This window comes from Cyrtonyx montezumae, unplaced genomic scaffold, assembly GCF_038088225.1.
Source record: "Cyrtonyx montezumae isolate F1298 unplaced genomic scaffold, pur_monq_1.0 scaffold_3, whole genome shotgun sequence".
Lineage (NCBI taxonomy): Eukaryota > Metazoa > Chordata > Aves > Galliformes > Odontophoridae > Cyrtonyx > Cyrtonyx montezumae.
Window position 1 is genome coordinate 30,423,317 of NW_027072034.1, and position 576,716 is coordinate 31,000,032.

Consider the following 576,716-nt stretch of genomic DNA (forward strand, 5'->3'; position numbering starts at 1 on the left):
GGGTAGATCTGTTTAAGGGCATATATATTTTGTTCCTCAGGGTTGTTCTCCAAACCAGGTCTTTGCTGCCTTCTGGAGTTCTCCTGACCCTCAAGGCCCAGTATTTTCTTTTCTTTTTTGTGATGCCTTCAGAAGATAACAGGTGCTTCTTTTCACCTCCTGGAGCAGCAGCTGTTGGCGAGAAGAGCGCTTCCTTCCTAAAACACAAAAATGTTCTGGCCATTCTGTGAGTTCAGACAGGAAGCTATTTGCAAAATCAGAGACATCATATGTATTCCAAGGTGATAAATCCTTTTTTAACTGCTGTTTAATCCTTTACAGAGACTTATCCCTTTGGAATACATACAATATATATGACATACTCCTCTGTAGATATTATAGTTCTGCCTTCGTGGTCACTGTGTGGGCGAAGTTCTTGTCCATACTTTTCCCAGAAAGCTAAGAACCTGTGTTCACACAGCAGAAAACTAGAACATCGAAATAATATTTGGAAGCCAAATAACTTGTCGTTCTTTTATTTGATTTATAACTCATCCAATTCTATAAAAAAAACAAACCAACAAACTTGAGTTTCTGGGCCCATGCAATCAATGGCAGAGCTCCTGCAAGGCTGGTGTGCCCAGCTCCTGCTGGCTCTGTGGCAATGTTCAGTGATCAAACGCTGCTTCCTGAGCTGTGCTAATGTTGCGTTCATTTCTTCTGACTTGATGTAGCTCAGATCTTTCTGTTTCTTCCCACCGTGGAAATCAGAACAACAGTGGAGAGGAAGTTATTTTCAAATTCGTAAAGAGCTCATTAGAAACGTAAGAATAAAAGATAAACAAAGGCTATTTTAAAGCATGATCTGCTATTGTCTTTTTGAGAAGTTAAAGCTTTGCCAGTGGATTTTCAAGTCTCTGTGGAGACAGTCAGGGCCACATCCTCCAGATCTGATGCTTTTGAATGGTGGTTTTCAGCTGTCTGAAGTAGTACTCTATGAAGTTAATCTACAATGCTTAGTCTGAATCATCCACCATGAGTGTACCAACATTACCACACTGCCCTAATGTCCATCTGCACTTCAAAATCAATAGCAAAGTCCTTGGTGGATTTCATAGAGTTTTTGGCATTTATTCATTTTCAGTCTCAGTTCTGCAAAACTGAGCTTTTTTGGATTCAATGCCATAAATATTGCTCATTTCCTTTTGGGGCTGGTAAGGATTTACACAGCAGAAGTGCCTGCCAGAGTTGTGTCAGTTTTATGGTGGAAAGGCTTTCTCAGAGGGTTGATGTTGCTCTTGTTCCTTGCCCTACTTCGTTTGGTGGTATCTGAGCTGGCCCTTGTCAAATTGCTGTGCTCACAGAGTTAGGAGGTTTTCCATGGCCCAACCGTACAGGGGCTTCAACAGCTGCTCTGATAATAAACACATGTGGTGTAAACTGTGTTTTGGTAATGTTAGTTGGGTATGGTCCATGGCCACTGGAGATACGGGGAGGAAAAGCAAAAATGCTTAGCTTGACTACACTTACAGCATCCTGAAATAATGGTAGATCTGAGATACTTTTGATCTTGAAGGCCACAATGAGCCTTTTTGCAAACCTACAGCGTCCAACCCTTCCCAACTGATCTTCAGTAAAATATGTTCTTCCCTGCTGAAACCTGTGTATAAAGATACACAAGCTTCAGCTTCTCACTGTCTTTGTTTCTGCTGTGGAAATTCTGATGGATGTACGTCCCCTGTAGATCATGTTAATGAGCCTCTGGTTAATTAAGCTTTACAGCCAGGACATGATGCTGTGAAATTTGTCTGATTCCAAGTCCAAGCCAGACCTTTGGTACTAAGGGACCTTGGAAAGATTCGCTTTTTTTTCCCCACCTCCTCTAGAGGTTGTGTTGTATACAAAGTGCTTTTACATCAGTCTCTACCCTCTGTTCAGCAGTGTAACAGTCTGGGGACCAAAGCAAAAACATATGGCCAAGGTACTGAGAGAACTTCTAATTCTGACAGAACATCCATCTTTTCCTTCAGATATATCACATAAGAAAACTACCAAAGTGCCAGTTAAGCAGCATACAATTATTTGCAGATTGACTATCAGGATTCTTCTTTTAATCTTAAGCAAGAACCCTTTTAATAGTTCAGGATTCAATTTTACAGTTATCTAGTCCAGGATGCATTTCTATGACATGACCCATTTTTCTCTTGAGTGTGTACACACTCTGCTGCTTGAGAGGAGGACTGAGGAAGGAGGAATGTCTGCATATTAATAGCTGATAAGTTGAGATTTTACAGAAATTGGCTTCTGTCACTGAAAAGGAGAAAGACCCTGTGCAAACAGATCACACATCTTGGAAGAGAAAAACAGCAGAAATATGAGGAACGTGTTAGGTGAAAGGCTAAAATGGCAGACTCTGTTACATTACCTGATGCTGGTTCATAGCCTACTGTAGTTGAGAACTGTGAAACAGACAGCATCCTCAAACATGGGACTGTAATTTAGCATCTATAACCAGGAGGAGTTTGAAATTTCCATGCAAAAGTAGAAATTCTTTTCTTAGAAAAATAAAAATATGGACCTCAAAGGAGGAGAGTTTAGTCAGTGCTGAGCATATTTTCATACTGTCCCTGAAGCACAGTTGCGAAAGAAAAAATATAAATCAATCAACCAAAAAAACCAAAAGCCCCGAGAAAAGGCTGAAGATGTGTTCTCTCTTTGTCACTTGAGATTTTGCCATTTCTTTGCTCAGGGGGTAGTCGGTGACAATGGGTCCCCCGAGATCAACACTTTTGTATTTCCAGAAATAGATGGGAGCACTGCATGGGCTGCTGCTGCTGCCGGGCTTGGGCCACCCTTGCTTTCTCAGCCTTTTCCACCTGTGCGGTCGGCACAGCTCAGTGCTTTGCTTGCAAACCACAGGAGTTTACAGGCTGGCAAATTGTCGTGAGAGAAGATTCACGTGAAGTCTGGCAGTCTGAAATCCACAAAGCATTCAGTTGTGCTGGCAGTGGGAGGGCAGTAATTTCCAAGCAAGGGGCAGAGCACGCAGCTGAGGGCAGGAACTATCTCAGCTGTCACTGGTTAATCCGTCACCGAGTCTGAGTGTCAGCACCCTCCAAGGGAGACAAAAGCAGAACTGAGTATCCAAGCACTGTGGGGCGCATATTTGTTTCATTACATTCAAGTATTCCCCCTTAATGGGCCTTGTCTCTTTAAATTTTCCATATAGAAGAAGCATGTGCTAGAGTATTGCCAATTGAAGGGGTGTATTTTTGTGTGCATACGTAGATACAGTTGGTTTCTTTGGGACATAAAATACAAAGGAAAAAAACATTGTTCTTTCCTGTCTCTAAATTTTCAGAAATTACTAGTTCTCACAAGCAGCCCAAAACAGATAACAGATGGCACTGGCTAGATGCAAATCCAGTGTGGTATATGGAGAACATTTCTGATGTGGCAGGGTTGTGTTTTCTATCATGGTTTCTAACCGGTTATGAGAAAAGTCCTGCACTAGCATTTCGTGGTATTTAACTGAACGTGCAAGGTGCAAATAATTCAGCTGATGACCAAATGGCAAAATTGTTAAGAAAGGAAGAAAGAAACGTGGAGGGGCTTGATCCGCTTCCCAGCAAAGCCAACAGGAGACTCCCCAACACTGTCAGCAGGCCTTCAAATGGGCCTGCGTGACAGTATCTGGTGGTCACCCAATGTCCAGATTTACATAGGCTATGCTGCAAAAGAGAGAGCATGTTCTTGCCCATGGATGGTTCCTTGGCCCAGGGAGAATGTGTCTGGTTTAACAAAGAGCAGAAACAGGAGCTATCCCTCAAGGAAAGGCAGCAGGCCTGGCATGTTGGCCTTACACGCCCAAGCAGCCCTGCACTCTGCCTGCCCCAAAGCTTCATGGTGACCATAGCTGGGACAAAGTACTGGGATTTGTCCATAGCTGTGGGGTTCTCAAATCTTGTACAAAGCTGCTAATTTAGCTTAGGTGGAAGTCAAACTGAACCCCTGAGCACTATCTCTGGTGCAGGATCTCGGTATGGGGAAATGTCAGGGGCACCCTGAAGAGATGCCCCAGGGACACAGCATGTGGGTGAGGCACATCCACGTGGCTGCAGCTTGATGCTTGCACACATTTTCCACTTGCTTGTGCCCACGGTGTCACCTCTGCCTCAGCTTTTCAATCCCAGCCTGCAGACCAGGGAAAGTAAGCACAAGTTAAAGGAAACAGCAGTCCAGCCAGCTTCTCCTTCCACTGTGAGCAAATGCTTCTTGCAGTGAATGAGAATCATATCCATCTCCAGTAAGGAAAAGGAAAGAGCTGTGCAGCTGTGAAGCTGATGTCTCGGTCAGGTGAGACAACAGTTAGCTGCTTTCTTCAAGCAGAAATGGGTGCTTGCCAAATCTCCAATGTAACACAGAGCTCTTGTGCTGTATAGCCCTGAGAAAGCAGGCCTTGTATGCACAGCAGCAGACAAATGCACTCAAAATGACAGTAGTTTCTAGTATTTACTCTTTTTGCCTCTACCCTCAGTGCTTGTATAGACAGATCCATGGCAGTGAAGACAGCCTTACCTTGTTGGTAAAAGTATGTGGTTACATGCTCACTGTTGTTTTCTAGAAAATTACTGTCCTGATGAGGTGCAAGTCAAATATTGGCAGAAATTTGAGAGCACCCATGCAGCTCTCTCATTTGTTGTTATAAGGTCAGTCTCGTACCTTTGCTGGTAAAACACTTTGCTGTACTCCTTCCCCAATACAACACTGAATCTATGCTATAGGGAACATTAACAGTTTTCCTCATTACACAAGTTATGTGTAAAATTCAGTTTTTTTTGCATTCAAGTAAAGCTGTCACTGAGTTCACTGAGATTTGCCCACGCAAGGAGCAAAGGCTCTGTTCCCTTGGGAGTATGTAAGCCATTTTCTAGTAATTTGTCTGCTAAGATGATAGATCTCCTTATTATAGCGCTGAAAACAGGAACTCTACTGTCTCCTAACAGAAATGACTTTACATATTTTATGATGCAGAGCCAAAGGCACTGCTCTTGTTAGTTGGAGTTGGTGGCTGTTTGGTTGGTCTGGACATGAGAATTATCAACTTCCCCTTCCTCTTTTTTGCTTTTGTTAATGAAGGCTTTCTACCTGACTAAAATACATAGCTATATTTTTCCCCTCAGGTCATGTTATCGGAAGCTTTGAGTTGGAGGTGGGGGTAAAAAAGTTCACTTACCAAGTAAGATTAAAGCAATTAAAGGCTATGGCTCGTATTTAATTTACTCTTGTAGATGCAATTTTTCATGCAGTGACAGCATCAAAACCTTTTCAAGTTTTATTGCTATTTCACATTTGGCAGAAACAACAGGAAACCATCTGTAGCAAAGCAGGATTGTTGTAAGCATAATATTCAGTAATGAAAAAAAGATTAAAAGAAAACACTGTTATCTGTACATGATAGCTTTGAAGGCGTAAGGAGCAGGATGCCTGCATTTGCCCATCTATCTACTAGTATCGTAAAAAGTTCTGGGTGAGGAAGGAGCCTCAACAGTCGATTATTTAAGCAGAAAGAAGTCCAATAGGAAATTTTACATAAATTTTGACTTCTGGTTTCTACGTGGATCACTATGATAGATGTAAAGATACGCATGCAGGGGCTTCATCTTACTGCTTACTATATATCCTGGCTTATACAGACAAACTTGTAAGTACACATAACTTCAAACAGGCAAATAGTCTCACAGAGGGCAAGTGAGATGCTAGCTGTCTTAAACTTTAACTCCGTGCTTAAAAGTCTTTTCTGGAAAAGGGAAATAAGGTTGTGTTAATTCAGACATGGAACAGGGAAATAAGACTGCAGTGATTCAGACAATTCATATTGCCCTGTGTGCCCTCATGGTGCAGTGTGTTCTTGCTTCGTAGAGAACAGGCTGCAGGTGAAAAATACTTCTTGCTTAAACTTGTTACTAATTGGGGTGTCAGTCTTCAGGGTTCAGTTTCACGGGTGTTTGTGGTAGCAGCTGAATAATTCTGAAGCCTGTGGTCAGTCTGTAAAGTTGCAACAGTACAGTACTGTAAGTGTTCTCCAATTTCTAGTCAGGCCAAAGTACTTGTCAGTATGTCTGTTCAACAAAGCAAAAGAAAACTTTCTTCAGATGCGCTCTACAATTTAGCCTGGGCTCCCTTCTCAAAATGTGAAATTTTGATTGTGAATGAAAATGTTGAAATTTGAAGTGAATGAGAAACAGACCAGCCGTTCCGTAGTGTCTCTGTCACTGACAGTATTTCACGTATTAATTACCAGCCTCAGTTTTTAAGATAGCATTTTGCTGTGCTAAAGTCAAAATATGTCAGGGAACGGCAATATCGTCTTGTTATTAATGTCTTAAATTATAGCCAGACACCCTGTTTTTCCAGTTTTCAAGGCAAGTTGTGAAGGCTTTTTTTTTTCAAGTGATGAGATGATGAGACATTAAAGGTTTCTTTTTCAAATAGTTTGGCTGTTGGGTTGATCCCTTCACTCACACCTGCCCCTTAACACAGAAATCGTCTCCACCTCTGCAGCATCAAACACTGAATTTACATAGACACAAAGAAAGCGTGGAAGGCCAACAGCTCGCACAGTGATTAAGATGGGAATGCAGGAAGAGCAAAGCGGCTCAATGGTAAGAGAAATATCACAATACCCTACCTTTCTGAGAGGCTGACTAACCAGGGCTTTCCCATAGGAGGGAGTTGTGCTGAGGGTGCCACAGGATCAGCAGTTGCATGTAGGGCTGCTGGCAGTGACTAAGCTGGTAACAGTGAGACAGCCAAAGCTCAGACGTGACTCAGATTTTGAACTTGTTGTGGTTTGTAGTGGCTAAAAAGGTTTTGTACAGCATCACTGTACAAGGCTGGGACTGAGAAATGACGGGCTTACACCTGGTAAAGCTACTGCCTGCTCTGGAAGGGAACCCTTGCTTTCAGCAATGTTAGAGCCTTGCTCAATTCCATACATCGCTCACACACACCATAGCCTGGGTGTGACTCTCACTTACATTATTTTAATACCTTTACAAAGTACTCTGGCTTATTAATTCACTAAGATCTTCCTAATTATACAAGCATCCCTGAAGAATTTCAGGGATGTGTATAAAAAGTGGCAAACTTCTTCCTTAGGAAAAAAAAAGTGACAAAAAAAAATAAAAATAAAAACACCAAACCCAATGGTAGAATGATGTATGTACTTACCACATCAAGAAAGCAGGTTTTTTTTCTTTTAAGTGTGCATGGCTTTTTGTTCTGGAATTCAAAAACAGAAGCAAAGAAAATGAATGGGAAGTATGGTGTTTGGAGTTGTTTTATTCCTTCAGAAATTTCTGTTCTTCCTTTTAGAAACAATTTCGGTTGAAACACTTGAATGCAAAGACTTCAGAAGCTTCCTCAGTCTTGATGTCATGGTTGTTTTTGCCATTTATTTTAGCAGACTACTGTTGTTGTGCTTTCCTTTGCTGTTGCCTGAGTCCTTGTCTGAACTGGACAAAAAATTGAAGAAAAGGTAAAATAGCTGCAAAAGCCACATTAATTAAATCGAATGAATGAAGTCCAAAAATACATACAAAAGCAAAGCTGCTATCTGTAGTATTTTCCCTATCGTTACTGATGCTAGCTGGATTAATTTAACAAGTGTTGCACTCAGACCTCTGCTTAGCTGCATAGGCATGTCCATTTTTGCCAAACAGATGAAAGTTCACAAACAGTTGTCTGAACTTCACAATGTTTTTCATCTTGAGTTTTCACCCTTTTTCATATATACAGATGAAACGCTTTTCCTTAATCACAGAAGAGCAATTAGAGATGGGTGTGTGAGAAGTCTGTAGAATAACAAACAGACACTCAGAATCTTTGATTTGGGAGCACGCTGGGGTGAGAAGCAGAAACTTTCTTGTAGGTCATCTTCATGGACTTAATCCCACAGAGGAACTCGGGTGCCTCAGACTTCTCTCCTCACAAGTGGAAGTCTAAAATTTAGATCCTAAGAAACCTTGCACATCTGCCCCTTCACCCCAGAGAGGTGCCTACATTCCATAACACCCATGCTGAGATCCACTGAGTTCCTTGCATGCCTGAACGTGTGTTTCTGGACATGCTTTACTCGGCCTAGGCTGTGTTGGAGAAATGGATCTGCACATTATGTGTGAGTCCTGCCGCTGGCAGTGGATGAGCTTTTATTTTTAGCCCATGTGCAGCTGAGATGTGGGAGATGTGGCCTTGATGTCCTCCTCTGCCTGGAGAAACTTCTGCTGTTTCTAGTACTCCCTGGAGTGCTCCCCGTAGTGATCCTTATACTGATTCTTGTGTTTTCTGAAACAGGTGTCCTTCCATCTCTGTAGGTATCTATGACTCTTTGGAGAGAAAAAATAGTGCTGTTGCCTAGTGGTTAGAGTACTTGCCAGGGTGCATTGGGCTGTGGGGATCACTCAACCTAAAACATTTTAATTTTCACTAGAGTAAGAACCGGAGTCCAGTTGGTGACCCAGTTCCAAACCCTATCCCAGGTGGTACCCTGGTTGGCGGGTTTAGGAGTCATCTGTCTGAGTGAGAAAGAGAACTGCCTGATGACAACCAGGAAGGCTTCAACAGAGAGGGGCTGGAGAACCCTGGCAGGGGGCAGCCTGCAGCCAGGCTGCCTAGTGGGGACTCAGGGCTCCCCAGCTACCAAGGGGGAAAGGTTTCAAACTGAAATTCAAACACAGGAGGATGTTTTCCTCTGCCTTCTGTTGTGTAACCACAACGGAGCTCTTCTGTGTGAAGAGATAATGATAGTACTGTATTTTACGGAAAAGAAGTGGTCTGAAGGAGGGAATCCATGAGAAAGACTTCAGGGGGAGCAAAGCTGATTACCCAACCAGTTCTTAGAATCCCAGAAGGGCTGAGGCTGGCCAGGCCCTTGGTGTCTTTGGATATCATGGCTGGTGCCATGACCAAGGCACATCTGCTGACTTTTGAGGTCTCCATTTTGAGGCTCTTCTCAGGCTGTGGCAGAGATAAGGATGCTGCCACTAAACGTGGCCTCCACAGCTGAGAACTCAAGTCCATCATACACTGCTCCTGTCACAAATCTGGACCTGGCTTTGATCTCTGGTGAAGCAGAGAAATTTCTTAAGGAAAACATGTTCAAGATGATCCCAGAATATTTTAAACTGGGGAGGGTTACAAGGCAAGAAGCTCCAGGGGCACTGGCATGGTTGGAGGTTAGTTTTGAATGAATCGGTGTCTTGTGACTGACTGCCAGCTGTGGCTGAAGCTGTCCCCATTGTGACATTTGCAAAGACCTTTCTGCCACCTGCAGTTTTCAGAGTCTCACAGGCTCACCAGTAGCCAAGTATGGCCACTTGCAACATGAAACCTCCAAGGATTCTGAACCCTCTTGTGGGGGGCAGGGGGGGGAGGTGGTGCAGGACTGCAAGGGAGAAGGGCTGAGGGACTCAGGTGAGGGAGGGAGGAGAAAAATGACTCTCCAGCTGCACAAACTCTGTTTTGGGAACCAGTTAGAGCTGGGGAAAATACGCTCAGATGTAAAAAAAAAAAAAAAAAAGAAATCCATCTAACAAATACCAATAACCCCATGGTTTTGGCACTCTCTTGAGAGACAGGAGCTCCCTGTTCCAAATTAAACAGAGTGAGTATTTGATGCTGTCCCATGTTACTCAAAGTGTGTCTTACTGCTGCAATAATAAATTGATATATGGAAACCATATACTCTTCTGAAATGTGCTAACCATATCCCATATGCAAGTCTTTAGTTCTTATCAAATCACAGTGCTTTTTAATCTACTCAAGAACAGTTCTTCAAAGAGCAAATAGAGAGTGTAGCAGAAATTTAGGACCAAGGTGTTGTAGGAGCAAACTGCAGGAAAAGAGTAATAGGTGGCATGAATGTGGTAGTCTTAGGTTTTCATTTACAGGCTTTTGTTGGGCTTTGAAATAAAGATAGTCTCTGTGAATCATAATATTTCTGAACACTCAAGGTAAACTTCAAAAAACCACTTTAATTGTAGGCTGGTTTTTATTTGTGAGACTTTGTTAACTGTGCAGGCCCACTGATTTCAGCTGTTGATGCAGCTCTCTGAATGGGGGCAGCAAAATCTGGTCTTTGTGTTTTGAAGACTGATGTTAGTCCCTTCAGGAGAATTTTGTTTTATTAGGCACATAAGTTATGGAGAGCCATTTTGCAGTTCTGTATCCAGCTCTTGCTTCTTCCTACAACAGGAATAGATGTGCAGGAAATAAACAGGACCTGAGGGATTCAGGCGAGGAGCTTTGTATGCGTAACAGTGAGCAAAGAAAATGAGCAGAATGGATCAACATGGAAACTCAGTCATTGTTTCTTTAAAGCCTTAAACTCACAGCACCATGAGCTGCCAAGAAACAGGGTGATAGTACGGCTTTATTTTTTATGATCTGTATACCCGGTACGTCATAACACGATAACAAAAATGAAATGGTTTTAACTGACAAGTAATGTATGCAGTTTTGGTCACTTTCCATTATACGTCAGTGGTGTAGAAGGGTAGCCAACAGAGCTCATTAGTAACAAACAAAAATGCTACCCTTTCCTTTGCACTCTGGTGGGTCTAGCTTTGATGTAATTAAGCATAATGTAAAAATGATGCATTTGTCAATGCCATCGTTTATCATGAAAGGATAAGCTGTGTGTGGTGCATGGTTTTAATTAACTGTCACTTGTTGTCGAAGCTGAGATGCAGTATACACATTTGGCACTTAGGAACATACATGAGTTTGTGTGTATGTCTTAGAAGTCAGAGCCAAGATGGCCAGAAACTGAATCTGAAAGCAACCTGAGCTCAGTTAAATACAAGCACTTGCTATCCCTCAAAAGCTCTGTCCTTTAAACTAGTTTCCTACTTGCATCCTTTTTTTGAGAAGAATTAGCTTTTGCTTTTCACTTTGTATAAAGCATATCACTAAAACATGCCCCCAGGTCTTTGCACAGTGTGACATCTTAGACAGGCTGTAAAAGAAATGTTGTGCAGTTGATAGGTCTATCTTCCAGAAATGCTGCTTTCATAACCCTTTATTTACTTCAAGAAAATAGTCACTGGATGAAATAACTTCCTGTTCTATGGTTTTGCTACAGAATGCACAGCTAAAGGTACGTGCGTGATTTTTCCACCACATACAGGGTGGAAAACAGCTCTCTTCTGAGAGCTGCCCCTGACCAGCATGATTCCAAGGGACCTACTAGACCAGGCAGTATGTCCTTAGCTCTTGGAAAAGAGCCCATGTGCTGGAGAGTGGCTGGTGGCACAGTCCTCACAGGTCAAAAACATGAGTTCTTACATTTCACTTAAAAAAATGATCTCAGCAATATCCACCCCTTTGGGGACAGAGGCTGATGATGCAGCGTTGGGCCCTTGACAGGTGAGAGTGAGTTGGATGAGGTTACGCTCCAGCTGGGATTATTTTGATGCAGAAGCAGCATAGGCATAGTGTGTCTTTGCCACTTTGGGTTTATGGAGGAGCTGAAAGCCTGTCTTGAAATGCTCCGCTCCAGGGGAGCAGGCAGAGCAGAGGACATTGATTGCAGCACATTGAAGGGAAGGCTCTGGGCTTTTTGAAGATCAGCAGACGTGTGTAGTGGTTGCAGAAGCATTGGATTCAGGCAGACTTTCTGCTCTCCACTAACAGGCTGTTCCGCCTCACTACACAGCAAGTCCAGCAGCTGGAGCAGAACAAGGGTAGGTGGCAAGAGAGATGGCAAAGAAATAAAGAGGAGTCGCTGGCGTGACAGTTGGAGAAAAGTTGGAGAGGAGCTAGATTAATACCAGGCAAAGGACTGAGTGGAAACAAAACTAGAGAACTTCTGGAGGAAGAGGAGAAAGGTGACATCTCTTTGAGAGCCGGGGTAGGATGTGCTGGGGAATCCAGGGTGTTGGCTGCCTAATTGATGGCTGATGCCCTCATTAGACTGCGAGGCCCTGCTAGTGTTTCTTGAAAATTGCAGGTAAGCTATTTTTAACAAGTGTGCAGCAATGGAGTGACTGCCTAGAGCCACGTATTTCTGTTTCCCTCTGTTGTGGCTGCCTGTGAGATAGAGCAAGCTAAACCTGCTTTGCTTACACTTCTTTTTTTTTTATAAAGCTGTACTGCTTTCATTGCATTTGACTTTGGGTTCAAGCAGCATTCTCCAGCTTGCTGTCAAGAGCTGAAATGTCAGAATGAAATACTGAATGCTATTTCCTCAGATGCTCCGTGTCAGAAATTATGGAGGCTCCAGGCTAAGTGTCCACAGTGCGTTGCCATGATTGCTGCCACAGAGGCACGATCCATTTTTCAACACATTGGTCACAGGTTGATGAAACTGATTTCTTTGAGAGCCTCCTCCTGCTGGTACTAGATAATATCTCCGAAGGAAAAAAGAAAAAAAAAAAGGAAGAAGAAAAATGTACAGATAGTCAGTCTTTCAACTGCAAAAATAGAAGGGCATACCTGTGGCCAAGGTGAGATTGATACTGTAGCTTCACAAGCAGTTGTGTCAGTTCAGTTCAGTAGATGTTTCTCCTCCCATCCTAGTGGCTAGATGTTTAGCATATGCAATCTCTCTTCCCACCCTCCCTTTTGCCCTATTTTAAATCTGCTGCAAATTTAACCTGCTTTATTCAGATCTGTAATGGCATGATGGTTATGTGCTAGCTGGGGCATGCAAGTACCTGAAGTCCTAGGAATGTTCATAATTTGCATCCTTAATAAACCATAATTTAAAATCCTAAATATAGAAAGCATTCTGTAACTGGAATGGATTGAACCAGCTCCTTTTTCCCAGATCTCAACATCCCAAACATCCCCATGAGCCTGGAAATTTTGGAAGAAGCCTAGCTCTGAACCACTGGAAAACACAGACTCAGAAAACCAAATCTAGAGCTGTCTGCTAGGTGAAATCTGGTCCTAGGATCGGAGATAGGCATTGTGAACTGATGCAGAAGGACAAGATTTTCATACTTGTTTCACACATGTTCTATATTAACCATCTATTAGTTATAACAACCATTAAGGTATTTCATATATACTATATTTTTTCTACCTTCATGTCTCCTTAGGTGCTACTTTAGGAAAACTCACAAACATTTTCAAGTATCATAAATTAATAGCTTTATTCCAAGTGGCACGGTAACTTTTCACCCTGGGAAATACACTATGACTGGTTCTGCACCATGGATGGAATCCTAACCTTGAGTTTTTATCAGGTGATCACTGCTAAGATCACATAGCAAATCTAAAAAAAAAAAAAAGGAGGACACCAAGTCTATTTGCTTCTAGCCTCTGCATCTGGCTGGCCATGGCTTCCCTTGGGCATCGTATGTTACCCAGGCTTTGCTGAAGCACAAGTGCCCTGGAGGCAGCCCAGCCCTTGTGGTGCTGCCACCTCCTCGTGCACAGCCCCTGCCCATCTGCTTCTCCGTCCTCCCACTGCCCGCATTAGAGCTCAGCTCTCTTCTCGTTTATTTCCTAGCTCAGAGTGTGAGCAGTTCCTGGTGCATTTCTCTCAGATTATGTGGTCGGTGTAAGACGGAGTACCTGCAGCAGCCAGTCTGCGGTTGATTTGAACGCAGGCGAGTCTCAACAATGAGCTTCAAGGAGGGTGTCAGGTATAAATCTCCTCTTCAAACAGCCAGGGTGCATTCCAGACTTCAGAGACACCTCTTTGTGCGGAGGGGTGGTTGTGTGGTGGTTGTTTTTTGTTGATTTTTTTTTCTTTCTGCCTCCTTTTGCTTTTTCTTGGGCCTGGAAGAGGATGAAAGTGTCGGGGTGTGTGCGTTCGTTTAGGCTGATAATGAGAGTGAGGCTCACGGGCATGCTGATTTGGCAGCCTCCTCACTTCCTGTAACAGTTTAAAAAACCTTCATCCAAGAGCTGCTTAAAGACAAACATTTTTTTGTTTAACTACTGGTGGTTTATTTTCTGAACAGACGTGCAATTAATCTTATTTGTATTAAAGAGGCAGGCTGCTTTTTGTACGTTTTTCTGAGCTATAATTAATGAAGATCAAAAATGTAACAGAGACACAGTATGTAGCTTTTCATAGGTGTGACTACACAACATCTGCAGTGATTAGAGAAGTAAAGAAGGCAGCATTGTGACTTTTTTTCCCTTCTGAGAGCCTTTGTTGAGACGCTGCACAGGACTCTACTGCTATAGCTGTGAGAATAGTTTTTTGGTGAGGAAAATAATCGATACTAAAAACACTGGCTTGTCTTACTGCACTGAGAGATAAACACATTGTTCACAGATTTGCTACCAGACAATTCAAGTTTGCAGGGATCGAAACTGTGAAGTTAAATGCAAAACTTGAGCCTTGAAGGACTGAACCTGAACAAGAGTGCTTGTTGCTTGTGTAGAAGTTTTCAGGCAAACGCATGTCATATTAAAACTTCAAAAGCATCACAGCAAGCTTCATGATTTTACATGTAAAAAATCCTGGATGTCTTTGCCACTAGGAATTCTGTAGCATAGATTATCTTTGAGCTATGCTGCTTAAAAAATAATTAGTTTGCATTAAGGAGTAGCTTATTTATCTTTACATGATTAAATAAGGAACACTTCTGGAATGTATCACTCAAAGACGTATGATGAGTAATGTGCACAGTTTTACCTTGGCATTAGCTGCCTGCTGCTCCAGAAGTCTTTCAGCTCCTCCAGCAAAAGGGATGCCTGGTTTTTACTGGCCTGAAATCAAAACATGCTTGTCTCTAAGAGTGTCACTGGGATACACAGAACAACTGCACACTTTATGTTATTCCTGTTAATATTAGAACTGTTCTGGCACTGATAAGGCAAAATCATCCATGTCATCTGTATGATCTAGGGTACATCTGATCTCAGACATTGTTTGAGGAACAAGATACCCTGTTGTAATCCCAAAACAGGGCCTCCTCTGATATGACCTAGAGCATGGCAAGAAGGGAAGAGGAATTCATCCCTTCTTTGTGGGATGTGTCATCGTCTGAGAGATGACATACAAAGAAGGAATTATGACCTGGGGATGTCTCTGCTGCCTGATGCTGAGTCCCTGTGCCTCCAGTAACAACAAACTTGACTTCCAGGAACTTAGAGGCAAAAATGGGCACGGGGTACAGAGTAGCTTTGAATAATGCTCTGCTGTGCCAGCATGGGGAGAGAGTGGTCTGGTGCTGCTGGGGCTGTGGTCCCTGCATGTAACCTGCTCAGGGGCTGGAGGGAGATGGACCATGGAAAACTTCACATGCCAATTACATCATACTTCGTTCTGTTTACTTAGTGACTCATAATTTTCCTAAGTATATGAAAGCAAAAATCAGTCTGTTGATTCCACGTACTTAAATTAAAAGGCATCTGTCACATACAAGAGACATCTGCTCTCTGCAGCTCTCCATTGAGCCCTTCTCAAGGTCATATATCACCAAGTTGGTTATGGGGAGAAAAGTCAGTCTGTAGCAGGCTGGCATGAGAGGAGAGCCTAGTGGTGTCAGGGGAATTATCAGCAGTGTGTTACCTGAGCACTAGAAAACTGGGCACAAACAAATGTCAACAGCTTTGCTGTTTTTTTCTTAGTTGCAAACCTGTTGTACCCCAGAAATACATACTTCCAGCAATGTACAGGTGCTTTAAGTGACTTCCAGGAGATGTGGGTTTTTCATGTTATAACTTCTTTGAGCCCCTCCTACAGTCCCCAGGTTGTTCATCTTCTCGAGTGCTTTCATGTTTTTATCTCCCAGACTGTAAGATCTTTGAGGAAGAGGCAGATTTTGTTTGTGTACTGTACAGCACCAAGTGCATTTAGCAGCGAGCTAAAATGCTTATCTATGCTACAAGTAGTTTCCACACAGTATGGTTTAAGGTGGTGTCAAGAGCATTAATTTCTAATTATTAAGAAGGGAGGGAGGAACAGTAAGAACATGCTGTACTTTCACTTCATGATGAAATGGTAGAACGTGTAGCCACCTGAAGATTTCAGTCTGTACCCCGGTACTCAGGGCAGAGGTCAGTCAGCCTGTTCAGTGACAGTTTTACTCTTTAGCCAGCATTCTGTCCCATGGCAACTGCACCTTCACTGCAGCCATTGTCTTCGAAAGGTTTTGATAAGACAGTTTTCAGAAATTTCAAAGCAGGTTTGGGAAGCACTTGACACCATGCTGGCTCTTAGCAGGGTCCATTTGCTGAAGGGAGATAGGCTGTGTCAGGTTTGTCTTTGTAGCCTGTCTGCATGTACCCACAGAACCACTATGTGAAGCTCCAGGTTTTTACCCTGCTCTCAGAATGCATGTCTACTTCAAAGTGAGAGCGGCTTCCCTCCGTTTTATTTATTACACTGCATATCTCTACACATATACGCTCACTCAGTGTATAGGTAAAAACACAGCTAGTTTGACTCTTTACAATGGTTTTCACATAATATAATTATTTTCTCTTGCAACCTGTAAAACTATGAATTAAATCAGGAAAATAGTATTTTCACTCTCAGTTCACATAGGAACAGACCATGATGTGGGCACCAGCCACCGGAGTTTTGTGTCTCTTTTCTTTCCCTGACATCCATCATAACTTGAAAAGAGGAAATCACTCGGCATCTTGCTTTTATTTAAACTTAAGGATGAGATCTCTCAGTGCTGCTTTTTCTTTCTGTCCCTAATTTTAGAAGAAGTAGAAGATCCTTCTGAAGAGCTGTATGAATTTGCCTACATGTATGGCCGCTGCCCTTCCAGTTGTGCTGGAAGGTGACTGTGTGGGGCTATGTGAAGCTGGCTGGTCTGACACAGGTCTGACTTCACCCTTGAGGTCAGGCAGGGGGCCATAGGACATCTCAAACGGCATGACACCTGCACATGGACAGCTGCATCTACCTTCCATTTTTACTAAATAGCAGAATTTCTTAGCTGTGATCTAGCAGGTCCAGAAAGCTCCTGATCAGTTTCCTAAGTTCATCAAAACACTTCTTTTCCCTTTAAGACATAGTACATTTCTTTTTTCTCGCCTGCCATGGTTGTTCCCAGTTCTCCAAGTAACCCCTGCTTTTATGCTTGCTACTGTGTATGGAAGATTCGTAACTTGAATATAAATACAAGCACTTTACAATGCCCTAGTAGGGTTTCAAAATGACCTGGATACTGTAATATCTCCAATGTGAACAGGTTATTGGTTCTCAACAAACTTTTAAGAAAGTCCTAGTGAGAACACACTCTCGAAGAATTAATAAGGGACAAGATCAAGATATATTTTTTGTGTGTGTTCTAGCTCAAAAATCATTGAATATCCAAGAAGTGAGCACGTTTCATTTCTGTGCCTTATGCACATAACCATTGCATTTCCAAAGAAACCTGGAACAAGATCAGGCCCCTGACATTATTGAACAAGTAATATGAAATTTACTTCAATGTGTACTATTGCTGCTAGATAAAGAAATTGCACCAAACAAGTAATGCAGAATGCTTTCTTCAGGAGTGAACAATTGTAGTGATTAGAGATCTAAATTAAAATTTTGTCTACAACCTCAGCTTAGTGTCAGCATGGAGAGGAAAATCATTGGTAATTTTACAAAACCTTGATATCTTCCTTAGGTCTAAACTTTCTTCCTTCTTTAGCCAGGTCTTCACAAAAGAGTCATGACAAAAGTTAAAATATACCTGTAGGAGGTCTATGGTTGGTGTGTTACAGTAGGATTAGCCTGGCTAGGATCAACATGCAATATTGCTTATGAGGAATATTTAAAAGTTTTGCAGAGAATGACACCTCCTGCATGCTTCCATGACCATGACCTCAGATTTCCAGTGCTATATGGAAATGTTCTATTTTCTCATTATGTGGGACCTGGAAGTAGTAAATTTGTGTGCTAGCACTGATCTGTAGCAATTAAGTATTTGGTAAAAATGTTATTTACTTACAGTACATTGTACTTGAAGATAGAGGGTTCAACACAAGAGCTGTTTTCAAATCAAACTCCTGGTGTCACTGAGCTTTCAGCAGTTGGCATTCTTGACAATCACCATTAGAAGTCAGAGCTGAGCTGTCATGCTGGAGATCTGATGTCTTTTCTAAGTATAAATTTAGGTTGGTTGGCAGTTTGGAGGAGTTTTTTATGAGGGCTGAGATCTGACAAATATGAGGAACATCTCTACATCAGCCTCAGTGTGTCAGGATCGGTACTGGCCTCATTAGCTCCATGTTTGCCACCACAGGATCCTCCAGACCACTACCACTAGAGAGTTTTCATTATTGTTGGTAAAGGTTGCACACTGAAAGGGGCAATCTCCTTTTCTGGAGATATTCAAGACCCACCTGGGCGCCTACCTGTGCAACCTGGTGTAGGGAACCTGCTTTGGCACGGGGGTTGGACTCGATCTCTTGAGGTCCCTTCCAACCCCTATGATTCTGTGATTCTGTAATCCTTTCAGCGGTGATTTGTTCACACATAAACCTTGCCAATGCTGTTTCTAAGCAACTGAGAGCATTTGTAAATTCAGTTCTAATTCAGAAAACAGTTTCAGACAATAAAAAGGGAGGAGGCTTTGGAAAATCTGTTCTCATTCAAATGTAGGATTTTCTTAGAGAAGTAGCATATGTGTTTATGTTGTACTACCTGAGAAAATTGTTATTTATTTATGGGTTTGAAAGGAAGTTAAAATCTTTCTCAAAATCATGGGAAACACCTTTACTGAGATATGCTTTGTATGTGTTGTTTCACTCCATCTGAAGTCTTCAGTGGGACCAGTGAACCACGTAGGCCCCTCCACTCAGGAAAATGTTAGCTGTCCCAGGGTGATAGCCAGACCTGGAGCAGCTCAGATGAGCCATCTCTGTCTTTGTCCTCCACATTACAGCTGTGCTCTTTTCAAAGGCTGGACAAGTTTTTTCATCTTCCTGAAGAAAGGAGTGCTTGGTTTACCAGCTTTCAATTTTTCCTAGAAGTAAAGCTGCTTCATTTTCCCAACAGAAAATGACAAAATATATTGGGGCCTGTGCCCTGCAGGTGGGCAAGGCAACAAGGTGAGCGGGAATAACCCAGCAGAGCTATGAATGGCAGCAGTAATTCCAGACGAGAAAGGGGGAAAGCAGCCCAAATCACTCCACTACAGCTTTAGGACATATGGCGCAGCAATCCTGATGTTCACAGTGTAAGACACCTGAGAAAGGCAAGATTTATATGGGGTATCTCTGCAAAAGAGCTCTGCAAGGAGCCCTGGGGAGGAATTCAGACCTCCTGCACTGCTTGGCTCTAGCAGGAGGTGGGGGTGGGGGGGTGTCAGCACATCCCTTACATGTTCCCTGGCACATTTGGGAAACAATGCTCTAGGGGGAATATGGCCTTCTTCAATATTACTGCTCAGTGCCATAATGGATGGCTAATTATAGGTCTTGCAGTGAAGACAGCAGCTCTATAGAGATCTTAAGCTACTAGAATTTAAGTCGAGATATTATTTCTGGGATATTATTCCCACAGGCCAAAAAAAATTACAGTGGTATTTTATATTGGCTCACCAAAAAAGGTGAAATGAGTAAAGTGTACAGTTTTTAATTAATCTTCTTATCAAGAAGTCCCTTAAACACAGTACTTCAGCATCTGCTTCCTCCTTGTAAAGCCACTGATGTTTGGTAGAATCATCTTTGGTTTCAATCTTTGCATGGATCATGGTAGAAGATCTGAGCAGGTATAGTCTGTCAAGCTTGATGGTAGGAGCTTGGATAGCATCTTTGAAAACAGCAGAAAGCCTGATCCTACACAGAAACAAACAAGCAAGCAAGCTCTTTGTTATCCAGTGCTTCTCCAAAACAGCCAAGGGAAAATAATGCTTCTCTTTCAGTCAGTAGGAGAACAAGTTCTTGAAACACTTCAGAGGTCTCTTTTGTTCCTAAACAGAGCTTAGACTTACAAAGTTAGCTGTACCTAGCCACTTGAGCTTAGACTTACAAAGTTAGCTGTACCTAGCCACTTGAAGGTAAGATACTTCAACACAACTCTTTGTGTGCTTCCTAATAATGGCTAAGGGGTAGCTTTCCAAAAGTTTTCCATGACTGAAGTCTCCTCAAAAAATAAACAACATGAGAAAAGGATTAGGAAAAATGAGCCCTCAGGTTTCTGAATAGATGGGGAGCCATTTTGTTTCTCTGAAGTATCACTTCCATGGGCAAAGTGACAGAATGATGGATGATGTTTGAAAGCTTAAAGCTGGCATAAAGATAGTCCTCTGTTGGGAGTGCATACTATTCCCACCTAAAAATAAAAATGAGCAGAATATGTCAGGGTTAGGATGAAGTACACTTTGGAAGGATTAGGCCATCAGACTTGAGGACTGTGCCTTTACTTGTTTATTGAAGCATCTGCCTGGGGTTTACTGAAGCATCTGCCTGGGTCAGTGTGTTGGGATACTACTTGAAGAGTCCTTTGAGTTTACTGAGCGTATTACTTAAGTGCAGAATGCCAAAGTTTGTACGTGACCAACACGTCATGCTGTACTACTGAGAAACAGCATGTGGTGGAAGATCATTAGAACAGAAGGAAGACAATAGATAGGACTGTATTTTCAGTCTTTTTATAGTACAGCAATGTCAGAAGGATCAGCGAGACTTAATATGGCTGATGTGCAAAGGGAGAAACAGTCCTGTGGTCTTTCAAATCTAGTCTGATAACCCCCCTTTCCTGGTCACCAAAGATCCTTCCATAACCACAGCTGAAACGGGATGCCTGTTTACCGATCTTAAACAGCACTGTCAGCAGCTTGGTACTTCAAAGGCCTTGCTAATGTGCAGGTTGGGTGCCAGCCCCCTTAGGCAGGGTGCCCACACCACTTGGCACGGTAGCCAGCCTGTCTCTTCATCTCGCCTCCAGACAGCAGCACCAAGCCTGCCTGCCCCCTCAGTGCAGCTCAGGACCTTTCCCAGAGCCGTGATTGCTGACCGCACACCGCATGTACAGCAGCTTTTGTATTAATTGTCTTCAAAATGTTTGGCAGCTGGGGAAACAGCTCCAACTTTAGTGCAGAAAACACATTCCCTGAGATGCAAGTCTATGGGAACAAAGAGAAATGCATTTATTTAATTGCCAAGCCAGGTGGGCTGTTACAGAACCATTCCCAGTACTCCAAACACATTTAAGGGATGAAAGTGAGTGATTCGTGAGCAAGAGAGGGATCTAGTCATAATCTAATACTTCAGGCCTGGATTAGCAGAGCACCTTCCCAAAGCTTTCCAAAGATTTCAATTTGTGTGACAGGATGCTAGGTGTATTGTCCAAATGGTCTGTCAAATCTATCATGGTGACAAGGAAATACCATGCTCTCCTCTTTTCTTCCGAAATTCCCTGAGTATCAGTTGCCAGCAGTGCAGCTGATAATGCAAAGAGGAATGAGAGCAGACAGCCTTGTCTAGAAAAAGTGGCTTTTCAAATGGTCTGTAACAGTCTCCGTTCATCTTTCTGTAATATGTCATTTGGATGCATGCAGCAGACTACAAATAAGTCCTTTGGTACAGTGATATTTTCTACAATGATTTTCATCTTTTCACCAATAGTGAACTATTATTCAATTGTCAATGTGCTGGTGAGTATTCCATTACTTGGAATATATTGAGTGTTGCATTTCATGCTCTAAGCTAGGATTTGGCTATTTTAAAGAGAATTTTAAGTAAAGGTTTATGTTAGGGTAAGTCTTTGGTGCTTGCAGTGGTATTATTTTGGTAGGCAAATTATATGTCTGCTTCCTTTGAGTGTTTATATCTACCTGATTCTCTTTTATTAATTCTGTCAATTATCATCTTGAGTGTGTTCTTTGTGTATCGTGGCTCAAATCCAGATGCTGTCAGGATCACTGAGGATTTCATCCCCGACACTTACTTCAGTGGGGTTTCACCTGCACAGCTGTGCCTGATACAGCACCTCAGGGAAGGAGACACCCCCTTCCTACTGAATTCCCTCTTCTTTCTTTGAACCAAGACTCCCAAGCCCCTCAACCCCTCATAGTGTAGGGTCTGAGCCATAGAGGGTAACTGGGGGATCTTGGGTGACCACTGAGCCACCAGGAGCAGAAGGGTGCGGTCACCTGGGGCTGCATGCTGCACCACTCCTCCCAAAGAGCCCTTGTGGTCATACCAGAGGTTTTAGGTCAGTGATACAACACAACATTTCTGAATGGAAAGGGAAAAGAGCTGCACGGGAGAGAGAGCTGACTTTTACTTAAAACAGCCAAGCACCATGCAAGGTGTGATAGAAGTTACTGCCTGCATGCTGTGAATTGAGCATGGCAGAAGAAATACATTTGTGTGGCAACATTGGCCTTAGCACAGAGGCTGAAATGCGCCTCGTGCTTTGCCTGCCCTGGCACGGCCCCAGTGTATATTCAGCAGCCTGAGGGCTGCTTTAGCTTGTATCCAACTACAGTGGCTCTAGAGGACTGCTGGGGTGCATAGGCAGGATACAGGGATGGTTATAGGTTTTGTAAGCTATCTGAAACATCTAGGGTAACTTGTCACTGATATATAGTGAGATAATGGAAGTCCTCCTTAGCTGCACATGAGCTCACCCTTCTGATGCAGGTCCAGGGCTTTACAAAAATGAGCACGTTTACATAAAAGCAAATGTTTTCCCTGTTTGCTGCTTCCAAAATGCACTGGGAGCTCTTCTTATGCATTTCAGCTCTTAGCATTAAATCATTCTTCTACAATGCTACATGACAAACAGCATCTACTCTGTGCAGGCCATGCTCCAGCTCCCATTTTGGCGGCAGGCTGAATAACCTCCCTTCTATGCAAGATGGTTTCATGTATAACCTTTGGTGAAGTGTGGCCAAAAGCAAGGACAGGAATGATGCTGACCTGCAGAGTTGGCATGATGTGCTGGAGCTGTGTAAAATGACATGGCTGATGTCTGCCTATGCCTTATATAGGTTAGAAATGTAGTTTTATTCCTTTCTAACGCTGTAGAGCAATGTCTGGTGTTGTCTTTCTCAATCAAGAGAAGACTCCCATTTTCCAGCTGCAGCAAACATTTCCTAAGTTTTTTATTCACACACCTAAGTACAGCTCTCGGCACAAGCACTGCCAATACAGAGGACTTCAGCACAAGATGTAAGCAGTCAATATGTGAAGCAAAGATGTAATAATTACTTTTCCCCTCTCAGACTGTTCTTAACCATGCAAGGATGCAAATCTTAGGCCATTTCAGTTTTATTAGTGCTGCGTATTAGTTAAGTGTGCTGACAGAAAGTGTTCTAGCAGAGACGTTCAGAAGAAGCCTTATAGGTTTAATGTGCCTTAACCACATGGGTTTAGCTGATTGCCTGACTCCAGCTTTTCTCACAGACTGCCCCCATGTTTACAAGCCTTCAGTGTTATTTTAGCTTCTCGCTCTTGCATTCATCGTAATCTGTGAAAATCAGAGTTGACATGATGACAAAAGTTGTCACACTGAATACATTGTTTACTTGGCTCAACCAGTTATTTTTATAGTCTCTCTGGAGTAAGTTTCTCATTCAAATTTGCCAGAGATGCTCAACAAGTTTAACTAGGAACTTGGCATTTCCTCTTCCAAAAATTCTTCAAATTATGTTCTCCAGCAACAGTCTAACTGACAACATCTTCCTTGGGAGTCACATGTCCTCCTGCAGGAGATTTTCCCCATGCAGCCACACCTGGGTTTGGGAACTAGCGCTTCTGCACAGAAGCACACAGCCAGTTAAAGGCGCACCCAGGAATCCCAGACACGCTGAGCAATTTCTGAAATTCAGTTTTGTGTAAACGGAAGATATACATTCTGCCAACTGGTGACAAGGGTGTTTCTTCATGCCTGAACTGAGACTTATCCAGCATTCTGTGCTGTGCATATTATATACCAAATCTTTCCCCAGTTTAATTCTCCTCAAGTGTTTCATATTGTTTGAAGGGAAACAACAGCTAAGATCTTTTCCAAACCAGTGAAATGAGACATTGTGTGTGACAGGAAAGACCAAAAATTTGTGTTTTGCTTGCTTCATGCTTAGACTTGAATTTACCAAATCGGTTTCTCCAACAGGGGAAGTCCAAGAGTCCCTTGTTATTTTCATCCTCTGAACACTGCAATCACCTGTGTGATCCAATGACCTGTGTGATACCATCTGTGTCTGGGTTATTTCTGTACAGATGTATTGATACCTGCAGACATTTTAACCCAGAGGATAGTAGGGTAGACTACTTCAAATTTTATTTGTGACCAACCAGGAGTACTTTCCACAAAATTTTAGCTAGGAAGATTCACTAGTGTAAATATTTTACACCAGATGCCTCTGGCTTCCAGGTAACCATCACTGATTTGCAAATCTCACAGATCTCTCTATTAGATGTTTATGGAGCTGCAAACTAACACTTTCAGTTGTACTAGATAGGAAGAAGTGGGAAGACATGGTAATCCAGCAGCAGCAACCAGGATTTCAGCGTGGTTAAAGGATCTGTTCATAAAAAGGGAGCTGAGTCCTGAATCCTAGAAACATGTTTATTAAGATTAAGAAGAATTTAAGGCGAGATCACTGCTGACAGACCTCCCAGCTCTACAGATTGCTGAAGAAGTGACTAGAGCAGGCTACTGGCTGGCTGTCCTGCCAGCCACCAGGGAGCAAACAAAGCTGTTTAGGAAAGGGAAAAAAAGTGAATTTTGTCATTCTACAGTCTTTTCTATTCTGTTTCCAATTTGTGTAACTTTTTAGAACTTAAGAAGTGAACAATGTGTGATTATTGTTCCTTCTTTCCTTTCCTTTCCTTTCCTTTCCTTTCCTTTCCTTTCCTTTCCTTTCCTTTCCTTTCCTTTCCTTTCCTTTCCTTTCCTTTCCTTTCCTTTCCTTTCCTTTCCTTTCCTTTCCTTTCCTTTCCTTTCCTTTCCTTTCCTTTCCTTCCCTTCCCTTCCCTTCCCTTCCCTTCCCTTCCCTTCCCTTCCCTTCCCTTCCCTTCCCTTCCCTTCCCTTCCCTTCCCTTCCCTTCCCTTCCCTTCCCTTCCCTTCCCTTCCCTTCCCTTCCCTTCCCTTCCCTTCCCTTCCCTTCCCTTCCCTTCCCTTCCCTTCCCTTCCCTTCCCTTCCCTTCCCTTCCCTTCCCTTCCCTTCCCTTCCCTTCCCTTCCCTTCCCTTCCCTTCCCTTCCCTTCCCTTCCCTTCCCTTCCCTTCCCTTCCCTTCCCTTCCCTTCCCTTCCCTTCCCTTCCCCTCCCCTCCCCCTTTCCCTTTATTCTTTCTTTCTTTTTTTTTTTTTTTCTTGGTGCTTTAAGCAGCCATTTGGTTTACCTTCCTCAGCTCCAGGGCTGTTGGCTCACTGTATGCTGCCCTGCCCTGCCTCTTGCTTTCTACAGCAATGCCAGCTCCTCCTGAGCCTCACACAGCCTAGCAGTGCCAGTGCTGCCAGCCTTAGTGCCCCATTTGGGCTTCTGATCTTGCTGTACCCGATCTGTGCCCCACTTCTGCTCCACACTGCTATAAATGTTTGTGGGAGAGGAGATCACCCTATTAACTGACTCTAAGCAGCACCTCAAAATGCTCCAGAAGATATTGAAGCAGGTGCTACTGGCATAAAGGTAGTTTCATATGAGGTGTTCCAGACAAAAAGCAGGCTTCCTCCATTTCAGATAAATCCAGAACAACAAAGCTGGCTCTAGCTTTGCTGTTTGGACTAGCTTTCTTACTAGGATAAACTCAATGCCAACAGCTAGAACTGAATTGCTTACAGATCAGGAAGGCAGTCTGTTTTTCACCCACATTTCTCCAAAAGCATTCAGTTAGCACTGACTTTCTCATGTGATGATGTTAGTAGATCTCTGATCTGTTTGTTAGACTCTTTTCAAAGCAGATTCTTGACTCCAGCAATTGCTTTCTCTAGGGGTGAACTCAAGCAAGCAGTAATACACTTGAAAGACACTCCGATCTATTTTGAATGCATTATCTTCTGAAGAAGCTAAAAACAAACAAACAAACAACAGAAAAACCAACATAAGAATCTAAAAACAGGTATTTTCATCATCGCCCTCTTTTCTCTTCAGGTCTTGATGGCCTTGGAGCTTTCAAAATGGGGTACTTTAGAGCTTCACCACATGCAGACACGTAGACATCTCATTCTCTGGATGCTCTGATTTCCATTCAGTAGGGGTCGCATAGTCTTAATAACAGGACAGTTTTAAGATTTGTATCATATTAAAGCTTTGCATATTTCTTCTATGTTATTGGTCTTCAACGTACAGAGAAACTGTATCTGCAGAGGCAGTCACAGGTTTTTACAAAGCCTCCACAACGAAAGCCTTCTTTCAGTCTTCCATGCAGAAAAAAATGCAGCAGTAAGTCACTGCAGCTGTACTACAAAGAGACAAGACCCGAGTTCTACTGTAGCATCTTTCATGTTCTGTGCACTACATATTACTCTGATTTCTTTTTCAGCTACAGGATGGCAGTTAAAAACACAAGTAGTGAGTCCCATTGCTACTGCCTCTTGATACAACCCACTTAAGGAGTAAATAACCAAACTGTAACATTTGATGAAAGACTAGTGATTATCTGCAATGTATTCTTGATGAAGTCAATAATTTGTGTTGGTTTATTATAAGGAAATTCGGTTGTGGGCTCCACAATATAATAAAGGATGTTAAAGTACTTGAAAGCAAACAGAGGAGCACAGCAAATCTGGTAAAAGTTCTGTGAAGAGAGACTGAGGACACTGGGCTGTCCAAGCTGGAAACGAGGAGGCTGAGACAACCTTATTGCTCTCTGCAGCTCCCTGAGGAGGGGAAGCAGTGGGAGGTGCCAGGCTCTGCTCCTGGGAATTGATGACAGGATGCAACGGAATGGCATAAAGATGCACCAAGTCAAGTATGAAGGCGTTGGGAAGTGTGGGAAGCAAGTATGGGCATTGGGAAACCTCTTTACTTTGAGGGTTCTCTGATGGTAAACCTCTGCTCTCTGATGACAGTGACAGGACCCAAGGGAACAGCATAGAGCTGTGTCAGGGGAGAGTCAGGTTGGGGGTTAGGAAAATATTCTTCACCAGAGGGTGGTGCCCAAGGCAGTGGTCATGGCCCCAAGCTGCTAGAGTTCAAAGAGAGAACACTACTTTCAGACGTAGGGTTTGAATTTTGGATGGACCTGTGTGGAGCCAGGAGCTGGACTTGTTGATGTTTGTGTGTTCCTTCCAACTTGGAATATTCTATGATTCTGTGATATTTGAAGTTCCTTTTCAATCAAACTGTTCTGTTCTGCCCATTCTAAAATGAAGAATATCTATCAAGGCCTCGTGCAGTAGTTTCATCTCAGTGTTGGCCATTTAGGTAGCATACACAATACATAGAGAGATCAGTGGACAAAGGAGAGAGACTTCTTTGCTATATTTAAAGCAGAACTGTTTTTGCCAGCCCTCACAACTGGATTCTTTCTTGGCCACGCAACTGTGTTTGCCCATAATACATTCAGTCCTCAAAAAGAAGCATTAGGATTTGAGGATGAAAGCAGATTTTTGTAGTGGAAATATTGCAAAGATGTTCTGCCAGAAAAATCTTTTTTAGCAACTTGAGCATCCAACTCAAAATAGCAGCTCATGATGTAGTCTTTGCTTTCATCCAGCACCACAGTGAAAAGCTTGAAGCTGGCATGGTTCAGCAGTCTGTAGGAGATACGATGACAGCTTTCTGAGGGTACAGATTGCTTTTGTTCTCCAGATGAAAACACTCTTACCATGTCAGTCTCAACATCCCCTTCATTAACCTGGCAAAGCAAAGAGCATGGAGAATAGGAACATGTTGCTATGGCATCATTGGCAAACAACAAATTTGGTAGTTTACTCCAGTAGAATGAAAAACCCAGAGCAGAGCTTAGGTGTAGATTTAGGCAATACAAAAGGACTGTATTTGCTGTTGCATAAACAGCAGCATTTTAGAATGTTATATCTCTTACAAATACAAGATATTTTCTCGCATATTGATAGAAATGCCAACATAGATTTTGGGAAAGGAGGAGAAGAACAAGTCAAAACCCACAACAGCCTCAAACATTCAGTGGTTTAATAAATGAGAGTTCTCTCACCTCTAGTAAGTCCCTGCCTGTGTCATCACAACCTAATCCTGGGATGTGTAAAAGAGACCTTATAAACTCCCCAATGGAATGCTCTGTTTAGAATGGATGAGGTCTTCATTAAAGCACTGTGTTTGGTTTTAGACATCTTCCTCAAGAAAGATTGGAAAATTTGGATAAAACACAGGTAGAAGAGATAACAGTCAGCACTCTATAAAAATCTCAGTCATGCAAGATTGGATGAATTTGGATTGTTTTGTATTAAAGTATGACCAATCTGAGACATGATATCAGACAAATACGTAGACTATTGCAGAGCAGAAGAAAACAATCTGTTCTCACCACATAAATGGTGGACCAAGATGAATTTCAGCATCTTCAAGTGAATGAAGAGAGATGTAGGTTAGACATTAGGAGGAGCTGCCTTATACCAAGAACAGCAAAGCACTGGAATCAATGGCCAAGGAAAAACTGTGGAATCTCTGTCACTGGAGGTTCTTAAGATCTGGTTAGATATATGTTTATTGGGGTGGTGGAGATTGATTTTGCCTAGTGTGAAACAGAAGGGTAGATAAGAGAACTTTCTGAAGTTCCATCTGGTCCTTTTTTTTTTTTAATCTTTTTAATGATTGAATTATTTGATAACAAATCTACAAGAAACAGATAAACACAGACCTCAGAATCCCTTAACTTTCTTCTAACCAGATGCATTTTACTGAACTGATATATACAGAATTATCTAAATTTTGTAAAATCTAATGGCTTTATAGTGTACTGCTTTTGACACAATGTGTGTCTTAGAGATATTTTTTTAAAGAAATTACAGTTGAGAAGAGGCAAAAACCTTGTGAAACTAGGCTAGTTTATTGTATCTTATCGTAATGTTACCTCACCATCAAAATTACCTCTTCAAAAATAAGGGGATGAAGCAGATGAAAAACATCCATGCTGGCCTAGCAAAAGGAATTTTTCTGTTCAAATACTTGGCCACAAACTAGGAAGCTGTCAGATGTGGAAGAAATGAAATATAGGGAGAATTAAGCTTTTTCCATGTTTAGTAATAAAATGTATGAAGGCATAACATGGAGATGCAGCATCCAAAATAGTAAGTATCTGTGATCTAAATTTTCCAGAAAAGGTCCATGTGAAATGAAGAAGTGTTTGCAATATAATCTGAATTTAGGCAAGTTTAATCCAAGGAGAACAATCATCAGCCTCTTGTCACTGCAATTATGGTAAGTTCTTAAATGCCAAAAAAGTAAACACTTGAATTTATTGATGTACAGTTTTCTTCTTCTTTTTTATAATCCTGATATCCAAAAATGGCGCAACAAAATATTTGTATTCACCTAGAATTATCTCAGTTAGTTTTATCCACCTTTGCTTTCTGCCTTTCACTTATCTTCTGCCTACAAATGGAGTGAAGTGACCTGCCCCCATCCACCTGGTGTTTCTCTTATTTCTGTGACCTACTGCACTGCTTTCCAACAACCCGTCTCCCCTGTCCATAGACAGATGTAGTATCCAACTCTACCTCTTATTCTCAGGTGGCCATACTATAGTTCATCAGTTGTGTAAGACCTAGCTGGGCCATTTCTTTGAAAGCTCTTCCAGCTTCCTTCTCCTGCTTTGGAAATCTTTACCTTATAAAGCCCAGATGTGTTCATCCAACCTGTGGCAAGGTAAAGCTCTGTTCTTGGCTGCAAGTCTCATGGAGAAAACCATGTTACATGTCCAGTCCTGAAAAAATAAGAAACCAAAACAAAACAAAAACCCACAAAGCACAGTGAGAACCTCCTCTTCTACAAGCTTGAAAATCCAAGGACTGATGAGTGAGCACAAATTTCCAGCAAGTTCCTCTTCTTCCTAGCCTAGAGACATGCTAATAAATAGCTCTACCATTTCTGCTCAGCTCTTCTCCAAAACCTATTTGAATGTACCCAGACAGGGACAAGAAGTAGCTCAAACCATCAGGAAGGGTTAAAAAGCTGGCAAATGTACCTAATGTGTATTTCACATTTTTCCACAGCCTGAAACACAAAAGCATCTGCCTTGTCTTGAAGGTATAACTGTGCCACTGCAAAAATCTTGTGAAGGCCCTAGCATGAGCTGTGGGCAGTCCCAGTCAGTCTGCCAGAACAGGCTTCTTTCAGCTGAATGTCGTCCTACAAGTACAGATCAGAGCTTCCTTCAGAAAGGCAAACCAGCATAAAACCTGCCTAAAACCAGCCTAAAACCTCTTCCTTCCCTGGTGTTTCCCCTGCAGCACCTGCTCTGTGTGCATGTATCTCTCAACTGCCCAGCTCCTGACTTCAGGCTGGAGTATCTGTATTTCTTCCTTCAGGATGGCATTTAACCAGGGTTTTGTTCAACTAGCTCTTCACTTAAATTCTTGTCACCATCCCAAAGAGATTGGCACAGCGTTGCAGAGCTTTACCAGGAGAAGCAGGAGCTGCCACGGGGCAGACATCACTGCTCTCTGTAGTACAATCTTCTCACGTGCCTTCAAGTAGAGACTTGAACATCATCACAAGGATGGTTTAAGACTCATCCTCTTCCCCATCCTGCCTCTCTGCACAGCATGGCTTCAGTTCTGCTTCCCAAAGCCTTTGTGGTTTGCTCACAGGAGACTGACATTGCCTCCAGCCCTGGAGGCCCTGTGCCGTTTTCAGGAGTCACATAACCCAAGTCCCACACAGCAGCCATCTCCCAGCTGACTGAGAGCTGATCAGCAGGCGGAACCCCACCAGAGAGGAACCACAGCCTGTGCTTGGCTCTGCTGCCTTCCAGTTACACCAGATTCCCCTCTCCTGTTCACAGACTTGTGCCCTGCTCTGGCCCAAGTCTCTCACTCTGGACGCCTGCCCTTCATGCCTCCCCCAGCTCTGTGCCTAGACTTTTGCCCTGATTCCCGCTTTCATCCAGCATCGGCTCACCCTCCGGTCTTCATTTCTGTTCTAACCAGGAGGCAGGAGCTCTGTCCCACCCAAGCCCTGGTATATAGGTGTGGCAGCACCTTGTGGGGTTTAACACCTAGGCGGTGCTCAGAATAATTAAAGGCCAAATGGATTCCTCCCACACCTTGGCTGCCCCGGGAAAGCGGGGATATGTGCACGTTAGCCTTGCAATGCTACGTGCGGGGTCCTGACACTGCGCGGCTCGTTTTCATGTCATTCCAAGCTGCCTTTAAGTGATGCAGGTCTGCAGCGCATAGACAGGACCTTTGCCATGTTGAAATGCCTTCGAGCAGCAACCACCCATGTTGGCAGGCTATTAAGTTTCTGTAGAATTTTGTCAAGTCTCCAGATGAACATCAAACCATCCCAAATCTCCCGAGGGGCTAAGAATTAAAAAGAAAAAAAAAAAAAAAAAAAACTGACTTCACATGTCATTATTCCCTGCAGCTTTGTAGCTAATTTAGTATCTGTTGATCCTGGTGCCAATAAATGGTTTATCTTTAAACTCGCTCTATGCTTTCAGACTTTATTTCATTCTCAGGTTTAGTGTTGATTGTTTAGCTAACAATTCAGTGATCTAACAGCCCGTATAAGAAGAAATATTCACTGTATGTATCTTTTTTTGTGCGTATTTGTTCCATTAAGCAAAACTTCACATCATAGCAGAACATTTCTCCATGAAAATTTGCTTCCTGGGAAGCAAGTCGTCAGCGGAGCGTTAATATATGTGCTAATGTGCTGCCCCCCAGTGGAGATTTGGTTTGGGAAACCGAGCTCTCCAAACCTTCACTAGTAGCATGCATAAAGAAAACACTACTATGGGAAGTATGAAATCACATTAACCTAACCACTGCAGAGACAGTGTTAAATCTGTTCAAACTTGTTTTATGGAGAGGATGGTTTTCATCCAACTTAAATTTTGGAGTATAAAATAGTGCAGACCCAGAGATACTTCCTTCTCTGAAAGTACTGCAGTCAGAGGGAGCAGAAGGTCTTCAGCTGCTTATGGATGACACTTTGCATTTAAGAGTTTCTGAGGTAAACTGTAGGAAGTTCTCATTTTTAAAGAACAGCCAAATCCAAAATGTCTGAAGACTGACCTAACTTACTGTTACATGTAATATTAAGGCAGCTGGAGGGAGCTATATTTATTCACTACAACATCATCTGGTAGGAAAATGTGTCACCTTCTGGTTTGTACCAGAAAAGATTATGTTTATTTCAGTATATTCAGTATTTCTGGGAATAACTTTAAATCATTGTTTTCCTTTTTTTTTTTTTCTTTTCTCTCATTGGATCTTTTTCTTCCAGAAATCATAGGACTGACATTGCTCTGACATTGCTTTCCAGATATCCTTTTCCTGTCCTTGTTTCTTTTTTCATACGTGTTATAAAACCTACACAATCTGGTTGAAAGTACTCATACTCTTAGCTTGCACAAAGGTTCTTCGATCAAAGGGCAGCTTCAGATGAATCTAAATTTAAAAGAACGCATACAACTATAAGTCTGGATTGTAGAGCTCAAGACCGCAAGGCCATGATGTTCACCACTGCTTGAATTCTCTTTGAATATTATCTTCTTCATTTTTCCCATAGTGTTCTGCCGTGTTTCCTTCATATCACCTCTGCATCAGGATAGGGAAATGCTTTTAAAACCACATCTCCATATTTTCTTGTGATCGTGTCACTGGAATGGGATGAGGAAATAAATGCACATGTAGGTGATAAAAATCTCTTTTTCTCCTCAGAGCATAGAGGAGTTGTACCACCGCATAACTTCCCACTCAGTCTTTGCCAGCATACATTTTCACCTTTCAGCTCCTCTCTTCCACCACAACACCTCTCACAGCCAGTGGATATGTAGGCCGGTGAGACGTGCAGTCATTTATCCTTCTCATGCCCTGCTGCCTTGTGGTTTGCCTCATATGGTTTCAGCAGTGAGGATTGCAGCGGAAGTTTGTTTATATAAAACTTTGGATGATGGTGCCTTAATGCTGAAGGTACTCTTCCCTTCCTGTCTACATTTGGGGTCAATAGCTCAATAGTTTTGTTAGTGCTTTTTGCAAAATAAATACACCCATGTCTTTTGTTAAATCATAAAAGAATTAAAAATTCCCCTCATATGTACAATTTCAATATGATCTTGCTAAGTAAAACCAGACTTCTAATTCATCCTTGACAGGAAGTTTTCATTTCTAAATGGAGCCAGGGGCACTGTCACATTGTTACACGTAAGGAAAATGGGATAGGTCCACCTTGTCAAAAATGAGTAGAGAACTATAGGTCATGTCAGGGGAGGCTTTACTGAACTGAAGACTCACACCTACTTTTCAAAATACGTAAGAGTACAAAAAGTTGCAAACTGCAATTAAAATTTGCTGAGCGTGCCAAGCTGGAGGGCAGTATTCCTGTTGAAATATCTAGGGTACAGTTGCAAGGTTGCTCCTCCTTGGGAAGGAGGTCATGTATTTACTCTAATGAGTTTGTATTTAGCATAGCACAGCTGTTAGTGGTGTCAGTAAATGGTTAGAATGTGTGTGTGCGCTGACTTTGGTGGTCTGGGGGGGGAGTAAGTATGTAGAGAGAAGTGATTCCTTTTGTTAGACTGGCTGGTGTACCTAGGTACATCAAACAGATCTCAGACCTAACTTCCTCAGCAGGTCCAAGAGCAACACTGTAAGCCATAATAACTGCAAAATGGAAGCAGGGACTCTCAGATCAATCTTATTATGCTAATCAGTTCCACCACATGAGAGAAAACAGTGGATAACACCTGTGGAGTTGGTGGTATGTTAACTTGGAAGGCAGTGACAGCCTGTAAGGTTTTTCAGAGCAGGGAGAGAAAAAGAGAAGGGGGGAGGAAAAAAAAAAAAAAACGGTCATTTGCACCTGTAGTGTATTTTTAAATACATTATTACATTTCTGATATTTTGTAATTAACCCAAGTTAATTGGAAGCTTGTGGATGCACATTTCCAGCCCAGAGGACAGCCAGCTTTTAAAAACAGCTTGCTCCCTTGAAAGGCTCAGCTTGACATAGCCTAGTAACAGGTTTATCAGATAAGGTACCACCAGGCTTAACGTGCTCCTTAATTAGGAATGTAAACACTTTCATTAAAAAAAAAAATAAGAAATGAGTGCCTTTGAGAACTTACTGAAGAGATTTGATGATTATTGTGTCAATAGAGAAAGTATTGCAGCAAAAAAAAAAAAAAAAAAGCTGTTTCCTCATCTCCTTCACTTTATAACTGTGAAGCAGAGATTTGACTTCACTGGGCATCATCTGATCTGAGGGGCAGCCAGCGTTTGGAGGGTGTGCAGGTATAAAATAGAAGTGTCTGTGTACACATGCATGCCTTTTATCTGGGCATGTGCATGGAGTGGGCTGACTTTGGCTGCAGTTAGACATGGTGGTGTTCCCTCCTCCTGTAGGCCAAATGATGGGCACAGCCAGAAGCCTCAGCAGGCCTCAGCTCATAACTACCCACAGACACCAAGCTTTGGCTGCTTTGGCACGTTCTTCCCTTCTGCCTTGCACTGCGAGCCACATTTTGTCCTTAAGGCCACATCCCCTCTTTGTCCCCGCAGGTGGGACCCACACCCATGGGTTGAATGGATGGATGGGGCTCATGGGGACAGCTCTTCCAGCACCACCCAGAGCAATGCCTCTAGCCACCTTGCCCTTCAGGCACCCTTGTGGCCTCGCTGCCTGTGTGGGCTCTTTTCTCATCTAAGAGCTCCCCCAGGCCTGCTCCCTCTCCCTGCTTTTCCCAATGACAATGGTGGCCCGAGCAGCTTGGGATATAACTCTGAATTTAAATGCGGCCAGCCTTCAGTTTGCAAAAGCAATAAATCCCCTTCAAACACAGTTATGTAAAAAGGAGAATAATACAAGAAATAATGCTTGTTGGCAGCAAATATATCCCTTTGTCTGCAAGACAGAGGCCCGTTGAAAACAAGAGGCTTCAGTGTCGCTTAATGCACTTGCGAGGGCCAGAAGTTGGTGGCTAGGACCATGCTGGTGACATCCTCTTGCGTGTGGTGACCTGTTCCTGGGAGGTTCACCCTTTGAAGAACCCACCGCTGCTTTTCCGTGTCCATCTGGGATGCGGCAGTTCAGATGTTTTCATGCAAACCATGGAAAATAAAAACAACTGTGGTTTGAGCTCTCTTAACAAATTTTCTGGCTTTTAGCTAAGAAATGCAAATGTACTGCAGAGCTAGGAACAGACATTATTTATTGATGGTCACTGTAGGGTTTCTATTCTATTTACATTTTCTGTGAATTCTGTTGATGGTCACTGTAGGATTTCAACTCAGTTTCTTCCAGTTAAGTATTTCTAAGTTTCTCCACCTCTATACTGTCAATCAACAATTATAGTATATAAAAAATATCTGTTTCTTCTAAAAATTCTAAAATTAATCTGCTTCCTAAATACCATCAGTTTTGAAGGTGCTCAGCAGCTCACAGGATTGGACCCTGAGGAACAGAAGCAAAGTGTGAGTTCAAATCCTTGTTGATCTTTATAATGCAAGCCACAGCTCAGACTGCTCTCATTAGGGTTATCTGTTATCTGTCATCTAGAAAGCATAGAGCCTTATAAAATGGAAAAGATGTTAGAAAAATATCAACATTGCTTCAGTGGTTTGTATTTTCCTAATAGGCTGCTGATTTTCTGCTCCAAATGGGAGGTAACACATGTCTCAGGAATTAAGGAGAGCTTCTGAATCTAAAGTGAGCTGCTTTCATCCCAGCGATTTCAGTTCACCCCTGGAAGTACAGTACCGAAAGTGTATGTTCTGTTTCTCAAGCAGGGCCAAGCTCTGTGAGAAGCACAGCCTGATGCAGCCCTGGTGTTACACAGTGGACAGAATATGAGTGCAGTTCCTTATTAATTCTTGCACTGGAGTTGTTTGATCAAGATGCTTAATATGCTCATTTACAGTTTATCCAGGTCTATCCTGTGCCTCTTTCCACGGAAAACTTCAGTGCCCTCTGGCAGCTGAGAGCTGGTTTAGGTCCCTGAGGCAACCCCTGCCTCTTGCTGGTCTTCTGTGTGAGATGATGGCCCACCAAAGCCATTTGAGCAAGGAAGCGAGCAAGCTGGGAAGAATGTGCTGTAGCACTTCCTGGCAGGCATTCAGAGGGGCTCAAGATAATAGGGAAGTCTTCATGAAAGCCTCCTTCAAAAAATTTTGGTTTTGGGAAGGTTGGAAGGGAGCCTCTCCTGCTGGGGAAAATCTTCATGGGGGCTGGCCAAAAAAAGTCAAGATTTTTTTTTCCACTACAGTCATGAGGGTTCTGACTTTTTTGTAATTGTGTGTTAAAACAAATCCCAGATTATAATAATAATTATTATTATTATTTATTTTATTATAGAAAACAAAAGGGATCACATGACTTACCCTAAGGGTCAGGGCAACCTTTTGACTTGGGGAAGGTACAAGTCTGCTCACATTTTTGCCCTCATGAGCGTTTTTGTGCATAAAACAGTATTGACTGGAGAGCTGCAGCAGATGCCAGTGCATCCAGAGGTTTTTAAGGGCCTAATCCCTGCTCTGTCACTTCACCACCAAGACACCAGACTTCCTAGAGGGAACACCACTGAAGTTGGCTGGGGGTGTTTGCACTTAATTCATGCCCCCATTTCCACAGGTAGAAAAGCTGCATGTGAAAAGCGTATTAGAGGAGGCCTTTCCTTATTTCTGTCTTTTGCATTTTTTTTCCTGCATCACATCCTTTCTTCTTTTATTTTTCTTCCTGAAAACATTTTCAAAAAGCTGATGGCCTGACTATGCGAGAAATAACATGCATCTTTGTGTAAGATGAGAAAACAGCTTTGGGTACAGACTTCCAGATGTAGTTTCCAGATAAGTTAGTCTGTGAGGAGACAGATAGCTCTTTATTAGTCTTAATAGCCCCCACATATTCAGCATGCAGTGTTCCCATTGGAAAATTAAGGAATCTCTGGTGTCCCCTCTAGTCAACTCAACTCCCAGAGGAAAAAATCTTGTTGCTATGCCCAAGCAGTTAATTATTTTTCTGATGGGAGGTACCAGATCACAGAGGCAATTAAAGAGGTATTTGTAGCTTGAGCTGTTGTAGCTTCTTTTTGATGTTTCAGGTAAAAGGAAGGGCAGAGTTGTATCTTTCTCTGAGGTAATTCTTAAGGTGTATTCGTATGGCCAAAGTGATATAAAGTAGATACTGGAAAGCATGTAGTTCATCTTATCCTGCAAATGCAATATTGCTCAGTGCACTGTTTTTTTCCGGTGTTCACAACAATGCAAACTGTAACCAAGGCTACACAATAGTTTTCTTCATAATCTCCATGTTTTCATTTGCTTACAGTTTTCTAAGTTTATTCTCCCTCCAAGCTTGCACTGCCATCATTGTCATTCAGTGATGCGTTCCGAGATGCCTGTTTCCTCCTGAAAGGAAAATTCAAACCACATCTTTGTGTTTGCAAGGCTGGAGCCAAACTGAACTCTGCTGCTGAACTCTGAAACTGATGAGGCCCTGCAGTGAGGATTATATGCTTATCTCAGTTAAGAAGGATTTAGCAGCATCGAAGCCGACAAAGATTATCTACCACGCACATGCGAGAAACTGTGATAATCTGCGAGAAGGCGGTTCATGAGGTTCCTCTCATAAACCTTGGGAGCTCAAACAGGCACTGAATTTGTTGGTGGCACCTGTGAGGTTCATATGATCTACCCTCCTTTTATTTATACAGAACTTTTTGTCTTTCATTCTGCTGCCCAGAATGTGTCTGTGTGTGTACAGAATGGTGATCAAAATGGTGAAGCTGTCTGAGACAGCTGTTGTGCATTTCTTCTCATGAAGTCAAGATTGCATCCTTGAATTGTGTCTACATTAAAGAAATGCATAAACACCAAAGAAACCCTTCTCTGCAGCATTAAGCACAGATTTCTGCACCTTGATCTATGTGCTTCTTCTCCTTTTTCCATCAGTTTCTGTTTAAACAACAACAACAAAAATCTCAATGACAGGAAATTAGTTTTTATGCTGTGTTAATACAGAATCCACAGAACTAAAATAACTGTTAAGACCATTTATCGAAAGTTGTTTAGCTTAGACCACCAACTACTGTAACCTCACTGCATATTCTACTTATTTACTTCATTTACTCGTGGATACTGTAAACATAGTGGCAGCACTACTTAATTATCTAAGTAAATTAAATTCAAAGGCTGACTACAGTGAATGCTGCTTTTTCTCCTTCAGACAGCATGAACCAAGCATGTTCTGCCTGGGGACGTATATATATATTTATCTATTTATGTGTACCTGCCAGTCAATGGTAAGATGCCGCAAAGACTGTACAGAAGGACCTTTCATCTGGGAAGAGAAAGACTTGAGTGACAGGGACCCAGGCGTCTCTTTTCCTATTCCCCCAGGCCAAACCTGAGCCTCACAGTCTCCTGGAGAGAAGCTGAGACAGCGAGTCTCTTGCACCTCTTGCTGTGGTTGCCACTGGCAAAATAGTCTTCCTTTTCCTGTCAGCTTCTGTACGTATTCCTAACAGTTATTAACGAATATGCCCCGAAAGGAAAATATGACTGTAATTAGCAACCCCCCTAAGTCAAGCTGAGACTTGCTGTGTTGCACACCTGATCCACAAAGACCCAAGCCTGTGTTTTACACCTCCTCTCCAGACACCCGCTTGTCCTCAGCTAGGACGTGAGACAGGATGTGCAGAGGGCTCAGTGGACGAGCTGCTGGAAATTCCATATTGCATAGGAGCTATTGTGTGATCCCTCCAAAAATGCACTTCCAGCTCTTTCCTGCTGATCGCTGCCTGCCATCCTGTGAGTCCAACGTTTGTGTTATTCAAAACAGGCAGACTGATATTGCCCTTCACCAGTGAATTCTTCGGGGCTATAAGCTCAACACCAATCAGCTGATGCATTGCTGCAGCTGATATTTTACCTGCCCTTGAAGAAGGATTGAATTTGTAGGACAAAACCATAAAGCTTTCCCAAAAATCATGTGTGGTGGAGGGGCAGGAAAGATTTCCAAAATGGTTCATGTGCACCAGTACGTGTTTTAATCCTACATACGCTTCAGTACCAGCAATGAAGAAGATCAGCAGTGGACCCAGACTTCAGCTTTGCCTGCCAAATGTTCACAGGTAAAGACTTCTATAGAGCAGCAAAGCTCTACACAGATGCCCCTCATCTCCTGAACTAAAAAGTGCCTTAGCGTGCCCTGTGTCACAGGGACGGCCTTTGGTTTGTTCTGGAACAGTGTCCGAAGCTAGTGCTGTGGCTCTCAGTGTGAGATAGCAGACACATCATGTGTGCCTGCTTTCTGTTGTGTTCATTTGAAAATTTGGCTTGGAAGCCAAATTTGTGTAATTCAGTATTTCCCTCCACCCTCTCTCTGAGGCCCTGAGCTCTTCGTTTTGCTCCCGGAGGCCTCCCAGGAGCAGTGAGTACCTGGGAATATAAGGGGAAAGGGAACCACCTGTAAATTTGTTCAAGCATTCCTCAGAGCTAATTGTTCTTAATGGTTAGGGCCCGTAATAACTGGACACTTTTCCCCTGCTTCTTGGCAGACACAGGCTGATTGTCCAAGCTCTGCATGTTTCTACATATGTCAGCTAGAAGCAAAAGTGATCTTAGCCTTAGAAAATCCCTTGTTGTGCAGATGAGATTAATGTGTGATAGATTATACGGTGTGGGTGTAAATTAGAATGCTTGAAAATTGAAAGAAAGCCTAGGTGCAGTCTAGCATGTCTTGGTACATACCATCAGGTATCATTTCAGCTGAGGAGCTACCTACATCCCTACTGTCTTAAACCTCCTACATCTGCTTTTCCCCACTCCTCTGCACTATGAAAATACAGTAAGTATTTTGTTTTTTACCTTTAAAGGAATAAATAAATAAACCACACACACTCAAATCAGAAAATAACATTGCCCGTTTATGGCAGCATACTTGAATAAGGGGGTGAATAATTAAATTCAACATTTTGTTTTTCCAATATGGGGAAAAGAAACCTCCCCTTGTGTTCTTATCTGGCCACGTTCAGCACTTAGAATGGTTGTACAGTAAGAAACTATTTGCCATATGCTTGACGTATTGCTGTGTATAATAATAGAATGTGGGGAAAAAAATGTATGTTTACACACAAAATTTACCCCCACATGTATATTTATATTGAAAGAGAAAAATATTGTATGTATGTATGTATAACTTGACACTTTCAACATTTTGTGTAAATAAATACCAAATGGATGGAGGAGAATGTATTATACATTAATAGACTAGACTTCTTCATTTCCATTTTTCAAATCTGGCTGTGATTGCATATAAGTACCTCTAACAGTAAACATCTGGGTGGCTCGAAAGCCAGTGAAGCATGTTTTTGCTGTAAAATATGTTTTTAGTGTAAAGTTAAGTATTCAGACTTCGCTAGTGAAAATTTGGGACCCTACTCAGTTTATACTATTACTTTGCCATACTGCTGTGGAAACAGCTTTGATAATATTCATAGCTGAAGTTGAACAAGCTGTTTTATAATTAGTATTCAGTTTAACAGACACATATGTGAAGATTACATCCCTGGAACTTTTCCAACTATACTGTCATAGCAAAAGCCTTTGTCCAGCTTCAGTGTTTGACAGTTTGTGCGATGGCATGACCGTTTTCCATCTCTCACCTCCAGATTTAAGACAATTTATCTCTGATTCTCTTTTGTTTCTGGGTTTCAAAGTACAGTTTCCTGCAGAAAGGAGTATGTTCATAACTCAGTTTGTCCACCCACCCACCCAGCTACCTGTCTCAGCTAGCCCAATTGCTAGAAGGAACATATAAAGCAAGTTCTTAGCTTGATGCTGGCATGATATAACTTTACTTAACCCATTTAGTGTTTAAAAATGTAAATGTTAATGGCTATCTTGAACACTGAAGTGTTGCTCTAACATAGATTGTATGTGTGTGTGGCACAAAGCAGTAATTGTACTCTTTTTTTCTGAGAGCCTAAAACCTTGCAGCACCTGAGACCTGGAAAATTTAAAGAGCAGCTCATATCTACTAGGACCAAAGTGCTGCAAACGTTTGCAATTTGAAGCTGTAAAGTCCCTAAGGCATATTATGTACTCTAACAATAGCATTTAATATGTTGTATCATACTAGAGAAACAGTTCGTGCCTCTTTTTCCTGTCTCATTTTATCCCTTAGAAAGAAATCCAGTACATGAATATGTAACATTAGCTCTTATTCAAAGTTATTCATAGAACTGGATTTGAAAAAATGAAATAAATTAGCACGTGTGTTTACAAGAGATCATGGCCTTTATTTTTCTCCAGCCATTGTAATGCACTTAAAATACAAAATTCAGCTTCCTCTTTGAGTTTAACCTCTTATATGAACAGCCTGCCTATCAGGAACAAAATGCAGCCAATGCTTGCTACTGAAGGCAGCTCTGGGCTTTCCCACCAGATCCACGGGTGCCAACAATGAAGGTGTAGCCCCAGCGTGACATCTGCCTGAGCTGATGGCCATCATTTCACTCCATGGCTCTCCTTTTTGATGCTTCATCTGGATCTTTCCCAGACAAACCTGATCTAGTTGGCTCAAGGACACAAGCCAGGCTTGCCTACTGCCCCTAACCTCTTTTATTTAGTGGTCAGGACGCAGCTCTCAGTTCCTCCACAGGAGGATTTCTCATTAAGCCCAAGAAGTGCAAGGGTTCAGAGCTCGTTCCTCATCTCTGGCCCATTTTTATGAGGATTGCAAGGCCATACTGCTGCATGCTTTCTCAGAAAGGCAGATGTGCAGTATGTGTGGGAGTGCACGTGCACATCTCAACCCTTTTGTTTAGAGCTTTGTATAACTCTGGGCATTGCTCCCGTATAACCTGTGTTCTGATGATGAGCCCTACTGTTCTTATTTTGGCAACACACACACATATTTACTAATGTTCATAAACAATCCCCAATTCTGTCTTTTTAGATAAAATATCAAGAGAACATGGCTCACCTGGGTGAACGTAAATGGACTCACATGTTTCCTTTTCTGGTGGTAGGTATCTACGTGTTTATAGCTATTTCCAGTGTGTGGAGATAAGTGGGGTCCATTTGAGTCTTTGCAAACATCTGTGAATTGCCAAGTCACACCTACAGGTGACTGAGCACTGGACCTTGAAGCGGTGATCAGTTTCCAATCTAAGCAGCACTCAAGCATCTCCTTCAGTTCTGTTTAGATTGGAACATCTGTCTAAATCTCTATTTCCCAATGTGGGAGAGGTCAGTGAGGAGAAGGGTGGAGGAGAAGAACCTAAAATGGAGCAGAAGTAAAAAGGACATCATCTCTGACCCACCAGGCTGATGCGTCATGTGAAACACGGCCATACTGTGATTGAGGCTGTTCGTTATCTCAGGTTGTTATCGTTGTCCTTGGTAGTTACATTTTTGAACACTCATTAAAATTGTGAGGGGTAAGGGAGTAAACTGATGCATTTGCTGCACTAGGTAACAGGAGAATTAATAGACTGGGAACCACACCTTCTGTATTTTGAGGAGTAGCTGTGATAACAGGCACAAAGGTCATTTCTCTGAGAAACTTGTAATGGGACCAGATTGCTCAAATCTGTGACCTCCTCCTTCCCACATAGCTTTAGGGGTGTTTCATGGTATAGTGTCAGCCCCACCATAGAGGGTGGGCAAGGGGTGAGGACAAGGTACGTGGGAGGGAGGTGGTGGCACTGACAGTAACACCCCAGTGTCTCTGGTGCAGGTTTCCTTGGTGTACTCTGCCAGCGCTGAATACTCCAACTGTGGTGAGAATGAATACTACAACCAAACCACTGGCATGTGCCACGACTGCCCCAAGTGTGAACCGGGTGAAGAGCCGTACATGGTAACTTTAGCATCTCAACCCACTCTGCTGGTTGGGGGACACGTGTTCAACTCCAGATGTGACTTCTGCAGGGTGGCCAAGAGGTCTGAGGATGTACTTGGTCTGCAACACAAGACACTCCCATACTTAGCTAGCTGGCAGGAAGTTTTAGGATGGAAAATGCAATGAGTCCTTCCTAAAAACAAATGTTCTGTTACGTGGTGGTGAAGCTTTGATATGAGAGAAAATGAAGAAACAGATTCTTGAGCAATGTGCCACTGAGGCCACACCTTCCTTATATGGGAGCGCTCATGTGTACAAGGGTGCTGTGGGAGCATGGCCCCATCCACCCATACATCCATCAGCCACATCCCAAGCCCTGCCTGTTAAAATTCATATATTTTTAAGTGTTGTAACATAAAAGCTTCACACACATTCTCTGCCAGTACATTCTCATCTCGGCAGCTATTTAAAATCTGACAATGCTGTTCTAGCATTGTGTGATAAATAGGTTACTCTGGCATGCACGCTGGCCCCCACACAGAGAATTTAATTTTGCTCTCCCACTAAGATATTTTGGCAGTAGAGGAACTTGGAAGCTTCTGCCACATTTTAAATTATGGTTCCTAAGTAACCATTTGATTTATAGCAGATAATTGTTGCATATTAAAAAATAAATTACTAAAATCCTGTTTGGTTTTAATGGGATAAACATCCCATTGCAAGAATTTCACACAGTTGGTAGCCCTGATCAAGGCTGTTTGAATAATAACTACTTCGTACCAGTTTTATGTAATCTAAACATGGTGTTCATCCAGGACGTGATCTCAGAGGCTACCAAACGTCATGCAAACCTTGCCTTTCCTAGTGGTCCTTGTGGTTTCACCTGTCATGAAAACAAGATCACCAGTATCCCCGCTGAAACTACTTCCCCTGTAATTTTCTTCTCTGCTCTCCAATTACAGTTCTCCTTTTATCTGAACAGCAGCTGAAATTCACTTCCAAGACTGCGACATGATTTAAGTAGCCCTAAGGGGTCATTTTTAAGGAAATGATGCTCCAGCTCCCCTGATCCCTCTCCAGTACACAGTGTGTTACATCCTTACATACTTCCCCGACCTTTTTAGGACAGACATTAAAGAGCTTGATACTACATCATGCCAGACAATACATTCCCTAGGAGCCACTGTACAGCACAAGCCTGTTTTCTAATGACTTCGTATTGTTGCAGACATGTGGGTATGGAACCAAAGATGAGGACTATGGCTGCATTCCCTGCCCATCAGAGAAGTTTTCCAGAGGAGGTTACCAGATATGCAGGCGGCACAAAGACTGCGAGGGATTTTTTCGAGCCACTGTCCTGACACCAGGTGATCAAGAGAACGATGCAGAATGTGGGCCTTGTCTCCCGGGGTAAGGATTCAACCACAGACCTTTGCTCTGCCCAGTGAACTGCAAAATACTTTAATATCAAATTCTGTGATAGCTTCTCTTCATGTCCTACCTGACCGTAGGTACAATGTTGGTGAATAATTTCAGCTAGAACAATAAGTTCAAATATTTCAAAAGTATCGGTGAATCTAGTAAATGGGGAGATGTCATTGATCTTACTGTAATCTCAGTGATTGAAGAAACAACTGTTGGGAATAAACTAGGAAAAACTGAAACTTTTCTTACTAGAAACAGAGAGGGAATAACTAGTGTAGTATAGGTGTTCAATAACATTGTGGTCTCTCAAAGAAGTCCAGCTTGGCTTCCAACAGCAACCTCAGAAGCCACATTGTAGGTTCTGTGTCCTACAAATGAGCTCCATGAAGATGCTTTGGATTCCCTGTAGGCTCCATGCTGGCACTCTAAGTCTGTGCTCAGAAACATAAACTGTCTCCTCTCCAAGCATGACCAGCTGGCAAATTTATCAGTGTCTGACAGCATTAGCTCACATAGCTGCTAGGAGGAGGTTCACCAAGGCAATGTTAGTCTCTCAGGGTCATGGTTAATCAACAGAGAGAAAGGGGTCTAAGGAGCTGCTAATGCAGTGCATGTGCTGTTATACAGAGTAAAAACAAGTTCCAGGGCTCATTGAAGGAGCTAAAATAGATGCTGTTTTATTAAGTCCATATTTTCAATGGTCCATTAAGATCAGTATAATTCCGATAGTAGTGATGAGAAAACAGTTTGTTACATCAGATATACTCTTAATATATTATTGATTATATTTCCTTTTAAAGCCTGCAAACTCAAATGTAAATTTGCTTTTGCAACAATTTTTTTGTAAGTTAAGTGCATGTGCTGTAGTACATATTCAGCTTACCTGCCTTTTCAATTTCTGCCTGTGTGCCTCTTTAGTTTAGAAGTGTACCTCCTCCCAGCATTTGCTTTTGTGCAGTTTGCAGACACAGCATAGCCTATAGCACAGGAAACTGCTAAAGAGGCCCTGCAAGACTCCAGGTTTATTATATCAGCAAGTCTGTGTGAAATTTTCACAGTTTACAAATAAAAAGAAGGGCTTGTGTAACTGCCAGCCAAGCAAACTGATGATGTGCTTTTAAGAGAACTCCCTCTTGACTTCCCCTCATACATCATAAAGACCAAGAAAGTTAAATAATGGCCACAGTTGCTGTTTTGCAATTTTGTCAGGACTAATGAGGTTACCCAGGTGGGAGTAGGGTGCTGGCTGAAAATAATCAGCTTGCACAGCTGGTACTTGGAGAATAATCTGAAAACACTGTGTTTGCACAGGTGTAACCTGCAGCAGAAATTGGGCTGGAGTCTGGCTGGGTGCAGCTCCTGGGATGGTATGGCATGGCCAGCAGTTAAGGAGAAACAAGCACTCAAAGTTCAAGGAGGTGAAATTCTGAGGATAAGTTAAATATGGGTTGTAACACGGCCTGGAGCCTTCTTGGTGCAACATGGAGTGCCCAGAAGTTCTGTCTGAGTCATGGGGGGAAACACAGAACCTCTGAGCTGGTAGGCAGTATTGGCTGTCCGCTCTTCACCGTTGCTGTGGTGGCACAGGGAAAGCCAAGCACCACCTGGATGAGTGGTAGGGAGCAGAGTGCTCCCTCACTTGGGTGCTGGTCCTCAAAGAGTCTCTAAGACACGGGCAGTGAAATAGTAAAATCTTCATTTTAAGAGGACCGTGCTTCTGTAATATGCTGCAGGCTTTCCTCACATAACATCCCTTATACTGCAGTCTCCAATTGTGGGCATCTCATTCCTTTGCTATTTGTCATCAGCTGAGTAAAGCAGCCTAAGGAAAAGATGAGTGCATGGGGAGAATGTAGAGGCTTAGTTCCAAAGCCATAGATCTCAAAACCGAAGTTAGATCTCTGGAGGTACTTAGACCCACCCTCCTGGGACACTGCAGGCTTCAGCTTATGCTCCTATCCCGAAGCACTCCAACATGATAAATGGTGTAGGTCAAGAGTAGGGAATAAGTTACAGCTTGGATTCCCCTCCCTCAATGGTGTGACATGTTAGGTGTCTAGCCAGTGAGTTTCTAATGAAATAACAGCCCTCCCTGTAGTTCTGGGTAAGGCAGCTGATGCTTCCACCTGTATGCTTGCCATTTCTCTTTTACTTTCTTCAGATTGTCCCACTGTCTTGATCCCAGGTGCCCTAGCCCTTGCAGGAGGAAGACCTAAACATGATGCTCTAGATTCTTCTTTGGGGCTCAAGTCTCCAAGTGTGACTTGGCGCTGCCAAGATCAGCCAAAGATAAACTACCGTGTTGTTAAGCAGGATAATACATCCATTTTTCAGTCCAGCCTTCACTTTTGGATTTTTTCCTCTAACGCTTCAAAATATCAGCCTGAAAAGTGCTAAGGAAAGAGAAATAATGGGCTTTGTAGTGCAAGAATAGCACCATGAAAATTAGTGAATTTTTCATCAGTCCACTTCTTTTTGATAGTGATATGAGACACTTCCAGCATTGTTTTAAATATTTATGCATAGCTAGAAACCTGTCAGTTGCCAGTACTTCAGAGGTGAACCATTAACATTTGCAACTGCAGAACTTCCTGCTCACACAGGAGAGCAGTTGCTTCCCCATGAATATCCTCTTCAATTTTCTTTGCCTGTTCTCCAGCACTCTGCATTGTGGTGAAAACCAAGAAATATTCCACCAGCTTGTTTTAATTAACTGTCAGAGGGCTGTTTATCTTCCCTAAACCACTGTGGCTATTAGGTTGTGGATCCTGATTGTCCTGTATTTTTCTTTATAGATTTATATGTATCTTTGGCCTGCTGCTCTTTTTTTTGTGGTTTGGCAGCCATTTACTGCTTATTTATTAACTGCTTTTCAGCCTAATATTATGCAGACCCCCAGAAAAGACAAAAGATAATGTTCTTCTCTTGAGAGAAGGGCAGAGTGGCAGATGGAGTGCATGAGCCAAAGGGAAGAGTGAGGGTGAATATTTCAATGCCAGCAAAAACAGCAACAACAACAAAAGAGGAACTGTGTTCAGTTTATGTGTTCTTTTAGTTATCTCCAAGCACCATCCTCCATACTGTGGCTCAGTGTACTTGATTTCCTGCACTTGTATACCCTATTTATAGGCTGGGTCATTCATTAATGACCAACTGATTTTGATGGACAGTTTCAGCAGTAATTTTCTAATGTATAAATTTTCCAGAAAAAAAAAGACTTTATAAGAGCAGAGAATTGTTACTTAGTGTTCATGATGTTGAGTTCTTTCCCAGATCTATTCTATATAGAATAGATTATGACTATGCATTTCTTCACTAAAATTCAGCAAATGATTTGTAAAAGCATATCACTGTGTGTGATTTGGATGTATTTTACTCATTAGGTTGTCTGTGGATCCAGTTCTTGTGGAACCAGTTGCCAAGACTAACTTTAGTGGCAGCCAGGTTCAAACCATGAAAAGTTTTTCGTCATGCTGTAACTCCACCATCAAGGACTTATTTATGCACTATACTGCATAGAACTTCAAAAAAACCCAAATGGTTGTAAATCCTAATCTGTCTTTACCCTGTAAAGGTAGTGTTTTCCTGCATTTGCTATTTAGATATGGCTCTGCTACTGAGATTACTCTTACAATGCTTGAGAAGAAAATCAGACAACTATATCCAGCTGATGGTCTTGCCTGAAAGACCCCTGCTTCAAAAATAATGTTCTCTTACTCTGAAAAGTCATATTTCAGGGCATGCCGTACGCTGCAGCTTGAACACGGCAAGGAGAATAGTGTTGTTTTAGGCAATGATACCTTCTTGTAGTGTAGGCTTGATGGTTGATTAATTGCCTCTTAGAGGTAAAAGGATGAAGAGAAACACTGTCTCTATTCACACAGTTTTAAAAAAAAGAATTATCTTTGCATCAAATTGCTTATAAAAGTGTTTTTTTTTAATGATTTTATCTCAGTATAATTGGTTGCTGCTGAACCATGCTCCGTTGCAGTATATTAATTTACACTGTTTTGCCTCATCTTGCCCTTCTTCAGTTACTACATGCTGGAAAACAGACCTCGAAACATATACGGGATGGTTTGCTACTCATGCTTGTTGGCACCTCCTAACACCAAAGAATGTAAGTGCTCATCAATTTCTATGCATTTCATCTGGTTTTGACTTGGATCATCTGGAAGCTCAATATGAAGTCTTTCAGCAATGATTATTATGTTCAAACAATAACTCAGTCTCCAGTAAAGCAATTTCTGCTTCCAACTGGCCTTGCCAACTAAGGAAGCAAATGCTGAACATTTGGGGAGAGATCAGAACCTTTGATTTTAGGACCTGCTATTGTTCAGTTATGCTCCAGCTTTCATCTATTAAGACATCCCATGCAGGGTTTATTATGGTTATTTAACCAATTGGGTGCAGGACATCACAAAACTGTAATTTATTTTTTAAATTCAGCTTTAGTTCAACTGTGAAGAAAACATGGAACAATGTATAGATGCCAGTAAAAATGCATCACACCTTTTTACATCCTTTGGTTACATCCAACACAAGGACTGGTGTTGGAGTGTGATAGTCAGCACTGATAGGAGAGTTAAATCAGTGGATTTCATTGACAAAAGGACCTGTAGTTTGCTGATGGAAAAAAGATGTATGTAAGTGTGTGCGACATCCTGGCAGTTCCTATTCTTGTGTGCAATAGCTGACATCCTCAGGCCAGGGAGAGGAAAGACAGCCTGCAGTAGCACTAATACAGAAGTAGCTCCCTGAGAAGACTGGTTTCTCCTTTGAAGCTTAAAGAAACTGAGGAAAAAAAAAAAGGAAAAATGAATTTCCCTTTCAATGGGCAAATGAGGTGGACCTCCCTCATAGAATCTTGAGCAGATCAGGAGAAGAAGAAAAATAATAATAAGAAAAAAAAAGACAAAAACAGACTGTCCCCCAGAGAAACCTGATACATGTAAAAATAAAATCCCATTAAAAGTATTTGCCTTGAAAAAGAATTGCAGCACTTTGCCTACTTAATTTGAAAGCAGTGGTTGACACAAAGCTCCCTGAATGTTTATTTATGTACACAATTAGCTAGTTCAGATGCTGCTAAACTGTGTGTGGTTGGTAACCTGCAAGCCACTTTAAAGGAGGAAGATGGGTTATTAACATCTACTACTTCTAAAGTGCAGGAGTTTGTATGATAAATACCACGTTGCAGAGAGACCTAGGGTAAAAGTCCAGGGGGAGGCATTCTCCAGCCCATGTGTATACAGTGTGGCTGCTCAGCTGTCTATCACCTCTCCCTGCCTGGCTACAGGACCCCACTTGTTCCCAAAACCTGTGCTTCTGCCCCAGAGAGGTGGGGTGGGCAAGTCCAGGGAGAGCTGCTGAGATAAGGTCTGTCCTTGGAGGCAAGGCAGGGGTGCCGAGGTGGACCCTGGTGTGAGGAGTGGCAGGAAGGTGGAGAGGTAAGTAGAAACACAAGGCTAAGAATCTAAGTGAAAGATGAGGGTGTGCTGTAAGAAGAGAGGATGCAGATGCATCTTCTGCATGCACATGCAGGCTGGCTGCTCTGTGTTGAGTATATAGCCATACCCGCTGCTAGCCAACAGCCTAGCAGTTCTGTCTCTGCTGATGGTACTCAAGCCAGTTCAGCTGTACAGACTGACTTGATTAACAGGTGATCAGTGATAGCTGGCAAACAAACAGTGAGCTGGAGCTTTTCAGTGTAGAGAAGAGAAAACCCCAGGGAGACATTATAGTGGTCTTCCAATACCTGAAGGGGGCTTACAGGAAAGCTCTGGGGAGGGACTTTTTATGAGGGCATGTAGCAAGAGGACAAGGGGAAATGTCTTTAAACTAGAAGAGGGCAGATTCAGACTAGAGCAGGGGGACTTAGATGATCTTAAAGGTCTTTTCCAACCCAAACCATTCTATGATTCTATGAAAATGCCCTTCCAGCATGCCTGGTCTTGCTTCAAGATGTGGGGTTTTAACTCCGCAGTTCCTTGAGATGCCATCCAGAATAGCCATGCACATTTTCCCCGAGATTTGGTTTGTTTTCAGAATAGAAGACAGCATAAGATAGTAGGGTTAATTTGAGATGAATCAGCTCTTATGCTCCAATACTCTGTCTTCAGCACATGCTGAAATGGATCTTCAGTAGTATGAAACATACTGTAGCTTACTTACTTGGGATGGAGCTACCTGAGGGTCTTATAGCTATTGCTCAATTCAAAGCACAAATCTTTGCCTTTTATGGAGTATTTGTCAGATACTGTATTCATGTTCTAATATTTGCAAGGGAAATGTGAATTATACAGCTGATGAACCACTTGCATTTTTAACTTGACCAACACAAGAATAAATATATTATCTCTGGGAGTTGTTCAGGCAGCCTCCAAGCTGACTGAATACTAATGTAGAAAGCATTAGTCCTGGCAGTAGTAAACATTACCATTTTAATCAGGTCCAAGAAACTAGCCATTTGATTGCAGCTGTTGAATAGACCAGAAAGGCTTTAGAAATCCAAATCACTCAAATCGCTGAGATCAGATTATGTGGTTTACAATGTCTAAACTTCTGGTTATTGTTTGGAACAGTGGCTTCCTGGCTCACAGATACTGGTACTCCAAATGCAAAATCAGCCTTGCTAAAGGCATTGCTCACTGTTATACAGGCAGAATAAAGTCAGGTGTTAGCAAAAGACTTTAAATATAAATAAATATAAAACTTTATTAATCACATGCTTCACTACCATCAAATTATACCAACCGGAGAAAAATAAAAAGTTATCTTGTCAGTGTTGCACAACTCCATAATTTTTTGAGGTTTGTGAATTCCAAACTAACCTAACTGCTGCTCTCTGAGCATGTAGCCCTAAAGCAAGCACACTGTTTTCATTGCATGAAGGATAATATCAGCTCTTTGGCTCCTCTACTCACAGGACTTCTGTCTATTGGTGGTCATTGCTTTTTCCACTGACTGGACCCCAGAAGCATTACCAAAGTCCATATAGTCCCAGCCCTCCTCGGTTCCCTTTTAGAGACTTCAAAGGAGCATTGAACAGCCTTTGGGAGCTTTGACCTTGCAAACTTTGCCACAGTGCTGCTCCCCAGAACTGCCTTGTCTCCAAACACTCTTGTGTAACTGGAGAGAGGTGACCCAAAGTGTTGCAAGGAAACAAGGGTGACACATTACTTCAGAGTAGGAAGCTAGGTGTGGCAAGCTCTGTCTTTAACACTTTACTTCTACATATAAAAAACTAGGGCAGAGATATCCCATTTTAGGCCTTCTTTAGGTTTGAGACCAAGTTGAAAGACAGTGGTGTTCTCCTTTGTTGGAAAAATACCTGGCTGGGAATAGCGTGGTGTCCCTGTTGCACAGGGCCAGAGGAAGAGCTGAGCTGGGCATGTGCACTGCTGCAGGGAAACCTCAAAGGCCTCACCTCACTGTGTATTCTACCTGGTAGAAAAATATTTGGTTTTGATCAAAGGCTAAACAAACAGCTTTCAACCCCAAGAGCCTGCTGTGCAACTTTCATCTCCTAAACAGTCAATAAACCTTGAAATGGCTGAGGAAACAAGGTGAACACCCCATGTCCCAACATCTGGAAATATTAGTATAAAGGATGTGGGAAGAGAGAAGGAAATTCTGTGATAGGCCCATGTCACTTTAATTTTTTCTTCTCAAGGGAGCTGAGCTGGAAAAAGCACAAGTAGTATGAATCAGAGTGGGAGGAGAAAGAGACATGTAGAGGTCAGATCTTTAATCAAGATAACCGTATCGCCAGATTGCAGTGCTGGAAGTCTCGCTCTGGACTGAAGGATAAAAGCAGTAATTCCCCGCGCTCTGTGAAGAATGTCAGGTTTTGGTGGTGGCTTGTGGGAAAAGTGCTAGTAGGGGACAAAGGGTGTGCTTATGTGAGTACGAGGATGTCTGCTGTGTAGCAGGAAGGCTTTTTCTTGTGTGGAAAATTGTCTTCTGAAATGAGTCAGCATCACCATAAAGATTTTGATTTTTCATGTCTTGCGCACTCTGAAATGCCCATGTGTAAGACTTTTGGGGCTGCAAGTCTACTGTGTTTGAGCCTCAGTCCTGCTCTGCTAAGCACAGAGAAGCACAGTGCTAAAACATCAAAGAGGTGAGGCCTTCAGCAGTGTTTGAAGGACATTGTGAACCATCAGTGACTTGTGCTGACACTGAACTGGGATGCAATACCTCTGTGACAACTAGCAGCTTTGCGGAGAGTGAGGGAGGCACCTACTGGATTCAGATTACCTTTGCAAATTTGAAGATGCACTGCAGGTAGTGAGCACCAAACCACTTTAAGATGTGGCTTCCCACAGTTAATGGTGCTGGATTTGCTGTCAGCAGTTTTGGAACTGGAGTCACTTGAGACCTCTGAATATGTGGAGTTGTTGGTTATTTTTTTTTTTTGCTTTCATCCATTGTAAAAGAATATGCAAAAGACAGAAGATTTTAATCACAGAATCACAGAATTGTAGGGGTTGGAAGGGACCTCTGGAGATCATCAAGTCCAGACTCCCATTTTAACCTACATAGAATTTTCTCTGGCAGAGGTACATCTGCTGCTGGAAGAGATGTTATCTTTGAGCAGCCAGTTTATGTGTGTTAACTGCTCTTCTGTTCGAACTTTGATATTTGCCATTTAAGTTCAAAAGTGATGGAGGAAAACAAAAACCAAACTCTGCTAGAAAATCTTGAACATTATATTTTGAAGTTTGATTTTTATTATTACCCAATTATGACAAATATGTAAACATTTATCCACTCACATTATGGATGTAGGGAATTTCAGAAAGTGATTGAGGGTTTTCTTTGTGCTCTTGCGTGTACGTAGACAAAGCATATTGTTAACTCCTCTCATTTCTTTTTCCCAGCCACAGACTTGGAAACGGTTAAAATAATTAACCTAGGTTTTCAAGTAAGTCTGACACTTGTCAGTGATGGCTTAGTGAAAGAAAAAAAGGAAAAGAAAAAAAAAAAAGAAGAGAAAAAACAAAGAAAAACATACAGTCTTATTTTTGAGCTACCAGAGAGTGAATGGCATCTGGAAATATAAAAGATGGTATCTGTTGTATCGTTAGGACTTCAAAATCAGCTGAACAGATGAGGCAGAACAAGTTACTAGCAGGATGACGGCTCTGTGCAACAAGCCCTCCTCAGGGGTTATGTCCATACCCATGTGCTTAAGGTTGAGACTCAGCCTCCTTAGTTGAAGTATTTAACACAAACAAGCCTAATGTCAAAAACACTTGCCTTAGTGAAAAATAATTATTTCATAGGTTTTTGTTTTAAATCTACATTCTTTGAAATATCACTAATTTTCTTTTCTTGCCAGTTTTGTCCTTTTGTAATATGATCAACATCAGGACATTTTCCTTCTGTTTCAAATTAGGCTTACAAATGAATAGGCTTGTTAGCTGGAGCTAACAAACTTTTTTTTTTCTACTTTTTTTTTGTTGGGTTTTTTTTTTTTGTGCCGTTTGATCTCTGAACACCCCATTCCTCTTCGCATGTGGAATAGGAGAAACATTGAAGGCAGTGCTTTATTGTTCACTGGTGGTGTGGCCTTATTCTCATTCCCTCAGGGCTTGTCTATATTAGGAGAGGAACCTAATATTGGGACAAAATTGGCCAGCCTCAGCCATAAACCTTCCAGGGAAAAGATCTGAGGATCAAGTACAGACTTTGCTCTCTTGGGCTGCCAGGAAAGCTGGGTCTGGGTATCACTGGGTAGTGCAGGAGGGCACTTGGTCCTATTGCAACTGACCTGAAAACTCTGAGGACTTCGGACGATGCCCTCTCACAAGCCTGCTATGTCCCTGTGTATCTATCTGCAACATGCCAGTGCCATAAAATTAAAGATCTCAGTAAATCATAAACAAAACAGTAAATAAATTGTCAGACTAAGGCCATGCAGCCTTCTATCATCAGCACTTTTACCTACGCCAGCAAAACAACAAGAGAAAAAAACCAAAAGTTAAAAACATTACGGAGCACAAGAGTAAAAAGAATGTCTTTTTAGGTGTCTGAGCAGTCGTGGCTCCTTACAGTGAGACTGACCAGATCTGAAACTAAAGTCTGTAGGAATTAGGGTTAGGGTTATCGCAGTTTTTATAACGTTCAAACTAGGAAATATGTTTGCTTCTCACTCTTCCCAATTCAATAACTACCTAAACTGAGGAATCTGCCTGGGGCTACAGTAAATATTGGGCTGAACTGCCTTATGGTATTCCGTATATCTCCTGAAAATAACGGAAGAATCAAAAGCCATCAAGTAGTCCTCAACTGCCTGAGCTAATTTCTGTTATATGTGATGTGCAATATTACTAGATTTGGATGATGTCTGCTTACTAAGTTCATATGTAAGTGCTTTAAAGAGCACCCGGATATTGACAGCAGCTTCAGATCCATGAGTGTCCAAGTAGACAGGGTTTCCATAGGAAGTGTTGTTCCCTTAAGTCTGAAAACCTTTTCTGTAAGTATCTGACTGCAGATTGACATTAATTTGAAAATTCTGACATGGGCTTTCTAAATAGCTAGGTCTTTATTTATGATGAGATTTAGTTATAATCTAGTTCCTGATTACTTTGTCAGCCATAAAGTTTCTACCTTTATTGAACTTCAACTCAATATAATATATTTTTCCATCTCATATTTCAGGCTGCTGTTTATTTGTTTGCACGGTGCTTTATCTTACTTCACTCCTTTAAAATGGCCACAGTGCCTGCAGGCACAGCTCGGCTGGCAGTAATGAGTATGGATTGTCATTCGTAAATGGGCCATGGCTGTGGGAAGTGGGGTACGATAGGAGAGACAGCAAGCTGCTCCCAATAGCAAGGAGCAGACACATAGAGGCATAAAGGCATTTTTTAAACGCTTTGTATTTCAGGATCACTTTGGTTGTCTGTTGCATGCACACTTCGGGTATTTTTACAGTATGTCATTAAGTGTTAAATAAACTTCATGAGAAGCTGTTGCTAGCTAGGAGCAGCAGTCCTTTGCATGGACCAGTAAGCTGCCACCTACAGCAACATATGTCAGAAGCACATATGGTCCCTACTGCACCAAATTTCCTCCAGGCACAAACACTTGCAAGAGGGCATGTTGGGCAACCCTCCCCTCCCTGTGCCCTCCTCATCCCACAGATCTGGCACATTTGTTCATCACTTCTTGCTGTAAATCTGTCTTGAGATACATAAACAACAGCAATAGTCCTGTTACACAAAGCAGAACGGTTCCTTAAAACAAAAATGTTATGTTACTGCCTTACATTTGTTTGCTATGGGGATGAATGGCTGTCTGCATGGCAATTTAAGTTAAAACTATCTTCCAAGTTAAAAAAAAAAAAAAACAACAAATGTTCAGATCTGAATACAGGTTAAATTGTTCTCCTAATCAGCATGTGCTGTTTTTTAATGAAATAGTGTTTAGACTCTACCAATATCTTATCTTTTTTTTTTTTAATAAAAATATGATGTAAAAAATGGCAAAGCTTCACTGATAAACCTTCTTCCTAATATCTTTATCACATCCCTATAATATTACTTACAGGTGTCTACGAATATAAACTACTCTTTTGCACAGCCATATTGCAGCCATCAGTCTTGTTGGGGGCTTAAAACAGAGTTATTTCCATACGTTGTGTTGTAGCATGTTAGCATGTCTCTACCTGAGCTCTAAGTCTTCATAGGGTGTGTAAGTGTCATCTATATTGGAACCAGAGTTAATAGTATAATCTGGACACCAAACTGGATGTGCACAGGAACAACTGACACTGGAATCAGTGTACTGCTAGATTTTGCTTTGCTTCTTTCTGTTGCTTTGCTTCTTTTTGCTCATACAAAACAGCATGAACTGAAATTCTGCAGAAGGTGGCATTTTTGGTTCCCCTTGTTGTAGTGCAGGTGCATGAGCTGGCACTTGCTTCTAAGCCACATCTAATGAAAAGTCTTGGCTCATAGTGAATATGCCAAATTATTAAATTTGATAATAGACTTAAAATATGCATGTTATTTAACTCCCACACAGGAATATGTAAAAGGCCATTGTGTTTTTGCGTCAGCCTCGCTTTTGCCACGATAGATAGCACAGAATCAATGTAGCCCCATTCCCATGTAACCAAAGGAAAATCCCTTATGCAGGCTTCTCCAAAGATGAAAATGACCACCCTTGTGTGTAGGAGAGGCTTCAGTGTGTGTAGGGTGGGCAACACACCATATTCTCGTGTGGATAGAGCTGGGTGAAGGGTGGCAATGATGTTGAAAGACAAACAGATGGCCTTCCCCATTACCGTTCCTGTGAAGTGCTGCTTTCTGACATCCCACCACAGCTCTCCTTCCACAGATGAAAATTCTTGCATTACCAAGTGATTGAATGATTGAAGGATTAGGCAGAAATCTTTCAATTACTCCATGTATCAAATGAAGGAAAAGGGTGTGATAAACCCTGCCTATAAAGGAGATGAGCTCAAGCTTGTTAGATAAACTGCAGGCAGACAAACGAGAGCAGTTTGCCATGTTAATTGAAAGACAGTGGAAAGAAAGCCTCTGTTGACTTGTTGCAGCCTGTAAGAACTGCACAGAACTGCAATCGTCTGTAATTGGGTTTGCCAGGGGGCAGCAAGAAGAGGCCTAAGCCTAGTAGCTGCTGCGGACATGGAAGAACAGACATGTCTCTGACTGCAGCATTGGCCATCGAGTAGCCTGCCTCCACTGCTAAGCTGAGATGAGTAAATATATAGGTTGAAACTAAGTGTGATTCATTTTGGTTTGTGGAGAATTACTGGCACTCTTACAAAGTACCTGTCTTTAACCTCCATTACAGATGGATGGCATCTTTGTCTGTTAACGTGTAGATGCTCCACTGCTGCGCTGCAGGTTCTGCAACTTATAAATAATTCTTCCAAGAATGAGCTCTGTCACAGGGAAGGGACCAGAGGCAAGATTTATGCAATCTGCCTGTCATTTACATAATGCTAAAAGCATCTGAATTAATAAATTAGTGTATTAAAACCTTAAGAAAACACTCCGTCAGTTGCAAAAATTCCTTCAGTTTATTAATAGAGTTCATTTCCTTTCAAGAAATTATGTTTGAAAGAAATTTTACTGTTGTTAAAGGAAATATCTTTTGAAGACATCTGCAACTTGTACTTTGTGGCCTCTTGAAGAGTGTACACTTCATATTCTCTACATACAGCCACATTTTATGTTAGGTAACATCTCTTTTTCTTGCTTTTTTTGGAAAACATTATTCTTAATTTGAAAAGCATGTACATTTCTTTGTACTTAACCATGGAACATTTCTCAGACCATTCCAGGCCACTTAATTTCCTGTCAACTTTACCTAGTGAGTTGAATTTCTTGTGATATTTACTGGGTCAAAAGAATGGCTTGGTGAGTTACCAGCTTTTCTAGCTGCCACACCAGCTTGCTAAGCCATGTGCTGTGTGATTGGAGCAGTCTTCTGGCTTTAGGTCTGCTGAATTTAAATGTCATCACTGGACTTTTTTTGTGCACAGCTAATATAAAGCAGAAGGGATTTTTTATCCCCGCTACTAGCCAGAGGATGGTTTTCCATGGCTGTTCATAGTGGCTGTTTGCATAACCTCCTCACCAATTATTTGAAAAATTATTTGAGAATCGAGAGAATGTTTTCTTCCAAACCAATGTTTTCATGCCTTTCTTGGAATTCTATGCCAATACCACCCTGTATTTTCATACAACATTCTCATCAACAGCCTTATTCCCAGTAATATTCACTATTGTCTCATATTGTGAAAAGATGTCAGTTTATGACTTGGTTTACTGCTTTGAAAATGTGGTGTGTGACACCATATGAAAGATGAATAAAAATATGAACTAACTTTTAAACTTAACTGTAGAAGTTACTCAAGGAGAATCTGTACTGGGCGATCTCACTCTGCCAACATGAAGTAGTCCTTGAGGTACTTCATCTTACTGCTTTGGAGATTTTTTTCCCCCTCAGACACAGATTTAGACTGACAGGAAGGATCATAAGAAACAAATTGGCCAGCAAGATGGCAGAAATTCTGTTTCCTTCTGAGGCAGTGCAGTTCCAAGAAACAGAAGGGCATTCAACAGTCTTGCTTGTCACTTTTGCCAGGTTTTCCTGTGGCAGTTTATAGCATTTCTGTTTTCCTGTTGCAGGTGCAGGGGCTACCTCTGTCATTTCAGCCATTTTCCCAAGCACCTCTGGCACAAGTACCTTCTCACCTTACCAGCATGCTCACAAAGGTAAGAAGACTTTCATGGCTTTAATGTGGCAGCTGTTGGTTTCAGAAATAGCATCAACAGAAGTGTGACTGAACTAATAATATCTGCTGTGAATTTTGTTGCCACTCTTTCCAGACTTCTAAAATGGCTGTTAAAATAATTCAGAATTAATTTTTTATTTCTTGGTTAATCAATACTGCTGTTTTAGGAGGATGGACTTAAAATGCACTTGGACATTAGTGGGTAATGACAGCAATTAATTAGCTCATTATTTGTAGTGATAGAGATACGGCATTGTGCCTCAATAAAGCCTCATTTAGACTGGTGACAGTAAAATGGACAGGTAAAGCCAGTCTCTTACTGAAGTGTTCTAAATTGTTTTCCACTATGATTATTAGGTTTTTTAACTGTTTGAGCATGAGTACACACAACAGGAAGAATGCAGTTAATGAAGTACTGACCACACTGATCTTCCTGGTCATTTTGTATGTAAACAAGATCTTGAGGGTCATGTTTTCAGAAAAAATACTTTCATGCATTTTAGCGTATCGGACTTTTTCTGCATCCTTCCACGAGTTTTTGATTCTAACCTGATCATCCAAATTCTGCTTCTGTCTTTCCACATACCTTGTTTTAAATTCACCCCGCAGCAATGCTGTGTTTTAAGTCTATTAAAAAACATTACTTATTCCACATGTACATTGTGTTCTCCTTACTGCAAAGATTTTGGGGCAGCCAGATACATTAACAGACCTTTTACCTCTCATCCCATTTTATGGGGATTTTTTGATTTAATATTTTTTGTTTGCTTTTCTTTCTTTTAAGTAGTGTTTCACTACTTCAATGTTACGAAGGCTGCTACTTTTGCATACATATAGTTTCCTATATAATTAGCAGATAATAACATTTCCTACATCTTTGTATCATCATCTAATCAAGTATTTTTTATGAATACTATTAAGTAGTTCTTGCAGCCTGAGTCACAGTTTTGAAAATTGTCAGATAGTTCCCCTTTGAGAAGCAGCATTTAGTTTTGCAGTGCTTGACCTAGAGCTCAGATCAACAAAATGAGTGTGCAAATTCTAACGGCAGTGCGGAGTGTAAACTGCTAACTATTCTTTGATCTGAAGAGTTGCTTCTATACAAAAGTACTTATTTATTTTTCCAGCAGACCTTTCAGGACAAGGACATCTGGCTACAGCTCTGATAATTGCAATGTCTACCATATTCATAATGGCTATTGCCATTGTCCTCATCATCATGTTTTACATTGTGAAAACCAAACCTTCTGCTCAAGGTAATTGTTCAGCACAACAAGTTTTTCCTGAAAATGCTATTTTTAGATAGCTTCTGAGAATAATTATTGTTATTTTTACATTCTAGCCTGTTGCAAGAGCCACTCAGTAAAAAATGTCGAAGCTCAGGCTAATACACAAGAAGAGAAGAAAGATGTACAAGGTATAAGTTGCCTTAGTTTTGCATTTTCTATTCAAGATGCTATTGGGCTTAAGTACTCATATTGCACTTCTTTTATTACAATTCCCCCATTTCATGTCCATTTACGAATTAATTATGTACACTGGTTGATCCAAAAGTAATGTCTCCCATTTCCATGGAAACTGCAGCAGCTACAAAGAGCACGCTAACACTATTTGATAGACCAAATTCTCACCTACAAAACACTCTTTTTCAGCATAGTCACCACCATTAGCTACGCATTTTCACCAGCAATGAGCAAGAGCCTGCATATTATGCTCGTAAAAATCTGCACCAGTGGAAGTGACCCACTGTTTCACAGTTACTATGATGGTATTGTTGCTAGAAAATTGTTAACTCATGCAGTTCATCTTTCATTGGCTCAAACAGATAGAAGGCACCGAATCTGGACCATACAGTCTAGCAAGGATTGGTAATGTGCACCATGGTCTTCAAACTGATGTGTGGCCTGGTGCTATTGTGTTGCAAGAGAAATGTTGTCCTCTTCTCTGGCCTGACTCTGGAAGTTAGAATCAGTGTCAAGATGTAGTAGTCAGAGTTGTAGTTTGTCCAGGTTTCAGAAAGTCCAGAAAGATCACTCCTTTCCTATCCCTAAAGACACTGTGCATCTCTTTACCTGATGAGGGCTGCATCTTGAACTTTTTCTTTAATGTGGGATTCACGTGTTCCCACTCCATGGACTGTCATTTTGACTCCGGCTCATAATGGTGACTGCATGTCTTGTCACTGGTAATGATGCAATCCAGGAATCTGTCATCTTAGCCCAGTATTGGTTCAGTAGGTCCTGACAAACTTGCATATGATGTTTTTTCTGTTACTGTGTAAGTATCAGTGGGACCCACCTGGTGGAACTTTGCAATATTCCAATATTGCCATCATCATTTCCAAAACCTTGAAATCAATATGCAGGTCCACACTCAGTTCCCTGGTCATAATGCACCAATTCACGCTGATGAGCTGGTTGAGATGCTCTTCATTTTGTGGTGTGACAGCTTTGTGTGGTCATCCAGAACATAGATTGTTTTTTACATCACTGTTATCATTGCTGAAATGCACCACCCATGACCTCACTGTGAACACATTCAATGTGGTCTCCATAAATGTTCTGGAGGTGTTGATGATTGTCACTGGATGCCGTTTTTTCTGCATGGAGGAATTCATTGGCACCACTTTGCTTCATCTGCACTTCCATGTTGGATGCTGCTGTGTTAAAGTCCCTCTGCTGCCATCTGTCACATGGCAATAACATGTAGTGGGATATTGGCAGGAATGTTCAGTTTCTTTTGCCATACCACCAACATCCACCTCTCGATGCTGAGCCAACATCATAAAATAGGAGGCATTATTATTGGAACAGCCCTCTTATAATAGTATTTGTACTTCCAGAATGTCACTTAATCCTCTGATAGCAATTCAAAAGGTAGCAGAGAGATTTCTGTTTGCAGCAAGGTTGCCAGTTACAGTAGCTCCTCAGACAAAGCACCATTTTGAATACTCATTGCCAATGTAAATTTCTCTAATGGTTTATCTGCAGATAATGTTGTGATATTCTCTGAGAAAGAAGAGTTTGAAAAACTTACAGCAACTCCAGCTAAGGCTGCTAAAAGGTAGGTAAAAAAAATAAAGATGCATCCATTTTGACTGAAGTAGGAAAGGGGCACGTTCTTCTCACGAAGAACAAAGTAGAAGTAATTTTCTAGTTTGGTAGATCAAGGAAAAATGTGTCAGTGAAAGAGTTGCAGGTGTTAGAATTTCTGGAAGAGGTGACTATCATACATTAAAACATTACCTTGAGCACGATGTGCTCTGGGTTGTAGCCCACAGAGATTCTGTGCTGGATAACAGAATTCCACTGAGGTAAATACTGTCCTCAGTGGGAAATCCTGCTGCTGAAGGATTCTTGCAAGATAAGTGTGATTGTGCAACTTGGTGAGCATTGCACATACATCCTCAGAAGATGAATGTGGTTACATTCACAAGATTTCAGGGGAATAAAAAATGGAAAACATTTTTATTCCATTACTCTGGGATAGCATAAGGGAAATCATTGGAGTCAAACCATGAGAGGCTTCACTAAGACAACCATATCCTTCATTTACAGTGAAAACGATGCATCTTCTGAGAATGAACGACTTTTAAGTCGTAGCATGGATAGTGATGAAGAAGTTGCAGTTGACAAGCAAGGGACACCAGAGAGATGCTTGTTATCTTTAGTGCATTTGGCCAGAGATAAATCTTCTACAAGCAATAAATCAACTGGGGTAAGGCAGTTTTGAGATTTAAAATTTGAGAGTTGCTTTCTATGTTTTTATTGGTGGTGGTGGTGGTCTGTTGTTCTTGTGTTTTGTTTTCTTTTTTATTTTAAGAAAACAATATAGAAACTATCAGCACAAAAATGCACTATAATGCAGATAGAACTAATCCACAATATACAAGACAGTTTCTTCTGACAATTTCATTACAGACTCTTATTTGCATAATGGCATAGGAAATTCCTTCAATATTTAAGAGAGTGTCTGTGTATATGTGTAAATACTTTCAGGGTTGAAAAGAAAATTTGCTACAAGATAAATAACTCTACTTTTCTCCATTTTATGTTTTATAATCTAAAGAAAGAAAAAGAAATCAGCAAACCCCCAGTACAGTTAATGCTAATATAGCCAACCCCAAAGCTACACTGACAACTGAAAATCAGACAGAAAAATAATATAACAGCAAGGTAGGAGTCGTACAATAGCATAGCATCTGCCTGTCTTTACTCAGAGGCATGGGTAATTCTATGCCATTGAATTTTCAGTAATATTCTTTAGTCCTAAAAATGAAGACAGAGTGAAAATAGGCATCTAATCATTTTCTTATATTCATTTTAATGAATTCCTTTAGAAGAGATGTTTCTGATTATAAGGATCTGAAACAGCTAATCAAATGTACATCAGAATCCCAAAGATTAAGCACACGTAAATTGTACCAAGAATATGTGAATGAAGTCAGTGTCTGCATTGCATTTCCCTCCAACGTGGTGTACTTTGAGACAGGCATTGGGTGGAGCAGCCAGTTTGTTGTCTCCAGCTACAAGTCTATTAATCCAAGTGATTGATGTGCCCTGTCCCTTTGAGTCCAAATACAGTGGAGAAAATCCTTCTACAAAAAAATACAGTAGTGAAAATAGAGCTTTGTTCATCCTGGTTTTCAGTGAAAAGTGGTGAATTTGTGGAGATAATGCTGGAGTCCTATCAAAATGAGAGCTTTTCAGAGAGCTCAGCCCTAGTGAAAGCTGGCAGATAGATGACAGTTCCAGTTCCTGAGAACTTACGATGTTTTGACATTTATTTCTAGTCCGCGCTGAATCCAAGGCCAAATGTTGAGAGTTTTTTTGCTAAGTGAAACTACATCAAAATGTCCATTTTCAGCTTGGAAGTTGTCAAGTTTTCAATCTGAGTCTCTTGTCAAAAATGATGACAGCACCCTAGACTTCAAATTTTCCCTATCAAAAGTGTTACAGATATTTCTTTTTTTATCTCTCTGTAAAAATCTTTCAGATTCATGCAGGTAATATATAATGGAAACAAATACCTAATTCATCAGCAAGGCAGTAAGCAGTTCTGTGCCAAATGACAGAAAAGGTGATCTCCTCCTCTAGAGTTCTCTTACGTTGTTGGATGAAGGCAATTTCAGTCTGATTTCAGTTTACTTGGACATCTCTTGCATTTTTTCCTGCACTTGGGTTGTTGAATTAGTCCTCATTATTTGGAGTTTCCTTTAGTCTGGAAGAGAAACAAAATACAAAAACACTTGGAGTAGAAAAGACATTGATCTAAAAGAAGAATACATTGAAAAAAGTTCTCCAGCAGTGGTAAAGCCAAAGTAGAAACGTGTTTCCTCTTCACTGAATTGTTGCGTCCTCTTCCATAAGTCTTCAAAAAAGGACCCCTGAGGACATGATGTGATAATCCCTTGAGCCATGAAAGGAGGGTCTCCCAGAGGTTTTGTACTACTGCCTTCCAGTTGTTTACTCTCATGATCAAAAATATAATGCAACAAATCTCTTCTCTTTTAGATTCAAAGTCGAAGGAAAAAGATACTTGATGTGTACGCTAACGTATGCGATGTTGCGGAAGGTGAGTGCACAAAACTTGCACCTCTTCTAAAAGCATAACAGTTAGATCACTGTAAAACTGTCTTCCTGTGAAAAGGAGAGTTTCATGGAAAGAAAGTGCAAATCTGAAAAAAGGCCCTGGGAGCAGATTTGTTCTCACCTGGCAGAAAGCACCGTGGTGCCCCGATTCCATAGATTCATAGATCCATAGATTCACATGAACTAATGTTCGTGCAGTACAGAGGATATAACTGCACTTACCTTTTTTAGTTGCACATACTTTGCGTGCGTACATGTGAACAAGTTTTCTGTTTCAGGGAGCTCTGTCTCCCATCAAATTACTGCTGTTGCATGTGGAGCAGGAAAACTACAGAAGCAAAAGACTGTTTTCAGAAACACTCTACCTCTTCAGTTCTGTGACCAGCAGCACAAAGAAGAACTTTACAGGGAAGAATAGCTTTTTTCTCACAGAATGACTGGTAAATAGTTAGCAGTGACAAGCAAACATTTGAAGGGACATTTATGCTTGCAAGCATCTGGCATCTTTGCTGCACCTCACTCTTTGCATTCCTACAAGGGCAACTTTCAATTACAGTGATGTTACAGCAGCTGCTGCTGACAGAATCAGGGAAGGGCCAGAGCTCTCGAGCTCAGACACTGTGCTGGATGTGCAGAGGTGTATTCATAGAGGGATATGTTTCCACTACACTTCTCATAGCAAGTGAATTGTTGTGGGAGGGGGCAGTACCATAGGAGTGCACACAACCCATCTAGTACTTCTTTCCCAGCCAACGTTTTACCCTAATTAAACCTTGAATATTGTACCCTACTATTATCAGGTGAGATATGGTAGTAACTGTGGAGCTAAACATACCTATCATGGACTCACACTTGAAGATTTTAGCTGTGCTTATTTGCTAATAGTATTTTAAGAAATTCCTTGGATAGCCAGGACTTGTGCACAGAGCAGTCTGACCAGAACCCTTCACGTTGCAGGCCTGAGCCCTACGGAGCTGCCGTTTGACTGCCTGGAGAAGACCAGCCGAATGCTCAGTTCAACGTACAACACAGAGAAAGCCATAGTGAAGACGTGGCGCCACCTTGCTGAGAGCTTTGGGCTGAAGAGGGACGAAATTGGTGGCATGACAGACGGCATGCAGCTGTTTGACCGCATCAGCACGGCGGGCTACAGCATCCCGGAGCTGCTCACCAAACTGGTACAGATCGAGCGGTTGGATGCCGTCGAGTCTCTGTGTGCAGATATTCTCGAGTGGGCACAAGCAACGCCAGCTCCTGAGCCAGCAGTGACGTCCTGATGGGCCTGGTTGGGGCTTGTGCTCCCACAACACATGTGAGAACAGCAATCCCAGCCAGCAGCACGTTGGAGACTTTGGACAAGGGACCCTTGACATTTCTTCTACGTAATCATTCCCAGTAACCAACAGGAAGTTTTTTACTTCTGTGAAAGTGAAGTTAGACATCTACCAAAACAAGAGCACAGTTCTCCCAAGGAGCTTGGTATGAAACAGGTCGTGAAACAAAATGATTATGTTAAACAGTCACTGATAATAAGTGGACACAAAAACGTGAGTTGTGCAGCCTGTGTTTGAGTATATGTGCAGCTATCTCTGCTGCTGCCCTTCCTGCCTGGTTTGCAAGAAAGCTGTTGAGTTGCTCACTGAAGATAGCCTTGTCTCTTGGGGCTTTGGTCAACCACTGATCTAATAGTTAGAGTCAACAACAGCACCACAGCCACAGTATCAATTAATACACATTAGGCACCTACATTTCCATCAGCTCTACCACATTTAACATTTAACCAGTTTCATTTTCTGTATTCCCAATGGGTTTGTTAAATCTAGAAGAATGTGCATAGGTGTATGTACACAGTCCTCAGATTAACTGATTACAGTATATGAAAAAAAGCTCCAAGATAATTTACAGATGGAAGCGCTTCTAAACGCTGTATATAATGCATGTAAATGCACTTGTGGTCCATGCCCACATTTCAGAAATTGTAAATTCAAACTGCAGACTCTGCAAACTGGTTGGCGAGAGGGCAGTGTGCGTTGGCAGTGATCTCACAAGTGCAGAGGAGAGCAACAATTTTTTCTCTTCCTTACTGCTACCAGAAAAAAGCAACACAAACACTGCACACACAATGATGACTTTCCAGTAGTGACATCTATATGCCAAGTAATATTTCAAGCAGATGAATATGCAGACAACAGTGGGGCATGTGTGACACCGAGAACAAAAAGACTGAATTTCTTTAGACAGTTGAAAGGTACAGGAACAAGTGGTTTTGAAATGCTGTGCTCCAGTGCAGGTAAAACATAGAATTGTGGAATCATCAAGGTTTGGAGAAGACCTCTAAGATCATCTAGTCCAACCATCCACCTACCATCACTATTTCCCCACTAAACCATCTTCCTGGGCAGCACGTTGCAGTGTCTCACCACTCTTTCAGTAATATCCAACCTGAAACATGAGCACAGACCCCACACACAGAAATTAGCTCTTCTGGAAGGTAAAGAATTATTGTGAGTTCACGCACATCAAAAATCATATTATTTGTTCCCCTTAGCTACTCTGATTTGCTTTGTTAAAACATCTGTAAAACTTGCTCAGACTCTAAGCCAGAAGGTGTTACCAAATCTCTGCGCTTAATTTAAAATGAGCAGTGACTGATTTCAGTCAGTTTAACCACTAAATGAAGAGAACTGTCACTTACCAACTGACACTTCTTAAATTCCAAATTGCTAGACCAAAAAGGAAAACATTATGAGAAAAATATGAACTGTAACCCTGATGTTAGTAACCAGTATTCCATCACTTAACCAGATCTTATCTACGATAGCATCATAATCGTGTTGAACATTTAGTAGCTCCCTTTAATGTCCGTATTCACTGATCTTTTCAGCACTTCATCTGTATTGTAAGGAAGTACATACAGCCAAAAAATCTCTCCTCCCTATTCTTCCACCATTTCCTTCAGTATTTAACCCACTCACTAATTTGCATGTGCTAAATCTGAGGAGAATTTTGACTTTTCTTATAAAGGAAGATGCAAGCTGCATTTATTTGAATATTTAACTGGCTAACTGATGTTTAATTTATGGGCAGGATTCCTGCTATCTTAAAATCAGTGACAAATTCACACAGACTTCAATAGGCTTCAGTAAGATTCTGAGGTTTGCTGACAGCTCTGCAATCTTCAGCAAGATTTCCAAGACCCTACATGTGCAGATCAGGTCCATTGCTACTAAAGTTAAAAAGGAAAAAAATAAAATGGGAAGATTCTATTTCTCTTGTTCCAGAGTGTAACTACAGTGTTATTCCGTGGGCTGTCCCCTGTATTTCATGTTTCATTTAATAGCACACACCATTAATTTGTCTAAAAGAAGCCAAAGCAATCCTCTTTTTTTTGCATTTGTTGGGCCTTGATTGGGCCTTGAAATCAGCGGTGCCAATGTGAACACAGACTATTTAACATTATTTTATTTAGTATACAGTATTTTTATTGTTACACAAAAGATGTGCAGGAACAAAAAACTCCTGTAGGTCTTGCCAAATCTTACTTTCTAATAATTTTGTTTAATGCTGTACATATAACTTATTATATTGTAAAATATGAACATAAAGTATGCTAATAAAAGAGGTCAAACACAGTAGTGTTATCTTTTTTTATATTATTCTATTCCATTTTTAATTCACGTATTGCCTTATAAATGTGCAATTAAATAAGTTAGCCAGGGGCTAACAGCACATTCCTGTGGTATGGGAGTGCTGAGGTAACGTACTCCCACAGTATACTGCTTGTCTGCGCTGCACTTGGAGAAGCTTTGAAGCAAAAAACATTCTTCATTTCACAATACAGTTTTGGTTCAATATTTCACTTCCGAGGTACAAAGTGAAGTCCAAGCTCCTTAGAGAATCTGATTGTACGTTATTATAAGTATACTGGGAGGTGGTACAGATTGGGAGACTAGTAAGTAATCTCACAACAGCAATTCTCTCTCATTAACATGTTCATTGCGTGTTCCTAAACAAGCAGTACTATGCAGCATTATCAGAGGCTGTGCCTGGAAGCTTTTGCTGCATGGCAGAACTGCATTCATCCAGCCCTACGCTGCTCTGTGCAGACTGCTAGCAGTCCTTCAGCACCTCCAGAAAACAGCACCGAGCTGCATCTTCTCCGACTCTGGGAACTAAGCCGAGGCTGTCAAAGTATTGTGTTTTGGACAGAAGTCTTGGGTGTCCTGATGGGCAGAAAGCTGGATGTGAGCCAGCAGCGTGCTCTTGCCGCTCAGAACATCAATGGTACCCTGGGCTGTACCAACAGAGCTGTGGCCAGCAGGGAGAGGGAGGTTACTGCCTCCCTCCACTCTGTCTTTATGAGGTCCCATCTGGAGTGCTGTGCCCTCTGTACAGAGAGGGATGTGGAGCTGTTGGAGCAGGTCCTGAGGAGGCCACAAAGATGCTCTTCGGCCAGAGCACCTTTGCTACGAAGAAAAGTTGAAGAAGCTCTCTTGTTTAGACTGGAGAAGGCTCTAGAGAGGGTTCATTATGGCCTTCCAATACTTAAAGGAAGCTTATAAACAGAGGGGGACTGACTTTTTACAGTCTGATATTGATGGGGTGGGACTGGCTGTGCTGTGAGGTTCTTTCCAACCCAAACCATGCTGTGATTTTATGAAAACAAGAAAAAGTAATAATTAAATGATGAAAGCTACTCTGGTATGTCATTTTTGTTTCAGCTTTTCCATTTTGCTTCAATTTTTCCTTCCTGTATAGTGCTTCCAGCACACTGGAATATACCTGTGCAAACGCAGGTGTCTGCAGTGAGACTCATCTTCTACTAAAGCAAACTTGGCACGGTAAGCTTCATTGTAAACATTTGTTCCATACATGCTGAAAGTTAGATGAGATGAATTTTATGAAGTGACCAGTGTATTTCAGGTTTGTGACTTTTCCAGTTCGGGAATGCTTCTGAAATAGCTTCAGCCATCCAGTGGCAAATACAGACAAACCTGAACGTATTGCTGGTTATGTTAATTAGTGTTCTGTTTTGGGGAATTAATGAATCAGATGTAAGCTTAAGATGTACTTAAGGTTAATTTCTCTGGCATTGTGTAATGATGTTCTTGCTATTTACAATTTGGCTGATAGAAAGTCAGAGCAAAGGTATGATTGATAGCACTATCCTAGAACTGATACAGAAGTTAACAATACTTAGCAAGAAGCACCAATGAAGAATTCAGTACAAAATTTCAATCCTGGTTTTGGTGTGAAGTTAATTTAAAATAAAATATATTTTTTTTTAAATGCCAGCACCTGACAGCACTGCTTTCTGGAACACTTAATATTTTAGTTTGAGCATTTTAATCTAACGCTCAAAGACCAGACTAAAGGAAAAAGGTTGGTGACTTACATTACAACATCAGGTACAGGGACACTGGCTTGGCTAACTCATAAAATGTCCTTACACCAATACAGATCAAGCTTTATCATGTCTGGAAGTTTGTTATTTTATTCATGGTGGCAAATGAAACATGTATGCGTATTTTAACACAGTAAAATAAAATGTAATAAAAATGAAGTTTTTCATGACTTCATGGGCTTACCTGCATGATGTCAGACTCAGAAAGCAAACAGGAATGTGAAGTGGCTCTTAGAATTCTGATGATTAGATTTGGAAGAAGATGTAAAATCCACCCCTTCAGGGAAACAAGAGGTCAGGCAGAAAATTATTAACAAGTCCTTTTATTTCCTTTCTGATGTCAATAATTGTTTTTTATACTCTGAAAAAAATAATCAAGTTGAAAAGACTCTCAAGTCTTCCAAGTCCTTGGAAGTGCTTAAGTAAAAAACTTCACAGAATCCTATGGCACCCTGGTCAGCTCAAGGTTTTGCAACAAGTACTTCTACAGCCCATGCAAATGATGGACACCAAAAACATACTGTATTTTTCCCCCAAAGTCATCAGGGCCTACTACAAGGACTTATCTACATGTTTGTATGTTCACTTTCTATTCTGTACTCCACCAAGCTCCTAGGTGGCTGTGGAAAGCTCCTCTGAGACAAGAAAAACTGTCACCTAGCAAGATCTTTCCCACCAATCCCAGGCTGAACGGCATTGTCTCATTTTTTGCTTAGAATTATAGAATCACTCGGGTTGCAAAAGACCTTCAAGATCATCAGGTGCAACCTAACCATACTGTCCTAACTCTAACAACCCACTGCTAAATAATGTCCCCGAGCACCACATCCAGATGGTTTTTAAACACATTCAGGGGTGGTAACTCAACCAGCTCCCTGGGGAGCCTATGCCAGTGCTTAACAACACTTTCTGTAAAGCAGCTTTTTGTTATATCCAATCTAAACCTCCTTGGTGCAACTTGAGGTCATTTCCCTTGCCTGGCTTTGCAGACTCTCTGTAATCTTTGTTGTGTTCAGGAACTGCTCTCTGCGTAGCACCTAGCTATGGTGGCCCTGGTGCAATGACAGAAACAACAGAAAGAAGGCAAGCGAAAAAGGACAGGTCTCTGTTTTGGAGTGTAAAGCAACTGTGGCAAACTGCCTCCATATTCAGTAATGTGAGGTCATGAATCACAGAATCGTAGGGGTTGGAAGGGGCCTCTAGAGATCATCGAGTCCAACCCCAAATTCAGTCTCTGTGACCAAAACGGTAAAGCAGTTTCATGCCCAGAGTTGAAGGATTGCCTGAGAAGGCATGCTTCTTCCAGCATAAGCTCACCATCCATCTGCTCATTTCTCCTCAGTGAACACCAGGTTTAAAAGTCCCACTCTGTTACTAGGGAGGCATCTCTAAGAGGTGGGAAAACACCTTTGCTGTTCCATGGGATGTTATGACCCAAGGGTAAATCAATATGCTCCTGTATTCAGAAGTCCCTCCTGTGCAAGCAACCTGTATGAAATTGGAAGATGAGAGAGCTTTGCCCCTATAATGTACTGGATAGTCTTCCCATTGGATTGTGCAGTAAATATATTAATATAAACAAGGTAAGAATGCACCATCTCAGCCTATATCCAGTTCAAGGCACGTATTATTGCGTATAAATTCTACCTCCCCCACATCCAAATAAGTTCTCCTGATTCTTTGTTGTGATACAATTTATGATGCACAGTGCTGGGTAACTCAGGCACTAATTTATCATTATCAACCTCTCTTCAAGGACAGAAAAATATTGACTCCTTTCTGCCAGCATTCTGTGAAGCATCTGAATGCTTATGTTGTGGACGAATGATAAGGAGCCTTTGCGTGCCCTGCTGCAAAAGGCATCAGTGAGGAATTGTAAAAGAGGTACTGCATGGGCATTTCATTTGTCTGTCACCTTTAAAAGGAGGGGGCAGGGGTGCAGGGAAGGGTGCAAAGGGAGAAAAAAAGGGGGAGAATTCATTTTTGGTAGCTAATAGAAGAGGCTGCTCTAAACACAAGTATATAAGTACATAGTGGGATTCAGGTATGTACTGAAAAGCACAGTCCAGGAATACAAAGCAACTTTCCGGCTTAATCCACCACACAGAGGTAAATCGGGAATAAGGAACCCTGAGGGCAGATTAACAGAAAGGCTGAAACTGAAACTGGAAGGAAGGAGGAGGACACAGCTTCTGATTCTGGAATTCAGCCCCGAGATAAGGCTGCTGCAAAAAAGGATGGGTCCCGCTTCAACAGAAACCAGGAGAACATCCAACTGTGACCTTCTGGAAAGGATCGTTCAACAAAGGAGTTCTGATGCATTCCGAAGCATTCCTTACTTTCTACACGCTAGAATACTGCTCCTTCTGCAGAACAAAAACAGTCTGGCGGCACTGATCATGTCTCATCTTCTTCAAAGGCATAGTATTTCTCCCAAGGTTTGTTGTGCGGGTGGAATACCATTCTCCTTTCTGAAAATCTTAGACCACATGGTGCTTTTTTTTCTCCTTGTAAGCAGGATCATAACTTTTTGCTTTTTTTTTTTCCCCTACAGCTGAACTCACTGTGGCTGCCATTCCATGCAGCTGGAGATGATCTTGGAGTTACCTCATTAGCAGTGATTTTGGTTTGTGCTGAGCTTCCACAGCTATGGTATGCCAGACACCGTGCACACAAGTGGTGTGGTTTCCGAATTAAATAAAAATGATATCTGGCTTCTAGGGCCACTTCTCTCTAACATCCCCTCTCCCTGGGGGTGTTCAAGGCCAGTCTGGATGGGGCTCTGAGCAACCTGATCTAGAGGTGGGTGTCCCTGCCTATAGCCGAGGCACTGGAACTAGGTGAACTTAAAAGTCCCTTCAAACCCAAACCATTCTGTGATTCTAATGTAATTCTCTTGCTGGGAATTTGGAAATCAGAATGCCTCTCTATGTCACGATTCTACTTTGTTTCAAGTCTATGCACGCAAGAAAAACAGCCCTAAGGAACTACAGTGAGAAGATGGCACTACAGACTTGCACTGACCCAGATGTCTCCATTTCTGACAAAGGACAGTGGTGGTTGGGGTGCAGCACATTACAAGAGTCAGTGCAACACAAAGCTGCTTCATCCATCACACCGTTTCTCCAGGGGACATCAAAAGGAGGAACACAGCACTATTCCTTTTACAATACCTTCTGCAAGTTTTAAAACAGCAAGTACTGTATTTTTCCCAGTGGGTCAGTGCTTTGCCACTGTAGTTCCTCTACCACTGGCAAAGCAGAGGTTTGCCATAGTATTTCATAGACCAAATTCACACATTCTCTGGACTAAATTTAAACATGCTATCATGAAGGTAGAAATGCTTTCTGCCAGACCATCAATCCCTGAAGCCATTTTGCTTTTAGGTGAAACACGCAGTATGCAATTAAAGGATCTAGTGTCACACCTCTGAATCACGAGCTCTTCTTACAGCTCCTTTTAAATCTGTTCTGGTAAGTAAAATGATATATGTAAGACGTTGATGCAGACTGTGAATTTGGAGTCAATTCTTTACCTTCCTTTAAAGCAACAAGCTGTGGCTACCAGAAGCTTTATACCACCACCAGCATGAAGATAATTGCTTACAGAGACCTATGTACAAGCAAGACACAGCAGGCTGAAGCTGGTCTGAAGCTGATCTGCTGTCTGCTGCTGTAAAATGTAGGAGTCCTCATCTTTTGGTCTCAAATTATCTCAAAATTGGTGACAATTGATATTCTGCCACCAAATCTGGCTGGAAGCAGCCGGCATATTCAAAACAGTGAATTCAAAACAAATCCCTTTTTGGGAATGCAGACATAAACCAGATTTCTATAAGAAACCTGAAACCACCATAAATAGCTGGTTACCATTACCTTTTGCAAACATCCCTTGTTGAAGATCACATTCCAGAAGAATAAGGTAGTAGAAAGTTACACTCATATTGCAGAACTCAAATGCTACAAGCACAGGAAAAAAACAAAAACAAAAAAATAAAACCCAGAACAAAACAGAAAGCTCTACGTTCAATCTGTGAAGACAAGACTATAGAGATGTCCAAACTGTAAGCTATCTAGCAGAAATTTATGCTTTATCCGACTTCAGCATTTTTCAGGTTGAAACCTATCACACAGGATGAAAGATCCACTAAGAGCCACGTCAGAAAACTGAAAACAGAATTTCCCATTTGCTCTGCTTACGAAGAAACGAAACTGCTTCTGACAAATCCTTGGTGATACCAGGCAAAGTATTTGCAGGCAGGCCAATAGTAATAGTGAGTTGGAAGAAGAACGGAACTCACCCAATTGGTGAAGGGGCCCTCTGGCTGTACAGCACACCTTCACAGAAAGCAGCTTAAGTGCAAGTGACACTCTCTCCCTTCCATGGCTGGCCCTTATACGAGCCCAGGATGGCTCTACCCTGGGTCCAACCCATCTGGTCATGTGGGGAACACAGATAGAAACAATTTGTCTGTGCTCCCTGGGCCAGCTACAGCCCTTCACCAGGTGCTGAATCACCAATTCCAGCCATGACCTAACAGTTCCTCTACAACATTTAATTTACAGTTCAGACTTTAACAGCATCTTGCTCTTGTTTCACTTACATAGCTTCAGGAAAAGCAAAACGTGACAGATTAGATATTTTTCTCATGTGATCTCACTGGGTGGGTCAGGTACAAACTGTCCAGTGTTGCCAAGCTGCATTAGGACCTCCTCCTAAAAGCTCACCACCAACAGCACAACAGGGAGCTGTTCCCCACATCCTCCCCCTCATTGTTAGAACAATGTCACTCAGTGGAATGGGGAATGTTGAACTAGGCCACAGCAGGGGCCCACAGGGAGAGCCACACTGGGCTGGCCCACAAGCATGGTGTCTAACAGAGTTCAGTAGAGATACGAAAAACCTACCTAGCAAATATTTACAAAGGGAGAAATACTGTGATTTCAGTACAATATCTGGTACTTACTCCCGACTGGTAATGACAAATGTGAAGTGGGTTATCTATGCTACTAACCTACACATCATTATTAGTTAGCTCAACTACTACAAATTATCACTTAGAAATAGAACCAGAAATCTCCATTTCAGCTTATTACTTCAATTGTTATAGCACCACTTCTTCATAACCTCCTAGCCAGTGTTAGTCAAAGAATGACATGCAAGGGATATTTACATTTTTATTCTAGTCTCAATTTCACAATTACACTTTCATTCGTTAAAGCACAAGTGATGAATCTGAGATTAAAAATAGAAAATTAAGTCAAATTTTTAGGAAGTACTCAATTTCCTATGTAGAATAATGAACACTGAATTGTGACAGATAGAAATAAATATTTCGGAAAAGAAATGTGGGTAACTAAAAGACCTACTGAGGACTGATTTGGAAATTAATGCAAAATACAGCACTATAACATAAAAATAAAATATGTATTTACACTGTCAGGGATATTACAACCTGAAGTTACATGAGTTCATTTAAATGAGGATAAGATGTATAGATGATATATGAACAGAGGAAAAGAGCAAATTCTAAGAAACTGCATAATCAAAACAATGGAAAAATTCGTCATTTGACATACAAAGTTTATTTCATCAAAATTTGGTGTTTTGGTGTTAAACACTAAGACTCTGATAACCTTTTTCATTTAGCCATTCACAAATGATGGAGTTACCAGTAAGATTCTGCATGAAACGGAGTAACTTACAGCCTACTGAGGTTCTAAATAATCTACTGATGGTAGTAATATCCACAAGTAATACAGAACATTTGTGTAAGTTATGCAGAACTATAATTGATTCAAATATAGTACTAGTGACCTGTGTATGGAGTGGCAGCATGAGTGCCACTCCACTCCGCTCCCAAATTATTCAGAATAGAAGTTAGGTTTGTACAGATGCAAGAATGAATTGGGTCTGTTGTCACCTGTACCTCTTTGGTCAATTCATGAAGTTTAAACAGTTCAAACATCACCTTGTTGCTTCAGCAAAAGATTTTACGTAAAATAAATGGCATTTGATAATTGAAAATGGACAAGTTTCAACAAAACAGTAAAAACTTTACAGAAAATGACTTATTTTATGAAGAAAAACATGCATTATATTGGGAACTCATGTAATTCTGTATCTCAGCAGAAAGTTATCTACATGTAGAGAAAAATTGTGACAAAAATCAAGAGCTACACTTTCACTTGACTAAGTGGTATTTAGACATCGTATAGCAAAAGCATAAGGAAAAACTGTAGTAGAATTTTGCCAAAGAGAATTGAGATATCAGAAATGGGACACATACAGAAAATCCAGAATGTTATCAAGGTAAATATAAGGAAATACTACAAAAGCAACAATGCAGAATTTACTTTCTAGAGTATTTAAAAGACCAGCTATAAAGATTCAAGGCACTGGATGTGAGGTTGTCTTTTAATTAAAGAAGTAATTAAAAACAATCTGCATTTCTGAATTAATTTTACTTTACTTTCAATGAAAGTTATGATTTAAACCAGAGTATTTCATAGGAAAATACTTTTTTTTTTTCCACAGAGTTCAATTTTGTTCCTAAGAAAATGAAACAAATCTCTGAGTTTTGTAAACAGTGATCTCTACAGTAGACCATGACTGAGCTTATATAGAATCATAGAATCACCAATGTTGGAAAAGACCTACAAGATGATCCAATCCCTGCTTTTATAAATGAAACTATCCCAATTAAGTAACGCACCCATGAAACCCAGCAGTATCCTACCACAGACACAATGAAGATCTTTGTAACCATCAACTAATAATCAACAGATGCCTATTTTGTACAATTTAATTTGTCTCAAAAGTCTGAAATATCTCAAGACTATAAATTGGTTCTGGCTGAAAATAAAAGTTTTGTCAGTTTTCATTGTCACATGCAAGAGTAAATTTTCAGAGATTCTTTACAAAATTACACAGTAAAACTGATGGTTGAAGGAAAGACAAGTTTTCTTCTAAGCAGTCTTGTCGTCTATGTACATAAGGAATAACTGCTCTTGAAAAAGGAAAAACAGAGAAGTTCTCAAGTGTATCAATCTATATAACAACCAACAGAATAGTGGCAACAGAGGATTGCTTTATACCTGAGAGCTTTTGCAGTATAACCAGGCGTTTTTCCATAGGAGGAATATCTAGCCTGGAATTTTGAAGCAACACAGATCAAGTACGGAAAAAGGATTTGTTGTATCAAGCTTCCAGGTAAGGGTGTAAGACCTGTAAAAGAAAATATTTTAAAAATTATGTCACGCAACTTGGTGCTGAAAAAGTAAACCAGTGACTGTTAGCTGTTCTTTTTTTTTTTCTTCTCCATTTTCAACCACAAGAACAATGAAATAACTGGGTTTATTCTGGGCATATGATGCAAAATTCATGTAAAACTAGGAACTAAAAAATGCAAGTTTCTAAGAGCTCTGACATTACCAACACTTGTAGTATTAAAACAAGGCCCAGTCCCTCAAGAACAAAGGAAAACAGGAAACAGAACTTTTGAAGCTAAAATAAAATCTGATCTTGAGCATATACATTCAGTGTTCACTTATCGTGGTTCTTTCCTTATGGTCATGTGGGGGGAGCACTACGCAGTGCAAAAAAGACTCATAAATAAATATTTTAAGCTGCTGAATATTAACACCGACAGAAATAGTACATCTAAACGTTAATGTGACACTACACAGTCTTTCATTAACAAAATACTGCCACGGTACTGTTTCAGGAAAGGTAGAATAATAATTGAGAGGTAAAGTAAGAGCTCGATATGAACAGTTGAATATCAAAAGAATTCCCTTACATGAATTTTTAACATGGACACGTTATAATCTTTTCCCCTTTATTCTGCTCCCCAAGACTTAATCACTTTAGAATAAAGTAAAATTTGTCCCCTAATTATTTTACTTTTTGATTCTAATATTACAGATTGATTTATAGTAACACTAAAGAAAATAACAACTGACTTCCCTTTTTTTTTTAATTTTCTTTCATGAAGCATAGGACATATGCTTTAGAAGAACACAGATGTGATGAAAATAACTTAATGTTTACATACTTTTAAAATATTTAACATATAATTAATAAGAAACTACAATATGGAAGTTACAGCTTAAAATAATAAACATATTAAAAATTATTTGCATGTGTTGAGAGGCTTTCTGAGTTCAAAGAGGACTTGATGAATCTTTTGGTCAAATTTTCCTCTTTCTTTCTCCAAGGACATACAACATAATGTCTATAAAAAGTAACCTTGGAATGAATTCAAGGTTTTAATTTATCTCAGGAGTTTCACTGATTTACAACCAGAAAAAAAAAAAAAAGCTACACAACACTGTGAGGAATAAGGCTTAAGAAAAATCAAGTTGGCATTGACAAAGTCAGCTTGAGACTGACATTTTTTAGAGTGTGGCATTTGTTCTGAATATTCAACGAGGATTCAGTAATTCACAGACCTTAATGTTCAGAAGATCTTTTAAAACCAGTATTTTTTGTCAAAACAACAGCTTGTCATTTGGCTACACCAAAAGACAACCCAGCGACGACCTCGTGATGCTGAGTACATCTTATCAAGCATTATACTAACACTGAAGTCAACCATGTCTGTGGGCAAGTCTACACTGTCAGATGAAAACAGCAAATGATTTTAGCACAGAAGTGGCACTGTGTGAAAAAGGAACAGCCAATGCAATCTATGCACGCAGGATATGCACAAAACGCCAATCTGAATACATTCATGCTCTTCAGTGAGATTCCAAAGATAATTTCAGGAACTAAATAGTCAAATCAAAAGAGACAAAGTATATCATAGGTCTACAGTACAGTTTGAGCATACAAATTATACATACGTTTTGTCAGAATAGTCAAATCGGTAAACAAATGCTACAGAGTAGAGCCAGACTATAACTTGTCTACGGGCGATTCATTCTATTAAAGAGAAAAGCACTGCATAATGCTTAATATCAAGTTGCTAAAAAGGAAATTCCCAACCACATGACAATACACAAAATGGCTTAGGCTGGAGGGGACCATAAAAATTATCTAGCTCCAACCCCTTGCTATAGGCAGGACTGTCAACCATTAGACCAGGCTGCCCAGGATACCATTCCACTTGGTCTTGCATACCTCCAGAGATGAGACATCCACAAGCTCTCCAGACAGGCTGTCCCAGTGCCTTACCACCCTCTGAGTAACATCTAAGCTAAATCTCTTTTTATATTTTTGGATTTTATTTTATTATTTTTTTTTTATTTTAAAGCCATTCCCTCTTGACCTATCACTATCTGACTGTAATAAGTCAGTCTCCCTCCTGCTTGCAAGCTCCCTTCAAGTACTGGAATGCCACAATGAGGTCTCTCCAGAGCCTTCTCTTCCAAGCTAAACAAGCCTAGCACCTCAACCTTTCTTTGTAGGAGAGGTGTTCCAGCCCTTTGATCATCTGTCAGTGGAATTTTTCTTTCAAAGGATGCCAGATACCACCAATCCCACTTAGGTCTCATGTCTATTTCTCAATTACTTTACTAATCAAAAGTATGACTAAGAATAAAACTAAACTAACCATATGGTCGAGAAAAAGATGTTGAAAGGAAGAAAAAAACCCTTTGGTTTCCGCCACTTAACAACTCATAACTCAGTGCTATTCCATCTCTAGTCAAATACACTTCCCATTTTTATCACTCAATACACAGTAACAAAATACCTCAAAATAATAATATTTATCTTTAAAAACAGCTGCTGTTCCCTCTGCCTTTCTGTTCTTAAAGACAGAACAAATTTAACTTAAGCAAAGTCACAAAGTTTATTCAACATGGCACTGGAATGGCTCACTAATTTTGTGTGCCTTCAACTGGTTATAGACTGATTCTTTCCTGTATCACTTGGAGAAGCATTGTGAAGAACGAGAATATCAACTCTTTTATAGGGCTGAACCACAGTCCAATTTTGTGAAATATCATTTCTATCTCTAATGAATTATATGATACAGACAAATGCTAATGATATATTATTTTTAGAGAAGAACCAAGCTCTTTTATATTTGGTATTTATGCTTACCTCACCTCTTTGCATCATAAGCTTATATCCTTATTTGCGAGAAAAATATATTCGAATTTAGCAGATTCCATGGTCATCTGATGTAACCCATCAAGAGCACTGGAAAGCAGACTTTTATTGGATGTATTTAAGTGACTTAATATGACAGGCATACATTGGTATTCCAAAAGTAAGACCTTCCTTTCAGCAGCCTTCAAGTCTGCGTGAAGGGAATCAAATGCCTGATTCAGGTAGAAAGAGATTAGAAAACAAGCAATAAAATTTCTACAACCACAGTTCCATTAAGCAGTATATGAACATGCATCCTCAGAACTACTTTTTCAGATATATACTACTAAAAAAAATAAAAAATGAAACGACTGAAAATAATTATTTTTTCAAATTTACTTAAAGACATCTTATGCCTAATTTACTTCCTTGAAAAATTGTGAGTGGACAACTCATATACTGAAAAAAAAATGTTGAACCTTTCCAATATCTTCCTCAAGAAAGAAAAGAAATTACAAGACGAATGGTTTGAGACTATGTCAGTTTCAACATCTGGGAAACCTCTAATAAAGGAGCAAAGAGGTAATTCATCTGAATAAGAGCAATTACTTTCATGACACCAATTACTCCAACTCCTTTCCATAAAAAAAAATCTAGTTCAACTTTCCATGCATATATTTTATATAGTCATTCATTTTGGAGTGTGGTAAATTATTCAAATAATTTATATCAAGTGAATAAATCTAAGTTTCTTAATTCACTGATGTCAAATCTTTCTCAGTATCTTGGAATAGCATTGATCATCTAGAGTGGAGAAATGTAAAGCACGAGGAAAAAAATTATCCAGTAGCAAGAGCGTAATTACAGTGCCACCTGCTGGATACTGACATCCTGTGGGAAACAGGATGTACGTTTAAGCCAGACATAGGATTTATCACTAGATCGCTACGGCCACGCGGTCATAGTGATCAAAACTCATACACAGTAAGTTTTAGCATAGATATGACATAAGGTTGCTGTAAAAAGCAGTCATAAGAAGCTAAACTGATTCATTCTCATCAACAGCATTCATCTGCTTATGGAAGTCTCTTCAGTAACTACTTCTTGTATCGGAATTCATTTACATCATTTTTATCAAATATTTGGTCTTAATTTATAGGTGATCATCACACTTCACCGAAGTACACTGACAGAAATTCTTCCCTCCAAGAGATAAATGAGTATTTATTCATTTACAGTGGCAGTGTGGTCTTCCAGAATGTTTCAATCCTGTGTTTATTCCAACTTAGTCCCACTATAAACACCTCACAGGTCAGTCAAGTATAAAGACACACTAGTATACTTATCTATCCAATCCAGAAGGATCACCTTCACAAAAAAGACTTTTGCTCATTATCTTTGGATTTTAAATCACTGGCATCCTTGATTGGAGTCAGGGTGCCAAAGAATGGAACAATCTCGTGATGTGGATCTTTGCTTTCTAAGAAGTGTTCCAAAATGCAGATTTCACGTAAGGGAATGAAAAAAAAAAATCAGATGCCAAAGTGGGAACTGTCATTCTGTCATGTTTTTGCAAGACTATCCTGAAAATGTCTCTCTGATCCCTCTCCATCAATATATTACTAGTAAAAGGAATAGGAATTCTTCCATTTTCAAAAACATTTAAAAATGTGAACCATTTTGAGAATAAAAGATATGAAAGATGAAATCATGGAATGTTTTAGGTTATAATCAGGTCCAACCCTCCTTCTTGACACAGGGTCATCTCTGAGGCTAGGTTAGGTTGCTCATAGTCATAATCACACCAAACATGCAAAATGTTTCTAAAATGTCTTCGAAAATAGAAAAATATTTGCTTACAAATTGTGCTTCAGTGGTAGGGTTTTGGTAGTGGGGAGCTACAGCACTGCAAGCAGAGCCCAGCAGCAGTGACCCCATGTCAGACAGAGCCAACTCCAGCTGCTCTGAAGGAACACACTGCTGGACAGAGCAGAGCCATGGACAACACTGAGTGTGCTCTAGGAAAGCAGATTTAAGGAATGGAAAACTGCCTTTAGTACTCGCTGCCCCGGTCTGTTATCAAGAGGCCATAGATTACAACATTATTCTCCCTGTGCTGAGTTTATTTTGCCCATGATGACAACTGACACAACTTTTCCTATTTGTTTGCTAACTCAAAATGACATAGGCTGTTTTTAATGTACTCTTTTTGCACAAATAAACAAAATAGCTTCATAGCAATTATTATTGAATTAAAACAATTAAGTTAAAAGAGAAAGTTAATTACAGGAATCAACATAAGACTTCTATTAATCTACAAGTTAAGAACCTTTAAGTATCATTCAGATCAAGTGTTACTCATGAAATTTTAATGGAGGTCACATTTAAATTAAAAACATGGACAAATTTGTTTCAATTATGAAGAAATAATCTGAAAATTAATTTTAAAATATCTCTGTAAATCAAATGGATTGTTTTATCTCTGGATTTTAAGAAAAAAAGTGAACAGCAATCCCTATGTCAAAAGGATACAGAAGGAACACATTACAAAACTGAATTTTTCTCTCTTCTCATAGCGTGCTCCACACTCAGAGCTCATGAGAAATAGCCCATTTTTCCTCATCACTTCAAAGAAAATGCTTTTCATCTTTTCAGGCCACATCTGTTTTCAAAGAAGGTTCCATTGAGAAGAGATGCAACGGTGTCCTGGAGATAGCATAAGTGGAATAACTATTATGGTCTGAAGCAAAAGTTATTACTTTCAGGACTGTGATCTCTACACAAGTAGGACCTTGTTTGCTTTTGCCAATTAACAAAGTACATTACTGCAATATATCACCATATGAATTTTGGAAGACTGGACAAAAAGGCCACTTTTCAAGTTAGACAGTTGGCTCTCAAGTCCAAAATATTTACATTAACAGAACACGGTGACTTTTAATTGAGTCTAATAGTGAAATGTGAATGGACAACCATTCAAGAACTTCCAGTCTCACACAGTAGCATATCTCAGTGTTGATGATCTTCCTAGGTTGCCATTTGTGGTGAAAGACCTGGTAGGAGAAGAAAGGAGACAGCAGACAGGTAAGAAGCAGAATATGAGCTGCATGTTAAACTCTGAGGGACAAAGCAATTTCAAGGTCACTGACAGGTTGACATTATTGGAGTTGCCTCTGGTTCCTGAACAAACACAGTTTCAGCCAGTGCTACATACTCTAACCCATGAGGATGCCTGAAGTTAGGTCCTGCAAAGGTATTGCACAAGACCTAACCTTGAATCTGAAGAAGACAGTACGGGTAAGATGAGTTAGATAAGAGTTTCATCATAAATAAGTAGAAATATTATTACTGTCTAGCTGTCTTACTGACCAGTAAATTAATCTAATAGTGGGCTTGTGTAGTTTAGGATTCATAGATGGCATTCACTGGAGCTGCTCCATGGCCATAGGCAGAAGCTGTAAAATTCACAGCTATATGCAGTATGTCAACTTATTGTATGAGTGGCCTACAAGTAAAAACAAGCAAAAAACAAACCAAAACAAAATCCCAAAATACTCCTAGAGTCAGATTACACATGCAAGTACTCATTGGTTAGATGCTATAGAGGTAGAAAAACTACATACTTAGATTTTAAATTTTACATAGGCTTACATGAATAGTGGAGACATCACTGAGCTCAACTATCAAAACCAATACCAGTGCCTACAAATCTTTAATATAACAAAGAAAAATAGTAAAAGTAGGATTCCTGAAAACTGCACTGACTTCCAACTCTTGGTACGTCCAAAAAGATGGCAGTACGTGTTTTAAGTACAGCATAGTATCACCACTTATAAGTCATAAACTGAAATTTTAATATCTAATATGAGCATTAAAATATTTTCAATTAAGTGTGTGCATCTCTGTGGGTGAAAAAAAAAAGAGGAATCGTATACAGTATTACATGTAAATACCAGATGAATTATTATTAAAGCTAGCAAAAGTGACTTGAAATAAAAGGCAGGCTGGAACTCTCAAGTTGAGAGCGAATGTTATGTTTTTCTTTAAAAATGGTCTGTTTTATAAATGACATTATTTATTATATCTCACTGCTAACTTATTATTAGATTACATCTTCAATTATCAAAGCCTGTAGAAAATAGCCTCAACGGCCAACAGTTCTCAAAACTAACTAAATAAATGTGAAAACGTATTAACCAGTGCAAATTCAAATCCCTTTACCTTCAAACATTTTACCTGGGAGTAGGTTTTTCCAGAAGACTGAGGTTTCTGACTGTCCTTTCTTTTTTCTTGTATTAAGAGTTTACTAAGGTACTTGTTTGAGACCCAGTCTATAAGAACAGTTAAGATACCATAAGCTTCTGAATTCAGTATAACCATAACAGCTCTTTTGGCTTTCAAGCTTATCTTCTAAACCAAAATGGAAACAGACAAATACATCAGAACACATTAGTTCTGGAATATTATTCATAATTTAATGATTAATGAGATAAAACCCAGGACATAAGTTACTGGAAACCAATGGAACACATATTTGAGGAAATAATAGCCTTGAACAGGTCGCGTCCACTCTGTCAGCAGAGAAGCCTGCCCATGTTGCTAAAGCAGACTTTAATATACCAAATCTCTGGGAAAGATGAACTGCATGCAAATCAACAGTTGAAATGTTGTGATCCTGACCAGGAGATTACTTTACATGCAGGAGTTGATGGTCAACATAACAGCTAATGTAAGTATGCCCAAGCCTATGCTGTGCAGCACATAGTCTATTTTGCAGACCGGCATAGTGCCTGATACATTCCCTGGCCATAGAATAAACATTGGGCAACTCATTATAACCAAGAAGTCTTCTACCAGCTTCTACTTGGTAAGGGTGAATACACCACCTGTGTGGTCTTGTCTTCATATAAAAGGGCAGCAAGAAGTTCTTTTGAGAACATGCTTAATCAACAGAGCTCTTTCCTTATAAGCAAGTTATCTACACCTGGAATACCAAAAAGGAGGGGTTTCTCTTCATGGATGGGACCTGCATTGCACACCCTGAGGAAAACATATCTAAGCTTAATGTGATGCTTTACAAATGTGAGGCTGCCAGCATCTGAAGATACTTGAGATTTACTCACTCTCTGTGCTCCTCTTATTCTATCTTATCAAAACAACTATTTTATTGGGTCATTTATGGCCAGGTTGTTCATAATGAGATCCAGGAAGAATCGTACAAAATGTCTCAATCTCTTACATCAACCCTCTTCCAAGTGAAGAATGGTTACCATTTGTGATGGTTTCTGGGAGTGAAAAAATATACTCATGCTTAATTTTGTACTTAAAGGGCTTTGTTCTGACAGCAGAAGAAATCAGAATTGTAGGCAGAATGTAACTGGATAGATGAGAGATAAGGTGAGAGGAAGAGGAAAACATGGCAAATAAATTAAATAATAAAATAATTAATAATAAAATAAAATAATACAATATAAAATTTAAACATTTTAGCAGCAAATTTTGTTCTTTCAGTTAACAACCTGTGTTCCCCCAATATAATCTATTCTTACTCTAACTAATGAACTCAAAATGAATAAAAATAATAGCTACGTTTTCTAATTTTTAGCAGACATATCACATTCCACTGCTTAATGCACTGAATTTTTACCTTGCCCAATTCAAACCCTATCAATTATTGATGCTACTGTCACTTTTTCTTGTTGAAAAAATGTAGTTCGTTGTGCCACTTCGTGAGTATCCTTACACATATGTGCCATTAAAAACTGATATTTCCACTAAAATGAAATGGAACAGTGAATTATAGTAAACTTGCTAACTACAAAGGAAGCAAGTACAGGTAAGAAGAAAAAACCCAAACATTTGTAGATACTTGAAATAAGCTTCTACTGTCCTCAGTTATTTGCTCCAGTTCTTCTGTAGAGTCTCATCATGTAACTGAATCAAGAAGCGTTCAAATATTTGTAGTCGTTAACTTTTACTTAAGCATCACCCTGAAATCATTTGACATTGTTGCTGAGCTAAGTGATTAAAAGTTCAAGCTTTTTCTTCCCAGTATGGATGGTGATGGAAACAAAACCATCCACTTCCTCAACAAATCACAGCCTCACGTGATGGTTGAGGCTGGCAGGGCCCTCTGGATCCATCTACTCCAACCCCTATTCCAGTGTGGACACACAGAGCAGTGTGCCCATGACCACACCCAGGTGGCTTGTGGAGATATCCTAAGAGGAAATACCACAGCCCTTGGGCAACAGGCACCACAATAATTAAACAGTAGTAGCTCTTTGACCTGTAGCTCAGCTGTTCAGTTTACAGGGCAAGAATAAGCACTATGAGATATACAGGAAGTACATATTGACTGTTTTTCATGAAAAAGTGACATAAAATGGAGAGCAAATAGCAAATGCTGTCTGAAGGCCTTAGAAATGAAAGAGGTGCTCTTCGTAGAATGACACAGTAACTGATCATGCTACAAAAGCAATTTTTTTTGTGTGCGGAAAAAGATGACATTAATTGCAACCTCTATTTAAATAAAAAAAACATACTCTACAGATACAAGGAATATCCTGATTATCATGGAAGCCCTTGATGACTACGATTGCACAATAGAAAATATTTTATAGAGGTTAGGAAGCAGCCAGGTTTTTTTTATTATTATTATTTTTATTTTTTTTTACCAAACTTAAGAGCATCAGAACTGTAATATACTGAACAAGCAATGGTCTAAATTGCTTAGATGGCAATTTGCAAGATTTAAAATTTTCTCCTCACTTGACTGTTAAGTTTGTACTACTGTGAACCATTGTCTCAACTTGCCTTTGAGAAAAGAGAAACTAGTGCTTTAATTAACACCTGTAAAAATAACTGAAAATATTGAATAGTCATGAAAGAACACAAACATTGTACTTTTTACTTTTAAGAACCAGCAGAACAATACAGCACACGGTGGATTCTATTACACTACAAAATACTTTATTTCCCACCAATCTGAGTATTCAAAGGGTTTGGGTTTGTCTTTGCTTAAAATCAGCTCTTGCTATTGGGTCAGAAAAGTAAGTTCAACTTTATAAATACTGTACAAGTTCAGAGAGGGTAAATTTCTAGCATCTGAAGAAGGAGCAGAAAGTAATTTCAATCATTCACACAATTTTTGTCTGAGAAAAATAAAAGAAGGAACTTTGCAAACATCGTGGTCAAATATTTAACGCTGTTAACAATAACTTGTAAAATTATTGATACTAGGAAAATAATTAACTTTGAGGTTGTCAAATTATTTTGTTATTTCACTCAAGCAGTCACTCATCTTTTTAACGACTGCGTCACACTGCTATAGAAATATCAAATTAAGAAACACAATAAACAAGGGCAGTTTTGAAACAACTCTAAACTGAGTTCTTTTAGAGTTAAAATAATATGACAAACTTTCATTTCAGGATTTCAGGAACTTTAAAGAAACAAGCATCAGAGTCAGCAAATACCTGAGGGCTTAAGATAAATACCAACAAGTTAAACGGCAAGTACAGCAATAAGCATCATTGAATTACTGAACCTCTTTTATTTTACCCAAAGATGCCTCTTACACCTTTAGAGCTTGTTCTTGTTTCTGGAGCTGGAAGCCATGTTCTTTCTGTGCTGAACCTCTGTATCAAGGGAAAAATGTTTAAATGACTTAAAAACCCATTAAATTTTTAACTTAACACTGAATATCCCCCTCAGATATGGTTAAGTTTTAATTACGGTGTTACACAATAGCTGACTAATTAAAAACATCCTAATGGCCATCTGTGTTCTTTCACGCTAACACAAACAACTTTGATTTGTGGCAGGCTTGGCCTTCTAAAATACAAAATGCAACTCCACATGGTTACCCATGTAGAAACGTAAGGCAGTTAAAAGTAGGCTTTTGCTTCCAAGACGTTTGGTTAATGCTATTAACTGTAAGAAAAAATAGCCCGATGCCCTGATCACCAAACTACTATAACTGTTCCTTCAATCAGTGGGAAGGGTCCCTGAGAAAGTTGTGAACTAAAAAAAAAAATATGATTAATAATCTCGTATGGTGCAAAACAAACAAACAAACAAACAACCAGTCCTAGCAGGAAAGCTAGCAGAAGCATACAGGCTGTTCCAAAACAAAACCAATGTAGCATACAAGAAGTTATACTGTTAGCAGCTTGGACGTGCTAGCGGATAAACTATTGGGTCTTGTCATCAGCACAAAAGTAAAGGCAGAAAGGAAAGTCTTCACAAGAGGCCATGAAGGCAAGTGCTATCAGACACCTAGAGTCAGGACAATAGTTTCAGATGCTGCCAGGAGACGCAGTGGTTGTAGATGTGTCTTGTAACACAGTGTGGACAGGCGAAGAAACTTCTCTTAGAGGTAACAGGATTGTGTTCAGACTCAAGCATACGCTGTATCTGATCTAACCACTATGCTAATTAAAACGTCACCATCAATCAGTGAGTTAACGTAGGTTAAGAGGTGGATGATGACAGTGTTATAGCATGTAAGTAATTACTAAATTCTATCCAAAGTGAGAATCTTCATACTATTACTTAAAAAAATATCTAAGCAGGTTCTCTATAGTAGATTACACAGGAAAGAGTCCAGGTAAATTTCGAGTATCTCCAGAGGACACCCTGCAACCTCTCTGGGAAGCACGTTCCAGTGCTGTCACTCCTAAAGTTTTTCCTCATGTTTGTATGGAACTTCCTACGTTCCAACTGGCACATTACCACTTGCTGTTACCTTGATGGGCACCACCATAAAGAAACTCGTCCCATTCACTTAATACTCACCCTCATTTATAAGAGCGAATGTGATCCCCCTTAAGTTTTCTCCAGGCTGAACAGACCCAGCACTCTCTCATAAGGGAGATGCTCCAGTACTCTCTAATCTGGACTCTCTCCAACAGTCTTCTGTCTTTCTGTGATAGTTAACATTTCCAAACTGGCTCCCAAATATCATAATACCTCTGCTCAAGAACATTTATCTATTTAAAATAATAAAAACGTACTTAAATTTAGGACTAATACAGTTTTGGTATGTATTTACCCTGAAAAAGACATCCAAGCAACATTGTTTAGTACTACTTTCACTTACTTCAAAAGGTCTACTGTTATAATTTGTTTGCAGTGTTCCTGAAGAGAATGCTACAAGGAAGCAAAAACATATTTAATATAATCAGTATTTTTAGAGAAAACATGTTACAGCTCAATTGGTTAACAGTTAAAATGTCTTGTTATAGAACTGACACTGCAATGATTGACTTTGAAAGGGAAGTGTTCTTTTTTTCCCCCCCCCATTATGGGCATATAAATGACCCCCACTGATAGAAGGAAACACATTTCCCCACAGGCAAATGATGAAGCATTGATACGCCATAAAATATTTCGGAGTCCATGAGACACTATGAAGATGGTAATACAAAGTAAGGGCATAAAAAGAGGATTAGATAATCACGGAAACTGCTGCACATATTCTTATGTCTAGGCCTTTAATGTCAGTTTCCTACTGTACTTTCTTTCTATTATGATGTAGCAACATAGTAAAAAAGAATGTCAGTAGTGTTAAGACTACATGGAAAATAAATTAGAGAAGATCCGTCTTAAAATAGTTTTTGTGATTTTAGTTGTGCCATAGTATCTCTCTGCTATGCTTTAGGAGTAACCAACTGTAAGGAAATAACAAAAAGCACAGGAAAAACAAAACCAGTTTTTTCTCTCCTGTAAAGATTAAGCTTTCAAGTCTCAGTTTTCTAAAGGTCAGCTTTAAAAATTACTACTTAGTCCTTACTGAAGGACAATTCTGTAAATTAAAGGAGGTTAAAGGAGAACACACGTCAGGAATTGTAGCATCAAGAGCATCACAAAATGCTACCTGGCTCACTTGGAAACAGGACAGTTAGTTCTCATTTTTATGTACAACTTCCCTTGCACCATGAGTTTCAGTGCCCTCTGGACACTCTGGAAGCATCTGACTCATCTAACACGTGAGGGATCTTTGTTGTGGCATTTTCAGACAGATCAGTTTCCTAATCCACTGCACAGACACCAACGCTTACGTCAGCCCAAGTCACGGCAACAGAAGGATCAATCCAGTTCATGCACTCACATTAGCACAACAAACCTTGCAATCTCTGGCACAAAATACCATTGCTTTGCTTTGGCATGGGAAAGGATATACTGGACCAGACGCTGAGGCTCACAGCATCTCAGGGGCTGAATGAGGAGGAACGACCTTCCCCCATCTCCTCCTCCACCAGTGCAGCGCTTCACACAGCACCGCTTCCACCCAAAGTAACAGCCACTTTGCTCATGAGGTGGTGCTTGTGTTCCCACCCTTTCTGTGACCATAGGGGCAGGGGGATACATGGGCAGGCCTGAGGCTTCATTTAAACTGTCAAGCTGCAGCAGAGGTGTATTACTTAGTAATACATGAAGTACCATATTAGGGACCACAAAGAAGCAGAATGAAACTAACAGGTAGACAAGAGGGAAGCAGGTAAGCACACCAGTGCCCATCTGAACAACCAGAATACAAACCTGGTTTGTCCAGGCAGTGCCCCTTTCTTCTGGTCAACACCAACTAGGATTAAGTTGCCATGTGTTAAGTGTCTCCTAGTGCTCAGCTTAAGATTTACTTACAGTTCCCTCACATACTCCCACCTTGGTGTAGTGGAGAAGTGATGCAGACTTCTCACCTCCTACGTGTCACTAAAATACAAAGACTGTGGCAGCAATTCAGTTAGGTTACAGCTCAATATAATGGAAATAAGTCTTTTTTCTTAAAAAGGATATCATCATTTTTCAACTCAATGCCTATGCACGCGGCAGGCACTCCTTCATACAACTGAGGGAACAGGCAGTCTTTCTATCCTTAAAAATTTATACACATTGAAATTCTATATTCTTAAATTACAATAATAATGGCAAATTGATTATTTTGAAAAGAATACCAATAGTCCTGGCATTAGCTGTAAAGTAAATATACATATATACATGCGGTTTCACCACTAAGACATTAAGTTTTTAAAGACAGAACACAGTCAGTTGTGTAACGTCAGTCTGCCACAGGAGACAGAGCTGATAAACACATTGAAAAGACAGCCACGAGTGCCCTCTGTCATAGTTACAGAAGCAAGTTACACTACAGCTTCTGAAGTAACAAAGTTCATTAGAGAGTTGTCACTAAACTTCACAAATCCCTTCAAAAGAAAACATAGGTCTTAAAAGTAAATTTCTCCAGCTAGTAACAATTCTGTGTCTAATAATGTATGCAGGAACTATTCCTAATTTCCAATTATTGAGGTGCTAGAGAGAATGTAAACAGTACAAAACAGCACTCACCAGGCTAGCTACCTTGGCTTGCTTTCTGTTCAGAGTAAAGGCCATCAGTTTACTGGCCATTAATTACAGCATCTTCCATTTGCATATTCAAAGGAAAGATGTACAGGAGCAGGAAGCCAGATCATGCAAGATTTTGTTCTGTTTCTAAACAAACCAAAGTGAGGACAAAGACAATTATTTTAACAAGACTAAGATTTAATTTTTAAAATTTGACATCCAATACAAATGTCAGGATAACACAAATACACCTGAAATATGCCAGTGTCTGAACTTTATTTAACATGCAAAAGAAATCAATTTGAACACTTAAAAAACAACTATAAGCCGTAATTTTACATTTATACATCAGACATGTCCATTTTTAAGAAGTTGAAATAATTAGTTAATAACATCTAAATACCAATTCATACTGCTAGAACATCTGTATACTCAAAGCCATAGTTCTATATTTGCCCACAGTCTGTAATGACAACTCTTCCGTTTACTAGCCCTTTAGGAGAACCAAACGATTCAATCTTTTTCACGACATCCATTCCATCTTTCACAAATCCAAATACCACGTGTTTGAAGTCCAAGTGTTCTGCTTTTTTTAATGTTATGAAGAACTGAGAGTTATTTGTATCCCGGCCCTTATTTGCCATTGACAGCAATCCAGGACCGGTATGTTTCACTTCAAAATTCTCATCTTCAAATGCTTCTCCATAAATTGATCGTCCACCTGTTCCATCATGATTAGTTATATCACCTCCCTTTAAGAAAAAAACAAAACACAATGGACAGAATTAACTTTCAAGTCCCAAAATGTCAATAACAACATTCTCTTTCAGTAAGAAAGACTTTCATTTGGATGAACAAAAGTAAACCTCAATATTACTTCCCACAGGCACCACATTTACTTGGCTATAAGGAATTTCAGCTTCATTGGATTTGATTGTGGTAACAAAACATTAGCATGAAGTTTCTCATCTTTACCGACTGTCCTGCTCTACTGTCAACTGTCCTAGACTGCTCCTTCCTACTGTCTGCTTTCTACATCATTTCTCCCTTATAGTACCTGCACTATTTCACTGAGGCACAAGGTCTTCTTGCAGGCAAAAATGTGACCACCTGAGAAAGGACAAGTTACCACTGATCTGCTATTTTCTGTGCAAGAAATAGGTTTTGCCAAATTACTGCAAGGACAGCAGCTACCACTACTGAGGAGTGGTTTTGCCCCATCCCACAAGGCAGCAAACTACTGGCTCCTGATTATACGACTACATGCACAAAAGTGAGCAAGTATGGTACTGTGTATTTGAAAGAAAGTTTGGAAGACAAGAAGTATGGGGGGAAATCCAGGCAGAGCAAACGTAGATAATAGCTCGCTTTTTGTCAGGGTGCACATGCTACAGCTCACTTTCAAGAAAGTTACTTGTAGCACGTAGAATAACCTGAAACAAGACTACATCCTAAATGAGGAAGCAAAGCTTCTTTGCTCATCAGAAAGGACAAAAAGTAAAGAAAAGAGCAGTTTGGAGCATACTTCAGATTCAGATAACATCTAATCAACACCAGATCATTTTTTAATTCTGGTAACAAGCTACTTGTGAATTAGTGTATTCCTGTGTTCCAAAGCACACGCTCTGTCTTCAAGCATGTAGTGATGTGCAAGAGCATTAGTGTAGCATTTAAGAGGCTGTCTTATTTTATCTATTTCAAGTCATTACAACTCACATCAAATTAGTGCTGAGAATTTTAAGAAACGAAGGTGCACGTGAACAGAGATCGATTTCCCCTGCCTTCAGCATTTACAAAGAACTTGCTAATGCTAACATGCAAAACCGGTGCTGTCTACACCAGTTTCACAGATAATGCAAGCTGATGCTCTAAGTGGGAAATCTGAGCGTTTTAAGGACAAAGCCACTGCATGATACGAGACCTTGAGGACTTTTCTGGCTGTCTGAAATACCTGAAGTATTCATTTCACAGCGGAGATCAAGTGAAATACGAAGTGTACTTCAAAATGTTAACAGAAGCCTGACAAGCAGGTGTTCCTAGCAAGTGACCACATGAGAGTTCCTCTCTGTGGAAAGGAAGGCTCAATGTTTGTTTTCATAAGCCTTTCCTTGCTGTTTCTGTCCTTTGTCCACAGTAAGAAGTTCCATCTTCATTATTTTTTCCTGTGCTAACGTAGCTACACTCAGTAATGCTAAATCATCAAGCAACTGGCAGACAGGTGAAAAGCATCCGGCTTGGGACAGCACAAGCTCCCCAGCACCATTCCTTATCTCCTAGTCTGTAGCACCACTGCTAGCCAAGATGGGTTTCATTCTTTCAGTGAAAAGCCTTTACATTATGCTTACCTGACATATGAAGTCACTAACTATTCTGTGAAACGTGGTATTCTTGAATCCAAAGCCTTTCTCCCCTGTGCAAAGGGCCCTGAAATTTTCAGCTGTTCGAGGGACAATATTTGAAAACAGCTCCATGGTTATGCGTCCTAAAGGTTCATCATTGGCAGAAACATTAAAATAAACAACAGGGTTGGTGTCCGTTGACAGCTCTGCTGCCAGAGAGAGGTGTCCCTTCTGTAGTTCTGACAAGCTCTGTTGGCATTCTTCAAATCTCCTCTTGAAAGAATTAGCCAGTTCTTGAATTTTAAATCTGACTGCAAATTGTTCTACTTTTACTTCACCATCTGAAAACAAATTCAAGAAGAAACTTCGTTAGCCCTATTCACTATAGCCAGAGATTAGTGTAACTTCCAGGGTAAAAAAGAAAAAAAAAAAGTCAAACTAAGAACCATCAAAACCACTCAACCAACTCACCAGCATAATCTGTAGCTGTCCAAATTAAAACATTGTTTGATGTATCAGAGGTCACTAAGTTCATTTCTTTGGTGATGACGTGGTTTGCACACACTTTAAGAACTTGGTCCCTTCTCATAAGGATTCTGTAATACTTCTTCTGCGTATGGAAGAGGATCTTTAGCTCTCCAACACCCCGCTCCTTCCACTGAGTTGCATCTCTGTCCCACCTGTAAAGTTTTGCCCTCTCTTTGAAGAGAATTTCTTCATCTTCTTCTCCAGATTTCACCTCCACCTAAAACACAGCAGGGTGTGACTTCCCAGAAAGTTTTGTCACCGATAACATTAATTGTTACAATTCTGACATCAGATAACAAGAAATTCTTCAAAGTCTTCCTTTCTTCAGTGGTTTTGTGCCCACAGCTCTACAGACACTCAGCATGCACCGAAGTCCATGAAAAATCCAGCCTTTTCAAAGTACAAAAGCCCAGTAAATCCCAGAGCTGGAAATTATTCTTAGAAATACAACACTACTTCCCCACGCAGCATAGAAAAGTAGTATTGTATTTCTAAAAATACAACAACAACAAAAAAGCTATCACATGTTCTGGCACATTTCCCAGTAAAGTTTCAGGTCAGCTGAATGATGCGCTAAGTGACAGCACAGCACTATTAGCATTCCAGGTGTTACCCTTTGGAAGACTATTAACTAACTTAATGTTGGCATTTGATCAAAAATAATAAACTGAAGCCTCACAGCTGCATATCTTCCTCACTTTATGCATGCATATTACTGGTTTCTAACATCCTTCAGTTAACACATCTTCCAAAGCAAAGGAAAATTTGACAGAACTGGAGAAATACGTGACAGGAGGCATTTCCAGTGGGAGAAGTGACAGTGAAAAAGTGCAGGTAAAACAAGAAAGAAAGCCACAAAAGTCATAATACAATCGACGAGGATAGGCATACAAAATATTGAAGAGGAAGATGTTTTGCAGACTACATCAGACTAGCTGTTCCAATTAAAGGACACTACATACTGTTTATGCGTGCTCTATTAGCCTTGCTTTATAATTACACTAATCTGTAAGTTATACTCCCTACAGGAAGCCAAACTGAAAGACTACTGTAATCATTGCAAGCTTCTCACCTTATTAGGCACACTAAGGTTAAACACAAAATCCAGACATGAGGAACTGCGTTAAGCCTTACAAAGTTACACAAGGGTACTTCAAGGCCCACTAAGCTCTATTTAAGCTTAAAGATCTTCTACTTCCCCCCAAGAGCTATTTCTTTTCCAACTACAAATGTTTTCTCAGCCTTGGACAGTTAATTGTGCTCCATCATTATTGCTCAGCGATGCCAGAAGTCTCTCAAACCCAATTGGGAAGGCTTTCACGGAACTCAAGCTCAAAGTCATCAGTAGAAAAAAAGTCACACTTGTATTACCATTATTCAAGTTCCCCCTCCACCTCATTTTTCAAATATGCTATCGTGAACAGGTTTCAACTTCTCAAAAGTTACTTGGACAAATCTGCATAACCAACACTGACTCAAGGAATAAAATATTACAGTTTGCATTGTTAACTGATGCACTTCCCAGTACAAAGTCATACTAAAATTCAGAACAGTAAGGCGTTTCCATACAGGCAGAGTGAGAAAAAACAGAACAAAGCACACAAGACAACCCCCCTCCCCCAATACATTTATCTTACTATTTCTTCTAAGTTCTGACAGTCCCCTCACCTCTGGTAAGGAGACAATTGGCTCAAAGTGGATATCATCACTATGTACCACCTCATCATCACTGCCACCTTCATCTTCTTCTGCCTTACTGGCCGGCTGTACTCCAAAAACAGCTGCTCCTGTGTTTGCCCATTTGAAGTTTTTATCTACAATTAAGATATTTACATTTTAAACTTGTGAAGAGGAAGAATAACACAAACTTAAATCAATTAACAATAAGCAGAAATCTGGTGCACAAAGGTTCATTGTAGGATGCACAAATCCAGACGTGTATCTGTACTAGAGGGTACAGCTTAACTCACCTTTAGAGCCAAAAGCAAAGTCTCCAGAGTTCTTGGAAGCCAGGTCTGCAAATGACAAGCCTGAAGCATTCCCAAAGCCAAATGACATGGGTTTACGTTCTGTCAAAGATGGAAAAGTCACACATTTTTCTCTGTCTTTAAGAGAAACATCATACAGTTATAAGAAAAAGCTAGAGAAGCCTTAAAATTTGCACATAACTTTTCATAATGATGGTTTTATTAGAGTTCAAAAAACTGCTCAAGACTGAGTTCCAGTGTGCCATATGTATCTATGACTTCTGTGACTCTGCAGATCCACGGAACATGAATAAGTACTCACATCACATTTAACAGAAAACTGATTAAAGTACAAATCACAAAACAGAGTAGCAGTGCTCTGGAGCACAGTCATCTGAGCATACTAGAATTTGACGGACAGAAGTATTTTCTCTCCCCTTCATGTTTTTACCAGACTGATACGTGTGCTTCAAATTCAGTGTTGGCACTCTGTTTGACGCAATAGCTAACGTAGTCTATATAGAAAAGTATACTTAAACTTCATGCACAAAAAAGGCCAAAACAAATCATTATATACTCCTAATTTTACCTTCTGTTGACTCAGAACACTCAGGATCACCTTCTTTCTTAGTTGACAAGTCCACGGGTTTATCGCCAGCTCCTGATAAATTCTGTGGTTCGTGAGCAGTTCCCGTGGAATCTGGTTGTTCACTGCTAGCAGCTGACTGCACAAATACCACTGCTGCTTCGCTGCTTGACGGAGTATGTAATTCTTCCTTACTTGTAGAGACTATGTCAGTTGAGCCTGTAACTTCACTCTCCTGAGATTAATAAAACAGTAAGCAAATAAGTCAAGAGAGCCTAATATTTAAGCCACATTAAGCCTGGACACCGTGAAGAACCACTGCCCCCAAAGAAGCCACATTTTACCTCTCCTCTCACTCCAGTGTTATCAACTTCTTCATTTAATTACATCAGCAGTTCTTAAGACGTCAGTCTGAAAAACTATGACTCCAACTTTCCTATCTATAGTGCTGCTAATGTTTCAGAACAGCTAACTAACGGAAGTTCAGAGAAGTGAACAACTGGGGGGAAAAGAACCCAAGAAAAAACCCAAAAAGGTATCGGATGTTCTTTGTTACTCTCAACACCCACTGAAGATCAACTAGAGACTGAAGTACCTCAGAAGCAGTACGCTTCCAAAACAAGTACTACATCTCTTTGGAAATTTTTTCTGGAATCACTTCACTCTTACACACGTGTTAGGAAAAAGTTCTGCTAGCCAAAGCTGTTTCTACTTTAGGAGGTAAAGCTGTTTCCTTTCTCTCCCCGATAAACTTCAGCTCTATGCCCCAGGATTCAGTGCCAGAACAAAGTGAAAACAGTCTGAGAGGAATTCTGCAAATTTACTGACAGTGTTTTGTAAAGACTTTAGTCGTACTTCTGTTAACTGAGTTTTAACTTCTGCCTGAGAGTCTTCTGGACCACCGCTTTCAGTGTTACTGCTACCGCCACAGGCAGACGTAGAAGGAACCAGTAGAACTTCCTCTTCAGCCTTCTTCTCAGGAGGTTTAGTTTCTGAAGCAATAATGCATTTGCTCTCCAATTCATTTTTGACCAAGGTGCCTACTGCAAAGAACAATAATTAGTGGAAAACAGCTGGTGGAAGGCAGCTTAATGCTGAAATAATTTTTGTCACGTACATTAGCAAGGAACCTAACGATACCCAAAACATCTTAAATTAAGGTAAGAACCTTTGAAATAGTATCATTATTTAAAAAGTCACTCTCAGGGTAACTATAGGAAACTGTACATTTGTAATACTTTGGCGTTTTGGTTTTTTTTTTGCTATACAATAACAAAGATTTCAATCTTGCAACTGCTACTACTGCAAGATTCCTTCGGCATTTACTTCTGATAGCTCAATATACGCCACCTCTTTTTAGTACATAGAGGCTCACATTCTCAGTTCTAGAAACAAGGACTGTTTTCTATCTATACAGAAGCTGTTACGAAACACTGATGTTTAAGGCACAGCCAAAATAACTGTAAGCATGTAGGCAAGCATATTCAGTCTTCTGCACTCGTGTCTTTAACTATAATAACCATAGAGCTGTATTTTAAAACAATGTACTTTGAAGAACTACGTATGCATTAGGGATTAGCTCTTAAAACCTAAATCAACTATCTGCAGAAGCAGCAAACATCCACAGAGGTAAACAGTTTTGCCTTGTCCCAGCCTTTCAAAGCATCTCACAAAGCTCAGCTCTACCCAGTCAAAATAAAGGCAGAAGTCTCAAGATAGGAAAACAGTTTCATGCCCTCGCTTTGAGGCTCTCCAAAACTCACGTCACGTTTCCAAAACTATCCATCTCAGGAAATATCAAGTCAACCTCACAGCTTAAGCGCCCTCCAGATTTGAAGGTTACACTTTAGCATCTAAGAAATTAACTACTGTGCTTCCAGACATACCTTGCAATTTCCTGTTTTCTTTTTCATCAGTGGGATACAGTTTTCCATTAAGCTTCTTAACTGCTGTTTCATAGTCTTCATCTTAAATACAGGGAATAAGCGTGAGTGCTCAGGGATCTTCCAAACACAGAAGTCTAGTTTGTTAAGCCTTTCAGACTCACAAGCCTGGCCACACACGCAAGACTGCGAGCACGTTTTAAGGACTTTACACATCAGCAAGTAAGCTTTCAATTCTTATTTGCATACAGGCGCCTTATCATGCTACGGACACTTTCTGCCTAGATTTAGGGCACAGGTTTCATGTTTTAAAGAAACAAGCACCTTGTTAATTTTACTTAAGAGTCCCACAAAACAGATTTGGAAAGGAAGATAGAAGGTCATTGGCCAAAAGGAAGATGGCAGTTTTTACCTGTCTATATAATATTAGAGCCTGTTGGTTTTAGTAATACTGTACATTCCCCCCCCCACCAAAAAAATAAACAGCAACCCCAACACAAAGACCAAATTTGACACTCCTTACCATCATCCTCTTCACTCACATATCCAGGCTTATTTTTATAACAGAAGAAAGTCGAAGGCAGTTTAAGAAAGCCTGCGAGAGCTCTCTGCTCAGGGGTAGGTGTCAGCTCATAAACAATTACAACATCATCAGATGATGGACTGTCTGATGGCTCAGTTGTCTTCTCAGCTTTGTACATAAATGGAACAGAACATGAAAATTAAATTACTTCTTAACAGTAGCAACATCAGCTCCCACTGCCCACATTACAGAGCTGAATTATTACTTTGGTTGTTAGAAACAGACTTGAAGGCTATATATTCTCTAGTCATCCACAGGAAAAAAGAGTCATAGTTACAGAATGAAAGACTGAACAAGTTCTAACCTGCACGCCCAACTACGTCCTGTCCTATTGCCTTTGAAATTCACAGATCAGGACCAGATCAGCATTTCTATAGAGGTACAAGGATTATTTATGTTCTTACACCAAACAAAACAGTTATAGGGAAGAGCCATAGAGGTAACCCCTATGAAGAAAAAGTATAATCTAGGACTGAAAAATAGTCGTAGAATTAAAGGTGTCTGCAGCAATGTGTGCTATGGAAGAGCATGGAGTGTTTCAAATTCCAGAAGATATTAACAGCAACTGCATGTAACTTATTTCAAATTACTGGGGGTTGGACTTGATGATCTCTAGAGGTCACTTCCAACCCCTACAATTCTGTGTGGCATTCCTGGGAGACCTGTGCTTTTTACTGACTATCTCAACTTTTTACCTTAACAGCAGTTACTGAAACTTGTTTTAGAAGTAATCTTTTAGTCCCACACTACCGAAGCAACCAAAATACTGTTCTCAGCCTTCTGAAATTTAACTAGCTTTCCCAGCAAGGACAAATACCACTACAGATCACACTACACAGCTTTTTCTCCTCCCTTCTTCAACACAAAGTAGCTTATTCGGCACAAGCAGAACACGCACGACAATCAAAAGTTAATGCCAAAGCATCAACACGTAATATTACTGTAAAAGAACAGAATCAGAGAAGAAGGATGTATCAGTTTAAGGGTCATATGTGTAGACAGCTTTTTGTTTAGAGGAGTAATTCAGAAGTAAAGGCTTAAGAGAAGCACATTGGTTAATCGGTTATGTGCCCATAAGCACATCAATATCCACGTACTGGTTGTTTCTAAGAACAGTTTGTCTTCTTTAGAAAGTCAGCCCACTTGATAACCTGCTCTAGTATGGGTGTGCGTTAAGCTAGGCAGTAGAATGTAAAGCTTAAGTTTTTTTTACATAAGAAAATATCTGCCAACTTCATGGCACAATGTAGTCAAAATGGAATACGAAGCTTCAGACAGAAACCAGAGCACTACTTAGTTCCTGAAGACACTGACTTCCTTGCACACGCATTTCTGCAGAAGACAAACAAGGTAAGAAGATAAATTTAGTGCTTGTAGACATGTTCCTTGATAGTCTGATGCAACTGGAACACTAAAATAAAGCTGTTATTTAAAAGCAATTTTTACATTAGTTTCTTCCAGTAGCACAAAAGGAATACACGTAGCACTAGAAAAAAAACACAGTATCAAAAGTTTTAAGTACTAGACCAATTTTAACAGTGTCCTTAAGTGTTCCCTTCCCACTGTTGGCTTTGCACTAACAGAACTTTCTACTCAAGGGGAAAAAAAATCCACCAAAAACCTCAGAGCAAAATAAAGAGCGATACGATGCACAACAGCTGGAAACAGTTCCCCTGTGTTTTTGTTTTTTTAATTTTTCACTTTTATTTCAGCTTTGACATAAAGACCAAAGATTTAATTTCTAGCTAGGCAAGCTTTTCCCCCTCTGTGACAGTAAACAGCTGCTTTGTGAAAAGTGAAAATCAGTAAGGCTTAAATTCTTATGCACGTAACTGACAGTAACCCACAACTGAGAGAACTGTGAACTTCAGTCTATTTAGTAGAATACTCGGGAAAAGCCTGTGAGAAGAGCTTAAGAATAAACTAACAAGTGTTCTTGTTTCGCATCTCTGTGTAAAATAACTTGAGGTTACATTTCTTTTGAACACTGCCCTAGCAAAACTCAGAAACCACTGACTGAAAGATACTTCCCATGAGGGACTACGATTAGCAAGCATATTTACAAGAAGCACAGTTTAAAACACCTTATAATGACACCAACCATAAGGTGTAATAGTGCGGTTAGGGATTCTGGATGTAGAAAAGTTGGTTACATCAGCACAAGCTTTGAGCAGCAAAGGTGGATTCCATATTATATATGAGGCATATATGCAGAAACTAGCTAAATTTAGCACTCATTTCTGTCTATTCTTCTGTAGAAGTGTAGAATTTAACACTGATAATCAGGAAATTGAATTAAATATTTCTATCAGAGCAAAATACATTTAAGTCTTACTAGCCAACATGCCTTGAAATCTTCAAGTACATGTCAGTAAAGCAGAAGAAGTAATAAAAGCTGAATACAACTCCCTTAGCTAGGATTAATTTCACAGATCCAGCATGCATGATTGGTAAAATTGGGACAGAGAAGTGCAAGGCAGATTCCTAAATACCCTGAGGAAACAAGGCAAATGAAAGCCAAAAGCGTAAACAGGGCCATCCATGGTGCTCACATATGCAAGGCTAAAGACATTCTCTTACAGCACAAATACAACACTCAGACAATTTTAAGTACTCTCCTCCAGCATGCATGTTAACTGACAGGATTACAAGCCAACTGCTCTGCCACAGTTGGGCTGTTGGCCATGCCTGCTCAAGTGTTTTTAATCCCACATTCAGTGCAGTGTGTAAATACCTTTACTATCAGGTTGCAAGGAAGACGTGCTTGTCCAAAAGGCCATTGGATTAGATTTAAAAAGACTAAAATCAAATCCTAAAAAATAAATTGTTCGGATATAAATGTTTAACTGAAATATTAAGGGGGTAAAACAAACTTAACTGTGTTCTGGAAGCATTCCACACTTACACATCACAGTAGGAAAATAAATGTTTAATGCTATACAAGCTTATCCAATCCCTATGAATAAATTGCAGTTAACATCTCTGACATCTCACTGCGTATGTGACAGTTAAACAGTTTGTCTTCATACAACTGCAATTGATGTAACAAGTAAAAATCTATCACCTGGTGAAACACTCCTGCAATGGGAGGAAGCAGTGCATGAAGCCCATTATCAGTATAAAGCCAGCAAATCCCAGTCTCTGCACAAAGGTACTTCAGCACATTGCAATGAACGCTTCACAGCCACTGCTTCTGAAAGTTACCTTCTAGCCAGTATGAGAGACTCTGTAACTGAGGATGTAATCACAGGATCTCTTCAAGGTATGGAAAAAGACAACTGGTTGTCAACGGTTTACGGGCAGGTTCGGCCCGGTTCCGTGACAATTGGTGTGGGGGACCCACGCCCCAGGAAAGGGGAAGGGGGAAAGGGAAAATGGAGATGGGCCTAGGAACAAAACAGTAGCAACGATCTGAGGAGGAAAGCTAATTTACTAAATAGATATCAGAAAGCAAAATAACACAATATAATACAATATAATTGGAATTAAAGCTAATAAAATAAAATGAGCAAGAGAGAGTGTCCGATAAACCGAAGGCCTTACGCTAATGCTGAAGGCGGACGGCAGCGAGCACCCACTGCTGAGTCCATCCCAAAGGAAAGAGCATGTTCTGTGACATTGCAGACAGTTTTTATCTTTCCCTCTGAGCAGTAACACGTAAGAACGCAAAGCATTGCAAAGTCCTCTGGGGAATGGAGTTCTTCTCTTCTAGACAGGTACACCCAGAACTATCGATGGTCCACGGAGCTGGAGCATTAACTCTCTAACTCTAAATGCACTACATGATGTTATGATGTGGAATACCAGTACCAAAAATCATAAAATCATGACACTGGTGTAACTTAGGCTGTGCATCTGAAATTGCACAGACCACTCACTGAAGACTCCAAGTAAATGTACTGAGTGCAGTTTCAGAATACCCATCCACCCAATCACAGGGATAATTCAAGTTTACGCTTGAGCACAAATGCTGTTCTCCTAATTCACCAGTCAGAGTGAGGCCTCCACAAGCACACTAAGTTAAAAAAAAAAAAAAAAAAGCACTTTAAGCACTCAACCCTGACATTTTAATGAACACTTCCACAGAGATCCAAGTCCTACCTGCAATTCTCCATCTAACTCAAGAGTGATCCTGCATAACGCAGGTTTGCATTTTTATGTGCAAATAACTACCACTTAATATTCCCTCAAGTTGGAACTCCAGAGTTTGAAGATTCACCTACACAAATTAGAAATCAAAGGAGCTACACATTAAGACAAAAAAAAAATACAATGAACATTAATAAACCATCAACTAATAAGGAGCACATTAATTATGAGTTCAATGAACACTCACCTTTTTCCAGAATCTTAAATGAGAAGTTGGAGGGCCCATCTTGTGCTGAAGGAGCCAAGTTGGATGCCTTGCTGTCTGAAGGTTTCTGAGAAGCACTAGAGCTTTTTAGGGCTTCAGCCACCCCCATTTTTTTCTCCTCTGCTTTCTGAAGCGCTGAAGTGCTGTCTCCGCTTTTCCTTGGAGGATTAAAGCTGAACCCAAAGAGGGAACCTGTGGCTGAAGTATTTCCAAACGTGAATGTCTTTGACTTTTCGGTACTGAAAATGCTTTTGACAGATTCAGATCCAAAAACAAACTTTGGAGGCGAAACCACTGTTTTTGTCGGTGTTTCAGAAGCGCTTGATACCTCCAAAGCTTCTACAGTGGCATCAGAAGTATCATCACCATGGCTGAGGTCAGTTCTCTCCCTAGTAGTTTCTTCCAGCACAGCTACAGCGTTTTTACCACATGGAGATTCTTTTGTTGTATTCGTACGAGAAAAATGAGGTGTTATCAATGTGCCTTTCTCTGCGGCTTGTTTTGCTTCGTCAAAAGTTTGCTTAAATGAGTCTGCAACATCCTGCAGTTTGAACCGCACAGCTAGAAGCTCTACTTTCCTTTCCCCGTCAGCAAAGTCGCATGCGGTCCACACCCATGCTCTGTCAGATCCTTTCATTTGCTGCACGTTCATACTTGGAGTTATTCTGTGGTTGGCACAGAGTTTCAGTACCTGATCCCTTCTCATTACTATACGTGCTTGCTTGCTATCATAGTTCTGCAGTATCTTGATGTCCCCAATACCTCTCTCCTTCCACTGATTTGTGTCTTTATCGTATCTATAGAGTTTAGCTCTGTGACTGAAGACAACTTGCTCATTCTCCTCGCCACTAGTCACTTCCACGAGGTCAGGCAGAGGTACAACAGGTTCAAAGTACTGCCCATCTCTCTCCTCTTCTTGAGTAAGATCAGAATCTTCATCTGTGCCTACAGATGCTCCACTCTGGTTCTGCTTGGCAGGAGATTTGGACGGACTCAAGGCAGATTTGAAGCTGAAATTAAAACCTGCTGTAGACTCCCCAAATCTAAACAGATTTTTCCTTACGGGGCTACTGGCAAGAGGTGATGCATATACAGAGCTACTTAAACTGTCATCCAAAGCTTCCTCACGCAACTCACAGTTACTCCATTCCAGAGCAGATCCAGTACCTTCAGCATGTGGCTTTACCACAGAATCAGAAGTACCACTGGCACAAACAGAGTTCGCGGTTTCCTCTTCTGCTAGTTTAGTTTTGTCATCTGTCAGAAATGTTTTGAGGTCTTTTAAGCCACTCTTCATTTCTTCTGCTTTCTGTATAAGTTGAGCTGTCCGGCCTGTATCGACAAGTTTATGGGGTGTCTGCAGAGGTATATCTAGTAGTAGCTTCTGACATTCTTCAAACTTCTGCTTGAACTCCTCAGCCTGCTCTGGTGTTTTGAACTTTGCTGCCAGCTGTTCCAGCTTTGCGTCGCCATCAGAGAAGTCACTGGCCATCCACATCCACGCTTTGTCTGAACCTGACAGCTGTTTCAAGTTCATTGTTGTTGTTATCCAGTGATTTGCACACACTTTTAGTACCTGCTCACGTCGCATTAGTATTCTTACTTTGCCATTAACTTCATTCTTAAGGATCTTCAAGTTGCCCACGCCACGTTCTTTCCACTGGCTTGTTTCTGGATCAAACCTGAATAACTTTACTCTTTGGGAGTACAGCACTTTCTCATCTTCCTCTCCTGTAAACGGTTCTACTTTTTCAGGCATCTGAACTATTGGTTCAAAATGGATATCATCGTTGTCCTCAGTCTTATACACATCATCATCCTTCTCAGCAAGATCAGCAGATGTGTTTGCTTTGTGATCAGCTTTAGAAACCTTCGAAGAAAACAGCTGCTCACCTGCACCTGGGAAGCCTTCAAAGTTAGGGTCTTTCTTGCCAAACTGAAAGCCTTCCCCAGTACTTTTTGCAAGGTCAGCAAAAGTAAAAGTACTAGCACTGTTTTGGCCAAGACTAAACTCAGCCTTGTCCTTGCCTGCTGTTTCTTCAGGTTGGAGTGTAACTCCACTACTCAGAGGCAGTTCATTTTTGTCTTTTTCATCAACGTTTTTCAAGTCTGTTGTATGCTCTCCAGGAGGATCATCATTCTTAGAGGTATTTTTCTTGGATTCCTGTATGCCAAATTTAAATCCACCTGGAGGAGTCTGCACTGAAAAGTTAAAGCCCTCCTTCACAGGCTTTGCTTCAGCATCTGCAAGATTCTGAAACGTAAACGCTGGTGTTTTCCCTTGATCACCATGACCAAACTTAAAGCTTTTTCCTAAGAATTCACACTTAAAACCTGTTCCCAATTGTCCTCCAGCAGGTTCAGCTAATTTACTTTGCAAATTGGAAGTAAACAATGAAACATCACTGGTAGGCTTACGTGATGGATTTGGTGTTTGGCAAGCCACACATGCTGGTGAGGAATCGTCGTTCCGTACAAAACAAGTATTACAATCCCACTGTCCTTCCTTTTTGGCAAAAAGCTCTGCAAATGTCGTTTTCTGTGATTTAGTTGCATCAGTAGTAGAACCAAAGCTGGGAGCAGGAAGTGCCTGGACGGTAGACACTGGCACATTCGGTTGACTTGGAGAGCTAGGATTCTGACAAGAACGACAACTTTCATCGTTTGCTTCGTTCTGGATGTGGCATACAGAGCAGTTCCACCGACCTTTCAGAGGAGAAGCAGTCCCCATGTCATTCTGAGCAGTCTTCGGAGTATCTAGACGTTCCAGTTTAAAGGAAAATTGTTGAGCAGATATTTCTGCCTTAGTTTTACTTGGATTCTGGCAGGCAACACATTTTGTGGCAGTGGGCTCATTTCTTACCAAACAGATGTTACAGTCCCACTGACCTTCCTTTTTAGCAAACGCCGATCCAAATTTGCCCTGTGTGGTGTTACCACTGGCTTTTAAACTTGCAGCAGATTCAGTTAATGGGATGCCACGTGCTTCCCATGAATACGGATTTGGGCTTTGGCATGAGGCACAGTTCTTCGCGGTTGCTCCATTCAGAACTAAGCACGCTTTACACTTCCATTGATCCCTGTTCAAGGGAGACTGTCCAAAACCACCAGATGAATAGGTATGAACAGCTTCCTTTCCGAAAGAAAAAGCTGTTGGGGCAGTTGATGTTGCTGTAAAACTGCCTTTGCTTTCTGATGCGCTAGTCACGCTATCTTTTGTGAACCGAAATACAGAGTTCAGAATCCCTGCTGTTGACCCACTAGCCTCTTTGAGATCTTGATGTGTCATCTCTTTAGCAGTCCCAGTACTCTGAGTCACAGATGTATCAGCACTTGACCCCACAGTTTTTAAAGCGTTCTGACACTCCTCAAACTTACTTTTGAAAAGCACTGCTTCCTCCGGTGTTTTAAATCGAATTGCAAGCTGTTCTGGCTTTGGCAGCTCATCTGCGTAATCTAAAGCATGCCATACAAACGACCTATCTGATCCAGCATTTGGAGCTAATTTCATATCGGTATTAATGTAGTGATTTGCACAGATTTTTAGTACTTGGTCTCTTCTCATTAATAGACGAAATTTGCCAGATACTTTATGTTTCAGTATTTTCACATTTCCAACACCTCTTTCTTTCCATTCTTTAGATTCTGCATCAAACCGGAAGAGCTTAGCCCTGTTGCAGAAGAACTCTTCTTCATCTTCTTCACCTGTCTTTACCTCAATCTTGTCTGGGAGTGGCACCACAGGATCAAAATGAGGTCCATCATCATCCTCATCTCCACCATGGGTGCTTCCTCCCTCTGTTTCATGACTTCTACTGGCCAAATCAGAACTGGAAGTCATAAAGAATGGCGGCTTGCTTGGTTCTTGGAAGTTAAAGGTATCACTCTTCTCGAAAGCCATGTTCTTATGAGCATTTTGTCCCACGCTTTCTGTAAAAGAGACACTTGAACTATGTTGATTACTGAAAGCGAAGGTATTTCTTTGTCCGTTTGCATGACTATTGACTCCTTTTTGTTCAATGCATCTCTCATCTTGCAAAGGTTTATCCGATGTTAGAAGTTTCAGAAGGCGTTCACTGCTATTAAAAGCTCCATTAGCAGGCTGTGTAGCGGCTAGAGGAGAAGAAAAAGTAAAGTCTCCATCGTTAGATTTGAAGTTAGTGTTAAACTTGAAGGTTGTTGGCTGGGGTGGCTTTGATCCTTCAGCTGTTCCTGGCTGTACAAATTTATTTTTTGAAAATTCTACCCCTTTGGACTCCGCAGGTTTTAAAGTTGTGGGTGCAACTGAAGGTTTTGTGAAATAGCCTGGTTCAGGGAGTGGAGGATTTGTGTTTGCCTGTGGAACACCATAGTTGTAATAATCATCACCTCCACGAGGAGAAATAATTCCAGCAGCAGGAGCATCAAAACGCAAAGGTGAACTGTAGATGTCTTGAGGAAACACACAAGCAGATGTGTTTTGCAGAGGTGGTGTGTGGATCGGCTGTTGATAAGCATAAATATGTTGCTGAGGTGCAAGTCTGTTCATGCCATAGACAGGTGCCTAAAAAAAAAAAAAAAAAACAATTCCTTTGTTGTGGAAAAGGAGTAAAAGGTCTTAGGGCGCTAACGCTCACAAAACACGTATTCTTAATAACAGGGTCTACTTCAAAATCAGATTTCATCTCTGATCAGTTTAAACTAAAATCGTATGTTCAAATCTTGAATGGTATCTGAAAACATGGACTGAAGAGAAGCTTAATACGAATGGACTCCTTTACTTATTTTTTAAAAAGTTTAAAAGCCACCAAAGTCTCCTATAGTGTTTTGGAGGAAAAAACAGCACATACACAAAGCAGAGATATATTAGCACCTTAAGAACACGCTGTGCTGGCGGTTTCTCCCAAACCCCACATCCCAAGTATCAGCTACCTCCCTCCAGCAGACCTCAAGTTTAATAAATGCTATCTAGGGAACTGCAGTCATATCCAACTACACACAGAATCAAAACCAGTAGTTTTCAATGAATCAGTGGAAGTGACTTGAGCAGATATGCTTGTCCTCACCTTTGTTGGCGTTACGTTGGTTGCAGCAGTTCTTAGGAGATACTGCGAGTTATAAGCAGGTGACTGGCTATAGTAAACAGATGGGCCAGTGGTAGCAACTGAAAAAAAAACACCAAGAAAAGTGGTCGTATCCAATTTCTGTTACCGATTTGAATGAACTTCCCCCAAGGATCAATTTCACTCATTCACCTCAGAACACTCCAGAGAAAGGTTTTAAGAAGTCTTCCTTGGTTTAGCTAAGTGTTTAATTAAAAATTCAGCATCAACTTACCTGTTAAAGGAGCTTCAGGAAGATTTTGCGCTCTCTGATAGCTATCTGACATAGTATCTGTTCCGTAGCTTTCAGCAGGCCACCGATGAGATGACACACTTACATTGGAACTATTGAGTTTCATTTCCTGCATTTCATTCTATTAAAGACAGTGTTTCAATTAAGAGAATGCCAATGCATTATACAAGTAATTGAAGAAAACTTAAGGAACAACCCTACTCCTTTGCTATTTAAAAGCATGCTTGAGGTCTGAGGGAAAAAAAAAGTTAACTGCTGGAACAATCCAGGACCTGCCCACGCTGTACAAAACTGACTGTGTTCCTTCCACGAAGCTAGAAATAAAAAACCCAGAACCAAGAGTACAATAGCTAAGCTGATGAAAGCAGAGCTTTCTGAACACACAACCCTTACAAAGATTACCTCCTATATCTGAGCACCAAATCAGAGTCTTCAGGCAACAAAGTTTTACTCCTGCACTCCATTTAAGCAGATGTTTATAGCAATTACCTCCACTGAGTGAAGTGGGAGTCTAGGAAGTGAACTAGTTCAACACTAACAAAAAGATCAACTACTCTGCATTGAATATAGCGACAAAAGTTGTTTACCTTTAAAGCTTCCACCTGTTGACACAGCATTTGAAGTAAGGATTTGTGATCTTCTGCCCACTGAGGGAGAGTTTTAGGAGAAAACTGGAAAAGAAGAGCTTGTTAACCTTTGAGGTTTTACTCAAACGCTGCTCTTCCCTAAAAGAGTACCACCTGGCTAATATACCTTGTAGCTATTACTTGGCGAGAAAGACAACTTTTTAGGTGATGGAACTGAATGTTTTACTTCCAGATCTGCAGCTTGTGAGATCTTTCCAGAGGGAAGACTTTCCTCTTCATCATTTTCTCCAAGTTCCTGGATCACGGTGTTCAGCATTTCCGTTACAGTTTCGATAGATACTGGCAGCTGGAAATTTATTTGAAACGTAAGTCACGATGGCAATTCTTCCTCGGAGCAATAAACTATATGTTCTGATCTACAGTTGAACAAGGCTTTCATCACAGAAATTCTAGTTGTCGTCTTTTTGCTGTTGTGTTTTCCCCTCAGGAAAACCCTACATCTGTTAAAATTAATTCAGAGGACAATTCACACAAGCATTAACTCCATTTGGAGACTATCAACATCACTAAGAAGACAGCAGGCAAAAGCTGTTTACGCAAAAGCTGTCCACTACAGAAGAGTCACAAACATTTCATAATCTGACACATCCTGGGAAGCTTCCATAAGGTTTCAGCCTACTGGAGTAAAGCATGGGAACACAATAAGTTTAGACTTGTCTTTATGGCGTGTTACTTTAGAAAGCCCAACCTGAAAGAAAACGGTTTCATTCTGAATCAGTAAGCTAGGCCACTCCATCTCTGCAAACCAGCTGTTAAAGCAAGAATTACTTACTTTGTCAGCTACTGACGGATCAGAGGAGCTTTCATCAATGATCTTCGTGAGGTAATGCCTTCTTTTAAGAAGATAGGTCTTGAGCTCTTCTCGCTCTTCTGGCAGCATATCATCATTCTCAATCTCCTCTGCCTTTCTTTGGCAAAGCTAAAGAACAGTACGTTGATTAACAAGGATCGGATGGAACACAAGAGAAGCATTTTCAGGGAATACAATTTACAAACTCACTATGGCAAGATTCCAGTAGGAAACCACGTTCTTAATAGCTTCAAATGCTAATAAAGCATCATCAGTTTTGCCTTCAACAGCATCCAATGTTGCAAACGCTATGCGTGCCTCTTCTTCATACGCTGCAACCTGAAAGACCTTCAACAAAAGCAAAAGACAAGTTCTACCTAACATACATGTGGGTACTTGGAACAGTCAGAGCCTGAAAACATCTAGTAAGTAACCACGTGTGAGGAGGTTAATAATATTACTAGTTTTCCTGTAATACAAGGAAATTATTTTTTCAAGAAAGTTGGTACTAAGGGAGTTCAGAGTCTTCCAATCAGATAGTTTTAAAACTAAGCAAAGTTCGAAAGATTTATTTTTCCTCCTTTATCGGATAACATTCTGATACTACCAAATCTCAACATTAGCAGTGTAACAGTAATAAGAGCATTGAGTTGTACAATGCCATTAAAAACACAACCAACCCATCACCACACAAAACCAAATTAAAAACAAACACCACCACCACCTAAAACCACTGTATATGTAGGCTTGCGACATACAACCCCTTACTCTCAACCTTGCGCAATCCATCTGTACCTGAATGTCCACGGTACGGAAGTGTCTGAAAAGAGGATCAGTAGGTTCCGGAATACTTTTGTTCTTTTTGACAGCTTTCAAGCTAAGCAAAACCTTCCTCCAGTAGTAAACACTTCGCCCAATGTATTCTTTCTGGTCATAGAAGGAGCTAAGACTAAAGCCCTGTTGAGGGAGAGAAATTGAAACTACATCAGAAAACTGAAATAAAGCACCACTCATTTTTTCTTCTCTGATGCCGCTGTTTTCTTGACAAGTTTCAGGAATTCTTCTCCGGCACTTCTGATATATTTCACTTTGTCTCTCTCTAGAGAGGCCTTCTAACACAGAGATAGAAACTAACATGGGTAGAAGAACCACTGATGTTGTAGTAGGCATGGCTGGGACACCGGCATGTGACGTGATAGGCCCTCCCCTGCTCTGTGAGTCATGTATGATGCAAGCTCTAGGGGGGGAGACGATGATAGATATATACGGTGACAACATGTTAAGTAAGAAATGAAGTAGAAAATACCTGTTAGGGAACTCAGTTGCTCTCGTCATCCTATCAAAATTAACAGCAGTTTGCAATAAAAACATTCTCAGCAGATTCTATTTAGTCTGTAAAGTTTGCAAGACGAGGAAATAAAAGCAGACTGTGCTTATTTAAAAGTGATCTTATCTTACTGTTTTTTGCAGGTTTCTTGCCCAGTGAATAATCAAGGCTGGTTGAAGGCCATGTTTCTCCAGTGCTCGCAGAGTACTTAACCCGTGCTGTACAAGAAGCTTCAGTTTTGTCGCTGAGTCTGGTCTAAATATCAGAAGACACATTCCCCAATTAGTATTCCCTCTTCTGCATCTGTTCACACATCATTTCTCTGATGAACGTAACAAGTAGTTTTAGTCCTAAGCTACCTGTTCTTTAGAAATGCAAGATTAGAACTGTAAAGTCCTTTTTTATAAAGTTCTTAAGCATCTTGCACCCCTACAGCAACAAAGCTTTAAGGTTCACAGGATGTCAAACAAAAGGAGCTACTTTTTACACAATCCACGGGAATCAATTCAGAAGCTGTCTAGAATGTTGGTTCAAATATTGCCAAGGAAGCCTTACGTTGTTTTTTTCTGCATAAGAGTACGAACAGCATCCCACCAGGATCTTTGCTTTTCGGTACAGTACTGTTTACACAGCAGCAATGGTAAGAAATGAGGCTGATGTGCATCATAGTGAGTATTGAACTTCTCTTGCAATTGTAAGCTGCTAGTGAATATCATTCCGAGTAAAAAAACCTGTTTTTAGGAAAAAAAAAGCAAACAAAAGGTTTAGGTACAAAAAAAAAAAACCCTCCTACATTTTAATTCATATAAGAACTTGGAAAGTTTACTTACTTCAAGGTCCAACAAGCAAATGGATTCAGGAGCATCTGATTCAAGTCTTGACGTTTCTTGTGGCAAGTGAAAAAGTTGCTTTAATAATTTGCGCACTGGGAGTAATGCTGACATGGAATTCCACTGCAAGCCAAGCCACACAAGGTGCTGGAGACTACCACTGTGCAGTCGAACAGCACCTGTGCAAAAACAAAGTTGTAGATATTAACTTCTTACATCCTATCTAGGAAGACTTATCTGAGCAAAGCTGGGTTTCATTACAAGATAAGGAAGGAGCTCTGAATATTTCTCCCATTAAAGGACTTCGCTGGAAAACCTCTTCCCACCTCTCTGCCTCTGTCTAACAAGCAGGAACTAAGCATTTTTAAAATAAGAAGTAGCATTCTTCAAGTGATTTCTACATCAGTTCATATTACAGAAAGAACTTCCAAAGAAGCAACGCCTATTCTATTATATATTAACCCGTACTCATAGATTACATATACATAAGAACGTGCCTTCCTACTGGCACTTCCTAGTGCAAAAACACAAAAAGCTATACAGGCACCTTTAATTAAAAATTAATCAGAACAGACCAGAAGATAACAGTGTGGAAGCAGGTGAGAAATTCTCTGGAACCTGGTACAATGATACTGTCTCTCAGCTACAGCTGAAACTTCTTGCAAATCACCCTCTTGTACTGATTAGGGCAACACTAAGCAGCTAACAGACACTTGTCTTGTGTTGTTAATAAGGTTTTTGTAAAGTACTGGTATTTGTACTCTGTGTTAGAGTCGTGTTTATGCTGAGTTGAAGTAATGTCTCTTACCAATATCGTATTTACTAAGTTCTCCTTGCACTGGTGGTTGTGTACTGACATTTCCCATATCATCTGTGCCAAGGAAAGATCTCTCTCTACAAGCTCCACTCCCAAAGAGGCTTTCAAACAGTGTCAATAAACCACTCTTGTTTGCAAAAGATTCCACAATCTCTTTCAAGAAGTCTTCCTTGCCATGACTCAAGTTCAGCAACATATGACCTAGAAAAACATAATTTCACATAAGAACACTCAACTGAATCAAGGAAAACAATATTTGATACGGTGGGTTGCTTCTGCTACTTCAGGCTGGCAATCAGAAATTTTTAAGCATTGAATGTGGAAATCTTAAGTTATGCTCTCCCTGTAATTCAGTCAGTGTTTCAGAATATGGGCTGACAGCAGTCAGGCATTTTTAAATCCAGTTCTCCACAATTATTACATACTCTTATTATAAGGACACTGCAATTCTCTTCAAAATAAGTAGCTGCTGGTCTCATCTATTCAGGAACAATTCAACCTGATGCCTAATGTTTGGGTTTTTTTTTTTTTTGTTTTCCCCTGTAGTCCACTGGAGAGTATAGACTGAGCTTCTCCCCCCCTCCCCCCCAATAACAAAAGCAGCAGCAACCCTGTGGGAATAAAGAAGGGAACAGTAATAACAGGAAAACAACAATATTTTCTTTTACAGTTGGGACTAACGATAATTATAGTGTATTAGTAGACATAAACCAGCAGACTAGGAGACATTAAAAGTTAAATTCTAGCTTAATGTCCCGGAAGTAAAAAGAAGAAAAAGCACATTTCATGTCAGCATCAAACTGCTGATTTGCATTCCATACGTAACCAAAATACAGAAAGCATTACAGCATATTTCAAGACATCAAACATGCTCTATAAAAAGCCATTAGCTCTTAAATATTCATAAAATTCCAATGGAACCATGGAACATAATTGATTTTCATTACCAGACTGGCTTTTTCGATCACAGGCCAGCATTTCCAGCACGTCTTGTCCAGTAGGATCTCCTTTTATAAGTTTTGACTTTGGTTTAGGAATCTGGTGAAGAAAGAAAGAAGGGTTACAGCTTCCCCAAAAAGCACATCACTTAACTTAGTCTTAAAACTTAGGAAACAAACATTTCTAGCACAAGAAAACTTGAGAAAAATACATTAGTTCTGAAGGCATGGAAAACATACCCCTGAAAAAGACACAAAGTGAGTAATTGCAACTATTGCAAACAGCTTTAAGAGCACACACAAGAAAGTAATGTTTTGAACGCAAGCAGCTGTGCAAAATGGAAAACTAAAAGCAGAGAATTAAGCTTGAGCAAGCTCTGCTGTCTAGGCAATAAGAAGGTGAGAGCTACTCAGATCATTCCCTCCCTCCCACACCAACAGTCTTAATCTTAGTTATTTTTTCAGCTGTAGTACAGAGAAAGGAATAGGCTATAGGTAATACACACGACAGCCTTTAGGAGTCATTTTACTTCTGCCAAGCGAAACGTGTCACCTTTTCCTCACACCGTTTGAAATCTTTTCAAGAATCGTGGAAGAGCAGGATTTGCTGAGGGAGCCCTTACAAACAGTAGATCATTTTTGGAATGCAGGTCTTCAATGCACACACAGCAAGAGTGTTCAAGAACTGCAATAACTAGAGTCACAAATTGAAACCGACTTACATAGAAGCTTTTCAAATAGCACAGTGCTGCAAGTTCACATGCATCTCTCCACCGGGTCTCATTGTTCTGGGCCATTTTCAGGATAAAAGTTCCAGCATGCATGTACAAGTGTCCCTTCATTTCAAGGAAGGCACGAGACAGCTCATCAGCTCCATTCACACACGGTTTCACAGAGTGAAGCACATGATCAAAACTAGAATGTAGAAAAGACTCGTTTTCAACAAAGTCCTGGTAAAAGCCATCGCGCGCTTCGGGTCAACATTATTTAGCTGTGAATTAAGTAACTTGATCATTCAGCTGCTACTGCCACCTCTGTTGCTTAAACCTGAGTTGCACAAGCGAGCATGACGACAGCCTCAAGCTCACAGAGCTCTGAACTTTGTTTACTGAAGTCACGTCAACAGAAGTCAGCGTGAAAGAGAAGGTAATGGAAGTAAAGGAACACAGACCATCAATTAATTGGCTGAAAACAAGGTTTTGTACTGTTCCAGCTGTGGCACAGACAACATTCCTTGAAGTCGGCTGGATTAACTGGCCCTATCAGTTTTCCCCTGAAGGAGAACACAGGCAGCCTCCTTACTCCCATTTACACTCCTATACTGAAATAACTAAGGATTTTAGGTGTACGTGTTGTATTAACTTAACCAGGACAAAACTGATCCATAAATGTCTGTGAAACGTGAATTAGCTGAAAGAATGAACAACGAACTTCTGAAGAGAAAGAAGATACTTGGCACAGAGCGTCACTGAGTCTGCTCTGAGGCTTGTAGCTCAGACACACTGCTTGGGGATTAAGCCCAGTAAGAACTTTTCCTTGTGGCCAGTACTGAGCAACTCCTCTCCCACCCACAAAAGGGAGACTCAGTTACTACTAGATGTTCTGTGACCCAGAAAGAAAAATACCATATTTGAAAAATAAATAAATACAGAAGTTGAAACAATACCTTTCAAGTGCCTCTCTGCATTCTGGAACATCTCTAGAAGCAAGCGTCATTTTAACAAAGCTACAATAGGCCAGCAGATGATCTCTCTGCACAGTTCTCCAATTATTTTTATCAGACTCCAGGTCTTGTACTGATTCAAGATATTCCTGAAGAACAAAGTTAGTCAGAACAAAAGGAACCACGATCCTTCTGCAAAGGCAAGAACTCCTCCAGAACACAGTGCTACATAATTCAGTTTCCCAGGTAAGACATTAACATCCTTCTCAGCAGCAAAGTTCCAGGAACTATTCGCCTGAGTAATTCCCTCCCTGAAGGAGCTGCTGGACTTAACTTACAACCGAAACTAGAGAACAAAAAACTCTGTAAGGTTTAAGAAGAAAATCCCAATTAAGTAATTGGTTTCAGCACACGTAACTTCAGAAGAGTTAAATCGCTTGAGAAATAGCTGTCAGTGTAATGATGCTAAGAGACTAACACTTGTTTCAAGGGCATGGAACATTATGACAGAATCAAAATATGACTGAATACCTCATATGTCTTTATGAGGCAGGAGCACCACTCCAAGCTTGACTCTACAGGTATTTTCTTCTCTGCCTCCTGACAGTGAAGCACAGCATCTCTTAACCGATTACTTGAGCGGTAGAGAGCAACCAGTCGGATGTTAAGGTAGGTATCATCAGGTCTTGCATAGAGCTCTGCTTGGATCATATCAAAGAGCTGATTCCGCCCATCTTCACCTTTACGCTCCAATAACTGCTCCTATTAAATAGGAGGAAAACACATTAATATTTCACTTTCCACGTCAGCCTTTTCAGCAACTACATTACTTGACAGTTTTCTCACATTCACTACACAGACTGCGTGACTGAAACTACTCTGAAAAGCTGCTGGGTGTTACACAGGGTTTGATGAGTATCTTAGAAACGAGGGAAAAAAACACCACCACTTTAGAGTTTGCTTCTTGGAGATGCTAATTATGATGCTGAGCTACGACTCAAACCATCTGCTTCAAAGATAGTATGCCTTGATACAGAACAGCTTGTCTAAAAAAATAAAAACAACCAACCAAGAAAATACCAACCACCACACACAAAAAACCTACCCAAAACACAAGCCTCTCAAGACTTGCACTTTGTTGCTGCTGTGCTACCTAAAGCGAACACCTGTACAAAACTGAGACTGTATGACTGAACGCATTTACACAGCACTTGGGAATAACAGCATTTCCTACATCCTACAGATTTTAAATAAAATAATAGAAAGCTGTGTAGTTGCACAACAGCCAGGCAATACTTAAGCTATCTAATCTTGACCTCTTGGATATTATTAACACAGTTTTCACATCACTTTGAAAGAAACTAAAGTTTCTTTTAGGCACAGAACAGATCAGAAGTTGGAATTTACCTTCAACCTGTAAGCAGCAGGATGCCCAGGGAACAGCCTGGCAGCCTTCTCAACCCAGTACTTCGCTCTCCCATCAGTGATGTCATTATTACAGAGTAACTCCGCAATCTTCAGTACGAGATCTTTCTGTATCGGATTCAGCTCCACGGAACGCTAGTTTTCCCCATGCACACACAGGAAAAAAAAAGTTACTAGTAACTTGATCCTGCAGTCCACGCAGAACACTAATGAAAACATCCCCTATTACACAGACCAAGGAATTCAAATTGGAACTATCAATAAATAAACGGGGGGGGGGGGGGGGGGGGGGGAAGTGAAGCCCTTACCTTGTAACACCCAAAAGCTTTTTCTATGTTATCTTGAGCTTCGTAAATCTGCCCAAGAAACCTGTGCGCTTTAGGGTCTCTCTCCTGGACACTGAGATACATGGATATATATCTACAGAGCACAGAAAAAACAACAAAACCACAGAAGGATCAATATCCTCAGGAATACAAATCCCCCCACATCACGCAGCTAATGTGGGAATTTTATCTGTCATACAGGACATAGAGCCATATTTAGATCTAAGTACTCAATCTAGACCTTCAAGCAAGGAACAACATGTACAGATGCTACACATGTGCCTGTGAGTACTGGTGATTCTTAAGAGCAGTAGCTCACACAAACTGTAAGGAGCACATAATAGAACGGAATAAAAGACATTTCCACAGATAAGTTTTTACAGCACCACATAACTAACCATCTTGTCAGTGTTTTAGAAAGGTTTAAACAGCACCAGATTTCCCCAATTTACTGCTACCTTAAAACAGCACAATAACCATCTTGATTTCTCCAGTCCAATTCACTTAGCTTTTCTATTACACTCTAAAGAACAGAACAACGTACTTAAGATTTATTACCTTTTAGCAAGTTCATATTCTTTTATTTCAAAATACAGCTTAGCAAAAAGGAATCCTTTCAACGATTTCTGAAGGAAAAAAAACACGACAAGTACACATTTTAGACGTACAGTACTTTTGAAGTAACTGAAGGAGGAGAGCCTTCTTTCCAAGGACACAGAAACTTGTAGAAGTATTATTTCTACTTATCAGCTCCTTGCATTCAGGACTTTGTTTTGAAAAGATATAGGATGAAGAAAATGTTTTTTTCCCCAGTAACTGGCGAAGGCTTCCAAAGCAATACTGAGGTTACTAGCAAAATAAGCAAGAAGTCATACATTCAATATTTTTCATATACGCTTCCTACTAAAGGGAGCAGAAGAATGGGGTCAGCTACATTTAAGCTTTCTTTTCTTGTAATGTATCTATGTTGGAGAAGAAAACAAACCTCTCAGATTAATAATCCAGCTTCTGTCACCTCTCTCTCACCTGCCCTATTCACTTCTATTTCCTTGTTCTACCCTTCAGTAAATTCCTATGGAGAGGTATGTTTCACCTTTCACTCACAGAGTGCATGTGATGAAGTTATCTTGGACTGATAACGTCAGAACTAAATTACTTCACCAAAGAAACATTATTTTCTTTTTTTACCTGTGTGACTGAGGCACAGGACTAAGAAGCCAAGAGAAAAAGCTTCATGGTAGACATAAACTAGGCAACAAATTGTAAATCTGAGCGACTGTGTCACTTCAAAAGTAATTTTCTTTGAGAATCAAGAAGTACTGGAGCTGGTTACATCTATGATTTCAAAAGCAAAACAAGTTTCTATCATCTAAATGCACTTTCATTTAGCCTCCAATCCTCTTCCCACTCTCAAGTTATGCCTGAAAAATTTTAAGAAGCCCATTCAAAAGAATGTGGGATTCCTACTTTTCAGTTCACATTCTGAAGTAAAAGACACATACACGGACACACACCAAAATGGAATCACGCTTGTAATCTCTTTGTAAACAGGGTTGAAAAGAAACTTCACAATAAATGCTCCCAGCCTTGTCTGACCCTCCCCTCCAAAATCAGCACAGCAAGAAAAGCAACAACTACTTCCATCACTGACTGTGATGCACAGCCAGTTGTAAATGCCACTGAAAAGATGAAACTAAACTCACAGCAGCTGGCCTCAAGCACAACAAAAGGAGAGGGAGGGAGTATTTTTTTTGTTGAGTCCCACAGGAACACCAATATTGCTGGAGACTACCTCTGAATCTGGCAGTGATACGCTCAACACGGCAGTCTCAATAGCATCCAAGTCAACTAAACCAAGTGACAGGACAGCTCTATTGCTGTCAGAGAAGGTCAAAATGAGGACGCACACAGGCCTTACGCTTGCATAAAGGCCCTGCTGCATCACGGTGTACACTCACACTACACAATATGCTGCTGAATATCCTACCTCTGCAACAAAACCAATTCAGAGCACCTTTCAGGATTAAACTGCTCCTACGAATGGCATCAGCCCACTCACTATGACCTGCACACCACTCTCCAGCTATCAGGGAACCATTTGTCTGCCCAGTTATTAACGAACAGCAGCAAAGCTATTTCCCTCCAGCTCTCCCTCTGACTACTGACGTTTCACAGCGCTGTCACACAGACTGGAATAACAGCCACACACCAAAAAAGACCAAGAAGTTTAAGACTGTGGGCCTCCTATTTCGGCTCCTTAGTTCCTAAAGAGAGCAAATGCTGGAAAGTCGGGAACTCTTCTCGCAAAACAGGAGGGAGCTGTACTTTGCCGCGCTGGGCTTGAACTAGATGATCTCTAGGGATCCTTTCCAACTGCTACAACTCTGATTCCGGAACAAAGCTACTGAGGGCTCACCACTCTTCAGAGGCGCGCAGCCGAGGCAAATAACACTTCAAAGAAGGGAACGCAGTGCCGTCCCTCCCCGCAGCCTCCCTCGGCTCCCACTCCCCGCCCACCCGACTCCAACAGCCCCTGAGTAAGCTCTGGCTCAGGAGCGCTCCCGGGAGCGGGAACGCCACGACACCTCCCCCCTCCCCCGTACGGATAAGGCCGCAAAGCCCGGCAGCCCCGCGAGCCACGCAGGGCACCAGCAAAGGCCGCAGCCGGCCCTCAGGCCCGGCACCCGCGGGAGAAGAAGGGACGGGGCAGGGTGCGGATCGCTGCGCGGCTCAGAGGAGGCCGCGGGAGCTCCGTGCCGTCGCGAGCCGGGCCCGCGGCACTCACCTCTCGAGGAGAGGAGGCGGCGGCCTGCACAGAGGCGACGTATCGCTCCACCTCGGGCTTCGTGCGCCGGATCATGGCGCCGAGCCCGGCCGGCCGACACTCGTCGTCGGTGAGCGCGCTGGGCCTCGCCAGAAGAAAAAAGGAAGCGGCGGAAGGCTGGCGCTCTCGCGTTACGGGACTTCCCGCTCCCCGCGCGCCGAAACGCCCTCCTCCGTTGATCGCGCCGCGGGTGACGTCGCAGCCCGGGACGGGATGGCGTACGCGGGGTGTGCGCACGCGCGGTGGAAGCGGCGGTTGCGCAGTTTGCTCTCGTAGTGAGGGGGTTGTGGCCGAGGGGCTGACACCCTTCTCGGCTTCTCCACCTCTGTGACTGTGAGCAGCAGCTCTGCCTGCCGCTTTAATTCATGCCAGGGAGTCCGGGCTGCTGTACGCTCCAACGCGAGGCTACCGAATTAATCCCATATTCACCCCATCCACAATCGCTAACCCCTAAGGCTCCTGCTAAACCCGGGAAACGCTGACATCTCCGCAGCTCTTGGCGGGAAAAACAGAGTAGTTTTCACACCAGGACACCAGCAGCATCCACGTAGCACCCCGAGTTAACTCTCCCTTCTATTTTCTACGTTCATGAGGATACGTGTAGATTTTGCACTTAATTCCCTAAGAATAAAGAGGATATGTTTTTCATCCGCTTTTTGAATTACTGGGGTTACGGGCAGCTCATCAGCACCTGCTGAGTTAAATATTAAAAGTCATTGTGCAGGTGCAAAGCATCAGCTTAATGATTAGAGCTGGCTCAGGAGTCGTGGGAGGAAATTTTCGCTCTTTAGCTGGGGAGGCAAGTGAAATTGCCTTCTTACTGACAAGGCCTCTGTACCAGTCACTGTCTCTTGGCCATCCCTGAGGAATTGGCACCCTGTGTTGTCCCCAGTGGCCACACCACCAGGAAGGCAGCTCAGCAGGCAGAACTGCTACCTTGCTACTCTAGCGACTACTCTAGGGGTGCCACCCTTGCAACCCTACCATGCTCAGCTTGGCTTGCTGCCAGTCTCCATCCCTTGGTAGGAACTGAGCACAGGGCTTGCAGCTGCCAGGGGCTAAGACTTCAAGCACAGGTCCTCCCCCCTCCGGGTACATCTGCTGGGCTCCCTGCTCTTGAAGCCAGAGCTTCAAAAGGGATCTCTCTTGCCCATGCACGATTGATCCCATGCAGCAGGAAGGGCGCAAAGCTGAGGCAATCATTCCCAAATACCAGGCTCATGGCTTTCTTTGGGAGACCTAGTAGGGAACAGGGTTCAAAAAACAATCGTAGAATCAACAACCTCCAAGATCATTTAGTCCAACCCAGCACCTTCAAGCCCACTAACCAATGCCTGAGGGACAAACAGAACGCTGATCAATCTTTTTCCATGTGTCTCTCTCTGATTCTCATTCTTTCCATTCCCCTCGGTCTTCTCTTGGTTTTTTGTTCTAAGTCATTTGGAGAATTGTTAAGTAATTGCGAGGCTTATTTTAGTTTCTTGGAAGTCGTTATCTCTGGTTGTTAAATCATAAAGTAGTTAAATAATTGTGAGGTTGATTTTGATTTCTTAAGGGCGCATAGTTTAGGCACGCAGTTTAAGATAGATTTTTAAGTGTCAGACTGCCAGTAGTTTTTGGTTAATTGTGTGCCAGGATTTCAGGATGATATGTAGATTTTCATTAAAATTGATGGCAGTGTATCAGGGCCTCTGTGTATTGTTCTACTTTAATCTAACAGGGAGTATTCACGAATCTGGTCACCTCCTCCCTCCTCTTATGGGTGGGATGTGACAGTTCCACATCTACACAGTTACTGAACACTTCAGGGACAGTGACTACAGCTCCTCCCTGGAGCAACTTGTGCCAGTGCTTCACCACTCTTTCTGAGGATGAATTTTTAACAGTAGCCAACCTGAACTTCCCCTGGGTCAATTTGAGGTGATTCCCTCTCATCCTATCTCTGGGAGAAGAGGCTGACCCCCACACCTCACCACAACCAGGTCGTTGTAGAGAGCGATAATGTCTCCCCTGAGCCTCCTCCAGATCCAACATCCCCAGCTCCCTCAGCTGCTCCTCATAAGACTTGTTCTCCAGATCCCTCACAAGATCCATTGCCCTTCTCTGGAAACACTCCAGGCCCTCAATGTCCTTCTCGTAATAAAATTTAATAAAATCAGCCTCAAAGCATGTACATCTATGTGAAATATTTATAGTCCTGACAGGCCAGGAAATGAGCTTCAACACCAGACCTGTAGTTAGTTGTCATTAAAGGTCATTAAATGCTGGAACACATTGCCCACAGAGGCCTGTGAAATCGTCTCTTCCTTGGAGATGCTCAAATGTAGGACAGCTAAGATTTTCGGTATTGACGCAGCTTTGGAAGTTACACTTGCCTGCAGCAGACATCTGGACTACCTGGTCTCTTCCTTCTGAAATCTTTCTGGGATGCAACAGGCTTTGAAGCCCCAAGACAGCCTCAGTGCTATTTGTGGCGTCTGAAATACAAACTTGTGTTCAAAGCCATAGAAACCACTGCCTTCCTGCAACTGCTTTGCACTGTTCACTATCATGAACTTGAAGAAACAGCAAAAATATGTGTTAGGACCCCAGGATTGCCACAGAACCCAGGGGAGACTGACAGCTACACAGTGCCAACGAGGCATGGACATAAACCTGCGAGGCAGAGCTTTCAGAGCAGTAAGGCTGTGCGTACGGTGTGGAAAACATGGAAAAACAAAACAAATCTAAACAAAACACGCACACTTGAACTGAATTACAATTCAGAGGAAGCACTGCTGAGTATGATCGACTGAATCCATGGCACAGTCCAAAATCTCAACAGTGTTACTATGCTTGTTATGCATTTAGGATAGGATCGTGTCTCCTTTAAAAAGGTCAGGACAGTAAAAGAGCTTTATAGTAATAGTCACAGGCAGAAGCACAACAAATGAAGGCTGCCTAGTTGCTTTTCCACCCATCTCAAGCACTCTCGTAAAAGAGGTGATGCAGGTTTTAATAACACAGCCTTTATTGAGGACACTGGAAAGATGTTGTAAAGCAACGGGTTTTCCAGAAACAGGAAAGGAACGTTTGCTCGCTACGATGTAATTACATAAAAATTATGCAAGTCTCTAATATGAAAAAAAGATTTGCATACTCGATATCACAGTACCATCCAGAACTCCTGAGGAACTGTATTTTTGACAGAAAAGGGAAAAATACAACAGATCTTCCTGGACAGAAGACAATAGTATAAAACAATCCCAAGCATACTACAAGGAAATCTGACCATTTGTGAGCACAGTTCTTGAAGACGGCTAAAGAAACAGATCCTAGTAGGATCAAACCGCATATATTTACACTCACAGTGTAAAAGTAATATTGCCAGTTAATTGAAATACGCATTTTCATTACTATTCCACAAGTCAGGGAAGCCTAGAAGATAAATTTTAACCTCAGGCATTCACACTTGAAACAAAATTCTTCTTGTATCCTGCATAATTAAGGCAAATTTTGCTATCTTTTGAAAATACCTCGTACATAGTTTCTGCACAAAAATAAGAAATAAAAAATAAAACTATATATATATTTAATGGAACACTGTTACATATGGTCCAGCAGAATAAGGCACAAAAAGTAAATAAAATGCAAAAGCTTATATAAAAGTTAATGTGTTATTCTGAATGGAATAGAGCAAATTTCAAGTAGTTCTGAGTATACTCGTTTCTTGCAGTGGGAATTAGACATCGTACAGATATTTCGTGCTAAGTCTGATGTACAAAGATTTGAGCTTACGTGTAAGTACAAAACTATCAGCAGTAGGTCATTTGTACAGTGACTGTATTTAGCAATAGGATACTTTTGAAACCACCTTAAACAAGGCTCCTCAGTGAGATTGCTTCACCTGAAATCTAAGCATTATTTTTTCCAGTAAACGAGGTATGTTAGGTTTCTCACCCAAGCCACCTGAAAGTTTGTACACAGGCTTCATTTGCACAGCGATACTTTCATTAATATAACTGACACGATATGCCCGTGACACTGGACACATTTGCAGAGTGTGTTTTTGCAGCTACTCACAAGCATATTTTCTCTATTTAAAAATTCACAGAGATTACTGTGCACAATGGCCCACCTGCATGAATGCATTATTGGGGTCAGAAACCTTTCAGGCGAGTTGACATTTAATTTCATCTGGAAGTGTGGTCCAATTATCAGCAAATACATATACAGGTACACGTAGAGAGAATGGAGAATTTGAAGATAAAAGGCATGTATTGTAATCTGCTGTCTGATTACAGCCTCAGGGTCCCTCCCAAGTAATATATGTAACATTTTCATAAGGAAAGGGGACAGCAGACAGTCTTCACTTCCTTCCCACAGTTTCAGCTAATTTCTTCAGTCTTTTCTTCAGCTCTAGAGGAAACTTCTCATAGCATTTTTTGCAGACAGGCTTCATATCAAACTCAACAAATTTATTTCTGAAATGACACAGCAAGGAAACAGACGAAGTTTTAGTGCAAGGGATACTGAAGAAAATAAGGGTCGTATCAAACGTGCACAGACTAAAAATTACAACTGCACCTTCTACATACGTATGAAATTACCTGCAGAAGGTTACATGCATTGTAGACCGCGACTGAAATACTCTGAGTATGTCCCTATTTACAACTGTGTCTCTTACAAAATCTTTCACACTTAACTGTACTGCGAAGCAGACTAAGCTTAAGATAATAAAATACCAATATTTCAAGCTGCAGTGCTGTGAAAAATATTTCAGCTCTGATAGCCACAAGCACATGCTACAACTTGAAGTAAAAGCATCTGTAGCACTAACCAAAGAAGAAAGGAGCAGAGGTGGTGGTGAAAAGAAAAAAAGTTTACAAACAGATTGGCTTTTTCTTTTTCTGCTTCTCTTTATCCTTTGCTTCACGTTCCCGTTTGGCAAGGCGTCGCTTCAATTCATCTGGCATTTTCTCATAGCAGTGTTTGCAGACAGGTTTTAGATCAACTTCAACAAACTTATCCCTTCAGAGTTGAATGCAGAAAAAATAAAGGACGAAAAAGGAGAAGAGTTAAGAAGATTGAACTGCAGGAAGGACGGAACAGACAGCTGAAAGAGATAGAGATTAGTAAATGGAGCAAGAGGAAGGACCTGGCACATTCTCTCAATGTTGTTCATACAGCTGTTGTACTGTAACAGCTAAAGCTATAGCAACATCTAATATTTTAAAGATAACCATTGATCTGTTTTGAAGGCATCACACCTATCGATTAACTTACTTGAGTGTCAACTTAGCGTTGCAAGTTGAACAAGCAAAACAGTTCACACACCATGCCTTATTCAGAGCAGATACAACTAAAGCAAGGAAGAGAAAAAAAAAAGAATAAATCATTGGCATCACAAAAAAGTAAATAAAAGTTAAGCTCAAATGTTCCTGAGATGTGAAGAATAATCATTTGATTATTGTAGCAAGTTTTAAGGTCTGTCACAATGATGTGGCAAGGCCTGTGAATGTTGCACAGTGGGACTGTGGAGCATTGATAAAGCTGTCTCTGAGGGCACACAACTCTGTGTTCAGCAGCAAGACCAGTGCATTTGTGATTCCTGCTGCTTGTTTCTTTCTCAGTTCAGAATACACTGACCTAAGGCAACTTTTTCATAAGGCTGTGTTTCATACATGACCAGGAGACCTTTCCAGCTGAAAAGTGATCCAGCAAAATGGTGTTTATGTTTTCACTGTTTCATTTCCCAGATCCTGCTTGGACTGCAATGCCAATTGTAGCACTTGACCAGCTGAAGAAAGTAATATGAAGCCAGCAGTCAGCTAAAGCAAGGAAAAGAATGTTATGGGCTTGTGGGATAATTATTTGATCACAACAAATGTGTATTTTTATTCCGTTTTGAGAGATAGTGTTTTCTCTTTGTTCTGTATCCCAGTTTTCTCTTTTTAATCTAAGTTAGAGGATTCAGGGCAACATTATTCTACAATTTGTCAGAAGCAAACAGAACCAGAACTCTGTAACACAAAACATTTTCTTCCACACTATGGGGCAAGCACATCCACATATGCATACATTTATTCCACTGCTTGTCAAAATAATACTAGTCAAAGGAAAGTCTGCTTACGAGAGATCTTCATAATGCAGTCTCTTAAAAATCTGCTGCCACAAGTGTTTGTTTCACCAGATAGAGAGGAAAAACAATACCTACTCATCATTTGTGATAGAAGTGTCAAATTTGTGTGCAGAAATGAAAGAAGGAATGTAGAGTAATTGAAGATACACAATGAAAATAATTACTACTTTATAATCTGTTCAGATCAGTGATTGAATTGTACAATGTGAGAGTCAGACTATATGCCACAACGTTCATAACATACAGAGAAGTGATGATCAGAAAAGGTTGCATTTACTCATTCACTGCAAGCCCCAGATCTCTTCATTCAGGATCTCAGTGAAGAGGTCACTGCTTCCCCCAGAGCCTTCTGGATTGTTGTTCTGCAGGTACAGTCCAGTCCCAAAGTGTGGGGAAAGCACACTTCTGGAATGTTAGGTCTCACCCTATATTTACGTGACTATGAACTACCTTATGGTTCCTTTTATATACCAGAAGCTTCCTCCCACTTTGGTAATGGCTTTGGCTTAGGTGAGGCTAACGTGTATTGCAGTGTTTACTTCAGGCAGGTGTAGCACGAAGCAAAACAATGTGGCATGACGGCATGTGGAATGCCTTATGGCATTTTATCATAGGTGATAATCCAAAAAGCCTACAAAACCTCCTCAAACTTAAAACACCTGCTTCCAGTTATACCTTCACAGGACAGATCTTTCCACATACAATTCCTTCCTGGTTTTGTGAAATTATCATCAGCTTCAATTTTCAAAAGATAGGTGACTGTGACAGACAGGTAAATACAGGAACCAAACTGAAACAATGGAAGCTAGGCACTTAAAAAAAATCCCTTAGAAAGCCCACCTAAATTGTTAAATACATAAATATTTTTCCAAATCTGGGTCACGATCCTTACACTCATTTGAGGAGATGCCTATGTGGTCATTCTCACAGTTGTATGTGTCCCTTTTTAAAGCTGGTGGGGGAAGGAAGCCAACTCTGCATCTCCTAGCATCCCTGGCCTTTGGTTACGACTAAAAGGTTTCCAGCTGACCACAGTTCTCTTTAGATCCTGTTTGATCTTCCATCATTGTGTAACATTTGCTGTAAGGTCTTCTTCCCATTTGGCCTCAACAAATCACATCTATCCTAATTTCTGATAGTGAGAATGCCTGCCTTTGGTTTAATGGGAGCAGTCAGGGATTCAACAAAGGGCCTTCCTTCCACTTTTAGAGACAACTTTCAACAAAATGTAATATTAAGAAAACAATTAGAGAACTGCTTACCATCTCCTTCAATCACACGATTGCAATGGAAACATACATCACCGAACAGCTGAAGAGGAAGGGGAAGCAATTTTTAATGTAATTATTTTATTGACAGTAATTTCTCAACTGTATTTCCCTAGCCTTCTTGTTAATTTCAATTTAAATAAAGAAGAATGGTGACAAGTCTGATTTGGGTTTCCAATTCAATTTTGCATTACCTTATCACAAAAAGTTTTTATAATGTTAATAACATTTGTTCACATCTGCTTGACCCTCTAAAATATGGTTTTGTTTTGCAGTTTCCCTAATTCTGAGCATTTGAACACTTGAAATTCAGCAGTGAAGACTCACATACACATTTTTAGTAATCACCCAGCTGAACATCCATTCAACATTCAGTTTATTCCTGGTATATGTTCTTGCTCTATCACGACTGCAATGCTATTGCTAATAATGTCATGGCATTTATTGTCTGCAAGGATGCCAGCAATATTTCAGTCACCTGCTCTTCACTGCTGACAAATGTAGGATCCACTTGTAATTACCAGATGCATTACAACTCCCAAATGTAATCCCTACTCCTTTATTTATCCAAGCAAAGATGTGTACATGACACCTTGCATTTGGCTTCCAAATAAGAAAGGTCTATACATTATGGTGCTGGACCAGAAAGTCTGGAGGGAAACGGTACAAATATATGTACCTGCTATTTAAATGAAAATGGTCACTAGGTGGTGTCCTCTGACAAATTTAGTCTTTGTAGTCTTTGGAAACTAAATGAAAGAGCTGGTTGATGCAGGGTATTTTAACACATGGTCGTCTTAGGATAGCAGCTGTGAGGAAGACTATGCTACTCAAAGGCTTTGTGTTAAACCACAGCTCCTTGGGGAAAATAGGGTGCTCTGATCTTGCAGATGTGTAAAAGCTTGAAACAGCTCAACATAAGGAACTTAAAACTTGAAGAACAACTAGATTCTGATTAGCCCAGCTATCCTTTGTGAAATCCCTGCAGTTTTCTTTTTTCAACACAAGACTTACCTATAGAGAAACCCATATAAATTGACTGCAGTAGAACATCTACTAATTAGCTTTATACTCACAGATGACCATAAGTAAACAGAATCTCCATCCATCTCCTGTTAATAACATCTGTTTGTGAGTTTAAAAATTAGTTCTCAAAAACATGCAACCTTACCTGATTGTAGTGGGTTTCACAATATGCCAAGCCTTTTCTCTCATAATGACGATGACCCAGGAATGGCTTTTCACATTTTGCACAAACAAAATGCTATGAAGAAAATTATGGAATTTGATTACTTGTAAATAATGGCATTTTTTCAAGAAGGCAAACCAAACAATCCCTATACTGAATACAACCAAAGTTTACTAAGCTAGCTGTGCCATCTTGAAAATAAGAATTAAAACAATTTTTTTGTACTTCTAGACCACTAAAACAACATTCCTTTCACTGTCTTTAACATTTCAACCCAAAAGATACAAAAAAGCAAAAAAAAAAAAATCACTGAAGTGATTCTGATATGTTCTTAATAACGACAGAATAAAATGAGATGAAATAATTTTCACCGCCTTCACCTTGTGAAGAAAGCACTTGCTGGAGGACAATTTCAAAACAAAAGATGTGTATGTTTTAAGATGTGGATGTTTATGGCCACAAGTTGCGCCGGGGAAGATTTAGATTAGACCTGAGGAATCATTTCTTTTCTGAAAGAGTGGTCAGGCACTGGAATGGCCTGCCTAGGGAGGTGGTTGAGGCACCATCCCTAGCGCTGTTCAAGAAGCGTTTAGATGAGGTGCTAAAGGACTTAATTTAGTAGTTGGGTAGAGATAGTGATAGGAGGATGGTTGGACTAGATGATCTTATAGGTCCTTTCCAACCTTATGAACTTATGAACTTATGAAAAGGATTTGACTGCTTATCTTCATAACTTAAATGGAAGATGAAGAATTAAATCTTGCAAATGAACTGTCACCTAAACTGCTTTAGAGATATTTACATGGCAAGTAACTGTGGAAGACGTAGGAATATTATAATGCCCACTAGCACTACATTTGTCACAGAACTTTGCTGTCTTTCCATGTATCCTGCTTCTCATTTTGTGAAATTTTCTTCTACAAGGACCCTGCAATGATGACTTGACTACTGATTTTAGCTCCACAGGTAGAGGTCTTTTCTCAGTGGAAGATGAGACACATGAAGGTTGACAATGGGATTACGAGATGCATTTGCAAATCACTGCTGCATACTTTTCTAATCCTTTCATGGAAATTGATCAGAAATATTCCAGTTAAGTATGCTAATGTTTATATTTATGAAAGACAATGTGTCAGCTGATGTTTACCTCCACATGCCACTGTTTGCCCATAGCATTCACCACACGTCCTTCAATTGGTCTTCTGCATGCTCCACAGATGGGGACACCCATTTTGTCATGGCAGGGTAAACAATATAATTCCCCCTTCAGCTCACGAGCATCAGCAGTAAGTTCCTTCCTGTTCAGAAATGAATTAATTGAGAGCATGAATAAAGGAACTGAACAATTTCAACTCTTGAGAGTTTCTGTAGAGATAATTTAATTTTTAGCACTTGTTTTAGAAATTTTATTTATACTCCAATAATGTATTTAGCAGCATCAAATGTGACAGTTCAATGTTATTGTTTTTTAAACAAGATTGAATGATTGCACAGTAAACTGAGAAAAGCCTGCTAAGTAGGATGCATCAAATCTCTCTGAAACTAGCTACTAAGTTTCTTCAAACATATTTGAAAGCTGTAGTCATGCTTGGCTTATATTCCAGCCTTCTTAGCACCAGTTTAGTTTAGATTTACATAAATGTAACTGAAAGAAAAATGTAGTCTTCTGCATTTTCTCCACGACATCAAACATCAGAGAAAGAAAAATATAAGCTGACACTAGCACTGACACAACACTACAGTTGTTTTTCAAATGAGTCTTTGCTGTGATACTGAAATGATAGCTTCCTTTGTACCAAAAAATAGACAACTAATAAGGTGTGCTATATCCTACAATGCCCCCTCCATCCATGCATCAGAGGACATGTAGAAACATGCAGCTATATATTCTGCAGCTGCAGAAGCTGAAAAAATGAGGTGAGGGACAGCTTAAAACATACTTGTGCAAATCATCAAAAAAGAGAGAACATAGGCAAGATTATGACTGAAGCAGCCAAAGATGACCACTTTTCTACCCTCTGTAGCAGAAAAATAAGGTCAATCATTTTGCTTCTGTAACAAGTTTGTGCCCAGATTTTCTATTTCCTAAGGTACTACACTGTACTGCAAATTACAGTCTTTCATTACTCCCCAGCAGATGATCTGCTGCTTGAATGGAAGATCCAATTTTACCTCCCCAAGAGAAGTAATGAGATATATACGTAGTAGCAAGGCACTTAGTCTTGCCTGCTGCACAGTACTGTTTTTCACTTTAAAATGTAAATGGATGAAGCAAATAAAACCAGCTGTTTTCTTTAGTGGAACTCAAGTTACCCGCAGTTTGCACAGTTGAAATGATCAGGGTGATAAGGATCATTTTTGAAAATCAGAGGCTGTTCATCAATAATGGCATGACACTTCTGGCAAATGTACTTTCCCAGGCCTCTGGCCTTTTCCCTGTTATGACAGGGGCGGCAGAGATGTCTGAAACAACAACAAAAAAAAAGACAGGTAAGTACCAGCACCTGTGACTACAGTCAAAAATATGAAGTAAGCATCTACTAGAAACTCATTTCTATCAGTTCTTTTCTGGAGGAGAATAAACTCTTTAAAACAATTTCTTTGGTAAGCAAACCAAGTTCAGAAGAAGGTGCCTTATTTTATTTTCTATCCCCACAAAAGTATTGTTTGTTCAAATCTTTTGAATTTCATGTTTTACCCTCAAACGCTTGAAAATTTAAATTGTAAGCTGGATGCCAAAACAGGTCCTAATTCTATAACTATGTGTATCATATTAAATGTACTAAATCAATGGACATGTAGTCTATGTAAAAAATTCCATGAAGGACCCTACTGAAGTGGGAGCATTTATTAATGAATAGGGTGATAAACTGGATTCAAATTGGGAACCCATGCTAGAAAAATAAAAATCTATTAAAAAATGACAATATTTATGCATCTGAGATTTTTTAAGTATCCTACTGATCCTGAAACATCACCAGGTACAAAACACACACTTGACAAGAAATCTGGTGTCAAAGTAGATAAATGATTAATATTTTATGTGCATATTTTAACATAACCATTCTTAGTTTTGTGATTCATTCTTAGACCTTCTTCTCATAAAAGCCACTTCAGTTACTCCATCTCAGCAGGAAAGCTTTAGGAACCATGACCTCTAAATCCCTCCCAACTTTCATTTCATTTTCATCACATTCAGTAATAGAAGGAAGGGTGAAGACCCACCTGCCAGCATTCTTGACAAATCCAATATCTGCCAATACCTGTTGGCAGATATCACAGCAGAAGCATTCTGGATGCCAGCTGTTGTTCATAGCTTTAATAACACGACCAATAATGAACTCACCTGTAAGAAACACAGTAAAAGGATACCATAAAAAGTTAAAAGAAGCCCGTAACTGAATCACTAGAATTACATCATCATTTTTGTCTTTCCCTTTTTCTAGAAAAGGACACTTCTGAAGTGTCATTTACACAGTGTTGTCTTCTACTCTGCTAGGTCTATAACCAAACCTTGACAGGGTTCCATAATCAAAGCACACCAGAACTGAGCTCGGGTGGCCTTGGCTCTACTGCAAGAAAACCTCTGGAGTCAAAGTGCAAATATGCAGCAGGAGAATGGACTTTAACTAAATAGCAAATCCAATACACAGACTGATTTCTGAGCTACCATGGAGTCCTGTCCTGTGAGGCACTGAAAAAGTGTGAAAACTACCTTTTCATATTCTCTACTGCACAGCCACGTCAAACATGCACATTGTTCTCTGCACAGATATTGTAGCTAAGGCCCCTGAGCAGTGCAAACACTGCCTAAAATATATTGGGAGCTCAGCTTCCTGGTGCTGAGAAAAGCTGAATCCTGGCTCTAAAGAGCCTACAAATCAAACAGCTATCAAAGAGAAGCGATAGGGCAGATAACAGAATGAATGAAGTCTAGCACGCAAGTCTGTGGCATTCCCATTAAGTCACAGCTTTTCAAGAATGAAATTTGATGGTCTCTAAAAGTGTTGGGAAAGCTTGAGGCATCACTGAGGCAACACAACAGCCTTGTTGATTTTGTCCACTCTCACTAAATTCAAAAAAAGGGAAAAGCCCAGTTCCAGGCAGGATCCATGGAGTGCTGCAGGTAAGTGAGCAGTGACCTGGGAGCCTGTCCAGCCAGCCAGTCACATCTTCCCGCAAATCACCTTCTTTTAACTCGTCTGTTGGAACAAGTCAGTACATTAAACTTACGGGGTTTTAATATAGCTGGTGCTACGAGGAGCCAGAGTAGAAGGAGCAGAAACTGATGAGCTGTGGCAGCTGGGCAGGAAAAGTCCTGGAGCTACACAGAGTAGCTCCTCCATAAACCTGCCAGAGGCCAGAACAGTTTCTGGTCTCTCTGGGTGCTGCAAAGGTAAAGTTCCCTCTGCCAAATTCACCAAAGGAAAGCTAGGAGCGAATCACCGACAGGAGAGGAGCAGAGCTCTGCCATGTATAGACAGTGCTGGTGTACAGGAAGAGCAGTGCTTTGTGTTTCAAGGAGTTAGACAGGAGGATTCACATAAGTCCTTTCCAGGCCAGGAGCAGGAAAGGAGAAGGGGAAGCTGTGGCACATGCGAGCAGGAAGAGAACAAAGGAGGGGGACTGCAGAGTGACTGGAGGAATACAAGGGTCCCTCACACTTGGGAAATGACTGGACTGTAGAAGGAACAAAGCAGTTCCTTCTCATTTGTCACATAGTTCAGATTCAGTCAGATATTACCACTGAGCTCTTTCTTCCTCTTCCCCTGCTTGTTCAAATCTGCAGCTGTAAATCCAACAGCCCATAACATCTGCTTCCCCTCCTTCCCAGCTTCCAACCCCTCCCTTTGCACAAGGGAAAGGCCTACTAGTATAAGCGAAAGTTGCAGCAGCTTGCAGAGGTGCCTGAGAAAAATCCAGACCTGATCAAGCAAGGGTACAGCAATGACTTCTCAACCCTGACCAAGCAAAGTGCGTCACACACAGAAAACATGGTGTAAAAAAACCCCTTCCAGTTGATTACAGTGTAGCAGACATGCAAGCATATACTTTAATAGCAGCAAATAAAATGCAGCCCTCAGTATTACACAGGGTAGACAACAGAACACAGGGTAGACAACAGATACTGAAGGCTGCAAATAAGGCAACCTTTTTTTTTTTTAAATCTACTGTTTGATGACCTTTAGGAAAAAGTGGCTCCCCAGCTTCACTGAAGTTCACTCTGGAAGTTCAGCTGTCTGGGTCACCTTCCTGTCTGGGTTTCACATGTCCAGCAACATAGGCACCTTCCCAGCAACATATGTTGACTTCCCATTTGTGATCAGTGTGAAATATTTCACCCGAATGTAAAACTTACCACACTGATGGCAGCAAGGGGCAAAAAGCATTTGAAAATCATGTTCGCAGTACTTCCTCCCTTCAAACTGCAAATGGAAAACAAGGCAAGAGTTAGAGAGATTAGGAGCATGCCCTTAAAATAAATACTGTAACATAGCACGTTGTTTCCACAAGCAAATGAGCAGTAGAGGATGAGAAGCTGCATAATAAACAAACCAGACCACGTGCTAGAAAAACAGGCATGACATTCACCCACCTTAATTCAGATACTAGATAATCCGTACAGTTAATACAACACTATTCCATTAATACTGAAGATAGTGCAACACATCTTCTGTTACCCTTTTACACCACAACAGATGCCTAAATTTTGACAAACTAAAGAAAATCTGATGCAGACAGAATTCTAGGCAGGAAATTAGCTTTTGAAAACCTTTCCTGGGGGGAAGCATTTTCCCTGAACCCATTTGATCCCTTTCCTCACTCTGTTTCCTGTAAGAATGGCCTAGCACACTGGAGGAAGTAAGTCTTGGGGGAAGGAAGAACACCCAGGGACAGAAATCTTTGCAATTCATGGAGTAAAGGAAAAACATTGAAAGAAATCATGCTTTTCTTTCACGATGCTTGCTTGAGGAAATTTTGAGAACAAAATTCTCTAAACCAACTAGATGAAATAAGAAGCTGATCTGAAGGGATCTGGAGCTGAATTTTCTCAGAGCTTAGAGAAGTTGAGTTGCAGTTCAAGCTCATACAGAAAAAAAAACATCTGGAAAAAAAAGTTGTATGGCGCTTCATTAGCAGTCTAACTGAGGAATATGTAAGAACATGTAGATAGGTATGTCCTAAAGCAATGGGAAATGTTTAGATACCTTCAGGCACATCATTAGTAGACACAAATGCCAACTAGCATGTTAAAACCAGACAGATGTAAGTATGTTTGGATTTGAATGTCTTAAGTTTAAAAAACTGGAAAGAAAGATAGCAGGAAAACCCCACTTTTTTCTTTGTACTGAATCTAACACAAAACAAAGCAAACAGCGTAACATATTACCCACAAATTAAGTTTTGATGAAAATACAGCTATATCCTTTTACGCTCTGAAATTTCAAGGATCAAATAAAACATAAGTACAGCATATACAGTATACAGTGCAGTATACAGAACCACTGACAGGATTTAATGAAACTACCTCGAAGTCACTGCAACCATGAAACTTAATTCCTGCTCTCAGCCTGAATGTCACCTACACAAGGATCAGAAAGATGTGTGCTCCATGGTCTCTTTCCAGAAGCCTACTCTAGCAATTCATCAAGGGCTTTTCCAGTGTAATACTCTAAAACAGATGACCTTTTAATTGGAAGTAGTGTTTGTGTCTTTTTTTTTTTTAATTAAGAGACAGAGGACTATTACTGTTACAAAGAGTAATGGAAACTATTAGTTCATTTAGAACTGTGCTTGCTTCCTGTTAAATGTAATTCTTTTTAAATTGGAAAAAAAAAAAGAGAACAACAACAAACAAACAAACAGAACAAAACACCAGAAAGCTTCCAGCTTTGTGTAGACGGTACACTGGAAGATGCATAAGTTTGCTTGGACTTCAGAGCCACAAACTGATCTGGGCAGACCAAACAGGTTTCTTTCAGGCAGGCTGGTTACTATTTGGTTTTGTTTATATTTGCAACATTCTCAGCTTGTTTGTGCAGCATTTGTGGATGATCCAGCAGTTCCTCCATTAGAGAATGTCTTACGCTTTTGTGACAAATCCCACAGCACATATTTTAAAAGCAAGGTCACTGGACTATTGTATGGTGAAGGTCCATTAATTCTACGGTTCTGCATAGGATGTTTTGCCACATTACCTCCAGCTGATCTCCACATCCTTACTAACTAATGACACGGACAGACATGCCCAAAACTTGATTCTTTAAAGACACTTCCTCTGGGGTAGCTTCTGGTGAAGCTCAATTAAAGAAAACACTTCAGCTTGAAATGGAATAGAAATAAATTTGAGAAGCTCACTGCAGCTGCACTTTCCTTTTATTTTGCTATAGGTTATTAGAAACATGAAGAATTGCTACATAATGATTTTGCTGCATTTCTACTACTGTGGGATGCACCTCCCTAAACCATTCCATCTTCCCTCCCTCAACACAGTGCAGAGGAGACTGGCCTTTTTCTGAAAGGGCGCAGGGAGATGCCCAAGGACTCCTAGGAGGCTCGTGAGGGTCCTAAAAGGGCTTTTAACAAATGGCTGTCTACAGGTAGTATTCACCTCTTCTAACCTCTATCGCCTGAAGGCGAGGTGCCCACAGTTTCTAGTGGGAGGGACCTCTAGGGAGGCACCATTACTGAAGTTCAGAGTAACAAGGTCTTGAAAAGAAGCCCACCAAATAATTGCAATGCGGCAAACCAGTGCCTCTGAGCATGATGTCACCAAAGCTGCCCATGCAAACGGGCTGTTATTCCACTGTCATTACAGGACTTTGCTTTACAAAACTCTCTGATGGCAACTACAGGGAAAGCAGCCTCGTGTCACATTCTGCAGTGACAGCGGCTTTTCTTCCTGAGTAGAATGACCGGTTCCACCTCACCATGGTGGAGCAGAGCATGAAATCTTATGGCAGCACTTGAGTGCAAATGTGATAAGCGGCTTAATGACTAACTGGGGAAACTCTGTAATGCTTGCGATAGGCACGAGAGGAATATTTGACTTCCCCAAGTCATTTCCAAGAAATGCTAGCATAACTTAACTGGGCATAGAATAAACATTATCTAATGCAGGGAGAACAACAACGCATGTGTTTACCCATGGGGAACCTGCTCAGAAGAACACATTACCTGTCCACAACTCCGCACGCATCTTTTTAAAGGGTTTATCAAGCCAGCCTGAGAAAAGATATCCTTTCTGCCTTAGAACCAGAGAATATGCTGAATTGGAAGGGACTCACAATCATCACTGAGTCCATCTCCTGGCTCCACACAGGACCACTCAAAAATCTGACCCTGTGTTTGACAGTGCTGTACAAACACTCCTTGAACTCTGGAAGCTTGGGGCCATGACCACTGCCCTGAGCAGCCTGTTCCATGCCAACCCCCCTCTGCCTCCTCTGCTCTGGGGTTTACAAACCAAGGGGCCTCAGACGCTCCTCACACATCTTAGCCTACAGACCCTTCCCCATCTTTGTAGCCCTTCTTTGGATGCTAACAATTTTATGTCCATCTTATGTTGTGTGCCCAAAACTGCACACAGTAATCCAGGTGAGATGACAGTAGCACAGAGTAGAGTGAGAGACTGTCTTCTGCAATCACTGTTTCCTCACAGAGATAACAGATCACCTCAATTACTCATTGTCAGCCATCTCCTGAGCAGTGACCAACCTAAGCTTACCCTCTCTCTGTTTAGGGCTGTTCCTGTTCCTCTCTCTCCCCTAAATGGTCTCATCTGGTATATTCTCAACTTGCATGCTGAGGTGCTGAACCACATTGCATGAAAGAAGAGCAAGCTTGCCTCCACTTCCCTGTGAACACTACCACAAACTGTGCCAGGGTTTCCACTGCAATCTCAGTGATCACTTCAGTGCTAAATGAAAGCTGTGTTGGTAGTGTGGGCTATCTGAAGGATGCAGAAGATCCTGTCAGACATTTCCAATCTTCCTGAAAGGCACAAGATCTAGCACAGTATGGACATTCACTCTGCAGAAGATGTCAAGCACAAGACAATATAAATGCGGGAGGAAGTCTGGGTGAGATTTATGAACCATCTTCTGATGGTTGTCGGAGCACTTACGTAGGCTGGAAAGTATCTCTCGTCAACAGCAGCAGGTAGACTTGCTGTTGTAGAGAGAAACTGCAAGATCTTGTGGTAGACACTAGAAGAACTTGAGGCAGAAAGATGGCCCGAATTTCAAGCCACTCATGAGTCTTTGTATATTCTCTTAATCTCGATAATCTTTTTATTTTTTTTTAACTTAAACTTTCCACTTTCTGTGTAACATTTCTCAAGAACAATGTCACTGAAAGCCACTACCCAGCCCGGAAAAAAAAATGCAAAAACATATCTAGTAAGTGCATGGGGCTTCTTCTATTCTCAAAACAATCTATGAACATTCACTTCTGACTTAATGAATATAGATGTTGACAATGTACTAAATACCATCAGATAGCCTGCCCATGCCAAAAAGGTTCAGCTATGGCCACAGATGAGCAACATAGAGGTTGTAATATTCCTAGACTAGGTGCAAACATCCATTGCAGCCCTCCTCTACTCTCTAGGAAATAGAAGCTGCCTGGAGCAGTTTATCTCTAAAGACCATTTCACTTTCTAAAAGAAGCCCACTGCTACTTGAGGGTCAGAAAAGTGATGAATAAAGTGCTCATTATTTGGAGAGAATACATTTTATTGTTTCAGGACAATTTTATTAACAAATGTTTTACTTTTATGTATCACTTCACATTTGACTTAGGTCGTAACATGTCAGGGCAGACTCTTTACCATGCCTGCAAGCAGGGAGCAACTCACATAATATTAACAATAATAATGCAAGGTGTAAGTATCTAAGGGGTGTTTTGTTTTGTCTTTTCTTAATTGCTACTGTTCTGCAGCTCACCTTTTGATGTGTCATGGACCATTGCTGGCTCGTTTGCCACAAACTGTGCCAACACTATCTCTGCAGCACTGAAAAGTCTTTTGATCCTTAAACAAGGTGAGAGAAAGCAAACCCATGAATCCCTGTTGGCAGCCTCTTTTTTTCCAATCAACATTTCTTCTTCCTTCCCCCCTCTATTAGGCATACTTTATCAGAGCCCCATTTCTTCCACAGCACTTGCTAAGCTACCCATCAGACTGTAGTTCCAGCTTACCTCATAGAAGAGCCCTTCAGGAAACTGCTGGAAGCACTGGGCACACACGAAGCACTGCTCATGGTATAGCTCACCATTGCTGTTGACAATTTTCTCTGCTGGTGCAAAGCCCCCTCTACAGCGCTCACAGATGGCATTTGCGAGTGCGTTTGCCATGTTGCTGTTATAAAAACAAGAAACAGAAAGAAAATGAGCCCCAAAGGCAGCACAACTGATTCTGGTTCTCTATTTTTTCCAAAGTCAATGGCATCAGCCTTATGCTAGACTGCTCAGTGAAAGCTTTTCCATGAACTTAATGACTTGCGTTGTTTCCTTAGAAATAAAACTGTTGTATCCCTCTGGCACTAAACTCTTTGGTAATAAAAACCCCACAATGTGCTTTAATAACTATTAATTATTGTTACAGATACATTTGCTGTCTCTTTGTGATGAGAAAGGGCAGGTAATTCAAAGAAGTAATATGAAAGTCATGGAACACATTAGAATTACAGAAAATAAGGGCAAATATTAGAAATAATTGAGGACTTCACACTGCAAAATATGAATGGTAATTTAAAATAATTCATACTTCTAAAATATGAGCATATAACAACATTAATTCAAAAGCTCTAAACAAACAGTGTGGAAGAGTTTGAAATATTTAGTCTGGCAGATTACTGAAAACCACAGCAGGCAAACAATTAAATCTGTAAAATCACTTCAAGCTATGCAAAACTTGTAGAAAGAATAGTTTAAAGTCATAGGATTTTGGTTAGTTTGTTAGGGTTTATCTCCATAAGAGCAGATCACAGGATCCCAGCACCAGACTAAGGACAAGAAGGTGGGGATGCTCTGGCTGCAGTGCTGGGGTACTCCGCCATCACCTAGGCATAGGCCAACACAAATTGGTGATGCAAAAAAAAAAGCTCAAATAGCAATCTTGGTTTCTTCTCAAAGATAGGTGATCACAGAATGAGTGTGATAGCTGCAAAATATCAGAGAGATTAGCAACTTCACTAGGATTGTGTTCACATATGCAACAGCCAGTACAATTGTCTCACACTCAATTAATGCTCTAGTACCATAAAAAAAGAGTCACTCATTTGTCCTTTGCATGTGCTTTCTTACAAATACGTGGGTTCTCAAAGCTACGCCTTTCAGGATCACTTCTCCACTCCAATATCACTTGATAGCAGAGAGCAAATACAGGGCAATGGTCCAGTTTCATACAATCTAACCACAGCTGACAAAGCACTGGCTCAAACATCTGTCTGGCAGCTTGTTGAGAGATTTTTTTACACATAGGCACAGATTTGGATACGGTAAAGAGATCTCCTGCTGCACTTACAAGTGTGGAGCACTGGGTTCTGCACAAGATGCCAAGACTTGCCCTCCGAGGGACCTCTTGGCTCCCTCCAGGCTCAACAGGAATTGAACTCATTCCTTGCACAACATTTGCATTAGCAAGCATACACCTACCACACAGCTCAAACAGGAACGTGCTTTATTTCTTTCTTTCACTGTACCACAGAAGAGCCCTACACAAGGTCACATCCGACCAGTCATTATTATTAGCTGTCTTTTTTTTTTTTTCCCCTCTCTCTCAGGAGCTCTCTGCAGAAGACAACTCTGCCATAAAAATCCTCACTGTCCTCACAATGAAACAAGGAGTGGCCAAATTTCACAGAGGTCAGACTGAAGAATGGTCTTTCATACTTGAGAGATCAGCATACTGAAATACAGCAGTGATTATACGTATAAAGTGTAGTTAAGCATACAGTTAGCCAATGGTCTACACAGATTACATATGTTTCCTCTAAGGGGAAAAAAGCTGGACGCTTCACCCATCCTCCTAGTTTATCTGAATGAGCAGTAATCACAACATAAACCATGAACCTCACCATCACTTCAACAGTTCCTGAGTACTGAGGATGTTAAGCTTCTAAGTAATTTAATGCCAAGTGCTGTCAGAGAGAAAACATAATCCAAGTAAAAACACAAAACAGTTTGAAAGCTAACAAAAGCATCAAGCTTTCCTCCTCAATGTGAAAGCATTTATTTGCTCTGATTTGAAACACACGTATGTAAAAACAGTGATACATGTGAAACAGTCTATACATTTGCCCAAAAGAAGCTAACAATCCGATGTCAGAGACTACTTGCCAAATGCCAACCGTTTCACCACCTGATAAAAACTTCTGACGCAATACTGATTAAATTCACAGCACCAGCTCAAATTTTAGTTGACGATTACAACTGGCAACGCATCAGACACAGAACTGCGGTAAAGGCTGCCTTAGAGAATGGCTTACAGAGCCCAGATGGTAAAAAACACAGAGGCGGTATGCCAATAATGTCACTGCGGTGACAGCCCAAAGCTGAACAGCGCGGACTTACAATTTTGCGTAAAAGTCACAAAACTCTTTGTAGAGTTTAATGTCACTGTGCCTACGCTGCAGTTTCGATACAGGTTTCTCGCCTTCGCTTCCCGCCGAGTTGTAGGCATCATGAGTGACCCTGTGAGCGATCTCCTCATCCTCCGGGATCGCGTAGGGGTAACCTCTGCGCTGGAAGTCCATGTTCCTCTAGCTGCTTTCGCAGATATATATTCTGTGCTTATATTGTGAAGAAGCTGGAGGCAAAGGCAGCAGAACAATGTGCCGGGCTCCCCCTTGTTCCCAAATGAAGTGACTTTCTGCGGCTCTGTGTCTTTGAGCCAGAGCTACCCAGCACCCTGCCAGAGCTTCAAGTTAAAAGCTGGGCTGCAGAGAAGCACATTCCAGCACCGGGCTGTCATGCAAACCCAGATGCCGGAAAGGGGCTTTGCTGCTGGCTGCTGATGGAGAAATCTTCTCGGGCCTGGAGAGCTGTTTCGTGAGCAACCTATGCAACACGTTCTCTTGCAAACTTGTCCACAGCTCCTGTCTGCTGAGGGGATGGAGGTGGATTCCAACAATGCTTTGTCATGGGCTAACCAGCACGAAGAGGAGGCTTCTGTCATTAGGTAAATATTGTTTCAATGCTTGGGCATATTAATTACACTGTAAAAACGGCCCTTAATGTTCCACTTATGTTTTCTAAGTCATAAATGATGCATTTATCTATAGGCATCTTCCTTCTTGTCAGCATTTCAGAAAAAGCATAGATACAGCAGGACAGTTTGTTTTCTGTGCCTCACAGGCTGTTAACTGAAGTGCCAAGCATACTATAATAGATGAAGGACCTGAAATGGAGCTTGATTTTCAGCACTGTGCAGTGCTTAGAACAATTACCTAACACAAGGATGCTCCATAGATTTGAACGCTGAAATAATTTACTGTGGCTAACAGGAAAGCAAGAAAGCAAGACTAGGAAGAAAGAAGCAAGAGTGAAAATTAATCATTCCTTCACCATAGAAAGCCTTCCCAGTGTTGCAATTATTTTATTATAATCCCTTCAAAAATCTGTTGTGCACTGCTTACTGGCAAAGGTATCACCAGCTGCAGGTTTGCCCTCCTTCAGGCTCCACCTTGCTTGGGACAGGCAGCTTCCAGGAACATGTAATGTCAAACAAAACCAAAAAGGGCTTCTGGAAAACAGTCCTGCGTCCTTTTGCATGAAATGGACACAGCCTTGTTAGTAATCAATCAGGCAGCACAGCCATATGCATTTTGTGCTTGTGACACACAGCATCTTGGTATCCAGAGAATTTGTTGGTGTAAGAGGGAGCATGAGAAAGTGAAGGAGAGCCGGAAGAAGGCTAGAGGGAACAAGCAGAGAAATCCAAAATAGAAGATAATAAAGGACACATCAGAAATCCCAGTCTAGGCTACTACTTGTTCATGTGCTTCCAGCACCTAAAAAATTTAAAAAATTAACTTCACCCTCAAGCACGCTCTGGACCACACATCTCAGCACTGCTGGAGTGGCCAAGTGAGTGCCCAGCAGAGGACACGCTGCTCTCAGCACAAACATGGGCTCACACATCGCTGTCTTCCCATAGCCTGGCCAATGCACTACTACAGATTTTCTGCTGCAAAGCAAAAGCAAACAGGACAGGCTTCAGGAATGGGTTTGGCCAGCTGTCTTCCTTTTAACTGTCCTTGGTGACTCGCAAGCAAGCTGCTCCTATGTGCCACAAACATTGTGGTGGGTGGGGCCAAGGCAGCATGACCTGTGTATTTACCCACCTGCAGGTCTGATTATCTAGAAAGCCACAGGTTATAACAGGCCAAGGAGGCTGGAGCTCAAGCCCTATATTTATTTGCTCTGGGGTAAGCTCTAGACAAAGCAGTGCTTGGGTTATAGCTGTAGGTCATGATGACCTTGCTGGAAAACTGCTGTAGGAAGCAGTGCTGGAGAGAAAGGCTTCCTCCTCCTGCTGTAGCACCCATGTCTTATGTGCTCACCAAGTTTCCTGCTGGCACAAGCAGCTTTGTTCTGCAGTCCTCTGGCACTGCTGCCTGTGGAGTTAACTCCTGACTCCTTCTCCATGAGGGAAGAAAGAAGCTTGCCAGCAGTTAAAAAAGGGCCTTCCTGCTACCAAAATAAAACAGTTTCTGCTAGGATGGCCTGGTAATCCAAAAACGCAGAGTAGCTGCCCATCTTTCTCTCTTTTTTTTTTCTTTTGTGTGTGTGTTGCTTCGCTGCTATGATCTACACCAGGCTGACAAAATTCCTTTGTATCTTTACCAGTAAATCAGGGTAACCATGAGATGCCATGGACCATGAAGTGAGGAGTCACTGGGCCAGGGGTGGATCAAGACCTACCTGCCTTGGTAGGGAGAGCAAGAAGGCCAGTGTTGAACTGGAGGAGGTAAGCAGGGAGGAAGGTGACAGAGTGGCTCCCATTGGCACACGGAGCTCTTTGCAGAAACCAAAGCTGATGGCTGAGAAGGCAACAAGAGAAAATAGCAGAGAGAGGAGGGGAAGCATACCACTGCTGCTGTGAAAAGTAGCAGTAAAATCAAGCATGCCTGTTTGTGGTCTCTGAGGGAAAACTACTTCTCCACTCCCTCCAGGAAAATCTGCTTTCTTGGGAGAACTTTCCTGGCTGCCCACTGGTGCCCATGGACAGGGACTCTTACAGAGAAGGCTGGGAGGCTGTGAGCCCTGACGAGTGCCTTGCTCCGTTCCCCAAATAGATGTGCTCAGCAGTCACTGCTCCAAACAAGGTGCTTGGCAAAGGCAGCTGCCGCTTGGCGGTCTGCCCGGTGCCCCGAAATAACGCTGCTGGCTGAGAGCAAACCTGCTGCATCACCACTGCTTTCAGGAAGCCAAGCACCCCATTGCGATGGATAAGCAATCAGAGCACAGCCCTCCCCTTCCCAGAGAGGTAGGGGTGATTTCACTTTAACTGTAGCCTGCCAAACGCAGAACAACTAGAGAAGCTTTGCCATAAAATCAGCGTGAATCTGGAACACCACGTGCTGATTTCTGAGCTGATCTTTTAAGTGCTAATTGTTCTTTTATGTGTTCCTTACTGAAACTGAAAACGCTCTTGGGTTCTGCTTGATGCAACTGTCCATCTCTACAAGCTACTTTCTGCACTTAACTGGTCTCCTAAGGCAACTGAAAAAAAGGAGTAAATCTTTTCCATAATAAAGATGTACAGTGTATGTAGGATTTTCACATGTGCCCAGCACTGCTCTGCTTCTGTTGAAAAGGATGGAAACCACTGCAATAAAAACCAGGTGAATTCCAAGCGCTCCTAAAAGTTTCATCACTTAGCATTAGCCACAGAAAGCATGATCAAGCTTCTGTGGTGGGAGCTTAAGCAGGGCAAACAAAAAGACAACTCTAGCTGTTGCAGATACTTCAATATAAACATATTCCAGTATAAACATGTCCAAAATATGCTTTGGTCTCTGCAAGCAGAGAAGGTTCACATTCCATCCCTTCATAAGGAAATGAACACAACTGGAACAATCAGGTATGCAGCACCTTCCCACACAGCTCTTTTCATCAGCCATGCAAGCGCAGTGAGAAATCAGTCTCTAACATGGTTAGTAGAAAGGGAGAACAATATTTAGTTGTAGTAACTTTCTGTTGCATGAAATATTAAAAAACAAACAAACAAAAAAACCCCAACAACCCTACAGTATTGTCTTCCTGCTAATTGAAAACATTACCAAATGAAGCCATGCTTGGTGTAAAATGATTTCTTATGAGTACAGATATTTGATCCTCTTTAAAAGGGCCATTTATTCCTCTGCTACTATTTTTGCATCTTATACAGAGATGAAAAACAAAACAACAAAAAGGCCAAGTGTCACACAGGTGCTCTAGAAAATGAGTGCTACAAGAGACATGGCATCCTATCAGTTATTCTTAACATCTCCATATACTCCTCCAGTGTAGTTACCTGTATGCATACATTGCCTGGTCTAAATGTACTGTGCTCAAACTCTTCCAACTCAATAAATTTTAAAGATGCATTTACACCACTGCATTCCATATAACGTCATTTCTATCCTCTTGCCTAATAAAAGAATAATAAAAAAGGTCAGCTACTGACTGTTAGGGATCGCACATCTAACTTCTCAAAGAGAATCACTCTAAAATGAATTTTCAACAACAAGGAGCCAGTATCAGGCCCACTAAGCTTTAAAGAATATTTCTGTTTGGATGTAAAAGCTGTGAACTTCGCAACACCAACTTCATTTACTTCTAACATTTGAAAGCGTTTGGGCAGCATAACATTTGAACCTTTGGAAATCAAAACAGTAGAAAGCAAAGTGAAGGAGAATTGAGTGCAGTCAGACAATTGCGAGCAAATTTCAACTAAGTTATGTGTTAACTTAAGTTACTCCTCATCCCTTGCTTAAGGAACAAATTTCAAGTTCAAATACATGAAAATGAAAAAAGTTGATCTTTCTATCTTCCGACATTTCAAATCTTAGGAAATCTTCTCTCAAGAATAACATTTTCCTAGCATTAATATTCAGTTAATGTCACTCGCTGCCGAAATTCATTACAAATCCATCCCTGAATGATTCATGTAAAGGCAGAGATATCAGCCTTTGCTCCTGCCTTCACTGTCCTCCTGCACCAGCTGGAAGCAGTGTTTTTACAAAACAAGCCCTCTGACCTGAACAGCTCACCCAGGAGCTATAATTAATTCCTTGACTAAACGTAACACTCAGCCTGCCAGGAAAGACTTCCACAATGTCCACAATGTTCCTTATAGGGCTGAAATGACAGTCAGCAGCAGACTTTTTGGCTGTAAATGACATTCTTATTATAGCAATGTCTCCACTGGAGACAGCATGCTAAGGACTGACCTTCAATTTTTTCACCTTCACTAAGTCTGTTTTTCTAGTCTCAGGCTTATAATGATGAAGTTTTTCACCTCCTGAATTAAACAACTTGTTTGGGGCAGAAGGCAGTACATGGTAAAGGAAATGGCTTTTCAGCTGTTCCTCTTCTAATTCTCTTCACACACATACAAATTAAATTGCAATTGTGAGTCATTCTGGAGTTTGGTTTCCTATTTTTTTCTTCACATTCTCACTGCAGTATCACCCAGCTTTAAAAACAGTAGGAGGGAAGGCAGCTAAGCCATCTGCATTTATTACAGCAAAATTAAGCACTGGCACTAATATTCAGCAGCTGAAAGAGAATAATCAGATGCAATCGGCATTCTTAAGTGTTGTGCATGAGTAATATGTTGAGAAATAAAGCTAATCCAAAATAGCAGCACCTTTATCGTCCATTATGATGGTCATTTGTTTTGCATAACACAAAGCAAGGGTCTTCATCCTGTATTTTGTTAACTATTTAGTAAGGGTAGCAGACATTTCAAATAAACACAAAGAAATTCCAGTAACAGTTACTGAAAAGCAACACTTGCCAAGCATTTTCCAATCCAAAGGCTTTGGTAACTATTGCAAGTTTTTTTAAATCAAATTTTCACCCCAACAATTGACTGATCCTGAGTGGGTGAAGCAGGAGTGAATGAATCCAACGTATGCTTGTGATACCAGAAGCAAGCTCATGAGGAAAAATGGAAGAAGTTCACATTTGCCAGGATTATCTAAGGGAGCAGAGCCTGGGTTCGCTGGGTAACTTGCTTGGTGGAATAGAAGGGAACAGGGAGAGCAGCCTTTGATTTGAAGGCTGACAAACCTCCCCTTTGCTACATGACATGGAAGGTATGTGTATAGTGTGAGGATTAGCTTATGAAGGGAATGCTGTTTAAAAGTAAGCAACTGCTTGTACACTTCAGGCAAAATTCCTAACTTGCAGCCAGGTCACTACTGGAGCTATCCCAAGGCTGCAGTGCTGGCATGCACTTTTTGAAAAGAAGATGACATGTAAGGAACAGCTTATAAGAGATACTAGAAACATAATATATGCTTCAGGCTTTGAAGCCATCAAGAAGGAACATACAAAACAAAATACCAAAAGCCAGACTTCAGGTGAGACAGAAAGCTTGAAATACAAACTTTCCATACTGAACAAGAACAGAACAAGCAAGGGCAGTTTTAAGTCATTACTCCAAGTGGGTAATATTTTTCTAATAGCTGCACAGAAACAGAGTTTAGCAGGTGTACTGAACTTGGCATCCAGAACTTTATGATCCATGAAGAGCACAGTGTGCATGGACTTTACACACTAGAAAAGACAAATACAGCTCCACATCCACTTCACCTCAATCCATACAGTCCTTGCTGGGAAAACCCGAATCTCTCGGTTCTTTTATTTAAAATAGAGCAGCTGAGAAATGCTGCCAGGTATCACTGGCTTTCTGCCAATTTGTTACTTTCTTTTCAATTTTATGAGGCTAAAAGCTTTTAATTAATTTTATTCTAGCTCTGTCACGACCAGAACAGACAGAAAAAGCAGCAAAGTTACAGGGAAATAATAGAAAAATCATCAAATAAGTCCCTTCTGTTGGGGAAAAAAGCTCCTGTCAACATTACAATGCTTTACCTTCTTCATATGTAAGGGTGAATCCCAGAGTGACATGCAGTCTTGTGGCACACCTGAGTTGTGTCATCCAAAACCACTGAACACAGGGCATAATGTGTGAAACCATCACAAAACACAGTCAAAAAACTACCTAAAACCACAACTTTCTACAAAGATGGCAGATAGAAAGATGAAAACTGACTAATGCCTACACCTCCTATGACAAAACGAGTGAAGAAAAAATGAAAAATGTGCACTATAGCACTGGACAATGCACAACAAAATTCAATGCATCACTTGCATTTGTGAAGCACCTTGAGATTCCCGGCTGCCAGGTGAAAGTAGAGGAGCTACGAGGTGGGAAAAGCATCAGAGAATGTCACAGAGTGCCTGGGGAGCCCTGGAGCCACTGCTGGCTGTAAGCTGGGATTACCACCTAGGGAAGCCCCATTAAAGGCTCACTCACTCTATCTCCTGCATTCGCACACTGCCAGAGCTGCTCCTGCATCTGGAGCATGTCATGGAACAGCACATGGGTCCCTGGAGGACACCTGTCAGCCTGACATGTGGAACAGCTGAGAGACACAGGAAGAGAAAAACAGGAAGGGAACCCAGTACTGCACCCTTTTCAAGCTTGTTCTCTCCAGTACCTGCACGACGACAATTTAAATAGGTTGTGACATTCCCGTATTAGCTTTCACAATTTAGCTTTCCTCTGAAGGATATTTCCATGTGTAAATTCAGTCCAGTGTGACGGACCACATTCAAAGGAGAACTAAATTATAATGAGGAATAATGAGCGATTATGTTGTATTTTCTGTGAAGAATGTTTGATGTTATCAAAACAGACAAAATCAAAAGCAAAAAGAAAAAGCTCCACAGTTTGTATTTCCCCAGATAACGCTCTGAGAGTAATGATGATCCCTAATTGCTATAAAAACCGAAGCTCAACAACTCAGAGGAAGTCACTGACTGTCACAGTGAGGCAAATGTAAGAGGAGCAGTAGGAGGGCTCAGCTTTCTGTCACGCAGGCAGTTACCTCCGGTTATGTGGAGTCACAGGAGGTGATAGACAGGGTGAGCAAATCAAGTAAAATTGCGTCGGAGTTATTATGCAATCTGAAAGACAAGGGGTGTGTGAGAAGGCCAGAAAAAAAGGGTGTGTTCGGCATGAGCTATTTTAACCCCTAAAGTAATGAAATTTTCGGCACAAATGAAAAGCATGGCCTCTAGTCATTTGGATATCTCACAAATTCTAAGTGTGGCAGTATTAAAATGTAAGCATGAAACACATTTTTGCTGGCTGGAAGTTACTATAATTAATAGCAATAAAAACTCAATGCTGCATTTACACGCGCAAATACTCTCTTCAATTAGAGCATCTAACAGATGAGCCAAAGTGTTTTTTTTTAATCAGGAGTTTCAAAGAATCTGATTCAAATTGATATTTTGAGCTCCTAACTGTATTACTCCAGCAGAATTTCTAACCATTGCAGTGATGAACTGCATTTTTTTTTTGTGACTATTTTTAAGCTCTTGCTGATTTAAAAAAATTGGTCTTTTTTTCTTCTGTTTCTCTTATGGTTGTCTTTATTTAGTTATGTATGTATATATGTATTTATATATGCGTGTATTTATTTATTTATTTCAGTTATTTTACCATTGTACTGAATTATTGCTGCTTTACTCGCTAATGCTTGCACTTGAGGAAGCAGAATGATACAATCATTAAGGTTGGAAAAGACCTATCATATCATCTAGTCCACCGTGCTCACTGACCACGTCCCTCAGTGCCACATCCACACGGTTCTTGAACACCCTGGGCAGCCTGTGCCACTGCCTCACCACTCCTGAGAAGAAATGCACCTGAACCTCTCCTGGTGCAACTTAAGCTCACCACCTCACACCCTATTGCTGTTACCTGAGAGAAGAGGCTGACCCCCACTATGCCACCACCTCCTTTCATGTCACTGTAGAGACCCATAAGGTCTCCCCTGAGACTTACCCTCTCCAGACTAAACAATCTCACTTCTCTCAGCTGCTCCCCATACGGCTTGTGCTCTAGACCCTTCACAGCTTCGTTGTCCTTCTCTGGACACTCTCCAGGGCCTCAGTGTCTTTCTTGTAGTGATGGGCTCAGAACTGAATACAGTATTCAAAGTGTGGCCTTACCAGAGTTGAGGACAATCACTTCTCTGCTCCTAGTGGCAACACTATTCCTGATATAAGCCAGGTTGCCATTGGCCTTCTTGGCCACCTGGGCACACTGCTGGCTCATGTTCAGCTGGCTGTCAACTAACACCCCCCAGCCCTTCTCCTCTGCACAGCATTCCAGCCACTCTGCCCCAAGCCTGTAGTAATGCATGGGGCTGTTGGGACCAAAATGCAAGACCCAGCACTGGGTCTTGTTGAACTTCATCCAACTGGTCTCAACTCACGGATCCAAGCTGTCCAGACTGCTCTGAAGGGCCTTCCTAACCCCAGGCAGACTAATGCTTCCACTTAACTTGGTGTAATCTGCAAACTCACTGAAAGTGCACTCAATCCCCTTGTCCAGATCAAAAATAAAAATATGAAACTGGACCAGCCCCGATACCAACCCCAGGGAAATATCACTTGTGACTGATCAACATCTGCATTTAACTTCATTCACCACTGCTCTCTGGGTTCAGCCCTCCAGTCAATTCTTTACTACACCACATCTACCTACAGAAAGAGGTTAAGTATATGTTAACATCCGTGACGCTGTTAAGAAATATTGTCATTGCAAATTAAATTTAAGAAGGCTTCCAGTTACAGATCTGTTCTTTCTGACTTCAGAGACTTTGGGCAGGATGTATGGCTGAAACACCTGCACCTATTTGCCGTCTACTACATGTAGGCTCTTCATGGCAGGCTGAGGAGACCTGTGATCTTGCACAACTCCTGGAATCTCAAAAGCCAAGGGAGACACTCGGCCCTACCACACTGCCATTGTCTGGGAGGACAGGGTGTATTTATGTATTTCTTTTTATATTCACCTACGAGCTTTGCAGCACAGAGTCTATCCCCCGAAGGCTGAGTGGGGTGTAAGAATGCACTTATGTATTTCATTTCATCTCCAAGGGAGTCTTTGTGCATGAAATTTTGGGGCACATCCACACGCCTGAAGCCAGTGTGTGCAGGCAGGCAGGAGGCTGAACGGTCTCAGCAGGAAATCGGGGTTGCCAATTCAGAAACAGCAGCCTACTCGCACAGATGTACCCATCAGCTTCAGCACCAGAGCATGAAGAGGCAGAAACTTCAAAGCTGTTGATTTGGAAATATCTACTGAGCTTTCCGCACAGGAGAACAGAGCAGTGAACTGCTTGGGTAACTAACAGTCACTGAGTGAAGCTTGACAATGATTATTTGCAGCTAATGCTGAAGTTCACTGTTTGGTAAGAACACGAGACCAAGCTCTTCAAAAGTCATTTACATTTTTAATTGCATTTTATCAAACTCATTTTAAGTATTAAAAAGAAAATTGCCCCTGCTTTTCCCAATGCCTTGAATTTCATATCAGAAAACAGTATCATTTTTCTCAGAGGAATCACTATATGTATTACAAAGAGCATGAGAAAAAAGCGAGCATGCTGCTACTGTTAAGTGACTCCTAATGATTAATCATAAATGTATGCTTACAATTTCCTTTGCATCCTGTGCGCTGAGAAAAGCAAGAAAGAGTAGATCAGAACAGTTAGGTGATTTTTTAAACACCATTTCTAAAGACAGTGAGATTTATCATTGATGTTATTTTTTATTTTAATCCACCAAGTCAATATAGCTGAAATAGAACAAGTCTTTCCCTTCATTGTGAAAATGTATCAATAATAACAGTAAAAAGCAGCTGATTTCCCAGCTTGCAGGCACTCCAGTAAGTGCTGTGTCTGTTCCATCCCTCAGGGATGCACCCTGCCCTACCTCACTGAGTTGGGAGCTTGCTGTTAATGGCTGCAAGTAGCTTCCCTGGAAACGGCCTCGCTCTCCTCCACTGGGCTGACTGGAGCACCCCAGCCCCCTCGGGCCCTATAACAGATGACACTGCACAAGTGCCCCTCGAGGTGATCTGGCACCTATGCCATGCTCTGTTCAGCACATGGCTGAACAGACTCTGTGAAGTGTAAAAATCTGTTTTTCAGCTTTTAATGTAAACTACAGAACTTAATGGTAAGAGCCCAACTATACTGCCATGGTCCTTCCTGGAAAAGGCTGGGGGAAATGTGCTTAGAGACTGAGTCATCATGAACTAAATAGCAGATCCAAGAGACAATGATGGGGTCAAACCTTTGGCTGAAGCGATACGAATGGACACAGATGCAGAAGCTGAGGATCAGTTTCCTGTTATGGAGTTCAGAATCCCGCAGCACACAACCTATCACAAAGTTATGTCGACACGAGAAACTATTTTTATGCTGTAAAGAAAACTGTTTCAAGAAACTTTGGGTCCTGGAAATGTAGTATATACATAAGCACTGTAAATGTTCAGGTGATTGAGCACGTTGCCCAGAGCAACAGCACAGCGCCGTAAGAATGGGAAACCCTAAGGAAATGACCAAGTCAAGTACTTTTTGGCCTAAGATTAGAAAAATACAGTGGTTTAACTGAGAAAGAAACTTATAGTACTCTGCTCCTGAGGGCCAATATTATGTAGAACATCTGGATTCATGTTCACACAATATTCAAAGGAGCTAGAACAAAGAGCTGCAGGGAGAAAATACAGGAGGGCATGACAAAACCAAGGAGGATGGCAAGCTATATTTAGCAGACATGAAAGAAACCTCTTGTTTTTCTTGTGGACTCTAAATACTCCTAAAACATGTGCTAAGGACAGGTGTCTTAGTGTCACTGGGGAGGGAGGAGAACATGACAAAAGCCAGAGGTTTCCAGTACTAGAAAATTAAAGGACTTTTTCTCTTCACTAGATTGCTCCTTGCCCTGTTGTTATGGCATCATATTATAGTTACAATATCACAGCCTTTTGTCAAGGAGAATGCACAGAAATCATAAAATAAGGCCACCTGGCAATACGGACCGAAATATAACAAAATGGGTTAGAAGGGAGTAAGGTCTATTTTGACTAAGCACCCACTGCTCAAGATAGCAACAGGGACACAAGGAGCACCATCCTCTGCAAGCACCCTGCCCCAATCTGATTCACTAGTGCCCCGATTTGCCGCTTCCTCTGCTTGCATTTTATTTTGTAAGATCAATCCTTGCCTCGTATTTCTTGTCTCAAACCGGAAGAGGCTCAGGAAAGGATCAAACCACTCAGATTTATACTGGTGCAGGCAACCCAACCCCGCCCACAAGTGGTTCCCACCTTTGCGTGCTCAGAGCAGGCTGCTGTAAGTAAGAGAAACACCATGGCTTATTTTCATATATAAGCTGTAAAAAGCAGTTTTCACTTCTCTAACAAGATACATTCTTCCTCACAGCTAGTGTTGCATAAAAGAAACTAAACACAATATAGCCAAGGGTCTGTGCGGTCTTTATCTAGTAAATGTGATTATTCTATAATCAAATGAGTACATTATCAATGCTATTAAAAGCCCATCTAAGAAATCCATTTAGAATTAATACTCAAAATAGACGTTGAGCAAACACATTGGGATAAAGGATAAACCCCCAAATCTGAATGCCAGTCCTTCTGGAACTGCTAACTAGGGTAACGAAAGTGCAGTAACAAAACCCATGTGAGTGACACACTCCTCCAATGCGATGCACAAATATCCACAATGAAAAATAATCTAAAAATAAAACCAAAGAAAGTGCACTGGGGCATAGGAAGTGCTTCCTCTCCACCGATGCTTCTGTTAGCATTTACATAAGAATCTTTTCCGGGGAGCTTGGCGTGGAAACAGATTGTTTTTACGCTAAGCACATTGAGAAAAAATAAACTCAGCATTTTTACGTTTTGCATGTGTATCTGCGTTTGCTCACATTACGCACAATCCCTTTCTCCTTCTGCTCCGAGCAGAAGCTCTTAGCAAACCCCACACAGGCTCAGGAGGCCATAGCATCAAGACAGCCCCAGCCACCAACTGCTGGTTGCCCTCCCTCCCTACAGCTGGGCCCAGTGGCTGCACTCTGCATCTTCAGCCCCATCCATGAGGAACGCCTCTGTGGGCTGGTGGGCACCCTGACCTTCCCTGGTACCTGGGGTGCCCAAGCTCCCCTTGCTTTAGATGGCAAAAAAACCCAACCCTAAACCAGCAAAGCTACAATGCTGTGGGAATTTGCTGGCTTGTAAGCACCAGCTGGCAGCGACCCATGCCATGCGTGGAAGGCAGTCACGCTGCCACAAGGTCCTCACATGGTTCCTACATCCCTCCTGCAACATTCCCCAGAGCTTCAGGACTGCCCACGTGTAGTGCAGCCCCGGCCCTGCCCCTGGTTCCACACTCACCTCAGCTTCTCCTCCTGCGACACAGGCAGCCCCACGCTATCCGGGCGATCCCGTCTCCTCCTGTACAGACCTGACTGTGACAGCTCCTTCAGCTGCAGGGCTGTCATATTTCTCTACCTAGAGCTTTTGTGTTGTTATTGGGGGGGTGTTTTGGCTTTGGGTTGTCTTCCTCCCCTCCAGATGAGCCTGCTTGCCAAGACGCCCGGAGAGAAGAGGCTCGGCGTCTGCACACCTGCGCTGCTGGAGCCGTGAACCTCTGCAGGCAGGCAGCAGCCGCCTCTGGCTTCCTGTTCCTCATAGGTACACACCCTCCTGCAGGGCACCACGTTTCCTTTATCGCTCGATCACACCTCGGGGATGGCTGCCACAGGCTGCCCGCTGCCCCGCCGCTTTGCTTGCATTGCGGCAGCAGTGCTCCGGTGTGTGTGGTGCACAGCCCAGCCAGCACCGAGCAAAAAAGAGGAAAAAAACGAAAATCCACAGGGCCTTAAGGTGCTAGGAACTCTTTCCCTGCTGTAATTTACAACACAAAGAAACTTATTAGCGCTATAAAAAAGTCGAGCTACTCAAGCCTGTAAGCAAACTCTTATATGGAGATTCAACTAGCAAACTGCAAAAAGGTCACTTCAGGAATCAGCACTGAAATACTCTTCTGGAAGCACAGCAACACTGTGCTGGGCGGACAATGACCTTCCCACCCCCCCCCCCCCCACCTAATCTCAGCTACCAGAGCACAACCCCCCTGTCTTCTGTTGCATTCTGCAGTGATGGAGCATCCTGCGTCCTTTGCAAAGCAGGAATGAAACTGCTGAAGGCTTCCTGTGGGACAGGAAGGTGGCCAGCAGAGATCCGCAAGCTGTGTGTCTCCTCTCAATTAGTAATGGAAATCTGCATTTGAGCGGGAAAGCCGCTTTCAAAAAAAGCTTATTGCTACTGATAAAACATTCATGCTGCTTTGATTTTATTCATGGCACAAACAAACCCTGAATTCACAGTTCTCACTTCTCTGATGTGAAAGGTTGGGGTTTTTTTGAAAGAATTCACGTGTAATAAAAGCAGAGAAACCTAACACTTTGTCTAGGGAAAGGAAACAATCTATTTGGTGTGAATTTCAAAGATTATTGTTAAAAGTGTTTACTTTGTAGTGGAATACATACAAGAGAGCATTATTGTAACCCTTGTAGGAGAGGGAAGTGTAAAGCATGTACTGATAAGCAAGCCCCTTGCTATCAGTTTTGTCAAGACTTCCAGACAGAACACAAGCACAGTAATTGTGTATAATATTAGGAACGTCCTTCAGCCCAGAGTGTCATCAAAACATAATCTAAAACATCGCATGATGGAAAAAGAGAAATGACTGTGGAATCGCATAACATGCCAAACTGATGATGGTTGGAGACTCGGAGTGATTTATATGATGTTCAAAGGCTGCACACATTGAAACGTCAACAAGAGCTGTCCTCAGGAAAATGAGAGAGGCTGGTTGCAATATCTGCCTAAACATGCTGCATTCCAGATTCAAACAGAGTACTTCAAATCATTTCTCAGTGCACAATAGGATGAGCTGAGTTAAATGATGGCTCCCTGCAGTCAGTCTGAGTCAGTGCAACCTGAATGGTGGGACAGCTCAGGACTGAGGCGGCAGATGCCCAAGGCACAGCAATGTGTACTCATTATCCACTGGTTTCACTGTGCTTTAAGTACCAATGAAGCAATGATACCACTTTTTCCAAACCATTTTAGTCAACAACAATCTAAAAGTAGATTTTTCTTCATGGAAAAGCTCTTCATAAGCTAATAAAACTGAAATATTACTTATAAATTTGATCATAAAATTTTATTGACCGCAACAGCAGTCTCTTAGGTATGCTTTTGTATTATGATATAAACCCATCAAAAATCAACAGAACTGCTCTTTACAGAGCTGCTTGGGAACAAATCTGCCTCAATCTAAAGCAAGGCAAGATGGTTGTTTTTTAAAACAGAGCTGGCTGTCAACTGACTCTGAAGCACGCATCTTTCATTGGCTAATTCAGCGCACCTCAATGGGGGTGGAAGCTGCTTTAGAAAAGACTTCTTGGAGACAAGAGGAGAAGTTTGCAGACAAGCTATCTATTAGGAAGAAATCCCAGCAGGACTCTTTTTCTGCCCAGTGGGATCCTCATGAGAGAGGAGGCTTCAAGTCTGGAGTTACTCAAATGCGAAGTTCCATCCCAAACATGCACTGTAAGGATGGTTTCCAGTGAGGTGTTGGAGAATGCAAATTCCTTTTGTCCTCTAAGTTGCTGAAAGGTTTCCCAAAAGCAACTCAGCTGGAGCCAGCTCTGCAGGAAGAATTCCCCAGGCAAGTGCTTACTGCCCCCCTTCCTTCTCCAACCTTCCAGCCTCTCTACCTTCTGTTTATAATTCTGTTCTAAGAGATTACATTCTCACATTCCTCCCGCATAGGATGGGGCTACTTGGATCTTTCACATTCCAGGGGAATTTTTGAGGACCAGCCAAGTTACCACCACTCACTCCTCTTGATACTGGCAGCACGTCACCTCCTTTTAAGTCCTGTACTTTGAAGATTCATCCTTCAGTTTTCAGTGCATGCTTCTTTGCTCATGCAACTGACTTTCCTCCAAAGAAAAAGTTCTGCTTACAGTCTGGTTGATAAGCACCACACTATCAATGTTTTGTTAAAGGGAAATATTCACCTGAGTCTAAGTAGCAAAAGACAGAACCTACATAGAAATGACACAGTCCTTCATCCATCCCATATTATGTGGTAAAAGGGTCACGCTCGAGTTTTCACTTAACCCTTACAAAGCATTTATCTTGATATGCCACATCTGAATGTCACCAATACCTCTTGCTTGAAAAGTGTTTTGCAATTGCTTTTTCTTGCAAGTGTTTAGAAACGGCGCTCAAAATGCTGAAAAAACACTACTGTTTTGGTGGCTGAACTTTGCAATTTTAAAATCATTTAAGACAAGTTAGGACCGGTTTATATTTCACTGTGTTGAAAAGGATAATCTACGATGCTAAAACCCATGCTGTAGATTTAGGAATAACAATAAAAACAAAAAACAAAAACACCAAGTACTTCTAATTCAGCACATTACTTCATGAGTTCTTATTTGTAGAGAATGCACATTAACTACAGGAAATAGGAAAGACAAGGTTTCAGCATTCTCATTCCACAGAGAAGCCTTTATCAACGTTACTGATCTTTATTTTGCACTCCAGCGGCATATCCTTGCATTTTTAACTTTGAACAGACCACCCAATTTCAACTACATTTAGTTTGAAGCTTTTCAAAGCAACAGAAAAAGCTGCTTACAGGGCAGCACAAAAGGTCAAAAAAAGAAATCTGAACAGCGTTATGAGTATACAAATGCCTCCAGAGCACAAACAGTTAAAAGGCAGCAGCAGTGGGGGTGGAAGGGAGTGCAGATTTCTCCATCCACTTTTCTCCAACATCATTGCTCACCCAGCTTATCACTGGGATGAGTCTCTCAAGAGGGATGTGTCCTGAGTGTTGGTTTTCGGCTGTTTCTCACAAGGTTTGGAAGGAAAACACTCTTCAAAGTCAAGATTAAAAATAAATAAAATAATAACTACTCTCTTTTCCACACTTTTCCTTGGAGAGCCTTCCCTCTGACACAAGGAGCAGCTGTGCTCCTGGTGTGCTGTCCATAGCATATGGCTCTGGGTGCCAAGGAATCCTGCCCCGCGCCTTGGGCCAGTGCTAGAGCAGATAAAGATAAAAGGAAATGAGCAGAGAGAAATCGAGCCACAGATCTAAGTGTTTGAACCTTGAAAAGAAAATTTCAAAGCTTCATGGGAGCCTGAACTGTTGATTCAAGGAGCTAAATAATTGCCTAATTACATGCTTCCTTCCTTGTGTCTAATGGGACTCCAACATCTGTTTGGATGTTTCTTACTCTGCTCCACTTAGCAATCAATCAAGCCTGAAGTATGCATATTTAATGTGTGGATTGCACCAGTTTATCCACTGCAAATCCGTACTGTGGATTCACATCCATACACAGTCAAAAAGTGCAACTGCTGCTATCTGCCAGTAGTTGCTGGGTTTTTTTTTGTTTTGCTTTTTTGTTTTTTAACTCCTTCTATGGCTGCACTTCCCTGCCATAATAAAGTAAAGCAAAAAGCTACATGGTGGTGTTCTCAAGACCCATCCACGCAGGGATTCACTCAATCCAACAAAGCACTTTGGGGTTCTGGGGGGCAGCAGATTGGTGAGGTGAGCACCAATGGGTGCCCATGCTGTGGCCATACTGACAGCACCTTGCCCTCAAGCTTTCAGCAGATGTTATTTCAAGAGTAAAAATATAAAAATCTAAGAGCAAGTGTGGGAAAAAAATCTTCTGTTGCTCTGGACACAAACCAAGTTCTTTTGGCTGTCTCCCCCGGGCTCTGCACCCCATGACCTTCTGCCCAACGAATGCATAAAATGCAGCTGTAAAACACACGTTTGTCTCCAGTGAGCAGAATCCCTCTAGTGAGCAGAATCCCACTTGATGCTCAGCTTTACAATACCTCCCTCTGCTGGGAAAATGCTGCCTTACTGCTCAGTTCCAGTACTCCTCTCTGTAGCCAGGGATAGCTGTGCAAGGATCCAAATATGCTTCACTAATTCAGACAGCCGCCAAGCTGAGAAGAGAAAGGAGTGACCAGAAGATAAAAATGTGGGTTAATATTATTACTAGAATTGCATCAGTTGGTGACCACTGCATGAGTAGGCACGCAAAGAAAATGGGACATAGCATAAACCAGTTTTCCTTGCTGTTTGTGAACAAGCCTCTTAAGAAGAGTGATAATCAAGGTGGAAAGCAGTTGAACTGTTAAGATAGATATGATTACTTATATTGTCGCTGAACTCCATGGGATAAACATGTTCAAAAAACCCCAAAACAGATGAGGAGGTGAGGGTATAAAGCCAGCATGTTCAGAATTTTAATTTTAATTGCTTTTAAAAGCCTCAGACATATGGGAAAACACAGGTAAGGCTCACAGGCAATTCCCTATCTGCATTTCTAGAAAGGGATCGTTCCCTTCAGAATCATTTTATTGTCTTGGCATTTGAAGCCTGTTCCCAAAAGAGATTTTCAAATCCAGTAAGAAATATACTTTTTAGATTTAGCTGCTTTGTTTCTTTATGATGCATGACAATAACCTGAGGAGTCTTATTTTTAAGGAAGTTGTCTTCCACTTGCATCTTACTACTTTAGATCTATACAGAATATCTTATGCATTGTAATGAGATAAAACATCCCTAAAAATTGGGTTAAAGCCCCTGAAAGGCAGCTGGCTTACCAAATGATGAGAAGTCCCCAGATACATGCTATGAAAGGCTGAGGGGAGCCTCAAGAAGAGGGAAGAAGAAGAAGAAAGTGGAAAAAGAAAAAGAGAACCATAAAATGGGTGGAAAGTGAAGGACACAGCCTGGAGAGCAACTCCTTGAATCGACAGTTTAGGCTCCCATGAAGCTCTGAAATTTTCCGTTTTTGCATTACAAAGGAAGAGGTGTGAAGGGAGCATGGAGAACACTCTGAATAGCACAAGAAGTAACACTTAAAAAGCCATCTTCTGCTTTGACCAGCATTTCCAAGGAAGGCAGGAAGCTGTAGTTCTTAGAGGTTATTACTGCACTAATGTACCAACATGTCACATTTAAGAGGTCAGAGGTTAAAAACTAATATGCTCTTTTATGTAGTATATAAAACATAGCTTGTGTCTAAAAAAATACAGACATTAGAAACAGAGTTAAGGAGCAATTTTCAGTCACTCAAAAAAATCATAACGTAAGTACATATATATCTTACACACAGATACATTTTGCTTGCAGAGTTACTAGTACTTGTACTCTACATCCCTGCAAAAAAATTCCACACAGGAAAAGAAGTTCACAGCACGAAAGAAACAGAACTAACTCATCCTGAAAATTATGTATAGTGTAAAACGGAAACACTCGCTCTTCAACACTGAAAACAGTATTTTTGGATTCAGTAGAGAAAAGAAAAAATACAAACTCACACAGACTTTCCAGAACATTTTAAAGTACGTGAAAAACATACCTAGGACTCCTGTATTAGAGCAAATGCCTTATGCCGAAAAAGCACAGATGCCCCAACTGAGGTTTGCTTCCCTGGCAGAGGAACTGAATTTAAATATAAACAACTGCCTCAAATTGCACCAGAGAAGACAACTTCTGCACCAGCTGGGACTAATCCCTTCCTCCAACTGAAATCACACTTTGAGCTTCAGTCACTCTGTGGTGGTCTTTTCAGAACACATCCTCTTCCCCAGCCCAATGTGCACTAACAAGAATGCCATTCCCAAAGCTGTCAGCAATGGGGTGCATCTGCAGACCAACCCCGAACCTTCTCTTCTGCGAGCCTGAATGAGGACAAAATGTGTCATGGTTTTATGATTTTTGGTACTGGTATACCAAAAATCATAAAACCATGACAAAATGCTTTCCCAAAAAACTCTCCAGAAGAACAGCAGCTGAAAGAGTACCAAGAAAACCAGGACACCTCCACACATTTCAAGAGTAATGAAGGGCTCTATCAGAGCTCTGCATCAGTGCTGTTTGCTTTTAACAGTGATACAAACCAGCAATATAAACTATCACTCATCCTCTTTCTAACTTCATTTATCACTGTTCTGTGCATGGCTCCTGCTCATAAGATTTTCCCTGCCAGTAACTAGAAGACCATATAACACGTTGCCAAACTTTTTGCTTGCATTCAAGCAACAAGCAGGGACAGACCTAAGCGCGAGCGGGTGGACACTTACAGACAGGGTTTGGCCTCGCTGACAGCAGGTTTGCAATAAGCAGCCTTTTCCCATATATAGCTTTACACTGTAAGCTCACTGTTTGCATGTTTTCCCTGTGGGTGTTACTGGTAGCTGTGATAAAGGACAAAAAAAAAAAAAAAAGTGACTTAGCCAACCACTTCCTTCTTTTACCCTGTAAAAAAAATCACACAGTGGAGAACAAATACAACAAAATTCCCAATTTCAGCTCCACAAAATCCATCTCTCAAACTGTCCATTCCAAGACCACCACAAGAGAGAAGGAAGCAAGTCCTCCCCCTAGAAGGAGGAGAACAGCTTTAATTATATCACCTGTATTTTTAAAATAATGTAAGCCCCAAACTACAAAAACCTGCAGAGGGAACAGCCAACAGCAGTAAAATCCACTTCTTGGGACCATTCAGATGTTCTCATCTTACACACATCCTGCTGTCCCAGGGACTGAAGTCATCTCCTGAGATAACACTTTCACTTTTGGCTCTTTTACATTTATGCTGACACCAGCGTAAATGGAAAGAGAAACCCCTCTCTCCTCACCACACCTGCTTAGAAATGAGGAAAACCGTCTCTTTTTCTGAGCCAGCTTCACTCTCCACCTCTTGGAAGACTGTTGCCTTCTCTGCCAGCCCTGGCACTGGGCAAGACCTAACTGGGAACAGAAAACAATCAGCACCCAAATGTAAGTGTAAAGCAGCAATATCACAGCATCACAGGGGTTAGAAGTGACCTCTGGGGATCATCTTGTCCAACCCCCCACAGGTTCTGTCTTTATAATTATTATTTTTTTTAATGATTGACTGCTTGACATTCCATATTCACTGATTACAGGCAGCATGCTCCTGTCACTTGCTATGCAACCAGAGCTGTATGGAGTGAAGCCCAGAATCCTGCTCACTGCCAGTGGCAGGATGGCCAAAGCTGTGTAAAGAGAAGGCTCACAAGGCCAGAGCCACCACAGAGGACATAGAACAGGGCAGAGCTCCTTCCCAGCTCGGTTCACACAGCAGCACAACTCCAGGCCACATGCAAGAGCATTTTCCCCATATGCTCTTAAATAAGTGGCTTGTGGCCTGGAAATGGTTATAAAGAAAAAATTACAAGGGTGCTGTTTTCATATATTGTGTAACCTGCTTGAAGGTAGCTTTCCTCCATTTACCTTGGTCAGAGTGAGCAGAATAATTTTAAAGGCTTCCTATTTTCTAACCACAAATATCTAACTATCCTATTTAACCACTCATTAGCAATAGAGGTTACAAGATAGTCTGATGAAGTTCAGAAAGTAAGTTGCTGTTCTTTCCTTTATTGTTCAGAAAAGTATTTATTGTTTGTGTGTTTATGGACAAGACCACTAAAATTCCTGTCCTCTTTAAAAACAGAACTTAAAACAAATATATCAGGGGAAAACATGACAGCTTGCCCTCAGCGCTCTAAAGCAGTGAAACTGAGCAGGGCAGTCCTACTTTTACAGCAGTATTTAATGGAGAAAGTGACATGCTTCTTTCAGACCCGGCATTTGTGCTTGCATCTGACAGTTGCCCTAAAGGTAGCGCAGAAATCATTTCCATTTGGATATTTAAAACTGTACTTATCATAGAATCATAAAATCATAGAGTGGCTTGGGTTGGAAGGGACCACAAAGATCATCTAGTTCCAGCTCCCTCACTGTAGGCAGGGTTGCCAACCACTAGATCAGACGGCCCAGGAACCCATCAAGCATGGCCCTGGACACCTCCAGGGATGTACCTAGGACGCTGTAGTGTATTTATCTGCAGTATTCAATGCATCTCTGAAGTCTGCTGCAGAATGTTTGATTCCTTCTTGCAAGATTTTTGTCAGAAAATGCATTCATCTCATTAACCTTTTCTTAACTGTTTTGATTGCAGGCAACAAATAATGCTATTACATACCAGCAGACACTACATTTGCTTTCCCATCTCCACCATGTTTCCCTACGCCCTGCCCGTCGTCCCTTCTATTTCTGTCTTTAGGCCACTTCACTTTATCACTAACCCTTTTCTCTGGCCAAATTAACAACATAAGTTATCTTTCCAAGCTGCTGTTTCCTATACCACCACACAGTGGTTCCTCATATAAACTTCATATCTCTTCTGGTGAAGACCCTTCAAGCACAAGAAATTTATCAGTGAACAGCTGCTAACTTAGAAGAAAGAACAAGCTACAGCTTTGTCTCTCAAAAGAAACATGGCAAATGTCAAGGTTGTTATCAAGGATGAAGAAAATAACCATGAAGCAGCTGCATTACAGAATGAAAGAGAGGCCTCATTTACTACTGCAGTGCATATTATTTCACACATTAGTCATTCTCTAGCAGTCCCACTTTCATAGGAAGCTGAGGAGGGTGTGTTGATTCATGATGACTGCAAAAGCCGCATGACTTAAGAGGAAGATGCCAAGCATCGTTAAAAAGGAACTAGGAAAATGTGTGTTAACTTTTAAATAGTTTTTAAAGCAAGTTTGAGTCACTTATTAAGGAATTCAGACTGAGTAAAGTCTGTTTTTCAGTTTTGTCCACTTAGATGCATGGGGCCACGATAACAGCCCTAACCAATGCTGCATGGTTGAGCCTACATAACTGGGGTTAACAGCACCATAGTAAGAGCACACAACTGGGGACAGGTCCCCCTGGGTGCTTCGGGACAGGTCTGTGTCCTTTTCCCTGCCTTGGGCAGTTTGGGCAGCTTCCCATGAGATGCCCACAGTGCTGGGGGTGGCGGGGAAGCCAGACAGTCACGCCCTGCAGCTGCCTGCCCTGTCACCCTCAGATCACCACTCCCTGGGCAAAACAAGCAGAAGGAAGCGTATTTCCATGTCTCAGCTGTCCCAGTTTGCTGAGGGTGCAGGCATGAGTTGACTGAGCTGATCTAGCCATTCACCACTGATAAGCCATAGTTCCTCTTGTGAGGTTCCTCTGCTCTTCCTTCCCCATTACTGCACTCCTTCCTCCACCTCCAGCCCCAGCCCCAAGGAGCAGCACCCTCCTGTAACCACCTCCTGCTCACCATGCTGATGCAGCTCAGCAGAACAGGACAAGTTTTGGGGTGAATGGGTTAGTGAAGTCAGCTGAGGTAGAGCGAGGGATACGTGCCACTCTCAGCACAAGGGAAGGAAGAAGAAGCATGCAGGAAGCATCTCCCCGTTTCTGGAGCACCTCTCCTACAAACAAAGGCTGAGGGAGTTGGGCTTGTTCAGCTTGTAGAAAAAAAGGCTCTGGTGAAATCTCAGTGCGGTCTTCTGTGAGGGGAGCTTAATAACAGAAGGGAGACTGACTTTTTATATAGTCTGATAGACAAGGGGGAACAGCTTGAAAATAAAAGAGAAGAAATTACGGTTAGATGTTATGAGGAAATCCTTTCCTCAAGAGGGCAGTGAGGTGCTGACACAGCTGCCCAGAGAAGCTGTGGTGTCCTATCCTTGGAAGCACTCAAGGCCAGGTTGGATGGGGCCCTGGGCAGCCTGAGCTGGTGGGGGCAGCCCTGCCCACAGCACGGGGTGGGACTGGCTGGGCTGTGAGGTCCCTTCCAACCCAGACCATTCTGTGATTTTAACAGAAATGGGAGCTTCCCACAGCAGAAGCATCCTGGCACATATCCCCTCCTGCCAAGGTGGTAGTTAACTCCAGCAGCTGTGAAAGGAGGGCAGCTCTAGGCTACAGTGGCTGTGAGGATGCCAGAACTGAACAGAACTTTGTAGAACCAGCATTTTGCACCTTTTCAGGTCCTTCTGATCCTGCTCCTGATCTCAAGGCCTGCAATCATCTTTCCCAGTTAATGAGAACCCACCATGTGCTTCCCCTTACCACTGGAAAACACCTTTCATGCATCTCAGAAGCCACCCGCATGTGAGCTGCAGCCAAACACGAAGTAATGAGAACCCACGAGCCACAACTGTCAGAGCTGTCCCTGCACCCCGCTGCGGGGCCGAGAACCACAACAGAACCTGACAACTTTTCACCTCCCTCCCTTGCTTCGCACCAAACCCTCCCCACCGCTTCCGGCATGCTTTTGCTTTTGCCCATTTAGGGCACCTCTCAGGCACCTCCCTGAGCCCTGGCCCTGCACTCCGAGCCGCTGCCGCTGAGATCCGCGAGCGATGCCGGCGTGGCCCCGCAGGTGGAACCGGAGAGCCACGCAGCGCAGCGGGGCTGCTCTCCTCCGCCGCCTCCTCCTCCTCCTCCTCCTGTCACGTCGTGACTCCCTAAAGGCACAGCCCGACCAAAGGCCAGAAAGGAGAGCTCCCTCGCAATCCGATCTGCCTGCGCAGTGAAAGCTGCCGTTCAAGAGCTAAATCCATGTTTCAGGTCTGCTCGCAGCCCGGGGCTGGTGGTGATTTCCCTCAAATCAAAGCCGGGTCTCAGGACCAGGCTCACCTGGATTTGGGCAACAAGTCAAAACTGCAGCTGTTCAGATAGCACCGATTAAATATTGCTTGCTCTCAACTGATGAGAGGAGAAAGATGCAGTTTCTCTCCTGCTGAGCAATGCAACATTTAATGGAGATTGTGATTAAAAACGCTGTTGCTGTGCCAGAAATGGCTGTTCAGAGGAAGTGTTTGGTGCTGGGGTTTGTCAAGACCTTCCTATTCGCGAACAGCAAGAGGGGCTTGAACCATCCACCAGAGTGCTCCTGGAAGAAATGGAAGCAGTGCTACATTTGATGAGAAGCATGAAACAACAGATTTTGCCCCAGAACCAATGAACACAAACACAACAGATACTTTTTTGAATCCCTGAAGTCATTTCTATTCATCTAGTTGCCTGCTTTTAATCTTTCCCTGCTCCTCCTGCTTACTGTTAAAATTTCACTTACAAAGCCAAGGGCTGCATCAATCAGAACTTATAGCCAGCATCCTTATAGCCAAAGGAAAGAGATCATCACTGCCACTCTTTTCTGCTGCCTCCTCCTGTATGCGATGGGGAGGACAATCAGCCACATGCTGCCCAGCACAGCTATTATTCCTTACGGTCAGATCCTGATGTGTGGGGAGCATCTTGTACCTGTCACATGCAGACAGTACAGCCGTAGGCACTTCCTTCTCAAAGACGTGCATCAGAAACATGTCAGGGTCCCCATTTCACCTCTGCTGACTGCTCATTTGTGGGGAACGAGCCATAGGAGAACATGCTGTTGAGTGAGGAGAGCAATTCTAATTCCTGGGTAGGGCTATCGTATTCCTCCTAATTTGCTCTCAGAGTCTGCAGACACGTTAAAACAGAACCAGAAACAGATAAACCACCAATAGAAGCATCCCTAGACTTCAGCACAGCAGTGTGCACCAGCTAGCTGCACACTCTCCAGTTCTTTTCATGTGCCTTTGGTCTTTAACAAGGCCCCTCTGTTACCCTCTTCTGGCAGAGCTTCTCCTAGGCTGTCCCAGTGAATACAAAGCCCTTTCAAAAAAAATCTAGGTCAACTCTCCTTTGTATTTTACATACAACATTTCCAAAATAAGACTGATTTTCTGTGCAAGCACATCATAATGCTAAGCATTCAACGCATCCTCCAGATCTCTTCTTGATATGCCACTGCTATATGAATTCTCCTATGGTCCTGAGTGCTTTACTTAGCACTTCTCTTCATCAAGTTTCAGCCTCTTCAGTACGGATCCTGCCTCTAGCTTGCCAAGACCACTTTGGATCCTTTTCCTGCACCCTCCAAGGCTACTCCTACCCCTTCCAAGGAAAGGACACCTGTGAGCTGCACAAGCTGATTTCTATCTCCTGCACCCAGGTCACTGGTCAAATTATTGTCTGAACATGGGAAAGGAGAAATTCCTGCAAGATGCTGTCAGGAAGGTCCTCTTGTGTGCCTTTGTGCCATAACTAGAATTCCTGCCCAAATTCTTCTTTTTTTTTTTTTTCCCCTAGCAGCCACATAACTGGCAATTTTGTCCAGGCAATCTCTTCCAAACTGAAAAATGCTTTCCTATGAAACACAGCCAGCACCGCTGAGGCCCAGCACAGAGTCCAAACTGATACATCTTTCAAGAGGAAGACAAGGTGGTTGCAGCAGTGCTTCTGCAAATGGAGTAAAAAAACAGCAGCAGGAAAGGGTGGGTAGATGCAAAGGGGCAGGAGAAGGCACAGGGTTTGAGGTCCAACAGTTAACCACAATGGCTCTGGAACACCTCTTTCGTTTCCTTGTGGAATTCTGTGCAAGCCAGCAGCAACAGATACCCCCTGTTCATTCCTTCCCTTTTCTTGTTACCTGTGCTCACCTGTCAGAGCTGGAATATTGACTGCTTTGAAAACATTTCTTAAAAATACAAGCCTCTTTTTAACAATTCACTATTCTCTTAGTAGTTATATACCAAGTACTAACTATAGCCATACTCTGCTATCAGAGTTAGGCTGACTGGACTTTAATTCTCCAGTAGTCACCTTTTTCAAATATAAATACCACATTCACTCTTCCGCTCACCCTCTGGGACCTCTTACACGGGCTCTGAAGAAGCATCATTAATGAGCATTAAAGTGGTGTCTGTGCCACTGCTGGCACCACAGCCATATTATTAAGCCAAAATACTACAGAAATTATATCACACTGTTGGACGTTAATGTTGAGAAAAGCATTCTTTATTGTTGCACTTCACTATTAAGGATTAAGCAGTAACAATGGCAGCCAGGGGAAAGTAAACAAAATCTAATGCAAAATGGAAAGTTAAGTCTGTGGAATGGCAAGGAAAGAGCAGAAGATAAATCTCCCTTAAGGACTTATTTACACATTTCACCCTGATCCTGGCTACATTCACTGCCAGCTGTGTGAAGCTGGAAGCATAGAAGTGGGCTGCAGAGACAGTCTTGTTCTATAAAACTAAAGCCAGTGCCAATGGGCTGCCCAGTCTCCAGTGTGCCCTGGAAGGGGCAATGAGATAACACTGAAGCCATGGTTCTTATGGAGCATCCAGCAGTCACAGCCTGCCTAACATTACCCATAGACACTTTCCTCATGAACTCTGTGGCCTCAGCACTTGGAAACACCTGTAGTGCTGTACCACACTACAGTACAGCAGAGAGCTGGGGCATGAATGCCTCCATGGGGAAAAGATGACAAGCCACAACACCTGCTGCTACAAAGCCTGGGTTTACTTCAAGAAGTAGTTGCTCCATACCCAGATGAAGGAGATGCACAGAATTATGCTGTAATTCAGCTACCTGTGGGAATCCTTGCAGCTAAAATCTTCTGGGTTACTTTTTGACTGCAGCATTGCAAAAATCATTTAAAAGTTGACACTTTACAAAAAGACTGGAGGGACAGACTTAGGCAGCAGCAGTGGGAAAAACAAGTTATTACATATCAGAACAGCAAAGATGAGCTCAGTGAAACAGCTTATTTGTTCAGAGGGGAAATACAGTGAGTCACTCTTTAAAATTTCAAGCATTCCCCCATACAACCTCTCAGAAGAATGTAAAGTACTTCGCCATGTCCCAACTTATAAATAAAAACCTGTGCCAATGTAAAACTGCCCTGAACGGTTTTTGTTACATAATGTTTGGGGTATTTGTATACAGAAAACAGAAATTGCTACTGTGTATGACAGAGAAGTTTTCTGTGCTTACTCTTCCACCCTACCCACTGCACTGCCTTCCACTACTGGTCTTTCCCCACCCTATTTAGGAAGATGAGAAAATGAAGAGAGCAGAGACATACAAGGATTTGTCGTCTGCAAGCAGAGGGACTTTCTGACGAACTGGAAATACAAGCAACATGCCTTCTGAAGGTCATGGCAGCCTGATCATTTTCTCTTCACAGACCAGCCTGATCTAACCCCTGTGTCTGTCTTGCATTTTGGTGCATTTCCTCTCAGGAACCCCTTCAGGCCAGTAGTGCTGGAGTCATACATTTGCAGCAGGCATACCAGCATGTTGTCCAGCTCCATGGCCCAAGCAGATTTCCAGACCTTGCCTATCACCCTTCATCCCTCACTGAGCTGCTTATCCAGGGACTTATTTTCCAGACCAATGCTTTTACAGCACTGCAGGTGGAAGGTGCAGGATTGCTGAAACAAGAGAGGCACAACTGTACGCTGAGTGTTTAAGCCAGTAGGAAGCAATAGAGTATTCTTCAGAAGACAAAACCAAAAAACTTGTCAGCAATTGTTTAGCACTGAAGTCTTGAGCTGAACTTCACAAGCACAAAGCTTTGGTGTAATTGCTATCAGAAAACACTAAAAGTGCCAGCTTGCAAAAAATTAGTACACATCACCCACAAATTTCAAAGCTCTGACAACTGAGTTCAGTTTAACGTGATGGTAGCTATGTGCAAACTTTCTAAGCTGTCACTATCATATGATATTATTTCTTTTTTCTATCTCTGAAATTTTAAATGCACTGTAACCTTAGGATTGTATTGTTTTGTCAGATTATTTTATTTTATTTTATTTTAGGTAGGAAGGCAGAGGCACATTCTCCAGGTGACTGCTGACTTTATGTATGTTGTATGCTGTGAGTCACCGCCTGGGCTGCCTGACTTCCTCCAGGCACTGCCCAGAGGATCTGGGTGCCTGTCTCCAGGTGCTCCAACCATACAGTCAGTGCTGGAGGTGCTGGTCAACCTGTGCTGTTTTGGTGCCAGTGGCTGGCAGTAAGGACACGCCCCTTAAGGATCTTCTTGTATCTAACAGAAGTGAGGTTTCAGGGTCAGTTTAGACACCAGAAGCACTGCTGAAGTGATTTGCCCTTGATTTTAATGATTTCTGCTCACTGTCTTATGAAAAAAGGCATTTATTTTTTCAAAACCAGCATCTTAAAGCATGGGATATGTTGCATCACATTGTATCTACAAAACCCTGAAAGGAGGCTGTGGCAAGGTGGGAGGTTGTCCTCTTCTCCCAGGTAACTAGCAAAAAAAGAGAGGGAATGTCTTTAAGTCATGCCAGGGAAGGTTCAGGTTGGATATTAAGAATAATGTCTTCTCAGAAAGAGTGCTTATGCACTGGCACAGGTTGCCCAGGGAGGTGGTGGAGCCACCATCCCTGGAGATGTTGAAGAAACGTACAGGTGTGGGAGTGAGGGACATAGTCAGTGCACATGTGGTGAGGATGGACTGATGGCTGGACTAGACGATATTAGAAGACTTTTTCAACCTTAATGATTCATTCTGCATATCACATCCTCCACAATATCACATCCTGTCCATTTCTGTCTAATAAACACAGCCCTGACTCTCATATTTGAGCATTTCATGGTCCCTAAATTAATTTCCCTCAAGTACTCCTGTAAGCTAGGATTATGCTGTATGGCTCGGCTTGCAGCCTGGGATCTTATAGCAAGGGCAGCCCCTTGTAGGTCAAAACTCCAGCATGAGTTAAAGAGGAAAAATTCACAACAGTTTAACTCGAGCACGGGGGATGGGCTGCAGGGCTTGGACTGAGGAGCAAAGCATTCATTAGCGGGTAAGGTCCGACCTCCGACCTCTGCTGAGCTTGCAGCAGCCCGGCTGCCAGCAGGGCTGGTATTCGTAACGCGGCTCTCAAAACAGTGGGCGGGGACACAGCCGGGCAGGGGACATCCGGCACAGTCATTTCTTACACCACCGTAAGACTTTTTTTTTTTTTTTTTTTTTGGGAGCGGGCGGGGAAGCGTTTTTCAAACAGCGAAGGAGCGGGCAGAGGAATTCGAACCCCGAGGCGCGGCCGGGCGGGGACAACGGCTCCCGCCCGGCACAGCCCCGCCGGGCCTGCGCTCCGGGAGCCCGCGTGGCAACGGCCGCCCTCCCGCCTCCCCGCGCCGCGGCCATTCTTTGGGAGCTCGGCTGCAGCCCCTGCGCCTACGGCGCTTCCTCCACCAGCGCCGCACCCCGTGCCCTTCGCTTGTTTAGGCGAAGGAAAAAGCCGATACGGGCTTTTGTCTGAGCTGGGATACCACTAACCTCAATTCAAAGGAAAAAAAAAAAAAAAAGTCACGTGAACGCACTGAATATAATTGCATTGAATGGGCGGACTCGAGGAAAAAAATAAATAAAAGTGCGTTTGAAGTCAGACCCATGCTCTCAGACCACGTCTTCTGTTGGAAAAGGGGTAGGATTCAGGTGAATTACCTGTGGGATTAATTACTTTACCCAGCATCTGCAAGCTGGGACAAGGCTGTATCTGCAGAGGGCTGATTTTAGCAGAGCCATCATCAGGCAGCACGTAAAGAGGAAAAAGAACGGACTTGCACGTGCTCCAGCAGTAGTCTCCAAACAATTTTCATCGCATACGCGCAGCAACAAAACATACTGAGCCTATATATGTCTATTTATTTATAAATAACTTACACGTACTACTGAAGTTCTAACATTTTCTTCCCACACCCCAATGCATTGTTCGGCACTCCACTTGGAGACTTCTAGACAACACGAGGACAGTGGCCACTATGTGATAAGAACCTACTGACAATGAGCAGACAACTGCTGAAACCCAGTAGCATCAATCTGAGGCCAGCTGGAAAGACATACAGACAAATTATGAAAGAGACAGGAAAAGAAAAACAGTTGGGTAATGGAAGATCATATCTTGACATGATTCCTATTCCCTGCTGTATTTCACCCAGTCTTCCCCCCAAGAACAGCTGCTCCCAGCAGCCTGCTTTTCTTGGTAAAACCAAAGTAAGGATCACCTCAAGTTCCACGAGCCTACAATTTCACCACCTCAGTACCACTCACCTCTGATTAAATAGACATGTGGATACATCAGCTGTCACGTGTTTCTGGGACCACCCCACCACACAGATTCTTATGCCAGTACCACCATAAAATATTTCAGCACAACTGTCAGGTAGCATGCATATAAGTAAAAGAAAAGAGAAACATAACCAAAAGAAAAACAGCACAAGACTTCTTTGGAGTAACAGGGCATGGTATTTCTCATATACATGTTTTTCTTCCATTAAAGACAGTTTTAAATGACTTTCCAGACTCACAACCTTCATGAAGGAACGTGAAGAAGAGATCTTAAAAGTGTGTTATACATATAAGTGATCCTGTTCAGATAAAGAATTACTGTAATGGCACACCACTAATAAGTGGTTAGAAACTAACTTCTAAATTCAGGGCTAATCCACAGTGGGTTTTTTGGTACATCATTTGTACTTCCACTGACGACAGACATTCCAGCTTGTTATTCCATTTAACTTTTGCTGCCATAAAACAGCCAGTCATGAAGATCAGTTGTGTGTCAGGTACTCTGAACAGCACGTAAACATTAACTTTTCCTGCAAAATGAGGTGAAGTGTGAGGTCATTTGCTCAATCTTTTTATGTATGAAAAATAGGGCAAATGTGTAAGGGCTGTATGAGAATTCATCCTAGAACTACTTTTTTCTTTAATTCATTCCCTTATAGTACATTACATACTTATAATAATGATAGGAATACATCAAGACTACTTAAGCCCCAAGAAGAAAACTGCTTTAACTGGGACTTCCATAAATACTCAGAACTTACAAAGAAGTTATCTGAAAGTACTGCAACCATAGAGCTCCTGAAAATCCTTGATGTACTTCTTTCACCCTTGTTTGAATATAAGGTTTTGCAGAAGACATCAAAATCCCACAGATGTTGCACATAATAAAAAATGAACGTTAGTTTTGTGTATGAGGTATTCCAAGGAAAGAGAGTTCCAAAAACTTTCTTGCTTTCTAAGTAATAAAGAGCTGCAAGGATGCCAAGTTGCTTTGAATACACTGCATAACAACATTCTTCTGGGACAGCAAATAAGTGCCAGCTGAAAGTGTCTCTACTTTATTACCATTTCTAGATCACAACAATGTTAATAATGTGCAACCACCGCTTCTGTGTTCATGCATAAGGTGCTGCTGCCCTTTCAGTATAGTATGTAAAGAGTACTACGTTAATTTCTAAAAATGAACTGTCTAGCAGATGCCGTTTTCAGTAGCTCTGATCTGCTACTGAAAAAGGAGGCATCACTCCAAAGCAAAGAGCAAAGCCTAGGGGAAAAAAAAAATTGAATAATACTCAACAATTTTTCCACTAGTTCTTTAGATAGAAAGAAAAAGAGGAAGAAAAGTGTTTTCATCCGAAACCACACATGAAAAACTATTTGGCTTCCCTCAACGTGAGGGGAAAAAAATCCATAAAAACAGAGGAAGTTTTTATTAAAAAAAAACAAACAACACACAAAAATCTCAACACAGTGCTAGGCAGAAGAAGGTTGGCTGCAGGAACCCCCATGCAGCAGCTACAGCCCCCGGTCTTGCTTCATGCATGCCTCAGTATTGGCACTGCCTGGCTTGGTGGCTCTGTGGGACAGCCTCAGTGCTGCAGTTCACACAGCAGTGACCAGGAGGAAGGCAGAGGAGTCACAGAACAGCTTGGTTAGAAGGAAACTTATAGCCTGTCCATTCCAACCCCCTTGCCATGGGCAGGGGCCTTTCCCCCTAGACCAGGTTGCCAGAGGCCTCCAATCTGGCATTGAACACACCTCCAGAAACAGGACATCCACAACTTCTCTGGGCAATCTCAGTTTTCACCTGATTAAGAAACTAAAAAAGAGGAAAGGAAAACATCCCCCATCATCCTGAGGTGCTAGGGAAGGACAGCCTGCAGCAATGAAAACCTTGTCAGCTTGTACTGCAGCCAGACATCTGAGACATTTCTAAGTAATTTTCCTCAGATAAGAGCTTCAAAAGACATTGGGCAGTGACATATGCAAGAAGATACTTTCCATCCTAAATGCTCAAAATGAACCGAAAGATGAAAAAAAGAATTAAAAAAAGGATGTGCTGTCTGGCCATCTCTCTATTTCAGATCTTAATCCTTCATGGTGAGTCTCTGGCTCTCTGAGCCATTTCATGTTACTTCTTGCTGTCATTGCAGACAAAGCGGTTTAGATGAGATTTGCGTGAGGGGAGACAGAGATAGCAATGAACAGGGACAGCCTGGACAGAAAAAGCTGGTGCAGCAAGAAGAGAACTCAGGCAATTGAGAGTGGAAGGAAGAGGGAGACAGCCAGCCACAGACCATAAAGGAGAACAGTGATGTTTCATACTGGAAAACACAACATCCGACCAAGTCCCAGTATGTTCCAGATTTATTAGCGATTAGTAGTGAATGCTTGAAAAGAAAGTACAGGAATAACAGTAAGTGGATTCAAGACAGCAGTACAGCCAGATGAAGTGATAAACTGATATCGTGTAAATGTTAAGAAATGGAAGCAAAACACATGGTACTACCTACAAAACGTCAGTTGGGGGAAAACATCTGTACTGCTGCTGGGACGAAGGATAACAGTTTCATGTTCACAGCAATTCGGAAATGGGACTCTGTGCTTTCTGTTCCTGGAATCGCTACAAAAGAGAACCTTGGAAATGTTAAATCAGCCTGTTCCTAAAACTTGATATTGCATCTGATTTCCATAAAGAACACACTTGAACTGGACCAAAGTTTCTTTAAATTCTGGTCCCAACTTTTAGCTTATTGATGAAAAAATATGTTAACAATAACAACAACAATGTAAATGAGCCCTTAGCTTTAACCATCAGTGCCAGGAACAATGCAGCAACAATTAGATACTGGAAGCAAGATACAAAAGGGAAGAAAGAGAAAGGAAAATAAAACCTTCCTTGTGGTCAGATCAACCACAGGATTTCCAGCTGAATTCCTTTTAGCTACAGAGACCTTCATTAGTACATTATTTGTACTTGTATAAAGTACAATAGAAATGCATATTTTTAACAAAATCCTAAGGAATCTATAAGTTAGTCATGCCAAATGGCACGTACCTACCCAAAGGGAGGCAGGAATATCATCACCTGGATTGCATGAGAGTGCCTTCACCCTACAATTGGAAAGCCAGGGGAACATGCTGTACTTCTTGATTCAGAGAAACATCCTCTACTTAAAGATGCTTTATAATCAGGCCAACATTAATACATGATCTGAGTGCTCAAAGGCACCTTCCTAAATACAGAACGATCAGTCCAAGCAAACTATAACTGAGGGTTGTAAAAAAAAAACAAAAACAAAAACACAAAGGATTTGAAAAAGAGACATCATTAAAAAACAACAAAGGCTCCTCTCTTCCCCCTAAAGCAGGAGAGTGATGCCAATTCAAGAGAACCTCATTGACAATGTTCTTATAAGCAAGATACTTGGCAAAGCAAGGCTTCCTTTGTTTGTTGCTTGCATTTGTTTGCTTTTAAGCTCTCTTTCCCAAACAGCAAAAAATAAATACAAAATAAAGTCTGTATACCATTCCCAGCCCTGCTCTGACCTTCAGCAAGTTAGTGTTCTTCTAACTGTGGCTCAGAGGCATAGTTTATGCGTAGCACATTTCTCAGCTTCTCCAGCTGCACCAGTGTGATGCTGAGCACCACCATACTATAAACCCTCCTACCCTCATCTATATAGTTAGATTAATATAGATATCCAGACAAATCGATGTAACTATCTGTATTTTAAATACCGGCTCCTGCCAATACCTGTCCTGGTATGGAACCTACTAATATTAAATTATCACCCACTAATGTGAAATTATCACTACTCTTGCCAGAGCTGGCATAAACTCCAAAAACTCTGCCCAGTTCTACAGAGATGTCACTAACCTTGTGCCTGATCACGTTCATCCCACTGAGCAGCATCATACACAGGCATAAACCCGCTATCCCAGCCACATTTACCTTACCCATAATTTGTGTCCCTAAGCATCTATAGCATTTTTTTTCTTTCAGAAAGTGGGATAAGAATTACAGCTGCTTACTGCATAAATGCAATCTTCTGATACTTTCATGTCCAACAAAACATATCTAAAAATGCTAGTCTGTACTCTTATGGAAACATTTGAAATCTCAGGGCTACATCCAATATACTCTAGAAATGTAGTAGAATTCTAGATCTCCAGTTGGATGACCCTTCGTAGTTCATTACCATTAATACTATCTCTCAGAAAATGATTTAGAGAATGGCTAAGTTGTAATATGGATGAAGCTAAGCATTTTCTGGGCATTTTTTCCTACTCCTGGATCAAAAACAAGCTCTTAATGCTCTTGAGTAGGCACCAGTTTTCTGTGATCGATGGTCCTGCAATCTTCTGGAGTGCTTTGGGAGAAGCCAAGTGAGACCCAGTTTGCATCTCTCCAAAAGAACTGCCAACTCAACCTCTGACCAGCAGTGGTGGTGAAACCAGGAGCAATGTGTAGACTTGAAGCTGCACCGGACACTCTGGAAGTCCTTCTCCTGCAGGTGGACAGCTGCTGTTTAATGATAGGCAGCAGGACCCAGCTGAGATCAGAGACCAGGATGGACCAAGGTTCATCTGTACTCACACGGCCTTGCAAGCAACCCTCAGCAACTGGCTGCCACAGGTGTATTTAAAAAGAAGACAAGAGGAGGCTCAGAGTAGCCTGAATGCATCAGAAATCAGCAGGCTTAAGTAAATGAATTAGGAACACAAATGCAACATGACACACACAGACTATAATACCAGCAATTTAACGGACAAACCATTACAGAATAAAATTAGGTCAGTGAAGGACAGAGGGAAGATAGTGAATCATATTTTTACTATGTCAATCCTAATGTGCTGCTCCTAATGTGGTTGAAAAAGTACTGTTATAATGCAAAGTAGCAGAAGAAATGTTGAGCAAGCAGTTCAAATAAGCCAGACACCTTGAAACCATGGTGACAGACATAACTATTATTAGCCTTACCTTCCTTTTTCTACCTGCTCTGCTGCAGATACTACAGAGCCCCGCTGTTCTGAGGACACAAAGAGATTAAAATCACCTTGGCCAAGCCTGTGCTCATACATGTTATTGTAAGTAGAATGATGCCTTTGGCTGGGCATACTGACAGACCTACGCTGGCTTGATTCCCCGCAGCTACTTCATGTCCATTGGGTGAGGCTTGATCAAGCCAGCCAGTCAGGATCTGAGCTCCAGCACAAGCAGACCTGCACGGGCTCGCTCCTCGCAGCCTGCAGGTCTGAACTTTTCTTTCTCACATGTAAATCTGCATGACAGCTTGCTGAGCTATGTGAGCTCAATGATGGCAGCAACAAAGTGATGCCCGATCTGCTTAAAAATGGCATACGGGAAGCTATGGGTCATATAACCACCACATTTTAATGAAATTTAGATCTTTTGCATGAAAAAGAAGTTAAAATGTCCCTACTAGTTATGGAGACAAAAATAACAGTAGATAGACTTTACCAGGTACAAACTCCAACCTACACATCTTCATCTGAAGGCACTTATCAATGGGCATTGCAACGGGCAAACATGCTGCACCCACTTATCCCATAAGCAGCTGCTCTTCTTCAAATATGACAAAGAACAGATCAAACACATGTTCCTAAGACACTCAGAAGATAATCAAATAGTATCTTGAACTGGTGTAGGCTCCTCTATTTGCAAGCATGCAGTGCTGAGGAATTGCCATAAAGTCCCACTGATCTTTTTACACAGAAGTTAACAATACACCTTGTTTTCATGGGTTTCAGATGAACTTGACACTCTAAGAGGAAAAAAAAAATCACTTGCATTTCTGATGAGTAATAGCTGCAACCTTTATTTATTTATTTTTTATAGAAGCTGGCAAAAAGATTAATCTAAACAACTATTTTCAGCAAAACTTACTTTTTGCTGGGGTTTATTTTCACCACTGGAAATACAGATCCTGTCTGGGCTACTAACTCTTGTCTTACTTAATCGCTATGAACCTGGAAACAACAAAAGTGATGATGCAGTAAAATCTCTGGGCGCGTTCATAGTTTTGTACCAGGACAAATCTATATCCGTTCCCAACAAGCACGGTCCAAATGTTCCAGATACAGGAAGCAAAGAAGACAAAACTGACATCCTTAGAGTAAAAAGGGGCTGAAAAAAGGGGGTATGGAGGTACTTGTTCCTCAAGTGTACCCAAGCAGGAAAAAAGCAATGTCCACGATTTAAAATCCCTCTGCAAAAAGCTGCTTTATTTAAAAAAGATGCTAAATACATCTATCCCCAGATTCTGTTAGTGTTTTTTACCATCCTTCTGTCATTCATAGAGAACAAACGGTGCTGATCCCATTGGGATATGTGTGCTGGGATGTTCTGGAGATCAGGGCTGGAACTGCTGTCACCTGCCAAGGAACCCCAGCTTAGGGCTGCAATGCCATGAGTTTTTGCTCTGGTCCCAGCAACCCCACCAAGTCTCTGACATTAGGAGAAAAATGCCAGCAGTGACACTTTGTATTATGATGTATTTATATATGACAGTTTATTGATTCCTTGCAATTACCTGCCCGGGTATATATTTTGGAGACAATATCCTATTGCAACAGCCGCCTGAATACCACAAACAAAGTTAAAATATAATTTACAGCAGAATCACTTCAAAGTCTACTTTTTTTTTCCCCTGTGACTTTTTACCTGTTTGGTTTAAATGCTTCCTGTACTGAGACATCTTTATATATATATTTGTATATATAGTAGGAAAATTTAGAAAACCAGAACAGCAACACAGATGCAGCTTAATGCTCGTGCAAGTCACGGACACCAAGAGCAGCTCTAGGCGCTGTCACTAGGGCAACGTGACATGCCAGCTCCAGGCACTTGAACCCTGGGCTCCAAGGAAATGAAAACTTAAACTCATAACTTGACTTGACTGATCTGGGGAATTTAACTCAAGTGCTCCATGTGATCACAACTATACAGCACTCAGACTAAATAAATGAATCCAGTCAGTTTTTACTTAAGATGTATTCCTCTGTTTATGAATTTACAAACCCAAATAAGTCCTTTCTGTAATTCTTTTTTAAATAATTGCTTTATACAAGAATATTTGAGGCAAATATTATGAATTACTTGCACTCCCTGATCTCTACGAATATCATAAGGAAAAAATTAAACGAAAGAGAGTCTTATGTCAACATGATTATGTTAACGTCCTTGCAGCATTTCCACTCAAGCACTGAAGAAGCACTCAGTGCTACAGTCTGAACTATTAGATACCGATAGCACAAATATTTTCTGCTTGTTCCAATTTAGATTGAGGATGAACTTTAAATGAACTTCAGATATTTCTGTGGTATGCAGAACAGTGTGTTTTTAGTGTGTCGCACTATGAATCCCCTCTAACTAATTTAGGTAAACCCTGTCTCTCCTCCACCCTCATGGTCAGAGACAAGAACACCATTATTTAAGCCACGTGCACAGAGCAGACAACACAGTTTTTCAAAGTCTGTTGGAAAATCTTGTGGTCTGGAACAACAATCCAGATCATTCTGCAAACACTCATGTGAAAAGGAGATTCAAGATGTGTTGGAAATGTTGGATTCAGGCATTTTTCATTTTACTCTCTCCGTGGTGAGCAGAACTGATAAATATCTCTAAGATGAACCAAACAAGGTGCGTGACTCAACGTACAAGAGAAAATCATTCACTTAACCAGAGTACCATCAGTGTTCTTTACATGTATCCAGGTGTGATGCCAGAAACAGTATTCACTGGCATGGGTCCTCCTCTTGGAGGACAGAAGACATGTTGGGTGTCTGACTCTCACCCCACATGACCAGTGAGAGGACATGAGGAAACACCTTCAAGTTGCACAAGCGGTGGTTTAGACTGGATATCAGGAAGAATTTCTTAATTGAGAGACTGGTTAAGCATCGGAAGGGGCTGCCCTGGGAAGTGGTGGAGTCCCCATTCCTGGCGATACTTAAGAGACACATGAACATGGAACTAAGGGTCATGGTTTAGTGACAGAACTCAGCAGGTCGACGGTTGGATTTGTTGATCTTAAAAGTCTTCACCAATCTAGATCAGTCTATAGTTTTGCGTCACGACATTGCCATTGCCCAAACAATTACTACAATGGCAGCAGTGAGCTCTACTGGGCGTGCTGTCACTTGCAAGCATCTTCCTTGTTATTTTCCTTCTGCTAGGTCTGGCATTTATTTCTGTACAAGTGTGGCAGTCATAGTGCTGTGTATTTTTACCCTTATGCTTCTGGACTTCACACAAACTCCACTTTACAAATCAAACCACTGCACAGCTACATCTTATAAAAATCCATACTAGCTACATAATTTTACCTCAGATGAGAAAAAAAAAAACAACTCATTTCACAGTTCTGCCTGTCTTGAGAACCTGCTCAGGCTGAAACTTATATAAAAGGCATCCTGAGCAGCATTAAACCAAATTCCCAGCATGCCATCAGATGGGGTTAAGTGATATAATTTAATGGTGGATGACGTCAGAGGACCTGGATGCCAGGTGGGAAACAGGAGGCTTTTCTCTGAAAAAAATCATAGCCGGTAGAGATGACAACAGAGGAGAATTCATTCCAGGACTACAAGTCTGTAAGTTTACTGCAGGGACTGTCTTGGTTACAGGAGTTATATTTTTCCTCCAGGTGAACCTGAAAGAGTTCTTCAGTATCCCAGTGACCAGGAAATCAGCCAAAAAAAAGAACAAGCTCCACAGGCCCTTAGATTATTTTAAACAATTAACAATAAGCCTCTTTGATATTCGTTGATATAATTACAGAAATCGCAGTTCTTTGATATGTGATGGCAAACAAGCACGTTGAAGGGGCAAAAGGAGGTAGGGCTGTTTTTTTTCCAGGAAGACAAGTAATTTTCTAAATAACACGTACCCCAAGGATCCTATTTATGCAACCATTTCAACAATCAGGTCCTTTTTAAGTCCACTATAATCCACTGACAATGAAAGATAAAAGAAACCTACAGGAAAGCAGGGTTTAATCAAAACAGTTAGTGAGAGGTTCCTTACAGGAACCATAAACTTGAGCATGCTATGGCTTCTCCTCCTGTTTTTTCACCCCTCCATGTGCTCGCTGAATGGGTCACCAGCATCCTCCTCCCCTGCTGCTCTCCCACCACAGCTACACTAAACAACTAACGGTGGAAATGTTCTTTATTCTCCTTATTCACTCCCTCCAAAGTTAAACATTTGGCCTTGGGTTAAATTAAATGGACTTCTTTTATTATTATTTTTTGAAACCAGTCTCACGATCCCTGCCTGACCCCAGTTAAGAAGCCAGAGCTGAGAGCCCACCACCCACTCACAGCCCAGTGGAGGCCAAGTGAGGGTCAGCTCACACCACAGTGCAGCACAGATGGGTATAATGGGCTTTTAATTACTTCCTTCCTTTTAAAACTATTTATTTATTTATATTTAAAAGCTGAAGAGTAGCTACTGGTATTTGCTTGCACCTTTTTTTTAAATATACTTGGCAGACATCAAAGAGCTGCAAATATGGATACAAGTGACATTAAACAGCCACTTTGATAGTTACGTTTTTGAGGAAAGAAAAAGCCTTCAGAGGCTTTACTTCTACTTGTTTTTATGTTCCCTAAGTTATCAGCATGTTTCCCTATGTTTTTCTGACACCAATATCCATTTTCTCATAGCCAAAGAAATATGGGAAAACTCTGGAAACATCCAACTACGTGCGAACATTTAAAGCTCAGGGAATGTAATTCTGAACAAATACCTCTCTGAAGCAAACATCTCCAGATGTTTTAATGTATTCTCTTTTTATATATGGATATATATATATATATGTATATGACTCAGCCATGGAAAACCAAAAGAATGTTCTCATTTCCTGAGGCTGGCTAACAAAAAGGAAAAAATGTGAATGAAGGAACAAGGATTTCGGAAGTCAGCTTTCTTTCAGTAACAACAGCTTTAAAATTATCTCCTCCAAATTCTTTTTAATATAACCAGTTGCCTCTCTCTTGCAACTGCATACAGTCACAAAAGGAAGGACAGAAGGCACAAAAACACTTCGTTTTCTGTGCATGTGTGTAGAAGTGCTGCAGACATGCCCCACTTGAAAGACAACTGCATTCCTCTTTTCAGAGTATGTCCTATCCACCCCAACATCACCATTAGTCAAAAAATCAAGGAATCAATCCAGATCAAACCAACCTGGATTTCAATCTATATATACAATACATATTTCAGTCTACTCCACTTTGAGTACTGCATCCAGGTCTGGGGCCCACAACAACAACCAACTCACTGTTGGAGTGGGTCCAGAGGAGGGCTGGAGGATTATCAGAACTGGAACATCTCTCCTATGAAGAAAGGTTGGAGAAGTTGGGCATGCTTAGCTCAGAGAAGAGAAGGCTCCATGGAAATCTCATTGCAGCCCTCCAGTTTCTAAGGGGAGAGATTGAGATCAGCTTACTACACTGGCAGACATTGATAGGACAAAGGGGAACAGTTTTAAACTAAAAGATGGAAGATTCTGGTTAGATGTTCGGCAGAAATTCTTCACTCAGAGGACGGTGAGGCGCTGGCACAGCTGCCCAGAGAAGCTGTGGGTGCCCCATCCCTACAGGCGTTCAAGGCCAGGTTGGATGGGGCCCTGGACAGCCTGAGCTGGTGGGGGGCAGCCCTGCCCATGGCAGGGGCTGGAGTTGGATGACCTTTAAGATCCCATCCAAGCCATTCTATGTTTCTGTGACTCCTTGTTATCTACCCCTCTCTCTAGCCATCAGTTTCCAACTGCATCAGCTCCCATGTAACTGTGCCTCCAGGGAAACAGGGTCCTGCCTACCACAGGACAGTGCCTCTGGCTTCTTGGAGCCTGGCAGACTTGGGGTTGGGAAGCAATCACTGCAGAGAGCCTCACCCCGCTTACCAGCAGGACCTGGCAAAAACAAGGGACTTAATCTAGCACATGTGTCTGTCTCCGGGCCACAAAACACAAGCCTCCTCTGCTACCAACACAGAAGTTCAGGAACGGGCAGTTTCCATATGTGAGCAGAAACAACGCTCCTGTTTGGAAGGATTTCCTCATGCTAGAGTGCTTCTCACATCAGATTCTGATCTGCTGATTCAGACCTGAGCCTGCTGGGCTGCTGTATTCAGGCCCTGCCAAGCCTTCCTGAGCCAGTGGTCAAGAATGCCAGTGATGAGAGGGCTTGCAGCTCCACCTCTCCACCCACCTTCTCCCCATAGCAGGTCTGAGGCCATCTCTGGATGCAGTCTTCTTCCCCCATACCAACCCTTCAGCCACTGTATGCCTGCATGGGGCCTGGACTAGAACCATTCAGCTGTGTTGTTGCTTTCCAGATATTTGCTGGAGTTAACTCCGCTGCTTTGCTTCTGCCTTTCCCAGTGCTCCTAACCACAGTAAAACAATGCATTAATACAGAAAACCCTTTTAATTCTAAGCGTAACTGCTTCCCCTGGCTGCTCAGACCACCCAGGAAACCTTCATGAAGTCATTACATGGTCTTAGTTTACCCAATTAGCCACACCAACTCCCCACCCATGACACGAGTAATAAATCCTGAGGCTTTAAGTAAACTATTCCCATCAGTTTAGATTTTGGTCAATCAAAAAATCTACCTACAAGTGTGTGCGGTTCAGTTCCCCAAACTATTTAATACAAGCAAAGGTTGAAAACAACTCTAAATGCACTGGGCTGATAAAGGATTTGTCTTCTTATAAAATTATTTAGAACTGGATAGTGTGTTTGCTTTTTTTCTTTAATGAGTTAGGAAGTGATAGAAAAAAAAAATAAATAGGAAGAGCTGGAAATCAACAATGTGAAGAAAAACAATTAACATGAAAATGCAGAGCGTAAGGCCTCATCCCGGGTAACAACATTGTCATGCATCCTAGGAGAGGCACTGCAGACCATTTACATAGTTAACAGTACAGCAGGAAGGTGGTTCCAGATGTGGACAGGAGGTCTACCTGGCTCAGAGAGCTTGCCCCCAGACAGACCATCAGGTTCTGCCACATCAGATTTGCTGATGGTCTTCATGCCCAGAGAGAAATTCATTCAGCTGTCCCACATGAGGGGCTGTTGAGGCACACAAACCAGCCAAGCAAATGACAGTACCTTGACTTCCTTTTTTCTTTCTATCTGTTTAAAAGAACCTAAGTAGCTATTTCCAGAAAGATTTTGACACTTCAGAAAGGGGAAGCACTGAAGTAATTGCAAAGGAGTGTCCTAATTTGCAGAAAAGTATTTTCCCTGGGGGCACAGTCTCCTGCTCTGCTTTCTCCAATTGTCAGGTTGAATTAGGACGTTCCCAGCCTTCTTTCATAGCTCATTTCCACCTCAGCACCAGAGCCTGCGCACCAGCCTTATCGGCAGGGAGCTCTGTAGCACATCACTGCAATGACAAAGACAACACACGGTGTACATACATGCTACGAAGGGCTTAGACAGTGTGTGCCTTCAGCTGTCAAAACACAACTGGCGTTCTGATTTTCCTTGTCATCAGCACCTACTGTCACAGGAAAACTCTACACAAGTACCATTCCCACCAACCGGCAAGTTGCTTTTAGCACAGACCGTAGTTGCCATGTCCCCACAACGGGAAGAAGACTGCACCGAAGTACAGAGTGAGAAGCCTTTACACAAGGATTTGGGGCAAAGAGAACACAGGGGAATGCGGATGCCTATAGCCTAACACACTCAGCATCCAACCATAATTTCAAGAGCTGAAAAGCTTGCCTTAAGTGCTTTGGTAATAAATATTTTATTGTCGCTTGAGAAAGAATTTGTTAACTATGAAAGTGAAGCACCATGCATAACGGGGCGTTAACGGCTCCCCTATCTGGAGCCCATTCTAAGAAAAAGACCACTGCATTACAGCTGAGGTTCAACTCCAGCATCACTTACAGCTTCTCATCTCTCTCATCAATGCCTGCCAAAGCCAGCAGTGCTGTGGTGTGCTCACAGGTGCGAGCTTCACACCAAGAGCGGGATATCCGAAGAGTCTATGCCAAATACAGTTAATCTGCGAATAAAGAGGACCTTGCTTTGTTCAGTATTTTACTGCCTGCTTGCCTACATTTATTACTACAAAGAATTACTACAAACGCTTAAGATAACAAAGGCTGTAAGCTGCAAGCTAATATTTTTACCCGAATCCCATAAGGAACTTATTCCGGCAGTAACGCAGCAAGACGAACCCAGCACAACCAGCTGCCCATAAAGGCAGCCCGCACTCCCCACACACAAAAAACCACCCCAACAACACAGCCACAACTCACGTTCACGTGCTGAACGCTGGGTGCTCCTGCTTCAGCCTACAACAGCGGGGACAGCTGTAAAGCCGCACACCCCCACGGCAGCACCCCTGCTCTACGTGCGCCCGGGTTGCAGCAGCAGCAGATCCCCCGCAACGCAAAAAGCAAACGCGGAGTGCGCAGAAAGCATCCGTCGAGGGAAACAACATCAAAGTTAGAAAGAAGAGTCGGGAACCGTGCGCACGTTTCTGCTGGCCAGATGTCTGCTCCTCCTCCTCCGCGCGGGGCTGCAGAGCGGCATCAAGCCATCCCCGCTCTTCTCTGCCTTCTTCCCCCTCCCAGCCGCGCCGTGCGCCCGCAGCAGCCGGAGCCGAGGCCGGGTCGGCACGAGGCGCTGCCCGCGCCCTGCCCCGCGCGTCCACGTGTCAGCGCCTCGATTTGGGGCGGCTCACCTCCAGAAGCGTTTACAGCGGGTGAGGCTCCGAGACGCCGGGCAATTAGAGCAGACTTTGCTTTCTCTAAGCCATCCCCATTAACCTCTCTCTCCCCTAAGGCAACCGCGGCACAAGCGAGAAACTCAGCGGAGCTCACCCGCGGCTGTTTACCCAGCAGCGTTTTACGCGGTAACCTCCTTCGGGAAGAGGAGGCTGTAAGCGCTCCAAACCCGCGCTCCAGCCGGGAGGGAGCTCAGCTGTGCACGGGGACGACACGCACACGGAGCGAAGCAACGCCCGCCGGTCCCACCGCCCCGCTCCCCGCTCCGACCGGCGGGCAGCAGAGCCAGGCTGCCGCCCAACGCGCGACCGCCGCTGCCCTACCTGCCGGGCAGCCCCGCCGCCACCCCCAGCATCGCGCCGCAACGGGAGGAGCCGCGCCGGGCGCCGGTAATGGCGCTGCGCGCCCGCCCCCTACCCGCCCCGCGCGGCCGCTAGGGGGCGCACTCCTCCCGCGCCGCCGCCCGGCCCGGCCCGGCCCCGCCTCGTCTCGCTGCCCGGCGGGAAGCGGCGCGCTGGGATATGGGGGGGGGGGGAGTGTGCCGCCGCAAACCCCCACCGGCTAAACTCGCTCACCTCCCATCTGGCGGCGGGATTGACTTACATCATCCAACTGGGCAGGTTCTCATTCTGTGCCTGCTAAGGTAACACTACCCCTTTGTTTTTCTACCTAATCGAGTTCGGGCAGTCTGTCACGTTACCTGCGGGCAGGCTGTAATTAACCCCGTGAGCCTGTGAGGGGCTGGGGGCAGCGCAGCCGAGAGCGGCAGGAACGGAGACCTGTGCCCCAGCGTACCTGAGCACGGAGCAGCAAGCTGCACTGTGGTAAGCCCTGAAATAATTAACAGCCCGGCCACATCACTGAGCACAGCTGGTAGGGACCTTCCTTTAGTAAGAGCATTAGTAGGTGTAAAAGCATGGGAATATGCCGTTCTCCAATGCCTTCAGGAGGCAACAGCCCCGGAGCGTGGTCTGCTGGCAGTCTGATCTCACAGTGACACTCTTTCTAAAGAGTGGCAGAGCCTTTGCTGAGCGCTGTGCTAAGTACTGGCAGCCCTTGGAAGTGCTGCACCAAAAAAGTCCACGTGTTCTGTTGCAGAGGCACTTTATGGCAAGTTTGCGCCTTGGCTTTGGAGGGCTGACTCAAATTTTGTTTTTGACTTCCTGTTCATCAGATATAACAATTCATAATGACCTCCATTATATGGCATTAGAGCATTCTGGCACTCCTAATTAACTTGTAAAATTCAGCCCAGAGTACTTAAGTAAATAATTCAATAGGATTCACAAACACATACTGCACAACTCAAAAAAAAAATATCATTCCTTCCAGTGCTGTGTAATGAAAGGCTATGACTGCTTTCCTCCTACACAGTTTTTAAAAAACATGATTAGCTGCCTTCTTATTGCTGTTCACAGAGCTATCATTAAGGGCAGTGCTGGTGTGCCTGGTGTCGGGTGTGCCAGTATCCCCAGGAGACAAGCGAGGAAATGGAGTGAACAGTGCTGAAATGAAGCTCGCCAAGGAATCGCAGATCACAGAACTGTAGGGGTTGGAAGGGACCTCTGGAGATCATCTCATCCAACCCCCTGCCAAAGCAGCTCCCTAGCCCAGGTTGCACAGGTAGGCGTCCAGGTGGGTCTGGAACGTCTCCAGAGAAGGAGACTCCACCACCTCTCTGTGCAGCTGTGCTACTGCTCCGTCACTGCACTGGGAAGAAGTTCCCATGCTCATTTGTGTGGAACTTCATAAGCTTCAGTTTGTGACCATTTCCCTTCTTCCTATAGCCACACACTGCTGAGAAGAGTCCGGCCTCATCCCTCTGCCTCCTGCTCCTTGGATATTTATAGATGTGGATCAGATCCCCTCTGAGACTTCTTTTCTCAAGGCTGAACAGACCCCAGGTCTCTCAGCCTTTCCTCATAAGAGAGTTGTTCCACGCCCTTTACCATCTTTGTAGCCTCTGCTGGACTCTATCCAGGAGATCTCTGTCTTTTTTGTACAGGGGAGCCCAGAACTGGACATAGTACTCCAGCTGAGGCCTCACCAAGGCAGAGCAGAGGGGGAGGATCACCTCCCTCGACCTGTTGGCCACGCTCTTTGTAATGCACCCCAGGATCCCCTTGGCCTTCTTGTCCACCAGCACACACTGCTGGCTCATGGCCAACTTGTCATCCATCAGGACGCCCAGGTCCCTCTCCTCAGAGCTTCTCTCCAGCAGGTCACCCCCAAACCTGTACCAGTGCATGTGGTTCTTCTTCCCCATGTGCAAGACTCTACACTTGCTTTTGATAGACCCCACCTAGTTCCTTTCTGCCCAACGTTCCAGCCTGTCCAGGTCTCACTGAATGGCAGCACAGCCTTCTGGTTTGTCAGCCATTTCTCCCAGCTTTGCATCATCAGCAGACTTGCTGGGGGTGGATTCTATCCCCTTATTAAGGTCACTGATGAAGATGTTGAACAAGACCGGATGTAACACTGATCCCTGAGGAACACTGCTAAGTACAGGCCTCCAACTGAACTCTGCACCACCGATCACAGACCTCTGAGCTCTGCCAGTCAGCCAGTTCTCAATCCACCTCATCGTCCGCTCATCTATTCCACACTTCCTCAACTTTGTTATAAGGGTGCTGTGGGAGACAGCGTCAAATGCCTTGCTGAAATTGAGGTAGACTACATCCACTGCTCTCCCCATATCCACCCAGCCAGTAATGACATCATAGAAGGCCAGGTTGGTCGAGCATGACCTCCCCCTGGTGAACTCATGCTGATTACTCATGATAACTCTTTTCCTCCAATTGCCTGGGGACCGCATCCAGAATGAGCTGTTCTATCACCTTTCTAGGGGCAGAGGTGAGGCTGGCCGGCCTGTAGTTCTCCAGATCCTCCTTGCCCTTTTTGAAGTCCAGAGTGACACTGGCTATCCCTCTAGTCTTCAGGCACCTCTCCTATTCCCCAAGACCTCTCAAAGATGATAGAGCAGCATGCGGCAGAGCAGGGATGCAGGACTCCACATCTCCAGACCAAGCACCATAATCATGAGATTATCTTTTTTTTTAAATCTCTCCGTGATAAATCAGTTTTATTTGAACACATGTTTTTGGTGTTCTGTTTCCAGAGCACTCCGAGCCTTCCATCACTGTTGAAGTACCAGTGTGTGGTGGTAGGGCTGGCAGGGGGATAAATGACAGTGCAGGACTTCCAGAACTGTACAATTTACCAGCATTGGCTCCACCAACGATACTGTGGGCCTTGGGAAGGATTAAGTGAGGAAACGTTGTGGAGGGACACACAAGGGAAAGGCTGCATACTAAAAGGGTCAGCCTGCCTGCCTGTGATGGCGGGTGTTGGCATTTTTAGATCAAATTCCTTTCATTTCCAGAAAAAATGTGTTTTACAGTTTTGTTGCCACAGTATGAAGAAGCTTGAATAAATAGGAGCCCGGGGACTTAAAAATTATCTATCACTGTGACTTCACCATCTTGACAGGCTCCCAGGGCAGTGGTCACAGCTCCCAGCTGCCAGAGTTCAAGGAGCATTTGGACAGCGCTCTCAGACATAAGAGTTTGATTTTGATGTGGTCCTGTGTGGGGCCAGGAGTTGGACTCGGTGATCCCTGTGTTCCTTTCCAACTCAGGGTATTCCATGGTTCTGTGGTCTTCATAGCTGCAGCTATGTCTTTTTTGTAGATATTCCTCAGATATCTACAGATAGATATCAGATATATTCCTCAGATAATGCTTCTGCCTAGAGGGACAGAGTTGAGGGCTTACTGCCCAGAGTCCTTTCCAGGCTTACAATTGAGTGTTCCTACTTCAGACAGTGAGTATTTGCCCAAGCTTTTGCTTTCTCACAGAACTTTGTGAAATTGCAGGTGCTTATCCTTCCTCATGTTGTCATTGACCCTGAGGGCCAGAGCAGACCCATGTTTGTTTATCCTAATCAATGGATTTCAGCCGTCAACAATGTCAGTGGTCTTTATAGCATACTTTCAAAGCTTTGAGGCTTTCAGAGTAGAGGCATCTTTAAAATCTTCTGAGTGATTTGTGAACACACTGTGTCCAGATAAATGTTCATAGAAAAACCTTTAATGAATTCACAAGTTACAAATTATTTAGGTTTCAAACTCTAGCTGAGCATTTATTTATTTATTTATTTATTTATTTATTTATTTGCAACTCAGCTACAGAAAGGAAGAAGTTTTGACCACTCTTTGAGCTCCATAATTATCTTTGCTACCTTTTTACTTAGGATATAATTTGTCAGAAAACTGACAGCTTTGTTTTAGTGATCACACTGACCTCCTTGTGAAAGCAAAGGCAAATTCTTGTTGTAAAGAAAGAAGGATGTAGCTCAGGAGTCATGAAGCCACGAAGATAGCCAGATAGCTTGGAACAACTAAAGGGGAAACAAGTGGCAACCTGATGTAAGTGAAGAATGTGTTTTCTTTTCTAAACTTTTTGTCCATGCAATTTCCAGCCTCCGCAGATCAAATCAAAATCTATCAGTAGGTTTCCTCCATCTTCTCAAAACTCTCATTGAAGAAAAGTTCAATATATGCACCGATGTTCCAGACCCGCCTGGACGCCTACCTGTGCAACCTGGGCTAGGGAGCTGCTTTGGCAGGGGGTTGGACTCCATGATCTCTGGAGGTCCCTTCCAACCCCTACAGTTCTCTGATTCTGTGAGTGTTCCCCAGCTGTCTGCAAACAATTGGTTTGGGCAGTTTCCAAGAGCGAGGCTGGAGGAGAAGGTTGATGTGGACCCAACAACAGGCCCTGCTGAGTTCTCGGTTGCCTCCAGTTGCTTTTATCCCCAGTTTGCAGTCCACAGCGCTCTGCACGAGGTGCTGGCTGACCACCCCTTCACGCCCCTGCAAGAGTCCAGTGGCGGTGGCCGCAGGTTTAAGTAATTCATGTGAATCACTTAAACATTAACTAGTCTATATACATATTTAGCTGCTAAAAGCCAGAATGATAGGATGGGCCTTCTCCTTTGCCAAAAGTAATGCTGAGCGTCAGCAGCTTCGCTCCACAAGAGGGAATAAGCAGGGCAAAGCAGCACTTAAGGTAAAAGCCTTTTCCTGGAGTTGTGTAACCTTTTCCATAGATTTTATTTTTGAGATGTACTGCAAGCTACAAATTGCAAGAGATCCAAGAACTAATATGTACATCCACTTATGAAAAGGTCTGAGTGTTCTCAGAACAATCTTCGATTTTCAAGCAATTAAGCCTTCAGATGAGACAAAAAAAACCCACCAAACCACCCTTAAATCCTATACTCAGATGCAGATGGTATCCAATAACTATCAATTTATAACACTTTCAGAGGCCATTACAAGAGGACAGGGGCTGTGCCTGTGCCCAAAATAGCACATCGGTTTTTACACTGATTACTGTAGATTCTCAAGAGGCCTACAGGCATCCCACTGACAGCAGAAAGAATAAATGATTTGCTAATACCAAAGAGGATTTGATTGTTGAAGCAGTAAGTGATGTCTGCTTTTCCACTTTGCTTTACTGCCCTCTGCCTTCGTTGTTCAGCCCAGCCCACCTCACTTTATGTTTCGTTCATTTTCACCCGTTTAGGAAGGATGGATTTGTTTTGTTTTCCTTCCAGAAGGGCATCGAGGGACCTAGTTTTTGATACAGGGACATGTAGCTTTGGCCTGTACTAAATCAAATATTGATAAAAGGTATTATGTACTGTGGCTGTTCTTCCATGACAAAGCTCGGGAATTCTATTATCACATCAGGAGAATTAGAAGTGCCTTTGAGTACAGGTGGTGTAAAGACACTATGACTGAACTGTGTTAAACAACTGAGTTTGCTTTTGCTGTCCTGAGACAGTTTCATTTTCATGGCTTTGTTAACAAAGCTAAAATAGCATGTGAAATGAAGTTGAGCAATTCAGAAGCAACAGAATGAAGACTGTTCACACTGAGAGGCAAAGAGAACGTGAGACTAGAAATAGTCCAACTGAGACAACATCCCCTCCTTTGCTCATCTTGTAAACTTTGGCCCCCTCGAAGTCTCACCTTCTGAAGTGAAAGGTTTGTGGAACAACAGTAAGGCTCCCACAACATAGGTCAACTCAATCTAAACTGCACTAAGGACAAAAGGACTGAAAATGAGAACTTTCTTTTGAACATTCAAGCTGTCCTCATTTCCTGCTTTGCAGTCCTGCCCAGGTATTTCAGCAATCATCCTCTCTTCTGATAAGCTGAAAATTATTACATCCCACATTTAGTTCCACTGAACAATGTCTTTCCATCTTCCAGAGAAGGAACTTGAACAAAATCAGTGGAAAATGACTTCACTGGCAGCAATAAAGCACATGCAATAGGAAAGCTGAAGAGCAGAGGCACATGAAACACCAGGGGTCTTGTGAAGGTCAAGGTACAAACAGCTTCAGTGTCCTGCTTGGAAAGGGTACTCCTGGTGTGTTTTGGCTGTGAAAGAAAGAAAAAAAGGTTCATGGACTAAGGCAAAAGTTAGAGATGTGTTTGGAAGAGCCACTGTGGGAAAATTCTATCCCTGGGCAACCCAATCCACAAGCAGTGGAACCAGGTGATCTTAAAGATCCCTTCCAACCCCAGCCATTCAATGGCTGTGAATCTCTTGACCCTAAGATGTACTTTCTCATCCCTGCAAGACAATATTCTATTCAGTTCAGCTCGAAAAGAAGCTGAATGATCCTTTCCCTTCCCTAAGCATATATGCAGCACCTGATGGTTGTTGAAACAAGTTGATTTTAAATTTTTGGTTTAATTTTTTTTTTTACTTTTATACCCATTTGTTCCTAGGTTATCTTCTTTTTTACACTTCTTTTTTTAAAACCAAATAATAAAAAGTACAGTATTATCCTCTTCTGTCCACCCAGAAGAGGATCATCACTATTACTGTGTTCCAAAGTAAAGATCATACAGCTGCTGTACCAGATCTTCTGTCGAATACATCACTAAGCATCCCCATGTTCTCTACCTTGCACCCAAGTAGTGTTTTCTCATCAGGTAAGAACAGGCAGTCAGAGAAAAAGAAAGGCACGCTGTTGCATAAGGATGGAATTTATTGAAGCGATGGCCACGTGAAAAAAGGCAGCACGGACATGTTTCCAACCAAAGCACTTATCTATTCAGACTAGTAATCCTGAAATTACTACAAGAAACGCACATTTTTACCTCCTCATGCATTTGGTTTTTCAGCTTGTGGGTGTTACCTGCTATTTGCAAGGCTTTTTTGGGAGACATTTTCACAGAACTAGTAATAGTGGAGCTACCACATAGTTAAGGAAGCATGGTGCTCTAGGTGAAGCCAAGGCGAGAGCTGAAAGAGAGGTGGTTAAGCTGCCTTCCAAGCCAGTTATTGGAAACTGATGAGAGCTTTTAGGTATCTTCCCCCACACTTTCAGGATTTCTATTATCAAGGATGGAGAGAGATGGAGAAAGGAAGACCTAACTTCACAAAAATATTCTAACCACATATTCCTGTGTTACACTCTGGGAAAGAGGGGTCAGGTCAGGTCAGAAAAACAACTCTTTTCTCCCATGTACAAACCACTTCTAATACTGGCTCCCTCTGGCCATTCCCAAACCCTCAATCCAACTGGGCACACCCGTGCTGCAGCCTTACAGATTCTGGTCTTCCTGTCTTCCAGTCAGAGCACATTTGGCTTGCACACACAGGGCTCTGTTCTGTAGAAAAAAGAATGCAGAAGGCACATCCATAACCCGTTTTTAAGCCCATACAGGTAGTTAAAAAATGCACTACAGTGCACATGAAGTCCTGGGAACTCAGAATTACTCAATTTTTTTTTGTTATTATGTCCCTATATATACTCTGCATAGTGACAATACAGTCTTGTTTTTACATTATCTCCTTCTATCCTGAAGCTAGGGCTGAAGGCAGACAGATAGAAGAGTAAAATTTGGTCCTAAGCTTATGAAATCTTTGAGCAGGGGTTATGCTTTCTGGGAAATATTCCAATAAGTATGGCACTGGAAAGGAGGAAAGGAAAAAGATAGAACCAGAAAGGAAAGTCTGCACAATGCTCCTCCAAAATAAGAGCAAGAGTATGTCAAGAAGCAGCAGTACTAGTTAACCATTTGAAACTGCTTTTTGAAAGCAAATCACAGCCACAATGCTGTATGTTACAAATGCAAATACATGACATAAAAACTGCACTATGCAAAATAATCCCATGTCCAAGTCCACATTCTTCTAATGCCATTTACTGCAAGTGCACATTAAACCTTGATATATTTACTTACATCGGAGTTTATTGCCACCAAGGTTAAGTTCTGGTAATCTTAGCATCAAAACACGACTTAGTAGCGGTTATTGAAATATTTTTAACATTAAGACCTTAATCTTCCATTGTAAATTACATATAGTGATACAGGAGGTGTCCACTATGTTCATAAAGACGATGCTTGAGTTTTACTAAAATCAGTAAGTGATCAACTCGGACCTGGATAAAAAAAGTCAGTCAGCAAGTGGTACTTAGTACAGCCAGCGATATGTTATTTGCATGCATTTATTCACAGTTCACAGTGTTAAATAATCTAAGGTTCTGACATATGTGCATTTAAAAAAGGAATTTGCCACAGATCTCTGGAGGCAGCTGAGCAGAAATTGCACAAGAAGGGACTAATTCAGTTCAGCTGCAAACTAAGTTTGAACTAAGCTTAAAAAAAAAAAGTCACTCACGTGCTTCTATTGTTAAAGTCACAGCAGGAGAATGACTTACACACATTTTTATGTGTAGCTGAAATCTCTCCCCTAGCTCTGCTCTAGCATTCTTTGGAGTGACATTAACAAAACCCAGCTGCAAACAAAAGTTCGTATTAAGCAGAGCTCTGGAGCCAATCACAAATGTTGAAGATACAGTTATCGTTTCAAAAACACATGTAGCTTCATGCTTGCTATCTACATACCCAAAATACAGATGCCCGATGTGATCAGTTACCAGTTCTGTGATCTGAAAGTCCACACAGGGTGTTTTCACTGGTAGCACAAACCCTGAAGATTCCAGTTAGAGCATATGATGGAAGAAAAATAAATTGTGCTCAAAACTGTGGAATTAAAATAGCTAAAGTCTGATGAATTTGTCAGTTGTACATGGAAATATACACCACCAACAAAAGAAGATAATAAACTGTTCAGTAACTGCTTTTACTGACTGCACGCTGACGTTCTGTTCTTGAATCCAGATACATTTCAGCCCCAAGCGAGGTAATATTAAAGGAACAAGCATCAATCCACAGTGCCTCAACTAAAATGGGCAGGAAAGAAAGAATACTACTTAGAATTGATATGTACACCAGGGAGTGATTCAATGTAAAGCTGTAGAGAGGGCATACCAGAAAAAAAGACAAACAAACCCCAAACGTTCTGTAGTTGGAAGATAAACAGGGCAAAGAAACCGTGCACAAACACTTGCGCAATTTACAAATAAATTAAGATAGCAAAAGGCAGCATGGCCTACAAGGGAAAAAACAAAAAGGTGCCGTGCTGATAATAGAAGAAATAGCTCAGTTGCAGAGATTTACTTTCTTGAAAACAACAACAACAAAAAATCAACAAAACCCAGCTATTCTGTTGATGCACATGGAACAGAGATTAAATCATCTGTACAAAAGAACTGTGCAAATGTAGTGTGCAAACAAATGACAGAAGAATATAACATCTTCGATCATCAGGACATTTAAAATGTACACCTACTGATGGAGGCTCTGTCCTTTTCTTTTAAATGTTACCACAAGGAGTCTGATTTAAGAACTCGTGATTCCCCCTTTAGCATCTTCAATACAACTAAGTAGAGCCTTTTCATTTAAGTACAGGCATCGCTACAGTAGTATTAACATTATTTCCTGGTCTTGAACACACGCATCCAAACTCAAGATAAAAAGCCATATCTTAAGCCCTTCCTCCTAAAACTTCAGGTTGTTTATGACTGCTAATTACTGGGGAACTATCCCAAGACTTCCACAGATGCCATTAATCACCTCTATTAGCACCATGCCCTACATGTGCCAAATGTTGTACTTTATATAGTTTTAGGCCCCTGAAGTTTTGCAGACCACTGCCTTCATATTTTCTGTCCAGCAATTCCAAAAGAAAAACATAACCAACACTAAAAAGTTAGTCAAAACAGAAAATCCCTCTTCTGTTTCCAAATGACCTTACATTTTGTAAGCATCACGAGAGAGGAAATAACTATTTTAACTCCTTCAACGTGGATGAACCATATAGATTAGCGAGCTGACAAAAACTTGTGAGAACTGTAAACACTTCAAAATATGTTGAGCCTAGGTATTCCAGTTACTGCATTAAATCATTTTTTTTAAACAACATTAAATTACCATTAATTGTCAAATTCTGGTTTAAGCAATTTACAATCAGCTTTAACAAGAAGTTCTCTGCTGTCAGAATGTGATAAAGTATATTCTTTCAGAACTGATGAGATGTTCTTTCTTAAGAAGAAACAAAAAAACTGAGAACACACAGAAACAAAAACCCATAGTTCAATGTTGCAACACCAGTGGATTGTTCTTCTACTTTAAGATGTCTCTTTTTGTAATGGTGGAATGTGTTTAAAGATGCAGCACTTGCACTGTCTCATCGAAGTCCTGACCAGCTGTGAAGGTATGAAGCCCACCCAGAGGGCCGCGAGGAACTCTCTTCCTCACCTGGAGGAGAAAATGCACTCAGTTAAGTTTACAAGGTTTGACGTTACACAATTTGGAAACCTGACCTTGATTTTTCCCTCCTCTGTCAAGTTTTCATACGCTGTTGTACATTTGATGAAGAGGTAATGTTCAGTACTTAACTTACACTTTGCAAAAGATGCATTCATGGACTTGAATCACCAAGTACACTTTAAAAGACACCATTTTATCATCTTCATTTTAGAAAAATCCAGCCAGTGTTCATTAGAATGCCAAAACCCATGAAGATGCTATACGCTTATTTTACATAATTTTTCCAAACACAAAGCTTGCCATGGAATGGATTACATCGTCACTTACTCGTGTGCTTTTCCTCACTAGTTTAAAATGATTATATGTACACACACTGTACTTACTCTTTATTCTTTCAGTCATTTTAAAATCAAGTATAGATCAGCTGCTAACAAAGTACTAGAGTCTAGCTGATTACTGATATACCTTCAGAAAATCGTATATTAAGAAGGATTGCTAAGGGTACAAACAAGATTCAAAGTAGCCAGAACACTATTATGCATTATTACAGCTCTTGGGTCAATTTCCTTTAAAGGTTTAACTATTCTTCCTTCTCTAGTTGCTAAGGTTCTTAAATGAAAAGCAGCTTTAAAAAAACTTCAGCAGAATATAATTTAGTGAAATTAATATTAGGTCTGCAGTAATGCCTTGAGAGGACCATTTTAATTAATTTCTCAGAACACGTGCCAGGAAAATCATTAATTTACAGTAAGCTCTATTTTAAGGTCACTGTGTCAGAAATCTTTACTAAAACATACGAACACATTACATTACAACTTACTATCATTTTCTAACATGTGGCAGAACCCCACCTACCTTGGGCAATTGCAACCAGCTTCCCTTTCTCTTCAGGGCTAAGTTGCAACATGGTGTCTATTACAGGCAGCAGCCTCTCTTTTTCACTCCCTGATTTCAAGAATATGAACTGTAATAGAACGTTCTTCAAATATTCCAGATTAGCCACAGACTTTTCTCTCTCCTGATTGCGTTCCAATCTTCTTATTTCACTTTTAAGAAGCTGCACACGAGAAGGAAAAAATAAATTAATAAAAGACCGTGCAATATTTTCTGCATCATGGAATGAATACTTACAGAAAGGTATTCTGAATAGATAAAGGGAAAATTACACAGCTTGCTTCAAAAAGTATAGCGTATGCCTATCAAAGTATTCAAGGCCAGGCTGGATGGGGGTTTAAGCAACCTGGTCTTGTGGGAGATGTCCCTGCCTATAGCAGGGGGTTGGAACTAGGTGATATTAAAGGTCCCTTCTATGATTCTGGACAAAAATAGTTTATCCTGATAAAACCTGTACAGTACAGAGAGATTCAGTGCTAAATATTCACATCCAATGATAAACAGTTTAAAAGCTAAATATCAACTTTTATCAGAGGTTTAGCAACATTATGAAATCATCGGTAAAAGAAACATTTTCAAAATACATTAACTTTAAAAATGTTTCAAGAAAAATCCTGGAGATATGATCAAATAAAACCAAATTTTACTAGTATATACACCTCTAAACGCACATCTTTTATATTTAGACATGTAAAAGGGATTACAGAGAGACCAACGTTTCCCTTGGAATTTACTGTTTTTAGTTAAATGCAAATAGCAAAGGCCCTTTAGCAAATATTGAACTTCCCAACTCTGCCTTTATTTATTTATTTTGTAGTAGCTTTTACTTGCCCTCTTCCCCTAGACATGAGAAACTGGGAAAAAAAATCCCCAAGTTGGGGACGTATTAATTACTCTCGTGGAAAACAAAAAACAAACAAAAAAAGAAACCCAAGTTCAAGTTTTGCATCCCCAGATTTCTACAGGCTGCAATTTTCTGAAACATATTCAAGTGTTAAACATTTGGTCTAGGAATAATACCATACAAATTATAGCTGTCCCCACATTTACTGCGTGCCTGCTGACCTTTATTTGCTCCATTAGGATTGCGTTGGTTGCTTCTGATTCGCGAAGTAATTCATTCAGGTGATCGGCGCTCTTTGTTGTTGTGCTCAGTTTCTCAATCAGCTCATCCCTGGTGAGCTCTGTTTGCCACTGGGACGTTTCTGCAAGGAATTGAAAAAGAAAACTGAAGCAGAAGATGGAAAAAGCGCTGCCAAGTTAACATTATGACTTGACTAATGCAGTTTCTAAGATGTACACAGGAAACAAAATCCACGTGAACTCAGACTGCCAACTAATAGTCACGATTTCTGCTGCTGCATGCTTGGTTTGTGATTTATTTTTGTACTTACACATTTTTTAGAACTGATTTGCCAGTCTCCTCATAAGTAAGTCAAGATACTCAAGATACATGGTTTTAATTTAGCCCTTGCTTTGCATAGATGGAGATATTTCAGCATTTCTCCACACAGCATTCAGTAGGCTTTTAAAAATACAGTTATGCTACTACTTACTTTTCTACTTTTTGGGACGCTGTTCTTTGTGCTGCCTTTCTTTTTCCAGAAAAAAAATAAATGAAGAAATTCCTGTTCTAATAAACCACGTTAAGTTGAATAAACAGTTTAAACAGCTTATCCTTGCATTAACAAGAGTTAATCAGCACTTAATTGTTTCAAGTAGAGACTAGGCTCTAAGCATCAAAAGTTCTGTAGCTATTCACTGATATACTCATCCACCTTCTTCCCTTTAGGAAGTTACAAATGTGAGATCTTGTTAATCAGTATTGAAGGAGAAGACTCAAACAAGGATTACAGACAGTGTGCATTCACGGCACTACTTAAGATTTGTGTGTTGCAACAAAAAGCATAAATAACACAACATTCTCATATATTCTGAGGGCACAACCTCAAATGGTTAGAAAAGCCACATGTTCTACCTACCAGGTTTTGTTTCTGGAGAGTTCAGAAGCTGTTCCAAGGATGGTATGTAGGTGCTGGCTGAAGAGACAGACTCAGTATCTGTTGTCTCCATACCTTCTCCCTCCTCCCTTGCTATAGCGTGCATGTCTAGAACAGGAAGGTCTGTGTTTCGCCGTTCTCTTAAGTTCTTCGGTACAGGATTTGAAACAGCTGGACCTGAAAGACACTTACTGATGTCTGTCACTGAAATAAAACAGCTGTACAACTATGAAATAACCTAAGCTATCTCAAATAGGAAAACAGTATATAATGTACAGACTTGAAAGCCAGATATGAGCAGAACAGAGGTTTTCACCTCCAGATCACTATTTCAATCAAAGCTAGTTTCTAAATCTGATCTTAACTAGCAATCTTCATTTCAGGGACTATGAAACCTTAATGCATTATACCCTGCAGATGCTGCAGCTTTGATAAGAGTGCCAAGTGTTTTTAAATGCAAAACAGAATTAGTTTTTCTTTCAAACAGTCTTGTGGGTGGTGCAAATTAGTCTATTTTAATAGTTTGTGTGCAATCCTGCTGCTTCAGTAAACAGTCAGTTACTGCAACACATTCAAGTAACATATGGAAAGAGTAACTTCAACTGTTACTGTTTCTTGGCAAAAATCTGACTGCATCTTAATTAGTAACTACACAGATTAGAAGTAGCACTTAAGCCAAGCTGAGTAAAATTTTATATTAGAAGTGGGGGTAAACAGCAAGTATACCAAGAGTAAACACTGTTAAACATCTTTCAGTGTACTCCTGTGTAGCTTTACCCCGGAGGGGCAGAGATCCATTAAGCTCTCCAAAATCTGAGACAAACTGATAGGAAAAGCACCAACTATTTTCAAAGTGATTTCCCTCTATCTGCCTCTCAACGCAGACACTGCAGAAAACTTCACTCTGATACTGATTCTGGAGGTACAGTAATAATAAAACCTCATTCTTTAGATGGTATCAGAGAACTGATACGGTTTACTACCAATTTTCCACAGTAACTTTCTGTTGTATTACAGAACTACATACTATAACTGTTATAGGTACAGTCTCAAGTACACAAATCTATATTCTCCCAAGAACACATAACCCAAGAAAACTTTGTTTTATGACCAAAGTTACCTCTAGTGCTTGGTTCGCTCTTAAGTTGGAAAAGCTGAGCTTCTACCCTGGACAGCTGCTGCTGAAGAGTCTCTACTGTCTTCCTGTGTTCCTCTTGCAGGTTCCTCACTTGATCTCTGAAATTGTTCCGGAGAGCTTCATTCTGGGCTGTCAGCTGACTCAAAGCCTGAGTGTGCTCTGTTTTCATGACCATATTCTCAGACTGTATTGTGCAGAACCTGAAAACAGGTAAACACAAAGCCTGGAGACACAAAATACAAGAAACATACAACAAAACTCATTCTTGACTTTACAAATTTGCCTACAGTCTAAATTAGTTTTCAGTTTTCATATCTTAGAATGTCTGTTTCGCTTTTTTCCCCTTTATCTTTTCCCAGGGCAAATCTAAGAGTGAAAAAGTTATGTTTACTGCCCATCTTATGAATGCACTGTTACATAAGCTTTTGACTTATAAACCAGAAGATAAGATTCAGACTTTGGGAATACACACAAAAGAAAGAAGGAATCAGAGACATGCTGTGGTCTGAGCATCTTTAAACTGAAAAATTGCAACACGACCATTTAAATCATCATAACATGCACATCATTTCTTTAGCATTTATTTACCAAAGACCCACGCAGGACTTCTGGACGTATACATTTCTAAGAAAATAAGTTTAATTAATTGATCAACTTTAAAGTTTAGAACTCAGTAGTTCTAATCGGGGCAGGATATCATACATCTTTCTTGGCAAGAAAAGCATCAGTATACCACATCAATTGTAGTGGATTTGGAGGCACTCCAGGAACAAGACAAAACTGTCAGAAGCAATTAAACAAGTGCACGTATGGAAAGACTAGGCATAGGACTTGCCCTTATAAGTATATAAATTTAAATTTATCCAGTGTAGCAAAGAGCTACTATTTCTGGCTATGAAAGGAACCTACTGTGGTATAGGTGCTTTCCAGAGAAATGCAAAAGGATTCATTCCAATGAATCATCATGTGGATATTGGAAAACAGTACAACAGATAAAAGACAAGGAAATCAACAGTTCCTAAGACTAAACTGTCATTTCTAATCAGCTTCTCATGAATTTTTTGTACCCTAAAAGAAGGCATGGAAAGGCTTTTCTAAGAGCTCAAGAGAATACCTTTTCATGTCATTTGACAGAAAATTATACATTCTAAATAGATTTCTTTCATTTCAAAAGTAGCAGCAAATTATGATTGTGGCAAGCATACACCTGAAAAAAAATACCTTCTGTAAATAAGGTACTTGGTGGGTATTTTGATATTAAAATAGCTTATATTAAACTACAGTGTTTTAATAACAGGAAACATGGGCTTACAATATAGTTGATCAGTCCAACACAAATGTAGCGCTGAGTTTAAGACATAAAAACAGTCAGTAAATTCAGCATGCTGAAAAATAAGTTAGCTTTAAATATCTGATTTTTAACAAGTAGAAAGCTAGCAGAAATCTCATATTCCCTCACAGCTACTTATTTGTTTTCACTGCTGAAACTTCTGATGGCTGAGAAAAAGTAGCAAATAACCCTTATGAAACTTCCTTTAACTTTCTCTACAATTACACCTTTTCTTTGGAGAGTGCTATTTCAAGCCAGCTGCACAAACAGAACTTCAGATTCACACAAAATAAAACATTTTTCATCAGCAGAGCATACTTTTCACGGAGTTCTGCCTCTTTTGCAACAGTCTCTTGCAGCATCTTATTGTGTCTTTCCAGCAGGGTGTCATGTTCAGACTGCAATGCCTGGAATTCAGCTGCATTCATCTGTAAATTATGCTGAGTATCTTGTAGCTTAACTTTTAATTGTTCTATTACCATTTCTAACTGTTCTCTGCAAGGGGAAAATAAAAAAAAAAAGAAAAATAGAAAAAAAACCAAGATACATTTAGCGTTATCTTATTATTATATCCACAATGTTTTAAGTACCTGATCTGGATTCTTTAAAAAAATATTTCTGTATTTAAATTAACTATAGCGCTGTGACCAAAATAACCTCAGAATGAACCTCAGCAGGAACAATTAGGAATGATCTGATTACATTTCAGTATAGTTGCAAATGCATTTAATCACATCCTGCATGAACTGCTGGAAATGTACCTATTGGGGTAGAAAGCGTAACCACTCCTACTTTCTGCATCAATCAAGTTTGGAGGAATAAAACAGAAGAACAGGATGTGGCATACAGATGGGAGAAACCATTCCTTCTTGAAAGTGGTAGAGTGTTTTGTTTGTTTAGTAAATGCACATCAATTCAATGAGACTGAAAGCAGTAGACACAGGAAGTGGTTTGAAGACACTGGCAAAGGTGTACAAGGCAACATCAATCTAACTAGGATATATTTCTGACCAACAGAGTTAATATGGGTAAATCGTTCCTTTGAAGATCATTTGTTTATTACTTGTTCACTTTGGAACAATAATGGTCCTCTATCACAAAAACATAATCATAGAATCATAGAATAATTGAGCATTGTAAAACTCTGCAAACAGGAGACCAAGAAACACAACTCTTGCAGCTTGCTTACTTCAAATAAGGAAATGTATTAAACAGAGAATCCAAACAATCAAAAAAAAACCAAGTCTCCCTCTGGTGGATTTTCAGCAGCATCTTTATGTACTAAGATCTGTGTCAGAAATGACATTCAACACCTTATGCATGAACACCTTGTCTGTCACCAAGGTCTGCTATCACCCACTTATAAAAATAGCTTACAGAAACTGATCTCTTTGAAATGAGATTCAGCCACTTACTGAAGTGAACTTGAATTTATGTGGCTTACAACTACACTTAAATGATCTCCAGGGTTTTTTCTCTCTGTCTGAAACAACAGGTAACCTGCACACAAATAAATCTATCAGAGACAAAGAATTGCAAACTAATATAATATCACTAACAGCTGAAATGTGGTACAAACTAACGATCTTTGGTTCAGATGGGTACAGCCACAATTCGAAAGTAATGTTAAAGATCAGACAACTCTATCTTTAGACACACTTTTTTTTTTCCCTCAGATTAAATTACCAGCAGCAACAAACGGTCTCCTTTATATTATTTTCCATACTTAAAGGAAGAGCTAAATAGTGGAACTCACCAACATTAACAGCATAACCCAAACATCAGTATTTTTCTGAATGGATATTAAAATCTTGGCTTTACCTTTCTTGTTTGGCTCCCTCAGTTTCTGCCTGAGAAGCAGATTTATTTTTTTGTTGTTTTAAAACATTATGAACACGGACTTTGTAGCTCTCAAATTCAGATGTAACAGATGCCTGTTCAGCCTATGACACAGAAAAACACTTTCAGTAAGTAATACTATTGACTGCTGCTCACCTATGTGCTCAAAAACAAAATGCATCTTGCACTGAAAAAAGTCAAATGAAGAACAGTTCTATTTTCTTCTTTCTAAAGAACAATTTAAATGGCATCGTGACAGACCATGCTTTTTAGGTCATAATCAAATCAATTATCAATCTAAGAGCTTGAAAACAATAAGTCCTTGATATTCAACATCCCAGTTGTTGAGAAAGAGAAGAATATTTACTAATACAAGAATAACGTTCAACAGATATTCACAAGGAAGGGCGATGAAGGGGGAAAAACAAAACAAAATAAACCCAGCCTCCTCCTCATAAAACCTGAAAATCATGCATAATTTTAAGTCAGTCTTGTCAGGATACAAAGCAAGATATATTGTAGCTTCCTGTATGAGTATTCAGTCCTTCTCTTTGGAACTCAGCTGATACATAAGTCTGTTTCCTCTGGACAAACTGCCTCACAACCTGAAGTCTTTTACTGTATACCATACAGGCAAGAATTATTTCCACCTGACAAGTTACACCTTGCAAATGTCCATGCTGTATATTTTTCTAGGAAAATACAGGTGCAGATTTTCTTTCCTGACTATTGAAGACGCTCACAAGTTCACTAGTCATTCTTGACAACTAAAGTTTTTTAATATCTATGATCTACACTTAGCAGTATCACTCAGGCAAACCTGTAGCAGTAACCAGTTTGCTCATTTCACCTTTTTTTAAGATTTAACATTTTTAGGGGGATACATTCGCGTTACTTTTCTGCAGGACTGACAGCTATCACACAACACAGGAGGTAACACAGTGCACTAACCTACATAGGAGCAATTGGAACAGAACACTCCTATATTCTGAATCTGCCTGTTTCTAACACAAACACCAGGTGAACAGATTCCAGGCATATCTAGCACAGCATGACACTGCTGAAAAATAGCAATAATAAAAACCTCAGCAACAGTGTCAGCTCCAGATGTAGGTCTGCTGACAATTAAGAAGTTGTTCATATAGCAGTGTATTAAAAGACGATTGCAAATGTTTTTTTTTTTTAAGTGGTAGCTACATTTTTATGAGGACCAAATGATTTTTTTCCCTTTTTCTTCGAAGACAGAAGTGATTACTTCTCCTTTCTCCCCAGCACATGCTTATTGGTTATCTTAAGTGAACTCTTTCCACTGCTACAAGATTTGTACCATTGGAAATATAAGACTGCAGTCCAGACATTCTACAAGTGTTTCAGGGCAAGCAGGACAGACCAGCTTGTCCTCTCTACCACCACACAAATACAAGTACTGAGGCATTCCCAATTCCTGACAAGCAAGATGACAACAGCAAAAGATCTGCAAAATATTTTTAGACATGCAGACAGAATCTACAGTGGAGTAGATCTGCTTTGTAAAGGTTAAGGTATTACTTCCATCAGAGTACCTGTGCTGCTCTACATTGTTCTCTCAAAGTTGCAATTTTTTGCTGGTAAGTACTCAATGTACGCTGGTGCTGCTCTGAAGAAGTTCGCAGATGTTCCTGGACTTTATGCTTTTCTGACGTTAGTGCAGCTACTTGAATCTGAAAAAAAAATAAACAAGTTGAAAATGTGATCTCTAATACGACAGACTTTTTCCTCCCTTTTCCAGGGAAATATGCCACAGAGCCCATAGGACTGTACTACAGTGATTCCTGCACAAGTTAAGTGAATATAAATGTAAATCCAACAAAAACTAACAGAAGAGTTACAGTGTTCATAAAATAAGAAGTTTAAAGAGAGAACAAAAGATAAAATCACACTGGTGGGGTGGCAGCATGTAAGAAAACCAACCTCTCCTCCCTCCCCTCTCTGCAATATTCAATTCCTGCTCTGTCCAAACAGCATTTACACAGAGGAGAATACTGAAGACTTCAGCTGATTATGCCAGATACTTCTGTTTTTGAACTGAGCAGCTTCCTTGTTTAAAGAAATATTTTAAAACACAGGCCAGTTAAAAGCTTCTAAGTGCTTAGTCTTCGGTTTTGGGGAAAAAGAAAAGGAAAGAAGAGCAAAAAAGGTAAGTCTGTTTAAATAACATAACAGGGAAGTATCTAGGGAAAGCAGAAAACAGAAAAAAAAAAGCCTCATTTAAGAAACAGAACTAGAAACCATTTTCATTCTTCCGCTTATATTCCATCTGCCCAGGAGAAACTACACCCTTATTACTTAAATACTATTATGTAACTTAAATATAATAACAAAGTGAAGTTTCTTGCCTTAAAGGCTTCCACTTGTTGCTGACTGGCTTCCAGTTCTCCTTTTAATGATGCCTGCAACATCAAAAGGTTGTTTTCCTGCATGACAGAAGTATCTGGTTAATGGCAACTCAGTAATTCAAATACCTACCTGGTTTTAAAAGTTAGCTTACAAAAATGAAGTACACAGTTATTGACTTGTGGACTTACAGCTTGCTTTGAATCAGCCAATTCTTTTTTGGTTTTCACCAGGAGTTGTTTTATCTTGGCATTTCTTTCCTCATCCTGTTGCATTGTAGATTGAAGTGACCCTAATGCAGAAATCAGTAGTTACACACAAAGGAAACCTTCCCTCTTATCTTTTCTTAAACATAATGGAAAATATTTAAACAAATTCTTACAGATCTCTTAAAAGCTGCAAACAAGTAGCTTACTCTAACTTCAGTATATGACTTCCACATCATAAATATGTTCTAATACGTGAAATTGTTTTGAGAGTTATAATTAAGGACAGGAAGAAATGAAACTTTTAAGCTTGCTAATAATGTTTTGTAAGCGTGGTACATCAGACTGAAAATGCCTAGCAATCACATTCAGAACTTACAACTGAGTTAACCAGGTAAGAAGCAGTTTATCAGGCAGGCTATTTGGCTCTTGTTTGTTGAATATTACATCAAGTGACTGCTGACTACAAAGCAAACCTTTTTTTTTTTTTTTTACTGTTTCTTAAAAACCTTATTCTCACTCATCAGCTTCAAAAAATGTTTCTCAATTTCTTTTTTATTTATTTTTCACAATTACTTCTAACTATACTATACTTGTTGTTTATAGTTTACTCACTTATTTCTTCCTGAAGGGTCTCTTGTTTTTGTTTCTGAATCCCTGTCTCTTGCTCAAGATCTTCTATTCTACTATCTTTATCGGCAATCTTCTGATTAAGTTCTTTTACCAGCTTTTCATAATCAGCTATTTCCATGTCCATCAGTGTACTCTTTTGAGCATCCTGCAAGTTACACACAAAGAAGTTACAGCTTAAAATCTGCCTTCATTGCTAAGAGTTCCTTTCTCTTCCATTCCAGAATAAAGAATTAAAGGAACATACATCTAATCAAGAGTTTAGAACCATGTATATCCACAAGCAACATCCACCTGTCAGGTTTCCATATCCTCAGCAAATAATCTATTTTCAAATGAGGACCAAAAGCTTAAGAACTCTTGCCAATTTTAATAGTTATCAGTGGGTTATCTTGCAACTATTCATTTTTACCACCTCTGCTCCTCACTAAGGCAGCTTCAGAATAGTGCAGACATCTTAATTTGATTCCTGTTTCATGACAGGCTGCATAACACAAGCTAAAAACAAAACCACCACCACCAAAAAAAGCATCCCAGAACAACCAACCAACATCTCTCTCCTCATCAAATACCCCCACAAGAAGTATACTTCATCTCTCTGAAGTAAAACGGGTAAAAATTCCTGGTTTTGCTTTTGCATACAGTAGGTTTTAAGGTCTTCAGAACAGAAAGGGAGACATTAGATACAACCAGAAAGGACACATCTTTGGTGGAATGTTAAACACACAACAATCACTCTACCTTTTTGGCCAGCTCTAGTTCTTGCATAACTTTTTGCAGATACTTCTTTTCCTTCTGAAGTTGCATCTGAAGCTCTTCCAGTTCTCGGAGAGTACCACCATGTTCCTGAAATTTAAATACTTTTCAATTATGCGGTCCAATTTCAAAATAGATGTCAGCAGAGTAGACACATTTACACACAGACACCCACTCACTTAGAGTGTACAAAGGTAAGATTTTTTGGGAAGACTGGGAGTCAAAGAAAACCTCACAAGATTATGAACTGTTTTTCACAGTCAACCAGAATCTCCAATCTACTGTAAGTGATGGTCTTAAAAAGTTCTTTAAATGAACAGACTAAGCAGTCCAAAAAAAAAAAAAAAAAAAGACCAAGTGAAGTAACAAGAAAAAGCATGGAACTTGTCTATAATAAGCACAGTTTATAAAACTCACAGAAGGCAGACCATCCAATGACAGTAGTGCTTCAACCAATCTATTAGCTCCACATAGTATTATTACCTTTATTTTCTGCTCTTTCAGAAGCTTCTCAGCTTCCAGATCTTTTTCAGCCTTTGCCTTAAACTTCTGTAGCTCCAGTATCTGAGCTTCTAGCAGCTTAGAATTACATTGCAGTGTTTCAACACGAGCCAGAAGATCTTCATTAGCAGAATGTAGTTGATCATTCTAAAATAATCACAGCGGGAAGATAACGTAAGCTGAATTTGCATTTGACTATGATAAATAGGATACCATTCATATTTAAAAAACAAATACTCATTTTCAGATTCTTTTATCAACAGTAATCCTACTGATAACAGTATAAACTGTTGACCACCTGGTTTAAAATCAGATTAAGAAACAGGCTTAATTAAACACTAGCACAGTTTGATTATTTTGTTCAGAGTTACATGAGCCCAGCTTGCTATAAGATGGCTACAAGTATGAGAAATCTGAAAAAAAAAACCAACCAGAAAAACAAAAGAAAAAACCCTTTATTGCTCTCTGCAAGAAGAACTTGTATCATTGTGGGAGACCTGAAGTTTAAGTACTCCATCGCCCCATTTCAAGTACAGCTGTATTAATAAAGCATCAACCCACTAATCCCTAAAACAACCCCTTCAACTGCAGCACCATGGAGCCTTCAATGATATCAGGTCAGTACATACAGTCAAAATCACTCCTGTGCCCAGGCTGTTGTTGGAACATTTTAAAAATATTGAAGATGCTGAATCTGTTATCTCACTCTTGATTATGCAGATTAAGAATAAAATGAAAGGAGCTACCAATTACCTTTACAATTTATAAAATACTTCATATCAACTTGAAAAAAAACCAACCCCTGCACCATCAGCAGAGTGTACTTTACTGTTCATCATTTCTTCTTGTGCTATCCGCTGTTAGTTTCAATTTTGCTTAAAAGGTGTCCTAGGCTGATATTCAGTCTAACTACATATGGGGTTTAAATCCTAAATTCCCAGCCCACTTCAACTAGTTTCTGCAGAACACATCTCACAGCTGTTTAATTGCCATCTTAAGACTTCTGAATGCCACTAGACTATTCCATAACACAACCTCAAGTCTAATTCCTGTGAAAGGTGCAAAAAACCAAAATCACCATAGTTAATTCTGTTTGTGAAATTCTGTTGGTGAAATAAGAGGCGTATTTTGTTTAAGGAACTGAAGGAAAAAATCAAATTCACTGTGCGTCGTGGCAAGTGTGGGTGTGGAATCAGATCATCTGATCTTTTCTGTGAGCTGACCTGGGGTAAATTAAACCCTTTCTATTTCAAAGGCAAGTCATTCTAGAGATCTATAAATATTTCACTGCCCACATAGGCATAAGATGTTGGGAAAAAAACTGAATTTCAAGTAACTACCCAGAAAACATTTGGATTACGAGACTAAATATAATACTAATCACTGAAATATCTTACATTAAAATAATTGTTACTTTAATTATCAGTATCTCTCACACACATACAGAACTGACCTTCTGGGATGACACCTGCAGTTGTCTTGTGAGGTCATCTATCTGACGTTCAAGACTATTTGCTCTGCCTTTTTCAGAATCCAGCTCCTCTCCTTGTTTATCGTATTCCATCAGAAGATTCTTAACACAATCACATACAGACAAACTTTAATAATTATGATACACACTGCTTGTCTTAACCACATTCAAAAGCCCATATACTTATTCATCTTTTTAATAATTAAGCATGAGATATTTTAATGCAATATCAGACATCTCAAAATAAAACTATAGTTCCATTGCACGTTCTGAGAGAAATCACTGAGCTTTTGTCTTTATCACTTAAAGATTTTTTTTGTAATTAATTCCCAGTTCATACAGTTTTAAGAATTTGTAAGAACAGATTTGCTTCAGCAATGGTGTCTGACATATATGATGCCAGATTTAAAAGGAAGTTTAAAAATATCACCCAGGAGAAATAATCTCATTTTCTTCTGACACAGTTCTGTTAGTAGGACCTTATATTCTTGATTTGGGTGCTTAACTGCACTGGCACAATTTCTGCCACCAAACACATTTGTGCAGGTAAGTAATAATATTTAGGCAAGGATTCAAAAGCAAAATATTTTTTTCTGCCAGCTAACTGCCTTTTGTAGCTAGTGCTGTTCCTACCTTATAACTTTCAGCTCCTTGAATGACATCCTTCATTGAAGCAGACAGCTGATCTTTTTCTGATCGAACCACCTCCAATTCTTCCCTCAGAGCCTGCGTCTTATTACAAGGAAAACACAAGTCATTAAAACAGAATCCTACATGCAGGATGTTCTCCATGTTAAGAAGCAGTTAAGAGTACCTCCTTCCGGCTGGTATCTAATTCCTTCTTTGCTCTCACAGCAACTGCCTTCACTTTATTTAGCTTCTCCCCTTTTTCTGCAGATTCTTTTTCTAGTCTCCCTACAGTAAATAAATAAGAAAGTAAATAAAAACATTCATTTCCTCTCCTGAGGTAATGAAATTCAATTACAACACAAATGCCAGTTTGAAATAAAACAAAATATAAAGCAGTAGAGATATTAAAAGGTTTCATTCAGTTAAACCCTTCAATTCACTTTGAAGCTAGAATGTCCAGTATCACAGACAATTCAGGGAAACTCTTTCCCTGTTCCAAAAACTTCAATTGCAGTTTACAGTAAAAGCCTCATTCCCCTGCACTTCTACATACAGGTACAGTCCATAATCTGGGTCTACACTAAAAGAAGTGTAACCAGCAGGTGAAGGAGGTGATTCTCTACTTTACTCTTACGAGAGTGCACCTGCAGTACAACATCCAAGTCTGGGGCCCCCAGCACAAGAAACACATAGAGCTGCTAGACGGTGCCCAGAGGAGGGCTGGAGCACCTCTTCTACAAAGAAAGATGAGGGAGATGGGGTTGTTCAGCCTGAAGAAGGCTCAACTGAGACTTTATAGCAACCTTTCTTGATTTAAATGGGTATTATAAAAAAGATGGAGAGTGACTTTTTACACAGGCAGTAATAGAACAAGGGAGAATGCTTTTAAACTAAAAGAGGGGAAATTTGGATTAGATGTTCAGAAAAAAACAATTACTTAGAGTGTGTGAGACGGTGGTACAGCTGCCCAGAGAAGCTGTGGTGCCCCATCCCTGGAGGCGCACAAGGCCAGGTTGGATGGGGCCCTGGGCAGCCTGAGCTGGGGGGGGCAGCCCTGCCTGTGAGGTCCCTTCCAACCCAAACCATTCTGTGATTTTGTGACACACCGATAACGACTAGAATGATTTTTGTTCTAATGTGTTGGGGTGGCTGCAATGAAGCAACAGCATACTTAGCAAAATGTTCTTTTTCTCTTGGCAGCCTTAGGGATTTTTTTTATTGACAATTACTTTTTTCCAAGGATGAAAAAGATGACATCTAATATACTGCTTATACCTAAATGTACTCAGGAAGAAAAAAATGTTAAGAAATGTTGATGTTAGAAATTTTGGGTTTGTTATTCTGAACATCTAATAGGATGAATACTGAATGAAAGGTCACTGTTATGCTACCTCCTCACCCTCGACTTATAGGAAATACAGTATGACTATGCAGAGAAAGAAAAACTTGGAAGTTTAATCCAAATAACTCGTGTATACATAAAATACAGTAGTAAGAAAGATACCAATTTTTTCCTGAAGCTCTGCTACTGAAGATTGTTCGTCATTATTCTCAGTCAATGTCTCCATTACAGTCTGTATATAAAAAAAGATACACAGTATTATAAAAAAAAAATGTGATATGTTTTCAAAAAGCCACTGGCAGTTCCAGTGACCATCTGGACTATGTCTACATTCTTATTACCAAGAAAGTCTTGATGTGCAATTCTGCACTAGCTTGGTCACTGAAAAGCATATTTAAGTTAAATGGAAAACATTCCAATCTCTCAGCAGCTGCTTTCCATCCTAACAAAGGACCAAAAAAATGGAAGACCATTAACTCTGACCAGCTGTCAGTTTTACGAAACCATGAATATTCCAGGACCTGAAATTTAAAGTAGCTAACCAAGATAGATCAAACCATTTTGTTTGAGGTGGAGCCACAGGAAGTTAGAGGTGAAAGATTATTAGCTCAGTTAGTCCACCTAGTTCAGTGATCACTTTAAGTGGCACCAATAGGAAAAGAGATTCAAGTACAAGCAACTTTAGTTGTAACTAAAAGAAATCGTAAGATTTTTTTGTTGCTGTTTCATGGTTTTTTTTTAATTACTGTAGGGAGGGAGGGGAATCTGAGGTGTTTGACATCTCAGAAACATATGTTTTCTAAAAAGGAAACTCCCTTTGAGGCCAAGGAAAAAAATAAACAAAGAGAGAATGAAAGTATTTTTTGAACCTTAATTCTGAAGACTTTAGAGGTTTAGTCTGTATACTTCAATAACAAAATATAACCTTTAGAGAACTCAGTTCGTCTTTCACATTTCTAAGTTCAGTTTCCTTTTGTTCCAGAAGGAAATTTAAGTCTTCTTGAGCTTTGGATCCTTTCTGCTGTTCCTGTATTTGGCTTTCATAAAAAGCAAGCTTTTCAGACATGTCTTCAATCTTAGCTAAATGATCTTGATTTTCAATCATTGTTTTTTCACCAGCATTCTTCAGCTCCTGGATATCACGTTGAAGGGCTTCTTTTTCAGACAATACTTCTTCCAACTCTTCTTTCAAAAGATCTTTTTCTCTTCCAAAATCCTGAATCAGGGATCTATGTTCTGCATACTGAGTTGCATTTTCTTCCTCTAGTCTCTCAACTTCCCTCTGCAAATGAAGAACTTTCTCCTCATTCTGTAGAGCAAAGCACTGCTCTTCTTTCATTTTTATCAAGCGTTCATTTGCAATTTGTAATAAGTTGAGAAAATCACATTCCTCATTAGAGTCTGAAATACTGAACCCCACCTGCTCAAGTATATGGTATAGCTGAGCTCTTACAAGGGATCTGTGTGCTCGTTCACTTTCAAGTAAGGATGATATATGGTCTTTTTCTGCAGTCATCACTTGTAGCTTCTTTTCAAAGTTCTCTGACTGCTCTTTCAATACTAGCCAACCATCTTTTTCATATGTAATCTTTTCCACCTCTTTCCTTAATTCATCTTTTTCCTGAACAATTTTCTTATTTTCCTCACGAAGAGCAGATGCTTCAGATGAAAGGTTCTCTCTTTCACGCACCAGAGAGTCAATCTGGTTTTCCAATTGCTCTAGCAATTTAGTGTTTTCATTCTTACCAGTTAAAGCATCATTCAGTCTCTCTGTTAATTCCTCCAGCTTTTTCCTCAGGTCACTATTACACTGGTTAACAACATCTACTTCTTGCTGAAGTTCCTGAACTTTTCCTTGTTCTTGCTTGCACCTTTCCTGAAGGGCTTCTTTCTCTTCACGTGAGCATTTTACTTCATTTAAAATATCCTTGTTTTCATCAGCAAGAACAATTATCCTTTCTTCCAGTTCCTTTATAGAAGCCTCTTTTTGGTGAATGCAGTTTGTTACCGTGTCATTTTCCTCCTGAAGACTAACAATTTTATGTTTAAGTTCTTCCATCTCTAGCTGATTAGAAGACAATTTTTGTGTTTCTGCTTGGAGGCGATTCACAGTTTCAAGAAGAACATCCTTCTCATTGAATGCAGCCCGGAGTTTCTGTTGCAGTTCACTGACATCAGAAGCTTGCTGCTGTTTCATTGATTCAAACTGCTGGCTGATCTTTCCAGCAGATTCTCCTAACTCAGTCTGTATTGTTTCCAGAGTTTCTCTCAGGCTATCATAACTGAGTACTGCATCTTCTTTCTCCTGAGTTAGCTTTTCAAGTTGCTCCTTGAGCTCCTGCATTTCAAAAACTAATGCCATTTTTTCTTCTTCAGAACTAGATAATAATGTTTTATTTAGCTCAGAAATTTCTCTTTCATGTTGCTCCCTCAAATTCTGAGTTTCTAGTTTATGCTCTTCTACTGAAGTTTCCCAGTGGTGTCGTGCTGCTTGAAGCTCCAATTTTAGTTTTTCAATTACACAACAGTAGTCCTCTTTAATAAGCTGCAATTCATTTATCTTAAAATCCAAGTCTTCCCTCTCATGAAAATACTCATCTTTTATGCGATGGATTTCCTCCTCCAGTTTTAGTTTAACGTTGCTCATATAAGTTAGCTCATCCTTTAAAATACTATGCTGAGACTGGAGATCACCTAAGCTACATTCCAGGTGTCTTATTTTCTCTTCCATTTTTGCTTCTACACCAGGCTCTTCTTGTATATCTATAACATCGATCTTGTTTTCTGTATTTTTATTTAAGACTTTTTTTAGCTGCTGAAAGTCATGCTCACTCTGGTCAATATGACCATATGTTTCATCTTCTGCATTTTTCTCTTTTATTAAGTCTGCCTCTGCCAAACTGTGCTGTAACTGATTTATCTGATTTTGCTTTTCTTCATTTTCTTTAGAAGATATTTCAATGTGATGCATCAGTTCTGACACCTCTTCCTGATGAGCAATTTTTAATTGTTTAAGCTCTTCACTCAGACTACTGATTTCAGTGCGGTAAGATTGAGAGTTGCTTTTAATAGTTTCTTGTAGAGTTGCAATTTCTTTGTTTTTATCATCATTCACAGTTTCCAACTGCTTATTCAAGCTCAGGATTTGTTCCTCATAAGTAGATGTAATATTTTGGACATAATCTTGTAATCTTTTAACTTCTTCTTGATTATCACTATGACATTCAATCTGTTCCACCAGCTCTGTTTGTTTCTTCACTTGTTCCTCTAATTCCATTTTCAGCTTTGTTAAGTCCTCATTGTATTTGGATTGTGCATTTACTAATTCACTCTTCAGAGCTTTTATTTTTTCCAGAGAGTCAGTATTTGACTGTTCCAGCTGCTTCTGCAATTCTTCTGTCTTAGCCGCTGCAGCCTAAACAAACAAACAAGTTATTAAATACTGATAACTTAGCAGATATAACTTACAAATAAACTGTTCATAGTAACAAGGCAGAAGATTTAGGAGTCCTTAGTTTTAAAAATTGCTGTAGTTTTTAAATAGTCAGCAATTTTTCAGCAACTCAGTTCACAAGACTTTGCAGAGAGTACATGGTAGCCTGCTGGTAAAAAATAAAATAAAAGAATATTTTCATGAAATAGTAATGATAAATTTCACCTTCAGTAACTACTGTGATTGTATATTAAAGACAAAACCACTTTTATCACATCAAACTCAAGTAGCTAGAATATAAAACATCAATTCTATGTGACTGACTCTTCACTTTTTTACTGATGTGATTTACATGACTTAACTCACACTTTAAAAGGTTACTTTTAAAGCATATCTGAATGTAGTATCTCATATTTCCCATAAAAAGACAAGAGTTGATTAACTGGAGGCATCACATACCTAAGCTACTAATACACAGACTGAATTCTTTTTGAACAAATGCAGATCTTATAAAAATACATAGAAATTTTACATTTACTGTCAGTCCAATGAAAACCACAACTTGGAGGCTAGAGAAAAAATGAGTTTTACATATAAAGCCTTTTGATATTTTAAGATATAACAGAATACATGTGAGTGAAGAAAAAAATAAAATAGAACTGAAACATAAACAAAACGACAAAATAAACATTATGAAACATCTTAGACTATCTGTTTCAGTACCTCTGCTTCTTGTTTTCTTTGAAGATTTTCTTTTTTCAGAGCTACACACTGTTGCTGACTTTCAGCTTTTTCTAGAAGTACAACATCCAGTCTTTCTGTGAGAGCCTAATTTAAAAAGAGGAATATTAGTGGAATAAAAGAGTTCCCTTAACAGTGGAAACTCGGATGCTTCTTGCAAAGCACACTGGTTACTGGTTGATCATGCACACTGGTTACTGGTTGTTTTTTTTGTTAATTACACAGACTAGACTGATTTTAAAAGTTACTTTCAGCTTAAATACAACAGATACAGAACAGGTATACTAGTACAAAGATGCTGAGTAATACGTTTTGTTCAAAATCTTGGTTCTGATCAGCTAATTTAGTTTTACTACTGCATAGGAAAAGGAGGAAAAAAGTTTGCTTCCTGTACAAATCTCCATCCAAATGATTAAAAGAACAATTTTTCTAGTACATAAAACCTTCCTCATTGCCAATTTTCACTTTGATGTGCAGTCTATAACCCTTACTTTGAAATACTTGCCCTTGCCACTAAAAAAATTACCACTTAACTTTCCTAAAAGTATTTAAGACTTAAAGGTCACATACGTCACAAGTAATTTGATAAGATCAAAAACAATCTCAAAAATTTTCTAAATTGCTAACATCTTTCCACAACAGCCATACTAAGAGAAACAAAAATCTAGCTAACTTACTACAGACAAACAAAGTCACACAGAGAAGACTGTATTACTTTATACAGTTTATTTTATCAAAGAACTTTATTCAGAAAAAAGTAGGGATGTAGGGTAAGAAGGAAAAACCTCTTTTTTCCTACACTGTTTTTTTTTAAGTAATGTCTCAAATTCCCACAAATAGATAACACTGGATTTGAAAAAGTTTTACAACTGTTCACTATGTAACACATTATTTCAGTATTACTTATTCAGCTAATGTTATGCAATACCTTAGAAACCCATCATGGATTCTTACCTGAATAATATCATCAGCTCCTCCAGCAGCTGGTTTAGACCTGAGTTCTTCAATTTCTCTCTCTAGTTCTTAAAAAGAGTTGTAAAGAATTTTCACAGTAAGCACAGACTGACACTTCACAGTATCAAACTCCCAGTGAATCCAAAGCCTAACACAATTCCTATTCAAATAGGAGTTGTCTTATTTCACCAATTCTCATTTGTTGTTGACAGATACAAAAGGAAACAGAGTAAGCATTCAGTACCGCTTCTCTGGTGCTGATATTCAGCCTGATTTTCTGAAGAAGCAAAGCTTCCTTGTTTGTGTGGAGAGACAACAAATAGAAAAGTTTTGGACAATCGTCTTACCTTCTATTTCACGACCAATTTAAGCTAAAGATCCCTATATTATCTCTTCCCCAGTTCTCTGAAAATAGGCAGCAGATAGAAGAACAAGACCTTATGAATAACCTCAGTGAAGAAAAGCCTAGAGAAGCCCATCCCTGCCCTTACTGTTTTGTTGGGCAGCAACCAGCAGTCAGTGTGACTGTTATCTCCAAACAAAGGGAAAGTGACAGTAGGTCACTAGATGAAAAGAGAGCAGAGAGGTGGGGAAACAACATATGCGAGCACTGATGTGTATAGGATACTTTTAGTTATTAACACAAAACTTCATTATATCCATTTTAGGATTTCTTCCCCCAAGAAGCAAGTGATTAAATAACAAGAGAAGCCAGCATTTTCAAATAAGCCACTGCACTCCTCAACAGGAGTGTGCAAAACCTTGTAGAAACACACTATCCTCCCATCTGCTAACTTAAAAGCTTATCCCTGCATCAGATACGGAAAACACACAATGGCAAACCCCTCTTCAACACAACCTACACTGCTCCATAACACCACAGGGCCACAATGAACTAAATTAATAACTGAAAAAAGTAGTGTTTCTTTTTCTTCCCTACCTCAGTCTAGGACCTTTAGACCTTATCCTCCCAGAAAAGGATAGAAATCATAGAAAAGAAAAAGTATTTATACAGAATTTAAATCTACCTAGGAAAAATGCGCAGTACAATAATGAAAGGTGAGACAGTACCAAGCATTAAGATGGAAATTATTCCCTCTCCAATAAGATACCTGTGCATCTTGACTTGACTTTCTGTATAAGCATCATTTGCTTTTTTGCAAACTTGATGAGATCTTCTTTGGGCAATGTGTCCAGCTGTTAAAAAAAAAAAAAAAGTACATATTACAGAAACCAAATTCCTCTAACCCAGAGCTAATCAGAAAACAGGTCCTTTTAGTATCTGACTTCTAATGAGTGAAATTTGAGGACAGGAACACATTCCAGCATGTTCTAGAACAGCAATAGGCCAACATATTGCAGTTACATTATGCACTTCTACCATTTCAAGTGCGACAAGGACTACTGTTAATTCTGTCCTTTTCTGAAATCTTTCTAGACCACACAACTGGGAAGCATCAATGAGAAAAAAAAGAGCTCACTTGGGAAGGGTTGCACTTCAGTACACAGACTATGGTGTTGGGAGTAATACAATTTGAACAACGTTTTAACTGTGGTACACTGACCCAATGTCAGCATTTAACAATTTACATCCAGAAGATGGAAAGAAGTCTGTGTATCTTCTGAAATAAACTGCCATCAGAGCTAGATGCTACTAAATAACTTGCCAGTTATTATGACATGAAGTAAACATTTTTGTTACGTGCTTTCCAAAATGTCTAAGCCTAGTGTTTGTATATCAGTTTTTAAAGTAGTCCAGAAGCCTGGAGACTGCTTAAAAACACCCTTGTGCCTTTCTATTATGCAAGACAAGCTGTAACCTTCTCTACCACTGCTATCCAAATAAATTGATTTACAAGGTGCGATTACCTTTGATTTCCCTGATCCTGGTGTGGCAGGGGATGCCACCATCTCTTGTCCTCCATCTTGTACCTACAGCAAAATAAAGATAGTATGTGAGAATTTTTTTTTTTTTTTAAACAAAGACTACTGAAGGGAACCCACTGACAGTCTGTAAACATGGAGAATAACTAACATAGTGGGAATTCAAGAAAGCTACAGTATTTGTGGGATCAGTAAGAAAGAAAATGGAGAAAAATCAGCCAGAGATCAATTCTGATCAATTTAATGAAATGGCAGAATTGAAAACTCCTTTTCTAGATCAGTATTATCTTACGATTCTGTTACTCTGTCACCACTGAAATGTCATTTTATTTACAAGCAGTTACAATAGTGTGTCTCACCACTGTTATTAAGAAAAAACATTAAAAATGCACAAACAAATAAAGCCTGTAGAGTATTAGCAGTTGAAACAAACTCTGGGAACTTCTCAACAAAATATATCCCTCAACGACGTTACTGTTTCTTAATGCATTGGTGATCACTATAACTTTAGGCCTGACAAGATATTTGAAAATGGTCTATATTCTGGACTCTCCACTCCTAACATTTACACATACAACACTTTTTACAGTCAACTTCCACAGATTTAATTTGTGATACTCTATGTTATTTTAGAATAGGTATATAAGATATGCTTATCAATACTTGGGAATATTAAGAAACATTCATAAATAAGATGAAGAAAAGGATAATTGAAAAGATACTTACAACACATTAAGGGTAGCATTTCAGGATTTAAGTCTTATCCTGTAGTTTTTATTATTTTTTTTTCATGCCAGGGAGTGAGAAGAAGTCTATATATACACACACTCCCTCACTTTTATTTTGCTACACTCTTTATTCTGAGAAATAAAACTCGTAATACAAACTTGGGCAAACAAACAGGATTTAAATGTTATTTTAATGGATAATTGCTGACTAACAATTTTGTGACAAGCTCAGAGAGGTAACAGGAAAGACTCCTATCTAGAAATACCAGTTCGAGTACAAACAAAGGACAAAAACAGTTACAGATAACTCTGTGAATGGTATGAGCCAGGGTTTTTTGAGAAGATAAAAGAAAACTTGTTAGAAAATAATATGCCTGTCCAACATAAATACAGCATTTATGAAAGAAAGCTATAAATAAGTTTGTAGTTCAAATTTTCTTGGCACATAGACCTTTGTAAACATTTACATTCTTAACATTTCTGCAGTGTTCTTGGTTAAATGCTGCCATTACAAGCAGTTTACTTACACAGTAAGATTAGATACAACGCATTGGATGTACTGCTTAAAAAAAGAAATGGTAGCACATCTCTCTATATTGCAGCAAGGTCAGAATCTACACTACTTTTATGCTACTTGAAAGTAGCACACACAGAGGCAGTAACGTATCATGTAGTTAGATGCATCCAGTTTTGCTGTTCTGGGAACAGACGCTACAAGCAACATGTACAGAGCTTCACTTGTTTGAATTGTAGGAAAAATGAGGAAGACGGTTTACTAAAAAAATCTAGTTTTCACAGATTGGGTGTGCCCAAGCTGTGAGCCAGCACACAGTACGCTTCCAAGGACAACGCTGAATCCTGTAAGAATTCTCAGGCTCCTGTTCTGTCATTCTGAAACCAGGCTATGCTTCCACACTTTGCTGATCGTGTACATATGATAAAGGGCCTGGAGCACTTCCCTTAGGAAAGGCTAAGCAACCTGGGTCTGTTCAGCCTTGAGAAAAGAAGACTCAGAAGGGATGTGATCCACGTCTATAAATAATCAAAGGTGTGGGAGGCAAAGGAACGAGGCCAGACTCTTCTCAGCAGCGTGTAGTTATAGGATGAGGGGAAATGGCCACAAACTGAAGCATAGGAAGTGCTGCACTAATGTGTGTGGGAACTTCTTCCCAGTGCAGTGATGGAGCACTGGCACAGCTGCACAGAGAGGTGGTGGAGACTCCTTCTCTGGAGACGTTCCAGACCCGCCTGGACGCCTACCTGTGCAACCTGGGCTAGGGAGCTGCTCTGGCAGGGGGTTGGACTCCATGATCTCTGGTTCCCTTTCAGCCCCTACAATTCTGTGATACACTCAAGGCCTTCCTCGTCAACAGTGAGGCATCTCCAAGCCACACTTTAGTACACACTCTGTACCTTAACTGCTATCTACCCTCTTACTTCTACAACAGTTCAGCACACAATTGCTAGCCAGGCTTTCTACCAAACCGTGCTGTAAGCTGCGGCAGCGACGACCATACCGAGCCTAGATCCGGCATCACAGCCGCACGTCACAAGGAATTACTCCAAAACACGTCAGCTGAGCGCGCTCACCAACAGCCAGCCCCGAGCAGCCTCCCCCAGCCCCGCACACAGCCCGACATCCCCACTTCCAGCGAAAAGGGCCAGAGACCCCCCCCCCCCCAGGCGCCCGCAGACCGCGGCAGCCCCTTCCCGCCCCCTCACGAAGGAGTTGCACCCCCACGCCGGCCCCACGGGAGCCGAGGGCTGCGCGTGCGCGAAGCTCGAGTAACGGCCGCCCGTTTACCTCCATGGCGGAGCCGCCCCGCTGCTGGCGCTGAGGGACCGCGGCGCCCCTCACAGCGCCGCTACTCCCGCACCCCCGCTTCCGCCTTCGTCATCCCCTCACGCCGTTAGCGCAGCGCGCCCCCCTGCGGCTGACAGGCGGAGAGCGTCCCGTCACCCGAACCCCGCCCTCCGGGTACGGCCTCGCCACCTGAGCGTCCTGACCTGGGACTCAGGGGTGTTACTGTGACTTATGTAGAGAGGAATACAAGCAGTCATTCATCAAGGTTGGAAAAGAGCTCTCACATCATCCAGTCCAACCACCAGCCCGTCCCCACCCTGCCCGCTGACCACGTCCCTCATTGCCAAGCCTCTGCACCTCCATAGCACCCCCAGGGACGGTGACTTCATCACTCCCCTTGGACAACCTGTGCCAGTGCCTCACCACTCCTGAGAAATCATCTTTCCTCGTATCCGACCCGAGCCCCACCAGTGCCACTGAAGGCCGTACATATCTACATGCATAGTCACATGCATACACGTGTACCAGATCAAATAGCAAAAGTCCAGTGTTGCAGCTTGCACTTCAGTTTCTTAATGAAAAGCCCTTTTTCTGGGTTGGAGTTTGAGAGGAGTGATATCTACCAACATTTTTAAAGTGTGCACTTTTTTTTTTTTTCCCACTGTGATCATGCACGCATGTTGATAATCTAATACTTTTGACATTTCATGATAGGTAATTGATTTTTAATGAAAAGTTGCTTGGGAGAAACAATTTAAGCACATTGTTCCCTTTACAATTCCCCATATAAATATTGAATATCACTGAATTAATGTCATGAGAGAACACCTATTGTCTTAGTAAAATAGGCAGTTGTGTTTGCCAAGATGTTGCTCTTAGATGAGCAATTTGCATTTCTCTGAGTATTCCTATTGTCCTCCTCCTTGACAAATTCAAACGGCAAATAGTGACAAAAGGCTGAAAGGTTGTTCATGTATACCTCAGAGAACATTCCCTTATCTTGTGCACTGTACCCCAGTGCACTCGCTGTACTCAAGGAATGTTTATTGTGTATTGTTAACACATGCAAGTAAACAATTGCAGCAGTAGCAGATGGTTACTCGCTCTCACAGGCTGCTGGCCAGGAGTGGATCTTCATAACAAAACCCCAAGAGTTGCCTTTACACTACTCTGCTCCTTACGCTCATCAGAAGTCCCACAGAGCAACCAACATAGGGACTGTCTTTCCTCACCCATCCTGGGAGGCTCTGAACTAGGTCCCGACAGTGCTCCCCACTGTGTGGGATGTGTGTTTGACAGGCAGGCCAGATCTCACCCTGCTCCCCTTCATTTCGTGCAAGAGTACAAAACAGACTTCTCTAAACAAATAAAATAGTTTAGATGGTCCTTCTTTCTGTCCTTAATTTGCATCAGGAACTGCAAAACATCCCGTTTAGAGTATAGAAGCAGAATAAAGTAGTAATTCCTAGAAAGAGCAGAAGAAAAAACATTGAGGATTTTGACAGTTGACCTTTTCAATCTGTTACAACCAGATTTTCCTATACTAAAGTTGCTCCTTATTTCTTCGAAGAAATGCTGATTCACACCTGTAGTAGTCTTACATGATTTTCTTAAACAGATTATGAATAGTATCTCATCTATCTCAAAAAAGTCTCTAGAATTATGCTTACTGCATGCAGCTAATTTGGGACAGGATAAGTGAGAAAAACAAGAATAATTTATATGCCCTGTGTATTCTATAATTTTATTATCTTTGTAAAGATAATTAGTTCTTCTTTTTAAATAGCATTGTTTATGTAAAACGTAATTGCCCAGAGCCTTATGAGATGTGCTGGGGCAGAGCATAATGAACTTCAGATCCTGCTTTCGCTGGAAGGCCAAGTTCCACAGAGCTGTGTTTAGCCATTGCACTAAGGCTGTGTATAAACACTTGTTCACCAGCACTGGAATTATTAGACCTACAAGAATGTTCTGAAGAGTAAAGAATGAGGAAATTACTGTAATTTTGTACCTGAGGAATGTGTTTATGACTTGCAGAGCTAATGCTTTAAATATTTGGCTTTGTGGAATCTGAATCTGCCTTTCCAGCCGGTTCTGTAGATCCCAAACTTTTCTTTATGAACCACTTTATGCCAGCCAACATCCATGCTTTAAGTTATTTTTATGCCTTCTCTACATATCAGTATTAGTATAAAGAAAGGCAGAATATGAATTTATGGTATGTTAACTATTCATTCCTATTTGGAAGCTTCAAGTATTCTCTCTGCCATGTGTAAATGAACTGTAAAATCTTTGACCATAGCCACATTTCCTTGGGTTTGGTGTTAGTAGACTACACAGACTATAGGTATAGTGAAAAATTCAAGAAGATGTGAAAGGGGAGGCTATTCTTAATATTTGGAAGAGTAAATGAGATGCAGGGACAGTACTGTCCTGTGTTTATACTGCTTTGTGTATGAAGACCTTTGTTAGCCTTGAAAGAAAAAGAGAGAAAGAGAGAAAGAGAGAAAGAGAGAGAGAAGAAAGAGAAAGAGAGAAAGAGGAGAAAGAGAGAAAGAGAGAAAGAGAGAAAGAGAGAAAGAGAGAAGAGAGAGAAAGAGAGAAAGAGAGAAAGAGAGAAAGAGAGAAAGAGAGAAAGAGAGAAAGAGAGAAAGAGAGAAAGAGAGAAAGAGAGAAAGAGAAAGAGAGAAAGAGAGAAAGAGAGAAAGAAAGAAAGAAAGAAAGAAAGAAAGAAAGAAAGAAAGAAAAGAAAGAAAGAAAGAAAGAAAGAAAGAAAGAAAGAAAGAAAGAAAGAAAGAAAGAAAGAAAGAAAGAAGGAAAGAAAGAAAGGAGAAGGGATTGTTTATCTAACCCTTAATTTTGTTCTGAAATTACAGCAGGAGATGAGAGGTTAAGAGTTCAGTGTTCTGTTACTAATCTGCAAAGTCCACCAAGCCTGTTCCGAGATTGTTAAACAAGGAAGCTAACATTTTGTTTGAGCACCTAGGGTTGGGTCTGTCTGTGGAAGACTGTTCCATTGTTGACTGAACATGAAAGCTCATCTAATTGCACACAGAAATAGTAGCAGATAAAGAACTGTGTGGGTTATTGGCACAATAACAGGTTATTGGGAATCAACAGGCCCCACTGTAAGAATTTTAACATAATTTAGTTACCTGAATTTTCAGTTGTCCATCCTAAGACCATACCTACAGCTGTGGTAACTCTACCACAGCAGGGCCTTAGGTGTCTTGCTTTTGACATTTTCCCAGTGTCTCCATGATCAGATTAGATGCCTATACAATTCAGCTGTAAGCCTTCACACAATCTGAGCTCACAATGGTTACAGATAACAGCTGCCCTGCAGCAGATAATGCTAAAGGCCTTTTAGAAAATGATGCATGACTGATTTGCCTCTTCAGCCTTAATCATGGGACACTGATGCACAACAGCATTCCTGGTCCACTTACATGGTGCCTAACTCTGTGCTTGGTCTGGAGGGCAGGCAGAGCCTGGTTATCCAGCCTAAGCCCATGGCTTCACACCTGGCAGTATGGCTTGGTTTCATTCTATGAGTGGAATGAGTAAGGCTAGATTTCCTCAGTGTACCTCTAGCCTCACCTGTAACCTAGACTGTGCCAGGGCTCACGTGAGTTATCAAGATGTGTGAATGGAAGTCCGGGCCTAAAAAACAATGTTACTGCACCTCTGGAAAATTCCAGAATTAATCATTAACCTTGTTGTAAAGATAAGGCTGCTTCTGAGCATGCTGACATAAATCTTTACAAAAAAGTCATGCTATATAGATTATAGGCTAAGATATCCGTATCCTCTATAGATAGAACAAGTAGAATAAAAACTACACTCTGTCAGTGGTCTGTTTCCTAACCAGATAAGCAGTAACTTTCAATCCAAGCTCAAAGAGATAATCTGCAGCATTATTAATAGAAAGGAAAGCATTGCTCCTCTACCCTGAATGCTAGCTAAGAAGGTGAAATAGCTCTTTCTCTGCCTCTTGCCTTAATTATTTTTTTAACCCTGGTGCTTCATCCATTCTGTTTTTTTTTAAACGGCCACCTTCCACGTGTGGAAGTAAAATGGCTCTGCTAGTTTGTAAAGACTGTCAAGCTACAGGGATATCATGACTACCCTGAAACTCATAAAGCAGTTTCTGGTAAAACTTGGTATCAAAGCAGGAATCTTTATTCATTCCAGTGGGAGGACTTCATTTGGTGGCTGTTAGTGCAGAGCTACAAAGCAGGCTTTTGTGAATAGTTAGCATGTATTAATGAACAGTGGTTTTCAAATATTTGTCAGATACCAAAACTCAGTAGGTATGCTTTCTTAGAAGAGAAGCAGCACTGAGGAACTTTCTGTGGGGTTGCATCAGCTAAACTGACACAGATCACGTTTAAGCTGATGAAGAAAAAGTTGCACCTGCGTAAGAAAGTCAGTGAAAACATGCTTCTAGGTGATTGGACTAAAATAAAGCACCAAAGTATGTTCAGAGCATATGTCTGACTTGAACTCTGAACAACACAGAATCACTCATTTGTACAAGAAGCAGAAACTCTACAGTAGTTTAGATTGATGTGAAAAAAAACATAGTTAAACATGTACAATCTCCTTCTGCTGATGCTCTTTGATTTATAATATCTTATGTCAAAAGATATGAAACTTCTTACCAACCTACATCATTACTAGTAAAACATCTCTGGAGAGTATGTCATTTAAAGCTATTCTGTACATAACAACTGATACACTTAAGGGTACACAAGTTAAAAGCACTCTAGATGTTGGCACTCTACAGTCATCTAAACAAAAACACACACTTTTCCTATAACTGTAGATACAGTCTTACTGAAAACAATTAATTGTTCTTCCCAGTAGTTTTGTAAGGAATTAAGATTCAATTCACAACATATCACAAAGGGTTGTTCTGTCTCAACTATGCTAGGTTAAGAGGGCTTGAAAGGAAAAAACATTCAACTTTTTTATTCCCTGGCAGCTATATTTTCGCATAAAGTTTATTGTATTTCCATCTTTGAATATATTATATGTATACATATATATATGTAAAATGTAAATAAGATATGGAAAGACAATTTTTACATACCCACATATCCAGTGCTTACTTCACCTCTTTTTTTTTTTTTTTTTCCTGTCAAGATTGCATTCTCTGACCTGCATTACTTTTTATCTGTTTTTCAGAGCAGCTGAATTCCAGTTGGGTGAAGATTTACTTAAAGAAGAGAAACCAGTATGACAGAAGCTTCTGTCACCCTCACCCTGCAGCAGATGCCTTCTGCATTTTGTCCTTCTAATAAACAGAGATTTCAAAAGAGAAGTAAATAGGTCACGTATACAACCTCATAGTATGTTAATAGCTACTGAATTAAGCATGTTTTCCATTTACTGATAGCTCTTATGACCCTGAATGAAGATAAGATTGACAAAGAGCTGACTTGTGTGATTTCTTGGAGTGACCCAAGAGAATAGAAATATGTCAGAGAGTAGGCAACACCTTTTTCTCATACTGGTGACAGAGAAATAGCAAGCTAAGATAATCATGAACAAAAGCTAGAGAAGTCACAGAAACCTCTCCATGCTCATTTTTTAATTTTGGCGCAAGGAGCAGCAGCACCTCTGCCAGATGATTTTCTTTTTTTCTCAGATAGTCAGTTTTCAGAGACATCCTTTCTATGGGAGCAGGAATCCCCTTTGACCTAAAGCCCTCTCAATGCCTGCAATTGCGTGTGTATAGCAAATGCCTACTTTTAGTTCCAGTATTTCCTGCATTTTTAAAGGAAACTTGTTGGGATGAGAGCTGACAATGTAATTTCCACATCTGACGGGAAGCCTTTTGTTTGTTTCCAAACTTGATATTGGTGCCTTTTAAGGAACTACATTCAATTTAGATAGTTGGATACATCTCCAGCTTGTAATGGTCTGTGCATGCTGGCAGTCACTGCTGTTATTAGATCCCTGGAACTTCCATAAGCCAAGGAGAAAATTCCCACAGTAAACATTTTGTGTTGAGCTTTAGAGACGGAGCCAGTATTTTCCTCTAGCTGCTGTAGTGTATGTTGTTTTCCCTCTGACATTCAGGTTGCAAATCCAGTTAAACAGGAGCTCTTCAGGGGCTTTTTGTGTGTTGAACACAATAGCAGCACTTTAAATGTAGAAGTGGATTGGTAATAGTTGTCTGTGATTAAAAGGGCTATGGATTGTTTTAACTAATTTCCTACCAACTGAAGAAATGGCTATAGTTTTGGTGCTAATGCTAAAGCATTATTTGATAGTACTCAGCAAGCCTTATTGCAACTAAAGGTTCTAACTGGGCTGTGGGGAAGGGGAAAATACTCTCAGCACTGGGTTTTGACCTGCTTCATACCAACTTTCAGAATTTTCTGCAAATGTTTGCAGAAATTGGTTCTATTAATTTCAAAAAGACAATGATGACAAAAGCTTGTTGTCTTGATGCAGTAACATCTACTACCTTCACAGCTGGATTGTAGATGAGTAGCTCTCTATAGCCCTGTAACAAGTTTCATCAGGTAATGGGTGCTTGATGTTTTTGGAAATGCTGCTTTCATCTCAATAGCATTTATGATGCTCAGCTTAAAATAAGAAAAATATAAAATGATTCTACATTTCTTTTGCTTTGTTTATTCTTGACCAACATTTAAAATTCTTTATTGTTGTTATTTATCGATTAATATTTATACAATGTGGAAAAACATATAATGTAGGCATTAGCCCACAGCTTTTGCAATCCTTTAACACATTTTTTTTCCTGTTGATAACCTAATTTCTGATTTGAAAATGCTGGTGATATCAACTGCAGTTTAACAAAGACAAACACTCAAAATATCAGAAATAATTTAGCTAATGCTAAAAGTAATTGTGGAAGGGTTGAATGGCAAATATCCAGGGAGGGATTATTTTCTTCAGGGAGGCAAATATATATTTCCACATAGTTTGAACAATCTCATTATAATGAAAAATCAGTAGTGTGTGAAAGAAAGATTTTGAAATCTTAGAGATACTGGCATTTTGTGAAGGAAAAGCAAAATATGGAAAATTGAAAGTGCTGATAGATTGTGAAGAATCACTCCCATTGCTAATAATCACAATTTGGTGTGAAAAACTAGAGAGGTATCAGCCATTTTCTTCTCATAATCTTGATCAAATTTCTTATTCAGAGCCACAGTGAAATAATTTTTCCAGTCCCCGACAGCTCCTATGAAAAGAAATTTTTTAATTTACTATTGTTTCTTGAAGCCCATTAACGATGACTTAATAAAGAAGTGTACTCGAAGAGAAGGATTATTTCAAGGCAGAATGACTACCAAGAAGAGACTTAATAGCAATAATAAACCTCAGTACCTTTTCTCATGAACGGAGAAACTGAGTGATCCATTATTCCTTCAAAATCCTTAGTGTAGTTTGTCATGGGATTGTTCTTCATTACCTCAAATGACGTGTTATATATTATCTTGTTGAGAACCTCCTCATCTAAGTTCTTCTCCAGAAACTTTGAAATCTTCAGAATTTCTCTCTTTGGATTCTGCAGAGAGAAGAAAGTAGGGAGAGAAACAGAGACAAAAAAAAAAAAAAAAAGCAAGGAAATTACAATTGTTATCAAGGTGAAAAGTCAGGTTGTCTGAAGGTTTACAGGTGCAGATGACATTACAGCAGAAATCTGTTGAATATAGATAATATCTACAGAACTTCCAGATCTTAAGCAGAGCTCTATAAACGCACATTCAGGCTTTACCTCTTTCATATCTTCATAGAAGAGGTAGAGAATACGGTGCTTGTCTTTTGCCTTCCACCATCCTTTTACATGGTCATACCAGGAACCCCAGAGCACTGAAAAAGGAGTAACAGCAGCAGCAAATATAAATATCCAGTATTATCTTGAAGTATCCTTGTCTCTCACACATTTCCTCCATGACTAGTGTTGACGTATTTTCCTATCTTTTAAGCTGGTTTTGAATCACTACCAATGTACCCTGCTGGTTGTTGGACTATATGGACAACAAAGGTCCCTTTCAGCCTGTATTACTCTATGTTCCTAACTGGTTTAACTATTTGGCATGCTATCAGAAGTGCCTGTTTCTCTCCAATAAGTACTGACATGATTGGCTTGGACAGGGGTTGCTATGCTCTAAACAACTGCACTGGTGTAGAAAGATGTTCCAACACAAGACACAAAGTCTCAGTTAGGCACGAGACTTTCACACTGGTCCAGACATTGGTGTTTCTAGGCCTACATACTTACAAAAAATGACCTATGTGAACTTTACTGACCAAAACTGAAGACTGTCATCCACATGAACAGTTTTTTTTTTTTTTTTTTTCTTGGATATGATGACGTATTTTAGAAGAGGAGGAATCAGTTTGTGGTGTTGCCTGTCCTTAGCTAGAAAATTGACTTTGTTCAAATGCCTGGTTTTTAGACTGGTTAATTTAAGTAAAAGGACTCCCCTGGCTCAAATTCATACCACACAATCTATACTTAATTAAGCTTTGCTCTCTTGTGTGTCATGCTAGAATACAGCCACTGAGCTGCTGCATCTTCCCAGCTGGCTTCTTTTAAACTCGCAGAGAGAAACCTAAAAATCATTATGTGTGGTTTTGAAAGATAATGGAGTAAAGAGCAGCATTTCTTTTCTCCTCCAAATGTTCATGTAAAGATGTGATTCATCTTTTAAGGTACTATAAAAACCTTTGAATGAAGACAAACAACTTTTTAAACACCTTCAGTGGATATTCCTCCAGAGTGTTAGCATTGAATTTCAAAACAGATATTCAGCTATTGGGTATTTTTAAATGAAAAAAATCTCTTATACAACTGATCGCAGCTCATCACCTTCTCCATTCATGAATTTCTCTGTGAACTCCTCAATGGTTCCTGGATCAGGCAACGCCTTATTCATTCTGTGAAAATGGTAGTATGACACGAGGTTGTCTTTTGCATTTCTTGCCACATAGATGATCTTCATCGGAGGTGAAAATGAGAAAGAGAGAGAAAATACATGCTTAAACATGCTTCTATGGATATTGAGCCTCACCTGGTGTTTTCTCTTGGAGCCTGAGTAACAAAGGCTGAAGGGATTTTGCTTTGAAATTGACATTCTCTGATATCTAACTCAGGTAACTCATCCATCACTTCTTTAGTTTCACACAGACTTTGTGCAATAAGGGTGAGATTAGCTGGGGAGACCTTTAGTTTTCACAAAGGTTCTGGAAACCATATGCAGTCCACATTTATTGCTCTCTTTCCATGAGAAGTAGAGAGATTCCTACCTTTTCAACCTTACCTTGCAGTTTTGTTCCCAGAAGGAGGGAGGCAAAAGCTGCACAGGGAGATGAGTTTTCATTGTTCGTGGAGAAGGCATAGCTTCAGCTAACTTCAGGCCTGTAGAATGAGTTTTTATGAGAATTGACCTGGTTTCTTTTCTGCTAGCGCTTCTTTGCTATAGAAATTTTGATGGTGACCTTTTAGAAGGTCACCTAACAATGATTGTTCATCTCCACAGCAACTACACAGAACCTAGAGAACATTACATGAGCACCATCCGTACTTCTGAAGTAATCTTTGCTCATGTAATTTTACTTATGTTTTGAGGACATCTGCTGCTGACTTCGGTACTGTGGAGTATGACACACAGCTTTCAGAGGCACTCCGTCAGTAGGGTGTGTGCCGTATCTGCCAGTCTTGTATCGGCTTGTGTAGCACTTGATGCTTATGGTAAAACAACCTGCAGCCTTGATGTGGCACACAGTGCAGTGGCAAAGATATTATGTGGCATCAATTGTGGATGCTTGTTTTATTTCACTTCATTTAAAATGCAAATCTATTTGTGTGATATTCACCTGAGTAGGCAAGAGGTGAAGAACCTGGGATATACCACTCAAGGAAAGGTTGGCGTTGGTAAGTACTGGCACGTCGACACTTCTCAATGTCTCCATTTTGTTGAATCATATCCACTATTTCCTGTGTCCACGTGGTACCTGAAAATGTCAGTGCTTAGTTGTTTCCCCTAGGGAGAGCTGAGTCTCTTCTGCTAGGAAATTGAAAGGATGGAATCCATGTCAAAAGAGGAAGGAACAGCATAGAGCATGATTGAAAGAAAAAAACAGAAAGGGAGGATAACGGAGGAAAAATGCATAATTAGGAATTAAAAGGTGATTTCTAAAGCATAGTTTCAGGGATTCTGTTTTTGAAAAGTTTTTTCTTTCTAACAGAAACACCTTCCACTGCCATTTGGAGATAAACAGATGGTTTAGAGACTGTGTCATTTGAAAAGAAGAATGAAACTCCCATATCCCAACTTCCACATTTTCACAACAATGTAACTATTTCAATTCTTTTTTTTTTCATCCTCAATTTGAATGAAAAACATTAAATATGTGAACTTTGAGTGAGTAAAAATTTCATACAGTTTGACAATATTAAAAAGTTGCAGTATTTTCAGTGTTCCCATGTGAAATGCTTTAAGGAAGGTCATTACAACATTTTATTTCATCTGCTTGAGCTAATGCAACATCCTGTGAGAGATGCAGAGTTTTGTCTGTCATGTGCCTCTTTACCCTTGTAGCTGTGGTCATGAGGTTAACCACATCTCTTCCCAGGTACTGTAATAGATTAGCTAGAGAAGTAGGTAAGGGATAACCTGGAAAGTAATATGAACAGGAAATTCAGCCACTAATATGATGCTTGAACTGTGTGGATCTGTGAGATACAATATAATGTACTCCAAGAGTTTAAGTTTAAACTCAAGTTTAATTAAAATCTACTCCTAACTTTATTTCTTTTCAATTCTATGGCTGAGATAATTTAAACCAAGCAGACTAATATAACATCCTTTTAGTTAAAGTAGACTAGAACTAAGTAAAAACTTTCAACAGCATCTTTTTTCTACCTTCAAAAATAAATAGTATAGTTTCTATTATTTCTCAATAAACAGTGATTTTTCACTAGGCTTTGTTAAATAACTCTCTGCTGATGGAAAAGCTCTACAGTACATTAGTATCTATGTGTGTAGTCTAAATAAAAGGAAACGTGTGAGAAATCAGACTTTGATCATTTGAACTTTAATAGTAACTGTTATTTCTGCCAAAGGAGTCAAAAATTGCTCACCATAGCTAACAGAGCTTCATGTCTTTAAAATGTAAGTCAATTTTGGGACTAAACAAATATCAACCACAACAGAAAAACAAAATTCTCAATTCCAATAGCGAGCACTATTCCAGACTTTTCTGTTTTATTTTCTATGCACACAAACCTGCTTTTGCATATGTTGCAATGAGCAGATCATCGGGTCTGGCTTTGAAGTTCCATAATTGATCCCATATGGCACATAATGTTTCCATGACAGGAATACCTTGCACTTCACCCAATTCAGGTCGGAAAATATTATCTTCCAGACTCAAATTTGTCATTTTATCCAGGGCCATCTTGTCCTGTGTGAGGAACGAAAGGCTTGAAAATTGACGTGTTTGCAAAATTGACTCACCCAACCTCAAGGTCCCTTTCCATATCCTCTGATTTACTTGCCTGTATTTCAAGCTCTCTGAGTCCATATTTAGGCTCCTTAAAGGTGGATGTAATTTGAAGAAAAGCTTGGCATATTGCTGTTAATAATTCTCAGCATCTTTAAAAACTACTCAATTTTCTCAGATACAAAAAGATACTAAAAAACCCTCCAAAATTATTTCCATCTTCAAATATTTTAGAAAATATATTTATGTAAAACTGACCGTAAGTGTGACCTTTGACAGGCAAGAAAGAGTAATCAAAGATGAGATTCAAAAGGGAACAGAGCCTAAAACCTCTCACTGAAGTCAGCACATAGGACCCAACCCTTTGTTCTTATAGAAAATAAACAGACTTTCCTGATAACACCCTAGGGGCCTGATACTCACAAAAAATATGTGCAGAACTTGTCTGGTCTGTGGCTCGTTCAGGGAGTCTTTCACTCTTTTTTGCTGAATATTGGATTTTGTTGCCAATAAAAAACCTGGAACAGATAGATGATTAACTAAAGGCTGTTACACATTAATTATTTAAATCAACACAGTTGAATCTGCTGCCCATCCTGCAGCTTTGCTTAAAGTAATTACAGATTTCTGTATTCCTCTTGAGGAATAGATAAATAAAATTCAGAGTTCCAGAATCTGATGGGAGGAAATTTCTGCTTAATGTGAGGCTACAGAAATAATCTCAATTACAAATAGGAGTTAGAAAGGATAAAAGACAGATTTCAATTTAAACAGCAAACATTGTCAAAATATTTCCTTTAGTTTCTGTGTTTACTCACACATGTTTTCACACAGATTCTGTTGAACAGAGCAAGAAGTTCGCTGGTGGCTGGGCTCTGACCCAAGAAATTAAAAGAGAGAGAGAAAGAAACTTACAAGAGAAGTTTTCATGCTTGAATGTCTTCAGTCATAGATCGTATCAATGACAGTGTAACTGCTCAGATCTTCAGACAGATGTAGAACGAAAACTTGGGTGGAGTTTCTATCCCTCCTATGAGAGCAAAACAGGAAACACAGAAGCAGCCAACAACTGAAGAGCTTTTCTGCCTTGGTTAATGAACTCCTTTTTAATCCCATCATGGAAAACTACTTTGAATTCTCATCTGAAGTATGATTCTTTGCTGAAAACAACTGTAGATGTTGACCAGTACCTCCAGAAAGATTATTTTAACTTGTCTGCATTGTTGTCAGTAGTCATGAAATGATTCAGTTTCTTTGTAATATTTAATCTAAGTTGCCAGAACAGATTATTTGCTATTAACATCTAAGATCAATGGGACTGAATGAATTGGTTTCATTTTCATGATACTTATTTAATAGAAGTCAAAGGATATGTCTTATTGATGAGGCTAGCCATTTTTGCTCTAGAGTACTTTCCAGCAGGCTCACTTCTCAACTAGTATGGCATTGCAGGGTTTGGGTAATATGAGGTAATGTTTCTTTCTAAAATTTAAGTTTCTGCCTATCCTTGTATGAGGTGCTGTGATAGATAATGATGTGCCCTACATGAGTCACAAAAAGCATAGTAATACTGGCTGACAAAAGTGGGATAATGACACTTCTACATCTGGTTCTCAAATACTGCAGTCAGATGTTTGAATGCATCAGAAAAAGTTATGCTTTTCCTGAGGCAAAATGTAGGTTACGCCAGCTGAACTCAAGAAAGTTTGGATGGATTGTATTCATAAGGCAAAATTATTATGACGCAGCATTGCTATCAGGTCCTGCTTCTGTTTTCCACTGAAGGCATGCAATCACTCTGAATCCTCAAAACTGCTTGGTTATCATTTGGATGGCCTGACGACATTTGTGTCTGAAATTGCTTTATTTCTGTTTCCATTTTAAAAGATATTTCACATGTCCAAATAGAATGAGGATATGGCCAGCCTTGCACAGTCCAACCCTTTTATGGAGGGCTAATCAGCATTCTACCCCTTGGTCCACATGCAGTTTGTATTTCTCAGAAATTATATAGGTTATGTTATATGTTATATTAGTAATGTGGACACTGTACAAAGCCCAACAGAGCTAACATGAACTGTTCTGGATCAGTGATGCATATATTCATAGAATCACAGAATGGTGTGGATTGGAAGGGACGTTAAAGACCATTTAGTTCCAACCTCCCTTCCACAGGCAGAAACATATTCTAGTAAACCAGTTTGCTCAAAGGCCCATCCAACCTGGCCTTGAACTTCTAGGGATTCACACCTTCTCTGGGCATCCTGTGTCAATACTTCACTGCACTCATCATTAAGAATTTCTTTCTTATATCTAATCAAAATCACCCTTCTCTTAGTTTAAAGTCATTATGTCTTGTTCTATCACAACACTTCCTGATATAGAATCCCTCCCCATCTTTCCTGTAGGCCCCTTTTAAATTTTTAAAGGTTGCAACGGTGTCTCCCCAAATTCTTCTCTTCTTCAGACTTAACAACTGCAGCTCCCTCAGCCTGTCTTCATAGTATAGGTGCTCTCACCCTCTGATCATCCTCATGGCCTCCGCTGGGCTCTCTTCAACAGGTCCATGTTCTTATGCTGGAGCTCCCAGAGCTGAATGTAGTACCCCAGATGGGATGACCTGCTGGTCATTCTTCCTTTGATCCAGCTCAGGATATGAATGACTTTCTGGGCTGCATGCACAAATTGCTGGCTCACACTGAGCTTTTCATTTACTACTACCCCCCAAGTAAGGCTGTTCTTCACCCATTTCCCACTCACCCTGTATTTGTGATTGGCAATTTCCTGATCCAGTTGCAGGACTTTGCACTTGGCACTGTTGAACTGTGTGAGATTTGCGTGGGCCCACCTCTCAAACTTGCCAAGGTCTCTCAGGATGACATCCCTTCCCTCTAGTGTATTGACTGCACCACACAGCTTGGTGTCATACGCACACTGATTGAGGGTACATTCAATCTCACTGCCCACAAGTATGTTAAATAGCACTGGCCGCAGTACCAGCTCCTGATAAATGATATTTGACAGTGGTTTCCACATGGACACCAAGCCACTGACTGTCAGTGTGACAGTTCATCCAATTCCTCATTTATGGAGTGATCTATCCATCAGATCCATATCTCTGCAGTTTGGATTCAAGGATGTCATGTGGAACAGTGTTAAATGCTTTGTGCAAGTCCAGGTAGAATCACAGAATCATAGAATAACCAAGGTTGGAAAAGACCTCTAAGATCATCCAGTGCAATGGTCTATATATCACCAGTATTTCCCACTAAGCCACGTCTCCCAGTACAATATCTAAAGTTTCTTGAACACCTCCACGGATGGTCACCCCACCGCCTCCCTTAGCAGCCTGTGCCAGTACCAGACCATTCTTTTGGAGAAGTATTTCCTAACATCCAACCTGTATCTCCCCTGGTGCAACTTGAGGCCATTCGCTCTCATCCTATCACTAGTTACATGGGATAATAGGCTCCCACCTCACCACAACCTCTCTTCAGGACATTGTAGAATATGATAAGGTCACCCCTGAGCCTCCTTTTCTTCAGATTAAACAAACCCATATCCCTCAGTCGCTTCTTGTAAGTCTTGTGCTCCAGACCCCTCACCAGCTTTGTTGCCCTTCTCTGGATATGCTCCGTGGTCTCAATGTCTTTCTGGTAGTGAGGGGCCCAAAACTGAACACAGTACTTGAGGTATGGCCTCACCAGGGCTGAGTACAGAGGGATGATCACTTCCCTGCCTTTGCTGGCAACATTTTCTGACATAAGCCAGGACACCCTCTGTTCCATTTGCTCTATGCGGTCTTCCAGCCAGATAGATGTAAATTCCCTTATCCATTAGTGCTGTAACCGCATTGCAGAAGACAATCACATTTGTTAAGTGCCCTTAGTGATGCATGTTGGCTGTTACCAATCCCCTCTGTTTTCCATATGCCTTAGCGTAGTTTCCTGGTGACTCTGTCCCACAGTCTTGCCAAGCAAAGAGGTGATACCGACTGGCCTGTAGCTTCTCAGGTCTACCTCTTATCTGATTTAAAAAATGGGGCACCTTTTCTCCTCCAGGACTTTATCATATTGTACTCTAGCAAGCATAACCCAGAGGAGACCAAAATCTGCTCTCCTGAGGTTCGGGATAGTGAGTTTGCTGTGTGGACTCCTCGCAGCCCTAGTGATCTTAAACTCCACTTTTTCACAGCCACTGCAGCAAAGGCTGCTCTTGAGCTTCACATACCTCAGCAGCCTCTTGCTGGTGATGAGGACCAGCAAAGCATGGCTCCTTGTTGAGTTCTAAATCACTTGGAGAAGGAATTCATAATCAAAACCGCCTCAGTTTTAGCTAGGACTGGGTTGACTTTCTTCATGTGTGGTATGATATTGTGTTCTTGCTATAGGAGAGAAACAGCGTTGATTACACACCAATGTTCTAGTTGTTACTGAGCAGTACTGTACAGAACCGAGGACATTTCAGCTTCTTGTACTGCCCTGCCAGCAAGAGGGCTGGGGGGCACAAGGAGCTGGCAGGGGACAGAATCAGGACAGATGACTTAAACTGGCCAAAGGGATATTCCATACCATATGACATCATATGAAAAACCTATAAATCAGCCAGGGGAACAGATGCTGCTCAGGGGCTGTCAGGGGATTGGTTGGCAGATGTTAAGTAATTGCTTTGTGTATCACTTGGTTTGCAAATATACATCATAAGTTCATAAGTTCATAAGGTTGGAAAGGACCTATAAGATCATCTAGTCCAACCATCCTCCTATCACTATCTCTACCCAACTACTAAATTAAGTCCTTTAGCACCTCATCTAAACGCTTCTTGAACAGCGCTAGGGATGGTGCCTCAACCACCTCCCTAGGCAGGCCATTCCAGTGCCTGACCACTCTTTCAGAAAAGAAATGCTTCCTCAGGTCTAATAATTATTGTTACTGTTATTTCTCTCTTCCTTTTCTTTCTTAGTAAATTTTTTTTATCTCAACCAGTTCTCTCCCCAGCCCTCTGGGAGTGGGTAGTGAGTTGAACAGCTGTGTGACATTTAACTGTTTGCTGGTGAAGCTGACTTACTCAGTGTAAGGATTTACATAGGCTCCAAGTACAGGAGAGTACATAGCAAAGCTATGCAGGTGAAGATAAAAGAAAAAAGAAGAGGAGTGCAAGCAGAATGAGGCAAGTAGGGCAGATGTGCAAATGTGAGAGAGTAAGGGAAGGAGAGGAACAAGGTGATGAGTTTTCCAGTGCAAGTCACAGTAGAGAGTTAGTGAGTTCCCACCAAGGAGCTGGAGGAGGTAATGAATTGGCAGTATTCTCCGTACAGTTTCAAGAAAGTTTTCCAAAGTATCAGGAAATAAGCAAAGAAACCAAAGAAGCTTCCTGACTGGCTTTCAGTCAACTACTTCATTATTTTCTGTACCTGACAAAATGGTTTTGATCTGAAGGTCATCTGCACTAGAACTAACAAACAAGACAGAACAAGCACAGAATACAGTTGAAGTATAATGCTTCTTTTTCTGTTTCTCACATTATTCTTTTATGGATATCATTCTCAAGTTTTGTAATCCTGCTTTTTTTCTCTCTGTATGAGCCCATACGGATTTTGCTCATCTTTCTCACACCTGTATCTGAGGGCTCATTTGTTACTTCGAAATGGCATTCATGCCTCTTTTAGTTAATGCACCTATCTTGATCATGAAGTAATCTCCAAAGTAAAACAGCTGAATTTGCTGCCTGAACAAAGAAAAGCCCAAGAGCTCCTTATCATGTGGTTTTCCTTTATTGCAGCTGTGAATCTGGAGCCTATGAACAGCACACTGAAACAGATAAGCTCAAATCAGGTCAAAAATCTCTACCTGCAGCTTTAAAACTGCTTTCATAGTAGGCAATGGGTGATAGATTAACCCTTTGGTGGAGCAGGGAGTTGAGGGGGGGAAAAAAAACAGACCAAGGGTATAATGTTTCTATATTAGGATCATGGCTTTAATGGGCCATTCCAAGAAGATACCAAGCTCTGCCTGTAAAGTGCTTCCTCCAGGTTTTCACTGGCCTTTTCCAGAGTAAAAACTGCTGTCAAATGTTACCTCTATTAACCACACTGGATTAATTTTATTTTAGCCTGGCTGAAAGTGTTTAGATCTTTACCTTGGAATCAAAAGCTGCAGGCTGTTCATCAGAAATGGTAGTGAGAGGAGGATGCAGAGTTACTCACAGGTAATCGTGAACGAGGAATGTGCTGGGCTGCCTTTGGAACTATTCTTGCCATAGTGTCACTGTGAATGAAGTTAGGGTAGTTCACATTACTTTTTGTAGTCACTGAGCATTCACAGAGCCCAGAAATCTGTATCTAATACCCTTTAAAGGGAGCACAGAGGGAGATGAGAGACCTTTATCTTAGTTTTCTCTTCATCTCCCTTTTTTTTAAAATCTACATACTGTAAGTCAGCAAGTTCTCATTTGTTACCATGGGTTAAATATGTATGAATCTCTCACTTAGTTCTAGGTTAAAATTATCTTTTCAGCACATATAACAGCTGCAGAGATATTCAGTAATACAATTGCATAGGATAACTAACTTCCTTCTGTGGCTGCTCACAGAACTTGACTACCCCCACTTTTCATTGGTCTGAGGATTCACCTTCATCTTGGCACACTGACACTGGAGTTGTTTCAGGGATAAGGGGTCATTTGCACCATATTCTTACATCTATCCAGTAGGAAGGATTTTAGCTTGATGTGAACTGAAAAGCAGAAGCATATGGCCTGGAAGCCCATATCTGTTTGGCTGACCCAGGACTCCATTAGTACATGCTGCTGCGCCTTGTGGTGTTCCACACCTGCTCTGTGCTGCCCTTGATATTAGCATCACATAATACAAGCAGAGACATCAGTATATTAATGACTAGAACATCTGAAAGAAATGAAGTAGATGAATAAAGACAGTTTCTTTTGTTAGCACCCCAGAGGTTGAGCCCATGATATTTTTTGCTCTTCTTCCAGTGAAGTGTGCTTTAAAAATCTCTTCTTTCACTCCTATTGGATTCATTGGTCTATGTATGTATGCATGTACATATGTATGTATCTATAAATATATATCACTCAGATATAGTTATGGTATAGGTTTTGTAGCTTGAAAAAAATGGAAAAGGATTATCCATAAAATGAAATAGAAACTGAAAACCTATCTGAAGCTTTTATTTATTTTTAACAATAATTAGTAGAACTAATGATCTTACTGAAGTAGAACAAGCAGAACTTATTGAAGACAGTTCTGTGACTGGATTTCTAGAAATAGATTTTTTTCATTAAATAATGGAATTCCCTATCATTTCTGTAAAGCTCTTTTTAAGATACTGTCCTTGCAATGAGTTACATCAGTTTTAAAAACATCTGATAGAAAAATGTGCCTTGGATAAGAAATCCATCTCAGGCTGTGGGCATGAATAGTTCTCAAGCAATTTAAAGACAAAGAAAACGCTTATGTTCTATTTTTTAATGTAGGATTTGAATCCTTTTGCATTTTAAATTTAACCAATAGTCATAATAGGACTTTGAAATCATGTCAGAAAAAAAAAAATGTTGCTTTCTGTTGTTATTTATAGAGTGCCACACTTGAAGTGGGATGAAAGCTGCAAATCCAGCATCAGTATATTTAAAACCATCTTATAGTATTGGATGATATTAATCAGTTTTTTTCCCTAAATATGTCTGTCTGTATGATCTAGAAACTATGTCTTAAAAATAAAAGGATTTAAAAATCTATAGCTGATACACCTGAGTTAAAAAACAATACAAAAGGAAAAAAAACCCAACAAATGTATTTATGTAAAACCCTGGTCTCCCTCTGCTGGACAAAACACAGACTTTATTCCAAAAGGTGTTAAAATCATTTTAACAGTATTACATACTGAAATCTTGAGCTGCATATCTATTTTAGTCATCCAGAAACATGCATACCCTGGAAAAATTAAAGACCATGCTGCACAGGCCAATTTTCAGTTTCAGGCTTTTTTTAGTGAGCAACTTCAGACAATAAAAGCTTTTGGTGTTGTGGAACTCAGAGATAAACACAAATATGAAGAGATGAAACTGAGGGGAGTGGCTGATTCACCAGTGAGCTGTGCTGATATGCAGAAGGACCTTGGCATGCTGGAGAGGTGGGCTGACAGCAATATCACACAGTTAAACAAGGAGAAGCACAGGGTCCTGCACCTGAGCAAGAACAACCCCAAGCACTATTGCATGATGGGGGTTGCCCATCTGGGAAGCAGCTCTGCAGGAAAGGACCTGGGAGGCTGTGTATTCACCAAATAGGACATGAGCCACCATTGTGCTGTCACCACAAAGAAGGTCAGTGGTATTCTTGGCTGCATTAGGCCAAGTCTTGCCAGAAGATGACCCTTCCTCTCTGCTCAGCAGTGGTGAGGTGTAGGGTAAATAACCCCCAAGAATGGTACTCAATAAAAATAGTATGGAAAATGGTATATTTTAGTAGGCCTATGTAGATCGTATACAGACAAACAGCAAAAGAGAGTGGCTCACCTTTATGATGATAGAGGCTTGCTGTTGACTCCACACAGGAGGAATCTCCAAGAAGAGATCCTTTCCTGGTAGTGGTCAGCCCTTAAATGGGGTTTGGGAGAGTTGGAGCCAGGCTCCACCCCTTCCAATCACACAGGTATATCACCTTCGCCTGTGGCCCCATGGCTGACTCGGTGCTCACTTTAGGTGACCAATCAGTGGTTCAGGCCGTGATTCAACAGTTCCCATACAGAGGCCACAGCTGGAGTGCTGAGTCTAGTTGTGGGCCCACTAGTATAGATCTGGACATACTGGTGAAAGTCCAATGAAGGGCCACCATGACGATTTGGGACTGGAGCATCTCTCCTGTGAGGAGAGAGCTTAGAGAGTTCAGTCTGGAGAAGAAGAGGTTCAGGGGGTTCTTGCTCATGTGCAGATAAGTGGAGGAAGGGTGCACAGAGGACACAGGCAGGCTCTTCTCAGTGGTGCCAAGACAAGTGACCATGGGCACAAACTGGCACACAGGAGGTTCCCTCTGAACATCAAGAGCACTTCTGCACTGTGTGGGTGACAAAGCACTTCACAGGCTATCCAGCGACTGTGGGTTCTGCTCCTTAGGGACCTCCAAAAGCTGTCTGGCAGTAGCCCTGGGCACCCTGCTCTGGGTGGCCCTGCTGGAGGTGGGGTAATAGCAAAACAAATACTAAGGGAAATTTTATTTGTAAACATGAAATGAAAAGTATTTGATTGAGCAGAGGTTTAATCTTAGTACATAAGAGTGGTCTGTATAAAAAAGGCACTTACGTTCCATTACCATCACTGCAGAAATTTCTTTAAGTATCTTCTCTCCAGCTGAGTTTCCTGTTAGAGAAGGTGTTGAAGCCCATGGTTTATACAACCCTGACAAAGCCCTTCACTGTACTGGGTCACAGTCCTATTAATAAACAACCTTATTGTCATAAGCATGCATAGTTGGTTGATAAATTTGAATGGGACTCCTATAGCTTTTTCAAATACCTTTACCAAGAAAATATGCATGTGAGATGCTGTATTGTCACCCTGTCAGAGGCAGTATGTGCTTTTGGCATTGTTTCTGGAAATTTTTAGAAAGAGAAGGTCAGGTATTCACTACACAAGATAACACATTCCTAGTTGTAAATAAGATTTGCCACAGGGAGAAAACATAACCTTGGAATAAACAGTTACAGGCTTTGGTGCCCTTTTAATATATGAAATGATGGAATTTATTTACTTCCAAACATTACTTAGCATGTTAGTTCCTGATTCCCATTTGTCTGCAGGCTCCACTTTGCAAGCTCAGTATTAACAATATTAATGCAGGCAGCATTCCTTGATATAAATGGATGGAAATTTGTTCATGTATCTCAGGCTTGAGCATCAACACAGTTCTTTCTTCAAGCAAATATTGACGTCCGTGATCATGGCTGTACTGCTCAGCTTTAGGTGCCTGGCACAGCTGCATTCTTACTTCTTGTCAGAAGAAACCCCAGAATTTGTGCCAGATGCTATGGGAGACTAGAGCAACAAGATCCCACTTCTGTGATGAACAGCTGGAATTGAAGACAGGTGGAGCCCAAGAACAAAATCTATACAATAAGCTTATGGATCACAAGTGAAGGCTGTGTACAAGATTCCAGGCTGCAGGCATGCATGGCTTGGTGAGCTAGTGCTAGCTAAGCAGTTATGGTCCTTTTCCTCAGAGCAGTGATAAGTGGAAAAGTCATTTATTTTCTCCAGCCTTTCCTGTCAAACTGTCCTGCAACTGCCAAATTATAGTAGGAGAAATGCTTTTTAAACTATGCCCTCTCAAAAATAATGTAAGGTGTCCACCCTCTTGATTCATTTTTATCAACAAATGAATCTCAGTTTTAAAGCTCGTTCTGGGATTCTAATTCTTCTAAACAGAATAAGGATGCCTCTATGGATCTATGGATCATGAAGCTTCATGCCCCTAATAGCTGGGGGATTCTTTTAGCAAATGTCTTGGTGAAATGATGTGAAAATGTTTCCATTCAAGCTAAATACCTGCTTTGCGGCATAGCTACTTGCTAATATCACTGTTTGCATTAGGTGAAGTTTTTGAACAGACTATTTAAATTAACACTTTATTAAACCTTCTTTTTGGATGCAAGAAAACTGTTTTTTAAGGGAACGTTCAATGGACATTTCTCTCTGAGGTCTCAGTTTGACCAGTCAATGAGTGTTTGTGCTAGAGCATCAGAACAAAGAGCCTGTTAACCAAGAAAAATGAATTTGCTCTTATAGCTCTTGAAATTCCTCTGTATCTTTTGTACTCTCTTACACAGGATGTGACTGAGACAATATAGGTCTACGACTTTGGGTTCACTACATAAAGGTCCCTTGGGGTGACTGGCAACTACAGTTTCCCCAGAGGCTGCATGAGACTTGGTCAGAAAAAAACCCCACAAAAAACAACAAAACAGACTTGTATGAAGGTGGACATTTTTGCAATTATTTCCTGAGAAGAACTTCTTCATTACAGGTGAAGACCGGAGATTGAAAATATAATTATTGGCTCTGCCTGTGGTCTAGCAGGATGCTCAAGTGCTATGTTGTGCTACTTCAGGCACTAAAACCTCTTGACCTTCCATCTGGAGCAATTAAATGGAGTTTTGCATAAGAAGCACATCTACTACTCAAGCTGGGGCTTCGTTGCATGAGGACTGCCATTCCCAGTTCAGAAGACATTTGCTTATCCAACCAAGTTGTAACTTCAGTTTCCTTTTTACAAACATCTGTTTGGAGACAGTGAAGTCTCCATGGATGTGAGGCATCAGAAAGCTGCTTCAGACATTTTCGTGCAGTAGCCAATTTCCTATCTGAAATTCTGCAAGCTGTCTGACATTACTTACTTACTGTAGTGTTGTTTGTTTCTGGGAAATCCTTATATGACTATGTCATAAATTGAAGAAAGGAATTCAGATTCTGCCAAAAAAGAAAAATTTGAACACTTGTAGTATTATTTCCTCAGTACAACAGTTCTGTGTGCCACAGTTACTGTTAGGTAGCAGAAAGAATAGCGTGTGAAATACTTGAACAATAAGAACATCTTTCTAATAAGTGTTATAAAAATTACTCTCTTGGCAGTGGCTGTCTTTATGTATGGTTGTAAAGAGACCTTACTCAGATAAAAACAGTGCAGTGCTGGAAAGCAAAGTTGTAAAAAATTTTAATAGGTTTTCTTGTGAGTAAAAATTAAATTATTGCCACCAACATTTTATTAGAAACACTCATTAACAGTATAAAATCTGATACTCTCCATAAGTAAAGAAGCATTGTTTTTACTTTCCAATGTTTTCTGATATGGGAAGTCTTAGTCCTAGCACCTTCATGTACTCCAGAACTTGTCTGTTGTGATATTGATGAGACTGATGGAAGTGAGAATATTTAAATGAAAAATTTGTATCCTCCCTTTTAAAACATTTCTTTAGGTTATCTTCTCTTACTGATGAAATTTACTCTGTGTAATGGATGTATTCTTACTCTTATTTGAGCACTCTTTCAGAGATCATGACATTCACATAAACAGAATTACATTGGTATATAACTAGAAGGAGAGAAGCTGGTCTAGGATATATAGAATCTGTTGACATTACCATATACTTTTCTTCCCATAAGCTGGCACATCAGTTAACCTGTTTCCTGATAAAAAGAAATAGCAGTGTTCACATTTTGGGAACAATTGACACCTTTCTGAAATGAGTAATAATAATTCAGTATTCCACGGCAGGCTTGGGACCATGCTATTTGTGGTGAGGACTTTTAAACTGGAAGAAGCTCTCATGCTTTAAGATGTAACTTTGAGGGTTAAAATGAGTATTAGTTTTTCACTTTAGGTATAACAGCAGCAATAACAAAATCTTGAGGTGTTGAAGGCTCTGTTTATAAGCTGGCAGCCAGAAGGGCCTTCAGAGTGCCCACATCACCAGCATGTGGGTACATTTCTTCTGTTCTAGTGTTACTCTCGGGTAGTAGAAAAATTGTTAGAAAAACCTCTTCTGAATGTCTAGTTTGCACCTGTCAAGACTGACAGGTTGTCTTCTTACATCAAAGTACTGCAGCTGAGTGCTAAATATGCAGTCATTCTTCACTATACTGTCTGCAAAGTGCAACAATTCAATATAAGTGATAAAACTTCATCTAACAAATTATTCCCCTCCCTCAGATTTTAATTTGCATGAATATTCACGTTAAAAGAACTGACACAGCTAGGAAAATAAGATACAAATTGTGTAATATTAGATTTGCAATGAGACATCTATTAAGGCCTGCTATGACTGTGTATCATACAGTTTGTATGAAATGATTCAGACATGTTGAGCAGGACTTCCAGATTTTAGTAGCAATTGTTTGCCAGATGTTTTCGCCCTTTGTGCTTGTAAAACTACGTATGCATGATATGGATTGCCTTGGCAGACTTCTACCTCTCTTCATTGACAACTTGGGCAGCTAAAACAGATTCCTAACACAGGCACCCTTTCAAGTTCCCGAAGTTAGGCAAACTAGGTCCATAATGTAATATGCCTTCCAATAAAATAGATTCAGAACTGTGTATTTAAAGTGTTCTCACCCACAAATCCATACATAAGGCATAGTGATCTATGTACAAAGAATATGTAGAAATAGAACTCTAACATTTGTAGTCTAACTGAATGTTGAATAGCAGATATAAAAGAAAAACTGTATAAATAGTCTCATTTCTAAAGAGTGTGGCTAGTACTGCTTCCATAATTGTGTAGAGCAATGTATTCATTAATTTAATGTGAAAAGAGCTAGGATGTGTTGGTAGAGTATTCCAAAACTTAATGCATTAGGTTTTAAAATGTCATAAGTATCTGAAAATTCTGCACAGAACAGATACTGCTGGGTAGTTTTTAATAGCATGTCTGCTAGAGGAGAGTCCTCTGGTCTAGAAATTGTAAAGAGATTAAAATCAAACGTTTTAAAGAGTGATGTCCTTACAACAACTGGCTGAATTTTAAGGATTGTGCAATTATGGCCATCAGTAGAATACATTTCATTTTACACGTCAAGAAAATTCCTTGTCTCAAGATAAACAGCAGCCCTGATACAGGATGAATGCACCTCCTATTTGTAGTACTTTAGTTCATATGTGCTATTCATCAGTATCATTAAGTTATTACTGTACTTTTGTACCATATGTGAGGACAGTTTTTAATGCTGTGGGTTATTTTTGTTTGCTTTAATGAAGATGTTTCCTCTATAGAACACCCAAGAGGTAGAGACCTACATCAAAGAGATATGAATTATTTAAGGATAATATACTAGATTAGGAATTTTTAATGTCAAAGGAATATTTTGAATGCATTGCCTGCATTTAGCAGACTCACTTTTGCATGCATTGAATATGGAAGCTGTCAAACATGTTGAAAGTCTGACATTTTTCGAAGCTAAGTATTTTGTTTTTTGACAGACCAGTTTGGTTTCTCAGTATTGCATTCTTGCTTCACTGAGCAGAGGGTGATGCTATGTTTGGCTTAGTTCATTTTGAAGTCTCCAGTGGTCGTAACCCATAAACCTGAGTGACACAGGGCCATCAATCAACACAAGATGATTCTTGTGGAATAACAATCATTTTTTATAATGTGATAGTGGAACTATGAGATAAGAGTTCCTACCCCCATCTCCAGATTCTGAGTGTTGAGTTGGTGACCTACTTGACAGCACCTTTCCCTCAGCCACAGAATTTTGCATGTAAGAATGAATGTCTCTAAGCACTCTTGAGATACATTCAAATGGCATTGCATTTAACCAGTGAGCCATGACCAGTCCTTTGGTGGCTTAACAGTTACACTTTAAAGCTGATTTTCTTTAGATTGAAAATTAATGTCACTAAGTCGTAGTTAAAAGCTGGCAAATAAAAATGGTGATAGAGACTTCTTACTATTAGTGCATATCTACTCTCATGCCCAGATTTCACATTACTGTCCTTTGAATCTTTCCCATAGATTTTCTAAGGTAACTGAAGGAACACACAATCTCTCAGCTCACATAAACCATTTAAAAACACTAACCTGGGTAGTATAGTTAACTAAATACTGTTAAAAATTACACCATGTAGTCTCCAGCTATAATGAGGAAAGATAGTTGAGATGGGAATAAAGTTTTGCCTAGGATTCAGCAGGGAAATTAAGTGAGTGGCTGATTCAATACTTTCTGAAATCCCATGATATTTGATTTCACTGATTTTGGAAATGTCATCATATGATTGAAGTGAAACCTTTCTGTAAGCACTGTTGTTTTGGAACTGAAAGTTTGAGGACAAATCTTTCTCTAATTTATTATTTTTCTCTAAAGAGGTTGTTCATTTTTTCCTTTCATGCATAGCCCAATTGAGAGTTTTAATCAAGCTTTCATTGTAAATAGTCTACTAAACATGATCAACGAGCTTGCCTTCCTCTTACAAAGTATTCATATTTTTAAACCACAAGGCACCTCTCTATGCAATGGTGTTTTCTCCTTCATCTTGTTTGTAATCACCTGCACAGCTTTTCTGCTGTGCTTATTGTGCTTTCTTAATCCTTTAAACCTTGTAATGAACCAGAACATTCTGAGAGTAGTTTACATGGATTTTCTGTCACTCACTAATGCCGGCAGGTGTGTTCAAACCTGGCACCTTCTGCTGGCTCCAGGTTATTCTATGGTGATGAGGAAGCTGTGGAGGGGCTCCTCAGCATCCAGCTATTGCTGGGGTACAAGGATGGCCTAACATGAGGTCAGCATAGCATAAAAGTGATGTGGAATTTGTTCCCTAAGCATAGAAATCTAATCACTTTGGTCACGGTGATCTGGCCACCACCTGCCTCTCCAGAAGGGCACAAATCCCCTATGGGTCCTATCTATCATCCATGGGCAAACATCTTGGAAATGTGCTAAATTAGTACCCAACTCACTTGAAGGACTTAGAATATGTAACTCAGCCATCACTTTTTTGTGCAGAGAAAGACCTTTAGATCTTTCCAGGGACTGAAGCACCTCTCCCATCAGGAGAGAGTCTGAGGGAGCTGGGCCTGTTTAGTCTAGGGAAGAGGAGCTGATAAGTATTCTTCCTTTTGTCAACTGGTGGCAAACATGTAGTAGATCTAATTTCAGAAAGTGAGGGCAGGAAACACTTGTATGAGGAACCTTCTCATGCCTGTCATAAGTGTGAGCACTTTGTGAAATTGAGTGCAGAAGTGGGTCAGAAATGAAGATTTTTGTATGTAAGTCTGCTCCTGAGGGACTGCTCATCATGACAGTCCAAACCAGAGCCAGAAACCAAGCTAATACTTGGGATTGCCTGATGATAGGAGTCAGTGCTTGGGCCCCATGTTTAGGAGATACAAGCCTGCACCCAGGGCATAGGTTATACTCAGGGATTACCAGACAAAGAAGCTGGGTCTGCAGTACCCTGGTAATCTTCACTTGTCCTTGATCTTGCTTCCATGCTAGCCATAGACCTGACAAGACTGGGATAGGGGTTAAATTAGGTTTGTGTTTTCCCCTTGGCTGGCCTTCCTAAGGCCCATCCAATCTGTCTGTCCCAGAGCACATGACTGGCAATTGTTTAGTACCCTTTTCAGCTCATGAATGTCAAAATTAAGGCACTGCATCCTGTAAAAATCTTTAGGGCATCCAGAATGGGAGATATTACTTTTGGAGCAGCCCACATACTTGCTGGGCTCAAAATATAAACTAAGGGAAAGGTGATTTAGATTAGATGTCAGGGAGTAGGATTTTTTTACAGAGAGTTGTCAGATGCTGGCATAGGCTGGCCAGAGAGACTGTGTGTACCCCTTCCCTGGAAGTGTTCAAGACTAGGTTGGATAGGGCCCCACCTAGTACTTGATCCAGCAGCTGGCAGCCCTGCCTGTGGCAGGGGGTTGGAAATTGGTGATCTGTGTGGTCCCTTCCAACCCAAGTCATTTTGTGATTCTATGATTCTGTGATACACATTAATGTTTGCACATATATGTACTTGCATAAGACTGAAGCATTTCTCAGGACCACCTGTGCCACTTAGTTTCCAGAAAAAACATATCCCTGTCAGTTCCATGATTTAGTTTACAGATGCTTTACCTGTAAAATACGAAATAGAATGAAAAGAATCATAATCTCATTTCCCCTCTCCCCTCTACATTTAGAATATCGCTTGATACTTTCTCAAGAGGATTGTTTTCATTTTACATGCCGTGCAAGTAAAGGGCTCAAACCTGTGAAACTGTTCAGGAAACAGTCAGCCAAGAGGTCCCCTGTGTGCTCAGTGATGACCTTCACTTAGTGTGTTCACTCCATGCCCATGTGTTCTCTAATAGTAGAACTTGATTTCAGTATTACCTCCCCTGTCAGTCAGCCCTCTTACTGCTCTCTCATTGTCATATAACAACAGTAGCAAATCATAGCTGCAATCACGCTCTCCAAGTCTGAGATTTTTTCCAATAGAGGAGACAGGCTGGTCTCTGGTCTTGTCTACCTATTCATACTTATGCTCCTGCTCAGCTCTTAGAGGAACAGCACAGATATTCTCACCACTGTGAAGCTGCTTTTCATGCCCTATTACAAGTTCACAAAATCCAATCTTCCGTGTTTATTGCCCCTACTGCTATCCTTTTTAATGAACTCTTAAATCACTGATAGACGAGGCTGAAAGAATTGACATAGGATCTAAATTATGAAATGTAACTTCCAGTGCCACAAACAGCAATGCTGAACCAGAAGCGCTTGGACTGGCACATACCATAAGTGCTGGTGAGCAGCTCCAGCTCTGTGGCTGGAAACAAGTGAATATGGGCCTACTCACAGCTGCAACACATTAGGTGTTCCTTATTTCTCTCTTTTTGTAGTTTCCCAAGACAGCTGTTGCCACTTGTCAGGTCCTAAATCAACCAAACAAAATCGGATTCATTTTAGAAGTGCTGTTATCTTTTGTTTGTTTATTTCTTTGGTTTGTTTTTCCTTCTGAAGCAATGGCTTTCCCTTTGAAGCACAGAACTTCCCTGTGAAGTGTACTCTTTTGAGCAAGATGTTCAAAGGACCACCACTACTTGAGGAATTCCATCTCATTGGATTTTAGGCAATATCTTGGCCAAAAAAATTGGATTCAATCAACTCTCATCACTCCAAAGGAGCTGACTGGGTCTTCTGCAGGCTCCTCAGTGTCTATGGAGGCAATCCCACTGCACATGGGTGCTTAGAGCTTTCCACAGATAAGCAGTAAGCTGCAGAACAAACTGATTCCATTTGGTCACTAATGGTGTGTATCGCAGTGCCTGGAGAACAGTGTGACAGACCAGGGGATAGATTTGCAGTGATGCTGTGCTCTTAGAAGGAAGCCAGGAACTGATTAAATATGTTCTTTGAGCATGTGTGAGACTTTAAAAAGGTATTTCTCAATAACAAGAATATGTCACTGTAGCTCTCTGATGGACTTCCATGAATTTAGGTAATCTGTTTGGAACATGTATTTATGCCTTTATCATACATGATATGGTAAAATATTAATTCCAAAGTTTAATTACAAGTTTTACTAAAAATGTTTTTCTCAATGAAATAATTTCACTTGCTCTCTTTAGGTTTTTCTTTAGGAAATTATTCCTTCTTCAGTTTCCTTGTACAGTCCATAAAGCAATAAAACAAACACCTTTAATATCTGGTGTTGCTAGCTTGCTAGCTTGGCTAGCCATTCAAGATGGACAAGCACAGCTTAAGTTCTAGCTTTGTATGCTGTTTTTGTCTATATTTCTCAAGTATAAAACTAGAGCTGGTGTATACATTGTAAAATTAGTATTATTATTGCTCTGATGCTTTAAGAGCAGAGAAAGATTTTTGTTATAAGAAATCCATGAAGAGTTTGGAGTTGTAAGCATCAGTTCTGCAAAGTCTAGACTTATTTTCAGAAGATAATATAATAATTTTTAAGTTGCTAGTATTAGATTGCTAATGGCTTTATTTTCAGTGCTCTCAGACATAAGGTCTGATTTTTGGGTGGTCCTGGGAGCTGGACTTAATGGTCCTTATGGGTCCTTCTAGCTCCAGATATTCTATAATTTTCTGATTTCCTATTAGTTCTAATCCAAGCAATGTTGTGATTGTGATTTACATTATATATTTTCTTCATGTACAAATTTAATTTTTGCTTCACAAATTCTTCTCATTCTGAAACTGGATTATGTGTGAGTTATTCTTTGCTAAATAACAATGCTAAACTCATAAGCATGTTTGGGGTTTTTTTAATTTTATTTTTTACTTTATTTTTCTGATCTCAGGTCACACTCTGTAGGACCTAGAGGAAATGCAATTACTGCCGCCACCTTCAGAGAAGCCACTTAGTCACTTAAAGGTAAACATTTGCTTAAGCACTTTACTGATTGAGCTTTTATCACAGTGGAGAGTTACCAATTAAGAAAAATCGGTCTACCTCTTGATTAAAAAATAAATAAATCTAAAGAAGTTGAGCACTGATCAGAGTGGCTAGACTTTTATAAAAACATAAGTAAAGCATTTTAATGAAACCCGAAGTGTACTTTCAAAATCTTAACATTCATAGTGCATTGCCTTCTCTATCAAAAAAAAAAACCAAAAAAAAAAAACCCTCCCCCCCAATACCGATGCTCATTTCCGAGAGATGCTGTGTCCCTGGAGCAGGTCCCAGCAGATGGCACTGTTATGAATAATTTGAGCCACGGCTAGAAATTAACCCTTCCCCACTAACCCTTCCCTCTCTGCCTCCCATGAGCTGGCCCTGACAGCATGGAAAGCCTCGCTCATGACATGTCCTCAGCCCAACTGACCATGGTGAGAAGGAAAGGTTTGCATTTCCCCTGGTTAAAATTCTGGTAGACTTGACATTTTGAATCTTTAAAAATAATCAAATAAATAAAATAATCAAGATTCTGCTGTTAGGAAAGGAAAATGATAGGCGTCCTGCTGTGTAATTGTGATTGTGATTTTCTACCTGCTATGTATACCTGTCGCTTCACTTCAAAATAGCCCTTTTTCACTCCCATTTCCTATTTTGGTTTACAGAAAATTTGGTATTCACTTTATAACTTTGCAGAAAAATCTGTTGCTGTTTTTGGTGATAAAAACCATCCCTTCCTGATTTCTTGTGAGGAGCTTCTTTCGAGAGAGACTATCTGCCAAGGGATAACTTCACCCTCTTTGGGTGTCTGACCTTTGGGCTTGCTTGGGTTGCATTGAGTGAAAATATGTTGCTTTGAATGTAGTGCTTCCTCTTTGGTAAAGCAAGTTCTCAGCTATAAAACATTATTTTTCAGCACAGTCACCACCATTAACTATGCATTTTCACCAGCAATGAACAAGAGCCTATATGTTGTGCTTGTAACAATCTGCACCAATGGAGGTGACTCAAGTGTTTCTGTCACCAGTGCTGAAAAGCGTCACCCGCCACCTCACTGTACTCACATCCTCTGTTTGGTCTCCACCAACGTTCAACCTCTATTGCCATACTACCACCATCTTCCTCTGACTTCATGGGCCAGCATAATAAAACAAGAGGCATGTGTAATTAATGTATACAAGTAGCATTTGTATTTCTTACAAGAAAATCAATACCTCCAGTTTCAACTTATATTGTAATAAATAAATAAATAACACTTATAAGGGACTGATTTTTAACTCCTACTTTGTTATAGCTAAATTCCTGAGTACTTTGATTTTTTCATAGACCATGTTACAAGACATGTTCCGAAGCATGGAGAGAAATCCTCAAATGACATTGTTGCATATCTGGTTGAAAGGATTGCAGGCAAGAGAATAAAGATCAGAAATTATGTGCCAAAAATGTATACAAATTTATTAATTAACTTTATGCAAAAAATACTTTTAAATTATCAACATCATTCTTCATTTCAAATTTATTCTATGTCATGCTCTGTATCTGATATTTTCCAGATTAGCTTTACAACTATGTTGAAGTCCTTAGTCATTAGAACATTCAGACCTTGGCAAAGTGAGACAGATAGCACTGTGTAATAAGAGTTGGGTACCCAATCCTGGAAGTTTTTCAGTTCTTAATGCTCATTGATTCCAGTTAAGGTCACTCTGTTACTATGGTGTGCCTTCATTCTGCTCATAGAAAACCATATTGTTAGGATTAAATCATTCTTACCTACTTCTTCATTTTCCAGCAGTGTGTAAGAAACTTTTTGTCCAGTTTAGGCAGTCCAAATATGATTCATTCAACTCACAGTTGGAAAAGTGCATAATTTATAGTTGTAGGTTGGAGTAAATCTAAAATAAACATAGGTGTACTACTACAGGCATAATTTGTATTTTGGCTCCTCATTGATTTCTGTAAAAGTGTATTCTTCTGTAGGCAAGAGCATTGCATTTTATGCAATTGAGGAATCTCCCTAGAGCATGTCAAAATGTTATGTATTGCACAGTTTTGACATTGGAAGACTAAATGAATACACAAATAGCGAATTTATGTATTGTGATTTTCAAATCTTTATTTAAAAGTAGGCCATGGAATCTTCATTTTATTGAAGTGGTAGAATATATATATGCAGAAACAGTGCTGACAAAAACACTTGTCCTTTAACACGACAACATTCTTGTGTCTTTTTCACAGCTCTGTACATTTCATGACTTTCCACAGTGGTTTCCATTAGTAAAACAAAGTAAAACAAAGCTAGTTTTTCCATCTGATATAAAATGAACTAAGTTTTTAACATGAATACATATGTAAGTTATGTATAAATGATTAGTAATTTTATTTAATCTTATTCATCATTTATTTCAATTCTGTGATAAATGATTAATAAGATTAAAACAAAATTGTAGACTTCAAAACTACATACCTAAGTTTCAAATATGTAAATATATTTATCAGTCACATGACTGATAATTTTAGCATCAGTTTAATCTAAAGATTGTTTAGTTTTTGTATAGTGACATTATCACTCCAGGGTTGTTCGAGATTATGCAGAGAATGAAAATATTTCTCATGGGCATCTATGCATCTAAATATTTACTTGTAAAGTAAATATTTGTACTTAGTTCTGTGTTTCTATACACACATGTACCATTTATTATGTTTTTGAAAATTGTTGTATTTTTTCTTGCTTTATTCACTGTTGTGTACATCTGTACAGTACTATCTGTCTAAGCAGACTGACTATATGGTGGAAAAGTAAAGCAACTTTGTTTATAGATTTATATTATTCTGTTAAAGAGGAAAGTTTTGAAGGTGAGAAAATCACAGAATTGTGGGTATTGGAAGGGACCTCACATGATAATTGAATTCACTCCCCTGCTAAAGCAGATACCCTATGAAAGGTTGCACAGTTAGATATCCAGATGGGTCTTAAATATCATCATACCCTCTTTGGGCAACCTGTTCAAATGCTTCATGACCCTTACTGTGAAGAAAGTCTTCCACATGTTTGTATGGAACTTCCCATGTTGAAGTTTTAGGACATTGATCCTTGTCCTATCACTATGCACCACTGAGAAGACCTTGGCATCCTCCATTTGCCTCCTATCTCTCTTCAGATATTTACGAACATTTATCAGATCCTGTATCAGACTGCAACTCTATTTATTCCATTTCAAAATTTTGAAAATGGAGTTGCAAACATACAAAAAACTTTGTTTTTTTGACATTCCCAAATTCCTTTATCAGAATGGAAAACAAGGCTTTGTATTTTCTGCTGCTCACAGGACTGTTTTTTAGCAAATGTATCAAAATCCATGAAACTATTTGCCATCACTTGACTTAGAAGTGCACTGCTCCCTCCCCTGCCCTGGTTTCAGCCCAGACAGTGCTGACTGCACTCTGATGTTTGGTTGTTTGCCTGTGCACTCCAGTGGGGAGTTGCTGCCATGATGGTTCAGGGCAGGGAGTAGCTGCAGGACAGACTGGGCCAGGTGCATGCAGGTCATGGGTTGGATATGCCTGGTTTATGCATTTGAAGATTTACTTCCAAAGAGAGACATGGAGACCTAGATGCTAGATCTATAAGCGGGATCCAGGGACTGGGTACCTGCTGAAATCTCTGTCCTAATTTAGGAGCTCAGGCTTCCATGAGCAGGAGGAGTCAGTCTCAAAAAGCAACTTGGTGTTCACAATTGAGGTAGACAAAGTTCCTTTCTATTCTTGTTCACTATTTTGGTTTGTCAGTCCTTTTCTAAACTTTGATGTTTAAATCAAATCAGCCTTTTGGATCCAGGAGCACTTTTTGGCCACTGGCTTTTAGGGCAGCCTTGCTCTGATTCCTGTGAGGAGAAACATGAGTGCCCCCCACCTATATCTGAGCTGCAGGGAGGAAAGTAGACATAAGCATGAGGGCAGTATTAACATGAGCGATTAAGAGAGAGTATGGCTTCCTTCCTGGGATTTGGAGTACATGCTTGATAATGGATGGGAAATCTGCAAGCAGGTCCTCTCCCTCTTCTTGTGATACTGGTGATAGCAGAACACAGAACTTCTGGATTTTTATGCTGGGAGCACTGGAGGCACTGGAGCCTATTTTCTGCAAATTGTCAGTCATCTGCGATGAGCTCCCTCAGCAAAGTAAAACAAACAAACAAACAAATAAATAAATAAAGCAAGTCTAGCCTGAATATGAAACTCTTGTTCTCAGTCCTTTCTTTCAGACTCCTTAGCTGAGGAAGAAGTGCAGTTTTAAAATGTTCCTGAGTTATTCATTGGCCTGTAGACAATAAACTGGAGCTGCATGAGTGATGTAATCACTAGCCCATGGCATAGATTGCTCTCACCAACAGCTATTAAGATAAATTATAAACGAGGAACAGGTAGGCTGGGAGGATCACAATACAGTCCTGTTTGCAATTTCCATTGCTTATCTAGAGAGGCAGGAAGAAACCTCTCCAGACAAATGTGGAACTGGATTTGGTGCTTACAGCAAGTGGAAAGTGCATTTGTTTGGAGGTGGGGGAGTCCCCTTTCCCCAAGAGCTGGGTTGATGCCTGTTTCCTAGGACTAAGCAGCGCTTCTGGCAGCAGATGAGACTTCAGCCCTGTTGTTCTTCTATGTTTTGTTGTGCAGCTCAGGGAGATTCCTGCTCAGCATGTAGGTTTTGTGCTCCAACTTTTAGCCCATCACTCCTACCTTCTGCAGGTCCCAGTTTTCACTGTATCCTTTGTCCTCTGTGTACTGATTTATACAACCATAGAATCATTTGAGTTGGAAGGAAAACTTACAGGCCATGTTGTCCAACTTCCTGCAATGAACAGGGGCAACTACAGCTCAATCAGGTGCCCAGATCCCTATCCAGCCTGATGTTGGATGTCTCCATGGATGGGGCTTCTACCACCTCTCTGGGCAACCTGTCAGTGCCTCACATCCTTTATTGGAAAAACAACTTCTTTATATAATCTAAATCTGCCCTTTTTTAGTTTGAAACCATTTTCCCTTGTCCTGTCACAGCAAACCCTACAAAAGAATATCCCCTTCTTTCTTATAGCCCCCCTTTAGATACCAAAATGCCACTATCAGGTCCCCCCTCAGCCTTGTCTTCCCCAGGCTGAACAGCCACAGCTCTCTCAGCCTGCCCTCACAGGAGAATTGTTCCATCCCTTGGATCATTTTTGTGCCCTTTCTCTGGATGTGCTTCAACATGACTCCTGTACTGAAGATTCCACACCTGGATGCAGTATTCCAGGTGAGGTCTCTCCAGTGCAGAGTAGAGGGGTGGGTTCACGTCCCTTGATCAGCTGACCATGCTTTTTTTGATACAACCAGGATACAGTTGGCTTTCTGGGCTGTGAGGGCACATTTCTGGCTCATGTCCAGCTTCCGATCCACCACTATCCACAAGTCTTTCTAGCAGTGCTGTGCTCTATTCTTATACCCCCAATTATTCTGCCTCTTTTTTTTTAATTAATTTTTTTACCACTATTCCAGTTTTGTTTCTTTTCTCAGTTGGAAGATATAGAGAGAACATCTGTCTTCAGTAATCCCAGTTTCCCCTTTCTATTCTCTTTTGACAAGAAACATTATGGGCAACTCCCCAGCAATGTAAGTGGGACCAGCTGTGTGAGCAGGACAGATTCTGTAAAGAAATATCACTTCTACAGAGTAATTTGGATGCTAAGGAAATCAAAATATAATGAAATAATTCCTCCTTTACAGAAATACAAAGTGAAAATACCCCTTGAGTAGAGGACTGACCTCTCTGAGTCTGAGGTCCTGGGGATTATATTAACTATGGGAGAAACTGATAACAGTTTCTTTTATTTCTCTGATGCAACCCTGCTTATCTGTTTGTGAATTATGCTTCATCTTGCTGATACTGCAAGCCATAAGCAGGGGTTGCCTTCATCACCTGTGCTCAGGGCAACCACATGGCCTAAGTGGGATACAGTATGGGCCTTAGTGGAGGAAAGGGATAACTAACCTAGAATAACTAACGTTTTTTTCGGTAGACACCAGAAAAAATAACCTTCACTGAACAGAACTCCAGCAATCTTTCTGTTTCCAAATCTTTCAGTGGGAAATCTAGTTGGTGTTTTCCAATTGCATACAATGTCTGGCTCACTGTGCTGCATGTCAAACACCCCACATTAAAGCCAGCCACTGATCAGGAAACATGATTCTCCTCCTCTTCTTTCCTCTGGCAACCAATTCTAAACACAAAATTTCATTTCCTACTGTGATAAGTGATTTAAGGTAAACTTTCCTGTATTTACAGTGTGCGTCTTAAAATATAAATATCCTTTTTGCGTTGTTAGTGTGTGCACCACTGAATGCTTTCATAGATAGATGCTGCTATAAAGGATGGCTTAGAAATTCTATATAAAAAAGCAGCCAGTGCCACTGGGGAATAGAGTACTCTACCCATAAAGGCACATAGCCTGCTTTGACCAAGTTCACAATACAATGCTCTTTCTAAAATGTATTTAATGCAAGGTTAATATCTATACATCATAAAAAGAGAAGACAAAAACCATCTTCCTGTCCTTTTTGGCTTTTGGTAGGGGCTTTGATCAGCAGTTAATTAAATATCAAGTTGTCTAAAGTTTTAAATTCTGTTGCAATTCTGCATTAAAATGAAAACAGAGACCTTTCTGGAGAATAAGTTCTTACTTTTCTTTCTATACAAGAATGTCATGACATTTTAAAGCCTATGGGCACTTTGTTTTCTTCCACTGCTTAAATGAACAGCACAATACTTTTTGAACATCTCCTTCACTGTCATTCCCAAGTCTGAAATGTGCCTGACACAGATGTCTCACTTTTGTCTTTCCTCTTTCTCTCCCTTTAACAAATTGATCTACAAGACAAACAAGTAATGCTTGTTTTTCCATCTGAGCAGATCTTGATTCTTGTGTCTGTGGTAGACAGAAAAGGCAGCAAATGTGATTGCCTTTGGGCTTGAGAATAAGCCTCAGAAATCCAGTCTGAAATGAGGGCTGCAACTCTAGTTGTGTTAGCAAGTTTGAATTATGTCATGAAGGTCAGAACAGTTAAAAATCCTTTAGAGCAAGTTTGAGGTGCAGTTTGGCTGTTTAAAATGTTTTAATTACTTGATGGAGTAGGTTAACTCACTGTGACTTGGATTAAATGTTGTTGAATTTAGTAGATCCTTCACTTAAGATATTTTCAGGACAAACTGTGGTACATCTCTGCACCAAGAGAGCTTGGGAATGTAAGTTACATATGTAGAGGAGCTAGGTCTATGTGCTATTTGGGCAAGAATGGGTTGTACGAATGAGAGAAGAACGGTAAATGATAAAGGAAAAAAATCACAAAGCATATGAAATAGCATCAGTGTGTCGTCATGATAAAGTTCTACAGTGTTAAGGTACCAGATTGAAAAAAATGGGAAAACTCCCTTCAGTGTTCAGTTCACCTGACTTTCAGAAAGACAGGATGCTGTATGATGCTAAGAACATGTAAAATTATACCACAGACCCTTAATTCAATCACACAGTTCTGCATGGAGAACATCTAATGCATTCAGCAGAATCCTAGGGGCTAAGGCCTATTTGTCCAGGCTCACTCTTATAGCCTATGCAATATTCTTTTAGTTGAGTTTTTAATGTGCATGATGCATATGCTTAAGTCAACATCCAATTTGTCTTAGTGCCCAAAGAGCACAAAATAGCCTGAAATGTTTGGGACCAGCTGTAAGGATATAAACGATAGAGTTCAAAAGTATCGATCACTGTATACCAGATAAATAGTCTGAAACACTGTGGCCAGCTGAACTTATTTTCTGTAGCTCTGCCCTGATTTAGAAAAGTAATTTTCTCACCCATGCTCATGCTTGCTTTCACCTTAAGGTTTGATAAATCTCTACTAGGTAGGTTTATTGAAAGAAGCCTATGGAGTGAAGGAGAGGAAAAACAAGGACTTGTGAACGCTGTAAGTTTAGGTATTAGAATTTGAATCTAAAACCTTGGTAGAAGAAGTTGCCCTGGCAACAGCATCCTGAAGTGCAGAGGTTGAGAGGGAGCAAGAGTCCTGGGGTTGAACCAGCACAAGCTGCTGAAGCCCAGGGAGATGGCTAATCAGTGCTAATTGGCACCGAGGAAGATGCTTGGTGAGGGACTGTTTCTCCACAGCTGATGACAAGTGGCCTGACTATCATGCATTATTCACCAATAAACTGTTAAATAATTCTGAGTAGGCCAAGCAGTACTCTAATCAGGTACAGTGGCAATCTCCCAAGTTTGTTTCTGCAGTGGTAAGGACCTCAAATCAGACAATGCTAGTAGGCAATCCTCAGATGAAGGAAGAAGTTGAATTAGATGTTATTTTCTTGGTTCTTGCATCCAACAGAGTGGAAAGAATGTATCATCTGCTTTTGACTTGGAAATGGAACAGCTGAGTGAGATGGACAGGATGCAAGGACTGGTTTTATTTATATGGAGAGAATATCTACAGTTTAGTATAACCAACTCCACGTTATGAAGGAGAAAGTAGAAACAGACAAAACTTTTCTGTAAATAAATAATTATACCAACAATAAACCAACAGCTAGTGCCTATTTGACTGCTGTTTCTTTTAGTAATTTATCAGTTACTTGATTGAAACGCTCTAAAACGCTCTGGTAAGGGAGTTCTGTTGTCATCAGTAGAATAAAGGTCTTCACAACTTTGTTAACAGATTCTGTTGAGGCAAATTATTCATGGTAGATAAAGAAAAATAGAGAAGCATCTCCAGAGCTCCGTACTCTCAGTTTCTTGGATGGAACTGAAGGGGTTAGTGAGATCTGTTGTTTAAATTCAGTGGGGGCTGAATTATTGATGAAGGTTTGTGTTTCTAACCCTACTGTACTGCCTGAGATATGATAACTGTAACTTCTTTACAGCTTTTCATCCTGATTGCTGGCTAAGTTTTATTCTGAAATGCCCATCTGTATCTGATACTGACTTATGTTAAGCTGCACAGGAATGTCTCTTCAGGAAGTCACTAGATATATCTTGAGTACTGAATATGAAAAGTCACGTATAATTTTTTGTTTCCATAGTTAAATGTTAACTCCTCTCATAGATTGTAATCAATAGATTGAGACTTGCAGGCAGTTTATGCACACAGCAATAAGACAGGATCAAAGTAACTCTTTTCCACTTCCAGCCTTCCCCTTCTTCTTACCCTTTTGATGCAGTTACTTGATATGAAAATGCATTAGAATCACATCTTGTGTCTGTGTTCCTCAGCCTTTGCCTGTATAGCTGAATAAGCATGGTAGAGGTGATTACAAATGTATTGATTTATTGCACATATAGGACAGCAGAAATCTAAATACCATTGTGCTTGGTAAGCCTTGAAAGAGAAAGAGAATGGAGATTTGACTGCTGAAGGCACATTTCTTACGTGCTTCATGGCAAAGCATCTCTACCTGGGGCCCAAGACAGACTGAGCTAGTGTGTGGCAACCCTGGTCCATGGCAGGGAGTTTGAGCTTGATGATCTTTATGATCCCTTCCAATTTATGCTATTCCATGATTCTACTTAGCTACAGCCTCAGATCACAATCCATCCTCACCCATTATGTTAGAGAGAAGCTGTATACTCTCACTGCTGCATTTCTCAGTGCTTTATTCAAAGCTTTGAAAAGTCCACATTTGACGTTTGATTCACCACATCAGATTTAACAAGGTAATTTGCACTGGTAATACCAAAAAGGAAAATTTGTAATGAATCCTTTACCACAAAAGCTTTTGGACACATTCACAGGAAGAAGAAATCCAACTGTCTGCAGTCATATGAGAGTGTAGAGTGTCAAGTGAAATTAATGTAGGTATAAAGTTCCCTAACCATAAACATGGCAGTATTTATTACAAAAAAAAAAAAGATTTCTATTCTGACAAGAAAAGCCACATCCTCTGTGGCAGAATGCACTTGTTTTTTGTACACACATTTTCAGCAGCTTTCTGCTACACAGTTTGCATTTACTATCCATGCTCCTGTTTTGCTCCAGGACATAGTCTGCCCCAGAGCTATGGTTTATAGAGCAAATGACTGACATCCAGGCAATTTTTGCTGTTTTTAACAGTAGGGAAGAATTTTTTTGAGAAGTCAGTCTTGTAGATGATGAATAAAACATGACTTAATGTGATGCCATTCAGCAAGGGAAGCTATGGAATAATTAAAACTTTTTCACACATGGGTTTTGTACGCTTATAAGGACTTGTGGTCGCATTGCTGTAAGCACTGTAATCTACTATAGAATCATGAGAATAGTGGGGTATGTAAGAAGTAGATATCATTAAAATTGACAATGAGTTATTCCTGATAGAGGAACACAAGTGCGCTTATTAGGTGGACTTGCTGCCTGTGGGAGACATTTTTCTCTTTTTCCCCTCCTCATCAAATAACAAAGGCTGGAAAAGTAGGGGTAATGAGTTTATTATTTCTTTGTGTAGTGTTTGTGGAAGCTAACAGCGGTTAAAAAAATAAAGTAGATTAAAATAATAGTTCTTTATAAAGCTTTACAAAGACAGGTACAGTGGCAGCATCAGAAAAGCAAACAAACAAACAAAAGGTTGCATGTCATTTGTAGCCCGGTTGAGTTTCAGTGAGTCCCAATGTGCTACACAACCATCTGTTTAATTTACTAGGTGCCCTCAACTGATAGGAAGATCTTAGAACATCTGCTTCAGGAAGGACTTTTTCAGAGATTCCTTTGACCTGTTTTCTCTTTTTGTTTTTAGTTTGACATAAGTCACGGATAGCTGTAAGTTATTGTCCTGAAAGAGGGTCTTTGCTGTGGCACCACTTCAACAAGCTATTAACTTGGCCACAGAGGCTAAAGATATCCTGTAAACCTTGTTCCAAAATCAAGACAATAGTAGCAATTGTACTTCTGCACAGAACTTGCTCATTCTGCTTTATAAATGTAGGCTTTGGGATTTTCTGCATGCTACTAGCAACTCAGTGACTGGATAAATTCAATCTGCTTATTGCTTAGATACAGCGATTTTTCTGGATGCTAGTGTATACTGGTATGAATTTATGAATATAATTTATGAAGTTATCTATGCTACACTTAGGCAATGAAATGTCAGTGATGCAATTTTCCTCACAACCTTTCAAAGGTATGCTAATAAGAAAATGCAGTGCATCAGTAATCCCAAGATCGAATAATCAAAACACAATAGGTACATGGCAAAATTAAATACTACCATTTTCAAAGAGCTGTGTATCCTTTTCAGGGTTGTTAAGAAGAAAAAGATGGACCCAGACAGAGCATTCATTTCTTTGAGAGTTCTGGTTGAAGCCAAGGGCAATGAGATTGGTTTTAACCAGCATAATTTATTCAAAGTAAGAGAATAGAAGGTGGGACTGACTGATCACTTCTTAGCTAAGGTATAGCTCTGTCTCACCTTTGGAAGCAGCGATGTATGTGGTGACACCAGAGAGTCCTGACTGTTGCCTTTGTAGACAAGTTTTTTGCCTATATGATCTCTGAAACCTTGTCTGTTTTCAGAATAACCATCACATTTAAATTTAATTTTTGCCATCTAACATGAATGTCCAGAAGTTTTAAATAGATTCATGCTAACTTTCAGTCTAGAGTAGTTTTCCACAAGTTCAGTATTACCTTCTTCTTATATAGTGATAATTGCAATACAGAATAAATGCGGTCAAACACAGGGCCTGGTAAGTATTTTAAGAAAGAATCACAGCTACAGTGACTGTGAGCAAAAAAATACTTGTTATTTCTTTAACAGGTAAATAATTTCTGAAATGATAGATTACTTGTGTCAGAGATGTTATCTGATAGATCCTTGCTGGATTTGAAATACGGAGATGTGCAAATCCCTATTTAATATAAATCATTGAAACTAATATTTTGACTAATATTTCTTAATTACAGCTAGGAATAGGCATACATATAAGTAGAAATGCTACTATCATGGTAAAGAGCAAGTGGCAGTCATTGACTGCAAAACTTGCCAAGATGATAGGAAAAATCAATGGAGGCAAAAATATTTTTAGTTTGGCATTGAAGTTGCATTTCTTCGACTGTCCCCAGGAGGTTATTCATGACTAGTTAGTGAAAGATATGATGACTTAGCCCTGACTTGGTTCTTCAGTATGTTAGTAAAAGAGTAAACCAAATGGGATTTAATGGAGGAGGTAAAAGAAAGAAAAACTGCTGCATGCCTGCAGAGGTACATCCCATTGGGTCATCCCATAGGATGAGTAAATCACTTGCACTATTGTAGCTGTAGCCCAAGATAAGTTGTTTGCATATGATACTGTGTGTATGTACTAAAGCTGCCTTTCCTTCTGTCCATGGTAATTCCCTATTCTTCTGCTTTCTAGAGAAAATCTTGTAATGCCCTCCAATTGCTCCCATTTACTCTCCACCTCATCCCAGAACTGCAGCTCTTCAAGAATCCTGCAGCCCCACATCTGCTCAGGGCTGGCAGGGAACACAAATAGTCCAAAACTACCTGCAGCCCTTTCTCCTTCTAGGACATGAAGTCTCACCCAAAATAATTGTCGGTTGCCAAATTAAACGGTAGGTCTAAACATCTCCATTCATTTATTGCTGTTATGGTGTGTGCAGAAGATGAAGGGTCGGTGGCATTATGGGGAGCTGGGATAGATCTTGTTACTTCATGAAAAATACATGGAGTTTGACAAGCCCTTGTCTTTCTTCAGGTTGTAGGTTTGTTTGTTTCTAAACAGAGTGAAAGTAATATGTGTAATAGGAGAGTAGGTGTCTGAATGATGGTTCAGTCTAGAAAGATGGGGAAAGGTAAAAAATATCAGGATAGAAGGGTGTGTGGAGTGGAGGGATTCCAGAATTTCTATTTAATTCTACACTGACTGCATGTGAGAGAGCTCTCAAGCAGGGAGGAACAGTGAACTTCCTACCACTGGCTGTTTTGTGTTTAAGCAAGTTCATTTTGGCAGACAGCAATGAGAACATGGCTGGGCAAAGAGAAAAAGAGCTAACTGTGACTAAGAAAGAGAATCAGACTGAAGGTTGCAAAATGCAAAACCAATGAGAACATGATTGTAGAAAAACAGCCCCCCAGAGAGGGAACTAATTCATGGCCCCAGCCTCCCACAAGGTGCTATTCTTTGCACAGTTTAATTTACAAATCATCTTTCTTCCTTTGCTGATGCTCTGCAGTGTGACCCCCAGCCCCATCAATAAAAGATGCAGTAATGAGTCACACATTCACTGCAGTCATCACATCTACAATAAAACATCAGTCTTCTGACAGTTTACAAGATACAAATCATATCAGCATGCTGTTAAGACTGAGACTACATAGGAGCAATTTAGGAAAGAAGGCATTAGATGATGTAATTGTCTCTAAATAACGGGAAAATGCAGAGTTCTGTATATGTGCAAAAGGCATCTGGGCATGCTAAGGTAAGGACTGTTGTCTTTGTCCAACTGCAACAACAAACCACAAAGGCATTAAATGTAAACGGAGGAGTTAATAACACCATATTCAGGTACAGTTCATTTAGAGTTGAAATGAAACAGCTGAGCCTTCATTCCACAGATTTCCAAGAAGCAAGTTATTATTCAGCACTGATGCAAACTAATCATGACTTTTATTAAACCTTTCCTATGTCCTCCTTGTTACCTTTGACACACAAAGATTAAACTCTCATTTGTAAACTAATAAACAAACACAACTCTGAAAGAACTTTCTCTGTGGACATCTTAAAGATGATTTATGCCTTTTTTGCCTGTGTCATGCACTGGAGAGAGACTACTTTGCTATTTATTTTATTTATGCTGTTTTCCTCTGAGAGGGAAATGACAAAATACATTAATCAGAATTTCTTTAGCAAGCTCCCTGCAGGCCTCAAAGCATTCTGAAAGGAATCAATGTACAAAATGAGATAATTATTTCAGTTTTGTGTATTAAAAGGCCTTATGGTTTTTTTTCTGTCTATAGAAATGCTGTTGGATTGGTTGAACATTTTTAGTTATTTTACTGAAAAATTATTTTACTGAAAAATAAAAGAGCACTTTAATCAGAATAAAAGTAGCTTGCAAACAAGTTGCAGGTACCTGTTAATTTATCTTTGGAAAAAAAAAAAGTAAATTTATATATGCATAGAAGAGTCTCTCATTATTTTTAGCTGTCTTGAATTAAGATTGCTTTTTCCTCTGCCCAAGGTTAGTATTCTTTTGAATGTTAAAGGAGAGTCAGTCAGAGATTCATCACAGCACAGTACACAGATGTCAGTACTTGTGGACACAGAAATAAACGTGTAAATCAGCCAGATTTAGGTGCAGACATAGTTACTTCTATGTGTATATTATTTATATAAGCAGGGGTATGGCTCAGGTGCCTAAGCCGAGGTGAGATGCCCTAATTATCTCTCTGTGCTCGAGCTGTAATTTCTAGCCCCTGAGCAGATCTCGGTGGCAAGGCTTTGCAAAAATGATGGGATATGTTGCCTGGGCCACTGAGCCAAGCCCCAGGTTGCCACTGACTTGAATGACAGCTTCAAATCCTGGCATATATGAATACATGAATACGCCAACATCTAAGCAGAAGTTGCTTCATCTTAAACTGATCTGAACCTGCAGTCTGGCTCCAGGTAAGATAACTTGGCCAGGCAGTTTGGGTAGCCAGTCACTGCATTCAGTGATACACATACATGCTTGGAAACATCTGTCTTCATCTTGTTCAGGATCCAATTTGCCTTTCTTCCTTGTGTTAGGCAGCTCCCTGCTGTGCAAACACTCCTCCTGCAATCAGTAAAATGTCTTGGAAGATGGGGATCTCTTCCAGTTTCAGAAAGCTTTCTTCCATTCTTCATGGCAAATGTCTGTGTGAGGGAATTAAGCTAGCGTGGAAAGAACAGTGGTTGTTACTGATGTAAACATTTTCCAAGCATTTCACATGCTCTTGTTCTACCTATCTTCAGTACTGCAATAGGAACCATTCACCCAGGCATCCTGTGCCACTTGCTCACAGCCATGGCAGAGACTTCTGGTTTTGAGTTTACACAAAAAAAGGTTAATGAGGTTTAAGGGTGAAATTTTCAAGTAAAGCCCTAATTCCTGTTGTGAGGGAATCTGTGCTGAAGTCTGAAAGTAGAAGCACATAAAATTAGGTTTGCTGGAAATGTGATTTGATTAAAAGGTAAGCTTGGTTTGAATGTTGGATTCCAACTTCAATGTAGTTGTGGTATTTTGTTTACCCTGTTTATTTACTGTCTGATAATAACAATAAGGTGTGCAATAATTTAGGACACTTAACATTCTTTTTCTTTATGAAATTACATAAGTTTTCTTTCTGACATTTTCCTTGTTCATAATTTAATTGAAAACAAAAAAATCCTAACCTACCGGGAAGCACTGATGCTTTCTGCTCTTACTATTCTAGGCCATTTCTCAGACTGCTGAGAGAGCCTTATGTTTGCTTCCAAGCAGGTAAGAGTAAGGAGCTTACCCACTTCTGAAAGGAGGTAGGCAAGGAGTCACCTAAACCTTCTGCTTTTCAGTTGGAATCAGAGAAAAGCTGGTGCAGTAATTCCTAATAAGATGGAAATAACTGTCTGTATTTTGGGAGGTAAATATTTGTCTCTGAGATGAAAAAAGGTTATTGTTGGATTTCTATGATGTCTGAATTAGATTGTCCCTGGAGGTTTCTTTCCATTCGTGATCTTGCCCACAGCTGCATCTGATACCAAGCCCTACCTCATCCAGGGGAGTGAAAATAAGCTCATAATTTCTGCACAGTACATTTCTAACTCTTACACACTGTCATGATTCAGATCTAACTGGGCTTCTTTTATGGGGGAGAAATGTTAGCTTATAAAAAAAGTAAACTTCTTACCATTGCCACCAAACGATTCCTGCATCTTTTTAAAATAAGACTGTAATCCATACTCACTGTGCTTACTGAATTTTACATTAGGAGTATTAGTACCTTACTTAACTGTGAGTCTTATTTTGATGTCTTACTCTTTTTACTGGAAAACCTTTTGAGGGGGACATAAATTTTGCTTCTGTCTCCAGTAGGGCCAGCTCTTTCCCTTTATTTATGGGATGATACAACACTTCAGCTTTTATGACCTCTGTGGAAAGCAATGGTTAGTATGAATAAGTATGAATAAGCTGGAGGAACTGATAATACAGTGATAGGAAGACTAGTTACTGTTGTATAGAACAGTACTTGTTCACCCTCAGACACGTAACAATTTGTGAATTATTCTGTAAATTTAAGTATGGAAAATTATTGGATTAATTCTGAATATTAGCCACTTTGCTAATTATCTGTTTGCTATTCTCCACATTTTTCTTAACAGAGTGCAGATAAAGGCTCAGGAAGTGCTTAAGAAACCCAGAATGAATAATGCATTGTTTCAAAACCAAGCATGCTTTTCTAATAACAGTTTCTCGATATTCACTTCTTTGTGTTACAGTGACTTTAAATCGATCTAAAGGAGGCCAGCTCCGCTACGTATTTGCAACTAGGCTAGTCTGTGCTAGGCTGTGTAGGGATGGATGCAGGAAAGCTAAGGCTAAACTTGGCAAGGGATACCAAGAAGAATAAGGATGGCTTCTACAGGTACCTCAGCAAGAAAAGGAGAGTCCAGGAGGGCGTACCACTCCAGTGAGTGACACAAACAGGCTGGTAACAACAGACAAGGAGAAGGCTGAGGTACTTTTTAATTCTTTTGCCTCAATCTTCTCTCATAACAGCTCACCACACAGCCTTCAAATGTTTGGTTTGGTCGGAGAGAATTGGGGAAGCATCACCCCTCTAATTGTAAGTGAAGATCAGGTTCACGACCACATGAGGAACATGAAAATCCACAAGTCAATGGGTCCCAATGAGATGCGTCCCAGACTCCTGAGAGAATTGACTGATGTAGTTGCCAAGCCACTCTCAATGATTTGAAAAGTCCTGAGAGTCAGCTGAAGTCTCTGGTGACTGGAAAAACAGCAACATCATGTGCATTTTTAAGAAGGGTAAAAAGGATGACCCTGCACACTACTGACTTATTAGTCTCACCTCTGTGCCAGGGAATGTCATGGAACAAGTCATCCTGGAAGCTACAGTAAGGCACATGGAGGGCAGGGAGGTGATACAGGAGAATCAACATGGCTTCACCAAGGGCAGATCCTGTTTGACCAACCTAGTGGCCTCTTATGAGGGTGTCTCTGCATCAATGGTCAAAGGAAGAGCCACTGATGCTATCTATCTGCACTTCAGAAAGGCCTTTGACATAGTAATCCATAACATCCTTATCTCCAAATTGGAAAGATATGGATTTCATGGGTGAACTGTTCAATGGATGAAGAACTGGCTGCAGAATCAAGTCCAGAGAGTGGTGGTCAATAGATTGATGTCTGGATGAAGATCAGTGACAAGTGGTGTCCCGCAGACGTCAGTGCTGGAATCGATACTCTTTAATATCTTAATCAGTGATGTTGACAGTGGAGTCAAGAGCACTCTCGGCAAATTTGATGATGACACCAAGCTGTGGGGTGCAGTTGACACATCAGAGGGACAGGATGCCATCCAGAGTGACTTAGACAGATTTGAGCAGTGGGCCCAGGCGAATCTCATGAGGTTCAACAAATCCAAATTCAAGATCTTGCACCTGGGTCGAGACATCTCTCACTACCAATGCAAGTGGACAATGAAAGGATTGAGTGTAGCTCTGCCAAAAAAGATGTGGGGGTGCTGGTGGATGGGAAGCTGGACATGAGCTAGCAATGTGTCCTCACAGCCCAGAAAGCCAACTGTATCCTGGGCTGCATCAAAAGAAGTGTGGCCAGCAGGCTGAGGGAGTTGATCCTGCCCCTCTACTCTGAGCTGGTGAGGTCTCACATGGAGTACTGCATCCAGATGTGGAGTCCTCAGTATAGGAGAGACATGGACCTGTTGGAGCATGTTCAGAGAAGGGCCACAGAAATGATCCATGGAATGGAAGACCTCTGCTGTGAGGACAGGCTGAGAGATCTGGGCCTATTCAGCCTGGAGGAGCCTGAAAAATGACATGGATACTCTCTCAGTATCTAAAGGAGACCTACAGGAAGGAAGGACTCTTTAGCAGGGCCTGTGATGATTGAACAAGAGGATGTGGTTTCAAGCTCAAAGAAGTAGATTTAGATGGATACAAGGAAAAGATCTTTTACAGTGAGGCACTGAAACAGTTTGCCTGGAGTTTTTGATGCCTAATCCCTGGAGACTTTCAGGGTGAGTCTGGATCAGGCCCTGGTCAACCTGATCTAGCTGTGAATGTCCTTTTTCATTGCAGGAGAGCAGGACTAGATGGCCCTCATAGATCCCTTCTGACTCTAAGGATTCTATGATTTTATATATGCTCCACAACGTTTTGTTTCAAATATAAGATTTCAAGTTTCCTTTTTTCTGTTTGAAGTGTCAAATTTCTAATAATTCACAAGTCTGAGGAACATTTCTTGTTCCTGATGAGGTAACCTAAGGATTTTATGGTTTGCAGAAGTGTTGAAAAGATCAAATACTCATCACGTAATATCTGGTGACCAGTTGTCTTTTCTCATTCCTTGCTTTCACTGTGAGGAAAACACTAGACTTTCCCCAACCACTTCAAAATCATGGCTCAATCCCCTCTAATACATCTTTTTTTGAGAGTAGAAATGTTGTCCTTTGTGCAGAGCTGGATGTCAGCAGTACTGTTTCTGTTGTGCCATTTTAATATTCTCTTGAGATGATTATGTGGAACAATTAATAGAATAAGACAGCTATTATGTTTTTGCAGATGTACTTCAGCATTGGCTCTGACTGACATTCATGCTCTCTCTCACTAAAGTCAGTGGTGGCAGATAAACGCTGGCTTCCATTGAGGAGCAAGCATTTGTTTAGAAGGTTTCTGTTTAATCCCTTGTGAACATATCTATATCTGAAGGTAAATACCTCACTGGCATGCAGGGGTTTTCAAGCTTGAAAGACAACATCTAGCATACTGAAAATAGTGTTTTTAAAATGTATCTATTATTTGCATTTCCTTCTGCTTATTTTTGCATTGCTAGTATTCAGACTTCTTTGTATACATACATTGTGAAAACAAATTCACCAGATCTTCATATTTAGGCATTATCCTATTCGGTCAAATTTACTCAGCAGAGAACACAGGAAATACAGCTTAAATTCACAGACAGATTTGAACACGCTAAAGTCTAACAAATTATCTGTCGTAATCATGGAGTTCTAAAAAGCTTAGGGTTGGATGAGACCTCAAAACCCACCCATCCCCAACCCATGCCATGAGCAGGGTAATGCCCTCCACCAGCTCAGGCTGCCCCAGGCCCCATCCAACCTGGCCTTTCCTTCTCTTCTCCAAACTGAACTATGTCATCTCCTTCAGCCTTTCCTGATAGGAGAGGTCCTTGTGGCCTTCCTCTGGACCAACAGATCCATGTCTTTCTTGTGCTGGAGGCCTCAAGCCTGAATGCAGTACTTCAGGTGGGGAGCCTCATGAGGGCAGAGCAGAGGGGGACAATTCCCTTGCCCTTTTCTCTGTCCTTCTTTTGATGCAGCCTAGGTTATGGTAGGCTTTCTGACCTGCAAGCACATGTTGGCTTATGTTGAGTTTTTCATCCACCAATCCCCTCAAGTCCTTTGACACAGGGCAGTGCAAAATAATTTATCCTTTTGCCTAGAACAATGCAAGGAGGCTGAAAATTGCCCCACTCTGTGATACTGGGATGAAGGCAGGATTTGCTGTTAGCTGTTGCTATCAAGTGGCCGGACTAAGGGCTATGTCCCTGGAGAATATTAAAATGGGCACAAGAACTTGGTTTGAATGGTGATGACCTATGTGCAAATGGCAGGAATCCATACAGAGGAAACTGATAAACAACCTGCTGAGCCAGACTGTCCTCTGTGTGAAAAAAGTGCCCTTCTCTGGGGACTCTTTGGACAAAACTTCTGAAATATGTATCTATGCTCATTTTTATTCTAAATAGAGCAAGAGGTCATGCCTGTATGATACCATCAGAGGAAATGTCTTTCCTCTTCCCCAGTGATAAAATCAGTGCAGTCATCTGCGACATGATGGACAGAAGTTCAATATCCTATCCTCCCTGGTGCAACTCAGTGCTACATTTAAAGACAGCACCCACTGAGTATAGAGTATTCCAGTCCATGCTGCAAAACCATTTAATTCCTCCTGTCCAGAAACTGTTATAATAACAAAATGTACCCAAACAAGCCTCAGAGTAGGATGAGCACTCTGTTTAACTGCATTGTGATGCTTGCTTTATTTCCTTATTCTCATGTTTCTAAAGGAGCTGATAAAACATGGACGTGTTTAAGGCCAGGTTAGATGGCAATGTGATCCAGTACTTGATCTAGTGGTTGGCAGGGGTGTTGGAACTTGGTGATCCTTGAGGTCCCTCCCAACCCAAGCCTCTCTATGATTCTATGAAAACCATCTCTTCTGGAATGGTTTCTAGGTTTTATATCACTATGCAAAATAATTTTCTTTTTTCCACATTCTGGATGAATATTCTCCTTCCTGGGATAAAGCTGAAGTGAATTTGTATGGCATCTGCAGAGTGCATCACAAAATAGACAATTCTGGTGTGTTTCTAGCTGGTCTAATCCACCAGAGACAGAGGAAGAACTCCAAAGAACATAGGAAATACCCTACCAGGTTTGACAGGGTTCATTGCATCCAAGAGCTTCTGCTGGGTGTCTGGTTTCCTCCAGTCTGCCCTCTTCAGAAGACTCCTGGACATCCAGAAAGCTGTGTTAGGGATATTATAGGGTAGTTGTACTTTCAGGGTCCCTTCTGGTTCTTCTGTCCATTAATTTTTTTAATTTCTTTGAAACTCGCTGATTGTGCCTATCTTTAACATCCCTTGTGGTAGAAGACCTTGAAGAATTCTGCTGTTGACCATGTTTTGTGGGTTTCACAAATACAGGCTGGGTTTATTCATGTACTTCGGCAATGTCCTGCCTGGCTGTGACAAGCCCCTGTACCTGTGAGCCCATGTGGGCTCGGAGAAATTGGACTTCCAGGTTCTTTTGTTTCAACAGGTAAAGAATGGATGGAGATCTGCTATCTGTAAGGTGAATTGACAGACTTGGGATTGTAGGTGGAATTGCAATTTTGCTTCTGGGATTCTAATTTTTACCTTGGGATTTGATCTCTCTCAATATTTTTCCCTGTTCCCTTTACTCTCTCTCTAAAGGTGATGCCTTGTTTCCAATTATTCTTTCAACAGGGAGTCAGTTAAAGACTTAAACCTCAGCTGATAAGTAAAGCCCTAAGATTTTGCAGTGTGAACCATCATGTGAAGAAAAGAGGGCAAGAAACAGTTATAATAAGTACATTGCTAATTAGGCCTGCCTCAGCCTCCTGCAACTGTTGCACACTGCTCTTTGTTTCTATGGGCAGTGGAAAGCAAAAGGGAGAATTTCACTTAAATATTTGATTAATTCAGTATTCCTTTATTTTTGATGGAAACAGGATCAGCATGCAAATGCCATTTGGTATTTTATTTTCTGCACTGACAGCATAGCTACACAAAAATATTATGACCTGCTGCTGCCAAATGTGACTGAATGAATTATTCTGAAGCACTCCTGAGCCCGTCTTTGTCACAGTCTCCTATTTCAGTCCCTGTCATGCACTGTGCCTATCATTCATTATAGTTGATGGGCTGAGGGCAGAAAAGTGTCTCTTGTCTTGTTCTCTGGAGAATTTCATCTTGGCTGTCTCACCTTCCATCACTGCTAATAGCTCTGCTGGCACAAACTCAGAGAGAAGCTGTGAGGAGACAATGAAAATATTTCACAGTGTGTTTTATATTTTAATAGCTGGTTTTAAAAAATGAATTTGCTGGAGCAGACCAAAATGAAGATTGCTAAGAGAGATTTTTCTTACAAGCATTTTAACTAATTTTTTTATTGTTATTAATCTTTAAGCTCTCTGTATCCTTGTTACTTTTTCTCCTATGAACTGCTGTAGGGATAGGGTTCTACTTTGATCAACTAATACCCATTTATCTGACAAATTTATTGGGATGATTTACTGTTCAATAGTACTATGCAGAGGAAAGAACAAAATAGCATCAGAACTTTATTGTATTTCTGTAGGATCCTTACTCAAATTTAGGCTGCTGCCTCCACCTGTCTTTTCAAAGACACTGTGGCTGTATTTGTGGTAGGAATTCTGTCACAGCTCTAATGTCCTGCAAAGGTCATAGCAAAAGAATGCAATGAAGCCCATTATTTTGGCAGAAGCACAGTGGATAACCCAAGTGAGAGAAGAACTGATGTACTGTCTTTAAGCTTTTTATGCTGTATTTACTGTAATTTTCTTGTATATTCAAGGACTTCCAATTTGGATTTCTAATCTTTCATCAGCAGACAGAACTGGTAATCTAGTTCAGTTAGTGGATAAATAAAACAACATGGCAATATTCTTACGTAGCTCAGTGAGTATTTTTTCAGACAATTGTAATTAAGTGCATGCAGTAACAAGAGACATTTGGTCATTCTTAGGCAAACAGTATCAGAAGGTACAATGAAAATGAAGTGTGGATCTGTACACACTGTCCAGAATGGCATATAAATTTAAATCTGGAATGATGAAACTTCAGTTGGTAGTTGCTAAAGGTGATTTTTAAGATGACATGACTTAATAATCTCTATTTCATTAATTTTTGTGTTTTCTTACTACCTATTTTAATTGAATCAAATAAAAAATCGAAGCATTTTTAAACTCACCATTTGAGTGTTACCTTTTCAATCTTTTTTTTTTCCCCACCTGGATTACAATCTTAGGATTAATCTGGGAAGAAAATAGGACATTTTAATGCTAGACTTGGTGAAATCTTTGTCTGCAACTGTCAAGACAAAAATGACTTGAAGACAGATCATCTTGTTATAGAAGACTTGCTTCAGCAGTCTGGAACTTACAACCAATTTAGTTATGTCAAGACATTAAAGTTCCTTTTCAGTCAAGACGAGGTGTGAAGTAGTAAAATAGATGTTTTATCCAGTTTTAATGATCCTCAATTTTTAATTAGTTGCAGAAATGAACAGCAAAGAAATTATGTTAAATATTTTAGCTAAGAAGTTTAGGGATTGGAATATTCACTTCATAACTAATGGAAGTGTCACTGAAACTCTTCTCCAGGGGCACACGTGGTGAGTTCTGTCAGCTCATGGGCACTTGGGAACAGGATCTGAAGCAGCCCAGAGCAAATCCCTGATCTGCATGAAGTGTGAGCACAGGTTCCTTAGTACTCAGTTTATAACTCCAGTGCTCCACCGTGCTGCTAGCTGATGCAGGGCCCTGCCCGTAAGGCAGTATGTGGTAGGCAGTCTGAATTGCTGCTCAGTGTGTTATCCCTGCTCAGGAATAGGTGACTGACACTTTACCACACGTGGTATGTACTGTTTTTGTTATAATTTCCTTAGAGTACTTGCAAATGAGAAGGACAGAGAAGGGGTGTGGAATGAAATTTGCCTTTTGTATATGAAACTCAAGAACACCAGAATATAGACTTGATGATTTAAAAGATGAAGATTAATTAGCAAAATAGATAAACTAACATGTGTCTTTGGAAAGACAGAGTAGTATTTTTTTCTTAAAAAAACAAAACAAAAACTGATCTGTGAGTATCTATTTAGACAAAGATTTCAAGAAACCATGTGTATATAGGGCAGCTCTTCTAAATAAATGCATTCCGACAAGGAACACAATACAGTTCTTTCATTGCTTGTGCTCTGTGAGTGAGACCCCTATCTCTGTTATGTCTAGCTGACAGAGAAAATAAGCCCACTCTTTTATTAGAAAAGGAAAGCATGGCATCTGCTATATGCATACAAAAAAAAAATCTATGTTTATCTAGACTTATGCATGAATTTTTTATCTTGTCACATGAACTCATCTAAGAAAATTTCAGTCAGAGTGAGGCAGAGGTTATGGTCTCTGGGAAGGCCATAAATTCTAGCATCTTCCATGCCCCTTGCCCACGTTTCTAATCTCACTAATGGTATCGTGACTGTTTCAGTGCCCGTGGACCTCGTAACTGGAACAGTTTGAAGAGAGACATATTCATACATTCAGGCACAAGCAATGCTATTTCTATTTTGGCTCCATTGGAAGGAGCTCAAAATGAGTTATACTTGTCTGTTTCCATTAAGCATTCCTCTGCTTAGTAGCATAAATGTAATTAACATTGTGGGCCTCATGACTCTTTTTAACTGGATTAGATCTCATGACTCACTTGGGCATTATCTGAAGAAAGTCTCCCTGTACAAAATGACTCAATCACTGAAATTGCTATCTGGCAACATGCCAAGTTATTAGGATCCAAAGAGTTAGCACTTAATCTGATTCAGGGACTGCTTTCATAATTTTTAAACATATGCACAAACCTATTCCAAAGCTCTTTTCCTCCAAAAAAAGAAGTCAAGATTTTATTTTAGGTACGCTCTATACTCCGAGACATCTTACAACGTTATTGATCCTTTTAAAGTAATTGCATTTAATTCTGAAACCACTGCAAAAATTCAGATGAAGAAATAGTGCAAACAAATCAGGAAAAAGTTCAGGGCCATGAGAAGGTCACTGAGCACTGGAAGTGGAGACTACTGACAGTTTCATTGGTTTAGTCATTTTCCCTTTTATCCTCTCTTGATCTCAGGACTGAGTAAAAGGATTGGGCCAGGCTAAACTTCCATTATCTTATCATTTCCATCATATTCCATAGCTAGTACTTCAGAAAATGTGATGGGAAGCAGCAGCCTTTCTTGTAGCACAGTCATCCATATGATGAGAACAAATACTAGTAGTAGATTGTCTTGACTTGAGGGTTGCTTGTGTTTAAAATCTCAGAGATTAGTCTACCCTGAATTGATGCAACCATTTTTTATTCCAATTTAAACTTCCATGGCATTCAAAATACACTTATGCTCTGTGTCAAAAAGAAACATATCTTTTGGTTTGAAACCTCCTGTCTGAATATTTAATAAGCTTTTTTTGTTGCAAGAAATAAAAAATAATTGTTTGCTCTTCAGTTTTTCATGTTTTTCATGATTTTTTGGCCTCTCTGACTCACCTTCTCCCCAGAGATCTATTTGTTAGCCTGAACAATCACAGCATATCTTGTCTACCTCTGAAGAGTGAATGGTCAGTACGTCATCTTGCCTGAAGTGCTAGGCTGTAGTTGCTTCGGAAACCTTGGGGTAATCCAGACAAAAACTTGCCTTCCAGTGTGAGAAGAAAATAACATATTCCTAAAATAAGAAATTAATATAGATCTTGAAATGATACTTATATTAAAAATTACACTGTTTTTAATGTAGAAAGTTCCAATTTCTAGCTTGCTGAATTACTAAAAGCCAGTGGAGTAAGCAGAGTGTAGGCATTTTTTGTACCTCTGCAGAGGTTTCTGATATGCCTTGCTCAGGTATAGATATTCAGACTTAGAAACACTGACCAAGATCTTGAAGGTGTTTTTCCTGTTAAAATTACTGTCATAATTTATTATTTCTCTGCTGATTGCCAGAGAGCTGATATTTCCTCCCTATAAAAGGAAGAAGGAATAATTATTAATTAAATTAGCACAATGAATCATTATCCAAATGGTTTTTATCAGTTGTAAAGTACCTTACAGCAATGAATGTTAATCAGTGACATTATGCTTGTCCTCTCCTGACAGAGAAAATCTCATCTTTATTTCTGATAAGTCATGAAACATCATACACTGCTAAAATTGGAACTGTGAACTTCCATTTGTCCAAAATGAAGTTGTGTGACTTGACACAGAATTTTATAAAACCTCAGTGAATATGAAAGTATATAATAATACCTATTCAGTGATTGTGTAAGATCCTCTTCAGTGACAAAAGAGCTTTTCCCATGCTTTGGTGCTGAAATGGCTTCACAATCTTGAAAGATTTTACATGATAAGCAGGATGTTCTAGAAAATTTGTTTTCTGAAGGATTAATGTAAGGGGCCTAACTTAGCTACTTTTCACTGAAAATACAAAGAGACAGTTGTCCAACACAGTATTATTTACTTTTCCCTTTTATCAATCTACAAAACACTTTAGATAATTATTGATAACTTTAAATGCAGCAGTAATCTGAACCCACTGAAAAATTGTGATGAGTGAGTAGTTTAAATTATTACCAATGCCCCAACAATGCTCATGCCCTCAATCTGTGCTTAGATATGATTCCAAAACAGCATTAATATGGACATCTTAAGGAGAATTTAGTTTTCTGAGCTTATATGGTTGACATGAGATCAGAATCTTGATTAACCAGGAGATAAGTACATGGAAACAGGCATCTCTCTGTAGATGCCTGGCTAAACTTTCTGCATTGTACCTTACCAAATGTGTGGAAGGTGAGAAAGGTCAAAATTCTACTGTTCTCTCTCAGCAGATGAAGATAGCAGGAAGTAAGGAAAGGACAGTCTTGTAGGCCAAGTTAATATCCTGAATATGTTTTCCAATCCTTGAAGACCGTCCAAAGTGTTGCATTCTTAATACAGTTTCCCATACTTCCCCCATTGACCAGGGAAATAATCCTCCCACTGTACTTGGCACTGATGAGGCCCCATCTCAAGTACTGTGTTCAGTTTTGGGCACCTCAGGGTGTGGAAAGGATACAAGGTACAGAAAGGATATTGAGGTGCTGGAGCAGGTCCAAAGAAGGGCAACAAGGCTTGTGAAGAGCCTGGAGAATGTGACCTATGAGGGGTGACTGAAGGAACTGGGGCTGTTTAATCTGGGGAAGAGGCTGAGGGGAAACCTTGTTGCCGTCTTTAAATACCTGAAGGGTGATTGCAGTAAGAGTAGGGTTGGTGACAGTGACAGGACAAGGGGAAATGGCCTTAAGTTGTACCAGGGGAGATTTAGTTTGGATATAAATAAAAACGTCTTTACAGAAAGGGTTGTTAAGCACTAGAATAGGCTCCCCAGGGAAGTGGTTGAATCAACAGCCTTGAACATGTTTAAAAACCACCCAGTCATGGTGCTCAGGGACATGATTTAGCAGTGGGATGTTAGAATTAGGGTAGTATGGTTAGGTCGAGGCTGGACTTGGTGATCTTGAAGGTATTATCTAAACCTGAGCAATTCTATGATTCTATGATTCTATGATTGGCTACTGTTTATTTGTTGCTGCAAAAGAAAGCATTCAAAAATGTTTTAACACATGTAGGAAAATACAGCATCTGAGGCACAGACTAAGATGTGGATGATCCAAATTGTTTATTGCAGGTTTTAACATCCCTTATATGCATTCACAGGTTTTCTCTTGTAACTTTCTCACCTGCCTTTACATGTCAACAAAATACTCCCCAAAAATGTCCTTAACTGTACATACAGGTGCTTAACCACCCAGGGTCATGAGTCATTCCAAGCCACACACTCTTCCTCCAATTGGGATCTGCCATCATACAGCTTACTTAAACTTGTTTTCCTTTTCTTTTGGAGTGTCCTTGGTTCTCAGCCTTCCTTTCTCATGCTGTTTATCCTGCCCCACAGCTTCTGCTCAGAATATACTTTCTTGTATTCCCAAATGAAAAAATCAACTTTCTCTTCAAATGTTTATGTATACTTGCATGTACTTATGTTTATGTAAGTACACATATGCACATACATTTATGTATCTACTGTATCTATAGACAGATTTGAGCAGTGGGCCCAGGTGAACCTCATGAGGTTCAACAAATCCAAATTCAAGATCTTGCAAGTGGGTTAAGGCAACTCTCATTACTAATGCAAGTGGATGATGAAAGGACTGAGCACAGCCCTGCTGAAAAGGATGTGGGGATGTTGGTGAATGGGAAGCTGGCCATGAGCCCAGAGTTGTTGATGCCCAATCCCTGGAGACTTTCAAGGTGAGGTTGGATCAGGCCCTGTGCAACCTGATCTAGCTGTGCATGTCCCTTTTCATTGCTGGGGGGGTTGGACTAGATGCCCCTCAGGGGTCCCTTCCAACTCTAAGGATTCTATCATTCTATTTATGGACTATTATTCACTTCTCAGTAGCACTAGTAGACTTTGTGCGCTTCCAGGTAAGTGAAAGAAAATCCATTGAAGGAAAAAGAAGTAAAGGAAATAAAATATATTCTTCTATTACTGGGACAAATTCTTTTTTTAATAAATACAATACAAAATAAAGTTCCCTCACTGTAACCCTCTCTCACCTCTACACTCTAATTGTGACTTCCTGAACTATTTATTAATCTTATCTGTTTTCTTGCATTCAACATGTGTTCTTTGCTGGAGAAAGTGGTCTGATGCCTCTCCAAAAGCTGAGCTTTGCTTATCTGAATGCTCTTTTCAGTCCAACAGATACACCATTCCTTATTAAATTACTTAAAGCACTGACAAAACCCATAACTATGAATCTTTATCTTACGGTGCACAGTTGTAATTTGTAGAATGGCTTCTACTACATTACCACAGAGAAAGGATAAAGTGAAAAGCTGCCTCTGTGTGCAAGCTAGATTGTGCATAGCAGAAAATCAATAAAAGGAACAGGAAATCTGCTGCTCTTCTTTAGCCATTTGCTCATGGGGTGAGGGCATTTTTATCACTAAGTTAACTGGATTCCAAAGGCAGGCTTTGTTTTATACTGTTTTCCCTTTAAAGGGAGAGTCATTTCATTCTGAAAGTGAAATTCCCCTTAACATTAAAATGACATTACACATTTGCAAATATGATCATAAATCCTCGTGTTTTATCTTGTATTCTTTCTAACAGCAGGTCTCCTAAAAGAGAAAGACCATACATGTTTTGCACCTACTGGTCAGTCAGAAAACAGAATCACAGAATCATAGGGGTTGGAAGTGACCTCTAGAGATCACTGAGTCCAACCCCCCTGCCAAAGATCCCTACACCAGATGGCACAGATAGGCGTCCAGGCGGGTCTTGAATATCTCCAGAGGAGACTACACAATCCCCCTGGGCAGCCTGTGCCAGTGCTCTGTCACCCTCACTGTAAAGAAGTTCTTGCGCAAACAAAAAAACACCTCTTCCTGTGTGAGAATTTCAAGATGTGCTTTTTGTCAGGGCATCTGTATATTCCATTCTGCAGAGAGAGAAAGCTAGAAATGTCATTGTAGTTACTGAAGGTCTCCTTTAAATTTTTGAAACATTACATAAGATCTGTGACTGTGAAGTCATAGAATGATTCCGGTTAAAGGACACCTCAGGAAGTCTCTATGTCAACCTGATGCTCAGAAAGGATTGATGCCAAATTCAGACAGAGTTGCTAAGATCTTTTTACTACAATTGGGTCTCCAAGGCCACCAAAGTTCAAAATTCCATAATCTCACTGGGCAACCTGTTCCAATGGTTAATTTTACTCAAAATAAAATCTTTTCTCCTTACATCCAGTTGAATTCTCTCCTTATTCTGTTTGTGATGGGTGTCTACTGCTTTCTCAATATTAACCTCAGTAAAGAGCCTGTTTCTGGCATGTTAGTTACCTTCTCATTGAATGGTTGTTTTTATGTTCCCCCCCTGACTTCTCCAGCCAAGGTAGTCACAGGGATAAATTTGTATAAGTGCATTTTTAATTTGAGACATAACACACGTTTGTTTCCTGAGTCCCAAAGGTAATTGTTTGTTTATTTATCTCATTGGCATCCTTATAAACATCAGTAAAAATGAAGTGTCCTTTTGCTGGAATAAAAATGTCAACATGGAAAATTAAAGCAACATCACTGCAAAAAATTTGATTTCTTTATATAATCAAGTTCTGGAGAATGATTTGATAAGCACTGCTAAGTTGAGGCATAAATATGCAGTTCCTTAGTTTCTAGTAAAAACTGTGGTCCTTTTCTTAAATAAATGTAATCTTATTCTACACATATCTGGATGCAGGACTAGAAGCCAAAACTGAAATCAATTATCACTAAATCTGTATTAACTTGAGTGGGAATTTGTTTTTTCAGACAAAGAGCTTTCAAGGTGAAGACATTCACTTTTGCAGATTTTGCACTTGTTAGGTTGGTTCATGAATGCAGAAAACCTTCAGACTCATCAGATGGGGTTTTTTCCTCCTGATTTTAGATGCATAACATTTATTTAACTTCTTTACTACCTGAGGCAGTTCCAAATACTGTAAATGGAAAGATACATACATCTTCAGAGGAAACCTCCTTTCATACAAGGAGAGTAAATTAAGTATATGTGATAAGCCACCATTTCCTGGTAACTTTTTCACTTTGCTTGAAGCATAAGGAACGGAAGGCGACTCACTTAGACTTAGATATCTAAGATGTAAGCAAGATAAATCGTATTTCTTGGGTATCAGAAGCTTACATATGGCAAATATTTGCCTTATACTGCTCTCCTACACCTAATTGTCAAGCTTAGTTATTATAGCACCTATGCTGGAAAAATGATCAGTCACTTCCAAAGAGAGATTTATGCTCCATCTATCTGTGGATTAGAAGAACTTTGTCTCTGTCCTTTGCTTCCCTCCATTATACCTAGAATAATTTCTTTAATCTGGAAAACTTCGGAATTTTTGATATTTGATAGTTGTGGGCTGAGGGAGAAAGAAAGGAAGAGTATTTGTTTAGACTTCTGCTATGGACAGCTTTCATTTTTATTGTGCCAAGGTCTTGTGCAAGTGGATCATATTGTCTATAATGTTGTCTTCAAGTGATTTGAAGACTTGCTGTAATTTATTTAGACTGGACTTGAAGTATAAGCAATGTGCTCAACTGCTGTAGTCTCCTACTGCAGGGAGTGCCTTAACTATCAGCAGTTGATAGGAAAGTACAATAAATAACGTGACTCCAAAATTTGTATGCTAAATGGGCCAATAGCTGTCTGTGGTATGGCATTTCCTATTTTCATACCATGAGAAATATGGAATATTAGGAGATTGAGGCTACTTAGCACATTCCCAAACACCTGTGTACTGTCTACTGTCTATACACCCACACACGTATTATTATTGTTTATTAAAAGATCTTCACAAAACCAACAAAAAAATAACATATATAATTTGACAGACAGGCATTAGTAATTTTGTGCATTTTCTCTTTATATACAGGTCATTATAAAAATTGTTTTTCTATTTTTAATACCAGGACAGTAGCTTGAAGTCACATGCAGGTTCAGAAGGGCACCCTATGTACTTGGATACTATAGCTATAAAAGAATTGTGGTAAATTATGTTAGAGAATGAGATTAATTTATTTGATTGCATTTGCCATTGTGGGGCAAGCATGAGCAATTTAGAAGATTAAACTGGAGCTAAACAGAAATGTGAGTTGTCCATTTAGTATTCTCAAAGTCTGATTACTTTGATAACAGAGTGTCTTGTGCCAAATGAACATTGGAGTAGCCGTCCAGTAGCTCTTCAACTGTATGCTGCTACTTCATTAGGGTGACCTTGAATGCAGAGTTGTGTCACAGGCTGATTCTTCTCTGTTAATCTGTGTTGTTGCATAAAGAATCAAACTTTGCACTTCTTTCTTATTCCTTCCTTACACAAAACTCCCTTGGTCATCTAAAGCAGGTAGGACTTTCATTCACGACAGATTTGGGGAAATATGCTAGTAAGTATTCAAGCAAGGGACTCATATGGCCAAATTAAAGGATGCAATGGACTTGTGTTTGCACATTCTGGATTAGCCTCTGCAAGTGACAGCCTGGAGGACAAAGTTATTTTGGAAGAGACTTCTTCTGCTACCCAGATTGAGAAGTGAATACAGCTGCTGTTTCAACCATTCTACAGAACCCTTAGTTGTCTGCATAATATAGAACATTGTTAGTGCACTGAGCACCATGACTACAGCTGGTTTATGAGCACACAAGAGGGAATTTAAGAATTGCTTTTATGTCTGCTATTCATGCCTCCATTGAGAACCATATCCTAAAGCTTTATATTAATAGAAAGATGCCATTGTGTTTAAGTGCCACTCAGAAAAGAATCTGCAGTTTGCTGTGAACATACAAATTATGCATAAATATGCTATACAGCTTGAATGGTATATATAAAAGTACTACATTAAATGCTTAAACAAACATTAAATAGGAGAAGAAGGAGGAAAGTGACCACAAAGTTGTAATCCATCACCTACTTGTAAGTAATTCTGAAGGAATTATATAGAACATCTCACACAATGAGGATGTAACATGGAGAGAACCATTTATGGTCTATGCTATGGTCTATGTGTTGTGATGGAAAGATCAGTTTAATATGCACTTCCCTTCTGGAAGGCTCAGTAAGTCAATTATGGCAATGTTCATTTTGTTTTACACTTGACTAAGACACAAGCTAGGATCATCATGGGTCTGTTTGGCCTTGAAAAAGAAGACTCAGAGGGGATCTTTTCCATGTCTATAAATATCTAAGGAGCGGGAGGCAAAGGGATGAGTCTGGACTCTTCTCAGCAGTTTGTGTCAAAAGGACAAAGGGAAATGACCACAAACTGAAGCATAGGAAGTTCCGCACAAATGTGCGTAAGAACTTCACGGTAAGGGTGACGGAGCAGTGGCACAGCTGCACAGAGAGGCGGTGGAGTCTCCTTCTCTGGAGACATTCAAGACCCGCCTGGACGCCTACCTGTGCAACCTGGGCTAGGGAGCTGCTTTGGCAGGGGGTTGGACTCGATGATCTCTAGAGGTTCCTTCCAACCCCTGTAATTCTGTGATTCTGTGATCATCCTCTTCTTCACCTAAATGTGAGTTTGACTGAGTCTGAATGTGCACCTCTTTATTAATCCAATGAAATTTACTGTGTCATAGGATGGGGAACTCATGAAACAATGTGATCTCCATAGCTCTCATAGTGCCTCTGAGCATCACTGATTTCTTCAGGTTTGTTTTTTTGCTAGGGGAAGAATGATATCTGTTCTTTAACACTCAAATCAGTGCCATAATCTGTTTTGTCTACATGCACACATGATAGTCTACCACAGCACCTCTGAAATACTCACTGTTATCTCCCATGGCGCAGAAGCCATAGGGTTTACATTTGATCATAAAAAGCTGCAATTATGAAGCAGTACTAAAGTTACATCCATCACAATTGCTGTTTTTCTTGGTGATTCTTTTGGTTTTAGTGATAAAAAATACATTAGGAAATTGCAGTCAGCTTGCATTAGGGAAAACTAAAAAATTGTTTTACTTTTCTAATTATCCTGGAGATTTGTTCCTTTTTTGTTGTTGTTGTTTTTTGTTTGTTTGTTTGCTTTTAAGTATGGTGGCTCTCAGTATGCCACCCCTCAGTTAATTTTCTGCTTTCAGAGTATGAATTTCAAGGAGAACACTTCATCCATCTTTCCCTCAATCTGCCAGAATGCTGTAGACAGCTGTGCTACATACGGCTTATAGGGCTAAATTGAACCATTGATTTTTCACATGAAACTCCCCATTGCCCAGAACAAATTGTACTGAGGAAAATAGCATAAATAAGGCCCTGATAGATGAACAGAACTTGGATTACCTGGCATTTTGTTTTGTTTTCCAGTCTCTGATTAAAATTATTATTTGTTAGCTTGTGTCAAACCTTTGACGTTTGCAATTACTACAGCACCTTAGAGAAATTCACGCTATAGCCTGAGCTGTTTTAGAAGGAGTCTATAAAAAGCTGCACCCATATCTCTGTGCAAAAATGAGGCAGGGTATTCTGAATCACTGTTTATCTGTTTTCAAAATAAAGGAAGGAATATGAGATTGGCTGGCTGAATGCTATGCTTGGTATAGGAACAGAACAGAACACAATCCACATTCTGATTGTAAGTAAATTTACTTGAGAAGAGAGGACACGTGCCAAGGATGAAGCTATGGGTTTTACCTCTAAAGCAGACTGTCTGCTCCTGCTCCGCAGAGTTTTATCCCTCTTTCTCACATATGCCAGAGCCATTTTCTACCACTGTCTGGATGGAGGTGTATTAGCAACATAAGACTACTGAAGGCCAAAGTTATCCTATATCAGAGAGACAAGATTGTGTAAAATACAGAAATAATCATAAAAATACGCAGCCTTCCACCTTCCCAAACAAAATGTAAGTTTTAATAAATGACAGAAGGCCATAAATATGAGAAAAAGGAAATGCATATTAAACACTTGTTTTAAATATAGAACTTTAAAATACAGAGGTTTCAAGCATACATTTTCAAGGAACACTTTCAAGTGCTCAGTGAGTGAGTGCTCATTTTTTTATGTTGGAAACCAAAATTCACAATGTTTCCTGATTTCACAGAAGCTTATTGCAAGAATGTGATAATTTGAGTCCTCGTTTAAATAGAAAGAGATTGAATTTAGGCCCCTTAAGGTTTTGTGTCAGAGACTGCAAATTCTGCCTCCACAAAATGGTAGTTGCCTAAAATGAGGGTCAAAGAATGTTCATTTATTAGTCTATAAATGATTTATTTTTAAGTGTGCTATTGGATGTTCTTCTCACTGTTAAATCATAATCATATCCTTCAGTTTGTCAGCATTCTAATAGTTTCTGCATAATGCCTTTATTCTGGTTTCTTTGCCACTTACTGAAAGTATTCTTCCACAGTTTTATTATTGAAAATATTTCTATAGCTTTCCATGTTTTCCTTGAGGCTATTTGTGAATATTTCTGAAAAACTTGGGCAAGGGGAAAGAAAATGTTTTGAATACTTTCTGCTCAAGGAAAGGGAATAAAATGCAGATCCATACTGTGTTGGTTTTTTTTTCTGATGGACTGTCTGACTTCAAGTCATAGTTAATAGTAGCTTACTGTCATCCTGCTGTAAAGTACAGAGTGTACTGTTCTCACAGAAAAAGTATGTTGTGATTTGTCCCTTGGTGGCACTGGACAGTTGTGGAACTTTCCCCTTCCTCCCCCCTCATTTCTCTTTTTGAATGTGGATGAGAGGAGCAGAATTCTTGCTTTACAAACTTAGAATCTGATTTTTCCCTTCAGGAGAGAAACGTGTTTCTATATCAATGTGCCCTCACCATGTTTGCTGTAGGTTATCCTGCTACTTTCAAGGTAGTGTAGCACAGTATAGAGGCTGCCCAGACTCATGGAAAAACATACAAGCTGGTTGACTGAGCATCTTTTCAAGGGCTGATCAATTCTGGGAGCATTTGCTGGGCAGCTGTATGAATCTAAGACTGAAAGGTGGCAATTGCTCGTCCTCTCCTGAGATGAACTATTTATACTACCCAACTGGTTTTCAAGATCATTGTGCACAGTAAGAACATGACAGATGCAACAACAAAACTAACGGATTAGCTGACCTAGAATTTACTTGAATATTTCCTGCTTTAGATTCAAGAAAGTTACATCAAGAAATTAAGTTAATGCTTTATAAGCACAATTTTGGAAGAATACAATAAAAAAGTAAGTGATCTCATTGAGTGTGCATCTTCCATTGCTTTTAAAGAAATAATTAAAACTGTTTTTTTTTCTTTTAAGTAAGGAGAAAGAAGTTTATAGATCATAAAGATGAAAAGCTGTTTCTGAATCAAGGATTGTTGCAGAGTAGTTATGTATGAAGTGTAGGTAGTGTCAGAAGTGTCTGAATGTGATGTCTATGCAGAGTAAAAGCAAAAGGCTGTGCTTTCTCCTCTGTTGGTCCTCTCTATTGTACATCATGTCACCAGATTTCAGTCTCTCTTTCTGCAAGTGATCTTTGTATATGTTCTTTGTCTTAATGAATTTGTCATTCAGCTGTGAAGACAGTGTCCATATCAACCTGTCTCTAGACAAAATGAATGACATTGTTAATCCATTTTATTTCCAACCTCGTACCCAAACTACCAAATTTTGCATATGATTGCCATTGCAGTTTGGGATGAATATAAGAAGCCTGGCAAAAATTGCTGGAAAAAAAAATATTCTGAGTAATAAAATAGAAAACTCAAGCAGAGAAATTTCTATGTCTCTCTTTTGACTAGGATCCAAGACCTTTATCTCATAGGAGAATGCATATACATTATGAGTAAATTAAAAACATTCTTCCATAATATTCTGAATATATAACTAACAGTGTATTCTATTGCATGGGAAAGAATAATTCTGTAGGATAGTTCTTCTGCCATTCTTAGTTTTCAGGAGACAACTGTCTAAAAATCACAAGAGAAACAAAACCTATGTGCACATTCACAGCTTATGTTGTATTTGAAACAGGGATTTGTCTCAGACATTATTCAGTGCTGTTCAATTACTACATCAATCACCTGTGAGAAAATAGGAAATAATTGCTTTTAAAATTAGCAGGCCCCCTCAAGCTACTGGATAAATAAATTAAGTCAGGAACAGGTTAGTCATGCAGAGTGAACTGGATTATTTTATTTTGTAAAGTGGGTTGATCTGAGCCTTGGGCTTTTGGAGACCATTGAATGCATGGTTGTAGATCTTCAAACAAAGAATGCAGGTGTTGCTTATGCAAGAAGAAACAATATAGTTGTGTAATTGAAAAGATCTAAGAGGAATGGTACATAATTAGGAGGATAGGCATTTCCATTGAGATAGCTATCAATTGAAGATAATTCTACTGGAAAATTGAAAAGGATTTAAAAGAGTCTGAGCTGTAGTCTGGAAAACAAGGACAACCCTGAACACATTTATCTTAAGTTGTCTGGATGAGGAGCTACCAGAAATGGTTTAGTAGCTTGTGGTAATAGTGACAACAGGTGGACGGTTGGACAAGATGATCTAGTAGGTTTTTTCCAACCTTGAGATTCCATGATTCTATGATAAGTTATTCAAATTGCAGATATCTTCATTGCCTACAGATGCCTACAAAGAAGAAAACAAAGAGCTCTTTAATACATCATCAGAAAATATAACAAGACATCAAGACTGGGATCTTCACTAGGCTAATCAAGATTTTAAATGAAGTACAGGTATTTTAAATGATGAATACAACCTATCTCCTGGAGCAATTTAAAGCACGTAGGTTGCTCTCAAAGTAATGCCTCCTATTTTGTTCCACTAAAACTATAACAAAGAGTACAATAACACTGTTTCATAGAGAAAATTCTCAGTTACAAGACATGACTTTTCAGTGTAGTCACTACTATTTGCTATGCCTTTTTGCCAGTGATAAACAAGAGCCTGTATGTAGCACATGTAAAAATCTGTATGGCCATCTGGAATGCGGCTTGTCTTTCATGTTGCTGTTGCCACTGCTGAAACGCATCACCCAGTGCCTCACTGTGCACACATCCACTGTTTGGTATCTATCAATGTTCAGCAATTATCAATGCATGTCAGAAGGTATCATTTTTTCCACATGGAGGAATCCAATGACACACCTTTTCCTCATTTACACTTCCATGTTAGATGCCATTTTGTCACATTGATGCTCTACCATCATCTGTAGCACCATGGCAACAAAATATAATGGAATATAGGTGAGAAGGTTCAACTTAGTGCCGTAACACTAACATCCACCTCTGACATTTTGGGCCAACTTAGTGAAATTCAAAGCTTTCCTTTCAGAGCAGCCCTCATAAATGAGCTCTATTACCATTCCTAGAAGTTTTGGAAATTGTGCTGGATGAGTTTCTGAAATACTTGACCCAGATTCATCCAAAATTGAGAGCTAATATGGGAAATATTCAGTGGAGTTCCACTTCTAGTAGTTAAAGATTGACGATTTCTGGCTCACTGATGAGCCTTTAAGAAAGTCCTGTGTTATTGAGGGATGATATCAACGTCCACTGCACTGAAGGTGATACTATCATAACACTGGTTAGAGTCACAATACAGTCAGACCTTTTAGACAATGAATTTGTGCAGTTTCAGATGCCATGGCTGGGGAAAGGACCTCTCTCTATTTTGATTTCCAAACACCCCTCCATCCAACTTGAATGGGAAAGAGAGGCCATAGGAACTTCCTGATGGAAGCTTCTCCACAGTGGATCAGTAAGACAGCAGAACCCCTGCTGATCTATCTCCATCAGTGACCTAAATCAGGGGATATGCTGCATCAGTGCAGCCATCTCCCTCACCTACCAATATTTAAGAGTGGTCAGGCATTGGAACAGGCTGTCCAGGAAGGTGGTGGAGTCATCATCCATGGAGGTGTTCAATAAATGTTTAGATATTGTACTGAGGGACATATTTTTGTGAGGAAATATTGGTGATAGGATAGGTGGATGGTTGGACTGGATGATCTTGGAGGTCTTTCCCAACCTTGGTGATTCTTTCATTCTATGATTCTATGATAGGCTCCATCTGCTCTGATATCTTACTAGGGAGAAGGAAGAGTGCCATCACATGAGGTAGAGAAAGAATAAAGGAGTAAACTGTAATGAAAAGGTGTTGCATAGATCTTAATCCAGTTCTGTGGAGAAGAAAAAGAGAGGAATCACAGGTGGAGACACTAGGGGACCAGGCAGCCAAGGTCTAGGCAAGTCAGTGCATCATGCCTGAAGCTAGAGTGTAAAACAACTTATTCAGCACCTCGTGACTTTGGTATTATTTATTAATAATCATGATTGATGAGGTGCCATAAAAGTATCTGGAACATTTCTAAAACCTAACAAGACATGTAAGTAGGATTATGTGCACATAAAGCAGTCCTCCTGGAAAGAAGAAGGCCTTAAGGATTTAGATTTGAATGAGTTGTGGTGCTTTCAGAGTTTCCTTGGATGCAGTGCTCAAAACTGCTCCGCTGGTTCACTGTGCAATCTGCCAGACTGAATCAAGGTCTTAGTTCTGACCTTCACTCAGCTGAGAAGTTCTGAATTGGGACAGAGGCCTAGGACCTCAGCTATCTCAGCTATGGGAATAGCTGTACCAGAACAAATGTGGAAGGACTGTAAGGAGACTGACAGTAGTCCCAAGCTCATTTGTCCTGAGAAAATAGTCTCCTGCTCTCATTTCACCCACATGCAGAGATGTGGGAACTTCCTTTTCCTAGCACTGCTTGTCTCAGATAGAGTGGGAAGGTTGCATCCATCTGAGATTCCTAGAGTCCAGTAAGCAGCTGGAAAAGCTTTTCTGAACAAGTCCAAGATCTGTAAATATCAGAACTCACTCCAGGTTATAGATGTATCTCAGTGTAGAGTCTGGATGCCTTGATTCAAAGAGCTTGCCAGCAAAGACAAACATAATAATTATGTCCATCCCCAGAAACAAATTATGTACACTCTGTAATTCAGTTTTGACGTTATGTTTTGCAGTTAACTCCTCTGTCTCTGAGGAATTATTTTTAGTGGAAATACTGACACGTACTGGCTCATAACAACCTATGGAAAGTAGTGCAAAACTTTCCACTCTTCCCTCAGCCCCTGGTCACCAGGACTCATTCTCTCTTCATATTTTAGCATCAGAAAACCATTAGACTGCATATAATCACAGCACATTTCTGTGCACCTGGAAAATGTTGAAAAAATGTATTCATATTTAAATGATGGTGATATTTAGCCAAGCTGAACCTTGTCTGTTTGGAGCATCTGAAGGGATATAAGACTTCTAAATACTGAGGCTTATCTGTAGTGCTTCCTGATGTTCTTACAGTTTTGTGTTAGCTGCTCCATTCTCCCTCTGAACTCTTTCTCTGATTCCTATACAGTTTCTAAAGACTGGCTCCAGAGCTGAAAAGGGCTCTCACTGGAGCTGATATATATTTTTTCTCTGCAGCCTGAAAACCTGGACAACTATTCCTAATGCATTTTTACAAAATTAGTATGAGGAAAATAAATAAATTCAAATGAAAAGAACTGAGAACTGCCTTTAATCTGTCTGTTACAAATTAAGCCAATATCATTATACTACTACTGAAGACAGAAATGGCAGCAAATGGCAAATAAGCATCGATTTGCTCCAAATTTAGAGAAGCTACCTTCCTTTCCTTCCAAGCTGGCAGAATCACAGTTTGAACAATGAGTTCTTTCACTTTTGTTGCCAGTTTCCTATGTGCAATCAAGTCCAGTTAACTATGGTTAAGAGTGTAAATCCACAGATTGTCAGTAATAGAATGAGTTTCCATTACTTAATTATAATAATCTATATTGCTGTTGTGTTTCACTATTTTCACTTTATTGAATCTGAAGTCTGAGAAAACAGTAAGTAGTGAGGAAGAGGTGAGCTCAGTGTGGGTCAGATGGAAGAAACTGAGGACCTTATCTATAATGTGAGGGAATGGCATGAAGAGAAGGAAAGGACCTGAAGGTCAGTCCAGAAGTACAGAACTGTACCACTGAAAGTATTGGTTAGCTTTAGCAAAATTGGTGGTACAGGTTCATTTAACCTTGAAGATGACAGAACTGCATCTGCAGCAAAGAGAAGGTGTAATATACAAACTGGTGCTAGAAGGAATAAGACAAAAAAACTGAATGTAGGCTAATGAAGCCTGACAGTATTGATATAAAGAGGTAAAATAAGCAGAGTGAACTGACTGTGGCAACTGATGGGAAATCATGAGGGAACAAATCATTGACAGTGAAGGGGTGGCCAAGAGGAGGGGTCCAGCCATGATGTATTTAGCGATGTTGGATGGAAGCCAATTCCATTGAATAGCTTTCAGATGGAGCACTGAATCTTGATGAAATATGGACTGTAGGAGACATACATAGGAATAAAATTAGAAGAGGGAGTTGCAAATGCGAAATATTAATAATAGAAACTGTAATGACAGAAGGAGGGGGAGAGTGAGTAGTTGACCTCTAACTGTTAGGCTGATGCCGCAGACCTCCTTTTGGAAAAGCTCCTATAATTGTCAAGGCTCTAGCAAGCATCTTTTTTTTTCCCCCTTCCAGGAATGTTACACTGGAAGTTTTACTTAACACCATAATTATATCATTTTGTGCTCAGTTAGCTTTACAAGCCTCAGAGGAGGATCATGAGCATCCCTTCCACACAAGCTTGCATTTCTCCTGGTTATGAAGAGCCAATAAATTTATATTGATTTTTTTCCCCTCCTTGCAGGATTCAACCACATTAGTATATGGAACAGATGGGAGTCTTTAACTCGTTATTGGGAGCCAGTTCAATGCTGACCCCATCAATCTACTCTGTTTTTACCTCGGAGACAGAAGTTTTGCCATAAAGGGTGCAGTTATAATGCACCTGCTGTTTTGTGTGTACCAAGACACACACAGGGAGTTCAGAAGTTAGTTACTGAGGCAGAACAAAAGAAAATGGCAATGTTGTGAAGTGGAGGAAATGAAGACCTTTTGGCATGCTAAAAAGCAGAAAGCATAACAAAGGCTGAATTTATAGCTGTACTGCAGTTACTTAAGGAAAAACAAGGGTACACAAACACAGATTCATATGCTCAGGTGTTCGATCTTTTAGTCTAAGAAAAAAAAATTAACTGAAATGATGCATACACTGCCTCTTCCAAATTTAATCACTTCGGGACAATTAGGATAATTCTGTGTTTTCCACTTTAGCGCTCCTCTGAAAATTCAGCATCTGGATAGCTTTAAGAGGTGATTTGGCTCAGTAAAACAGAAAGAAAAAATGTGCATTTCTGTGATTAACAGCTTCTTTTCATCAGGCTTCCTTTTCTTTTTTTCTTTTTTTTCCTTCTTTCTTTCCCCCCCACCCCCCAAAATTGTTTTCTAAAGGTTAATGTATAAACTAACACATGGAAAAATTAACTTGAAGGATTACCACATGAAGCACACGTAAAATGGAAGTGTAATAGGGAAAATAATAACACTTTCATTTATTAAAAAAATTCATTTTCTGCAATGACAGTAGCTTTATTTCTTGTAATTTGTGCAGTGCCCAAGATATCAATACTTATTTTGGCTTAATTCGTGAAATTCTCTCAGAGATGGCTGAAATGTGTGGCAACAGGATATACTGAACAAAACTATTCCTGGATTTTGCAATTTTTACTTGAATTCCATGGACTTCAAGACACTGAAGACAACCTATTTCTGCTCAATTGAGTAGTGAATAAAACTTGAACAGTGCTTATGTTATTGTAAGTAAAATGAGACACAAATCCACAGTGACTACAGAATAAACTTATTTTTGTTTTAGGAGCTTAAATTTCCTCATGAAAGCAGTAGGGAGGAAATGTAGTTGCCATTCAACCTAGAAACAGTTATGTTTATAAACTGGTCAACAGACATCTTGTGCCTTTTTCTTCCCATGTTTCCGGTTGGTATGAACAAGATCATAAAACCAGATCTTCTCTTAGTGATTTTATCCTGTCCTATTTCTTATAGTATCATGTGATGTCATCAGAGCATCTGTAGCAGCCAATTGCCATATCCTAGCCAGATGTTCCAGACAGACAACTGACATTTTAGTGACAAGCCATTAATTCTATTCTAGTAGCTAATTACGGTGCCTTCAGATACACCTCCAAAATGCATTCTTTTTTACTTTTGCCCTCACAAAAAAAAATTGTAATATGATTTCCTGAAAGTCCAGTTTGTTTCCTTTTAAGAAAACTTCCAAGGAAGATAAATGAGTGTAATTCCAGCCCACAGCCTGAATTAAAGAATAAACTGCAAGATCAGACACATCTCTATTTTAGTTTTCATAAAATAAGTAAATGAAGTAAGAAATTGATGCAAATATTTTTAATAGATAGTTGATTAAAATAAATTTCTAAATTGGTGGCTTTGGATTTTCTGATTGCTTAGTATACAACCCTTACAAAATATAGATAAGCATTCTAAATATATTAGTTCTGGCTCCTTTCAAATTTGCATTGATTAGTAGCATATTTCTTTTTCATATTGTTTTCTGTAAAGAAAATAACATGGCAGGTGAAAAATGAAGGCATTAATGATTTAAATGATGGGTTTTGTAACTAACCTTTTCCAGATCATATGTTTACGTTGCCACAGGGGGAAAAAAAACATAGTCAAGTAATATTACAGAGAGCCCCATTTTTCTTCGTGTTTTGTCAGTAATGAAATCATGAATAAAACACAGTATTGTCGATGAGTATTGATTTCAGTGTTAAACTTTCCTACTTATATTTTAATGGTAAAGTGTGATTAACAGTGACACTTGAAAACAATTACAGATTTGTTAAAATCCAGCATAATCAATCCATACATTGCTACGAATACCTTGTAGCTCAGATCACAAACCTGAACCTCAGTGCAAACTTCCATTTCCAGTTAGGTGCTTCCTGCAGTGTCCAGATGAAGTCTGTGGACCTTTGCCAAAATGGAGGAGACTGTATTACTCACAGTTTGTGGTCTTACCACAAATATTTTACACATAGTTGGATCAAAAAAAATCCAGAAAAAATTAAACTAACATGAATCCAAATATCTAAGTAACATTTTTTTATGATTAAATACCATAAATGGTCTGGACTTGTTCTAACTCTAAGATATGGCTATTTAGTGTAAAAACTTGTCTGGTACTGAGGCATGAGTAATACTTAGGATTTCCTCCTTTCTACACAAGTCTCCTAGCACAGCCCTCCCTAGTGCAGAGTCAGAGGGCTGGATATATTGCAGAGGCATAGCTTCAACATGACACCTTCCTTGTTAGCAGCCTCCTGAGAGGTGATTTTGAGCCTTGTTAGATGAATGAGGAGCTGGAATGAAGGTCCCACATGTCTTAGGACTTTGTAAGAGCGCTGTAGTTAAAGAAAAAAACAACTACGATTTATTTTCTATTTATTTTATTTTATTTTATTTTATTTTTATTTTATTTTTTATTATTATTTTTTGAGATTACACAGCCATTTGAGAAGAAAAAGTGTCCTCAACATCACTGACCTCCAGGAAACCTATACCTGCAACTGTATGTAGGGAATTTTGTCTCATGGTGGGCTGGTAGGAGGAAGGTGTGAGAATACTTTGGAGCTGGGTCTCATCTGGACTATGATCTGAGATCACTATCTGTTTGCCGAGATGGGGTAAGATGCCTGATGGTGGAAATCAAGAGCCTTTATGGTACAGAAAGAAGTGTGCATGCAGTTGTGACAGCTGCATGGTTAATCAGTCTCCAGTGCTCACAAGCAGAGGTTTCCAGATGGCGCTTCTAGATGCTGGTGCTTCTATTCCACCTTTTCTGGTAGCTCTGAGACAGATCTGTTGGCCTCATTTGGCTCTAAGCAGCCCGACCAAGTTATGTAGAACAGAACTGGAAGCTGAATTTTGGGCCTTAAATAACACACTATTCCTCATGAGCAAATTTATTGAAATATACTAGTTAAAGCTACATAACTTTTCTTCAGAAAACAATTAAAAATAGAGAAATAAGACTTACAGCTAAGAAAGGACTGCAGAAGTTGATCTGCAAGTTAGCATGTATCTGAATCAAAATAAATAGCAACCCTGTCACTATCTTCACCTTAGCAAGAAATTCAGCTTTTTTTTTCTGATGATTAGCGTTCTGCTTAGAGGGTTGAATACTCTTATGAGATGATTTCAAACTTGTTAGTAGAGACAGATTGCTTATTTAAAATACAAAATAATACTACAAGGGTGAAAAACAAATGTTTATAATGCAAACCATTTTTAACTGTTCTAAAAATATATTACAAATGAGAAATCCCAGACTTCCCTTCTAATAATTTTGAGGCCAGATATCTAAGTGTGAATATGTGTATATGTGCCCACATTTTATTCTGTCTTGAGTATTTTAGGTTGGGTTGCAGCAAGGATTCCTTTAAAATTTTAGGTCACAGAAACATAGAATCACAGAACTGCAAGGGTTGGAAGGGACTTCTGGATATCATCGAGTCCAACCCCCTGCTAAAGCAGGTTACCTATAGCAGGTCATACAGTAAAGCATTCAGGTGAGTACTGAGTGTCTTCAGATACTCCACAACCTTCTGGGCAGCCTGTCCCTGGGCTCTGTTACTCTCACAGTAAAGCTCTTCTAGATACCTTCTTTAAGTCTACATAGTGCAATATTATGATAGCAATTATAGTATCTTAACTAATAAGACTGTTTGTAGAAAATGCTGCTTGATCATAGGTTTGAATATTCATTTGATTGAGAAGTTAAATGGAGGTTAGGATTCTTATATTTTAAGATCTGAGAACCTGATGAATTGCTGCTGTCAGCTACATGCAGATTGCATTCAAAAGCAGACCTTTTGCCTTCAGTTCCCAGCCAATGAACCAAACATGTGAAGTCTTCTTACATCCAAAATAGAAGGGAAGATAGAACTTTAGATTGGCAGTTGCTCAGAAATTTTGAGACTGCTTGTAAATATAATAAAAAATAACAAAAGCCAAAGATTATTAACAAATGAGAGTTTGTTATTAGTGTGAATACTTTATGAAAGCAGCAAGATAAAAGCGACATTCATCAAAGGTGGTAATTTATTTTGCCATCAGTTCATGTGACAAAAGTTTTCTCTAACAACTGAAGATACTTTGAAAGAGATACAATATAAAATGTGAAGTTGCTGAAATTAAGTCAATTCAAAAAATTGAAGTCTCTGTGTATCTGCTGTGCAACAAGGACCAGGTGCAGACCTTACCAGAGGCCCTACCTTGATAGATTTGTAGAATAGGCCAGGCATGTCTTTTTCATTTATAGTGGCATGTATGGGAGGCTCTGGGGTCAGGGAATAACAATATACTTCTCTTTCTCACTTTGCTGTTTTATCAGAATATCTATTTACAAACCTACTCTCAGGCTCAGTTTATCAGCACAGAGCTTCCCACCTATCAGCTGACCACAGACAGAACTTCCTACAAAGAAATGCAAAAAAGCATATGTGGAACTATTAAGCAGCAAGTAAAACTTCAAAGCATAAGAAGAAAACCCAAGACACTGACATTTTTAAAGCATAAAAGAAAGATGAAGTGGGAAGGACAGAAGTTGCTTGGTTTATTGAAATGGCTGCTCTAAACAAAAGGAAACCTTGAAGGTGGGACAACTACTTGATCTATAACAAGAAAATGACTGTCGCAGGAGGAGAATGAATGTTTATGTCTCTGCTTATTATTCTTGAAAATGGTTCAGAAGCTGGTATCTGTCCCTGCCCATTTTGAATTTCCCAAACAGATAAAGTTAAGCCAACTGAAGATCAGATTTAGAATCAAAGAATCATAGAATCGGTCAGGTTGGAAAAGACCTTCAAGATCATCAACCTAATCATACTACCCTAACAACCCACTGCTAAATCATGTCCATCCAGATGGATTTTAAACACATTCAGGGATGTGTTTAACCACCTCCCTGGAGAGCCTATTCCAGTGCTTAACAACTCTTTCTATAAAGAAGTTTTTTCCTTATATCCAAACTAAACTTCCCCTGGCACAACTTAAGGCCATTTCCCCCTGTCACCTGTCACCAATGAGAAGAGACCAATCCTGCTGTCACTACAATCACCTTTCAGGTATTTGAAGAGAGCAATAAGGTCTCCCTTCAGCCTCCTCTACCCCAGATTAAATAGCCCAGTTCCTTCAGTCATTTCTGAGGGCATATTCTCCAGGACCTTCACAAGCACTGTTGCCCTTCTTTGGACCTGCTCCAGCACCTCATTGTTTTTTCTGTAATGAGGTGCCCAAAACAGAACACAGTGCTTGAGATGGGGCCTCACCAGTGCCAAGTACAGGGGCAGGATCACTTCCCTAGTCCTGCTCGCCACACCATTCCTGATACAAGTCAGGATGCCATTGGCCTTCTTGGCCACCTGGGCACGCTGGCTAATTGCCCATCAGCACACCAAGGTCCCTTTCCATCAGGCAGCTTTCCAGCCATTCTTCCCCAAGCCTGCAGGTTTGCCTGGGGTTGCTGTGACCAAAATGCAGGACCTGACACTTGGCCCTCTTGAAACTCATATAGTTAAACTTGGCCCATCAATCCAGTCTATCCAGGTCTTTCTATAGTGCCTTTCTACCCTCTGGTATATTAACATTCCCTGAGAGAACTAGCAGAGGTGATAGCTGAGTTGTTTTTCATCATCTAAGCTCTCCTGGTTGACTGGTGAGGTCCCAGAAGACTGGAGGCTTGCCAGTGTGACTCCCATCTACAAGAAGGGTTGTAAGGAGGATCTGGGGAACTACAGGCCTGTTAGCCTGACATCGTTGCCAGGTGAGGTTATGGAGCAGATTGTCTTGAGGGGGATCATGCAGCATATATGGGACAATGAGGGTATCAGGCCCAGCCAGCATGGGTTCATGAAGGGCAGGTCCTCCCTGACCAACCAGATCTGCTTCTATGATTATTGTGACTGGTGACCCATCCGGTGAATGAGGGAAAGGCTGCTGATGTAGGCTACCTAGACTTCAGTGAAGCCTTTGACACTGTCTCCCACAGTGTTCTCCTGCAGAAGCTAGTAGTCTGTGGCTTAGATGTATGTACTCTTGGCTGAGTAAAGAACCGCCAAGAGGACTGGCCCCAGAGAGTGGTGGTGAATGGAGATAAATCCAGCTGGTGACTGGTTACAAGAGGTGTTCCCCAGGGGTTGGTACTGGGGCCTGTTCTCTTCAGTATCTTTATTGATGACCTGGATGAGGGCACAGAGTGCACGCTCAGTGAGTCTGCATATGACACCAAGTTGGCTGGAAGTATTGATCTACCTGTGGGTAGTGAGGTCCTTCAGTAGGATCTGGACACGCTGGATTGCTGGGATGAAGCCAATGAGATGAGGTTCATCAAGACCAAATGCCAGATCTTGCATTTTGGCCACAACAACCCCAGGCAATGCTACAGATCTGAGGCAGAGTGGCTGGAAGACTGTGTAGAGGAAATTGATCTGTGTGTATTGGTCAATGCTGAACATGAGCCAGCAGCGTGCCCAGGTAGCCAGGAAGGCCAATGACATCCTGGCTTGTATCAGAAATAGTGTTGCCAGCAGGAGTAGGGAATTGTTCCCCTGTAACTCAGCACTGATGAGGCCACACCTTGAGTAATATGTTCAGTTTTGGGTTACAAGAAAGGCATCAAGGTCCTGGAATGTGTACAGAGGCAACAAAGCTGGTTAGAGGTCTAGAGCACAGGCATTATGAGGAATGGCTGAGGGAGCTGGGATTGTTCCATCTGGAGAAAAAGGGGCTCAGGGGAGATCTTATTGCACTCTATAACTACCTGAGGGAAGGTTTTAGTGAGTTGGGGGTCAGCGTTGTCTCTCTTGTAACTAGCGATATGACTAGAGGGAGTGGCTTCAAGTTGCACCAGAGAAGATTCAGACTGGATGTTAAGAAATACTTATCCAAAAGAATGGCATGTGCTGGAATGGGTTGCCCAGGGAGGTGGTGGTGTCACAGATCCTGGATGTAATCAAGGAACGTTTAGACATTGTGTTGAGGAGTGTGGTTTAGTAAGAACTATCGGTAATAGGTGGACATTTGGATCTTGTAGGTGTTCTCCAACCTTGGGGTTTCTATGATGCTATGACTCCCTCCATTTGTGGCAATGGAGAATAATGAGAGAATGAATAGAGAAATTATGATTTTATATTAGTAAGCTTGATTATATGCTGGTGATCATCTAGTTAGTAAGGAAGAAACATGGAGGGACAGTCATGTTTTTTTTGTTTTCAAATGTGGTACTCTCATATTAGGGTTATGGACAGCTCTGTGTGAAATGGCACATGGTTCATTGTTGGTGGTGTTTTCCATGCTCTCTGCAGTCTGGGAATAAATAATTCTACTGTCAAGCCTATCAGTTCACTACCTGTCACAAGCAGTAGATTATACTTGCTTGTTTGTTCGTTCAATGAAAGTTTAACATCTTGACTCCCCTTCCTAAAACATATGCAGTCTTTCTTCAGGCTATATTGTCTTTATAAATGATACAGCTAAAGCCTTAATGGTTTTTGTGTCCTTTTTTAACTTCATGTCTTAGTCCCATTGCTGAGTTAGGCAGCTCTAGCTATTAAATTAAAACTTTATGTAACTACGCTACCCTTTCTCAAAAAAAAAAAAAAAAAAAAAAAAAAGAAAAGAAAAAAAAGAAAAGAAAAGAAAAGAAAAAACGGCAACAACAACAACAAACAACTCAGAAAAGCCTTCTCTGTTAATGATTTCTAAAAGAGGGCCAATTTAAATCAGCCCAGAGCTTTTTTGTTTGAACATTAATCACAGACTCAGAACAGACATGTGCATTAGCACTTTTTTGCCATTTAAGAACTTACATTTCAGTGGCAGTAAGACTTAGTGTTTCAGTAATTTCTTATTCTGTAACAAAGATGTAAGCACTAAAAATAATCATGTGTTCTTTGCAATTTATTGTTCTTTCCTAAATGGATTAGAATCTAGTGTACAAAGGCACATTTTCTAACTTGCAGCCATTAGAGATCAGACCTGGACTGCTCTGGATTCCTCTTCATCTTTATGTATGGGAAAGAAAAAGAGGATTTCATCAGGGCAAGTAGAAGGCTTGTAGCTGTCCTTCAGAATGGTCAGTAGGCCGTGGGAAACATTCTGCAAACCTTATCCTTTAGGAAAGTGTGGCTAAAATTAAGAATGACCACATTTAGAATTGCATGTGAGCATCCCTTATGTAAAGGTCTGTGTGCAATTTTTTCAGGGTTTACCAAGGAATGAAGGTCTTGATTTTTAAAAATTTTAAAGATTTTTAATGTGTTTGCAAGGGCATCCTGAAGTGCTCAGTGCTATAGGAATGATGCATTCTGCCTAACCTCATCCTAAAATAAGATGACATTTGACATCCAAAGGTCATCTGGATCCTACCTAGGAGGTCTGCACCACATCTGGAAAGCAGCTGAGGTCAGTTTGCTTAGTGGTGATCTTGTCCAAGCAGTCTTTATTAACTTTCCAGGCAGCTCTTAGGGAACTTGACTCTTTCTCTGATTAAGCATCCCCTCCCAAGAGTAAAAACACAAATGTCTGGCCGAACTCCATGTCCGATTAACATCTGAGTTCCAGTACACTGCTCTGCTCATTATTCCTGTCTCATTTCCCTCTCTAGTGAAAAAAACCTGAATCAAGGGGAGAGAGCCCTGCACCTTGTAGAAGTTTTCCAGTCCCTGAAGTGGCTTTGTGATTGCTTTTGTTTTGATTATAAAAGACACGTTAGATGACCTTGTCAACAAGGTGACCTTTCCTGACAGAAAAATATTTACTTCAATATGAAGTAGCATGCTGTTCATTACTTTCAAACAGCACAGAAATTCACGTAAAAGCCTACTCAGAGACATCTCATACTGATGTGTGTGAAGATGATGCAGAGAAGGCCATCAATTCAGTAAAAACAGTAAAAGCTAGACATCCAAGACATGCCTGATGGCTAAAGAAAAGTACAAACAAGGAGTTTTTAATCAATTCTCATATATATTGCAAATCGGAGAGAGATTCCTCAGTGGTCTGCACTTGATGATGTATGTAGGGTATTTTACTTCCTACTGTGAAAATTATTTTCGTCTTTTGTCGGGAAAATTTAGATTATATCTGCTGCATGGTGTTCTTCTGTGGTCTTCCTCAAGCAGAAGAGAGTGAGCTCTGCCCATCTCCTGGCCCAGACAGACACCACATGTCCACATTTGCTCAACATCAAGGCTAAATTGATTTACCGTTTCTTTTAGTAGAGATAAGACTTCTTGCTTATGCTAAACATCTTACAACTCACTGAATATTCCAGGACCTCCAGTGACTCAGATGATGAGTTCCAACTGCTGTGAAGCCATGTTGTGGAAGGAGGGAATCACGGGAAAGAAAGAAAAGGAACAGAAAGTTTGTATTTAAAAAAACAAAACAAAACAAAACTCTATGAAATAAATAACTTAAAATATGACTTTAAAATTCTTACAGATATACTAGTGACACTAAGAAATACATTATTCGACCATAGCAGAGGATGTATTATTTACTATTCCCATCTCTATCCAGACTTCCTAAGCTATGGTAGATCTTAAATCCTGCTCTCTATCAATACTATCTACTTGACCATCTTTCAAATAAAACCTTTTAAGTCCCAAACTAATTGTTAGCTCTTCCTAATTGACATGAGGCACAAATCACAACCATGCCATCAATATGCATTAAAGATGCCATTAATGATAGCAATAAGACATCAGTCAAGCAGCTGAAAAATGCAGCCATCTCAAAACATTTGCCATTGATTAAAAACAACCAGGTCAGATCTTGCACTGAGTAATGGCTATCTTGCATTTGCTACTAGAAATTCAGATGGTAATCACCAGTTAAAGTCACAAGACTGCATTTCTGGTTTGAACAAAAGCAGATATGTCTAAAATGCAGAGCAGCTACAAAATAACAGTCAAAGACGCTCACACTGAAACTTAACTGAAAAATAAACCAGAATGCTTTTTGGCAGGCATGATGAGATATATATATCTTTATATAAAGATGTATGTATCTTATATCTTTATCATATATCAGCATAGCTCTGTAGCCTTCAGGAGTGATTCATACCAACTGAAGATCTTACCTAGTATTTAAAAAAATAGTTTCCTGTGTATCCAGTCTTATCAGGCACATAATCACGTATATGTAGTTTCTTGTGTGACATTTCTCTCAGTCTGTTTAAAGGAAATCTTTGTGTACTACCTAATCTCAGCTTCTCTTGCATGTTCATATCTTACCAGTAATTAAAAGGGTTTGGATTTTCTGGTCAAGATAAACTGTCATTTGCTATACAGATTGGCCTCTATGGAACTACTAAAGTTTGCTGACCCAGACACTCTATATTTAGCTCACAAAGGAGAAAATTATGCTGTGAGAGTGAAGACCCTGAGTTAGATTCCCATTTTGGCCCACAGTGTAGGAGAATCTTTCAAGAACTCAAAAGCACAACATGCTTCTTGGGCTCCCCAGGAATATAAATCCCTGGCTCTGGAGTTGCTTATTGCTTATTTCCTGATTTCTTGACTCCCTCCTGTGTTGCCCATTGGAGAGATAAGGGTAGAAAATGGTCAGCAACAAATCAGATTTTCATGGAAATCACTCTCAAGTCTGTTGAATATTTTGTCAAAATGTTTCCTAGAACATTTCAGTTCTGATAATCTGGCATTTCTGTCAGAAAAATGGAAAGTGTAGAAAAATTCTGCTGCATCAGCTGCATTTTTCACTGCGTGTCTATTTACATTAAAGCTTTCCTTTGACTCACTGTTGCTTTTCAGTTGGAATTAATTGATGTCACTGAAAAAGCTTCTTAGAAGACGCAACCCTGAAAGGCACACATATTTATGCTAACCATAAGAGAAAGGTTCTGGTAGTGGTGGAGGTTTTATACAATGTTGTTGATGAATTGCTGCTAGGCAATGGACCGGAAGGCTTGTTAGTCCTGATAACTGGTCACAATTTTTCAGAGTAGACCAACATATTCAACCGCTGCCTAGCAGGAAAAGAATTTTGCAGCAGCAGTTGTTACATAACAAGCAAAGTTCCACCATGAGCATGGCGCTTGAGAAGCACAGCAGCTAGTGTGTACAGATCATTTAAATTGGTTTACTGCTTTGTAAAATGTTCTGTACGCTGACTGATGTGCAAACAGAAGAGGCAGCTTTAGGTATGAGCTATGTTACTTGGGTTTCTCCAGAGAAAATTGGTTTATCTTCCACTGGCCCATAAATTCAATTTGCCTCTTCAACTTCCTGTATTGATACAAATGGAGTAAATCAGAAGATGGCTTAAGCAGACATGTTGAGGTAAGCGTTTTTCATTCCCTTTTCTCAATTAAATGAGCTGCAATTGCATTACGGACGACTCTGCTCCTCCAGCTCATAAATATTCTTAATGCATTCTGTCTAGCTAAACCTATGGTGACGCAAACAACTGCCCCCCTGACCCATCCTTTCCATTCTTTGACATATGTTTGGAGATCTACATTTTGATTTGGAGTTATTACTAGCTGGGATATGGAAATATTGAGAGTTCTTTGTATATCCATTTTCTTTCATATGTGGGTACAGACCGTCTGATTGTCAGATAGCCATTAGACATCAACAAATTGTAGCTGGAAGCAGGATTTTATAGCACAGGCTTGCTTTTAAGAGCCATTCTGGTACTGGTGGAGAATTAACATTCAAAACATTTTATAGGCCATTTTCTTGCCTTAGAGAAGAGTGCAGCTGGAATGAAGAGGAGATTTAAGGAGTGGAGATGCTTTTGCAAAGGCATACAGAAAAAAAAAGGAAAAAAATCTCTTGTATGGTACTGCTCTACATATGCCTAGTACACAGATAGAAAACAAATGACCACTGCAAAGAAGAGGTACGTAAAAAAGCACCAGCATTTTTGTGGTTTTGATTTCACTGAAACTTACATTTATTCTAAAAAATGCTTTTCTATTAACCTCCGTAGGAGTACTTTAACATACATTCAGCAGCCTATTCATGAACTAGTTATTCACTGCACTTACAAACAAAGAGAACATCACATCTTTCAGCAATGATGTGCTTTGTTTCACGTTTTTTTAAGTGCTTTGTCTGTAAGTTTATAAAAGGAGGATTTACTTTTCAAAGAGAAAAGATTCTGGGTTGTGAAAAGCTCTGATACTGCTTACTAAAAGAATGCAACAGACATATTCAAAGACTGTAGAATGTAATCTAGAGTTTCGGAGCTGGCATGAGAACCAGTTATTGCTTTCTAATTTTACAATTTCTGACAGAGAATTAAATAGATCTTGTCCAAATATCCGTCTGTTTCACTACATAGCTAATGAGGAGGAGACTAATATGGATATTTTATTCTTCTGTTCTAATTCAGGCAGGTATTCTAGTGTGTAAAGACCTGATACAGTGGTTTGGAAAGGAGATTTAGAGGTAATAATTTTATGCTGCCTTATGTCCCACTTTATTTGCACTGTAATACTAGAGTTTACTTTTCCACTATGAGACATGGAAGATGAAAGTATTTCCAGTAGATCAGATATGCAAAAGTCTTTTCCTACTAGTGCTGTGAAGATCTATGGGCATTTCTTTTTAATTTACCCTGCTCTATGGGATCACTGTAGTCCAGATTTATGAGATTACTTGGCAAGACCACCGATACTATAAACCAGAGAGAGATCAGGCTTTTCACCCTCCAGGTTAATGTCATAGTCATTACGCTACATAGTAAGATACTTACATGTCTCCTCTCAGCCTTGAAAACTCTTGATTTGTTTGTTGCTGAGGTGCAGATTTTTAAGTTATGCCTCTTTCACATCATACAGACATATCTGAGGGCCTGCTCCTCAGAGAAATGCATTGTTGATGTGTTTCAGGACCTAAGCTACCTCTCTGAAAGCGTCTTGAGGTCTTTACCACTATCAGATGGTACTTCATCTTATATTGAAAATACACCATGCCTATACTCTAGAAAAGAGATGGGAATTTCGATTAGCTATAATCTCTTGGCTTTCTATGCAGTGTATGGAATATTTATGGAGTGCCCTTTGCAGTTGACTAATTCTCTCCGTTAACTATATATGCCAGATGCCAGCACATCTGACCTTATCCTTCTGAGTTGCCCAAACATTACTTTGGATCATAGACTCATAGAATCATAGGGGTTGGAAGGGACCTCAAGAGATCATCGAGTCCAACCCCTCTGCCAAAGCAGGTTCCCTGTATATCTTGCCTCCAACCTTTAACTTTGGGTCTATTAGAAGAGTAGAAAGTCAAATTTTTTAAACTACCATCACTGATAATCATAGAATCACCAAGGTTGAAGAAGATCTCCAAGATCATCCATTCCAACCAGTCACCTATCACTAATATTTCCTCACTAAACCATGTCCCTCAGTACAACATCTAAACATTTATTGAACACCTCCAGGGACGATGACTCCACCACCTGTGCCAGTGCCTCACCACCTTTTCTGAGAACAAACTTTTCTTAACATTCAACCTGAACCCTCCCTGGTGCAACTTCAGGTCATTACCTCTTATCCTTTCACTAGTTACATCGGAGAAGAGGCCAGCCCCCACCTCACCACAACCTCCTTTCAGATGGTTGTAGAGAGCAATAAGGTCTCCTCTGAGTTTCCTCTTCTCTAGACTGAACAATCCCAGTTCTTTCAGCTGCTCCCCATAAGACTTGTACTCCAGATCCCTAAGAGTTTCGTTTTTCTTCTATGGACATGCTCCAGAGCCTTGATGTCTTCCCTGTAGTGAGAGGCCCAAAACTGAATGCAGTAGTTAAAGCGTGGCCACACCAGTGCTGAGTACAGAGCACCATAGTGAAATCTGTGTGCTAGTCCTTGCTCCAAGAAATTATTGTGTAGATTATCATCACATTGGCCACATGCAGAGTTGCTGAGGAGTGCAGGAAATGAAAGGATGATGTTAGAGAGAGCAAAGTCAAGCCTGGGGATATGTTGTAATCCGCCAGCATAAAGAGAAGGCACTCCTGGAAGCTTTTCACTGCATGGTATTTACTGGGATGAGAGGTGTGCTGCCTCCCATCTGTTCCTGATAAGTGAGGCTTCACATGCTGAAGTTTTTGAACCACCACATGTCTAGTGATAGACTCAGTGATAGGAGAAGAAAACTACTAACGTGATAGCACTACTTGTTTAACTGGGTTTAACAGGGGCTAGAGAGCTCTTTGCAGCAAGTAGCAGAGTCATTCTTTATTGAATATAGTAGTCAATATCCATAATGTGTTTTGAGAAGACTGAATAGAATTTATTAGTTATCTGATTTCACTAAGATATGGCCCCAGCTGGGCAGGAGAACTTAAATCCTGCCTTTGTAAAACTCTAGAAATCATCTGTTGATTTGACAGATCATTGCTCTCTTCTGAAGCCTGCTACTATGTTTATGCTAATATGTTTCAGAATAATTTTTGTGTATGGAACATTGTTTAAACATTAAAAAAACCAAAAACATAGATACTACTTAATTCTTAACCTAATACCTTACCTTACCCTAATAAATCTATCCTAACCCTAATAATAAACTTTTTGTCAGTGGTTTATGGTCTGGTTTGGTCCAGTTCCGTGACTAATGGGCCAGGGGGATCTACGGACCTACGCCCCAGGAAAAGGGAAGGGGGAAAAGGGAGAGGGTGGGAGATGGGCCTAAAAACTAAACAGCAGCAACAACCTGAGAAGGATAGTTAATTTACTAAATAAGATATAGGAATACAAAATAACACAATATAATACAATATAACTGGAATTAAGTTTAATAAATCAAGTAAAATCAGAAAGTCCAAAACTGAAGGCCTTTAAAGCTGAAGGTGAGATGGCTGGGGCGCTCCCACTGCCAATGAGAATCAAAAAGGGGCAGTCTCACGACTTGCATGTAGTTTTCTTATTTCCTTCTGGGTGGAGAATGGGAACACAAAGTCCTCTGGGGTATGGAGTTCTTCTCTTCTGAGAACCAGATACCCAGAGATTTGGCAGTCCATGGAATTGGAGCGTTAACTCTTTAAGTCCCAGTGCCTTACATGATGTTATCATGTGCAATACGAATAACAAAAATCATTAAACCATGACAATTTTTTTAAAAATTAAGTTATATGTGAACGCATTATATGCATTTCAGATAACTGTATTGAAAGAAAATCATGTATTATATGAAGTCTGACAGACAAATGAATAGAAAGTTCCCAAAAAGCGATTCATAAATTATACTTGAAATTCTAGTTTGTCTCAGATTATTCATGGACCCACTTAATACTAAGGTAGAAGTTAGTGTGATTTATTCCTAATGGATCTGACTGGGGGTAAAGAGGGCTTATGTTCCTCATTCTTATCGGAAGAGTGGCAGGGTTCCAACATCTCACAAAGTTAATATTTCTGGTTTTGTTCTGAAGATTTTTTCTTCTATCTGTGTGCCAAAAATAATGAAGCACTTAAGCTGATGATGTGAACTGCTTCAGACCTTGGCATAAGTTATGCTGCTGTGACAAGAAGCACAGAGCGGCATGAGGTCTCTTCTTGCTCTCTGCCCCCACAGGGCACCAGAAGAGCTTACTAGTTCTAAACAAAGTAAACATCTGTCTTTGTATGAATCTGGTGGAGCTGTGTGATTGCCCTGGGAGAGTTAGGGGTGGCACTGAGCCACCTCAGTGAGGACTGCATCCTTCTCAGATTTCAGCAGACAGCAAATGCTCCTTGCAGTTTAAAGGATGTAAATATCTCAGTGCTACTCATGTCAACACTGAGTGACAGTGAGATTTTTTGAAAATCATCATAGTGATTTTTGTTATCTAGCTTTGGTATGAAAGCTGTCATTCACTATCAGTGGCAGCTGCCATGCACTGATGATAGTCCCAGTCCGTCATTAAGGACTGTATTAAGAGTGAGAAATTAAAATTCTTGAGGATTTTTTGTGGCTTTCCATCTCTCCTATTCCCATCTTTATGGTACTAAATAGCTCCAGCTTATACCAGTGTAGTTTAGCTTTCTTGTGTCTATGACTGAGAATGGACACATATCAAAATATAATTACCTGCACATATACCTGCACATTAAACACAGATCTACTCTTCTTTCTGGAAGTTACAGACAATTGAAATGTTTTCTTAGCCTTACTGTTAAGAAGAAATTCCTCTAGGAAGAATCCCAGAGTCTCCACTCAAACTCCATTAGTGCAATCAGCAAAACACTCGAAGTAGTATCTTTGAAATTCTGGGCACTTTGATTATTCTTCTCATCTGGACAATCAGTTTACAATCTTTTAATTGTCTGAAACATAAAGCCTTGCTCTTATCTGTGCCAGTGTTGTGGATAATCTTTGAGATCCTTTCCAGTGTAAGCTCTAGAGGTCCTTTCCAACCCCTACAATTCTGTGATTCTGTAATTCTATGAGCCTGTGATAAACATATCCTTACATAGTGTTTTGCATAAGAAGTATTTGTAAATCCAGTCCCTCAAAGACGAGATGCTAGATCATCACGCAGTTAGACAAAAGTTTAGTACTATGCTATTCTAGAAGATATTAGTTTTGTATATGTTGTATGTGACTGTAAAAATAGTCATCTGACTGCAATGACTTTCACTTCGGCGTGGAGACCAATTAATTCCTTTTTTATCATACAATATTTGGACAATTGCTGCAAACAAGATGGTAAGATTTACTATGGGTCAAAGAGCATTCAACCAAACACACAAAAAATTTACCTTAGAGTGAGATGACATGGAGCAGATGTCTTGATTTATATTTGCCTCTCTACTGGCTTATTTACAAGATTCATTATTCATTCTAGGTGCAGCTAATGGCTTTATCCATATTTCTGCATATCTAACTACAAGAGGCATTAATAAATGTACTTAGTAAATTAAGATCATTAAGGAACCACATGTCAGATGTTCTGTAGGTTCACTAATTAGCAGTTCGGAACCTCCAGAACCTATTTCAAGTTTGGTATGCAGGAAGATTAATCAGATGGCTATAAAGCTCAGATGGTGAATGAAAATGTTCAGCGGAGAAATTAAATCCCTATAGGCAAACCATAGTCTGTTCCCACAGTCATCACTCGCCTATTTGTTTATTTAAGAGAGTAAATTACCATTCCTGCCTCACCATAGCTTGCTTACTAAAAGATGAAAGAGCCCCAACCATCTCTACCCTCCAGCAGAACAGCAAAGTGCTGGCACAGAGCTTGGGTCCAAATAAAATGTGTTCAAGAGAGCATTTACTTACTTTTTTTTTTTTACTATGAAAGGAATAAAACCTGTATGTGACATAAAGGACCCAGTGGGTTTGTAAAGGCTGTAAGAATCTTACATTTTCACTTCAGTTTTGATTTCCATTAGCATGTGGAGGAAAAAAGGTGTGCAGAAGACAGTCATGTACATTGCCTGAAATAGCATAAAAGCAGCTGTGCAGAGAAGGACCTGAGTTTTCTAGAGGGCAATTAAGTTGACTGTGAGCCAGCAATATGCTTCTGTGCCATAGAGAATGTCTGGCATCCTTGGCTTAATTAGGAGTGTTGCCAAAGAGTCCCACCAGTACCAGGTAGAGGAATGTTGTCCTCTACTCAATACTGGTGAGGCATATCTTCAGTTCTGGGTCCAGTGCCAGTCTGCTAAACACTAGAGAGGCCTGGGCATACTGGTCTGGCTCCAATGAAGAGCCCCAAAGATGAGTATGGTCATGAAGTCTCTGGCATATAGGGAGAGGCTGACAGAGCTGGGGCTGGAGAAGTGGAGGCTCAGGCAGATATTATTGCATAGATATCTGGCAGTAAGGGGCTGAAGTAAAGAAGGTGAAGCCAGGCTCCTCTTGGTGATATTCAGCATCGAAAGGCAACAGACACAAACTGGAGCGCAAGAAATCCTGTATAAATTCAAGTAAAAACATTTTTGCAGTGGAAGAGGTCAAACACTGGACCAGTTGCCCAAGGGAGGGGTGGAGTCTTCATTCTTGGAGGCATCCAAATCCCAGCTGGACTTGATCCTTGGCACTGGGTCTTGCAGCAGACAGTTCCTAGACACTCCTTCTAACCTTATCCTGGCCAGAATAACATTTCCTTTAATACACACCTCTTTGCAGACCATTATGTGCATTTTAGAAGGCAGAAAGAGGGAAAAGGACCACCACAGAGGATGTAGGGTTTTCTAGTCTGATAAAAAATAACAGATTCAGTGCAGGAGAAGGCCTCTCTGGTTATGACTGTCAGCTTGTGTTAAGCAGCAGAATATAAGTATATTTTATAATTTTGTTGGGCAACTATATAACTGATTTTTTACCCTTTTCAGAATGAAATGCATGACAAATGACTTAGATTCTGTAATATGGCAAAATTAAACACACAGTCATGTTAGCCATTTTTCTCCTCCTCTTTTAATGTTTATGACAAATGCCTCTGCATCTAGCTGTAAATAATTAATGACTAATCCGCTAAATTAACCACAGTAATTTAAGATGGATTACAGCAACATCCATCAGGCAGCAGACATGCTTGAAAAAAAAAATCATACTGAGTTCATTCCTCCTCTATATTTTAAGGTTTTACATAGGATCATATCTCCTGTAATCTCCCTAGGATTTCTTTCAATAACCTCATGTCCTTAAGCTCCTATACAAGCAAGAGCTATTGTGGAAAAAGGCAGGGCATCTGGACTCTGTCTGACATAATGCAATTTTCTTTTCCTTCAAAAGGTCAGTTGAGTTCATTGCAGAAACCCAGCCCAGCTACGAGCCATTGGGAAGATTACCTTTCAAAAACCATTCTTTCAAGAAAGCATGAAACCAGATGTCAGTTTCTGGAAATGTAGTGGGTTAAAATTTAGTAACAGCCTTTTCTTCTTCTCACTTTTTATAAAATAAAAGAGCTCATGAGCAAAGAAAGCATTATATTCTCAGAGAGGAAGAAGCACAGTCATATTTATCATGTCAGTTTTCTCAGAAACGCTCAGCTTCTAATAAATCTCATGTGCTGTCAGTGTGGAGGATAATATGTCCCTGAAAGAACAGGTACTGTAGAGCTGAAGAGCTTTTCCTCCAAGAAGCACAAAAAAACATTTTCTCTTCAAGATAATGTAAAGCTATGTTTTCAAATGTACTAGTTATCTTGAGGGAATTATTAAGCAGAAGAGGAAAAGTGCCTTTAGTACTATATTTTAACTTACTGAAATGCAGAATTCCCTGGGGGTTACGACTGCCGGCTTTGGCAAACTTAGCCTTATAGGCAACTCTGAAGAGACATTAAAGAGAGAGCTAGCAAAGAAGACTATCCCTAATGTCCCTTTAAGACTGCAGATACATTTTTAGTCCTTTATAGCATTACTTGGAATTAGAAGATACACGCTCCCTTTACCACAGAGGGGTGTATGCAAAATTGTCTGAATTTTCTTGTTATTTATAGAGCAAAACAAAACAAAACTCTTCTCAAACCAACACAAAGGATTACTTTTTGAAGGGGTGGATCAAGATTCAATCTAACATGGTGGGAATGAACAAGAAAAGACTGTACATTTATGAGTGTCTATGGCTTGTATTAACAAGTAATGAGAATTCTCATGACTTACTATCCTCATTGTTCCTGCCTGCCTCATTGTAGGATGTTAACTCAAAGTCCTTGCTTTGCAACTGTATCTTCTTTCTTGAGGTCCTCTTGGTATGGGTCAGACTTCTGTGCCTATGATTATATAGTAAATAATTTGAACCAGTGACTAATTATTTACACATGCCATTGAAAGCCATAGGTCAGTGTTTATTAAACTGCATAAGACAGTGTCAGTCAGCATGTGACATGACCAAACAGCACTAAGCTCTACACATTTCTATACAAGAAACTGACACACAAGTAAGCTAGTAAATGCAGACAATGTATAAACTTTCAAAATTAAATATAAGTTCTCCTTGGTTGTAAATAAAAACTATGTAGAAACTTCACTGAATAGAAACTTCACTGTATCACCTGGTCTGTACAATTTTCACAGAGATGTGTTGACCTTCTAATAAAAGTAGGCTGAGAAGCACTGTAATGGGTGATATTTGGGTGATATTTCGGCAATCAGGATGAGTAAATTATTTTTCCGTGTAATTTATATTGTTAGTTAATATGATTGCCTGTGAACTGCCTGTAGTGTGTTTCTAAGACACATGATTTGCTCTTGCTGTAAAATGCTGTCCAGACAGTAAAGTTGTGAGTGGAAACTGAAGCAATGGAAACACATAGAGTTACAGGATGAGAAAACTGTATTTTGAGGACATTTGAGGATTCTCAATTCAGAGCAAGATCTAGTGTATTTTTGGTTATTTTGCAATTATTGTTATAGTGTGAAATAAAGCAGTAGCCACCAGTACTGGGAGAGAACACTGGCTACAGAGAGTTCAGTGGATTGGTCTAAGTATTTTTGTGTTCACCATGAGTTTGCATGCCCTAAGGCATCAGTTTCCAAGCCAGCAGGTCATTATAAATCCTCTGAAACACCTGTGCCTCACTGATGGAGAATCGTAAAATCATTATGGTTGGAAAAGACCACTGACATCATCTAGTTCAACCATCCAGCTACCATTACACAGCAGAATACACCTTACAGATATTATTGGTAGCCCTTGAACTATAAGTCATCCTCTGACTACAAAGCACCTCCACACATCACTTCCAGTAGGAGGTTTAAGAAAATTTTAGGTGAAATGGATGTACTGGATGTTTCCACATACATAGTTTAAAGGACATGATAACAAGAGGTGTAGGTATTTGCATTATAACTTTCAAACTTACAGTACAGGCTTTATGTACCTGATGGTAGTCACAAAACTAGGTGAGTTACTGAGGTGCTCAGTGCATTCAGACAGGATGGAACCATGTGCAAAGTTTTACATGTTTTTATTTTCTGAAAACAGATATTTATTTCATTAAGACTTGCTTCAGGTTCTTTTTGTTCTGAACAAAAGCAAAACAAAATAAAACCCAAACTCACAAGAATCAAGTTAATAAGAGTTTCTTATGTGAAGCTTAACAATCAAAAAATAACATTGCAAATACAGAACAATTGTTCACATTTTCAGGCATGTAATTCCCTCACAAAAGCCTAAACCGAAGTGGATATAAATCATAGGTCACTGCAGATACCTTGATGAACAATCCATAACAAGCTTTTACAGGAAGCAAAATCTTAAGAACAAAAAAATCACCACAGTCAATTCTTCTGTTGTTATCGTCATTATCATCACAACCCATGTTTCAGCTGAAATGTGAAAAAGAGGAAAGCAGAATAGAGAAGAAACAGAAGACAGAAAAACAGAGAACACTCCAGAAATCACGCCTAAGGAACAAAGAGGGAGAAATGGAGGAAAGTGAACAGCTGTCTTATTTTTTAGGACAATATATTATGGGAAATTCCTCTGCAACTACAAATCAGATGTGGAAAAGGTCTAGGCATTGTGCCTCCTAGGGATGTAAGAGAGAGTGGACTTTGAACTGTTCAGGACACTGGTAGGGAGAGTCCTTTGAAATTCAGTACTGAAGGGTAAAGGGATCCAGGAAGGCAAAGAAGAAGTCTCAGGGATTCAGGAGCAGGCTGTCTCCCTGTACCGCAAGATGAGCTGGCAGGGAAGAAGACCAATGTGGATGAACAGGAAGCATTTCCATAGGCTCCAGGAGAAAAGGAGAGTACCTTCTGTGGAAGAAGAGATGAACAACTTGAGGAAAATACAAAGTTGCTAGGATATGCAGGGAAAAAATTAGAAAGGAAAAAGCCAAGTGCTGGGGCGCTCACTTTGGTTACAGCGACCCCATGCAGTGCTACAGGCCTTGGGCAGAGTGGCTGGAAGACTGCAGAGGAAAAAGACCTGGGGGTGTCGGTTGATGCTTGGCTGAACATGAGCCAGCAGTGTGTGCAGTTGGGCAGGTAGGCCAATGGCATCCTCGCCTGTATCAGAAATAATGCAGTCATTAGGAGTGCAGAGGTGATTGTCCCTCTGTACTCATCACTGCTGAAGCTGCACCTTCAGTACTGTGTTCATTTCTGGGCCTCTCACTACAAGAAGTACACTGAGGCCCTGGAGCACGTCCAGAGGAGGGCAGTGATACTGTGAGGGGTCTGGAGCACAAGCCTTATGGGAAGTGGCTAAAGAAATTGGGATTGTTTAGTTCCTGAGGAGAGAAGGCTCAGGGGAAATCTTATAGCTCTCTACAACTCCCTGAAAGGAGGCTGTGGTGAGTTGTGAAGTTGATCTTGTCTCCCACATAACTAGCAATATGATGAGAGGGAATGGCATCAATCTGTACCAGTGGAGGTTCAGTTTGGATGTTAGGAAAAGTTCATTCTCGGAAGGAGTGGTGAGGCACTGGCAAAGGCCAGTGGCACTGGCAAAGGCCACTGTCCAAGGATGTGGTGGAGTCACTGTTCCTGGAGGTGTTCAAGAAAAATTTAGATGTGGTACTAAGGCACATGGTATAGTGGGCAACAGCAGAGGTAAGTGGATGGCTGGACTATATAATCTTAGTGGTGCTTACCAGCCTTAATGACCCTATGACTCTATGATTCTAGTGTGATTAGAACAGGAGAAAAAAGTATTACAGATAGCTGTGGGACTGAAGCCAGGACTAGTACTCAAAGAATCTCTGTTCAGCCTCCAGCTATGATAAGGCTTAGTAAGACTGCCTAAGATTTTGCCTACTGTGTAGTTCCTCATCATATCACCTCATACTGCCCACTGTCATATACAGCAGAATACTCCCTGAACTGAAGGTTCAATGAAAGCCTCAGATATCAATAATGGTAAATACCCACCTAAAGGAAACATGTTTTTGGTTCTTGATGCTCAGGTCTTGGTCACTCAGTCTGCTGACCAAGAGGCTTGCTTTTTTTTCTCACAGGAGGTTGCCTTCTTCATGGAAGCCAAGGACTTTGGTCCTCCTGTCTACTGGGGTCATACCGACATGAAACTGCAATGGGTTTATGTTATACAACCAGGGGACAACAACTGTCATCACAGACAAGAATCCAGAATTTAAGTAATAGATGAATGCCTTCTAGAAGCATAGGGCTTCTGCTAAAGACTATTAACTCTAATGAAAATGCACATTTTTCATTAGGATCTAATAGCCTGCTACAAAGTAGGGCAACTGCTGTGCAGTGTTTGTAGGAACAAATTGCTAATCAGTCAATAAAGACCTTTACCATGCACTCCACTACAGACAGCTTTTAAGCATTTTCAGCTACACTGAATTATTTTAACTCATTGAATTGTTACTCAGTGATAAAGGAAAATATGTTTAATTTATGGAGTATTCAACATGGAAATGTGTAGGGAATTTTGCATCTTCAGTCCATTTTCTTAACATTTAAACAGGTTACTTATGACTTTTATTAGCCTTATGGCTTTATTTGTTCTAGGGTTTGAAAAGTTTCTATTTTATACTGAAAGATGGTAATGAATAGAATCAATCATTCTTTTATAAATAGATATTATAATTCCATTACAAGTACCCCATGTACCCTAAATCTTAATGACAGGAGCTGCTGTTACTGGAACACAATATACTGCTGATCAGTGTTGAGTGAAATACTCACATACAGAAAGTTCATAGGACCAGAATCACTACATGTGTAAGTGGGTGCATATGTATATACCTATACACTAGATTACATAGATATTTTTTGTGTTGTCATTTGTTTGTTAGTTACTGGTAACAATGTTTACTTTCTACTGAAGGTCTGACTCATCTGATTCACTCAAGCTAGTAGTACTAGGCACAGAAAACAGAACTGGATGGTACTTTTCCTATTTAGAATATACAACAGTTTCCACATCTTTTTTAAGAGGAGGATAAAACAGTATGAGTCCTTACAGAGTATGAATCAATGATGCTCCACCATTTCATGACAAATAAAAATATGACATTATATATATATCTGTATTTTTTGTGAATAGAATACAAATGAATTCCTTATAGAGATGAGGGATTCTTTATAGCTCTAAGAGAGCTGGGATTGTTCAGACTGGAGAAGAGGAGATCTTATTGCTCCCTATAACTACCTGAAGTGAGGTTGTAGTGAGCTGGGAATACACCTCTTTACTTGTGTAACTAGTGATAGCACTAGAGGGAATGGCATCAAGATGTGCCAGGGGGGATTCAGGCTGTACATAAGGGAATACTTCTCTGAAAGAGCAGTCAGATGCTGGAATAGGCTGCTCAGGGAGGTGGTGGAGTCGCTGATTCTGGAGGTGTTTGAAGTGTAGAAGTTGTGTTGAGGGACATGGTTTAGAGAGAGTTATCTGTGATACGTGCACAGTTGGTCTGGATGATTTTGTAGGTCTTTTCCAGCCTTGGTGATTCTATGATTCTATGATGCTGTAAGTAATGATAATCTTAAACACCACTGTGCCTTTCTTAAATGAAATGCACAAAATATTCAAGAAGAAATGAGGTTTCTAGTGTTAAATGAATTAAAGAATTAAATGTCTGTGGCTTGGAAACTAAAGCTGGGGCCTGGAGAAATGTGTTAATTGTCTACAGATATTTAAATGTTATCAGGATAAAGAATTTGTTTTATTTTTAATTTTTGGCCTTCAGATAAGCTTACATGAGAGACAAATTGTGTAGGACATGGCACAAAATACTAAATATGAAGAATACCCCAGCAAGAAATCTAAGAACTCTGTATTTTCAAGGAACACTCTCAGCTGGATCAGATCAGGGAGGTGATCATCCCCCTGTACTCAGCTCTGGTACGGCCGCACCTCGAGTACTGTGTTCAGTTTTGGGCCCCTCACTACAAGAAGGACATTGAGGCCCTGGAGCGTGTTCAGAGAAGGGCAACAAAACTGGTGAGGGGTCTGGAGCACAAGTCTTATGAGGAGCGGCTGAGGGAGCTGGGATTGTTTAGTCTGGAGAAGAGGAGGCTCAGAGGAGACCTTATTGCACTCTACCACTTCCTGAAGGGGGGTTGTGGTGAGGAGGGGGTAGGCCTCTTCTCCCTGATAAGTAATGACAGGACGAGAGGGAATGGCCACAAGTTGCGCCAGGGAAGATTTAGATTAGACCTCAGGAAGCATTTCTTTTCTGAAAGAGTGGTCAGGCACTGGAATGGCCTGCCTAGGGAGGTGGTTGAGGCACCATCCCTAGCGCTGTTCAAGAAGCGTTTAGATGAGGTGCTAAAGGACTTAATTTAGTAGTTGGGTAGAGATAGTGATAGGAGGATGGTTGGACTAGATGATCTTATAGGTCCTTTCCAACCTTATGAACTTATGAACTTATGAACTTATGAGATACATTTGATACTATTGAAGAAGAAAAGCCATGCACATATTTGGGATAAACTGATAAAATAATTACATCATTATGTCTACATAGCAACCTGATTTTTACCATGATAAGTTTAAGACATATTTGATTCTCTACATTATGATCATGTTGTACATTGGTATCTTGTATTGGATTATACTACTAATTGCAAAGACACATTGTACATGGTTCTCTGTAAAAGAGGGTATAAACCATAGAATAAACCAGAAGGAAACCAAATTGCACAATTTTCAAAATACAAAAGTCTTTTGACTTTTAACTTTTTCTTTGTGAGACATGAACGTATTTTGAAGTATTTGGAGTGCTTTTTATTACAGCATAATGAATGGCATTATTACATAGGCTGGATGATTGCTGTCAAATCAGTGTATCCAATGTTTTCTGCTCAGTCTGGTAGAGCTACAGGATGCATATAAATCCCGTTCCAGTAAAGGTGGCTCCTATGACATGCTTTTGGAAAAGAGTGACTTCTGAACACGGACAATGAAGTTAACCCTACCTTTCTGAGAAGCACACGTGCCAAAAGGAACTGTGAATCACGCCCCTGGTTTTGAAGTGAATGGTAAAAACAGACTACTTAATGCTTCAGGATCTTTACCTGAGTTTAAGACTACAGGGTAGCAAGGTAAGATGAAGTGAAAGACTTGTACTTCTTCATTATATTAAGGAGTGTGGAGAAGATTTACTAACACATGGTGTTTATAAACTAACTCCCTTTACCCTCCTTCATCTTCTTACACAAATTCAAGAGTGGCCTCAGCAAAAGATCAGTCCAAGAAGAAGCAAATTAATTATTTTGACTCCTGAGGTGCCCTATTCAATGTGTTTAAGAACAGTATCTGCTTTAAATGATCCTTGGACCTCTCAGTTCCATATTTTTTTCAGTCAGCTTTGTGTGTCCATGGCAGTGACTTTCTCCATTGGGACTGTAAATAAATATAGTCTGATGAACTGCAAATACCACATCTGAGGGTGACAGTGACGTTTGTATATTAAACTAATATAAGCACACTTGTTCCAATATAAATATTTCCACTGACTGATTAGTTATAATTGAATCTTTCTGTTTTCTGAAATATATTTACTAAAATTTAGACACAAGCTCAGTTTTACCATAATGTTCTGTTCATAAGGACTGTCATCCCCTGAGGGATATTTTTCTGAGCTGTTGATCCTGAGGATGCAGCACTATGTCTGTGCAATGAGTGACATATTGTGTTCAACTGAATGATTCAGAGTGAGAATAACATTATATGAAACATTTTGAGTTCCAACCCTTGGAGAAATGAGATCTAATATGTTCAAGTTAACTCTTACCTTATAGAAAAAACTTCTCCCTCAATTGAACGTGAAAGAGATCTGAGGAACCTGACTGATAGTTCTACATCTTATGTCTCAGTTCTGCAGAGAGACACTTGTAACTCCCATAAGATATTTTTTGCCTGCTGGGCATGTGGAAGGTCTATGGTTCCCCTCAAACATCTGGATTGCTCCAACTCACTTTTCATGGATTTTTGTTCTCCCACCTAATCACTCTCGTGCTTCTTAGGTAACAAGTCTTACTCTAGCTCTAGGCACAACAATAGGAGAATTAACTTACAGGTGAATGATGCTGAAAGCAACCTTATCCAACAACAATGATATCCAATGTTATCTTGGGCAGTGTGCTCTCCTGGATTGCTCTTTAGATCTCAAAATGTTATACTATTCAAAATAGGCTTATTCCAATAAGTAGTTATTGCTGAAGCTGTGCTAGAGCTCTGAGTGTAGTGATCTCATCTCCCAACAGTACAGTATGAACAAAGAGCTACTACTTAGACTTCCCCTTGAAAGTGATGCCAGCAGTTTAGATGAATAGTCAAATTTTGCAGGAGAATATAATTCTGTTTGTTTATTTGAGGCAGACATAAAAAAGGTTCCAAGGTTTTCTTTGCTCACAGATACATGACAAGCATAAATTCAGTCATAGAAATGAAACTACTAGAAGACAGAAACCCTTCTGTACCTCATTCTTCTCAGATGTCTCACCTAATGGAGCTGCACTGAGGTGTTCCTGTTTTCTTCAGAGCTGATTGTGTTACTTGCTGGGAGCTGATGCAAAACATGTACATGCCATAATTATGCTACTGTTCTTTGAAAACTTGTTGTCAATGCAGCATCAGTCTTTTTTTTTTTTTTTTTTTTTTTGTTGTTGTCTTGGATGGATCATTGGGATGCTCATATCTATTAGCTCTGCATCTGCTTCCACATTATCTCATGCTCACCCTTTCACTCCCAAGGCAGCACTGAGATTATAATTATATAGAAGTTGTGCTTCTTTGGTTTTCTGGAGTACAGGCACCCAAATCCTCAACCACTTGTTTCCCTTCAGGTTTCTTCTCTCTTCGGTGGGCCAGACAACGTGGACAATAAACTAATGTCCTTTGAGGAGCTCTGTAGACTTCTAAAATAGCCTATTTAGTCACAAAAATTGTACAACACCTGGCAGAGAAATTCTGCTGACAGGTTCTGTAGTGTGGTAAAACACTGGCCCTGTCAGTCCAGACATGCCTAACAGAAAGCAGAGCCCCGCACAGTAATCACATCCAGACCACCCACTACAATTTCCAGGAAAATGCTTGAAAGTGGGGACAGTTCCAGATGTCAGGAGAGATATTTGAGCATGCCACGAGCTTTCACACACTTCTGTGAAATGCACAGATAAAGTGCATAACAAATTAGTGAGCATACAATAGAGTATATTAGTTAATTGTGCTTGTGTGAGTGTAGAAACAAGAGTTTGTAGCGGTAACTTTTGATATCAGCTTCTGGGCAGCTGTATAATTTGAACACCAATAGGTCACACTTGAATAATTTGAACACCAATAGGTCACACTTCTTTCTGAGTGACTGGATAGTTGGAAAGCCAAGGAATGTTCTGGTGTGGAGTGACCTAGTGTAGGGAACCTGCTTTGGCAGGGGGGTTGGCCTCGATGATCTCTTGAGGTCCCTTCCAACCCCTATGATTCTATGATTCTATGACTCTATGAAACTCATGGCTGCTTTAGTTACAGAACCATGTCTGTCAGAGGCACAAGCCAAACAGGTGTTAATTTGTTCTCAAGTCTGTTGAGAAGGGTTTTGCAAAAACCTAAGAGACAAAGGGTTACTGGAGATACTTTCAAATTCAGTGAGAGGAAATAATTTGAAGAAAATGGAAGGCCTGGCAGACCACCAGCCAGCTCCCCCAAAGACTGGGACAACTTAAAGCCAAATCTCCCAGACTTTAAAGGACATATTATTTGAAAATGAACATCTAATTTATCCCGAGGCTATATTCTGAAGTACATCCCAGGTCATGAGGTCAGATATCTGGAATGGGACTCAGACAAGAGTATAACCTAGCTCTTGCCTACCTGGAGCAATCTGTTTTTCTTTCTGTGAAAACCCATGTGTGGTAGAGAGGAAGACGGCTGCATGCCTGTGTCTTGTTCTTATAGATAGGCAGTGCTCAATAAGGGCACAGATAGCACAACACAGATACTTGGAAGCGTTCCCAAGCCCATCAGCTTAGAGGTAGTCAATGGAACCAGAAGCTTAGATAATAACAATAATGTACTTTAATAGCTTATTAAACTATTAGTTACTCATAGCAAAACATGAAACAAAGGGTCAAAATGAAAGATCCAACATTTTATGATGAATATTATTTACAGGAATAAAGATAAGTAACTATGAATAAGGTGGAATAACACTATCCAGATGCTGCCTGCCTAAGCACAGCAGTGAGCTCATAGCTGGACTTTTATTGGAAATACACATGCATGCTTTCCTCCCAAGGGACCCTTCAAACCAATGGAAGTAAAGATTATTGCTTCTCTCCTCTACCAATTTTTTTTTTAATATTTTGAGCAATAAAGTCTGTGCTGTTCCTTTAGCTCTTTCAGTCTGACCTTGGCATTGAGAGCCAGTAAAATTTTAGGTGATGGCTTTGCATTTTCATTCCCAGTAAGCAAGTCATCAAAACTACTGTCTCCCATACAATTTACTGCTGAAATAATATTTTTCCTGTCAGACTATGCAGTATAATATCAGACTTCCTTCATTTAACTCTGTAACACAAGGAAGAACTGAAGTGATTCACTGTAAGAAAACATTCTAAATGTCAGACGAAGTGATTTCTGCCTCCACAGATAGAATGGTACATTTTTTTTTCCAGTATCAGAGGGATATCTGAAGTCCTGTAAGTCCAGTTTATATCTGCTTTCCCCCTTTCTTACTCTTATATTATCCAAAGATCAATGCACACAACATCTAACTCCTTGTAGATCTCTATACTGTTAATGTCCTGAAGCAAAGTCAGCTTTAGCCGACTCTATCACATTTGATTCCCTCTGGTGAAAGGGAGGAAGGGATGGGCAATGTGAGAACAGAGTACAGCTCATGAATGCCATGGAGTGATGAAAATAGGAGGCTTACATGTTTGGGACTCATTCATTGAGTCATGCCCATTCATTATGGGTTTGCTTTACAAATTCAGAAAAGAGAAGAAGAAAGTCTGAAGGATCTTATTCTACACAGAGAGAAGTTACCATGATTTATTAAACTTTTAGGAAAAATAAACATTTGAGAAAACCCTGTGGCAATGCCAACAAGAAGGCAGGGGCACCAAACTTTGCTGTCTAACTGCCTGAAATTGGATTTTTCCATGCACAATTTCTGCACTGTACGTTATTGCTCAGGAAGCAACAGAAATTGATAGGCAGAAGCATAAGGGCTAGTAGGTGCTGACTTATTGTTTTACAGATATCATGGCAGGATCTCATTCTCCAAGGTGATCTGAAATTGTAGAGACATGAGAAACACATTTCTGATCATTTGAATCTGAAAGATGGAATTTGGAAAAGCTAAATTATCCCACAAAAAAGAAGAAAACACAAGGAAACTATGCTCAGAATGAGACTGGGGTCCATTTGTGTTTTTAGATCTATATTATGAGATGACAGAATCATTGCCATTTTAATCTTCTCCAGTACTGGTGTTAGGTGTGGTCTCTCAGATTCTTTGCCCTCCCTAAGAAGGAGAATTTAATCTTTATGGCTCATTCCAAGCTCTCTAGAGCTTCTTTCATAGTAGAGTTGTTTTATCAGCTGTGTTTCTCTTCTTGTAGACCAAAATACTCAGATACTTTTAAGTCAGTCAGAAAGTAACACCTCCTATTTGTTTCTATGGAAACTGTAACAGATATGAAGAGCACAATAACACTATTTGATAGAACCAATTCTTAGCACAAAACACTATTTTGCAACACAGTCGTCACTGTTTGGTCTCCATAAATGTTCAGCAAGCACTGATAAATGTCAATGGGTGCCATTTTTCCACATGGAGAAATTCACTGACATACCTTTCCTTCATCTACACTTCCATGTCACACACCGTTGTGTCAGAGTGCTCTTCTGCTACCATCTGTCACATGGCAACAACGTGTAACAGAATATTGGTGTGAAGGTTCAGCCTCTATTGCTATACCACCAACATCCACCCCAGGCATTGTGGATTAACATTATAACATAGGAGGTATACTGTTCAGAACAGCCCTCATTTATGTATATAGACATAAAGACACTGTCAGAGTACTTAAGGGTAGATCTGTTTCTGCAGTGGTGAGTAGAAGACTGTAATATGTCTTGAGATGAAAGAGATGTTATATAGTGATCCTTCCCCTGCTGTAACCTATCCACTATGTAGTTAGTGGTGTAGGGATTTTCTGAAAACGGGATTTTCCCTTCATCCCCTTCCTGGGATTAATGAGTTTCTACCTTACCACCAGCCTGTGCAAGGATCGTTTGAGCTGTGCACACTGATTACTTACAGCAGTAAGCAACGCTGTCATCCATCTGCTTGTTTGCCCAAGGTCCATTTTAAAAACTATTTTAAGATATGCTGTCTTGAACAGTTAATTAAATTCAGGAGGCCATGCAATTTGCCCAGCAATATTTTAGGAAGGTCTGTTAACGCTGGTTGTTGAAGGAACGGTCATTTTTATAGAATATAAAGCAGGGATGAAGTCAGAACTAATTCAAGGTCCCTGGTGCATTATAACATGGTATATTGGATCATAACAGATATCAATAACTTGGTCTGAAAAGGTGGGTGGGACTGCAAAGGTAATGGTCACATTTTTCTCAGAAAAATGAGAGAAAGATGTATACCTTTCTCTAAGTAACAAAACTATTACCCCTGTAACAACCGCAAAATAGGAGGGAAGGAGGACAGCCATAGGGCTCATTTGGTGAACCACTTTGAGACTTCTCTCCCACTATCAAGCTGAGAATTTCTTTACCTCAGTGTCAGCTGTAATATCCTTATGCAAAAAAGCAGAAGAGGAAGGGAATCATTTTCTTCTCAGAGAGTTATCTGCTGCTTACGCTTCTCTTACACCTTACTACAGAAATTGACTGAAATCTACAGTTTGATGGGGACTGTCACTTGAACCAGAGGACTCTTCGCATAGAGAGGGCTTGTGTCCATGACAGCTGTAATGTCCCTGTCTCTTCAGACTGGACTTCTGCCTTCAGAGGGGCACCTTGGCAAAAGGCTGGGGAAGATCCTTACGTGCATCTTGGTTGTCCAGGGTTTTCAAAACTGGTGAGAGTTTCTTTTCTGGTGTAGAGAGGGTTGAGGGTCTTCCTGGTATTCCTTACGACAGTGAGCTGATGCATGAGACACCTTCAGAACAAACACCTTAAATAAAAGAAATATAAGCTAATACTACACTTCTAGTTACACTTCTCCCTAACAGCACTTCACTTTTTATATGGCATACTTTGAGTTGGTAGCAACAGTATTCCACTGTGATGCTAGAACTATCATTAAAGAAAATTTGAATAAATGCTATAAAAATTGCCAGAAATACCTAGATACCAAATTAACCAAAATAAAAAAATAAAATAAAAATAATTAAAGAAAAAACCCAAACCCTAAACCGTTCTGGAAAGAATAAAAAAAAATTTTTTTTCACAGCTTATCAGGGAATGTGTTTAATTGGACAGAGCCAAAAGAAAATACCTCATCAATTTGCAGAATGCAGACAGCTGAGGCAGTCTAGCTGAACCACTTGAGAGAATCTCACCTGTTCAGCAGGAACTTTCTTGGCTTGTTATGTTGCTAGTATTACCTTGAAAGTGATGTGTATATGAATCCAAGAGATGTTAAATCTCCTTTCTCAGAAGTTCCCCACATGGCTTGATTCCAAGAAGACTTCCTCTATAATATGATAAATCAGTCTTTATTCTGCATATACTATTTTCTTTAATATTTCCATTACTGTAATGTCATCTGTGTTATGGATTATCCAGCACTGGTATGCTTAATGTCCATCCACATCTTGAGAAATTTTTTCCTTGGGTACAGACAAGACTTGAGAGGGATAATGGGGACTATCCTCTAGCTTCCTTAGACCTCACTTGTAAGAATACGAAGAAATAAATAATACATTTTCAATCCAAATATCTAGGTTTGACACTTGGATGTTCCAGAGTCACATCCTTGATATTGTGGCAGAAATATTAATATTTCTTTAGGCTTTGAGGTCATGTGCCTGATTTTAGACACCTGGGCTTGCAGGATTTCATTGGTGAAATGAACATATGTGATATATTATTTAAGCAGTTAACACAGGAAGTAGCATCACAGAATCGTAGAATCATTAAGGTTGGAAACCATTAAGAAGATAGCCTTATTGATATTCAACGAAATAAGCTACATATATGTATCTTTGTAAGTCCTATTCCATCACTAGAAAAACAAAGCAGTTATGAAAAAAATGGCCCTGAACATTTCCTTGAGTAGCCAGGTATGAACACTGGTAGCTCAGTATATCTCTTTTATCTTCATTTATAATGGTGTTAAATGGGCGGTTTGGGGGAATCAAAACTGCAGAGCTGTTCATTACAGTGATTTCATACCTCAGGCAGCAATAGCTTGAATTTAAAGGCAATCTCCCCTTCTCCAAAGAATAACGCATACATGAAGGCAGATCAATGTCCACCTTTTCCATTTGCAATAATTCATTTAGTTACATTAATAAGAGCTATCTGTTCGATTTGTCAAACTGCATTACAGAACCCATTGAAGCTAAGGGAATTATCTTGTCTCCTACCCTACTGCCTGGCTGCCAAATCAGTGGGGTGGAGGTTAAGATCAATTTTTCCATGGCTCATTTACTCTGGCTGTGCTGTTTTATTCCATTTAGTCCTAAGTCGGATGAAGGGAGACAAGCTGCAGCCAACCTACTCTGTACTAGAATACAGCCTTCAGCCCTCTAAGAGCAGGAGATACAAGCAGCAGAGCCATGGATCATGATATCTAGCCAAACAATTGCTTCTGAGTTGCTGGCTGGACTTCTGTATGTGAAATCAGCTCCTGCAGTGTCTGATAGCTCACACCTCCAACATATAATTGAAATGGTCATAAATGAAGCTGGAAAAATAAGAATGTAGGTTTAAAAAGACCTAACTTGTTCACATGCAGCATTGCTAGAAATCCAAGCAGGCATAAAAAAAAAATCAGCTGGTGTGTCAGAGACAACAGCACTACTATTAGAAATATTTTTGGTCTCAGTTCTTTTTTTTCTGCTTAAAATGCATACAATGATATTGACATGCTAGTTGGAGTAGATTGCCCTCTCCCCTGTCATGTTGTTTTGTTTGTTTGTTTGAACTAATTTCATTTGTTTCTCTTCTTAGGCAGAGCCTAATTCCAAATAATGCCATACAAATGACAAGATTGTGAAAAGCACAGCATGTTTTAGTTCTCTGCATGACATTTTTCTGTAACTACAGAATACTGCCTAACCACCTATACAGTGGTCAGCATTACCTAGCGTGAAGCTGGGGAGCCAGCCAGAAAGGCTGTTGTCAAATATATTGCCAAATGTTCTGTGCAATCACATCTTGGTGATTATATCACCTTGTCACGATATTGCCATGGTAAGTGTTATGTGCTTACCATGGTGGAGGCAACTACTGGGTGGCTTGAAACATATGCAGTACCCCATGCTACTGCCCAAAACACCATCTTAGGGCTCGAGAAACAAGTCCTGTGGCTCCTGCTCAGAGCTGGATCCCAGCATGAAGGACTTTATGTTTCAGCAGACAATGTTGAGAGTAAAGGATCTTTTTTTTTCAACTCCCAATACACTACATGATGTCATGATGTGGAATATCAACAGCACAACAAAAGCCACAAAACCATGACACTTTCATTCCTTCCCTTGGCCTACAGGCTATGCACAACTGGTGCTATGCACTGAAGTCCCAACACCATCCCCTGTTTTCTGCAGAAGACAGTTTTCTCTTTCTCAGCTTCAGTTATTAGGAGAAAAGATTCCTTCCCCTGTGTCTCCATTTAACAGTTACCCAGGTTTTCAGTACTGTCCTGCACATTTCATGGAACAACTGACTCATAGATTCCTTGGGTTGCTGAGAAGAAATAAAAAAAGAAAAGATAAAAAACAGTTAATGTCACTGGGGCCCTGGGAGGAAGCTCTCTCTTCAAGTCTTTTAAAGACGTTCAGCAGGATGCTCACAAAACAAGTTTTGAAACACAACCCATACATGGAGATAACCTGACTTGCAAGGAGAACAAGGACACTGAGAACTTCTCAGATACAGAAGTTCTCAGCATAGAATCAGAGTACATTCTAAGCTGGAAGGAACCTGCTAAGATTGTTAAGTCCAACTCCTAAAACAGTGGTTGTCACAGCTTTTGGAGAGTTGTTTAACAGGGAGACATCCCAGCATGTTTTCAACTTTATTTGTCTAAGGATTTATATTTCCTAGAAAACAGTAAGAAAAATAAAATCTCTGTCTGATATGTTTTCTCCCACGAGAAGGACCAAAATGGTAACGCTGTGCATTTACAGTGTGTGAGACCTGACACCAGGCTGTGGTTTAACAGATATTGTATTTGCGTAGGAATGATTACAGATCAAACACTATCCACTTACATAGCTTCTGATGAAGCACTCAAGGTTTCTGAAAGCCACATTTGTGGTTAAACACTGAAGAGAACAACAGTCTGTAAAACCTACCTTGTTTGAAGAGTTTGCATTCTCATCCTTTACAGGAATGACTAGAAAACAAAATGACATTCCGAGTAAATATAATCTCTGTCTTTCTCAGCCTTGCCTTGACGAATGCTACTCCATGTGGCAGCAATCACGAGATGAGATACGTTGAATGTTCTCTGAAAAGAAACACAGCCATGTGATTCCTCTACCATTCACATTGTCTGTCCTCAGGCTGGTATACAGGTTTTATAAGTGATGAGCTTGTTAAGATTTCTGCTTCTTAAGAGCCCCTCAGGAAGACATTTGTCTGTTTGTCATTCTATATTTAAAGTATGCAACTGTAGAAATTGTTGCAGTGTCCTCATTCAGCTACTGGTGTAGTATCAATAACTTGGATTTATATATAACACACACCATCCTATTGATGGTTAACATAGTTAATGAATCAGCTTTGGCAATCTAACAGAAATAATTATGAGCAATCTTTTAAGAGCAGAAACACTTTTGATTGCATGAAGGTTTATCTACTTTGACAAAATTGCTCTTTCAATTGTGGATTTATGGCTGCAACAGAAGTTCTGAACACCATTCTTGATCAGTTCAAACTAGTGCTCAGGACATACAAATGCCGAGTGTATCTATTTCTGTGTATTGCATTTTGATATCTAAACTGCCTAATTAGCACAGTCTGACATACCAGATGATACTTTCAGCTGAAGAATATTATTTTTTGCAAGAAACATGGACAGAAATCTAGTTTAAACAAACAGACAGACAAAAATACCCCCAAAATACCCCACCAAACTGAAACAAACTCCACAACCTCTTTATGCAGAGGATTCCATTTTCCTGTTATTAGTATTTAGTACATGTCCAGGACTTTTTATCTGTCTGAAAATACTTTGTGAACTGGTAAGCTGCACTGTGAATGGAATCACACTGCAGCCTTAGAGCAGGAGAGCTGTTTAAAGTGAGATATAAACCCAGTCTTTTTGTGTACCAGAAAGGGCAAGTATAGAGACAAGTGATAAAGAAAGTTGTAAGAATATAACTTTCTTCTTGAAGCACTCAGCTGGTTTTAACAAGGCCACCTCAAAGTGTTGCTTGCCTTTGCAGTGTTGATAGGACTGGCCTGTAGGAAGGTAACTCATGAAATCCATTAACGAGGAAAGGTAACCTGCAGGAGTAGTCAGAGCAGAAAAGAAAGATCTGGTGTGTGTACCAAGAATAATAAATTTTTATGCAACATGGTGATAAGCATCTTAGAACTGAGGGCCTGATACAATGCATTCTGAATATTGTGTCTTGCAGTTCTGCAGATGTGGTTCCTTCATCTTGATTTCTAACTACTTACTTTTGCGTCTGCCTGTGATAAAATGATGGAATCATTCCATCCTATTTTGCCTAAATAGTAAGTCTTTTGAAGTAAGGCTTTACTATTCATATTGTTCTCTAATTTTATTGACACTTTCAGAATTTTGGGTTTGGATACATGATGTAGATCTGCATGAGCTAAATTGCTGATTATGGAACACAGGTGAGACCTATAAACTGATTTATTTCTCTTATGTAGTGATACTTGAGCACTGTGTAGGCATCTATCAGGGTCTTACTGGTGCCTTATATAAATCAGAGATTAAATATTACCCTATTTCAGCTAACAATCTATTCCTGATGTCTGCAGAGATATAGTCATAGTTTAGGGTGTCTTTGATTAACTACCCTGGAAAATGAAAAAAAAAAACAAAAACCAACCAGAACTATTAAATGATTTTTCTTTTGTTAAAGTAATAAAAAGGATTTGAAAATATGCTTGAAGGTTTAGGTTGGGAAAAGCTCATGTGGCTGTGGAAAATATGTTTTGCTCCCTCTTGACTTCATTCTACTTTGTTACATGAATGTGATGTGAACATATGCATCTCACCATCTATATAAATATTGACAGTGGCGTGCTTTTAGAGCACAGAACTTAAAGGGAACAGGTTATTATGATACTGATGTCATGCCAGGACTTTGTGCCTTCAGGCCTCTTTATCTACTTACTACAGTACAGCTACTGAGTAGTACCTTAACTATCTTTACTCGGTGCTTTACTCAAGCATATATTCCAGTCTTCATTAAACATAAGATTACTGAAGTGCTTCAATTTTTTCTGATCTATTTCAAATACCGCTGATTTGCTCAGGATTATTTTCAAATTGTTTTGCAAAAGCAAGCTTAACTTAAACCTGCCTGAGATATTAGATTCAGGCAGAGCTGGTTATTGTCAGAATGGTCAAGCAAAATCCTGGCTAAAGTTAAAACAACGTACCCCCAAACCCTTAATGAGCTGCTGGAGGCAGCAGTGTAATATGCCAGTTCTGTCATGGCATAGTAGGAAGAGAATAACATGTACTAAATTTTATTTATTTGAAGCGAGACCTTCAGCATCTGAGGTTTCTCATTTCCACTTGCATTGACTTTGCATTTGAGATTTTGAATGCATCAAGATCAGAATTGAAGGTGGTGATTTACACTTCACTCTTCCTCTTAACTTGACTTTGATATGTACACAAAATGATTGACTTGCAAAGTAGTTCTTCTTCAGTTGGGTCTTGAAAATGGAAGAATAACCATGGAGTTCTTCTTCTAAGAAGAATCTTTTCATATTATCCATACCGTTTTGGAAGAAGATATTGCAACTGTGAAACAAAATCATATAAACATAGAATCACAGAACATCTGGGGTTGGAAGGGACCTCAAGGATCATCAAGTTTCATCCCCCTGCCATAGGCAGGGTTGTCAGCTGCTGGATCAAGTACTAGATCAGATTGCCCAATGCCCTATTCAACCTGGTCTTAAATACCTTCAGGGATGGAGCATCCAGACTCTGGGCAGCCTGTTCCAGCACCTCACCACTCTCTCAGTAAAAAAACTTCCCCCAGTATCTAATCTAAATCTCCTTTCCTTTAGTTTAAAACAATTCCCCCTTGTCCTATCACTATCTACCCATGCAAAAAAATTGGTTTTCCTCCTGTTTATAAACTTCCTTTAAATACTGGAAGACCACAGTGAGGTTTTCCTGCAGCCTTCTCTTTTCCGGCTGAACAAGTACAGTTCCCTCAGCCTATCTTCATAAAGGTACTCCAGCCTTTGGATCATCTTCATGGCCCCCTTCTGGACCCTCTCCAAAAGCTCCACATCTTTCCTGTGTTGGAAGCCCCAGACTTGGTTGCAGTAATTGTGTGTGTATTTACTCACAGTTTATTTACTATGGAATTTCTGATCGTTATTTTGAATGTGCCTTTGGAATTTCACTTATGCATATTGACATTTAGATAATTTAAAAAATCTACAAGCATAAGTCACTAAGCTATTTATTGAGAAGTCTACGAATGAAATATTTTTGTTCTGTTCATATGTCAATATATTTCAACGATTACACATTTCAGCTGTTTCTAAAGAGACTTAAAATGTTCTAATTTACTTATTTCTCTGGTATACGCAGTTATATGTACTTACAATTAATTTTCCACGTTTTCTGCATGGCTATTAGAATTGCTTTCAGTATTTTGAGATTACATTGCCAGTCATCTGCAAAACTTGGGCCAAGGTTTACAAGAAGAACATTACGTTTTAGCCACTAGAGTAGCTAATTTGGGAACCATGTGAAAAACGCTTTTGTCCTTAGTTGTATTTTGTTTTTGTTGGCCCAGAGCAGAGGACAAATGAATATGTAAGTCTTGGCTTAAAAAGCTTACAATTCAAAGCCCTTCAGAAAATTTCTACACATGCATATGAAAAATCCAATTAAAATTATAGTTATGCACTGTAAAATCTAAGGAATTGATGCTTTCTAGCACAGGATTAGTATTAGTATATGATATATGCAGTATATATTTGACAAATTGTCTCAGAGATGCTGTTACTTCAGGGATTCTTTAGTAATTGGCTTCAAAAAAGACATTTGAGTATTTGAAAGAAAGAACAGTTCTAAATGTGCCAGCAATGGAAACCAAGTGTCTATGAGATGAGGTGTACATAGTAAACCCTGAGATTTAGATAACAAAAACATGAATGAATTATAAAAGCAATAACCCAGTCCTTAGAAACAGCATGGAGAAATTATCGACTGCAAAGTTCATTACCAGCTAATCCCACAGGATTCACATTTCATCAGAGAAAGGAACATTTCTAGAATAGAAGCGTAGCACTGAATTTATAAGACTCTAAGATGTTTGTGACTTCCCTATCATAGACAGGAATTTTGGAAAAGGGAAAGCAGTTTATGTGAAATGAAATAGCGTGTTAAACAAAGTATTATTGTATCAAATTAGCAATTGTTATTCTAGTGCCAAATGAAGTGTTTGACTGAAAGAGAGTGTCTTTGTACAGCAACATGGCAGTTTTATAAATACTCTACTACAGCAAATTCTTCTGCATGTCTAATTGTTAATACCACATGGTATTCACAATGTTATTTAAAAGCTGCCAGACATTACTCCCAACATGTAGGAGCCAAAGAACACTTAGTATTTGAGTTACTGTTTCTAATAGTGTTGTACCAGACAAATGTCTGACAAAGCAGAGGTCTAGGGATGTAAATCCTAATGGATTTACTGTTTCCATTATTATTTATATTACCAGAGTGTTTGGGCAATACAGATAAACTTAGGCCCCTGTAGGCACACTGCAGACAGATAGGAGATGTCTGTGAGAGGTTAAGTCCAAGCAAGATAGATGAGATGAGGAGAAGAATGGACAAAAAGAGGTATACTGCCTTCCTTGTGGTCAGGCAGCAGGTGAAGGACATTCCATTGAGTTGAGTCCATTGCCCTTGCCTTCCCTAGGAGCAATTTAGGCCAGCTGTTCTAGCTGCCTAGAACTAGAACTGTGGTGTCAAACACCTGCTTGGCAAAAGTGACCATGATGAAGACAGTCAGGAAGAGAATTTTGGATAAATCTGCCACCTCTCCAGTCCCTTGTTACTGCAGGCATTAATATTGCCTTCCTGGTCCCACTGCTTCAGTTAGGTGTATGAGACAGAATACTTAAGAGGCATTTAGCCTTAGCTGTAATTTATTATTTTATTCTTATAAGCAATAGTATAAGCTGAAGCTCGAAGTTGCATGCTTAGCTAGCTTGCCCTTGTCCTATCATTTTATCTGTTATAGCTTTACACATATTATCTTCTCTGGTTATATGTGAATAAGTCTCCAGAAGAAGGACTGTATCTCCCTTCATGTTTATGTTGTTCTTCAGCATGGTGAAGAGGAAGAATATGGCCTTAGCAATAATTGTAAAAACCAACACATAAACATAGGGAGAAGTTGTATAAACTATAGATACAGGACAAATACACCTGTATAATAGTCCAGTGCTAATGTTTGTTATGGTAGAACAAATAAATATGCATGATCAGAACCTTCCAATTTTCTGTCCTTAGCGCAGCTTGAGAGGACAAATCTGAGACAGAAACTGTGTGTAGACTTGAAAGAAGTAACTTTCTTCCAAGGCTGTTGCAGTTCTCTCTAATGTTTCTTCTAATGAAATGCAAAGCTATGCCAGTCCCGTTACAGTTCCTCAGTTCCAACCACAGATGTACACCTAATGGAACCTCATTTAGGAAATCAATTTCTTGGTGTCTTAATGACTGTGAGTTGCAAAACTCCAGTACCTACTGGAAGCTGTGTCTCTACCCATACCAAATGTCTACATACAGGCCACTGTTATCTACCACATAGGTGAGAAGAGATGCAGCACAAGCACAGCTGATGTATCAATTACCATCTTAATCTGTTGGAATTGCCTTGATTTAGGAATAGAGGTTAGTTTGGTGGTAGTGCCTGTCATTATTCCCACCTCGCTCAAAGACTCTGGATACATATTTTTTAGTAAGAAAAAATGCTTTTTTTCTTTGTGAGGTGGTTGTCATTGTTTTATAGTATTTTTTTTCTTGATACAGACATTTATTACTCTCTGTTCTGTGTGATTAAGAGCCATCCCAGTCCACGCATTTCAAATAGGCATAAAAATCAGATGCTCTGCACTGATAAAATTTCTCACAATGGCTCATTGTGTGATTAATAATAGTCTATCACTAATGTGACTTTTATTTCTGAATTTTCAATTGCAGTTTGTACTTTTTAATTGCATACCCACTATTTGTTTTCAGGACTACTTTGGCACACAGTGGCAGCAAAGATAGGACCATTAGCCTCAATTAATAAACTGAATAATGGAGACACTCATCATCGTCCTATTAATGCCATTTAGTGTCATGCTGTCAAATTCCTATTTTCTCTGTTATTTCTATTCATAACTGCAGACACTGTAATTGTTATGAGACTTCTGCATTTTTGTGTGCTTATTTTTAAATTACAGTGTACTGAAATCTGTCTGTTTACTGTTAGTTCCACTGGTCTCATTTGAAAACCTTTTCAGGATTCCTTATGTTGTTGTAGAACAACATAAATGTACAGGAGATGACACACAGAGAGGGAAATGGGTGAGAGGTACAACTTATCCTCTACTAGCTTAGGTAAAAGAGGATGACATAAGAAATCCATTGGACAAAGTCTTTTAGAATGTAAGGGCTACAAGACTTTTCTCATTTTTGTTTGTGCCTTGCCAATGATGCATTGTGTATCTGAATAGAAACTGCTTATGAATGAAAATTAGAGTTTAAAGAGGGATTGCTAGCCATCCTAAATTTTCATGCAAGCATTCATACAAGATGAGTTAAGTGTACATTGTAGTCAGTTCACTAGGCATAGGGCTGAATTGCTTGAACAGTCCATATTTTCTTAAGTTTATATATTGTATCAACTTCAAAGTAGCTTAAATAGATTTAATATTCAAGTAGATAGCATTCAACAATCTCTGAAAAGTGAGCTGTCTCAAAAGAATTCAGTAATGAAATTCTGTGAGAAATTCTGCTCAGGAATGAAGGCTCCATCTGTGCCCTTTCATAGCAAAATAAGCTTCTTATGAAAATCTATCTTATTTATTTTCATATTCAAATATTATATTATGCTGCTAAAGATGCTTGCGGGTACTTCACCAAAAGCAGAAAAACATATTTTAGATATATGGAAAATATAAAGTTGTTTTTCAAACCTAAAATTTGGATGACTATGCTTGCTACTCAACATGGATACCTGCTGTAGTGAGTGCATGAACAAATATCGGACAGTGTGCAAATATCCTACTGATTTATGTGGAATTTAGAGGAATATCAGACAACCCTTAGATGAATATTTCCTTTTCTTCCATGATAAGTGATCCTACAAATTCTGTCATCACATGTGCAAATGACCCTGCCCACCGGCATGTTCCTTGTGTGACGGCTAAATCCAGAGGCAATATGAGATGATCTTTCAGACGTTTTATTGGCAGTTGTCTTGACCACACTTGGGGTAAAATAATATCCAATTAGAACTGGGATTCATATCTAATTTTTCCTGTTAGTGTGTACTAAGCCAGAACCTAGTGTTTTGCACAGACTGAATAATTCATTTTAATAGGCTACCTTAATACATATGAAATAGTAGCTGACCTCTTGAGGTTGTCTGCTTGCATCTAGTTGCTGAAGTTTATCACCAATCTGCTGTTAGTACATTGTTTTGAGAGTATAATTAAAGTGCGAATTTAACAATATCCTGCAGAACAGACAATAGATAAAAAAACCTACATCAATTCTTCAAATATTTGTTTCCTCATGGACAGGATACAGAAATGAAACAGAAGAACTTATTATTTTCTTGGTTTGCTGGAACATAATATTTTTTCAAAAGTCACAAAGAATAATAAAGTTTACATAGCTCTCTGGTATTCAAGCTCAAGCCAATTACTTTATTTCTGGTGCTCACTTTACTTCTCTATCATATTTCTGTCAAATCTGCTTTATGTGGAAGAATACAAACTGTGCTGGCTAGAAATCTTTTTTATTGCTAACTACTTATATACTGTGTAATTTGACTTGTACTTCATGTGATGACAACAGTAACAGTAGATCAGTTCTGAGACGAAAACATCACTGTGGAAGAAGGCAAATAAAGATGCTCTGGTATTTTTCTAGGGTAGTAGCATATAGAAGGAAATAAAAACACTCTTAAAATTTGTTACAAAAATATCATGTACAACTGCTCAATACTGCACACGTCTTAACCCAATACAAATTTTTAACTCAATAACTTTTTAATATTTCTAAATATTAAATATTAAATAATTTATTTTTGCTATTCTGTGTGATAACATGATCTTATAAAGACAGTTCTCTCCCATAACTGACCATACATAGACTTCATGCAAGTTCACACTGAGAATACTCACTGTGGTGCTGACTGTAGACTAAATCACTAAATTGCTACACAACCATAATCCAGAACAGCCCAAGCATCACAGATAAGACAGAAGGAAGACCTAGAGACCAGCGGACAGCAGGCTCCATTTAATTCCTTTCACCATGGCTGTACTCCTGCCAGTCTTCACAGGAGAAGACTTTTGCAGTCATGACTCTGTAGCAATTACTGGCATAGCTAACATAAAGCAGACAGCTCTGTTGTCAAAATATCATCAGTGATAATCTGTGTATTATATAATGGAACTGAAACTGTAGGAAGTTAGATAACTGGAGCTGCCCCACTCTTTGGATGACAATGCCCTCAGTAATCCAGCATTTCCGGGAGCATCTTTCCCTTTAAATCCTCTGAAAATTGTGTCCAACATTTTGATGGATGTGAACAGCTGAGTAACACAAAGTGCAGTGCAGCACTTCACTCTTGGTTATTAATATACAGATAATAATTACATTCCATTAGTAAATTGGCTGAATGTATTCAAATTCAATACTTGCAATGAAATTTATTACTAGCTTGGCAAAATATGCCCCATCCATTTCCAAATTAGTAAGTGAATTTTAGTGCTTCAGTCACAACCACAGAAAACTCTTGGAAGAATTAACAAGTGGCTAAAAATTGATTTACTTCTTCCATTTACACTAAAAGATAATTACCAGTATCATCAGTAATTTACACTTGAAGTTTGCCTAGAATCCCAGCATGATGTGTGTTAAGATCACGAGCAACATGGGATATAGCCCTTCAGCATGTTCAGGACCAGCCCATCCTTGCATAGGATCTGTTTTAGTACTGCTGCTTTTAATCTACAGTATTTCAATGGGGAGGCTATTTCAGAAATGCAATTATTAATAAGGAATTTTCTCCTAATTTCCATTCCAGGTTCATTCTTTGGTATTGTAGACTCATTTGCCTTTGAATTAATATATTTTTAGCATAAATATCTCCTCACTGTTCTTCGTATATAAAGATAATCTAATCACTCTCAGCTTTCAGTATGAGTTTTTTCTGTCATCAGATCTTTCACAGTGTTGTGTACATGCATTAACTCAGAGCTGAAATAGCACCCCTTCTTGTCTGGGCATTGATTGAAGAAGAAACCTATTACCCTTGGGGCCAAAGCACTTTGTTTTCTGCTATCATAACAGCCTTCTTTTTTTCTCCCAGTCTCTAGCAGAGTTCAAATATTTGCATGATCATGCAGTTTGAAGTAGCATTTCTTTGACTAATAGTATAAAAAGGGTTTCTGTCCACATTCAAGTTGAATTCCTTAGGCCTAAGTAACCCAGCACATAAAATCAGCAAAAGCTCTTTATGAATCTCTTTTCATCTTGAGAACTACTCTATCATTCTTCCCTTAGACTGTATGAGAGATTGTCACATCTTGCTTCAGTTGTTCTAGTTCTTCCAGCTCATTACACAGGTTTCCTGCATTAGTCCACAAACAGCTTCATTGCTTCCTTCTGACCTCATGATATTTCCTAAATCGATTAAATACAGCCAGTGTGATCAATTTACTCATCCATAGAAAAACTTTCCTTTTTTTTCCTTTGCTGTCTATTACCTTATATTCTATTATGGCCTTTATCCTGACCACAGCCTTATATACATTGTGTTTCACCCATTATTTATTAACACCAATTGTGGAGATAGTGTAAATCTCTCCCAGCCACAACAAAACCCTTGCAACCTAGATTAATGGTTCCTGTTATCTATTTTTGTAATATTGGTTGCAGAAGGTCAGTGCACCAGGCAGAAAGGTGTAAACCTTCTGCTGAGAATTATACTCTTTCTGTGAGTACATCCTAAACACCCCAGTGTCCTCCTCACACCTGTTACTGAGCCGTCAGTTTGCTGTGATTGTATTCATGGCTTCAACCTCCTTCTCAAGGAACAAGGAACAAGAAGTAGTGGGCCACATCTCACCAACATTCAGAGATCTGGATGGTCACTTCTAGGATATGATCCATCTCATGCACTTGGGTGAGGTTAGTCATGTTTTCTAAGTTTCAGCTTTTCCCTTTGACCCCCAAGTAAAACCAAAAAGCCCATCTCAGGAGTGGAGAACTGCTTGGTTTCTCTCTGAGCCTGTACACACACCACCAAACTTACAGTGTTCAGGCATGCTCCTGAGTAATTTAACCCTTAAGCTGTGCTTGGAGGCCTGCATGGGAGAATGATGCTTGTCTTGAGAAAAAAAAAAAAAAAAAAAAAGCAGACTGGAGACCACCTAACACCTGGGAACAATTCTACGTATTATTTCATGTATTAACACAGCCTTCTTTAAACCTCTTTTAAGTTTATCCCGTGCCTGGTCTAACTCTTCTCCAACCTTTCAAAGGGCAAAACACTGTACCAGGCAGACAACTTAATGGCATTTTGATACACTCAGGTTTACTCTTTACAAGTGGAAAACTACTCAGTATTTGTAGTCTTTTCAGTTCCTTTTGTGGGTTTTAAACTACACTTGGCAACTAAATATGCTCTAAGGAGATGGAGATCATACGCTCCTTTTAATTGCTTGGTGTTCAGCTATGGTCAGTCCCTGTGTGGCTGTGGTGGAAAGTGACCAGTTCAGTTTTTCTTGACAAAAAAATGCTTACATTAAATGACTTAATTACATTAAAGAGGCTTAATTTCTTTCTCTACTCGTGTACTTTTTCGTTGTTTGTTTTTATGCCCACTCTCCTTTTGTGAATGTGATAGAAATGTTTGGAATAATCATACCTTATTTTTTTTTCACAACAAATATACCTTATCTATCTATCTATCTATCTATCTATCTATCTATCTATCTATCTATCTATCTATCTATCTATCTATTTAAAAGCTTTCGGTTGTTCCTAAATCGGGTCTCTTAAATAGGGTTTTTATGTGGTTCTGGCCACAGCTGGACTGAACATAGCACTTCTCTATTTTGTCAGGCACAGAAGCTTCTGAAGAAATCATCACTGTGCCATTACTTTAAGGTTCTTCTTGCCTTTTTGACTTGGCAGAGCTATAGAGTTGCTTTCATTCTGAGATACAAATTAGAAAAGATCAGGGTGCTTGTCTTAAAATGTGCTTTCGTTTTTTGAAGATGCAAGTGGAGATCCAAACCAAGAGTTGCAAGTGAGATCAGAGCTCTTCACTCTCAAGGGAACCTCTGAGCTGTGTTACCTTGAAAATCCCATGCTGTGCTTTGCACCATAAGTGAGTGCTTCTGCCTCCTTTCCTCATCCAGGTGCGGATAGCATTGCTTATGTGTTTTTATAAAGCAGCTAGGGAATAAATACGCTGTATCTTTGGGATACGTTGTCATAGTAACACTTATAGTAGCCACCCATTTGTATCTTTGAATATTATATTTAGCTTTTAGTAGAAGGATAAAAGCAGAACTTTTATTTTCAGTCAGCCAAAATTTTGATTTCTAAATAACAGCATTCGTAATAAACGCAGTGCCTAGGATGACGACTTTATATTCCTCTACAAAAGGCTCCCTCTGTACAAAGAACTGTCAGACCTTTCCTCTAGTCTACGCCCATGAATGGTGTAACCCAGCTGCAGTTCTAGGCACATGCACTCCTGCTCCTTTACCAGGAATTCCTGCTTCCTGTGCTCATCACCAACCCTGCAGCCCATGCTACAGCTCCTGTTCAGGACCCGTCCTCCCATATTCCAGAATAATACCTGTGAGTCAAAAATCTCTCCCAAGAGGTCTCTGGGAGGGAGACTTGTTGGACTCCAGCCCCATTTATGGATTTCCCCGGAGTTTCAGGTTCTCTTTTCCGCTTTGTGGCCATGAGGTGAAGGTGGAAATGACTGAAATAAGAGCTCTGTTTCCAACGTGAGGACCAGTCTTTGGGGAAAGGCTATAGGGAGGCTTCTCTGCAGCCGTACTGATCCCCCAAGTGACACTTCTCTCCCCGTGACACAAAGCCTCGTATGATGCTCAGTGATAATAAAATAAACATCTTTATTTTTAATAGATGAACAAAACAGACCCCAAACCAGACAGTATTTTCCTGAATTGTATGGGCACTATTGGAAACAATACAAATGAAGTTAAAACATATATATATATATATATATATATATTATGCTTTCTGTTTTGTTAGTAATAGTTTTAATATATCATTTCTGACACAGACAAAAATATACTTTTTTTTAACAACAGCCACAAATACTGCTCTGATTAATAGCAGACTTACAGTAACGTATTGTCTACTTGCACATGGTACTTGACCAAATATGCTTGAAGGGCAGAAGGAAAAATGAGTAACAGTTTTTTTTTCCCCTATGATGCTTATATTTGAAATACTAAATTATTGTACTATATGAAAATAAAAGACTAAATCTGACTTTCACTTTATTTGATCCACTTAATGTTTACATTCAATTCAGGTTCACAAAAGCATGTGTTATTTATAATACATATACCATTCTATATAGACAAATATAGATGAAATTTTAACTTTTGTTCACATATCAGCTATTTATTAACCTTGATTTTATGAACACATCATGCAAAGGAGGTAAAAAACCCTGTCAAATAAGTGTAAGTCACAAATGTTAAGAATCTGAAAGTGAAATGTATGATCACAATATAAATATTTTATTCAGAAATAATTGTCTCAAAAACAATAACTTCTGTGTTTGAACATGAGTTCTTTGCTTCACTGATTGTAGATACAATTTAGTGCACACTACCATTATCTACAAATTGCAAAAGTAGAGAAGGAGCATTTGATGATTCACATGAAAATAAAAACTACTTGAAGAATCACATTCTGTTGGCATTTATCTTGAAATAACTTGGTTGGATTTTGTGTTTTTTTGTTTTTCGTTTTTCTTTTTTTTCTGCAGCTGTCAATCATAGGTATGGCTTTGGTTACACTATCAGCTATGAATAAATATAATGACAGGACTGTTGAACTAAGGCAAGAAACCCTTTAAATGGATACTGCATGGGGTTGTTTTATTTTGGCTTTCAGAATCACCCAATCCACAGTGGAGCTCACCACTGCAGCTACTGCAGCTTTTGCTGGATTCAAGCAAAGAAATGCAGAGACTTTGCAAGTAGAAAGCAGAGCTAATGTCACACTTTGAGCAGTCTCCTGTGTTTCTTCTCCCCTTTGCATGATAAAGCTTCCATGGTGTGCTACTTGAAACAGTGCAATAACCTTTGTATTTTCTCAGACAGGAATGGAAAACTGTTGGAACAATTTTCTGCCAGAAAAAGCAGTTCCAGCAAAACAGGAAAATCACAGTTATTTCACAAAAATATTCAAGAAGATAAACAGTATATAATATCCTGATAATACTGAAAGCATCTGGGATGAAGTTTTTGGGGTAACATATTTTGATTTTTCATTTAACTTTTCTCTGAGCATTTTAAAGGCCTTTATGACGGGATACGAGGGAATCAAAATACCTCAAGAGTCCAGATGAACCCCTTTGTCCATTTCCTTCTCCTAGTACTGGAAATTCTGAAATATGCAATGTAGAAATGCTGCTGGCCTATATGCAGCTTCTCACAGTGAAACTGTATCAACTCTCAGGCAAAACAGAAGTAAGAAAATTTTCAGAAAGATTTACTTGGTAGATGTAGATTGGGACCCCTTAACTTAAATTGGAACTGCAATGTAAAGCATTGGTTGTGGAAGTGGTTAAAACTGTGGCTTGATATTTTCTCAGAGAAACAGATTCAGGCTAGTGGATTTGGGACAGACATGGATAATGTCTGTTAATAATTCAGCAGTGTCTCTGTTCTCCTTTCTCCTTCTTCCATACGATCCCTTTCCATCTCTTTTTTCCATAGTTCAGGGAAAGATAACTTGAGTCCAATTGCAAGGTCCTCAGCACTCTGAAGGCAGATTGTTCACTCACCCTACAGAACTTTCTCTCCTTTTCTTTGCTGTATGACTCTTGGGAGATTTTGGTGCAGATCCTGATTTTGATTCCTTCCACCCAAAGTACACTCAATACCTGTTAGTGCAGAAGTACTGCAGTTCACAATGCATATCTGGAACTCAGAAGAAGTATTATTTCTAATGAAGTGTATGGGGGAAAAAATAATGTCTAAAATTAATTTTATCTACATATAGAATATGTCATTAAAACTCCATAAAAGGAGCAGAAACATATCTAAGAATTCAACCTTATGAAAGTTTATGTGAACACTGAATGTACAAGTTGATGGCTTCTTCCTTTAGCAGCAAAACCTATTCTTACACTTCATATCCTCCAGTATAGTTCCTCCTTCTGTAAATGTTAAAGATGAAATTTTCACCAGTGATCATCAACAGGAGGATATCTGGATTTCAGTTGAATGTTCTGTGGTAGATATTAAAAAGAATTACTGGACCATCTCCTAGTTGTACAGAAATCTAGCTATTAGATCTCCCACTGTGAAAGGCACGTACCAACGAGAACAGACACAATCATCTTGTCTGTGGGCAAACAGAAACCAAACTGAATGCTCTCTGCTGGTCAGGCCATAGTTTGAAGAGGCTTAATCATCCCTGTTTTGCTGCTTCTAGCTAGCACTATCATTTATGAGTGGTCTTACTGGTGCCTGGATGCTGCTGTTGCTGCACAGGCACCATGCTGGCCCATGAGTGGCTGTCCATGAAGGAGCCCAGCACTTAGCTGAAGACACTGCTTTACATTTTGCTACACCTGTTGGCAACTTTCCTTTCAGGTTTCCTCCAAGCTGCTGCTGCTGCTTCTGGAGGTAAATACAGACATTGAAAGCTCTTCACCAAGCCTCTTATCTCATGGGAAATCAAATTTTTGAAGAAAGGTGATTTTCCATGGAAAATCTTTTTTGTTTGTTTGTTTTTCCAGAACAATCTCAGTAAATTCAAGCCAAAAGATTTTTGTTGTCTCTGAGAATACATTTTTTTTACTAAGTGAAAACTGGGCATTTTCCCAATCTCTTTTTTTCAAGCAGCAATCTTGAGTCTCCTACTTTTTCATATTTCCTCCATTGTTATGTTTGCTTGGTACCAGACTGCTTTGCTTAGTGTTCACTTTTTCTGATAAATCAAGATAAGGCTTCTTTCCACAACACTGCAAAGTTCTATTTACGTTATAAAAGTTCTGTCTTTTTTTCTTCACAAGTCGAGTTTCTCAACTCCAATTATTGCTTTAAAATTTTTGTTCTCCTCCTTTGTTGACAGCCACTAAACACAGGAAGGAAGAAAATCTGTAGCAATATACTTTGCCTAAGGTCATCTTGCATTAGGCATACCATCACTTTAAAACTGGTGATTTCATTTTAACTTTTTTAAAAAGAGTATAAGATGTTCACACATCTATAAGGAATTTATTACTATTTGCACATTTTGCTGTCTTACAGAAATAATAATATAATAATAAAATACTATGTTTGTATTCTTTGAAATTTTTATGAGGAAAAAAATTCCAGAACAAAAACCTAGGGAAGTTATCCATCTGTATTTGCGCAGGTTTTTAGTTCTTTAGTAATAAATCACTTATAGCTGTGACAATATATTTTCACGTAATGCCAATAAAATATTGAAGTCTGAAGTCTGGTAGTACTTCAGAATGACTGCATTATAATCTCTTCATAATATGTCCTACCTAAATAGCTGTTACACTTTTCTGCTAGTTATATTTTCAGTTGTAAATATTTTTTTAATTACATAGTTTATAGTTGTGGGTGGAAAGAGTGGGATCTGAGTGCATCTTTTGTTGAACACTCTATGTTAGATAATAACAGAAAAGAGTTTTGCCCATGGATGCTCCTGCTTGTAGAACCAACTTAAAGATTGTGCAGTGGCATTTCATTCCTAAGTTTTGCTTTTCTTCTCATAAAATGCCTCTTACTATTCTCCGTAGAAGAGAATAGAAGTGTTTTGCATTGCTTTGTCTGTGGTGCCACAGTTTTTAATTATCTTCAGTGTTGGATAGATCTGGACTCGAATCAACATAATTAAAGGCTTCCTTGTTTGTGAACGTTGAGCTCAAAGTTAGACTGTGTCGTGGGTTCACAGGTGCAAGTTCATTTAAAACAATATTGTCACTTTTTACAAGCGTTGCTTTGTCCATATGTTCTCTACTGTACCTCGCAACCACAGCATCAAGGAAATCCAGCTTTGGTGGCAAAGTCCCACTCTCAAATAAGTATTTGGCTAAGTAGGAGACTATAATGTTAGTAAAGAAGGAGGTAAGCATTGCTAGTGTTTTGAATGGGAATCTCTGGACATAGATATTATTTTCATCAGGATAGCAGCCAGGGTAGTAGATCAAGGGCTGAAGGTAGAGGTACGGTTCTCCTCCAGTTATTCTGAGAACAAGGCCAAATAAGTATCCTGCAATGGCACCATAGGTGTTGGTTCCTTTAATAAATAGCACACACAAGAGCTGAGGGAATATGATGATATAAACAAGATCAGAGCTGAGGTACCACAGGCCGTACACAGATGACGCTAGCAGTGCCATTGCTGTTGCCGATGCTCCAAAGAGAAAAACAGTGATTCTCATGACCCACACGATCTCCCTGTCTGAGGCCTGCAATAAAAAAAGAAGTGCAGTGTTAAGTGTTCTGTTATGTAAGTGTATGCCTTCATTTATGAACACAGTCTATATAAGGCATGATATTGTAAAGGAATTTTGCATGACATTCAGCAATATTCACAAGCTATTATCTCTAGCTCAAGAATGGAAGAAAAAACAAACAAGGGCTATGGTTGCCATTCAAAAAGTCATTGTACTTTGTGCATATGGAAAAATCTGATAATGTGTCAGAGAAAAAACAACAGTTGTAGAATTAACTTTTGAAAATAAACACAATATAGATCAACAAGAAAAAACTTCCAGTGTCAGATTTTTTTCTTCTCCATTTCCTAAGAAAAACTATGACTCACGAACCCACTCTGTGCCTTTCTTGAGTGCCATGTGATTTCCTAATAAACCAGTAAGTAAGAAAGATGCCACATTTCATTAAGCATTTAAGTAAAACTTACGGTTGCTACAATAATTAGGAGCTATTTATAATAAGATGCAATGCCATGCAGAACTTGATATCTGCCTCCTATAATCTTTTTCAGCTGTGTCATCAGTCGCAACCATGAACATTTTTTACTTTCAGCTTACTCAATATACCATTAGGAAAGAAATGCTGTACTTTCTCTAGTCATAGGCAGGAATGTGGAGTACATGTTTCACTAAGAAATGGTAGTCTATGCCTAGTAAAGGCTCATCTAAAATTTTCTTCAAAAGTGAAATTGAAAGTATCTCACATTTTGTCGAAATGAGAGCTGATAAATATTCCGAGCAAACATAGAACTTGCTGATAAAATTGAAGAGTCAGCTGATGACATGACGGCAGCAGATACAGCACCGAGGCCAAAGAACGAGATGTAGACTGGGCAAAGGTACTGGAGTACAATTGGTAAAATCATATCCGCTTCTTTATTAGCAATGGGGTCAGGAACACCATATTCGGTCTGGTTCCAGGCTGAAATATAGACACCAGTGTGTTGTGAGTAACATTATTAGTTACTCATTAACATGTTACTACATTAGGAGATGATTTTAGCTTGCTCTTTGTTTTTACTGTTCTACTCTACTAACAATATGCAATAAATCACGCTGATCTCTTGAATCTAGTCTGCCTGTGACAGTAGCTGGTGGATGATCCCTCTGCCATTGTCTCAACCCATGTATTTTTTCCCTTTTATTTTCTGCACCTGCTCTTCTGAGGATGGGAAGTGAAAGAGCGATGTACTGAAGCTTAGCTGTCCTTTGTTGTTGAACAATGGAAAATCTCTCTTGGGAAAGACATACTATGAAACTATTTTTCAGTGCAGTCTCCTGTTGAAGAAGTCACAGGTTAATTAATGATGTCCCCTGTCTAATATAAGATTTTCATGCATTTATTGTACTACTCATTTTTAATAATTTACCTGTGGATGCTCCAATTGCACCAATAAGTACTGCAGGAATAGCCATTACAATGCAGCCAAAAGCAGCCAGAAATGACAAAACTTGAGCATATGTGGCAGAAGACGAGGAAAGAACGCGCTGGAAATATGCTTGCCATGGGATCCCTCCGAATGTCTGCAAACACAATAAGCAGTGTTCTGTTACTGGGGGCTGAACAAGTTTCTTTGCTATCACCATGTAGAAAGCACATAGAAGCATCACTTGAATGCCGTTTTGCTGCTCTTTCATTTATTATTTATCAGTTAATAAGTAACACCTGTAATTTCCATCCTCACAAGTAATATTAGAACTTTCTAAGCCCACTTAAATTCCACTCTTTTCTCTAAAAGAAACTCTGTACAGTCTCTCTCTGTTACTCTCTGTACAGTTAGAAACAATGCTACGCAGTCTCTGTAATCTTAAGGTATTGTGACCCCCATAAATATTTGATAAATCCTTATAAAAAGTTATAAAATGCTACTGACATATCTTATATTTTGAGAATTTGGCCTTCAGCATCCTTTTCCCCCAGAATTACATTAGTTACTGATAGAATTGAAAAGAAAGATTTTATCTCCTTCTATATAACTATCTAAACAAGCAACATTTTCCATATGTATTTAACATGAGAATTTGAAAGATGACTCTCCCACTGTCTTAACCTATTATGATAACAATATAAATTACGGACACAGTAGTAAAATAATGTTGTGGGTTTTTTTTTTTTTTGTTTTGTTTTGATTCTTTTTTTTTATGGTGACAACTGCTCACTTACTTTGTGGATGTAAAAGTGAATATTAGACTTAAAATTACACCCACAAAATATATCATAAAAGACTATTATCAAAAGCTGAAAAAACACGTGCTAAAATCCTCTCTTCAAAGCATGGTTTGAGTAGGCCCCACAAAGTAAATAAGTGCCTATGACTAAGCTCTCTGGAAAGAAAACAAAGCAAACTGCTCACTAAAAGTGCACAGTCCAGTTTAACATGCTAAATGAGATAGGAGACATTTATTCCTAAGAGTGTATATACAGGTGTTTCATATATGCCTCATGTGCACAAAGGGATCAAATGAATGCTTCACAAGCAGCTCAGATTTTGATGAACTATTTATGAGTGCTTTCCTTTGCAGCCTTAATAATGTTGTTTTAACAAAGCCTTCCTAGATGTGTACATTTCTTGAAATGTAATGAACTAAACAGGATGAAATGTGTCACAGTTTGGCAGCATCAGAGCTTTCCTTTGAATAGATACAAAACCCTCAACCTTATGGCACAGAATTTAACCACATGTGTTAGTGTCATACTTTGAATTTCTAAGAATCTCTAATAAACCTATGCTGGATAAAATGTTGTATTTTACTAGCTCTATTGTCAGAAAACTCTGAGGATTCCAGCTGAGATTACTTAGGAAAAAAATAAAATAAAAGAGAGAGAAAGAAATCCCAAGCTAGAATATGATAATAAAAACGTTATAAAGTTGCTTAGGGACACTGAGAATGGAAAATGTTAGCATATGTTGCTAGACCTTCTAATGGAAAGCACTTAATAACCACCAATCCCAGGAGCAATAAATGAGTATTAAATAATGAAAACCCTCAGTTCATTCCAGCGTGGACGAATTCATCCATCCATCTCTTTAAAGTTCTTTCTACATCACCTACACCTAAGGCATATTTAATCATTTGTACTATATATTTATTGCCATCTGCGATATATAAATTTATTTTGCCAAGAATGACATCAGTTAAGTGCTATCCACACAATTTTAATTAATTTTAGCATAAAGCAAATCTTTCAGACTGACAATATTTAAACCTTGTTCCTGGCAGCGCTGATGTTGACATCTGTGCTACAATATTCTACTGATATTTCTCCAAAATCATTCAAATGTTCAGAAATATGAGGGTTGCATGGGAAGTAATGTTATGGTTACAATCCATGATGTTAGAGGTAGATGTTGGTGGTATGTCAGTAGAGGTTGAACCTTCCTACCAACATCCTCTTACATCTTGTTGCTGTGTGACAGATGGAAGCAGACAGGCAGTTTGACACAATGGTGTCTAATTTGGAAGCATGCATGAAGCAAAGGTATGTCATTGAATTCCTCCATGTGGAAAAAACGGCGCCCACTGACATTTATCAATGCTTGCATTTATGGAGACCAAACTGTGGACATGAGCAGTGAGGTGGTGGATGGTGTGTTTCGTCAGTGATGATAGTGACAGTGAGTCAACTTCACTGGTGCAGATTTTTACAAGTGTAGCATGCAGGCTCTTGTCACAGCTGGTGAAAATGTATAGCAAATGGCTGTGACTGTGTTGAAAAAGTGTTCTGTAGCTAAGAATTTGTTCTACCAAAAAGTGTTATTGTGTTCTTTGTATCTGTTGTAGTTTCCATAAAATTAATATGAGGCATTACTTTCAAAGTGATCTACTTATTTAGCAGAAGTCGAGAAGATAAAAGTTTTCATGTTACTGGAAACTCTTAACGAGATTCTGCTTTTTCTAGCTGTTACAATATCACTGTGGGAGTGGTAAGGTGCTTTAGTCCTTAATATAAGCCATCACTTACCAGTAAAAGGAAATTGTCCAGCCAGGTGTAAATATTAAGTGAGCCAATAGTTCCAAGCCAAGGTGCTTGGTGCACCTCATGCACAGCTGTGAAACCAATGTCTGTCACTGCAGGATTGGACAATGCAAAGGGTACGCTGATCCACTGTAACCAAAGAATAATAGTTTGTTCAGGTCTAATGAAGGCAAGATAAACTCATGAAATTATAATATTTACATTGGTCTGTTTCTCTTGCATGCTGCAAATCAAGAACATCTACAGAGTACTGTATATTTTACCTTTTTCTGGACAGTGAGTATGAGGAAGTCATACCATCAGCAGGAGAAATATCTTTATACATATTCACTGTATTTTCCCTAAACTCCACATATAGTCTTTAGAGTCTTTCTTGAACCACACTGCAGACAAGAGTTTAGGTATAGGTAGATACCTATAAACCTGCATGCAAAAGCACCAGTATTTGTATTTGTGAGGCATGAGGCATCAAACCTGAAAGTTTGAGAATTTCTATCTAATTAAAAAAAAACCTTGGAATTTATGCTTCTAATTAGAAAATAGGGCAGTGAGGCACTGGCACAGGCTGCCCAGAGAAGCTGTGGTGCCCCTGGAGGCAGTGAAGGCCAGGTTGGATGGGATCCTGGACAACCTGATCTGGTGGATGCAGCCCTGCTCACAGCAGGGGATTGGAACCCAATGGTCCTCAAAGGCCTCTTCCAACCTAAGCCATTCTATGATTCTATGAAACACTGTATCATGGCAAGAGAGGGATGCTGCCAGAGCATCACTATTGCTCCAGAATACTTCGATGTATTACAGTACCCAGTCAATTACAGCACTTTTCTACTTCAAGAACAATTTTACTGAGCTCTTGGCTGTTTTCCCTCTCTCTGTTTTTGATCTGGGCCAAAAAATCAATTGTGAAATAGTTTCTGCCAGAAGATAGATTTTCTTCACCAACAGTCTTTTTGTGTATTTGCCTTCCAAACCATTTTTCAGCTCACTAACTCCCTGTGAGGAGGACCTTGGCACTTCCTACTAAGATGAAAACCAAGCTTATTTATCTATGGAACATATCACTGCAAGCACAGCACCCTTAAGCATTCTGTGATAGCCAAAACTATGCAGATTACCATAGCCCAAATGAACACATTTAAGTACATAGAGGTGCAAAGAGGTGAAACTTCAAACATTTTCCTCTACTTTGTTGCATAGTTATTGCATCAGTGCGTGAAAAAGACATGAATTACTATATTTTATCAGAAAGTTGCCTATGAAGTACAGTTTCTCAGTTACATGTTAAACTTCACCAATTTAAAAACTTGGGAAGAAAATCTCCTGTGTCAGTGTCTGCATAGGTTTTCCTGGGAAATATCACCAAAGTATTTCAGTCATCTCCAAGAGATTTTGAAAGAAAGATGAGGAAAGCAAATATATTGTCAAAATGATAGGATGCTAATACTCTTTTTCTTTTTTTTTGAGGAATTCACAGAGAAGAAGGATGTCATGAGGATTTTTTATTCTTCTTTGCAAATCTCAAATCTCGAACATGTCAAAATGAGTGAGTTTCTGAAGAGATGTAGTTTGCATATACTCAGCTGAGACTTTCAGTAGGGAAAATTTCTGAAGGTCCACCTGCAACCTTCAAGCTACAGTACAGGATTTAATAGGGACTGAACTGCAATTACATTACGAGATTTGTAATCCATTCCAGCTCCTGACAGCAATCTAGCTCTTCGTGATCTCTGGATCTGCAGTTCAGTGAAATGCCCTAGCTTATATCTATAGGACTAGATTTCCTTTTCCTGTCAAACAGGACAGCCCTGACCCGCTCCTGGGAACTATCTGGAAATGTACTAGCTGGCATGGGAGAAACTGTGTCAGCAATAAAAAAGAACAGATGATCTTGTATTTTTACACTGGCACTGTATAACTTGCTAATATGGACACAGTCTCAAATTCTCTCCTATTGTTCTCTTTGAGCTGTTTCAAACTGGAGTAGGAAATTCACTGTTTTAAATGGAGCAAAAATAAAACAATGGCTTGTGGAAGTGAAGCAGATTTTGGGGCCTTATTCAGTAAGAAGAAGTTCAGGGAAGAAGTAAGAGGTAGCTAGAAGGATCTGGAACTCATGGTATTGGAAACCAGGAAAAAAAAGGTACGTTTATACGACAGCAAAGTGAATGGAGAATTAATAATACAGATGAGATGAAGAGACAAATAGTTGCAGAAGGAGTACGGCATCAGGGGAACACTGACTGGGCAAAATAAAAACGGGCTGGAGCTGAGAATTGCAACTGTAGGTAGAGAAGAGGGAAAGAGGAAAAATACCTGGGGTTGGAAGAAGAAAACCAGGGAACTATGTGGTTGCCTAGACTGGGTTAGGGTTTACACAGGCATAAGGATGAGACTGTCTGAAATGAAGAGCCAGTGCAGGAAGTAGAAGTGATTAGAACAAGCATTATATCTATGGTAAGGAAAAGATATTAGGAGTAGCAAGCAGTAATACTCTGTGCCAGTGGGTACACAAACTGCTCCAGAGTCTGAAGGGGAAGCTGGGACACCAAGTCTCTCACATCTTCCACTGTGATACTTGCTGTGAAAGTGTCCTATTTCATCTAAAACCACCTCATCTATAACATGACTACTTAAGTGCTATCTGAAGCTTCTTGTCCCTCATGACTCCTAAGACTATGAATACAGTTCTTTCTACATGGCAGTGTTATTGTTTATTTTAAATGGGAAATTACATAACGAGCCCAATCTGTATTAAAAGAACACTATTAAAACTACTGATCCAACAATTTAAAAGACAGCTATACAACCTTTGTCTTTCCTCACATGTTCACACCACCTTTAATCATGGGATCATGTTGTGATTTCCATGAAATGAGCGTCTCCAGTAGTGCATGAGTGATTCACTTTATTCTGGGGAATTTCTGTAATGCATGCCATCTGTGGAAACCGAATGGTTCACAAATGTTAACATGCACCTTAGGGAAGGAGACAGTGTTTACTTCACTATGCAGATGAAGAAAAGAAGTGTGAGAGAAGTTGTTCTGTATCAACTTCTCATTGGAGGTGGACAGATGGAAGTTGTATTTGCTTTTTCAGAGTATTTAGCACAATTCCCATGAAGTCAGTTACAAATGGGAATGCTTAGCACTTCTGCAAATAAGGTCGCAAGCCTCACAGTAGGACACCTTAGAGTGAGGACTCACACAGGGTTAGCTAGTAGCCATCTGTGCAAACTCTGGCAGAAACAATTTCCCTAGGGCTTCATGAAAACTCTGGTGAAAGCAGAGAATCCACTCAGGGTCCCCAAGGTGTCATTCAGCTCCATCACCTTGAGCCACTCCTTCTATTTCAGCCTGTCTCATATCTCTGCACACCTGTGACAATCTGTTACTAGCACTGGCAAGCAAAAACAGCAGCTTCTTTGACTGCACCCTTGTGATCTGACCCCTGTTGCACTGAAGTTTTTCAGAACAGAGTCAACGAATAGCAGTAAGTAGAGGGAAGGCTACCCACTGTCATATGACTGATAACTGATGGGTGAATCATAACACTGTATTCAAACAGCATGGTCATCTTGTGAAACTCCCCAGTCTCCAAGGTCAACGGAGGGAAATGGAGGAAAAATCCAGATGATGATTTACAGCAGGAGGTTAGCTAAGCTGTGTAAGTGACAGCTATAGGAAAGAGAAACAGGAGAATACTGTCTGTGCAGGTCCAATTCCAGTGTTTCTGGACTGCTTTACTGACTACTCTCTGCATTTCATGCCTCCTTCCAGTGTCTCCGCTACAGTGCTATGGACAGATAATCAATTATCTCCAGTCCCATTCTGAATTCATTAGATACATACTCAGAGCGAAAATTAAAAGAGTGCACAATCAGACTGGTAGGATAAAAGAATCATGGCTTGCATCAGCAGTATTGCCAAAGCATAGGCTTGATTGATGCAAAAACATTGAAGCAAAAAAAGACCTTTTAAAGCCATTGTTCTGTGAGTGGAGGTATTCCTTTCTCTCACTTTCAGAGAAGACACAGTTCCAGAATTTCAGCTGGGCAACAGGTCTCTGCATTTGTCATTTATCATAATGCTCAAGGTAAAATTTTCAACAAAGTGGACAAAAGCCAAACTTACCAGCCCCAGGAAGATGCAGAATAACTGAACTACATCAGTGTAGGCCACAGAATAAAGCCCACCCACAAGAGTGTACAGAGTTGCAATCAGGGCAGAAATTATGACTGAAAGATTGATATTAATGTCAATGATCACACTTATTGTGGCACCTATGGAAAAATAAACCACAAAAACAAAACTATGTTAGTGTATGTCACAGAATGAGAAGAAACTTGATCCCATTGTCCAAGTCATTAACAAAGTTGTTACACAGTACAGCACTCAGTACTGATCCCCTGGGGTACTCTGGTGGATGACTGGCCATCGGGTGGACTCTATGCTTTGGTAAGTTTGGGTACCAGCAGCTTGGTACATTTTCAATCCTCCTCACTGCCCACTCACTTCGTCAATTTGTCTATGAGCATATTATGGGAGACAGCATCAAAAGGCCTGGCTGGCCTACACATTACTTTAGTTTGTGTACATGTAGGAGCAAATCTTGTTGCCCTTTATGGCCAGATTCAAATCCAGGTGGACTTTGTCTGTTCAGACCCCATCCCAGTATATTCAGACAGCATCTCTATATTCCTTTCAGGTCCCCAGTTCTTTCTTCTACCTCTTTAATGTTTCCTTTTTATATATGTGTATAGACAGCAGCCTCTTCTTCATCCACGCAGGCCTTCTGACAATTCCTCATCTTCCTGACTGTCAGAGTGAACTGTTTCAAAGCTTGGAGCAGGTGACCCCTGAATGTCAGCTAATTCTCCTAAATCCCACTATCATCTTTCAAGGGATTCCTCCAAGCAGATCCTGGAAGAGACCAAAGTCTGCTCTCCTGGAATCCCCTGCCACAGTCCTGCTTTTTGCCTTGTTCCCTCCTCTCAGGTCTCTTACTGTCTTCTGAATACTGCAGCTAAGGTTGCCTCTGCCCTTTACATCCCTAACTAATTCATCTTCTTCTTTTAGCAAGTATTAGGCTCAGAAGAGCAACTCTCTTCATCAACTCCCTTAACCAGTCATGAAATCATCAGAGCACTCAAGAAATGTCCCAGATTGCTTGTGTTCTGTATTGTGCTTCCAACAGCTGTCAAGGTGTCTATACACTTGCTGTAGATATACAATTTTAAAAAAAATAATTTTAGTATTTAAACACAATGTTTTAAAAAATCGTTTCTTTCCAATTGTGATAATTTAGATGAAATATCTTAGAATAACTTGCAGTCCTTGCAGGTAAGGCAGTTGGATATTCTTGAACACATGGGTGGAAAGTATCTGTCAGTACCTCCCAGAATTACATGTGCTATATAGAAGCTGCAGAGAGCTGATAGGTAACTTTTTGTTATACACTGAGTCTTCAACATTCTTGTGTTTCACAATTACAGGCTCATAAATCTTGCCCAAGTTGGAAGTCCTGTCTTTCCCTTCTACAGCCCTGCCAAGCAAGGAATCACAAAGAGGATCAACAAATGAAGAGTACTCAGACTGAAAAGTCATCAGTGAAGGTAGGTGTTCAAATCAGAGTTGTAAATATAAGTGTTTCTACTCACAAAACAGTTAACATTAAAAATCTCTGTGACCTTTATAGTCAGTGATAGTCTTCAGCCATCAGCAGTTAATACAACGCCACAAGAAAGGCATTCACATCATTTGCTTTGAAATTTCACATATTAGCTTGTCCTCAATCAAAAAGAAAGTATATTCTAAATACTCAGAGAGTTCTTCAAGCTATTCAACTCCTATCACCTCAGCATGTAGTTTGTTCTTAGTCCTTTAAGGGTTTTGTGATGAAATTCTGGTAAACAAGCTCCCCATTGCTTTGCAGTTCATCAGAGCACAGTTGGAGAGTACCTTCAAAGTTTATTTTCTGTTTAAAATTGCTGTGCTAGAACGCATTACCACATGCATGTGCACTATGAGTATGATTAGCTGGTAAAAGTCAACTACTGGTGCTTCAGCTCAAGGACTTTCTCAGCTCTTGAAGGGATTGCTAAATTAAAAACTGAAATATAATTAAAAACCCTGGAAACTGACTTATTTTTTTGGACTGGATGAGTAGCTGGGTGATTTTCTATTGAGTCACAGTTCTACTAATTCTCTGCATCCTTTATTGAATCCTAAGTATTTTCTTTATTTTGTCAAGAAAAAAGCCACATCAGACTGAATAATACTTAAATTTATTTATCTGAACCTTGTTTTACTTCTATTATTTGTGCTATGGAAAGCTGTGTCTATTTAGGCCTTCTTTATGTAAAGGCTTATTTTGTTCAGATGCATTGGCAATGATGTTTCGTATACTTCAGGGAAATTCTGTCTGTCCCCTGTGGTCTCAGTGGTGTAAAAGAGAAGCTAGGGCTGCCATGACATAAAAGGGATACTTGCAATCACTCACATCACTCTCACCATTAAAGGAAATTTATTACTCAGTCTTTCCATGGCTACTGGTTACCACAGGTTTGAGACAACTGCCACACTCTGATAGAATAACTAATATTTGGCTAGAATAGCTAGTATTTGAAGTCAGTTTTTTATGCATTTCTGACTTTCTTAATCTCTTGCACCTATTTCAAGTTAACTTTTAAAATGATAATTCCTTACCTAAGGCAGAGAAGATGGCAGCAGCCCAAAACATTTCTCCCATTAAAGCTGGAATAAACAGGAGTCCTCCCATCCTTTTTCCATATAGCTGCTGAAAAGGATCTAGCATTGTCACATAGCCTTTGGAACGCATAGGTTTTGCAAAAAACAGGCCACCTACAAAGAAAGGTAGTACAAGACACTAACTGTAGTGGAGTAATGCATTGACATTAAGGGGTGAAACACTGATTGTCAACTAAAGTTATTAAAAAATCAGTTTTACTGTTTTTTTTTTTTAATAAGTGAAAGTAAAATATTTGTTAGGAACTCTAATTTTACATCTAACCACAGCGTTGCATAATCAAATCACATCGTTTATGTTTATGATGTAGTAAAGGAAAATAATTCTGCTTTATTTTGTTTGGCTCAGTTTACTTGATCTTCCACTAAGGATGCTGTCAGAGTTTTGTTTGATTCTGGATCAGCCTAAGGGAATGGCTTTTGTACCTAAGTCTGTTCATACATAGATTAGACCCCAGCATAAGTCTTATTTTTCACACAGAACTACACTAGAAATAAAACAGTCTGTGATTCTGGACCAGAAATACGGGTCCACACATGGTATGGTGCGCACTCAGCAAAACTGATCCTTTCAGGACAACCCAGATTTATAACTACGCTTAAATCAACCTTACTACACCTGCAGGGTAGGTCAAATGCCTTCTGGGCTCTGCAGGTGTCAGGTTCCCTAAACATCCGTCATACACTTATTTCTGTGCATATTCATAAGATTTGCTGTATCACAATTTTGCTCTGCCTGACTCACATATGTACTGGGTATGTACATTACTGTGAAAAGTCCTCACACTTCTAACTTATTTCTACTACATTAATCTTTCTGTTTTGAGAAGAAGAAAAAAGAAAAAGGGATAAATGTCAGAGAAGACAAAATAGACATTCTATGGAAATAAGTTGCCATCAGCATGTCTACAGATAAGAAGACTTCTCTCACAGTAACACTGCTGAAATGCAATACTAAGCTACACTCAAAGACAAGAAAATGAGGGAGACCCTAATTAAATCAGCTATACAGAATTTGGAGATTCTTAGGCTCTTAGTCTCAAGATAGGGAATCTATTCATTGTATTGTACAGAAGATTTTCCAGATCTCTCTGACTTGCCTTATATCACTGACATTTCTTCAATTAATTAAGTTCCCCTAACAGAAAGCTCTAGGAAATCACAGGTTATGCAGTCTTTAGATAGGAAGTTTTCACACAGAAAGCCTCCAGAATCTTCTGTTTTTGCATTGTTCATGAATCCTATTCCTATTTGTCATATCATCATTACAAAATACAACTAAAGCAGGAAAAAAATAGTCACTGGTAGCATAATCTATTAGGCTATTCAAACATCTGTCAAAGGTAATAAGAGATATTCTAGCTGTTTGAACTTGAAAAATTAGAAAAAATACAGCAGATTATTGAATTAGTAGGAAGGTTAAATCAATCTTAAATCCATTCAGCCTAAGCAATAATATTTCTTCTATTATTCTGTTCTTATATATTTTTAAAGGATAAGCAATTCCTCTTCTCCTGTATGCCTGTACATATCATGCAAACAGAAATTATTTTCTTGCTGTGTTCTAAAGAGGGACGTATGGTCACACCACAGATTTTCCTTTTCTCTGCAGGGGACAGTGTTTATCAGTTCAAGGAAGAAGTCTGGAATAGATAGAAATGAGGGGAGTAGCTAACTCAGCCTCTTGTGAGCTATTGATTTGGGACAATTCTACAATGGCTACAAACCTCTAAGATGCTTATGGCTATGATTCTAATGGCCACTTAATGACACAGATTGATCATAACACTCGTGACCTGATAATGACATCAACTGATCTCTAGACAGATCTGATATTACTATTTTCCTTACAGGATGCAGAACTGCTCTTGGGGATGGGAATTACTATTGGAACTAGAGCTGGCCTGCATAGAACACGGAGGAATATGTACAGTGTGGTATCATTACGTCTGGGAACAGAAGAGAACCAGGGGAGGCCACAGTTCCTGAGGGGAAACTGAGTTGTATAAGACAAAATAAAAGGGGCAAGATCTGGAAAAGCAACCAAAGGGGAAAAAATTAGCACAGCCTAGCTGGGAGGACCAGGAGAAAAAGGCTCAAAATAGACTGAGAGCCTAAGTATTAACAAAAAGCTAGCAAACCAGTCATATTAATACAAGATGAAAAATACAGGATCATTTCTGGAAACATTTTCTTTTTAAGCAGTTGCACCAGCACTTGCCTTAGGGCCATGATCTGTTCACAGACTGAAAGGATGCACTTGACAGCTTTGTAGAGCATTCATCATAGCTCACAAGGCAATATTTCTGTTGAGAGCTGCTCCATGCAGCTGAAACATGACAAGAGATTTTTCATCGCTATTATTTTAAAGAAAGGTAAGAAGGTCTGTGATTAACTTTTGGGAATTAGAGAACACAGCATTAAGAAATACAGTGCTGTCTGTATTTTACATACTGACTCTGCACATGGAAGGATTCAGTATTTTCATTTTGACCATGATTTTGAGTTTTTTACTGCATATAAAAAAAAGTTTAGTCCAGCTTATAGTGCAACAAACTGGTTCTGCTCTAGACTTCATGAGTGAAATTTGGAAAGTTGTTTAGTCTCTCAGTGGAGATATGTACGGTTTAAGCAATTCCCTAACCTGCAAGGATATTTGCTGCTTTTGAAGTCCAAGACTTAGACACAATTAGAGAACCTGGTAATATTCTGCAGACTATATAGATTCTTAAAAAACGAAACAAAAAAAACAAAACAAAAAAACAGAATATATAAAACAGTACATACAGTTAAAAAAAAACCCACATAAGTCCAAAAGAAACAAACAGCAGCAACAGTTCATCTAGGTGTAATTTCATCAAACCCAAGTGATGTCATTTCAGACAATGGCCTTGACATCAGAACTCTAAAATCAGAGACTATTACCTTCATTTCCTTGCTTACCTAAAACCAGACTAAGTGAATATCCAATAGGTGCCTGAGCCCAAGCTAGACCATAGCCTGGGACATATACAGCTTCTGCTGTCCCGTTGATGTAACCTCCTCCAACCCATGTGGCTGGAAAAGAAGAGGTAGAAAAGCCTTTAATGCACACGAACAATAAAAACCTTCCCTGATGAAGAACAAAATTGTCATCACTTATAATATAGCTGTTTTTTATTATGTGTACTATACAAGTACCAGATATAACATCCTTTTATAGAAGGTAGTCCTAATAAAAAAAATATATAACTTAAACATATGAAAGAGAAACCAGATGGACTCTGTACAATCAGTGAAAATGTGAGGCTCGAGTTCCCCTTTTTACAAAGAATGAAGCGTATTAACTCATGAAACATGATCATTTTCTTTGTTTCTTCAAATGAAACCAAGATGTAAAGGAGAGGCAAAGAAGAATAACCATACAGTGATGAAGTCATCCCAGTTCAAAAAACTCTGAGCATTGAAATTAGACAAGAATTTCATGTCCAAGCTGGAGCCTGCAGGCTGCACGCAGCCTGGCTCAACCCATTCTGCAGCCAACCCCTGCCTCATGCCATCAAGGTGGCAGCTCTGCCCTGCCAAGTTGCCCAGCCCCATGAACAGAGAAATCATCATATAGGTCCTATATTTAAGCTGTTTAAGTTCCAAAAATAGACTAGTGTATTTTTGCACTCCCTGAAGGCACATTCTAGAAGAGAACTGTAGTATCTGTAATATTTCTGATCATTTGTATAACAGCATCAATATTTCCGATATACTGAACTCAGACCCTTAATGAATTAATCTTCTGCCTCGAAGAGAAGTTTCTACATTTGAGAATTCTGAACTTTGAGTACATCTGACAAAAACCTCAAACGCAGACATCTTTTTGTGATTGAATCTGTAAAAATCATTGATGATGAATTAAGTAATTAAGTTTATCTCTTAGTTTGCAGATTTCACAGGAAAAAAAAATATTTTCTCAGGTGTATAATGAGTTTTACAAACCTGACCCTGTAGTTTTAAGAATGGCAGGCAAGTCATTACAAGTATGTTTTTGCAATGCCATTTTGATTTACCTCAAAAGCCATTGCCTTCTTACACAACATGCACAATTCAAGCTTCCTGTGAAAAAACTTGAAATTGTAAGGAAGTTACTTTCCTTACTCAATATTCGGACTAAACAAGTGGAGATGGATGCAAGCAATGGAGACATAATTAAAATTCCTAAAGAACTTCAATGGAAATCTTGCAGACTACTCTTCCACTTACGTGTGATACCTCTTAACCATGAGATGGCATTTTTTAACTTGGTGATAAATCGCACCATGCTTTGGAATCAAAGATCTCTGGAAACTTGAGCACTGCAATTTTCCCCCATTCTGGATTTCGAAGGACAGGAATGAACCGTTCTGTTGTTGGAAATACTGAAATGGATTTGTATACAGAATGTGCATCAGAGAATGTCTGAAACAAAAGGAGTGAAATGGTATACCCTGTTGTTATTGGTAGGCTTTTCAGTACTGAGAATCACTGTGCATTACAGAGACAAGTGAGTGATGACCATGTGGAACCACATGGAGAAGATGGGTGAACACTGACCCTTGACAGGAAGAGCCAGGGATACAGAATATATATAGAAGATCATCAGTCATTTGGGATTTTTTGCCTCTCTGGAGTGTGAATGTAGAGAAGCAGGTGGAAATACTTTGGTTACCAGAGTTCCTGTGCACCTGGGATATCTGTTGCTTGTTGTTTCTCAAGTAGTACATACTTATGGAATGTGTTATGTTCACCTGCACACTGTAGCAGAAGTCACCGAATAAATATTTAGAAAGATATTTGCGTATGTCTGTTTCCCTGGAAAAATTAGAAGCATGAATTCTGAATGAATTACACACAATTCCAGGTAGGAAATAGCCCATAGTCAAGGACGGATGTCTACCAGAACTGCTGGTGTGGGGAAAGAAGGCTTCAGTGGCTGGAAATGATTTACCTGGGATTGCAATTAAAAGTGTGGCTGTGCTCCAAAGGGGAACTTGGACACTGTGCTTTATTTTTGTCTGGAAGTGACCAGGACATTTCAGTTCTGCAGGACGTGGCAGGGGCCATTGCCCTCCCCTGGCTGGGAAGAATGCTGCCCTATGGACAGATATTGGTTAATAGGCTAGAATGGAGGATTTAGCACTCTTTTATAATGTAATTACTCGTTTTCTTGATTGAGAGTTTGAAAAATAGCCACTGATAAATTTTTGTACGTACACAACTCCTCTAAAACATCTGCAGGGCATCCCAAAGTTTTAGAAAGGTGTTACACAGCTTTTTGCGAGGGGGCTAAAGGGTACCCTTTCATCAGTAAATACCTTCCAATGAAAATAATGGGATATGATATGAAGGGATATTAATCTTCAGATATTAATTTTCTGATCCTCAGTTTTTTAAGCCACAATTTAAAGTTAGTTTAATAGGGTGGGTTTTTTGTTTTTTTTTTTTTGGTGAAATTCTTTTTTTTTTCCTACATCAGACAAAGAGAACATAAAATGTAATAATCTATAGAAACACTCATGGTAATCCATCTTAATCCTCTCTTCCCCTTCCATCTGAAGGACCCAAAAATGCTGCAAATAGAAATGTCCATATATAGAAAGCATCCTAAAAATAATCAAATGAATACTTAGGATACGGAGTGCAATTCGGCTCCTAGTTCTTATGAGAAACATAAAAATGCATTTCAGAATTATTTATATATCTAATTATATATTAATAGGACAGATTCTTTGTAAATTATCCTTTGTCTAAACACAAATTATTGAATTAGCTCATCATGTTCTATAAAATGAAATTTCTGACCTAGGGATTACAAAAAAATAAATAAAAAATAAAATCACAATACTGATAGCATTGATAATACTAATTATATTTATTTTATGTTTGCAGAGTGATACAAAGCTCCACCCAACTAAAATGAAAAAATATGCCAATAGATCATTTTTAGTTGCACTGGTGAGCATTTTGATTATATAATTTGGGGTTTAATCTCAGTCACCAAAATCAAGATAGGCTCAAGTTAGTCAGAAATATCACTTCTTAAAATTGTCACCCCACAAATTAAGGAATATTAATACTTAATTCAACATTTTACCTATATTCATGGAAAAATAATACCCGAATTAAAGTCATGCCTACTGTGACTAAACATAGTCTGCAATCATACAACTGCGATCAGTTGAAAATTCAAGATTTTCACTCTGTTTTGATAATTGCGGATACACCTGACCTTCAGTAGGCTTCCTGTTAAGGCATTCCCGTAGTAAGTTACTCAACTGTTTGCTCAGGGTCACAGTATCAATCCAAATATGTCCATACCCACTATTCATAAGGAGTACACTTACTTGAAGTAAGGTTTTAAATATAGTTTAAAAAATAAACTAAACATTTGTGAATCTTGAATCTATCCTATGAAGTCACAATGCTTACACTTTCAATTTGATTTTAAACTTACAAACTAAGTTCTGTCACCCTCCCCACCAAGCAGGCCTAAAAAATACTGGTTTTGTAGACAATATACATGGAGATATCACTGTGAAATGTGAAATCTAGTCTATGATTTTTAAAGAACCATGACACCATTTTGTAAAAGTTATAGTGGTTTTTGGTCAGTTTATACTCACGATGGTTTTCTTATGGTTTTACAAATAAAGCATATCCCAATCAACTCTCACTGAGACAAAATGCGGATTAGCCCTTGGTTCTGTAGGATCATGTGCACAACTCATATCTCTACGTGCCAGGTACAGTGCTTTCAAAGTGAAAGTGGAATTTACTTGCAGTGTCAAACTCTATCTGCCATACGTATGGAAGGCAGAGATGAGGTGTGTAAAACCTGACGGCATAAAATCTGTGAGTGTTCTACGTCAGCAAAGACTTTGGGATCAGTCTGATATTCTACCACAGAAATGATATACTACATCACCTTCAGAGGTGGCATGAAATGAAATGAGCATGTGTGGGTGTGAATTCTGGAGGTTACAGAAATTGCCTGTAATATCGGGAACCAAAATTCAAGTCTCATCTCTTCTTCACCTTTTATGAAAATTATTCCTGCAAAATAGGATTGAGGAGACCAAATTTATGTCTTCTTTCACAGGCAAGGTAGTTAATCATAGTCACTTGTGTGGAGAATATCTTGTTTCATCTCTTCTCTTCTAATCTAATGATTACAGCAGTATCTCCGCAAAAGATTCTGGCATCAGTGCACTTGAAAATGCTAAACTAAGCAGAAAACAGACCAACTAGCCCTTGCCATGAGTAGAATCTGGTCATATCTTAAGTTTCAGTAGTTGATGGATACATGGCTTCTGATGTACAACCAGATGAGTGGTAAAAGTAGAACATATACCTGGATTCAAACATCAATGTCATTTAAAAACATATACCTGGATTCAAACGTCAATGTCATTTAAAACATCCTTTACTCAAACGTTCAGACTTTCAATGAGCAAAATAACTCTGCAAGGGGACGGGGAAGAACATAGAATTTCTGGCCCAAATTTTTGTGCATCTCCTCTATATTACATATTGAGAAACCATACAGGACAAAACAAAAATCATAACTTGATAAATTGAATCTGAAAGGGCTTTGCCAGAATTTAATTTAGAATATAAAAAAAAAACAATGAATCATGCTTAAATAAAATTATACTGCTTAGATTAAAATGGTAGGCCAATTCACTCTTCTTATAATGTAGTTTTATTTCCATCCCATATGTTAGCTTCAAGAGCTGAGATTTTGGATCTTGCTGTGAACCTTTTGTTTACCCATGGGACTTATCTGGTTCAACTTGATCTGCGAGTCAAACAGCACTGCTAAAAAAATAGTGAATTTACTCTTCATGGAGAATTTTCCTTCTGATACTAATTTTCACAGAAATGTATTATTTTTCTCAAACTGCCGCAAAAGATGTTAAAGAATCCACAGAGTAAGCTTGCAGAAATCAGTGCACTTAAGAGTTCAGATTTATACTGATTTTCTTTTGGAGACTTTTTCTGAACTCATGCAGCCTCCCTCTTTCCTCCCTGTCCTTTTTATTTATTTATTTATTTATTGCATATAAATTTTGCTTTACTCAGACTTAGGAAAAATAACTCATGAATTTGGACGGCTTTAACAACAGCAACAGTTATTTTAAAACTAGTTCTCTTATTAATCTGTATAACTCCTACAGTTCTGTCCAAACATGTCTGATCTACAAATGAATATGAAAGCAGTGAATAAGATATGGACTACATTCTTCCCGTACAATTTTAAACAGTTTGTTGTTTTTATCTAGATGCTATACTTTATTCACTAAACAATTTCAGAAGCAATTGGAAAACAAAGAAGTATTTCCTCCATTATGTATTACTTAGCGTGCAGATTATAGTTCTATTTCATTCTGATGGAAAACTAACAAGCTCTATGCTGGTTAGGGATGAAAAAGAAGAGGATAAAAAAGCAACTTTTACATACCAGTCATTGTAAATCCACCAACTAGCAAGCCAATGTCTCTTCCACCGACTATAATAGCTTCGCTGCGATCTCCATCACTGCCGGTGTTCTTGGTTTTCCAAGCAGCCCATATCCCAACTGCCAGGATAGCCAGGTAAAACACAGCTATGGCCACTAGCCCCTCCACATGGAAAGGCATGTTGAAGTCCCGACTGGTTCTTTGATTGCTATTTCATTAAGGCTGCTGGAAAGAATGCAATAATATGTCTGCTTTTAGCAAACCTAGCAAGATGCTTTTCAGAATCAATCTGCAAAAAAAACTCAGATTGTTATTGAAAAGGCTGTTGTGGTGAATTTATGAAATGAGCATTTCAGATGGAATTGAAATTGAGTTTACATAGCAACTGAAATGCCTGTGGAGAAACAAGCAACAATTGTAACCTGTGATTACAATGGAAAGTGAACGATGTAGCCAAAAGCTATGCAATCCTTATAAATCAGTTCCTTCCGGAATTCTTTTAGTCACTGAATTACTGCTGTTGTAACTCTTCAGACAAGAAATAGCTTGGTGCGTGGAATAGTAGAAAAGAGCTTGGCCATTGGTCTATTACAGGAGCGTCTATTTAGTCAGAATACAAAAACTGTCGAGAAGTAACAAGAACAACAGCAAAAGATATCTTTTGATGTGTTGAAATGCAGCATCTTTCCCTCCTTCAGCCCCCGCCTGTATTTAAAAAATCTCCACTTTCTCTTCAGTGGCCAGGTCAATCTCCCACCATTGAAAGTACCGATCCACTCACATACGCGGTTTCATCTGGAAAGCGCAAAAGCTGTCGGAAGGCAGCAAACGCCAGCTCCACGACCGACCGACCGCGGACAACCCCTCCCGGGCGACCCCCCAAGCCTTCCCCGCAGCTCCCTCTCGGCTCTCACCCCGCCGCCTCCCAGCAGCAGCCCCGACGGCTCCGCGGGATCCCCGCGCTCCATCCCGCGGAGCCGCCCTACCTGCCGCTCTCCTCGGGGCTCCGCCCGCCCCGCCCGACCGCGCACCCCTGCCTCGCCTCCCTCTCCTCTCCTCTCCGCTCCGCTCCGCTCCTCTCCCTCCTGCCGCGCCGTCGGGGAGCCGAGCCCGGTGCCCTATGCCCGCTGCTCCACCTGAACTCCGGCGCCGCGCTGCCCCGCAGTCCCCCGCACAAGGACGTCCATCCCTGGGGTGGTGTCGGGGCTGAGCCCGGGGGCCGTGCCCCCACCCGGGGTCTGCCCGCAGGGGGTGAGGGTGAAGCGCAGAGGCGGCTCTACCCCTCTCGAGTGGTGAGGTTGCAACGGGGGGCTGGTGGATTAAAAAGACGAAAATCCCTTTATAAAGGAGGAGGGTTGAGTGGGGTGAGAGGACTGTGTCCGTCAGCGATGGGAGGGGGGTGGGGAGGGGGGAGGAAGGGGGAAAGACGTCAGAGTGCTAAGGGGACATTGGGGGGAAGTAAGGATGACTCAAGGGAGAGTGATTGTCGTGTCATGGCAGGGAAACAGGGTTAGGAAGTAAAAGTGGGGAGAGAAAACAAAAGGGAATGAGGGGGAGAAAGGAAGGAACAGGATCATGTGAAACCAAAGGGAGAGGAAGAAAAGAAAGAGCAGATCTGTAGTGGAGCACTGAAAAGAGGGATGAAGGGAGAGGAGAGAGGGAGGAAGAAAGGAAGATGTGCTGTGTGCTCTCACCACCCCCAGCTCTCCTCTTGCAACTGTCTCGAAGGACAGGCTCCCCAGTGCTGGTCAGAACCACCCTTCCCCACAGCTCCCTCCCATACCAGGCTGAACATGCAGCCAGGTTCCCACCCGCAAGGCTGCTAGTTCTTGGGGCTGTCCCTTTTTGATGTGCCCTCATGAACTTGATCTGTAGACCAACAGTAATACCAGCCTTCCTTTGAAATGGTTCCTACCCTTTGGATTCAGATGATGCTGGACAGTGGGCCTCTCAGAGCTGAGAATGGTATTGCATATGCAAAAAGGACCCATGCATGCTGTTGCCTCAGTTTTTACCAAGGGAAGGCCTATCAGCCACTGTTAGCTTTTAAGAGGCAGGCCTTGTGGGCTCCTGGTTCAGGCAGGATAGAAAAGTGGAAATAAAAAGTGTATGGGCGTGTAGAGCGGAGATTGGTACAAGTCAGAATCAAGCAGGCAGTGTAGAAACATCTTAGAATCAAGTGGAAAACCATGATCTAGGAGGATTTAAGGACAAAGAGGAGGGAGGTTGCCAGCCAGCAGAGCTCAGCCCCCAGCAAGGAAGGACACATGGGCTGGCCCTTGTCTGTTATCAGCCAGCCACCCAGCCAGCAGAGAGCCTTAGCTGCCCACTGGCAGACCGATGAGCCTATCATGCCAAGCAGCATGTCAGCCTAGACACTTAATATATATATTATGTGCAATCAATTATTATTGCATATTTGTAAAGTGTGTAACAGTGCTTTCAAATATCTGGGCTTGGTTGAAGAAGCCCAAATAAAGGTGAGTAGTGAATTAAAAGCTATAAAATTTACTATTTTTGTCAGCCAGTCCTTTTGTGGACTGTTGAGTGACACTTCTGATGAATGTTTGCCCTGGGAGTCTGCAGTAAAAACTCCTCCCAGTAAAAGACACCAAAGATGCACTACAGATGCAGGGGAGCATTGTGGCACATTTTCAACAGCACTCCCATTGTAATTAAATGTAGCACCAATGATAAGCAGAAGTCAGAGACTTTGGAAACAGCACTGAGTGTCCCTGTTATAAATAAATAAATGAATTCCAGCAAGTTAAACATGGTAGAAAATGCTTGGGTGATATAATGGATGTTAAATTAAATTTACAGAAATAATTAATTACATTTTAGTCTGGTTTTCACTGGCTCAGTGCAGAAGAACGCATGACAAAACAAAGTATGGAAAATTCTGGTAAAACTGCTACCCAAAAGTTTTCCTTAGGCACATTAAACTAAATAACTTACCAACTAAATCTTAAACTGTGGCTTCAGTCTTCACTGAATACTATGGTGAAATTCCTGCTGTTCTTAGTGGCCCGAGTTGAACCTTGTTTTGGAATGCAGAAACAGTATTATAATTCATTTTTAACACTTAAATAATTTAAATGAATTACATTTGAACAAAATCTGTTAAAATTAGTCCTGACAAATTATTAATTTTGATTTGCTTAACCTCTTGGGACAAGTTTCTTGAGTATTTCATAAGAATAGTTTGCAGCCTTCCACCCAATAAATCAACTGCACTGACTAAATTTTACCTTCCACCTAAATCTACTCCTATAATGACTTTATGGGAACTTCTTCACAGTGAGGGCGACAGAGCACTGACACAGGTTGCCCAGAGAGGTTGTCGAGTCTCCTGCTCTGGAAACATTCAAGACCCACCTGGACTCCTACCTGTACAACCTGGTCCAGGTGAGGGGGTTGGAATTGATGATCTCTGGAGGGTCCCTTTCAACGCCTACAATTCTGTGATTCTGTGATTAACCACAAATAAGTTAAATCATGCATTTTCTCTCTCATGAGGCACTCATCTAAGCTGTAAGTTCCTTAAGCTGATATAGCTTTGGATTTTAAAGCTGCCTTTGGATGATTCTGGGAAAGACTGAGGCAATCATTTTAGTGAGGTGTGGCCATTAATTGGTTTAATAATTTAGCATCCCTTCTTTGCTCATTCACTGGTACCATTTTAGGCAGTTTTGTCATGCTTTGTCTTGGTGAAGACCCACTGGATCCTTGGTTGCATTATGCCAGTTGTACTCCATCAGGATCCTTCCACCACAGCCATATGCAAGGTTAATATCTGAGGGTGCGCATAAATGGGTTCCAGTAAACTTCACAGCTTTTGGGGAAACATGTACCTTGGTGCCAAAGTTACTTACTGCAGCTGCAATAGAGATTCCACACTAGACCCACACACATTTCCAAAGAGATTTTTGTCTACTATAAAAGGTCTGAATTTGTATTTTACGGGAAAGAGAATCATGCAATCCATTGGCAGTTTGCCTCTTTTAAAATAATCATTCTTCCCTTGGACATTTTTTTCTAATTTTTTTAAAGAACATAGCCTGAAAATGCAATTTTTATTTAAAAAATAACCTTAGAAATTTATTTTCATAACTAAGAAAATTGGCCCCATTTACTCACCTTGAATCACATTGAAGTATTTTTGTGTGTTGGTTGGTGGCTGCCCATCACTATTACCTGCCTCTGCCCAATGGGGAAGCCCTGCCTCGAACAGTGACAGCACTGCACTTGGTAACTCCGTAGAGCAGGGCAGTCCAAGGTCCAAGACAGGATGGGTTGGCAGAAGAACATCTCCTTTTCTTTCATTTTGGTTAAATTAGCTGAATGAATGTGCACCACTAAACAGTAACCTGATAAATACTGGTAAATAAAGACGTGGTTGTTTTGTTGTTCCTTTCCCCCTGTAAGTCAAGCCTGCTGCAAGCTTCCAAGGTTTCATTCTGCACTGGGCTATAAGTTTTTCCTTATGTGACTTGTGAAATATGGATAAAGAGACAGGTTTTACTTTAAAGAAACACAGCACAAACCTGGAGCTATTCAAGCTAAATTACTTGAATGCACTTGAGATTTACTTCACTAACAGAAACTGGTCTCAAATTTCATTTGTGTGTGTGAGGAGGAGGGGGAGGTGGGGGGGCAATTTTTTAAATATTAAAGTGAATATTCATTTCAGTGATAATCAAATGCTTTGCATATTTTTGGGGAAAGTGTGTACAGAGGCAGGGTACCTATAAAGGAGCAGAAAGCTAAAGGTATAGATCCCTATTCAGGTTGTTTCAGAACACTGTATTTCATCTCAAATTAGATGTCTTTTGTTCTCACTTTTTAAGCTAGCTGTGTCTCATACACTATTCTTCTCTATTTCTTTACACAGCTATTAGAAAATAATATTAGAAAACCACCAAAATCAGCTCTCATGTACACTGTGATTTTTGAAGCAAGGATATTACAGTATTTCCACAGATTTCCTGAGTCTGTATATATTTATTTGAACTCACTCTTGCTAACAGTAAAGATTTTTTGGTTTTCAGACCTATGTCCATCACTAGGACTTAGCTTAGAAAAAAGATGGATTTGATCAATATAAAGCCACCTGGCTAGATCCAGGAAGGCTAATTGCCGCCTTGATTCTTTTCCTTACAGTTTCTTGATTTCTTTCAGAGGAATGTGAACACTAGGAAACCTGAGAGACAGAAACCAAAGTCTTAACAGATTGAACACTTATTATAAGGACTGCAAGACTAAGTAATGATGTAGAACCTTTACAGAACAAATACCTATCTGACAACAGACACTTTCGTGGAAAAATTCTGTTTTCTGACAGATTTCTATGTTAATGTGTACAGGTCCATGGGGTCAGATTACACGCATCCCATGGTCCTAAGGGAGCTGGCTGATGTGGTTGCTGAGCCATTCTCCATCACATTTGAAAAGTCATGGCTGTCAGATGAAGCCCCCAGAGACTGGAAAAAAGGAAGCATCACTTCCATTTACAAGAAAGGGAGTAAGGAGGACCCAGGGAACTACAGGTCAGTGAGTCTTACCTCTGCACTTGGGGAGATAAACAGATCCTCCAGGAAGACATGTTAAGGCACATGAGGTACAAGCAGGTGATCTGAGACAGCCAGCATGGCTTTACCAAGGGAAGTCTGTGCCTGACCAATCTGGTGGCCTTCTATGATGGGGTGACAGCATTGGTGGAAAAAGGGAAGGCAACTGATGTCATTTACTTGGATTTCTGCAAGGCCTTTTACATGGTCCCCCACCACCTCTTTGTCTTTAAATTGGAGAGATGTGGATTTGGAGGGTGGACTATTTGGTGGAGAAGAAATTGGTTGGAAGATTTCAGCCAGAGTGTTGTGGTCATTGGCTCTAGGTCCTGGTGGAGGCTGGTAATGAGTGGTGCCCCCCAAGGGTCCATATTGGATCTGATATTTTTTATCATCTTAATCAGTGACAAAGATGATTGGATTGAGTGGGCTCTCAGCAAGTTTTCTGATGACACCAAGCTGAGTGCTACATTTGACACAGCAGAAGGAAGGAATGCCATCCAGAGGGACCTTGATAAACTCAAAAGGTAGGCCCTTGAGAACCTAATGAGATTCTACAAAGCAAACTGCTATAGGTTCTTCACATGGGTCAAGGTAATCCCAAATATGTATACAAGCTGGGAGAAGAAGAACTTAAGAGTAGCCCAGCTGAGAGGAACTTAGGAATCCTGATTAATGAAAAACTTAACATGAGTCAGCAGTGTGCTTGCAGCCAACAAGGCCAATGGTATCCTTCCATCAGAAGAGGGATGGTCAGCAGAGCAAGGAAGTGATTGTCCCCCTCAACAATGCCCTTGTGAGGCCCAGGCTGGAGTACTGTGTCCAAGCCTGAGGCCCCCAGCATAGGAAGGATGTGGAACATTTGGTGAGGGTTCAGAGGAGCTCCATGAAGGAGTTGGGCTCATTCAGCCTGTAAAAGAGAAGGCTAAGGGGAGATCTCACTGTGGCCTTCCAATACTTAAAGAGAGTTTAACATGAGGAAAAACAACTTTTTACAAGGGTAGATAGGATGGGACAACGGGGAATGGTTTTAAATTAAAAGAGGGGAGATTTAGATTAGATGTTGGAGGAAGTTTTTTACTGAGAGAGTGTTGAGCTGCTGGAACAGGCTGCCCTGAGAGGTAGTGGATGCCCCATCCCTGGAGGTTTTTTAAGGCCAGGTTGGATGGTAGCCTGATCTAATACGTGATCCAGCAGCTGGCACTTGATGATCCTTGAGATCCCTTCCAACTGAAGCCATTGTATGATTCTATAATTTATATTCTATGATGTAAATACATGTTTTATAAGGGTATACATGTTTCATGACAGGGTTACTTTAAAAGGAAGAAGAAATAAACAAGAAGAGTCATTTGTTTGCTCAACTCCCGTGTCTCCTCAAAAAACAACTAACCTACCAACCAAAAAAAAACAACAAAACCACCAAGTTTTTGATAGAAGTTCCCTGAGTGAGAAATCTTTTACTACAGGTTGGTGTAAACCCTGTAATAAAAGCTTTCCTCAGACAGATGTCAGAGAAATGTTCATGCAAAATGATTCTAAAAAAGGGCCTCACAATGAGTTTGCAGTTTGGGGAGTAGTATGCATCTTAGATTCCCCCATGCAGTTTCTTTATTAACCATGGAGTCCCCAAAGAAATTATCCATCCATTTGCTTAACAGCTCAGAAAAACCACCTGGATGAGAACTCTTTTGAAGATATATTTGGAAGGTATTAACAGTCCCTTGATACCGTGAGGGAAGATACAGATGCAGCTGCAGTTTTGAGATTTCAGGATTTCAGTCAGTTAGATCACTGATATGTTTCTTTTGATAGTAAACTGGATAGAATATTTAAGAAATAACTCTTTTTCATACTGTCACAAATAATACCTGTGACATGCTATTTAATAGTGTGGAAAACTTTTTCAATCTATAGTATATAAAAAAGACAACAGGAATATAAAGTTAAGTACGAATTAAAACAAAGTTAGGTCTGTGTGAAATGTTAATACAGTTCTTCTGTCTTTATGTTCATATACTGTATGATCATATACTACTTTTTCCTTGAGATGCTTGTTTCACTATTTCAGTCTATCTTCCTTATTAGTCATGTGGCCTTACATATTACACTGCATTCAAACTTCTCAAGGAAAACAATCAGTGACTTTCTCCAGGTGTTTCTTCAGTACAGAGTATCAGCACTTTACAAATTCAGGTAATTTTACCCGCATAGCATACTAACAGAAAGAGTGGAATGTTTATACTGGTTTATATATTTAAGATATAGCTCCAGTCAATTTCTGTTTCTTCTTTACTCTATGCTTACGCAAATCTCAGAAGCAACTGAAAGTGGTTTTCTTGAAATGCTGAAGAAAAGAAAATCAATATTCCATATAAGTCAGACATCTGGGATGAAAAATTTCATCTTATTTCTGGCAAAGTTTTACGTAATTGTAAGTAAGGCTTTTATTGTGAAAAAAAAATAATTAAGCAACCTGAACTGTTTTTTCAATACCAGTTGAAGAAAGCTATTATAAAAATTTTGAAGTGAAGAAAAAGAATTGAAAGAGAAAAGAGAATGTGTTCAATTTTCTCATTGTTTTACACCAACTGTATTTTATTATTGCTGTTTTAATTTATAGTAAATAAGAATGAATCAGATCTCAGATACCTTATGGTTAAGTGTTAAGTTAACCTACCTTATGGTTAAGTGTTATATTTGAACTGTGCTGAGAATATAATCAAAATGAAGCAAGGGAGGAAGTTGTGTATTGTTATTATTTAATACTGATACTGCCATCAGTTCCCAGAAGCCAGTCACATCAAAGCTCCATTGTGGTAAGTGCTAAATAAACATGATGTGAAGGGAAGACCCTGACACAGAAACTAGATCTTTTTCTTTGAGCTTTTCTGCACTGCAGATCAGCATCAGTGAACTACACGAGGAGTAAGAAAAGTGAAATATCTGTAGCAAAATAAAACACAGATTAGTGATTCTTAACATAGGATATAGGACAAAACAACTATTTGGCAAGCTACTTGGAGATAATGCTTGTCATTCTCTTTGTCCTTTTTTGAAAAAGATGGTGAGTTTAGACCAGCAAAGGAGAAAAGACAAACCAGAGATCTAGCTTTCCCCATCTTTGGGATGCCTTGAAATAAGCAAGATCATGTTGGTTGAAATGCTTATTGGATTTTGAGGAAATCTATCTCCGAGCAATAAATCTGTCTGAACACAGACCCACCATTCATCAAGTTTACAGCAGAAGGCCTTTGAACTGGTGGACAGTTGCATTGGAACACTCTCAGTTGGGCTAGCACTTGTGTCATTTATAATTTGTGACTTATAGCATGTCAGTGACCAGCCACATACCCAAGAAAGCAAGGGATATGCTTGCCTGAGTATTATGATTGAATTAGAGCTTCGTGTCCACTCGGAAAACAGAAATCCACATATAAACCAAGGTTGAAAAAAATCACTTAGTAAATAGAAGGGTACAAGAGCTCCCTACCCCAGCAAATAGGATCACAAAGTCATGTGTAAACTGATAAAGAAGTGAGTCACAGGTCTGCTCAGCTGCCATATCACACCAAAGACAGAGCCATCATAATAAGGGTGAGCAGTTTCTGAAACAATTAAAGCTATTCCTGGCTGTGTTAATATTCTTAAAATGTGCAGAAGATGGCCTGTCGTCCTAAGTTTGGCTATGAACTAAAAGGCACACAAGAAAAAAGATAATTCTTTCAGTTAAAAGAGTAGCAGATGAGTTTAAGTCACCTTTAGCTATTGTTTAAAACCTGCTGTATTGTCCCAGTGCCAATCATGAGGGATCTGTGTTAATCTGAATTCAAATTGTTCATTATTTACTAGCTGATTTCCTGTTGCTGTCTTGGCAAGAAATGTAGTATCTGAGGAAGATTTTCAAGAGCAGTAAGATTCCAAATTTCAGTTTAGTTAGCATTTGTGTGTGTGTGCTTGTGTGATAGCATTGAGATGATCTTTACAAGGGCAATTTTGGTAAAGTTTACAGAATATATATACTTTTATCCCATCTTTGAAATAAAACAACTCAGCTTTGTGCTCTTCCAACCTTTATTCTAATCTAATTTGAATCTTTAGGAAATCTGTGAAAATATTTGGTAAAACTTCTGAATCCCTTCATAGATCCACGTATGCCATCTTCTATTAAGAAATCAGAAAGCCAACCAAATTCAGTATAACAAAATACAGAAAAGTTGCTGGGCACTGAATGAAACCACATGTAAATTGTATTTTGTTAACTACTATCTGAAGACACTGTTTAAAATTTACTATGAATAATGCCTATTATTCATAGTAAATAATAATAATACCTATTATTTTTAGATACGGTGCTTCTGGTTTTACTGAAGACATACTTAGGAAAACTCTGCAATCATTTTCACTGTGTAATTTTGTCCAGATAGGAAACAGGTAAAATCATGGCAAAAAGAATGGAAGAAAATCTCCTTGTTGTTTCACCATGGGAATTTCCTTGAAAACATCTAGTGAGAGCATTGTGATCCACTACCAGTAACTGATCATAAACAACATAAAATCATTTTCTCTATGGCACTGGGTAGGCTGATATATCAAAAACCTGAGCTGCTTGGTTTTAGTTTCTCTACACTCATGCCTACACATTTCAATGAAAGAATCAATGATTTCTTGAGATAAAAAATGAAAAATATTGATTTGATTCTATGAGGATTTTAGGATTAGACAAATCAAGACTTTTAAATACCAATAGCTTTTGAGTAGTTTGGCTGAAATATCCACACAGTATTAAGTGAGTTGCCCATATCTGGGTGAAAGTAGAACATATTGAAACTAGAATCAGCTGATTTCAAAATACTGAGAGGGAGAAAAAAAAGTATCAGCTTTAAATCTCTTTTTTGCCAGAGAAATTTACATATACTCTGTATAATAGTTAAAGAAAGTAACCATTAAAGTCTATACTTGCTTGGCTTGTTATAAATGTCATATGAAATGTGATTTACACCAGCAGGTTTTGATTCATAGCAGAATTGAAACTGATATTTTTGGTAAGTCATTGACAGGCAATGACCAAATAGGCATATCTCAGTGCATGTTCATGCTTCTAAAGCTATCAGAATAAACTAGAATTGTCTTCTGCAGAGGTTTAAATTTATTCTCTCATGAAAGTTATCCAGTATCTCTTTAAGCATCCATTTTGTTTTTCTTGCTTCCTGCTCTTCTCCTTCAGAAAAATTAATGCTCGCTTATTACTCGTTGAAATCTTAAAAAGCAGACACAGGACAAAATGTGTGAGCAAACAGGAGAATTAAAATAGTAATCCTTTTTGTAGAAGCCATTCATACTACAAAAAATAGTATAAACTTCTCAGTGGCCAACCACTTGCATACCACTATTTAGTCATTTTCAGGATTCTGTGATCTAATTTATAAATGAACTAAGGTAAATATATTTTGCTCTTTTAAATTAAATCATCTGGTTACATAAAAATGGAAAATGCATCATTTCATTACTGGTAACCCCTTTTAAGTCATTGCCCTCACCAGCTTCACCTGATGGTTTTATAAGCACCTCAACTGCTACCAAGAATTTTTAAATAGATTTTATAATATGTGTGGGAAAAGAATATCACAGTAGAATATCACATTCCTTGGACGAATGTGAAGGAAATATGGTATTTAGAGTCTTTAGGAGTTCATAAAAATTATGCTTCACTATAAACTCTACAATAATTAGATCTCATGAAAGATGCTCTATATTTATGCATTACTATGAAATTAATAACTGCGCACATTTGATAACAAGGTTCAGAAATTTATTACTTCTGGCCTAAAATACTGTCTACTTGCATTAAGACAATGTTTTATGGCCACAAGTTATGATACCTGAGTGATTTCAAAATTCTCAGGAGAAGTACATTGATTTGTATATTTTTTTCATGTACTAATTCACATTCATAAATGTTGACTAGCAGAATGCCATAACACTGAGCAGAAGCTGACTGTAAATTTTTTGCATCTTTTAGAAGAAGTTGATTGAAATTCATGAAATAAAAAAGAAACCCTTTAATTTCAAAACAGAAAATAACAGAACAGAGTTTTTCTTGTTTGTCACTTCATTGTTTGTTTCAGCCTTTACTACTTACATACAAATATCCCTTTCCATATCTATAATTAAAGCCATTTAAACCAAATATTATTGCAGTATTTTGGTGTCCATTACCACTATTTATGAACTAGTCTCTGCTTTCAGGAGTTTAAGTCTTCCTACAAATAACTATTTGCTAATCAGGCTAATCCTGTAGATTTCAGTGGTTACAGTAATGGGTGGAACAAATTTTAACTGAGAACTTCAGCAACTATGTTAAATTGATAAATTAAAGCTAGGAAGTACTTCCAATTGAAAATTCTTAACTGTACACAAAAATGTCCTAGATTCTCTTGAGAATACTTTATCAAGAAAGCTTTTTTGTTTGTTTGTTTGTTTCTCTATTTCTCTGATCTAAGTACTATTAATTTAAATGCAGTTAGAAAGCATTTGGCACACAAATCCATATTGATAGAAGTCTGAATGTGTCTTGTAGACTCTATGTATCAGTAAGTGTGTAATCTCAGTTCAAGGGGATTGCTCCAATGCCTGACAAAATTATTGCCATCGACTTCAGTGAAATTTGGATCAGGATGTAAAAAAACCTGGTGATTTAGAGAAATAAAATTGAGTACTCAAATGCCATAGATTTATTACAGAAGTAGAATAATAGTGATAAAAATGATTCTACATTGTGAGATAGAGACATTTGGTGAAAGAGTCTGATCACTGCAAGAATGATTTTGAAAGACTTCTGGATTAGAATGTCTAATACTCATCTTGTGAGGCACCTTGGAAGTCAGCACAATAGGAACAAATACTGTCCAAAAAACTGTTTATGTCTACAGGTACTACTTGGGCCCTCAGTGCTGCTTGCACAACATTCTGGAGGACTCTGTGTCTTCAGGTCAAAAAAACTCCACTTCATACCCAGAATTGCTATCAGGTACTATTCTTGAGGAGCATGTGGCCTTTTAAAAATCCTGCAGACCTAGGTCAGAACAACACAAGTAGGAAAGTTGCATAAACTTGCTAAGTATGTGTCTAGATTTGTAAGAAGGTTAGGTCTCCTGTTAGAATATGTAATTGTTACTGAAGCACAGGTGCAACTGATGCTGTAATAACTACTTTGGCAGTTTTTAATAATTCATTTTTTAAAATTAGAATAATCACTTCTATTGCTTTATTTATGGAAAAAGAATGAGTTCATATTTGTGAAACAATCCCTAAGGTATCAGTGTTTTCATACATTTGAGAAGAAAATGTAAATAGCATGAAAGCTGATGCTTTTCTATTATTTGTTTGTTCATTGAACTTGAAGCTGGGAAAATGAGAAATTGAAGGGAACTAGGTGTCAATTGTGTAGATGTATTTCACTTGGAGAATTCACTACAAGTGTGCTTTGGAGCATGATTTTGGAAAGAGTTCATAAATTAGCAGAGGTGAAAAATTAAAAAATAAGAAAAGAGAAGAAGCTATGCTCCATTACCCAGTCCTCCAGCAGATTTATTGGATAGTCATGCTTTCAGCGAGTGTTTTTATAACTTAAACAAATTGCAAGTAAACATCGTATTTGTATGTGACTTTTCATAAAAGCAATGTTTCAAAGCGATTCATTATTTATTACATGCTCTGTGGTATACAGGCTATTCATCCTGCAGTTCTTAGATGTAATGAGAATGAGAAAAAGACTTTGTGTGCTTTAGCAGAAGATAGAAAACCTGAAGCGGCTTTTCAGTAATGTATATAAGATTTATACATACAAAACTCATAAGACTTATCTCAATAAAGGAAAGGTGTTTCTGAAATTCAGTAGCCCTTCCCACTTATCTCCTCACTGACTTCTGCTTCAGTATAGTACTTTGAGTTTTAATACTGATTTTAGGTGAATCTGCATAAAAGTATTCAAAATGCATTTTCAATCACAGAGTAATGTACTGATTTTGAATGGAATAATTTTCATCATCAGAAAAAACAATCGTAAGTTTTGTGCTGAAAACTGTGTTGATAACACGCCGATGTTTTAGTCATTGCTGAGCAATGCCTACAGATCATGTCTTTTCTGTTTCTCACACTGTCCAATCAGAGAGCAGGCTGGGCATGCATAAAAATCTGTGAGAGGGCAGATGACTCAGAGTGATTGTCTTAGTTTCAGCTGGAAAGGAATTCTTTTCATCAGAGTGTCTGGTGAGATGCTGTGTTTTGGTTCTAAGAGAAAAACAATGTTGATAACACACTGATTTTTATAGTTGCCTGCTAAGCAGTATTGTACAGAGCCAAGGCTGTTTCAGTTTCTCAACAAAAGTCTGAGTGGAAACAGATGATTTAAACTGACCAAAGGGATATTCTATCCATATGACATCATGTGGAAGGAGTTTTGAAGTGGGTGGGAGTGCATCTTGTTCTATTCTGCTGCTTGGGGGGTCAGAATGGCAGCAGTTAGGGGTTGGTGAGCAATTCCTTGTGCATCACTTGTTATATACATATACATACACACACACACATACACACATACACATGTATTTGTCTTAATTGTTATCTTTTTCTTTTTCTATATCTTAATAAATAGTTTTATCTTAACTCATGAGTTATACTTTGTTTTTTTTTTTATCTCCTCCCTTATCACAATGGAGAGGGGAGGAATGAGTGAATGAATGTGTCATGCTGAGCCATCTGCTGGATTAAACCACAACGCTGATTAAAGGAATATTCTGTACCTTACAACCTCACGCTCAGCAATAAAACTGGGAGAATGGGAAGTGAAGAAGGACATGGTGACTGAGGAGAAGAGAACATTTGGAGTTATGGTGTTTGTCCATTATGTATGACGAAGCTCTTCTTTCCTGGAAATGGCTTAACACAAGCCTGTTGATGAGATACAGAATGAATTCTTTATTTTGCTTGTGTACACAGCTTTTGCTTCACATATTGAGCTATCCTATCCCAAACAACTTTTTTTTTTTTTTACATTTATCGTTCTGATTCTTTTGCCTGTCCCACTGAGGAGGAGTAAGCTAATGGTTGTGTGCTGAGTTATATCACAAGATATCAAAATATTAGTCTACAGAAGAAAACTGAAAGTCACATATTTTACTTAATTTGTGGATTTTTTTAATTTTGTTAACTTAGTTTTGTAATGTGTAGACAAGTTTTGTGTTGTAATTCCAAGACATAAAAAAAAAAAATGGTTGGAGAATGTGCAGTGATATTTAGAATACTATATTCATTATCAAGCATACTGTTAATTCTTAATTGTGGTGTTTATACACTTACTGGTCCAAAATTTCATTGAATTAAAAAAAAAAAATCACACACAAAACAGCACATATTTTTTGCCTTGCCATCGTTCCCTTTTTCAGTTTACATGTGCAGGCTTCCTGAGCGATCAGCACCATGGACAGAAACAGAACTGCCTTGTGCTCAAATGCCATCAGAGAAATCTGAATGTGCATGTGTAGAAATCCTCCCCAGGGCTGATTACCGAGACAAATCTTACCCTACAGCATACTGTATCACTGGTATCATATACTAGCTTCAGTCATCCAAATAATCCACTTGGTATGAGCAAGCAGAGAAACACTGCTGTATATGAAGATCTCCTAAGACCTCAGAATATACACAGCAGTGAAAGTAAAAATTATATCACGTGGATACAATTTTTTTTTTCCAGGTAATATCTGGCATATAGGGAGAAAACTCTGAAAAGATGTTCTAAGCAAGCAACATTAGTCACAATCTACTACTTATTAACTAACAGTAATTAAATTACTATGGCATACATAGCGTGTCACTGAACCACAAAGTTTCCGAGTCAAATTAACAGATTATGTTGTCCGTTCCTTTGCTTATTCTGCTGATGACTTTCTGTGGACAAGAACAACACTATAGAATCTCACTGAAAGTTGGATTATAGTCTTAGGCAGAATGTCAAAACATTTGTGGTATGTGATACTGTATTTATTAAAGAAAACACCCTCCCCCCAAAAATAAACAAACAAACGAAAAGATTTCTCATTACTCAGATTCAAGAATAACTTGACAAATAATCAAATTTTCCATTTGGTGTGTTGAAAGTCCATGTCAAAACCAGATTCTGCAGTGGCACTAGATTGTAATTTGCTTGTGACCATCTTGATCAAAAAAGAAACTTTCTCCACTAGCTTCAGACACCAACATAATAGACTTCTTCATGTAAGCTAGTCACTCCAAGCTGCCCTTACGGTCAGAGAAGCATGTATTCACTTGAAGTGAAAAGGTTAGGTCACCTTAAAATATCTGCTAAGGAGACAGTGAATTGAATTCTGATTCTCTTCAGTTAAAAAGAGACAGTATGGTAACTGCTTCAGAAGTAAGTATACCCACTGCAGATGGCTTCTTTGAGCCAGACAGACCCCTTGAACATTGACACTAACCAGTATATGAGTAACTTGACAAGCATCCAGAATTGAAAATTTTTTTGAAGGATTAAATATGTACAGATAGAGGATGCTGGAAAGCCCTATACTTGCTAGGAGTATATGACATCAGATCATGGGATCTGAGTTGTTCAGCTCATACTGAAATATGGCTTAATGGCAAAATTCCCCCTCCCTCTCCTCCCCCTTTCCTCTCCCTTTCCTCTCTTCTACAGTGGTTGGTTTTCTTCTACAATGCTTCTGGGGAAATTGTGACAATCTTTATTTTATGTCTAAACACCATCTAATTCGTGGAACATCAGCATGTACTGAGTGGCCATTTTCTCCCTTTTTTTCTCCTCCCATTTTGTTATGCACTCTTTTTCTTCTTAGTTTTCTCAGCAGATTAGCAGACCACAGAAAAGCTCTTATTTCATGTTACAAGGCCTGCAACACTGGAAGTTAATTTGAAGTAAAATGGTATTATATTTCCCTAATGCGTTATGTTGGTGAAAGATATATCCTTAAAAAAAGTCAGTTGTTTATTTACAGGTTTCCTAAATATTAGCTAAGCACAGTATATTTACAGTTTACTGCCCTTCATAATTTAAAAACTAACCTATTGCTACTAAGGAAACTGAATACTTGTTATTTTTTAAACTTGTGAAACTCAAGTCTTACATCTGTCAAACTCTGAGTATGCAAGCTGTCTGAGGTCAGGGCAGGTGCATAGATGTCATTGTGGGGCACAGAAAAAGGAAGGAATCCATGCTTCATCAGGGATACTTCCAATCTGACTCTTGCTTTGCTCCCAGTTGTTATCTGTATGGACAAAAAGCAGAAATAATATGCCTGGATAGTTCATGTGAGGGATATGTCAATCCCTTACCCATTCTCCTGGACAACAGGAGAGCTATCAACAACGTCTTGTCCTGGAACCCCAAACTGTGAATGTACCCTGAGCAGATATGATTTGGGCTACAATCCAACATACATCTAGCAGCAGAGTTCAAGAAGGCCCTCACTGCAGTCTATTTCATGCAATATCGTTTATTGTGGAGTAAGATGACAATACTGATGTAAATAAGATGTATATTAAAGGCCAAAGAAGTGAGAATTTAATGACTTACTTCCTGTAATTTTGTGCATTTTAATTATAACTACATTAAAAAATATAGGTGTGTTTCCTGCAAGAGAAACATGACATCAGCATTTCTAAATTGAAATAAAGCCAAATCGCAGTAATGAATCACTGTATGAATCATGTATGACCCTATAGGAACAATGAAATGCATATAATTATAAAAACTGAGCATGTAATCATGGAAAGACTGAGCAAAATCACAGCAAAGAAATTACTTCATACAGATCTGACACTAACTTTTCACCTTGCTGTCTCTCTTCTCTACTTTTCCCCTTTTTCATCTGTCCTGAAAGGGCTATATGGAAAATGCAACTCATTGTTAAATGAGCTGAGAAAACAGGAAGAAAAGTGAAAAGGGCAAGATAATTTCACATGTATAAATGAGCAGACAGAAAGACAATAACAAAGCAATCAATTGAGCAGAGACTGTGACAATAACACAAGTTGTTATGTTTACACCGCTCTCAAAAGCTGAGATGAAAACAATTTTGTAGGGAAGATATTAATCAGAAGATAATTCAAATAAATTTAATTATAGAAGCACTTCTATATGGGCCCATAAACCACTGAAATGATAAACAAAAATAGAAGTCCTTTTACACAATTTGTAAATCATAGCAGAGTCCTGTTTTCCCATTCAATCACAGTTTTAGACTAGTTCTTTCACTGTTCCAAATTTCCATGCTTCCATGGTGTATGTGGTACTCCACTGATGCACACTACTTGAAATTTCAGTTCTTCATTGCAGTGCCTGAGGCATGGACTCAGATGTGGACAATCCAAATCATTTATTGCAGGTTTTAACATCCCTTATATACTTTCACCAGTTTTCTCTTGTAACTTTCCCATTCACCTTTACATCTCAACAAGACCAAGATATTCCCCAAGACAATCCTTAACCATGCATATGGGCACTTATCTAATGGCCATGAGTTGTTCCAAGCCATGCACTCTTTCTCCAATTAGGGTCTGCCATCACACAACTTAGTTGAACTTCCTTTCCTTTTCTTTCCTTTTCTTCCTTGGGAACCAAGTGTCCTTGGTTCTCAGCCTTCCTTTCTCATGCTGTTTATTTTGTTCCACAGCTTCTGCTCTAAATATATTTTATTGTATTCTCACATTTCATATACAGTTTGGTAAAGACATCAAAATGAAATTCTGGAGATGAAGTTCTATCTCTGTTCAAGATACAATCACACACAGGCCCAGAAATACAGACTCTCCTCCATCATATGATGGATATCAGAAGTGAAGCAGTCAGTTTTTGAAGTAAGCATAAAAAGCTTGTAATATGTTCCTATTTGTATGTTTACAAGGAGATATTCCAATGGGACATTTAGTCTGTTTCTCATTCTAGTTTTCCTAGTTTTGGCTTATGACTTGACAGGCATTTTCTGTTAATCAAAGATGTTCAAAGGAATTCAGGTACTTCTGAGGTCTGGCTTTTTCAGAGGTTGTTGGACACACAGATCTCGTCAAATTTGGTAGCTGCTGATCACATTTAGTGTTCTTAAAAACTGTTCTGATTAAAGCAGTCTTTCATAAAAGCTATTTGATATTGGATGCCCAGCATCTGTATGTTTCAAAATTTATGCATTCTTGCAAGGTTTAATTCAACTCATGAGACCATTTTAATGCAAACTGAATATCCACTGAAGCAGGCGAATATTATGCTTAAAATTATGAATGTAGAATCACAGGAAAAACTATGGCCTTCCATTTCATATCCTGTTGATTTTACTTAGATCTCTTCTTAAAAATATTTAGACAATATTTTCCTAAAGACCTGAAAATGATTTGATAATCTCTCCATGAAATCTATTCCAAGGCTTGCTTGTAGTGTTACAATTTATCTAATGTCTAACCGTGACCATTGTTTTGGTTATTTAAATATATTAATTTCCACCAGAAAAAAAGGATGTATATAAGGATATAAATTTTTATGTACTGTAGAGTATGTAATGATTTTCATTTATGTTTATTTTCCTTGTAAGTTTTCTCATATGACCTTTGCTGATTTTTTGTTTTTCCCTATCTGGTGGGTTGGTATCTTCCTCAAAATGTCGTGTCCAAAGCAAAATGTCATACTATAGTAGGGTTTTTACCTGACATTAGTACATCAGGTAGATTACTTCACTATTTAAAAGGCTGTAATCTCATTTTACTATTTGCCAGAATTATGCTTTTTATCTTGCAGTTGTATCTAGTGCTTATGTGACTTGTAGTTGTTTTATTTATTTATTTTTATTTTTTCTTCTTTCTTTTTACATTTATACTTTTTTTTTTCCTGACAGATAAACATTAAAAAATTAAGTAGCTGCCATACCGATCATCAGTTTTGTTAGCTTTTTTTAGTATACCCTGGAATTGGTCAAGATAGCCCAAAGGGAGTTAATGATAAGAATATTCCCTTCAAATAAAATAAATTGTAAGCCCTTTCCGTTTTTTTTTTTTCATAGCAGCCATAAAATACTATATTAATACATGTATTTGCTGTACTTTCAAACAAATGCTTTAAAATTATGTTCATTAGTAGCACATATATACCTTTCAAAGAAAGCTACTTATTTACATTTAGCAGATAGATGTTGTTATTTTAGATATACTTCATAAGCCTTAAAAGTAATACAGATCACAAAAGAAGTGAATAGAAGTAGCCTCATTTCAGAAAAAAACAAACAAACAAACAAACAGAATAACAGGATTTTTTTGGCTGACAGCAAGAGCAGCAGAGTTGTGAGGCATGGGAGAAGTGGGGCTTACATTCAGACACTAGCATGCAACATACCTTCTCACATGGTATAACATTATTTGTTTTCCATTTCTGTGATGAACTACCAGTTAATATTACCCAACTCTTCTGGGTAATGCCACATTTAGTAAGAAGGAGTTAATGAACAATATTCCAATGTAGATTTTAGAAGAGTCGTGACAGGAAAGATTTGTAGATCAATTTGAAACTCTTTTTTTTTTTTTAAATCACCTTTGATTCCTCAGCTTTTTAACATTTTCTCTCATTTCTAAAGGCATTTTATTCAGGAAAGCTGAACCTCCTCCTGTTAGCAACATGAGAATCTGTGAAAATATATTCGTTGTATTAAAAAAACAGATAAATATTCCCACATTTGCTTTGTAGGCGATAACACAGAGCAGCTGCACTGCAAAACCTCATGCTTTGCAGAACACAGTCCATCAGCAGAGACATGTGTTTTGGTTCATCTGAGAAAGAGAACAATAAATCACTGGTTGGTAATAGGCACTGTCTGAGAAAGCTCTGCTCAGCAACAGGAAGATGGAGGTGCAGAGGAGAGCGCAGTGGGAGAGAGCTCCCTGTGTGCTTGTCACTCCTTGCAAGTTCTCCTGCTGACATTTGGCCCCCATTTTATCTTTCTGCCCAATCAGAACAGCTTCTCCCTTGCCCTAAACTGAATACCCGTAGTGCAGCTTCCACCTCTCCAAGCAGAGATGTCTTTGCCTCACTTCACTTGCCTTTGCCCCATAGACACGTGCCATCCAGCACATTCCTACCTTCCCCTGCAAGCTGGAGTGACTTTAATTACTGACACCATACTAGAGAGCTGCCCACTTGCTAATAGGTGTGATCTCATCACCCCTTCAATCCTCCTTGCTTTCCACATGCAACACTCAGCACGGGTGAGAATTAGTTCTTGGATATCATAAAAGGGTTTCCTAATGGGGGTTCAGACCTTGGAAACAGTGAGTAGAGTTTGATGTTGCATCTGATTGTATATCTGCTTTATATTTATGGGGGTTCAAAGCTGCTAAAATAGAGTGATTAGTTCCCAGCAGGGTAAATGAAGGTGTTTCCTGAATTCTTCAAGGATAATGCAGCTTCTTCATCAGTTCCCCATGCTTCTGGAAAATGAAGTTTCTTTGTATCTACGTGATGATTTCTTTAGCTTTTTAGGAAGGCAGAAATGTTTTAGAAACCCTTCCTTCTCTCTCTCTCTCTTATTTCAGGTTTAAATCCTATCTATCTAATCAGTCAATGCCATGCCATCTGATTTTGTTAAATATTTCTCTAGCTGATGTTTCTTATAAAAGGTGAATTATAAACAAATATACATATTTTATCCATTTTGTCTTACGTTTGTGATAGAGAACCTAAATTTGGTCCAGAAATTCTGATGTTATACTGTATTTTCCATATAGTCTCTGAGGTAATTCCATTTGATTTGCTTCAAATATTGGCAGATAAAGTCCCATATAGAGCAGCAAGGAAGTACAAGAAGCACTGGAAGCCAGAAGATTCCACTGGATATGCTATCAGATGCTATCCTTTCATCTTGCTGCTGACTTGCGTTTTTGAATCCCAATAATTTTTTGTACACTATGTTGTTGGGAAGTGATGTTGCAGCATAATATTTGCAGAGGTCAGCTATGTGTTTATGGTGTTGATTCTGTGGTCAAGGCAGGTTTGTTACCGAAGAACATATCACTGTGTCATTCCATATCTGACTCCTTCAGAAGTAGAAAAAGAGAGGAACACTTGAATGGTAGAGTGATTCCAAACCTGTTGTGCAAGAAGAGATGCTTGAGACTAGTAAAAGTTCCAGCTGAGCATGCAGTATCTATGGGAGCGTGAAAAACCCGAGCTTAATTAAGAGAATTAATTATTCACCAGCAGCTCCTGCAGTTTGGGAAAGAGGAACTGCTCCCAGTGTCACGCAGCAACGACCTCTGAGAGAGCCCTGGGGTGAGAAAGCATTTCTCTCCTCAGCACTTGGTAGAAACAGGGCAGCCTTCCCCTGAGTGAGGACAAGAGGTGACTAGAGGGAAGTCCACACTTTAATTCTCTTGCCAGAAATCACAAGACAGCCTGATATAACTTCTATTCATTGCTTCATTCAAAGGAGAGCATTTGCTTGCAATCCCACTGCAGACTTGTTATTTAGAAGATGTGCTGAGAGAAATAGGTTTTGTTGTTCAGGTTTTTCAGCCCTTTATTCTCTCTGTTACTGGGATAACAAGATCGTACAGAGATGCTTTATTACATCATTCATTGCGGTATATAAAGACTGTGCAGATTCTTGTATAGGCTGCTCTTCTTGCTTTTACTATGGCCATTTTTAAATGGAAAGTATACAACAAGCTTTTCTCTGCTTTGTGAAAATATTATGAAATTTAGAACATGGTTAACTTAATGGATAGTGCACGTAACATAATTAGTGAAGAGACATTAATCTACACCTGATTACAATTATCCTTCTATTCATCTGTGGATAGAAATGTGTCCTTGTCTAAACATAAACATTAGAAATTACAACTAGTCTTGTGACTTTAAAGGGGTACCCCACAAATTCATTAGTACAAACCTTTTATTTCATCAACATTCATCATCTGGCAATTGACGTTGCAGTGGCATCACCTTATAGGTACAAGATTGCCCACACCTGGAAGTTTACAATGCAGGGAGGTTGCCATCTCCCTTGATACAACATACTCAGGCATGAGCTGCAATGGATGCTACAAAAACATATGCTTTCTCTAATGAATGTTTCCTTCTACGACACAGAGTGGAATCTTTCCTATACTGGCCCCCTCAGTACAAGAGAGACCTGGATGTATTGCCGAGACACCACCATAGGATGACTGAGATGATGAAGAGACTAGAGCACCTCTGCTATGAGGAGGGTTTGGGAGAGCTGGGACTGTTCAACCAGGACAAGAGGAGGCTCAGGCAGACCTCATCAATGTCTATATATACCTGAGGGAAGGGTGCACAGCATTTCACTGGTGCCAAGTGCCAAGACATGGGGTCACAGGTGCAAACTGGAGTACAGGATGCTCCCTCTGAAAATCAGCAGCACTTCTGTGCTGTGCAGGTGATGGAGCATTGTCATAGGCTGCTCAGAGGCTGTGGGATTCTCTTCCTTGGAGATCTTCAGAAGTTGCCTGGCCATGACCCTGGGCACCCTGCTCTATGTGGCCCTGCTGGAGAGGGAGTGGGCCAGAAGACCCTGGAGGGCCTGCGAGCCTCAGCCATTATGTGGGCCTGTGAAATCTTTGTTGATGTTAATGTGTGTGAGAATTTGACACAGAAAGCAGATCAGCTTCCCCCCAGGTCCCATCAGCTGCCATCAGTACTGCTAATGGTTCTGCAGTCGTTACAGCAGTGTCCAGACCTCTTGTTTACTGTGTACAAGTGCTGAAAATGAAATCTCTAGCTTTAGTTGCTGCTAAACTGGCTGTTCACTATTTCCATTAATAATGATTTCGCAACTCACCAAATATGCAAATGAAAAGGCGAAAAGGACAATCACATTATTTACTTTGTGCCCTGCCTCTAATCCTAATGGCAGTAAACAACCATTTACAACAAAAAAGACACAGCGAGATAATTGAGGAAGATTATTAGCTTCCAATTCACAATTCAAGCTTAATGTCAGGGGAATTTATTAACATATCGCAAACATTGATTGCCTGTTAGGAATGAGCTGGTGCTCTCAGTGTAGTATTTTACTGACCTGGGAAGAAATCTGCATCCACAGCCTGCTACTGAAGATGAGCACTTGCTTAGACACTGATACATCCTAATCATTGAGGATTTTGTATGCATCTCAGGAGGTCTTTACAGGCATGGACACCTTATTCAGGATGGTATGGACTAATTGTTAGCTGCTCTGCTGCTATTGCTTCCTGACATATCTTGCCTTCCTGGTAAACCTGAGGCAGCTTTATCTCCCTTTCTCTGAGGGATAAGTAACCTCTCAGCTATTTTGCGGTAAACACAAGCAGTTACCACAGCAGAGCTGACATGTAACAAATCAATATCTTCATCTATGCAGCGCTATCTTACTCTTGTGCATGAAACCAAAATGATATACCTGCTGACTGTCATGTCTGGCTCTTTCCCTTCCAAGTGACTTCAGGTTTGGTGGAGACACTGTTATTTGAAGGCTGTATTCCCTGATAGTGATCTCTGCTCTTTGTTTACATGGCATATCTCCCTGTGGAGCTGAGAGGATTTATATGCTGGTATAGAAGGAAAGGGAAGAACCAGATTCACTTTTCTGTAGCAGAGACATGGAAGGCACCATACTGTGTGACTAAATACAGATGTTGCCAGTTAAAGACTTTTTTCATGCATTTAAAAGAGCATGGTCAGCAGGTCGAGGGAGGTGATCTTCCCCCTCTACTCTGCCCTGGTGAGACCACATTCAAAACACTGTGTCCAGTTCCTGGCTCCCCAGTTCAATTAAGACAGGGACCTCACAGAAGGAGTCCAGCAGTGGGACACAAAGATGATTAAGGTCCTGAAGCATTCCCTGTGTGAGAAAAGGCTGTGTAACCTGGGTCTGTTCACCCTGGGGAAGATTGAGTGGGGATCTGATAAATGTTTATAAATATTTAAAGGAAGGTGGGAGGTAAATGGTTGAGGCCAGGCTCTTCTCAGTGGAGTGTAGTGATAGGACAAGGAGCAATGGCCTAAAACTTGAAAATAGGAAGTTCCATACAAACACATGGAAGACCTTTATGGTAAGGATGACTGAGCACAGGAGCAGGCTGCCCAGAAAGGTTGTGGAGTCTCCTTTCATGGAGATATTCAAGACCCGACTGGAAACCTACCTGTGTGATCTGCAATGAGAAACCTGTTTTAGCAGGAAGGTTGGACTTGATAACCTCTTCTAACCCCTGTAATTCATTGTTATTTAATAATTTTAGATAATTGTTGAAATAATTTTTTTATATTGTGAATATACTTTTTTTTCCACTGAATGTACATCATACTTCACTAAGTATATAAATGCAAGCATAATTTTTTCACAATTCTTTCACAAAAACTATCTATACAGTAATACTGTTATTCTTAAGACTCTCCCTAGGCACACTGTGGGAACTGAGCTCCAGCCATTAGACAGTTGTATAAGATCAGAGATTGGATAAGAAATATTTTAGCTGTAAATCCCTCCTGGGAAAAAAAAAAAAAAAAGTTTGATCTGGTGGCTTTTCGTGTTTCCCAGTATGGAATTAGTTGTGCTGCCATTTCTTATATGAAAAAAAAAAAGATTTATGAAAAAAATATTTTCTATGGAAAATATAATACTTCTATAGCAAGGCATAAAAAACAGCCCACTATATAAAAATATAAAATAGTTTATAAAATATAAAGCAAAAAAACCCAACAACAACAACAAAACATTGAACTAAACATGTAATAGAAAATGGAGATTCTGATATAAAGCTTTATGAAGTACTTACATGTGATGTGTCTTATGCATAGCTGTCTAAATTTCAATAGCTGAACTCCAGTATAGACTTCAATATCTAAAACCAAAATATTTATCCATTAAGAACAATAAATAACACAGCAAAGATTCCAAAAGAGCCTGAAACTTATGTCTCTCATTCTTTACATCATCTGTTCTTTTGAGGCAAGCCAGGGAATGACAGGTCTGTCTGAGAAAAGAAAGAAGAATAGCTAAAAGAGGAATAGGACCGTTAAACAGGGAAATTCTTGAGAGGGAAAGAGCTTCTCAGAAAGGGGACTGGGGCTGTCTGAAAGTATGAGTACTCTTGGGGAAGTAGTGATGCTGAACTTAGAAACATGATGCTAATCCATCTGTAGAAACATTAATATGATACACATGTATGCAATGGAAAGAAAAAACCTCTAATGCAGTAATGTTAAAAGCAAAGAAGATGCACAGCTGAGTGTTCACAGTACAATACATCTCAAAAAAGAAAAGAGTAATGAAACATGCAGCTGGGTGGAGGGAACAGGGGGGACTTGAGGTCACGTGGGAGGTGGGATGGTGAGGAAAAGCAGTTTTCTTGGTTCTAAGACCTATTGCTTACATACTGTTCAAGTCATTCCAGAGGTGAGAGGGACTAGGACTGATTTATTGGAGAGGGAAAAAAAAAAAAAGAAAGAAAGAAAGAAAACCTTGGCTGAAGAGAGGGCTTGACAGAAATGCAGATAGCAATTAACTGACACACAAAGGGGAGGAACTGATTATTATTTTAGATTAACCAATCAAATAACTTTAAAAGGACAAACAGAATAAATATTCTGGTGAATTGATATATTTAAAGTGAGAATAAAGTCATTTCCCACATGGAACATGGAAAAAGAGACTGAGAAATATAAGTAATAATAACGGAACAATATTAGAATAAAAGCAATTTTCTAAAGTTGTGCTTAAATAAGAAAGGTGTTATGAAAGGTGTTGAACGCTCAGGCTTTAAAAGATAATACTCGAATCAGTGGCCTAGAGCTGTTGGGCTAGATGCTCTCTGAGTCACTGCAGACCTCAGGAGTCTTAACAGGATTGACAGGAAGGACCCACATTCGTAGAAGACAAAAGTGGCTTTCCCACTGGAGGTACCTGCCTTGCATTCCTCCTCTGCCCAGACCTTAACTTTACATGGTCAAAGCATGAAGCTCCTTTTCTGATGCACAATTCTGCATTTTGGAAATACTACTTGAGCCTCAGCCATGGCTTAGACCAACATCTAATTTTTGCCGAGCAAGAGATCCTGTGCTTCTGAATGGGGAAGTGATGTTGGGTGGGGTCCACATGCTCAGAGGTCCCCTTCCCAGATTCTGTGTATTAGGATCCCTGTAGTGTCTCCCATTGCGATGAGCCAAACACGTTCTCTGCTGTAGGGCACAGAATCATAAACACTAGACAACTAAGATTATTTAGTCCCACCATCAGTCCATCACCACTCCCACTAATCCCTCAGTACCACACCCACATGGTTCCTGAACACTTCCAAGGATGGTAACTCCACCACCTCCCTTGGGCAGCCTGTGCCACTGCCTCATTGCTCTTTCTGAGAACGGATTTTTCTGAATAACAAACCTGAACTCCACACTGGCACAACTTAAGGTTACTTCCTTGCATCCTATCAGTAGTCCTATGACAAAAGGAGGTTCTGTCTTGTCAGAAAAGATGGTGCTAGAAACAGTTTTGGAGATCTCCAGAAGTCACCTGGCCATGGGTCTGGGCACCCTGCTCTGGAGCACCTTACTGGAGCTGGGGCTGGCCTGAGGGACCCAGCGTGCCCTGCCAGCCTCAGCCATCCTGTACTTCTGTGATCCTATGAGAAGCACGTACCTAAGTTGGAAAAAAAATGATGAAGGCAGCGCAAATCTGTTCTGAAAATGACATATGGCTTCATAAGCGACCTACTTACCTGTCAACAGGAGGGAGAACAAGCACACATTTGTCAAAAGACATAAAAGTCTTGTTCTGTTTTTATGGTTTTACAGAACTTCGTTTGCTGACAGGCACTGAAAAGCAACCCACAGGAGGAAACATTATCCCCCCTTCCTTTTTTAAAAGGTCCTATACGTCCACAGAGTATGCCGAGCCCAAGAAGCCGATCTGCCGCAGTAAAAGAAGTAGCAGGGTTCCACCTACCGGACAAATAGTTAAACCTCCAGTACGGAGGAAAGTGTCCGCAATTCTGTGTTTTTCCCTGTACGAGGCAGAGGGAAATCAGACACAAGTTTGGCTTCCCATCCCCAGCAACAGTCAGATCTGCATGCAGTGAATTTTGTATTACTCTTGCAATGATTTTCTCTTGAAGCTGGTAGATTGGTATCAGAGTTTTCTAGATTTCCTAATTAACTACAGACCTGAAAGCAATCAGTTCAATTCCATGCACTTGTTTAAAGAACACTGCCCTGTCAATTCCACTGCTGGCCGCTGAAATCAGTAACACAACTCCTTAAGAGCCTTTTCCCTTGTGACTAAAAGGTGCTGAGAATTGCAGAGCACAAAGTGTATCACCAAATAGAATAGTTTTTTTTCCATGTGAGTCAGAGCTAACCCAATGCTCCAGTTTGAAAAATGAGGCACTGTTTATTATTCAAGTGTTGCAGAAAACAGGGACTTGTTACTTTCAGAAGCTGAAACTTTGAGCACATATAACAAATTACTACTTTACTTTTTTTTTTCTTTCCTCCTTTCAATTATTGTCCAAAATACCACTGCATCTGCATCTGGTTGAACTTCTTGCACTACCTACCATCTCACTGTGCTCACACCAACTATTTGATCTCCATAAACATTCAGCAAACATCGATGAATATCGGTGCCATTTTTTTTTTTCTGTATGGAGAATATGCACTTCCATGTCAGGCATCATTGCTTCAGGGTGCCCCTCTGCTGCCATCCTTAGCACTGCAACAACATGTAATGGGATACTAATGGGAAGCTTCAGCCTCTACTGCCATACCACCAACATCCATCTCAGTTGTTGTGGGCTAACAGAATAAAATAAGAGGCATTAACTTCATAGCAGCCATTGTGTGTGTGTGTGTAAGTACATACTATGTACATATAATATGTATAACATATAATACTTCAGTTAGTAATATTATTTCCACTGATTTTTCATCCAGTTTCCTTTTTCAGACTCTGAATATTGAATTGGACACAGAATAGAAGATACTGAAAAGAGGTGTACAGACTGCTAGAAAGCCAGTGATTTGCTTTTTCTCTCTAATATGTCCATTTTCACAGTACACCTTGTATTAGAGCACACCCCTAACACCAATTAATGTTTCTGCCAAACATTGTGCATGTCATAACTATGTGCAGCAGTTAAAAAAAAACATAAAAAATTAAAAGATCACCAATGCTGGTGAATGGTCACACTTTCATAACACCGGAACAGCACCAGAAGAAAAAATAAGAAATACTGGTCTGCAGAATGCAAGTCTGTGTGCCTGCAGACAGGTATGGCTGCTGTTGGAGTATGTAAGCAGTGCCTATTTCTGTGGCAGGACTGATTAGAAGCACCACTTGTCCCCAGAAGAGCCAGCTAGCATATTTTAAAACCAATCTGTATAGGAATAAAAGTACAATTGAAAAGGCTCATCAAATCTGCAGGCTTAAATGGATTCGTGTTACAGGTTAACCGTGATGTAAAAGTAGCATTAGACCTTCCTCATCACTCTCCTGGGACTCCCTTTCTCACCTGTGGTATATCAATCACAAGCTTGAACAGGGAGAGAGATGCCACCTTCTGGAGCTGGTTAAGTGCTCCCTCTCAATTTTAGATTTATTATCTTATCAAAATTCTGCATTTCTGTGGGATGCAAAGATAAAATCAAATGTCTGCTCAGAACTGCCAGGACGTGACTGATGAACACACATCTTAGAACAACCAACCAGCAATTTGGTGCATAAGGGAAAGACCAGTCCAAAATGCAGCTTTGGAGCTGCAGATTTGGGAAGGCATACGACTCGCCTAATGTGAAATGCTGTTTTTCACATGCTGTTGCACCAGAAGATTGTGTCAGCAGGATGTAAATAACTGCACTGTCTGCTGGTCTGTGTGCTGCAACTTTATATAACATAAAATTAATTGAGATGCAGTGAACAGAGGGACCAGAATCCAAACATCCTCCAGGAACTCTTTAGAGTGGGATAACCACATCTCGTTCACCAGTCAGACTGAAGACAGGACTGACAGCAGCTGCCTCGGTGCTATCACCAGAATGTATTAGTTCATCCATCTTTCTTAAGTTTTGTTAGAACAACTAACCACTGAGTGAGTTTTCTTTTTTTCATTTTTTTTTACTTTTTTTTTTCTTTTTAAAGTATTTAGAGTCTTTCGGTTGCCAGGCAGAGAGCTCTGTCACTCCTGTGTCTGCGAGCAGAACGAGTATGGCAAGAACTGCAGCTGCAGCGTGAGCTTTTGTGCACTACAGAGTTCCTTTGGAAGAAGAGAATCACAGAATATCCGGAACTGGGAGGGACCCACAAGGACCACCGGCTCCAACTCCTGGCTCCAGACAGGACCATCCCAATTCCAAGCCCTGTGCCTGAGAGCGGTGTCCAAACGCTCTTCCAACTCAGGCAGCCTTGGGGCAGTGGGGCAGTGCATGCTCTCGTACATCTGCGGCACTTTGCACCGCAAGGGGGCGGCAGAGGAGCGGCACCGCATCCCCGCACCGCACCGCTGCCGCGGGATGCCCGCCTGGAGAGCGAGCCGCAGCGTACGGGATGCAGATCGGTTTGGTAGGCCGGCAGCGTGCCAGGTTGTGGGATAATTTCTCCCTTATTCCTGCTAAGGAATGGATGACTGGGTATTTGTGTACGGCGTTAGTGAAAGGAGAAAGTTTCTCTTTAGGCAAGGCAGGGTGCTGGCATCTGCAGTTTGCGTTCCCTTGTGTTGTTTTGCCACACAAAACACGCCACCCTTTATAAGGGTGAAAAGCAATCTGAGAATAGTAGAGTTGCCCCCTAAATAAAATAAACCAAGAAAAACAGGTTGAGTTGGCAGCAAAAATCCTCCTTGCTCCAGCCATGGGGTAACAGCTGCCTCGTGGCTGCCCTGCCCAAAGGGATCTGGGTACAGAAGAAGGGGAGGGTTTATGGTGAAGGTTCTGGTTTCTGAATAATGCCCCTGTTCAGGGAGTGGAAGAGTAGAGGAGTCACTTCTCATAGTCGAGATGAGTGGTGGTGGAGAACACTGGAGCTCCCTGGAGGTGTTCAAGAACCGTGTGGATGTGGCACTGAGGGACAAGGTTAGTGGCATGGTAGGGATGGGCTGCTGGTTGGACTGGATGAGCTTAGAAGTCTTTTCCAACCTTAATGATTCTATAATTCTATGATAGGGAGAATGAAGTGTGGGCAACACCCCACGGGGAATGCTGTGCTCCCACTGGGGCATGTTGATGTCATGCAGATGGAACCATGGTTCTGGGATGCGAAGGGGGTCAGGTAAGTGAATAGTAAGAGGGAGGGGTGGGGGGAGAAGCTATGGGGTACACTGTGCTCTTTGCAGATGGGGAAAATGAGGCAATATAGAATTGCTCTATAGGGGGAAGGAGCAATCAAGTGTGTAATTGCTACCAGGAGCAGTGAGAAATTTCTCCTTTTTTTTTTTTTTTCAAATTACAGAACAATCAGTATTTCATTTCATTTCATACTGGAAAGCTGTTCCTTAGTCATTAAAAATGTACATTCCATAAAATATGGATCAGCAGCAGGCCTCTCTGGTGAACAGTGAGCTACAGTCCTCCCAGTTTGAACTAAATTATTTGTGTTGGTTTTACGATCTGGAATGCAAAGTCATGTGTTCTTCTACTTCTTTCCAAAGATTTTAAGCAATTTTATTATAATACTTGCAGCTTTTTAATGTCTGAACAAAGTAATTCATTCAGGGGGTTATGAGAGGAAAAGAGGAAAGGATACCAGGAAAGCACTGCTTATAATGGAAAATAATAATAAAAAAGCCATAAAACACTCTTGTGTAGAGGGAGGGGGAGTGGGAAACAGGATTTAGTAATGGGACCTCAAAGTATAATCTCTTCAAATTTTAAGTCCTTTGTACTGAATCATTTGAGTTGAATCTGAACTCACAACTGTAATTACAGGTCAGGTCTGAGACATGAAGGGCCTTGTTGCCTTGTACAGATACACACAACTTTGCCTATGGATCCTCATTTCAAACATAATCTCAGTTCAGCACAGTTTTGTATTGAAACTCAACTGACCTTACATGACATGCGTCATTAGTTATAGCCATGAAAAAATGTCAGAAGAACAAGGAGAAAAAGTGAGCTTTGTCACTATTCAACAGAATCAAGACCCATCCTGACCTGATCTGAGATTTGAATTTAAAACATTTATCATTTAAAATTAAAAGTAGAGGAACCCTTGGGCTGTTCTGAATTGAAAACAACTATAACCTCTGAGACTTAATTTAGAACAAGGATGCAAAAGATGAGCACTTTGATTTTCTTTCCAAGCGTGCAAAATCTCTGTTTCTTCATTGCTGGGCTTCTGGGAAAGTAATTTCACTTTCACTCTTTACCTAAAATGTGTTGGTTTTCTTTTGTGTTTTGTGAAAAAATAAAATAAAATAAAGAATATTGAAAATAATTCCCTTCTTTTCTGATTAGTGAAGGCACAAGCTTGAAATCCATCTGTGAAGATTAAGGGCACTGACTTCTCTGTGGAGTCACACCAAATTGAATGTTATTTATAATTTATAGGAATGCTGATTAAGAGGAGACTCCTGCAATATATAAGCTTTCATCCATTAATTTCATGAATATAATTATTCCCTAAATCTTATGTGTGGTTCTTTCCATGTTGGATGAGTACTCTGCACAGAGTTTTCAGAGTATTAACACTAAACCTCCTTGAAATTCCCTCAACTTATTTTATTTGAGATGCAGTGATGTGCCTCATTCTTCTGGGTACTGCATTACTATTGTGGTTCTTACCATAGCTTGAAGCTGCATCAGGGGAGGGTCAAGTTGGATATTAAGAAAAATTTTTTCTCAGGAGAGGTGAGGCAGTGGCACAGGCTGCCCAGGGAGGTGGTGGACTCACCGTTCTTGGAGGTGTTCAAGAACCATGTGGATGTGGCACTGAGGGTACATGGTCAGTAGGCATGGTGGAAGTGGGCTGGGGTTGGTCTTGGTGACCTTAGGTCATTTCCAACCTGAATGATTCCATGATTCTATGATCCACAACTATTGTACTGCACAATATACATTATAAAGATGTCAGGTTTGACAGAGGTGAATTTACTCTTAAGGCCTTAACCATATTATGCTGATCACCCTTTCTCTACCTGAAAATTGATTAAATGTCTTTGATCTTCAGGGCTGGTCATCGGTGCCTGATACAACTGCCAATGAGCTCAGTGTGTCTGTTTCTATTGATCTCAGGGAGAGATATTTCTGCTCTTTGCAGCAAACACTGAGGTTCTTAGTGAAGGAGAAGTGATGGCAGGCTCAGGCCCACAGCCCTTCCATGACCTTGGCTGGACTTTATTTATTTTTTCTGTCTTGACATAAGAATGTGATACCTCCTGATGAAACAGATCTTCAGCTGGTGGAAGTCAGCATAACTGTGTTGTTTCTAATAGGGAATATGTCTTTAAAGATCAAGGCCAAAAGCTGCCCATTTGAGTAAGCAAAGTATAACTCAAAACTGTTGGCAGATCCTTGAAGATATCAAGAACAGCAAACTTTCTGGTTGATTTGTCTGCTTGAATGCCACTGATAACCAATCACAAACCTGTGCTTCATAATTTCATTATAAGGCCAATGATTGTGCTCTGCAACACACAGCTATGACTTTGACTTTTAATATTTAAACCATTGAATCTGTGATCATTAGAGCTTCATAGACATAACATGCTTAGCATAAACCAATTTTTGTAAACAATCTGCTTTCAATTGGCAAAGCTGCTAGTCCCTGAACAAGAATAATTACGGCTTCAACCTTGCTTCATTCATAGGAATCTGTGAGTTCTCTCTTCAGTATAATATCTTTTACAGGGTATGCCTAATTTTTACTGCCACAGACTTCTGTTGCTGCCTCTCTGAAATGTCCCTCATTTACACATTTAATCTTCTTTTCAAGGGTTTAACACTTGGCTGTATACATTCACAGCTGTGACAAATTTAACCTCTAAGTCTTAGAGCTTTTTTTTTCACTGGTATTTCACAGAAATCTATATGGCTGTCCTCAACTTGAAGGAGTACAGAAGCAGCAGCTTATGAAATCCAGATATTTCTCTGCGTTTCTGCAGCCCACAGCAGACGCCTAGGTGATTACTGTTGGGATCTTTTCCAAGTGAAGGCACGGACAGAAATTTCGGTGGTGGTGTTTTCAAGCTCCCTGCCAACCCACTGAAATTTGCTGGAGCTGAGATTTTTGGGTACTTCTGATGGTGGGAAGAGGAATCATCGAATCACAGAACGGTTTGGGTTGGAAGGGACCTCACAGCCCAGCAAGCTTCACCCCGTGCCATGGGCAGGGCTGTCCCCATCAGTTCAGGCTGCCCAGTGCCCCATCCAACCTGGCCTTGAGTGCTTCCAGGGAGGGGGCACCACAGCTTCTCTAGGCAGCTGTGCCAGCACCTCACTGCCTTCTCAGTGAAAACTGCCTTGTAACATGTAACCTAAATCTCCTCTCTTTTAGTTTAAATCCATTCCCCTTGTGCTATCACAATCAAACCATGTAAAAAGTCGGTCTCCCTACTGTTTATAAGCTTCCTTTAAGTACTGGAAGATCACAATGAGGTCTCCCCAGAGCCTTCTCTTCTACAAGCTAAACAATTCCAGCTCCCTCAACCTTTCTTCATGGGAGGGATACTCCAGCCCTTCAATCTGCCTATTTTCCCACTTTTCCTGTGTCAGCAGCGTGTTCAGTGACTGTTCTCCAAATAAAGAGTTTAGAAAGGGCAGAGACATTGAGAAATGGAAACACCTTGTAAAAGCCTGAGACCTCAGATCTGATGAGGGGAGTGAAATTAATACCTGTTAAGCTGCCTGTTCCCAACTGCTTTTGCTCCCTCCTGCTCTGCCATCCTGACTCTTGATAAGCCTTTTTGACTCAGCAGCCAAATTCTCCATTGTGTTGAGGGCTGTGGGTGCCTGTGTGTGTGCTTTCCCCGACTCTGCATACTTCTTTGTAATGTCCTAAGCCCTTCATAAAGCCTGACTGCTTGATAACTCATTTTGGACTAATAATTTTGGGCAGCAGCAGCAACGTTAATGTGAGGTGAAGTAAATGACTGGTTCTGCTGTATGAATCTAAACCACTCTCCAGGCTCTCCTTTACCTCATTTGTGAGGAGTCTCACCACTTTTCATCTACAGCGCTTTGCAAAGATATCTGTCATCCACCTCCTTGCATTAAATAAATGAAAACTTACAAGCTGTTAAGGCCCACAAAAGCTCATACATGTAACTATGCTCAGCAGGAATCACAAGCAGCAAAGCAAACAGGTGAATATTTCTGTTTGCGGGTCTATATGAATGACGTTCAAATTATTAGCATGACATTATTACAGATCTGGAGGTAGATTCAGGCCTTTACTGTTGAATACTGCTGCTCAGGCACATATATGAAACTAAGCGATGGGTGTATGACAGTGTACTCAAATGGAATTTCCTGCTTCATAATACCTATACAATTGTCGTTTTGAGATTTTAATGGCAGAAAACTGATACAGAGGTATAAGCAAACAGGGAAAAAAAAGTGCTTATGACTGAAAAGCAATTGGATAAACAATGAAAGAAAGAAAACCTGTGATAAAAAAATCTAAACTGACAGCTGAATCCAGCATGAACAACTATTTCTGTGTGTGCTGATTGTACTTAAACCTCTCCATGTTTGCAAATGGTTGCTGGAATATATATGCATATCTGAAGTCAAATTAATTGGAGGGTTGGGCACCTGAAGGTTGCAAAACAAATCCAGGCCAAATTGTCAGAAAATCATATGCTAAAAGGTCAGGTCTCAGCACTTTCCTCCTACGGACTTGTCCCAGGGCTTCACACCTTTTCTTATTCACTGCCTGGGGAGGGAAATCAGACTGGGTTGCTTAGGAGAGATGGATGTAGTGATATGCTTCCACCAGAACAGAGCAGCTGTGCCTCTTGGTTTAGAATCTGTCCAGCCTAAATCCTGAGGGACAGTTAGCCTCACCTGCCTGTATGTAGTTATACCCTTCATTTATTGGAGCTACTTGGTTCTTATCTACTTGACAAAAAAGACAGGAACACAGAGAAGCCAGGTCTATATTTTCATTCAGAATTAAACCAGACTCTGGGCCCATTTCCTAGATTTTCCTTATCTTTCTTGTTTTGGTGAAAAAATTTGCCAACAAGTTGTCCTAATGCCAGTACACACACAACACTGACATCCTCCAATAACTGAATCATACCTGTCTCATTCACATTTAGTAAATTTAGTGATGTGAAGTATCGAGATTATTGATAAAAGAAGAATAAATTGTCCCTAGTTTGAAACTTGGAATAGCATCTTCAGGTATCTTGACAGCATGGCTATCTTCAGAAGTGAAGATGGTTAGAATTAAAAAAACACAACAGCAAACGTGCATGATGGCATCATAACAAGTGAGTTTTGTGCTGAAGTGAATGGGAGAAGCTGGAGAACAGCACTTCCAGGAAAATTAAAAAAGAGAGATTAAAATAAAAAAGGAAATACAGTTACTCCATATGTTTTCAGTTGGAGGCCAGTGCATAAAATAATTGAATGTGAATCTTCCTAAAGCTTAAAGAATACAGAAAGAATGGTACTTACTAATTATCTTTGAAACTGGCTAATATGTCACCTGGTGAGTATATGCCTCTCTGGGCCATCTGGGAGTATAGTAGCTGCATGAGACATTAAGTTACATTACAAAACACACAGGAATTTGTTATCTGGGGCAATTCTGTATCAGCCATCAAGCTATTTCTCCTACTTGCAGCCAATGATTTTACTTTCTCATAAAACCTGCTCTTTATTCACTCCCTAAAATAAGTACTAATTAGCTAAAGATAACAGTCAAATAAACTACTTTAATTGGGAAACAGAAATTGGCAGTTAAACATAAAAGTGTGTATGTAAATATGCTGATTATCCTTGGTGTTTGATAAATCATCTCCTTTCTCTGCAGAACGCAGGTATTTCTTCCTTCTAAACTGTTAGAACACTGCTATCATCTTATTGCCTTAATTATGTAAATAACAAAGAAGTTCCAAATAATTAATTTGACACCATTTTTGCCTGTCTGAGAGATGCCAGTCTTTATCTTTTTGCCTTAGTAATAGACTCCTTCAAATACCTCTTGTTAAAAATCAAAACAAAACAAAACAGACACAAAAAAGACATTCTACCTTTAATTATTTCTCCATGTTCTGAATTACAAGTAATTTTTTCTTCACAGGGCAAGTTATAAAGCATAAGAAACACTGACATGACTTTATTTAACGTCTCCCCTCTACACTTATTTCTTTGAAATTTATATTGCATCTTGTGCATCTCAAATCCTGATGCGCCAGTTCAAAGAGAGCTTTGTGATCCCTTTAAGCTGAGAACTGCAAAATTACTCACACCAACAGCTTCAATAATTCTGTGTCAAAATCTTTTGGACAGCGTATATGCTCTTGTGCAATGTCTCAGTTTGGGATCACTCTTTAATGGAAAAGCCTTCTACCAGAACATTTTCAACCACCTCTACACTCCAATCTTACAAGGTCATTCACTGTGAAGCAGCAAGGTCATGGAGTAATTATGTTCTCTAGACACCTTGGTTTGATTAGTATGAGTGAAGTTATTACTGAGATGCTTTTCTCTATTTTGTCACAGAATTAACATATGTAAATATGACAGTAGGTTATGTCTACTTGGAATGAGCTTAATCTGATGCGGGGCCAGATTTTGAGGTCCTTGAGCATGTATTAAAATTTAAATAGCACAGAATTGTCACGGCTGAGCAGGTACTTCACTGTTTGCGGGACTGATACCATTCACAAAGCCAACGGTACTGCGTTTTTGTGAAACTAGAAGGGGATCAGCATGGAGAAACTAGGTTTCCTGGTGGGGAAAAAATGTTTACCTCAGACTTTACTGTTCAAAATACAAATTCTGTTCAATCATTTATTTTGAAAGCGGAAATCCAAAACAACTACTAAAATAATACAAATTCCTCACAGAGTAAGGGACAGTTGTGTTAAACCATACCTAAGAGTTTTAGGGCCAGATGAATATCAGGACTGCTTTAATTTTAATAAATGGCAGATGATCTCCTTTCTGTCTGAGAGGAGACTCAGAGATCTCTTAGGACCTCTATTTTTCCCCACTTGGGATAGACACTGGCCTATTCAAAGACCTCACAGGAAGAGCGTCATGGAATATGGCCCTGGAAGGCCCAAGAAAGCTGGACAGATAAACAAGGAGATCCAGATGAAACTTAGACATTATGTGTATAAATGGTGGAAGTGGAGACAAGAAAGTTAGGAGTAATGTAGAAACATGGTCTGACTGGGATGGTTACACAGCTTCTAAGCTGTCCTTGAGCCTATACAGACACACCTCCAGGAGGGGGAATGCTCTCAGGGTCCCCATACAGGGATGGAGTTTGGAAAGCCAAAGCCCATCTGAGGTTAAATCTGGCTATGAAAGGCAACAAAAAGAGCTTGTACAGATATATCAGCTGGAGGTTGATAAAAAGGTAATATCCTATTCAGACAGAGAAGATTATTTTTGCGTATTCCTAATGCAAGGAGATGGTCAGTTATGAAAAAGACAAAACACATTCTCGCCCTTCCCATTCTCTCCAATTATACCATTTCTTTAACTTCCTCCTTATGCTTAAAAGCCAAGTCTCACATTTGATTTGGGGAAACTGACATTCTGAACTACTTTGTCATGGATAAGGAAGACGCAGGTTTTGGTCTTACAGTTTTCTGCAGAACTTTACATGCCAGTAAATAGCCAAGACCATTGTGTGACTGGTTCAGAATGAGGAAGGGTTTTTCCCTCACTTTTGTGTTTGTGAAGGTAAACAGGTGGCAAGTCCTGTTAAGCACTTAAAATAGACTGCATGTCTCTTAAAATCTGCAGGTCACTGTATAAGCTTGGGCAGAAGGCCAAGTATGTGGCTTCAGCTTTTAATTACAACTCTGAAGGTTAACATGAAATCTTCTTCCCCTAGTTAACATTGTGCTCGGTTCAAGCCTGTGGTGTCATCATTGAATTCACTTAAAAGCTTTTACTTCCAAAATCCTTAAACCTACCTTTATATGCCTATTTCCAAAAAAACAACAAACAGCTATTTGTGTGACCACAGAGGAAGGATGATGGCAAGAAGTAGAGTAGAAACTCTGCTGGTACAGGAGACAAAGACAGACTTACAGGATGGCTGAAATAGGACCCTCAGGGTCACTCTGCCCACTCTTCCAGCAGGGCCACCCAGAGCAGAGTGCCCAGGGCCATGCCCAGTTGACTACTGGAGATCTTCAGGAAGGAAAGACTCCATGGTGAGAGACACTGAACTTGCACCAGGTTGAAGAGCAGCTGCAGTCCTTGGGATGTGTGCTCATAACTGCTTCTAGAAACATATCCATTAGAAACTGCAGAACACTGAGTATAAAAACCATTTTGCTGGAATACCAGTTGCCTAAGAGGCTAGAACTTGAAAAGTTACACATCCTGCAGTGTACATTCTGTGGTGAGAAGGCACTGCTGGAATGAATGTGGCTGTATTTTCAACTGTGCAAACAGTTTTCCATAGGTTTACACCATTATCTGTGATCTACACTCCTGTTTCCAGTTACGGTTCTTTACTTTTCCTCATGTGTTACCAACATGAATGTCACTAGTAAAGTTGACTGAAGAATTCCAAAATCTGGTGACAATTAAAAAAAGAAAGCAACTGAATCGATTAAAACAGAATCTTCTGTATTTTTGAGCCAGCTAGAGAACTAAGGTTAGGAAAAGGGCACTCAAAGCAGACTGTGTTTTTCAGTTCACTCTGCTCTTAACATCAGTGCCTGAATAAGGTACCAATCATTCACAGTCATTGATACATCGACCCCTCTGCTTTCCAGAGAACGTCTGAAGAACCATATGATTGCATCAGAGGGGTTTCTGCAGTCTCTAGCCCCAGTCAAGAGAGTGGCCAACATGATTACCAGTACCAATGTGAAAGCAAAATTCCTACTGGCAGAGTGAATTGGATTACCAACTAATTTTATCAACTTCATACTGTACCTGCTCCTACCTTAAATCCTAACACCTCTGCACCAAGAAGTATCTACCTTTTCTGCAGGCAAAGACACAGCAACACAGAGAAATTCCCAAATGTTAGAAGAGTTGAATGAGATTGCAGTGCTGTCAGCAGTCTTGCACAACATGTGACCATTTCACGTGGATGGAAATGCTCAGAGATTAAATCTGATTAATCAAACAACAACAAAAACCAAGCTGCAGTGACTCTGAACCCCACCTCCTATTGCTGGCAAAAGGTCCCATGCAACTGTACTGAAAGACATCACCAGCATAACATGGCAGTGAAGGGTGCTCGTAATTGTCATTGTTCTTTAATGAAGAAAGTGCTCACTGAAGAGAAGCATCCAAGGCCCTCCTCAGCCCATTGATGTTACAAAACTGTCCCTCGTTGGTGTCTCCAGGCTCTGGGGCAGGTACTGAGGGCAGAGAGGATGTGGGCAGATAGGAACACCTCCCTTTCCTGCCTGAAAAGTCTCATGAAGAGCTACCTTTAATCGGTCTCAGCTTTTACTTGTGCTTAGGACCCCTTTAGCATCAGGCTTCGTGTACGGGCATAGCACGGAGCCAATTAGCAATCTCCTCGGGGCCATGGGCACAGCATGAGCATTCACACTAACATTTTTAGAGCAGACAGCCAGAGATGATCACAAAACACCAAGCCGGCAGGAGGACTGCCGCGTGCCTAGACACTTGGATTTCTGTTAGTGTGTGAACTTCCTGTGGTTGTTTTTGAAATTTTCCTGCTGGCTTTGGTGTGGTTATTTTTCTTGTTTTCTCCCCATGTGTCAGAATTGATTTTTTGGTCCCAGCCAGGTGAAGATGTCCATTAAACAGAAGTGCACTGGGTGCAGGCGAAAGGCAGAGTTCTGAGGGGTGCAGACACAGTGTGGCACAGCCTTGCTTTACCACTCTGCTGCTTCATCATGAAAGCAAAGACTAATTGAAGATAGTTAGTCTTTAATGAATAAAGCCCTCTGTAATTTCCAGCTGTGGTCATGTAATTGGCATTCACACGCATGAAAAGGATTCGTTGTGCCCATATTTCATTTTGAGGTGCATCTGTGCCCATTTTTTGCCTTTTTTCTGATTGGGCTGACAGTTTTCATCTTCATTAGTTCTGCCTTTCACTTTTGTCTTCACATTTGTGTTAGAAAACAGAAACAAAGCCCCAGAAAGCCCCATGGAGATTGCATTATGTAATAGTTTATTAGAGTGCTCCTCTGACCTTGATCATTTGAATTAATTAAATTCTGTTTGTTTTTGCCTGCTATCCTCCAAATCACTTTGTTGTAGTACATTACATCTTTTCTATGCTGTTATTTTTGGTCACTCTCTCCACAGCACCACTGTGCCACTGCAACACACTTTTTAATTAGTTTCACCACAGTCATCAGCTTTGTGATTATCTCTGCATCTTGAACACCTGGTCTGACTTCAGAAATGACTTGCCATCTGGTCAAATACTGGATAATTATAACAGTTTAATGGCAGGATAAAACAGTGTTGGTTAAGGGGCTTGATTGTTCCCTCCGTTCCTTTCCCTCATGGGAAAAAATTGGTTGCATTATTTCAAATTAAATTAAAATGCCATCATCAAATTATTGCTCTTGGGTTTGGTCTTTTTTCTTCTTCATTCACAATACTCATAAACATCTCCTGGAGTTAGTTTAGTTTTAAATTCTCCAGACATTATGTCTCTAAGAACTGCATGAGTTACTTCCTTAGATTCACTGATATGATACTTGTTCTATGATTTCCACTGCTTATCAATAAATGAAGCAGTAAATGGGTCTTGTTTGGCAAGGAAATGCTGAGACAACTGCAGGGGAGCCATTTGTCAGGAACACACACCAGTAGAATCTCACTAATATTCTACAAAATGCTTTTTTTTTTTCCCCTGTACATTTTAATACTACTCTATGCAGAGTGTTGGCAGCTGATATGCTGCACTGTCCTATAAATAAGCTGATTCTCGTGAAAAAGTCAGTGGATTGGATAATGAACTTCATGGAGTCTGGTCATTTTATCATGGGCTCATTTTATGACACTTGAGTGAATCAGTTTTTTGCCCTTTCGATATTGGCTGAGAAGCAACTTCTCAAGCTTTTTTAGTGTACTAACAGCAGTTGGCTTGGAAGAGTAAATAGATGTGGTTCATGTGACTTATTTTTACATTACAGAATGGAAAAAAATGGCATCAAAGTTCTTTTTTTAATACTTATTTTCCTGTCACCATTTATTGTTTTCCAAAGTGTATTGTAATTATTCAGAATGCATGATTATAACTACAGTGGCATAATCAAGCATCTTTCCACTGGGGAATGAATGAGAAGAACAACTCTTTTGTAGCTCTTTCTTTTTTCTTTTTATTTTTTTTCTTCTTCTTCCCAGGTTCTACCGGCAAGAAAAAAAAAAAAACATATTTGATTTTCTAGGGATTTTTTTTTTTCCACATATACCAAAGAGATTAGACAGATTTTTCATCCAGGTCCCTGAGAAATACTTTTGTCATGTAATACTTCCCCCTAGCAAACACTAAGCTTAGTCTATAAAAGAATCAAGTCTATAAAATGAAGAAAACATTATTAGAGGTGAAGAATGGCAGGAGACTTGGAACAAATCTGGAAAGACAATTATAATCAACAGTGTCATGTACATATCAAATGTAAATCCCCTTGCTATATGCAACACACACAAAGTGTGACAGGGAAGTCTGAAGCCTCATCCTCATCCACTGATGAGAAGACTACATTACCACTCACTGTGGCACTGGTCATTAAAGAGGGGTGAAGCTTAGGTTTGGCCTCAACACTGCAATTCCCATAATCTCTGCAAGCTGGGCTGCTGCTTCACCTCTGCTCTCAAGTGCCCTCCCTTTGCTGCAGCATAGGGGGTGTATGCAGACCCCATGGTGCTGCTCTCAGCTGCTTCAGAAAAATGTCCTCTGAGGTTTTTTTCCACCTGAAAACTACTCCTTGCTTGGAAAAACTACCTCTTTGCATCACTGTATTTGCAGAGGAGCCTATCCACGGAGAGCTGTTTGAAACTTGAAAGGCATTTCACTTTTGGCTGCCCAGTGTTCCCATGGGACACGATGACTCATCATCCTAAGTACACCCACTGCAAGTCTTGAGCATGTCCTGCTCCTTTACTTTCCCAGAGGGATGCTTTCATACAAATTCTTAAAGCCTAATAACAGTTAAGATAAAATACTACTAAAGTTGTAGGAGAGACCTGGTGCATGCAACAGATGGTGACAGAAAATCAACCTCTCCAGGAACCCAACGTGCTTTTCCCTGCTCATCCAAAGGTGTCAAACTCCTCACTCTTCAGAGTCTCAGGGCTTCTGTTTGTACAAATAAAAGTCCTTGAAAGCCTCACAGAACTAATTGGAAGACAAGGGAATAAAAAAAAGAGGCTTTCTTAGTACAAATGTACATCATCGGTACAACCTTGACTTTTTGGAAGAGGAAAATTATTTCTGCAGTAACTTGTATAACTGATCAAAATCCACCCTACTCTCCTTTAATCAAAATTCTAAGAGGAACAGGGGGTGTAACTAAGGTTTCTTCATCAGGACCTTGCCACAGTGCATAAGCAATCTAACTAGTAAATTTAAGCCTTGACTCTGCAATCAGTTCCACTTGGATAAGCTCTTACACAGACTGACACTGGCATCTGATTGCAGAACTAGGATCACAGCAATACAGCTCAACATGGCCCCAGGTTCTTCATAGCATAGTCCTGAATGATGAATATCTTAATCTTCACATTGTAATTGACCTGTATTATCTAGGATGTCTGAGAGACAAAACCTCAAGGTTGAATCAAGCTAATTGCCATTGGTTTGCATAATGATGTAGAAGCAAAACTTTTAAAAAATTAATTTTAAATATACATTTCCATCATAAATAAAACACTTTCTGATGCAAGATAATAAAAGGTGTGACCTGATCTATCTAACTTAGGTATCCAAGTATATATATCTTTTAAAATCCAAGTGAAGTGGCAGTGAGGTCTTTTCAATATCAGTGCACATTTCTAGGTGATGTGAGAGAGACACTGCAGAGAAGAGTAACCCTCCCTTCCACACATACTCCTATTGTTCAAAAGTGGCCACAGCCCACTTCTTTTTCCTTTTGGGTTTTGCCAGCTAGTGTGGTCATGCTGGTTACAAACCAAACCACAGCATTCAGTCAGCTCTGAATCAACCCACTCAGCTAAATATCCTGTTTATTTTCATCAGAGGTGATCTTAATGTTGAAAAAAGTAGCCGCTGAGATTAACCTTCAAGAAACTCAGGGGATAACTTTTATTCTCAACCCTATTGAAATTTTAGTCCTACTAATTTGTGCATGTTTGAGTAATTATATTTTCCATATCTTTCATTTCCTAATAGATAGAACATAGTTTCCAAACTTAGTAATTCAAATTAAATCGTAGTAATTCAACTAAATCTAATTTCAGTTCCAAAGATAAGATATAGACTGAGAGTTTCATATGGTTGATCATGTCATTGGCAGTGAAACATGAGGCATTCCTAGCAGAGGATGAGTATAAGAACAAGTTATTGATCTGTAAGTTCATCAATATAAAGAACTAAGGTAGCTTGCAAAGACCACAGGCAGTCCAGGTAAAGTAGAAAAAATAAGCCACATTTGAAAATACCATCATGTAAGCATAACTTCATGCCTTAATCTATCTAAAGGTGTTCTGGCTGATCTTGACTGAAACTAACAGGGCATACAGAGAACTGAAAAAAACATACTCCTTCTTCTGTATTTTCTATCCCCATAGGTGTTGTGGCTATGTCAGCAGGGAGGACTGTACTTGCAGTTTTCCCTTGTCATCTTCTGTGACAAAAGAATGATGGGAAACTGAAAAATGTGGGGGAAGGAGCTGAGTCATACAGTTTATCTCTGGAAATGATGTTAGGATAGCAGCAGCAGGACGAGGAGATACATACTCTGCCCTTGGCTACAGCAAGTCATTCCTCGGGGAAATCTGCACAGGAATTAACTGAAGACAGCATCATATGCTCCCTTGCGTAAGATACTTCTCTAAGTGTTATGCCTTCAAAGAGTGGTATCAGACTTACATTCTTCTGCTTCCCTGGCTCCACTCCTAATACACATTTTACTAATGTTGCCAGTGTGTTTGCAGATTTGGCTGGGCTGCAAACAGGGACTATACCTAGGAGCTCGAGTTGAGAGACCAAGCCAAGTAAGCTAAAAGAATAAATTAATTACTTCATAGTTAGCAGCAGACTCAGAACTCCAGGAGAAGTCTAGCCACTTCTGGAAGAAAGATAGTGATATGGTATTAGCATGCGTTACAAAAGCAACTCTGGAAAAAGAATCAAAGAAAAACAGCTAGCATGATAGAGTAACAATTACTGCATTGTATAGCTACTGGAAAGTTCTATTAAACTTGAGGTCCTTCTGGTTCAAACTCAGTAACTGTAAGAATGAGCATGAAGGAAAATCTTTTTGATAACGTCATCCTCAAACAAAACTGCTTAGTGTGTACACTTGTGAATGTTATGTGTGCAGGTACATAAGTATTACCACTATGGACTGGATCAGTGATTCATGTAGTCTGATATTGTTCTAAGAAAATGCCAAATACTACCAATAAAAGGTTAAAAATACTTATTAGTATTTTGTAGTAACCTATTAATTCCCCTCAAAGAGTAGTAGCCCTACACTACAAAACAGGAGGATTTATTGTTTTCTATTGAAATTACCAACTGTTGTATCAGTACCACCAGAAGATATCAATGCACAACCTGTTGTATATTCTTAGTGTTTGAGCAAGATTTTCATCTTTCAGTTAACAAATTTACAGTGCAATGAGATGCAACTGATGAATATTTCTGTTTGTCCTGTTTTCTGTATCCATAAGCAATTCTCCAGACCGAGCAGCTTTCCAGGAACCAGGAGCTGCTGGCTTGCTTGAGACTTCAGTAACAAGTTTTCTTCCTAAGGTTGGTTTTATATAAATCATACATGAATAGGGAACAAAGCAAGATGGACTATGTCACTGACTTCTACTCCTTCTTAAATTAATGCAGTGTTTCCAAATTCCACCAATTTGTACATGGGTGATGATCATGCCAGAAGCATCTGTGGAAACAGTGTCTGGGTAAAGGTCAGCATAAGGCTGAGCATCAGTATACTTTCACGGATAACTAAGTCCAGTTGCTCAAGAATCTGACTCACTACATCGGATCGACAATGAGAATTACAGCATTGCTGCTAAAATTTTGACTTCTGATGAAGGTCACATCAAACATCTGCACAAGCTGGAATCATTACAAGATTTCCCAGGCCGACAGCAGGAGAGAAGGAGCCCACCCACACCACACATTGTGTCTGAGCAAGGTTGGTCTTTGTTTTCCCATTGTTCACTCCCCTGGCCATACGTAGTCCATCATCGCTGTGACAACCCACTAGGCCTCATTCAGGAGACTGCTGAGTAACATGCTTTTGCTGTTGCAGCCGTCCCTGCTACAGCTGGCCCGGCTTTAGCAAACAGGTTCCAACAGAACAATGCTGTCTTTGTTGGGTGTCAGGAGCATTTGAACAAGCGGCAATTCCATAGCAATATAGCCCCCAAATAAAGTGTGGCTGTGCTGAGGCCAAAACAGAGTATCTCCTTCACACCCAATTTCAACGGCTAAAGATAGAGCCCAGTATTTACATTTCATATACAGGCAAGATGTCTGGAACTCTTATAAAAACATCATTATATTTCTATTCCATGTATGCAGAACCATAGGTTCATTATGTCAAAGCAAGGCCAAATCAGAGACTAACACCTAGACCTGATTATGAAGCAATAATATTTTTTCTAAAAAATATTTATATTATATATGGTATTTCCATCATGTCTACAATAGCTCCAGTGATCAATTATAAGTTTTGCAAAGCTTACCTGGCTCACTCATCAAGTGGATTATTGTGAAAAGGTCCCTTAAGACCATAAAGTGACATAAGTTATTTCACATTAAATGGAAAATGGATCTACTGGCTAAAGAAGCTGACTTTGTGATGTTTTCTGAATGAGGAATCATAAATATTCAGCTTGCTACAGTTTAAAAAGAAATAAAGTGTATTTCATAATGATGCTATGTAATTTTCTAATGATTGTAGCTGTAAAAAAAAGGTATTAGCATTCTTTTCAACAGTTTTAGTGCACTTATTTTGATTTTACCTACAAACTGTAGATACAGATAGAAATAATTCCTAAACATTGAACCATCTGTCTTCAATTTCCTTGAAGCATTTGAAAACATCCTGGGAGGTTTTCTTGTTTCTGTGATCTGCTGCTGTACTGATGCTTCCCTTCCACCCACCACAAAGGCAGAGTTACACATTGTGTGCAGTGCCAGCTCCATGACCTTGGGTATCTGTACTGACAGTAAGACCCTATCAGTGTGTAGCAGGCTGGATCTCTCACTAACTCTTGCTGACATAAAGACTGTATTCAAAACTTCAGAGACAGATCTTTTTTCTTACCTTTTCCTAGGTATTTTTGCTTCAGTTTTCAAGGACACGCAAATAAGTCTGTTTTGGTAAAGGTCAAAATAATAATAAAAAAAGATGCTTTGTAATTTTTGTAATTTAATAAAAAGAGGAGCATAATGTTGATGTTTTAGTAGTCATCCAGTGACCATAAGGGTGCAAAGAGGATATTTGAGCATCTGTCTTTTTGGCAGTGACGAAGACTGCAGCTTTTCTGTAGACACAGTCTGTCAATGCAGCTGGTAAGAATGAAAGAGTTGTTAATATGCTCAGTAACTATCCTGTATCCTGACTGCTGTATCCTTGATGTCTGATAATAAAAAATTAATTTATAAAACAGGTGCTATAAGCAAAACCAGTGAAATATACAAGACTTCTATTTTCCAGAAAGCATGAAGTATTTATGGCATCTTACTGAATGAACAGCCATGAACTTTTAAATCTGAATATGATTTAATATTTGCAGAACTTTTATATATGTAGGTTGTTCTGAATGTAATGCTTCCTACTTATTTCCATGGAAACTGCAACAAAGAGCACAATAACACTATTCAATAGAGCAAATTCTCCGATACAAAACACTCTTTTTCAATGCAGTCACCACCATTAGCTATGCATTTTCACCAGTGATGAAAAAGAGCCTGCATATCATTCTCAAAACAATCTGCACGAGAAGTGACCCACTGTCACTGTCACCACTGCTGAAACACACCACCCACCTCATCACTGTGCTCACATGCACTCTGGCCTCCAATTCAATGCCTTCACCTTCTCTTAGCTCTGCAGAGAAGGACCTGGGGGTCCTGGTAGATGAAAAACTGAACATGAGCCAGCAGTGTGCTCTTGAAGCTCAGAAGGCCACTGGTATCCTGGGCTCCATTGGAAGACGGGTGGCCAGGTGGGACAGGTGATTGTTTCCCTGTACTTTGCCCTCGTGAAGTCCTGTCTGGAGTACTGCTCCAGGTCTGAGGCTCCCAGACCAGGAAAGAGGTGAAGGTGCTGGAGAGGGTCCAGAGAAGGGCCATGAAGATGATCAGTGGTCTGGAGCACCTCTCCTATGAAGACAGGCTGAAAGAGCTGGCCTTGTTCAGCCTGGAGAAGACTGCAAGAGGACCTCTTTGCAGCCTTCAGGTTTCTAAAAGAGGATTATAAAAAAGAGGGGAATCAGCTTTTTACTTGGGTAGCTAGTGATAGAACATGAAATGGTTTTAAGATCAAGGAGGGAGAGTTTATATTGTCAGGGAGAAGCTCTTTACAGAGGGAGTGGTGAGGTGCTGGAACAGCTGCTCAGTGAGACTGTTGATACTCCATCCCTGGAGGTGTTCAAGACCAGTTTGGATGGGGTCCTGGGCAGCCTGGTCTAATACCAGATCTGGAGGTGGGTGGCCCTGCCTGTGGCAGGGGGTTGAAACTTGATCCTTGGGGTCCCTTCCAACCCAAGCCATTATATGATCATTGGCACTTCCATGTCACATGCCATTGTGCCAGAGTGCCATCTGTCACATGACAATAACATATCATGAAATACTGATGGGAAGGTTCATCCTCTACTGCCATAACACCATCATCTGCCTCTGATGTTGCAGGCCAACATCATAACATAGGGGCGTTACTTTTGGAACAGCCCTTATATGTACACAGTGAAAAAGAGTAATCATAGTAAAATTTGAATAACTGCTATGAAAAGTTTGAGAGATTCATATATTTCTCAAGAAAATCTCTCTTAGGATCCAATTAGATATGTGAAATGTTAACTCAGTAGCTCAGTTTCTCTTACCTGCTCCCAAGCCATTGCTCAGACAGCTCTGGCACAGTGTGAGGTGCTCCTTGTTGATGGTGTCAGACTCCCGAGCAGTTTAAAATAGAGTTAAAGAATGTTATTAGAATCTTATCCTACCCCCCATTACGGCTCGAGTTTAGTAGCCAATGTTTTCCTTTGAAGTGTTTTGTGGTGTAGACAGGGCCTAATCAAACAAAGTCTGTTTATCTGATCTATGCTGTGGCCCTCTATTGGGCTCTAAAACAGTGGCATAATTCCCACCTTTTACTCAGATGTACACCTTGTGCCTCACAAAAAGCATCTCTGTAATTCACTTTGTGCAAGGACTCTCAATTTTATCTTTTTAATTTGATAAACACTGTCGAAGAAGAAAAATATCTCAATTAAGAGATAAGAAACAAGCAAATAAAGAAAAAGAAAGTATTGCATCCCCCTGTTTTGACAGTTGTTAAGGTACTGTGTTTTTCTGGATGCAGATTCTCCTTTCTGTAGGAATCTGGACAATGCTGTCTTTAATATGTGCATTTACTGTTATTTTTTGTTACATATTTATGTGATTCAATTGAAACTGAAGAAAATGTGGCCAAGCAAAGCACAAGCTAGAAAACATGAAGAGAAGGCACAAAAATGCAAAGAAGGTGGAAGACCTAAATAAATGTCATAGATGTCATAGCTACACAAAGCTGGTGTGAATCATGAAATATTCTTGATTACACATCAGAAGACAAGCAACCATTTTGATCAAACCATGTTTGATATGTGGCATCCTCAGTGACTGCTGTTTTCACAAATTCGTGAATATCTGTTGTGCGATTTTAATTAGTGACTAAAATAGCTGGTACGCCAACAGGGGTTTCCCATGAGATTATATCCATGAGATTCCCACAGGGACCTGAGAAGAGCCTGTACCAGTTCAGCATACCACAGCAGGGCCATCTCAGTATTGTAGACAACTTGTCCAGTTGTTGGCTTATGATGCCTCCAAATGCTTATTATAAAGCAGCAACTGTATATTGCCAGTTGCAAGGAAGTGGTTCAGATGCTAAAGGCAAAACAGTCAGAAGACAACTACTACTTCATTGTTAGTTTCTTAAATACTGCTATTATTCTCATTTTTGTTCCATTTGCTCATCAGCTGCTTTTGTGTGGGAAGCATTTCACTTCCCAGGAGCATGGCTTTTACCAGACAAGAAACAGAGGGCTATTACTATCTCGCTCACTGTTTGCGCATTACCTGGGCTTGCGTATCTATTTTGGAGGTCTTTTTTGTTCTTAACATTCTCAGCTGGCAAGGGATGAAAGCTTTTATGGGAGTTACGCAGTCTAGTGCCACACCTTGACATTGCTACTTGGAGTTTGTACTGTTTGAAAACCACTGAAGAAGCAGCAGCCTCCTTGTGAATTTGTTTCACAATTAAGGCAGAAACCTGGTTTTGCTATCACTGCCATGCCACCATGGAGTTTCTACTCCCTCCTACTGTCACTGTGATACTGTGAGTCCAAGAGCAAAATGCCCTCAGTATTTTCTAAAGCTATCTCTAACTTTACTTGAATGACTTGGAGATTATTGCAATCAGAACTTTCACAATTAGATAACTTTGTTTTTGTTTTTTAGACTGGGGCAAGTGCAGATTTTCAAGGGAATCCTCTAATCTGCAAATTGTGTTTGCTCAGTTTATTGACCAGCAATGCTATGGCAATGTCTGTCTGAAAGTACTGTTTCTATAAAGACCCATCACAACACTCTTCACAATTTTGGCCAGGAGGGCAACATGCCAGGTGGCAACTAATGCTGTTGTCAAGAAAAGAAAAATAGCCATTATCATTGTCTGGAAGCTGAACGAAAATGGAATCTTTTTTTCTGCAGAGATAATAAAGGTAAAAGATAGAAAGAACAGTACTGGAGGTATGGCTCTTTGAAGTTCTCATTGTTCTAGGAATTTCTAGTTTAGCTCAGAAATGATGTCATCTGAACTGGAAAGAAACCTCTCTGGTATAACAATCACTTCTGCAGTGGTATTTTAGATAAACGTGCCCTCCTGTCTGAGCTGGGATATTCAGACAGACAATTGCACTATGATCTTATTTCTGATGGACTCATGTGGAGGCTTCCCTCATTTGGTTACATTAATCGGGTCGCACCAAAGAAGCGAATGGTAGACAGACTGTAGGCTAACCTGATCCTGACCACAGCACAACTGACTTAATATTAGCTGGTACTCACTTTCAGGCTTTCAACTAATGAATGCAAATAGGCTTGCTTCATGCCAGTGAATTGACAGTAAAAGGCTTTGGTATTACAGTATTTGCAGACAGCACAGAAGTCTCAGCAGCATGGATTCTGTCACTGCTCATATGGAAGATTTAACACCTCCTTTACCATTGTGTAGCAAACTGAAGTTAGTTAATGTGAACTTACGAAGATTTACACAAGCCCATTAGGATATCAAAAAAGTCTCACCTTCACCAAAAATCCAATACTTAATATCTAATTCCAATCTCCAGCAGTTAGAATCATAGACTTGCAGAATAGCCCAAATTGGAAGGGACCTGTAAGGATCACTGGGTCCAACCCCTGGCTACACACAGAACGACCCAAAATCCAAACCCTGAGCCTGAGAGCAGGGTTCACGTACTCCTTGAACTCTGACACTTGGGGTTGTGCCCACTGCCTTGGGCAGCCCGTTCCATGCTCACTGTCCTCTGGTGCAGACTCCGTCCCTCACCCCCATCTGTCCCTCCCCTGACAGCTCCATGCTGTTCCTTTGGGCCCTGTTGCTGTCAGCAAGAGCAGAACTCGGCACGGCCCTTCTGCTCTCCTCGTGAGGAGCTGCAGGCAACTTTCAAACAACTTTAAAGAATCTGACAAAAATGGATGAGATCTTACAGGCAGAGTTTCTCCTGTCTCTGTTTATTATCATACACATATGCATGTATTTAAGTAGCAATGCTGAAATAATAAGGTGAAAATTCTGCTCTCCTGACATTTTCCCTATTTAGTCTCACTTTGCTTTAGAAAAAAATGCGTGTATACCTAGGTTTGATGTAGCAGCATGGTTCATCAATGTATGCTGGTCCCTTTCAAGCTCTGCAGGGATTGTCACAGGGAAGCCCACAGTGTAGAAACGTGGGCAGTAGCTCTGGTCTTGCTGCAAACATACTGTTGAGATGCATCAGATGAATATCAGCTGTGACCCTACACAGCAATTCTATCATGACCAGAGTGGTATCTTTCAAGTGCTGCTTTGGAGCTAGGGAGGCTCCAAAACCTCTATCCATCATACTTTTCCCATAAAGTGTCCCTGAACCACCCTACACAACTGTTATGGACATCCCTCATTTGCAGACCCCCTGTTTGTCCTGGTGTATCTCTCCAGTAAGGGGCTGCCCTCTTCCAGCTTCCAACTGAGCGCTTCAGAACTCCCCCAGCAGCAGTACTTCTTCCTCCCTCAGTGAGGAGCACTGATACTCCTCATAACCACCATCTGCAGAGCATAGCATAAGGACTAAAAAACATAGTGGAAAATTTGCTGTAAATTTCATCAGTTAGTGCACAGAGTACGCTCATGTAGCTTATGCTCAGTTCTTCAAAGCTGTCCTCAGAGCAGGCACCAAGTTCTTCCCACACAGCTGTCAAAAGAGCTACACCCCTTTTTCTAGTGAGGAAATTGCAAAACCTCTGAAGCAGAGTGATGTGATGGGGTGTGGCAAGTCACCTTCACTAACAGCTATTCTGGAAGAGGAGACATGATGAGGTGAGTGGGTAAATATAGAAACTCATGGAAAAGCCCCAGACAGCCCAGAAATCACCACCCACATCTCAGCACGATGTGTCTCTTGCGCAGTCATTTCGATTTCCATAAGGTGAGTACAGAAAGAAACTACAGGCATTGGAAATGAATGGGGGAGTTTAATTCAGCAGTGTTTCACTCCCACTGAGGAGGCATACAGATGGCTGCACAGAGCTCAGCAAACACAGAGCCAGGAGTCAGGGAGAGGGAGACTTCAACTGGGGTTTCATGTGGAGTTGCTCATTTATTTCCCCTGGTATCAGTCTGCCTCCTGAGTTATCACATGGACAGGTACAGGCCAACAGTTCCAAATAAGGGAATGCATACTGTGCAAGTGTAACAGTCTGTTTACCATAGTGGCATGTTTTTATAAAGTTTGCCATGTGCTACAGCTGGCATAGGCAGGATTTTGCAAAAGAAAAGAGAAATATTCAGGGTCCCTGAAGCCACACTTCTGCAAACTACAAAAAAATAAGCAGAAAGGTCTCTAGTTCCCTTTCCATGTTAAGAAGTCCATAACAGATTACCTGATAGTATCTAGCTTGATATGACAAATGCTTTTTGTCTGAATAAGTAACACTTTTCCAAAATGTGTACAGCCATTGTCATGGTAAGTTACTTTTCTGAGTAATTGCTGTCTTTGTAAGATGTCATTCTGTGTGATTTTAGTAGATTTAGCTGAAACTATAAAAAGGCATTTGAGGTGATTTTAAATAAAGCAAATAGTGTGTTTTATGAAATTTTATTAGTTTCTTTTAAATGCAGATTTGTATTAGCTGAGCATGAAATAAAAGGCCATGATGGCTGTACATGAGAGATAAGTAGGAGCAGTCACATAGTCATGCTTCACCTCTCATTTTGGGGTGGCTTTTGTATTTACATTACCATGGTCGCTGTCTGAGGGGCAAGATTGTCACCCGCATTTTTAGGCACAGTGAGAAGCATATTAAAGGATTACTTTGCTCTTGCTAATTTCTTCTTAGCTTTGCTTCTCAAGCAAATGGCCTGGAGAGTATCTCTTTCCAAAGTAGTTGCTTTCAAGAGAGAAAATTGAGGTCTTACAGGATGTTGCATTGTTTAAAACACATTTGGCTTCCAATATTGGAATGTCTGAACCTGAATTACTGCTAACAGCTCAGTCCAATAAGTACTTTACATAGGAGGTCACATTAATGTTTTAAGTAATATGCATCAAATAAACACACATGTGAGTGTTGATAGGACCTGAGCACAAGCATCCTTTGATGCCTGCAACTACTTTGAATTAATTTGTAATTTATGTACTCAGTCAGAACACCCTCTGACAGAAGTGACATTTTACATCCATTTGATGCAAGAGTAACTAAATACACAATAAGCACAGTAATGAAGAGTGAAGGCCCTAATTTTAACATAATTCAGCCAGGAATTTACATCTAAGCAATCAATGCATTAACATTGCCCTCATGCATTGGTAGAGCAGAGTAGCATGCAAATGCGTAAGTTCAAAAATCTGTTTTCACTTAAATTTTAAATAAAAATCCCTCCAAACTTTCAAGTTGCCATGATCATAATTATTGAAAAGAGCACAATACTGAAGTTGCTGATTCTTCATTTCCTAGTCTAAAAGTCATGCTATGTAAGTCATCACTTCTCCTTCCATTTTTTCCTAAAGAAAAATCCTGGAAAAAAAAAATAAAATGATGAATTATGAAGTTTTAGTGACCCATTTAGCAGCTTTTTTTAATAGCTCTTATTTAATAAGTACACTCCTAAGTGAAAGTCACTGAATAGCTGAAAGCGGAAGCTATAACTCATATACCTTACGTTCAGCAGCTCTCTCCTTTTCTTCCATTAAAACTGCATTTACAGAAGGGATCAAGCAGTACCACACAGAACATTTTAACTAGATTTGAACAGCAAATCCTCCTGAAAACAGATCTGGTTCTAATTTTTCAAAATACTCCCAGAAGTCTTCTTTATACTCATGACAGATTTATGATCTATATAGCTGAGGATTCCGAACCAGATCCACTTACTGCTGCAAGCACAAAGTTAGTTAATTTCTTTGGATGCAGTGACAATCTGTAAACCAGATACACATCTAGCTGACAAATGAAGCAATCCAAAATAGTTTTGCAATTGAGCTTATTCATAGTATGACTTTCTAGCAACAGTAAGGCTCTAGTCCTGTCCACTTTCCCTTCCAAAGTGAACGCAATGACTTTGCATTACAAAACTCTACATGGATCATGAGGTTCTGGCTGAGTGTGTCTATATCAGCTCCATTCACACTGTATGAGAATTTTGCCTCACATTTTCTTAGATTTCAGAGAACTAGCATCAGCCCTTATAAGAGAAAGCTATTGGTATTTTCCCTTTGTGTTTCCACTGAAATCTATATTGCGAAGGTTTATTTCTCTGTGGAACTGACATTTCTTAGCTATTTCTTTTGTGCTCCATGATAGGTTTACAGTAAAGGAAAAGGTATTTTCAACAACATTAAAAAATAATCTCAACCACTCTGTCTTATTTTCTTACTTTTTGAAACTGAGGCTGAAATGAGTAAGTGGCACATTATCTGGGAATTTATTGCCATTTCTTAGCTACCACTTAGCACTCAAATAGCAAGTAACTTGTGTAAATAACTGAGGTGGACATACACAGTAAGGAAGTGCAGATTTTCTTTCATAATAACATCTGACATGCATCTATAAGATATAAATCTGGAATTAGACATATCAGACACTTTTCTAAGGCTTAAGAAGGTGAAAAACTGTGACTGAATTACACTGAGTTCAGATGTGCTTTTCAAAATTTTTTATGAACAGGGACAAAGAGATTTAGCTGCTCACAGAAAACACCTTTGTGGGAGGAAAGATGTGAAGCAATCTGGGGCAGAATTACTACAAGGAACTGAGGGAAAGAGGGAAGTTCATTAGAGATTTGGAAGTGGGTAAGAGGATGAAGAAGAGGATGTATGAGTATGAAAGTGGTGTGTTTCCCTAAAGAATGAGGTAGAACATCACTTATCACTTCAAAATATCATTACAAGACATAAAAATAAAGTACCTATTTCAGTCTTCTTGTAGTTTATCTCAATGATCAGACCCCTCATATCTATGCATTTATTTCAAATAGCTGAGACAGTAAAATTTAATGAAAATGCATTATTAGAAGTGCATCACATGGTAAACTATCAAATTAAGAATGTATTGTTTTTATTTCACTTACAGCGATCTTAGACTAAACCATCTAGCAGCAGCTTCTTCTAAGATAAGCATACTTAGTAGCCTGAAGATTTATTTTTAATGACTTGTATGCCGAATGGTTCTCCTCTAATGAAAATAGGAAATATGATGAGCTTGAATGAATACATTGCTAGCAGTCTGGGAATAAAAAGCCATCTTACTTTTGTTGGAATGTATGTCTAATAGGTTCAAATAATGGTTATGTTATTTTTGCAGTATCACATGTGCTTCTTTCACTCTTCGTTTCAGCCTTTGTGCACGGAACGCTGCCAGTATCAATTCTTGCATCTCACATCTGTGAAAGAGCTCTCCCAAGCAGACTCCTCATTACTATTATCCTAAACTTTTAACTGATAGCTCAGTGCTGTTCAGTGTCTGAATGCCAATACTCTGCCAGTTCCAGAAACAACTTACTCAAACACCTGATACCTCATGTGCTGCCTGACCAAAGCCACATTTGCAGAAATGTCTGGCTTCATGTGGTGGTAGGCAGACAGCAGTTTGACAGCTGACTGAGCAAACTCACCTTGTTTAACCATGAGGAAAATAAATATGGCCATTTCTTCTTGTTGTACCCAGTCTTGTTCCTTGATGAAAAAGTTATACAACCTTTGGATTGTGCAGGTTCTTCCATAAGTTTGGAATAAGTGAATAAAGCCAGTGCAACATGTTTGGGTCTGCATGCATCTCAAAACACTGAAAAAACAGCTGTATAAAATCATGGCATAATAGGTGCTTTAAATACCCTGAACTAGAAAGTGGTGATGCAATGTTCCGTAATTGATAAGAAATGCTTGGCTTAAGCAACACTGTGTTACAAAATTCACCCCAAACTGTGTTTGCAAATGAGATGTAATGTTTTTGTGTTTTTTTTCCTCATGGTGCTATGAGACAGTCTGACTGAATTATTTGAAATTAATCCCAGAGGGTCCAGTGAAGATGCCATGTAGTGACTTCTATATAGTTTATGTCACTAAGAATTGTTAAACATGATCATTAAAGGTGCAGCTTCCTTGTGCAGTATACTTGGTCACACATAATGTACATTAACTGTGACTTGGCCTCCTTACGATAAAGTACAATACCATTACATTTGTGCTTGGCCTACAGGACGACAGTATGGACTACCACAACTTGGTATGCTCTGTTGGTGAAGGCTTACACACATGTATGTTGTTACACTGGTGGAAATATTCTAAAGATCATAAAATCATAGAATCATTCAGGTTGGAAAAGACCAGTAAGATCATCTAATCCAATCACTGACCCATAGCCACCAAGCCTACTAAACATCTTCCTTCCCTTGATGTCTCATCCACATGGTTCTTTACCACCTCCAGGGATGATGACTCCACTACTTCCATGGGCCATCTATGCCAGTGCCTAACCACCCCTTTTGAGAAGGTTTTTTTCCTAATATCCAACCTGAAACTCCCCTGAAGATGGGGACTTGCAGGAGGAAAGTAACTCTTTGGGGGATCCAAATGATTTCAGCAGACTCCACACTATTTTTTCCATGAAGAATCAAATTCACAGCACAGCAGAGGTTTGCTGTAGTACCAGGTTCCCAGGTCCTATGGCAACTCACATCACCAAAAGCAACAGAGAAGCTTTGCTTGCTTTCAAATATAAATACATTTCACATGTCATTTCAGCTTGAGGAAAGAATAATAGCTGATAAAAAAGCTGTTCCAAGACCTCACATGGCACAATTGTGTGCAGCTTACTTTACCCTGTGTTGCATTCAAGCAGCTGTTAGGAAGCATGGCAAAGTCTGGAGCTTGCCAAGATTAGCCAGTCATTGTTTCTAGCTAAAATTCAACACGATCAGAGCCTATAGAGCTGCTATTCAGTGAATTACTGCTAATGACATTTATTACCAGCATTAACAGTAATTTACCCAATGTTAATCACAGCAGCCAGTTACAGTACTTCTCAATCATTCTGAGTCCTCACTTTGCCAGTTGACTAAAATATTTTATGCTACCGTTAGTCACATAGCCTCAGCAAACAGGCATTAAATTAAGACAGAGCCTGGAATCCTGAAAAGTAACACCCTGCTTGTGTCTGATTTATCATCACCGATTATATTTGTGTCAAGACTTGGGCTTTCCCACTGATCAAGATTTGAAGTAAATAGTCATAAAATGTTGTCTAGGAGTGGGCTGTCGGATTAGTAGTAGGAAACCATGTTGTGCTTAGTGGAGATGTTAGTGGTACATTAATTATAGAAGAAAGTATATCTTCCAAGCTACAAGGCTGGTAAGTATTGCTTGGATCATTTAACTCATTAACTATGACTTACAGAAATTCTAATTTGTCCCTGCATTTGCTGAGCTTCAAGATATATTGTGTGTGTACTGGTGGAGGAGGTATGTTGAACATGACAGAATAAGTTGCCATGGAGAGAGGTCCTGACATCACCTTCTCAAGAAGAAAATCCACCACTCAACCTCCTATAGAAATTCCATAACAAAAATGTCCTTCTGTGTGTCAAGCCATAAAATTGGTGATAATCAGTCTCTCCAGAAAAATGGGAGAGCAGGGAGGATAACACTGAAAGGCAAAATAATTTCAGGTTAGTGCCTCTTTATATTGTCAGAAAAAGCATCCTAGCTTGTGATGCATTTCTACTAGGGATGCCCAAAGGGAGAGACAAAGGGTGCCTTTTCTACCACACCAACCAATTCACTGTTAACTCATGACAGTAGTGGAATGTGTGCTCCTTTCATAAAACTATTGTAAAAAACATTTTTTTGGAGGGGAAGTCAAATGCGTTCTGGAAATCATTTTAAGAGGGCCACTCAGCTTAATCAGCATGAATTTCAGTCCTGCATCAGATTACTAAAACATACCATTAACCCCTGAGGGCTTAAAATTCCTGCAGTTTCATATCAGTCATTTTGCCATGAGGAATGCAATTCCCATAACATGATCCAGGTCTTGGAAACAAGAGCAGGAACAGTTAAAATATCAACATTAGCTTGTCTGACATTGGCTACACTGATAAAATATGTATTTCCAGATGCTTAGCATTAGAGTATTATTTAAACTGATGTACTGTAAAGATTTATCTTTATCCGGCCTCTATGATACAACCTGGTTAGACACAACAGAAATTAAAGAGAACTCTTTAAATAAAAGAGGGTTTTGTCTAAGATGGACAACACTTCACCAAACCCCTGATTGCCAGCTGCCTCCTATCTTCTTGTGCCTCAGGGGAAGGCAGGTGCCTGGATGTTTGGTGGCCCAAATACCAGTGCCCGTGGCCTGAGGAGGACTTGGAACAGGACAACTAAATGAGAAGTGGTTTCTAGAGCTGCACGGGAAACAGTGATTTCTTCTCCCTGGTATTTCTTTTTTCTTTAAACAGTAAAGTTTTTTGTTCAAATTGGAACTAAAGCAAAACACTTATTTCCTCCTAAAACGGAATTAGTCTCAGTCCAAGTCATAACATACCAGATTCTGGTTTGTCTGTAGACATCTAAGAAGTACAGTGTTCAGTAGTCACAATGGTCTCAGGATATAAACAAGTTTGTAAGGAGATGTAATAGCTTTGATTTGATCAGTGAACCAGGCTGGGCAAAACAGATACATTTTGAGTATTTGGTCCCTTCTTCAGATATAAAACAGAAGTCTAAGACTGTGCATAATAAACTGCCTATAGTTACTTGACTTAAAAACTGAAACCCTTTGTAGTTATCTCCAGTATGCTTCCATTAAATACTTGTGGGTGTCTTTAATAACAAGAAACGCTTTAATTGCTTTTGTGCACATATCTGATCGGATCCTGGGTAATTGCCCAATAAGCTGCAGAAAGGAAGTACTCTGTTATGAATTTGGATGCTCTGACATTACAACGCATCCTTTCAACAATTAAAATATGAATTTAAGGGTCTGATGATGTGCTTGTCTTCCCAGTTCAGGTTTGTAGAGGTAGTCCATAGGAGTGTCTTTGTTCAGGCATATTTTTCAATACCTCACTGCATGCTAGAGGGGCCTTTTAGCTATCCCCTGTAGGTGGATGTCCATTCTCTTGGCCCCATGAGACCTGGTCATGTCTGGGATTACTGTTCTGGAGGTCCCTGACCCACTGGGTAGGCTGGGAAATGTGCCAAAAAGGTGAGGCATCTGATTAAGGTGTCCCACCACCCTGATTTGTAGATTTGTGCAGTCCCCAGGGGAAGGAATGCTTTGCTGTTAGAAAAAAACTGCTCTTAAATCAAGTCAAGATAAGAAAAAATGGTGGGGGAGTGAGTGGAAAGAATGGATTTACTTAAACAAAATTGACAACACAGCTGCCTATGTTTATAGAAGACATGGGTCAAGAAATGAAAGAAAAGAACATGCTTACTCTATTTAATTTATTCCGTTTTTTTTTTCTCTCTCTGCTGCTGGCTGGTTTGCTGTAGACATTCCTAAGGCTACCTGGTCAGAGATTTTGTCTTTCTACATATTTTCTGTCTCAGGTTGCATCCGCTACAGAGAAAAATACTTCCTGATAGGAGATATTTGCTTTCATAGCTAATCTTCCTTTTCAATTCCACTGATTTAATCTTCCTCTCCAGAATGCATTTCCTTCTTTCTCCTTTTTTTTGGTCAAAACTTTGAACCTTGCTGCTCCCTTCTTAATTAAAATAAAATTATAGTCACTCTGCTAAATCAGCTGTCATGAGTGGTCAGGCACTGGAATGGCCTGCCTAGGGAGGTGGCTGAGGCACCATCCCTAGCGCTGTTCAAGAAGCGTTTAGATGAGGTGCTAAGGGATTGGATTTAGTAGTTCAGTGGGTAGGAATGGTGATAGGAGGATGGTTGGACTAGATGATCTTGTAGGTCCTTTCCAACCTAATGTATCTATGAATCCCTCTTCATTTGATTGCAATTAGCCATTGTGTGATAGTTGAACAATGCCATTAATGCACAAGCCAGAAATTTCAGACAACATTTGGGGGAACCTATCAGACTTGGATAAGCAGGCAAAAGGCTGACAAACACAAACCAAAGCAGAAGGTAACTTGTACTGAAAAGAGATACTATGTTTTTTTTCATCAAGTATTTTTCATTATAGTTATGTGGTTTTTTTTTTTTAATTTGCCATTGAAATAGGGAGGAAGAATTATATATTTAAATATCAGAATATCTGCCCTGTGCAGAAAAGAAATGCAGAAGCAGAAAATTAGAAGAAACTGCACGTCAGGTTTTGAATACAGCCTGTGAGTCAGTGCTATTTCCTCATTTCATAGCTCATGCAGCTTCGGTCATCCCTGTCACTAAAAGGTAAAACCATGCTTGGAGTAATGAAGTGATTGCTGATGTGAAAGCTTTCTGCATGACTGTTACATATCTCTACATGATATTAGAGTGAGAGCTAAAGAAAAAAAAAGCTTCTTTTCTTAAAAAGAGAATTATTTTTACAGATGCCTTTTATGTAAACCATTTTTCTGGCTTGCTACTGTTATGACTAGTCTGGAGAAGAAATGTATAAGGTGATATTAAACTGTCATCTAAAATAAATGGGAAGATATGGGTTAGCTGCAGGAGCTGAAAAGAAAAAAAAATAATTGAAAAAAGAAACATTTACAAACTAACACTTAAAATCAGAATACACAATTCACTTATGTAACCCCATGACAGATACCACTCATGAAAAACACTATGCAGAAGGCTAAAAAGGATTAGACACAGATACTGAACAAAATGAATATCACTCAGTCACACTTGTTAAGATCAAATTCGTAAGGAAACCAAGCCATATGCAGGCAAATAGCTCCCTGAAGTGAAGAAGAAACTTCCCCATCGTCGTATCATAGAGTAATAGTTTATTATAGGTGGCTCTCACCTTGGCTCACAGCCACCTTCAGCTGCTGTCAGGCTCAGAATATTGATCAGCAATTCTTGATTGCTGGGGGTGAGATGGAGGTGACCTGCTGAAATTGCTTTCTTGCCCTTTTTCTTGCACACATCTTTTTCATCTTTTACTCCTCCCACAGTTTCTATTTTATATCCTCATTTAATTCTATTTCTTGTTTTCTGATTCTCCTCCTATGACCCTTGCCCATTCACTCGGTTTCTCCCATTCCAACTTTAGACAGTTTGACCTCTCTCAGCAGTTCTTGTCACTACATCCTACTCATGCTGTATATTTCTCCTACTCTTAGAATAGTTTGTTTTTCTTTTTTATTGTTGTCACACTTCATGTATATGCTTGAACAAGCTAATGACTTGTCAAAGAAATAGGTGTCAGAAACACTCTGAAGCAACAAACCTTGAGACTTCACCTCATCCTTGGACTTCTGCTCTTTCTTTACAAAGATGTGAAAGGTGGTTGTAGAAAGATGGAGGCCTCCTCTCCCAGGTAACAGTGATGGGATGAGAAGTAATGGCCTTTAGTTCCACCAGGGGAGGTTTAGGTTGGATATCAGGAAAATCTTCTCAAAAAAAAATGGTGAGGCAGCAGCACAGGCTGCCCAGCAAGGTGGTGGAGTCACCATCCCTGGAGGTAGTAAAGAACCATGTGGATGTGGCACCGAGGGATGTGTTTTAGTGAGCAATATTGGTGATAGGTAGATAGTTGGACTAAATGATCTAATGGTCTTTTCCAACCTTAATGATTCTGTGAATCTCTGATTCTATAATTCAATGATTCTATGAAACAGCACATTATGGCTCTAATTTTCAGTTAATGTGGATCAAATGGATCATCACATAGCAGCATCCCCAAAGAAAAATCAGCTAGATCTCCTCAGTTCACTAATCCAGTCCCTGTTCTCTGGCATTTTATGAGTGACTCAGCTGGTGATGACAAATTCTTCTGTTTTTTTGTTGGTTACCACTTATTGGCTCAATAACATTTCAGAGACAAGCAACCTTTTTTTTGCAAATAGCACCTTCTTTAATATGCATTTCCTGTCTTTAATATTTGGCTTGAAAACAAAATCACTTTTTTTTTTGTCATTTCCTACTGAAACTCCGAACCTATGGAGATGCTCTTGAAGAGAGATACTGCTGAGGCAATAGTCTTCTCATTTATCGATGCCTTAATCCATATCATGACTGTAGCAACTTGCAGTGCACAGTAAACATGGGTGTTAGGGATAAGAAGTTGAAAAGCTTCTCACTGATGCACTTTTGAGGTGATCTACACTTTTTTACATTGTGTGAGAGTAGATAGATGCCCACAATCAGACTGATGGGAGCAGTGTGTCTCCAGCTGGACTGTGGTGGGAGCAGCGGTCTGAGGTGGAATGGGCACTGCAGGAGGACTAGATCCATCATCATCCTTCCACAGAGAATGTAAGAGCTCAGTGCTCATCACTGCTCGCATGTTGTACCCAAACAATTTCTACCACCCACTGGTTCTTAGCACAACTGACCGAAATGAACGTGGCTGGCATAATGAGAGAGTTTTAAAAGACCTCCAGATATGCAGAGTGCACTACATAAGGGAACATAGGATCCTTATTACAGAAATTAACCAGGGATTGCTCTTTTGGTGCCATTGGGGTGACTTTGCCCGCCAGTTATGTTTGTTGGTTTGTTTTTTAATGAACTGAAAGCAAGTGGAAGGAAATAAAAGATATAAGCAAAATTATTTTCTTATGATTTCAAAGCAGAAATGGATCTCCTTTGGAAATGTATGCAACTACCAGATAGTGTTAAGGTACAGCACTACAGAGATGCACAAACAGCATTTTGCACCACGTGTTCCATGCTGTATGTGCCAGTACACAGTCTTAAGCAGAAAGAGGCATGCTGCCACTTTGCTGCTTTATAAGTTCATAAGTTCATAAGTTCATAAGGTTGGAAAGGACCTATAAGATCATCTAGTCCAACCATCCTCCTATCACTATCTCTACCCAACTACTAAATTAAGTCCTTAAGCACCTCATCTAAACGCTTCTTGAACAGCGCTAGGGATGGTGCCTCAACCACCTCCCTAGGCAGGCCATTCCAGTGCCTGACCACTCTTTCAGAAAAGAAATGCTTCCTGAGGTCTAATCTAAATCTTCCCTGGCGCAACTTGTGGCCATTCCCTCTCGTCCTGTCATTACTTATCAGGGAGAAGAGGCCTACCCCCTCCTCACCACAACCCCCCTTCAGGAAGTGGTAGAGTGCTATAAGGTCTCCTCTGAGCCTCCTCTTCTCCAGACTAAACAATCCCAGCTCCCTCAGCCGCTCCTCATAAGACTTGTGCTCCAGGCCCCTCACCAGTTTTGTTGCCCTTCTCTGAACACGCTCCAGGGCCTCAATGTCCTTCTTGTAGTGAGGGGCCCAAAACTGAACACAGTACTCGAGGTGGGGCCGCACCAGAGCTGAGTACAGGGGGATGATCACCTCCCTGCTCCTGCTGGCTACACTATTTCTAATACAGGCCAGGATGCTGTTGGCCTTCTTGGCCACCTGGGCACACTGCCGGCTCATGTTGAGCCGAGCATCAACCAACACCCCCAGGTCCTTTTCCTCTCTACATTCTTCAAGCCATACTGCCCCAAGCCTATAGCATTGCATGGGGTTATTGTGGCCAAAGTGCAGGACCCGGCACTTGGTCTTATTGAACCTCATCCCATTTTGCTCAGCCCAGCTGTTCAGCCTATCCAAATCCCTCTGAAGGGCCTCCCTACCCTCAGGCAGTTTGACACATCCTCCCAGCTTTGTGTCATCTGCAAACTTACTGAGGGTACACTCAATTCCCTCATCTAGGTCATCAATAAAGATATTAAACAAGATGGGCCCCAAAACTGACCCTTGGGGGACACCACTCGTTACAGGACGCCAGCTGGACTTAACTCCATTAACCACTACCCTCTGGGCACGGCCCTCCAGCCAGTTCTCCACCCAGAGAAGAGTGAACCTGTCCACACCACGGGCTGCCAGTTTCCTTAGGAGAATACTGTGGGAGACCGTGTCAAAGGCCTTGCTGAAGTCCAGGTAGACTACATCAACAGCCTTTCCCTCATCTACCTGTCTGGTCACCCAGTCATAGAAGGAGATGAGGTTGGACAAGCACGACCTGCCCCTGGTGAACCCGTGCTGGCTGGGTCTGATCCCTTTATTGCCATGCACGTGTCGTGTGATCTCCCTCAATATCATCTGTTCCATAACTTTCCCTGATACCGAGGTCAGGCTGACAGGCCTGTAGTTCCCCGGGTCTTCCTTTGTTTCAATAAGCCAATTTACAAGAAGTGAGTTTTTTCATCTGAAAGATCTGAGATCTCAGATTCACTTTGTCCAGACCTGGCAGGTTTTAGAGATGAAATTACATCCAGACAGTTCTGGGCAGATAAGAAGGTTGCTTCTTTGCTCATAGAAGTTACAGTCAAAAGACAAACGGACAAGAAGTGAGTGGTGAAGCTGACTGACATAGAGCTCAGCAAAAATTCTAAAAGGTGAATTAAGGAATTGCTTTACACCCAAACACTTTCCAAATATTTATGTGAAGTTCATAGTTTTAACAGGTTGTTTGTCTGCCCCTTGTCTCCTCTTTCCCTTGAGCATTTTTCAGTTTTTGTTTCCTTTTCTTTATCTGGTGCGTAGCTAATCCAGTGTGTGCACAAGTGGAAGTGCTTAAGGCAATGGTTCAACTTTAAAAGGAACTCCTACCTGCAGTTGGTGACTGCCTGAGAAGGATTTTTCTCCTGCCAATAATTGTTGTTCACCTATGACCCCTTTTTGGTAAACTCATAGATATTCCATTACTTCTTTTAAAAAAGGTGCTTTGAATAAGAATGTGTTCCATTAAGCAGGCAAGTCTAAGCAAGTGTCTAACAGCAGTGCCAGTGAAGTTCATCGGAGGAATGCTGATTGATTTTCTTTAAATAGACCAGAGGAGAGGTAGAGCATTAGGCTTGTCTAAACAATATGCAAGTCAGCATGGGACTACGCATTTTAAAAGAGCAAAAATGGATTCATTCCAGCCGCACAATATAGCACTGGGAATAGCCTAAATGTGGCAATTTAGGCTCAAACTTTTAAAGGCATATTTTCCATTGGCTTAAAGAGGAAATATTACCATAGACTTATAGAATGAGTCGGAAGGGACCTCAAGGGTCATCAGGTTCCTACCCCCCTGCCAGTATTCTTCATGGGGAGATGCTCATACTTTCAAAATCATGGCATTAACACCTAAGTGTAGTTCATGCTGCAGAGCTTCTTTGTTGTTGGTGCACCTGAGGGTCTTAAAGTACATGCCAAAAGTTTGCACGTAGGGAGCATAAAAGGGAGCTGGATTAAATGGAAATCAGGCTAGTCCCTAATACTAGAGCCTTATTGTATTTTAGTGCTCAGAGATGCATTAAACATCTAGCACAATTGTCAGGAAGCTGGAGAGTGTCCTGGACAGCAGACTTTCAGTGCCTGTTTCCTAAAGGAAGGCAGTCTAGACTTCATGTGCTCCAGAAAGTCTTGTCCTCTGCATCCACTCCCCAAACAATTTTACATCAGGACAGCATCTAGCCAAAGGAATTTTCCTATTGAATGGGAAAAGATCCATAATTTGTCTCAGTACATCAAAATGCTCTAACCTGTCAAAACAATCCTAACCATAATTGACACAAATCCCTGATCCGCTTGTGTCTCCAGCTGTCTGTCTGCAGAGCTACTGAGAATCCCGGCATCTGGAACCCTTTACCTGCTTTGATTCCCTTCCCAGGTTGCTGGGGCTTTGAAGTTGCCAGGCTTCCTGCTGCAGGATTGGGCCCCAGCTCTCAGGATGATCTGGCAGAGAGCTGGTCAGGAAACACTTGGCGAAAGCTTCTATCCTTTGACATGCAAAGGAAGACTTCTTCTTATTTGACCTGTGCAGGCTAGCCTGTGAGAAAGAAAGCTTGACCAGAACATATCTGGTTCAGATTCTGCTCAGGGATATCTGGTGGAAACAGCTGTGTTTTTAGGAACAGCACTGGTTATCACATTTGGTTACAGGTAGCACTAATACATCCTGAAAAGATGGTTTTGCTGGCACTACTCCCTGGCACAGAGGAAGGTAAGGGCCCAAATGGCACTCAAACACTGCTGCTAGCTGTGACTGCTGTCAGTACAGAAAGCCCAAACAAAGCCTACACATATAAATCACTTTCTGTTCCCTTAAACACCAGTGAGCCCCAGCTCTCATTTTATCACAAGAGAAATTTATTCTGGGTCTTTTGGGGACAAATTGGCTTACATATATTGTCAGTCAGTTATTAAGCTTTTGTCCTGTCCTTGGCATAACCCAGAGAACCAATATTTCATGAGAACAGGTTGGAACTATCGCTCTCTTTCAGCTTTCTCCCTGCTGCATTGCCAAGATCTAGGCCTGCAATTGCATCAGCTGTAAATACATTCAACTGATACAAATCATCTCAGGTTTCTTGAGCTGCCTGCAGGCGAGACAACATGTCTGTACATCAGCCAGCCCCCTCTGAAAGTACCCTGCTTCGCAGAGGGCAAGAGGTCTCCCTCCCAGACAAAGAGAAAGAGAGGAGGTACTGCTCTGGTGTAACAGCAGCCTCAATGCCTTCATTTACTGCTGGCAGAGTAGGGACAGAAGCTAAGATTGAGGGATTCCATCTGACACACAACACCTTGCAGGGTGAGAGTGCAAGGAGGGAGTGGCAGCTCCACTGCTGGTGCTTCTGGGGGAGGCTTTGCTCTATGACCATGGCCAGCTATGGATTCCTGCTGGCATGGTGCAGCATTGGCACTGCTGCTCACATGTGCTGTGAGAGTTTGCTCAGAGACAAGGCTTTAAGGTAATGACGAGAAGTTCTCCAGCTCAATCTAGGCCATGGATGTCCACTTTTTACATGGGTAGGTAGTAACAGGACAAGGAGGAACTGTTTTAAACTGAAAAAAGAAAGATTTAGATTACATGTCAGCAGGAAGGTTTTGACTCAGAGGGCGGTGAAGTGCTGGCACAGGCTGCACAGAGAAACTGTGGTGCTCCATCTCTGGAGATGCCCAAGGCCAGGTTAGACAGGCCCCTGGCCAGCGTGAGTTGGAGAGGGCAGCCCTGCCCATGGCTATGGTTGGGGGTGGGTGGAATTTGAAGTCGCTTCCAATGCAAACTCTTCTGTGATTCTGTGTGCCTGCATCTCATCTCTTAGTCGTCATTCTTGGCACAGATCAGATAATCCCATGGAAGTCTGAGGAACAGAAGATTGTGGGCTCACTGTGCATTGTGGACTTCCAAAGGCTTGTTGATTCATTTCAAGTATGTCACTGTCTGCTGTGACAGAAGCTAATCTACAGCCTGTATCTGTAGATTACAAGCACTATCATTTCAGTCTGAAGACAAGGCATAGATCAGAAACAGTTGCTAAGCGGAGGATGAAGGTTTAAATAAAGTCTGATTTTCAGAAGTGAGGTCAATCTCTGTCTCTTCAGCTGTTTTCCACATTACTTAGCACTTTTGGAAAGTGTGTTCTTATTGCACAAATACACCAGAAAAGAAGCACCTTGTCTAGTGCAGCTCATGCAAATGAATTGCCTTTGGCATGAAATATATTCTCAGCTATCTAATCAGCTCCTGGTTCCAGGGACTGTTTTGAGATGACAAAGTAGCATCTCTCAGATATTTATCTTTTTGGTGCTTTGGAAACCTCAAGGAATGATATGCAGAGAGAAGAGATGTGTGTTAAGAGAAGCTGTACAAATCACTTAAATACAAAACAGTGCAAGTCAGATTCTGTTCTCTTTCAGAACACAAACATCTGCTGTGGGGGAGTCCCAGAGCTGACTTGTTTGGGCATCATCATCACGGACATAGAAAGTGATGTTGAACCATCCCAGCGTGGGACTGGAGATGCCCCTCCATATGGGGCATCTGCCCACTCCTCAGGAAGAGCTCATGAGGTGGGTTTTTGGGCGACTTTCACTCTGGAGCAGCTTGCCAACTGCAGGGTAATTGGCCAAATTTGGGAAAATCTTTTGATTTTCCTGTGACGGATGCGTATGTTTCAAAGGTGGTCATTCTCACAGTGTTTGTTTTTCCAACAATTATGAAATGTTCACAGCTGGAGGACCCTTTTCTGTCCTTTACACCTGCCAAATTCACAGTTCCTCATTGCCCTTATCACAGTCAGTCACATCAAAATTGAAATAATACACAGTGGGCTGAAGATGCAGTAAAAGATGCATTTAGATACCCACAGACGTGAGTAGAAATGATTGCAAAGAATGAGCTTTTCCTTCCTTTGGATTTTATCTCTTTTGAAATGTAATACAAGGACAGAGTTCAGTCTAAGATATCACACAATTTAGGAAATTCTCCGCAGCCATTTTTTCTTTTTTTTTTCTTCTTTTTTTTCAGTGAGATTTCATTTTTGTCCATGTGTTTTCATGCACCAGTTCACTATCTGTAACCAGCTGCTGAAGAAAAAAAGCAGACTCCTTGATTCAGGACTTCACAAGGAACTTGGGGAATAAATGCACCTCTACATTCTTCTGGTTTACATGCAATGTATTTATAGTTCTAAAGACTTTCAGCCAGATAACAATTTCACTGGTAGTTCACTGATTACTACTTAGCAAAGATATTGCTCTACACAACTGAGTTATTTGTGGTTTGGGATATTCAAGAGTGAATTAATGACTGCAGTCCTAGTTTTGTCAGGTTTAGATCTTTGCTGAGCTTTTAGCTGTTTTCTTACTTTTTTTCTTTCTTTTTCTTGTTTTCCTGAGAGTAGTGACTTTAATGTACAAAAAATAAATTCAGAATGAGCAAATCAAATCCCAAAATAATCTTCATAAACTGAGAGATGACATTATTCAAAATTAGAGAAAAGGCATTTTAGACAAGGGAACTACCCACTTTTCCACATAAAGTAACTGTTAAAAACTCACTGGTTCCTTAGCTCACATAGCTTTTATATAAGAATGCACATTTCAAAAAGATGTTTCTGAACGTCAGTTCTCCTTCACTGCACTCATAGGTTTCCCAGCAAAGTCTCAAGGTCTGCCAGAAAGCGTACTAGCATTTTTCCCTTACCTGTCAGATTTGGAAGATCTTTACTAAGGAACATTTTAAAATTTAAGCCTACTTCAAAAAAGGTCTAAATTTAAAAAGGAAGAAGAAGAATTTTAAAGTGAATTGTCTTCCCAAGCCCTTAAAGTTTTCAGGTATAAATCTGCATGCATTATCTAGATCTCCTTTGTTGTTTCTGGCAAAACTTCAATATGAAAGCAGCCAGGATGGTAACTATATGCAAAATCTCACTATAGAAAGAAGCAGTGTTGTTAGGAAGTCACATAACAGTACACATCTACCTACAGTCATGATACCTTCAGCTGACCCACCAAGGTTCCTCCTGGAAGTCATATTTATGAATTTCACCATGGCTGTATCTTTGCAAAGCATGTAATGGAGTGCTGCTCCTTCAGCAGTGTTTATACAGAGTCCCACATGAGAAAATTTGACAGCGTCAGAGAAACTTCAGCATTTCATGTTTTCCAAATGGCATCTACTCTTCATTCTATTAGAGATTCTAGAGGTTCTTGAGAGGGAGCCAAGCCTTAGTGATGCATTTGTGGACAAATGCTATGTCACACCTGTTGCTGGAAGACAGAAACTCAGTAAGATTAATATCCAAAATGACTGCAAGCATGATGTATTTCATGGAAGAATCCTTTTTGGTATAAGCCCTGTCAAAACTGTCTGCTCCAGCCCAAGTGCTGAATAGATGCTCTGACATTAGTATCCTTGAACTGTGCATGTTATCTAATGGTAATGGTTACGGTTATGGGATTCTAATCAAAACCTATAAATACTGACAGGGATGACAGTAAACCTGGCTTGACTTTAGAAAATCAAATTTGTTTTTAAATAAGGTAATAAAAATGTGTAGCATCCATGGTGCAAAAGATGGCTGGATTTTGTGAGTAACTGTCTGCCATAGTGATTTTAGACATATAATACCAAAGGCATATACTCATCCCCTTGGGGCATCAGGGACAGTAATGACCAGAAAACAGGCCCAGCTCTATCAGAAAACAAAAGCCATGACCACACAGCAAATGAAAAGGCACTTCAAAATAACTTCACCATCATATGTGCTACTATCAAATACAATCCAAGTATGTTGAAATTGTTATTGTTGGGCTGCTGCGTATATATGAAATTTGTCAGCTTTTTTAATATAAGCTTTTCTAATGAGAAAAAGGAAAAAAATATCCACTGTGTGCAAAATCTTTTTTTGGTAATGTTATTTGACCTTTGATGATGACTTGATCTGGATGTTAATCTAACCTGTGTAGTTTTCAGGAGTATATTAAATGTTACTGAAATCAGCACTATGATATAGGTACTAAATTGAACCACCACAAATAAAATCTGAAGTCATAAATAGTGGTGCTATATTCTCTTTTAGACTTTTCCTTCAAGAAAAGGTACCCAGATTATTCTACTCTACAACACAGTATTAGGATCTTTATTTGCATTGGGGAACAGAAGGTACGTGAACTGGTAATAATGAGGAAATGTCCTAGACAGAGTAAACTGTCAGATATGATGACATTTGATCAGTTAAAAAAAGAGGAGAGATGAATTAGAAAAGACTTAGGGCGATACCTCAGTACTGTAATAAGCTGAAATTCAAGCCACTCTGGCCTCTAGATAATATTATGTTTTCTTTCTTGCATGTAGCATATATGAGGGCTACTCTGAAAGTGACAACTCCTACTTTATTATGTGGGCCCCTGATGTCAGAAATAGATGGAGGTGGAATGGCAGTATAGGTTGAACCTTGGCTTGGGAGCATGTAAGAGAAGCTGAGCTACTGAGTTAACTATGCACATCATTACGCAGGTAACATTTCAGGAATCTAATTGGATCCTAAGAGGAATTTTCTTGGGAAATATATGAATCTCTAACTTTTTATGACAATTATTACTACACATTTCACAATGGATTCTCTTTTCACTGTGTATGTGTGAGGACTGCTCAGAGATCAATGATCCATGTGTTATGATGTCAGCCCATGACATCAAAGGCCTGGAATGGCAGTAGAGGCTGAACCTTCCCACTAATATTCTGTTACTGTGTGACAGATGGCAGCAGAGGGGCACTCTGACATAATGGTGTCTGACATGGAAGTGCAGATGAAGCAAAGGAATGTCACTGAATTCCTCCATGAGGAAAAAATGGCATCCATTAACATTCATAGACACTTGCTGAGCATTCATGAGGACCAAACAGTGGACATGAGCACAGCATGTTGAAAAAAAGTTTTTTTGTAGTTGAGAATTCTCTGTGTCAAATAATGTTATTGTGCTCTTTGTATCTGTTACAGTTTCCATGGAAATAAATAGGAGGCATTATTTTTGGAGAGATGTATGTACGATTTTCCTTTCTCCGGAGGGCAAGTGAGCTGTGAGTTATCTAAAGTTGTGACATCTGTTTGCACAACAATATTTTAGCAGTGAGTTAAGCTGCTAGAATAAAAGCAAGTGTTCTTGAGGCAGTTTTATATATATATATTCAGCCCTCAGAATGGTGTTTTGGGGGAAAATCTGCAACCTTTATTCTATTTTCTGTATACTCAGTGGCAAGACAGGCCATTCCAGCATACTTATCTGGAGAAACAACATGCTATAGTTTCATCTGCTGCTGTGACCTCCTGAAGCTAGTCCAGAATAGTACAAAAATACACAAACTACATTTAGGTCACAGCTGACCGTGTTTACTTTGTACCTTTCTATATATTGATCAACATGCTGCATTTTCCTATGGATGTAGCAGATTCTTGCTAAGGAAATACAGGTGAAGGTGAGCAAGGTTTCTGGATATTAAAGGAGCAGCCTTACAGTTAATAGATAAGATCTGAAATAGCTTCATGGGAATACTTCCTGACAGTATTTTTATGACAAAATGAGAGTAATTCTGGAGTTTTTTGTTACTCAAGCCAGTGATTTAAGTCTCCAATGTTGTTTTTGGAACCTTTGGTACCTTTGCTGGTACATGCAAAGGAGGATTGAAGAGACTTGGTCAAGAGTGCTTATTCCGCATACTGATAGTGCTTTTATCTTACATTTCCTGTATAGGGAGCATTTGCTGTTTATTTATTTATGTTACTCCAGATATATGACTTGGCTTTGAGGAAGAATATTTGAGGAATATGGTGTTTTACTTTCTTTGGAGGACTGTAAACCAGCCACAAATAGCAAAGGGATATTTCATGAGCATTTGCTCTTAGTGAAAATAAGATATCTGTCCCGTGGCCAGTGGTGTGTCTTGTTTATTACACACAGTGTTAAACTGATTGTGTGATTGGATGCTGTTGGGATGCCCTCACTGTTCTACAAATGGAGATCTTTGATTTGTGTTTCTTGTTTTTTGCCTTCTGTAATGAGATGCACAGTCCAATTTCTCAAGATTTCCCCATTTTATGTCCTTTCAGGTGTTGTTTTTTTTTTTTTTTTTCCTTTTTCTTTTGTGAGATTTCAGTCATTATACTAAAGGATTGAAGACTGTTGTAATAGTGTCAGGGAAGGTTTGATATCTTTTGACGTGGGAGTACCTACCTAGATCACATTGATTCAGGTGTTCTCTTAATATTCCTTACAGCAGGGCAAAGATTGCAAACTGTTAGGGACATCATTAGTGGGATGATTTGAGAATCAGCCAGAACAAATTAATGGGTCATTAACTTTAAACTATTCTCACTTTTGGATACTGCTCCTGAATAGGTAGGGCTTCAGCTACTACATTTAACCAGATACTCACTTTTGTTCAAAATACGGGCTATTGTCATCTGTAGCTTTCCATTTTGATTGATCATTTAAAATTTATAGCTAGAATTATGCCTTAATTCAAAAGCCTGAACTAAAAACCTCTGACCTACTCATTTCTCAGTAGGGTTATCATAGCAGTGCTTCATAATCTGAACTGGTCTGCTCATTTTTGGAAAGCTGTAAAATGTTTGTTTAGATTAACAGTATAAGGTCGTTGAGATTACTCATATTCAAACTAGGCACATAGCTGGATTCAAGCTTCTTGCATCAAAGAATTTGAGACTTACTTACCTAACAGGCTGCCAGCTTCATTTTATGAAGTTATTTAGGCTGTTGGTGTATTGGCTGAAAATACAGGGAACTGGTTTCAGGACAATACTTATGAAAATTCTGGCTCTGAACTCACTTCTAGCTTTAGTCCAAAAAAGCTGGGTTTTGTTTTTTAAAACTTAATAAAAAGTGGATCTTTGCTTCTATTCAGAGCAGTATGAAAAGTCACAAAACAACAGGAGATATTTTCAGCTAAATGATTTGAAGTTCATAATGGGAGTTAGTTATTATTTTTTTCTTAGTTTCTATTGACAAGGTATTTTAAATGCATTTTATATAGACATACTAGTTATATAAAACATAAATATCTCTATAATTACACATATATGGACATACATATGTACTACTCATCTATTTCATATAACAGACTTTATAATAATTCTAGATAGGCCTAATGTTATAATTATAGAAATATGGATCAAAATTGGCTGAAATATTGAACTATTGACACTAGTATTGTGCTTACCTCTTCATTAATCAAAAATATTGAAGACAATATAGAATGATGCCAACCAGTCAGGCTGCACGTGTAAATATTGCTTCCTAATTCACCAAGTTTGATGAAAACAGTGGCTCTCCCTCATGAACCCATCCAATAAACACATTTTCTGGTTTTGTGATGAACAGTAGTTCTCCCCTGCCCTTCCCACCAGAGTTTTAAAGAGCACTCCCACACACAAAAGCATAGTTTTAATGGGGGAGGTTTCAATGTCCTCTGATGGAAACACTCAGCAACCAATTTCCCAGTGCTTTGACTGTTCAGTATGTCTCAAACCAGAGCTCTGCACTGAGAATCACTACAGGACATGGCCCAGAGAACAAGTTAAATTTATATGTAATATATAAATATAAATAATACAAATATAAATAAATATAAATATAAGTATAAATATAAATATAAATATAAATATAAATATATACAGAAGATGTGGTTGGAGACATGCCAGGAAAGGGAGAAGTATACTTTGCACTAACTCTAGCTAGTGTGTGCTAGTCTATGCTGGTCTGTGCTAGATTAAGACAGTCAGAGATGCAAGGAAGCCAGATATATTGGTTGTGAATCTTTTCCATGGTCACAACCCCTGTCAGAGGTGTAAAAAAGGACATAAAAGTAGCTCGCTGATGGTTCTGCAGCTGCTGGGAATATGTCCATACTGGTGGAATCCCAGGGGCCTAGTTAAGGCAGCTTTAAATCTGTTTCACAGTTTTGAGGGAGTCTCAAAACCTGTACCTCTGACCCTCAGCTTTAAAGAACATAAAATTTATTATCCCTCAGCTGTTTTTTGGACAGTGTTTGATTTCTGGATTAATGAAATTTAGCATTCGCCTCCTAAAGCAAATGTTTAAAGAATATTTTATTTCCTTGAGTGTGACAAATAAATATGCATATCAAGAAAAATTCCACATGACCCTTTTCTTCAATTTGTGTAGCAAAAAGTAGTCTGTATGAGAGATGAAGCTTTAATGTATGTTCATAAAATCTTTCATTTATTTTTTATATAATTATTTGCAGAAGGATGTTGCCATGACAACTTTTACACCTTGAGATAAATCCATACATGTAAAGTAGTCAGGACTCCAAGTACTGTCACATGCAGATAAGTCTTCATGGACATTTCAAAGTGTGCCAAGTTTTTTTTTTAAGTAGTTATTGACATTAAAATAGTTTCCCTCTGCTAAATTAGATTGAAGGCATTGTTTTTAGCCTAATTTTCTTAAGAAACAAGGTTTGGGCAATCAACTTCACAATCCATCTGTCTACTTGTCCCCTCCTAATATCTTTCATATCCACTGGCATAATTTCAATTACCTTTCACCAAGATGTAAAGATAGTTAAACCTGATGTATTTCATGGAAAGTGGTTGGATGAAGAAGTAATAGACCTAAAATAATGTGTCACATAGGCAAATGTTCCATTGTGAGCTCAAAAATGGTTGCCTTTTACACAGAATCACAGAATCATAGGGGATGGAAGAGACCCCTAGAGGTCATCGAGTCCAACCCCCCTGCCAAAGCAGGCTCCCTACACCAGGTTGCACAGGTAGGCGTCCAGGCGGTCTTGAATATCTCCAGAGAAGGAAATTCCACAACCCCCCTGTGCAGCCTGTGCCAGTGCTCCGTCACCCTCACCATAAAGAAGTTCTTGTGCACATTCGTATGGAACTTCCTATGCTGTAGTTTCTGGACGTTTCCCCTTGTCCTGTCTCCACACACTGCTGAAAAGAGTCTGGCCTTGCCACTTTGTCCCCCACACCTCAGATATTTATAAACCTGGATCAGGTCCCCTCTCAGTCTTCTTTTCTCAAGGCTAAAGAGACCCAGCTCACTTAGCCTTTCTTTGTAGGGGAGATCCTCCAGGCCCTTCACCATCTTTGTGGCCCTGCGCTGGACTTTTTCCAAGAGATCCCTGTCTTTTTTATACTGGGGAGCCCAGAACTGGACACAGTACTCCAGATGAGGCCTCACCAAGGAAGAATAGAGAGGGAGGATCACCTCCCTTGACCTGCTGGCCACACTCTTTTTAATGCACCCCAGAATGCCATTGGCCTTCTTGGCCACAAGGGCACACTGCTGGCTCATGGTCACCCAGTCGTCCACCAGGACGCCCAGGTCCCTCTTTACAGAGCTCCTCTCCAGCAGGTCATCCCCCAGCTTGCACTGGTGCATGCAATTATTCCTCCCTAGGTGCAAGACTCTACACTTGCTTCTGTTAAATTTCACCTGGTTTCTGACTGCCCAGCTCTCCAGGCTGTCCAGGTCCTGCTGAATGGCAGCACAGCCTTCTGGCGTGTCAGCCAATCTTCCCAACTTCCTATCATCAGCAAACTTGCTGAGGGTGGCCACTATCCCCTCACCAAGGTCATTCATGAAGATGCTGAACAAGACTGGACCCAGCATGGACCCCTGGGGGACACTACTGGTCAGAGGCCTCCAACCGAACTCTGCACCTCCAACGACAACCCTCGGCACTCTGCCAGTCAGCCAGTTCTCAACCCACTTCACTGTCACTCGTCTATCCCACACTTTTGTTGACCTGTTGTCCCAGCTGTATATACTAATTCTTCTACAGCTAAGGGGATGAATGAGGCAGAAGTGGAGCTGTGGGTGGATGGAGAGATGATGACTTCTAGTGGACACTGGTATTGTTGAAGGTAGGATGTATGAAATTATAATAGTGGGAGTATGAGCTTGAAGGACATGAGTGAAACAAAGTATTTGATTATTCTAGTGCTCAAGCACAAAGGTTTCCAAATTCTGCAGCCTAGAGTAGCCTCCAGTTGGGGAACTTTGGGCTTTGCAAACTTTGAGTATGTCTAGGCTGTTTGGCTCCTGCAGCCTGTATCTTTGAATTAGATACTTCCAAGTGTAAGGAATTACACCACATGTGCAAGAGTTAGTAAGCCTGCCAACTGTCAAACCAGCCTTGTGCTTTGATAACCATGTTTCAAGACATACTCTGTCCTGGGACAATCTAGGCTGAAATGGATTTTGACCCATGGACTGAAAGTGATGAAGCTTTTGTAATTTTCACAGTTCCTCATGATTCAGTAGGGGTAGCAAGAGCTGCCAGAGTCTCACCTGGTTCCTTAGTAGCCCTTGGAATCATGTTTCATATTTGGAAACACAGTACTATTTCACTTGAAAACACAGTGTCATATCAGCGATTAGACTGTTAAGACAGTTTCTGTTGACTGTGAAATTTTATGTAGTGTAGACAAGCATGCATGAGTTACTCTAAAGTGGCAGTGTGGAGGGAAAGAAATACAATTTTGGAATACTTAGTTCTGGCCAATTCCAATCACAGCATTCCAAAGCAAAGAAAAGTGATGTACAATATTTTGTACAATAATGTCCCGAACTGTACTGTTTTCTGCATGTATATACTCCACTAACTGCATTACTGAAGGTTATGACCTATCTTTTGTCACTGACACTGACACAGCATCTTTAAATGTTATTCCAGATTTAGGTGCCTGAATATAGAAGTTTGATGCCTGTGTTCAAACATTACATTTAATTATTATTCATAATAGAACAGGTCAAAAGCCTATCTTTTTCTTTTTCTTTTCTTTTCTTTTCTTTTCTTTTCTTTTCTTTTCTTTTCTTTTCTTTTCTTTTCTTTTCTTTTCTTTTCTTTTCTTTTCTTTTCTTTTCTTTTCTTTTCTTTTTTTTCCCTTCCCTTCCCTTCCCTTCCCTTCCCTTCCCTTCCCTTCCCTTCCCTTCCCTTCCCTTCCCTTCCCTTCCCTTCCCTTCCCTTCCCTTCCCTTCCCTTCCCTTCCCTTCCCTTCCCTTCCCTTCCCTTCCCTTCCCTTCCCTTCCCTTCCCTTCCCTTCCCTTCCCTTCCCTTCCCTTCCCTTCCCTTCCCTTCCCTTCCCTTCCCTTCCCTTCCCTTCCCTTCCCTTCCCTTCCCTTCCCTTCCCTTCCCTTCCCTTCCCTTCCCTTCCCTTCCCTTCCCTTCCCTTCCCTTCCCTTCCCTTCCTTTTTTTTTTTTAATTTAATTAGCTGAGAAACATAAAGTCATTCTTTTTACCCCGAATCTAAGTACAACTATCAGTTTGTACTGATTGTAAGAGATTACAAAGAGATAACATAGTAAGAAATAAAGTTTTTTTAATACTTTCAGGAAAAGTAGTTCTCAGAAACTTCAGTTTGTGTGTCAGCGGACATACATTTATTCTGTCAGAAGATAAAGGCAGGCTTTAACTTAATAACTGAATTCAGTGTGCATTTTTCTTTTATTTGTAGGTGAGACTAATGAGATAAGTGTTATTGAAAAAGAAGCCCCAAATCACAGGTCAAATGATAACAGAGAAATCCAGGTTTTGTGTTTTATTTTTATTTATTTGTTTGTTTGTTTTTCATTTTAACCTATGCTCTCTACTCTTTAGATTCTGCCTTACCTCAGTTCCATCTCTCCCTCTCAAAAAGAAGCTTGGCAGTCAAGGATGAGATATTCATGCACTGCATGACTTTTTCAATAAAATTCTCAACATTCAAATGGAGTTAAATAAAACATTTTCCAAGAGTCCAAACTAATCCAAACAGGCAAACAGCAATGTGAGAGATTTGCAGGCAATGCAAAAATAGCCAATGAAGCCAGTGAGTCAAAGCTGCCAAGAAGCCAGATGCTGCGAGGGGAAGAATGTTTTTCAGAGCTTTCAGTCAGTGCCATGTGATTTCCAGCTGAGGAGAGGAAGAAGACACTCTGACAGTATTTATTTGTTAAAATTTGTGACAATGGGTTTAATTTCATAATAATGTTTTAAAAAGTTTGATGTCAAGTTAAGAATTATTAAAAACACTTCTGATGCCTGGGCTTGATTTTGATGGCCTCATCCCAGTCCTCCCGTTTATGTTACCAAACCACCATACATGTGATCATTATTCATTATTTAGACAGTCATTGATCGAGAGAGCAAGGTCAGAAGTAGAAAGGATTTTGGACATTAATCTATAGGCACTTAAGCAAGCTTCTCCCTGTAGATTTTCCACAGATTGCTGGCACTATGCCTGGCTCGAACTAATACTGATAGTTCATTTTCATAAGTGCCACCTTCAATTACAGCTTTGTCCAAGATAAAGCAGAATTCATAATCAGTAAGTGGAAAGCATGTTGTAAAAGAATATTTTCATTCCTCACTATATACAACATGGGAATGGACAAATAGAGTTAATATTTTGGCATGAGATTTGTACAAAATATTTGCGACAATATACAAGAGCAGATGATTTTAATCTGTTTTTTGAAGTAACTATAATTATAATCGTGGTATCTTTGATTTCATGTAATGCATGTGCCACTGAGAATGTCATAGAACTTAACAGAAGCAAACAACGAAAGAAGAAAAGTGGAAAGATGGAACTACTTGCCTATTCTCACAGACATGACATCTTTTTAAATTTGCTTGCTACATTAGGCACTTAGGAATATTTTTGAGAGTGATCCTGGAGATTCTAGGTCAGAGAACACCACTTCGGTAGACAGCAAATCTGCTGAAGAACAGTACTGCTTCAGGAAAGGGAAATATTTTTCTAGTGCAATGATCTTCCTAAAAGTGTTGACAGAAGTAATAAGTGTTCTGCTCTCCTCTCCGTCTTTTCTCTTACCTCTTGCTATACCTATGCTACATAGGTCTCCCTGGAAGTCTTTCACGTCATTATCACTGCTACTGAAACATACCACTTACCTCACTCTGCTGACCTACAAGCCATGAGACAAGCCATGTTCCAGTTGGAACATGAAGATTTTTATGAGCATGGCATGCAGGCTCTTGTTCATCACTGGCAAAAATGCATAACTAATGGTGATGACTATGTTGAAAAATAGAGTTTTTTAGCTGAGAATTTGCTCTATCAGTGTTACTCTGCTCTTTGTATCTGTTGTAGTTTCTATGGAAATAAATAGAAGACGTTCTTCAAGAAGCATTTAGATGAGGTGCTAAGGGATTTGATTTAGTAGCTTAGTGGGTAGGGATGGTGATAGGAGGATGGTTGGACTAGATGATCTTGTAGGTCCTTTCCAACCTAATGTATCTATGAATCTATGAATAAGGCAGTACTTTTGTAGTGCTTATGGCATAGGGATGTCACTGCTGGGCAAACAGAGACCCATCCGAGTGCCACCACAGGGGGCACTAAATGCTACAGATCATATAGTATCTCATATGTTTTCAGTTCAGTGTTAAACAAATTTGTATGTCTGGAAGAAACGTTATTGGTTCACCTAGTGCAGTCCGTCTGCCACAAAATGTACCAGTGATACTCATCTATGTTCTCAAAGAGCATCAACTTTCCCAAAGCAACTCAGTTCATTTCTTCCTTATTGCTCAAAAAGATTTTGTATAACATTTCTTCCATCTTCCTGCTGTTTAAACTCGTTACTTCATGTATTATCTACTATGGTCATGGAGCACAAGTTCTTCCTTTTGCCCTTTATGTAACCCTTTTCCAACTTCGAAAATTGTTATCACATTTTCTCTCAGGCTCCACTTTGTAAGCTAAAATGCCTTAAGTTCAGATTTTTGTTGTAAGTCATGATAACATTCCCAATTGTCTTGACCAAACTGAAAAAGACCATTTAATGCAGCAATTCTGAGAAAGTTCATTTCAAACAAAGGATCATTTCAGCATTTTCAAAATAGTTTTGTCTTTTTGTGTGTATGTTAATGAGTTATTTATTAATTAATATCCAGATATGAGATGGAAACAAACACAAGAATACTCATTTTCACGTGGAAATTAAATTCTGACATACAGTTGACACTAGTTACTGTTTTGCCTTCCTGAGTCTGAAGGTAAGAGGTACATGTACATGCAGGTTGTTAGGCTAAAACTGAAAGATTGAACAACTGACTGAAATGCAAAACATCTGTTCTGTTGATTGATACTTTAATAGACAGATTATTATAGATTAAATGTAAAATCTGTTTTAGAGAAGGATTCTTCATGGGGAATTCATCTACACCAATACTTTCATTATGCATACGTTGGCAGCACAATCCAAAGGCCGCGTAGCTCACTGGGCTTCAGATTACTTCTGTATATGGATAAGGGCCTTGAGCAGGGTCAAATGTTCATTTCAGTGAGTGTTCCTAGGATTGAGTTCTGGCTGTTCTGATCCTACTGTTTCAGTTTCAGGTTTTGATTGAAATATAAATCTGTATTGCTGCTGACAGGGCACCTCCTGCTTCTATAAATCTGGATTTTGAGCCTACTCGTCTTTTTTTTTTCTCAGTATTTACCACCAGTGGTAAAAGGAGAAATGTCTATCTTCTGAATGTGATCCAATACACTGTCCACCAGGAAGCTGGGCTGGCCACAAATCAATCAATTACTGATGTTGTTTGGTTAGGTCTGCAGGTATAGCTCAAGTTCATAAATGAGAAGTGATGGGAACAGATAACTGGAAATGGGATGGAGCAGAAACAGTTTTCTGGTAGAAGCCAAGAGTGTGACTTAGGTCATTTTAAGATGTTTACATTAACAATTAGCTCTGCAGTTTATCCCTTTGCACTGTTGCCTCTGTTTGTGTCTGATCCCTTGTGAAATCATTTCCATATGCTAGTGCATCAGAAAATCATCTGAAAATTCAGGTAGTTCTCTGAAGTGTTTTGGCAGTGTTAGAAAGTACTAGAATAGTCTGAAAAGGGAGTGAGATAGTGATACAAGCCAGCTTTCCTTCTGTGAGCCTTCATTTGTAGATCAAGAACAAAGCCAAGTCGAGAACTTGAGGGACAGCAACATAAAGATAAGTGTTTGTTTAGGTTCCCTGTATGCAGCATGCTCATGCTAGTGTAAGGAAGATTACTTTGAGGTACCCTCAATCTCTACATTGTTATTTGCTGCTTTTGTTTTCCCTTCTGATTTTAATTCGCTTCCCACCTTTCCATTTATAAGCAATACTTCCCATGTCTTCATTTTGTACATACTCCTGGACAACAATTACTTCTCAGCCTCCTCAGTACTCACTTGCCAATTCAATAATTCATCATTATTTATGATATCAAGTGGTTGTAATAACTGTTCTCATAATAATAGAAACAAGTATTTGTAGAGTTATAGACTAAATAGCAGCAGGTAGGTGTGAATAAGTGACAGTGTGCTTAATCAGGGATGTACGAAAGAGAATGTGACTTAATTGCTTAAAAAGAATGGCTAAAAGATTTCCTTCAGCCATTTTTAAATATAGACTTATAATTTCTTTTCAGTTGCAAACAAAACTATGGAGTAGTTTTGGGATTCATGAGATTAAGTGTAAATTTATACATCAGAGGTAGTTGCTATGGACTTCCTTTATATAACTAGTGCAGAGAAATTACCCTTCCCATAGAGCAATTGATAACGCTTGTAATTGGAGTTGTAAAATGTAGGTTATCTAAACGTCATCCTTAAATGATATTGCTTACAAAGGAAATCTGTATCTGCTAGTATAGGTATAGTGGTATTTCACTGTGGTGGTATAAAGGCAGAGAGAGATGGCAAGACTTTTTAGTAGAGAGAGAATTCCTTTCATTAGATCAATTAGTGTTGTTGATAAATTACACCGGATATTGGGCATGTGAGATTTTTTTTCAAATATGAAATAAAACAAGTACTTTTTAGAATTCCAGAGAAAAACAAGGACAGATTGTAATGACCCTGTGTGTTTCTGAATGACAGGTCTCAGCTTAGACATGAAAAGAGCCCACCAAGGGAACCTTTGGAGATGCCTTTGTCACTTAATTGACATGAAATCACAGGGCTGTGTAATGATGTGCTCACTGGGAGCCGTGGCACTTAATTAAAGGTGCTCTGTGTAGCTGCAGCTGGGCACCCAGAAGCTGCTACAGACTGTAGTTTGGAGAGGTGAAGTCTGTCTGTCTAGGGGGAAATCTGTCTGAAATGCCTCTGCATTCCCCAGTTGCTTGTTAGACAGCAAACCTCCCAAAACATCAAAACATGACTTTTCTGAGTGCATAATCCAAGCTACAATATAATTTATGTTTGATAAATGTTTGTCAATTGTTAATGAGATAATGGTTGGTAAATATGAATTATTTAAGGCCTGACAAATATGATTTAATGGCTAGTTGGCCAAATTTTCATGGGAACAATTATACAGAGAGTGAATTAGAGCAATCTGCATGTTTTTGTCCATAGAATTTCACTGATCAGAGGGCTAAGTGAAGAACCTATGGGCATAAATTTGACCACACATAACTTTGGCTACCTGTGGCTCTGTAAGCATTTGTAAAGCCTGCATGCGAAATAATATTACTTGGTGATATAAGAAATCTTAACCTCTATAATTAAATAATCTCACTTCAGCAACTTTTCATTTAAGCGGACTATATTTTGTTATATGTATTTGTTCTCTGTTATTATTCTGGAGGAAATATGTTCTCAGTTGTAAAGGATTTATTTTACATGAATTAAATATCTTAATAAATCTAAATTAAATGTACGTAAAGCATTTAAGCACTACTAAAGTAAAAAGGCAAATAAAATATGTTTGGAAAGGTGTAATCCCAAATCGTGTTTATTTTAAGCACAGTTTTTCTTATTTTTTTATCACCATTTTTGCATACTAATACTTCTAATGAGTTTCAAGAGCATGCCATATACTCATCTGAAAAGCTGAGTATCTTCTACAATGAATCTTTTACATCTGCTAGCTCTGTGATTCCACCACTTGCTATTGAATAATGTATTAAGCTTTTCCAGGCTCCTTCTGTTTGCCAGATGAGAGCTGCAATGGTTTCTTCATGTTCATTTATTTTCTCTGCTTTAGTAATGTCATACTGTAGTCACAATGTTGCCATTTTTAGGCAACAGAAAAAATAATAATCAATAAATCAGAGCCAGTTTGGCTTTACCTTTCCACATAAAACAAAGGAAAAGCACCTGGCACCTGTCTGTTGTTTATCCCTGTCTACATGGATATAAAATACTAGTTATTATGTATGGAGAGGTGCTTGTCTACCTGAAAAGAATTAATTTCTGAAGGAGAGGTATCAGATGTTCTTGTGATGGCACTTGTTGTGCTCTGCTCAAGCTCTCTTGCCTTTACTGTTATTTTCAAGCAAGCTTGAATCCAGTGTTTTGTAAGTATTGAAATGGAAATCAATTACTCTGTAAACTTCCTTTCCTATTAATATTATGATTTTCATTATGATTTAAAGCACTAAGGAGGGCACACAGATATCCTGTTACCTCAGTGCTTGCAAATGAGATTGTAGATGCAGATGAGACACAAGTAAAGCTTATGGTAATTAGATGCAGATAGGGTACAGCACAGTGTAGCAGCCACTTTGTGTGACATTGTGGTCTAAATAGCCAAGAAAGAGTAAGAGAGTATGGGACACAGAAAATAGGACAGATATAGCACATTAGATCAGATCCATGTCATCAGAACATAAGCATCTTAATAGCACTTCATGTGAAATAGTTCAATTCAGTGCCCAAAACAGAAGATATTTCTAAGAGGACAATGGAGATTTCTTCAGCCACGGAGTTAGTAATGTATATGACAATGTGTAAAGGTATTCATATATTCTGTGAACCCAGCTAGAAGACTTAATGCAATCCCAGTGACTAAAAAATGATGAGCACCTGGCAATTGAGAAAAGTGATACAGAGGTCTCAAGAATATCCATACTCCTAGTGTGTATGTGCACATCCTGAATACCTTAAAAGCTAAGCAGAATAGGACATTTTTATTTGCTTTTGAACGCTAAATTTCATCAAAGAGTAGTCTCTCTTTTCTTAATTTCCATTTAGAATCTAACATTATGAAAGAATGATTTTTCAAATTCTAATCTGAGCAAATGGATGGTTTTTTTTTTTGTAGCTATTGCATTGCACTGCATTAGCACTGCTGATCGGGAATGATGGCCTCTCTTGAAGGAGACAGAAAGGCCACAATAGACTAGGGTAAAATGTGCTCTTGGGTCTGAAGAAATTTTACAGCTCCAGAAACATTTATCACCGGTAACTCAAGGCTAATAGCTGTGAAATTTCTAAAGGGAATATTTTGCTTCAACATTCAAATGACCTAAGGTTTAACAGTGTTTCACTGAGGCTGAATTAAATGTTTTGATATCTGGAGAAACGATGTAAAACCTTTCCTTAAATCCTGTGCTGCCCTTTCTGTAGATATGTGCTAATGCTGTTAGCTTAATTAGAGATTTTTGGATATGTAGATTTTCTCAAAAAGAAAATAAAAATAAACAAGATTCCAAACCAACCAGACAACAACAGAAAGTCCACATAAATAAACTTTAACCAACAATAAATTCATAGACCCAAGTTTCTGTTGTTTTTCAATGAAAATATCCCAGAGCTTAAAAACATGTATCCAAGGAAACTATGATATGTAGGTCACTGTATAGTCCTGGAAACATGATTTCTAATTCAGTTGTGTTTAAAAGAGAAAAGGAAGTTATACAGAGCCATTCTGCTGATGTGTGCATTCTAGAGATGATAAAAATCTTTTGAGTAGAATTCAAAGGGACTGTTTCCAGGAAGATGAAATGAAGCTATCCTGTCTCGTGGAATTATCACTAGTCAATTCCTGTCCATTTGTTTTCAATCAGACCTTGCTGATATAGTCTACCTCTCTCCTATTAGTTATCTTCCACTCCTGAAGCTGCCCCACAGAACTTTGGAAGACTGAATAGAAGCAATGATGCAGCCCTGTCTGTACAAACACAGCAAGATCTTAAGAAAAATACCCCTTTTGCCTCTGCTATTTTCCCTACCCTTCTGCACCTAAGAGGCAAGTATGAGTGCAGTAGAGTCTTTCCACCAGAATTTGAGATCTTTATTGGTGGCATCAGTGTAGGGTCGCAAGTTCAGACAGTTGGAAGGACAAGTTTTGTATGTGCTGTTTTCCACAGCTATTGCATTCACTTTTTTATTGCTCATAACATTGCAATATCTAAGAGACAATTTCATATCTCTTAATGAGGGCTTTGCATGAAGGCTGAAGTTCTTTGAACTCTACATACTTCCTTTCAGCACAGGATCCATCCTTGGTGGGTAGTGTACTGGTCACTAAGAAGACAGATACAAAGGTAGGTTAGGGTAAATTAGGGCATTCTGGTTGAAGATAAATGTTGTCTTCTACCACCAATAAAGATCATATTTTATTTGATGAATACAAATTGTGTTGCTGAAGTAATGTAATTGTGGATCTGCAGGCAGTTCTTATTTCTACAAGCTCTGTCTCATTTACAGAAACATAATCCAGGAAGTCAAGGGCTCTAATCAGCATGCATAAAAGTGGGGAGAAAATGAGAAATTACAGTAGTTTGCCCAAGCTCAGAGCAAGGTAGACCAAACTTCTTCCTAGAGTTTTGAAATATTTCGCTGAAGACTTTAGTTTGCTGAGTAGCAGGTGATCTTTTATTAGGGCAGTGGTAGCTTCAGACCTTTGTGCAGATTAGGTTTCCTCAAAGAACAATCATAGAATTAAAGATATGACAGAAATCAAAACAAAGCACTAATAAAAAAGGCAACACCGTGGAAGCACATGAAGAAGGTATGAGTACAAAAGAACCATGGGAACATGAAGAGGGAGTTTTTCTTGATATGATCCCAGTTTAATTTGTGTCAGATGCTGTCTCCAGAGGTTTTGTCCATTGCCCTGACTTCACTGCAGCGTCATACCAAATGGTGACCTTGATAACCCATTTCAGTTCCCTTGCACTTTTCTGAGGAACTAAACTGAGAGCATCGTCATAGCCTAGGGGATTTAATGATCCTAATTAGCTTAATTAAGTGATACTTTTACATGTAGAGCATAGGAAAGAGGACAGCATGTTTCCATCTATTTTTAACTAGAAATCATCTTTCATTTTAAAGCTCTGCAGAAATGCAGCACTGCTACAATGCTTTTCACTGCTGCTGGCCATTTTTCAGAGAAATCCTTATGACTCCCATGTACCACAGAGTGGGAGTTAAGATGGCTATCCCAGCTGTATAAAAAACCCAATGAAATCCCAACCATTTTAATAAACCAGACAGGAGCACTTTCTTTTCCTGTAATCTACAGAAACATATGCCTCTGCAGGATGAAGTTTCAAATGGGATAATAAATAACATCTTTTTATAGGCAATGTGACCAGTTTTTTTAATTTCTTTCCTTTTAGGGTGGTCATCTATAGCTCTCTTAGTATTAAGTCACACCCAGGGAACCTTGCCCAGCCATTTCCAAGCAAGCCCTTGAGCAAGGATTTTATTATTTGGCTTCCCAATGGAGAACTCTGTGCCCAGAATGAGCTGAAGAACAATAAAAGAAGTTTTTATCATCACTGATGGAAAAAAATGATAAAACAGACCAACTGTTGTTATTCTTGTAGAAAGAGAATGAGGGAATATGGTTTCTTTTTACTGTATTGGCAACATTTTCCCTTTTTGAGAATTTTTGATGACCAGAAAACTAGACTAGAGAAAAATCCAGATTAGGCTTGAGAGTTTAACCATGTGGACAGGGCATACAAACCCAATCTAGAGCTCAGGTATACCTTGTGGTTGAGCAATACTCCAGGTTTTCTTTTGCATTCAGATGTGTCTTAGCAAACTTTTTATTTTTCCTTTTACCTGACTCTTGATACATTACATTTCTTTTACAGTTTATTTCCCTCATCAGATCAGCCTTTCCTTGGAGATCTTTGACTAAATTTTGCCAAAGGTAAGGGGGTGACAGTAATTTTTAAGTAGAAATATAAAGAAAGATTACTACAAATTCATATTTAAATTAGACTTGGTTAGTTGTAAATTAATTTCTCTTTTTACTGGGGCTGGCATTGGAGGCTTTACAGAGGTTTCACTGTCATTTACCATCCACAACAGTTAGGTTGTATTATCTAGGGAAAAGGGTAAACCACAATTAATTATATTCTAAGATAAAGAATTGGAAGACATTGAATAGATGAATTTGAGACAAACCCAAAACAGATGTTGGAAGTGCAGGCAAAAAATATAAGGAAATTTAACTCTCTTGAAAGTGCTGACTAATAGATTCAGTGAAGGATAGGAAGCCAAACCTAAACAAAAGTCCAAATATGAGCCATGTATGTTGGTAGAAGAAAGGTATGGCAGAAATGGCAGAAGCTCTTAGGTCACCCAATCTTTGCTCTTTTTCTTGGAATCTGATTTAAGGAGACAGCCTATTAAATTCTTCTAGCGGACGCCAAAATGAAGAGGGTGGATTAAATGCAAAGCCTCCTTCTCTACTATTGTATCAGTGGTGTGCTACAAGTCTATGTACCATGGATGCAAAATGAGAATTTGAAGCAGTCTCCCTTTTGTTGCATTTAAGTAGAAATGACTGTTATAGGTGTAAGACGATTTAAGGCTATTCCAAATAGACCCCAAAACAAATGAGGAGCATCCCTTCTGCCTGTATGAAGACACAGAGATTTCAAAATACTTTATAGTTTTTACTATTTGTTTCTTTCTTTCTTTCTTTTAAGAAAAGACATAAAAATGAAAGAATATAGCTGTTCAAAGTATTCTGAACATGCTATCTTCTGCGACTTTCTGCTGCTTTCTTTTTTTTAATGCATAGACTGTTTAAATGTGAATAAATGCCACATGGGAGTGACAGGTGCTCAGAAAATATGATTTTTCTGGGAATATAACAGACTTAAAGAGTTCAACCTGTTTAGCTTATCAAAAAGAAGACTGAGAGGTGATGTGATTACAGAATATAAGTACTCTCATAGGGAGAAAATACCAAAGGGCTTTTTTGTACAGCAGAGAAAAGACTTTCCAAGAATCAGTGCCAGGAGTGAAAGACAGATGAATTCACATTGAAAATAAAACTTTTTTTAGAAAGTAAGGCTACCTGAGCACTGGAGAAAAATCCTAACTGGATATTGGAGCTGAGGCCTCCATTCCTTTATTCTTCAACTACGTGGGCAGGTATTTTTGCTGTGTGTACTCTAGCTGGTGGCTAAGAAGAATGAGGGAAAGAGTGGTTCAGTCTACATTGCACTGTAAATCTGTGACCATACAGTTTAGATGACCTATTGATTTAACTGTCAGAATGTAGTTCATGGTGTGCCCAGGTGAACATCATGGTGTTCAGTAATTCCAAGTGCAAGGTTTTGCACCTGGGTCATGGCAACCCCTGCTATCAGTACTAGCTGAGAGATGTGAGGCACAGCCCTACAAAAAAAGACCTGAGGTTACTGGTGGATGGGAAGCTGAAGATAAGCTGGCAATGCACCCTTATAGCCCAGGAAGCCAACTGTATCCTAGACTGCACCAAAAGAAGCATGGTCAGCAGGTTGAGGAAGGTGATCCTGCCCCTCTGTGCTAGTGAGACCTCACCTGGAGTACTATGTCCAGATGGGGAGCTGGAGTGTGTCCAGAGGGGGCTACAAAAATGACTCAAAGGATGGAACATCTGCCCTACAAGGACAGACTGAGAAAGCTGGGGTTGTTTAGTCTCTCTAGAAAAGGCTCTGGGGAGACTTGAGTGTGGCCTTTTAGTACATTAATGAGGGCTATAAGAAAGAAGGGGACAGACTCTTTATCAGGGTCTGTTGTGATGGGACAAGGTGAATATCTGTTTCAAACTAAAAGAGGGGAGATTTAGATTGGACATGAGGAAGAAGTTTTGTATAATAAGGTGGTGAGACACTTGCACATGTTGCCCAGAGATGTAGTGGAAACCCCATCCTTAGAGACATTCAAAGACATGCAAAGACCACACTCCAAGCAAGCTTTTGCTGTAGGTGTCATAGCTCATTGTAGGGGAGTTGGAATAGATGACCTTTAAATGTCCCTTCCAACTCAGAAGACTCTATGATTCTATGAAATAGCTATTGAGAACAGCATTTTGCATTGGTATGCCAACACAATGAATCTAGCGTGTGTTGCCTTTGGGTTTCTCTGGAGAGAGAAATGAAAGGTTTCTGGTACTGGAAATAACCTAAGTGTTGGAAAGGTAAATTAGAAAACCAGAGCCTTTTCCCTAAACTTGTTATTTCCCTGACTATAAGGTTGAGTTGAAGGGAAATGTCCTGTTGTTTTCCATCACTAATTAGAACTTGCTAATATGAATTAACTGATTTCCATTGCTTTCTGTCCTTCATTCACGTCGAGTAGGCCCCAGTTTACTCTTATTTCCACGTGCATAATTGAAGGAAGATGCTTTCCTTTGAGAAAGGATGCACTCCTTTGCTGGTGTTTACAAGTCACAATTACTTTTTCCCAGTGAGCTTTTGGAATTCAGGCCACTGGATCTTAAAGACAGAAATGTGAAAACATTTTCCATTAGATTGACTTGGGCTTATTCATCTGACTCAAGCAGACTCATTCAAATACCTACATGTGGCATGAAAACTCCTACTATAGGTAAGAGGAATATTTGTTGAAATTTATGTGCATTACTTCAGATGTGCAGGGCATTTCTTATGACACTAAAGCACAACAGCCACATGTGACACTGCTATCTACAGTAGTGCACAGTGGGTAAAGGAGAGGAAAAATCTCTTCACAGATCAGGTTTTATAATATAACTTACAGAGAGGGAAGGTAATTGGCACAATTATGTCTAGGACTAGTACTGTTTTCTGGGATCAAAACTATAACAGAATAGCAGACATTGATTCCACAGAATAATGAAATCATAGACTTGTTTAGGCTGGAGAAGACCATTAAGATCATTTAGTTCCAATCCCCTGCTATGGACAGGGCTGCCAACCCCCAGATCAAACTGCCCAGGGCCCCTCCAACCTGGCCTTGGATGCCTCTAGAGATGGGGCATTCACAGCCTCTCCAGGCAAGCTGTTCCAGCATCTAACCACATTCTGAGTAAAAAGTTTCTTCGTAACATCTAACTCTCTAAGTCTTCTCTTCTACAAGCTAAACAATCCCAGCTCTCTCAGCCTTTCTTCATAGGAGAGATTTTCCAACCTTTTAATCAGTTTTTTGGCCCTCCTCTGGACCTGATAAAACAGCTACACATCTTTCCTATACGGGGGGCCCCAGGCTTAGGCATAGTATTCCAGCTGGTGCTCCACAGGGTAGAGTAGAGGGGAATGGTCATCTTCCTCTCCCTGCTAGCCACTCTTCTTTTGATGTAGCCCAGGATACTTTTGGCATTCTGGGCTACAAGAGCACTCTGCTGGCTCATGTCCAGCTTTTTTCCATTAGGACCCCTAAGTCCTTCTCTGCGGGGCTGCTCTCTGTGAGTTCTTCTCCAAGTCTGTACTCATATCTGGGATTTTCTCAATCCCAAGTCTGTACTCATATCTGGGATTTTCTCAATCCAAGTGGCACATCTTGCACTTATCTTGTAAAACGTCGTTAGATTCTCCTGTGCCCAATTTCTGAGCATGTCCAGGTTCCTCTGGGTGGTGTCCCTCCCTTCTATTCTATCATCAGCAGCACTCATTTTAATGTCTTCAGCAAACTTGCTGAGAGTACACTCAATCCCACTGTCTATGTTGTTGATAAAGATGTTGAAGAGCACTGGTTTCAAAATATCCTGAGGGGCACCACTCATGACTGGCCTCCACCTGGACATAGAACCATTTACAACAGCACCTGGCTATGGCCATCCAACCAATTCTTTGTCCATCTAAAAGTCCAGTCTTCAAATCTCTATCTGTCCAATTTAGAGATAAAAATGTGGAGCAGGACCACATCAAAAGCCTTGCAAAAGGTCAGGCAGATTAAATTAGTTGCCCTTCCTTGGTCCACTGATGTCATCACTCCATCATAGAAGGCCACCAGATTGGTCAGGTACAATCTACCCTTGGTGACTGGCTGTCTCAGATCACCTCCTCATCTCACATGTGTCCTAATATCTCTTCTAGGAGGATCCATTCCATGTCTCCTGGATCTCTTGCAGCATGCTGTGTTTTTTTCCCAGTAGATATCTGGATGACAAGAGTGCCTTATCAACAGACTCCCCTTGATCAAGTGCCCTGTAGTAGACCATGACCACCAGATGTCCTTTATTTGTCTGGTCCTTAATTTTTACCCACAAGCTCTAAACTTTTCTCAGAGCCAGTTCTTATCAGTCTATCCACTTCTTAACACAAAGGGCAATTCTTCTACTCCTCAAAACTTGACTATCCCTTCTAAAAAGCTCATAGCCTTCAATCTTGGTATTATGGTTGTGAGTCATCCCACCATGTTTCTGTGCTAACATTGAGATTACAGTTTTCAATTGCACCACAGTTTCCAACTCCTCCTGCTTATTTCTCTTGATGTGGGCACTGGCATAGAGGCACTTCAGCTGGGTTTTTGGCTGTGTTACCTTCTTGGACGAGCCCTCTCAAAAACCTCTTGAACAAATCTGAGGTTTTTCCCACTTCCTAAAGTGGCAGTGTTCCCTGACTCTTCTCCATTCCTCGGCAGTACATCCCCTTCATCCAGTCAGTCTAATTTAAAGCCCTGGCAATGAGCCCTGCCAGCTTGCTGCCTAGTATATTCTTGCCTGTTATGATCACTTGTGTCCCATTGCACGCCAACCATCCCAGTTTACTGAAGGTGTGTCCTAGGTAGTAGAAGCCAAAGCCCTGAGTGTGACACCATCCATGATGAAGCTTATGTGGGATTCATCCAGTTGTGAACTTTCCATTCAGTTAATTGGTTAATCAAAAATTTGAGTGAAAAAGCAGGGATCAGGCTGTAAGTTGCATCTTTGTAAATGGGATTGTGTGATTGATTGATCACATATACAATATATGTCTATTAGTAGAGTGAACCTTATGTAGGTGGTGGTGGCGAGAATTTTTGATGGGTTGGTGGTTTGGATCCTAGATGAATGGGATAATTTGGTAAAGGTAAAAGAGACAGGTGAGAGAACAGTTTGGGGGGATTTAAGTTGCTACTGGGAAAGAAAAGCAATGAATTTCTATTTGTTGGTTTACATGTTTGACTGACATAAGAAAGCAAGTGGATATAATTCTTTGAGTTGCATGAATGTGTCTGGAATATGTCCCTGCATTATGATAGAAAGGTCAGGAGAAGGGGATGTTTTAAGCATAACAAGCCAAGAAGCATGTCAAATCTCAGAATATAACTGAAAGTTTTCCTCCAAGAGAAAATACATGTGCAAGAAAGTGATTATGAAAGGCAAACACACTGAAGTCTAGTCTACTTTCTTTGGAATAGATTCATTATGTGAGGTTTTGGTGAAAAAAAAAAAGATCTATTTTATACCAATCCATTATTTTTTTTTCTAGGACTTACATACTCTCCACAAGAAGTTCTCCTTCAGAAACTTATCAGAGTCGTAATTCTTTGGCATTCATCACACATTATAAAGAATACCTTCAATAGGTACATTAAAGTCTGAGACAGGTGCCTAGATTTTGTGCCATCTCAGCAGAGAGAAATAAACAGTTACAGGACATAAGCCATCTCCTAAGTGGAGAGCTGGAAAAGATCAGATGAATCATATGCCAAAAGGACCTATTTCTCTTTATTAAGGGAACTGACAGTGATATAAGCTAATAACTTATCCAGATGCTGCTATTTATGTTCTGTTTTCTGAGAACAGCTCAAACAATGCAGTAATCAAGTTATAGTCATCCTCTAATTATCAGTAGTAGAAATAAGCAGAGAATATTTTTTTGGAACACTCAGATATGAGTTTCATTCTAACTGGAAGTGAAAACCAGTGTGTCAGAAATGTATGCAAAAAAAGAATAGAGATTCCTCGGAGAGCATACATATATATCACAGAGGCTTTCAGAGAGGCTGCTGAAAGACTGATGATGTTCATGTCCTGCTGGGAAACCATAGCAATAAAAATCTTCCCTTTTCGATGTTGCTGATTATGTTTTGATTTATTTCATCTATTGAATAGTGGTTATGCTATCCTACCAAGTCCATTGTCAAGACCATATTTTCTTCCAGACTCAAGACAGCTGTAAACATGTGGAAGACTTCACCTGGAAATTGGAACACGTAGTGGTGATATTCCTGGATTGTAACTCCTCCCACAGGACCCCCGCCTTAGAGTCATAGAATCATAGAATGGTTTGGGTTGGGAGAGACGTTTAAGATCATCTAGTTCCAACCCCCCTGCTATAGGCAGGGATACCTCCCTCTAGACCAGGTTGCTCAAAGTCCCATCCAGACTCACCTTGAATACTTTCATGGATTCACAACCTCAACGGGCAACCTGTTTCAGTGTCTCACTATCCTCACAGTAAAGAATTTCCTCCTAATATCTACTCTAAATCTACCCTCTTCCAGTTTAAAGCCATTTCCTCTTGTCTTGTAGCTATATGCCCTCATAATTAGTCCCTCTCCAGCTTTTCTCTAAGCCTCCTTCAGGTACAGGAAGGTTGCTATAAGGTCCCCCTGGCGTCTTCTCCAGGCTGAGAAGCCCCAGTTCTCTCAGCCTGTCCTCATAGTGGAGGTGCTCCAGCACACTGATCATCTTCATGACACTCCTCCAGACCTACTCCAACAGATCCATGTCCTTTTGTTAGGGGCTCCAGAACTGGATGAAGTACTCCAGGTGGGGTCTCAGGAGAGCAGAGTAGAGGCCTTGACCTGCTGGTCATGCTTCTTTTGATGCATCCCAGGATATGGTTGGCCCTTTGGGCTGCAAGACCAACTTTCATCAATTGATGCACCCTTCTCCTCAGTGCTGCTTTCAAGCCATTCTCCACCCAACCTGCAACTGTGCTTGGTATTGCCCTGTCCCAGATGCAGGACCTTGCTCTTGGCCTTGTTGAACTTCATGAATTTGCATGGGCCCACCTCTCAAGGAAGGCCCTTGAAGCCCTAGAGTATAGACACTTCTTTCTGTGTCTCACGTCACTGAGGAGTCAGTGTGGGATGAGGAAATTGGCAGCTGGGTTAGTCACATGAGGCTTCCTGATGCAGCCAACTCTCATGTTGATGATACACTTTGCTTAAGGTACAGATGAGTGGATCACTAGCAGTCTTCAATCAGAACTCTCAGACATCACTTGCATCACTGAAGCCTTTTATGGCCCTACAGCTAGGGGCTACAGAAGTTATTGCAATCGATGGCCCATGTGGAGTACTGCGTCCAGACCTGGGGCCCCTAGCACAAGAAAGATTCAGAGCTCTTGGAATGGGTCCAGTGGAGGGCCAAGAAGATGATCAGAGGGCTGGAGCACCTCTCCTATGGAGAAAGGTTGAGGGAACTGGGTTTGTTTAGCTTGGAGAAGAGAAGGCTCCAGGGAAACCTCATTGTGGCCTTCTGGGGATACATCATTGTGGCATTCCAGTACTTGAAGGGAACGTCCCCTCCTTTTTACATTGGTTGATAGTGATAGGAAAAGAAGGAATGGTTTTAAACTAAGATGCCCTATAGAGAAGCCCTCATAGAGACCATATGAGCTGACATAAGAAAAAGGCAAAAAGCATTATCTACCTCACAGTCCTAAGAAATATGTGCTACTACTCCCTTCTTCCCAAACTTCCATTTGCATGTGAAAGTCTAAGTAGGAGCAAAGCATGTGATTAACATTATCTAAGGCTAGCATATCTAGTATGAGACTTTCAATAATTCAGACATGGTTCCTATTTGGAGGGACTGCTTTACCTATCAAGGCTGTCCCATATGCTGTCTACAATATTTCCTTGTGATGGATTCTTCACTGTAGTGTTTTTCTTTAGCCAGGACAGTCTCTTTATTTGGGTGGGAAAGATTAGATGAAATGTTCACATTTTCTCCTCAGGAACCCCACAGTCAAGTCTTGTAGTGGATCATAGGCAACATGGATGATTATGTCACCATCAGTCAGATACAAAGTCAAGAGTCCATTAGTTGTTCATCTGCATGGCAGCTCAGCTGCACTTACAGAGCCTCAGCAAAGCATTAAATACCACTGCCAGTAACTCAGACTGAATTTTTCTCCAAATCACTGTTTGAAAGATGAAATTAGAATTCAGTAATGCCTGGCTTTAATTCCCTGTGATTGAACTGCTATACCTGAGGAGGGAATGGAAAAGAAGATGGATAGCAGTGGAAACAATTAGGAAAAAAAGGTGATAAGCATGACAAGACTGCAGTAATAGCCACAAAGAAGTAGACTTAGCAGATATATTTCTGATGTAATTTTGCATACCTGGAAAAATCCAAGTTTCCTCACTTGAAGAGTCTTTCCCCAGAAGTGCTTCTTCAGGTATAAGCACAAAATCCTTTGCTCAAGCTTCTCATTTGTGTATTCAAACATCATTTCAGATGACAATTACAGTTCAGTGAATGCAATAATGTGACTTGAACATAAATGAAGTAAGAAGAAAAGCCACATAGAAAATGAGAACACATACTGTAGCAAATGTGTGTGAGGAGAAGACCAAAATGAACAAAAGGACATATCTCATTTAACCCAAGTAGTTCTCAGAATTGTCTGGATGGTATATGGAGGTTCTGTTTGTTCGGAAGGGTATACACTCAGCTCCAACATATTATGGTACAGTTGACCTCTCTGTATAGGATTGAAAGAGAGTCACTAAGCTTGGCACAACTCCGAGCCAAATATCAAATAATGGGCAAAGATAGAAATGAGGAAAATATTGCAGCCAAAAGTGGATACACCAGGACAAAGACTTTAGGGAAATTATCCTGTCTATCCTGGCTTTTTGTCTAGCTGAAATAACTAATAAAATTATCTGAATTTTCCCTACAAAAGCTATTAAGAGCAAAATTGCTTAACAGCTGGCAAAGATTTTTTGGATTCAAAGGAAAAAGTCAAACCACACCATTAAATGCTGAAATCCATTTTAAAATAAATCCAGCCTAGGACCTCATTCTAAGGTTTCCAGCTAGTGTAGCTTCCACTCTGGGACGCAGCAACCCTTTGTTCCTTCAGTGAACTGATAACAGAGGTATTATATATACACCTCAAAATCCCAAAAAGAACTTAAAAACTTATCATAGTATAACTTTTTATTCCTGTTGCTAGTCCTGATCAATTTTCATTTGAAAAAGTGCTTGCAAAACTCTCATGAGACTCAAAAAAACACAGTAATTATGTTACAATAATATTTGATATATAAATTCAAATGGAATTGAAACTCCCTCTCCAAGGAATAACAGTGAAGTTATTCTTTCCCCTTCTTTTTGTCTAAGTGCACTGATCACCCTATTTACAAACTACATGGGGAGTAAATAGAAACACTCATACATACCTAATGCAGAAAAATAGGAGAGGAGAGGAGAGGAGAGGAGAGGAGAGGAGAGGAGAGGAGAGGAGAGGAGAGGAGAGGAGAGGAGAGGAGAGGAGAGGAGAGGAGAGGAGAGGAGAGGAGAGGAGAGGAGAGGAGAGGAGAGGAGAGGAGAGGAGAGGAGAGGAGAGGAGAGGAGAGGAGAGGAGAGGAGAGGAGAGGAGAGGAGAGGAGAGGAGAGGAGAGGAGAGGAGAGGAGAGGAGAGGAGAGGAGAGGAGAGGAGAGGAGAGGAGAGGAGAGAGAGGAGAGGAGAGGAGAGGAGAGGAGAGGAGGAAAAAAAAGGAGGAAAAAAAAGGAGGAAAAAAAAGGAGAAAAAAAGGAGAAAAAGGAGAAAAAAAGGAGAAAAAAAGAAAAAAAGGAGAAAAAAAAGAAAAAATGAAAAAGGAAAAAGGAAAAAGGAAAAAAGGAAAAGAAGGAAAAAAGAAAAAGGTTTTCAATAGACTGAAGGCATAGTATATGACCTGCTCTTTGGTTCCCTAGCATCTATGGACTTGTATTGACAGGACACATCAACACTGAAGATGAGCTATGAACCATTTAACACTTATTGGCAGTCCAAGACAATAGGATAAAGGCTATATGCTATAAAGCACCTGTGGTGTTGTTGGGGAAAATTTTCTGCAACCATCACCTGAAAGCTAGACCTACGGAAGGAAACTGCGGCTCCAATAGATGAATTTTGGAAAATTCTCTTAACTGCACTTGTTCCTGTGACTTCATAATTTTTCATCTCCTCTCTGGTACTTATAACAACACCACTGTTAAGTTTTCCTCCTAGCAGAGAAAGGTGATGTAGGACAGGCATATCACTGGCTCAAGAAAAAGCCTTCAGTACCCAAGTGTAAGGATTGTTCAATCTGGGGGACAAGGATTCCCCAGAATTATCAGAGAGAATCTGAGAGAAATTCTACATACAGTCTGTCCAGTTCTTTTAGATGGCCATTGTGGACTCTCAGATCCTCTGAGATCCTTGAACTGCTGTTCCGAGTTGCACAAGTTGATTAACACCAAAGATGCATATAAAGTCACATGACTGAGAAAACAGAATCCTTAAAAAATGAGTATAACTTTTCAGAAACAATCATTTCATGTATGAGAGGACTTATTTCAGCCTGGTCTTTAGGTACACTTCCCATTAGAGGATTTCTTTTGAGACTGGGTTTTGAACGCTCCTTAAAACATTCAGACATGAAAAGCTCTGTCAAATAAATCAACACCATTGCCTACTTCTGCATAGAAAGTATGAAAATGAAAGCCTTTGTCAGAACTCAGCAGACAGATTCGTAACTTACCTGACCTCAGGGAAGAAACTAGAGTTTTACCACTAATCATGCTCACTGTTTATGTTTTGATAATATGACATCATATTGGAGTTGAGTCACTGGGAAGACAATCTTGCCTCTCCTGAAAATTTTTTGAATGTTTCAGTGAACCACTGTAAAATTTTGGCAGTTTTGCAGAGAAAGTTGATATTAGGAGCAAAGCAATAAAATGAGTTAATATGTGCCAGAAACATGAAAGAAATACAAGATAGCTTACCAGAGGGTAGAAAGCAGGTCTTCTTATATATAAGGAAGACGTGAAATTAATAATGCCTCAGAAGTGACTCAGATAACTGACAGTGGTATCTTGCCTGTCATCAGTAAGAACATACATCAAAAAGGCTGAAATATTAGGAACAGAGAAAAACTACTCAAACACTTTGGAAAATATGAATGCATATAATCCAGCTGGTCTTGATCATATCTTAGGGTATTCACGTCCCAGAGCTATATAAACCTTCATCTACACCTGAAAGTTACAAAAATATAATTGATAATGTGGCTCTATAATTGAGCGTGATTGAATTACTGCAGGTAAGCAAGTTACAGTGTGCCAGCTGAGGCATGGTAACTGGCTGCCTGCACTTTCAGCTAAGTAATGTCTGTTCATTTTCAGTGAGAACATAAAACCAACTCACAGAAACCAAAGTAAAACACCAGGTTACTTCAGTTCAAGAGTAGCGTATTTCACTTTTGACACAAGTAGATTCACAGTTTGTCTCGGGTAAACTAAACTGTTGATACAAGTAGAGAGCTAAAAAAAACTAAGGTAAGATAAAGGTAATTTGCTCAACAACTGGACAAAAGGCAATACTATATGGTGACTTTCAGATAAGGAAGGAGAATTTTTATGGAAATACTCTGTGAAAGTATATAATTTTAGGAATTAAAGGAAGGGAAAAAATATCATGTAAGAAACAGCTCACCGGGCTGGATTCTTCTGTCTTTAGATAGGAATAGATCTCTGTTTTCAGAGTGGTCCTCTTGATTTTCATTTAGCAATTTGTAGCATAAAACATTTTTTAATGTCAGTGAATGAATCAAAATAAAGGTCCAGTGAATTCCATACTAAACAGTTTATGGAATGAAATACAAATACTGGCCAGCAATCTTCATTTCATGAAAGTGTTAAGATGAAAATAAGGAGCACAGCAGATATTTGTTAATTTAACTTAGTTTCAAGCATCACATTCACTAGGTATTACCTGGAAAAAAAATGTCACTGGAAGAAGCTATCTTCTGGATTGAAAACCTGAAAAGAAGTGATAAATGCCATAATGCACTTGAGAATAACTGTCTGTACACTGCCGATGTTAGACAAGTTTTTCTTAAAAGTCTTATTAGCGAACAAATAAGCAGCTTATTATCGAAAACCTGCATATCATATTACACAGAGACATGTACTACTGTTACCAAATCAAGTACTAGCTTACATAAAAGGGATTTAGAAAGATTTGAGCAGATTCAGCTGAATACTACCCCTACTAATCAAACATACCTTCAAAATGAAGAGAAGCAAAAATGGAGGAGGCAGTGCTGAAGGGTAGAGATGACAGAAAACATCATGCATGTATTTGAAATGTGTGACTACAGACAAAAAAAGCTGAGGCAAATCAGTGTTCTGTATGTTAGTACTTGGTGAACAGAACAGGAGATAGGCCACTTTCTTCTCTCATGTAGCGCCCTGGAGGTTGAAGATCCACTTCAGACATCCTAAGAAAAAAAGGATACCAGTAAGATTGAGGAAGCCAAAGAGAGATTGTGGGATTGAAGGATAGAAGAGTGTTTAAGGCATATCATTAAATGGACCAAAGGCAAGCCATAGAAGAGTAGTAAAGAAAGGTAACAAATATCAACTGCTAGAAACAAGAAAAACTATAGAAACCCACAGAAGGCAAATGCAACTAAGAAATGGGAAAACAGATTAGGCACTAGGAATGTAAAATGATAAATGAGTTTGGTTTGTTGTTGTTGTTTTATTTTTAGTTTCCTGAATAATGTGTTAGTAGTCAAAGTTCTTTGTCTTCTTGTTTTCCAGACTGGATGCCAGACCCATTAGAACATCGTTGGTATGAGCCATGTATTGGCAGTGAGTAGGTTAATGGGATCTTCATTTTTCCATTAATTCTATACACAGTTTTCTCATTCTATACCAAAGTTTTTTCATAGCTCCATTTATGAGATGTATAAAATAAACTGTTGGTGTTTTTCCTGGATAACCACGGTTCTGTGAATATACATTTCATGATATATAAAAAGTCTTTGCCTCATGGGAAAATGATGTTTCCAATTGTTTGCATAAAGTCTGGTTATTTTTCCTCTTTTGCTTGCCAGCAGGTATAGAAAAGCTAAATGTTCCAAATCCACATTTCATTAGCTTTTCCTTCTTCAGCACTACTTTCAGGTTCTTTTGTACCTTATGCAGAGACAGTAGTTTCCTCATAGATTGATTTTCTCCTTTGTTATTTTTCCCAGAACTCAGCAAACCTGTATGAAATTTCATGCACACATTTTTCTAGCAGAGGAAACACTAAAAACAGTTCTAAAAGAAGTCAGTGAGAATATTTATTAGAATTTGTAACTTGTAAAAAAATCAAGAGGACCAAGCTCTGAAAAAAAATGATGCAATATAATGTTGAAGAACTATTGTATCTCCAAACAAACAGTGAACAAACTCAAAGTCTTTTTGTCTCAGAAATGTCTAATCAAGGTCTGGTGCCTCTGGCTGTGTTGAAATAGTTGAGAAGTCGTCTTTCAAAGTTAAATAGTCTAGACTTTATGAATGTGTCTCCAGTGAAACAGGTTAGAAATGATGTCATTTTGTATTGTAGATTATGGTCTCTTTAAGAAAGGCAGTGCAGTCATGGGGGTTGAGGGCAGATTCTCTAGAGCAGCCTAGACTAAAACTTGCAGAATTTTTAGTTGTTGAGGTGTATGCAGGTTTCAGAATTTCCCATAGTAAAAAATGAAAATAAGTTAATTTCCAGGTTTCTCACAAAGCAAAATGATGGTTTAAAACTAGTTCTAGTTTCTCTTCATTTGATGTATTTTTACTACTGCCCCTGTGTTGCACAGTAATGAGTATCCTGACCAAGGAATTGTTTTTATTTTACTAAGTGTATGGGTGGACACTGGTTCCACATTACAGTACCTGTGTTTGGGTGTCTAAGTGTCAGCATGTGAGAGACTAGATAACTCCAAGTAGTGGCCCACAGTGAGCTATATGGTGTCACTTGAAGTTCCCTTTGTTATCTGAGCCACCTGTTCAAGGCAGGCAGTGAAGGCACAACACCTAGTGAAGAGATGGACCATTGCGAAGTAGTGGCCTAGGCCAACCAGGAGGCTTCATTGTATTCGTATCAACTAGAGTTGCTCCATGTAGGCAGTAGAATTGCTCTCTAGGCTCTGTTGACTGCATTCACTCCTTTGGGAGCTTAGACACTGGATACTCTTGTGGAAACATGAATTTGGGTGTCTTAATCTGGAAATGAATCGCACCAGAAGGGCAGGATTCTGAGGTCTGAGTGCATGCACCCTATGTTATCTGAGCTGTTCTGACATACTTAAGATACTCTCATAGGGTAGTCTGATATGACAAAAGGCACATAGACAACTCAGACTACAGTAGAAGGATGATTGAAAGACAAGTGGGAACCTTAAGACTTCCATGGCACAAGGCATCTAATTTTAGGCATCTGGATACCACCCTTAGTGTCTCTGATAGCTGAAACACTTTTTCTTAGTCTTCTTTTCTACTCAGCAAAAGATATCAGACAAACTGGATTCACTTTAGTTGTCCACACTTGGGTGTCCACTGTTATCTGGGATTACTAGCTCTCTTCTGGCCTGAGCTGCCACTCCAGTAGGAAACAAGTGTTTGTATGTATCTTGGATACTTTGGGTTACCTCAAATATGAAAGACAGTCTATATACCCTGGTTGAATGAGATTACCCTGGAGTGCATTTCAACTTTTCATAAGGTTGAGGCCTAAAACAAACCAGATGAATCACAGTTCAACATTTCCTGGTTCCTCTGACCTAGCAGGGCAATTTTCATTTACTATAGCCATCTAACAGTTATATGAGCTGAATCCCACTTGGAGTGCAAGTAATTACTTCTACTTACATATTAAAATTTATTTATTTTTTAGTCACAACATTTTCAAGTGTTTGCAGTGTTCAGTGCAAAATGCAAGATCAGTGACACCACAAATTGATATAACACACAAGTAAAAAAAAACACTGTATCATAGCATTAGAAATTATCATTAATAAATTTAAGATCAACAAATTTTCCAAAATGAAAACATCAAAACTTTTTTTTTCTTTTTTTTTCTACTTATGAACTTTTGCAAAATTGTTGGCAATTAATAAGTTTAAGATACATTTTTGCAGCCCTGCATTTTGAACAAAGAAGGAATAAAACTATATATAGCAAAAGAAGTATGAATGTGGCATTCCTGTCAGCTCCACAGCTTCATGCTGCTTAGGTCTCTGCAAACTACAGAGTAATTGAAATTCAGTGTGATTAGTAGGTGGTTGGTTATCATTGATTTCACCAATTCTCATTTTTCTTGTAATGAATGTGAGCAGTAATTTTGATGTGCCATTATATACCTCCAGCTTATTTGAATATCAAGAAATCAAAGGTTTGAATAACTGTCAATTGAAAATGAGTGAGAGAGTGATCATGGTGGGGAAATAAAAAGTTCGGAATAGTAAAGAGGATAGTATTAGTGAACTGTTTGAAGGCATTTAATTGTTGGCCTAGCAATGTTCACGCTGGAGTAAGTAGTAAATATACTACTTGTTCCAAGAGCCAAAGTGCTGTATGCTTTGGAAACAGCCCTATCCTATTGGAGGCAGATGGAGCAAGAGGCTTAAATTTGAGATAATTTGACTGCAGAATTTAAGAGAATGGATTTATTTTAGGAAGTTGTTCCAAGAATTTTCAACACAGGAAAGATGCAGGTAGAAGAAGATAGAAATTTCTTCACAGCAATGGATTTTTCCTTTGAATTATTGTGGCTGAAGAGCTAGTTCAGCTCAGAATGAAAAGTAAAATTAAAGTGCACTGTTTTGAAATACCTCACAATGTATTAAACGACTACTTAATGTGTAGACAATGGACCAAAGAAGATGTGTGTCCTCACAGATACATTGCTTCAGGTTGTGCCATTAGTGGGCTAAAAAACTCAAGAGGATACTGCAAAGCATTCAGGCTTGAACCCAACACCTTTCTTAATAGGTCCATCTCCCTCCCTCAGTCCCAGCAATGCATCTCTGCAGAGGACTGGTATTTTTCTCAGACTGACTTCCTTCAAGGTTGTTATGACAGAATTTGGATACAAATCAGAGCAACTGGGCTTTTTGGTTCATTTTCTTTTAAGAAGGTTCAAAGATGGCTGCTGAATAAAGATTAAGCTCTACATGTTTGTTTCTTCCCCTGCAAAGAAGGCTTATGTACTCTAACCTCTTGCTGAGACAGGCTTGTATTCGCAAATTGCCTTTGCTGAGGATTTTCATGCTCCAGTAATGACATCCAGCTTTTCATTCATTAATCATTTTCCAGAAAGAGTATCAATAGAGTAGTCATTTATTTATTGGGTATTTGTCTTGATTTCTCCCCACTTATTCTAGACAACAATTATTTGTACTGGAAAAAAATAGTGACTTTGGAAAATATTTTACCACAGTACACAAAATAATGACTGGAGTCTTCTTCTTTTGAGGCCAATGGCAAAACTCACCAAGCAGAAGCAAATCCTAAAGCCCAGAGGTAACGCTACAAGAGTTATCTAAAGAAAGCAGCACCTCTTAATTCATTCCATTTCTTCTCTCGACTCTTTACTATTTAAATAATAGCAGTGACGTCTAATTGAAAAATAAATAGTCTCTAGTTCAAGGCTTGTTTTACCTCAGTACTGAAAACATTTTTTAGGGATACATAAATATAGGCTGATAATCCAGTGAACACCTACTATAAATTAGAACCATCCTTTTGCTTTAAGTAAATACAAATGATGTCTCCAGGACATCATTTCCTCATCTGTAGCAAAACTGATGACATTCCTATCACACTTTGTCTGTTTGCTGTGCCAGCCTTGAGCTTGGTGCCCAAACTTGCCCCTCTGACCAGATGGCAGGAACACAACTGCTGTCCTTCAGCGAGTAATGGATCTGCATATTTCAGTGTCAGACCTGCCCTTTGTGTGGTGGGATGGCATGGAGATGGAAAAAATGCTTCATCAGTTAAGAATCTCCATTCAAAGGACATATAAACATCCTCATCAAAACACTATTTAGTTTATTGCCAGTTGGAGGCAGTTGACAGTAATACAGATCAGTGCAATTGCTCACCAAGAATGAGGAATAACTTTTAAAACTGCCGGCTTGTGTTGAGTCTTTCATCAATAGACACTCCCAAATCCTTCTCTTTATGGCTGCTCTCAAGCTATTCTCTGCCCAGACTGTATCTATGTTTGAGACTGCCCTGGCCAAGATGCAGGACCTTGCACCTGGCCTCGTTGAACTTCATGTTTGGCATGGACTCACCTCTCAAGCCTGTCTACATCCCTCTGGATGGCATTCTTTCCCTCTAGCATGTCAACTGTACCACTCAGCTTGGTGTCATAGAATCATAGAATTGCTGAAGCTGGAAAAGACCTTCAAGAACATCAAGTCCAACTGCAACCTAACCATACTACTGTAACCCTAAGAAGCCACTGCTAAATGATGTCCCTGAGCACCACATCCAGATGGTTTTTAAACATGTTCAGGGGTGGTAACTCAACCACCTCCCTGGGGAGCCTCTTCCAGTGCTTAACAACCCTTCCTGTAAAGAAATTTTTCCCGATATCCAAGCTAAACTCCCATGGTGCAACTTAAGGCCATTTCCCCTTGTCCCGTCTCCTGTCACAAGTGAGAAGAGCATCATCTACACACTTGCTGAGGATACACTCCATTCCACTGTCCATGTCACTTACAAAGATGGTAAGTAATACTGGTCCCAGCACCAATCCCTGAGGAATGCCACTCGTCACCAGTTTCCACTTGGACTTTGAGCTGTTGACAGCAACTCTTTCAGCCATCTTTCAGCCTTTCTTTTCCATCCAGCCAATTCCTTATTCAGTGAGTGGTCCATCCATCTAAACTGTTTTGCTCCAATTTGGTAACCAGGATGTTGTTCAGGACAGTGTAATATAAATATTGTAACTGTAAAAATTAATTACTTTCTGCTTGCCCCCTTAGTTTCTTAATGTTTCTTATTAAGACAATAATTGCTTTTATGTATCTATGAAACTGAGAAAATGCCTATATTAAAAAAGACATGAGAAAAGACACAAGAAGCAGTGACTGAACTGGGAACCAAACCATATCTTCAGCTGTGCTTTAGAAGCTAGGCCTCTAAACTAAAAACCTACAGAGATTTTGTTAGACTGCTCTCAAGGGTTCAACTTTATTTTCCAATGACATTACGCTGTGCTGGAGGTACCCTCAGAATTTCCATTACAACTCTTTAACTCAGTAAATACTGTCCAGGGTTTGTGCTATGCTAACAACATGAGCCTCATTACTTCCCAGGCTTTGTATGGACTTGGCCTGGCCTGCTTGGAGATTTATTTTAGCTAGAAACTGCAATTAATTAATTAACTTACATTATTTTGATTTTAGCTTAATTTGGTGCAGTTGTCTGGTATAGCACTGAAGACTATCTGCATGCTTACAATACCAGCAACTAAGAGTTAGTATAAATAAGTAGTGCTTCCATGGAGAAGGATGTTTGAGCCTAGAATGAAATATATCTTACAGGACTCCTGGCATGGGATGAGATCACAGGCAGAGGTCTTGAAGGCATATGAGCTGGATGGTATTAGTGGCTCCATAACTATAAGCAGCTCACCAATTGTCAGTTGCTAGCCATCAGAGGAGTGTTACAATGGGAGCTGGATAAAATGGTTTAGAAATAAGTTTAGATATAACATGGGCTAGGACAATAAGTAAAGAGAACAGGTTAAAGATAGAAAATAGGAAAGTGACTCTGAATCACAGAATTGCAGGGATTGGAAGGGATCTCAAGAGATTATCAACTCCAATCACCCTACTAAAGCAGATGCCCTACAATAGGTCACACAGGTAGGTTTCCAGACAGATCATGAGTATTTCTGTAGAAGGAGACTTCACCACCTCTCTGGGCAACCTGTTCCAGTGCTGTGTCACCCTTACCATAAAGAAATTCTTTCACATGCTAATATTCAAATTCCTATATTCAAGTTTTTGGCTATTACTCCTTGTCCTATCACTATGCACCACCAAGATGAGCCTGGCCTCATCCAGTTACTACAGAATACTTAGAATAATAATACAGAATAGAATTAATTAAAATTAATATAGAATAGTGCTGAGATTGAGGAAGATCAGTGTTGCATTCCAACTTGAGAAGAACTTGCTTGCAAATCCCCAACAAACTGCAACCATGAGGCCTTCAGGTGCTATGGGAAGGTGAGATAACACCAGAGAGGGGCAGTTATTAGAAAGTTAGTGTATTCATAATGCTCTGTATTTTGAAATGTCAGTGTTAGTGTCATCATAGCTGGACTGATATTTCTTTAAGTAAATTGTTAGGGCAAATTAGAAAAGCAATGAATTATTGTCTTTGTTTGATGTATTCATTTTCCTATAAAATGAGGAGCATTAATAGATTAGTGGGAATTCAAGAAGAGTGGTGCACTTTGGTAGACACTAAGTTGGCAAGAGAGACGCTGTAAAGTCTCTAACTGTAACTAAAAGGAGAAGCAAGAGACTGGGCAAGTGCCCACATTCTCTTAGTTGCACAATCCTAATACTGACATATTTTGCAGGTTAGTGCAAATGCAGCAAGAATATGGATGCCTGCTGAAGATCTGCCACACTATGCTTTTTTTCAAGGCATAGTAACAGCAACCCCATCCTGAGCAATGCTATGCTCCAGCTGCATGTTTCTGTGAGGCAAGCTGTGAGGCTGTGGAGGAGCAGGGTTGCTGCAGTGAGCGAGCATTGACTATGGAGCAGCAACACATCCATTTCTAGGCTTTCACTCATTTCAGTATGAATTAAAAAGTCTTCTCAAGCGGGTCACCAGGCTCAACTCTTTTTAGACTGTTCCCATGGGGCTATCTTTGGTGATTCAACCATGTTTGCCATTGTAATGAGGTCTGCAACATTCTGGGCATCATTTAGCAAGAGCATCCTGCTCAGATCTACTAGTTTGTTTGTAGAAGAAATATCCTGCCCCTGCTATATAAGGAGTAGGGAAGGGGAGTAGAAGGCCACAATGGTCATAACTGTGAAGGGCCAAAGCCTTGCTAACCTTAGTGGGAAAGTGATTTTAGAAACCTGGAGTCTTCCTTTTAAGATGAAAAACAATTATATTCCTGTACATAAGATTGGTTCAAGGAGTGTGATGATACTCTAAGCTCAGTACTAGTATTTATTTGCTATGCAGTAACAGATGGTGTCTGATCCATGGATCTTTGCCAGGAGTTCATCAGCCATGTGGCTGAGTAGCTCAAGTCACTGCCTGTGAGATCACTCAGTTGGCAGAATGAAGTGCATATTCTTCACCAAGACCTGATGCACATATCACACACTGCTAGTGGCTGATGTAGCTGAAGGTAGGCCAGGTGCTCCCCTGGTTCCACTTAGCCTTAGGCAGATTTGAGGCATTCCTTGAGTAAGAGCAGCCTCTGGGAAAGGAAAGGACTCCTGAAATATATCTGCATGTAAGTGCAATGCAAAATACATTCCACAGACACTATAGATTAATATCTCTACCTTGTCTACCTATATTGAGAGGAGAGGCACTATCTCCCCTAAACCCTTCCCCATCTCTTACTGAATGCCTATTTTTTACTTTTACTTTTTTCCCATCACATCTTTTGTTCCACTTTGGGCAGATGCAAATATTTGCCCAAGAGTCTGAAAATCACTGTAACCCAAGTGCTCAAGGCTAAGATGCCAGTTGGCAATACTCCTAAATTCTGAGCAAGTGCTGTTCATGCATTCTCACTGTCCCCTAAGTCTTGTGAGTCTGCAGGAGGCTGCAGAATGGATGCAGATTTTACCAGTGACTTCCCTAGACAAGCATATCTCAAAAATGGGTGATTCTTGCATCTGCTTCAATCATAAGGGCAACAGGGAAATGATTATTCTCATCAAGGGACTGGACTAATAGTGGAGGCTAATCTACTTAGTGGCAGTCCAAGGCAAGCATAATCATAATATGAAGCATGAGAAAGCTACTGTTCTTCAAAGAGAAAGTAAGTTGGCAGAAGGGAACATCAGTCAGCCAAACTACAGATAGCAGCTAGATTAAATGGGATATTTGTGTCTCTGGAGGAATAACGAAGAAAAGGTATTGTTTTCTTTTGATTTTTACATTAATACCCACCTCTTTTTCACAGGAGACTGCTGGGATTATTTTTTTATTTTGGTTGAGCTTTGAATAAAGGTCACTCTTTCTAGAATTAGGTCAGTCTCTATGTCCACAGGGATAACTGATTACCAGACAAACTACCCTTGATTAGTGAGGCCAGCTCATATTAGTCATAGTCACAGTCAGATGGGGCTGTTGCAGCATCATCTAGAATCCACTCAAAATATTCACTCAGAATAGCAACAGATATGCACTTCCTTGCTGACTTTCTGCAAGGGAAGCAAAAGTGGATCCCCTGTTTTTCTAAGCAAAAAAAATCTGTTCAGAAACTGGTACTGGCACAAAAGTCCTCTGTGCCCTAGATAGACACAAACATGGGACCAAGTACTATTCATAACTGAAGGGAGACCTACATTCCCGAATATGACATCTGATGCATTTATTCACCAGACAATCTCTGGAAGAGCTGAGGCAGCACTATTTTAGATATGGTTTGGAAGACTCATAATTATGCATGATGTGGTCATGGAGGGTAGTCTTGAATTAAGTGACCATAACTTTTTAAAAGAGAATAAACTTTGGTTAACTAGGAAAACTGATTAGGAAACTCAAATGTCCTGAGAAATTAGAGACTTCAATACTTGACTTAGATTTCTTTAGATCAAAGTTAATAAAAATTGTCAGGAATGTCCATGACAAGCAAGCTGCAGGATTCCCTGCATTACTAATCTCTCTGTCCTTCCCAAGAGAGGTATTACAAAGAAGCAGAGAACTTGGAAAGAGAGAAAAAAAGCTAGACCAGCTCAGGCTGTGACTTTATGACTTGGCTGGGAGTGTTTCCAAGTTCTTCGGTCTGAGTGTATGCCTTTGATATATCCCAAATCCTGTCCCTTCTTTTCCCAGACACGCAGTGATAACTATGATGAAGCAAGCTTAAACAAATATTTGATCCACATCACTGGGTAATAAGGATCTCTAAAAGTGGTGCAAGTAAATATGTGCATTCCAGAAAACTGGAACCAGGTATTATGTTGATTTATCATGGTAGAGCCAAAGTAGTCTCAGTTTATAATATTAAATCAAGAAACAGAAAGTTATTTATTTATCAGACAGGATAAATGGCATGATAATGCAATAAGAATAAATTAAAAACAGTTAGAACTGTTTATGGATTTGTCACTGATAAGATATCATTGATAAGATATGCCACAATGGTGAGGATGCAAGGCGAATGACCTTTGGAGGCAGATTAGTCAGAAGGAGGGCAGTTAAATGGAAGTCATAAAAAGAAAATTGAAGTGTCACTCGATGACAGCAGTAGTGTGGAGATTTTTGAACTGATATAGCAGCTCAGCCTGTAAGTAGTCTAATCGTGCTTTAGGACACTGACCTCATCTTCTACCAGGGGGAAGCATGGGCATTGGGAAGAGGGGCAGTGATAACTGCTTCTTTCAGATGCTGTTGACCACTATCATTGGCTAAAAATGCCCTCAGGTTGCACTTATAAGTTGGTGCAGGGGTAGGTTACTCTCAGTTGGCCCAGGGATGCTTACCCCAGGGGCAGACACGGCCTTAAAAACCGCATCAGACTAACTCTGATATCAGATAATTTTAATTGCAGTTTCTTTTAGGCTCAACTTGGAAGATACACAGAGGAACCAGTTCAGTTTTGAGTTAGTCTTTGAATTAGTCTTACATTAGTCTTACATTGACCTAGGTTTCTCTGAACAACAGGAATAAAACAAGAATAGCGCTAGCATGGGGCTGGGAAGCACTAAAGATGGATACAAGAGTCAGCTGACAGCCTAAAATTTCAATGGATTTTCATTCCTTTTATCTATATGCTTTTAAGTTTATTAGAGGTAGAAAAGTACTTGCTTCCTTCCGACATGAGATGTGAGAATTGGTGATATGCTTAAAAATAAAATAAAATGAAAAGTCTTGTGGAGGTTTTTGTGTTTAAGTCAAAATTGTTAGAAACCACATTGGCTGCGCTGTGGTAATTGGTTGCCTGCTGTTACTTGTATTGGTCTTCACAAGTTTGTTTCCTGTCAAGCAAAAACAGAATGTAAGAGGAGATTTGGGCTTCTCACATTCTCTGTGGCTCCCTGGACCTGGTCCATGGGAATAGAGAACTGAAGAAAAGCCTAAGAAGAGAGCAGGAGGGCAGGAAGCTGAAGTTTGGTGGTAGAGAATAGAGTTCAAATAGCTTGCTTTCACACACATTTGCTAAGTGCAATCATATATAAAATAATTCCTTTCATTTAGTACTGTAATTTATGCTGGATGGGCTAATAGATTTGACAAAGAAATCTCAGCAGCAATAAAATTCTGAATGGTATTGTTATAAATGATAGTTGTTCATCAGCTGATTCTTTATTTAATAGGACAACATCTCTATTGACCACGTTCCTTCATAGATGTGACCTTAGTTGCTTCCCAATGTATTATTCATTAGGTTGATGCAAAAAGTTAAGATCCCCAAAACCCCTTTGCGGACAGGCTGCAGAAATCTTCATTCATACTAGAGCTTTATAATGAACCCTCAGCTCACATAATGGCCAAGGTATTAATATCAAGATTTACTTTCTATTATTTTAGGACATACTCTCACCTATATGTTAAATAGTAAGAGTCCATTTATTTCGATCTTCTCCCACATATTAGAAATAGAAACAAAGTGGTACAGAGCCTGTGGACACCCCCTATTCTATTCAGAGACTCAGGTTTCTGTTTTAGACGGTTGAAAAAAATGCCAACACGTAGCTTACTCTGAGCTACAGTAGCTTGCATGGCATCTCTGAGAATCCATCCCCACTTTCCTGCTGGTATTCTTTACATAATGTATACAAGTATTCTCAAGTGATAGGCTAAGATTGTCTGACATCCTTTCAAAGGTTAGCATATAAGTGTTCAAGAGATTAAGTTTCCTGTTAGTTGTATCCATTTCAAGAATTTGCTAGAGTCCTAATATATTTATTAGTCATAAGTTGTAAGAATTTAATCCATCCAACAGAATATACAATTGAATCACCACTCAAATTTTATATAAGAAAACTGAAGAAAACCCTACTATACTAAACTGAGTTTCATAGATTTCAAAGCAATTTCTGCCCTCTAAAGTTTTATTTTAAGAAAATGTTTTTGGACTTAAAGTCAAGATTCTGAATTTCAACAGTTTTCCAAGGCAGAAAATACCACAATTCCACCAGCTATTCCACACATTCCTTTAATTATTTGGTGTACATCTGATTATTAGGTTTAGTGGGTCTCATTTCTGAGATATGGATCAAACCTTGTATGGAATGCTGCTACTCAATATCTAGCTAATGGGCATAAAGGGAAGAAAAAATTATCCCAGACACCATCCAGCTTGATTCCTTAGACTGATAATAGTATGCAAGATTGAACTCTTCATAATCTATTGAATTTCACTGTCACAACAACACTTTAGCTTTACTTGTGTTATTATAGAAATATCTGTCTGTGCTTTTGCTATGTATTATTATGCAAAACATTGAATTTGCATATCTGCATCTTTGAAGACTAAGCTGGCTATCTACATGTTAGTATTTCATTAATTACACTAGGCCAGAGCAGTTCAGCACTCACACATGAAAGCTTCAGGAAATCATGGAATGACCATAAATTCAGTGCAATAAATCAGAAATCAGTAAGGTGTCCAAGAACAGCAGGGAGAAGCTCTCAACAGCCCAAAATGCTCAGTTGGATAACATTTGACCCTTACTATTGCTCATGTGGAACCCCAGAAAAAATGTAGTATTTCTGCAAGAACAGACTAGTTCTTTTCAGGACTGTGACTAAATTCAGACTTTATCATGATAAAGTTGGCAAGGAGAGGATATATATTTTATTAGGCAAATTGATATAGATAGAAAAAGGAAAGAGAATGTTTCAGGTATCCTTTTCAGGTGTGGAACATAAATAAAAGACCTCCCTGATGATTCAGTGTCATAAACCTTCTGTAAGAGCAGATCAGCTTGCAATGAACCTGTAGGCAGATGGAGGTTCACTGCTTATTTCATCCCACTGGATATTTCCTGCAGAAGAAATAATATTAAGCAGACCAACACCTGAAAATCATCCTATATGCTGCATATCAGGGGACTGAATTATCCTTGGAGTTCTGCAGTTATTTTTATCTTTTTTTTCTGTAACCCTGTTCTAACCTACCCACCACCTATTACCAACAGTCAGGTAGGGACGTCTTGAATTGAAATACAGAAAAATAGATTTCCTTGAGGCTTTCCATTTTCTTTACTGAATTTGAAGCTGAAAGTAACTCACAGAAGAGACCTTGCAAGGACATTTTTACTAGAAGTATTAAATCTGTCAATTTGGGCTGAGTTTTGCGTCATTATGAATATATTTTTAAAAGAGATATTCTCAAAAGCCTGAGGGAGTCAATATTTAATTATTTTTTTCCTTTTAGTGGCAAATGACTACCAAAATTTGGCACAATCACATTTTTAAACTATTAATATGTGCAAAAAGTGGGGAAAATAGTTGTATTTATTTATTTATTTTCCTAAGGATACTTCAGAGTTAAAAGACAACTCTGACAGAGATAACAGATTTGAATCGATTACCTAGATATATCCTTTTTTTCCTCCTTTCCTGCAGCTTTCAGAAAAATCTGTTGCAGGCAGATTTCAGAGGCTCAGCCCAGCAAACAAATCACCAAGGCAACCTTGACACTGATGTCTGGAACTCAGTATAGAGAGAAACAATAAGCACCTTGTATCAGCATCCCGAGTCTGAACTCCATTCAGTATTTCATAGTGCACTCAGTGAAACTGGCTACTGTGTCAGTTGCCCATATTCTTGTATTTTCACTGTTGTGTATTTTCTTACTTTAAAAAGCTTTTGCTGCTGCTTCAGAAATCATAGACACTTCTTGAATGCTTCACATCCACGGGTTCTTGTTAGAAATGAAAATCTTTTCCATTAATCTCACAGAGAGATTTTAATTAAAAAAAAATAGCCTCCCTCCTTTAAATCTTTAGTTGCTAATCTTCCAGTGCTAGCATCTCCAATAATATAATTGGAAATGTGTATTTTGAATCAATAGAAATGGATGGTCATATTGAATGTATTCAACTCACCTGGTGAGGCAGTTGATAATTTTTAAAAGCTGCCAATAGACCAACAGAATAGTATTCTGGTTGGTTGTTTTCTCTGCATGAAAGCTAAGAATATTCTTAATGTAGTAATCTTATCTTTGAATAAGTTCATTCAGAAAATTTATCACACTATTTTAAGTAACTATATCTTCATTTATCCAGAATATAAAAAAGGTTATGGAGTAAGAATAGTCTTATCAATTAACTTTGTCTGCATGTGTTAGATTCTGGGTTATGTGTCTCAGTTCCAATATTACATCTGGGATGTGTAAGCTCTTCTCAGGTGTGCGTGGAGCTTTGCAACAACATACTGTAACTCTCTCACCAGTGTCTTTGATTTCTTCTAATATGCTATCAAAGGTTTTCAAGTATAAATTTATGTTAGCAATGTTTCAGGGTGCATTAAAACAAAAGTTAGGAATATATAGGACTTAATTTGAAATGAGAAGTTTTGCTTAAGGAGTACCTGTGAGTCATTGGAGGGGCATGTTTATCTGAAACCAGGACAAATGCCAATTTGCCTTTCAAAACAAGCTCCTCACTAAGTCTTACAAAGGTTTTAGTATCTTATTGACATGTTCCATGCACGTAAACATCTTAACTAACATTCAAGAAGATCACTTCAAGAGAAATGTATTGTTAAAAGTATATTTTTCCTGCAAAGCTAAGATTCACAAGTATAAAATTCATCTTGTGTAGAATACAAGGTACATTTTTTTCTATTCTTTCTGCACTCACTGCTGTTGATAACGTACATATATTTGTTTTGTTTTTCTTTATATCTTTTTTCTTGCTACCCTGAAGCAAACAGAAGAGAAATGAGAAAGTGTTTTCTTGTTGTTTGGATTGCACCCTTGTATAAAATCCTTCGATATAGTAGGTCATTTAAAAAAGCAGCGGGCTCCCACTTAAAATCAGATGCTAATTGCTTTCTGCTGAGTGACTCACCCTGCAAAGCAGTGTGCCTTATTGTTGAGACTTCAGCTTTTGATTTGTTCTCAAGTTACCCTTAGTGCTCAGAGGTGAGCCTAAGAAATCTGGCTGTACACATCCTGTGTTGTTGGATGATATCCATTTTTATGGGATAATGGATGGCTTTTCAGGTGTCACTCTCATTGCTGCTGATGGCAGGAATCTGTTATTCTCCCCTCATCATCTCTTCTCATTATGTTTTCCATCAGTCCTCCCACTGAGCAGTAATCCAGTTAACTTCAGGAACAGGAGAGCTGACGGCTTTTTAGCACAGATGTATGGGGACATGGCTTGGCATGTGGAGGCTTACATGTTTCTGTCTCAGGATCTAAGTGCATGTATATGTATGTGTATATATATATATATATATATATATATATATATATATATATATGCAAGTATATGTGTACTTAATGTATTTGTACATGTATGTTTAAAACACACTCTAAGAGGTCCTCCTATGGCGTTCCCACACAGTTCAGGACACACATTACAGCAATGCCTGAGACCACTCCTAGGCCACTGTCAGACCACTCTCAGATCTTATAGAAGGGATTTGCTCACCTATCCTCGTGACAGATAGTTCACACTTACCTGCTCTCAGCCCAGCAGCCAGACTGCTTCTTGCTGCCTATCACCAGCCCTCTAGCCCTATCATGGATGTGTCTCCCAGAGTTACCATCAAAGGTACCCCCTGCCTCTTCCCTCTGGCCTATATTGAGGCAGAAATTTTTCTTTTTGTCTAGCCCTCTTGCAAAGGAAGTGCAGTAGAATGGATCAATCCTCACAGGAATTTCTCTCTTTGGCAGCTGGAAGCATCTGTACCCTTTCACAAGCAGAGCTTGTGGGGAGGGAATTCTGAAGACCCGTTAAATTCATTCATGAGGACCCAGAAATGCTTTCTACCATGCTGTCCTTTACTAAGGCAGAGGAACTAATTATTGACACCCACAGTTTTTAAATGCAGTTTTCAGGAAAATGTGATCCTCTAACAGCACCCTTTATTCACTCTGTCAGGCATTTCTCCAACATTCCCATCATTTTTCTTGGAAAAGTCTCACTTTCCCAAATGCAGGATAGCCATTTAAAATCGGTTCCTCGTTACAAAATTTTACATTCCACCTACTCTTCTTTTTAGCTACACCTCCTATCTGAAGGACTTCAAATAATCTTCCCTATGAAATTTCACAGCAAGACTTAGGAGGAAAATAAAGCTTTGCCTCCATCCAGCATGGCTTTGCTTGAGTCCATGCATCAGCACCTCTCTCTCTCAATTCCTGTACTTATTTGCAAAGCAGATGAGGGCAAGCTCTTGCTATGTTCTGAACTCTCAGGCACTTAGGCAGTGGGAGGGGGGGAAAGCTCAGCTGAAGATACTATCCAGACAGTAGTTCGAGGGTTCAGAGCACGCCTTCCTTCCTTCCCAGTGATGGGTCAGCTATTTGAAGTGTCAGAGGAAAGCAATGTGCTTTCAGAGAAGCCCAGAAGATAGGTTATATTCTCAGCTGGTGTGACGTTGTCTTAGAGTAGTGAGATAATTTTCGTCCTTCTCACTGTTTTCAGGTGACATGATCCCTGCGTTCCCCTCAAGATGGCTGATGATAAAAGATAGATGGCCCAAGGAGCAAGAAAAAAATCCCTGAGTGACGGTGTTCTTTACAAACAAAACAAGATGTGCCTTTGTTTCCCAAATGTACACCTAATAGCAAAGTCAGATGGGAAAGGACTGTCAGTGAAACTGTGTCTGACTGCAAGTAAAGCAGATAGCAATAAATGTCACCCAGACATGTACATGAACAAAGCGGGGGAGAGGGATGAGTCATTCTGGAGCACTAGCAGAAGCAGTCTTAGTTATACATTTTAATATCATCTGGGGTGGACTTTTTTTTTGGGGTGGGGGTGGGGGTGGGGTTCATCATTTTATATAGGATCCTTGTTTTGTGTACAAGTGGTAACTATTATCATAAGAAGACTTGAATGAAATATTAGTCCTTTTAAAACTATGTTCCCCAGAGGGACACAGAGTTTATGAATGGCTGCAGTGCCAAGAAAATTTCAATATTTGAAAACCATCTGACAGACAGCAAGTGGAACACAGATATGAAAAGTGCTACTTGTGGGAGGATCAATAGCACTGTTCAGCTTTAAGTTGGGCCTTGCTGCATAACCTGGCCAAAATTCCATCAAAGTTTTATGTCTTAATGGCTGAGATCTGGAAATAAAAGTTTTCATAGCATGAAAAATGGCAATTGCTTCCACTAGGAGTATTTAATCAACATGTGAACAACAGAATTATTTAAATGTGCTTTACATTTACTATGCAGAAATTCCTCAAGCAATGTTCTGCGCAATGGCTCTAGGTCTGAAATCCATCTGTGTTGCAGTCAAAGACATGATGGAAGGTTTTGTAAACACCCGAGCAAGCTTTAAAAAATCCAGTTGAATACTGATATTTGCTTTCCAAATACTTTCCTCAAGTCTCAGGTAGATTTACAGCCTTTACTATACCATATATTGTTGCAAATGCCCTTCTTCCATAGCCACCTTTGCTATTGTAAGTTAAATATGGACATGCTTAGGCTATGCTGAGGTCACAGTTTGCAGCATAAACCTGCTATAAAGCAGTAAGAACAGACGATCAAGAAAGTTCTTATCATGGACACTGAGCAGTACAGCTCAGCAGACTTTCAGCCATGAGGATGCTTGGAATGATGTCCAGAGCTCCCATGTCCTGATTTTTGAAGCCTGACTACCACAGGGAACATTGCCCAAACACATTTATTTTTAATGTTGAGGTGAGAAAGGACTCCCATTCTGCAAAATGAGAAAGTAAATAGCCCCTGCACGTGTTTGCTCTGCACCAAAGCAGTGTATCTACAGCTAGAATTGCATTGGCAAGGCTATGAGTTTTTTCCACAGTGCTTGGGCCCTTCATCTTGACATGTAACTAATAATCAGACCCTGAAGTGTTTCTGAAATGAAGGCTCTAGATCAAATGTATTAAATACAGTTGGCTAATAAAAGTTAGGAATACAGTTTGCATTCATCTTTCTGTGTGGTTTTTGCTTCATTTATGAGAACTGAGATAAAAGATTTCTCTAGGCTTCAGCTTTACAAGCTGCAAAATTACACCAGAAATGTGAAAGGGGAGTTTATATTATTTTTGCCATCCTATTTATGGCAATTTGAAGTTAAGATTTTAATCCACTAGCAAATTTGAGAATGTTTGGTTATGAGAAAATAGTGTCTTGAGGAAAGTATTTTTGCCATCATGGTTGGCATCTATATTACCTCCTGGAGATACTCTGGGCTTTTGTTGTCACTGAACAGAGGAATTCAGACCCAAGTTGCATTTCCACCAGCATTAGGTGGGTTGGTTCAGAGCAATCCATGTGATGGAACACCTGGAGCTGTTCCCACATTATTGCCTGCTCCACCCCCCCAGGTGCCTCTGTACAACAGGTATGATGCCCTGGATGTGGAAGGCCATTTGAGGGTGGTAACAGTCCACTCAGTCTAGACATGCTAATAAAACCAAACCAGGAAAGGCCTTCCCCCAGCACTAAGGCTACTGCATCGAAGAAGAGATGAGTATTGGTTATAGTTGATTCCTCCCTGCAGAGAACTGAACATCCAGTATGCTGAACAAACCCTTTTCTTAGAGAAGTCTGCTGTCTTTTTGGAGCTGGAGTGAGGAACATCACCAGGATGATCACCTAGCCTGGTACAGCTGACAAACTACTTACTGCTTGTCCATACAGGGAGTGATGATGCAGCTACAAATGAGTCAAGGGCTATCAAAAGGGATTTCAGGGCCTTGGGATGACAGCTAAAGGAATTAAATGCACAGATCATATTTTCTTCACTGCCTCCTGTATTGGGTAAGGACACAGAAACAAACCGAAGGATATATCTATAAATATCTGGCTTCATGGCCAGGTATCAGAACTTTGGGTTTTTTTGACAACCAATTAGCCTACATGGTACTGGGTTTGGAGGCACCAGTGGAATTTGTGTTTCTCAAAGATGGAGAAGGGATCTTGGGTAAAGCTAGTGAGGCTTGTTGAGAGGGCTTTAAACTAGGTGTGAAGGGGAATGGGTGGGATTGTGAGACTTCTAATGTTAAGGTGTGGGAAGACATAACTATATTAGAGGGACAGAGTACTGACAGGAGCCTTGAAAGGCCCACTGCCTTGAGAGATGCTGGCAAGACTGCGGCACTAAAAAACACTCTGATGATGAGAAAGTGACTGCTGGGGCAACAGGAGAATGAATGGGAAAAATCAAGGGAAATACCTAGGAGAAATCAAGGGGTCATCCTTTAAGGAACTGACAAGACCAGTTGCCCAGCTGAAGTACCTCTACAGTAATGCACGCAGCTTGGGAAACAAACAGGAGGAGCTGGAATCTAGTGTGCTGCTTGAAAACCACAATGTAGTTGTCCTCACCAAAACCTAGTGGGATCATTCCCACAACTGGAGTGTGGCTACTGACAGCCACAAGCTGTTCAGAAAGGACATGCGAGGAAGGAGGTGTGGGGCTACAATGTGAAGAGCTGTCCTCAAATAACAGTCATGAACAAGTTGAAAGCCTATGGGTGACAGTTAGAGACTAAGGCAGCAAAGCGAGCCTTGTGGTTGGTGTCTACTACAGACCACCAGATCATTCAGAGCCTGTTGATGAGGCCTTCTACCTGCTGCTACAGAAGGCATTGTGATTGCAAGTGCTTGTCCTGCTGGGGGACTTCAACCGCCCAGATATCTGCTGGATCAGTAGCAATCCAGGAGGCTCTTGGAATGCATTGAGGATAATTTCCTGAGTCAAGGAACAGACAGCCCCACCAGGGAAATTCAATACTGGATCTCTTGCTCACCAGTGTAAACAAACTGATAGTAACTTCAGGATTGGAGGCAGCCTGGGGTGTAGTGACTGTACTATGGTTGAGTTCACACTCCAGAGGGACATGAGATAGTCAAAGAGTAAAATTAGGAAGCTAAACTTTAGAAAAGTTAAATTCTAGCTCTTCAGGAAGTTAGTCAGCAAAATACCCTGGGAAACTATTGTCTTGGTCAAGGGTGTGGAGCAGAGCTGGCAGATCTTTAAGAAGGCTTTCCTCAAGGTGCCAGAACTCTCCATCACCAAGTGTAGCAAGTCAGGAAAGGAAAGCAAGAGACTGGTGTCACTGAACTGGGAGCTGTGGTTCAAACTGAAGAGCAAAAAGAAAATGCACAGGCAGTGGAGACAGTGACAGGTATTGTGGGAAGAGCATAAGGAAGCTTCTAGGCTCTATAGAGATGGGGTCAGGAAAGCCAAGGCCCAGCTTGAACTGAACTTGGCTAGGGAAAAAAGATGCCAAAATGAACAAGAAAGGCTTCTACAGGAACCTCAACAACAAAAAAAAGGAAAGTCCAGGAGGGTGTAGCCTCCCTAGGGAGTGACATAGGCAGGCTGATGACAACAGACAAGGAGAAAGCTGAGGTACTGAACAATTTTTTTTTCCTCAGTCTTCCCTGATAACTGCTCGCTGCACAGCCTCAAATGTTTGGTAGGAGGGGATCAGGGCAGTAACATCCCTCCTGCTGTAAGCATAGATCAGGTTCGTGACCACCTGTGGAACATGAACATCCACAAGTCTATGGGTCCCGATGAGATGCATCCCAGAGTCCTGAGGGAATTGGCTGACGTAGTTGCCAAGCCAGTCTCGATGATATTTGAAAAGTCATGGTAATCAGGTGACTGGAAAAAAAGATAACATCAGAGCCATTTTTTAAAAGGGTAAAAAGGATCTTTGTTTTATCCAGGTTGGGCTAAGCAAAAATCCCTCCTTTTATGTTTCATCCTCCTTTCCAAGGGTAGATTAAACTTTGTAGAACACTGATGATATTCTGTTACTCCTACAAGTGAACTTTGCTTTCATAGGGGCATATTACATGTAGGAGCAAGGTAGTTACTAAGTGTAAATTTTGTTTATGTGAGTGCAGATGGGCAGGATGTTGGAACTGACCCATGAGGAGAAAATCAGAGAGATAAGATCAATTTGTTTATGAATATCAGTTCCAGTGTTCATAGAGTTAGTGAAGCCTGCTTTCTAATAGGTGCATGTCTCACTATCGGTTGGGTTTTTAATTAAATATACAAAGGCTGCAACATGAACTCAACTCTTTTAAGGCACTGGTGAATCTCTGCAGAAGATTCTACCCAATTGGAGCCTTACATACCTGACAATATAAGAACTGACCAAAAAACTCTTCCCTGCCTAATTGACCACTGAGTGAATAATCTTCTACACTTCAGTTCCTTAAGAAACCAAGTTAAAATATGATAATTAAAATCCAAATGAATAAATGATAAAACTCTGTTTCCTAAGATAATCCCTTGGGTTATGTATTATATCTGCTCATGTCATCCTTACTCTCTTTTTCTTTAGTCTGTAGAATCTGCAGGAGAAAACAGTCTTTTGATGGTTTGAGAAGCATCCAGAATACTTGAATCTTGACAGAATAAAAATAGAACTAATAATGCTAGGCACCAGGACTTGTACTTCAAAACCCTAGAACTGATGGATCTCAAGTATATGCTATTGACCAGGAACATATTCAATTTGCAACCCTATGTGTCCAGACTAAATCCATCACTTTTTGCAGAGTTATCTCAGGGGGCTTTAAATTTTCACCTGGGTTGCTGAAATCATAATTTGACCCATGGTGATGGATATTTTAGAACCAGAAAGCAGGAATAAGAGAGCAATGTATCATGTAATACAAAGCAGAAGGGAGTTCAGCCTCTAACTGGCAAATTTAGGAAACTGTACATTATAGTAGGGGTCTCCTGTATGTTATTCACTTTTCATTATATGATTTTCCCATTAGACCTCCTCACACTTTCCTGTTGGCATGAAAGTTACACCCACTTTTGTCTGCTGTGCTTTGAGAGAAAAATAGCTCTTTCTCAGAGCTCTGCAGAACTGAAGTAATGTATATTTAAAAGAGGAATCTGACACCTTTATCCTAATGTAAACATGTATGTGACTGCATTTTATAGTTTATGGCATCTGTGTCTAGAAGTGTATCAGGTGTGCTGCCTCCAAGCGCCCTTGTTCAGTGACAGGCTTAGCTGTGCATTGCACCCTAGCCCTAATTTCCTTCCTTAAACTACACAGGTACCATTCACACTTACTCAATAAGGTGTAATTTATTATCCCCACCAGTCCTTTCCCCCCAGACTCCGGATGCTGAGGAGTAGTAGAAAGAGCTTTGATTTAAATAAACAAACACATGAAGTCAGCTGGGGAAGGAAGAATCTCCTTGCAGATGCAGTAACCTCCTTACTTTTGCAGAGTCTGGGGACTGGAGGGCAAGTAAATGAGAACTTGCTGTTTTATTGATGTGTTTACATCTCACTGGCATTTTCAGAGACTGTGCTTGATAGCCATGAATACTGATTATTGGCCACATTAAGTTGCTTTTTTTTAATATCCTTTGACCTTATTCATGAATGTGCTCTCACTTTCAAGCAAAGAACAGCAACTGAGAAGAAGCCATTTGCAAACAGAATATGAGATGAAAAAAAGGGGATAGGTTTATTTTTATGCACTCTGTTCAATATGGTATATAAAACATGCAGCACAAAAACATTGTAAGCAGAGTAGCAAGAAGTAACTTTTTTTTTTTCTCTTTCAATATCATAAATACAAGGAGAGGAGAAAATACATCTTTGCATTTAATTCCCCTGGATAATTCAGCTGACTAAAATGGCATAAATCTGCTTTCCATGGTTTCTTCAGTTTTGCAACAATGACCCATCACCTCACCTTGAACTTTGCTGCAGCATAACCAAGAATCATGAATAATTCTTCTGGAATTTCAGTAGTAGGAAGTTTTTTATGGGTCTTCACTGCCTACATCTGTGTGCTGTCCAGCTACTCATCTTTCATGGACCCTACCTTTTGTCTACTGTAGACAGGCCTCTTCATCTTGCCATAACATACCATGTACGAGAGTGAAGAGCAAAACCTGTGTACTAAATGGTAATGAAGTTCAGATTACACAGTCATACCTAAATATCAGGAGAATTCCCCTTACTGACAAAGATGACTTATGATTATTGAAAATACGGAGATTTATAGGAACCTCAAGGAAAAATGTTTTTTGGGTGAATGAATGGTTGGATCTAAAGGAATGGACTAAGATATCTTACACAAGACTTCCAAATCAAATTTCTGACTTGGTCACAAGGCTACCTGGCCACAAAATATGTCAGATTAAAATTAAAGCACTTACCGAAGTACTTTGGTGTCTTACATTCATGGTCAAGACAGAATAGAAACTTACTGATATAGTCCTTTCTCCTCTTATTTTCAAATTGGTAGAATTTTTAACTCTTATGAATCCAGATTCTGTTCCATGTATGACAGATGAAATACGTTTGAAAATTGATTTATGTAAACAGAAAAGGCTATTTAGCTGTATGGGAACTAATGAATCACAGCCTGAACCACTGATTGATCACCTGAGGCGAGCACTGAGTCAGCCGCAGGGGCACAGGTGAAGGTAATGCACCTGTGTGATTGGAATGGGTGGAGTCTGGCTCCACCTCTCCCAGACCCCATTTAAGGGCTGATCACCACTAGGGAAGGTTCTCTTCTTGGAGATCCCTCCTGTGTGGAGTCATTGGTGTGCCTCAACCATTGTAAAAGGTGAGCCACCCTTTACTTACCAGTAGTCTGTGTACCATCTATGTAAAGCCTTACAGAAATATACCATCCTCCACGATATCTTCTCTGAATTCCATCCTTTTGAATTATCCACCCTACACTAGTGCAGCAACATACACACAGAATTTCTAAATATGCTGATGTCAGGAAAGTATGTATGATATGGAGTTTGTGCAGCAAAAAATAGTGCAGGTTTTCAGGAAGAATAATTTGCCTCAATAAACGCAATATATCATTGTCACACACATGGCCTATATACCCAGTTCTGAGAAGCATCAAATACCACCAAGAAGTTGCTGATAGTCTTGATTCAATCCAAAAGACTGTGGGCTGAGGACAGGCTGGTTCTTTCCAAGGACAATTAAATCACTGAACTGTGTAAGCTGTCATTACATGCCATTTTCTGAAACAATATTTTCCTGTCCCTAAATACCTTTAATTAATCTTTATTATTCTGTACTGGGACTCTAAAGAAAAAATTATTAGCAAGAACGGATGTTTTTGTTTTTGTCAGTGTCAGTGATTTCCAAATGGAATATTTGTACAGATAACTTTAGACTCATGCCTGTAATGCCCATGCAAAAAAAAAAAAAAAAATCCATAGGAAAAACTGAGTGACTGTGCTGTGCTACAATTCACACCAAACAGTGGTTTGATCTTATGGCTCTAGCCCTCATAACTTATCCTGTAGCTCTATAACCTAACAGCAGCTGGACTGAGATAAAGAATACCCATATCCTTGATCTCTGGCACTGTAACTAGACACATCTGGAAGGGCTTATCTGGTGGGCCTCCAGAAGGGAGTAAACACAGCTGACTCAAGGAAGGGAAGTGCTGCAATCCTTCCACTTGGGTCTATGTCATAGCTACTGGCAGTACTTCTGGTCATCCAAGCATAATGGCACTCTGGTCATTCTGCCGCATGCACTGAGCAGTCTCCAAGGGGCTGCATCTACACCAGCTTAAGGTTAACTCCTGAAACCAATCCTTTGAATATTCCCTAGTGCTGAGCATCACTCTGTAATTGTATAGATTACTGTCTCACCACTGCTAGGATCCTGAGTGCACCTTTTTACTTGTCTGTAGCGGCACAGATGCTTTCTATTTCACCCTGACTCGTGTGTAATTTACACCCTGTGACCATTAGCATTCAGCTTTGTGTAGGAGGCATTACTTGCCTCCTATAATTGTGCAACTTGTTTTGCATTAGAAGGACTATGTGGGCTTAAATAATAAAAATAATGGCTTGGGTCAAAATCAAATCCCTGTCTACCATCATTTCCTGGTGTTCCCACAAGACTTGCCTGTTCATAGTAGGTAGACAGGATGGGAAACATGGACCCACCTTACAGACTTGGTGCATCTGACTGATCCTAATTCTCCTTTCAAGATCCTTCTGGGATTTGGGCATGCCAGATGCTCAAAGTATACAGTGCTTTAAGTATGTAGTACAGAGTTAACATAATGGAGAATTCGGTAGTATGTATTCTTTCCTGGGTACAGCAGAACGCAAGATGAAGCTATAGATGCAAACTTTCCTCCAAAAGTAGAACCAGAAGTAATGACTTTTGAATATAACAAAGTCATCACAGGTTTTCTTGTCCTGTAGGTCATGTGCAAAGCCTAGCTGATGTCTTGTTTGTGTTGTCTATTCTGTAGGATCTGAGTAGAGGACTCTTTCCTACCTACCTTGAAAATAGAGTTCTAAGGGTATAGCCAGGCCCTGTTCCACGGGGAGGCAACAAAGAACTCCTGATCATTATGCATTAGGGAGCTCTCTGTAAGTAACTTTCTTCTTGCTGATAATTTTTTTCTCTAAATAGAGGCTGATGGCTGAAAAATGCTCACCTGAGGGGCACCACAGGGCACAAAGACAAGCCAAGGGAGAAGGTGAGGTCACGGGGTTCCATTTGTTATGAGACACACTGGGTAAATAGAGATTTTTTTGAAGACGCATTTCAAACATATGTGTAATGTACACTGGGGAAGGGAGAGTGTGTGTCTGACTGTCTGCACTACATAATGACTTGTGCTTCTTTTGTAAGCATGTGGAGTTCTAAATACCTTGCTGAATCACCTTGAAGGACATTGTAATGCCCAAAGTTTATTTTTCCAAGCATGTGAAGATTATCCCTGAAGATTCCCGTGGACTTCTAAAACTCAGAAGAAAACAGTATTAAAATAATCTTATTGGATCTCTTTAAAGTGAAATAGGGAAGTATTTGGAGACTTTGTCTACTAAAGCCATGTACGTCATGTGGTAAGTTGCGTTCTTTCAAGTAAGGGCAAAAATGTTTGGTTGATTAGACATTGCTTAGAAGATGTTTATGCTTAGTTTCATACAAATGCTGAGGGGACCAGTGGGAAATACAGGCACAAAACAAGTTTCGAAAGCTAGCTTCTTTCAGTGGCTTTTTTAACTTACTTTGGGGGGGGGGGGGGAAAGTCATAAAGCTTATTTGTTATATTACCATGGGGTGATATTTTGAGGAGCTGTAGAACTAACTGAAAAGTACAACCAGTATGCAGTAAAATGGAGTGTTGAGGCAATATAGCATCGTTAAAAAGCTCTGACAGCGTAAAACATGAATCAGTATGAAAAGTACAGGGTTTGCCTATTATGAATTTATAATGAACAAAAAATAATTCTATTGTACATACCTATTTAATGAATATTCTCAGTACACAGCTGTTCAGTTTGCCTCTGAGAAGATGATCTGTTTGTCTTCTCATTTGTAGTACTGCATAATAAATCTACAGCTCTGTGCATATCAGGTGGGAATATTACTCATTACATGGAATATATCTAAATTGAATTTTTTTTAAAACAAAGAAATAAAAAAAATCCTAAAACGCTGAAGGACTTCACCATTTCCTTACCTTTACATTACTTACTCTTTTGTAATTTGATTTTTCAATTTTTCTTGTGAAATATCTTACCCTGCCATCCAGAGAAAACTGACACAGGATAATAGTTAAAGAGGCAGTGAAAATATGTGTCCAGTTGTTTTTTGCTTTGTTTTGTGTTGGTATGGGTTTTGTTTTGTTTTGTACTTAATATTTTACTGTTGAGATTTGACCATGTCATAATTAGATCTTTCATTCCAGATTTTCTGTCCATTATTGTCTCATTTCCCGTTTATCATTAGCAAAACTGTTCTTTTCTAGAACTCAGTTGAGGGAATGTCTTGTGAGTTTATGACTTGTGTTGGCTCAACTAGAAGACTGATTTGCAAGCTCTTTCAGGCAGAAGCTCTCTATCACACCATTTGTGTGAGTTGTGTCAGAGTGTGTGGTAAGTACATTCAGAGAATGATCCATATTACTCAAGCTAACTGCTGCTATCACTCCAAGCTTGACATTAATGGCTTGTATAACAGAAAGATCCATAACACAGATCTGATTTCACATTGGCCGAGAGCCATAGTGTAATACAACTACTTAACGGTTCCTTAGGATACCCTAACCCTTAACAGTTGTCACAATGTACACTGATATGCAGTGTCACACTATGATATAGTATGACAATATGTCCTGATATCGTATGTCACTCCTTAAGTAGAGTGGTGGTTGGTAGTGGAAGAGTGCATGCCAAGAGCTGTAGGATTTGGGAACAAGAGTTGGATGAGAATGAAATTCCTTTACAATCAAATTTGTATCTTATATGCTACACTATGTACTTTTAGTCACTGTCTTCAAGCAAACAAAAACCCATGTAAGTCACAGCAAGATTTTTCTATAGGTGCTTGTGGAGATAAAAGGGTAAGTAAAGGCTCATTCAGTTTTTGGCCTCCTCTTTTAGAGTGTAAAAGATAGGTCAACTTAGTGAAGCACCTGCAAATTCTTCCAAGTTCATCATAAAAGCTCTGCTAAGTGGATGCCGCTGAGGGAATAATTGACACATCTCCTCATCCATGCTTTCATTACCACCCCTCACTGCACAGCTCATTCTTTGTGACAGTCCAGCCAAATCAGGGCTTGCCAGCAAAGGGAATTTTGCAGCTGTTTTGTAGAGCTGAAATCTCCAGCAGTGCCCCTGGCTGACCTCAAGGTCCCTCTGAAAATCTCTGCCATCAGAAGAAAGCCAGGAGACTAAAAGAGAGATAATTAGAGCTGAGAAATACTGTTTCACCTGGAAAACGGGAAGGAGGGAATTCTTGTCCCGATTCGATGAACCAGTGTTACACGCAGAGCACATGCTGGCTGTAAAACCATCACTTCCCAGGCTCATCTCATTGCATGGCTCCTTCATTTCATGTATTCTAATAAATGAACAGTTTGACAACAGACCAACAAGTCTCAGGAAGTGCTGTCAAGCACATTTTCTGAAGGGGCTAAGCAGATAGAACAGGACAATAATTTCAGACAATTTTTAACCAGGATTTAAGCCTTTGTGATCAAGAGTTTTAAAATCTTTCTCTAAAATAGTGGTTGATGCACTAGGAATACAAAGATTTAACATTTCAACAAGCACGAATTGAAGGACATAAGGCTTGCTGAGCCATTTGATGTATGTTTCCTGCCCAACTGGATATTTTGATGAACATAAAGCATAGTGAGAAGATTAGCAGAATAAAATAGCGAATGTAATCTCTATAGTATGAAGCAAGATGACATTGCCACCTTTAGATTTTTCTGAACAACTGAAATAAACTGGAATTTTCCGTCTTTTACAATGGAATCTACAAGGACACTAAAAATGCAGTTATAAACCCAGCCAAATGAATTCTCACTTTTACAATGCAACCATTCCTCTGAGTCAGTATCTTTATAAGCACGCAGTATTAGTGTGAATCTTCCCCTAGTAAACTGTATTACAAACAGGCATAAATTTGCTTTGAGGGAATGTGGGAAATGGTTAGGAAGAAGAGATATAATCCCAAGCCCAGGTACATGTGCAGAGCAGTGTGTTCAATGTTACATGGAAAAAAAAACAGCTTTTCCTCCCTTATCCATGCTCTACCTGCATCTTTGTATACGCCTGTGGAAACTGAGCTGGACCCAATAATGAAGCTATCTGTAAATCTCTAAAGGCATTTATAACACAGCTGGGTAAATACATGTGCAAGCACCTAGTGAAAACAATCTGAAATGAAAATATAGTGAACTAAGAGTGATCTATGGCATTGCAAAATTGCCATAGCTTTGCACTCTCCTGCCTTTTGCAAGATCACCTGTGAAACTTCATGGTTCTTTGAAAGTATGATTTTTCTTTTTGAAGCTGTTACAAGAAAAGGCGTAAAGGGCTCTTGCATCCCTTTATAGGATATCTTTTGTTTAAAAGGCTATATTTCAGATCTGCTTGTAAAAGAGGTCATACAGGTGATCTTCTGTAGTGCAAAATAAAACTAGCTTAAGTTTTTCACAATATAGACAGTTCTTATCAATGCTGTGTAGTAAGTAAGAAACTTTGTGGAACATAAATAGAAGTATCTCCTAGGCTTCATCATATACATTTATTTATAATGCAGCTTTATCTCCGCAGTGTATTTCTATTACGATAGAAATTCTTTCTTTAAGGACACCTACTGTTTGAACAGTGCCACATTATGTACTTTCCTTGTTTTTGAGGTCTTACTTCTGGTCTTGTAGAACATAATGTAGGATTATTCTGTAAAATCACAACATTTCCTAGCCTATTTACCAAAATTTTAAGGAAGTTGGGGTAAAAAAAGCACTGAACCATGTAAGAATAATGAAGTGTCTAAAAAAAAAGTAAAAGCAGCCTCTTAAAAATGTACTGTATCTTCTAGATATTTCAAAGTTACCTTTCATGTTTTCATCTCAGCACCCGCTTCTTAAGAGGAAAATTTATTGGACCACTTCCTGATATGATTTCCTAATGATAGTAAAAAAAGCATTTAAATATTCTTATGTTGAATGTGGCCTTGAGCTCACTTTCTCTGGGGTGGTACAAATAACTGTGCTTAGATATAGACAATTGTGAGTGTCTCTGAGGGCAGAGTGGATCAAATTTCAGAAAGCAAAGGGTACTGAGGTTGCATGTCCCTCATCTTATATCTTCTGGTCACTCTTGCTAACCTAGCAAGATCAAACAACATCAGCCAGTGGTCCTCAAAATAAAATCAAGTTGTAGAGATGACAGAAGGAGCCAGCTGTCTTATAGTGCACAAAATGCTACCCCTGTCTATAAAGTGTCATTCTAATGAGTCATCTTCTCATCATTACATGCAAAATGACTAAGTTTGTTAAATATGCCAGCTAATCTATTGAAGTTTGATTTAATGGCAATCAGTATAATCTACTACACATTGCATTAATCCATTAATGAAATCATCATCTGCAAGTCTACCGTCTCTGCTCTTTTATCTGCATTCAAACAGCACATTTAGAAAGAGTGCCCAATAAAATTTGAGTATTTATCAAACTGTCAGTATTCTGTTCAGAATTTAAGGATTCATTTTTTAATACTCTTCCATTGTGCACCTTAATTAAGGCACTGAGTAGATGAGTGACACACCTATGCAGAGTGAGTAAGCAATACTTTTTCCATCACAAATTCAACCATATCACTTAAATGTCTGAAAGTTTTCCTTTCATAAAGGATACAGGTACCTGTGTAACTTCTGCAGCTGCAGAGATCTTAGTTATATGCAAACAAGCCTTATCCATTTCAGTCAGGTAAAACAGCGTAATCAAAATGGCTCTTCTGTCTCATTTGATTAAGTTGAGGAGATGCTATCTGTGACTGAAGCTAATCAATTCCAGACTACTCCTTCACTTAAAAAAAGGGAATGTATCTGGCATACTTGACTTTGAATGACTAAGCAGATGAGCTGAAAAGGTTAGGTTCACCTCACCAAACAGAAATATGTGTCCAAGTCTGAGTTTGCTCTGGAGATAACAAGGGAAAACAGGCACTTTCAAGATATGACTCATAATACTATAGGTGTCTAAAATAGCTTATGCTCTAATAAAGCCTCTTTCTTTCCTTTAACTGTGAATACATAACAACTGACTACCTTAGTTATAAGCTAGTCGCTGTAGTTGTTTAAAATGAACAATAAACCTTAGAATGCTGTTGGATATGTGACGTGGTTATTATTAGTGTCTATTTTTGGGTACTGGTCAATGTTGCAGCTGAAAGCCAGGGCATTGATTATAGATTTGGTATATATACATACATACATACATACATCATACATACATACATATGTTTGGTACGTGGCTTTTCCTTCCACACTAGCTTGTTTGCCATGGTCCTGCAATCTGCTGTGTTGGTCACAGCTTTGCTTTCATTTGCAGCCAGATGGATTCCTTTTTCACCATTTCCCTCTGACATGTCATCTTCTCCTGACATCATTTTGCAGTTCTGGTGAAACTTTGCTTTCCTCGTATCTCTTAAAGAGTGTTATCTGTCCCCACCTCTCCTTTCACCAGGCCCCATACTTCTGATACTGCCAGTTTTGGAGCTTTTCTCATGGAGATACCAGATTCCTTCCTCCCAGTGACCATCAGGTACAGATTCTGCAGCAAAAAAGCCAGACTGAACTTAGTAGTTTTTCATCATCCAAGTATAACTGTCAGTTTCCCAGTCCCTAGATTTTTAGGTGCTATGTCAGAATGTTTGTCAACAGAATCAAAATGCTTCTGCAGAGTCTCTGTCCCCTCCTTCTTGGCCTCTCTCCCCACTCACACCAACCCTTTCTCCTTCATGTTCATTGTCATGCTATTCTTGTTAGATGACAGTACAATTCTGGTAAGATTGCTAACATAATTAGGAACATATATACACATGCAGATTGCTTCCTGCTGAGGAACGTTTGTGGGGAGATAATACTATCTTTTATTAGAGCAACTAATGCAGCTGGAAAAAATACATAAAATTTTGGGCACGTAGTTCTCAGATCTTCTGTTCAAGTTACATATTACTGGTGAGTTAATAATAATAGGAAAAAGCTGCAAAGATTTTACCATTAGCTTTTGTTCCAGGACTTACACAATTAATCACTTTAAGAAACAGTCAGTGATAGTGTGCCCCCACCTCTGAAGGAGTATACAGTCAAAGCTAATTTGTTTCCCAAAAATAGTCTCCTTCTCTTCTTTGTCTTGCTTCCTTCCTCTCTAATCTTCTATGATCTGTTAGCACAAGAAAGAATTAATGGTCTAATTTAAGCTTTGAGCCTTCCTTTCATAAATTCTTAATTTAATATGAATTTTGGGAAAATGAAGAATGCAAAATATTTTTTTTTCATCTATAAGCTGTAGATAGAAAGCTCTCAGTCTGATCTGCAACCAGTGTAAATTAACATAGCTAAGAAGTAGAGGCCGTGTGGAGTTATGCACATTTACATTAAATAGTTTTGCTTTTTGTCCATTCTCCTATTTGTAGGGTACTGTGAGCACTTTACAGGTATTGAAGTATGGGCTCAGCTGTGAGATTTTGCGGGCACTGTCAAATGCTATTTTTCATAGATGACCCAATGAGATCACTCAGCAGTAGCACGGTTTTATTTTATACTGTAGGAACACACAACACACCAAGTGAATCTTTGAATTTGCCTTGGTTGCGGTCAATATTCCTGTAGTATTCTTGTGCTGCTGTTGCAATGGGACAAGACAGTCAGCATTATGAACAGGAAGGGAACTGGGAATCAGAAATATCCAGCAACTAACAGTATATCCCAGAGGTTAATACTGGGTTCAGTCCTATTTAACATCTCCATTAATGATCTGAATGATGAGGCATTGCTCAGCAAGTTTGCAGATGACATCAAATTGGGAAGAAGGATTGATGCAACAGCGGGCTATGCTGCCATTCAGAATGACTTTGACAGGCTGGAGAAATGGGCTAACAGGGACATCATGAAGTTCAACAAGGTGAAGTCCTGAACCTTCAGAGGAACATCCCCAGGCAATAGTACATTTTGAAGGCCGCTCACCTGTAAAGTAGCTGTGCAGGAAAGGACATGGGTGTTCTGGCAGACAACATGCTGAACATGAACTAACTTTTGCCATTGTGTCAAAGAAGACTAATGCCATCCAGACCTGCATCAAGCAAAGTATTCCCAGCAGGTTGAGGGAGGTGATCCTTCCTCTCTACTCAGCACTGGTGGGCCCATACTTGGAGTACTCTATCCAGTTTTGGGCTCCCCAGTGCAAGAGAAAACTGGACATATAGCAACCTTCCAGTACCTGAAGGGGGCCTACAGAAAAGCTGGGGAGGGACTTTTTCTAAGGGCATATAACTACAAGACAAGAGGAAATGACTTTAAATTGGAAGAGAGTAGATTTAGACTAGATGTTAGGAGGAAATTCCTAACTGTGAGGGTGATGTGACACTGAAACAGGTTGCCCAGTGAGGGTTGAATGCCCCCTCCCTGAAAGTATTCAAGGCCGGGCTGAATGGGGCTTTAAGCAACCTGGTCTAGAGGGAGGTATCCCTGCCTACAGATGACCTTAGAGGTCCCTTCCAACCCAAACCATTCTATGATTCTGTGATACTGCAGGGACTCCAATTAGAGAGGGCCACATAGCATCTCCAGGAATCATTGAATGGGAGCAACTGCCCTATGAGTTAAGGCTTGGAGACCTGGGACTGTTCAGCATGGAGAAACAGAGGCTCAGGTGGATCTTATCACTGTCTATAAATACCAGAAGGGAGGGTGCAAAGAGGAGGGAGCCAGGCTCCTTTCAGTGGGGCCAAGTGCCAGGACAGGAGACAATAGGCACAGACTGAAACACAGGTGGTTACCTCTGACAGTCAGGAAGCATTAAAATAATACAGGATCTTTTCCTTAAGAGCGCAGAATGAGTCAGGAAAGATTTTCTGTCACATCCATGTCTTTTCTCTGTTTCATCCCTCATCAGTGTTTCACTCCCTTCACCTGCTCTGTCTTCCTTTCATCTCCCACTGCTTTCCAATTAGATTCCCTCTTCATATGTGATCTCATCTCAGAAGTAGAAAGGCAGTGAAGATTGTTGTAGCACCTGCAAACATAATTCTTTGTCCTGGTGCATGCTGCCCTTCTCCCAAGACAGACTTGACTTAGCTGTTCCAGTTTCCTCCATGTTCTACTATCATTTGAAGGTCCACTCATGGATGTCCTAGTTTCGTGACCATAAATTATGTTAATAAAAATCCAAATTTTGTAAATGAATAAACAAAGATTAAAGGCTTTTATTTTCACTATTTCAGATTATGGCTAGGCCTTGTGGCTTGGGAATGCTCCCAGATCCTTAGTGTTAGTGTCTGCCCTTGCCAAGGTTCAGCTCTGTATTTGGATGAAGTCTAGGTATATGCTGTCTTTTCCCTTTAGTATTACTTAACTTAGTACACAATGTAAGCAGTTCTGCAGGCTTGAAGCGAACCATGTTGTTCTCCAAAAACCCCTCAGTATATTACAGTGGAGGATAAGAACCAGAATGGTAAGATACCTCATATACCCATTCTTCAGATTATTTACTGGTCTGATGGAATAATTATAGAACCAATGTCTTCCATGACATGTCTTCCAGTTCATAGCTCTGTATTTATGTGTCTAGTCTGCACTGGCCTGACCTCAGAGGCACTGGGAAGCCACTTAGTAGATGTCAGCTGCAATAGGAATTGATCAGCTCTATTCCCAATCAACCCTCAGCATCTGGAGCCAGGTCCATCCATAGGAGAACCCAGAACTGGCTGGCAACATTTTGGCATTCTTTTTTAATTAACTTCAAGAAGTCTGCAAATGGCAGAGACACAGAAAAAACACAGATATTGAGTTCACCTGCTCTGACATCAATGCCTTTCTTTATTTCCAAAGTCCTTTACCTTGCTGTCAGAAAACCTCTTAATAGCTGCATTCCCTGAACAATACCCATGAATTCCTTGGTAGCATCTGTTCTGTGTGTTGAATAAAGCAGGTGTCTTTGGAAACATAGGATGTTACAGAGCAATTAAGTCTATATTGTAGATATAGAAAAGGTGAAGGCAGCATGAATGCCATCATTTGGCATTTGAAAATTTCCAGGTTTGTGATTCGGTAGCTTATGCTAAACGGTTTGTTCACTGTGAGTGTTTGATGTCAGTATAATTTCCTCTATTGTTTCAGTAGGAATTAACACAAGGTTGCACGTTATAAAGTGAAGTCGGATATGAGGAAAGATTTCTTTTCTGAAAGTGTGATGAAGCACTGGCACAGGCTGCCCAGGTTAGTGGTGAAGTCACTGGTTCTGGAGGTGTTCAAGAAATGAGTGGATGTAGCACTGAGGACATGGCTAGTGGGCATGATGGAAGTGAGCTGTTTGGACTGTAGATGATCTTAGTGGTCTTTTCCAACCTTAATGATTCTATGACCCTATCCTTCTATGAAGCCTAGCAATACATAAGAGCATGCCATCATCTGAACTTGAACTTTCCAAATAAACTGCTACCACCAAACAGGCTAACCAAAGACAGAAGAAGCTGTCGATTCTACAGAAGATAAGACCCTGTAACATATCAGGGGATCAGAAGTAAGGTACTTTTCCCTCTTTCTGTATTGTCCAGCAGCCAAAGACTCTACTACATCATGAACTTCTCCTGGAAAGGGAAAAGTCTGCTATTGTGGCTGTGTGATAAGGAAAGAGGGCTGCTGGGCTGCCTTGGGAACTGTTACTCTGCACCATAATGAGCTGCTCATCTGCCTGCACCCAGAAAGCATAATGATGTTCCTTTGGTGGCTTTATGGACTCAGCATGAAATTGGAATACTTATGTCAGGCTACTCGCTGGCATGCGTTAGGCTTACATTGCAAGCAGGAAAACTTATTGTTTGTAAAATTGTAAGTGCCAGCTTAAGTTGAAAAAAATGTCATGGGCATCTCCTTGAACTAGGAGCTTCTTGCTGATTTTAGAAGGCCTAACTGATGCCCTCTATTAGAGTTCCTTCAGAAAATAATGAGAATCTTTTCTAATAGAAAATACTAGGTAATTTATTTTTATGGGTTAACCATCTTTTTCAGTAAGAAATATATTGTAAGTAAATGGAATTGTCCTGGTGTAAAGTTGTAGAAATGTGGTGACAAATAAGCTGTATCTGTGCTGTTGTGCCGCAGTGATGTATTAGACTTCTTCATTTCTTAACAAATATGCACTGCAATTGAAAGTAAAACAAATGTAATTCCTATCATTGCACCTAATCTTTACTTTGTTTTGCCTTTGATTTTAACTTTTCAGCTAATTGTTTTTTAAAAGTATTTTGAGCTTATGACAACACGCCTATCTGAACACCTGGCTGCACATGCCTCCATTAAAAACAAGCAGATCACTGCACTGGGCTTAGAAAAGTCCTTAGAACACTTCTACAAGTCCCCAGCATGCCCTTTATAGCCAGTCTACTTGCCTCAAGCAAAGACAGAAGGATAAAACTTGCATTGTGTCCTGAAGGTTGATGTTTCTTATTGGTAGTATTGAGCTAAAACAGATTTTCACATCTCTTTTTTTTCCCCCACAAAATTTAGATGATATCTTTTCACTTTGGTGATGGTATTAGACATAATGCCCTATCTCCTAGCAGTTAAATGCTGCTGTGTTAAACAGTTTACATTTCCATCTTTGCAATAGCTATATCTAAAATACAAGACTCTGCAGGCTTTGTGAGGATGACAGTCTGCAGAAAATGTAACAAAGATAACCAATGTAAAGTTCTGATACCATCCTTCGGAGACTTATGAACAAATGATTAATTTAAATATGTAGTAACCAAAGCATTTGATTGGAAAAACATAGAATTTTATAATATTCAAAATGGGTAAACAATCTCAATATTAAGAACAGAACAAAGCAAAACCACCCCCTCACTGTTTTTAGGCTAAGCAGGGGGCTGTGTAGTATATGACAATTACAGCTGGCATAGAGATGTCCAGACCATGCTGTCAGTAACAGATCTACAACACACCAGCACAACTAGTGTTCCTACAGACCTGGGCTTGCACAACTATTACTGCTGGGATGCTTGGTTTGAACTTTCCTGTGCAATCAGAGCAAATGAGCAGTAGCTGAATTGCTGGATGTAGATATCTCGATTGGTTCCACTTGTTTCAGACAGTAGTTCATGGAAGTCAAAGTATATTAATGGAGGATGATTCCTGCTCTGATGCACTGACAGTATTGGTTAGTAGATAAAGGACATTACAGAATAAACAAATAGGAACAAAACACATTAAGCTAGATGCTTGAATGTCAAGTTGAAGAAATCTTTATGGGATAAGTAGGCTTTTTAAGGAGATTATTTTTCTTGTTGTGACATATGTTGCAAAAAATACAAATGCTTAAGACAGTACTTGTAATATTCAATCCATTTTTTTTGTTTGGGGGTATGATGAAAAGCCTGCTGAGTCCCTGAATGAGCCTACTGTGCCTCAGCCACCCTCTCTAACCTCACCAGGCACGGGGAAGCCAGGAAGTTATCCTTCTCCCTGCCCATGTGTCCAAGAGTCCCATCTAATTCAGTTCTGTGCATCCAGTCCCAGCCTGGTATATAAGCGCTCAGTCATAGCCATGCACTTTACCCTTGGACTCTACAAATCTGGATCTTGACCCATCCCAGCTTGATCTAGGACCTTCCTTGTCACTACAGGAGGTGGCAAGGTCTGTGTCATCACAAGTCATCACCACCCTGGCATCAGACCTGATCTCAGCCTGCTGATTGACTTCCCATCTTGGCAACATACCTTTCTCATCACCACAGCTTGGCTATTGATCTATTCTTTTGACTGAAGTTGGCTGCTGTCTGGACCTGTCCTGCTCACCTCAATTGGGTACTGCTCTGCAGGCTGTATTTTCTTCCTCAGCTTCCTGACCTGTAGGGAGTAGCCAGACCTCACTACTCTGACAGCATATTAGTCAAACTGTGGTGTTTAAGAAGTGGTAAGCAGCAGTAAAATTTCATTTTACAGAAGTGTTTTTTTTTTCTCATGGCAGTTAGAAGTATTTGAAGTTAGGGAATTGAAAGTGCATGTTCAATCACAATTACAGCATCACTACTGTGAAGTTATAATCACAGTAAGAACAATTGTTTCATAAATCCTATTATAGAGCATCTCATTTGAGCCAATTAATTGAAGGAAACTGTTGCACTGTAAAATCAGAGCTTCTATATGAAGAGCAAACCAATCAAATATTCAGAGCTTCTCAGTTTACTTCCAGCTTGCATAGTGGTTTGGACACAATATGAAACCAATAAATCGTACGAAACATCTGTGTAGTGAAGCTGCTTGGCCATTACCAAAGTAGGTCAAACTAAACCAGCAACCCCATCCAGCCTCTCCAGCCATCCATTCCCCAAAGTTCTCCTCAGGCTAGATATTACTGGTCCTTTCTTGAAGCAAAATCTGAATCTGAGCACCATGATGTTCTCACTATCCAAATGGCATTGCTAGCTCAGCTGTGGAGCCCTTTCCAGAACAGTCACTGCTGATATTCTGTGAGAGATCTAATTGCTTTTAGTTATTTTATGCTGTGGGGGTTACAGAAAGAAAACAGCAACCCACTGCTCTATGTTTGCCTGCCTCTCCCTCAAAGGCACCTAGATTAAATTTTTTAGAAGCTGAAGGTACAGCTTTAATAATGTCTTGCAGCTAAAGGTACTGCAGTTAGCTGCAGAGCCATGGCTGTTTATCAGCCCTCCTTCCTCTCCCTGCTCTAGCTTTTGGCAAGATCACTATCTTCTTACAGTGATGAAAGAGAATATTAAGCACATACATCAAAATGAAAGACAGGATGAGTAGTTTTTTATCTTACTGTTTATTAAGACTCTTCATCCCTGATTTATTAAGAGTGGTGCTTTTAATTGATAGTAGTGCAAATTAAAGCTCTGTTGTAATAGATTAAATCAATATCTGCTTGTATCCAAGACTAAAACCTAAAAACAATTATTTACTGCTTGTAATGAACACCAAACTACATGTTTTCGTATGGGAATCCGATCCCTTAGGTCATACTTGTAAACTTAGAGTGGCAGCACAGAAATGTGGGGTGGTAATCCACATATGTTGGAACAATAGGAAGTGATACAGAAATTTAAGAATTAGGCAGAAAGATGAGAGAACGCTATGAGGGAGAAGAATTGAGTAATAATTTTTAGGCAGATATGCAGAGGGATAGGTGAGCTTGACATGAAAACCAGCAGTCTGGTTCTTTACACCATCACAAGAGCAATCCATTCTTTCTGATAACACTTTCCCTGTTCTCCACTCAAATTTCAAGCCTAGTAAGAATAATGCAGTGAGAATAGAATTTGCAAGGGAAAAGTTTTCCAAAAAACATCCAGGATCCAAGCTACTCAGGCATTCAGAGATTTGTTTTAGTGTCCAAACTGCAGTCAAATACAGCTGAGAGTGGGCCTGCATCTCACACATGCAGTCTTCTCACTTAACTGAAACAGCAAACACCATGCTAATCTTCAAGTGGGCAGTAAGATGACCTTTTTTGTTTCCAGCATTGTTCCACTGTGCTTAGAGCACATCACATGGACTTCTCTTTTTCAGTGTCCAGCCTTGGATGACGGTTGGATAACTTATTCTTTTAAATGAGACTGAGGTGATTCTCGTGGGTCTGCTAAGTAAAGCTTTGGGTAAACCGTTGAAAGTAGTACCTGTTCCCTGGCTGATCAAGGAATGTTTTTGCCTCCCATTAAAAGAAAGTCAGTTAATGTCATTGAAAGCCAGGTCTCACCACAGTCAGTAACACAAGAGTGCACAGCTGCACTTATCTATGTCAGTGGCTCAGAGCCTGGTTTCCGATTTGCATCAAGATATGAATTTAAAATATTTGGCACAGTGGCTACTCCCATTGCATCTTCTTGCTGAAGCTGAATTTCTACCTTAACCTTTTCACTTCCCAGAATGTGTAAAAGCAGCAAACTAAACTTGCCAGGCTTTCTCCCCAGTGACTTCATGCTTTCTAGCACACACCAAGGCTCACTCTTGTGCTGGTCCTAGGCTCATCCTTAAACAGCAACACCCAAGTTTGCTTACTCAGCAGAGCAGACTCAGCTCAGTAAGTGACATCAACACCTTTCATATAACATTTTCAAGCTGTAGCTGTATACTTATTTCCAATACTAAGTATGAAGACTTGTTCTTTGGTCCCATTGCTGATACTGGCAACTGTTGCAGGCAAAAGAGTTTTGACTAAGGCAGTTTTTAATTAATTTATTCTTTTCTTCACACAACAATAATATTACTGTGCTTAATTAATACAAACTTCTGATCACTGATTTTGGTACTATAAAAAAAAAAAGAAAAAGGAAGAACATAAGCAAACATTTAGATGAACAACTTTTCTCCGTCTCTCCAAAGCTGATTTTCAGTCAAACACCTTTTCTCTCCATTCCTAATCTCCATTTTCCCTTATTTTCTGGCTAAACTGGCTAAACTCAGTCTTTCCCAAGTCCTTCTGCAAAGAGTCCAGCAACGCATGAAGTTTGGATTTGTGTGTGCAATTTTCTGCCCGCTGCTCCATGCACATTGCTTTCTTTCCACTGATTTGTTTTCTATTGTCCTTCCTCTGCTTTGTTGAGCCATTGATGAAATGGCTGCAGTCCCTCAAGGTTGTGTCTAACCTGGCATTGGTTACCCATGAGGTCACCATGCATGTCCTCAAGGACATCTACTCACATCTCCCACCCCAGTGTCTGCTACTCTTTGTTAAAATAAGTCCGAGCTGGGAAGGCTGATTATCTACTGACAGAGTGTGGTTTTGGTGTCTAATGAGGTGCTCACCATGGTGCTGGAGCTGGCTGGACCCAGTAGGACCATCCCTGTAGTTCCTCACCTCCTCCCACACAGAGCACCTGCAGCTTTGCTACCCAAACCTGTCAGTTATGTCCACCACTGGAGTTTACTTCAAAGAGGCATGCTCCCAATTTTTGTTTCTCTTTTTGTCCTAGCCCTGTTGATGTCCAGTATGATCTGCACTAATTGTTGCCCTTTAATGGCTATCTGCCCTCCCAGGTGCTCAGCTGGACTAAAATCAGATGAGAAGAAATTTTCCATCAAACCCCAAACACTGTTTTATTTCACCAGTCCTTAGTATTGCAGGCCACTTTTTAACTGTTCAGTTTTTGCTACACAGTGGTATCTGAGTTATTAGCTATTTTCCATGACCAGTAGTTAAAGTACCATGGTAGCTTTGTGGTAATGGTTCATTAGGGCTGGTCTTCATTGAACTGATAGGGATGCCTCAGTGAAGAATACTGCAATAATTAAATGACTGTAAGAGAAATTACTTATGACAGAGATCTCCAACAACAGCAAGGTGTTCACAGAATCCTTGTGGATTGATAGAAGTTGTTGGAAGCATTATCAGGGCCAAAATTTGAAAAAGGAGATCCCTAAAATAGCAGATCAAATAAAAACACATCTTTATAAAAATTGTATGCTGAAAGAAACACATCGTGGAGTGTCAAGCCTTATTCATTTTCATATCTTCAGCAGTTAAGGCATATATTCTGCCTTTTTTACCAGTGATTTTTTATCCACACTGACAATAAGACAGAACTTATGTGTCCCTGTCTGCCTTGCCTTTGTTTTTATATTTCATTTTGCCATTGTGTTTGAAGTGGAATAATATACACTGGCATAGATTGTGTTTTCTGTTACTTGTGATTACTCACCAAAATCATTTTGAAGTGTACTTTTTTTCTTCCCCTAATTATTGGGTTTGATCTCAGCTTGGGGAGTAGGGCATTCTTTCCTGTGCTGTCCTGAAAATAATTGCATTTGCAGTGATTGTTTTCTAATAACAGTTCTGTAAAATAAGTGCTTTGGGGCCAAATCCAGCTTTACTTATGAGAGCAAAAGAATTTTCCTTGAATAATAATTAAGGACTTTGTGTGTTGGGTCATTATCTGAAAAATATTTATACAGCCCATGGCAGTTATTACATAACTCCAGTATAATAAGAAACAACCACCATGTCAAAACAATACCCATTATAACATTATCATCTAATTTGAGCAGCCTAGTGACTTGGTTTGGATGACAGGATTTCACAGATATTCATTAAGGCTGATGGCTCAGACAGGGGAAAGACATAGAATAATTGTCATCATATAATATACATCTTTATTATTTTTCATATTAACATCCCTATTTTGTTGATGGTCAGGTTATGACACTTTCAGCAACAATGAAGAGCTACTGGTTTTCCTTGAAATACTCTAATTTGTTTTACTCAGGGTGAAGATTCATGGCTACAAAAAGCTAATGAATAATAATGGGAGTAACTTCACTAGATCCTCAGTAATTATTTGGGATTTCTCCAATATCCAGTGATTATGTGGCATTCGAGATATTCCACGCATTGTCTATTTGTCTTCCAGTACTGCTACTCCTGATGCTCACTTTTCCTGCTCATTTACAGCACAGCTCATAGCAGTTTACCCAAAAGCTTCCCACTGATATTAATTGTAGAATCACAACATCGTTAAAGTTGGAAAGACACTAAGATCACAGAGACCAATCAACTCATGCCTGTGACTGCACTAGGCCATGTCCCTCGGAGCCACATCCACGCAGGTCCTGAACACTTTGAGGGACAGTGACTGCACCACCTCCCTGGGCAGCCTGTGCCATTGCCTCAACACTCTTTCTGAGAATAATTGTTTCCTAATACACAACCTAAACATCCCATGCTGCAACTTGAGGCCACTGCCTCTCATTCTATTGGTTACCCACCTTGCTGCAACAGTGACTGTGAGCAGACAAACCCTGTACAGGACAAAGATACTATTATCCGTCAGCTCCTTTTCATTCTTACATTGCAATTAACATTTTAAGATTTTTTTCTTTTCTGCAATGTAGTCCTCCTCCTTAATTTGCACATTGTGGAATTTTAAATTCTTCACAACAGTTACTTTAATATTTTTAGAGTTTTATCCTCTTAGCTGCATAAGTCTAACACACAGACTCTATACCATGTTCCACAGGTTTCATTCTTGTTTTTTCGTATTTCAGTGCAAGAATACAGGTTAAGAATTTTACAAGTTTATGTCTAGAAATAGTGTTTGCTCCTGCTAGGAGTCAAGAATTGAGTATTATATTTAGTATTATATCTGGAGAGTTATGACTCCGGAGAATGATTGTGACATGCTGTAAAATAAATGAAATAGGTAAAGATCAAATATCCTGGTTTTGAGTGCAGGAAATAAAAACCATGCAAACAGAACTGCTATCGCTCAGTTCTTCAGATGGTGTCAATTTGCGCAGCACCATGGGGTGACAGAATATCATCACTCTCTTAAACAACAATTGTTAAAATAACATTTACACACATACATGTACATTAAGCTAAACCTCATATTTACATTGCAGTTCCAGGGTGACAGGTCAGTGACCCTTGGACAACTTAGTGACAACCCCATTCTGAATGCAATGTAATGCAACATCATTACTCTGACATCCACTAACACATCTTCCTGCGTGTCCAAAATTCACAGAAACCATATTGCATGGATTAATGTGTCATCAGCATAATTTAATAAAGTGCGCTGGTTATCTGAAAGCCCCAGATCAGTAAGGTTTAATGTGAACCATAGTCTACATCTTTTCCTCTCCCCTCCTCTTCCCCTCTGGCTACTCCTTTTACTCTTTTCTCCTGCCTCTCACATGTGATTTCCTCTGTCTTACAACCTCAAAAATCTTGTCTGCCCTCATCTAGCAGGGAGTTGTAGTCTGTAATGAGGGAGCTTCTGCCTTTGAACTGTTTATAAGGTAACTGATTAATGTTCACGGTTACTCTACAAAAGGAAGATAAACCATTAAATGCTTAAGAATGCCTTATTTATGTAAGTCTTCCACTGACATAATTTACCACAAAACAGATCAGTCAAACACAGGAAATAGGATGGCTGGGTTCCATGTTGCTTTTTTGCTGGCATCACTAATTACTATAGTGGTCAAAGCCCTGATGATGCTCACCTGGTTGATATTCTCCAGCCAGCTGAGTTTGGGACCTAAAAAGTGTGAACCATGATAGTCAGTTCCCTTAAAGGAGGCCAAGTTCTTCTAGTCCTCAGGCTCCTCGAGCGCTTTTCCTTTAGTTAACAGCCATGCATGAAGCTCAGATCATAAACTCCACTTGTTTATCTCCTAACTCCAGTTGTAATTCCTGGAGTCTCCCCAGGATTAAAGAATTCTTTTTTTTTTTTTTTTTTTTTTTTTTTTTTTTTTACTGCTTCCTCCTCTGTTTTATAGCTCATCCTATCAACAGAGTATTAAATCACATAATTCAGAGAATTTGTAGTAATTTCTAACGTTTATTTATTTTTTATTTAGATTAAGCAAAAGACATAAAGGTCCATCAAAATAACTACATTCACTGTGCTTTTGCCCCAGTTACCATGCTAGTTTGGAGCTCTCCTTGAGTTAATGTGAGAGGCATTTGTAGTATCTGTCCTTCTCTCTGCTTCTTCTCACTTCTCTCAAAAAGTGCAGACTGAGAGACATTTCTTCTTCATTGAGGAGCTTATACAATTTCTCATTAGTCTTCCTAACCTTAGAACAAAACAAGCAAATAAGCTAGTACATAGGCACTTGTGTAGCACAGTATATGAGTTACAAATACAAGTTCCTTCTTTGTTGAAGAGCGATGCAGTTTAAATAGAATATTAAGTGTAAAAATACTCTGCTGCCAGCTATGGCTAAATTTCTCCCTACATAGCTTTCATCCTGGAAAATAGGGAAGGTTTCAGCTGAGTATTCACAATGCTTTCAGGAAACAAAGTAGAGTTTGAAATTTGAAGAAATATCAAGACATTCATTAACCTATCAGATGACTTCCATTTAAACCTATTGAAAAAACAAACATGCACTTTTATGTACGTACTTGAAATGCTAAAATATACTGCTCATGAAATTTTGCCACTTTTTTTTTGTTGTTGAATATTGTAGGTTTTATGCAAATATTTCTGATAGGATTTGACCACCACTGTACCTGGTCAATTGCTATTCACTGAATAATTGATTTAAAGATTAATGGCAAAAAAAGATCTAATAAATTATGTGATGAATATTTTTTTCAGTGTAGTCAACTGGCCATAAAACTCCTTACAGACTTTCATTTATAATGCATATGGTTCTTTAGATAATAAATTAACAAGCACTGTGAATTGCAGAGCTACAGTTTTATCTAAGGCTTATAGGGATATCATAAACCTCAAAAATGAAGCTTGGGCAGTTAGGAGAGACACGAGTATCCAAAAATAGAGCGATAGCCCCATAACTCAAAGTGCTTTTGCATTTTAATTAATACTGGGATTCAGTGAAACAGTAAATCTTCTCACTCTTTCATTACCTCCCCTTATTCCTCCTCTTTCTACTTCAATCCCCCTCTGCACAACCACTTTTCTTCTATTCCTCCCAGTTGTGACGTTGCCCCCTGCTAGCTTCAACACAACGCTCTCATCAATAGGAATGAGTGTGAAGTCTGATTTAAGCCCTAAGAAAAATACTCAGTCGCTTGTTCCCCTGTCCATAAGACTATGACACACCAGAGCATGGGTAGTGCTCAAGAGACCACCTGGGAGATATCACCTAGAATGGTTCTACTGTGGCCTTGTTGTCTTTCCTGTTTCCACGTCCCTGTCATGTGCTATGCCCACAATGGATGCCTAATGTCATTTATTCATGTGCTAAATTATTACAATAGAGAGAGAGAAACTGTTCTCTCCTCCTACTCATACTGGCAATTAGTTTTCAGTAATCTGGCTGATTTTACATTTGGGTAATAAACGCATGATTTTAAAAATGGAAGGTAGCCAGTGTTTTGCTGTAGTTTAAAAAAGATTATTTTTTCCCCTCTCTAAATAATTGCGGGTTTCTGAGAATCTATCATTTTACCTCTAACTGGGCAGGAAACACTGCCAAACTCAGGTTTTGAGTGTTTAGGTTGTCAGTGTGTTCATGGAATTGTAAATAAAGTTTGGAAAGGAAATCATTTGCCTTGCTGTTCAAAAAGAGAACTCATTTCCATCATATAAGGTACATCTGTCATGAGCACATCAGGAGAAGTACTTTGCCATTATTCCCTTCTGAAAAACTACACTGAATCCCTGTCCATTATTCATGCATGTTTTTTAAGCAATCAGATTTAATCCTGTTTTATGTGTGATAAGTCTGAGCTACAAAAATGAGAAGGAATGTGCCCAGATTTCAGAAGTTGTATTTAGCACTCCCTTATTTTCTTATTCTTGCCCCTTATCCCCAGTCTTTAAGCCACATGGGTTGTTACAACCTCTTTTTTGTCAGACTGAGGTCAGATATTGAGAAATCAAATACAGGACTCCTGACCACTGGTATGGTGTGCCAGACATAGAAGACAATGCTTCACAAACTGAAATTACCAAATTTTCATTTAAAAGAGAGGGCCATCTAGAAGTCAGAGCTGCCAGAAGAGTTTAATTCTGTTTAGAAACATGTTGTATGTGCATTATGTTTGACCACTACTGAAGGTACTCTGGTGTGATGGCTTCCTGTTTTCTCTTTTGCCAAGCTTGTTTCATAAAAGATGAAGTAGTTAGTATGGGACACACTTCAGAGTGTGCCACACAATTGGCAAAAAAAGTATATCAGAATTCTCTCCTTTTTAGCTTTCTCGTTAGTGGGATTCCTCATCTAATCAGCAGGTTTTAGATGTACTGAAGACCCTGTTGGAGAGTGGCAGACTGATAATCTGATTCCAGGTTAAGAGAAGTACTGTCTTGAATGGAGTTTTTTCTTTTTCATTTTTCAGTATTCCACATTTGCTTGCAGTGTTGAGTGCTTGGAAAGTGACAGACACTTCTCTCCTGTATATTCTTCTGGAGACATACATGTCCATTTTAAAAATTCAAGGTCTGATTAAGCACTGGCAAGTGAAAGTGATTGTGATTAAGACAAAACTGTTTTGGATAACGAATTTGTCTAGTTTGAAAGATGATGTTGTGTTCTAACTTGGATCTACCTTGAGTGGAGGGCCTGAACCAAGTGACCTCCAATCTGAGTTACACTCTTAGTTTATGAATTCTCTGCCCTAGAAACAAACAAACAAACAAACAAACAAACAAAACAACAACAACAACAACAACAAACCTGCTTTCTTTCACTGACAGCACTCATCTTGAATCTGTTTCCTGACATTGTATGAACTCAGCTTTCTTCATTGTTGATGAATCCCACCAGTATCACACGACTGTCAGTATGTATCAAATACATATGATATATGTATCATATATGCATAAAAACTAGATGCTCCACTACTTAGAATAATAAATTTCCATGCATTTTTTAAATTAAAGAATAAATGAACGGTGCTTCATTCTCTGAAACTGAACAGAAGCAATACTGACTGAAAGGACAAGAACATGCACATGTCTGTCATAAGACTCTGGCAGGATTTCATCTGTTCACTTATCCTGCCTTTTCTCTGTCATGGAAGGAAAGACTTTAGAGATGAAAGCTATAGCAAACTGATTTACAAGCTCTAAACGACTGCAGTGAGTGCTATCACAATACACTCTAAAATCACTTTTCCCACCTTCAGCAATTTGTGGTGGTTGAAATTTTTAAAAATACTTGGAAGGAAGTGTATTATGCTTTGTGATAGCAAAGTTCATCAGCATTGGGCACTGTGAGAGAATGTTCCAGCTGCAAATGTGTGAACTTTAATTCTTATGAAGCTATTTCATCTTTTAACAGAGTATTGTTCTCTTCATCCTCTTTTGCTCAGCTTTTTTTTTAAAAGCCCCTTTCCTGTCATATGAAATACAATTTCACAAACTGAATGACAGCAGATATTGAATCCTAAGGCTCTTCCACCCAGAAAGACAAAAATAAAGTAGAACATTCACCCCCAAAGCACCTAAAGTGCCATAAAAAGATTTTGACTACAGCAGCTCTCTCTTATCTATTGTACTTTTAAAATAGTATGTCGAGTTATTTTCTTAAAATGGTAGAAAAACTATCAGACATTTTAACCTTCTTGTCAAGTAATCTCTGTTGCCATTCTTGAATGCTTTGAGGGAAATCATACTGTCTGGTTACAGATGGGGCACTTGAGAGACGGCCAGGATTGCAATCCTGGCTGTTCTGTGGACTTTCATTGCAGCTCTTGGCAAGGCAATCCTGCCTGGCTTGTCTAAACACGGGGAGCTACAGAGCAGGGGTTGAATGGTAATGAATCCCTTGACAAAAACAAGAGGGCTTCTGTTTTGATGGAAGCCATGAGATGTTAACATATTACTGTTAAATCATGTTAATAACATTGTTGGAAAAAGGGCAAATCCCTACCCTGTCAAAACCCTGGACAAAGCAAAGTCCAAAGCCCCCCAGAATATTTAAGCCCTAGCAGCACTGTAGTTGAAGAAGTTTTCTTGGAAGCTCAGTCATAGGTTATGAACAGAAAACATTGCATCCTTGAAGAAAAGGTCAGTGTCTTTGGAACCAGTGTAAGGAAGGAGCTACTGGGTAATAAATCTGCAGACAATGAGGAAATTACTTTAAGAGATTCTTACTTAGAAGTTCATTGTCACAGGACATAACGTGGTCCAACAGTTTTAAACCATGGTCACAGCTGATTTCTCCGATCAGCCTAATTGGAACAGACAGCGGTAAAGCTATGTGACTGTGATGCCCTCTGAGCAATGATCCAAGTGGAGAATGAAGAGGAGGAGCAAAAGTGTGACATTTTCATAAACATTAGATTGGAAGAAATGGTAAATATTAATCTGGATCCATACAACGGAAGTAAAATAGTCATTTAAGAGATTTGTGGTTCAGTTAAGAGCTCTGCAAATTACTCTATCAATGTTAAATTGGGGTGAAAATAGATCTCATACATAGTAATGAAGCTGAAGTTTAGCCTGGAGAGCTAAATGGGCAAGCCCGTCATTTCACGTTAGTGTGGGTGGAAATCAGGAGGGACAAAGGACAAGCAGACAAAATGACAGTGTTGGCAGACAAAAGCTGTGGCAAGCTGTTCACCAAAAATCCAATTTCTTCTGAGCAAACTCATCACCTAGTCACTCTGAAAAGCTCACAAATTCCCTGCCTTTCACCTAATAGATGAAAGAAATGCTGGCCTGCTGCCAGTGTTTGATTCATTTTATTTAGGAGTGCAATAGTGATTCAGGCAGGGAGAAGCAAGGAGTTTGTGTGAACCTAGAAGAGACTCTTTTTATTTTTCTGGGGACTTCTTGGTTGACTCTAACTAATCTCTTCTTGCTGGACTTGTATCCCTGAAAACCTTTATTTGAAGAAAGTTTGCTCACCAGGAAAATGGTCTGGGCCTTCACAGACTTAAGAAACACTCACTGAAGGGGAAAAAGTTCTTCGCTGATCAATGGAAAATCATAAAAGCTTTCCTGAAGACCTGTAACAACATGTCTTTTTAGCGTAGCAATGAATACAACATATGGTGCCAAATCTGGCCAACCTCTCTTAGAGCTCCCTGGAGAACAGAAGGGTTTTTCTTGGGAAAAGAATGCAAATGCTGCCTGCTGCTGGCACCAGAGGATCAGAGGATGGAGAGAGCCTTAGGCCCTCTGAGGATGCTAGGAAGAACCTGAGATTATATGCTTGGTGCTTGAAAGCACTTCATTTTAGTCCATGTTTTTAATCCTGGGGTGGGGGAGTTGTATTCCTTGACTTCTATTTCAACTTTTTTCAAACCTCAGTGTGAGCTGGAGATGCTGAAGCTCAGATGATTTTACATGAAGAGAAAGAAACCACTCAATTTTACACATTTTATATACAAAGCCATTGACTGGATTTCTATGAAGCTGAATCCAGTATCTCTGCATGTTTCCTAATTCCCACAAATCATCAATAGAGTAAAACCCAGTGAGCACTGTGCTTCAAAGGCACTATTTTCTAATGCTTCACTGACTTTGTAAACAATCATCTGCAGTGAGCTGACTGCAATTTTTTTTTCTGGAACATTCAGAAAACAAAAAGGATTCCTTAAGAAATAGCTACCACTGCTTTGAATCATGTGCTTCAATTTGTCTTGGAACCAGCTCCTTCCCAACTAACTTCTACTCAGTGTAGATGGATACCTCTGCACAGAGAGTATTTAATCATCCACTGATCAGATTTAGGAGAAATTTGTATCCTTTGCGCATGGCTGTAAATATTTCCTCAGTGATAGAGCAGAATTCACATCTCTTGGAAGAAAATTCCATCTTTACTCTTCCTCCAGCTCAACTCAATTGCCAACACTGCAAGTCTACATGAAATCATTAAGCAATACATCAAAAAAAATCTACTGTTCAAGTGGCAAAACAGCCAGACTTGGGTTTTGAGTTTACATAGAGCACTTCTTATGCTAAGCACTTAATTTGCCTATTCCTCTTTTATTATCATTCTGATCCAGGTATCTGAAGAGGTTATACAAGTTAATTAAATGTTACTTTCCTTCCAAACTTCAAGCCTCAATTTCACATTCATACTGATGTGTTGTATTTTCCTGGCCTTGTATTTAGAAGTGAGATAATATGAATATTAAATTTATGTGACCTTTATCATCTCTAAATAAAAATTAGTATCACACTCTTTGTGCTGGCTTTTGAGGTGAGTTATTCGGTCTACACTGACAACTGTGTTCAGGAATGATAAATCAACAGTGTCATATTGATATAAAAAATAAGCATAATAATCTTCTTCAGAATGATTTCAGATAAAACAAGTGGATAGCAATTTACTTTCCTTGTGATGATGGTTTAAGTTCCTCCCTGAAGTGGTATCTGGGTACACTCATCTTCTGTGTTTTTCAGTCCGAGAGAGGAAAACAGAAAAGCAGAAGTCAGTATACAGAAAAGCAACACCCAGAAGCAAGCATATGTACTTCTATGCATGCAAACCAGCAGTGTTTGGGATTTGTTTTAAGTACCCCTAAGCAAACTGGTGGAGGGAATATGTATGAGTGTGTACGCAGCATTCTCAACACTGCCACTCAATAAGGAACTTTCACTGCCACCCATTGCAACTACAATGTTGCAACATTCAAAGTTGTTTCTTGCTGCTGTCCATGGTGGTCGTGACCTTTCCTGGTGGTCCTGGTTCACTGACATTTCATTAACTAACCTCAGCTTTTAAGTCTTACATTATATGTAATAGGTAAAAAACCACAATGGTTTTATAAAGAAAAATTCTTCTGATTATCTGCTCTTTATGCTGATACTTTTACCAGAGCTGTAGTCCATAACAGCACTTGGAGCTGGTACATACTTATTTGTTCCAAGGTAGGATTCTGAGGCTACCATTCTTTTTAGTCAGATTTCCTAAGGAAATTTATACATTTTCCTTAGGTAGATGTGACTACAGCCTTTCTTTTATATCCATTAGCCCATTGCAAGCAAATTTTATGGGGACAGATGATTGTCTCAGACATCATATTTACCTACAAGCCTGATCAAGATCAGGGTAAGCTTAAAGACATGCATTACGTCTCTGACTGAGGGAAAGATATGGAGCTCAGCTATCTCTGCAGCAGCCCTGACTCAGTGTCCACAGATGCCTGGGCTATCGCAGCACAGTGTAACCCAAAGCTGGTGGGCAAGAGTTAGCCAAGGGATGTGGAAAGCCAGCAGAATGGAAGGTGTAGGAGATACAAAATCATCCTGGGATGTTCTGAAGGGAAATTCAGTAAGGTATTTGGGAGGGGTGTGCAAGACACAGGCAGTGTGAGGAAAGACCACTGTCATAGTGTTGGGAGAGGGTATGGAGAACAAGAGTGAGAAAACAGTAACTACTTTCTCTGAGCTTAGCTTTTTACCAAATAATGTTTTTTCCTGTTCTTCTCACTACTCTTCCATTTCCAGAATAGCTTTCCTACAGCTACTTTGGTAGCTGACCACCTAAGATCTTTGACTGAATCCCATCACTTCTTTGCACCTGATTTTCTAAGGAAAGGACACTTTTGCTCTCACACTATGAAAGCACATTTGTGTTTTACTTCATCTCCTTTGTAACTGTTGAACTTCATGGCTGATTTCAGTAGAAGGTTGTAGGAAGAAATCTCAAAGACTTTAAATCTGTACAACTTTCATGAAATTTAGCTGCAGGGGAGAGGAGAGATGCCTTTGAGATATCCTAAACAAGGAAAGGGTCTAGATGACACATCCTCATATAGTGGAAAATCCCTAAGATAGTAAACCAGATTGTGTGAACATCTTTGCTACAGAAAAGTTTCCATCAGAAGCTGGAGTCCAGCCTGAGACACAAACTGCAATGATAGGAGGCTTCTGTGGATTCAGTGCTCAGATGACAAAGTGTTGTCTAAGAAAAAGCCAAGGCTAAGGAGATAGAGTTTATTACAAAACAGTGTGTTTTTGCAGCACTTTTTTTTTTTTCAGAGTACTTTTTGTTTCCCTTGATTTGAAATGAATCATTCAATCTATGTCACTTGTCCATGTTAGATTGCACTAGTTTGATTTTGTTTGATGCGGTGAAGAGGGGAAGAGGCAATGGGATGTGACATGTACTTTATCTTGAGTGTTATTTGTCTCCACAAGAGTGCAGGAAGATGAAACTTCAGTAAAGCCTACTGTAAGGGACAGCCATTACTTCCTAAGTGCTTACACAAATGAAAGATTACATTTGAGAAAAAAAGGCTTTTTAGGCTCCACTCACATTTTCTGTTTGAGAGCTCAGTTAGTCAGAGCACACTGATAGATGGGTGGGGAAGATGCAAATTTGCAAGTTAGAGGCTTGGTGACTGACTGACAGAAAGATGTGAGAACAGTTTCCCAAAATTTTCTGTACTTTGGCTAGGGATGAGAGTTTAATTCCACCTTATTTAATGGCAAATACTCTTGTAGGATGTTTTTATTCAGTGCTATTTATTTTATCAAATGAGACAGGAAGTACTGCTTATCTTAAGAGATTACAGATTTATGCATCTGAGGAGAGAGAACTGTCTTTTATTTTGGAAAGTGTTAAAACCACAGAGAAAGTTAAACATACATATGAAAGCACACACACACACAAAAAGAAACACCTTAAAAACCAGTGCTCTGCACTTAATTGGAAATCTGTAGCAGAACTAATTGGGGTAGGAGGAGACGAATCTGCAGGAGTTGCACAAGGACGTCTACACTCCAGGAATTGTTCAAAAATCACTTGTAGCACTTTTACAATGTGTTACATCACTTACAATAATTTCTCTGAGCATTAAGTTAATTTCTAGAGAGCTACAACAGAGATTTCATCAGACACTGACTCAAAATTATTGACAACCTTATACACATAACAGCCTCGAGGCTTAATGCTGCATAATTTCTAAAAGTCCTCAAATTTAGGAAGGCTGGGCAGTGTTTTAGCAAAATAATACACTGAGGCATGAAGAAAAGCAGCTAACCACAGCTCCAAGCTGTTATCCATACTTTGTGTCATCCTTACACCTTGTGACTTCAGGCATTAAAATTTCCTGGTAAGTTTCCATATAATATTTATTTTTTCTCCTTGGAAAAGTTTCAGTACTTCAGTATTTATTTATTTATTGTCATATCTCCACTTTATAAAGGTGGTTCTTTTAATCAAGCAATAGAAAATTATACTGTGTGAGAGAGCTGACATGATCCAACCAGAGAACTCAAAACAACAAGCACTTGAAGGAGTGCTCGCTACAGGAGGACTTGGATGTGTTTGGAAAAAGCTATTCATCGGCCAAATAATAAAAACCACGATCAGTTCATAGATAACTCTCCAACAGAAAAAAGGTCAAATTGGACAAAAGAGTTGTTCATGATTTACATTTTGATGAGCTATAATTATGTGAGTGAAATCCCTTTGTCCTTTGTCTACTGATTGCATGATAGCCACATTAAAAGAAGAGAGCAGAAGGGAGATTAAGTTCTCACAGTCAGTAAGAGATGTTGTATTGATTCTAAGTTGTTGCTAGGTAAATAATTAAACTATAACTTCACTGTTGGTTTTATTTGTCTGCTGTGTGTAAAGGCTTCTTAGATGTGTGAGTGAAAAAATAATTAATACATTTCTGCTACTGCCCAAATAATGGAAACTTCTCATCTGTAAAGATAAAATTACTGTAGTTGCTTGAAACCACTCATTAATGATCCATCTCAGCTTCAAAAAGTGTCTCTAAAGTCTAATGGTCCTGATGGATCAGACTATCCATTTATTTTTTTTGAAAGACTTCATTAAGGTTTATGCAATAAATAGATCTCTGCAAATGGAAAATGCAGTTTAATCATTCAGATTTAATGTGCTGCATTTCACCAGCACTATATACCCACCTGATCTGTTCATCATCCTCCCCACCCACATGGAGCTGTTGCCTTTGAAAATCAAAAGCATTAGCTGGCCACTACATCTGAGTCCAGGAAGGGCAACACTGGACAAGCTAAGGACAGCACACAGTTATCTATGAGATCCATGTACTACAATAAAACTTAGCTGCAGTACATGTACCTACAAACTGAAAGAAAAAGACAAACGGTAGGGAAGGTCTGAGTAACGAACCTTTTGAGCAATTAGCATGGTAATACCTGAGGCATATTTGTACGCACCACATCCATGCTAATTGCCCATTTACCAGGCTAATTTAACATCAGTTATTTCTGGGTTCATTCCATCATCAGTATATTTCTCTTGTTACTAAGCTACTGTAATTTCAGCTTCAACTGTGTTTTGACTTACACTCAGTAACCCTTCAACATCCACAGGGGAAGCACAGTTTGCTCTAAGCTTTTCAGTTTATTTTTAAAAGCTTGTGAATTCACATTTCAGACCCTAATATGCCTATTTTAGACCTACACCTTTCAAAGGTCCTTGACATAAAAACTCTCAATTGCTGCTTGGTAGCTAGCCCTATGCTGTTTGGGCAGTTATTTTTCTGTTTTCTATAGATTTCATACTGAAGTTCAAGCATTCACAAAGGTCTCTCAGTCATTAAAGAGATTAGTTTCTTCTATATATATGACCGATTGTGGCATATAAGCAATAGAAAGCATAAATTATACTGTACAGCGGGGAATAGCACTTCATTTGCGAGGAGATTAACTAATTGATTTGGAATGTCCTTTCCATTTTTAATGTGTGTGCTTCTGTGATATTTATAGAATGAAGTTTTTCTTTATCTACCAATAGGATAACAGCATTATAAATTATTATTATTATTACTATTGTTACTTTCCGAGAGGTAGAAGGGTTTGGGGAGATAAATTCTATGGAAATAAATGAGAGATTTATAATGATTTTGCTGACAAAACATCACATATTTATTTCAACCTTTGAATGAAAATTTTAACCATCCAGAAAACACAAGAAGAGACTGCCGGAATTCTTTTTAAAGAAAAAAAAAAAAAGATTTGCAGAATGGTGTACATATTGGGTGGACTCACTGAACATCACACCTATTCTGGACATTCTAGGGCAGAAGCAAACATACTACAATGTATGCAGTACAAAAGTACTACAGTGGGGTGTAAGCATGATAGGTCATCTTATTATTAGCTTTCGGTGTTAAATTCCTGCTTGATTATAGCCCTTCTTGTTGTGAGCAGTGAAAAATATTTTACACATGTGCTTATTATTCATTATATACTATTGTTACATGTAGTTCTAACTTAGATGGAATTTACCTTTGCCAAGGTTAACTGTATGAGTGTCAGGTCCTGCATTTTGGTCACAATCCCAGGCAACCCTACAGGCTTGGGGAGGAGTGGCTGGAAAGCTACCTGATGGAAAGGGACCTTGATGTACTGAAGAACAGTTGGCTGAATATGAGCCAGCAGTGTGCCCAGGTGGCCAAGAAGGCCAATGGCATCCTGGCTTGTATCAAGAGTGCTGTGGTGAGCAGGACTAGGGAAATAATCCTCTCCTTGTACTCGGCACTAGTGAAGCCCCATCTTGAGTACTGTGTTCAGTTTTGGCCACCTTGGTATAAGAAAGGACATTGAGGCACTGGAACAGGTCCAAAGAAGGGCAACAAGGCTTGTGAAGGGCCTGGAGAATATGCTCTATGAGGAGTGGCTGAAGGAACTGGGGCTGTTGAGTCTGGGGAAAAGAAGGCTAAGGGGAGACGTTATTGCCCTCTCCAAATACCTGAAAGGTGACTGCAGCAAGAGTGGGGTTGGTCTCTTCTCACTGGTGACAGGTGACAGGACAAGGGGAAATGGCCTCAAGTTGCACCATGGGATGTTTAGCTTGTACAGAAAGGGTTAAGTACTGCAATAGGCTCCCCGGGGAGGTGATTGAATCACCATCTCTGAATGTGTTTAAAATCTGCCTGGATGTGGAGCTCAGAGACATGATTTAGCAGAGGGTTGTTAGAGTCAGGGTAGTATGGTTAGGTTGCTGTTGGACTTGATGATCTTGAAGGTTCTTTACAACCAGAGTAATTTTATGATTCTATGATTCTATGTCCAAAATTGTAGAGGAGGTGAGGAGCTCAAGTTGAATAATAATAATAATAATAAAGAAAAGCTGATTAAAATTGCCTATTTACAAATCAGGCCAAGTGAACACCTCAAAGACAGAATTTAAATCACAGTGTTCAGCTGCTGCATGTCCCTGAAGAACCTTACAGTGTCGGAAGCTCTGCTAGCAGGAACCTACACTTTCATAAACAACAACTGATGTGGGGTCCCAAGTTGCCTGCCTCAGATAGCAGAAGGAGATGATGTCCCTTATCTACCCTAAGATAAATTTTCTAGCCAGTTTGTTGTATCTCCCATGACTGACATTGTAAGACTTGCCAAGAGTCATATTTAAGACCTATTGGAATTCAAAAGATACTATGGTTTCCTTAGGTAACCAGATATGAATAATGTTGCAGGGATTTAGAGGGCATACTTTCAGACAGAGCCATAAAACACAGATGAGGCTGAGATTAGAGCCTCCTCTCCAGAGGAGACCCCAGGCTGCTATGAATGTTTCACCATATTAGAACAAATGAAGCTATTTCAGAGAAAAAAACCCAAACAAATAAACAGCAAAAAAGAAAAAAACAAAAACCCCACACAAATGGAAGGCCCATTCAAAGTCATCTTTTATGAGTGCTGCAGAAGACTCTCTTAGCAGCTGGAAGTCACTGCTTGGCAGCTACGTTTTCCAAAGACAGAGATGCGTAACCAGTCTTAGGTACAAGCAAGAGGAGTCCCGTAGTGGTGCAAGAAGTTGTCCCTGTTACATCCTCCAGCTGTGTTTGTTTTCTTAAAGTTGTTTTGGTGTCTGACTCCATGTTCAATACAGGTACGTGGGCTTTGTCCAGTCTGTCTGCATGCTTGCGTTTTTCTGTGCCATCCTGCTAGTGGCTTCTTATTCAGCATCTTTTCTTGCAAAAATGCATACTCACTCTATCAACTGCTGGGAGAGTGGACAACCCCAGCAGAGATCAAGGCACTTTCCTGGCAGTGACCTTGTTCAACATAATTATCTGTGACAGTAGACTATGTAAATTTGTAAATTGCCTTAGCTTTTCAGAAAACAGCAGATATTTTCAAAAAGAGTCAAATTATTCCCCTGTGTCGTTTTCTCAGATGTTTAAAATAAAAAAGTAGAATATGGCAGCAATGAATGCTGCAAATGAAATTTTTTGTACCACTGTCTTATCTGAACATTGAAATTCCTGACCCAAGTTTTCCATTGTTTTATTAATAGCAGCTTTGTTTAAGAAAACTGTTGCTCAGCTGCAAAACTAAAACCTGAATTAAAACAAGCATCAAACAAACAAACCTGAAAGGACCAGTTAGTGATTATGCTATAAAAAGAGCTGAAAAGTAGAAACTAGGAAAGTTACAACCTTTCCCCGTGTTAACATTATCATCAATATAACACAAAAATGAGAAAAGTAAAGCAATTACTGTGGCAGAAAAAAAGGCACAAAGAGAATATCGGAGAGCCCAGATATCTCTCTGCATTTGCATACAGCTACCAGAAGTATCTTGAAATTTGCTTGGAACATATAGAGGACTTGATCAAAAACAAAGCATATATTTTACACAACAAGGGGCTTTATACAGATGCACTAAATTTACAAAGGCAATTGAAGGACATTTCAGACAGTCTTGACAGATTACACGCTGAAGTTGTTACTGTCACAGTCTCTGTGTAAATCTGGTTTAACAACAAAGAACTGACACCACACAAGGACAAAAACTGAAAAATAATTTAGAGGTACAGTAGAACTTCTCCCACTGCAAATACCAAGGTAGCCAGATACAAAGGTCCTTAAACACAGAGGTCAAAAATTGAGTCCAAAATGGGAAAACAAGACACATCCAATTTTATATAATTTGTCCACATGACGGACACATGAAAGCATAAAATAGATAATATTTTTATCTCCTTTTTAAAGGATTCATTTGTCAGCTCAGAATCACTTGAGTGATTTCAGATATTTTGACTGGAATTTTGTAGTGGTTAGAAGTATAACCAATATCAGAGAAGTGACAAGAATGTGAGGGTAAATTGGGCAGGGACTTAAATATTCTGTTTTTGTCTCTGACTTGGTTTGAAGTGTGAAAGCAAATTCAAAAGGCATTACAATAATAGTTACTGGAGGATTTCATCTGTCAGATTGCATGAATGCATGCGTGGAGCTGTCTGAAGATGTCAGATTTTCTAAGATCTTTAAAAGCAAAAAGCTACAGTCCTTCTCCTCCTAGTGAGCTGGGTCTACACAGCTTTATTTTGTCCATTTCCGGAGAGCAGCATGAGTCCCATTGCATTGATTTTATTCTAGGCTGTGGCCACCACTTTTGAAGTCTGTGATCTCTTTTGCCTTCAAATATCAGTCCTTTCCCTGGGAGTCTCAGTGCCTTCCCTGGGTGATCATCTTTCCAAGGCACAGCTTCTTCAGTGTTGCTTGGCACTCTTCCTGCCACAGCCATGGGACTGATCAAATGATTTGAGATGCAGTACCACTGAAGACCCTTGTTCCCCAGCTGGAAAAGGAGATTGGAAGTAGCATTGTAAACAATTTTAAAGCAACTGGAGAAGTGGACTTTTGTGTGTTGGTCACTTAAGGTATCACTAATGCAAAGGGTAGTGGTGGCTGAGAAGAAGCTGACGGCTGAATGGTGACCTACAGATAACCAAGGCTTCAGGAAAACAGATAAATGAACTCTTAAAAACCCTATCTAATATCTCCAGCGATAGCAATGCCAGTGACTCCTCATTGGGTTAATTTCCCAGGATATTCTTTTGTCTTGCCTCCACTGCACACAGAGTACCACATGTTACCAAGTTGCACTGATTGTGCTTCCTGTTGGACCAGTTGGATAGATGACATCAGCATGACTTCACTGCCTTCAGAAGATGTAGTAATGTTTATGGAACTGGTGCTATTTATAACAGCTAGAGATCAACCAATAATTTATAAACACATTGCTTTCATGGTCTAAGGAAACCTAAAAGGGTTTATTTTCCTCTTTTTTCCTTTACTCCACTTCTTCTGTATGCTTTACAAAACACTTGTACTCAGACACATATTCTATGAGCGTAGAGTAAGTAAAGGCTTTTCCATTTACTAATTTATTCTCTGATATTCATTTTACATTCATTATTGGAAAACTAATCTGGAGCTAATCCGAAAACCACAGGCTATTTACACAACAAAAGGCCCTATTGCTCACAACTTCAATCCTCTGCCCCAGGCACTTTTTATATTTATGACATTTTACACTTTCAGTATGGCTAAAATAGCTATGATTAAATGAAAGTTATTAAGAAATATTAACACATTTCCAGACAGAGTAGCAATAATAATTCATGGAAAAATAATTTGTATACATCATTGTCTCTTGCTTCTCCAAGAAGATTACCAAAGACCTCAAAGTCTACTCACAGGTATTTCATTAGAACAACTTTGTTTTGTGCTGTTGTTACTCAGTGACACACTAATTTACAACACAGCAGTGTTTGGCAAGTATTTTCTACAGCAAGATTTTCATCTCCCAACACCTATTTTTAAGTGAGGAAACATGAAAATGTTCTGAAGGAATGCTATGAACCTCGCCTGACAGTTACCACTTCGGAATATTATACGTTTCAGTTTCCCATAAGGTGTGCATGACATTAATGTTGACATCTTTCTGCCTTCTGTCAGTATTATGTGACAAAATATTGGGTCCAAAATTAACTTCTTTTTAAGTAATCTCTACTCCCTTAAATCTGGGACAGTTTAATGTAAATGCTTCAATTCCACATTGCACACAGTTTTACTAGCCAAGTAATCACTCTACCAACTGGTGAGACCTATGATAACAGTAATGTTGTGTTGCGCTGCTGCTAGAAAGTATATAAAAAAAAAGAACTAAACAGGTCTGCTCTTAGTTCCACTCAGGTAAGCCAAAATAAATAAATAAATAAACATGTTTGCACATTAAGCCACAGCAAGAACCAAGCGAATTTACCACAGTATTTCTGTGCTGCACAGATCCAGCAGCTCTATTCTGTGGTAACTCAGCATGACAGTCCATTGCACAGGGTAGATACTCTTCCTGCAGTCCACAATTGCAGGCACTTTCTTCACCTTCCCCCACTGTCCCACTTTATTCCATCTGTGAAGAAATTTCCCAATTACACATCTTTTCCCCTGTTCATATTCCATATCCTCTATTTTCATATCCCTCTTAGCTCTGTTTTAAAGTTCTGGCATTCAGCTGCCAACTAGATGAAGGCTAACTAGTTCTCAGTGTTAGTAATTCACTTTCTTTGATCTAATTGAAAGTAACAAGAATGCTAATGCCTACTTTAGAGCTGGGCAATAATCTGCTGTTATTCCACCCATAGCCTAAAGAGACTGAATCAATCACATGTATGGAAACTACAAAAATGTGGAAACATTTCCACTGTTATTAAACATTACAGACCAGGTTTTCCTTTTGTCTGAATTTGGGGTTTAAATCAATGCATGTTTTTGAGGATTTCTGGTAAGTTTAGGTTTTGTCCAGTAACAGATTTCTACACTTCCTTTCTTGCAAACTATGAGGAGTATATATTTTTGGTAACTTGTTAATGATTGATGAGATCAATTTTACAAACACAGCTCTTTTAATTATTTCTGCAATAGTTCAGTCTGCACACCAATTACCAGACTCCAAAGTGAGGAAGAGCTTATGTGCTTGAAAGCTTCTCTGCTTTTTTATTTTTTTTCCCCAATGATCTCACTGGTCCAGTAAAAGCTATTACCTCTCCCTGTAAACCTATCTTGGCTTATATACTTAAACTGTCACTGTTAGAACAACATTATTACAATGCTTTATTTATATCAGGCACTTACATTAACGTGAATCATTTTATTCTTCCATAAACTCCCATTTTCCTTTTCTTTAGTACACAAAGGATCACTTCTAGTGTTACTAACATAAATTGGAAAAGGGTTCACCAGAGTTGGCATCGCTCTCCAATCATTACAGCAGTGTAACTGAGTTATCAGTCTTTAAGGCTACCTGGCAAAAATCTTATTGATATTAACACGCTGCTCTTTGACTGTCCTGAGATCTCAAAGCACGTAACAGAGGAAATTATAGGATGATCAGGAGACTGACTCAAGTATTGAGAGCTGGGAACAGATGTGTAACCTCGTGCCTATCAGAGGAGCATGAGGACTCGCCCCACTTCAGCATGCCTCCTCACACCAGAGCCAGTGTGGCGCAAGACTCAATTTCCAATTTAATTGCACAATCATTTATCTGTACTTGCCTGTAACAAGCAGATAAATTCCTTCACCTCTGTTTAGTGAAGGATAACTCACTCATGTCTGCTAGCACTGATACTGTTTTTACTACATCCCAAAGGTCCTCACTTAATTTACCACTTAGCTCCCCCACTGATTAATTCCATTTGAAAACAAAGAAGGGTGAGTTAGAGTAGTTAGAAGCTGCTGGTGTTGTCCAGTACCACAGTTAGTTTTTTTGTTGGTGGTGGTGGTGGGTTTTTTGTTGTTGTTTTTGTTGGTTTTGTGGGTTTTTTTTCTGCTCAGACATTTTCTCCTTTAACATCTAGTTTAACTGCTGTGGACTTCAAGCAGTCTAACAACCCTCCACTCCACACACACACACACATTTAATGGTCACCATTTGGTTAGCTTCTTCTTTCTAAGGTATAGTGCCTTATCTGGTGCTTTCCAAATGGGCTTTTTAACCTTCTCTTTTTGTTAGGATACTGTATTAGCTCTCGTTAATGGAGTTGAAACATGCAAGCATTTTTACACTCACGTAATATTGAATTAATCCATTATGTTTAATTCCTAATCTAGGACATATCAATATTGTCATTGGAAGGCTCTTGCTATCATGTTCAAGTGTATGTGAGTTATCTATAAGTTAATTAGCTGGCACATCAGTATATGCTTACTCTTCAATTTTGTAATAGCACTGCCCAGCCAGTTTCCCATGGAGGCTATGCACAGTCTTTCAGGATTGTATACACAGACAGGTAGCAAAATGCACTTTTTCCAGTTTCTTATGCCTGAAAAATGTCACTGAGTCGATAATCTTCTATTTATTCATTTATTTGTTTGTTTGTTTATTCATTTATTTTAAAGGATGCTATTTCCTTATTCCTCTTATTTGAAGTTCTATATATATTTTTTGTAGTTGGCTAAAAATGAAGAGTATTTTTTAAAGACTACTTTCCATTTTTCATCACCTTCTATTTTTGTTTTGTTAGAAAAAGAGAAGCATCTTAGGTTGAAAAGCATTTTTTGTCACAATTTGATAAAGAGTTCTATCTCACATGCCAGAGGGAAAAAGTAAACTGGAGGTCTGCAAAGCCAGCAGTGCTGTCATCTTAACTTTCCTCGGATCAGTATAGTAAGAAGAACATTTAAAGCTCTAATCTTCTGAAGAGCTCTTTCTATATTATTCAAAAACAATCTTACGAAAATTTCAAGATGACAAATATTTAACTTAGAATTAACATTTAAATTTATATTATTGCTATGCTATTTGCGATTCATAAAGTCCTCCCAATTAATTTTCTTAAGCTATTACTAAACAGTACAGTGCACTTGATGGTACTAAGAACAGAAAGAAATTTTCATTTTTTTTTCTTTTTTCCCTACAATCTGTTTGAAGTCTGAGAGGTATTAACAGCATAATGGAAGTTATACAGATAGATTTTCAAAGACTTGAACAAAAAAGGACTAAGTCATCCATGATTGATCAAAGGGATAAGTGGATTTTCCCCATTAAACCTTAAAAGACAAAAGCATGATAACCAGTATCTTACTGAAGCATCAAATCTAAAGGAATAATTTTCCTACTGTTACACTAATGAAATACCATTAAACTCTAAATCAATATGAATCTACATTTTTATATGATATTAGCCTTCCTATAATGTGTAGCTCCTATCAGAGTGAGATAAATGCTGTGCTTTCATATTAAATGATACATTCTTCAGTTTATTCCAAGATTTCTTATTTATTTCTTACCTGCTGTCAGGAAGACTTCATGGGTCATCACTGAGCAGGAAAATATATACATAGGTATCATAGGATCTTTTTGCTGTGTAAGAATTTCTCTAGTTGTGGATAGTTATCTTGCTCCTTTAAAACATGTTCTTCCCGCTATGAATATTTGTTTAGTGATAAAGTTTTCAGAACTGTAGAAGATACTTCATAAAGTCTACCAGATGACAAAAATTCCACCTTTGTTCTGTGAGATGAAATTTCTGAGTTCAGCCTTGGGTCATACTCTGTTTTTTTGTTTGTTTGTTTGTTTCTATATTGTATTGCAAGCACAGTGACTCTGCTGTGTGCTTTCTCTTAAGCCTGGAATACAGTTGTTCTGCTAATTTAAAAAAAATATGGCTAGATGCCACCAAGTTTGTTAGCTTATAGAGAGCTTCTAATCTTAATGTCAGAGAAGCTTTGTTTATTGGAGCAGTCAATTAACTTGCCTTTTGATTGAACAGAATTTTCTATTTTTGAAAAAATTAGGTGACGATTATGGAAGAGTGAAATGTTTTCAGCTCTTTCTAGACTGAAAGAACAGGATACTCATCCTATCTCAGCCAAATTAAGGGCAGGACTAACCCTGCTAGTGAGCTTTAAAAAAAAAATAAAAATGCATGCAGATCATCTGTAAACACAGCAGCAACAGTTTTCTTATCAGCTAGGAGAGCCATATGTGAGAAGTGAAATTTGTTTTTTACTTGTATTAGGAAATGTTAAGGTAGATAGAGACAGCAGGTACAATGAAGCAGCGATGAAGAAATTGGAAATATGGCACAGGACATGTAGATAGCTGGGAGCTGGATTGTTGACATAATTTTATTTCCTTACACCATTGCTGGAGGAGACATAGCAAGTTCTAGAAATGTAAACAAAAATAATAGGCTTCAGATAGAGTATTAGGGGTATAGTAGAAAGCTGAAATTCTTTGCTAGTACATGGCATATAAATGGATCAAAAATGAACACCTGTGTAGAAGAAAGGACACCACAGGAATCATGCAACTATGAGAAAGCCACCTATGCAATAAAGCCACCATGGAGTATGTTTGCAACGTGAAGAAAAAAGGCCAACAGAATGATATAGTGGGATAGCAAGAAAAGAAAAACACAACTATTCTGAAATGAAGGGACATCAAGACAATGGACGTCCTTCGAGAAAACAGTCAGGAGAAACAGAAGAATATTTCTGAGGCGTTTGAAGGCAGGATGAAGTACAGAAACAAAAATTAGCTGAAGAAAGAATACCAAAGAAAAATAGACATCTCTTCTTAGCGCATCACTAGAGCCTCAGTACTGAGAAAACTAAGCATGCACATTATGAAACAGAATCAAAAAGGAGCTGTCTCCTGGAAGCAAGAGCACATTAGGTATACTCAGGACTCAAAAGGAAGCTGACACAAAGAAGAAAAAGGCCACTAGTGGTATTCACGTCAGAGAAGACAGCCAGGTTTTTGCCACAGGTAATGAACTGTTTGATTTGCTTGGGAAACAGTCAAAAAATGGATGGCTCAGGGATTATTTTCATCCTGACAGAAGGGCAAAAAAATTCAAAATTTTCAAGTACAATAGGTAATTTCCTGGTGATTATAGCACATTCAACTACTGCTTGGAGAGGAGAAGACAGAAAGGAGAACTTATCAATGCTTACAAATAACTTTTGGATGGGAATAAAGTGGATTTTTCCAGCAGTGCCCAGTGACAGAACAGGGGGCAATGGGCACTATAACACTGGAAGTTCCATATGAACATGAGGGAAAACTTCTTTACTTTGAGGGTGACAGAGCACTGCAACAGGCTGCCCAGAGAGATTGTGGAGTCTCCTTCCCCAGAGATATTCAAAGGCCACCTGGATGCCTTCCTGTGTAACCTACTGCAGGGAGATTGCTTTAGCACAGGCTGGACTATATGGCCTCCAGAGATCCCTTCCAATCCCTATAATTCTGTAATTCTGTGCAAGTTTTACCAGTAGTCCAAATGGACAATGTCCACTTGAATGGTAGACAAAACATTTTTCTGAGATTGAGTTTGATATTATGCTTCCAAATGGGTATAAACCAGGCAATTGCTGGACATAGTTGAAAGAGATGTAGATAATCTCTATTCCCTATACAAACATAACGAGAGGTTGAAACAATTTATATGCTGTGATCATATGTGTGACTCTATATCAAGACTGAACTTTGAGTAAAGAAACATATATGATCATACATACTCCAGCTGTGAGCTCAGGTCTGAGATGATGGAAACCACTGTAAGATTTTATGCTTCCAGAAAGACTGAGCAATAAAATTCTTGATCAAAAAAGTAGATACTGCAGGAAAAAATGAGAAAATGGTGGAAGAGCAGGCCTGACTGAAATGAAAGCATCAATACATTTAGCAAGGAGAAATAAAGAAGTATGTTGTACTGCCTATTAGCTAAGTATCTGATGGAATGAGTTGTGTTGTGGTAGGAAGGAGAAAATGAAATCTTTTTTTGGATTTAAGAATACCCTTAAGATGCTAAAAGCAGTATTACAGGCTTTTCAGTGTTGGATATGTATCTAGCTGGTGCTGTGAGAAATACATTCAAATAAGTTATATCATTACAGGAAATTTCAGCTTCTCAAATTTGTTTATGGGGTGAAAAAAACCAAACATACAAACCACAAAAAAGAAAAAAACACCAAAGGTGATATGACCCGGACATCTGGGTGTGGCATTTGACAAAGTTGTTGACAAATACCCACTGAAACAATTATGATATTTTAGATTTTGATTTCATGAACATGAATGGTCTTGCTCATAAAAAATCCTGTACTGAGTCAATGTATCAGATATTTTTGTTTCAAAACTGAAAGAGTATGATTAGGAAAAAAAAAGTGTATGATTTTCTAATTGTAAATGCAAAGAAGCAGATGAAATTAGTTTGCAAGACTGATGGGAGTTAAACTCAAGGATTTCGGTGGGAAGGTGGTAGAATGCCTTTAGATTTGCAGTACAGTACTTTTTTACAAATTTTTACAAAGAAAGAGGGAAAAGTGGTAAAGAAGAGCTACTTTTTCCTGGGGAAAAGATTATTTTTATACTTAAATGTACAGAAAAGGAAAATGCAAAGAAACTGTGATGGGACTTGCAGTGAAAATTAGAATAAATTGCTACAACTAGGGGAACATAGAATAGTCTGCAGACATTTCTGAATTAAATACCTTTTGCACAGTTATTTTGGAAGCCAGGTCTCTGAGCCAGATGGTCCCATCAAACTCTCGCTCTCCTTTCCACTCAATTTCTACACTTTCCGTCTAGTAACGTGATGAGGAAAATAGTGGAAAATTAATTCTAACATTAGCTAGCTTTTGTCTCTGTGTCTGGCCCCATTAAGTCAGACTGCAGACATAAATGTACCAACAGCTTAGAATAATGTTGCTAGCAGCATTGCCAAGAAATACTCTCCTGTTTAGGCACAAAAGGCTCATTGTGATGCTAATGAATCCACTAACCATTCAGCAGAGTTGCCTGTCTGATACCAGCATCACAGGTATACAGCACAGGAGCTGCATAACATAATCTCCATTTCATCCTTTCAGAAAGATCCAAAAGGACTGGGATGGTCAAGAGAGTCATTTTTTCAGCTGCTTCTTCAGAAACAGAAGCTTCACAAAGCTGAGTCCTAGGTCTACTCCTGTTCAGCACTCGCAGTAGCCCTGACAACAAAATGGATGTGATATGTTTGTGTCCACCAAGTAACATCCATCCTCTTATATTTGGTAAAGGTTTTGTCTACCTGGTGCAACTCTCAAATGAGATCATAGAGTCATAGAACATTCAGATTTGGAAGGGACCCACAAGAATCTTGGGAGTCCGACTTCTGTCGCTGTCACACAGAGCAGAGCTCAGCGCTGCCCCTCCTCTCCCTGTGGGAGCTGCAGCCGCCATCAGGCCTCAGCTCCTCTGCTCTGTGCTCAGCACTCCCAGGGGACTCAGCCACTCCTCAGCCACACCTTGCCCTACAGACACTTAACCATCCTTTCCACGCTGATAGTTTTATGTCTTTCCTGGTAACACTCAATCTGCACACATTGCTCTGTGCACCAGCACAGAGCAGAGTGGAACAATCCCTTCCCCACGCAGTTAATTTCTTAATAATACAGTTCAACCAAATCTTACCATGCAGAAATAATCTTTGTAACAATTAACAGAGCAACCTTTAAAACTTAACAGTTCTACACATTCCCCCAGAATATCGAAACTAGGTGTAATTGAATTTTAATTTAATTTAATTTAAATTAAGAATTGGTCATAATCTTGATTTCGCTTCTGATTGACAGGAGGACTGTACTTTTTTTCCTTTCTGACGTAAACATTTCTTACCCATTAGCTGGAAAGGTGCTACCTCTAGCTACTATATAATTATGCATATTGCTTTTTGTTGTTGTTGTTCTCCTGATACGTAGTTACAGTGAGTGGGAAAATAACACAGACTTTCTAATCTGAACATATTTTTGCATAGAATATGAATGTACCATAATCTTCATAATGTAGAATATGAATGTTCATAATCTTCATCACTACTAGACAAAAGCCTAGATGCTAGAATGGATATATTTCACCAAAAACATTGTGCTCAATAAGATGGGTGCATTGCTTAGTGTGAAACTAGTTCTAGCTGAGGGACAATGCTATCAATGTACCCAGTAGGAAAACTTAATGAAAAATATCAATGCTTACTGAGGAAAAGTCTCATTTTGCCTTGACAAGTTTAATGATAGACACTCTCTATTATTATTATTATTATTATTATTATTATTAGTTATTAGTAATCAGCTTATTTTTCTGCAAGCTCACCGGTGTCTAACTGTGTTCACAAATCTGTGATTTGAATTAGTATGCATATTAAAACAATGGCTGGATAAGTGGCACTTTTAAAATTATACTTCAAAATGACATCTGCTGTTTTGTTGTGATTTATCCTCAGCACAGACTCTAGAACTGAAACTACTGTTTTGGGTTGTAATGAAACCAGACAGCTTAGATAATAAAAGATCATCTTAATTAGTGTCTGTATCCTTGATTATTTTCTTCAGTGAAAGAAGGGTCATGACTGACATTTAGAAGTGAATAAAGTCATTAGCTTGATAGCAGAACAAATAAAGATAAAGACATTCTTCTGTCCTAGAGCCTAAACAGATAACAAATAAATCTGAGTTCAACAGTCAGAAAAAATTAAAAAAATGATTGATTTGATTTAAGGAAATAGATGTAATGTCAATCACTCCAGAGAAAGAATATAATCCCAGTTGGAATCAACCCCCTCTATTCATATTTGATAAGCAGTTATTTGGCATAAAATACTCCCAGTAAATGGAAATATTTCAACTGCCCCTTGACCTTTATATGTACTATGGAGAAATCAAACTCAGTAACTTTTTAAAAGTGCATTTGCTGCACAATATTTACTACTACTTTATATAGCTTCATCTGTTTATTCTAATGCATTATCATTATCATTGTTTTCATTTCTGGACCATCTCAGAGGCACTGAATGATGATGTAATACCATGGCAAAATTCATGTTGATAGTTGATGTTTCCAATATCTCGTTTCCCAGAACATTTATATACTTAAATCTTCTCTATTAAGGTTTACTCTGTTAGTATAGATCTATCCTAAATTCAGAAAAAAAATGTTGATTTCAACATCATTGTCCTGAAATTACAAGGAAGAAGCTAAGTGCAGAGTGCTTTTCATTCCATTTCAGAAAGTTATCTTCCGCTTACAACTGGTATTTATTAATGCTTTTCCAGGAATTCTATGTGCTTTCTTTTTTACTCAACTGAAAACAAAGTAGAAATGGTTGGAAAAGAAAACCACACCGAAAACAAGCAAAAAAAGCTCTTGACAATTCCCCTCCATTTTTTGTCAACAGTTGAATTTTTGGACAGCATATTTTTAACCATAATAACATTTTTTTCTTGCTGTACTGCAGCAAGTGTTTGGTTTTCATTCTCTGCATGATATGAAGGAAAACCTACAGGAGTAAAGCTTAGTATATTTCATATGTGCACCCACTTGTGAACATTTCATAATGTCTAAACGAAAATGCATGTAATCATTAGATTCAGTCCCACTAGTGAGCAGTAGGAGGCTTTTTGTTTTTGTTTTTGTTTTTCCTCTTACCACTGAATAGAGCTTATTAATACCAAAAAACAACATGGAATTTTAAATTGCATGCATTCTGCACGTTAATTGTTTACCATCAAATCCAGGCTTGCTGACATAGGTTTGGTACTATTCATGTCTGGGATTCTGCATTGGAATAGCTATTGCATATTGAAGGTATATTTCTGAACAGCTCTTTTTCTGCTGCAAACCTCTTGCTGCTAATGCTCACTAGAAGCCAGCTGAATTAATCTCAAGCACAGCAGAACATTCTGTAATGCCACATGAAGAATTTGTCACAGTGACATTCTTGATTCTTTCCGACAGTTGAATGACATACAGCATTGCTAATTCACAGAGTAATGCTGGGCACTTTTATTCAATGTGACTTTTTATCTTCCCCACAACTGCTTGCTCACATATTTTGTTCCATATTAAATTGCTCGTATGCTTAACAGATATAATCTCCTTCCTGTACTCATGTGTCTACAAGATTTAGTTATTACCCTATCTGGAATGAAGTTGGGGCTCCTCTCTTCCATTAAACAATTATTCTGGTATTTTATATTTCCTTTCATTATGTACAAAGGAATACATTATAAAATTGCTCAAAAGTACCTTAAGGGAGTTCTCCTAATTTCCATTCCATTACTCTCACCCTGGATGAAAATGAGATGTCTTGGGTTATGTCTGAATAAAGCAGATGTGGTGATTACTGGCAGGTGCACGTATACGATGGAATCAATATACTTTATCAAGGTCTTTCCTTGGCTTGATTTCCTGAAGGTAAAATTTTGGCCACTTTTTAGCACACGATGCAAGATCCATTTTTGTCTTCTTTTTGTCTTATTCTTTATGCCTTCTCAGCACACGGGTTGGGACCTCCCTGGTGACTATCTCTAAATCTCCACTCATAGCCCTGGTGATGTGGCTTACTTGATAGCAAAGCAGGCATATGATGTGTGCAGCACTATGAAGAATACTGAACCCTGGAGAGCATGTTTGTAGTCACATCTGAAGGAAAATCTGAAACACACAGTGAAAACTCGCTTTGCTTTCAAGTCATATTCTCTTCCATTATTTTTTGAAGGCTGAAAGTGTTTGTATGTCTCTCAAATACTGCAGTGATTTATGTTAATGACAGGAGTGAGTCCAGAAATGCCATGTTCTAAATGAGCACAGCAGTCTAATAATGAAAAAGGGCTTTTTAATTCATATTAATAAGGTCTGGCACAAGCAAAGAACTTTAGATATCCCTGCTTGAACAAACAAGGGCAGGAAAATATCAAACCACTCATAGATGTCCATATATGAAATCAAAATGGGTTGGATTTAGAATATTCACTATGAACTACTCATAAATCAGGCAGAGTCAGCGCTTTTACTTGGATTACTTAGCTAGCTTTGAGTGACAGCATACTGAAGAAAATTACAGCCTGCTCTTTCAGCATTCTCTAGCCTGTAGAGCTAATATCTGCTAGATACCTTCAAAGTAGCAATATGTGACAGATTGTCCATTCCAAATTCCTTGCTCTTCGAGGAAGAGTGTGACGTGGGAAATCATGGTCTCCCCAGCTGCACTGCAGAGAGCTTGGTGCTGGGAGGGCCTTGTTAATATGAATTCAGTTCATGGAGGATGGAGGATCTCTACAGCAGTGGATTACAGGCTCTCCAGGAATCATTAAACTCTGGGATCTTTCCAGCTCTCACATCTGCAACAGCTAATAAGACCCAGTAGCATGTCAGGAGAAAATACACAGGTTCACTGTTTCTCTTCCCCCAGTCTTCCTGTGTCTCACCTTACTTTGGAAGGGGATATTAGAACAGGGACAATTCAGTTAGTCCACAGATCTGTTCTTGCTCCACTGAGCACAGAGTGAGACAACACAGGATCTTTGGTAATCAGTTTGAATTGTGGTTTTACAAAGGACATTAATGTAGTCTACTTGTGAGTCTCTAACACATTCATATTTTTGTCTTCTTAAACAATCTCATCCAACCACTTATATGGAGGAAGTAGTTCAACAAGAATTAAATAATTCCCTAAAATGTCCAGTGGTGGTGAGGAAAAAAGGGAGCCACTTTCCACCTGAGAACATTTAACATGTCTGGGTGTCTGGGTACTAGGAATCTCAGGAGAGCATATTCCAGCTGCACCACATTAACCCACCATTCAAATACCAAAGTTCCTGCCTCAGTTCCATGTTGGTTGCCTTAGCACTTGTGCTTGACGTAGATTTCTGACTGACTGAAAACCAACTATTGCAAAACACATGGCTCTATCACATCTATCACAGATGGTCTAGTAAAGCCAAAGTATTTTTTTTCTCTTAGAGTTTTCGCCAATCCCACCAAAGCTGTGTGTGACAGATGCAGTTACAGCTGGGATACTTTTTAGTGGTTCCTGTATTTTCACTGTCAGCACTAGTTCCTACTGTGCTTCTACATGTGACTTTTCACTGGCTCCTTTTGTACAGCGTGGAGTTCATCAAAGGCAAAGCCATGTTGTCATGAATGAATAATGTTCTCGTGGCACATGGTACTCTGCATTTTATTTTGGTTCTCAACGAGTAACTCCTGTAAAGGGATTTTTCTAATATATGATGTTTGTGTCATAGCCTTCTCATGGCAGTTTTGAACACATATAGACAATTTAATTGATTATGCTCCTATTAAAAATACTCATACACCAGCAACAGTTTTGACAGTCCATCTGTAAACAACAGAAGCTATTTAAACCCTGCACCATAAAGTTAATTGGTAAAACACTACTTGTGGCTACATAAGAATCTCTTGAGTGAAAATCTCACACTTTCAGTATACTGGATGAGTTAGGGGAAAGGACATGACGTCCTCCTTTAGAGATCTTCCAGGCATGAGGAGCACCTTTGCAAGGCAGCAGTCAGTGATAAATGGGTGTTTTGGCTTGGCTTTGCAGACTGATAGCCTTCTGTTGACAGAAGCACAGACTAGTGATTGCTGCAGCATATGCCCAATACAAGCATTGCCCTTTCCCTTTGGCCATTTCCCACCCCACATGCCAGCAGTGAGCAGAAGGGCAGTCATGCAGTCGCTTCCAGCTCTGTTAAACTGCCACAGTTTCCCCTTAGATTATGGTGATGGTTCTGGGCCAAATAAACAGATTGTATAGGGCAGTCTGACTAGGATGTAACACAAAGTAGGCACAACATAACAGCAAAACCCAAGCAACGTAACTTCAGCTTTCTCAGGTACTGTATCGTTCCTTTGAGGAAGCAAAAATACTACAAAAAGAATGGGCTAGATTCTGAGCAGCCATAATTTTGCAACTCCCATGACACTATCAGTCAACAGTAGCTGATGCCGTAGACGCTCTGAATTCTCCCTTGCATAATTAGCAAAAAGGTTTCCTCTTTATCTACTTTATTCTTTGGTTTTCAGCTTCTACTTTGAGATGATTTTCAAATACACAGACTTCGTGGTAGTAAGAATGTACACAGCAAACACTCATTGATGGTTGCCTCTCTGACTCCTGAACACCAGCTGTGGAACCAGTCATGCTTTATACCCAAGTCTCAGAGGTGTTCAGTGTCTGTGAAACCCATCAAAATAAATACAAATAAAAATAAAATAAAAATAATAAATAATAAATAAATAAAAATAATTAAAAAATAAAAATTAAAAAAAAAATAAAATAAATAAAGAAGATGAATTATCAGTAACTTCTAAGCTCTTCCAAAATGGCTGTTTGAGGTGACGTCTTCATTTTTGTCCAAGATACTCCTTAGTGCAGAAGAAAACCTAGTTTCTTTGAACTTTTCAATTTCTTTGGAAATGTATTTGACAAAACTACTGTGCGTGATTTATCTGAACTAAATAGCAGGAAATGTACCTGATACTGAAATTAAATCTTTCAACATTTGTTGGAAGTAACTGACTAGTGTTATAATATGGATCAATAGTTCTTTTACTACTATAGCATGAAGTGATGAGCTATTTCATGGGATTTCTGTGCATTCCTGTTTTTGACTACAATGGAGCTGTCACATTAGTATAGAGTTGTTACTTACAGTATGAATTTGTGCAGATTCATTTTTGTTTTTATGTTGATCACACACTCATGTGAAGAAGATAACCTAGGCAAGCTTTTAATTTTTTAAGAAATCAGAGTACATACTGCTTTATTTTGATTTATTAACTTAAATGCATGAGAGAATTCACCACAAATCACCACTGTAACATATTATTATGCTTAAATCCACTTTAGTCATCGTAGGGACTGACTCATCCATTAATGGTTGGCTGCAATGCTGTGTGTATCCGGCACTTAAAATTTCTGCTCACTGCTTTCTTTCAGTAATAATTTCATTCGGAACCTTTTCGCAGTGTATTATTCAGACTCAAAAAACTTTCCAATATTTTTCCAGCAGTTGCTGCCTTCTATCATCACAGCATATGCATACTATTATGTTTTAAAATCTTTATAGACACAAGTGACCTAAATCAGTACTTCCCAAGTAGTCTACAAACAGTAATGAGCCTCTATATCCTCAAATCCTTGTACTTGCAGTACATATCTATAATTCAGTGTTTATGTGGAATTATACCTATTGGTTTAATTCTTTTGCTGAGATATGCCAATAACTCACATGGTTCTGCTTACTTTATTTTAATTTTAATTATTTCAAAACCTTTTTGTGTAAGATAAAACATCATGTTAATCAAGATAAACCTGAAAAAATTTACAACTTGTGTGTGTGTGTGTGTGTGTGTGTGTGTGTGTAGGTGTTTCTTCTTTTGTTTTGATCTGTGATAGTAACACTCCTATACAGCATGTGGTACATGCTGATCAGGCAGAGAATATTTTCTTAATGTCCAATTAAAAGCTTTACTCAATGCAGCATTAATTAAAACTCATGTGTCACCTATGCTTTGCCATACAGACTTCTATTTACTTTTGGCACTTAGCCCCCACCTTCCACTTTAGACCCCTGCCACCTTTAATTACTCACCTCATTTGTCAAAAGGCTATGCTTTCTATTTTTTTTAGCCATAAGCTTGCCCACAGTTTTTCCCTGAAAGCACACTTCTTGAAAATTAAGCCAGCATTGTAAACAAACACGCCTGGCACAGCAATCCTTGAAGGTTCTATAAATACTTGAAGGTTTCTTTAAATATCTAAGGAGCGGGAGGTAAAGGGATGATAGAGTCTTCTTAGCAATGTGTGGTAATAGGATGAGGGGTAATGATCACATTATGAAGCATTGGAAGTTCCACACAAATGTCCTTGGAAACTTCCTCACAGTAAGGATGATGGAGCACTGAAACAGGCTGCCCAGAGAGGTTGTGGAATCTCCTCGTCTGGAGATGTTGAAGACCCGCTCGGATGTCTACCTGTGCAACCTGGGCTAGGGAGCTGCTTTGGCAGGGGGCTTGGACTCGATAATCTCCAGAGGTCCCTTCCAACCCCTACAGTTCCGTTATTCTGTGATTAAATTCTGTACCTGTGAAAGATTAGAACCCTGAACCAGTATGTGACCTGCACTGACTGGTTTGAAAGCAGCTTGGTAATCCTGACATGAGGAGTTGACTGCATGTGAGCATTGTATCTTCATGACAAAGAAGGCCAAAAGTAATCTGGTCTTCATTAGGAGAAGCATCACCAAAAAACTTAAGGTGGCAGTCCTTCAGATGAGACACTTCTGGAGCACCTCTGGGCTCTGCAGTGCAAGAAAACATAGACATATAGGAGCAAATTAGGCAAAGAATGTGAGAGGAGTGGAGAAGTTCTTACATGAGGAAAGACTGAGAGCTGGGTGCCTGGAGAAGAGGATGCTTGTAGGGTGTTCAAAATATCTGTTGGGAGGCCATAAGGAAGATGAAGGCAGGGACTTCTCATTGGAGCCCAGTGACAAGACAAGAGGCAATGGGTATAGAATACAATTCACATAATTCCCTCCAGACATGAAAGAAAAAAAATACTGTGAGGGAGGTAAAATCCTGGAACAGAATATAACCAGACAGGATTGACATTCTCAAAGATATTCAAAATCTGACTGGATGTGGTCCTGGGAAACCTGCAGTGGCTGACCCTGCCAAGAGCAGTGGTTTGGAGTAGTCAGTCTTCAAAAGTGCCTTCAAATATCAATAATTTTTTATTTCTGTGATATCTCTTCCATGGTTTAGACAAGACAGTCACAATCTTCCCGTTTTTCTTGGTTCAAATTTCTAGTTTTACACAAATCACCAAAGCATAAACAAAGGATTACATGCCTCACATCTAGTGTTCATGATGTAAGAAGTCTCTGGTGTTTTTTTGTTGTTGCTGTTTACTTGTTTTCAGAGGGAAGGGAAAGATTTCCTTTGCTTAACTCCAGGGCTCAATGTTAGGGACAATTCTCTTTAATATTTCTGTTAATGACTTGGATATAGTACTCAAAGGTAAACAAAATAAGTTTGTGGATGACCCTGAAATGGTAGGAGCTGTTGACTCCCTTTTGAGGGTAGAAAGGCCTTGAAGAGAGATCTTGACAAATCTGAGGGCAGGGAAATCACTAAATACCTGAATTTCAACACGAGCAAGGGCTACATTTTGAACCTGGGATGAAAAAGCATTGGATCTATTTACAGACTGGGGGATGAGAGACTGGAAAACTTCCAATGCTTCATTTTGTGACCATTACCCCTCGTCCTATTACCACACACTGCTAAGAATCCAGCCTCATCCCTTTGCCTCCCCCTCCTTAGGTATTTATAGACGTGGATCAGATCCCCTCTGAGTCTTCTTTTCTCAAGGCTGAATAGACCCAGGTTTCTCAGCCTTTCCTCATAAAGGAGGTGTTTCACACCCTTTATCATCTTTGTAGCCCTCCGCTGGACTCTTTTGAGGAGATCCCTGTCTTTTTTCTTGAGGAGCTCAGAACTGGACACAGTACTCCAGGTGAGGCTGGAAGATCACCTCCCTCGACCTGATGGCCACGCTCTTTGTAATGCACCCCATGATCCCATTGGCCTTCTTGGCCACCAGCACACACTGCTGGCTCATGGCAAACCTGTCGTCCACCTGGACAAAGAGGTCCCTCTCCTCAGAGTTCCTCTCCAGTAGGTCATCCCCCAACCTCTGCCAATTCATGCAGTTATTCCCCCCCCAGGTGCAAGACTCTACACTTGCTCTTGTTAAACCTTGTCTGGTTGTTCCACTGGGACAGCTACTCTCTTGAGTGGGTAGGGTGGTCTTAGGAGAAGTTTACAATCCTACCTCGGCTTATAGGTTTGAGGCTTATACTATGCACATGCCATTGTATCATGGTATTATTCATGCAAGACAGTAATCCTCCTCAGAGTACAATTATGCTCACTCAGCTGAATTCCCAAAATACAATTACCTCTGCATGGGGCTGGGTTATGCTCACTAGCTGAGGCAGGGCATCGCTTTCCCTTTTAGGGCGTGGATCTCAGCCAAGATCAATTTTTTGTCGTTTCTTGACAGGTAAACAGGGGAAGGGAAAAGTAAACAACTTCCTGATTCTGACATCAGCTGTCCCAAGAAGACTGGGGTATTATATCTAAACAATGTGATCTTCTGCCTCTTAGAGTAGCTGCAAAATAAATGTGCCATGGTTTGAAATGCAAATCTAGACTCCCGCACAGATTTCACTGGCCTCATTGTATTGGGATATGGGGCTTGGGCTTCTCCACGGAAAAACAGACAACTTCTGCTGTCCAAGTTATGGGGTATAAAGTACCGTCTTACAGAGACAGTATCATAAAAGTCTATAGTTAAATCTCATGGGGACAATCTAAAAAAGAACAGGGACTTTCACTTGATCTTTCCTTGTAATTTTTTCTCCCCTGCTGTTCATCTTTGCTCCTGTATTCTGTCTATGCCACTAAGATAAGGAAGGAGGGACATCTGTCAAGTTTATAAACAGATACAGGTAATTCTGAAGTTTTTTCAACATCTTCTAACACTTTATCCCCTTGTGCACACAACATTCTCGGGTGTGGGCCAGGAAAATCCAGAGTGTTTCCAGGGAGATTTCAGCTCTGCGGAATGCCATATATTAGAGTAGGCTCAAAAAAAAAAAAAAAAAAAAAAAGGAATAAATTCAATATTTTTATGTAACATTCTAGGTGCAGGAACAGGCAAATTGCCATACTAGCACGTTCTCTGTCTCCAAAGGGAGACAATTAAAATATTCGCCTTGTTTTTAATGAGCTTCCTGTCCTCCATCATCATGAAAGCCTTCCAGTCAAGGAAATCTGCATGGTGCTGGGTCTTAGCTGTTCACCTCTGCTGCTGCTCAGCAGGGAAGAGCAGGCTGTGCTAAGTGCAGCGAGGGCTGTCTTGAGGCCATCATCCCTGAGCAGACAGCCTAGTTGCTTGATTGCTTTGGAGATACAGACCCATGATACTGTTAGCCTTACAAAGGAGACAAGCAGAAACCTGAGGAGGGGTGAACTGAGAAAGGCAGATGGTTCTTGTTATCAAGACTGGTTATTTGAGATGAGACAGAGAACTTCACTTACATTAGGAAGCCAACTAGATTGGTGGTAATTAGGGCGTGAATTTTTGCTTCTCTGGGAGACTGTTATAGATTGACATGTTGGTATCTTCTGCCTTTCACCTAGATTGAGAAACAAATGACATCTAAAAATTAAACATCTTTCTTCAGTTCATATTCTCATTCTTCTCCTTTTTTCTACCTCTTATTTCAAGTCAAGATGTGACTTGTTCAGTCGAATCTCTGAATGTGGAAACATTTCACAATCATTTTTATGATTAACAGTTAAAGGAATAGCTAATTCCACATTAAACATAAAACAAAACAAATAAGCAGCAACAATAAACACAACAACTATATTTGATCCTCAGGGAGTTGCATTCAGCTGGTATCCACACAACATCTTGTTATAAAAAGCATCAGCTCCTTCCTGATATTTTTAGCAAAGCCAATAAGGCTTTGATATACTGTTGAATACTTGAGCCACAGGGTAAGCTCTTCCATCACATATTTTTATTTCTGGAGCTGTAATAGAGCAGAAGGAGGCTTCCGTGTTTCCTTTATGCTGCTCCATGTTTTCTTTTGCCTCCACCAAGGCGACAGGCAGATGTCATGCTACAGTCCATGAGATTCAAACTCACTTGAAAGAAAGTTTCCCCTTGCCAGAACATAAAAAGTAGAAGTGTTCTGTTTTGCAAGCCCTAAACATTAAATGTTGGTTTGAGTTTAATCTTTTTTTTTTAATTAATTTTTCATTGTCGAGGAGTATCAGATTCTCTTGGTATTTTACTGTGTGCATAGGCAAAACTCACTGTCTTCCCTCCATCTCTGAAAGGTTCTTCAGAAAGTGATAACCTCAGCAAAGGATGAGTGCTGAGTCTGCCCGTTCACCTGATGGAGGACATCTGCCACATTATGTACCCGTGAACAACAGAGATACCTGTTCTCCAGGTACCTCCAAAAGTCAAATGGACATGGTCTGCTGTATAGTTCTTCTCCTGCAACCAGCATTTTTCCAACCTCTTCTCTTTCACTTGGCAATCAAAACCAAACTCCAGGCATGGCAATTTTCTGCCTCTATATTCCGTGTCAGGTTGAGAATAAAAGCTGTGGTTAAAACAAAATAGCACTTGAAATGGAAAATTTTCAACTCTTGCTTTCTTAAAGTTTGTAAAGCTAACCTTAAAAAAATCTTTTTTGGTTATTGCTCCAGAAATGTCTTTTTAGCAGTCCTGACAGCTTTCAGAAACAAAAGAGCTTTCCAAGAGAATTTTAAAGACTTTTTTGAAAACACTTTTGCCTTTGTATTTGAGAGCGGCTTTGGCAGCGCTGTAAAACAGCAGTGCTTCTCTTTGCTCCCTCTTCTCTTTGTCAATCATTTGAATTTACACTGCATTTATAGTTTGTCACATAAAGTACTGGAGACTTTAAAGTCATTCCTTCCAAACTGGTAATTTTGTACAAAAAATCCTACAGCAAGGCCTTGTAAAACTGAATCAAACAAATGAGTAACTTGGAAAACGATAAAATACTGAACCTAAAGATATTAAAGAGCAAGAACTCTGTCTGCTCTCCTATCTAACTGTATATTTTTGTTCTTTTACTTAAGTGTATACAACCAGTAGTCATTGCTGAAAGAAACTAGTGACAAGGTAACTGCACACAGATTTTCCAAAATGGAGTTTTGCTATGAAAAATGTGATTAAAACTCTCATATGAGAGAAAGAACAAAATTCCTGAATGACTTTTATCAGAAGACAATAAAATAGATAAGTAACTCCACATATTCAGTAGGAATACACAAGGGATATGTAAGACAAGGCCAAAAGAGGAAATACAGTCAATTGCACTTAGTGATTCAAATGACAGATTTGTAGCTTATAATATATTAAACTGGAAATTCATCTTAAAGCCTGGTAAGGAAAATGTATCTCTTACAGAAATAAGTCAGTCCTTCTTTCTTTACTTCCCTCCATACAAGCGTGGAACACTTGTCTCAAAACTACAGAAAATAGAAGTGTGGTTCAGCTAGTCAAGAGCGTATCTAATGTGACTTAATATCAATTGTAAGGCAGAGCTAAACTTCCAGCTTTTGTTCATCTGTACTGTCTTTATTAAATCTACATTTAGCAGAACTTTAAAACTGTTTACCACAAAATAGTTCATGGAATCTCTGCAGCTTCTGACAGCATAAACAGTAGGTGAACTCAGTCTGTAAAATACAGGCATTAAAGTGATTGCATGGGAAATGTAGTGACTATGAATGCACATCTTGACAGCAGTAAACACATTAATATTTATGTTATAGCATTTGCATATATTCCCACAATTTTTAACGTTTTTTGTTTTATTTTTCTTTATTGAATGTACACCTTCTATGCCAAATTAACAAATGACATTAAAATAATTTTCATATTCTTTGCATGACTAACAAGATGAAATTAGAATGTCACACCAAAAGATTTGTGTAGATAAATATTTAAAAAATGTGAAGGTTATTTTAACCAAAAGTTCACTTACTGCATGCTCAGAGTACAGAAACTGGAAATGTATTCAGACAGACATGCTGAAGTGGCATTTGTCTGATTAAATGTAGATGCTTGTATCTGTTCTAGGAGTTCATACTCCATTTACTGTAAATGGAAAGAAAGTGTCATTTCTAAGATGTTATTGAGCCTTATTAAAGATAGACATCTAAAAAAACAGACATCTAAACTAGGTCAAACAAATTTCATCCTAGAAATGCTTATTTTTTATGTCTTAACAGCAGAGAGAATTTAACTCAAACATAGATATTGGTTAGAGAAGATGACTATCACTTTTTAAAATCTTGCCTGCTCCTCAGAAATAGAAAGAATGAAGTTCCACCTCCCTTGAAGTCCATGGCAAAACTTCCATGCACTTTGCTAAAGCCAATATTTCAGCATAAATTAATGAAAAACTAGTAATAAACTCTTAATAACTCCTATTTGCTCCTACTTTAATTGAATGGAAAATATCAGTAGTATTTTCTCTCCTTGTTTTTTCAGGGTCAAAACAAGTATTCTCTTTCTGACTGAACTCTGCTTCAGAATTCTGTATTTGGAGCACCCTTGGAGATGCCTGAAGCATTCTACTACCATACGTAAAAAATCACCAAAGCTGGAAATGCAAGCTCTCACCAGCTTTCTTAGGGGGAAAAAGATCTTCAAACCTAGTAATGTAATCTTAGCATCCCCAGAAACACTAAAGCCCAGACTATTGTCTGAAGAGAAGTATTGCAATGCAGGGATACATTCAGCCTTTCTGAGAATCGCACAGAAAGAAGGCTCCAGAGGAGTAGATGGCCTGTGTCTTTACTTCACTGTAGCAGGCTAACCTCACTCAACTGCCTCACTACACAGCATCCAATCCTGTGTTTCTGCCAAGACCTTTGCTGCCCTGAGACATAATTATTACTCCTGGGAATTCTTTCAACTATAACATGAGGAGTGCATCACGGCCCAACAGATAAGTCATTTTTGGCATGAACTTGAATTGCATAGCCAGACACATGTAAGATAGCAAAATGTAGAGCAGTCTCAGTCCTCTGGTAGAATCTATTCCTGCGCTGAACTGTTCCCAGAACTCTATGTATCAGTGTTTATTTTGAAGAGCAATTCAAATAAGGACCATGAAATGAACTAGCTTAGACTGTGAGCAGTTAAAGGGCTGTATAATCCAGAACTAAACTGTGAGATAAAGCTTATTGGTAAAGTAGAATCATGGTTGGGTTGAGCACTCCACATATGCTAAATTATTTTTCATGAGTTTCTTGAATTAACTAGTGTGGTTATCTTTTAGAACACACAACTTTAGGTGCTGATTATTCGCTGCAGTGGTATGAAAATTTCTGTCGTAGGAGCTGAAAAAAAAGTGCAGGGATCTTTCTGTGTGGACCCCAAATTCTATCACCAGATATCTGTCAGCTGAGATGAAACACAGCAAAGATTATTTATTTTACTGTGTGTAGAAGCTACTGGTAGAAGCTTCTCTGAGATGAATTTTCATGCTGTGCACGGCATTTAGATAACACAATGGGAAAACAAAATGTTCTTAATTTCTCTTCTTAATTATTAATAAAATGAGTGCTGTGGAATTGCATACTTTTCTCCACTGGCTGTAAAAGGTGACTAAAAAGATTAGTTTATAGGGAGATGTCTGTGTTGTGGCACCTTCATTTAATCAAATATATCTAACACATTTTTTCACATCCCAGTTCCTGCTTAAAGTTTATATATATTTTGATATTCTATGAATGCAATGCTACCTTTCAATAGCATCTTGAGTTCATTGGTTGATGGATGGACACAGCTTTCTCTGGGTGCTGTGAGAATGTGAAACTGCACAATGGGTGATGGAGATCAGATGTGAACTCTGCAGACAAGCTGTGGAGACCAACAGTAGGGCAAAGCATGGAGACGTTTTTTGTTTTTTTTTCTCATGGTATTCCCAATGTTCCATAATAAATAAAGACATTTTAAATTAAGGTTTTTGTTTTGTTTATTTTTCCAGCCAAAATGTGTAAAGAAAATGGAGCCTTTGATTTGCTGGAATCATGTTATAAAGATCCTATTAAATACTTTGCTTTGGAAGAAAACCAGGCACCTCCAATAAAACACATAGTACCATACCAATGTGACTACTAATGTCTCATATATTTCACTGTGTACATACTAAATTTTCAGGTGGTCTTTTGAGCTGTCTGAGACAGTTATGCTGCATTGGAATATTCTACATTTGTCACTGGTGATTAGCTAGAATGTGTCTCTACAGTTGTTTTGTTTTGTTTGTGTGTTTGCTAGGTTCCTGGAGAACCTTACTAAGCACAAAGTGACACAGGATCTGCAGGGAGATATGTTAACTTCTATTAAACAGATAGGTGCTTTAATATGTGTCTTAGTTTTGTCTGGTTTTAAGGCTCAACATCTCTGCTGTAAATGCCTAATTTCAGTATATTCCTTATTCCAGAAATATCTTTTTCCAGACAAACCCAGTTCAATATATGATTTTGGACCTCTACTGATCAGCAATGATCCAATATCTTTTAACAAGAAAGCTTTTTCAAACAACATTGGAGTTGGTATTTCCAATGCTACCTGCCCCAGTAGAGGAAAACCTGTTTAGAGGTAGGTTGAATACCAGGAGCAGGCAGCTACTTGTTCTCCTGCCTGCAGTGCAGTTAGGCTTAGACAAAAACCATTATTCAAGAAGCAGACTGAACAAATCACCAGAAGATTGTGACACAAAAGACATCACCATCACAAAATAATTTGAGTGCATCCCAGTATGCAGAATTACTCTCAGCATTAATTGCTATTGCTCATTGCTATTAATAATCACTGGGCTTAAAATAGATCCCTGAACAATGTCCCACTAAATGATTTTTCTGATTAAGCACATCCCGATTAAGTAGAGTGCACTATACAGTACATGAAAAACTGCCCCATTTATGTACGAACAGAATACAAATAGAATACTTATCGGATCTCCATTTAGGAACCATTTGCTGACATCAGAATATTCTCTTACTGGCACTCTGTAGTGATTATAAAGGAAAAAAAAAAAAAAGATCTGATTAGGGAAAGAAAGCAGAGGCAAAACTAAGTGTGATTTTATATCTCCTGTCACCCGCTATGGAACAGGGTAATTTGCAAGGAGTCAGTGTTCAGGGAGCCCTCAGTGGCTGTTTCAGCCGATAAAGCTAACAATGAAACCAGTAGGTAATCACTAGGAGATGAGCTTATGGTGCAGAACACTGGAATTTTTACTTTCAGTTCTTCAGTTTAAGGTATTTACTGACACTTTATCAGAACCTTGCAAATATGTTGAAGACACTTTTTAAAATGTTATAGCTTTGCACTGTTTTTTTCCAGCAGATACTTTTAAATGCCTGTAACAGCTAACTTGCTATCATTTTCATAATGTATCAGTAATAGTTATAACAGGAGGCGATAGGCATTTCTCCTAAAGGATTCACTTGTTGCGTAGTATAAGTCTCTGAAGGCACAGGGATCTATAAACACAAGATGAATTCTTGGTGATGCCATCATTTATGAGAAGCTCTTTCCTAGGACTTAAAAGCTTCATGTAATTTTTTTTTCTTTGTTTTTGAGCACAGGTTCGGCTGGGTGGTTTATCACTTGGTTGTTTACCTAAAGAAGTCCCAAAGATACTGACATGTATTTATCTATGTCAACTAAAAAATAATCAGAATGCAAGTTGCCCAGTTTATTTGATCCATAGATGTACTTTGTACCCATCACCATTTAAAGAAATATTTTATTCTTGAAGAATTTGTATTCCTGGGTAACCTCTAATATTACTGTTTTCCTGTGCTTTTCTCTTTCCCTGAGGATGACACATAACAGACTTTTAAGGCAATCTCAGCTGTGCTCCATAGATTTGGAAAGATGACAATGCCACAGTTCTATGCAGTGTTGTCACTGGGAGTGTTTGACACAGAATGCATCAAAATCAACATGTAATCCCTTGTGTGAATTCAGGTATGCATATTTTCCTTTGGAAGATGCTGGTTTGGGGTTTGTCTGAGCAAAAACGTGTGCTTTTTCATCTGTGTTTTATGTGTTTAAGAACTGAAAGTACTGATGGAGCAGAAACATAGTGTGTGACTGGCCTTTGGCATGTTTTCTGGAGGGGAAAATATCTCTCTTTAGAAATATCTGGAGGAGAGAAGAGCTTAGCCTTGGACAAACCGGAACTGAGTCCACCAGAAAATTTTAAATTCTAAATTAAAAATAAATTATACTAACAGAAAAACACTTACTGTAACTTTTGACTGTAGATCAAGTCTGCATCTCAAAATTATTCCTTGCTTATACCTTTGTTTTCCCAGTGACTTCAGGAAGATATTTAATGGGTATGGAAATACGAGCACAGTTTGTAAGAAGCAGCAGTAACAATCCAAATTTTATGAAATAACATATACTCACTTTCCAACCCAGTTTTGTAGGCTTGAGATACAATGGTTCGAGAAATTATTGGGATGTTTATCCAAACCTTAACAGCCTATAAAAGTTTCAGAGGTTTAATCATCAATTCCTGCAAACATCCTATTGGAACTTTAAAAACATAGGCCCTAACCTACCCCTTATGGTGTGAAATACATGGAGAAGATAAGGAATTTGGCACAGTGTAATGCTAGAGAAATTTAAGACACTGACACAGTGCCAACATAACATACTTGAAGTCATAAGTAACGTATTTCTAATTTGACTTAGAGTTGCTATGGTGATGAATGTTATATGCTTGACTGGAGTAAAGTGGCATGAAATGCTGAAGAGTACAATGCAGCCTGTTGTTGTATCAGTGCATAGAGATTTGTAAATGGTTTTAAACATGGAAATGATGCAAAGAATTGTCAAGTCATGGTAATATTTATGTGCAGAACTTTCTTGTACTGTTCTGCCTAGAATATTTCAGTACTCATAAGCATTGCTGTAAATCAATCTATTTTACTGATTTTTTTTAACAAAACCTATTTTATCTATTTTACTTAAGAGTATTAATATACAAACTCAAAATGCATTCACAACTTTTTGCCTATTCTTTGACCCTTGGACAGCCAAAATGAAAAATATGGAAATTTGAAGAGGAACTCATGGAGTTCAGATATCACTCAAAACCATGCTTTGCCTGTGCAAGAACTACTCAATAGTAGTTATTACGATGCTTGATTGATGTGAAACAGAGCTAATAGCCATGGTCTAGATTTGACCTAAGTATCTTTGAAATTTGCTATTGCTTCTGAAAAGGAAAGTTTAAGACCAGATAAAATACACTAGGAGATCTCCAAAATAGAAGGAAACCAGTCTGATAGAGCAATTATCTCAGTCTTATTCTAACACGGTGATTTTAAAAACAGCGAAAACCCAAACCTATTTTTTTCTCCCCAGAAGCTATCATTATTTATCAAACATGCTTTGTGAACTATTTCCAAGATGAGACTAGTAAGCAATAAAAAAGTTTTCATTCTGAGGGAACAGAGAGTAGAACAACAGATGTTTAACATTCTGGCAAAAAATATTCTGGCTTTTCTGTTTCCTTAGTTTTCATTACCTATTTGTTTAGTTTTTATTTCTCTTTGCTGCTGTAATGGAAAATTCTCTGAGAAATAAAAAGGTCTGGAAAATGTAAAACTCTAATACCAATACATTCCCACAGATATGTAGTCTGAGTCTTCTGCTAATTATTTTATAAAATCAATGTATCATGTATGATGTACCACCCTGTCTTGCACTTGCTTCTGTTCTAAGTGATAACAGCTGTTGTTTCTCTAACAGTAAGTTGCTATTCTCCGTGGTCTGCCTTAGAAAACAAAATTTATTGGTATATATTGGTGTCATAGAAAAATATGGAGAAAAGCAGTGAGAGAAAACGTGTGTAGTTCAGTAGAAAAAGTGGGAAGTAGCCCTTAGTTATTGGACACAAAAATAGATCTCGTGGAAAGTATGCTTTTAATAACTCTGCACTTCTAACAAAGCAGATCTTAGGTTTCCCAGCGAGGCTGCAGACCACCCACGATTGTGTTAAATTCCTACTCACATAGGCAGAAAGAAATCCTGATAGATTCATAGATTCATAGATCTATTCATAGATCATAGGTTAGTGTCAGGTGGTACATCTTCTTATGTATCTGCTTTGATACCACAGAATTATAGAACTGCTGAGGCTGGAAGGCACCTCTGGAAATCCAGCCCATCCACCGGCTCAAGCAGAGTCAATTGCAGCAGGTTATCCAGAGCCATAAGCAGTTGCAAAATACAAAATGTGCAGGGACGGGCACTCCACAGCCTCTGTAGGTAACAATGCTTGCTTGCTCTCAAGAGTAAAACAGCTTCTTCTTATGTTCAAACTCAGTTATCTGTATTTAATATATAACTAAAGCCTAGTCTTGCTCAATACTTATTATTAGGTAAAGCCACAGGACAGCAACAAGTGATACAAAAAACACATCACGGAGGATATTTACTTCTTGATTATAAGCTATTATATAGCTAATGTAGAGATTTAAAAGAATGTCTTGAACAGTGAATTTAAAGAGAGCTGCGTGGTTGCTTTTTTTTTATTTTTATTTTTGTGCTTTCCATCAAGTAGATTGCCTGCATTTTTCATTTCCATTCACCACTCCTTAAGGACTGAAAATACTAATAAATGTCATGGAAACAACTGTGAGATCTCCATGGTGATTCTGGTTGTGTATACGCTGCAGGGAAACTGTTCTGTCTCCTTGGGTCTGCAGGTCTAGGCTGCACACCTTGGCCCTGCCTGACACTAACTCAAGGGGATTTCAGTAAGCATTGTCTCTGTGTCCTTGGGGAGGAAAAGTGGGCTTGCCAAGTACTGATGTACTCCATTAACTCACTGTATCAGATGATGACTAAGGAATTCGGGTAGGTTTCCCTTTGTCTGAAGAGTCTTTTGCCCAAATGGTTTAACCACTGATAAGATTGGTTGTAAGGCAACAAGCAACCCATCCAATGGGCAATTACAAGCAATTCAAGTGCTACTCTTGCTGGAACAAGAGTCTGAATGATGATATCCTTTTCTTTCTATTCACAGTAGAAAAACAAGGGTCTTCATTACTCAGACCCTGTTTGCAGGGCTGATGACTCCCATAGTGTCTGCACTGACTGATGTGCTGAGACAATGCAGGCCGAAAGGCATCTAATAAACCAGTCAACCAATAATAAACCATATGAATTGGATCATCAAGACAAGACCTAAAGGAGTGCAGAGTCAAAAGAACTGCAGGTTGAGCTACAAGCACATAATACAGGATCGGTTGTATTTTAAATTTTTTACTGTATTCCTTTATTTCCAAGGAGCAACTGGGAGGAATCTAAGCCAGAAATACTCCAGAATATCATTTTAGAAAATTATAACAGGGTGCAACTATTACTAATGAAGGAAAATAGGTCTTCTCTCCTTTTTCCCTCCCCTAGAATTTTTTAGGACAATAGTAAAACTTTAATCTTTAGTATCACTTTCCCCACTCACACATCTGGTTAGAAGGAGGGATTACATCAAAATCAGTAGTATCACTTTGGAACAAAATTAGCATTGGTAAGATATAGCTCACCTCCTGCCTTGGTTTATCCTGAGAGTGTCTTAAACTTACTTTGGTAGTGATTGTTTTGTCACAGAAGTGCTAAATGAGAAATGCTCTTCTGAGTAGTGACAGCTCTTATCTTAAGGCATAGGTCCTAGGAACTTGGAGCTTTAATGCCAGTCCTTGGATCACAGCTGGCCATGCAATAGATAATGACTTCATAAAATGATTGTCCAGCTCTGTCCCAAGGAAGTACTTGGCTCACTTATTCCTTCGGCTCCACTTGGAAGCTTATTCTAGAATATCACCGCTCTAATGGTAGGAAACTTATGACTTCCAGTCTAAATATATCCAGAGCCAGTTATTGTGATGGAATACCTTTTCTTCTTCCCAAGAGGAAACTTACTCAATATATATTCCCTTATTTACTCAGGTCTTATTCACATAAGAAGATTGTTAGTCCTACAAGTCTTCTTCTGGCTTGTTTAAATAACCAAGATTTTTCTGTCTTCCTTTCTTTGCTTTCTTTAATCAATCTCACTATAAATTACTGAAACTACACAGCATAAATATTAACAATTCGGGTTTTTTTTTTGTGGTTGCTTTAAAGCAAAATTTAGACAAGTCTGGCAGTGGTTGGAACTATTGGACGAGAGGTCATAGAGTGATTTCCTATAAAAGATGAAGAGAACTCATAGATGATTTTTGATACCACCTTCACATGTTTTTAAAAAACAAATTGTTACCAGCTTTTGGCTTGACCCGCCTGCTTCAGTTTAGGTAAATGCATTATGGTCCCAGGGATGAGAAAGAGGAAATCTCTCAGAAGATGAAACTACCTGCCACAGCATGTAGTAAAAAAATAGCCAAAATAGCTTTCATTTAAAGGATGGAGCCATGTATATCCGCCAAAACTAAGGGGCCCATACTGAAGGATTACTGAGGGGAAAAATCTGCAAGAAGGCAAGCCTGTAACCATGGGATCATCTAATTAAAAAAAGAAATATCTATAAATATAAATTACAAACTCCCATTCCACAAACCACTACTGCTTGGCTTTATGTTGTAAGGTTTTTCTTCCTATGCCAGACTTTAAATAGGACCTTTAATTTTTTTTAAAGGGAGGTTTCTTTAGAGGAATGCAGAGTGGGAAACTCAGACATATTGCTTTTCAATTGATGGGCATGTGGTTTTTTGTTGAATTTTTCTTTTTGTTTCATTCTTCTAACTCCTTTCCTCACTTCACCCTTAGGAAGGAAACTCTGGATTGCTTCATGCCACTGATCAGTTTGCCAGAGTCCAGTGCAAAGACAAGGTCACCCCTGGAAAGTGTTGCACCACTCTGCACTCACACAACATCCATGGGAACTGGCAAGCACCAACAAAGATTGTGCAGAGAGGTATTTCATACTTCTCCCTGCTCATGAGCTTCTGAGCTGTTTTGTTTTGTTCTGTTTTCCTTTTATGTTCTTTTAATAAATCCCAAGGCCTTTCATCACTAATGCTGCATTAAACAAAACAAGTGGGAAGGATTATATGAAATTTGATCAACAGCAACAAAAGGCCAATGTAACTGGGGGGTTACTGCTCTGCTTGTGATGTTTTAACTTTTGCGACAGGCAGAGGCTTAATTTACACTGGGATTTCCTGCATGATTTACGAAGTAGGAGTGAAACCCCTTATAACCATTCTGAGAGATCTCCCCCTTCATCTATCAGCGCTGACAGTGCTAATCTGCGAAGAATTAGTGACCTAGAAGTTCAAGTCAGCTATTCCTTTTGTTTGACTATAACACTATTCATGGCAACTGCATATTAGAGGTACCAATAAATGTCAGTGTCCAATGTGAAGAAAAATGACCGATTGTACATTTTTGCATGAGAAAGAAGTTTAGAAAAAAAGCCCGATTATCAAATCATCAGCATGAAAATGGAATGCAGGTGACAGAGTATTCTGTAAAAAACTTCAATTTTTTTAAACTGTTTCTTCTCCCCTTTCAGAAAGCACAATCTCTCAGTTACGCAGTATTACTTACAGCACACCATAGCTACAGATCAGCTTGCAGCTTCATGTGAGGCATCCAGTTCCTTGAGGGATGAAAAGCATAGCTAGCACAGAGCTTTCAAGGATCAGTTATGTCCGGCTCATAACTGAATTGGCTTAGCAGCACAACATAGACTGAAAAGGTCACAGTGATTTTGGATACTCAAAGTGCCTCCACCTGGCTCTTTTCTGATTGAGCTTGGGAATATCTGCTGACATCGGGTGACCATTTCAAAGGATACTTACAATGAAGCGATTGAAGATGTGCAGAATACAAAGAAAAGAAATAAATCTTCTGTCCTTCCTTGGAGAACAGCAGCATATTTTCTCAGCAGGCAAATATGAGTTATGTTTACTGTAATACTCCAGTGAAATCAGAAACATAGGTTTTATGACTTCTCCCATCCATGACTGCAAAATATACAGAATGAAGAAATTCTTCAAACAATGGGAAGGCTAACAGTTACTAGGTTTTTTTTTTTTTGACCACTTGTAGTTTGAGTTAGAATAAAATGAGGTTAGCAGGTCGGCAACAATGAGGCTGCAAATTATACCTAATAGCTGTCCAACTTTTTTCCCAAAAATTATGTATGTTACTCTGAAGTAGTGCTTCCCATTTATTTCCATGGAAACTGCAACAGAAACAAAAAAGCACAATAACACTATTTGATAGAGTAAATTCTTAGCACAAAACACTACTTTTTAACACAAGTAGCTATACATTTATGCCAGCAATGAACAGCCTCCATGTCACACTAGATCAGATTTTTCTGCACCAATGGAGGTGACCTGTGCTTCACAGTTGCTGTGATGGCATCATTGCTGAAATGCACTGCCTCACTGTGCTGACATCCCCTGTTTGGTCTCCATCAAAGTTCAGCAAACATCAAGGAAAGTGAATGAGTGGCAATTTTTTTCCACATTCAATGACACAACTTTGCTTCACACATACTTCCATGTCAGATACCGTTTCATCAGACTGCCCCTCTGCTGCCATCTGTCATACAGCAACAGAATGTAATGGAATACTGGTGGGAAGGTTCAGTCTTTACTGCCATATCACTGACATCCACCTCTCACATCATGGGCCAACATCATAAAACAGGAGCATTACTTTCAGAGCAGCCCTAGTAGTTGACTTGTTGCGACAAGAAATAAGAGTTAAAATAATTCCTGATATCAGTAACTAGGGAATGCAGTGTGCCAGTACCACTCTTTCTGAAGTATCCTTTTGGGTTTGTGATGACATTTTTCACCATTTGTACCCTACTACCTATTGGAGGGAAGCCAGGCTGACCCTAACCAGGATAAAATAGCGTACTTGCTCTGGAGTACTGCATTTTACAGGAGGAAACCTCTTGGCTGCTGTTTTTCTGAAAGCCTCTTCTTCCCAGACTTGGACTATATTTCTCTCTCTCTTTTGTCAAAAGTTTTACCTTACAGAATGGGTTTGACTTTTAAAGGTCAGTGCAGGCCTGTCCAACCTCTTCAGAACTCTGGACTAGAGTTAAGTGAAGCTGTTCTTGAATGCCGCTTAAATGTCAGTTTAAAGAGTTCATAACTTGACAAGGAGAAATACTTTACAATGGCACACAGCTCTTGTGTTGCTGTGCAGTATTTGTAGGAAACTATAGAAAAGCACTGGAGTATCTCTCATACTGAGATATGGTTTCCTCTTTTATAGAGGCATGCAGGGATTGCAGGATCTGGTCCCACCTTGCCACAGTGCCTGCTAGTCACCCAGAGCCTTCTGTGGAAGTGGATTTCTTCAGGCAATGGCAGAAGAGTCACTCCATACTTCTCCTGTGAACTCCTGCCTTCTCACTGTACCTCCAGTACTACCTTGATATGATGTATTGAATTACTATAAGATTTAGACTGTCTGGAGCATCGTAACACTTGTATGCTCGTTTCCATACTCTCCTGCCAATGATAAAACATGATGAAATGAGAAGATGGCAGAAAAGTAAGTGTCAAAAAAACGCTGAAAATGAGCTTGAGAACTGCAGATACATTACACGTAAAGACAGGCTGTACAGGATGGAAGTCCTGGAAAGCCAGGAGAGGTTTTAAACTATATTCAATATACACATCCTATTTCCCCTCTGATAGAAGTTACATTACAGGTCCCAGAAAACTGGGTTTAAAAGGTGGTAGGACAAGCCTTTCCCCACAAAATTCTATCTAAGGACAAGGTAGAAGTTGAGAAATCATTATCTACTGAGAGAAAATGATGCCATCATCATATCCCAAGGCAATGTTCACATTTCAAAAGAAGGCAAGTCTTTAATGTGTTCACATATTGACAGCTGCAGTAAGGACTGGCTCAGAGCAGGCTATGTCAGAGAGCAGCACTTTTCTGCTACGCCTCTTGAACATGCACCTGGGTAGCTTAGTCTAGAAGGAAAAGAAAGTGGCTGTCTGCCTGTGACAATGAATAGTAGGAAAAGGCCTCTTCTTTATTAGCAATTAACTTACGGTTTGACTTTACATCCTATTACTGCAGTGACTTAAAAAATATTTTTAAATATGTGGTGGGAATTGGCATGAGGCAGAAGAAAGAAAGGCAACAGAATACGTTATATGTTTAATATTTAACCCAGAAATAGTCCCAAAAGAATGAATGTGCTTTCTCAGTTCAATCTAGAAAGATTATTTGTAAACACAAAGATTCCAAATTTAGTTATGAGTGTAGTTGTACATACACTACAGAACAGTATCCAAACCACAACTCCTATTTCACAGCCCAGTTGTCAGGGATTGGTAGCAATGATTTTATTTATCATTACTTTGAAACTGAGGCTTGAAGAATGAAATTTACATTTTCTTAATTAGGTCCCTTAAGAACAGCAAGTTTTCAGACACTCTTTCAAGCAATGCTCCTTTAAGCTCTAATCAGTAAGCTGCGGTTCATTTTATTGGATTTAAAGGCAACTACAAAAATCTTTTGGATGAAAAGGATATATTGAAAGCATCAAGTCAAATCTAGACAGGAAAGCTACTGTGTCATATCTCCTTCAGTCATAAGTGTGATGAGAATATGGGATGAAAGGACATCTCTGCTGCAATTAAAATCTTTAGGGGAAGAGGCTACTGGAAAAAAAAATGTCTTAGAGAAACAAACAAAGGTAACTCAGAGGAATAATTAATGTCAATATTCTCGTTTCCCTGCAACTCAAAGATCCTGAGTGGCAAAACTAGACTATCACTTAGTGGGTGATAAAATGATCATATTCTTCTAGCCCAAGGACATTCACAATAGTTTTCCATGATTGCTGCCGCAATACCTGTGACTTTAACAACCCAGAGTTCCTCTACATTTAAATGGTCAAATCATCTGTTTTAGGTAATTGTGCCATGAGTAGCACAGTTGTTCTCTTTCATTCTGATGCCAAAATACGAACTAATACATTTAAGGAGTAATCTATGCACAAAATATGATAACTGCATTTTTACAAATGTTGATACTAACGAATAATAAATGATTGTGATAAGAACCCATGAGTGTTACCTAAAGATGTTGCCCAATATTTAACTGAATATATGTGGATGAAACGTTACGATAAGAAACGCATCTTACTTAACGTTCTATGTTATTTCTTCTAGGAAATCATTCCTAGTGTTTCTGTACAGCATCCATATTTTTTCTTTCATATAAGTTCTTAAAAGTGGCGTTGCAAACCTCCAAGAAACACTGCTTACATTACCAGTTGCTCAAAACAAGTTGTTACTGACAAAATTCTGCTTTCATGGGGGCTGAGGGGAGGCCTGGTGGCGGCTGCAGCTCTCCCAGGGAGCGGAGGGGCAGCGCTGAGCTCTGCTCTGTGTGACAGCGACAGGGCCCGAGGGAACGGCATGGAGCTGTCAGGGGAGGGGCAGCTGGGGGTTAGGGACCGTGCTGCACCACAGGGCAGAGTCGTGGAGTTCAAGAAGTGTCGGACAACACATGCAGTCAGTATGGCCTGCTTTTTGGGTGCTGCTGTGTGGAGCCAGGGCTTGAACTCTGTGATCCTCATGGGCCCCTTCCAACTTGGGATACTCTATGTTTCTATGATTCTGTGTACAGCATTGTGCTTGTAATTAAAAAAAGCACGTCTCTAAACTTAATCCACTTTTTGGCATTACTTTCTGATTTATTTTTTCAAATGATTTTTTTTTCCTTTGGAATATTGACTTATGTAACATATAAAGCAAACTGGAACAACTGCTTCCACTAAAAAGTCAGATATTCAAATGTCATATATCTTATTTCAACTTCTAGTTATCTGAATTTCATCTGTCTACATATACAATAATGTACACAAATATATGTACATAAACTTGTCTTTAAATCTTCAACTCTCTAGTTCTTTGTATATATAAGAATATGTAACTATATTATCATAATTTCATAGATGTGTTCAAGATCCTGTCAAGACCTTTTTTTCCAAATTTCTTGTCAAAACATAATTGAAAAGGCTTTCTATAGGAAACAGGATGTGAAATACTTAGCCATGATTTAGCCTTCTACCATAAATTGAGATTTTGAGAGAGAAAATGATAATTTCAAATAAAATACCAAACATTTGGTGCTATTTCTAATGAAGGATAATACAATTACTGAGTATCTAAACTTAACTGATGAAAATTTTTTGCAGAGAAGTTAAGGATCTCTCATTCCTGGAGGTGTTCAACGCGAAGTTGAACGGGGCCCTTGGCAACCTGATCTAGTACCTGATTTAGTGGTGGACAATCCTGCTCATGGCAGAGGGTTGGAATCTTTAAGGCCTCTTCCAACTCAAGTCATTCTATGATTTTGTGACAATGGAATGATTGGAACAAGAGAACTGTAAAAATTACAGTCTAATTAGCATGAGTTTTGATACAGTGCAATAATTTTCAGTCTGTTAGCAGAGATGTTTTACACTGAAGTTCTCTGGTATTTATACAGCAAGAAAATCAACACAGGTTACAGCTGATATCTACAAAAGCTGAAGTGAAGTTCCTTGGAGAACCATTATACATCTTAATCTGTGTCATTTAGAACAGGCTTCTCATGCTATAAGGTCTTGTTTTCTACGTTTGTATTCTATTTATTGTATCGACGAATAAATTAAAAGCCATTGGAGTGTGGATTCTCTGCCTTTTGTCAACTTGGAGGTTTTCATGACCTCTTGATTAAATGAGATTCTTCAGATCTTGAGGTAACAAAGCACTTTCACTACAAACTTGAGAAGTCAACCATTCTTGAAACTTCTAAGGAACAATGTGATATGCATGCAGACTGTTCTGTAATAATTTTTCCAAGCACTACACTGAGCTATTTTGAAATGTAGTTGAGGGAAAAATAGAATTTTAGTACCTTTTCATGCATCTACCAGTGTACAGATGGACATTTCAAATGAGAATCGTGAACATTGGCCTGTAAATGGTGGCTTACAGAAAAGATGTTGGTAGTGAGTACACTTGAAGTTACTTATGTTTTCTTAACTAAAATAAAGAAAAACAGAGGCTTTCAGAGAAGATAGATACTATTTGTATCAAATAACTTGAGCAATATGGTTATGTCTGTTGCTTGTAAAATTTGAGTTCTGCTGTAACAATGGGAACAGTTTCAACACACAGAAATTTCTTCTGTGAAAGTTGAGATAATATTTTCATAGTTTTTATCAGATCAACTAATTTTCAGCTTCAACTGAGATAACAGCATAGAAATTTTGGGGAAGTTCAACCTTGAATTCACAGGAAACAGGAGAACACTTCTGAAGGAGGCAATGGAATGTACTTTCCAGGCACATCTGAGACTCTAAAAATTTGTGGTTACACACAGTTAAGGAGAAATCCATATAGTCCTATTATTTTGTAACAAAATTTACTTGAATTGAGGACCTAAGGAAATACTACCTGACTCCCTTCGGACAACTGATGGAAAGAGATGGAAAATCTGTTTCTTCTTTTTAGGTCTTCAAAGCTACTGAGCTAGCTACTATTTTACATTAAGAAATATATATATTAGGTGCAACTTATTTATCATTCAAGCAAAGAAAGTAGGAGAAAGTCTAGACACCAGGTTTCCTGACAGTTGAAGTGCTGCACTATTAGTGATGTCTAAATAAATAATAGATATTGTGGAAATGATCTTGTGAGTGACTAGCAAAAACATTTCAAATTGAGGTAGCTGGGGAAAAAAATGAAAACATTACAGAGATAATAAAAAAGGATAGGAAGCAACTCAAGGTAGTATGCTAAAAATAGACACAGTCGCTACCTACCCAGTGACAAACCTTTATATGCTCACAGCATCTTCAATAAGGGAATGTGCTGTACATTTAAACATTCCTTCTTTTAGGTGGATTCTTACTTGAGAAATGCTTTTTTTCTGATCTTTAATTTAAGATCTATGTGTATACATAAACTCTGTGCCAATCTCAAACTTAACACATTGGAATCCAGTTTCCAGCAAGTCTGTCATTCACAATTAATTGCACAAGTTACTGTTCTCTTCCACATGGTCCTGATGAATTTAACTATCATTCCATAACCAGTACACTCCTTCTAATTGGTATAGTATTTTTCTGTGAAGAGTGGGAATTTTAGGGAGGCTTTACTTCCCCTTGAAGTGAACACTGATTTTCATTTTTGATACTATAGATATTTGCTGCTTCAGTCCAGCCTGCAGCCAAAAGCCATACAGCAATCTCCCTGCAGACAGTGCTCAGAGTATTGTAATGAGATAAATGAGAAACATGGTTGGCAGAGAAACCAAATTGTAACCCTAGTCTGCGGGCAAAGGTGGAGGTCATTGATGGGGCACCATGATTACTTTGACATAATTACAATAGTCAGGAATAAATCAATCTATTTCATTTCAAGTGATGGCAAGACCTCAATCTTTGTATCTACAAGCAAACTAATATATAAAATAAAGTTGAGAATAAGGGTGGAGAAAGAGATTATATTGTCAGAAGGCAGTGCAGTATATAAAAGTTTCACAGGTAGTATCTAATTAAGTGATTCAGGAAAATTGTTGTCACAGCTTTGAAAACTCATGCATGTTGATTAACCGGGAAAGTCCTACTTGGGATATGAGTCTGCATTCAACAACAGTATGTCTGCTATGAGATGTGTTGCAGTAAAATCACTCACCCCTGTATAAGCAGGGCAGAATAAATTTCATAGGAGAACATCCTCTCTAATGCAGTGTTTGGTTACCAACTAAAAAAACTACAACTGTCACTGAGATACCTTAAGTCAACCTTAAAAATGGATGAAAAGTATACTAATTAAACCTTCACTAATATTTCAGTATCTGCTTGCTCAAATCAATGCTGTCTTAAAGCCAGTGGTGTAAATTGACATATCTAGAAAAAAAATCAATCAGAACAGAACTTGACATAGTATTTTTTCTTTAATGATGATGGAAGGAGATCGATCTTCAAGTTTAAATAGCCCAATTATTGGTTTATTACACCAGTCATCACCATGACTCCGGGAAGATGGCACTACAAGAATCAGGGTTGTAAATGAAAATGTATCCATCAAAGCATCTTTCACACTAGAAATAAAAGTGATCATCTTTCATTATTAGTAGCCAACGACTGGAAGAACAGCTTCCAGGCCGCCATTTACAGAGAATACATTTCTATGTTGGTGAAGCAATTGCTGTGCAGTGTGGGTAGGCTATCTCACTGTTTCCAGCATTCACAGAAAAGCACGGAGATCTTGAAGAGCCCATTGTTTTTTTGACTGTGTGAGGGTCTGAAGTGCAATGGATGGAGAACAAGCGTTCACCTATATCGCAGGAGCTGATGCCTGTGGCTGGGAAAAGATTTAGGGAAATTAAAGAAAATTGGAAAAATCTGAAGAGAAAGAGAGGGAGTAAGGGAGATAGTCACCTGGGAATGAAGACAGAAGAGTTTTTAGGGCATGGGGATTTGAGAAAGGTCTGTTCAATAAAGAGGATGAAGAGAACAGCAAAAAAAAATGAGAAAAAAAAAATTAAACTGTAGAGCAGAATGGAACTGTAGAGAAATAGTGTGAGGTACAAAATGGAAGCAATAATAAATGTAGCAAATAGAAAATGAACATTCTGGGGTTTAAACTCCTGTGCTATCTTAATTACATAGCTATTCTTGATATTGCTGAGTTTGGCTTGAAAAAATTATTAAATATTAGTTTACTTTTGTTGCTAAGAGCAAAATTCAGACAAAAGCAGGCAAGCCGCAAGGAAGAGGAGAAATAATTATTTACAACTGTAACCCACATTAAAATCACTGATGAGAGAAAGAAAGAAGAAGAAACAAGAAAATCTCCATGATTCATATCTTATTCTGGGAATAGGCAAGAGAGTTTCCCTTGAGAAAGGAACAGCTCACTTCAGCTTCAAATGAAGTCCATACTGACAATGCACTGTGACAAACTACTACTCATAATTCAGACTAAGACAAATTTCTTGCTAGTACTTAGAAGATAGTACTGCCCTCAAGACTCAGTACTGTTCTCTTGTCCATTCGTTGATAAGGCATGCCTTGAAGCCATACACATACTGCCTCCTGAATGTCAGTTATATCTCTAACCTATGTCAGCATTTTACAGGGATGACTTTAAAACAGAAGTCTTCCCACATGCTGTTATACCATGTCTTTAGAGAAGTTTGCATGTTGGCAGCTCTGAAAATGAGAAGTAGGGCTTGTCATGTATGTATACAGGATCTGGATTAGGGCTTTTACACACAGGTTTTGGTTTTCTAACTGTCCAAGAAAATGTCTTTTTGTTACTATGGATATCAGTCCTTATTTGCCTTGCGCTGTGCAATCAATCACTTACCACGCTAGGTATCTAACATCTGGTGAATTTGGCAACACACTGATTTTAAACTGATTGGTCCATTGATTTTAAATTGAGAACCAAAGATATAAAGAAGACAATATCGCTAATGTGATAAAAAAAGTTCATAAGTTCATAAGTTCATAAGGTTGGAAAGGACCTATAAGATCATCTAGTCCAACCGTCCTCCTATCACTATCTCAAACCAACTACTAAATTAAATCCTTTAGCACCTCATCTAAACGCTTCTTGAACAGAATGTTCAAAAATACTAATGTATCAGTCTTAACTCTCCTAACTCACAGCAATGCAGCCAGATCCAGGCAAAACTCAAGTCACAGGAAATCTTTATGCTGTAACTGTTGTTGCTGTTTCAGTGAGGGCATCATGAACTTTAATTAAAAAAGATGAACAGATCCTTCACCACCTGCAGAAGTGGAACTGCATTTCATTTGATTGCTGCTCAAATTTAGTCTAGGCAATTACTCAACTATAGCTTTGTGGTTTCTTCATTAGAAACTGTATTTCATTTCATTTACACCAAATCTTATGCCTGCAATTGTATGGGAGCCCCCACTTGTGAAAACAGCTGTTTCTCTGATAAGGTTATGTTGATTAAAGGCCTTGCTCAGTATTCAAGATGTCTTGGAAGGTGCCAGTAGTTTAATGGCAGAATCACAGAGTCAGCTATGAAAAAGACCATCAATGAAAAGACCTATGGATCTTTGAAAAGGTCTATATCTATATCTATAGATCTATGAAAAGGTCTGTTTTCATCTATGAAAAGATCATCAAGTCCCATCATCAACCTGACCCATCACTAAACCTTGCCCCCTAGTGCCATGTCCATATGTTTCTTAAACACCTCTAGGACAGGGATTCCACTACTTGCTTTGGCAGCCCATTTTAATGTTTGACCACATTCTCTGTGAATAAATTCTTCCTAAAGTTGCTAACAACAGTCTGGATGAATCCTTATTTTGCTACAGCCTGTATCTGTAAGATAATGCAGGGGGCTCCTGATTCCAGCATTAGTAAAAGTTGTGGATTCTGAGCATGCCAGAGGATCAAACCCATAATAATTTGACTCTAACTACACAATAGATTCTGTACTCACAGCTGTCTGATTCTTCTAATATGTCCATTCCTTTTTCTGGTCCCGGGAGAAGCCTGTGAGAAAATTAGAGATAGAGATAATGGCAAAGCAATTTAACTGAAAAGAGCAAGAGTGTGAGGACCTTTTTCCCACATGGACATGACTCAAGATAGACAGCTACTTTCTTTTACTGGTGTATGTACACACTCAACCTTACTATTATTTTCCTCATTCACATGAGCATGCCTCAAAGGATGAGCCAAAATTCTATGGTGTTTTAAAAAATTGCCTATTTAACCAAAATGTCAGCACCTAAATGAAACACTGCACCTATTCTGGAAGACACAGCAGGCACGGAGGCACCTGCTAATGTGAGGCAGCTTACAGACCTGGGATTTTAATTTTTCATCCGGAAAGAGCTTGCTAAATGTCATCACTCATTGGCATAGGCCTGCTGATCTCTCTGAACCACTCACTTGAATAATGAGTTAACTTTAGAAGTCTTTTCCAAAAGCAAAAAAAAAAAAAAAAAAAAAAGGAAGCAGCATTGAACTTCGGATAGTTTTTAATACTATTGTACTGGGAAAGAATAAAAACTTTCAGAAACACCTGAAATATTTCTGCTCTTTCCCTACTTCCACATTCTCATTTCCTCGAGACTGGTTTCTTTAGAAATGTAGCATATTTATTGGAAAACGATAATACTAAAAAAATAAGTCTAGCTAAAGGAATAGTAATTTTTCTATGCAAATGTGGCAGTTTTCTTCTGCGTCACCAGTTTATGGTAGCTGTGGGAATACAACCAACCAATAGGTTTCTGAAGCATCAGAGAATGAGAGCCCAGAAAAAAAAAAAAAAAATTAGTAAGCAGGGAATCAATCAGTGCTACTGTAATCAAAAAACAGACAGATTCTTCTCATGGTTAAAGCAAGTGTGTCAGATTGCTACAGATCCAAAACTTAAATGTGCTAAAGGCAAGATCCAAGATTAATGTGAATGTTTCTATAGGAATGTAACAGATTATATGAATCGTAGAATCATATAATTTTCACAGAATCATAGAATGACCTGGGTTGAAAGGGTCCTCAAAGATCATCTAGTTTCATCCCCCTGCCTTGGGTAGGGTCGTCAACCACTAGACCAGGCTGCCAAGAGCCACATCCAGCCTTGAAGAAAGCCTTTCACCGCAGTTTAATTAAAATGATTAACTTTCAGAAACAAAAACAATGACAACAAAAACCTACCACAGGTTTATACATGGCACCATCATGTTAATGAAAGCTATGGACCCTTTCCTTGTACCTAGTATTTTGCTGAAGGGTGATGAATGCTCAGTGAGCTGTCAGCATTTGCGAACAACTCCCTTTCATTCAGCAGTCTCACAGACCCTCTGGACTCATCCTATCTCTGAATGGAAACATATCAACTTGTAGCCGTAGGTGGTATAAGGCTGAAGATAGAAATGTTTTCAACAGTGTTTTTCTTACTTTGTCAGCGTTGCTAGTCTCTGAATTTATTTCTTTGTAGGAAGGTATTTGCCATTTCTGGATATGCTTTGCTTGAGTCTAAAACACAGACATTGAGATTCGGGTGCCTAAAGACAGGATCCCGCTACCATGCAAGATGCTCTCTGCATGCTCTGTGATTCCCCCTAAGGTGGGGATCTGTCTTTCTCCTCCTTCTTCATATGTCTCACTTGCAGCTCACTCAGAAAACACTGTGATTTCTAAGTGGAACTAGCAAATACTCAATAAAAATTCATTAGAGTCGCACTAAACATCATTCTTTAGCCACTGCCTTTTTGTTTTCCTTTCCATCTACACGTTGTCTAACTAATCTCTATTCTGTCAGTATTGTAAACATGATGAAGGCAACTATTAACAATTCTGTGCTGGCACTCTTTGTGGAATAACAGCCAGAAGTTCAGTCTCAGTGTCTTGAATTAGTAACAGATTCTCAGAAACAAAAGATATTTCCATCATGTGGTTGTAGTAGAGCTGTTCAAAGTGGAAACAACTTCCCTTTACTTCTCTAATTTTATTTTAATTTTGCCTTATCTTGATGCCCCTGGGAATAAACAACAACAGCAAACGAAAAGGCAAAATACTGGCTTCACTAGAAAACATCAGAATTACTTTCAATAAGAATTTTTAAAAGTGAGGAATAGTGGTTTTTTTCCCCCTGTCTCATACATCAAGGTCGATTCCAAGACTGTACATGGACTGAGCACTTGCAATCTGTTGCAGGCGCACCCGCCTCTATGTCTGGACAGTGAAGAACATGAAGTCATAGCCTCTGCCTATGGTTCCTTGCAGGGTCTGAAATGACCTGGATACTACTTGTAGCAAGCTAATTATCCCACTGTTCAGGGAACCAGCTATTTCTTTGGTGAAATAATTGATCTTACACTGTTTCACTTCAGTGTTTCTAAACTGTACCTCAGTGTCCCGCAAAACAAAACAAACAACAACAACAAAAAAACCCTCAATCAAACCAAAACAACAATAACAACTAAAACAGAAAGGTGATTCCTAAAAATGGGGCTATTGTTTATTTTTTTATGGTCGTGATAAAATATCCACAGACAGATTTCAGGTTGCCTTTCTTCTTTGGACACTGACCTCAGGTTCAAGTCTGGCTTAAATTGCTACATACAGAGCTAATAATTACTGAATAATTTAATATTATAGCTAGTGCTTATATAGCATGCAAGATAACAGGAAACCAGGCACTCTATGGTTTAGGTGAAAGATGCACAACAGTAAAACTGAAATTGATTTGCTATGCCTTGAAATCAAATAATCAATCCTAATCTTTACTCACACGAGTAATTGTTCAATATGTGCACCATCCTGTTGAAATTGATTGTATGGTTTAGCTGAGGAAAAGTTGGCAGGAACAAGTCCTTTTTTACTTTATTTTTTTATTTTAGCATCAGTTTTCTTCTCTGATTAAAATACAGGCAGACAAAGAAAGAAACTCCATGAAAAAAAAAACCAACAAAATTCATTCATTTTGCCTAAAATGTCTTGCATTGTCTTGCTGAACAACTTGATGCTCCCACACCAACTGTGTAATTTTACAAGTAAGTGCATCTAAAACTGGTGTTCTACATACTTAAAGAGGCAATAATTAATAGCTGTTAGTTCTTACTGTTTTGTACTTCTTTTCTTCAAAATATCTTTACCTACTTTCTTTTACACTGCTTTCAATAAATCCATTGGGTAAAAAATAATGGGAGAAAAACAGTCAGGAACCATTCTGTGTCAAGAAAATTGTTCCTGCAAATATAGTAGGACTTATTAGATGCAAGAAAAAAAACACATGATGTAGCACTAGAGTTTGATCCTTTTAAACATACTACTTGACATACTGGAATTCATGTTTTGACCCACAATGGTCTGTCATGCAAGTGTGAACAGCTGGTCCAAAAGGCATCTCTCTAACTCCAACATATAAAGATGAAGTAAAACAAAACTTTATAGTCATTACAAATAGCAGATGATTTGCTTACAAGTAGTGTGTGCCTGAAAATTCACATCAGAAATGGAAAAAAACATGCATGCAGTTTTGCTGCGGTTGTCTTTTGAAAGATGCCTCCCCTTGGGCCAGGCCAGCATTGCTTCATGCTTCAATTCAGCAACATATCCACACATATCTGTCACAGACTGCTGACATTAGAGCAACATGTATGTTGGTCTGAGCACCACCCAGAAGCTCTCTGTCAGCATCCAGCTCCTACCCCATTTTGGCTGATGTCTGTACAGGTGAAGCCAGAGACTTAGGAGGCAAGCTCCCCAGCTCCTGCACGGACATTCTCCATGCTATTCAACTTGATGCCAATCCACTCAGCTTTCATTTTCTCATGTTCCCCATTACGTGTGCACTGCTTTTCATTAACAGTTTTTTAGCACATTTCCTGGGCACAGAGTAGTTTTTGGTTATGTCTTCAGGGAAATGAAATTTTGAATTTTTGAGGTCCCCTAACCTCAGCCAGTGTAACCTTTTCCCATTCCCATTTTGTAGTTCAGTATTATCTTCAGTTCATGGGTACTCTCAGCCCATTCTGAATATCTTCACAAGCATTTAAAATCTGGAGTCAGCAACACATACAGCCTGTAAGATGGAAAAATGAATTTGCTGATAATTATATTTAAGCCACCTTGTCTTCCTAGGCTCCAGTATTCCTGCTGGCTTATCTGGCCCAAATTAAGATGACGAGCCCTCATTTCTCCTCAGTCACTCAGCAAGCAGACAAGTCCTACTTCCTGCAATAACCTTTCCAAAGCAACAACTTCTGTACGTCAACAAGAATTCATAAATTGCATGTAGCTGGATTATCCCAATTGTCACATTTCATGCCCCTTTAGGCCCATATCCTCAAGGGATCTCCTCAAGAGATCCCTATGGATACCAGCCTTTTCTGTCATGTCCTCTACAGCAGAATGCAGACTCCATATCAGGAGATGGTTGTCTTTGCCAGAGCCCTCTTCTGAGTCACGAAAGACAGCATAGATATACCCAGACCATATCTACTGCTGCTGGCAGGATCCTTCTGCTTCCTTGCGCTGCTGCTTATCCTGAAGCAAAATCCTGCTCTGTCTTTTCTCAGTGGGCTTACTGTTTGTGAAAAAATGTTAAACAGGATGTTTGCATTCAGGAATTTATATTTGGCTTTCTTACATACCTCAGATTCAGCCTTGCTGCACCTCTGGATGCACTGAGCACCCAGGAGATTTAGTTATATTCTTGTAACATCCTGCTAGTAGCTTCTTCACTGCCGTGGGCTTATACATAGAAAAAGAAAAGAATGAATGGATCAACCATAAATTATATTTAAAATGCACAGTATATTTGATTATGTTTCTGGGGATTTGTCATTGTTTTCTAAATGCTCTTATTATCTTATCTTTCTATGCCTTTTATTCCTCTGTGGACTCAAGTCTGACCAAAAAAAAACCAAAAAACAACCCTACACATAAATTCTTTGAGTGGAAATATAAACCCATAGTTAAGTGCATAGCAACATGATGAAGTTAAACCCAATATTTACAAAAATGCCTAGAGCATGCACAGGCAGTGTTGAGAGAAATTATCTGAAAACAAATCAAGAAACTGATTTAGCAATGTTTTGTTCCTCTGTTACATTTTTCTCAAATGCACAGATGCTTAACTGCTGTAAAGTGAACTAATTTAATTTTCCCATTTTTAGCCAAAGATCTATTCCAAAATTTTAACTGGCATATTATATTATCTTCATGTAAGGAGTATCTCTTCTCTATTTTACCTAGGACTGAGTAAGTGATAAGGAGGGCACCTCCTACAATGCCTTATTTGTGTAGCTAGGATAATCTCAAGTCTTCTTAGGCTTTAAAAATCTGAAATAGCTTTTTAGTCAACAAGTAGAATGTATTTAGATTTCTACTGATTCAGAACACAAAACCCCCTCAAGTACTAATGGCTTAATATATACTTCATAGAATAAAAAAATGTTAAAAAGTAGGATTTTCCAAGCTAAGTAAACCTTTATCAGCTGTTCTCATGCTTTTGGCATTATTTCTTCTCAGTCCTTTCCCTCTGTGAGACAATAAAAATAGCTAATGTTCATTTTCTTCCCCAGTTCCTGCTTTCACTGCTTCTGTTCGACTTTTATCTGGCAATCCAGCTTACATGTTAGTCGGAGAATGATTTTGATGCCTATTAGCTTTGTTTCTGAAGGCTGCTAGTCCTACTCTCTTCCTTACTGTCGGTCTCATCGCATGGCCTTGTGCCATCACTGCCTGCATCCTGGCTAAAATTACAAAGCATAGTTCAAAGACAAAGGCAGCTCTTTATTGGAACAACTGCTTGCTGAAGTATGGCAAAACAGAATTAGCCCAGTGAGAGAGACTGACTTCCTTACCTACCCCTCAACTCCTCTTGGTATTACTTCCTCTAAGCATGCTGCAGTGTCATGGGACAGGCACAACAGAGGGCTCAGTTATGGCCCAGTAAAGTTTGATTTGCTTGAGAAGGAAGCAGTTAGTCATAGGACACTGTAAGAAACCAGTCTGTGATATTGTATCCTGCTCTGAAGTCAGACTGGGATGCAAAGTTATTAATGGACAAATTGCCTAAATGAGAAGAGTTGTCTGGAATGACTGTGCTTCAGTCTGTATTGTTTCCATTTTTCACCCACCAGGTTTTCAGCTGAATCATGTTCACTTTGGCTGTGCACGTACTTCTGCATCTGGAGGTACAACTGAGTTCCTGAACACAGGTACAAACTGAGGCCACAACCCAGCATACATTGAGACAAGACTCTTCTTCCTACATGCCCTTCTTTCTGAATAAATGAGGACAAAATCTACAAGAGGTAAATAACTTATTTCTCCTACTACAACTACTGTATGAATATGAGAAATACCCTTCTCCTCCACTGATCACTTGCACTCCTCTCTCCAAAACTGAGACTTCCTTGCTGCTCACCTTCACTGAGGTGACATGGTAGGCATTGCTATGTGTTTGATCCATGTCTTTGTGCTCCTTTTATGTCAGTTTAGGCTTGGATTCAGACAGAAGTGAGGACTTCTGTACTCTTCCCCAATTTCTGTTGCCAGCTCCACTATATTTGACAAGAATTGGGATAATCAGTAACCCTTCACACTAAAGGAATAATATTGAAATCTTGCTTTTACCTTTTACTAGGAAACAAACAAAAACATCTAGATCCTGAAGGCTTTTGATTTCTTTCTCTCTAGTGCTTTCCTTTCTGATAATCTAAGGGAACATACCTGGGATATTTCAAAAGTGGGTTGTTACAGAGATGCCGCATTTCATGATAAGGAAGCGTACTGATCAGTGATGATTAAACTTACTGTAGGGCAATGTTTAACATAAGAACAGTCTTAAAGACATTTGTGACTGCACAGAGTTGCAACACAGTACGCTATCCCAGAGGTATTCTCAGGGATAGTTCTATGACAGGTTGAGCTTGACCTAACATTTCACTACTGCTGAAAAAATAGAGTTCTCACTCCCCTTCCCATCCTTCACTCCTCTCTTCCCAGAGAAACTGTGAACGCCCCATCCCTTTATGTATTCAAGGCCAGGTTGGTTGGGGCCCTAAGCAGCCTGATCTAGTGCCTGATTTAGTGGTTGGCAACCCTGCCTATGGCAGGGGGCTGGAACTAGATGATCTTTGAGGTCCCTTCCAATCCATTCTATGGTTCTATTGTCCATCTCCCACCTGTTGGCTCAGACTTTCTGCTGTACTTGGATCAAACCCATTCTATCCCTAACTTAGAGAGTCATCATCCACTCTATATGCTGAGCTGTCATTTTATGCGTCATTTGATTCTCTTGGTATGCAATCAGATGAGACCCAGGTCAAGATGTGCTGCAAAAGTTACATTAGGGACAAAGAGACAGAAGGGGTGACCTGGCTGTCCCTTTGGGCAGAAGCAAGCTGGTCATACAACCCATGTTGTATCATGAAACCATGCACTTCAACAGTTGTACCAGTTATGGCACTTGGGTCTAGAAGAGATCAGCACTATCACACATTTCAGCTCTTTCAAAGCAAACAGTAAAAGCCATGCCTGCAACTTTCTTTTCCTGTCATGCTTACATGATTTTTCCAGCAAGCACAGCAGTAACACCCACACATGCTTGTTAGCCACCACCACCCCCATCTGAAGAAAGCAGAGGGGAACAGTCTATGTTAGGTGTTACTGCTGTTTCAGCCTGAAGAGTCAGAGGAAGAATCTAAGTGAACTTGCAGCCAGATCAGTTCTCCCAGGTGCCGGCACAAGCACACTAGTGAATGAGAATGAAATTCACCAATAAGTTCAAAACACAAAGAGGGGTAAAGCAAGACATGCTATGTCGTGGCTCCCTTCCAGAGCAATGCATAGGGAGATATGAACTTGATGTATAAATTCTGGAATCAGCCACTGTTCACTTCTACACTCACCTCACGTATTTGTGTTGCTGCTTCTTCATGCTTCATAAATGCTTTTCGCTAGCTACCATTATTGTAAAAAAACTTCTTATTTATATCCAGTCTAAATCTCTTGGATTACAAACCCTTATATAATTCTTATCAGTTAAGAAACATTGTGAACTGTGTTTCATTTTGGATGACACAAGCAATGCATTAGTGCTGATATGTAGTTCAAAAAATTGTCAGTTGTCATCAACTTCTTCCACTTACGGAGAAATAGACTGTTCAGAATAAAGGATGCAAACTGCCAGTGGCACAAAGAATGACCTGGAAACCTGGAGAGGGACACAGCCTGACCTGGGGCTTTAGATCCTGTAGTGACATTGCAGAAGTTCCAGCTGGTAGCATTAGGACTTAAAAATGTCTCAAAGTCAGTACTTAGAGGTACAGTAGCCCAGTGTTTCAGAAAAAGCCTCATGTGCTAGGCAGAACCAGTGTTTTTTTAAATACTATTCTACTAGATTTGACAGCACTAGCTTGATTAATTCTGTTTTGCAGAACAGAGTCAGCACAGGTAGAAATATGTATTAACTAAACTAAAATAAGGTTTACCTCAATACAAATGAGATCAGAATATAGCCACTATAATAAAAATTACCCATCTCCCTTCCATAAACTGTGTTTAATCAACGGGATAAAATCCAGCACTTATGACTAATATGTACATTTAATTTTGGCAAAATCTAACACAAAAAATGACTGTGTTTTTTTCTTTGTACTGTAAAATAATTAGGGTTTTGTGAGAAATGACTGAAAAGGGATAGTCACATCTGCAGAAATCAATGTTTTCTAAGCCATCACCACTAAGAGTAAAATGTTTTCATTATGACAGTGTGTCTGTGGCGTCACTTTCAGGGCAGAATTTGTTTGTATGCAGTAGTTATGTATTTCCTTACTTCTTCAGAATTCTTTTCATTTTAAGACTGATACCAGTTCTTGGTGATGCTGGAATAATTCTGACATCATTATGAAATGGGCACTGATATCTACTCTCTTAATGTAACCTTTGGGCTAGTTGGTCCTGCATGGAGAATACTGGGAGGAAGATGAAGAGACAGAGGGAGAATCATCATTAGGATGTGCTAGCACCAGTCAGTACATACCCCACACTGGCAGCCAACATATTAGAGATCTTATTTTCAGATGATAAGGAAGATGGCAAAATGTAAAACTCCTAAGTGGTAGTGATGAAGAGAAGCATCTACACAAGAAATACAAAAACATACATCAACCTCATCCTCCAGTATATTAAATACACATTTCAATTCCAAATTTAAACAAAACAAAACAAAACAAACAAACAAACAAAAAAGACAACAGTGTATTTAAATAAAAATTTTTCACACTCCATGGAAAACAAGAGTTGTTTCTTTAAAAAACAGTTTCTACCAGAGGTCAGTGGCTTTACCATTATGCATGAAAAGTTAAGTAGAATTATTGACAGGCAAACCACAGAAATTGGTTTATGTCAATGAAGAATGGCAAATGGATACATGTATCAGGAAAAGAGCCCTAGAGGAAAAGATCTTTGCGCAGTGAAATTAGATTCACAGGTCACAGATGATTTGTTAGTTCTTTCTGAGTTGTAAAGCAGTAATTTATGGGAGAGCTCTCACAGACTCTTTACCTGTGCTAAGAAAAAAGGAATCTTTTTTATTAAAGTTTAAGTTGCATGTCCTCGCAAGTGGCAAACCATAGATCTGACTGAATTAATATAATCCTCTCAGAACTGAGCCCTCCTGTCATTCTGGAGGTAATAGCCATTTCTTTGAGCCCTATGTTTCAGTTCTTCTCTAGGAAGCCTCCCTTCAAAAGCCCAGATGGAGGAGTAGCTAGAGGGCTGGAAAGTTTGCTTTTAATGCAAAAGGATGTTAAACTGTCATCTATTCAGGTTGCCTTCTTTATGTAAACAGATTTCCACTGCCTACTTGTAATTTCTACAAATAAGTTTTCTAAAAACAAAACCAAATTCAACTAGCCCAACTTGCAAAAGGCAGAGATGCTCTACCTCAGCAGATACCTGCATCTCTTCCCCAAATCATATTCTATTTTGTTGCAGTAGTACAAAGCCAGCTATGAAGATTTGTCCCTCATGGCCCTGCAGTGACAGTGCTTGTGATGGGGAAAGAGTTGGGGGTCTCCTTGAGGTACTGGTGGGAAGTCCCAACAGGGCTGACAAGAGTAGCCCCAACCTTGAGGCTCCCTCTAGCAACACAAGTCTAGCAGCTTGCCAGTTTTCTGTTTGACCCCCACATAGGAGGAATAGAGAGACTGAGCTTATATTTTGTTATATTTTGTTTTGTTTCCACAGCAAACAATGCTGACAGTGAGATGCTATGAGAAAGGCAACTGATACTCCCTCTTCAGATCAGGAAAAACAAGGACCTGGAAGTTGTACGTCTGCTGCTTTCTATGTCCTCCATTGGACAGAAGGATGTGACTTCAGAAGCCTCATGAGCCCATCCATGTTGGGATCCCATTAGGAATGAGAGGCACCAGCTAGGGCTGGTTTGCAACTTAAATGTGAGGTTGCAACCACTGCTGGCTGCCTCTGAGAAGGAAGGAGGCAGGAACACTGGAGGACAGAAATTTCCATCTTTTTGAGGCTTCTGCTACTAAGTTTGAACTGACGAAGTAGCATCAGCTCGAGCACTTTATCTTTTATGACCTCCACATACGCTTGGCAAGGTCCCAGAATGATTTGTCCTTGGTGAAGAGTAATTAAATACCAAATATATGCTTTGGAGATTAACAGCTGGACAGCTGTGTGTGAAAACATCCCTTGCAAAAAAGGTTAGCAGGCTGAACAGGAATTGTCGTGGAGCACTGTGGAGCACTGAGGTGCTTTAGATAGAGGTGTCAATAATGTACCTTTCTGCTGTGACTGCTTTTTTAATAGGCTTAATTATTTTTGCTGCTGTTCTCCCAGGTTTCATCCATGAGAGATTTCCTCATGGCTCTGGATAGTGGTGCCAAGGGGAAGTCCCTGAAGTTATTGTCAAACTGGGTCTCCACAGAGGAGACTGGGTAGGGCTGGGTGCTTTCATAGAATCACGGACTCATGGAATCATTGAGTTGGAAGATACTCTTAAAAGTCATCTAGTTCAACCCCCTTGCAATAAACAGCTTGATCAGGGTGCTCAGAGCCCCGACCAGCCTGATCTTGTGTGCCTCCAGGCATGGGGCATCTACCACCTCTATGGACAACCTGTGCCAGTGCATTATCATAAAAAACTTCTTCCTAATATTCAATCCAAATCTCTTCTCTTTTATTCATTTCCCCTTGTCCTATCACAACAGACCCTCTTCAGAGTCTGTCCCCTTCTTTGCTTATGGGAGCAATATCACATTCATACACACTGCTTGATTTCTTCACTCTTTTCTTCATCTACCCTGCAGATGACCCTGTGATTGTACTGTACCAAGATGTAGAGAAAGTCACTGCTATCTGGGGAACAAGACTGTTAGTAAATTAAAGGTAGTTGATGATTTTAATTGATGATTGTTTCCCCTGGTGGTTACTTTTGCTTTTGTACTGTTCAGGTGTGTAGGTGGGTGTATGGGTGATTATGCTTAAGAAAGAGAGATGGAGAGGAATCTCCTGTAACACTCTTCTTTTAGTTAAGAAGGGGATATATGTTATCTGATTTTGATCAAAGGTGACATCAGAAGTAATGAAAGGATAAACAATCTCAAAGCTTCAGAGAAAGACGGTTCTTTAATAAAGAAAGGCTCTGTCTTGAAGAATTAACTTTCCTACATCTTTCAAATCCCTATGCCAAATGCTTTAATATTCCAAGATTTTAGGACAGTATTTATTTCACGTGCATTAGGAAAAGTAACCATCACCCCTAACTGTTTCACTGGACACTCTTTCCATGTGGAAATGGCACAATGGAGCACTAAATGTTCACTTTCTGTAAAATATTTCCAAGATTGAGACTTCCATTATGAATCTTTCTACTTGCTGACATGCGGCATTGTTTTGCACTTAATGGTTTATGTACATACAAAAAGGCACTGGTTTGTATTTACCACCTTCCCAGTTACTGAATTGCTTAGCACAGATACTTTCTTTCATGAGTACTGTCATTAAACACATGAAATTATTGATTTAAATTTTTCCTGAGAGGTTGTTCCTTAAAAAGAGGAGAGTCGGGTCTCCTTTTGGCTTCAAACTAGGCTGAATTTCATAATAAAACTTTCATCATAAAAAGAGAAAAAAAAATGAAAACTCTGAACAATAACCTCCCTATGATACATCAATGACTAAATCTCCAAGAGAGCTGGCTTTATTTTAAAATGAGAGAGAGAAAGAGAGTAGTAAGGATGCAGTGCTTCTTGTAAGGAACTCCTTTTGAAGAGATCATGCTGAAAAGGCTGCTAAAGGGATCACTCGCTGCTGTAATTTGTAGAAAGGAGCTCTCTTAATTATAGCCAGAGTTTATTGCATCTCTCCTTCTCTCTCTCCCCCCATGTGCGT

The 576,716-nt window shown here is 39.7% G+C and overlaps 7 protein-coding genes and 1 long non-coding RNA gene across 15 annotated transcripts; 2 read left to right on the forward strand and 6 right to left on the reverse strand.

Moving 5' to 3' along the window:
- The first annotated feature begins 6,602 nt into the window (after positions 1-6,602).
- Positions 6,603-66,968, forward strand: EDAR (ectodysplasin A receptor). Its single transcript, XM_065741072.1, has 12 exons — positions 6,603-6,644; positions 41,953-42,021; positions 42,736-42,858; positions 44,069-44,250; positions 48,300-48,385; positions 58,443-58,529; positions 59,677-59,805; positions 59,892-59,966; positions 61,540-61,612; positions 62,107-62,266; positions 64,063-64,123; positions 65,098-66,968. The coding sequence occupies exons 1-12, from the start codon at positions 6,612-6,614 to the stop codon at positions 65,415-65,417; spliced, it is 1,398 nt and encodes a 465-aa protein (XP_065597144.1). The 5' UTR covers positions 6,603-6,611; the 3' UTR covers positions 65,418-66,968.
- Positions 66,969-75,353: 8,385 nt separating this feature from the next.
- Positions 75,354-84,367, reverse strand: CCDC138 (coiled-coil domain containing 138). The gene is given in 7 exon segments (XM_065740775.1): positions 75,354-75,515; positions 76,625-76,769; positions 79,652-79,858; positions 80,471-80,473; positions 82,952-83,037; positions 83,804-83,992; positions 84,362-84,367. Coding segments are annotated over 7 exon segments (798 nt in total).
- A 6,738-nt stretch (positions 84,368-91,105) lies between these two features.
- Positions 91,106-120,254, reverse strand: RGPD4 (RANBP2 like and GRIP domain containing 4). Of its 2 annotated transcripts, XM_065741046.1 has the most exons (30): positions 120,051-120,254; positions 117,824-117,891; positions 117,248-117,359; positions 116,922-117,074; positions 116,046-116,276; positions 115,518-115,663; positions 114,574-114,766; positions 113,861-113,951; positions 112,905-113,114; positions 112,097-112,275; positions 111,822-111,997; positions 111,398-111,521; positions 110,735-110,896; positions 110,150-110,287; positions 109,922-110,068; positions 109,256-109,435; positions 109,090-109,173; positions 108,485-108,623; positions 108,214-108,311; positions 103,151-107,711; positions 101,549-101,626; positions 98,755-98,922; positions 98,235-98,315; positions 97,204-97,391; positions 96,352-96,583; positions 95,766-95,864; positions 95,464-95,609; positions 93,739-94,012; positions 93,274-93,608; positions 91,106-91,680 (listed from the first exon to the last, which is right to left on the reverse strand). In XM_065741046.1, exons 1-30 carry the CDS (start codon positions 120,123-120,125, stop codon positions 91,375-91,377), a joined length of 9,174 nt encoding a protein of 3,057 aa, XP_065597118.1. In that variant the 5' UTR covers positions 120,126-120,254; the 3' UTR covers positions 91,106-91,374. The 2 variants fall into 2 exon arrangements, with proteins under 2 accessions (XP_065597118.1, XP_065597117.1); XM_065741045.1 differs by lacking the exons at positions 101,549-101,626; positions 109,090-109,173; positions 109,256-109,435; ... (13 more) ...; positions 117,824-117,891; positions 120,051-120,254 and having other exon boundaries at positions 103,151-103,366; positions 105,875-106,968; positions 107,344-107,711; positions 108,485-108,619.
- A 2,830-nt stretch (positions 120,255-123,084) lies between these two features.
- Positions 123,085-185,793, reverse strand: LIMS1 (LIM zinc finger domain containing 1). Of its 6 annotated transcripts, none has more exons than XM_065741083.1 (11): positions 185,776-185,793; positions 138,868-139,027; positions 134,027-134,093; positions 131,893-132,013; positions 130,981-131,130; positions 129,815-129,965; positions 128,650-128,742; positions 127,473-127,521; positions 125,355-125,430; positions 124,909-125,099; positions 124,468-124,552 (listed from the first exon to the last, which is right to left on the reverse strand). In XM_065741083.1, exons 2-10 carry the CDS (start codon positions 139,021-139,023, stop codon positions 124,952-124,954), a joined length of 1,011 nt encoding a protein of 336 aa, XP_065597155.1. In that variant the 5' UTR covers positions 139,024-139,027; positions 185,776-185,793; the 3' UTR covers positions 124,468-124,552; positions 124,909-124,951. The 6 variants fall into 6 exon arrangements, 5 of the variants coding, with proteins under 5 accessions (XP_065597154.1, XP_065597155.1, XP_065597156.1 ...); XM_065741084.1 differs by lacking the exon at positions 185,776-185,793 and adding an exon at positions 184,982-184,999; XM_065741081.1 differs by lacking the exon at positions 185,776-185,793 and adding an exon at positions 141,244-141,537.
- On the forward strand, positions 141,741-153,674 carry LOC136051592 (uncharacterized). The gene is made up of 2 exons (XR_010622479.1): positions 141,741-141,850; positions 151,899-153,674. It is a non-coding gene; the product is annotated as an uncharacterized LOC136051592 (long non-coding RNA).
- A 6,631-nt stretch (positions 185,794-192,424) lies between the features above and the next one.
- GCC2 (GRIP and coiled-coil domain containing 2) lies at positions 192,425-225,951 on the reverse strand. Of its 2 annotated transcripts, none has more exons than XM_065741048.1 (23): positions 225,904-225,951; positions 218,262-218,324; positions 217,505-217,589; positions 216,393-216,460; positions 215,421-215,525; positions 212,190-214,679; positions 211,427-211,496; positions 210,107-210,207; positions 209,926-210,024; positions 209,275-209,394; positions 207,804-207,968; positions 207,306-207,410; positions 206,550-206,712; positions 205,920-206,020; positions 205,731-205,808; positions 204,918-205,055; positions 203,338-203,459; positions 201,835-202,011; positions 200,169-200,386; positions 199,031-199,225; positions 198,114-198,253; positions 197,010-197,211; positions 192,425-196,142 (listed from the first exon to the last, which is right to left on the reverse strand). In XM_065741048.1, the coding sequence occupies exons 1-23, from the start codon at positions 225,907-225,909 to the stop codon at positions 196,072-196,074; spliced, it is 5,082 nt and encodes a 1,693-aa protein (XP_065597120.1). In that variant the 5' UTR covers positions 225,910-225,951; the 3' UTR covers positions 192,425-196,071. The 2 variants fall into 2 exon arrangements, with proteins under 2 accessions (XP_065597120.1, XP_065597119.1); XM_065741047.1 differs by lacking the exon at positions 225,904-225,951 and adding an exon at positions 220,809-220,895.
- A 15-nt stretch (positions 225,952-225,966) lies between these two features.
- Positions 225,967-233,284, reverse strand: SULT1C4 (sulfotransferase family 1C member 4). The gene is made up of 9 exons (XM_065741089.1): positions 233,217-233,284; positions 232,725-232,819; positions 232,085-232,262; positions 230,673-230,810; positions 230,117-230,214; positions 229,666-229,792; positions 228,568-228,662; positions 228,177-228,357; positions 225,967-228,030 (listed from the first exon to the last, which is right to left on the reverse strand). The coding sequence occupies exons 3-9, from the start codon at positions 232,254-232,256 to the stop codon at positions 227,918-227,920; spliced, it is 924 nt and encodes a 307-aa protein (XP_065597161.1). The 5' UTR covers positions 232,257-232,262; positions 232,725-232,819; positions 233,217-233,284; the 3' UTR covers positions 225,967-227,917.
- A 110,744-nt stretch (positions 233,285-344,028) lies between these two features.
- On the reverse strand, positions 344,029-364,070 carry SLC5A7 (solute carrier family 5 member 7). The gene is made up of 8 exons (XM_065743612.1): positions 363,893-364,070; positions 358,366-358,479; positions 355,363-355,518; positions 352,789-352,937; positions 348,644-348,787; positions 346,050-346,203; positions 345,384-345,601; positions 344,029-344,652 (listed from the first exon to the last, which is right to left on the reverse strand). The coding sequence occupies exons 1-8, from the start codon at positions 364,068-364,070 to the stop codon at positions 344,029-344,031; spliced, it is 1,737 nt and encodes a 578-aa protein (XP_065599684.1).
- Between the last annotated feature and the right edge of the window lie 212,646 nt (positions 364,071-576,716).

Bases quoted from the DNA above. Each gene is read 5' to 3' on its own strand.
- SULT1C4 (XM_065741089.1), bottom strand. From the start codon at position 232,256: ATGGCCCTGGATAAAATGACAAATTTGAGTCTGGAAGATAATATTTTC. The intron at 230,811-232,084 runs GTTTGTGTGCAT...TGACATTTTCAG, and splicing joins TGCAACATATGCAAAAGCAG to GTACCACGTGGACACAGGAA. The intron at 228,031-228,176 runs GTACTGAGGTTT...TTCTTTTCATAG, and splicing joins TTCTCCGTTCATGAGAAAAG to GAGCTGTCGGGGACTGGAAA.
- GCC2 (XM_065741048.1), bottom strand. The intron at 211,497-212,189 runs GTTATATTTTGT...TTTTATATACAG, and splicing joins ACGAACTGAGTTCTCTAAAG to ACTGTAATGGAGACATTGAC. The intron at 210,208-211,426 runs GTATCTTTCTTA...TATTTACTGTAG, and splicing joins AGAGCTTCAGGAAAAAATTG to GGAGACTAGAAAAAGAATCT.
- EDAR (XM_065741072.1), top strand. From the start codon at position 6,612: ATGGGAATGCAGGAAGAGCAAAGCGGCTCAATG. The intron at 42,859-44,068 runs GTAACTTTAGCA...GTATTGTTGCAG, and splicing joins CGGGTGAAGAGCCGTACATG to ACATGTGGGTATGGAACCAA. The intron at 61,613-62,106 runs GTAGGTAAAAAA...CTTCATTTACAG, and splicing joins CCAGCTAAGGCTGCTAAAAG to TGAAAACGATGCATCTTCTG.
- LIMS1 (XM_065741081.1), bottom strand. From the start codon at position 141,425: ATGGACTTCCAGCGCAGAGGTTACCCCTACGCGATCCCGGAGGATGAG. The intron at 131,131-131,892 runs GTGGGTCTTCAC...TTGTTGTTTCAG, and splicing joins TTTGTCAAGAATGCTGGCAG to ACATCTCTGCCGCCCCTGTC. The intron at 125,431-127,472 runs GTAAGCAGTTCT...TCCTTGCTTTAG, and splicing joins TCGTGTGATTGAAGGAGATG to TTGTATCTGCTCTGAATAAG.
- RGPD4 (XM_065741046.1), bottom strand. From the start codon at position 120,125: ATGATCCGGCGCACGAAGCCCGAGGTGGAGCGATACGTCGCCTCTGTG. The intron at 110,069-110,149 runs GTGAGTTTGTAA...ACTGTTCTTTAG, and splicing joins CCTACTGGAATCTTGCCATA to CTTTGCCAAAGAAAGGCAGA. The intron at 91,681-93,273 runs GTAAGCATAATG...TTTTTCTTAAAG, and splicing joins TTAGTGACTTCATATGTCAG to GGAGGTGATATAACTAATCA.
- SLC5A7 (XM_065743612.1), bottom strand. From the start codon at position 364,070: ATGCCTTTCCATGTGGAGGGGCTAGTGGCCATAGCTGTGTTTTACCTG. The intron at 352,938-355,362 runs GTAAGGAATTAT...ATTTTTCCATAG, and splicing joins TGCCATCTTCTCTGCCTTAG to GTGCCACAATAAGTGTGATC. The intron at 344,653-345,383 runs GTGAGATACTTT...TTTTTATTGCAG, and splicing joins AGCTCTCATTTCGACAAAAT to GCCTCAGACAGGGAGATCGT.